Source organism: Syngnathus typhle, linkage group LG3 (assembly GCF_033458585.1).
Source record: "Syngnathus typhle isolate RoL2023-S1 ecotype Sweden linkage group LG3, RoL_Styp_1.0, whole genome shotgun sequence".
Lineage (NCBI taxonomy): Eukaryota > Metazoa > Chordata > Actinopteri > Syngnathiformes > Syngnathidae > Syngnathus > Syngnathus typhle.
In genome coordinates this window covers 8,793,318-9,329,147 of record NC_083740.1, presented here as the reverse complement: position 1 = coordinate 9,329,147, position 535,830 = coordinate 8,793,318, and the positions used below count along the sequence as shown (strand labels likewise).

Sequence of the window (535,830 nt, the reverse complement as noted above, 5' to 3'; positions counted from 1 at the left end):
TGAGATTGCCATTTGTCATCTTTGCTCAGCCTCTCCATTCATTTCCTTCACTACTTCATGCATACAATGCAAAGACAAACCACCATCCAAGATAAAAGGAAACTTGAATAAGCTCGATTCAGAAGCACTCCTATTGACTTCAGTTACCTGTGTACTAAAGGAGTTGTATCATGCTATTTTAACATTTCCCCAGTTGTTTATAGGGATGTATATGATTATATATTGCCCTTTGCACAAGAACAATCTAGTTTCTTATGAAATATAAGTTATTTTGATGGCAATTTTTCTAACTCTGAAGTAAGACTCGTTTTACTCAAACCCCGCCTTCGCTGTGCTCACACATCTGTTGGTGGCCTCGAGGTGCCTTCAATAACCACTCATAAAGTATGACATCTCAAATTTACACAGGAATTAACATTTTTAACAGGGCTAAAAGCCCAAAAAAACGCATGATATGGCTCCTTTAACATGATGCTGTACAGTGTTTTGTAGTGTTAAAGTTTATTTTTCATCCTCTGGTGTCATATATCCAAATTGTATGTTGTTTGACCATAAATTGCCTTAGGAAACGTTGTGGTATGCCTACAGAACACTAAGCTTGATTTTGAATGTGATGTTGGACCAGGCCTGGAGATGTGCTGAACTTCCCCATCGACCCTTTATATAATCAGGTTATTTTATCAGGATTTCAATTATTTTCTGAGACCACTTAATGAAACAATGCGTATTTCTTGCCCGGGCAGAAATCTATAGAAAGAAAAAAATTCAAATGTGGTTTCACAAAGTTGTTTTGTTTTTATGTGGATTCTCCCTTCAATCTTCCACTACTGGACCTACTATCAAGAGATCCTATTGATGTCCCTCTTAAAACCTTTGTACAATCTGTGATCTGTGTTGTCATTGACTAAAAGGTTGTGATTGCATTCTCAAATACGTGCACATTGTATTTCTTTACTGCAGTGATTCCCAACGCACACTGATGCGCTGAAAGATAGCGTGGTGTGATGTGGAGAACTCCCTTATTGCAGTTAATATGTCTAAGTTATTCAAATTTACCAACATATCAGCATTCAAATGTATCTATGCCAGTGACAAAGGCATTAAAACGAATTACTCTTACATTCAATGGCAGAATGAAATGAAAGTCATGGCTTTGGCTTGCTTCGATTCATTTACAGGCCAAGTCTTCACACTGAGTAAGTGACTGTGAGTAACTTGAGACAAAATCCATATTTGTGTTTGGTGCTGTCCCTTGAGACTCTTATGTAAAATGGGTGCCTTTAAATCCCCCATCTTCGTATCATGAGAACATCACTCAAATCGGATTAACCACAAATCGTATTGTTTGACACAATCTGCAACATTTCATTTTGACAAAACTTCAAGAAATATTCCTAATTCCTTGCCTGGAACATACAGCATTACATCAACCAGTGAAACATGTAGAGGACTTGAAGAACCAACAATCATGAAACAAATACTTTTATAGACACCCCCCCCCCAAGATATTTAGAGTAAACATAAAGTTGCTTTGTTCTGTGCGATGAGAAAAACTACAGCCTTGTGAGTCAACAAAAAGGGGGCAGAAACACACAGAATTACATATTCCTTTACAGGTGCAGGTTGACGTACTCACAATACTCTCTATAGCAGACAAACACTTTAGTTATACAGTACTTGTATACTGTATAAGAAAAGAACTTAGTTGTGGCAATCTTTATCCAGTCCAGTTCATTCTTTTGTACTTACAAATTAAACATCATGTAAATACAGATGTCTCTCTGAAACAAAAAAAAATAATGTGCAGTTACCGGTATATGACACCGAGTACAGTTTTGATGTGTACGTTATCACAGTGCAGTTGAGCCCCAAGGCCGTTCGTTCGCTTGCTCTCCTTTTGATTTGCACCCAGTATCACAGGACAATCCATGTGCATCTCTCGCTATCAGCCAGCACCTGAAGAGATGATCCTACATGGGCGAGGAGTAACCATTAATTCAATAGTACTTAAGCCTATTCAACCAATCTTCAAGCACTTTTTGAAGCAGCTTTACAATCCGTTTATTGACTGGGGAAGATGACTATGCCCAAATATGTCTAGACAGAAACAAGCCTCGGACAAACTTAATACCGTCATGAAGTCAATCTGCAGCTTCAACTGACCTTTGTGTAGTCCTTCGTTGGTCATGCGATTGATGGAGCGCGAGCTGCTCTCAGGAATGAGACACTTCATCAGCGTGTTCACGCAGGACTTCCTGTAAGAACTCCACACACGCCCGCTGACACGCGAGACAAGTTATATGCATTACTGCATGCTTTTGTACATTCTGACAACAGGTACAAAACGTAATTGGTTAATTAACAACTCATTTGTTATTGACTCACTACTATTTTGATTAACGGTTTTAAGACAGTTTAACTTAAAATAGTCCCAAATCGTTAGAATTTCAGCCTCTTAACAGTAATTATTCTCCTGTTTCTGTAGTGAAAGTAGTATTTTGTGACAACATGGCATCCTAGCTTAGTATTTAAGATGGCTTCTCTGGCTTTCTCCTGTTTATTATCGGACTGTGCGGACTACTGTATAGGCCTCAACTTTTCATAATTTGCCTGGTCCTGCGACTTCTACTCTGATGCGACTTGTAGATTTCAAATCTAGAGCTTGACATATTTCCTTTCATTGTACTGCCAAACATACTGGCTCTGCTTTTTTTGGGTACTCTGAATAACTGAACGGCACATTTGAATAACTGAAAGGCCAGAGTCTAATCAGGTTGAACAAGTTCTGGTTGGATTCAACACTTCTGCATCTAACATTGCAAAGGCCTGACTTAACATTGCTGACTCAGCAAAACGAGGTGAAGCGGGCCTATATCATGTAGGATCACACTGGGTGTTTGCTTACCTGGTCTGACCCTTGACCTCTGTAAGGTCACCGATGCCTACAGTGCAACACACACCTGAGTTGAGGTCCCAACTGACCTGCAGGTTTGAATGGTACGTGTTGGGCCTGACAAGAGAAAAAGAGCTTAAGAAAAGAAACTTCAAGCTTGTTCCTAAAAAAGTAACAAAAGACCAACAGCACCTGCAATGCTCCGAAGGGGAGAAAGCCAGTAACAAGAGGCCGATGCTAATCATGACTGTGTTGGTCTCCGGGCAAACCTGACACACACACGAAAACAATCAGGCACACACTTTAATTCAAAAGTGCGCGGGACTGTGTCGTATTTGTTAGTTTACCTCTAATATGACCACATCATAGTCGCTGAAAGAGCAGAACTGCGGCGCCCAGGCGGCGTCTTTCCTGATCACCTCATTAATTAGATACTCAAAGTCCAGAGTCAGCTGCTCTACACGTACACTCTGTAAAATACCACACACATATGCAGAGCCAATTCACTCAAATGCAGGTATACAATGAGAGATGTCAGAGTGGAATTATGTTTTAGTATACGAGATGTTTATTCTTTTTTTGTCTTCGCCCAGAGGTCTTTTTCGCGGCAAACAAACTATAGCAGTCTGTATACCTTGGGCTATTTTTCCCCCCTCATTGTCAATTGCGCATTGTTTATTAGTTACTATAACAAGCAAGCGAGAATGAGAGTGATGTCATTTCAGTGATTGGCAGCCGAGACGAACGTGCTATTTTATCGTACGTTTTACCATAAACGTGCAATCAATTCCGCTTGCAAACCCATGCTTTTGATATTCCCAGTATGTCACAGACCTGTCCATCGTGTGGCTCGCTGACCAGCTGCAGGCTCCGCCCTTTAAGATCGGTGACGGTGAACGGAAGCTGTACTTTATCGTCTTCATAACCTGGACGCAAAAAACGAGACGCAAATCAATAAAGACAAAGAGATTAAGACTAATAACAGCTAATGTGCAAAACCCAACACATTCAAGGCCTGAAAACTAGAATTTTCAAAAATAATGATCCTTTAATCAAACGCAGGGACAATTACGGGATTTAATTGAAATGAGCAGCCCTCTCAGAGTGATCATGAAAAATTGAACAGACAGAATGTTAGACAACAACACCATTACATTGACTCTCAGTCAATTGTGCAAGTGGTCATAATATGGCAGGTGTGCATATAATTTTTTTTTTTTTTTACCTGTATCTCCTCCTGTATTCTGCTCCAATGAGCCTGGCTTGGAACAGTAGTGCAGACACGAGTAGTTGACATATCCAGGTTCACTAGGGTCAACCTCCTGGGATGCAGGTGGGGTGGGAGGGGAAGAAGCCGATGATGAAGACGATGCAGGAGACATCATTTGTTCTGAAGACTGCGTTAAGCTATGGCCGGCTGTCGACATTTGTGGCAAACAGGTCCGTGTTTCTTTCTGCATAGACTTTGGACAATCCTGCTCATCCTGCTGGCCGTTTACCACCAGCGGCTCTGATGGTTTCGGTGCTCCCTCTTTTTCACCTCCACCCGCTCCGCCTTGGGCCCGTCGGAAGAGGTCGGCTGCGAATTCTCTAGCTCGCATTGCTGCTTGTGTTTGGTTGGGAGAAGGAGGCGCAGGGGTGAACCCGCTCTGTGTTGGGTGCCTATCAGGAAATCCCTGAGACAACAAGGAAGTTGAGGCAGTGGGAGAGGAGCATGTGGACGCCTGATGTGACGAAACTGCTCTCTTTGTGTAGAGTATTGGGGATGACGGACCAGCCTTGCCTGAAACAAACAAAGCCAGTTAACTGCAATTTCATGTTTGATAGGTAGGGCATAAAGCTATGACATAAAGGACAAACGTTTAACGAATTAAACGTTAACAAGTAACCTGCCAGTATGAGCCGGACGAAGAATTCACATGCAGGCCAACAATTTTTCATACTTATTTCTTTACTACTGTTGAATTACATGTTGTTGCTGCTTGATGTTGACATTCTTGTAGCGAGCTGCTCACTGTGGTCAACCGTCAGCCACTCATGAAAACTAGTTACTGTTCGTCAGTTCAGGCTGGATATATCATGTTTATTAAGTAAATAAATAAATATTTACCTTTGCAAAGAGAGATACCACAAGCCACTAGAGAGTAGCTGGTATTTAACAGGATGACCTGGTCCTTTTTCAGCTGGAAAGCAGGCTGAAAAGTAGGAAAGGGGTACACCACCTGATACTTGCTGTTGAGCACGTAGCCGTGCTCCAAACACTCGCCGCTTCCTGCACAGACCCACGCGACAATCAGAAGAGCCGTACAGGCTAAGGAAGCTCGGTCAGCAGAAGAGGTGATTTGTTTACCATTGCGTACTGATGTGGTCGAGGGAAGTGTACAACAACAGTCGGGGCAAGGCTGAGGTGGAGGCATTGAAACGATTGTCATGGAGATGTCTCGGTAGTTCTCGGCGCTCATCAAGTTCATCAGGAGAGAGCTGAAAGGTTGCGTCACGTAGACAAACATGATTACAACAGAATTAAGTAGAATTATCCGAAGCGGCCGTGTGTGAATAAATACTGTCTTACTTAAAACCGAAGATGACAATTTTAGACTGGTCGTTTGGCCACCCACACACAGTGAGGTAAAGGTCATTGTAGATTTCTTCACCTGCAAACAGGCGCACATATTGAACCTAGAATGAAAATACATAGAATAGATAAGTGTCAAATGCCTCACTCAATTCTGCAATATCTTCTAAAATTTGCTCACCAGTGATAGGACACAATTTGTTTTACCTGTCTGAGTCGACTGTGGAGATTAAACTCCCACCAATAGAGATGGTAGGTATAGAAATAAAACTCATCATCCTCTCCCCAGTCCCTGGTGTAGGACAGAACGTAGCGGCCACACTTGGTGAAGCCAAGGAAGATATGCCTGGAATCAAACAACATACGACTGCATCACCGGCTTGTTTGTGGATCAACACTAGTGTGCTTAAAATAAACATTTACAACGTTTATGGGTGTAAGTAACACTTACCCTGCTCTCAAGTATTCCTCACTGACAATGTTCTTTAATGGGACACACACTCGCGGAGGGAGCTTCCGGAAAAGATTCTGGGAGAACTGCCCTGAAAGCTGCATAATGGAATAATTAAAACAAAATATTTATTAGCTGGGAAACACGATGCAAAGCAATACGTGACGATTCACAGATAAACAGAGGTGGCGGCATTTAAATCATGCAGGAAAGCAGCCTTTGAGAAACGGATTTGGACACTCCTGTATTAGACACACTGCTGAACATCAGCATGTGCAGTATATGCGTGATAAATGGCATAGCTGGCAATATAAAGACAAACAGCTATGTTTCTACTTGTGCGAGGGCTCCCGCCAACTATCGACATTGTCAGTTAATATGTACGTTCTCCGTATTGTAAGCTTGTCCCAATACAACTTTTTCACTTCCGATACAGATATTGCAGCCTAGATTACTTGTCGATACATATTGATCAAAGTCAAAGTCAAAGTCTGCTTTATTGTCAACGTCTTCACATGCCGAGACACACAAAGAGATCGAAATTACGTTTTCTCTGATCAGCAATTATATCATCAGGAATAAAACATGCTTTTATTTGTTTTTGCATTAAAGTTAGAAGAGAGTTGATCAAATGATACTATTACAAACACCAGTATGAGCAAAATGACCCATTTATTCTAAAACGAGCATGAACAGAGTCTGGAATGGACTGCTTATATTTGAGTGCTAATATCAGAGATTCTGGATGTGCAGTAGACTGATGTAATCCAATACTGCTTTTAGGGTAGTGATATCGGGTAAAATGCTAATATAAGAATCTGGAAACAGTAGTAGGGCTGTGCCTTTCTCCTAAGGATGTCATGGAATTCACTGACATTATGTCAATATAAAGCGCGGAGTAAATAATAAATTGGAAACGATTTGGATGTTATCATTATTAGCTTTTAGTTTTGTTATACACTTCACATGGCTCTTTCTGCTTGCCCTGACCGCACGTCCCAGTGTTATGTTTATGGTTTAACAAATGTGCCCTTTTAGGAGTCTCGTGAAAAGTGACTATTTTGGAGCTACAAGGTTTCGTCCCAACGCCAACTATATGCTAGCTAGCAAAATATCCTAAAGTATTTGTACACGTCTTGGGCACCAATACCAGAGTGCAAGCCCAAGTGTGACCCACAAGAGTGTACAGAAAAGGTGCTGGCTGCTAGCTTCGAATGATTCTCTTCCGTTGATTCGCGTTGGTTAGCCAACGAGCTAGGTCGCAGCTACAGACGCTCATGAAAACAAGGCACATCATATTACTCCAAAAGCATTGTTGCCAAAGTGAAGCAAATAACAATCGTACCTTCCCTCGCACGAGAAGTTTCACGACGTGGTCTTTGTGCCTTCCTTCGGTTCTGTGTTTGACAGCCTTCTTTTCTGATTTCGAGCTGGGCGCCATCTCGAACTGAACTGTTGCTCGTGTTGAGACCCGGACGCGGCTGATTGGTCAGCTGCTGCACGAGACCGACGAGGCCAGCTTTCACCAGTCGGAGTCGGTGTCTCATTTATTAAAACTACCTCGATCCTCTGTTTACGTCCGCTCCTCCTATTATTACGCCTTGAAGGAGTCGAGTAGAACATCAAAGGAAGAGTCAATTGTTAGAAATGAGACGTTTACTTATAGTAAGTCAATTTACGGAGACGTATAATAAAGACAACCTGACGTCATCTGTGCAATAACTTTCCTAATAATAAATAAACTTTCTCCGTCAAAATAATTTCGGAATTGCATTTATGTAAAAGGAAACATTCAAGTGACTACATTGATTTTAAGCATCAAAATATTTTGAGACGATCACCAAATATTCATTGATTTTAGATTAAATATCTAAAATTAGTCAAACATTTTACAGCAAAAATATAACATTTTATATTTTTATTTACTTTGCAAACTGATCTTGAAAGGTAACAAGACAACAAGCAACAAAGACAGATTGACTTGACAGTGGCGTTAGAGACAAGGGAATCGTGCCAGAGATCAATTTAATTTTTTAAATATTGTTGTTGTACTGGGCTATATGAATACATGCCTTCGCTATTTTTCTATTCAGAAGTCTCTCGTGAGGTGTGAGCTTACTTTACAAAAATGAAGGAATGTTCATCTTTACCTGTCTTACCATGAGTAAATGTTTCACTGTTTAGCCATCATCAACTAACAGAAGATCACCAAGATGTAAATGCTCTAATATGTCCCATTGTTCAAATGTGTCTCAATGTAGCCATGACATAGTCTAACAAGGGTCATGAAAAGTTCCTTGATTGGTTTTGGTCTTTCTCCGTTTTTTTAGCTGAACTCCGCTCACTTTTGCCAGTATTGTTCTGGAAAGTAAGGTTATTCACTACTGGGCTGAGGAATTTGAACAAGGCCAGGAGGTGTAAAAATGAAAGTCATTTTTCTCCTTTTACATTATCCAAAGTCAAGAGGGCCTCATCTTCAGGTTGGTGATCACTTGGTGGCATACTAGGAGACGAAGGCCTGGATCTTGATTTGGCTGCTTCATTCTTTAGAATGATGTTTTCAATCTTGGACTTCAACATGTATCTGTCATATATTGTCTGACAGCCAACATCCACCATTACTTTTGAACATTTGGAGCAGGGTTCTAGAGCTTCTGTTTGAATCCCCACAGAGTTAGTCTGGCAGAAAAACAAACATACATGCACATCAATGGGGTTATGGGCCTACAAATCAAAATGATAAATTGAAATCTAAGTAGGATGGCTAAGGAATTACCCTGAAATTTGTTTTGTTATAATAAATATGCATTTTTTGGTTTTGTGGATGACTTTCCTTGATTTTTGCACTGTACAAACGTTACTTTCCATTTTTGGATGTTGTAGACGGACAGACAGAGACAAAATGCAGGTGTTTAAAACATCTTTAAGACAAAATAAAGGTGTTTAAAACCTCTTTAATACTTCCGCTTTATTGTTTGGCAGTGCATTTATTCAAAGATAGAAAAAAACCGTTTAATATGCTTATTGTAATATACATATATGATAATCAGATTTACACTACATCGTACAAAATAAAATATATATAACACTTACTCTATATCGTTCTGTGTCCGTAGCATCTAGAGGTGAGATCATACTGAGATCCAACAGGATGTTTGCTGCGTCGAGATCGGTTTTGGCTGAGTCCAGCACTTTGATTCTTTTCGTTGCAGAATTGCTTGCGAATGGCTTCAGTGTTGGTACCTTTCTTTTGCGCCTTATAATACGTTCAATCTGCAACCACAAACCAAAACGCTGTACAAATCTCCTCAAAAACTCTATTAATCACTACGGATTACTTTCCATACAATTCACAACCTAACACGATTGTTATGCGAGGCTACTTAAAAAAAAATTTAAAAAACAATTAGACATTGAAACATTTTCCCAGGTCAGGCGCTAAGAATAGGGCCAAACGGGCAAGCAAAGAGTAAAGAAAATGATCGAAATGGGCTTACCTCTTCGGGGCAAGCAGTGGCCGGCAAGGGATCGGGGTTGTCATCTGTAGGACCATGTCCACCAACGAAATGTTTACTACATATGAAGGTGAAAGGCTTCACCTTGCTAGCGTTAAATTGGTCTTCTGGACGTCCGCACAAGCTGACCCATCGTTCACATTTATCTTTCTGAGTTTTTGGCTTTGGAAAACGAATAAAGACTACATCCTTCATATGTGGACGATCGTAGTGTCTGGAGTCGCTTCTGCAAGTTCCATAGCAGCAGTGTTTACTCGGCATATTTTTGTTTTCCTTGAGATAAACGGGCAAAAAATATGCGGTACTAGCATGAGCAGTCTGCGAGCGCCTCTTTGTTGACCCCTTTCCGGTTCAGAGTGTGACGTCACGCTGCCTTGCATCCACTATGAATCACCAATGCCATTCACATCCATCTCTCTGCTTCTTTCAAATAAAACAAGATGAAACATTAGTTGTTTCACTGTTATACCCAGAATCCTGAGGACTACCATAACAAACGTTGCTCTTGATGAAAACAAATTTGACACACTAAATAGTTCTTGTGAATGCCGAATTAATTAAGTCATTGGACTTAACCGAAAGATGTTGTAGATCCGAATGTTTTATTTTTAAGTATTTAAAAACAAGCTGTAAAAAAAAAATAAACAAAATACAATGATAGAGCCTACTGGGGGAGGGGGAAATTCTTTTTCGATTAAGTTGGAGCTACTGTTTAACTGACCAGAGGGAAGACACATCCACACATGGGACACACAATCAGCCAGTGGGTGAACTTATGTCATTTTACAGCATACCTGCACATGTACTCCTGCTAAGTAGCATACAGACATGCACAGTACCCTCCGGGGAAAAAAATACAGTGAATGAAATTAAAAATAAAAATTGCAGGGTACATGACAACTGCAATTTCAACAGACAACTTTTAAATGTGACTTAAAAAGTACCAGAAGAAACGGAATTTCAAAATAAAAGTGAATCTCATCAACCCGAATGTGAGCATTGTAGAGCTTCTGCTGTAAAGATACTCATAATTTATAGTTCATAGTTTTGAAAACAAAGATGTATTAGAAGGTGTGGGTGAAATAAGGAAAACAAAAAAACTAATTCTATCGAGATAATTAATTAGTGCGTTGTTTCAATGCATGAGCAAAACTTTCTCCCTTATTCCATTTGTGGGGGAAAAAAAAACAAGTCAGTCAACTACCAAATTTAAAAAATAAGATTTTGAAAGAAGTGTAGATGGTTCAATAATGGTCTTGAATTGTTGAAGCAAAAAACGGAAATCTCCACCAGCAGAAGTCCCAAGAGCAGACAAAACCATCCACCCAAACAAAACTTCATTACTGCGCCTGGAAAGAAAAGTCAAAGATATGCAATTTCCTTTCAAATGAATGTACTCTAACAAGCAGTATTTTAAGAAGGTGCAACAATATTTTTTCGTTTCAAACTTTTCTCCTACCTGTTGCCCCTGCTGTGGTGGAGCCCCTTGCCCAGGGGCCTGCCCTCCCTGCCCATAGTAGGCAGCTTGCTGTCTGTAATATTCTGCCCAGGCTGCACTGTAATCCGGCTGGCCACCAGATGCCGCTGCTGCTCCCCCAGCTGGTACCGCCGCAGCTCCCGGAGCAGCCACTGGCCCTCCTGCAGGCTGGACTGAAAAAATAACAGCACAATGCAAAATATTAAAATAGATAATTGGGGAAAATATCATTGCCATGCAGATGCTGGTTAAAGAGACTCATTAAGTTTATTTATCAACGTTTTCTGTACACACTTACCCATGCCCATCTTTTTGTAGTATTCCTCCCAAGCCTTTGTGTAGTCTGGCTGACCACCAGCTGTCTGTTCAGCTTGGTTCTGGTCCCCTGCTGCTCCAGGATCTGCTGGGTTCTGTGCTGGCATAGTGCCCCCTGGCTGTTGACCGTAGTACTGTGCATAGTAGGCCGCCCAGGCTGCATTTGGGTCTGCCGCTGCCTTATCTAATGGTAGAATGCAAAGAATAAGATCAGGCATTTCTTTTTGTAGCTAAAACAGGTCCCCCAACTCTTTATTTATATATATAAAATATAAATAGAACATTACACTTTTGCACCAGACCAGTTTCCTCAAACTTCCTTAACTCACCATTACACCAAACTTAGTAGGAGCCCTTTGCTTGTGACTCTTTAAGGAGCCTCAGCAATGCTGTTAGTGACCAAGTATGATGATTTCTGCGTCATTTCTTGATTTTGTTGGCCATCAGTAATTGATTCAGTCATTCTTTAATTATGCCCTTTTCTTTGAAAAAAAACAAAAAAACAATGTAATCGCAACACATCAGGCAGAGTGAGTTTGGCGAAAGCATATTTTTTGTAAGACATCTGAAATAGTCTCTTAATGTATATTTTAGGTTGCGTTTGAAACTTCAGGCTCTCAGTTTATAATTTGGTCTGTTCTCCCTTTTTCAAAAAGGCCCTACACACTAGCTTGTGAGTTTAATTATTTTTCCCATATCACAAGGGATTTGACACAGGACAGGCAGATACACCAATTTTATGTTCAGTCTCTCTGTCTAGACCAAGTTGTTGGGGGGCACCCGACTTGGCCAACACAAGTATTGATGACTAGAATGTCGATTACTCACTGGGGTCTTGTGGCCCTGGGTTCTGCCACTGCTGGTAGCTGTCCCCCCAATTCTGAGCACAGTACTGGGGACCACCTGGTGCACCTCCACTGTAAAGACCAGGGCAATAAAACAATGAATGGTTTTAGTTCACCAAGTAGTCTAGTCCGGGGCTAAAAGTTAAAGCAATTGCTACATTTAAGGATTTACATACTGTGGTCCACCACCAGGAGGTCCAGCATTATAAGGGTTGGGGCTGTAGGGGTTCATGGAACCACCAGGGCCTCCTGGACCTGGACCACCACCCACAGGACATAACGGGGCCTGGATAACCAAGACATGTTTCCTTTATTAGTACACCCCTTCAATGTGAGCCCATCTAATCACTGGAATACCAAGCAACACTTGAATGTACCTCAATCTTTTCTTCTATAAGTTGCTTTGCATAGTCTATCTGTTGTGGAGAACCTCTGATTGTGAACAGTTTGAAATTTGGGTCTCCATCTGGTAGCGGCTGACGTAACATCTCTACAAATGCACCAGTCTGTTGGTTAATGGCTTTGACGTTCTCCCCTCCTCTGCCAATCACGAGTCCACATTTGTGAGCAGGAACAGAGAAGGTCATCTCTCCCCCTGGAGGACCCCAGTTTCCCTGGCCTCTACCCCGACCCCGTCCTCCTGGTGGCATCCCTGCACCAGGGGGGCCCTGTGTGAAATAAATAAATAAAAATCTCTCGATTCAAACTACTTACACCAGAAAAAATGCCCAGGTTGCACTTGACGGACCTATTAAGGGTTTAGATAAAAAATATTGGCGTTTGCAAAAGTGTGTCAATGTCGCACATGTGCATGCAAATGGTAATTAAAAAAAATAGCCAAGAAAAGCCACATCAGCCCCTTGTTTTTGTTACAATTGATCACAGTATGCAATTTATTTACCATTGATTGCCAAGCAATTTAAGTTCCTGTAAAACAGTAACACCCAGGTTTTTCCTGCATCAGAAATCCATGCATGCACAAATTCCTAACTCTTATCCAGCCTGCAGCTTCAGACTAATATTCTGTAAGGTTTTACTGTAAAAGATATTGTATACTAATGTATACTCACCCCCTGGCCGCCGTCTTCTCTGGTACGGATACTCTGTATCAGGTCTGTGATGATGGAGGCGGCATGTTGACACTGATCAGGAGGACCCGTAATGTGTGCCATTTTTTCAGGACCGCTGCCATCATCTAAAAGGTCAACGTATGACATTTATCAAATGATGGGTGTGTATTTAAAGAGCCAACAACAGCAGGAAAGGGGTCAACGAAAAGGCCTTCAAGTATAGGATCCAGCAAAAACTGCAAGATTACCAAATTTCCACAAGTACTTACCTGGTTTAAACTGTATCTTCACTCCAGCATCACTTTGGATCTTCTTAATCATCTCACCACTTCTTCCAATTATGACCCCCACTGCATGGCGAGGGACACCTATCTGTAAAAATCCCAGAAATGTGGCTGAAATGACTCAGTATTGTATTCAAGCACATTTCAAGGTCAATTTAAGCCTTTTGTGCGTCAGTTGCTGTGCAGTAGTAAATTATTCAAACACACTCTCTCTACCACTTATTCAAAATGAACAGGAATAAGTGTGCTACATCTAACAAGCTAAATGTATTTGTTGCGAGAGAATCTGTCACTTGCAAGCATTTTATGCAAATTTCAAGCCCAAGCAAACTTACATCAATGCCACTACCCCCTATTCTTGAGCTATATTCACTCCGGTCACCAAAACCTTCCCGTTCTCGTAGAATCTCGTTAACCATCTCCTTAGCTTGCTGCAAAACAACAGAAAACCAAATGAATGGCCGCAAAAAGCAGAGAAACTAAAAACATGTTTCGATGATGACTTTCAAGTACCTGCACTTTGAATGGGTCTCCAATGATGCGCAGTGGTTTATCTACATTTGGCGGCTGGGAACCATCTTGAATAAGGATCATTTTAACTCCGGCTCGTTCCTTCAAAATTGCAAAAGAATGTTACGGGATGCACAGCTCAATAATAGAGTGACATCAATCTATCCATCAATTTGTTTCCGCTGAGCCGACCGAAGTTGGGTGGGTCGCAGGGGGCAGCAGCTTTGGCAGGGAAGCCCAAACTTGGGTTTAGTGCTTTCTGACTCATTTGACAAACCTGTAGCTGCTTGATAGTCTCTCCTCCTTTGCCTATAATAAGTCCAGCCTTGCCCGCAGGGATGACCATCTCCTGCATAGAACCCGTCTGCCCGTTGGGCGAATCATGTCCCCTTGAGATGATTTCATCTATGAGCGCCTTTGCTCTCCTGAAACAAATAAAAAGTGCAGTTATGAATCGAATTGTTTGAAAACACTACTATGTTGGGCAAAGCACGTGCAGTCGTCAAAATATTCTGAGTTGAGGATTACGCTGCGAAAAAGGCTTGCAGGAAACAAACCAAAGCTGCAGCGCCAGACAAGCGCAGCGATCCCCCCGCGTTTTCATTGTCCACAATTAGTAACTAATTTCCAAGTTGTGTAAATCGTATTTATTAAACCTAAAAAAAATATACAAACCAACACATTGCTCCATCTTGTGATTGCATCTATAATTAGCTCATTTAAATTCGCTGATCGGCCCCATAAATTCTGCTCGTGTAAAACCCTTTTTCAGAGTTTAAATTGTGCAATCACGCTTCTTCTTACTTCTTTCACCAGTGCTGAATGTTAATCTGATTCAACAGCACGAGAGAAAACGCCTCATATCTTAAACTATCAGGGTTGATTAGAATGGCCTGACAATGGGGGCGGGGCGTGGGGCTTACTTTATGGCATCAGGCGAACCTGTCAAAGAAACACTTCTGTCCGAAAGACCAGCACTGTCTGAAATAACAGAAAAATGTGGAAAGATACAAATAAACACAAAGAGCAGAGAAGACTACAAAGTTATCAATTTGGTTATTGTGAAGCTCACCGTGTGCAATCTGAACTTTGCAGCCAGATTCCCGTTGTATTTTGTTGATGTGTTCACCTCCTCTGCCGATGACTAAAGGACAGTAGACAATTGCAATTCTAATTTGAACATTTGTACAACACACAGTTGTATTGTTCATATACAACTTAAGAGGTATGGATGCACTTACCGAGACCAACCATGGAATCAGGCACTCTGCACTCCTCTGTCATTGTCATCATGCCGGGCCTGACACTGGAACCAGTTATACAAGAAATTAGAAACTACATAACCCATTAGAACAGTGCACTGGTGAAGAATTAGCACCAAAAAAATGGCAAAAATACATTCATACCTCTGTTGAGCCAGGGCAGCCAGTTGAGCTCCAATTGCTGCAAGAAAGAGATACACATTTGAGTGGCTGGAAAGTGAGAGGATCCAGCAGTTGTGATAAATCAATGTGCACAGTCAACATACACAATGACGAATCTCTTTCATTCTGTGATGCTACCTTCTTGGCATCTGGTTCATCTAAATAGAAGGAAATGGTAAGCCTCTAACATAATAGCAGTTTCAGACAAAAAAAGACATTTGGAGAAAATTGGCAACCTGCTTCTTCAAGGGATCGTTTCTGTGCGGCGAATGGAAAACCCTCAGCTCCTCCATTGTTGCTTGCCATGTGACCACTCTCACCACTGATTTTAGCTGCAATCTAGGAAATTGAGACGTTTTACTTGAACATTCAAGCGGGAGGTGTGTGTGTGTGTGTATATGTATATATGTATAGATGTATATATGTATATATATATATTGGACTTCATTCAATTAATTATTCAATCAATTCTGTTGCTGAATCAAGTTGTTTGGGAAATTCTAAGGACACTAAATTGATTGGAAAAAGGCTGTTCAGGTTCATGTTCAAAAGCAGAACACAGAACATCTCTAGTCTATTTAGTCTTGGAAAAAAAATGGAGGGATGGCTGGATGGATAGCTGATATTACAAATTACAGAAACCATTTATTTGAATTATGCATGGCTTGGGTTTGGGCATTATCTACCCAAATTACTGTAGACACAAATGTGTGATCCAATTCCCTTCGGTTTATATTTGATTCTCGTTGATTGCTTGGTTAATACTTCACATCTCGACGAAAATTTAAGAAAATACTAAATTGTACGATTGTGAACCCGACAAAAATATCAGTTGCAATGTAGTAAGCATTGCAGTCAGCGGTTATTTATAACTAAGCTGTACAAATGTACGGTATAGAATCGTTAGCCTCACTTCAATAGTGGCTTTGACTGAACTTTTTTTTTTTTTTGCCAAAATGTCCGAGTTGAACGGAAAACCTACGTGTCAAACTGAAACATAAAGGGACAAAAGCGGCGCTGTTACGATTCTGGAGTTCACAATAGAAACACTCAAAAGACGACGTCCAAATTGCAATCTCGAGCGGGCTCAGGTCAATCAATGCCTTATAGCAGCAAATCACTTGCCGGTAGCATATCGCTACAAGCTCGCTAGTCAACTGAAGCTAACGACACGGATAATCAAGCTAGCTAAGCTACTATCGAGTAAAATGGCTCGCCAGTTGCATTTTTCAATGTGCGATTATCACGCTTTACCTGTCTGGCTCTTTCCATTGCGTCCGCAAAAGCATCTTTTATTCGCTCCGGCGCGACGCCATTGGTCGGCAAAGAGCCGAATCCGGACATGGTGATCACAAGGAGAGAAATGACACACGGGGGTAGGCCGTGTGGCTTGGCCGGGTCGGGCTGCGCAGAAGCGGGAAGGCCAAACGTTGTGTGGAGCGAACAGAAGCCAATGTAAGGGAGATCGCTTACCACGCCGGCAAAGTTCCCTGCTTAAAATAACCAGATCAAATGTACGCTACCCTAGGCAACCCCGCCTCGGCATTTCTCAGCCCCTTTGCTCTCTTTCCAGATCCAATGTTAACTCCTTAAAACGGCGCCACCTCCCGGCCTGGAGAAAATCAACAGATCTGCGCCTGCGCGAAGTAAACAACAGGGCATATAATTTTGCATATTTAGGGCACGCTTACGATCGCCACCAGAAAGTTCACAATGTCACAAAGAATAAAGCATTTTCTGATCTCTTCTGACAAATAGTGTACCACATATACCTTGGTCTAATGAGTTTTCTTTGCAATATTTCTGTGTTCATTTTCTATTAAACGAATTAGTTCAACTTCAAAGTTGAAAATGTCTGAAATTTGTATATATTTCTAGAAAAACGTACTATATTAATGCTGACGATATCTTTTTTTTTATCTGTTCCAAAATATCTTGCAGTCCTAAACTGTGTCACTACTCTATACAATAGTATGTTTTCTAATGTTTAATAATTTTTAATGCTTGTTTGGCAATGAAGTCAGTCTAATTCATTTTTAACAGAATATAGTTTTTTCTTAAATATAGTCTAAACCCTTGTATTTAAAATCAACAAGTTAACAGGCAACATCTCAACTAACAATTAAAATACAGGAAATGAGTACTAAAATTCACATCTGCATTTATTATAAATAACTATTGGAACATAAATATAGCTACAAAAAGTATTTATTTTCAAATATAAAAATCTTGTAACTGTAGTGAGAATACAATTGACAATGTAGTGTTTTTCAAAGCTGACTGCAACTCCTCTACTTGCTAATCATCTTTGAGCGAGGCTGTGAGACATCATCTCCAGAGGTGACCAGTCCAAGTGTACAGTCCTTCAGAGTTTTGCTTAAAGACCATTTAAAATGATAGTATTTAAATTCACCATTTGAGTGATAACTGTTATGTTGTGATAACTGTTGTGCTGATAGCTACTGTTTAATGAGCTTCTTGTGTTACTTCATTTGCTTGAGTCATTTCACTCTTAACCACTTATGGTGACCTTCAGACGCTGCAACAATGCTCTCAACAGTCATCTTCTTCCTCTACATAACACCTGTGAGGAGAGAAAGGCTGAAAAAATCTCCTGCAGTTATTTGGAAACACAGAACCCTTTACAGTGCTTCTCAGTAAGTTCATGCAAGTTGTCACTTGTAAATATAAATGCAGATGGTAGTAGCTACATAGAGCAATGCAACTCACATCAATCTGTTCATGGCATCTTACGAGGTCATCCAAATGCAGGGCAGCGCTATCACTTTTATCATTTGCTCACAAGACGTGCAGTCACAGGACTGTGAATCCATCCACCATCAAAATCCACCTTTTTCATGCAGGGTTTAACAGATCAGAGGAAATCTAGGGGTGTCAAACTCAGTTTTGTCACGGGCCGCGTTGTAGCCATAGTTTCCATCGGAGGGCAACTATGACTGTCAACGCAGTATGGTCTACACAACGAACGATGAATAACTAGTTTTGAAATCAGAACTAGTAAAAATTGTTCAAATATTTAAAAAAAATGCGAATGGTAATAAAAATTACTAGAATTATCTCTATTTTTTAAAGTGATGACATGTTGTCTTCGCGGGCCAATAAAAGATGTGGCGGGCCATATCTGGCCCCTGGGCCTTGAATTTGACACCCATCTTGTAGGTGGAAGTCATATCAAACCATCCACACATTTTTTAACACTTCCTTTCTCTCCCTGCCTACCCGCCACATCCCACTCCTAGAGCTATCCTGGTGTATCTCGTAATGCAACGTAGGACACCGTTGGCAGCAGGGATGACTTTCAGCAAATTGGGGGAAATTCCTCGATACAGGCCGGCGACACCCTCTTGGGTCAAAACGGTGCGAATCAAGCAGACATTGATGGCATTGCGGCTTCCTTTCATTGAGGGCTAAGGGGGGAGAGAGAAAATAGCGCGAGACAAATAATATAACAAATTGATGTTTTTGATTTTGAATAGCTTTGAAATCTAATGCTGTAAATCCATCAAATCTGTTTATTTCATCCGTCACAACTGATTATTTGAAAATTCTGCATCGCACAATCATTTGCAGCCTTTTAAGTTTTTGTTTTCTAAGAAGATACAGTCGATGGCTTGAAAATGATCCCCACTGTCATATTTATTGAACTCAATATTTGCTACACCCCCTTCATCTAACCTTGAGCTTGCATTCGGGTGCGGATCACTGCAAGAGGTTAACTTGCCAACTGCCCACAGGTACTGGAGATTGCACCACAGCCAACCAGGGACCATCACCTGGGTCTGCAACTCCTCTGTTCCTGCTTAGCCAGGCAAACTTCAGTGTCTGGGAAACAGATACCAAGTTAGAAGAAAGAAACAACTAGAACACACAGTGTACTCTAGCTACCGTCATGTCCACCTGGACCTCGTAGACTGCCAGGTCATGCCGCGTAAGGCACAATACTCAACATGTTAGGGACGTAACCCTTGTAGAAGGCCGCAGCGCCTTCCCTCTGCAGGATCTGCTTGGCGCAGTCAGACATTCTGAGAACTGGCCTGTTTTTCGAAGCGTTGAGTCGGGTTTTTCAGCACCTGTCAAGGTAAAAGAACGAAGCTAAGAAAGAATATGCAGAGAAAATGACCGTATGCACTGTGGATTACTGTCGACAGTATTTGTTGTGTTGTGACTTGAAATCACCTCCAGTGGGGTAGAATGACCGTCTGAGCAAGTCGCACCAGCTAACGAAGCCAGCGAGAAACCTTTCATGAACCCTCAGATTTTTTGGTATCACTTTCTGCCAAACATTATATGCTTGATCTAGAAACAAAACCGGAATTAAAGAAAGGAGGGCTTTTAAATGAAGTATAGTAGCTTCTTTTTGCTACAAAAAAGGAAAAGAAGCAAGTGCTATCCACCTTTTCGTAAGCTGTAAATTTGATTGCAGTCTCTGGGGCGATTTTAAGAACGTTGATTCCATTGCCTCTCCAAAAGACTGCACTCCTCCCTCTTTTAGCATGTATTGAAAACCTCCCAGCACGTTCCGACTAACAGAAAGGAACATGAACCTGCCAAAAACATTTAATGGAGAACGTGTGGTACCATTATAAGGTGACAATGAACAGTAATTAAGTAAATTCCCCTTCAATGGTAATTTAATTCTAATCACATAGTATACTACTGACTCACCTGCCGGAAAACTTTGAGACGATCTAAGGGGGCGGGTCCCAGTCCGTGATATGGATCCAGGCAAGGCTCCAGCCAACAGCTGCCGCCATACAGTAGCCAGACCTTTTCTCTCTTTCTGAAAATCATCTGGAACTGTCATCTGCTCACCTAAATCCAACATCTAATGAAGCAGAGATGACAGTTATGGATTTTTTGGTTTCCAAGACAAGTCAAAAACATTATTTTCAGGTACAAGGAATGTGCGTGCCTTGGATGCTTTCAATTATTACATCAATCTTGGCCGAATATTATATTAAAATTTATATTTTTTTTTATGTAGCCTTGCCCATTGAACGTTTCCAGCTAGCGCGCACTTCGCCATGTTTGTGATAGGGTTAAACAGGAAGTAGTCCCGCCACTCATTCCAGTCAATGTCATGTTCCTCATCCTTGTCTATACTGGTTGACACACACATTAACATTATACAAGAGTTGATTAAAAAGGGAGATAAGTGGAAATGGCATTGAAAACAACTGAATACTTTACCGGCACAATGCCAACATAAACATATACAGAGTACACTAAGAGAGCAAGTAGAAAAACAGTCAATATCAAGACAAAAACAAAAGCAGAAATTCATCATACAGTTATATTTAAATAAAGTCTGAAAAAATGATTTCGCAATAGTGACAAACGGATGACAGACCTTTGTAAAATTAGCGTAGCAGCCCTGAGACTGATGTCTAGACAACAGCACGTAGAGATTGCTGGATCTCCGTTGCATCTATCTCACCTGCATGGAACCATTCAGACACATAAAGTAAGAGACAGGCCATATATGCGAATTTTTAAACCAATGAAGCCCTGATATGGGTGACTGAAATGTTTGGGCGGTATGCCACAGACCATCTCATTATTCTTGTCCAGGCTTCGAAACACGAGTTTGAGCTGCTTTTCGTGAGTACGAAGGTACTGAGTGAATTCTTCAAAGTCAAGCCACGCCATCCTCGTTGGTGTCCCCAGCTTCGACATATCTGAAAACAACAAGCACGGTTGTAAAATGGGTAATTCAATTTCTGTCGGTGGTGGGAACCTTAAGTCACACTGCCATTATTTTTCGAGAAATAAAGTTGTTTCCTATTTTATTCTGAGAAATAAGAATAATACTCTTTCCATACATTCATATGATTAATAATACCATAATATCATTGAAGGTTATTTGAGTCAATTCAGTTTTAGTGTGGATCAAACTGGTGGCCCTTCACAATAATCAAAATTCTGCTGTTCTATGTTGGAAGTTGAAAAAAGTCAGCAGGGATTTTATCCTGAACCATCACGGCTCACTTGTATTTCTTAGTTTGGTGATGTGATATTTGAAAGATGATTTTAGTTATTTTCTATACTTTCATATTCCACTAATCATATGTAATCAGAATACTATGATTTGACGAGTGGGGTCGCATTGAAGGACAAAGCTGTCACCTTGGTAGCTGCCATCTTCATCTTACAAGTCCTGTTCCACACAACCAAAATAAACATCATGTTGCACACAAATGCTCACACTGAGGAAGTGACAGCAGTCTAAGTACATGACCCAACTGCTTTGGCAAAACAAATCAGGAAGAGAAGAGGACAGTGCACACAATTACGTTGGGCTGTTACGATTAGGAACGTTTGCGTTAATATTTCCATAGGAAAAGGCAAACAGAATGTCAAAGCTTTCATAATAGATTCCCTTCATGTCACTGCATGTTATGGTCATCCAGGTGAGTGCAGGTAACAGGTCTTACTTCTCCAGTGAAAGCTCTGGATAGTCCTCGACCGCCCAGCCCTTTACGTAATTCTGTATGTCAATGTGTCCATCTTTATTGAGATCTAGCTGATCAAACAGCTCCCCCCAGAATTTCTCTCTCTCCTCATCTGGGTCCAGAGGGGGTTCTGTCCTGGCAATGGCCAAGAGGTGCCAAATCCTTGTCGGGGCCATGACTGTGCCCACTTAGCTGGGTAGAATGTATTGGGATGAAATCAATCACTGGAGCCTGACTTTAGGGTACTACCCTTTTCAGGTTAACTATAATGCAAGAAAAAAATTACACGTACAATTTCGGTTCATTGGCTTGCACCTGAGGAAAAATTATCCACTCGTGCGCACGATCTTTACCTCCTGTTTTCCATGGCACGATGCGAAGATATGGACTCATAACTGGGACACCAAGTCGATCACACGAAATCTCAGTGGACAGGTGTTACGAAGAATGTGTTTGTTGCCCATGAAGTGCTGTTGCACAAAACAAACCTCATCTTCGAGGTGTCGCGACAACTTGCGAGCGCCTCCTCTTCAGGAACCAGGAAGCGAAACACGCACCAATTATGGGTGACGCCCTTCAACGTTGCTCGTGCCTGAAAACGATGTCCTTGCTGCTGTCTCTCTTAAAGAACCTGCAGTCTGTATTCGGCCTTCGTGATTTTTTTTTTCGGGTCTAGCACATTTACCTGATTTTAAGAGCCAAGATACTTTTTATGCTCACAGCTTATACTATTCATGTTGATAAAGTTCTCAATTGTCAAACACATACAACAAATTGATATTTATTTATTTCCCATAATTTAAAAAACATAAATATATTGCCTTGAAAATACTTATATTAAATAATGTGAATTAATGTCAACATTTACAACAACATTGCTCTTGCATCTAAATTGAGAGTTATACACGAAGACAGATTCAAGGCTGGCATATAAACTTCTATTATTTATGGTCATAAACACATCCATGTTCTCCTACAGCTTTTTAATGCACCGCAATTAATCCGGCCCACTTACCAGGTGCGTGGATATATTTTGTTCCTATATAATCTCTCCAATTGTGAACTACTAGTTTATTTGATTTTAGAACATGTTTGGAATGTTGAGGACTCCGCACCTCCTTTACCCCCCCGTGCAAAGATGACGATTAATCAGCGAGCTACCTTAATCCAACGCAAACCTCCTCAATATAAAGTCGGCATGTTGGTAAGTCCAAAAACACTTGCGTTTTCCTGCTGGCGTCACACCTTCAATGAGAACTCTATGAAGTTGTTTGTTGTTTTTTCTTACTGTCAGGAAACATGTTTGCCCTGACTTCGGCCACTCTCGGACCTTCTGGAAGGATACTTGCTCACCTTGGACCCCTATAAAAAACGTAACTGACAAGAGGCTTCTGCCTGTTGCGGCAAAGATGATTGACATTTGACAAGTTCAAGTCAAATGGTTTTGATGTTACTCAAGAATATTTTTTTAACTCAATAAATCAAAATTGTTAAATGCAGTGGAGTGTGTTGTGCTTTGAATACCTACGATTTAACAAAAATAATGCATAATTAATGCCGGTTGTATCGACGTTGCTTTTCGATGATCGATTGCTCATCTGGAGACCAAGCAGATAATCTTACAATGTAAAGCTAGCATACAATAGCTAACCGGAAGAAGCAGCTAGACACTGCGGTAATTTCTCGCTAGAGAGAGACAGGTCACGGTATATTAATGGTTAGCGCGGGTCGGTTGCTTATGCGATACGCGGCCAGTTATGGTGACTGAGTCGATGGAGTTGAGAGGTTTTTCATCCTCCAGGATTATGATGTCCGCGGGACCCTAGTGTCGCCTGAACTTCTAGCCTCCGGTTTGGACACGTAGCTCGGGGGTAAATGTTCTCATCAACGAACTCTAATAAAGTCATACAATTTTTATTTCTTCGTCTTAAACAGTAAATCCGCATGTTGCGATCACATGATTTGTTGTTGATTATTTGATAACATTGCAAATTTGGAGCTCAGTTGCTTTATCTCATTGCTGATTGCTCCAATGAGCAACTTAAAAATGACTGCCTGCACTGATTGCCCATCTCTGAGGGTTCAAGTGTCATCTTGTATTGATCCAAGATGACATAAACAATGTTTCTGCTCCGCAATCTCCTTCAGTGCGTTAAAGGATGTGTGTTGGAGATGCAACCGATGCCATAGTTGCGTATTTAAAGCCCTTGACAAAAACCAAAACACCAACATCTGCAGATGCTCAATAGATCCATGTACTAATGATCAATAACATTATAATCCCTAATTCGATATGAACGTAATAATGGTTTGCGTGTACAAACACGAATGTGTCAACGTATGATCTGAAATGCCCCACGTAGAAATGACGTCACAGGTCCATGTGATCTCATAACTATCGTATTGACGCACCTAAAACGTTCAGTATCTTACATGCACTAAATTGTATGACAACTGTTGTATACTTTTAGCAGCCTGATGTGCTGTTTGACAGAATTCTAACATGCAGTCACAATAGTAATTCAGGAATAGGAGTGACATGATTACCATCCTTTCAATGTTATTTGTTTTCTCAAGTGAATGATGATGCAGAGTGCAGCGGCATCATCTGACCCTTACCAAGGTCCAGGGGAAAGGGGGGAGATGGTGCACACTATATCCAAAGAGACTCAGGGATCTCAGATGCTTCTGAACTTGGAAGCCCAAGTTCTACACTGATTTTGACCTGCTTAATCATGGATGTGGCCTATAAGAGAATGGCGCTTTTTCTGGAACCAGTTACAGATGCGATGGAGCTGGCCCGCTTCTTGCTAGGGCTAGTTTTCAAAAATTTGATACACTTAAGATAGAATAGTTTGTATTGTTTTCGGATCATATTGTGGTCTTCATAGAAATAGTCATTAACTGTTTGAAGTAATACTTGTGAACTTTTCATGCATAAAGACCAGAGTGTTTTTAGGTAAGGGGAGAGGGTGAGTTACTAAAGGCAAGTTAAGCATGTAACATTCAGTTGTTAAAAATACACTGATTTGTTTGTGTTGTCGCATTGCACTGGACCCAGAGACAAGCGATTGATCTAGTTATGTTATGTGCATCATCACTTTCCCATCACTGGTACCCTTCTGCAGTATGAGTGCATTACAAATAGTCAAAGATAAAGTTTCGAGGTTAAAAACTGTTCTGGATAATTAATCCTTTAATATAATTCCCACTGAGTTGCAATCTCATGAAAAAAAGCAAATGCCTTTTATAAGGGATAACAATTTGGCACTCTGAGGTTTTGTGCGGTCTGGATAAAATCAAAATGGTAAAATTTCAGCATAATTTTAATTAGTTTCACGCTACCTGAAAGCTGTTAAACGTACTATTCTTGTTTTCGATTGCAGAGAGACATTTTTTGAGAGTATAATATCTATTTTTCAGGTGGAGGATGACCCTCTGCTCGTTACTTGTTTGTCTATTCCTCCAATGTCTTCTTCTGCACCATTAATGAAGGTAAGTGAGGACTCTCTGTCGTCGGTGGCTACTCCTAACTTGCTTCGTGTTTCTCATCTATCAGTGGGTTGGTTGTCAACTATGTTTGGTGGCAGTCACCAGTGCCTGCTGCCTTGGCTACCTGCAGGACAGGTGCTGGGCAGAGCCTCAGAACGGAACTCCAGAGGAGGCACTATCACACCGTACATCGCAGAGATTTGCAGAATGTGCACACTCAGTAAGCAGGAGGCTATGCTGGAAGTCAAAGACCTGTAAGAAACACTGCATTTTCTCTCTCTCACTGACTGATTAGTTGTAATGTAATGTCCCTAAATGTGACTATTAAAATGGCACAAGAAAAATAGTACGACATGCTTCGTAGGTGAGAAAGTTTTATTATTTCCCATCTCTAGGTTGAAGCTCATGGATGACATGCTGTCTTCGGCCTGTCAATCAGCAGAAACATTTACAAAGGTCCTGTACTGGACAATCACACCACATCATCAAGGTAAAGAGTGCTAGTTAATTGTCGGTCTATAATCATAAAACGGCTACTATTGGAATAGGGCACGGCATATCCATATTATTTAGACCGAATGCCGATGTTTTCTCAAACGTTTTTTTTTGGGTCCTTAAAACTTTTACCAAGATATGAATAACAGGCTGACTGTTTTACATAAACCTCCTCAGTATTTATTTAGCTTTAAGAATTGTTCGAGCGCCAGAGAAGTGGATGTAGCTGTGTTGTAAAATTTTGGCGCACCAGTCAACATTTATGTCTCTCATCTCTCCCTAGGGTTTATGGAGGATTGTTTACAGTGGTGTGTGTTCTCTACCTCGCTCCTGTCGGCTGGGTGCTGCTGGTTTTGAACTAGCTCATCTTCCTTTGGAATAGAAACTTCCACAGAAGGTCAGCTCACCAATGATAATGAACTTTGAATATTTTTCTCAGCTAACGTTGTTTCTGTTGTTACTTGGGTTCCAGTTTTGGTGGACCTGAAGAAGCTGTTCCATGCCTCCCCAGAAACTCCGACATCAGAGGCAGCGTGTGACGAACTGGATCACAGCAATGTAGTGGAGAGGACCTACCCACACAAACCAGTCTGGAGGTGAGGGAAACAATCTAAGTATAGTAGTAATCAGTGTGCCAGGATAGTGCAAGTTGTTCAGCACTCACACGATGCACTGTTTATACAACGAAAAAATTTATCTAGTATCATAGTTTTCCTTTGAGAATGCTATAATGACCGTATTTCATTTTATTTGAATGCAGTCTGGGAAAAAAATGTTTGCTTTCAGGACATATCACCTGGAGTGTGGAGGAAGCAGAGAAAGCTGAGCCTGATGATGAATATTTAAAGATGCAATTGAGGTAATATACTTCTCCCAATCTGTATGACATTTCAGTAAGTGTTTCCACAGCAGTCCCAACTTAAAGTGTACTGTCTTTGCTGCCTGCCCGCTGTCATAACTTCTAAAATATCCAGAGGTTTGACTTAAAATTTAAAAGTGCTTATTTTAACAAGGATCCCTCCTCCAAATTGTGGCCAAGGGTAGAATCCAACTCACTGATTTCAATCTTTTCTTACAAAAAATCCTCCGCACCAGCGAGATCAGCAGTGAAAGCTAATTAGCTGAGGAGACGTTCTCTCCAGAGCAACTGGGCTTTCATTTTCTGCCATGCGTGATGGCAGGAGAGAGAGGCTGGCAGATTGGGTGCACTGCTGAGATAGCGCAGTAAGAAAAAAAAACAACCACGCCCAGCCGAAATCAATCATCAACAGTTAGAATTTTTTTTTTATACACATCACAAAACTGGTATTAATTAGACTCGTAACTGGCACAAAATCATAAATGTTTTTAATTTCCTCATCCTGGGTGGACGTAAAAATATTAATTCTATATCCTGTTTATCTCCTGCTTTCCAGTGAAATCAGGAAAATGCCATCACCCTGCAGGTGAGTGTTTGCCCAATCTTCGCTAACACTTGGTATCTTGCCCTTTCTGAGGTCTACTATCACGTCGCTTGTCCAATCGTGTAGTACTAACCGGGATCGGTTACTGTACTTTATTTAAATCTGTAGCATGGGTTTTTATGTGGTAAGCATGGAGGCTTGTGTGTAAAACTGTACTATGTTATACTCCCATCCCACAAGGAAACCCCTTTGGTGTTAGTAGGTAAGTTGGATTTTCCAGTATCTTCATTTATGCACCGTAAGTGATAGGTGATGATAAGGGACTGTAGTTTTACATGCTTGTGCATGAGGGTTTTTGTCGGTCTTACTGATTTTACACTGCATGTGGGTATTTGTTGACACATTTTGTTCACTGTGTCTTGGATCTTCACTAGTATACTATTATTAGTAAAATTGGAAGGGCACATTTAGATGGGCCGGCGTAGTGGTGTATTTCCAACATTGCATGTAGTAGTTAGTAATGGAAGATAAAATTCAAGTTTTACATTCCAGTGTCAAACTCTTAACTCATAATACGTTTATTAAGGTAATAGGCAAACATTTAAGTGAGGTTCTTAAGTGAGTCATAAAGGTTCTTACTAATACATCTTTGTAAGGTATAGTTAAACTGTTAAACTATTTAATAGTGTAATTGGTGCAACTGTGGGAATTCATTGCCCCTCCCTCCTGTGTTTTTAGGAGGATGAAGATGGTCCAATTGGAGCCTGTAGTTTGACACCATCTCTGAAAATGGCCTCCTGAGTCGTAATGAACCCATACGAAGCAAAGGTGTCCAAGCTAGAGGAGAAATGCGCAACGTTACCCCACCAGCATTGGTCAGAGTGCTGTGACAAAGTTCGAAATAGCTGCGTAATAATGCTCGAAATGACGCGTGTCCCCCCCCCCCCCCCCCCCCTCCTCCAAAGGCAACTGTGCTAGCTGCAATGCTGTCTTCTCAGTGCTGAGAATAAGGAGTGAGACTTGAAGAGAGTGATGGTCGAAACTGTGCACGTTGTTTGAATGTAAAATCTAGTCTGAACACAAATCTCTCTTCCTATTGTAGAAGAACTGCAGAACTGTGCAACAGCTTTTGTTCAAGATGTTGTCTTTTCAAAGTGCTGAGGTCTTGCAGGGGCGCAACCGGTAAGACGTTAGCAAATGGAAGTTTTAGAAATAAATGGATCATTTTTAGGAATTAGGTAGACTAGTTTCATTGACGGTGAGTGGCAACAGAAATATTACAGTTACACAGTGTCAAACAATGAATCATGACTAGTAGGTCCAATCCAACATTTTTGACTATTTAATATTGTAAGTGCTACACATTGTCCTGTTTTGTTGACCACACTTTCATTTTTCTCCAGCTCCAGAGCCAGAGAGAGAGACTGTGTTGTTTGTGCTGCTGTAATTCCTCGCTCATCAAGTTGCAATGACCTGACGTTTGGCCGTGGAACGCAGAGGGAATGGTTCATCACTGTTTATCTACCGGCTCGGCAACACCTGATGTAATTTTTACTTAAAACCCCCAGCACATGCACCTTGAAGATTTTTTCTTGCCTTTTGTGTTATGCCCATCCTTGTGTCACTGGCCGTTGAGTTTAAGGACCCTTGTTTGTCCCTTTGCTGAGCAAAGGGAAAGAAGAGCATGTTGGATTACCGGTGCTGGTTTACAAGAGCAATGGTTTTCATTCAAACTCTTTGACTGACCACTAACATGATCAAATTTGAACTCTGGAGGGTTTACATACGGTGAAACAAAAAATGATTTGCTACAAGTGACATGCTTGTAAGGCTTTGAGTGTTTTTGACCAGCATGCTATTTTTTTCTTGGGTTGTTTGAGCTCTATTGGAACTTGTTATTTTTTACTTTTAACTGGATCAAAATTCAGCTAACTGGAGTCACTTGATTGGACAACGCAACTGGGTCAAATAATCACATGCCTCCCTCACACTCGTACAAGCAGGACTTAAAAGAATGGATGTGGCGGCAGTCTTGGACCGACCCGAGATCGATGCAATGTGGTTTTAACCTTTATGCTGGCACTGATGATTGTAATTGTTTGCTTTGCTTTTATTGTAATCCCTTCTAGAGCTAATATATTTAATTTAAAACGCTTGAAAATCAGTTATTTGATCGATTTTTTTTGGTCATGTATATATTGCTACATCTTTTATGGGTGAAATATTGCATTGTTGAAATAAACTGTCAAATCCCAAACTGTTTGTATGTTGACAATGCGGCTTAGCTGCATAGATGGAATGTGTGTTATGTTAACATTATTTTTATTTATTGGTGGGAGGCAACCAAGTCAGCACAATTCTTAATGTTATCAATGTTAAGGCATGCTTTCTAAACCAACCAAAGTTTAAGTGTAAGATTAAAAAAAAAAAAAAAAATCAACATCACAAACTCTAAAATGGCAAGTGTAAGCCTTGTCCATGGTTCTGAAAGTGACAAATATTTACAATACTCAATGTACATGTATAAACAATTTACAGTACAGTAAATTGCTGACTACATTCATCCAAATTGTTCTTCACAGAAAAAAAAAAAGAATAAAATCACCTAAGAACAATAAGCCAACTACCTCAATCACTTGAACAGGAATGAAACTTGATGGTTGTTGGCACGAGCAAACTTGTCCATGACTTTTTTATTGAAATCCACCAGTCCCTGGATAAATTGGTTTTCATTGGAAAGAATACAAAGAGCATTCAATCGCTCCTTTCCTAATGTGTGCCTTGCAAATGTGTTAATCCTTTCCATGGTGGACCGGTTCCTGTCAGGCTCAGGGGTCGCCATGGGAGTCGCGAGGAAGATGTTTAACAAAATGCATGTTTCAGACAAGATGTCTTGCAGGCCGGTTTCCATAATAGTCTTTAGTAGCAAAAGTGCAGATTTCCCCGCATACAACTGATCGTGTTGGTAGAGAATATTTAGTTCACTTTGTAACTTTTCCTTGTTTTTTAAAGCTGAAGGCCACAACTTGACAGCACAACTGAGTTGGGCCACTGGGAATGATGTCGTGAATTTGGGAAAAAGTGAGCAGTCCACGAGTTGCGCTGCAATGAGATAGTCACTGTTGGAGAACCGGTATTCTACTTGTGCAATCATGTTGTCGCAAGCCTTCTTCATGATTTCAGCCGTGTTGGTTTTCCTGCGCTTGGCGTCGCCAGCGTGGTCAGCGATCACATCTGCCCTCTCTCTCACCTCCTTCACGTTGCCGATGAAGTTCTCCACGGCGCATCTCACAACCGAGTCGTCAATCTCTTGGTTCTGAAGAATGTTCTGCAGGACATCCACTTCCGGCATGACTTCCGCAAAGAAATGCAGCAGTTGGAGAAACTTGGGGTCTCTCAAATGCATGGACAGGCCGTATGCCTCGCTGACAGTCACGCTGTCCCATCCCGGCTGAGTGCGAATGCAATCCAAACACTCCAGTATGGCGTCCTGACTGTCCCATACGGCGTTAATGGTCCTGCTTTGAAAGTTCCACTGCGGTCGCTGGATGTTGTTGCACGACACTTGTTTCAAGGCAGCTGTTCGTGTGGGTGAGGTGAAAAAGGTTGCAAAACCAGTCAAGTCGGCAAAAAACACTTTCAGTTCAGGGATTCGAGACGCGCACACTTGCTGCAGGGTAACGTTTAACTGGTCGGGGCAATGCACAAACACTGCGTTGGGGTATCTTAAACTCATCAGGCTTTGCACGCTGCCTTTGCCATCAATCAGCATGGCCGCCCCATCATAGGTTTGCGAGATGAGTTTCTCACCCAGCCGCAAGGGCTCGAGAACTTGTTGGATGGCGTCGGAAAGGCCGAAGGCGGTTTTATCTGTGACTTCGATTAACTCGATGAATCGCTCCGTCAGAGTGTTGTCGACCACGTATCTCAACACGATGCCTATTTGAGAATTGCACGCCATATGAATAATTTCATGGACCTGTAAGCCAACAAACTGGGTTTTTTGTAATTGTTTATCCACTTCCTCCCTATAGACCTCATACATGCAATCCAGCAGCTCGTCCTGCATGGTTTTTAAAGTTAAATGAAAGAAAGGCTCCGCATTATAGTGTCTTTTGAGCCTGGTGTCTCCCTCACACATAGTCTCAAATATGCAGGTAAAGAGAGATGCGTTTAATGTTTCGTCGTGACCGTGCAGATCCATTTCGCACTTGCCACAAAGTTTGACGCATGTAATCAGTCTGTCCAGAACATAGCGGTTCTCTTCGGTTAGTCTGTTGTGCTCTTCGGTGGCAAGGCGATCGGCGTCATTGAGGTACGACCGTACGGCGGGCAGCCCAAGTAAACCCAACTTCATGGCGCATCTCAGGTGAGACGAGGAGCTTTCGTGCTTGGCCGTTCTTTCCGACAGATGTTTAATGTCTTTAAAGCCCATCGATGCCCAAACGGAGTCCAAGCCGCCAAAAAGTAGACAGGGGAAACAGAAGAGCGCACCTTTGCTCGTGCTAGCGGTTAGCCATTTCTTTTTTTCAAACCAGTCTTTTTTGAAGGTACGGGTTACCATATCTCCATACTGAAGCAGTACAAAGTCTTCTGGTCTGTGCGGCCCCAAACGTTTGATTTCCAACTGATCTTCCATCGGCAATTTACTAAACCGCATGCACAACAAAAAGTCTACGTGATTCATGATGAAATGTAACAATCACAATTTTATCTCGATAGCTCGCCGATGGGGCAATGTTTTCTTCTCCCTTTTCCGCCTCCTTTCTTCTTCGTCGACTTCTTCCCCTTTAACTTGTTCTTTTTCACTCAGATCATCTTCACTTGATCAAGTGTTGCCTCCTATTGGTCGTGTTGTGTTATTGCTGTTCGATTTTACCTTTTATGTTAAACAGTTTATCAATTATTTACGTCTCGCTTTCGAAAGGATAATTACTTACTTCGTTTCGGACACAATTATTTGTTCTACATTTAAGAATGACACTGTAGCGCTTTATTATTTTGCCATGGCAACAAAGGGGCACAGTGCCCAGCTGCCCCTCACAAAGAGAACTTGTAGAAACACAGTTGCATGACGACAGGCAAAATACAAAAACAACAACCTGAACCACAAGGAATGAGGCAATTCATGTTCTCATGTTCTCCCCGTGGGTGTGTCTTTCTTCCCACAATCCAAATACATGCACGGTAGGTGAATTGAGAACTCAAAATTGTCCATAGGTGTGTTTTCATTCATTCATTCATTCATTCATTCATTCATTCATTCATTCATTCATTCATTCATTCATTCATTCATTCATTCATTCATTCATTCATTCATTCATTCATTCATTCATTCATTCATTCATTCAGTAGTGAACCCCAACACATCCCCCCTCTTAAAAAAGATTGACAGCTGATCTGTTACACATAAGAAAAAGGTTTATATGCCTGGATGTCACTCGGATTAGTTCATGTCGAGGTAAATAAAAGCATATATGTAGAGCTAAATCCTGTCCTCCTACTTGACTAGCCCCTCCCCCATCATTTAATCTGTCCCGTGTCAGTCATCAGTGCACGCCGGGACTCGAACAGCAACATGGCGACTGAGGTAAGACTGGCACAATGTGCTCCTTATCCTGCTTTTTTAAATGATCATCTTATTTGGGTACAAAATCTCATCTCGTGGACTGGACGCGGTTGAAACCAGCAAGGCGCGGTGACGGTGGAATGAGGACACGCGAGGGCATCCTCCCCACTCGTTCCACCCCAATGCGATGTTTTCTACTCTTACCAACAGTGTTAAACAAGCACAGTTTAAATGAGCGCAGATATTGTACGTAGGATTTAAAAAACACGAACCCCTCCCCTAAATGTTAAGCAGTTGTGCTCGTATGGGTTTGGACGCCCTAATAATGCGATGGCTGCGTCCCAAGAGTGGATGCAAACAAACACGCACAGACACACACGCACATAGGTCGTTCAGCACCACGGACAGAGGCTATGACACTGCCACTGCGAAAGGCACATATTTTACACAAGAAAAAAAAAGATCATGGCACATGGGAACACATAATAATAATGTCACAAACCAACTAAAATTACAAACAGTGACTAATGAGAAATGAGTAAACCATGGAATATTACCAGAAAAAAAGCCAGGAAGAAAGCCAAAATGCACACGCAGTAAACATTGACACAGGAATGATCCAGCATCTTCTTGCTGAGGTGGTTTACACACGTAAAGAAAATCAGGCTGTTTTTTTATTTTTTTATTTTGCCTCAAGGATGTCAAAACTGTATTTTAAGATTGTCCTGTAAGATTATTTTTAAATCGAGTTAAACAATCTTAAATATTAAAATAGTTTAATATTTAGGACCAAAAATCTTCACGTCTACTCTTGAGCTATTTGACACCGCGGACTGTGATGTGAACTCAGTGTACCCAATCTAATATGCGGCTTGACTGACTAACAAGGAGGTGGTGGTAAATAAAATGTCCACCCAATGTTGTTTTTTGTAAAGGTGGGATCCCCAGCGGCATTGTAAATTCATTCATATTTAAATCAGTGCTATAATAGTGCTGAAAAAAACACAAATGCACTTTTGCTAGTGCATTTAATTATTTTGGCTGCCACATATTGCTGGCATAGATGGACAAACAAATATACATTCATATAGAATCAAATTGTATTATTTTCTATGGCAGACTTGATGATTTCCAACAACACACTTGCTTGACAATCATTAATGTTCTAACATTACTGCTGCATCATTTGACCATTGTTTAGTAAGACAGCACAGAGAGCGAGAGAGAGAGAGAGAGAGAGAGGAGAGAGAGAGAGAGAGAGAGAGAGAGAGAGAGAGAGAGAGAGAGAGAGAGAGAGAGAGAGAGAGAGAGAGAGAGAGAGAGAGAGAGAGAGAGAGAGAGAGAGAGAGAGAGAGAGAGAGAGAGAGAGAGAGAGAGAGAGAGAGAGAGAGAGAGAGAGAGAGAGAGAAGTGATGGGTACGGCTAGTGTATCAAACGGGCTTCTCTCCAGCAGCTTGCAGAGCACAAATAGCTCATCACGCTCTGCCTACCTCTCCTATAACATCCTACACGTTACAAGACCAAAACAACAGCTACTATTTGCACACAGTACAACTGACCTGGTGAAATGAGAGAGTAGTAAAGGCATCTTTCCCCAGGGACCTGTTTAAAAGATGTCGAGAAACAACACTTCTTAATTGTCCCTCAAGGCGGAGTATTATATGGTATATACATACTCATTGTCTAGAATGTGTACTACTGCTGTGCAGTGTGGTAGATACAATTAATGAATGACTGACCACCTTAAAATATTTTTATGGACATGACTGTGTTCCAGCACTATTGTATTATATTTTCAATATAATCCGCCATTGTAATTTTCTATCATTGCACAATAAATAGAATGGACCCTTTTCATGCTCTCTTTTCCTTAGTTCCACAATTTACAGGAGTTGAGGCACAGTGCATCCCTGGCCAACAAAGTCTTCATCCAGAGGGACTACAGTGAGGGAACCACTTGCAGATTCCAGACCAAGTTCCCTTCTGAGCTGGAGAGCAGGGTGAGAACATGAGTTGTCTTTCCTTTCGCGTTGCGCAATATTTGGTGTTCCAGCCAGCCCCGCAATTCATGGACCCGCTCATATGTTCAGATTGAGCGGACTTTATTCGAGGACACTGTGAAGACGCTCAACAACTTCTACGCAGAAGCAGAAAAGATCGGAGGGCAGTCTTACTTGGAAGGCTGTCTGGCCTGTGCCACAGCATATCTTATCTTCCTCTGCATGGAGACACGCTATGAAAAGGTGAAAGTTGTTTGTTCCCCCACTCGCATGCAATAATTACAAACACTTTCCACTCCACTCGAATGAACATTTTTTATTTGTCACACAATGGTATCAGATGAAAAGCTTTGAAAATGGAACTACAAGCACCTAGTGTTTTTATCTGAGGTACAAAAAAATCCTGTCAACTATAGACCAATAAAAGGGTCAAAGGAGAGCTCATTAAATGTTGGTGTGAAGAAAAAAAAGTGTAAAGAAAAAAGAAAAATCGCTTCTTTTTCTTCTTTTCACCATTTGGGTATTTCCTTTTGGTAATCCAGCACACATTCAAAATTATTCCACAAACAACATCTTATGTGAGTCGTAGTTGTATTCATTTGTGCTCTGCTTGTGTGTTAGGTGTTGAAGAAAATTTCCAAGTACATTCAGGAGCAGAATGAAAAGATCTATGCTCCGAGGGGTCTGCTCATCACCGATCCCATAGAGAGGGGAATGCGAGTTGTATCCTTACCTATGTCCATGTACAACCGCAACATTTCTAAACATACCCCAGCGACCCGATCTCAGTCCCTAACGGCTTTGCCCAGATTGAGATTTCCATCTACGAAGACAGAGGCTCCAGCGGTTGCAGCTCGGGGAGCAGCTCTGTGTCCAGCAGCACAGCTCGATGATTGAGCACTTCTGGCAAAACAATGTCCCTCTGATCACTCATCACCCTGGAGAACAACTTTTGGGTATTTGAACCGTTCCTCCATCGCTTCACAGATCCACAAGATGTTCCTGAAGAAAGAAATTTCTCCTCAGCTGTACTACATTAGTTACTATAAGGCATTGCCAACATGCCAAATATGCACTTGAGTCATTTGTTGCAATGCACCCGATGAACATAATCATATTTTATATTTCTGATGTGATGGAAACATCGAATTCCTTATATTTTTATTTTATCAGTGATGTGTCATTTCATTGGTGAGAAGATGGATATGACTAGATGTTTTCAAACCACAATTGTACAAAATGGAGAAAGTACACCTGCACTTGTTATAACTCTCCAGGCACACTAACGCTGGCTTTTGAATATTTTATAGCTTTTATAAACATATCACAGAAGGGTGTGCTTCACCTAACCTTGCCTAGATCTCCACACGATAGATCAAAACCAATCCAGATGAAGATCAAGGCACTATATCGTATTGTATTGTAGCAGATGAATGTCGTTCATCATGTATGTAATGTAGCAAGTCTTCCATTTCCCGCACACCAAGCCTATATTTTACAAAATCCACAGGGGTTTCAAATAAAAACCCAGTTTCTCTGATTTTGATCAACTCTTCCAAAAATTGTATTTATGCAAGGACGTAGCAAAAATGAGCATGTGAGGCAAAGTCAAATCGTCTTCCTGAATCGTCACTGTCATGTGTTGAATTACACAGTATGCATAATTGACCAAACCTCCAAAGACAAATATTTGCCAAAAAAGGAATCATTCGTGCAAATGTCTCAAGTATGTCGGTGACATTTTGTGCCGACTCAAACTTCGGTGCAGCTTAATTGTGTGATGACTGCTGTCTAATAAATACAATGTAATCACAAATGCATTCAACTGACTTTTATTTTTATTCTTTTAACAAATGGGACACTTTTTATAAACTGCAAGTACAAATGAACATAAAGACTTGTTCTATCGTCATAGATATATTTTTTTAAGTGTATGCCATCACAGTAGTGAATATAGTGGATGGAGAATAGAATTAAAAGGGAACTAAATATCAAACCAAAATGATTTTGGCATTTGTGTACATGAGTCTCTTCTTGTAGCTTGTTCACGACAGTAAAACTTTGACACACTTTGATAGAGTTCTAGACAACATGCTAAAAAGTGTTGAGAATTTCTCAATCAAACATGCAGACCTGGGAAATATCTTATTGTTGGCGCCTTAAAGACGACAGGTCTCTCAGGTCTGCAAGTAGAACAGTAATAAAAGCATCTGAAAATTGGAGGCCTTCAACCTGGGGCTTGAAATGCTGAAAGGTGAGGCTGGTGCTGAGATGGAAGGTAGCAAAAACAGGAGAGGAGGAAAACATCAAGTGGTAAGGCTGACATATGTTGACTAACTCTAATGAGTATTCATTCGAGCAGCAAATGACCCAACAGGTTGATTGTAAGCATTTCTTTTCCAGATTTTTGAAATGATAAAAGAAGCAGGATGTTATTAATCATGTTTTGTAAATTTTGACAAATTTACAAGTGCAATACAAATTGAAAAAAACAAACTCGTGGTAAAGAAGAAAAAACATGGGTTGGCAAGGCAAATAGGGTTAGTTGGAAAATATCCTCAGATGCCTGTTGAAACATAAAAAAAAGAAAATTAAAGGAAAACCTAATTATCTAACTGGGGGGAAAAAAGATTTACCTGCACAGCGGCCATTCTTCACAGTAAAACCTTCACCACACTGAAAAACAAAGCACATTTATTACATTTTAAACAAAGAAAAGTAAATTGAGAACTACAATGCGTACCTCTGTGTCATTGCCAAGCGTGGACATTTCTGTGTTAGCGGGATATGCTACTTCCACCACTGACTTCATTTCACCAGCTTGAAGGACACGTGTGATGACGCTACCGTCAGGCCAAGAGACCTCCAGCACAGACACATCATCGTTTCCTAAAAAAATCATCATCACAATGTCAAGAATATTATCGAATATTGACTTGATTTAAACTTGGCTGAGTTAAAATAAGATTATAGACTGCAGCTCTGAATCCTTTTATGGTTCAGTAGATGCCAAAATAAAAATGGGCCATGTTACAGCATAGTTACCTAAACCAAAGTGAGCAACGGGTTCCATCTCGCACAGGTACCCGGAACCTCCGTCAATGATGCGCATATGGGCTCCACTCTTTTTGGTGAAGACCGTCACCTTAGCACCTCGCGCATATGAACCAAACTGGGTGCGAGGGATGACTCGAAGCCATTTATTGGTTGAGCCCTGATAACCGTGGCGACAGGTCAGGATAATAGAGGACCGAATGAGTTGGATCAGAAGCAAAACGCTTGTACACCTGTGTGACTTTGAAGACAGAAATTGGTTGGGCTGCGCTTTCACCGTGTGCCAGCAGAAGGTCCAGCTGCCCGTCTCCATCCACGTCGGTCACAGTACCGCCTGATGACAGAAAGGCAAAGAAATGTCAGTGCACAACCTCGCTGTATTTGTGAGGAACACCTGCTGCATGGGAAAACTCATCTAAATCAGACAGAAAGCGAATTGGGGCAAATATGTGGATATTTGTTCTGACCTGTTCCTCTGCCTTGAGGCTCTGCAGCATCTCCCACATTGAGCTCTTGGATTAAAGGGTCAGCGATAGCTCTTCTTGACACCCTGCAAACACACACAGAAATGGAGAATTTGAGTTTCACCTTCTTCAGTTTCACACAATTTAAATATATGTGTCAATTAGGGCAGCAATTGGATATTATTGATAAGAGTAACAACTTCAAATAACTACTTAGTCGATGTAATAAATTGGATGCTTTTATTTATTTATTTTTTTAATTTTGGACTCACCTAAAGATCCTGTTGGGGGCATTGCCTCTGTAGGCAATATTGTTGAAAAACACTTCAAGATTCCTGTCATTGTCAAAGTCAGCAGCTATAACTGTGCGAATCGGAGAGGGAGATTCGAATTCTGTCGTGGCGATATTCTGCAAGGAGGATATTTGGCTCAGTGCTTTTCAGACTTCTCCGATTATTTCGCTGTGCTGCACTGCTTACTCACCCTGAAATTAGAGTTGCTCCCCTGCAGGTAAAGCCTGTGAGGGCCGTTCCAGTTGCCATAGACAATGTCGGTCTTTCCATCGCCATTAAAATCAGCCAGTGCTACTCCTCGACCATGTTGTCTTTGGTCTGCCACACCTTTAAGGGTCAATCAACACAGAGTTAAAGTAGAATTCATTCATCAATTTTTTTTCTATGATAAAACATATCCACTCTGTAAACTTTTCACTGAGAGGCCACCCCGATTTCCATCATTCTTACCTGCCTGCCTGGCGACGTCAACAAAAGTCCCATCCCCATTGTTTTTGAATAGGAAGTTGGGCCCTCCTTCATTGTCACAGAAAACATCAGATTTTGCATCACTGAGGATGGGTCCAACCACAACTCCACGTCCACCTGCAACAAAATGCCACAGTGAATCAAAAGCCCCTCACACACTGCCAAGCTCAAAATGTGATTTTATGACCAGTGAGCTTGTTGACTCCGGCTGTGACGGCGACGTCAGACAAGGCAATAACGCCATTCGCCACATCACTGGCAGCCACGTCCATCTCTAAGAGAGCGTGGGGTCCGACGTTGCCGCTGGCATAGTTTGCCACATAGATTGAGTAGCGGCCTGTTCCCTGAAGGAAAATGCGAGAGGCAGAGACAGTTTGAAAAAAAGAACAGGAGGACAATCGGGATGTGAAGGGTCACTAACCTTTCTGTCAACGCATGCCACAGAACGTCCTGCCATGCGGCTAGCAACACCACGACGCACATTGAGCTCATCACTGAGCAGATCTTCAAAGCGACCATTACGAAACTTGAAGAGCTTGTCGAAGTAAGTGGCTCGTCCTGTAATGATAGACTATGGTCATTTAATCTTAATTTTCTCCACGCTGAAAAAAAAAAAAATCATTCATAACTGTGTGTGTCCCCCCTTCTCAAACGTTAGCTGGAATAGGCTCACTTGCAACCCTATAATAAGGATAGGCGCCAAAGAAAATAGATGATTGGTGATTAACAATTACCAGAGTAGGCATTATTTGTGTTGAGGAAATAGATTTCCTCCCGTCCATCTCCGTCCACATCACAGGCTGTAACCCCAATAGCGTTCCCAGCTACATCCCTCAAAGCGTAGTAAGGTGAGGTACTGTCATCAATAGCAATGTTTACCATCTTATTCTGAGTGCGGTCAAATTTCAACACCAGGTTAGGTCCGTTGTATCTGAAGGTAGGAGGAAAAAAATGGAACAATCCAGACACGGACACACTAGTCAGCTTTTCAGTTTCAAACCCCTTTCACTCACCCGGCCACCACAACTTCGAGATCGCCATCACCGTCCACGTCAGTTACTGCCATCCCATAATTGAGCTGTGTTGGATTATGCAGCGTGTCGGTAGGAAGGATGGTCTGTGTAACTTCCTGAAACATTGGTTCGCTGTTTTGAGAGTGGGACTGCTCCCAGAGTCCAAACAGGAGGACCAAAAATCCTGCAGCCCGCATTTCTGGATTTCTGGTGACACATGATCAAATTTTATACAAAATACATAACAATATTTTTTACTTGAGCATGTTGAATATGTTGGAAGAAAAAAGAATCACAATGCATGGTCACTCTGGCCATAATAGTGGGTTAGGACGATTGAAGTGTGGGTACAGTACTGCCCACCTGCCAGCCACATGTTATTTTGCACTGCCCACCAATCATCGACCTGCATTTTTTGTTCAGATTCTTGTTACAACATCTTTGGATGACTATTTTTGTGAGATACCTAAATAATCTTCATGTTTTGGAGCCTCGTGCATTGAGTAAAATAAAAAACAAAACAAACCTTACCTGACTGTTTTATCCGTAAGTAGAAATGAAACAGACAGTTCAGCTTCTGCAGGAGCGAAGATGCTGCGAGCTACGTAACTGCATTGCACAAGCTTTACGAAACATTGTTACATATAAAGCGTAATTAGCCAATCAAATTTCAGCATGTTGTCCAATGGCTGACGAGTAAGATACATAATGGAAATTGTCAGGAAAAATAGTTTATTACTGATCACGACGGTTAATCGCAGCACAGTACATGTTTCTTTAAAAATAATTACAAGAAAACTGATTTTCTCCGAAATCACTCCGCGTTTCATAACAGGTTGCGGGAACTATATTTCCCACAATCCTTCACGTTCTAAACACTGCCTGCGTCAATCCTGCGACAAAATCGGACGCTAACCAAAATACAGGTAGGTTAGTGACACTTTTCTTCCCTGTATTACAATATCAAGTATAGATCCGAATATTTATCTGGTAAAATTGCATCCATGTTCTTTTCGTTGTAACCTCGATGAATGGGAAAAGTAGCTTGCTATGTTTAGCTAGTTGTACCTTAGCTCACAGCGATTATGGTAGCCATGTTCAGGTTTTTTCCACACGATAAATTAATCAATATTTTATGTTGATTGTGTTTTTGTTAACCCTCACCCATCAGTGTCGTTGAGTTCCAGTTACACTGTCAAAACTACAATGGAAACGGAACTACCAAAGAACGACGGTGCTTCAGACGCACCGACTACGTCTCAGTCCAAGAAGCCAAGCCAGGCTCCTCATATGCCAAAGAAACGACTCAACGCATCGAAAGACAAACCTCACATAGAGGGAGATGTAAAACCAAGACCCAGGCCTCGCTACACGGACAAGGCTCGAAAGAACGCCAAAAACAAGAAAGACAAGGCAGGGGGAACAGGAGATGAGCAAGCGCCTGTTGAAATGGATAGAGCTGAGCTGCAGACTGCTCACGGAGAGGTTGAGCGGCTACAGGGTGCAGAGGTGTCCAATGGACAGCTTGAGTCTTCTGATGTAACCAATGCGTCCCATCATGACGAGAAGGAACAAGAGGACAGTTGGGACACCTTATTTAACGATGATGGAGATTGTCTCAATCAGCGACTGCTTGAAGAGGTTGGTAAAATCAATGCAATCAAATAAGTCAACTGTGATGTGTTCAACACCCTGTTCATAGAAAAAGGAGATGTTTACAATTTTACATGTGAGTTAGTATCAACAAAAAAATAGAAATGTTTCACTCTTTCATTTTCTCATCTGTTGATAACTTTTATAAACTTTTTTCCGGATTTCTAAAGTTCAGCTAGCTTTTCTCACAGTTTTTTGACAGTTTAGCTTTCCCCATGTCAGCACATTGTGAATAGTTCAGGATCTCAAAGGAAATTTAAATATTCATTTAATTTTGCTATCCAGTTGCCGTCATTGCTTTTTCTTCTTTTCTCCAGCTATCTTTGAGTGAAGGTCGCAAGAAGTCGTCAATCCAAGAGGCCAGATTTGATTACTACAACATGCAGCGGTTTGATGATGACGTCATGGACGAGAGTGACGAAGACCTCTCTCATGTCATCGAGATCTACGATATTGCTCCAGAGTGTAAAACCGAGGATCTTTTCAAGTTATTTCAGGGATACCAGTATGTAAATTTCACATCATTTACACTCGATGTCCTCTCAACATCAGCTACGCTTGCATGATATAATGTAAAGTGGTGCTTTTTCTTTTTTAACAATGGCTTTTTTTTCTTTCACACGCTTTATTCAACGTCTTTTCAGACAGAGAGGATTCGATATCAAATGGGTTGACGATACCCACGCTCTAGGTATCTTTTCAAGCCCATCTTCAGGTAAGTGACGCACTAGTGGTTGAGAGCAAACCACTCAGAGAGGATATAAAAATTCTACACATCGTTGTTAAAATGTAATTTTTTTTTGCTTGAAAGAAAAAGTCAAATCAAAGTCAAATTTTCATTATATAGCCCTTAATCATAGAAAAGTCTCAAACGGCTTCTACAGTCGATAATTCTTAACCACATCCGCTGATCTTAACTTAGATAAATAATTTCACTTTTTTTTTTCTCCCACCTTTAACTTGTACAACTTAATTGAAAAACAAGTTTTTTAGAGATGTCAAATGAGGATTTGTTAATTCAGTCCACAGCCATGCCTCCAGTAATATAGCTACTTTTACTATACAGTAAATGCACAGAAGTTCAGTTATCTTTGAGTAATAATTAGGCATTGCTTAAATAATATTTTACTATTTTCATACCCGCACACCATTTGAAATTTTAAATACTGTTAACTATTGTTGTTGTTTTTTTATTTCTTTTATTTGCTTTTTTAAAATAGCTCGTGAAGCATTAAGATCCAAAAATCCACTGATGAAGGTGCGGCCACTCTCCAAATCCACTCCGGAGACAAAGGCCGCGGCTCGCAGCTTCTCTGGTATATTTACCATACTCTATGATTTGCATTGTTTTTTTTTCTTCTGTCATGGAAGACACATTTCTTCCTTCCATCTTCAGAGTCCCCCATTTCTGGTAAGGAGAGGCCTCAGACCAGTGCAGCTCTGGCTCGCAGGCTTGTGGTTGGTGCCCTCGGCGTGAAAAGCAACGTAACAAAGGAGCAGCGGGAGGCAGAGAAGAGGAAGCTCCAGGAGGCCAGAGGTACATACAAAAAACGGAGCATAGTGGATACTCGTATATTCGCAGCTCAGCTTTTACTTAGTCGCTGATTTTTTGGGCGTAAGTACATACTGACCACCAGAGGGTGACTATTTCCCTAAAAGCCTTGCTGGACCAACTTAGTGTTTGCATCATGCATCAGCATGCTTTTACCACAAGTGGGAGCTCTTCCCCCACTTAGCAAATCAAGTGCAAATTGGCGTTAGTTCCATCTTGTGGCAAAATGAAGTTGCTCTCTGTCCACTGCTGTGTGGCTCAAAGCAAGTCTATAATCAGTGCAGCAGCCTTTCCCTTCACAGCGGGACCATAAGTATATAGGCACAATAAACCACAAGTGGCTGTCCACTGAACTGCCAGCCAGGAAGGCAAAAACAGCCTCCTTTGTCCTTAGTATGGATGGCCTCCTGTGCTCTTAAGGAGCCAGTGCACAAGTGCATCATGTCCTGAACATTTTGTCCCCAGCCTTTCTGCCACGTGTCCACAGTCAGAACATGCTCATGCTCAAATCTATGTGTGGCAAAATCAGCCATGCAGCTTTGGCTTCAACAATCATGTCGGAGTGGCATGTCTTTTGCTATACATAAATCTAATTATCTCTGTTGATTTATCCTTTAGAACAAAAGCGTCTGGCAGCCAAACAGAGGGAAGATGTTTGGGAGGGAAAGTAATTGGAGCGAAAAGTCCTCCACTTTGATTCGCTTGACTCCTTTCAAGCCACGCCTGGAGACGTGAAGTCGCACCATTATCCAAGTGTGCAGTGTTACATCACTCAAGTTTGTAAACTCTTTTTTTTTTTTTTTTTATAAACGCAGGGATGCGGCGCTGAGGTTTAACTTACCTCAACATTTGCCTGTGCTCAAGTCGTCTAGTTTTTCAAAGATTCATTAATTCACCGAAAGCTATAGGCAACAATGTGTTTCATCAATTTTTATTGTCCAACTGTAAGATGAAAGGTTTTGTCCCAGGCACTTGCAATTTAGATGATCCATCCACACTGGCACATAATGTTTTAATCCTTTATTGTCATGTCAGACAAGTACAGTTGTAAAGAAATGATTTTCAAAAGTGGCTAAATGTTGTATTGTTTCTATAAATTGAGTTGCAGTAAATGTATTACTTTTTAAAATAATGTCAGATTTCTTATGTGTATACAAGTAGTGCTCATCACTGTTCAATTCAGGGTATCGGTGTCATTGTTCAGTAGTGTACAGTAGTATTAATACTGTAATATGTCTTTTCTCAAACCTCGTGGTATAAATGCTCTACGGTATATTTTTAGTTTAAAATGAAGGAGCAATGGTAGCATGTCATGCACATAATCACTTGTATGAGGAACCTCCCATTGACTCTTGGGAGTCACTTGAGGTGAATGTTTTTCTGCCACATGATTATATGAACTGAGGATTCTGTATCCGACTGATTTGTGGAAATATACTCATGGGAATAAAAATCATGCCTGCTTTTTATTTCATGAAACACTGATTTAGTAGCAGGTGAGCAAAATTGAGTCTGGGATTGTGTTTGTCCATGAAAAGTAAAGGACATGAGGACAAACATTGAAAGAAGAACTCAACCAAAGTTTCGTTTCAGATTTATTTGATATCAAGTTCTTCATCTCCAGCTCGCCACGTGGCACAGTTTTCCAATGGACTCATCAATCAGTAGCGCCTGAGCGCTCACCCTCACGTTTATGATTGAATGCATTCTGCTCTCCCGCAGAGTGTAAAAGCCACATTGTCCACTTGGTGTTGTTTCACAACAACTCAACTCTTGCACAACCACTTTTTGTCTTCTCAGCACTCTGTTGTTCCCAAAGCAAAGGAGAAAAACAATTTATGTAAGCTAAGTGCAGTCTGCTGGATGAGACGGCACAACAGCTAAATATAAGACTGGACACATGGTATGCTGCCATTTATTTCAGCTGATCTGACTGTTTTGAAATTTATGGGCTGAATGGAGAACAAATAGTAGATTTGTGGGTATACATTTTTTGAATGCATTGCCTTTTGCGTGATCAGTTCTTGCTCAGACCATGAGGAAAATTAATTTAGAAGTTATACATAGATGCAGGTGTAGAAGAAATCAAAGCACAGAAAGGTAAAAGTCAAGAAGGACAAGCATCATTTTTAACTGATGATTTGATGCAGCAGCAAGAATGTTGATAGTGGATGGTTTTGTGGCACGTGGACTAAATTTTCTGGAGTATTGTCCACGTGACCCAAACTAAATTGAATATGGTCAGCAAATCTATTCTGAAATAGAAGTTGTCATGTCTGCCATTATTCTAATCCTAATTATAAAAATGTATGCAACTTTATTGCTCATACCCCATTCATCAGAATGTTCTTGTGGTTCATTCAAGGCCTCTGTGAACATTTACTTGCCCTGTGGAATTAAAGTGAATATAGACCAAATTTCCTAAATTGGCCCAAAAACAAAGTGGTGGATCTCCCTCTCGTCTGTATCCTTCCCTTATGTCACTCCTGCAGCTGAATCATCATCGTGTGCGACCCAAAATCTGAGTCACAAGCTGGTTCTTTGCATATGCCACAAAGCGGCCAGCTGGATGCTTCACACGTAGTCATAAAGCAATGGTCCAGCTTGGTCCTCAGTGTGTTGTGCAGTCCACTAACAATAATTTTTCCCTCCCATTAAAATTCTTCTGATGTGTTATCAAACAGTAGTGCTCACTCACCTCTACTCAGTGAACTCTGACTTTCAAGATATAGTATTTTAAAAACCATGTAACTGTAACCATGATGGTTGTCATTTCACTGAAAATGACCCGTATCTAAAAGTCCGCAGACATGGGAAATATACCTAATGTATGTGTGGAAGTAGAGGTGGTTGGAAAATGTCCTCAGAGAGGATGGCAATGGCAGTCACTCTTTTTACGATGTCGTTTTTAACGGCCAAAGGCGACATTTGAGTCTGAGCACTGTGGCGATCTGATTGCGTAATATTATCATGCACTTTAAATGTCCATTTTAAAGAAAATATTTGGCTGAGCAGATTCAGTTAAATCTTAACATTATCCTTTATCTTTATTGTGCAAAATCTGCAGGAAAAATAACCATTCCTTAAATAAGCATGTTTGTCATTCTGATGTTTATTCTTGCTCTACCATTTAAGTAATGATTATGGCGCACTACCGCGGTGCCTCCAGGTCTCATCTGATGTTACCACGGTTAAACAGGTGAACAAACAAATAAATGATCTCTCAGAATAAAATTAACAATACAAAACACAGCCATGTACGGACAATGCCAACTCAAAAGTACAATAAAATCTGCATAAATTAGAGACCTAACATTGTTTCAGAGATGTAATATAAAACTGTACATGACAATACATGTGCAATACATTACAATATTTATTCAAATAGGGCAAAATAGCACCATGGAGTTAAAAATGTTGATTCTCATTCAAAATTAAAAAGCACACAGGTGTAACAGTAAAAAAGAATGCATTTGCAATTGGAAAGTGAATGTAAGCAGACAGATATCACCTGTGTCAATGTGGGACCTTCGTGTCTGTATGTAGTTGTCATCTTTTAGTCTTTGGGATTCAATTGTTTTAATTGGTTGGAAAATGAAAATGAGTCAACGTTTGGTCCGATGCGCGCTTTCCTTTTTTTCTACTTTTCGACATTTCTCCTTTAATCATCTTGACTTGAACTGCCTCTCATGATTTCCTTTCCAAATCCCCCTCGCCCTCTCATGTTTTCTTGTCTCTCAACCTCTTTGTCTTGTTGTGTTGAGGTGTACTGAGGAGTTGAATGGTTCTTCTGTCCCTATATTGGTGTCATCATCCATTCACAGGAAGTTGTTGGTGATCTCACGCTGGTGGTCAAACAAGTCCTCGACATCAGCACTGTAAGCGTCACCTGAGGAGATACAAGAAAAAACATGAGAGAAAATTACGGCGTCTCAATTGTATCCTCACTCTTTTCTCATCCCACATCTCATCTCATCCCCAATCTCCTTTTATATCATCTCATCCTCAACCACAGCTCATTGCCAATCTCATATCATCCCCAATCTCAGATCCATTGCAATCTCCTCTCATCCTCAATCTCTTCTCATCCCCAATTTCATTTAATCACATCTCATCTCCTCTGATTCTCAATCTCACATCATCTCATTCCCAATCGCATCCAATTTGATCTGCAATCTCATCTCAATTGATCCCTTATCTCATTTGATCCTTTATCTCATCTCATTCTCAATGTCAGGTCCTCCTATGGCATAATGCCTCATCCCATCAAAATTCTCATCTCATTATATTTTATCAACATCTCATCCCCCCACTCATCCCCGTCGGGCATACCATCTCATCTTGTCTTTAAACCTTACCTGCGTGGCATCCGAACATGTAAGCGCGTGCTCCATCATATTTGCACCGACAGCGGATCACATTGTTCTTGAAATCAGATTCAGCCATATCCAAAGACGGGTTGACCTCCACCTGGAAAGAAGGGACACATTTGATTACACAAGTGCAAGTCAACATATGTGCAAATAAGTCTCTGGTGATTGTGATGCATATTTTTCAAAGACCTACAACTGAATTCCCATAAGAATACATCCAAGAATATTTGTAGACATACAATGGGTGTGTCCTTTAATCTCAGCCTTTGGGCAATGGCTTGATTCCACTTGATTTGCTCTAATTATATTCCTACTCCAGCCCTATAAAGCTGATGCAGCTTTTCCCCCCTGCAGCATTGGGGCCCTAAAGTGCCTCAAGGATCTTTTTAATAATGTAACAGAAGAAAAAAAAAAACTTTTGACAGTCAGGAAACAGGCAGCTATCCACAGGGGCGGGAGCCGCAGGATTATTGTTCTCTCTTTTTCTAAATAGCTCAAATTGGGGGTTAAAGAGATGGATGACATCATTTTCCACTGTTATCTATGTGCAGGAAACAAAAACAGCCGAGGGATGCAGATGACAGTTTTGGTTTAGATCGAAGTTGCAGCCTGTCATTAGACTGTAGCCATGCTTGGTTGCCACGACTCGATGTTTTCCACCCTGTCTGTGCTGCCTGCTGCTATATGAGCAAAGCATACTGTAAATTATTGTTCCCTATGCACACATCAAACAGATAATTTGACCACACACTGTCATATGAAAACCCACTTTTAATTTCCTGAGGTTGATGATATAACCAATATACATAACCTACTTAAACATAACCTACTTATTTGTATTATTCAGACAAAATGACCATATTAGTCATCCAAGGATTTTAGCACACTTTTTGTTTTCATAGCACAATTGTTTTTTAATATGAATGTAAAAAGATCCTATTTTAGACATCAGTCGAGGCCGTCACTAGCTCTACTATATATATAGACAGCAGAGATTGGATGGTAATTGACCATCAAGCCGCGCCAACGTGACTCATTGCGTCAAACAACAAAAGGTCCTAAAATTGTCTGCCATTGCTGGTAAAAGCCACACCCAGCTGGTGGAAGAAACCTGAGCAAGCATCTGCAATCTCTCGCCTGCTCTCACTCCTTATGAAATTTATGGACAGCTGCCGGGACACGTAGTCACAAATCTCTACTCTTACGTCCCTACGTGGTTTGATGTCCAGCTGTCGCCTTGTTGCCCCATGTGTGCCATGCAGAAGGACGTGCACATGTCTGATGAAAGCATCTCTGATAATGCAAACGCTTGGGAACGAATTAGAACCCATAAGCATCATCTATGTGGTGCCACTTAGATTGCAGTCAAAAATAGAACAAATGACAGAGCGGGAGAACAGATGAGTGGGCCGCCACAGTAGATTGGATGTTTAGGAACATACAAGACCAACCAACTTGAACATAAAAAAATTATGTGAACCTCTGAGAGTTTGTCCACTGGCCAAGAAGCTGCACTCTCTCACTAATAGCAGGTCTACTTTCTATATAAAGCCACATTAAATGTACTCGCCTTAAATACACACACCCACACCCTGACACAACATGCGTATGGCATACCTGAATGGCTGAATGCTTAGCCAAGAGCCACTTTACTACAATTATAGTTGGTTATCGCTTTTATCCCACATGGGCTTGCAGATTTAAACTTCTGTGTTTCCCCTTTTTCCGCACACTTGCATGAAAGTTGGCATTCATTTTGGGTGTATTTGCCACATGGCCGGGCTTTCACCCATCTATTCTATAAGGTTTATACTTGAAGTTTGCAGTGAAGTTGGAGTGCACCACTTATGACTGGATAAATTCACTATAGTTCTGTTGAGTTTTTCTTTTTTTCTCATTTTCATTTTATTTTGTTTGTTTTAAATATTTGTTGTAGTTATTTTGTTATTTTTATTAGCTATAATAACCTATTTTGTTATTTTTATCAGCTATGATAACCTTGCTTCATACACTCTGAACATATTTGACCATAAGGCACACTTTAAATGTCCATTTCAAACATAATGGAACACAAAAAGATGTCTGTGTACACGTGTGTGCCTTTAAAAGGCTGGGCCTGGTCAACTTGCGTGTAACATCAGCAAGCGTGAGTGTCTGGTTGCGAGCTGTGGCCAACAACAGCTCCTGCATGAGTGTGTGCATTATGTTTAGATTTTACTCAGTAAGTAGGTATATTGCAAAGAAAAAAAAAAATCAGATCTCTTGAAAAAATCTGCAAACTCCATCTAGTTGGCCAACACAGAAGTCCAAACAATAAGTCATGCTTACATTGAAACTTAAAATAATAAAGTGACATGTTCCTGGAGGATATTTTTTAATGAAAAATTTACCTGGAAGACATATTCACCAGGTCGTATGTCTGTGATGTCAATCCACTGGCAATCAATGTCATGGCGATAAGTATCCCAGCAGCCAATTGAGATGCCTTGTTGTCCCATGTTGTAGCAGGAATACCGCTTGTAGAGACCTGGGAGTCAAAATAAATAATATCACGTGGATGCCCTCTAGAGGCAACATGGTTGGATAGTTCTTTTGAAATGATTGGCAAAATGTATTTTGCTTTGTAATTTGAATTTGATTGTCTGACCATCAGGGCAGTAGGTGTCCTCCAGACAGAAGCTGGCTTTGTGCCCCTCAGCCACTCTGGTTCCATTGAGGGTCAGAAGATCGTAGTGAGTAAACACCTCAATGCTGTGGTAGTGCCTAAGAAATGGAAGAGGGCCACATTTTATTCATGAAGACAGCTACAATAGTGGGAATGCTGACAGAATTCTGTAATTCACTAGAACGTTCTTCAATGAAATACAATCTGATCAGGATGGGTGAATGTAATGCTTTTCATCATGGTCCTGAACTGTAATTTTCTTTCTATAAAAAATACAAAAACTGCGCTTTCATAATGATAATTTGTGTTGCGGTACACAATTAACTCCTTTGTTATGTTATTCTTTTATCTGAACCAAAACATTGTTTCTCAACATTCAATTTGATTTGGGCTTTGGAGTTTCAAATTCTAAATAGTAGAGTAAGGATAAACTCTGTTATGCAGTGACCCGGGCGTCACACAGCGGGTTGTTTATTTGTTTTCTGTCGCTCTGTCTCTCGTTATAGAACCATTCCCGCAAGAAGCACAAGCAAAAATGGGAAACAAAACCAATGTGCTGGCTGGTTGGGGAGGTAGTGATTGAGGCTGGAAGAAACTCTGAGCTCTGCATGCCTCTTTTGTTTCAGAACATAAAACCTCAGCAGCTGAGTAAAAAAATCAAGCTGCCCTGTCAGTTTTAGCACTGATATTAACAAACAAGTAATCAATGAGGAGGGCTCTGATATAATTCTGATTGTCGATACCAATATCGATCCGATATGATATCAACAGGGATGATACGTGCATTTTTTTTTTAGTATGTACTTGATCAAGTGATACTATTCAAACACAGAACAGTCAGCAACAGTAGGTATGTGAAAATATGACCAATATGGGTTACATGATGATATCAGCATACCTGTGACACTGATGCCAAATCCAATTCTCCCTGGAAGCCCGAGGTTGGAAATCAGCACGGCCATTGTTCATGATACGGGTGGAGAACCTCAGCAGACGACGGTGTCCGTAAGGCCAGTTCATCCTGGCAGCAGAAGAGGAGAGGCAATTCTCCTCATTGGCACAGGTGAGCAGGTGAAGAGGCCTATCCTCCAAGTAAGATGACTCCTGGAGCAGCTGGGCATCCACAACCAGGTCAGGAGCAGCTGTCAGGGTCGACGAGGGGGAGTTGCAAGTCATTGCACACAAATGTCTACCGCCCCACCCCCAAACATGTTTTTTTTTGCTCACTCTCCACACAGGTGACTCCAGCAGCTCTGCCATCTCCTCCTCTGGGACAGTAAACGTGTGTGTTTTTGCGACACTGCTGGATGGACAGCTCAGAGCCCACACAGTGACTTCCACTTAGAACCACATCACTGGCATCACTGGATCCCGGCCAGTACCAAGTCTCCTGGACACACATTGGAGGGGAATGTTTTTGCACAGTTGATGGCGTTGTCTCCTTTAATACTTCAAGTCCTCTTTTTTAACAGAATGTGTCAGGACATATTATCATGTTTTATACTCTTTCACAATTTAAATCTGCCTATGAAATAACTGCTCTGCCTTTTCCATGCACATGCTTATTTTCAGCTTGTTTTTCCCGAGAATTTCTTGCCGATTTCTCTTTGCCTTACTTTGCCTCTTTTATTTTCAGAGCGCCTGAAGTGGACTTTGGAGAAGCCTATAATTACCTCAGGCCTCGATAATAACACAGCACAGGCACACAAACAGCAGCCCAGAGGCAAGGCAAATGTGGGAGTACCAAGAAAAGGAGGAGGAGGCCAAAGACAATATGATGCATATTGATGTCGCTGATCACCTGGTGAGCTCTGGAGGCGAAACCCAAGCCGAGCTGTCGGCACACCACCATGGCCTCGTTGATGCCCCAGTTCTCGCTGCAGATCGAGCCCCAGCGCTTCACTCCTCCGACCTCTATCAACACCTCCACGCGACCTTCGCCTTTGTCTCTGCCTCCAGCAAGTCTCACCTGATGACAAATTGTTTTGTGTGATTTTCACGCTGTCATAAATTACCGTGTGGAACTTGTGGACAAATTTCTTACAGTGGCCTGCGTGCCAGTGTTGGGGACATTGCAGCGAACCGCCGCATCCTGGTTGTGCTTGACGGTGTACAGGGGAACCGGTTTGGATTGACATTCTGTTAGGGACCTCTCTCTGCCTGTGCACTGGACACTGTTCATGTGGATGGGACCGGTACCTAGGATGGCAAAATGACAGACTTTTATGAAACAAATACAGGAATTCTACTAAATATATCCCGGAAATGTGCAAAACCGCTAGTTAGTTTATGGCACATAACTTACTACATTTGAATGTGCGACTGCTGCCCCTTACTTTTCAAGTAGTGTACATATGAAGAGCTGCTTTTCAAAACACTATAAATCAATTTAGATCCTCCTGAAAATAACATTGAGCCAGACCTATACAAATAGTTTGACCACCTTTCATTTTATCACGTTATAAGAATCTATTTGCTCAGTCTGAGCAACAAACGATAACGGCGGCTTGTATACAACAAAACGGCAGTCACCGGGGGAATAAAGTCAAAAATAGTCTAATTCTACAGATGAGTATTGTGAGTCATGCTCAGTCCTGTGATGTGGCTCATGCAAGGGGCCCTTTGAGAGCGAGGGAGCGAGAGAGAGCGCCTTTTGTCCTTTTATTACTGCACACTCCATTCTGCTCACCACAGCCAAAAATCTCTGAACTTGCTGAAGTCTGCGAAGGTGTACAAGGCCAAAGTTTTATTAAGCTCTATATTTTTTCTCTCAAATAGCCAATGATGTCACCAACATTGAATCAGGTCACTTCTCAAACTGCACCACCCAGGAGTCGTCCCAGAACTCCAGCAAGACCCAGACCACTCCCCAGTGTTTGTGCAACACGGCTAAATTTGCCTGAACTAGAACCATTTCAACCCGCAATGCTCTGCTGTGACATTTACCATCATCATTATTTTGACATACCACAAGCACGGCACCTACTTTAAGAACCCTAAAAGGTTTCCATGAATGACTTCATTAAGGCAAGTGGAGAGAAGGAAATGCAGCCACCCTTGTGGGTCATGCCGCTGTATGTTCTCATTTGGGCAGAAAGATAATGGCAGGAAATGAATTTAATTGCAGAGGAAGTAGGGCGAGAAAAGTGGACAGTAACCCAGCTTGTGAAAGTCAGACCCTTTTGTTAAAAAAAACAACCTGATTTGATAGTCTTTGTTAGAAAACTGCATGGTAGTGTTTCCAGGGATACAACGGAAGCAGAATCTACAAAATGTAGGCCATTGTGAGCTCCTGGTCATGGGTAGATGCAGTCGACCATTAGCTTTTGCGTCAGAGTTCATTTCTCTGCTTGCGTCTACAATTTTGGGATTATTATTTTGGCAGACTGGGGCCGGTGCGTTCAGTGTAAAAATGGGTGTAACTTTATTTTTGTGCCAGCGCAAGTCTATTCTAGTGTGTTTGAGGCCGTGTTGCACCCATCTGGGTGTTTCGGCGCATGGAGTTGCCTTGCCCTTGACACATCCGTCTGTTTGGTAATAAAAGTAGCAGAAGAAATGGCTTATATCAGCAGAATGCTAAAGTAGAATTAATTTTAGACTAGCTGAAAGGAGGTCTGTTTTGTAGTGCAGGTGGTCTAATGCGATTTCGGTGTATTTGAGATGGTGCAGACACATTTGTGTGATGGACGTCTTTCAATTGGTCATTGGAACTTTTAGCCCAGTGGTTGGTGCTCTGCGCTCTGAAGCCAGCGGATCGGGTTCGATCCCGAAGTTGGGTGGTTTTCTGTTTTCGCAATGTCGGACACGATTGGGCTGTGAATGTGCTGCAAATGAGTGATGTTGCAAGCATTGGCTGGGCTGAAAAGTCTAATTTCATCAACAGCGCGCAATTGCCCCGTTCATAAGAAGAAAAACTCCACCCATGTGCACATTTATACTGCGCTTTGCGCCTGGCACAAAAATAGGGCCTTTAGAGTGTTTAGTCTGACCTTGTTCTCATGGGACTTTAGTCAACTGTCATAATAAAAGTAATAAACTGTAATTAGTAGAAAAACAACGTATTTTGGGATTGCTTAAATCTTTTCTTGAAATTAATGAATGAAAATAATATGGCCTAACTCTCACGCCCTAACCACTTTAAAATTATGGGCAAATACAGTGTCAACAGCGGAGCATGTGTGCCAGTGATATTCACGATGCAATGATAGTTAGCGTTAATTTAATCCCATGCTTTATACACAGAAGTGCTTTGATATATTCAAGGATATTTACAAATAACTCAAGAAACTTGACTGACTTTCATGGTTTTAAAGTCACTCTGCACACCGATTAGCACTGTGGCATCAAAGGAGGAATATTCTTAAATCTTGGCTTTGCTCAGTTCTTTCCTCCCACAGCATTAAATTGTGCTTGCTGGTGTCACGCCCGTGCCAGAGCACGCTCGGCCTTCAATTTCCCTCAGCCACACCCCTTCATCACCGTCATGTCTGTCACCTGCTTCTTCTTGTTACCTTATGTATTTAAGCCCTGCCCGCGTATTTCTTCTGGTCGGGGTCTTCTGTCAGGAATGATGGAAGCCAGGACGACCAACTGTATCTTGGCCCAGGGTTTATTGAGGGGAAAAGGGAGTTGGAAGGTGGGCAAATAAGATACAGAAGGGATAGAGACTCATGGCCAGAAAACAGACAGAATGACTGATAGAAGTCCACTTGGACACAGATCAACTTCTGACCGTGAGCCTCCACCCAAGACCGGGGGTGTCTATTGTTGTCTCCCGCCTTGTGTTCCTGTCCTACTCGTCCAGTTTCCCCCCGGTCTTGTTTGTAGGCTCACGGTAAGGATCTGTTTAGTGTCCGAGTGGACTTCTGTTTGTCTGCTGGCCGTGAGTCTCTATCTCGCCGGTGTCTGTGTTGCCTTTCCTTCAATATATTAAGCTGCATTTGGTCACCCTGCTCCGTTCCAATCTGGGACAGCTGGGTTTAGCGAAGCCTCTCATTTGCCCATATAGGTGTGAATGCAAGTGAAAAGGATTATCGGAATCAGATAGGATGGATGGACTTCAAATTCATTGTAATCCTGCCAGAACGGAAATTGATGTGGAAAGCAGTAGATCTGCGTTTTGTATTAAGGTGCTTCCACACTTAAGTGTGACACAGTGTACTATTGTCTGTCTGGTCTCACCCTCTCCTAGTTGAGCCTTGGTCAGGGCCTCCTTGGCTGATCCAAAGCCCAGCTCTCTGCAGACGACGCTTGCGGCGGTGATGTCCCACAGGTGGTCAGCCACGGTGCCCCACTTTCCCTCTTGCAGAACCTCCACACGACCCTCCCCAAGGCGAGGCCCTGCCTTGAGACGCACGTTGGTCTGGTAGGAAAAGGAGAAAGAGTCAACATTTGCTCTCTTAAAACATATTTGAATGCTTTTTATTTTAGAATGTTTTCCATCTTCATTCTTCAGTTACCGTATTTTCCACGCTATAAGGCGCACCTTCAATGAATGGCCCATTTTAAAACTTTGTCCATATATAAGGCGCACCGGATTATAAGGCACACCTTCAATGAATGGCCCATTTTAAAACTTTGTCCATACGTATATAAGACATATACATGTGGTCCGCGGGCCGGACTTTGGACAAGCCTGCTGCAGTGGCTCAATATTAGTCCATATATAAGGCGCACCTGATTATAAGGCGCACTGTTGGCTTTTGAGAAAATTTGAGGATGTTAGGTGCGCCTTATAGTGCGGAAAATACGGTAGTTTATTTTTGTGTTTGCATTTTCCTTCTCAAACCTCTGAGGTTTTACCCAAAGTTAAACTGAAGGCAACATATTTTTATTCAGTAGAGGATCACTTCCTACTAGGTTGTTATACTTTTCAAATGTAATGAACTATTCACATATTAAAGATGAGAAGGTGATTAGGCACCCCGCACTGACCGACATAGTGTGTGTTGAATGTCTTCGGCCGTTGCGTGCAAACTGTGCTCCAGGTACACAACGGATGACAGCGTGCATGCCCCCCGCGCATGGTCCGTCTCTCCTGCGGACAGCCAGCTGGGCCTGGCACTGGGACAAGGAGACCTCCACTCCCTGACACTGCACTCTCTCCACCCAGTAGGCCTTCTTGGTGATCTGTGTCCTCAGTCTGAGGAAAAAATGTTGGATGTTAAGTGCAGGTATGCGTGAATGCTGCGTTTGTTTGAGAGCATGCTTTACCTGGATGATGGATCTGCGATTTTGGAGTCCCACAGTTTCCTGAAAGACAACAGCATTGAAATAAAACTTTGAAAGCTCTTAAACTGCTCAATGTGATATCTAGTAGACGGAATCAAACACGCACAGAGTCTGAGCTACTTCCTGGATTTCAAATGACTACTCTCAATCATCCTTGTTTAGTTCTTAAAATACAAACATACTTTTGGACTCTTCTGTATTTGTGGATGAACTGAAATATTTCTCCTTGAAATGTTTCCTGTCATGCATTTTTGGTTTGGTCATAGATGGTATTTATCTTTACAGAGGGATGTGTGGGATTTAAAAATGTGCAGATATGAATAGGCTACATCAATCTTGAAGTCAGAAAAACATTGTACATGTTATGCTGTACATATCCACACATCTTTTATATTATATTGGGGAAATTAGGTCCAACATTTATGTACGCCAACATGCATTCAGCTCAAAATGTGTGGACAAAGGGAACACTAGAAATATAAAAAGTTTCCTGAGCCAGAGAAGGCCTGGAGAGTGTCATTTTGTCACGCACACTCACACCAAACCACTTGCATCAACCAACGCAACCACAAGCAGGTGCAGCCTTCACGGACACCCTTTGTGAATTCAGTGAGTCAGAACAGACAAGTGTATACTTCAGAGAGCAAGTTGGTTACCTGCACCACCAGACCAGTGATGCAAATGTAAATATTGGGCAAACTAAAGTGGGAGATGGATCGGGACTGTTACTAAATTAGGAATTCTGATGCAGACAAACTTGTGATGCTGTGTGGCTTTGGCACCTTGATACATGTTGTTTTAGCAGAGCTATAATGAGCATATGTAATTATTAGTCTGTCAGAGCAAAATAGGAAAACATAATTTCAGGTCATCGTATTTGCTTGTTTGTGCATTAGCACGGGTTTAAATTTGTGTGTTGGGTTATCCCTTTGCATGTATGGATTCCTCACCATTACAAAATTTTGCATGATAATTGAAGACTAAACGGTCCACAGGAGTGAATGCGAGTGTTTTGTCTTGTCAGTGCCCCATGATTGGCTGGCTGGAAACCAATCCAGCTTGTACCCCATGTCTAGCCTAAAGTCAGCTAGGATAGGCTTTGAAAGTTTTTTAATTTTGTTATGTTTTTCCACGTGTCCCATTTTCATGTTTTGAGTTTGGTTTTATGTTTACTTTTTGCGTCAAGTCTGGTTCCTTGGTGTTCCTCGTCTCATCAGCTTGTTTGTATTTAGTTCCCTGATCCCATCTGAGTCTATTCCCTATTTACATTTGTTATTTTGTGTTCTGTGTGTTGGACTTTGTTGATTTAGTTTGTTTTTTATTCCAAGTGCCTTATATGACTAAATTTTGCGTGTTTTGGAATTAAAGTCCCGTTTTTCAGTGCAGTATTGCTTTTCAGTTCTCAGTCATGCACATCCTTGACGTTGGGTCACTAATTTGGGGGTTTCAAAAATGGATTGATGGATGTTTGCGCATTATTTATTGGCGGATAATTAACAACTAATGTATTGTTATTATATTTTGGGTGTCTGAGGGTTTCCAGACATACCGTTATAACTCAGTGAAAATAAACTCCTGCAGCAAGACTCCCACTCAAGGGTACCCCGCTTGATCCATAAAGCACAACTCTACAAATTGCTTCTACAACTATATCAATATATCCAAGACTTTTGGACAGTACTGTTCACAGCAATGACTATTTTTTTGTGGCATCAGCCTATCCTTGCTCCTGCTGAAGACGTTTCATAACCTGATAGTTGAGGAACAATTGAGGCAATGGGGGTGTTAGTTCACGGGGTTCTGAAGGCTGAGGTTAGTGGGGAGGAGGAGGTGAGAGTCACCCGTATAATTGCCTGCTGTGCTTGGCAGTGTCTGCCGTGCGGTCGACTCGAGCAGTAGCATGTTGGTTCACACACACCAGACGTGGAAATATGCACGTACATATCAGTTTTCCCTACGTCGCCGCCTCTTTAAAAAGCCTTTAAAGCTCAAAGCGACATGGTTACAAAGTGTCATGACTGTGTGCCTGGAAACAAGAGGCTGGTGATGTAAGACTCTCTCTGAACTTTTAATAGGATTTGCCCAACCTCGGAAAAGTCACACTATTTTGGGTTCAAGTCTAGATATATTCCGTGTGGTCATCTTTGTCAAGTTGGAGATTTGAAGGTAAACAACAACATCATCAACAAAGTGTTTTTTTAGTTCTTAACTTGAAGAAAGCTGGCTGCAGTATTCCTTTATGCAAGCCCGACCACGCAATTCCAAAAGCAAGATTGGAAAGAGCAGCTCAGTGTTAGAAGAGAAAAAAAATAACCTGTTATTATGTTGTGCTAGCATGAAGCTGCCTGAAAGGAACAATTGGCAGAGTCAAGTGGTGGCAGGTCTGACTGACTCCATGTGCACATGCATCAGAGACAGAGCAAACTCACAAAGGGCTTCTTAATCACGCCCTTTTTACAGAACGTTAAACTTCACATCATTCACATCAAAGAGAGAATACAAGATAGAGAAGCCAAAAGGAGAAGTTGGGGAATTGAGTGGCTCCCCATTTTTTTTGGTGAGAATCGCATGGTTGGCGGGTTATCAAATTAAGACCAAATCCACCACGAAACGAGAAAAACTGTAACTTCCAAGCGTTCAAAGTCAAATACAACGCGTAAGTTAGTGAGTCACAAGCGTCAGAGGGATCATTGTCGCTGTATTGGTGAAACACATCAAAGTTTGAAACCTCAAGCAAATATTGATCTCAAATAACTCGACCAACTTGACCAGAAGTCATCACAAGACTCATTTTGAGTTATTTGCTCCAAAACAAAGTTAGCTTTTCAAGAAAGTCTTACTTTAGCACTTTCTTCCCGGGCGGCCTGACACCTTGCAATAACGTTCTCCTTGAAAAGCGCCTTGAGGGGTATTTAGCAGCTCAATCAGACAGCTAACAAATGATAACAATAGAACTGAAGGATTAACTACTGTATGTAACTTAGATTTAAAATTCATCATCACATTTATGTTCAATTTTTAAATATTCACTTATTGTGAAATTGGATGAATGAAGCAGATCCTTTGTAAAATTCAACATTGTGTTATACCTTCTCATCATGATGAATCATTTCATGAGCTCCGTCCATCCATTTCCTATGCCGCTTGTGTTAATTAAAGAGTGAGATGATCATCGGTAGTTATTGCCTTTGGTGCTAGACAAGACTCCAGCGTGTGTCCTATTGGCAAGCTGCTGAGCAGTTCAAGGACAAGGGGTAATTATTGGCGACAGATGGCACTGTGCAAAGAGGCGGTCAGTCTAGTTGTGCTTCTAGCCAGGCTCGAAAAAGACCTCTGTGGGCAGCCACATAGAGGACTGTTTGCATGTGGACACTGGCTGGCACGTGTATTTGTGTGCGTGTTTATGTAAAGTCTTGTAAGATGCTTTTCTATGAAGGGGAAGGTGATGTTTTTGTATTTGTGTGTTGGAGTTTGTGAGGGAAGCAAAAAGGGCTGATCTTAGAAAAGTTGCATTCGCTAGGACCAAATTTACATACGGAGCAGACATTTGCAAATAAGAGCTTTTTGTTTCCTTTTTGTCAATACAAGCTAAATGCGTCTCGAGTTTTTTATGTAGTTTGTAGGCCACTGCAACTTTTCTGTTAATTATAAGTAACATTTTAAAACACGACATATAATATTTTAATGACAGACTTTTTCTTGAAGGACATAACACTTTGAAACAGTCAACATCAGACATTAATAACAGACTCCCCTGGATTCTTATCAAGGCCTGCATTGAGGCCTAAGTCAGCTATTGGGCCAGACAGTCTTGGTGGACACTTGGCTTTAGCTAATGCCACAGGGGACGAGTAATGCCAAGTGTGGTCGTACTAACGGTAGCAGTTGTGGTTACCATCCCGGAGACGGATGGAAAGCGATTCAGGCTCGTCCGCAAAAGGAAGTGTCTACGACCACACTTTTCCATCCCTTTCATAGCCTGTGTCGGTGTGTGTGTCTGTGTCTGTGCACGTGCCTGCTCACACACACACGCACGCACGCAGGCACACACACAGACACACACACACACACACACACACACACACACTGTCTCACTCACCTGTAGGCATTTTGATCAAAGGTCTCGGCAGAAGGGAATCCCAACATGCCGCAGACGACGCGGCTGCTGCTGAGGTCCCAGCCGTTACTACACACATGACGCCATTTCCCGGCATGCTTCACTTCCAGCACTCCCTCGGTCACCAGACCGCCGCGGCTGCCGGACAGCACAGGCCGGAGACGGGCTTCGGCCAGCTGAACACTCTCACCGCTCTGAAAACGTAAAAAGCTTGAGTTCGTTTTTTTTTTTTCATCTTCAGTAAAGGTTTTTAATCAGAAAGGGATTGGAATCTTGGAGAACTAAAATGGGACGATGCCATTGAAAGAAGTTAAACACATGCTGATTTCTCACTTGTCTGTAATGATAGATGTGTGTATGGGGTCTACATAAGCTTTAAGTGAACTACTGTGTGCTCAAGAAGTTGCCAGATTCTAGACTGTCTGAAATAGATTTACAGTAGTAATCCATTTCTGTCCCTATCTACAGTAATGGGTAGAATTAGTGAAATTTAATATGCCCTGAAATACGACCATCATCCCACTGATAGGCCATGGTTACCCAAAATCTAACATTTTTGAAGAGACTATGTATATAGGGTATGTTTTACCTGGATGTACTGGGTATCCGACTCCAGTCCCACGTCGGGATAAACAGGATCAGGTTCGATATGGTTCCCACTGTCCGGCTGGGGCGGGGAATACGTCTGCCTATTGGACTGTCTGTCGGGCTGGCGTCTCGGCGCAGGTGGTCCTCTCCTTGGTGTCTCCTCCTCCTGCCTTTCAGTGGTGCTGGCTGCTGGCTGCGAATTTGTTGGCCCTCTATATCTTCGTGGGATCTGTATCTCGTGGCCGTTCTCCTGTGGTGAGATCCTGTTGCGGCGTGAAGACGGCAGGTTGCGGTTGAGGGCGATTTCGTGGCCTCGATTGAGGGAAGATGAGACTGGTGGCGTAGCTGGCTGCTGTGGAGTTCTCTGTCTAGGTTGTCTTGGCTCATGTGTGGAGGAGGAAGAGGCTCCGCCGTGGCTTCTTCCTGGGGTACAAATGATCCCCAGGTCCTCAGCATGGGTGCAGTCATGGACTCCCCAACCATTGGACCCGCATTCTGCAATCGAACGCTCGTGGCCTCTGCAGTTCACATTATCCAACCAGATTTTACCTGGACGACAGAGCGCGGAGAGAATTTTACAAGTGAATGGAAAAAGTACTCAACACTGGGGAGAACTTACCTTCTCCTTGACCAAACTTGCTACTGTGTGCCCAAGTCAAACTGCTTTGAAAGCCCAGCTGTCTGCACACCACATTAGCCAGGTTCAGATCCACCTGGTCGTCACATACAGTTCCCCAGGCGCCATCGTAGAACACTTCCAAGCGCCCTTCGTTGGCATCGCGGCGGCCTGTACCCGCAAGCCGCACTTTCACCTCTTGTGCAGGCAGCTCAGAGGGGTACAGAAGCAGCAGCAGGAAGACAGTGGATAGGGAGCTGAGGAACAGCATCCTAGAGTGGTGGTTATGAAACAGAAGCAGCGTAGCTTTAGGTGAAGACTTGTAGAATGCAAAGGAGCTGCTTCAGAAAAAGAGACACCACAAAATTCCTTTCAATCCTACAAAGCCTGATTGACATTCCTTCCTTTGACAGAGCATATAATTAGAAACGACTCCTCTTTCCCTAAATGTGGCATTCAGAGTTTTATAGGTGAGTTTATTTGGAATGTTTATTGATTCTCAAAGTGATCTAGGCAAAGTGAGCAGTTTGAGAAATGGTTCAAAAACAGTCTAAACAAATTTGGGGGCAAACATGGCTACAAGTAGCCACTCTATCTAGCCAAAGAAAATGTTGGCTTTCCACAAACCCCAAAGTTTGGCTGCATGCATTCCGCCAGCAGACACAAAAGCAAACAAACACCACTGTAAAAATGTTGTCAACAGCAGGTATGCATCTGTAGGAGACATTTTCTTAAGAAGCAATTATGAATCATCCTTCTAATATGCTCACAGATAGACAATGTTGCATTCTGACTTTACAGAAGCATAATTCAAAATGTTTGTTTCTGGCTTGCTAAAGAGCTAAAAGAAGAATCAAGCCCTTGTTGCTACAATGAGGAAATATTAATTAAGGAGAAATATATTTAAGAGCTGATAGATGACGAGAAACAAAAATTTAATCAATAAGAGAGATGGATGAAGAGGCACTCACCTATCTGTTGTTTTCAGCCTGGAGTCGCTGGGGGCAAAGGAGCGAGGGAGCAATGGATGAAAAAAGCAATGACTTTTGCTCCTTCTGTCTCTCTATTCCCCACATTTCCCTCCCTCTTTTCCCTTTTTTGTCACTCCCTCAAATGGCCTTTTTTTATATCTCCCTCCCATTTTGCTCATTAAACTTATTCTCATATATTCCATCAAAATATCTGACAATCAAATGTTTTCTGTATGTGCACATGTGATGTATGTTATGTTACCATTAATGCTTCTTAAATCTTATTCCATATTGTATGTATATTATTGCAGTTGACCACAGGAAGCATAAGGTTCCTCCCACTTTTTCGGAATGGTCACATGGTCTGAGTACACGTGAGTATGTGAACTTACACAAGTCCATGTTTTATAACATTTCTCAAGTACTCTTATATGGGCTGCTTTCAAATCCTCAATCAGACTAAATCACTCAGGTGACAAGTTAAATGCTGCTTTACTACCCGGTTATTTATCACACACAATGACGAAAACACAAAGACAGAGACACACCAGTCATGCATTGGTGGTGGAGGCATGGTAAGATGTTCTCACCAAAGCCAATTCCAACCTTTGGCATGAAGTTAAGATTTATAAGTTCTTTAGTCGTAGCACACCCTCAACCCTGATGTAAACCCTTCAAATACAGTTTAGTCTCTCATTGAGCCATGAGGTGACAACCTCACCATATCTTGTAAAATAATGATCCTTCATGATTAGACTTTTGCAGACATGCCGTGTCCAAATGTTCTTTGCAATTACACAACACTGCAGCAAAAGGTCACGTAACACATGATTCTGTCTGATGTGTCAACTGAAAAATTCTGATCTATGTAATGATAGAATGAGTGTATTGAATCTCAGACGAACCTAAGGGAATGTCTTGGTTTGAATTTTCCAGTAAATTATGCAAATTAAATCTAACATTTTTCAATTTGAATGCATCCTTTGGATATTTCTCTACACTCTTCAGTGAACCCGCAATTGGGATGAATTCCCGTGTGAGGCGGTTTAGGAAAATGAGGCTCAAGCGCTCCCTCTAGTGTAATCAATAATGTAGTCAATAATTGCCTCTAAAAAGCAGTCTCAAATGGTTGCTTTAATCCAATAGCAAATAGGCTTCACTTTTAAACACGGCTCAGTTTAGCCAACATAAAGAAAGCATCTAGAGATAAAGATCCAGCAGATGACACCAGAGATTATCATGCGGTTGAAACACTTAAAATAAAATCAACCAGATTGCCAAAGAATTATGCAAGTAAACATTTATCTTGTTTAATAAGCAATTTCAATGACATTTCATGGAAAATTCTATCAATTCTATTCATCGTGTACATCAGTCGTTCCCAACTGTTTTTTTGTCTTGTGTATCCCCGAGCCCTTCTGTCACGCTCGGAGTATATACATAAAGGGTTAATGCTTCACCAAAAGCAGAAAACTAATATGAAATTTTAGTCACCTTCATTTGTACATGTAATATTTTGGTATTATTTTCTTTTATAATTTAATAATTTTGGAAATAAAATGTTTTGCATATACCCCCTGCAATGTGCTCGAGTAAGCCTTCTGGTTGGGAATCACTGCTGTACATGAACATTTAAAAGTAGATGAGGTACTGTAAAGAGCTCCTGTCATTCCAGAGATGAATGGGGTTGGAAAAAAAGTCTAAGATTTAGTATCTTGAAAAGTGAGGTCTTCAGACAGTCTGAATATTCTGAATGAGCATTTTATTCCTTCCCTGAACCTCACAGACATTGCAACATCCCTTGGAGAGTGATGAGTGGTTCAGGAAACATCAAACAACATTTTAAATCATATAAATGACCACCCCAGAGTGCACACTTGGACACTATTGAGAATATTTGGTTATGTGAGCAAATGTAGTTCTGGGTGGAAATAAAACACGAGACATGACACAAATCATGCTCCTTGAAATGATCTCAGGATGAGTGCATGACGCTTCAGGCCGTGTGGTTATGTGGTTATGGTTGCTCACACTGCAATTGGAAAATAAACCCACTCCATGCAATATAATCCTCTACTCTCTTATAGGAGTCAAATCTAAGCAAACATATATTCAGTACCCAGAAAGAGTGGAGATTGTCGGATACAATTTGCGTTGAGTCATGCATTTCTCTCTTTCTATGAACAGCGAGTTGGATTTACACATAATGTCCTTCTCGAGTGCCATGCGGGTCTCCTCCAGGTGGGCTAGTGAGCTGCGAGCATCACTCAGCTGCTTCTTTAGAGATGCCAGGGTTGTGTCAATCTCCCTCACCTCTCCTTCCAACCTGTACTCGGGCAGGTAACCGGAAGTGAGACGGCATAAAATTTGTGTGTACATGTGTGTGTGTACCTGATTTGGGGTTCATCCCTGCAGAGCTCCATGTTGGTTCTCTGATAGCGGCAGTACAGCCTGGACTCAACCACTCTCTGTGGGGCATCTTTGTCATCAATGGCTTTCTGCAAAGCCACTATATTCCTCTCCTGGAATCCAATCTGCACCAGGGTCTGCACACACACGCAACACAAACAACAACAAAACAGTCGTGAGTTGTGCATTTGGTACCTTTGGACCTACTTGACCTAATTATCACCAAACCAGGTCATCAATATATGACTAGTGTCACCAAGAGAAGCCTTCTTGGCCCAGCTTGCCCGAAAATGCTAAAATGTCTGAGTGTGTTCTTGTCAATGTGTGTGTGTTGACCTGCTTGAACTGCGCCTCCATCTGGATCTTGGCATCCATCTGTTCTGTACAGCGCTGGAGGAGGGCTTGGTCCACATTGGAGCATTGGACTCTCAGGTCCTTAGTGGTGTCCAGTAGCACCTTCTGTACCAACTCACTGATGCACAACACATACACACAACAGTTAGTCTGTTGTAACTCAAAAAGTCAATTCCAAACAATGCTCTCGCCTGAGATCCTTAGAAGCCTTTTCCTCTCGGAAGGCCCTGTGGAGGTTGTCTTGGGTGAAGTTAATCCACGAAGGGACGTTAGACATCCTGTAAAACCAAAAGAACATTAACGGCTATGCTCACTTCCAGTTGATAATTAATTCTATGTCCTGTATTCCTCACTGCTCCATCATAGCGGCTGAAATGGCATGGTGCTGCGTGTCTGTACTCTTGTCATTGAATCTTCCACATTGGAGGTCCAAGGCGTAGGCCTCGTACTTATCCGACCAATCAAACTCCAACGCCTGCTTGGTATCTCTGTTCAACCTGATACACAACGACATCAGAATGAGATTCTTCAGATTTTTCTTTTTAAATAATGAAGCTCAGCAATATTTGAAAGCTATCATGTCAATCAAGGGGGAACCATCAAACGATCAATGTTACCTCGTTATGTACTTTATATTGAATACAGTGTTACATCCACTATCTATTGTGCTTGTCTTCGTTAGGGGCACTGCTGGAGCTGATGCTAGCACACATTTGGGAGAGAGGTCACCAGCCAGTTTTCAAAATTAATGTTAAAAAATAAAACTAGGCAAAAATAAACTTGTCTGATAATCCTTTGGTAGTATTTCCCTTTGGTGTGTCTGACAATATACAGTAACGGTGTCAAGAACATGATACTTACTTGATCTGAGTCGCAACCTGGTCAATGGTTCTCTTCAGAAGAGTCTGGACATTCCTGATCAAGTCCACTTCCTATTTGATTTGAACACACAAATGTGACATGTGTCATGTCAGAATCAGTATAGTATTGATCAATGTTGCTTACATTATTTTTAATGATGGCACACACGACAGCACTGGTTTGAAAACTGCCCACTTCTCACGGTTGAACTACTTTGTAAACACATTTGAGCACACGCCCAAAATAACAAAAAGCATAAAATGTCTGTGTAGCCTTTGAGAGGCGGAGCCTGCCGGAGTGGCGTGTGACGTCAGGGAGTCTGCTTCAGTGATGTCGTTTTTCCTTGGGTCAATGGGTTAATATAAAGATTGTTCAATGTACCTTGTACAGCTCCTCCTCCACACAGTCCCGGACGAGGTCTGATCCCAGTCGTCGGCTCCTGCAAGTCAGGTTGTCGATGGCGATGGCGTAGGGAGTCTCGGTGGCATCCAGCGCCTTCTCCAGCCTCAACTTGAGCCCCTGCAGGGCCGTCGTGTCGGACAGCAGCCGTCGGATGTGCTCCTGCAGCTCAGACTTCCAGCGGTGGATGTCCTGCAACCTCTCTCCGAGCAGGCGGGTCCCATTGGTCTGGGTGCAGACGGTGATGGCCTCGGTCTCCTTTCGCAGGACCCTGGACTCTTCCTGAACGGTCTGGGCATCGTTGTGGTCAGCACCGGCCTGCCGGAGGAGGCTCTGGTAGCCGGTGAACCACTCGGCCGGGGTGTATTTAGCGGAGCGGAAGCCCGCGGAAGCTAAGTCCGCGGTAGCTACGCCCGAGGGCGGCTCCAAAGGGGCCCCTTGCTCCTGCAGGAGCCCCTGAGACACCGCTCCGCCATCATAGTGTGACTTAGACACTAACACTTCCCCTCTCATTTCCCGACAACGACTAAAACAATTCAAATGGAATAAAAGCAGCAGTGAACACTTAGTTACACAAAGGTGACAAGGAAGTGCAGCATATGCAGCGTTTGTTTACGGGTTGCCTGGATACAAGAAGCAACTGTGGTAATTTGAGCAAAGTGTAGTCAATAAACAAAATGTGTGCAGCACTCTAAATTATTCAAGTGTGCAGAGTAAGATGTCCCTTTATCTCTTAGACATTTTCTGACCTGCACATTATTTGCTTTACGCTGGAGGAATCCATAACTTGTGGTTCAGTCATCATTTGCTTTGCGCTGGAGGAATCCCAAAATAGCGGATCAGTCTTCAAGTCGGACACAATGTATAAAAAACAAAACGTGTGGAGCTATCTATTTAGTGGATATGCCCCAATTTTCTGACGACTTTTTCTACCTCCCCCCACGACGCTCTGTAACAGAGCCCTTCTGTATGTGGTCGATTAATCTAATCTCAGATAGAAACCTTTGAAGCACGTCGGACCACGATTTGAACTCGTCATGTAAGCAATGTGAACAAGATACCCAACTTGGCCGCCAGAGGGCGCCGTTGTCATACAAACACAGCATTGGACATGTTTATCCGCGAGCCTGAACTTTTTTAAGATGCGGAACCCACGCATGGGGCCCCAAGCAAAAGTGGATATTGGGGCCCTTTATATCTGCCAATAATGTTGGTAAATGGCGAAATATATTGCAGCAATGTTATCTTTGTTAAAAAAAACCCCAATTGAATCGTTGGGTTATTTTGTACAGAAAAATGTGTTATTTTTGGCAAATTCACCCTACTTCCCGAATCGTTTGTCTAGACTGTTTTTTCCCTTCAAAAATCAATTTTATACAGTCATTAATTGTGACTTATCCAGCCCCCAGCCAAAACCATTACACTGGCCCATTCCAACGACTTTCACACACTTGCGATAGCCTGTATATACTATTGTGGCCTGTGTACATTAACAGCAATAAATCATTCAGTGGAAGTTGACGTGAATTTAACTGTGTGCATCTGTCATGCTGTGCTTCTCGGGGTACTCGATGGAATCCAACCATAGGAAGAGCCTAAAATATTCCGCCACCTTTTAAAACGACTGACCCCACCATGCCCTGGCCGGTGCATCGTGAACGAGCATGGCCGCGTTTGCTGCGCATGCACTGATATTTTCCCCGTGCTCAGCCATTCCCTGGACTCCATCTGACCACACAGCTGTGCTTCTTGCATACCGCAAGTCAAACTGTTTCCATACCTCACCCACCCAAAGGTTAGCAATAGCAGAGGGATAAGTGTGTCCCGAATTAGTGAGTATGGCAAGGGGAACTGTGCCTGTTGCCAAGGGAAATTGCCGAGGGTGAGCGCAGGCCAGCTGGTGCTTGGCTTTCTTCTGCTGACATGTGAGCAACACACAAGACATGAGTCCTTTTAAGTTTTCTTAAACAACAAGCTAAGACTAATATATCCCCAAACGTGAAGCCAAGTAGCGCAAGGCGTACTGATATTTATAGATAATCCTTCCAAGGCTCCAGGGCCTTCCTCCAATCTTTACACTGCTTTATGTCTATTCTTGGTTGCTTCCTTTCACTTGTCTCCACACCTTGTCACATTTGCTTGATGATTGGAAAACCGTACTACCCTAGACTTCACAACTGCCCCGAGAATACTTCTTATAACATATTTAGTATTAAATGTGTTTTTACAAACATAACTTTTGACAAGGCCTGTATGACTCTTTAAACAAAAAGACAAGGAGAAAGTGTGAAAAGTGAGAGTCAAATTGTTGCAAAACTCACATTTCCCATTGGTGAGACCATCAACTTGGTTGCATCAAAATCTTTTTTTCATATGTGAAGGTGTTGGTATCAAAATACTTCAATACTTCATAAATACTTTTCTTTCTGGTGCATGTCTGCAACATCTGACTTGTGAACATAACATGAGCTTTTAACGATGGTCAGTTTACTACAGATTGCTATTGTTTTAGTTCTGAATGTGAAGATGTTACTGAGGTGGATCTATTTAAGAAGTCACCCAAAGTCCTGAAAAATCCTATACTCTTAGTTATCACCAGTAACAGAAAGTTTTGATGTTGATTTTTTTAAATTATAAACATAAAACTGGATACATTTGCTACATTTATCAGTATGGCCAGTGCAGCCTTTGTTTTTCTGTATGCTGCCCTTGGAGGTAAAAGTTGGGACACACCCGAGTTTCAGAAATCATTCATGAGGCTCATGAATAATCCCGCAGCACAGCTGTTTTGCAAATGTGGCTGCATATTTGTTGAATGTTTAGCAGCAAGACTCACTATTTTTCTTCAGTATTTGTTTGCATAGAGGTCATGCGGGCTTGGGTTAGTGAAAAGAAAACATGATTTTCAACTAAAATCAAATGTCAGCAGTTATTCTGCTTGGAAAAAACCCGAAAACAGCCGTTGGTGCTCGACAGAATGACTCATCACTAATACAATTTGAAAGGCTTGTCATTAGCCTTAAGGGAACAAAACAATTCTGAGATATAAAATTATTTAATTAACCCCAACATGCAAGCAATGAAACTGCCAAAATGTTTTATTGCTCTCCAGTCAATGCACAACACATTTATTTCTCGGAATTCTGGTAGTTTTTCAATTGATATTATTTACATTTACCACAAGTTTGTGAATGACCAAATCAGTTTTGCGCGAAAAAAAAATCTAAAAATAGGAAGATCAATTAAAAAAAATTTCTGTAAATATAGACACAGCAAAACACGAGGATAATTGGCGAAATACACGATATATAAAGACTCACAGAGTTGAATATTACACACATCTGAAAGAAGATGATACTGTTTTTAACAGAGCTTTTTACAAAGCAAACATTCAATTCAAGAATGATCAAACAAAGCATCACCTTGAGGAAAATATCAACCTCTTAAAAATAATGGACTAAGCTGCGTTTTGACAAAAGGCTTTTTTTTTTTATGTTTAACATCTCCTGAAATGAAACTAAAAAGAAGTATTTGGTTAATTTTTTTTGTTTGCTGAAAAAAATTGAAAAAAGTACTTAGGCCATTGTTTTAGGAAGTTCCAAACAAGTTAGTGCTTCATATCTCATTATTTACAAACACTTATCCCGGTACAATGACTTGGCAACACCATTATATTCAATAACAAATATTTTGATTAAATTCATTGATTGGCAGGTATGATAACAGCACATGATGATATTTGATACTTCAGTGACTCGAGGTACAGAACATTTTACACAAGCTCACTATGTTACTTTTCACCAGCATAGTCAATTTTTTCTCTGATAAAGCAAAATGTCTTTTTTTCTAAATCTTGCAGGAACGTTACATTAAACAAGAATTTACAAGCCATAAAAATGAATGAACATGAAAATGAAAAAATGAAAGCCTATTCATAATGCCAGACAAACTCAATAGCAATCGAAAAATAAAACTTCATACCCCGTGTAAAATATTTCATCTAGTCTCTTTAAATCATGTAGTAATAAGCTCTAAAATATTAATTTGATTCCATAGGAACCAGATGACGAAACCAACCTTTACCATCAATAACATTTTGTAGATGAGAAAGCCCTAAGAGAGGTCCATTGTTTACAGATTTGCTGCACAGCAACAATACAAGGTTGTAGATGACCTCCATTCTCAAGCTTTCCGGCTGTTCCACTTTGCATTCCCTCAGTCAACGTCAACTTGACAAGGGTTGGTTCCTGTGCTCCGCGCTCTGCCGTAAAGCCTCAGGAAGTCCTTATAGCGAGGCGCGCAGCCAAGCCACGCTTCACCAAAATGGACCGAGCCGGTAAAAAGGTACTCGTCTCTTCTGTGGGGAAGGCCACACTTTGTGGGAATGCTGACACGCCCCGTCCAGCGCCGCACTTTGGCCCCACCGCTGACAAAAATTCTGTTCTTCTGGCGGAAGAGTCGGCTCAGAGTCAGCTCGGCCTGGGAGTGCTCGTCGCCGATCGATAGCACTGCTTCAAAGGTGCCACTGCCCGCTACACAGACAACAAAGACCTTATTCTTATTTACAGTGCATCAATGTTAGCAGTGGAGTGTGAAGAATTAATCGGATTCAAATCGACATTGCAATGGAGGAGAAGGGAATTTATAAAGCTATCATGGAGAAAACTGCAAGTCAGTGTTCTGAAGTATATAAACACATTTATATATATTTTTTTTTGAAAACTCCACACACAACAAAGATTCTCCAAAATCCTGACCTCAGTCTCAGAAGATGGGGGGGATTGCCCCCCAGCACATGTATAATTTCAGTAAATAAATAAATACATTTAAAGAAATCCTTGGACTAATCAACATGAGCACAGCTTTGTTTTTATATTTACCAAAGTCACTGGTGCAGACAGCCAAGAGGATTTCTTCATCCGAACACGGTTCACAAGTGACTAGAGTAAGAAAAGGAAATTGGAATTAGCTAACAGTGCATTGTAGCGAACATCAAGGTAATAATTGTGTGGTTGAGGTTCTTTGAACCGGTTGGAGCAACAGCACACTTCCTCCCTTGCCTCCAAGCTGATTGACTCTTATGGGTGGCCTACCCAAAATGCCTCAATCTTTTGATTGACAACCAAGGGATGATCGGCTGACTTTTATGCTTGACCCCAAAATGACCTTTTGATTGGCCTGTTTGTTTTCACAAGTCTGGCTGAGACAAGATGGCGGGGGGGCAAGGGAGTCATTCATGCTGGGTGAGATGGCTCACATGGGCAATGTGGCCTTTTATGCACAAAATCACCCAATTTTGTCCTGTCACCTTCGCTCACATCACTGAGATGGACCTGCGTTGAACAGATTAACATCTCATTAGAGATGATCACCTACAAATTGAGGACAACTACATAATAATGGACTATGTGAAACCTGACTTGTGACAGCTGTTTTTGACTTTGTTTATATTGAATTTGAGTCATTTTTATTAACAGTGCAGACTCCCTCCTCAAAATTAAATTGAGACTTCTGCAAGGATTTTATTATACTTAGGTATTGCTTTTGAAACTCAGTGCAAAGTCAACCATCATTTTCTGGAAATCTTTTTGGTGCCACCGCAAAAGGGTGCCAAAGTCAGTAAAGGGGAAAAGTGAAATGACAATAACAGAAGTGGAATTTGGGAAGGTTAGGGAAAACGTCTGGCTCTTCCAAGTACTCTGCTTTCCACCCACATTCCAGAAACATACATGTAAGGCTCAATGAAGCCTCTCAAATGTCCATAGGTGCAAATGTATGTTTGTTCATATGTGCCTCGTAAATGGCTGGCGGCCAGTCAAGGGTGCACCCTGCCTCTTGCCAGGAGTGGGCTGGGATAAGCTCCAGCTCACTCACAACCCAAATGAGGCCGTAAAATGAATGGATGGATAGTGAATGCAGCAAATCAACACTTCAAATCATTGGCATCAGCAATATGATCATTATCTTTGTTTTTTTTTTAAAGGAAATTGTATAGACTAAAATATACATTTTCCAGCCAATTCAAAATAGCTCCCATGTATTTTAATATAAGACCTCAGACATTTTTTTTGGTCAGGATAAAGAACTGCATACAACATGGTGGACGGTTCTTACCAAAACCAGGTTGAAGGTGTGGGTACAGGTGTGCTCCGGGCCCTTTGCTGGACACCAGCTCGTATTGGAAAGCAGTTATCCTGCGACTGATGTCTGCCTGGTGGACGGCCTCCACAAAGAGAGCTCCGTTGGCCAGGCTGAAACAACGTATTTTTCCCTGCGGCTGTTCACTCTCGGCCATCAGCAGCCTCAGATCACCGGTTCGCTCCAAATACAGGTGAGAACCCTTGATGACGATACACAGTTTTTATCATGCACGTACAGTAAAATGGACTTTCTATAGTGGTATCTTGACTAACATGTATCCCAACGTGCAGGGTTTTCGATTAGGAGTTGTCGCTTAGTCTTTATGATTTAGAAAAAAAAATTGCCTCAAAATGCCTGACACCACACGGCCATATGGAACTTCTCAACGTTCGCCCACCATGTGTACTGAAAGATATTTATTGTTTTTGGTGCTCATATTTTCAGCTATCAAAATACCTAGAGGATTTTGTCAATTTCATTTTTTCTAACCATGGGTCCTTAAAAGGTGAATCCAGAGAAGAAGGAGCGGATGATGTCAGACTTTCCAATGATCTGATCGGCTGGATCGGATCTACAAATATTATGCATTTTATGCAATCTTTTTGATTGGAGAAAAAAAACTGTTCAAATCCATCTTTTTTTTATAATGTTCTTATACAAACACATTCACATAAAAATGTTGATGTATTTTGGGTGACTGGAACGAATTAACTGCATTTGCGTTCATTTCAATGGGGAAAGTTGATTTGGGATACGATTTTTTTGAGTTACAAGCATTGCCATGCACCAAATTAAACTCGTAGGTCCAGGTACCACTATATTGATAGTAAAGACACTACCTGTGAGTGACGCTGGGGTTTGACGCACGCATGTAGACCTGCCATGTTTGCCGATGTCGGTTCTGTGTTTGGACGGAGGTTGACGATGATGGCGCCAGTCGGGTAGAGCCACTCCAACGAACCTTGGGAGCAGCGTAAGTAGACCTGCTCCACGTCTCTGCGATGCGACTCGTGGGTCAGACCACTAAGGGGAAAAAAAGATTTAGTTCATGGGGCGCAAAGATAATAAAGACAAAATTTCTCTGTTCTACTGATGTGGTCAGCGTGCACGAGCAACCTCAACATCCAAATGACAGGGGGGTTATTAAGTCGTTAGAAGTCGGCTAAAATTTACAGCGCCACATGTGAAGTCATCCCTCTCGTTCTTTACAACTTTAGGAGGGGGACAAGTGATCAAAGGCTCCATATGGTTTTATTTATTTAAGATAGGAACTGGAGATTAGACATTCTTGTGCTGGGCAATGTGGATTGCATTTCGACATTTTAGATCAGCATCTTAAGTGAAAAAATAACAGTTGAGGACAGATGTAGCAGGATTTGTTTATAAGCAGATCCTCAACAATAAATTTTATTTATTAGTCTGACCTAAACAAACACGCAGTCATGCATATGACGTCTACGTAATCCCCATCAGGGTATTTTCTGCTGTAAACAATAATCAAAGTGGAAGAAGAAAAGTTACTCATTTATATTCCCATCAACGCGTCATGTAAACAAGTTCATCCATCGATGCCAGCGACAACTTGGCAGATGATTTTTAACTTTAGGCAACTTTTTGTTTACGGGTGCGTCTTGGGGTTTTTCTTATGTAAAGTTTGCGGCTCGGAAAAAGTTAAACTGCACGCTGAAATTCAATTCGAGGAACAAAGAACGAAAAAAAAAAAAAAAACTTGAAGCGCTTGAATCTCTCCGAAAGAGAAGTTTCAAAATAAGACGCTCCTGTTCACTTTATTTAAAAGACGCGACCACCTACCTACCTGGAAGAAGACAAACAATGTTAAAAATATTGCGTGAGAAGGCAAAAGTGGAATTTATGCTCGTGATTGCGCGCATCGTGTTTATATTGGCGTCGGCTCCATCCTTACCTTCCTCGCCAGTTGCACAGATCGCTGGAGTACTGAGCCGCAGTACACAAGGCCCGGTACACAAGCGCCATTGTGACCCACTGGAGTGCAGCCCACGGCCGGATCATCCTGGCGGTCCGGATCCCGACGATTGTACTGTGCCTCTCCAAGCCGTAAGAACCGGTAACAACGCACGGTGTAAAGATCCGCGTCAGCTACATTGCGGGTTAGAGGCTCGTGTGGGGGACTGGGGAGTGTGCGCACCACTAGCCCTTTTTAAATAAGTTTTCTTGGCCGTGCACGGTGGGAGCGTGCCAGAAGCTGACTGGACACGCGAGTACTTGCTCCAAGCCACGCCCACACCACTCGCCTTGAAACTGCAGTACGCGTGCACCGCGCAAATTGGTGTGCGCGCGTGCGTGGAGTTTCTGCGGTCAGCAAAATGAGCTTCTGTTGACTAGAAATACTGAACCTATTTTAGATTCAACACAAGTGAATAAAGTTGGGGCATTGTTTCTTTCAATGAATACTGGGAAGTAAGAAATTATGCATTTACCTCGTTAAGTGCATTTTTCACATTGCTGTATTTTAGTTGAGTTAGCATTCTTCTGACGTCTTTTGTATTTTGGCATTGGGATATACATCAGACATTTTTTCCCGATGTTATGATCAGATAGCATTAAAGATAGTGAATAAACACATAGTGGTATTTTTTCTGATGTTATCATATAGTATTAAAGATAGTAGTGACCTTTTGCCAAACTACTACGTTAATTCAAGTATTAACTATTTGTATTCAAACTGCACATAGCATAGAACAATAACAGATCTCAACACGATGCGTGTTGGTGGAAAAAGACACAAGGAAAAGTCACACGTGTGCTCTAAACGCCTCTTAGGTTTTCCCGTGAGAAAACAGTGGGAACGGCAAGCATGTTGCCCTCTTGTCACATTCCCACTGAGTGCCACAGCAATGAAGTGTATTTCGAGAAATACCTAAAGACCACTGCACTCCCCTCAACACACACACACACCACCACCACCACTGATGAATGGTAGTAGGTGGGCTGTCACTTGTAAATTTGGTACTCAAAACACTTCTTCCCTATTCACCTACTGATGACACACCATGAGCAACTAGGGGGTTCGGGGTCTTGCTCAATAATAGGGTCTCAATGGCTGGGAATGGAACTCTTAACCTCTGTGTTGGAAGATGATCACTCAACCACTGAGGCAGGCCGGCCCCAGGAGGGATTTCTCTAAGCAGTATGGGCAACAGTAACCTTCATTTTTAATAGGCGCAGACAAGATCAGACAATTACGTTAACTAAGGCCATGGATATCTCAGGGGGTCCTCAAAACAAACATTTTTGTTTTTTACAAACCCAAAACATTATTCAAAGAAGGCTGATGAACATTATGTTCCCCATGGGGGATAAGTGGAAAAGTGGAAAATTTTCCCGGAATATTCAGAAAATACATAAATATAAATTATTTGGCCTGGAACTTGGGGGTTCAAAGCATATTTTGTGGGAGGAGGCCAGGGGGCAGTGCCCCCAGTAGCTGAGTCCCGCACAATGGCAACTAGTTGTTGAGAGTTGCTAGCCTGAAGTATGATTGAATTTCCCATTGAGTATAATAAAGGGGAAGAAATACTGAAAAATACAGACTGACAGACTTTGATCACTGCAGCCAGATGTGGAGGCAACAGAGGGAGTGTCATCCTGCCACCACAACAGAGGAAGCCAGTGATGTGTGTTTTGACCTCATCGCTCGTTCACCATAGTACAGCAAGTAGATTTCACCCGCTCCCATCTTTCACCTGGCCCCTCTCAAGCAGTCCCATGAAGGGGAAACATTTTGTCAGTCCACACACTGCTTCCTGATGGTGACACACACACACACGCACATACGCACGTACGCACACACACACACACACGTACATTCCTCAGTCTCTGATTTCAACCTTCATCGTTCTAACTTCCTCCACACTCACACATGGCACACTCTCCTTTCTTGAAAAGTGGAAGGGGGGTTCCCCTGAGGGTGCACTTGAAAATAAAATACCCGCGGGGAGCATCTGAGTCATAGTGATCCACATACACTTTCTGGGTTACACAATTTGCAAATATCTTTTTGTAAATTACTTATGAATGTTAAAATAGTAAGCAACAAACAAGACCTTTCAAATATTTAGGACACTATGTTTACAAAAGAATTATTCCAAAGCAAACTGGAAAGAATTAAAGAAAACTTTGCAAACAAAACAGTTGGAGCATAATCCTTTCATGCAACAAAGAAATAAACACGTTCCCACTCATAGCATTGAACTACCTTCGTGTTCGTGTTCTTTGACTTGTTGCCTTTATCTTCTGACTTTGTCGCTTGGATGATGGACAGATAATCACTACTGAGCTAATTATTAATGAGTGAACCACTAATGTGCAGCACAAAGGATATTATCCTCTGTGGGACGTGACTTGAAACATATCACAAAAGAATTTCAACTGATAGATCACAAGGTTTCTGTCGTTATTGTCAGTGCAATACGAAGATTTATGTTGAAACGTCACAAAGGCAGATGTCATCAGACCATGTTGTGGATGTGTTCCTTGGCATAGCGTGACGGCACAAAAAAAAAAAAGAGACTAGGAAACAAAGGAATGTGTTAAAAGGCCTTCAGTGTCTGACCTTTACGAGCGCACTTCACCCAAACACACCCGATTCTTATCAGTTGCCCTGCTTGGTGTGGGTTTATTTGACCAGCAGCCTCTGGGGTCAGTGTCATTTATTCTGCCTGTGTGTGTTAGTTATCAGGACTGATGTCTGCAGAGGGATGGAGCGTAAACACAAAGTAAAGCTATGTTTACTTTCTACTTGGATCTTTTTCATGGATTCTCCATTAGGGTTCATTGTGATCAAGTGGTTTATCATGAAGGATTGCAGAGGGGACAATTTGTGTTTGGACAGAGCAAGGTCTCCCTCAAACAACTGGCTTTGGTTTGTTACTCTCAAAAATGTGTCGCGTCAATCTGGCAGACTGAAAAGATGTGCTGAAAAGATGAGACCGATCATATGGGTGATATAAACCAGCCATCGCCTCCATGCAAACATTTGGGGACACATGGAAAAAACATGATGAAGATGAAAGATTCTTTTAATTTTGGTGCGCTAGTCTTCATTATTATATTATCGATTCACATTTTATTCTTGCCACAGCCTTGCTTATCTCCCCATGACTTTCCAATAAAAGTTTGAATGAGTTGTTGTTTTTGGATGAGCACGGGATGAGATTCTTTTACTGATTTTAATCAGTTGAGAAATGGTGATGCTATCAGGTGCTCTTAAAACATTTTGTACAATTCGTGCAACAGTAGACGAGGCGTGGACGTTTGGAACGTTAGCCGCATCTCTGATACTGGCACGGGCGAAGACAAGTGAGCTCAGCCAATCACAAGGAGCCTCCTGGAGCGAGCAGATGTTGAAATGCATCATCCTGGACCAAAGATGTGAAGTGGCTCAGAGACAAAGAATCAAAGGAGGCAACATTTGTTCCAAACTATTAGTTGTAAACATCTTCTGATTTTCTTTATTCTAAAGTCATTGTTTGACTATTTCGATGAGAGACACTGAAATGAATCAACTAATTGAAAACAAGATGGATAAGACAGACAATGGTGATGATCATCTTTAATTGCAGAAGCATGATGATACAACCATGTGGAGAAAACACAATAAAATACACAATATTAGGTCCAGAGGTTGTTGTTGGACAATTTTGATGAATTTGCCAACACAATGAGGTTGCAAATAAAAAATAAAGATGTGCTTTAATTTCAGAAGTTTCACAAACATTTGCCATTTAGGAATTGCAGCCATTTTATACCCCATTCTCATGGCCTCAAATGTATTTGGACAAAGTGACACATTGTAGTTATAACTATTTTTTTTTAATACTTGGATGAAAGTCCATTACAGTCAAATAACTGTCTGAACATCACCAAATTCTCAGTTACCTCCCTTGGGTTTGCTTTGCAGTGGCAAACTCTGAGCCACAATCACATTTTGTTTTATTTACCTCACTGTAAATGCTCTATTGCCACGAGTGCTTGGCAAACGTGACTATCTTAGAAAAAAAAAAAAACAACTAATAGCACTATCAGGCCCAAACAGTCGTGCCTATTCATTGAAAACAATGCTGCAGTGTGCCCCTGCTGCCTCCTTCCAAGCTGCAGAGTGCAGATTTACAGAAAGGCAGGAACACTGAAGGAAATATGTGGTTAAAGGGTTGTTTGGCTCCAGGCAGAAAAGGTTCACGCTCCGTGAGGTAGAATAAACCATTTGGAGGGTTTACGTATCAGAGCTGTGCTCTCTTGGAGAGAATATTGTTTCATAGGAGTCTTGGAGAATGCCAAACAAGCACAGGCTGTGTCCATGTTTGTAGCAGATGTGTCCATGTGGTTACATCAGACAGGGAGGCCACACCCATTGTTGAGTTCAGTGCTCTGATGCTTCACGCACTCCCTCACATCTTTTAACATTAAAAAGTTCAAGTGTAAAGGTCACACCTTTGATACTAACAACTTGCAGCTGTAATCATCGAGTCATCTTTTAAGAAAATGTGTCTACTCCAATAAGCTAAAAATGAAGGAATAGCTTTGGAAGGTCCCAATTGATGAGCTGTTTCTATCTTCTTGCCATTAGGAACATCACTATGGATACAAAATACATTACGTATGCGTATGAAATGTGCAGCAAGTCAGGAAGCAGGTGAGAGTAGTTAAATGCAGACATTGCCAAAAGCGGGGATGCTTCTGTCCAAAAGTTAATCAATTTGCATCCACATTAGCACCAAACTGGTCTCCTCATTGCAAGTTTGCAGGAAACTGACAGTCCAGAAAGATGTCATTATTGACATAAACCACATCAATGCTTAACATATTGCTTCTTCAACCTTGTCATAATCTTGCACTGATGTTTCCAGTATGCTCACAGTGCTATCATAAGCCAATCATTTCCTAGCTTGACAGAAAGAATTTAATTAGCCGTGCGATATGGCCCTAATTCCTCCTGATACCTCCAAAAATGGAAAGACTCCCCCAACTTGCCCCATAACAGCTAGACCCAAGATTCTCTTAAGCAGTCAGTTGAAATGGAAGAAGTCTATTCCTTCTTTCAACTGCAACGAGTTGAGGTTTTCTTCTAGAACGCCACCTGTCATGTCCTAAACACACAAGAAACATTGCGAATGAGAGAAAAACATTCAGAAAGCCAAAGCAAAAATGTTTATGTAAAACCTCATTTGACATTCTCCAGTATTTGTTCTAAGAACCAAACTTTTTTGGGAGGTATCTTGTTGACATCCTGTCTTCTGAGTTTGCGCTGGAGTTTATAAATGCGCTAAAATTTACACCCACATTGACAAGCCTACAAATCAAGTTTTAACCTTGGCTTTGTGAACACAGTTCAAAGACATCCTATTGTTGCTTTGAGCAATGTAGCATTTGGCTGACAAACATGGGATCGAGTCCAGGTGTTTTTCAGAGAAAATGACACCGACTCCACATCTAATTCCCATAATTGACCAATTAGTATTGCCTGCTGATGGGGTCAGTGTAGATTTCATGTCTGAGTCTGGGAGATAAGGATGCTATTTGTCATTTGGCAGCGAGAATGTTTTTCTTGGCTGCCTATGTGTGCATTTTACCAGACACTGCAAAAGAAACAAACGTGAAAAAAACGAAACTGGTTTGAAGATTTGACAAAAGTCCTTTTTTGACAACAATTTAAAAATGAGCAGATCAATTGATGTTTATACAAGCGCCATGTGTTCAAAGATCAGGCTGCTGTCTCTAGCCATTTCCTGCAGGCCTCCTGTGTGCTACGTCCTGTGCCGGGCACACGCCCTCGCTCATTATGTCGTTAACGCAGATTGTTGAGCTGGGGGTTAGAAACAGCGAACACACAAAAACACTTTCAGCTCACCAGTTTGACACAGATGATAAACGGGGGCGACGCATCTTTGTAGTGCAGGATGGGAATTCTTGGCTTTGGCCGCTCCTAAAGAGAACGCAAAAGACAGCTTAGTGCTAACTCTAGATGCACAGATAAGTGTTTAGTTAAGCTCACCTTGGAGTCCTCATAGGTGTAAAAACCTTTATTAATCTTGTTGTGGTCCACATCGCAGAAAGCTTTGACCTTAAAAAAAAATGACATCACAGCCATGAATAGAGAACTGGTGGTATCCATGAATATCTGTAGTGCATCCATTCATCTTTTCCATTCTTGCAATATATACGACGACATACTTTCTTCCGATTAGTGTCGTTAAGGCAACGATAAAGCTTTCGGCCCTGTTTCCCGGCATTCCATACGGTGAAGCTCTCCCATTGGCTAATGACTCTCTCCTGAAGGAATCCAACTCGCAGGTTCCAAATGGTTTCCCTAACAATGGAGATGGCATATAGTAAACATGTTCGTATGCGTCCCTTTAACCTGGCTCATCAACACGCTGACATTTTTTACATAACGCACGCACAATCACGTTCATAAATTCACACGTCTTCATGTGTCAGACAATCATCTCAGTACGTCTTTGTCACCCTCCCAAGTCTTTAAGAAAGCATTTCTCACCTCACAAACTGTGTCTATAATTACTTTATGTGTGCGAGGCCAGGTTTCACTTGTCAAAGGAAGTAGCGGATGAGGAGGGGGTGTCAAGGAGTTGGGGTGTTGAGTAGAAAGTAGGCAAGCTTGAAATAGGCTTCCCAAAATAAGGCGGCTAATAGATAATGACAGGGAGGAGGATGCTTGGTGAAAGGCCTTGTACATAATAATAACAATAATAATATTTTATATAATAATAAAGAGAAGTTCAGGAAGAAAAGTGAAAAACGCGAAAGAGAAAAAGTGTGATAAAGCTGAGTACGTCCTGGCCAAGTGATGCATTGCATGTCTGTGTTGAGCCGAGGGAATCTAGGATGGCAGCGGGCAGCTGTGAGTAGGTGGAGGATCAACAGTATGTCGAAGTGCATGTGCTTGAGCACGAGTAGCTGAGTGGAGAAGGGTGAGATGGTGAAACTGACTCTTTCACGGAGTGTGTTGTGGCCTTCTCGTGGTAACGGTACACCACAAGGCACTGGTCAATTCGGGTCACCAGTCCTCCTTCCCGAAGACTCTGGTAAAAGAAGATCAAGTCCTCTGGGACTCCCTGGAGACAGAGACGAAGCAAAGTGAAGTAGACAATAACAACTTGCGCAAGAGAAGATCTTGCAAATAAGACAATACAATACACCTTGATTTATACTATAGTGCATTTTCCAAGAGCTGCAGCTGTAACAAAGCGTTTTGCGTACAGCAATGGGACAAGTACAAAGACAGCGAAAACTGTAAACTGAAACACAAATTAATATACAGCCACAGAACCGTGACAGTTGAAAGCAAAAGAAGAATTTATCACTTCAAAAATCACTATCCAATTTAATTTGATAATAATCCCACAAACTAACAAAGAAATGTATGTCATACATGTGTTTCCAGTGTGAAGAGTAAAAGTTTTTGTGCTTTACTTTGCCCTCCTCGCTGAACCATCCAACAGTTGAGAACCAGTCCCTCGAGCAGAACCAAGTCGGCATGATGACTGTTGGTCCATGTGATGTGTATACCTAAGGTGCAAGAAATGTCCTCAGACATCAGCACATAAAATATAAAGAACAGTGTTTACACTGCAAAGTGGATTGGCCATAAAAGGAAATTCTGTCAGCTTTTCAAAGATGTAAACATTGTAGGAGCGAGTGCCTATCCTTGATGACAACACATGAAATTAGAGTGAAGCTACTCTGCCTGCACCAAAGGCAGGATAATGAACATCATCACTGGCTAAAGATATTACTACAGATCATTCAGGAGGAATTAATTATGCTCTTGTTTGGATCAAGGGCTCCCTCTATAGTTATGATGTGTTGTTTACATTCAAGTGACTGGCAAATCTAAATCACCAGTGCCTAAACCAGTCAAATCTGACTGCGACAGACACTGACGAATAAAGAAAAATAAATTCTTCAAGTGTGAGTGAAGTGTCACGTCAGAAACACAAACAATACCAATCAACATTGGGGGCTAAAAAAGGTGATCAGAGGTCACCATGATAATAACAAGACAGCACGGTCCTACTTTAAGGTGACATCCTTAAATATGGTGCTTAAACGTAATGTCATGGTCCGTCCTAGCAGCAAACGCATCATCTCCATGATAAGCATCAAGTGGCCTCACAAAGTCCCACCATGTGCACATGTTGATTTTAAAATCTGCAAAAAAAACGTGCTCCTGAATAACATGAAAATGTGTGTGCTTCCAGACACGTACAAATACAATGGAAACACATTGATGAACAATCAACCTTTCTTTCTACCGTTTTTATTTCTTTGGCTGCATCCCCTAAACACGCCATTATAAGCTGTATATTTACGTTCTCACAGACACCCACCTCACTGCTCTCAAAGCCCCCCCTTATTCCTCTTTCCATCCTCTGGGTGTCCTGTCACAGTTGTTGTGTTTAGCGTGTGGGGGTGATTTCAGGTTAATGTTGTCTTTCTTCAGTTGCCTCACTATATTTCACACGATGTGTAAATGTGCGCACGTAAAAATTTATGTGCACACAATTGCATGGCTCAAAATGAAAAAAAAAGACCAAAACGTCAGAGTCAGCTGGACGAATCTGCTAAATACGAGCATGTGTGTGTTTATGTGCATCCACCTACGTGCATGTGGCTCCTCTGTTGCAATATTTCAACACTTTGCAGATGTAAACTAAAGCCAAATGCATGAATCGGATGAATAAGAATGTGGGAAAGCATGAGAAAGGCTGAGGCTGTGACTAGTGAGCAGGGTTGGGAAGGCTATTGATAACCATACCTAATGTCCTGCAGATGAACACTCAAGAGTCCTGCTCTGAATCAAGTGAAGCAAGCACCACCCAGAGTAAATCTGGTTTACGTCTACCTAGGCCCGGCTGTTTTGACCCGACAAGTAGAGGCAAAGACGCAGAATGTGGAGAAAGAGAAGCGCAAGGAGAATGAGTTGTTTTAAGAAGGGAGGAATGACCACATTCTCATGAAATGTAATATCATATAAATATCCTTGAATGCCTGGCAAAGCATTATCCAGACGGTGTGTGTGTGTCTGTGTGTGTAATCAAGAGACCTGTCGTCTTGGTGACAGTGTGTTTTGCTCCGACAGCAACTGCAGTTGCAATGCTACATTCCACTGCTACATAAATTCAAATACAGGAGACGCTGCTCAATGTTTATCGCAGCGAAATTTATTTTCCAGCTTTTAGCTTCTCTGCTCTGTAAACTTTTGAGTGTCCACAACTATGGTACAAACCATCTTTAAGATGCGGCCCAAAATTATTGTTTGCAGTATAATTGCACTTCTCGACTCAATCATCCGAAAATGATCTGTGCATTTTCTTAGTTTATGGTGGTGGGGAGCAGGAGCCCATGTCAACTCCCCTTGGACAGGCGGCAGACTACAACTTGATTGCCAGTCAATCACAAGGCACATATGGAAAGGAAACAACCATTCAAAGTGATTTCAAGGTCTGCATGAAAGTCAAGTACGTGAACCAGTACACTATCAATGACCCATATAGTCCTGGAATCCCTATTTTTATTTTTGGATGATGTTGGATGACATTCAACCTTAGGAAGTTGTTTTCCCGTTGAAATACCTGACTTCTAGCCAGTGAGGGGATTGGCTATCTCCTCCAGTTTTGGCTTCTAATTGTCTTTTTGCTCTGGGTTAAACTTTAATATGATGGCAGTGTGGATGTCAACGTCATGTACTATTGCAGCACTATAAGCATACCCAGATGTCCCCTGCAAATGAAAGACAAAGTCTCCTCAGTAAACTTCACAGTGCAGTTTGGTTTGCAAACCGAACAGTTCCACGACCGACACTTTCCACTAATGACAGATGGCAGCGCGAGCTGCTTCCTTTGGTGGGACTGAGTGACAGAAAGGTCACCAGCGATTCGTAGCTAATATCCAGTCCGTCCACCGGGCCGTTTCCGTGGAAACGGCAAGGGGCAGGTATGTATCCTGTTTTAAACTGACCTGCTCAGTGCCTGCCACATGACCCCTCTGAAAGACCCATACAGAGTGCAGTGAGCTCAGTGCAGTGTTTACTTGTGTGAGGAGTTGATCTTGAGTGATTGTGTTGATCCAGCGCGTGTAGCGTTCCGTGGAGCTCTCTGGAAGCCGGCGAACTCTGCAGCCTATCAACTGTAATAAAAAACACAAATTGATGAGAAAGTCAACATGGCTGCTTTTCAAACTTTGAAACTCTAATACATTCATTGGTTTATTGAACACAGTGAGCACAGCTTCCAGAGGTTGGGGAAGTGCCTTGTGATTGAAAAAGGACAGTACATAAAAGAAAAGTTCTAGAGTTGAAACTTACAATTATTTGAATAATTCGATTCTGTCGATTATTTTATCGATTAACCATTGAATTAGAGAACAAATGTTTAATTTTGATTGAACACAAATACAATCAGTCTGTTTCCATGGAGGATGACAGAGATTGGAGAATATTAACTTTTGACAAGCTGAAAGGGTTTGGAGAGTTTTTCGATTAAATTTGTAATTGAATAGTTGACAATTAATCGATTCATCATTGCATCTTTAAAGAAACATTTGAAAACAAATGACAGTGATTCCCCCTTTTTTTTTACAATTAATCAACCTAAAGTCTACCTATAACAGGTTTACCTTTGCCAGAAAGTTAATTGTTTGTGTATCTTAGTTTGCTGCTTGAAAAGTATCACACAAAAACATTTGACCGATATCCTTTGCGCATGAATGTTACAAAGAGCAGGGAAAAATAATAACACTAAAATGAAACCACAAAATCACCTATTTTTAGAGTGGTATGGAATTTTTAAAATATGAATACATATTTAGGTTTTCTTTATATAGGTATATTGACATTGGCAGCAGTTGTAATCCAATGACGATATGGTTTCATAATCAGACCACTTGTTTATATGAAGTTTTTAATATTCTTTTTTTGGCAGATTGTAGACCCAGATTCCACAGTCAATACCTAGCAGATGGGAGAAGCCGAGGCCCTTGTCCAAAAAGAAAAAGACCTTCTGATGTTCTGCATTTTGACACAGAGCTGTCAAGTGAAAAAAATGACAAGCGTAACAGAAAGGGACAGGCTGTTTGTGCAGGGCGGCAGGCCTGCTGTCTCTGTACTGTCTCCCTCACTTCCCTCACACACATGACCCCAACCCCTGACCTGGAGGGCCACAGAAAGCATCAACACCGGATACTCACACTGCTTTGCATGCCAACATCATGGCATGTGGAACAGTCGCTCTTATTGTGCAAATATTTCAAACATTTGGATAAGATTCACTTCCCGCACACAGGTCTGCAAAACACATTAATGCGGACAAAAATGGCTTCTGTCTGAGCGAGCGGTGTGAAGGACAAATGACAGAAAGTGAAAAGACAAAAAAAAAAATAGAAGTCGTGGGAGAAAAAAGGGAAGGAAGTTAATGTAAAAAACACTTGTAGCAAAACTTACGGAGCTTGAGTGGAGGACAGATGTCTCAAACTGCAACCGAACTCTTTGGGGCAACATGATGTCATCCTGCGACACACGAGGAACAGTAATTCACAATGCACGTCAAATATAAGTCAGGATGCAAACATAATAGCGTGTGATCTCCGTTTGAAACGGTAGAGGCTTTTTTTTTTAACCTTTTCTCTTTCTTCGAGAGAATACTCATTATAAATCGTATTAAACTTGATTAGCTCTCGGAGAACAGAACCCCAACATGAAAGAATTGGAGCAGATTTTTTTCCCCCTCATCTGGAACCGATTTTCTCTGAATGTATATGTAATCATGCATGGAGAGGAAAAGATCAGACTTGTAATAACATTTAAGATGTGCTTGACAAAGTCTAAAAGAAACGCTTTCGCCTCATCTACTTTTGGTCTTTTGTAGGACTTGAACTGTGTCGAGCAGAGGGACAAGTACAAGCGAGCTAATGGAGGAATTTTATGAGAATACAGTTGGACTGTCAGGCACCGTGTTTTGATGGACACCCTCCGTTGGAACGAAGAAAAGTCTTAATGTGGAGTTTAAAAGCAAAGCTAAGAAGTGATGAGGTCAACTTCATTTGATTAGTGGCGGAGGGCTTCAGATGGTCTTTCCATTCCAGGTTTTTCAAATTGGACGGAGGAAGACAAGTGACGTTTTAATAGAACTAACATAAGACTGCACACGCACTTACCGCATCCTGAAAGCACAAGTATTTTCCACAACTCTGCGCTACTGCCTTATTTTTTGCATATCCCACTGAAAGAAAAAGCAGCATTTCCATAAGTTTCCATTTGTGAGATTTTACATTGACCTGTATGAGGGACAATGGTTAGAACATGATGTACTCGGTAGAATACTTCTTTATGTATTTTTCAAAGAGACAAAGTACTAAAACATGCATGCATTCACACTAGTACTAGAAGAAAATGGTGACATTTTTGCATGATTACAATGATTTATGTGAAGTTAATTATGCTATTCTCAAAATGACTGGTCATTAAGTATGACGATGTTAAAAAGCAAAGCTGCTGAGGACAAACAAATGTCTTGCATGATGCATCTTTGGGAATAATTCGATGACTGCTGCCATCATTAAGGAAGCCAGGAATGCAGATTGTGTTTACACGCATGCAAATACTCAACATCTCCTCAAGCAACGCACATCTCAATTACGTGATGTGATGTTAAAATGTCAAGGTGGAAGTCATTTTCATTCAAGCTGTATAAAACTGGGAGTGGGGTGGAAACAAAACTGGCTGAATAGAAAAACACAGTTTAGCGTGTCATGCAACTTTCTAAAAAATTATTGCTTCTAAGATGAGGACTGGATCGCTCAGTACAACAGAACAGAACGGACCTCCTTTTGGTTGGTCGGAGTTATGGCCACTAATTACCACTGAGATGCCCCTTGCTTCTAATTTCCCTCTCCAAGCCTCCATCACGTTTCTGGAGTCATCCTAGAGAACAAGCAAATGGATAACGAGATGGCTTTGGAACCGAGAAAGCTATGTGATATGATAATTCAATGAGAAAAATATTTTTTTAGAGAAATGATGGGTCCATGTTGGAAGATTGATGCATGTTGAAATTGTATACAAAATTCAAAATGTGAATAAATCTAACAAAACATACAGTACTGGCATCATCAAACATGGATAGTTCCATAATCCCAGTGAAGTCTTGGTCCAATATTGATTGCAGACACTCATCTAGCCAACAGGAGGCGTTGTACACGGGCATGATGACACTCTGAGACACATAAAGGTATTCTTATTCGGCATCCGACCGCCCTAAAGACTGCTGGGATAGGCTCCAGCACACCCGCAACTCGCGTGTGGATGAGCAGTTAGGAAGATACAAATTCAAATGATCATTTATATTTATGTGTTTATTTGTTTCTCACCTACCACGTCAATTTTACTCTGGCTCTCATGTGCGTTAGGTTCTGTTTCTGCCCCAGTTTGTACGCTACGAAGGCGCTTTGAAGGCTTCATGTTCAACTCGAACTCCTCGTCTGGACATGCCATAGTCATCTGAATGTGAAAACGGACAATCACGGGCTATTATTTCTGTGTAGAAACTATTTCACTCATCGAACTACTTTGATCATAAGTTTATTTTAAGTACTGGCAGTTTATGGGGTATTCTTTACGTGGGTAGCTCATTCGCGTGTGCGCTCCGTTATGATTTCCGTCAACAATCCAACTCATTCTCTGATTGGTTAAGCGTAGACGAACAACGACATTGGATTCGCGGATACTATTGTCAATCATAAAATGTGGAGACGTCACAATACTCATAGACTGAATACGCACTGTTATCAATTTAAAAAAAAAAAAATGACCTATGTGCTTTCTAAACTGTTATTTTGTTTTTTGTTATCCAAAGAATTGTCAAATGTGATGTTGGGCAAACAGAATTATAACGTTAATACAAGGATATATTTTTTAAACAAGCTATGTAAAAAAGAACAAATAAAAATGATCTAGTTTTTATAGAATGCCGCCCTAAACAAATATGCTTTTAAGTTTTTTAAATGTTGCCTGAGTATGCAACAGTTAACTCAAAAGGTACACCCGGTAGAAGTTGCCAGTCAGTCCAAGGGCACATGTAGACAAACCATCATTCACGCTCACATTCAGTCAAATGGATGATTTGGAGTCTATAATTAACCTAACAGGTACCACATGTTTTGGTGCTGCAGGAGGAAGCCACATAAGTATGGAGAGAACATACAAACCCCACATAGGAAAGCTTGAGCTGAGATTCAAACCCAAACCTCAGAACTGCAAGGCGGATGTTATGCCACCCTGCTAACCCAAGAACAACTGAACAAATGTAATGGGAAAAAAAAAACATTTAACACAGAAGCCTGTACATACCTCCATATTTCTTCCCATGTGTGTTGTTTTAACATTTTACTCCACATCTGCATAGAGTCTATGCCATAGACGCTCGATCCACCCCAATCAGGGCACAACTTAAGACAGGATACAGTTTTGAAGTGAACTTGACTACAGAAGCTCTCTATGTACTTCATGTAGTTCATCTCATTAGTCTGTGCGCAGGCTAATTGTTTCCACATTGATCACACTGACCTTTATCAGCTTTAAACTTGATGGGTCATCTTATTGCAGGCCAGGAACAACAACTCCAGGGGAGAAAAGCCTGAAGCCAAGCTTAGGAAATATAGTGTCATGCTTGAGTGCATGATAAGTGTAATCATGAGAACTTTTGGCTCGGTTGGACTACATCTTGGCCTTCGAATCACAGCAACTCCAGACAAACCATTAGAATTTGGTCCTTGACAAGAAAGGCAAACCAGATGTTTAATTTGAACAAATGGAGATTGACAGAAGCAGGCAGACATGGAATAAGAGCTACTATGCTAATATATTAAGTAAAATATCATTCATATATTAGTCTCAAGAGTTCCATTTGGGGTCCTGAACCAATTATAGTCGTGGCACATACTGCTCACTAGTAACTTTACAGAAATTCACAATATTTGGCACCAGCGCTTACAAGTCTTTTTGCTTAATCATTCCTCGTCGTCTCTACAGGTCACGCTTTGCATCAAACGAACATGATACAGTACTTTTGTATGCACTTAACCTCGAAATATCTGAAGGTCGAGGCTGCAGCGGTTGAGGTTGAGTTCAGACTGCACCTGATTTTTTTTTAAATTCTATTTAGACAGAACCAGATGTTTGGAAAAGTTAACATGGACTTGTAACTTAATCATAGAAGGTACAGTATCCCTCCTTATTAAGGAGTGTGCAAGACCACATGCAGAGTTATTTAGCAAGATGACATTGGTGAATGAAGACTGTATATTTTGAAGGGACATAAAAAGGAACTTTCTATATACTAACACTTGATGAAGTCTTAAAAAAATAAAACCTACTGAAAAGTGAAGGTCATGAGGTTGCTTTCAGTATTTCCTGGAACATGGTTTCTTGGTCTCGTTGCCGTGCAGTGATGTATTATTTACGCAATTTACTTTGAAATATCATTTAAAAGCGTGACTCGAGTGAGCTACAAAACATTGAAGCGATTAAACTCACTGTTTTAGAAACGACACTGAGTAATACGGTATTCTCTTGCATAGCAGCAGTTCATTCTTCAGAAATCAATTTTTTTTTTTTTACCGTGGAACTTATCCCAAGCAATTTAATGTGAAATGCAGAAAATGGGGTACATCGTAACTGGTTGCCAGTCAGTCGCAGGACATATGCAGACAACCAAGTATTCACACCTCCAGGCAATTTTAGTCTTTGATTAAGATAGGAAACATTTTCTTAGAATGAGGGAGGAAGTTAGAGGACCTGAAAAAAAACCCATGCAAGAAAGAGGAGAACTTACAAACCCTACACAGGAAGGAGAGCACCAGATATGAAACCCATGTACATGTTTGTATGTTTAATTTTAAGGTAACTTCTCCTTTTACTTGCATAGATACAACCTAATTCAGCAGATAAAAATGGCTATAAGCAAACATGAGGACACGCTATGATCAAAATAATTGAGGGCTTTACTGTATGTTTACTCTGTGTGGCTTCATTGGCACACTGATAAAACCCACTACAGGGAAAGTCCACCTTGATCTTGAGCAGCACAGGCTTGAAATATGTAGATGGGATCAGTTCTGCCATCTAACGGGCACTTGGTGCATAGCAACTTGAGGGTCAAGAGCTCCGGCTGCTATCAAGTATTGTGTCCACAATAAGGCAATTGTTATTGTCATGGCCACCGAGGAAGCATCAAGATAGCAGGTATATAAAAAGGAGCAAAACTAAATTTAATATTAAATTTCAGTACTTTTTTTGTCATAACGTATGTGAGTGCCAAGGTATTTTTAATGTGGGTTTTCTTTTATTATGCTACCAACACGTTTGTCCACGTGTAAACATGTACTAAAACAAAAACGTGTATGGTTCTGGAAGTTTGGACAGACTTTTTATTTTTTTGTGCATCTCAAATTATGAGGAACACCTAATTTATTTCAGTATTCAATTCAAAAGTGAAACTCATATTCAATCACTACACAGTGAAATATTTCCTGATTTATGTAATCATTTTTAAATAAGCATTCCAGAATTTTATTTGGTGTTCTAAAATATATTTATAACACATTTCTATGCCCTCATATGTATTGAGTCAGCCCATCTTCAGCCCAGGAGGAAAATAAATGTGCAGTTAGACAGCGCTTTGTGCTAGGAATGAAAATACAGAGCCCACCCTGTCAAATTAGTGAACAATTTATCAATGGACAGTTATGCTATTGTAACCATAGCATTATTAATGCTGCAATAAGGATTTTGATGAAATTAGATGGACAGGGACAGAAGTGCACTGTAATATAGATTTGAAGATACCTCTACAAAAACGTTCCTGCAATATCATGAGGCTTGCTGAATTTCCAGTCGATGTTTGATCCATTTCATGTGTGCACACAGACAGACATTTAATAAGATCTTGACTCTGGTTCAGGTTCAAGTTATAGTCTAGAGTGTGCAAATGGCAAAAGCAAATGAAGTCTCAGAGGAACGGGTTGTGGCTCTGTGTCTGTGCTTGGGATTGAATGTTAGCCATGGGCTGCAAAGAGAGGGGGAGCATTGGTTGGAGAAGGTTGGAGGGAAGGTCCATAAGTCTGGCGGGAGGCTGGGTCTGCGAAGAGGGAAGGGTTGACCCTCTGTGAAGGAGAGGTAGTGGAAGTGACGAACTGTAGGACAGCATGTGCGGGGGCAGCGGAGATGTCGAGGATGGGCGCATTTGGTTGAGGGTAAGGCGAGGCTGGTCACAGTGGAAGGGGTTGGTAGGAGATGGACTGCTCAGACCTGCGAATGGGGACATTTCACTGGTTAGAAATCTAAAACTTAGATTCTGTTCTCATAAGTTCACTCGAAGTTCTTACCTGAGAGGAAGGGGTTGTTGTGCGCCTTGCTTGGCGGAGTTGGGGGTATCAGTGTGTCCAAATTGACCAATGAGGCCCCCGTAGGTCCAAGAAAGGCTTCAGGGGTCTGACACATACGTGGCGTAGTGCTTACAGGCGGTGCGAGTCGAGACGTATCCAACATCTCTGGACTGTCTGAGTCCCGACCATTTAGCAGAGGTTTCACCGGAGCTTCATTTCTGAATGGATCATCCGCTCCACAGAACATGTCTTCAGTCTCACGTACTTCAGAATCTGCACAGAGATTAGTCCTTGTGGAATTGCAATAGAGAGTAAATACTACACTTGATGAATTTGTCTACGACACAAACTGTACATTTGTGACTTGTTTTACCTGTTTGACTCTCTGGCTGAGAAGAAGACCATTGAGGAAAATCCTGCTGAGGCTTCTCCGTTTCATGTGGACTCTCCATATATGTCCCATCACTCTCTGCATGAACCATGTTTCATTGATGAAATACACTTTGATATTAGAACAAATAAAAAGAAAGTTAAGCAAACGAGCCAGTGATTCTGGAAATTACCGAGCTCGTTTGATCTTTCCCACGTGTGATTGACTGGAGGGTTGCAGGTGGGCGCCGCCTCCCATGGCTCTCTGCACGAGTCGGCCCAAGGGGCCCATGGATTAGCAGCGTTCGAGGATGGGACGGCTGTGAAGATGGAGAAAGCAAGCTTTGTGTGTAGTGATGTTTGAAACATGATCCCTTTTCTCTCTCACTGTTGTGTGAACATGACAGGACACTCACCTACAGAATCCCAAGGGTCAGAAGTGATGTTACAGCAAGGCCGGGCAGCGTCCCAGGGGTCACCAGGCGGAGGTGGCCTTTCAGACGATGCACCAAAGACGTCTACAAGGTCCAGCATTGTCGACTATAGAAGAAATAAAATAGTATGGATATATCATATAATAGAATTGTTTTTATAGACTTGTGCACAATGTTTGATGATTTGTAGTTTCTGTGCATGCCTAAAATGCTTTGAATCCATGAAGAGAATATATGCAAAATGTAGTTACTGCAATTCTGCATGTTGGTTTGCTTTTAGTGCAGGGATAAACACAGTACAAAATGAGAATTGATCAACAAACAATATTTTAAAAAACGTCCGAGTCATGCTGATTTAATAATTTATGATTCGTTATATGCTTCAATAGCAATAAATTGTCAAGTTGAATTTGATCCCGATAACAATTTTGCATAACAAGCTGCATGATCAGGTCAGATGACAATGAGGCTTTTTGAGAAACAAATATTGGACATCTCTATTAAAGACCATAACAAAGTTAAGATGACAAACTGGAAGAAGTAGGATTGTCTTCATCATCTCATCAAATATTCATCATAATAATAAATTATTTATTATAAATATAAATATTTCTTATTTGTTGTATATAGTGCTGACTCTAGCCTACTGGCTGGTTTAGAGTCAATAAATGGAATGACCGATGATCAATTATATCCCTTCAATACTCAAATCCTGCATTCAAATCAAATACATTCATTTATCCATTTTCTATCCCCCTTATCCTGTTCTTAAGTCCTCTGCTGACTTTGAGGAAAAAGGTAGACTACACCCTGGACTGGTCATCAATGTGCTCATATAAAGACGTAAGGACAACCACACTTGCGTTTGAATTGGAATCCAACTGCAATTCAAACTTTCTATGATGGAGCAGTCAAATAGAAAGGCAAGCATCTGCAGTGAGGAGGCAGATGAGCACATAAGGTGACTTTGTTGCTGGAAGCCCCAACGATTGATTGTTTATCGAGGGACAATTGGGCATTCCCTCATGGAGAGACAGCGTAATGATGTTTGCAGCAGTACAAGCCGAGGGACAAAGGAGCGACGCATTCCTCACTTACTTCATTAAGAGACTTGGAAAGTGCTATATTAAAACAAACACCTCTACTGCACTGCAGTTTCCCCAACAGGGTGTTTTAAGTCATGTGGTATCACTAAGCTTCAAACCTGTGTGGGTGTTTCCTCATGCAGTGATTCAAACACACCTTCATTTATTCACCATATTCTTCCTGCCACTTTCAAACAAAATAATCAATTATGGAAATGTAAAGTGGTATTAAACTGCAAACACGATGGGTTGCAATTTCAGAATCATACTAAGATATGTAGATTATGTACAGTATTTATGTACATGCATGTGAATGATGCGTATAAACTATTGTATACATCAGTAAGCAACTTTGATTGGCCTGCCAACCAACCGGCCAATGACAATAGGGACTTCTGTGCAACCAGATAAGGAGATTGTGTTGCGGTTAATGTCACGTTGTGCTCAAGGTTAGACAAGACAAACGCGTTATCATACAGCTGCACCTCTTTCCCCTCTCCCACCTTTCACTCTCATTCTGCTGATGTATGTCTTTTTGCTTCGTATCACTCTCTCCACACAAGTGAACAAATATGCAAGTGCACAATCATAGATAGAATATACGCCCACACAAAAATCGTGCACAAATGTTTTCTTACTCACCTCCTGTGTCCCTGACTGGCTCGCTCTCCTGCTCTCAATCACGACCTTCTGCAGGACTGACACGTCTCCTTGACGACAGCGCCGCTCCTGCAGGGTTGGCATCTTTGACATCATCAGTGAGCACATCAGATTCTTTGTGAAAGATACATGACGTTAACTCGGTAATGTGTCGGCAATTATTTTTGCTGATATCACGTAGGTTGATTTTGAATCACAATGGTAGCTAAGAGATTTTTTCTTTTAGTAAAATGTATGTTACCGAGATTCTGTTAGGGAGAGGAACAGATTAATGCAATACAGTACAATATTTTTTGAAATTATATGAACTTGGTTGGCAAAGATAAAGTGTGGTCCATTTGGAAAAAAAATGTATAGCATAACTGAACTGATCAATGATAGCTAATGCACCATCTGGAGTAGGTGGACTGTTGTTGTACCTTCTGATTCTCTTCTCTGCTCATGGCTAAAGCCAGCTGGAGCTGAAGCTCTTCTTCCCCAGTGGTTTGTGGTCGAGCCTGTTCCAGCTCAGAGGCATCTCGAGGAGATGAAGATGAGGCTGCTGAGGGACAATAAGGAGGGTGCCATGGTGATATGTATGGGTGTGTGTGTTGGTGTAAGGCCGAAGCAAATAGATGTGTGTGCAATAGCAGAAGCTCTGGGACAGCAAAGGCAGTGTGATGCTGACCTAATGTTGTAAAAACCCCAACGCAGTGTAATGAATCGACTGAACGCTCACAGTTGAAGGAGGATGGAGAACCTCTGGAGCGGCTCAACTCTTCCCCGTAGAGTGCAGCCATGCTGGGCTGGCTAGTCCGCCTGCCCGGATGATAGGATGAGGGTATTCCTCCATACATGGCCCCTCCGCCACTACCCGCTCCACCGGCCATTCGCTCTTTGGTCTTCAGCGCTTGAGTTCTCTCTTGACGAAGACGGTCTTCATCCCGGAGAAGACACACCAGTTGGCGCGATTTTTCTCGGACGTTAGCCCCTTGGTCTCTGCCATCACGGTCAACATATTGAAAATCACGAAGCGTCTGAACCAAGAAAAAGACAATCCTCTGGTTTATTTGTACATGGTTGCAGTAGATGGATTTTCAATGGGTTCATATCGCCATAATTGGGGTCCTACTTCAAAAAAAATCAGTGATGATTTAAAACTGTAAGGCACGATTGTAAAAACAATCCAAAAATAAATATTTAGAAACATTCTTAGAAATAACTTTTCATATGTATTAATGCTGTCATTAACTTTTTGCAGGTTGTTTTAAATTGTCAACATACAATACGGTCTGTGTTAGTATTTCTGTAGTTGCTGTGCCGTACCTGAATAGTGAATGCATTCTCTCGACACTGTTGAGCCACTCTCTCTGATCCCGTCTTCAGTAGGTAGTCCAATAGGGTCAGGGACTGAAGTCAAAAGACACACTGCTCAATGTCATTACACCTTCACTATATTGATATAGAAGCAAAACACAAGCTTGGAGCTCACTTACTCCTTACACTGAGAAAAATGAGCCCGATATGAGGGCTAAATCAAAAACTTAGCTTTTACATCGATAGCGACACTCAGTTTTGAGGGGTGTAGTGTTTTCCTGCCCTCGTGTTGCTAGGTGGGCGACCAAAATATCAGCAGCACCTATCCGTAAAGTGTAACACATGCAAGTTAGCTGTGTCTTTCACCTTGTAGACATGTCTCCAGTTCTTGCCACTGTCATTGAGGCGCTTCCACACCATGCCCATGACTTCAGCAAAAGCCACCACATTAAAGGTCAAATCAGCAATCTCTGACATGAGAGACGATGGCGGCCCCCATGGATCATTAGAGGTTGCCTCACGAACCTACAGACAAGACAAGAACAATGACTAGCACTTTGCTCCGAAGCATAACATTCCCTTTTTTTATTCATCCTCCATCACCCATCACTGACACACAAAGACCACACAGTACCTTAATCTCCGCTTCGGAATAGTTGTGAACTATGTTCTTCACCTGCCTACGCAGGGATGAGGTTGTCATGTTGACAGGTGATGGAGGAGTCAGAGTGATCGTAAGTGAAGAGCAGGCCTTCAACAGGTGAAGCTGAAAAAGAGAAAAGGGACTGAAGAAGCAACTAGGGCAAATTAATGCGTCCCCTTTATCAGGAGACCTGGTGTAGGATTTTTCTTTGGATTATATTCAGTCAAATATAGATTTCAGGTCAGATTTTTTATTTGGTTTTACACAGCATCCCCATGTGTGTGGAACTGGACAGGTTATTCTCAAAAAGCAATGGGAATAATAATTGATGGTAGTAGTAAGTGAATGAGTGGCTCACATTTGGTGCACACTCAGGAGGAAGTAGGTCAGAAGCACTGGCAATCAGGTGTCTGATGAGGCTTCTTCATAGCTTAGCTTATTGAGGTCAGTGCACATCATATTTTTTTTCTCTACGAAAACGATGAAGGCAGGAACAAGGGAACTGATTATGGGGGCTCCTGTGAAGAGAATGTGAGTCTACTTCTCCTCCTGAACCTAACTAAGTCAGTCCTCTTTTGGAGGGCAGTTTTAGTGGTCTCATTGCTTATACATAAACGGAAAGCACTGAAGGGCACGGCTACCGCAAGGATCAACTTTCTGCTAAATCCGCCTTGGCATCACTGACAGTGCTTAATAGGCATTGCAGTTAGCACTTTGTAGACTCGATGCACAACAATTAATATCGGTTTTGATTATATTGTATTTATTTTACATGTACTATTCAAGATTGGACATAGCAGCTCATGACAATCGTCAACACGGTTCACTCAATAGTGCTGACATGATGAGTGCCAAAGTGGAGCACTGTTTGGGTTTTGCAGCAGTCACAACACCAACTGAGTTAGATTAGATACCTTGGTCAAGGTTACCTTACATGCCTGGAGCATTCTCATCCGACTCATTTACCATTAGGTTTCCCCAAATAACTGAATTCCGTTCCTCTTGGGATGATGGACTCCCTTAAAAACATCTTGGATTGCTATAACATCCAACAAAACTAGCATTATCCACCCATCCATCGATCCACACTTATCCTGTTCCTGCAGAAGCTGGAGCCTATTCCACTTGAGTTTATGTAAAAGGTACACTACATCCTCCTTTGGTCACCAATTATTCACATTGTGTACATTAACCCAAGGTGACACAAATGCTCACATGCTTGTATTGAAACTGAATTGCATCATAGAGTATGTGATGATAATGATGTTTAATGTTTTGCCTTTCTCATAGGGTAAGCCAATTGTTATAGATAGCCATCAGTATGATCCAGTGCAGTTTAACATCACTGCAGAATACAAAACAATTCTTTCATCCTTGACATGTTCAATATTGCTTGTCTTTATGGTCTGGTCACAGGTAACAGGTGTCTATCCCAGTTGGGCAAGAAGTGGGGTACCATGGACAGTTCACCAGCCAATTGGATAGTCAATTATCCTTTCTGTTGAAGTTGCCCCTGCTTGATGGTCGATACACTGTAGCTTATGTTTAATGTATTTCAGCCTGCATACCTGACAATGCCTGAAGTTTGGGAAAGGCTGATTGACATGGAAATAGTCATAGCAAGTTCAACCAAAACCATTATTGTCTTCATGGTAGCATGTTTTTATTCTTAAGTCTTTCAGTGACCTTTACATGTGACTGTACATTGTATAGCCCATTTTGCATGATGAAGTCCATGAAGGAACTGATGCCTACGTCACCACGTTGCACGGCGAGCCGCGTGTATAAAGCAGAAGTTCTTTACTGCATATTTCAGGTGGCGACTGCCGAGGGCGTCCATAGTCGGTCTTCATCATGCGTGAGCATGCTCAGGGCGCCCCCTCACCATCACCACCACCTCCTCACGTACATAACACACGCCCCCTCATACAAACACCTTTACTCCCAACGTTAGCGACTATGCGTCATCTAATATGTAAATAAATAAAATTCACGTATGATATTCCCAAATAAATGAACCCGATAGCACAAATAAATCAGTCTCATTCCGGTTACCTTTCCCATTGCTCATTCCCTCGCCGCACTGCCTCTCCCCCTTGCAGGTCCAAGATGATGTCCTCCCTTGCCTCGTGACCACAGTGAAACACGCAGCGTTGATAACAAATGCCGACCCAGGTGAAGACCCCCGCGGACTGTCTAAATCCCGGTTTTGGTGCGTGGAACCCGGGCGGGGAGTCAATAGTAAAATCCGCATAGGAAGCTCACCCACTGCCTTTCCCCACCTCACTCACCGACACACACCAATACCACACACGCGTGGAGTAAGGGGAGTGCGAAGGGGGCGTCTGTTTTACTTTGTGCAGAGTCAGCGCTGCACCGGCCCACGGTCGTGACTGTTGCGAGGATGAATGAGTCAGGATTCACCAGGATCATCACTGGGATAACTGAAAAATTTATTAATACACTATATGATCACGATGCTTTAAATAGGAGCACGGTCCGGCCCGTATTTGAGCCTTCACAATTTAAAGAGAAATTGCAGTCCTGCAGTGTTTAAAGTTTAAACAAATGGGATGTCAGATGGTGCACCAAGATGGTGCAATCCCCAAAATAATATCGGCCCTATATTTTTATGTAATAAAAGTTGAACAGAGATATGACTGTAGTCCAGTACACTTTTATCATTTTATTTCTGATGCACCCAAATCATTCAACTGTGTTGTCTTGCGTGTCATCACAGTTTGCATCTGGCTCATCATCATTGAGCTTATCCATCGAAGCACGCCGAGAGTCCGTTTCATCGTCCAGAGGATCAGCCTGTCAAAAATATAATTATATTCATGACGACTAAGTGAATACTGAACTGTTTCATCCATCCATTTTCTACCGCTTATGTAAATTTGGGAGATTGCAAACAGTGTTGTTTGAGGCAGTTTAAAGCAAAATGATTTTGACCAATGCAGCTCCAACGCTTTAGTTTTCCGTTACCATAGCTCCCCTGAGAGTAGTAGGTTGTAGCTTACCTGTGACTCATCTGTTAGAAAGAGGGGAAAAAAAAACACTGAATATAAAATTGCTGGCATCGGGCTAAAACCTCCTGTGTGAAAATGTGCTCAATTTCACATTTTATTTGCAAAACTATACTATTGGTCAGTCTAAGTTTGTGTTATTTTCTCAAATGGTTTAATGGGCAAAGAAAGCACAGCAAATACAAAGAGGATGTAAATATGTCTTATTAAAGTACATTATCACATAATGTTTCTACCTGTCTGGATGTATCAGAGATGTCCCAGATGTGTTCTGGATTCATTTCTTGCAGAAGCTTATTTAGGTCCTCCTCTGATTGCTCAATATACTGCAACTAAATACAAAGAAGGATAAAATGTTGGACTAAAATTCACCAAAACAACCTGTCTGAATCAGGATGTTGTGGTGATGCAAGAATCAAACGCAACTGGCACTAGCTTGACTGGATAAAGGGTCATGAATTCACTAGATCTAAATAAAATAAATAAAATAAATAAAATAAATAAAATAAATAAAATAAATAAAATAAATAAATACAATAAATACAATAAATAAAATAAATAAAATAAATAAAATAAATAAAATAAATAAAATAAATAAAATAAATAAAATAAATAAGTAATGTTAGTAATAGCAGCTGCATCGATGGAAACATAGAAATGGGTTCGCCGTAAACTTTAGAGAAGACTGGTTTCAGTCATTCATTTTAGTGGTAGGTCATCTTTAGTTTTAAAAAAAGGCACGTATTGTGCTTAGAGTAAGGTGGAGTGCACACTTTTGCGCTAATTATGTACTCACGGACAAAACCACACAAAATAATGTCATATTATCATATTATCATCATATCATCATTCAAATTACACTTTTTATGATGGATCTCTCTGTAATTGGGTCATTTAAGACTCTTGGCTAGGTCCTATTTTAAACAATTTAATCAACTTCTCAATCAACCCAGTTAGGTAACATGGCAACATAACTCTTTTTATAGTGTAGGGGCATTAGTGAGAAGTTCAAGATCATCAGATAGCTATGCACCAATAAATTAGATGAAGAGGTGATTCTTTTTTTTTTTTTATATACCGTGTATGGCTCTGCAGGAGAGGTGGACCTTTCTGGAGTCTGAATTCCCCGCAGTACCTCATAGACAATCCTCCGGCAAATTTCCAGTCGAGCTGTCTCTTCCAACTTCGTCTGTAGACACACCAACAACAACAATAACAACAGTTTTTTTTTCTGCAGTCCACTCCTTCTCAGACAAATTAAACTCATATCTCAAGGCGCCACTGTACTGTGTATACCAGAAGGTAAAATAATTGTTCCCTTGACAATGTGGATCATACCTCTATGTATTGTCTCTGACTTGCTGTTCTGTCCTGCAAAAGTGAAACCCCCTTCAGTGTGACCTGAATTGAGGCTCCTTGTAGCAGCAATGGGTGGGTTTTGAGTTGCCACTGCTCAGTAAAAATGCCTGGCCTCGAGGACTTGAAAATAAACTCCACTTGCAAGGTCTCACCTGGATGGATGACCCCTAAATGGAAGAGAAGAATGATGGAAAGTTAAGCAATTTGAGGCTTGCTTTGACGTCAAGACAAAACTCTCAAAGATACATTTCTGTAACCCTGTAGTGTCCATCAAACAAGTGATGATGTGACCTGAGGAGGTGTTGAAGTAGAAATGTGGGCGGCTTGAATGGGACTGCAGGTTTGAGAAGTTCTGCTGCAGAGGAAGCTGCTGCCAGCTGAAGAGGAGGGCTGTGCAACCCACATTGGATATCTCCAGTTGAGACAGAACTCGTTCCCCAACATGAGCTTCAAATACTACTGTCGTGCTGATTCCTACCGTTCCCTGGTCAACACATATAAGATCTGATAAACGTAGGAGACTTTCGACAGAACTACCAATATACTCACAATAGTGGAAGAAAGCCATTCTTTACCTGCAGACTGGAAGTGTTTCCGGTCCAGTTTGCACGCCGACCAGCGAACGTCATGGCAGGAATGTGGAGAGTATCAGACTGATCTTCCAGTGACTTACTGGAAGAAAATAAAACAAAAAATACAAATGCTGGTAATCTGATTTTTAAGGATGGTAGTCATTATTATTATTATTATTATTATTATTATTATTATTATTATTATTATTATTATTATTATTATTATTATTATTATTACCAAATATTTGGTATTGGCACATAAAGTGAAGAGAGCTACAAATTATATGAAATCCATACTCAGCATGGTGGTAAATTACATGTTACATTGGAAATTCAACAAAAATAATATCTTTAAAATTAGCTTCTAAAATTTTAATGACATATTGATGAGTTATGGTGAACGTAAGCCAACAATTTTCCCTCAATTCGAGCAATGTCTGGACATCAGGATTGTCTCGCAGTTACCTGAGCAAGATGACACACATTACTCACATTTTCTCATTTTTTATCTCGGGATCGTTCTCTTCCTCTTCCAAAAGTACATGGTGGGAGTCTTTAACAACAGGTACGCTGGAACCAATCACCTCCAGTTTACTGAGATCCTAAAATTAAAATGGAACATTCCGATTATTTAAATTATTACACTCTATCTTCTAATCATGTCACACGTGCCTTTTGTACAAAGTATGTGCATTTTCTGGCTCAGAATTCTCCCCATTTTAAGTCTCAGGTCAAATTACAGATTCAATAATTTTTCATCTTTTACCACACATGAAGTTGTGGTCTCACCATGTTGCAATAATTTCTAGTGTTTCAGAAGATTCTGCACATATATTGGTAGTCTACAGCTCGATAGAACACGTTGATATAATTGCTTATGTCAACAGCACAAATAATTGAAAAGGGTGGAATATGAATAAATGAGTCCATAATGTGCAATTGGTACGTTCGAGTAATTGAGAACTGGTTGCCCCTGCTGATATCATAATTATAATGCAGAACATTGATGTTCTGATACCTCAGCTAGGGACTGGATAATGTGGCCAATCAACAAATCTTTTTGACAATTTGGACATTCCCTTCTGTCTCAGCCAAAGTAATTAGGTTGCACAAAAGTACTGCATGGGCACACTTGGACATCCGTAACACGAACAAAAGGAATTTCACTGCATATGTAAAAACTTTTTTGTGTCAGTTCTGTGGTTGATTTTTTTTAAATGAAATATACAAACACTGAAATTTCTTGGTGATTTTAGTAGCATCACTTTAAATATTAAACATTTCAAGTTGGCATTATGTACTTATAAAGTAAAACACCAAATCAGAAGAGAAGATTGCATTGATATATTAAGGTGAACCAGACTGACATATAGAAAACGCATTCGGGGATGAAATACATACATTAATTTGCATTACCTTCTTGTTGAGTTCCAAGCCCTGCAGGACTTCTTGAAGTGCACGTTGATGCATGTCCTTATTTGGGTCCACAATCTGAGAGGCTGGATACAGCAACTCAGCACAAGTGATTCCTAAGCATTTCCCAGAAGGATAAAAAAAAACTAAATAAATAAAAAAACAAGGCTTTGGCCAAGTGTATTACACCTCAGCCACTACAGTATGTCAGGCATTGGGAATGGAAGGTAGCAGGTCCAAGACTCACTATTGTATAATTGCAATGGCAAATGCAGGTTTATAACACATTGCTAAAAAATAACAGTAATCACCAGACTCATTATTATGGTTCTGTTATGGTTATTAAATCGGTATCTAGAAGCTCCTTATTAACTGAAATATTTTTTATATTGCAATGTGCAGCTTCCCCCGTTGGGTGTCGCTAAACTCGTCGCAGTAAATCACTCGCATTGCTTGGATATGTTTTTATGCAGTGTGTGCATGTGTGTGTGTTTGTGTGTGTGTGACTCTGTGTGTGATACTTTACCAGATTCCTGCAGTATGCTGTGTGGTTGTCCAATAATCGTGACAGGTTTCCGAATGCCTCGTTCCGTCTGTGTCAGAGTGGCTCTGATGCCACTTAATTCATTTCCATATTGTTGGGGGAAACTCCAAAATTCACTTCCCACACGGTCCCCCTATATGGCATTGAAGCAAATATACACGAGGTTGAAGATCCTATCAAGACAGTCAAAATAAATCTCTATATTTTATTATTTGGCAAGTGACATTAAACGGATCCAGATTACAAAACATAGATAAAAAATTGGGTCATACATATCCTGACTGGACGAGTGGCAAGACTCGACGTAGAAGTTCTCTTTGCTGCTCTAGTTCTTTGAAAGGGTAATCTCGGTTCATCAGTAAGTTTTCTACTGGTCTGTGGAGGCGTCCTGGGGACAGATGGGATTGTCAAAATGCATAAAAAAAAAATAATAACACCAAGAGTTCACCAAACGCTTTGACAGGGAATATATCTATATTTATAATCAGCTCACCAGATAAGTTGTTCTGTTGTCGTTTGCGCTGCCTTATGTATTCATCCCATTTCTGCAGGGCATTAGCTTGGATGTTTCTTTGGCCCGAAGGAACATCTTGCTGGTTCTGTACTCCCTCGGGAGGATGCATCCTTAGGACCTGGGATAGAGGGTCTCTTCTAGAATCGGGTATTTTTCTAACCAACTGGAAGAGGTTCAACATGGATGCAAAGATTAAAAAGATAATCATTTGAATCATTTTAGAACAATTCATGCAAGGACGGGCAAATATATATCTATAAATATAATATGTATAAATGTAAAAGTAACATTTAGAATTCACCTCTGTCTCTCCTCTCATCTCCAGGTACTTTCGAAAGCCATCCAAAGTACCCAGGATGCTATGAGGAAGAAGCATCCCACTGTCATCGTACTGAAAGCCTTCAGATCCCGAAGACACGCCTTTTGCAGAATAGACACATTTTCTCCATAAGTACAACATCCTGAGAATTGTGTCATTGTGAACACAACACACCTAAATGCATCAAAGATCGAGATGCAAGGTGCCGAGTCAGTGGATGAGCGTTTTTGTTCACATCTGCTGCCTGGTTTTTGAACGCATGAGCCATAGGCTTGTTGTTTGTAGCTTGCTGTTTTATGAATCTGCAACGGAAAATCAAAAACAGTAGTCAGCTGGAATAGATCATCAAAACCTCACAAACCACAATTTTTCTCTTATCTTAGTGCGGTTCTACCCATTCCTCTATGTAGCACCACACAAAAAATATTTGCTATGTTACATTTGAAAATTATGATTACATCCCTACTATGTACAAAGATGCTTTATAGAATTCACGACTTCATGCAATAGTTTAGACTGGCAAGATCTGCCACATCCAAGATGGTAAATACACTGACGTATCCCAGCAACGTTCCAAAGTGATCAATGACACATGTATGGATACTCAACATATTATTGCAGGATTCGTTACTGTGCAGGAAAATTTTTTGGATTGCGTCATCATCGCTTGCTTCAATGACGTCTTTATGCATTGGATATAACTATTCACGGGGGATATACGTTTCTACACAAAATAGCACAAAACCATCACCCATACAAACAATTCACAAACAAGCAGAGTTACTGAACATAGTTTTCATTCAAATACTTGCCGTCGTCAGGCAGTGAGCTGCGCATGTTGGGTTGTTGTCAAATGCACTTAGCAACTGCGCACACGTGTTTACCGTAATGCTTAGTGCTGCAGCACACTTATATTTGACACACGTCAGTGAGTGTGACGAGGGAATGTAAATTCCAAATCGGAGAGGTCCTTCATTGGGAAATGCAGTCACCTGTTACTGTTACACTGCAATTATAGAAACCAGGAATACGTTAACAACACACTATTGTGCAGGCCAAAATGATTATTTACAAGATAAAATGAATATAATTAAAAAAAAAACAATCCATTTGCTCGCCAGAGAATTTAAATACTAATGAGTCACTTCAGTGATCTCATTCAGGTTTTTCAGAAGATTCAGAACATCACTCAAAAGATCTTAATGTGCATGGTGAAAAACGCACTCCGGCGAGCATCATGACGCAGATGGATCACGTGGTTGAGGCTATAAATGAGCAGAACAGAGGAGTCACGGAGCCAAATATTAGCACGCTCTTTCACACACGGATAGAACATTTTACAAAAACAATGGAAATTGGGAGCATATCTACTGGTGCAAAGACACCCCAGCAATTCTGCGCATGCTCTTCTCCGGATAGCTCCCAGCTCATTGACAGCAGAGACGCGCAGAGTTCTTGGTCCTCCAAAGTCCTATTGGCGTACAAAAACGCATCGCAAAACCTCAATTCGTCGGGGATCAAAGTAGGTTTGGGGATACTTAAAGTAGCCACGTCTCAGTGGCGGCAGGACAAGAAGACGCGCCCGGGCGCAACCACGAGACAGCCGACTAACTGTGAGATGTGCAAGAGTTCTCCACTAGACCAGCTGGCAGCTTTGCTTCTTCATTGCCAAATGCGGCGACGGCAAATAGGTCAAGAACCCCGACATGAGCATTCATTCTCTACCAAGCCTCAAAACTCTAAACGCATCGTGGTTCTTGGTGCGCCAAGAGTCGGCAAGACCTCCATCCTGCGGCGGTACTTGCGAGATGGATTCGTGGAGGAGTACCAGCCCACGTCTGAGGATTTTGTCCGAAAACTGTTCCGCATACGCGGCGAAACTTACCAAATTGATGTTTTAGATGCATCCGGGGAGAGGGACTTCCCAGCCAAGCGGCGATTGTCTATCCTTACTGGTGCGTATATTATTTATCATATTGCGCGTCGTATTTCCCCATTAAGGCACTCATACATGGAAAAAATCAGCCTCAAAAGTGAATTCTGAAATTTCGTGTCAATTTACTCACAATTTGAGCCTGTTTAAACATTTGCAGGAGGCTATTCTGTTGTATGAATGACAACAGGTGTTTTTGAAGGTGATCTTGAAGAGCATTTTAACGCTCTGCCAGTCACAGCAGGTTGCTGTCTCCGAGAGATGGAATGAAATATTTCTAATGAATAAATAAACATTTTCAGACAAATGATAAGTGACAATTCCTCACAGCAGCCATGATAATCTCTCATTTGATTGCTATGCTGTAATGTACCCTGTGCCAAAAATCAATTGGATAGGTACTGCCTTTGTTTTTTTTACATTCTTTGTTTAATATATTGAGTGAACACAATGCCAAGCAAACAAATTGCCATTTGAATTTGACACCCATGATGAAAAGTGTAAATTACTAATTGAAAGTAATAAATCCATATTGTTGTTTCTACAGGGGACATTTTTTTGCTTGTCTTCAGCGTGAATGACAGAAGCTCCTTTGAAGAAGTGTGCGCTCTCAGACGGGAGATCCTGGCAGCCAAATCCAAACTAACTAAAGTCCCACACAATTTTACTCAGCAGAAGCTCCCCTTAGTGGTCTGCGCTAATAAAGTCGATCTCCAGGAAGGTGAGAGGGAAGTCTCCCGTGTAGAGGTTCTCCGTGCTCTCGGTGAAAACTGCGCCTACTTTGAAACCTCAGCAAAGGACAGCACCAATTTGGAGAAAGTATTTGAGGCTTTGGCAAAGCGAGGCGGGCTTCCGGCTGAAACTGGACCGTCACAACACCGCAAATTGTCACTCCATTCATATCAAGCCATGCGCACCGGTCACCTTCCAGTCCAACTGATGGGGGACGATGACGCCTGCGGCTTGCTGTACCCGCTGGCCAGTAGGCCGAGCTTCAGCGCTGAGCTACGACAAGTCACTGGACCACAAAGTGCACACAAGACTGGCAAAACGAAAGAAAGATGTCAGATACAGTGAAAGACCAAACACAGTTAAAAAAAAAAAAAACATCCTCTGACATGAAAAACTTTATTCCTGACGTTATGCAGAAAGTGTTTTCTCGGTTGCACGTCACATGAAATTAGAATAAATCTTGAGTTTTTCTCAGTTTTGAAGAAGTCTTTTATTTTCCTTTCAACTCATTCTTTGTGTGTCTCTGTGTTTGTATGTGTTAGGATTTGTACAGAGTAGTCAACTCGTCGCCTTATTTGTTTTGTCGACCTATATCCAAATGTCACAATAGGATCACAGCATGAAGCTCAAGATGCAATAATCGTCATGATATTGTAGGGAGGTTGCCCGTATAGTAAAAAAGCTCAACTTAGTGAATAAAAACAAAATAAAAAAAATCACTATGTCTAATCAGCAGATAGAGACAATGTTGTGTTTTAGGACATAAAACAGCAGTGACAAAGAAATAGGATTGTCCAGTCATTTAATTGTCTTGTGTTCCTCGAGCCACTCTTAACCAGTATGCAATTAAATCTTAGTCAAGTTAACTGCTCGACTCTGACATCTTTGGTGTGATGTCGACTTGACGCTAATCATGATTTTTTTGTTCTATTTTTTTCCCTTGAGGAAGATTTGGAGCAGCTTGCAGCAACCAATCAGTCTGCGTAATGGAATTAATCACGTTAATTGATTTTAATTGTAAAATTCATACAACAATTAATCCCAACCCCCATGATTATCACGGCCCGTCGTATTCAAGAGATCTAAATAAATAAATAATAGTAATAGCAGCTGCATTCATGGAAACATAAAAATGCGTTGACTGGTTTCAGCCATTCATTTTAATAGTCGGTGATCTTTAGGTATATAAGAGACACATATTGTGCCTAGAGTAAGGTTGGAGTGCACACTTTAGTGTCAATTATGTACTCACAGACAAAACCACACGCATTTGAACAGGTGAACAGTCATCTGTAAACAATGAGAAGTCACACTGTGTGCTCCCATAGTGGGGTCGGAAATGCACAAGGTACACAGTTTGCGAATATGCAGCATCAAGTTTCACTGATTGATGCCGCATATGGCAAACTCAGATACTCAGAGAAATTCACGCTCAGTTCAGTCTTGTATTATATTTCATTGATGGAAAAAGAAAAACGAGGATAACGATGCTTGGACTGTGCCTATGTGCAGTATTACGTAAGATCTGTCCTGTTTTCTAATTTTTTAACTTTTTAGTTGAAGCTGTTGTGATTTTCCGCCCTGCTACCATGCAGCTATCCATCTATCAATCCGTCTGTCCATCCGGCCGTCCGTCCATCCGTCCGGCCGTCCATATGTCCGTCTGCGTGTACCATTAGATTTTTTTTTGCAATAAAAATAGCTATTGATTTTATTGAAAAAATATGGCTTTCTGCTGAAATAATGCAAGTCTTTCTATGATTCTTTGAGCAATGACATTTTGCCTTTTCCTTTTTTTTAACTGTTTTGATTTTGTTGAGCTCATCAGTGTGTTCTATCTATTAAAGAATGTAATACTGCTGGATTATCAATGCCCATGTTTAATGATATAATTCTTATAACGCAATATATTTTGTCATAAAAATTCTGTTTCTAAATATTGTGTTGATTGCTTCTGGGTGCGAACCTTGCTCAGCATTTAAATATATACTTGTATCACAGACATAGCACAGATGGATCATAACCTTAACCGCTCTTTAGTCAGTATGACATCAGACATCTGATGGAAATGTTAGCATCATTGTGAGGGCGTTGTGTTTGTCAACAGTCCATTCAGTCCTTAGTTCACAGCAGCTGGGAGATATCATTCAACACAGATATGTGGACAACTAGTCACGCAAGTATATGAAAGGGCAAGTCAATCAGAAGCAAAGAACAAGCACATACGTAAACAAATAAGCCTGCCACCTGTCAGTGTCCAACACACTCATCTTATCTTATTAATTACTGCTTGTGGTCAATGTGTGTTTGCTATACTGCTTGATTGTACTCATACTAATTTCCAATTGCTTTTTTTGTTGTACAATTATGTGCAATGTGTGTTTGTTATACGACATGGTTGTACTAATACTAATTTCCAATTGCTTTTGTTTATTGTAGAATGATGTGCATTTTCTTAGTTAACTAGGTCAAATTAAAGATGCTGATGATGCTGTTGCATATTACTGGGAGTGTTGATTGTAATCAGTAGCACAAATAAATACAAAACCTAATTGGGTTTTGCAACAAAACTGTACGAGAAACAAATCTACTTTAGAGCTGCTTTTAGTGAGAATTTTCCTTTTCAGTCATCGACTGTATTGGAAACAAATAATTTGGATTTTACAAGCCTCGGGCATCCCCTAATATTAAAAGTTGAATTTGAATGAAATGATGCTTTCTAAGGTGACTGGAAACTGGGGAGACTGACACAAAAATGAGAAAAAAATCTGTGTTACAAGATCATGTAATTTTTGTGTATTGTATATTACACTTTGCATGAGAACGGCATAGAATTCTAAAGTATGATGAACCATAGACTTTCCCAGTAGAAATGTCGTTGCAACGAGAAAGCGCTATCTCAGAAAGGTCTATGAAAAGAACAAATTCCCAGCTGAGTGGGAATTCTCCTGATGCCCTAGAGGGGCCACTCCAGGCTTGACTGAAGATATTATAATGTCTGGCTTTTGAGGGGAGGGGAAGTCACCAAAGGAAGGATGTGATGTCTTCTCCCTCCCCTCTCAACAAACCAGCTCAGCAAAAGGACAAGTCAAATCAACTAATGTTAATTAGTTGAAGAGGAGGAGTGCTGGTCATGTGTTTACTTTTATAATATCAAAACATGGAAGTTGTGTTGATTCTCCAACCCTCTTAGGTTATACAGAGCGCGCTAGACTGCTAATGTAGGGATTCAGTCTCAAATTGAATTTAAAGACAATACAAGGAAATAGGAAGCCCCTGTGCTGATCCCGGGCTTCCAGAAGTTTGCCAGTCAAACAAACGGGCAAAGCTGGCTTGATCTCAATTCAAATTTGGAGGAAGATTGGCTCACTGGAAATTAAACTTAAAGTAATGGCAGAAGGTAAGACAAAGATTTGATCAGAAATAACAGATTGATTGTGTGACGGTTAACTGCCCTTTCTGCCGTACTTTGAATATGATAATCAAGACAGAAACAGAAATTTGAACAATGATGAATAATGCATTTCCCTTGGTGTGTCTACATGATTATCTGACCTTTCAGCAATACCGTTGCGAGAAAAGAAGCAGAAAACGCTACCTCGAGCCGATGGGTGTGGTCTGCATAACGTTGATGGTATGCTTATTCTATATCCTTATCCTTTGTCTTTATGATTATTGTGAGTCCCAAGTTGGTCAACCAATTTCTTCAAGTTAAATACTCAAATATTAATGTTGCCTGTTGCTTTCCAGGCTGTACAATGTACTCGCAATCATTGTAGCGTAGAAGATTGAATAGAATAACTTCACACTATCTTAGATATATTTTGACACTAACGAGTTGTGTTTATTAAAACTACACTGACCAGCCACATCATTGACCACTTGCACAATCTAACGAGCAGTGTCAAATATTTCACTTTTTGAGGCATTACAGTCTTTATATTGAGTCACACAGTTGGAGAAGTATTAAAGTAAAATCTTATTAAATTCTAACTGTTCAGTAAAATGATAGAAATATATCACTCTCGTTTTACAGATGGTCATAATGTATGTATATTATTTTATTATTTTATATTATATATATATTTTTTTGGCTCTGTGTCATACTTTTTGGACCTAATTCTTTTGTTGCAGTTATACAGAGAAACAAAAATCACAGTCAGACTTGTATGACAAAACCGAATTGAAAAATATGGTCAGGCCTAATGACCGAATCGTGATCTCCTTTACAGCTGTTGATCTGCCTGGAGGGCTTCGAATCGTCCTAGTGGGGAAGACTGGATCTGGGAAGAGCGCAACAGGAAACACCATACTTGGCCGAGCTGCCTTCAGAGAGGATCCGAGCCCGGTGTCGGTGACCAAACACTGTGAGACGCAGAGCGGGGAAGTGGATGGCACTGCGGTGCAGGTCATTGACACGCCGGGCCTGTTTGACACGGCCATCACGGAGGAAGAATTAAAGTCAAGAATTGAAGAATGTGTCAAGATGTCGGTGCCGGGCCCTCACGCCTTCCTACTCGTGATCAGGCTCGGCGTGAGGTTCACCGAGGAGGAGAGAAATGCTGTGAAGTGGATCCAGGATAACTTTGGCGATGATGCATCCATGTACACCATCATGCTATTTACATGCAAAGACCAGGCCAAAGCTGACAACGCCTTAAAGGAGTGCAAGGAGCTGCGTAGACTCTCCATCACGTTCGGACGCAGATATCACGCCTTCAACAACAACGACGCAGATGATCGAGTCCAGGTCAAAGAGCTTGTTACCATGATCAAGGAAATGATACAAGACAACGGCGGGAAACATTACACAAACGAAATGTACGAGAAAGCCCAAAGCAAGCTCAGAGAGGAAGAAGAACGGAAGAAACAAGAGGAGGAAGAGAAGAAGGAGGAGGAGAGAAAAGTGTGGGATGCGGAGAGGGAGAGGCAAGAGAGAGAGAAGGAAAAGAAGAAAAAGTCGAAAGGAAGGAACATCCGTGTGGCCTCAGCGGCCGCCGTGGTGCTGGTGTTGGCTGGCATGGTGATCGCGGTGGGGGCCGAGACCACCGTGGCGCTGGCGCTTGGAGCGCCTACTCTACTCTTGGGAGTTTTATGTGGCTTAGCTGCTCTTTGGTTTTGGAAAGGAATTAGATGCAAAGCTAAATCAGATTTTCCAATATAGAAGGAGGTCAGTGCCAAGGACATGATGCACCATATTCAGCATGCAGTATTTGTTTTGACTGTAAATGAGTGAAGTATGTTATTTCGGCATCATCCATTTACAGAATTAAATCCTTTTCACCGAACTACGCAACGACCTCGGGATACGAACTCTCATTTAAACTGTGAACGCTATGATAATCCTCACCTTTAAGTTCGAGCATGAATCTAAATAAATGAACCACATTACAGCAGCTTTATTCAAGTGTCACAACTGTGCTAAATAATCATTTTAGTCGTATCCTTTATTGAAGCAGTCATGTGCTGTAGTTAGAAACATTACAAGCTCGCTTCCCTTAAGGAAATGAAAGACAATGGCTAATGTCTGTCGGCCGACATTTGTATTTAAGACTGAGAGGGGAAACATCCTGAGGAGTAACCTCACAATATACGTCACTCAAACACAAAACATAAGAATGCAGGAAAAAGATTGGATTCCTGGGAGAGAGACCACTGAGACTACTCTGACCTTTTTCGTGACTTCAATGAGTGGGCAACAAGAGGTCACAGAATTTATCCATCACATGAGGGCCAACAGAACGTGTAACATGAATTTTGCCTTTACAAAGATAATATTGTTGATGTTATTGACATTGTCAGAAAAATATTTACAGTATTTTAAAGGCATATGATTTTTTTTTTTGGTTGTAGTGTTTCTTCCTGGTAGGGTAAGTAGAAGTAAAACGCCTGCCACAGTTTGGCTTTAGCCACAGGTACTTCTAATCAACTGAGCTGGCAAGTAAATGAGGTCAAGGCTGATAAAAGCACCAGTTGTTTAAACTGTGGCATGCTCTCTACTTTCTGGACCTGAATTTGAAACTTCGGGCCATATATTTTGACCCGCTTATTTCTTTGAGAGGTGAACAACCACAACTTTGATTATGAACTTTGCAAGATTACCATTCTTCTTCTTTTTAACATCGTGCTTAATTTTACAAAAAGCTTTTCAAGACAAGTCAGGAAAATAAAATGAATTTAGCACAACAAATACTTTATCTTCAGACAAATGACATAACGGGTAGCCATCATTGGGATTTTCTTCTGAAGCATGCGTCTCTAACAAAGTCTCCTTGTGTTGTCATTTGTGGAATAACTTTCTGCGTGTGAGTATTAAGTATGCAGTATGACACACTGCAGCCCTCCTACACTCTTCAGCACGAGGCCTGCGCAAATAATCTGGCCAGTCATAAGAGAAGAGTCAAAGACTGTGAGGACACTCACATTTGACCCAACCAAAACGGTAAGAAACTTGCATTTACTAGATTAATACATTTTAGAAAAGAGATTGGTTTGCTATTTTTTATCAAGTAACTTGACTCTACAAATGTTTAGTTTATTTTTATTTGTCTTAACACTTCGTACTGTTTCGAACATACTGACTCATAGGAGCGATTGGTGATAGTAAAGCAATGATAGGGCACTACTGTAATAACGAGGAGACAAGGGTTGGAAATTTGGAGAGAAAAAGAGTATAATTTTTATCTGACCCTAAATCCCTGCCAGAAAACCGTAGAGAAGTTATCAATCCCATTGTTCCTGATGTCAACTCGATCCTGTTTTTAGCAACCGAGAGACATACAGGCTTTGTTGTTGATGGCTGTGATTTGGAGCATAATCTTTTCAGTACTCACATGCAATTTTTGAAGTTTGATTTTAAACGGGCAATACATGTTATCTCTGCAGATCACTGTATTGAAGAAGTGGACTCATCTGGGTGTCTTTTGACAGTCACACATCTTTCCAGGACTTCTTCACGCTAAGGCTTCCTAGGGAGTTTTGTATGAGAGTTCTTTCAAAGTGAGACCTTGGTTTTTTTCCAGCAAAGATGGCGTCGACGAGTCTTCAGCTGCTGGGTTTGGTGTTAGCAGTGCTCGGCTGGGTGTGTGGGATTCTGGTGTGCGCGGCGCCTCTGTGGCGCGTGTCCGCCTTCGTGGGTGGGGAACTGGTGATCGCCCAGGTGATGTGGGAAGGACTGTGGATGAACTGCCTATCTCAGACCACAGGCCAGATCCAGTGTAAGACGTACGACTCAACGCTGGCTCTGCCCACGTCCATTCAAGCCGCACGGAGCCTCACTGTCCTCTCTCTGCTCCTCTGCATTCTGGCCCTCCTACTCGGGGTGATGGGGGCAAAGTGCACCCACTGCCTTGGTGATGCTAACCAAGCGCTCAAGGATCGACTGACCAGGCTCGCAGGGGTGCTCTTCATTGTGGCTGGTTTGGCTTTCTTGATTCCCATATGTTGGACCGCCTATGCAGTCATCAGGGACTTTTACGATCCAAATGTTGCAGCACCTCTAAAGAGAGAGCTGGGACCAGCGCTCTATCTGGGCTGGGTGGCCAGTGTGCTTCTGTTGCTAGGGGGCGTGCTACTGCACGTTGGTTCTTCTCCAAAAGGAAGAGGAGGACTGCCTGTTAGAAGAGCACCAAAAGACAACCCACATTCGGGGGCAGCGGGATCAGAAGCAAAGCCACAGGAAAAAGCTTATGTCTAAGAGGTGTTTTATTTTATCGGATGTACCAGCTGTTTGAATTTTGACCGTCATATGTTTTGCATAAATCACATCAGGATAAAAAAATAAATTCATAAATTGTTTTATTTGAGAGAATGAGGGTGGTAATTGCTGTGCTGTTTACTAATGTGTGTAGCATAAAGTGCATTTGTCAAATTTCACTCAGCCTCTGCATGTGTGTAATGGTGACTTGAGTGGGTAGACAGCACACAGAGGTTTATTGTCCGTGGAAGTGTGTTTGTGCATGTGTGTTCATGTCAGAGCGCGAGAAAATGAAAGAGTGAGAGAAAATACTGTTTTTTTTTAATCGCGATTTTTTTATTCAGGGTGAAGCAGTCGAATTGTCATTACTTTAAATTATTTTTTAGGCTTATTTTCACTCGTCATTATTTTCCTTAAATTGTGGAATTATTTTTTTGAAATCGGGTGCTTTTAATATCATTTTTTAGTTGACACAATGAAAGTGTCATTTACAAATGTAGATTTGAGCTATATTCCTTTAACAGAAATAATTCTGAGTTTTTAAAAATTTTTTCATATTATGTATTAAATGTAATAAATATGTTTTGTTGGAATACATCATTTAATCAATTTATTAATTTATCTAACATAAAATAATATTATACAAAGGGACTGTTTAAATGTTTTTCTTTTCACAACTAATGTCCGTGCATCAGTGGACCCGTATATACAGGAGTCCACATAGATGCAGTATGTATTTACCCGTTTGAAATCCAATATTAGCAGTGTGTTCTTCATTTGTTGTTTGTGCACCACAGATTATATCACTAAAAATTAGCACCTAATAAAACATGTACAAACATATCTGTGTGAGTCCGCAGTGATTTTGAATAGTTCTGAAAACAACAAAAGTGTTATTATTGCACCACTGCATATTTTTATTTATGAGGAACGGTGTTATTTTGTCACATAAAAGCAGGCTGACAAAGACCGAACAAATATACAATATAATTTATGCACATCTGAATTTGAACAAGGAATAATAAATTACTGTAATTATCAATTGCGTCACACGAGGGCAGCAGACACCAAAGCTGAGCTCTCCAATTGAACTTGATGAAATAACTTCATCACTACAGGATTGTGCACAGAAAATAGCAATGCCAAACATTGATGCACAGGTTAACTGGGAGGACTGAGCAGGCTATAGAGCTAGTATGGTACACGGGAGAAGTTGGGGATGAACGACCTATAATAAGAGACGAAACCAACCGACTAACTACCCCCGGAACTTGACTTTGAACAGCTCACATTTCTTTGGAGTCAGTTTAACACCATGCTGTTTATAACGCTGGAAGACAAGGCATTAGCATCATTTAAACTCTAAAGCGAAATACTATCAAACCAGCAAAGAATTTGATCAGAGAGACCAATATCAGTACATTTCTTTGTGCGTAATATGCAAAATGCTTGAGATAGTCTATGTAAAGGGCTCCAGAGTTTTTCAAGCGGATCATGTTTCTAACTTTTACAGCTGCAATCATTGTCATGTTCTTTTCCTTTAAATATATCTAGTAATGACGTATTTATGTATTGTTGTAAGCAGGGGTGTAGCCAGATATTTTTCAGTGGGGTGGCCAGAGTGAAATGCCTCACTGAGGGGGCCTCTCGCCATACATGTGCGGACTATGTCTATTACCACTCAGCTGTGAAGATTTATCATTTTAATGATGCACAACCTTTTAGTACACGTTGGCTATTTTACACAAACCCATATTAAAGTTACTCTATTTAAGGATGTCTGGCATGTCTGAGTATAGGTTGAACATCTCTGACAATGCAGAGCACAAGGTCTTTAGCTGAGAAGTACCGTTTTTTTTCATGTATAATGCGCAAAATGGAACTAATTTATTGTCCTAAAACCTGGGGTGCGCATTATACATCGGTACAAAAAAAAAGAATTATTATTATTTTTATTTTTTAAAATCCGGATATCATACGGAGGCCACCATTACAGATGCGCTTTCTTCTCTGCTGTTCACTTCAAACACGCTCCATACGAACACAATGCTCTCATATCAGACGCTTGCTAGATCACCTGCTCGTTTGCTGTCACAATGTACCCGACACAAATCCGAAACATTTCTTCGCTATTGAGTATGCTAGCGCATGCGCAGTGATACTGACCGGCAGAATAACATCCGGTTGTTCCCAAAGATGATCTGTTTTCTGAAATAATTTTACGTTCACGGACTTAAGTAGGAGTCAAAATTTGGGTGCGTATTATACATGGGTACAGGCTTTTTCCCAGCATCAACATGCCATTTCTAGGGTGCGTATTATACATGGGGGCGCATTATACATGGAAAAAAACGGTATGATATCATGGTTTGGACCTTGGGGAGCCCTCTTAAAGAGACATTGCACACAAACGGTAGCCCACGGCAGGGTGGAGGGCATGCCCCTTTAAGATTCTCAACACAAGACCGTGAAGTGTGTGACAAGTGGCATGGGCCTACGTGCGTGCATGCGCGTGTTTGCATGTGTGTGTGTGTCCAGCGAGGTCTTTGGCACGACTGTCAAGGGGAGGGTCGGCAGCTCCAGCGTCCACGCTGTCAATTGGCTGCTCCTCCCCTCTGGATTTCAGCTGCTTCCTGGATCGCTGCACACCAGTAATGTGCCCTGCATGCACGCTCACTCTCGCTGTACGGCTCCATAAATGTGACAGGAGTGTGCGCGGTACATCTGGAGCCAAAGTGCACAATGTTTGAAGATTAACGAGGTTATCGGCGGGTCCGTGGACGTGCACCTCCTACTACCACCACTATTACCAGTGGTAGCGCAGAGTCCATCCAAGCGGACTGACGGGGAAGCAACGAAGGCTGCCACCGCTGTAGCTGCACCGTGAAGGACGCAGCCATGACCGAGAAACGGATGTCGCGGTGGTATTTCGGCGGCTTGGCGTCCTGCGGAGCCGCCTGCTGCACGCATCCTCTGGATCTCCTCAAGGTGAGGTTTTAGGTTGACCCCCTTTTCGTGGGGTGAAGGCCTTGCCACAGCCTGCAGCTATTTTCAACGACAATCATGATTTACAGCATTCACTCTCTAATCTGTAGATAGTTGACGCGAGGGATGCACAGTGTGTAAAGCGATCGGGTTTACTGTAACTAGTCTGTCATAGTGCACTTGGCTAAACGATCATAGGTGTCGTGCAGGTGGTAACACAAGAATAACAATAACAATAGTAATGGCAGACTGATTCACAAAATGGCCCAGGAAAAGACATGCAATGCTTGTTTTTCTCATGTGATGTGGGTGAATATTTATGCTGCAGGAATTACTATTAAGTGGACCTGTGGTATTGTATGACAAATCTACCTTTTAACAACATAATACAGTCTGAGTCTGAATATGAAATGTAAGAGGAGTTTGATTTGTTGATCGAAATCTTTATTTTGAACAGTGAGATGATAGTAAACAAACCAAACAAACAAACAAAAAAATCTAGTCAAATTGCATGTGTAATGGTGAGCCTGTTTACCGCTACAAAAATAAATATTGTTGAATAAATACTTGTCAATCAAAGCTGTGCATTATCTTTGTAATTTATTGTAACCTATTGATATGTCTTGAGTTTTTTTATGCAATATATGGGGATTTGAGTCATTACTTGTGTTAAGTTTTTAACTAGGCTCATGACTTTTTGTTTTTACATTTATTTATTTATTTATTTATTTATTCATTTATTTATTTATTGCGCCACTTTTCATGAACTTTTGGGAATACTTAAAATATTTAGGGAAATGCCAAAAGAGCAGCATTAGCCTTAATCGGTGTGACTCATTTACTGAGATCATTTATGTGATCCGCAAGTATTCTCTAAAATCTTGAATCCTAAATTGATAGCAGTTTTATCATTCGTGCCTAATTGATTGATTGCTACATATGATCAATTACTGTATATCTATGCTGCTTCTTATGTATTGCCCTTGGGCAAATTACCAGAGTGCACACGACATAGCAAAGGCTGCATCTCACGACCTTGACAACACTAACTGGCCCCTGGGGGTGGGGGTGGTCATGTGAGGTGTAATTATTGACATGAGGCACATAATCACTAACGTTTTGTGAAGAGGCCTAATGTGGTCACTTGTCTTTTCACTGGAATTTGCTCTATGTTCGACTCTGGAACATGAGCAAAGCTGCATTATACGCGAGTTATTTTATTCAACAGCTTTGTGCAAGAATTGTTTATTTGTCATCTGTTGCGCACTGTTATCCATTTAGTTTTATGGAGGCAGTCACGTTGCATATTAAGACTGCAAGAGACGGAAGAAGAAGAGTTAAACCAAATCTGCTTCGTCAACTTTTACTTGTCTGGTCCCTGGCCATCTTTTTCCGGCATTCTTCCAAAGTGCAGGGAGGTTTCGTTTCACTTTGCCAACTTCTGAAAACCAATCAGAGGACAGTGGGTTTGCAGGGAGGAGGGGGGCATTTAAAGAGACATGGGCTTTTTGCAGCATGTTAAAAGTTGTTCTGAGAAAAAAAAATAGCAGTTGTAGGGCAAAAGTAACTGTTACATTTGTGACACAGTGAAGTGTAGTTAAGCAGTTAGAGTTATAGACCAGGAGAGTAATGTGTTTCGGCTGCTCAAAGTAAATATACACTTCACAGGAGAAAGTATTTATCTTGGATGGAATACACACCACATGCTGTGTTTTATTGATGTAGTAAAGGCACATGCACTCGGATTCTATTTTAGTAAAGAGCCCTATTCAGTGTTTCTATCTATTATACCCACAAATACAAAACGTGCAATTTCCAATCTTAAAAAGATATAATGACTTTTCATTTCAATCTGACTTGGTTTAAATATGTGCAGAATTTAGATCTATCCGAGATGACCATTATGATTGTCAGCGGTACTGCTGTAAAGGCTCAGAGGACTGCAAACAGAAATTCCGTTAGCAGGACAAAGGTCACATTGCGAAATTGCTGACCCCCTCAGGACATCCTCTTTAGAAAATTATGTTACGTTACTCTGAAGTTGTTACCACATTCTCTTTTATTAGGTAACCTAGTTTGCTCATGATATGATGTCAAATGGTTTGTGGTCTGTGAAAGCTCCTTTGTCTGGGAGGGAAGTCAAGACAAGGTGGTGATAACAACTGGAACTAGTTTTTAATTTCAAGTTAATCATGCGTTGTGTGTGTGTTGTTTGCAGGTGCACCTCCAAACACAACAGGAAGTAAAGAAGAGAATGTTTGGCATGGCTGTCCATGTGGTGAAGAACAATGGGGTGCTTGCTCTTTACAATGGCCTTTCTGCCTCCCTTTGCAGACAGGTGCGCTATGTGCATGTTATTGACAAGTGTTTCCTTGGTGTCATATACAATCCAATTGATTTGATGAATGAACAACCACTTACAAGCTACTTCATTAGCTTCATTTGCACAAGCTGAAATGGTCCGGCGCAGTTTCTCAACCATCAATTCTGGCTCCCCTTAAGACCATGTTCCTACTCAGGATAATGCCTGGACAATTATGTCAAGACAGAATTCCTCTGCCTTTAATTTAATTAAATAAACCCTCTTTTTAATGTAACTATCCTATTTAAAATGGAAATTTTAGTTAGTAGGCGGCGCACTGGTTAGCACGCCCGCCTCGCAGTGGTCCGATTCCAGTTCCGACCTTCCTGTGTGGAGTTTGCAATGTTCTTCACGTGCCTGTGTGGATTTTCTCCGGGTATTTCGGTTAGCTCCCACATTAGAAAAACATGTATGGTAGGCCAATTGAACACGCCAAATTGCCTGAAGGTGTGTGTTCAAATGGTTAGAAAGAATGTAAAAATCTCAAATTAGTCATACTCTCAATAGATGCAAATCTTATGGTTAAATTTGCATTACTTTTGGATGTCCTAGATCAAGCGCATATTTTGCATTAGAAAAATACTTGAAAGAAAACTCCTTTAAAGAGACATTTCACAAAACATGGATACGCACATGTCAATTATGTACCTTATGCCGTCTAGTGGAAGAGGGCATAGAACCAGTAGATGAACAAAGCCACACGGATGTAAATAAATCATTTTCAAACCAGTGAAAATGTTTAAGTGTTGCATCTCATGTACCCCTTTAAAAGAAAAGAATTTCCTTTTTTTGTTGTTGATTTGTATCTTAAGCTCTCATTTGTTTCATCCTCTCCTGCTCAGATGTCCTATTCGCTGACCAGATTTGCCATCTATGAGTCTGTAAGGGACATGCTTGGAAACAAAAGCCAGGGCCCCATGCCTTTCTACCAAAAAGTCATGTTGGGAGCATTTGGAGGTCTGTGCATGCACCCCCACTCCTATGCTACATTCAGTAATACCGTACAACAATCAACTAACAACATATCGTACCTTAAAAGGTTTTACTGGGGGCTTCGTTGGCACGCCAGCAGACATGGTGAATGTCAGGTAACATGCCATGACCACACTTAGCTTTAAAGTAAAGTTTGGTCATTTATTTCTAAGCATGTTTGTTTTCAGGATGCAAAATGACATGAAACTACCAGCTGAACTCAGGAGAAAGTAAGTGATGCAAATTGTCACCAAAGTATGAAATGACCTAATGTTCAACCTCCATGTGCACCTAAATGCGCTTTCTTCCATTAGCTACAAACATGCCATCGATGGGCTCTTCAGAGTCTTCAGAGAAGGTAAGATCACGGATAACGAGTGCTGCGACTGCAAAACCAAACATGATCGTTTCTGACCTGAGCTATCTCTCAGAGGGTGTGAGGAAGCTCTTCTCAGGTGCCACCATGGCGTCCAGCAGAGGAGCCTTAGTCACCGTGGGACAGGCAAGTCCAGTTATTTACTGTGCAGTCCAATTTATGCATCCCCTTGGCATCTTTGAAATTCATGTTTAATTTATTTTGTCCAACTAATTAAAACGCTAAACAAATGGAATTGAAGTCATTTAAAGGCACATTCATGCATTATTGTTAAATCAATATTTAAAATGAATTGAGAAGTGGATGAAATGGTGCCATATAAATATTAATGAGTAGTGAATGGAGCAATCAGCAAGAGCGTCACGTTTGTCTGCATTATAGTGTACGTTCAAATGAAAGAGTGAAGGCTCTGAATTTACCATGAACTACCAAGGGCTGCTGTTGAAGCAAAACCATTGCCAGGTGCAAGAGTGTTGGTGTACGCAAGAAGTGGCATGTTCGTGTCTCTATTTGTGTCGGATGTGTCTTATTCTTTATGATGGTGTCTACACATCTACATTTGCATTGCCCTAACAAATTACTACCAGGGCCCCTTATATTCATAAAGATTCTGAGAATCGTCTTGGAGAGCTCTTAAAGGTTCCTAGCAAGGAGCTTCAGCTTCTGAGTCTAAGAACATTCGAGGAGATTTTTATTTGACTTTTGAGGCCGAGATAATTACAGTATGTGGCTGTCAGTCTGCGACTCAGATGTGAGATGATACAGAACCGATGAGTTATTTCACTAACCTTTTCTCCACCCATTAGTTGGCATGTTATGACCAGGCCAAGCAGCTTGTGTTGGGAACGGGAATGCTGGGAGATAACATGTTCACACACTTCCTCTCCAGCTTCATTGCCGTAAGTGTCGGGCTAATCAAATGCGTTGATCACCATGTACTCAAAGTGTATCTGAGAGTGTGCGCTTTGGTGTTTCCATGTGTGCAGGGAGGCTGTGCAACGTTCCTTTGTCAGCCTCTTGACGTTCTTAAGACTCGACTCATGAACTCAAAAGGAGAGTATACTGTGAGTGGCCACTTCCTCTTCATTCTCATCCAGTAATTTTAAACTGATCTAACCAGTGTTGGTTTACTTTCAGGGGGTACGGCATTGCTTACAAGAAACTGCCACGTTGGGTCCCCTGGCATTTTATAAGGTAGTGCTGACACTTTTGTTTAAAAATAACCGGACTCAGCAGTATTGTTGTTACTTTTTCCTCTGTAAACTGCACTGTAAAGTGATCTGCTGACATTGTGTGTCAGGGCCTTGTTCCAGCAGGGATCCGCTTGATTCCTCATACAGTGCTCACATTCATGTTCCTGGAGCAACTGAAAAAGAACTTTGGGATTCGGATTGTCTCCTGATGGGAAAGTGCGACCGGCCAGTGTTGAACCACTCTGCTGTGAACTTCAGAAGAACGGAAAAGCCATGGTGGCCTGGGCATGCTGCGTCCTCTTGCTCTACCTCGACCTTACGTCATGGCGTGAAGCTGAGTGTTTGCACATTTTGAGGGATAAATACTGGAACCAGCTATTTCTGAAAAATGAAAATTCAAAGGTATGCTGTCAGGAATATTGGAATAGCCTGCTAGCATAAGATAAGAGAAACATGTCCTGTATGATTTCAGGTATATGATGTGGTTTTAATTTCAATTATTTTTATTTTTTCTAAATTTTAGTTCCAAGACTCAGTTGATGACATCTTCATGAAACTAATAGACTTTCTTGTGACTTAAACAAATTTCTAATGCCATCATTTGGATTTAGATGAATTATATTCATCCATTTTTGTTGGGCAGGTGATGAAAAGCATGCTGATAATAGACTGCTGTTGTAATAGTTTATGCCAGGAAAACAAACGAGTGCCAAATTAGGTCAACACACAGTATTGCCACATAAATAGCATATATATTGTTAACAAATACAACTGAAGTTCATACGTGTAGTCAGATATGTGATTGTATACTATTCATTCCCAGCCGTACTGACCAAATATCCTTTATTTTACATGAGCCTATTGTTTGGTATTGTACTTGATTTAGAACTGGAAGTCAAGTAGTAGTCTATCCAGCTTTGTGGCTTTATTCCATCAACCTGTAAATAATTCAGTCCAATTGGACCATGCCTCATTAACATCACATGATATTATAGTAATGGTACATTTGGTAAACCCCCAAACCTGACTTTTAAATCGAAAAATGAAAGAACCCTTTAATGCAAATGTTGTATAGCGGTGGTTGTATGCCTGTCAATTTAATGACTTGAGATCCGATCATTTTTGAGAGCTGAACTTTATTGAAATACGGATTAGACATGACCTAAATTGCTCGACCCTTGAACTTTTTGGGAAATGTAAGTGTTGCTGGTTAAAAGAGAACAATAGTTTTATATGTGATAAATGGGCGTGAAAATGTGCCCGTTTGTTCGCCTAGATGAGAATCCTTGTCATGTTGCCTTACTTTGTATGTCCGCCAGGGGACAGTATGACATTGTGCGATTAGCGTCACACCCATCATCAGCTTTGCTTATTTTTTTTTGTAAAAGCCACCAGATTGACTTGTGCTGCATGTCCTGGGTAATGTGACCTAAAGATCAGCCTCTCTAACCCAACTGTATGAACACACAACTGTTGCCTTCTGTGTTGTTTATGCATTCTTATTGCAAATATGTGATCAACTTTTTAATTAAAACACTAATGATAAGTGAGGTTTCAACGTAATATTTATGTAGTATATCTAATTTAGCATATTCTATGTATGCCTTTTATGAATCAACTGCTGAAGCCCAGCAAAATACACTTAAGGAAAACGGTACCCTAATGCGTAGCAGTACCCTCAATGGTAGAAAGATCATACAGTGCATGTAAATGGTTCTGTTCCAAAGGCCAGATGAACATAAAGCATCCGTCGCATGCAGGTACATTGTTAATACAGGTATAGTAAATCAGGGTGGCCGCATGGATGTACTGAACTAACTGGAGCTTATTTGTGTGGAATAACTTGAACTCGGGGGTCAAACATATTTAAACTGGTGTGCACAGTACAAAGTGTAAAAAAGGAGCAAAGTTGCGCGGCTGTTTAGAAAGGAAAACCTTTATTTTGACATGTCTAACCAGGAATTTTTTTACTCATCTTGGTTGCAATGACAAATAATGCACCCTACCTTTTATTTTGAAGGTAGTAGCCGGGAATCCTCTTAAATGTCTTGCCTGCTCTGACAGATATCGTATTCGAGTGCAACGCGCCAAGACTCTTCATCAAACCCTCTGCAACATTTGCGAGTGCATTACCAGAAAAAGCGTTTCAAGACACTGAAATAGAGCTCAGAAGAGTTAATTTAATAACGACACAGGTCAGTCAGTTCTTTCTTTCTTTCTTTCTTTCTTTCTTTCTTTCTTTCTTTCTTTCTTTCTTTCTTTCTTTCTTTCTTTCTTTCTTTCTTTCTTTCTTTCTTTCTTTCTTTCTTTCTTTCTTTCTTTCTTTCTTTCTTTCTTTCTTTCTTTCTTTCTTTCTTTCTCTCTTTCTCTCTTTCTCTCTTTCTCTCTTTCTCTCTTTCTCTCTTTCTCTCTTTCTTTCTCTCTTTCTCTCTTTCTCTCTTTCTCTCTTTCTCTCTTTCTCTCTTTCTCTCTTTCTTTCTCTCTTTCTCTCTTTCTTTTTTTTTTTTTTACTCCTGCACTTGGTGATGCGTCTTGGTTGCGTGCCTCGGACTGCGCCTGGTGTGTGATGGACCTCTGGAGGTGTCTGTGTCCCCGGGGTGCAAGAGGACACCAGCAAGCTTAGGTAAGAAAAAGTCTTATTTTTCATTGAACATTTACATTTTGTGTATGTTTTTAATGGGACCGAATGTAGGCTACTAAAATGGAATAGATCACTTTCCTTGGTCTGATTAAAACTTTGTCTAATGCAAGTCCACATGGCGAAGGTTATTGCTTCACGAGTGGTATTGTTGCTATTATAACAGATTGCGGGTTGCCTCGCATTACTGTACAGTTGATAATGAAATAAATACCCTTTTGTTCAATGCCGATCATCATGTGATCATAAGACGATCTATTTGATCATGCAATTCCTTTTGCTTTTCTTTTCCTCAAGCAGGACTTGATTTGGGCAGAGTGGTTATCATTATTTATTTTTGTTGTCATGACAACATTAATATAAATTATAAATTGTCATCACATGGGGAAAGACGTTTTTAATAACCTTGTCCAAAGAGGTTTTGTTGTTACCCACATGACAACAACCGGCCTTTCTGCCAGTCTGCAGGATTGTGCAAAAACCGCTGCGTTCCACTCAAGTTTTTTTTGCCAGAAACGCACGCACGCACGCACTCGCTTGGAACTTATTGGTGTATACGAGTCTTAAAAATAGGCGCAAAGTGCACCAATTGTCTAATGTTCATAATGTCTTGCTAAAGTTAAAAGCTAAGTTTTTGATGGAATTTTATTGATCCATAAGCAGACAGGGGCAGAGAGTGGTGACAAAAGGCAAGCGAGTGATTGCTCCTTTGATCTCTGAGTCTATTAATGTTTGAACCAACTTCGGTTGTCAGCAGAGCCTATCTATCAGCCTGATACGAGCTGTGGGACACATCTCCGTCTCATTTCTACCACAGATTTATAATGATGATGATTAATAATACATCTAATTTATGAAGCACCTTTTATCGAAAAGAAAATCTCAAAGTGCCCCAGAGGGCTTTTTTTCCGCAGACTGCAGGCAAGAATGATTTTTTTTTTTTTTTTGCAGATACACACAGCTTGACGCAGACAAAAACAGGGTATTTTGCGCTGTTGTGGGAATGAACACAGATGTCTCAATTTTCCGCCACACAGAACAGCACATGTCCTTCCCTTTGAAGTGTGTAGTGTGTAGGATGCTCAGTAGTCCTTGACATGGCAGAAGGCAGAAACGGATTTGCTAATGCTCTGTCTGCTGTCAATTGTACTCCACAGTGTCCATTTCTTCGAAATACATTTTTTTTTTTTTTAAATTTGCTGCTTTTCTATCACCTATTGAGTGAAATTACTTTGGCATATATACATACTTGCTGAGTGAAGGGTGGGAGGGCGAATGAAAGCCACACTTTCGCTTCTTTATTGAATAGGTCAGTCACTCTGTGCTTAATACTAATAGGAGAAATGGTATTTCTTTTTCAGATCATTTCAATGGGAAATAGTGAATTAATATAAAAGTTAAACTTATTTATCAAGGTAGTATTCTATGGTGACATGAACGTTAAAGTACTAACATAGCACAGGAGATGAGTGAATAGCCAAGGTCGGTCCATTGTAGCAGCTCTTTAACTCTATCATATCCTCACTGAATATTCTCTATTTCTATTGTACATGCCTGATGTCACGGTCCACTGCTGAATAGTCGGTAATCACTCCTGGTGTTATTTGATCTTCCCGCTGTGAAATACCTGACGTGATATGTGTGATATGATATAACTCATGATTGAAAGCTGCAACATCTGCTCTTGTCAGAATATCGATAAGCAGTTTGACGATTACTGCTAGTCACTTCAGACATACTACTGTTCAAGCATAACAGAATATGCTCCACTATTGTACTTGCCAGTTCGAAAAAAAAAAAGAAACACAGTACAACACGCAATTGCACTCGAAAATGTTGTTGTAGTTCTTGCTGATTGAAAGCTGATTGTTTTGGGGGTTTTTTTTGCAGCGGCTTCGCAGCCTTGCTGATGTGTTTGGAATGTGAAACCGACTCATGTGAAAGCTTGTCCTGAATATTTCATATCTGTTTTCTTTGTCTGATCTTCCATTTGATCTGCTTCTGTTCTTTATTCATTAGTGTGTTCCGGTTCTGCTTGACTGATCATGCATGAGCACTCTTGTCACGCCTCTCTTACGCAAAGTCACTATATCATTGACAAGCGCGCAGTGTTAATGCTGGTTAAAGTGTTTATTTCATTGTTCCTGAGTTGTTGCTTGTTTACACTTAGCCATGATGAGCTTGATCTAGTCAATGATGGTCTAGTGGTGCCCATAATCAACATTGCTACGTTTCCCATCCCGTGATGGTGTGAATGTGAGTGAAAAAGGTTGTCTTTTTCTATATGTGCCTGTTGCCTGACTGGCAACCAGGTCAGCGCGTAAGCAGCGTCCGCCTTTTGCCTGAAGTCAGCTGGCGCAGCATCTCGTGACCCTGAATGGGATGAACAGTATGGAGGACGGATGAATACATTTGTTGCACATGCAGTATTAGGATTGCAGGTTGGATTCCTTCCTTTTCTCCATTATTCTCGCTTTAGAAAAACAACTTTTTAGTGACAAGTACAGTAAAGAGGCGTGCTATGCTCGTGTGTGTATGTTCAATGCATGCGTGGTGAGAGAAGGTCTGCGCTACAAACAGAATTGTTTATTTAATCAACACAGACTGAGACTGGCCTTTGACGCATGTTGTCTCCCTCACACGCGCGTGCATGCATGTATGCACAGTTGCACACACATGAACACACGCACGCACGCACACACACACGCACACCCACGCACACACACACACACGTGTCTCTTCATGACAAAATCACATTAATAATGTTCCTCCTAGTCCAAAGCTGATGTCACTAATTTGTCTGTAAATGACCACAGGGAAAAGGAAGTCATGTTTGCCCGTTGCCGTGCAGCAAAGAGAAAGAGACTTGCAGGATATATATTTTTTCCACACTAGTGAAATTGAGGTGCATTTTCATATCTCTATATATAGTTATGTAAATCTGTGCCCAGGCAATCGCTGAAATTCATAATTTTACACGAGCAGAAAACTGATAGAAAAGAAGCCGCAGCTCATTCAAGTCATTCACTTCCCTTATTAACAATTTTTTTTTATGGTTTACAGTGTTTAATTTTTTTTGATAGCAATGACATTCATGAGGCACATTCCATGTTAGATATTAACATATTTTACACTTGCTTGGCGATCTAGAATTGTACTTGTGAGCACATTTGAGTCTGCAACATAATCTCATCTTGCAACATTATGCAATTAAAAAGGGTATTTAAATCCTACAAATGACTATTTATAGCTTGTGCTTGACCCCATGTTGAGGATTACGTTACTTTCTTGCAAACGTTATCGGAATGACAACAGTTCACTTGTTGAGTCTGCTTAATGCTCTCAACCACTGCTCCGTTTGCCCTCTGGAATATGCAAATTAATACCGACCTGGAAAATGTTGTAGCACGAGTTCATGACAGCACATTCTGTTATAATGTAGTCAAGGCGGTCCATGTTAATGTGTTATGATGTTTGCGCATGTGTTACACGTTGTTTGTTTGCCAAAATTGTTACTACTCCACACAAATCTAATCCTCATTGTGCTCGCCAACGCCTCTGCCTGCCAGTGAAATGGAAAAGCTGGAAAATCTCTGTCACATTCATGATGCACCTGCGTCATCTGTCACCTCATCTCACCTCTCTTTGCATCCAAGTCTCTCATGTGTCCTCTTCGCTCCATAGTCGTGATCATCTTTGCTGCCTGATGAGGAATGGCGTTATTCACATTTCCCCTTTGCTCGAAATGAACCATCTTTCTGTCCTCCACTACATTTCTCAGTTTCTCCCATTTTTCTGATGGCTCCTTTTCAAATCACCTCTTTTCTTTATTCCTCAACATGCTTTCACGCATTCTGAGCATAAATTTGATAAAGCCATTTACCTCTGATGCGTCCATTAAATCTCAAATAATTTTTCCCTTGTGAAATTAATGGAAAGGCTGAGTTCTTTTGTTATGTGTGTTTTTTGAATAATGGACACAGCACTCAGTAGTATTTTACTTTATAAAAATATGCATTGTTCCCTCGCTGCATTACAATTTACCTTTTGCGGTCTTGCTGTTATTGGATTTTATGGGAGGCGTCAGTGTATTATGCTTTTATTCATTTATTTATTTTACTGTGTGTGAATAATACACGGCAAATGGAGTGTGTCTGTCTTCTTGTGCTACTGCACTGTTTGTGTACAAATATCCACTGCTTTAAAGTGTTATTACCTTCACATGATTTGATTTGCATTTGCCCGTTAACCTTTTCGAGGAGTGACTGAAGTTACATGCACTGCTGCCACCATAGGGGGGGGCCCTTCATTTTTCTTTTACTATTAGGTTTCGCTTCTTTGAATGTTTGTCCTGTATATCATTCCAAATCCAAGTTGCAGTAGAAGACTCAGCATAAGTGCAACCAAGCAATGTCTGCCAAGCAATGTCAGTGGTGAAACTTTAAACTTCAGTCAATACATATTTGATATATTTTTAGATATTTCTTCATTCATCCTGTTTCCAAACCGCTTGTCCTCACGAGGATCTCGAGTGTGCTGGAGCTTATACCAGCTGACTTAGGGCAGTAGGTGGGGTACACTTAGATCTGGTCGCCAGCCAATTGTGGCACATAGAGACAAACAAACATTCACGCTAACAATCCAAATTTGGGGAGGCCTGCTATGCATGTTTTTGGAATGTGGGAAGAAATCAGAGTACCCAGAAGAAACCCACACAGGCACGGGCAGAACATGCAAACTCCACACAGGAAGGCCAGAGCCGAAATTGAACCCCACATCTCAGAACTGTGAGGCGGATGTGCTAACCAGTGTGTCACCGTTCCGACCTAAAAATAAAGAATTGAATAATTTAGGGGGGGGGGGGTAATCCAGGGGCTACTTACAGTGTGTTTTGGGGCCCAATGGCAGCTGAGGCATTGTCCATCCCTGACCAACAGTATAAGAATACTTTGACATAGACATGAAGGTAGTGGTCTTATTTCTGTGGATTCCAATTGGAACTTAATAATTAGCTGATTTTTTGAAATGTATTTTCTGAAGTATATTAAAGAAGGCATATATCTTTAAAAAGAACCAACAGAGGAATGGTGGAAATCTTTGGATAGGCCTGACTTAGAACAGGAACCGTTAGTTACATTCATGGAACATGTAATTACAGTTGAAGATGTAATAAGAGGACATAATATTCTATAGTGTGAATGGCTGACATGGAAAGGCAGGTGAATAAGTGGGAAGATGATGAGAGACAAATATCAAATGCAGTCTCTGCAAATAAATCAAGTGGGACATTTTGTACATGACCATAAGATATTTTCTCAAGTGTTGCCCTTTACTCCCACAAGACAAGATTTGAGAATGGATAATTTGGCTGCTGTGTGCAAGTATGTGACTGTCTCCTAACAAGTGCACATGGATCGGATTTGACAAGTAGACATTTATACCGTCTGGGATATCACTTTTCATGTCTTTCAGTTACTCCCAGTTAATGTTTTAGTCATGCTGCTTGTTCGTTGTCATGGCTCCTGTTGTTTTGACAGCCATTATCGCTCTTGCATAATGGGCACTTCCAATAATGCTGCTAATTGCAGGTCAGGTTATAATGAAAAGAATCAAACAATGTTGGTTACGCTGAGTGAATGGAGGAATCCGACAGATCAGTGACATTCTTTCAGAATTTACACACCTCAGAGGAAGCGAGAGAGAGAGTGGGGAGCACACAGAGTAATGCAATGCCAATTATTTTTTTCTCTGTTAGACAAGGCAATTGTGTGAGCACTGCAGAAATATGCTGAAAATTATTCTCGGTGGTCATATTAGTTTATTTTTCTGCAGCTTCATTTACATTCATCTATACAAACAGGGGCGAGCAGTGGGCCACCATCTTTGGGGGCCATCCACAGCAATCGCCACAACCCCACTTAAGCATTATTTTCTGCGCCATGTCCAATTAGCAAACGCAATGGAAATGGACAATGATGCATCAATGTAGATATTTAAAAACAAGACGTTTATGGCTAGAATCGTCATTTACCATATTAGCAATGTATGGAGCGTATTCCTGATTAGTTTAATGTCATCCTCATTGAAAAATAGATATTTTATTTTAAAAAAACAAGGACATTTCTAAGTGACCCCAAACTTTAAAATGGTAGTCTTTACGAACAACAAAAATCTTTTTGTCTTTTTCTTAAGTCGAAAAACACAAAGCATTGAAATTTACAACATACTAAACGTTCACTTAAAGAATAGATAGGTACAGTAGATGGATGGGTGTATACAATAAAATTAGGTGCAACCCCAAGTTTGTGTTATCAAGCAAAATATACAAAATAGGAAATAAGATGATGTGAAATAAATTCTGCAACGCAAATAGCAGAAAAAATTCTGGATGAAATAACTCAAGCAGCGACTTGTTAATAAACAGCCTCGAGCTCGGAGAAAGAAGCGAGTTGTAGCCATCAAAAGACAAACATTATCACTCATGGGAGCAGCACATCATCACCAGATTACTAAATTAAATTTACTAGTTGAATGTACAGATCCATACATGTGGCGCATACAGCGACCGCGCTGACAAAAGTAAATACCCCACAAATGCTTACTTTAATTTCACACATGATAGGTTAGCAGTAGCGCTGCACATTATATTCAGGCAATTAAAATTATTTACATTGAAGCAATTAAAATGTAGCATTTACATAATAATGCAATAAGCAAAAATCTTAATTAGTAGTATAAAAGTAATAGTTTTCTTTGATAATTCCCTAAGGGTGTGAATCTTAGTAAGTAATACACACAATAATACAGTCAGCACAGATGGTAGAGCTACGAAATGTTTTTGGTGTTCCACCAATATTAGAAGGCATTGCTATAGGGCAGTGCTTCTCAATTATTTTCTGTTACGCCCCCCCCTAGCAAGAAGAAAACTATTCGCGCCCCCCCCTCCCCACCGTGACTATCCTAACTTGTCTTGTAAGTCGTAAAATGTTGCACTGTCGCAAACGTCACAGAAGTAACAATGAGAGCGCCACTGCCCCCTGCTGTGAAGATTCGCAATTACACTTTATTCTAGTACTGCCAAAAAAACAAGCCTGTTCCCCAGGGTCACACGCACCCCCCCAGGAATAGCACCGCGCCCCCCCATTTGAGAAGCACTGCTATAGGGGATCACATCAACACGCTTTTGAAGCTCAATTTACTTTCATTTAAAATGAACACTTTTACCTTTGGTTTGTGTAATCAGAAGCTGTCAATCCCAAACCTGTGAATAATAGTAATAAAAATAGTAATAATACATCATTATTATGATTTATTTATGTATTCACTTATTTATTTATTTGTCTGGCATTGAGGCATTTTATGCATGCACTCTAATAGTTTTTTTTTTCCCTGCAGCCAAGCCCAAAGTGAAAAATGATACAGTATGTATTGATCAGTCATACTCATATGGATACAGACTTTATGAAGCGCTGACAGACTTTAGATAGCTCCAGTACACCACTTATAATCTCAAACTATGCGCTCCTCAAGCATGTGTGTATGTATTTATTTTGCGGAACATTAATATGACAATAGGCACGCCCGCGACCCCGTGGGGACAAGCGGTGCAGATAATGGTTGGCTGGATGGATTAATAGGACAGTAAATTCAGTTTATTACATCTCACGTGATCAGATGGGATTGTGCTGTGAAAAGGTACCAGCTGTATATTGCAAATACTTTGTTGGTTCACATCTGCCATGCAAGCCACTGCATAATATAAATGAGATGTAATAGGTTTTGTGTTTGTGTGTCTAATGTCCATGGGTGAAGGATTGTTGATTTATGCATCGGATACATGGGAACATATGCTTGAAAATTATGCAAGCGCGCCCCCATGTGCGTGTGTGCCGTTAGTTAGTGGGTGCACGCTTTATCACTGCTGATTAGGTGGAGAATTAAGTTTCATTAGCTGTTAGCCACACACATGCCCACTTGTTATTTTAAGGGCCATCATAGAGTCCAACATGTGAACTAATGTCGATTATCGTAGCGCTTCATTTGTTCAGGGAGGCATCAAACATTATATTTTCCATCTCAAAGGTTTCTATCCTCATTTAGGGCTTTGCTGACAAGGGACGGGGTATAAACCATTCACACTTAAATCCTCACCTTTGGACAATTTTTTATATTGATGGATTGATTGATTGATTGATTGATTGACAACTTTTATTCCGAACATTCAAATACACAAACAATACCGAGCTTCCCGTTTGCTATCAGACAAAATCCCATCATAAAACCAAATGAAATTGAGGAAGCAAAATAAACAGAGAAAAAAAGAGAGAGAAAAAAAGATATTCGGAAAGGAGTGAGAAAAAGCATAGCTTTCGAGTTTTCAATGAATGAAACGTATATTTTAAGACTCCTTAATTAACCTCCAGAATTCTTTACTCCAAGACAATTTGGACAATTTTTTGTAGGAACAATAGGTCTCCTTTTTGTTTGAGGAAGATGTAGCTTATTGCTAATGTGTGGGTTTTTTTTTCATCATAATATTCAGAATGTATACAGAAAAAGGCTTTTTTTGTCTTTGTGACTTTTATCTATAGAGCAATTTCTTTTTACAACTTATTATAGGTACACAGACATCGAGAAGTTAAGTCTGAAAGCATTGAAAGTAAGCCTGCAATGTAATCACATTGAGTTAACAGAAGATATTAAAGGAAAAATTAATGACCGAATTTTGTTTTCAGAAAATAAATTTAAAAAAGAATCATTAAGAAAGACATGACTCATTTAGAAAGAAATAAAACTAATGTAAAAAGTCAAATTAAATAAAAATGGGTTGAGCTGATTGAACCCTTGATAGCATTTGAGAATTAAAAAATAGCCATAAAATGGTCAGTTTAAGAATTTTAACTACTGCATACTCCATGCACTTCTCATTGCCTGTTGCCATGGTAACACATTCTCTGACAATACAATTCAATCTCCAAGCGGGACTGATGACTAATTCACTTTAGGGGGATAAATTTGCATTTCTGTCATGTTTCATATAGTTTATTACTTTTAGTTAGTACGCTTGCTCAACACAAAGTAATGGTTGACACGTTGGGTAGAGGAAAGCTTGAAGGTGATGCAGTGGTTAGGATTGCAGACGTGGAGCTCGCGGGTACTCCAACACATGCTTAAATTTTGTCATTGGGAGGTGCACTCACTTCGTTCAATGTCACAAGCCCCCTGAGGGTCATATGTTATCATGATCAACAATGGTAGTTTGAATTTAAACTAGTGGATCTCAAACTGGAGTCCTTGGTTCCCTGCAAGCCAGCAAAATCATTTTCTTTGACACTGGCTGGTGAATATGTGCACACGCGGGCGCAGTATCAGAAGACAAGTTAAAATGACCTATGGTCACACTATGATTAAAAATTCAAATCATTAGCATTACAAGGATAACTGTGGTGCCGATAGTTTTTTTTCCCTTTTGGTGTTGGCACGGGACGGGTCAAGGATATCTCAGCACTCCACATAACAAATTTATAAAAAAACAAGGACAGTTGGAAATGTGGAAAAACAGATCAGAAAATACCCAAAAATCAATTATCTGGCCTTGCACCTTGCTGGAGTTCATATTTCGGGGGGGGGGGGGGGGGGGGGGGGGGGGTCATTGCCTCTGCAATTCTTGTCACTACAGGTGACACATTAGTGATGAGCACATCCTTCTCTTAGTGAGGCCATTTGAATCCCGGCTCTCAAATTCATTTGCGTAGTTTAAACTTGAGCTTTCAAGCAAACTTACGACCATCGTGAGGATCAGCAGTATGAAAAATCAATGAATGAGTGGATATTGTTAGAACCATAGGCTGTTCCTTGGATACAGCGCTTGAGTTCATAAAATGTCTTAACAACTAAATATAACCAACTTTAACTCAAGAGTTGGAATTGTCAGCTAAATATGCCGCTCATAAATGTAGAATTGCTCTTGTGAGTGTGTCAAAGTCCAGAAGAATGTTGGTCTTGACTCCTGAGACTTTGCAGTCAGTCTGCCCACCCCCACCCCCCCCAGACTGAAGAAGCATCACCCGCACGACAGCTTTCCTAACACGTGATGAGGTGCCGTTGGTCCAGGCACTTGATGTGCACTTGCTCACCTTTTCCACAGCAACACCGTTGATAGTCAGAGGGTCATGCTGGGTTTGCTTACTAGGTTTCTCATCACTGCTGATGTTGTTCCTCAGCAACTCTGTTCTCGTTGGTCTCAGCATATCCTTCTCTGCTAATTGATTGATGGCCTGACAAAGAAGGTAACAAAGTTCAGAGGTCGACGTTAAAGTTTATTTATACACACACACACACACAACAGCACAATTACTTGGAAGGGGAAAACATTTTATATGTAGCTTGGCTTTGAAACATCTATTTTTGTTTGTGACACCAGCCTCGAACCTTTCTGACACAGCTCGTATACTTTTATATTTTTGCAATTGGGCAGTCATTCACCTGCGCAAACAACCAGTAATGGAAAAGACAACCACCGCGGTTGTAAAGACGCAATTTTATTAAAATTGTGTCGTAAAAAAAGCGACATTCTATTCAGGCTGAATATTGCTTGTGATGAACCCATTTGACTTTATGTCTAATCGTTCTTATTTTACATCCAAATCTGCACTGAATCGATGGACCTACAAATATGAAAACAGCTTTTTCCAGTGCAATGTCACCCACCCTGTTTTAAGTTTGTGTCCAACATCTTGCGTGTGTTTTCATCTGGGTACCGCGATTGTCTTATTAAACAGCACATGTGCTGTCATGTATGTAGAAATAACACACACATACACACATGCACATGCAGACAGAGGAACACACTCACAAGGACTGTTGTGTCCCTTATGTTGGCAGTTGTCACACTTGAGATTATGTGGTCAGCATTGCATGACAGACAGGACACACACTCTTATCCACACATATATTCGGGTATGTTTGTGTACGTCTGTCCAATATCTGAACTTGCGTTTTTGCTTGTTTTCTGGCTTCTTGATGGACACTAACAATGTATGGAACAGGGCAAACCTTCCTCTCCTTTGTCTTAATCTTAGCTCTGTCGTTTTCCTTCCTTATCTACGTTCACGATAAACTGTTAAAAAGTTCTTCACAACCATTGATTGGACGCTTGCCTTTAAACATGACATGACACCGGCAAACGGAAAAAGAAATCCCTACAATTTTCCACTGAAAGGTTTGTTTCAGTTCAGCAACAATATGGTTTGTAACAGTAAACCCTGATGTGGCTGGTGTTTTCACTGCAGGCTGTGTGGATAGAAAGCGGATAGCTGAGTCAGTTATGTACAGTGTATGCCCAGCATGACACAATGAAACCTGCCTATTAATTCAACAAAGAAGAGGAACAGTAAGCAAAAGACAACAATGGAAGATGCCCCTCTATTTATCTTTATGTGACTGCTGATTATTTTAATCTTTCCATGAGGAGTTTGATGATTCTCGGGAAACTGTGCTGATTTTAGTTTTACCAATTTTGTGCCATTAGATATGAAAAATGATTGTGGTTCTTACTAAATTTTGTGAGAGTTCACTTTTCCTGGATATCTTATGTGTTTACTCATGCAGTGCAAAATTGTATCTCCACTAACCAGCTCTCTCCTTCCACTTTGTATTTAATTAGTTATTTATTCTAAGTATATTTATTTGCCAGATTTTTGCTTCGTCTGGTCTGCGTCAAACAATTGTTTCTTGTACTCCATCTGCTTTGCTTTACATTTGTATTTTATGCAAAAAATTTGCATAATTGTCGCAGGACACACATAAACAATCATAGACCAACCATTCTCACTTACGTACACATAAAAACAATTAAGACAAGCCAAAAAATAAATTCAAAATCAAATTTAAAATGATGGGGGATGCAAGTCCAGTTTTGCAATCACTGCCGTCTGGGTGGTACTGCAAATCGTCGACAAAAATGTTTTATAAGTAATATGGATGTGTGCGTACATACTATGCAAATGCATGAAGCTCTGCCAAATGCTGGTTCATTGATGATAACCTTCCAACAGATCACCTTGATCCACGCACTCACCAATATGCACACAAAGAGAAATCGATGTTACTGTTTGTGATCCTTCTTATACAGACTCTTATTCGTACCCATTTTATTTCTTTCATTTGCTTGTATACACTCTTTTTGAACTTAGGCACACATTACCTCATAAATGACATTCAGTCATTGCAAACTGCAGTGCATAAAATGAAGATGTGCTCATTATGCAATTTGTGCTGTTTTTAAAACGATGTTGCATGCCCTAGGCTGAAAAAGAAGCAATATCCTAAACGGATATGATGACTTCCTTAAATCACTGTTTGGGAAAAGGAGCAATCGAATGTAACATTATTGTTTGCAGTTTGGAAAGATAATATTAGCCTAATGTTAAACGGTAGTTTAAAAATTGTGATTGAAAAGCAATTGTCATTTGGGACCATAGCAACATGACTAAATAAAATTGTTGTTACCTTTATCCGTAGCTATCTTATGGCTCCATCTTCTGTTTATGCTTTTGTGGTCCTTTTCAGTCTGCAAACAAATGATGCACTGTCTGAAAATTATCAACTGTAAGAACATGTCATTGACATTTGTGTTTCAAATAAGAACTGCATGTTGTTTTGAAGAAGTAGAATGTTACAGGAGTCGACAATACCGCATTGACATTTGTCTCGAAGATGTTTTGAAGTGAAGGTGACAATTACCGGGACTGAATAGGTATTGATGCCTACGCATCGAGATGTCGATGTGTGTCTCAATGTCAAGACTGGGCAAACAAAGGTGAAGACAAACACATTGGAACAGAATGGAATTTGAAACGTTTTAGCCAAAAATGTTTTCACACATAAGGTGTTTTTTGCAGAAACGTTTCAGATTCCGTTTTGTTCTCCAACTTCGTATGTGAAGATGCCTGACCAGTGTCTCTAAATCATACCACGTCTCCTGTCTTCAGAGGCATAGCTGGTAAAAGTCATGTATTTTTTTTTTTGTAGCCATCCATTCCCTTTTTTTTTTCAGCCTGGTCTCATTTGGGATAACTTATGTCCTTACCTTAACTCAACTAATGAACTTTTTATTTTATTTTTTAGCCAATTATAATATTTATTGTCAGCCAGCCTTGGTAGCAGTGAAAGACTACATTTGGAGGAACAAAGACATGCAGCATGATGAGTGAAGTGGGTCTTTTAAAGTGGAAAGTCGTGACTCAACTTTATACGTCAACATAACCAATGGGGAACCTTGGCCAGTAGCGTATCAGCATAAGACACAAAAACCTTTTGAAATTCTTGAATGTGTTGAAGTCTAGAAAATCACATCTGCACAGTTTCAAATGACGTTCTCAAGGGAGGGAAAAAGTAGGCAAAAATCGGAGGGTCACATCAGACAAGGCAACGCGTCTTTATTTTAAAAAGCACATACAAAATGTATGTCAATGTGCTTCACATAGTTAAAAGTAGCCTAAAACATTTAGCAACATTAACATAGAAAAGAATACATTTTTAAACACAAAGTAAAGAAATGAAAGTAGCTTACTAAAATGACAAATAGAACATGCAGTGTAAGAGATTTTTGGAGAAAAGTATTTTAAAAATGCTTTGAAAGACGTTAATCATAGGTATGGATTTATAAATATGTACTTGGTCCTGAACTCACTTCACATTTGTGCGCAGCATAACAGCCAAATGCTGCTTCACCATGTTTGCTTTGAACTCTGGGCTTAACTAATTGTCCCAAGTCTGCAGACCTCAGAACTCTACATTCTTTATGTTTCATGATAATTTCTTTAATTTAATCAGGACCTAAACCATTAAATCATCTTACCGGCGGCGTGGGGCCTCCAAATTCTTCTCTGCTGTTATTTGTGATTCTTATCCGTGCTGTCTGACAACTCGCTCCCCATGGTGTGTCCAGGACCGACAGTGAAATCGGGCCCGGAGCGCCTCATGTGTGGGGCTTCCTCCTCTGTGTTCTCGTCCCCACCTTCCTTCATCCTCCCAGCTTCAGTGGGATGTCCCAGGTGGGTCTCCTCTTGGCCTTGCTCGTGCTCTGCAGCTGCACAAAGGTACGACCTCCGTCCTGATTCTGAGCTCCACAATCACACTCGAGCGAAGGTCAGGACATTAACCCTTGCCACAGGTGTCTTCAGCCACATCCCTAGAGCGTCTGAAGGAACAGTGGAGCAGCTACAAGAACCAGTGTTTAGACTTTTTAAACTCTGTACCCCCCACAACAGGTGAGCCCTTCTCTCCCACTGCTTTGGAAAGAATGCAGACGAATGCAACGACTGCTTTTGCCAATTTAACGTGCTGTGATGCCAGCAGGGGCAGTGTGTAATAGGACCTTTGACCAGTATGCCTGCTGGCCTGATGGACTCCCTGGAACCACAGTCAATGTCTCGTGCCCTTGGTTCTTGCCATGGCATTATAAAGGTCGGTGTTTTTCTGAATGGCATCAAAAGAAATGTGCGAGTGTGTGCCATCTTTGTGCTCAAAGGTGAAGGCGGAGAATAATGAAGACGGCAAAGGAATCAAAACAATTGCTGTTGATTTGAATTGGAGAATAATGAAGACGGAGAGAGAATCAAAATATTTACGATTAATTTGCATAACTCATTAATTCAAATAAGCCTTTGTTTAAAAAGAATTAGTGGCTCAAAAGTGATTAAATAAACAGACTACATTCAGGATCACCATATACTTCCGATTTTTTGTGTCAAAGCTGACACCCTTTGAATAAGACTGGCAATGTTTTGTCCTTCCACAAAAATAATCCACAAAAAGGATGAATGTATACTCTTCTATGTACATAAGAGCCCTATTTTCATAGTCAGCTCAAGTTAAGATGGTTTTGCACATGAGTGGTTTTCGTTCTTTTGATTGTTTTGTAGACATGCGCAGAGAGAAATGGGCGTCGTTGTGGGAGATTTTCTTCCCAGTCAGTGGAAGTAGATGATGTACAATTTTAAATATTTTTGTGATAATAATGAATCATTCTCTGACTAAATAATTGTCATTGGGTAATTATCTGCGGCACATGGCAATCATGGACACTAGGATGTGGCACAGTGGTTGGGAATCACAGAGCGACACTAATTAATTCTCTGTTAGTGGAAAAACGATTTTACTCTTCTTAATGCAGTTGGCTTATTTCTTCAGACTCTGAGCTGTTTGAGAATAAGTAGCGGCTCTCCTTGTCCTCCACTTTCTTGACTTCCAAACATTAACAGTGGAATCGGTTTTCTATTTTGTCACCAAGGCCAGTGTTTTGGGGGAGAAGCAAGGACAGAAGATAACAAAACACCAAAAAAGAATGTTCTAAAATGAAGACTTTTTATATTTTTTTAAGATCATCTTTTTCTACATGTGCCCTGAGATTGACTGGAATCCAGTCCAGGCTGTAGTCCAAAAACTCACAGAAGATTTGATTTCTTGCAAACCTGAGCAGGATAAGTGGTATAGAAAACATAATGCTTGGATGGATAATTCACTTTAGAAAAAGGGTCATCTCTTGTCCGTGTCTTTCATGAGCATGGACAAATGTAGCAATTGAATAAGTCCAGAAAATCCGAGTTATCGAAACGAAGGCTTTCTTTCACAGTTGCACGCTTAGTTTGTGTCGGTCCTTTTGAGTCAATGTGGCTGAAAGGAGCCCAGAGCTCATATAGAGACTATTGTTACCATGTCATTACCTAATTACTTGGTCAAGCTTCACACTATGGTGATGATGAATATGCTTTTGAGTTAATAAGTATACCGTAATTTTCGGACTATAAATCGCGTTTTTTTTCATAGTTTGGGTGGGGGGGGGCGACTTATACTCAGGAGCGACTTATATACATATATATGTTTTTTTTTTTACTTTTTTGGGCATTTTATGGCTGGTGCGATTTATACTCCGGTGCGACTTATAGTCCGAAAATTACAGTATATAATTTCAAGGACTACGTCTATATGATGATTTAGTTTTTTAATGTCTATGTTCATGTTTTTATGTGTTTTATTTTGACTTTAAGTTTTTTCATAAAATCCCAGTTGACTGTTCTATGCAAAACTACTGTATATTTTAAAATCTAATACAAAAGAAGTTGAATTGTTATATTGATGCAATCAGCCACATAAAAAAAGAGATCACCTTGTTTGCTTCAATGTTTTGTTCATTTTATTGTATATCAAATGTGAACTGCCTTAAAGTATCATTTTTGGCACTACATTGCCAAGCTATTTGTGTAAGAATTGATAAAGTGATTTTGGTTTTAGAAAATGTCTCTATCAGCTCTTAAATTCAACTCTCTTGAGCTATTTTTATTCCATTGGTCCAAACAAATGTACGTTTAGTTATACAATGCTTTTAAAATGAAGATTAAATTGAAGGAACAAGGGTGGTCTCTTAATTTATTGTGGGGGTCCTCATCATGTACGTATGTGCTTGTTTGAACAGTCCAGCAGGGTTTGGTGTACAGATTCTGTGGCAAAGATGGTAGATGGGCCCAGAAGAATACCAGTGAATGTGAGGATGACCCTGGCCAGGTGAGTGCGCATTCGTCCGTGTTACAAATGATGCATGCTAATGTGTGACTGCTTTAAGGCAGTTTTAAATCACAGATGGGCAGCTAATATTAGGATAGGCTGCAGTATAAAGTCTATGTGAAATTTTTGTTCATACAGCTCTTTTCTATAGGGAGTAAAAGCTTTGCATGATGATAAAGCCCCACCTCTGCTTTGTTTACAGCAGCAGTATGGTCGCATCCTCAGTCAGTTTCGGATCATGTATACTGTGGGATACTCACTTTCTCTGGGAGCTCTGTTACTGGCCCTGGGAATCCTCATCAGCTTCAGGTAAAATATCCAGTGGAACAAAACAAGTGTAGGAGGAAGAAACAGTTGTAAAATCATAAACCTTAGCCAGAACAATGGAAGCTAGAAACTAATCTTAGACGGGAGTCAGGTATGAGGACTGAGATCCCACTAGATAGGGTTGCAATGAGAAGAAAAGTGGCAGGATGAGTTGAACCTTATCACACAGTTTCAACTCTACACCAGGAAGCTGCACTGCATGAGGAACAACATCCACATGAACTTGTTTGCCTCCTTCATCCTGAGAGCCGTGTCCATTCTGGTCAAAGATGCCCTGCTGACCCTTACGTTGGACCCCAGGGGCAGTGGTGAAAGTCGGGTTCAAACCTGGATCAACATACCGGTTAGAGAACTCGCATCACAGCAGCCTCTAGGAGAATTTGGTACCTTGGCAGTTAAGCTCATTTAATGACATTACAAGGAGATAAAATTCACTTAAAGCACTTTGGTCAATAAAATCAAAGGTCCCAATGGAGACGAATTTATAATAAGCATCAAACAAAAATAACAAAAAATCATCTTGGTGTAGGATTGACTATATTTAAAGCTACATTGGAAAAGGAAAAGACCATCAAATAGCAAAAAAAAAATAAACGTTTTGAACATTTGAACTATTTATTGCACACACACATTTATAATGCATACATTATTAGTGTTGACAGCAGCCCTGCTTGGTTCACTGATAATGTAGACCACTTAAATAAGTGAATAGGGGTTGCCATAGCAATGACAGTTCGCCTTTTTGCTGCAATTTTATTTTAATGTAAATTTTTCATATTGTTGTTTTTATTATGTAACTATTCAAACAAGAAGTGACATGTGCACACTAACACACACACACACACACACACACACACGCGCGTACTGCAACCCCAGACACACAAACACACATTCCTTTGAGATCACACTGAAATGACCATGATCATGAGGCAATTGACTCTGATGAATGAGCAAGAACAAAATGAAAGCACAAGACTGAACATGGTTGCAGTTCTTGACGTATTTGTCCCCCGCTACTGTGCAGGCTGTCATGTGGTGTCGGGGCGCTATGGTGATGATGCAGTACACCGTGATGGCCAACAACTATTGGCTGCTGGTAGAGGGCATCTATCTGCACAGTCTGCTCGTCATCACCGTGTTTAGTGAGAAGAAGTACTTTTACATTTACATGGCCATCGGTTGGGGTAAATAGCATTTTTTTTCGCATTATCACATAATAATACTCTCTGAGTCATCATTAACTGGCATGGTTATGTATCATATAAACTGGAGTAAAATTATTTTGGAATTTTTGGTAGGCTTGTAAAATGCAAGTAGGCCCAGTAAAAAAAGTTCTTCAATGAGGGCTAATCGATGATGTGTTCCTTTTTATGCCTTTATAATGTTTTTCTTTAGATGATCCAACCCTGACATTTCTCCTTCATTCTCAGGAGCACCGCTCGTATTTGTTTCACCCTGGATCACAGTGAAGTACCTCTATGAGAATGAAGAGTGAGTCATGTTTTTCAATGGGATTGTATGCCTCTCTAATCTACCTTTAGCAGAAATGTTAATTTCATGTATGCACAGATCCTACTAAAACACCGACTAAAGCGTGTCTGTGTTTCTTTTGTATGTGTGTGCATGCCTTTGTGTGTGTGCGTTTGTGTATTTGTGTGTGTAGGTGCTGGGAGAGAAATATTAACATGGGATTCTGGTGGATCATTCGTTCCCCGATATTGGTTGCTTACCTGGTAAGTCTATTCACTGTGTCTATCTTTGTTTTTGTGTGGCAATATGTGAATCAAGTACAGATGGCAGGAAAAAAAGTACCGTATTTTCCGGACTATAAGGCGCACGGAAAAACCTCAAATTTTCTCAAAAGCTGACAGTGTTGATAGTCCGGTGCGCCTTATATATGGACCAAATTCCTAAATCTAAACTGGTCCGAAGCATTGTGTCACGAATTCAATCATAAGTGGCCCGCTGAAGACTATGAAACATGAATCAAAAAGACTATGGATCATTATTTTGTGATTATAAAGTAATTTGTTGCCTCTGAAGTTGAAATAAAAAAGATAAAATGGAGAATGATTTGGTTTGTATTAAAAATCTGACGTGATGCATTAATGGTGCGCCTTATAGTCCGGTGCGCCTTATATAAGGACAAAGTTTTAAAATGGGCCATTCATTGAAGGTGCGGCTTATAGTCCGGAAAATACGGTAAAGCGGTTCCTTAGGAATCAGGTTGAAAATCCAAATTTTAATATGGTGTTGACAAAATAGGTTCTTATTATTTTACGTATTGAAGAACAAGTTTAAGTGGCATTTTAACATGATTACTGCCATGTGACAAAACAACATTTACAAATCATTACGAGGTGGCTGTTATGATATCATCTCAAACTGCAACGCTTATAATCAATCTTCTTGTAATTAGACTAATGATGATATCTTGCATAAGGAAATGGAACAAAGTAACGCCACACACAGCAAAATGGGCACATGCACACACTCACGTACTCACACACACACACACACACACACACACACACACACACCGCAGACAGTCAAGCACCCTCTCTGAATGACAACCCACATTAATTGATAGAAAGCGCATGTTGTTAGCTTTCCACTTGTGTTTATGTTGGTGTGTTTATAACAGATTCAAGATTCAATGTGTTTTTGTGTCCACTTGACCAATCACATTTCGAGCGTTTCTAGGAAGTGTACCCGAACAACATTTCCCATGAAAGGCACAATTTTTACACACAGACTCACATATGAAAAGATATTTTCCAGTAATTAATGTAGTGTGTTTTTCGAGATCATATGGACTGTTAATGAGTATTTGAGTATGTGTATCTATTTACCCATGTTGTTCTTTTTCTCCATGGTAACTCTGTGTTTGCGTATGTGCAAGTGCATTTGTGTTGCATGTGAAACTGGACAGGAAGTACTGGGAGTAAGTGTAAGTGTTATGAAATCAAAGGAACCCAGATACAGTCACTGTCTATTGTCATTGCAGATAAATTTCTTCATTTTTGTACGAATCATCAAAATCTTGATGTCTAAACTCAGAGCTCATCAGATGAGATACACAGACTACAAATTCAGGTTAGATTTTTTTTTTAATGTAATTTCATTGTCGACTTGCTGCTATTCATGGGGGAAAGGGATCGGACCAGACCATGAATAGTAATTTTTCACAAATAATTGACAACTCCCTAAGATTGATGTCAGATGTAGATATAATTGCCTTGGGCAGATGACCTATGGCTTGCAACAGTGAGCCACAAGGCAACATTCCAACAAAAAACATGCAACCGAATTCAAATAAAGAGGATAAAACATACTATTCCTAACTAAGGCCGATTTTATTCTGTTTGTGCTTAAGTCTTTATTTTTTACACGCCTGGCTAGCACACCTTCAAGTTGTGGCTATTCTTCCATCCAGACATCTGACACACCTTCCTTGCGTAAGTTGGAAGTTTGTGTACGGCCACCAAAGAGGCGTGCTTCCGTGAAGGTGGCCCCAATTTCCAGAGCGTGGAGTTTCCATGAGAGCTGTGAATTCCATAAAAATGCATTTGTTAAGTTAAATTTTAGTGTGACATTAACTTGCATTGTAGATCTAGAAGTTATCTGAATGGTCACAGACTACTTAGAGGGAGCATCTGTTTTTGCATTTTGCTAAATCCAATAAAAATAACTTAATAAGATTCAAGCTGTGCTCATGACTGAGCGCTGGTTTAGAGCAACATGCATTTGCACACATTTGTGTTGCTCGTGCCTCTCCCGTGAGTGAGCCACTTTAACGGATTTCGATCAGCATAGATTAAATGAAAGCAAATGATTCAAATCTGACTAATGGCTCCATTACGAGGACTCCAATTATTGGTGAGCAACGCGTTCAAAGACCCAGCCTGCAAAAAGGTGATACAAAAAAAGTCCCCAGCACTGAACTCTTCTTTTTTCGCCCTAAATGTTAATATTTGGCCATGGACATAATGTTGTCGGGACACATTAGTGCAGTCGGTGAACCCCTGAGACGCTGAAGCTCGAGTCAGCTGATCGGCGGGTGACAGCTGCGACTGTGACAGCTGTAATGACTCCAAACATTCAATATGATGTTTCACCTTGGGGCGCTGGCCTTACTCAGCCTCTGGAGTGTGCAAGAGGAAAGGCACCTCAGTCTATGAGAGAAGGCGGCATAAGTGAGGTATCAAGAGGAGGGCTCAAGAATGCTCATTTCAGGGTCACTCCCTTTATTTATAGTGTATAAGTAACACACTTAAGTCCACGGGAGGATCTGAGCAGCCAGAAAAGTGTGCAGCTGTGCGCCTTTCCTGACTTAAGCACACACGAGAATGTACCCCAAATGGCACGCAGCCAACAGCTGTAGCCTATATTAGTATAGTACACATGTATTAAATGGGAACGACTAACCTGAGCCGTGAGGCAACTGTCTTGCAGACACTTCAATGGTTTAGCCCACAAATATACGAAAACAACTGGAATTACACCAAAAATGAATGTGGCCAACAAAAAAAATAGATACTAAATACTTACTAAAACAAATTTGTGAAATAGTGGGACTATGAACCAACAATGTAGCCTGTTTACTGTACATCCTTCAATGTTTGTATTTTGGTCCAGATTAGCAAAGTCCACGCTGACTCTTATCCCTCTGCTGGGGATTCACGCCATTCTCTTCACCTTTGTCATCGACGAGTCCGTCCCAAAAGGTTCCATGCTGCGCCTGATACGGCTCTTCTGTGATCTCCTGTTCAACTCCTTCCAGGTCCGAAGTAGTACACAGTCGTAAATACACTACTACAACATGGAGGCTTACTTTTGGTCAATGAAATTCTATGATTTTGCCAAAAAAAAGACGGAAAGTTATAGTGTATCATTTTCATTGCTGAATTCATTTTCTGAACAAGCCAAAGGGAAGAAAAAAAATTCTCGCACTCGCCAATTCTACTTTTCTCCCCAGGGGCTGCTCGTTGCCATCTTGTACTGCTTTGTCAACAAAGAGGTGAGAAAGGTGATCATATACTGAGGGCCTGAGGCTGTCATTATCATCGTCCTTGGTTTTTGTTGTTTTTTTTTCATCTTTGAAAGCTTTGCTCTACCCCCGCCTTCACCACTAAATGGGACAAGCGTATTGGCATTCTAGTGATCACTAAACTTTGAAATGTACCCTTTGACTAGGAACATCCATCCACTTGAGTGTCTTATTTAATCTCCCCCATCATGTGTACATGGCTCTTTCCCGGCGGCTATCAGCAATCCCATCAGCAATCCCATTATCCCCCAGGTGCAGTCAGAAATGCTGAAAAAGTGGAAGCGGTGGAAGCTGGGTAAAGATATTGACGAGGAGTACCGACACACCCACAGCCAGACGCCACACGTCAAAAGCGGCAGCATCGCCACAGGAAACCTGCCTGATCTCCTTGACAATAACACCAGTGACCCGAGTGGGGGCTCATTGGGGACACCTCAACACAGAAAATCTGACAGAGGCTCATCCAGCCCTACAGCGACTGATGAAAACCGCCAGTTGGTCGTGTCCTACAGCAACAAGATGGGGGAAGTCAGCAAACACACCTTTCACCTCTCCTTCCTGCCCCAGCGAGGCTCCGCCAGCCATGCCAGCAGCACCCCGGAGGACCTGTGTCTAAAAGAGAGGGCGCAGTGCCACTCTTACCCATTGGAAGGAAAAGAAACCAATGTCTGAAGATTACATGAATGTGCACTGATGCTTTTAAACCAATGAACGAGTTAAAAGGAACATGCAATTGTTTAAGAAAAAAAATAAACAAGACCCGAGGGACATCGGACGTGCAGACAAATTGATGAGTCCAACTAAAATCATGTGTGTGACTGTGTTAGTGACGGTGTACTTTTAATGTTGTCGGAAATATGCTTCTGTTGTATGTGTCTTTGTTGCATTGGATTTGCATTTGTGCTACTCGACAACACGACTCTCTCAGTATCAATGCCTTTGAAAAAGGTTGATGGAACTGAATGTGAACTACAGCATGCATCACTTGAACGCATCAGCACCTAGAGGAGTCCTTGAAGTATTACAGCAGAATGACTACTAGCGCGTTTGTCGCATTGTTTAAATGTTTTTTTTAAGTGACCAAAGCCAAATGGGTGGAGAATTATGTATACATTTCAATGTGTGTCTTTATTGTTAAATTTTTCAATGTTTTATCTATATTTTGGTAAATGTATAATGGTGAAATATGGGTGTAATGTTTGACTGTACTGGCTGCCACATCTAGATGTTTTGAAATAGTGTCATTTTCACTCAAAGACAATACCTAGTATCATGCTGGCATTGTAAGATTTGAAAAGCAATGTAATACAGATTGAGCGCTTGTGTTGCAGTTGGTGATGCTGCTTTAAATCACCAACATCATGCAATTCTGTCATCGCTCATATTTTCACCTCTCTATTTTATTGGAAGGAATGCGCGCACATGGATAATTGTATGGAGCGCGTTTGCTCAAAAGTCCTTGCACAATACCTTTCCATTGTAAGGGGAAGGCCATGGATTTTTTTGCTGCTCCACTAGCAGTTCTTTTGAAAGAATAGCACAGTCACTGACGTGATCTTTGTACACATTTTCTTCTTCCATTGAAGCAGAATGTGCCACGTGTAGCCAATGTTTTTTTTTATTATTTAAAAAAAAAATATATATATATGAGTAAAACAATTATTTATCTTTTGTTTTTTTATTTATTTTCCTTCAGATTATATGATAAAGATTAATTTGTTGTACTGGAGTATGACAACATGGAATTTAGTCTGTAAATATGTATATGGTGGGTAAAATAGAATATTATAAAAACAAGTATGAAGATGAAGGATAGCTGACTCAAGTCTTAAAAAAAAACATTTAACATTTCAAAAGTGAGATGAGCCTGAAAACAAATTTAGCTATGTGAAAACAGTAGTAGTAGTACATGGAAGTCGATTTTTGTGTTGGATTGTGTCTCTGTGCATTCAATTAAATGTCTTCTGGTCAATAAAACAAGTGTATTCCAAGTGTATTTCTTTTCTAAATAACAAGATGCTATGGCAATGATTATTTTCACAACAGCTGACAAATGGTTGGTATTGTGCGTGTTCTCGTGCTTAGCATTGCAAAATCTATAAGCTGGAGAGGATAACCGATGATTTATTAATCATATGTTCTCTTTGAAAACATTGCAGTAAGCAGGCTTGGGTACGGCGGTCAGCGAGAATTAACTGAAACTTGTGATTAACTACCAAGCCACAATTTATGATTTAGCAAGGAGGTGTCACGACTCGTCTCCGGTTGCTTTAGTATGTTCTGTTACTATGGTTACTGTTCGCGTCGCTCCTCCCCTCCTGTGTTACCTCAATCAATGTCACCTGCCTCTTGTTACCTGTCTTGTATTTAAGTCCTGTCTGCCCCTCACTCCCGTCGGGTCGTTGATGTTGTCTCATGTATTCTTGTTTCTTGATTCCTGTCTTTGTCAGTTCTGTTTCGGTTAGCCAGTCTGTCGGTCGGTCAGTTAAGTCATACCAGTTTGCCGGTTCTGTTAATTTGTTCTCTTTATCCTCTCTTCCAACTACCTTTTCCCTTAAGTAAACCCTGGTCCAAGCTGCATTTGGTCACCCTGCTCCATTCTGATTCGTGACAGGAGGCCAAGTACTTAGAATTTTTGAGAGAATGTACTAACCTTTGTAACATCTTACTCTGGTGAGTGGCCTTCAATGTATTTTATGTATTGAATGTGAGAGATTTGGAGTTGTTTGGAGGTGATACAGTGGAAGATAAAGCTAATGTTCTTTTAGTTTTAGCAGTATTCATTCACTGTAATGTTCATGGCAAACTTTTAAAATATGACAATCCGGATAAATCAACCTGAAAGTTAATTTCAATAGGTTGGCATCTCTGGTTAAAGCTCATTTTGGGACATTATTCTGTAACGTGATGGTGTTAGTACAGAGTGTTTCCATGTGACATTATTTTAAGTTCCTAATTAGACTCTGTTGTCAGAGAAGACTACGGTATCCAACATTAGGTGTACCAAACATAGTCCTGCCCAGTTCCATTTGTATTTAATATTGAAAGCAGTGAAGTGCTGTGCTACCTACTTTTCTTATTGACGTATTATATTTACATCCAGAGGATTCATATTATGTAGCGGCCAATAGGAGCTGAGCTCAGTTAAATGATCGATTTGGTGGTGGGTCTTAGCCACTGCATTTTAGTCTGCTCTTTTGGCTCATGCATAAAACCACCACTGGATTAAATTGCTTTCAGTGTCGATGACAAATGTGACAGGGGGCCCCACTGTATGTCTTCTAAATTGCTTTTAACTTGTGTTGAATATCAATCTACAGATAAGCCTGCTGACAGGCATTGATGACCTAAGGAAATTCATACCATACCGGAGGCCAATGCAATTGAGAGACTGCTGAGAAGATCATAAAGATGACTCCATCTTGAACAAAAGGCCTCTTCTCCATAATTAATGAATGCGTGACTGAATATAAGTATATTAAAGATTTATGAATAATTATAAGATGGTTCAATCCAATTTTCCCACAATGGGTCTCTGATCTTAAAGAGCTGACCTTTCGGTTTTCTCCAATGAGCGCTTGTGCGCACGGGTTGACGTGCTATGAGCCAAAGTCAAAAAGAAGCCGTGAGCATTTGCTGCACAAAGTCAGCAGGAGTTATTTTTGGAGAAAGAAAAACAATGACATAACGACACTGAAACCACCCAAGGAAGACATCCATCAATATGTTGGCTTTAAACTTTACAGAGAAGGGAAAAAACACTTCATGTTTGTTGTGGCGTCTGTGTCTCTAGTAATGGAGGAAAGGAAGGATGGGGGGCAAAGTTGAACAACTCCCACACTGTTTTCCTCATGTAGCTTGACTTAAGACTTGCCAAGGAGCCTTAACAATGTGAAGTATTATTTCAGTAGGTAAAGAAACACAGACTGTGAGTCATACCTAGTGTGTACAAAATCATTTACCTCGCCAAGAGGATAAATTAGGGTTAGGGTAAATTTGTTCCCTCACGGAGCCAGGACTTGCCGGGTGTGACGAATGAAGTTGACACAGTGGATGGAAGCCTGTAGATGTTATTCAATTCTGCTTGGGTGGGAAACGCAGGCAAGTGAAAATTTACTACATACTTAAGCGTATATAAATGTGAACAGGCTCTGTTGTTTCATTAGGGCCCAAACATGATAAAAAGAATCCAACGTGAGGCAAAATCATCCCTTCACATTTTTCTCCCTGCCAGAGTCTTGGCCCATGAAAAGATATTTTCTTCTCTTTGCTTTCTAGGTCTCGGTGGGAGGGAAGTTCATTATAGATTCAGCAGGTCTTGATTAAAGGGCTCTATGCCATTAAGACTGCATGAATGTCCTTTGCCCATATTTTTGAGGATGTGGGTAGTATGGCGTTCAGTGGGTAGTTCTAGCAGATCGTTAAGCACAACAAAATCCTAGAAGAAGCACGACTCTCCGATGGTATGTTGTGTGCATGTCAAATCATTCATCCTGGTGAAGGTCTGACATTCATTCATTTGTTCAAATGGATGCTTGTCCCTTAGCCACTGCAGCCTACACACACACACACACACACACACAACAATTAACATTGGGGTCCTCTGAAGATTTTCTGAAATCTCGTGCCTGCGGTGCTTAGTTGTAGCAATCAACTTATGCAACATAATTTTATTACTTCATTTATATAACAAGTCCGGAAAAAAACAAATGAATAAAATAAATGTTTTTCACTTTATTTTCACTGATTTGTTTTTCTGTTTGCCGTAAATCAGGGCTATCCAGCTGCTTTTGTTTTAGTGAACAGCTCTCCTAATTTAAAAGGATATTGCATGAGACACATTGAGCTAATAATAAAAGCAAGCGCATGTTGCAATTGGTGGCCACAAATAAGTCTTTAGTCTGCACTTTATATCTATAATGTGGCCTTTTTTTCTTTTCTAATGACATATCCTGCATTGTGAAAAAAAAATAAACAACCAACCAAAATAGAAGATATAATTTATCGGGTGAAAGACCTGTTTGTCCGGGCATCTGGTTTCTGGGAGTCAGCTCCTTATTGATTTTCTGTGAATAATTTATGTCATGGGAAAAAAAAATCTAAGTCTGAAACCTATTTTTATTCACGAGTAATTCACATAAAGTACAGAGACTAGCTGTATAAGCACACCTAATGCTTGCTTTTACATGTTCATGTCTCTTCCCAGGTTTGTTTTGCTTTTCCTGATCACACATTTCTGACCTGGCATGTGGGAACATATAAAGATCTGTGCCCTCTTGGCTCGATATCACTGCACTGCTTGACACTGTATCTGCTACCTAACCTTTTTATTTTGAATATTCTATGCATTAGAATGTCTTTTGTTCCCATAAAAGTCGACAAATATTCTGCATAACATAATAGGTAATTACCTGCTCCCTACCCCAGAGATATATTTTGTAATTTCAACTATTTACTTGTTTACTGTTTAACTCTCTAATAGCTATAATTATGATAATGGTCTATTACAGTCAAACCGATCCCCAACCCTCCAGTGTGAAATAAATGTTTGCCACTTTTCATTAAATACAATTCATGCAAATGACAAATCTGTTAATGGCTGGTAGGGCACACAGTGCTTGGGCGACTACTTTTGATTAAATAGCACAGAGTCTGAGCAGAAAAGTGAAGCCCGTAAAGGTGAAGTAAAAACATTATTTGTATTTTCACCTGTTAAAAGTCTGCTTCAGCATTAAGCCATCAAATTATTCAATTAGTGTGTAGACTCATGCATGTGGAAAATGTCACAGGCACATTACCAGATGCAAAATACCGCCGCTGCTACTGCGTCTGCTACAAAAGACCCTCCATCCCTATGTCGACAACTTCGCCTGAGCATTCAAGTGGGCCAATTATCAGATAATAGTGCTATTCTGTGCTAACACTGCAGCTGTACTTACATTTGGGCTTTCACATGCTTGTGTTGCCATATGATCTGCCGTTACGTCAGACTGGTGGTAGGCAGCTAATCAAAGATTTATGTGTAACTAGATGTTTGATGGCAAGCAATTAAAAAGTACCTGCAGGGAGAAAGTTAGTAGTTTGAAATATATTTTACGACACATGGTCCTAGAACTTTTCTAATATAAGTAAAACACAACACTGTTGTATGAAATTGTCAACATAGTCAAATTCAACCCTGATAATCCTTTTGGGCTCCATGAAACGATAAGACATTCTTAATGGCTTTTACCTAAAGTCATAGGTTCTGAACTTCAAGAACTCTAAATTACTCCAATAAAACCCACACTGGCTTTTATGATATCGTATGAATAAATCACAACTTAGTAACTACAGAGTGAACTCAATCCCTTAAGCCATTCAGGGAAAGTGTTTCATTTTCTCCTTATATAGTCTTATTCTTAATTCAACAACTCTAATGCTTACTTCAATCTTTTTGTATGGATCTGTGTGCATGCATGCGTGTGTGTGGTCTCTATCCACTTAGGCTTGGGTAAGTTGAAAACAAAGCAAAACAAAACAAGTTTATTTCTTGACAGCATTTCACAACAGCTGCAGCTGTAACAAAACACTTCTCATATTGTATTGCTGTTTGGGGTGGTAGCTGCACTGGACACATGATGAAGGCCCTGCAGCGCATAGTGAACGCGGCTGGTGCTTCACTCCCCTCCCTGAAGGACATTTACACCTCCCGTCTCACCCGCAAGGCGACCACGATTGTGAGTGATGGGAGTCACCCCGCTCACTCTTTGTTTGATCTTCTGCCCTCTGGGAAGAGGCCTGCGCTCCCGCACCACCAGACTCACCAACAGCTCCATACTCCAGGCTGTTTGGATCCTGAATTCTCTCCCCCCTTCTGCGTATCGTCCTGTACTTTTGCGCAATATTCTCACTGTCTGCTGTATGCACACTTGCTCCATTTTTGCTCCTCTTATTTATTATGTTATTGGTTTATTATTTATTCATTATTCTTATTTATTCATTGTTTGTGCCTTCTTGTTTTGACTTTTTGTGTTGTTTGCTTGTATGTATATTGTGTACTATGTCTTGTCACCGTGAGATAGTGGGAACGCAATTTCGATCTCTTTGTGTGTCATGTGAAGAAATTGACAATAAAGGAGACTTTGACTTTGATATAGCAATGGGACAACCACAAAGACCGTGAAAACGGTAAATTGAAACACAAATTAAAATAAATATTTGCGTAATGGTAACAGTTGAGTCAGTCAAAAGCCAAAGAATAAAAATGGCTGTTCAAATGAGTTTCAAAAATCTCAACATTTCAGTATGTCATTTCAAAGAAGAGCACTTCCAGGAAGTGGGAAAGTAAAGCAGGATGGGCAAAAGCTGAGAACTACCACAGCACATACTAGCACTTAACTGCAGCTCTTGGTTGATACAGCGCACAACACAGAAAGATGCATGAGATTGTTTACTTGCAAGCCGGCCAATGTGGGAATCAAATTGGAGCAAAGGTATGCTAATGAAACTAATAATGATGTCTTTTCTGTTGTTGTCTACTTTTTGAACACAAATGTTATATAGGTCAACACTGGGGCAAGTGCTGAATACGTGTTTCTAAATCTCTGGCAGCTGGTTATAAGGGAATATTACTGCTGTATTTCGAAGCCCTCCTAATGATGTTGGGTAGTTGAAAAGTACGTGAAAAGATATTTAAATGATAAGATAGAGCATTTTAAATATCACTCACGGGATCAAAGAGTGTGGCATCATAATCAAAAGTGTTGTACACGTCTCTCTGCATGTCATGTTTGCTGATTGAGAGACAAGGTTTTTATTGGTAACAAAAAGTAAAATTAAATTATTGAAACTAAATTTGGTCAAACTTAATAATATAGGTTTTATTATAGTATGAATGGGCTTCATTTGAAATGTATTGCTGTCTACAGAAAAGGGAAGGTCAATTAGTCATTTGAGAACCCTTGATACCGTAATTTTACAACTATAGGGCACACGTAAACATAAATTTGATTTTCTCTTAAAAAAAAAAAGTACCTTTTAAGAAGGTGCATCTATTGTGTGAATCAAATAAAAAAAATCTGTAAATTAGTTTTGTGTGGATTCCGTAATATACAGGAGTGGACGTAGATCGAGACAAAAAAACAAAAACAATCAGAGGACTAGACGTAACAGAGGAGTATGTACCTTCGTTGCCATTGTTTTGTGTGGCTTCCGCCATGTAGATGAGGACAAAAAAAAAAGATCACAGGACTAGACGTGTATGTACCTTTGCCGCCATCACACAGAGATGTAATATACAAGCACCCGATGAACCAATCAGAGGACGTTATGTTTCGATATGTTCCATTAACACTGGATCCGTATTTAGTATTTTGTACGGACTAAGGTCTAGAATTCAGTACTACGTACAAGCTAGCGCTATGTTTCCATCTGCAATGGCAACACCGGGTGACCAATTGTACTTAAGGGATCTATGTAAAGTATAAAAACATCAACATCTCATGATTGATGAATTAATATCCAAAGCAGCTTTTCAGAGCTCAGTGTGCGTGGGGGTGGGGGGCATTGTGTGATAATGTGGGGGCGATGTTTGTCCTTTAGATGTCATGCTGTCTTTGTTGTTTTTGATGAATTGTTTGTGGCCACACAGATTCACATTCAGTTCATCAGTCATTGAATGAAGACGTGTTCCTCAGTTTTGCCACAACATTAGGTTTTGCATTCATTTGCAAATCAGGAAGGAAAAAAAGAGATAGGAAATGTCTACTTCACAAAGCAAGCAGGTTTTTGAACTACCCGATTGCAGCTGCTGCAGGTAGTGACGTGAAACCACAAAAGCAATTTAGAAAAGAAGAATAAAGATTTTAGTGCAGACATTAAAGACCTAACTTGAGAAAACATTGAAGACTCAAAAACAAGCAGCAGCTGAAAAAGAACCTGTAGTAAAAGGTTTGGCAAAGCATCTCAAAGAAAGAATTGTTTTTCCCAATATTTTCAGTTGTTCAATTGGTGTGAACCCCCAAGAACTTAGCTTGTCCTTCTTAAGCGATTTCTAATTTTTTTTGTACATTGTGATTATTTCAAATTATTGCGGGTTGCATAAAAGGCAACATCCTGAAAACCTCAAGATAACCTTAGATTTTCCTTGATGCAGAATTTATAATGATTCATGTGAATGAATTGTTTTGACTGTTTTGACTGGACCAGTTTTAGGAAGTGATGAGTGACGAGCATGGCATTGACACCACTGGATCCTACCGTGGAGAGGATGACTTCCAACTGGAACGAATCAATGTCTGCTACAATGAGGCTTCAGGTCAGAAATCTGCCATGACTTTCAAGAAATTCAAATCCAAGTTTAGGATTTGATCTGTAGGAGGAAAGTATGTCCCAAGGGCGGTCTTGGTGGATTTGGAGCCTGACACCATGGACACTTTCCGGTCCGGCCCATTTGGGAGGATATTTAGACCTGACAACTTTGTCGTTGGTAAGCTACGACTTGAGCAAATACAAGACAGTATGATATTCAATTGTGAACAAAATGGGGTATTTTTTCCAGGCCAAAGGGGAGCAGGAAATAACTGGGCTAAAGGTCAGTACACTGAAGGAGCCGAGCTGGTGGACTCGGTTCTGGATGTGGTAAGGAAGGAGGCAGAGGAATGCGACTACCTTCAAGGGTTCCAGCTGACGCATTCTTTGGTTGGTGGCACCGGATCTGGGATGGGAACTCTGCTCCTCAACAAGATCCGTGAGGAGTACCCGCACCGCATCATGACCACCTGCAGTCTGCTGCCCTCTGTGAAGGTCTATTTCTTGTCGTTCTAAGTGGTCATTCCACAATTGGAGTAAAATGAGAATTGTTAGCACGTTAGCCTTGGTGGTGTTCTGCACTCTGCTAAGTGAAGTTGTAGTTTTTACTTGCAACAATTCACCTGCAGGTGTCCCACACAGTAGTGGAGCCCTACAACGCTACCCTTGGGCTCCACCAACTTGTTGAGAACACAGACGAGACCTTCTGCATTGATAATGAAGCCTTGTACGACATCTGCTGCCGTACCCTCAAGCTGAAGACACCCACCTATGGAGACCTCAACCACCTGACTTCTGTCACCATGAGTGGTGTGACGACCTGCTTGCGATTTCCCGGGCAGTTGAACGTGGACCTCCGTAAATTGGCCGTCAGCATGGTGCCCTTCCCTCGTTTGCACTTCTTTATGCTGGGCTTTGCTCCGCTCACCAGCAGGGGGACCATACAGTACAGAGCCCCCACCTTGCGTGAACTAACTCTGCAGCTATTTGATTGCAAAAATATGATGGCTGCTTGTGACCCCCGCCACGGGCGCTACCTTGGCGTAGCTGCCATATTTCGTGGCTCCATGTCCATGCAGGAGTTGGATGAGCAGATGCTGAACGTGCAAAACAAGAACAGCAGCGACTTCAACAAGTGGATCCCCAACAACGTCATAACGGGCGTTAGCGACATCCCGCCGTACGGCCACAAGATGGCCGCCACCTTCATTGGTAACAACACTGCCATCCAGGAGCTGTTCAAGCGCATCTCTGAGCAGTTCACTGCTATGTTCCGCCGAAAGGCTTTTCTCCACTGGTACGTGGGCGAGGGCATGGATGAAATGGAGTTCACTGAGGCGGTAAGCAACATGAATGATTTGGTGTCTGAGTACCAGAAATACCAGGAAGCCATTGAGGAGGAAGAGGAGGAGGACGAGGAGGAGGAGGAGCAGGAGGAGGAGGAGGAGGAGATGGCCGAAGACATTTCACAATTCACTGCCTGGATGTGTTTCCTATAACCTGCATTATCTGCACTATCACTCCTGCCTCCTCTCTCCATTAGCGACTGTAGACCTTTGCCCAATTCTTTCAGTCATTGGTGGGTCTCTACCTAACAACAGTGGCCACATAGAGGTCTGTCAGACTCATCAACTTTCTGTTAATGTTTTTTTTGTTCACTACGCAGTTCTACATTTCTGCCATATGCAGTGCATTGACTTTTAATTCGTTTTATTTGGTATTTGACTTGAATAAATGTATTGGTAAGCATAGTGATGGTAGTGTTTTTTTGCTTCTTTATTCAGCCTGAACATGAGACGCAAGTCATTTCCACATCACAGCTTTGTCAGGGAAAGAAAAAAAAAAGGCACACTTCTCTTGTTTTTTTTAAAAAAAGAAAGTTCTTGTGTAACTATATTAAAGCGATGATACAAACATTCGAGCTCACCCCTGGCCAGGTGAATAAAATAGAGCAGAAAATAAAGAAACTGTGTGGTTCCACTGTTTGCTTGCCTGATCACAATTTAAAATGTCATCATGGCATGTGTGTACGTATGTGTATATAGAGAGTCTTTACATCATAAATAACTATAGATATGCTTTTAATGGCAAGTGCATATAGAAGTTTTGACTTTGTGGCATGCACACATGATGACACAAGACTGACATAAAGCAGGAAGTTCTCAGTCACACGCAGACAGCAGTGGTTGTGGTAGACTGCTGCTACTTCCCTCTGTCTTCCTGAATGGCAAGAGAGAGAACCTGCTGAGGATCTTGCCCCTTCGGGACCAACACATGGACACAGTGGCATTCAGACAGCATGGGCTCCAGAATCAGGTATGTTATTATCAATTATCAAGAGAAAACTTTATTATTGCTGTCTTGTTTGTCACTTCCTCTCAGATCTGTGAGTACATTGCATGACCTTAACGTTAAGTCAACTGAAAGGACAACAGAATGTGCTTCTCACAGAAAGCCTTCCATCTCTTTTATGTTTATTAGGGTTACTGTTTGACATTCCGCTGTCAAATGTGACGGGTTCTCGTCTGACTTTGTTTTCACAGACAAAATCCCGAGCGAGCCTTCATCGTATTCTTTGAGGCATCATGTCCCATAGCCAGAGATGAAGGTCAGTCCCTTGTACCTTACAACAAAGCCTGTGAGCGTTTCCATCACTGTCCATTACTATCAACAGAATCTCATCCAATACACTCCCAAATTAAGTAATGGAAATGTTCCTCACAAAAGTTTCTTTGTCTCCAGCAATCAATCTGTCTTCCTACAAGATAGAGGACAGTAGCTATACATACTGTACATGCTGTTAAATGTCAAGCAGTGCCATCTAAGCCAAACAACTGCCTGAAATGGATGGTACAAACACAATCTGTAACCATGGGTATTTCCTGTTCTGTGGTTTGACAACCACATGGCTTGTCCTGTTGCTTTGAACTAGAAAGCAACATGAAAGCAATCCATTTCCTAGTATGACCCTTAACATGCTACATTTATTTGCAATCTCTTCGATCTACTGTTTGTTTAAGTTGTCATGGCGCTCTATATACAAAAGTTGATGGTGAACAACTTGGCCTTGGCTCCATAATGGTTGAGAGTCACAATAGTGATATAATATGTAATTGTGTGCTGCAGATCCGGGTGTATGTATTCAGTTCCCGGATGACTTTAGAGATGAGGTACAGTACACCCTTGCATTTGTCTATGAAACACAAAGTATGGCATTTACAGTCAACTTCTGCATCTAGCACACAAAACTAATAATCTGCTTTGTAGGAGTCTTGTCAAACCTTAACCAGGTTCTGCTTCCCATACGATATACAAAGGTAAGTTTTCTATCATTACCTCGGTTAATAGGCGTTATTTTGGTTTTAGTGAGCAGGACAACAAAGACACAAAAACTATTTACATGTTTTTTAGCATTTGATTTGTCTTTTTACCTATTGAATTTCTATTTCATTGTTTGTTTGTTTGAACCTTTAGCAGGGCTCCCTTTTGTGTGGCCTCACACTATGAGGTGTATATAAGATTTAGTACCTCTTACATGTGCCGTAGAAACGCTTACCCCCACCAAGCAAAAAAAAAAACATTTCACTTCCTGCTCAACACTCTCAATAACACAACAAAAACTCTCACAACAAGCAAAAGCAAAACTTCTCACAAAACTTTCTCACGTGGCCCCTAAAAAAACTCACATACCAAATGTGACTGTAAGAGGTTCTTCAGTTCTTCAGGGGCGGAGCTACAGGGTTGCCCAGGGTAGGTGGGCAATTATTTTTGCTGAGTTGAGAGATATTTTGTTGAGTTTGAGAATTTTTGAAATGAACATAAGAGGTAAATATATTTTCTTACCTATGCTGGACGTCATGCAATGAAGCTCCCTCCATTGTCATTTACTACACTTTTCTTGTCAGACTACACACTAAAAGCAGAAGCTGCATCTTGTCACACATTTCTAGGGCAAACAAATGTCTGGCTTTTTTTTTTTCCACTTTTGGCAACATTCTAGTTTTTCCAGTTATTGCAGTCTCTTTACAATAACATCTCTCATTCAGGGTGAGAGAAGAAGTGGCTGTGCAGCACTTTACTTTTGTTCTGACTGATATTGAGGGCTGCCAACGCTTTGGCTTCTGTCGCCTCAGCAACAGTGCTCAGATGTGTCTTTGCATCCTCAGGTATGAAGATGTCAGGGAAAACGCTTAAGGCAGGTTAAATGACTCTATGTTTTCACAGTTACCTTCCCTGGTTCGAGGTCTTTTATAAAGTTCTCAATACCCTAGCTGTATACATCAGTAAGGGGCAGGTGAGTTTTTAATGGCATCCAGGCACATATGTTCCAAACAAATATTAGACTGAGCACTTTTATCTGCTTAATAGACCAATGAGATGAACGTGATGCTTGCTGCACTCTACAACGAACCTATACCATTGACAGCCGGCTCTATCACACTGCAGATGGTAAATCTCCAATTATAGTCCTACATATGTACAGTAGCAATACGTATTTGTGAATTTAATGATATTAGGCCTGCCGGTACCCAGAGGGACAAAAGGTGGTGAGTCCAGTGAATAAATTAAATCTCCAAGTAGATTCAAAATTGTGAAACATAGAGATTCCTCTTATACGTTACAACACATGGTGAAATTTCTATTGCGCAAACATTTACGGGTTGAACGTAATCACAAAAAAATAAGGATAAAAGTTAAAAAACTGAAATCAAAATTACTTTTATGGGTACTTAACGGCATCTCGGGTTATATTTGCTGCTGACCAGTGTCATTTCCCCAAATAATCACATTGAATCATTTTGATAAGGTTCCATACTTCATGGCTCCGGATCTCGGTCTCCCCTCTGTTCCCGAAAACGTGAGTAGTAGGATCAAACCTAGTGTCCCAAGTTTTACTTACTAACAACGCTGCTGTGTGTGTGTGCGTGCACCAGAGGAACTTAACAGAGCTGGTGGTGTCCGTAGACGTGACGAACCTTCTGCAGCTCTACGCCAGCATGTTGTTTGAAAGACGCATCATCATATTTGCTCGCAAACTCAGCACCGTATGTATTTCTTTCATTGTTTTGAATGACATTTTATAACCATTCATATGATGTGCTATTGTGTTTGTAGCTGACGTCTTGCGTACACGCACTTGGGGCTCTGTTATACCCAATGCACTGGCAACACATCTTCATCCCAGTCCTGCCACCTCACCTTTTGGACTATTGTTGGTAAGCCTATCAGTCTGTAATCTGTGTTTCTATGTGTCACATCTGATTTGTTACAGCGCACCTATGCCGTACCTTATTGGAGTTCACAGCAGTCTATCGGAAGTAAGAATTTGAAATTCACAAATGTCTGAACATGCCCACTTAATAATGGTAAGAAATTGAAATTCACAAATCTCTGAACATGCCCACCTAATGGTTTGGCAGAGGGTGAGGAGCCAAGGATTGGAAGGAGTTGTCATTTTGAATGTGGATGCAAACACATTGGAAACCCCCTTCAATGACCTGAAGAAAATACCTTCACATGTGGTAATATATCTTTATGTGTGTGTTGTGTGTTTGTTTGAATGTGCAGTATTTATTGAAATGGTGCCTGCATCCATAGTGGTGAAAAATGATCCTTCAGATGGTATGGGCTCATTTCCCATTCGTCCCACTCAATGCTTGCTTCACAAGCCCCCTTCAGCCCCTGCTGTGACCCTGAACAAGATAAATGTATACACTCACATCCAAAAGTACTGGAACAGTGAGGGCATTTGTTTTTATTTGTATTTCATTTTCCCTGGCAAGTGAAAACACTTGACCTTGACCTCAAAAGATTAATTTGAGAAAAGAGATCGTGAGAGATGTAAAAAGTTTGGAAATTAAATATATTGGAATTTTATTATGTCGCAATCACCTGGCATTTGAACAAGAGTGTGTGGGTTTCTTCCACTGTACGAGCGTATGTTGTATAACCTTCTTGTCACCACTTCTAAAAGTACAGTGTATCTGTCCCCAGAGGTCTGCGCTAAAAGTATGTTTGAAGAGCCAGGTGGTTTCTGCTGGCTGTGGCGTCTCACGGGCCTTTCTCAAGGCCCAGTCTGTGCTGTTTGGAGGATACAAGGATGCTCTGCAAAATCATAAGGTCGGTGCTTTATCATATGGCCTGAAAGTGCATGCTAATGTTTTTATGGTTCATAACTTTCTTTCTGGTTCTGGTTCTAGTTTTTTACTTCTCGATGACTGTAGTTTTTTTTTTTTTTTTTTCAATATATCTTAAAAAATATTTTTTTATGTTTGAGGTGAAATTTGATTTCTTATTCTTGTATATTTTCATGCATATATTACATACTATTATTATTACTACTAATAATCATATATTGTAAACGTTTCTGTAATTTTCCAGGCGGGCGGGGTATGCTTCAGTAAAGATTTGTTTCTAGATCATAAGTCATCCAGTATGAGGCAGTTTCTTCAGAGTGCCATCCATTTGCAGTTCTTCAAACAGGTACGGTACTTGGCTCCTCTAAGTGTCTGCTGCTCTCTACTGGACAAAAATATTTAACTGTGCTGTAGATACTTAATGATAATCTGGGGCGAAAATATCTTCACCTATAAAATAATTGCACAATCCAAGACTATTTGTGACTATCTGACTTGTGGTGTTTTACATTTATTTCATTTAGCATTGTTATAGCATCATAATATAAGTATAAGCTCTATTTTTTGTTATATTTCATTCATGGACAGCACGGTGGGCTAGTGCACCTCTGCCTCACATACGAGAGGTTTTGGATTTCTGAGAGTACTCTGACTAAAAATCTAAATTGTGTGAAAGGTTGTTTTTCTCACTGTACACTGCGGTTAATTGGAGACCAGTCCAGGTTTGCGGAATAGGATTCAGCTCACCAGTGATCGTAATGATGAGAACCTTTATAGAAAATGGATAGACGTTCAAATGTTTGAGGTCATTTAGAAATGCCTTTATTTTTTAGATAAACTCGATTTTTCTACGTCGGTGTATCAAGGCCCATTTCCATTGAGTTCACTAATTGTGTTAGAATGGTAATGATTAGAAAATCCTTGTGCCATTATGTTCGTTTTCATAGAAAACACTGAATCGTCTGACCCCAAACTTTTGAAAGGTAAAATACAGTAAAGTTTCTTACTGTTAGGTATTACGACTCGACATTACTCTTAATTTGGGCTGTTTACTTAACAGGATAATAGGAATGATGCACCTCATTGGTATCAGTAAATATTGAACACCACTATGGTATTATTTTACATGTTTATTCTGGCGAACAGGTGCAAGGCGACGTCTGAGCATCGCCTTGTTTTTGTGCGTGCAGTATACAACTAAAGTGGACTGACTTATTCAGACAGCATGGCCCCATTTCAATATGAAAATATGAGCCATTCCTGAAATAATGTATATATGATATTAGTATTTTTGGTAACTTGTGAAATATTTTCAGTTTATTGATGAACGCCTGGATATTCTGAACACAGGAAAAGTACCACAGGACCTCTGTGAAGAAGAAATCCTTGAGTGTGAAACAACAGGTAAGTACAATGTACTGTAGTGGAAAGGAATTGTGGATGGAGGAATCTGTCACTTGTTGAACTTTTGTTTTTTTACAGGAAAGCGTAAATCTTATATACAACTAGTTGATCATATAAAGGTAAGTTAGTCATAGATAAAAACAAATAAAAGTATCTTCTCAAATTGTTGCACAATTCATGATACCATTGTACCTTTGACAGAAAGGGGGAGGAGCGCTGATCCTCAACATGAAGTCCAAAACAAATAACATACGGGTGAATGCAAGCTGAGGAATGTTAATAGTTAACCGTCTGCTAAACTTGAATGACTCTTTATATACAATATTGCACTTTGTCTTTATCAGGCGACAGGCATCGCAAAGTCAGGTTTGAAAAACAGGTCAAAAAATAAGGTGCGTTAGTGTCATAGTTGCAGTTATGCTCATATATGGTGTGTGTTTGTAGCTCCACCAACAAGTGTCTGTGTGTATGCATGTTTGGAAGGCAGGCCTTCAGCCAAACACAAGCCATTCAGAGAGGTGGATCCTTGTCACACCGTTCCGCTCCGTCCGACTGCCTGCAGAATGGCCTGCCAAATACGCAACACTTTGCAATGGTAAACAAAATATTGCGTCCATCAACGCCTCTCAATGCAAAGCCAATCGAGCATTTATTAGAAATCCTTGTTGTCCATCTTGAGAATGAATAAATGAATGTATGTATGTATGTATGTATGTATGTATGTATGTATGTATGTATGTATGTATGTATGTATGTATGTATGTATGTATGTATGTATGTATGTATGTATGTATGTATGTATGTATGTATGTATGTATGTATGTATGTATGTATGTATGTATGTATGTATGTATGTATGTATGTATGTATGTATGTATGTATGTATGTATGTATGTATGTATGTATGTATGTATGTATGTATGTATGTATGTATGTATGTATGTATGTATGTATGTATGTATGTATGTATGTATGTATGTATGTATGTATGTATGTATGTATGTATGTATGTATGTATGTATGAATGAATGAATGAATGAATGAATGAATGAATGAATGAATGAATGAATGAATGAATGGTTTTCCATACTTGACAGTTGCATAAGGGAAGAGTAAAGCACAACATCCAATGCTTTCCACTGATGTGTCTTGCTTTACTTTTGTGTGTTGTTTTCACATTTTTTCACTATTTGTTCATTAATTCTTTTACTTCCAAATTGGATATCAGTCACGTCCTCGTGGGCCGGGTTCCAAACTTGGTGTCACTCGAGGCCAGGAAGCCAAGGCAGCTGGAGATGCATGGAATGGGTGAGACACATGAACAAATATAAAGACCTGTTACCTGTTTACCAATTAACTGTTTAGCTTACCAGGACATATTGGGTATGGTTTTCCTTTGTGGGAATAGTCTTAAATTCAATTCCGCCTTTGGGATGAACTAAAACTAAATGAAAGTAAGCCTGAGCCATCAAGCCCTCCAAAGGTTCAACATCAGTGGCTCTGATTTCACAAAAGTTCTTCTGGCTGAATGGACAGAAATTTCAGACACACTGAAATAGTGTAACAAGTTTTACCAGATGACTTGAAGTATCCCTGAAGTAACCCTAACCACACATTAAGCTGATGTATATATTCTCATTTGACCCTGTGTATCAATAAGGGCAATGTCTGGGCCAAGGGAAAAGCATGACTCTGAGCTCGAAAAGGATGATGAGAAGGAGGAAGAATTGCTGTGTGATCGAGAGGAAATGGATCTTCTAAGCGAGATTTTTGACACACTCAGCACCCGCAGCTCACATGAGCGGGGACAGCTATATGGCACACGCAGCCTGGATCTGTTTGGACCAGACTGTCATGACTATATTACAAAGGTAAGAACGTCAAACTGACACATTAAATAACGCCACACGTACTGCGGATAGTAACAATGAAGAGGTTCATCATACTGCTTAATCGATAGTTTACTGTAATCGTCAAGGCTTTTCACTTGGGTAAAATTTTAACATTCTCACCACCATGTGGTACACTGCGGCACAATTATTAACAAATTATTTACAAGTCAGTAAGCTAAGAGTCCATGTTTTTTTAATTGCATTTTTTTTTTTTCACCTTCGATTAACTACTATTCTCTGTTTAGTTTAGCCGAGTCAATCCCAGCCAGGAGAGCCTTTCTCTGTCCACCAGCGGCAGTGGCAGCCTCCACAGCTGGAATCCGGAACAGTCAGAGGAGGTGCAGACACTCACGGAGATCACAGATTGGTTGACCCTTGATGATGCATCAGTAGAACAAGCAGGGGTGCTGAGAAGCGTTGGAGATCCACAGGAGAACAGTAAGCTAGCGATAAATGTGACCCATGGAATAGAAGTCCATAACAGAACTAGTTCAAAGGAAGTAAAGTTTGAGGCAGAAATATCGGCAAGGAAAGTGACTTTAAAACAGGGCATTGAGGAGGAAATAGCTGAGCGGCTTGAGGACGAAGTGCTGAAAAAGATGGAAAATGGCGCAAATTTGAGACAGAATGAGAAGAAACGTGGCGAAAAGAAAACAGCTGAAATAGAGGAGGATGCAACAAAAAAGAAAAGTCGAAACCTGGTGGAGAAAAATAAAGAGGCGGTACTTGGATGTCATCTGTCCAGCGAAGGCTTCTTGGAGGAATCAAGGAATAAGAACTTGTCCAAGGAAGACAGCGCAGGAAACAGCAGTAACACTGTTCAAACATATCAATCGTATAATACAAGCAGCCATTCAGATTCTCACAGCACCATCAAGCATGAGCAGGGTGGCCCGGTCACTGTCAAAGTGTCAGAATTCAAAAAGATGTTTGAAGCGACCAGACTGGCTGAATATGAGATACACTTTGGTTCCGCTTAAAAAACAAAACCTATTAAAAAAAAGAACTATACCTCAGTGTATTGTTTGACAAACTTTGGGTCGTGTCTAAGTAATGAGTGACATGCATATATTCTTTATTCATGTACAGTACACATTTTTAATAACAAAAGTGAGCATAATAAAAGTGCATCTCAGTTATTGTCAATGTTAATAAGAATCCTTCACGAGTTTAATACGTACTTCATATATATATACATATAGTCAAGTATATATAAATAGACAAGACAATGCAGAGTTGAGTAAAAAAACACCAAACATCTGTTCAAAAAGAAGGCAAAATTCAGTTCAAATCTTTTCATGTAGCAGACTGAGGACAATTTTGCATGAATGGAGCAAAACTCAAATGTCACGTAATGACTTGCATTCCCCTTTTCATGCAGCACAACTGGTGACAGATTTGAAAGTCTGTTCTGTCCAATGAGTGAATAAATAGAGGTGGGGAAAAAAGAACTGTCTGGTGTGTCAGAGGTTTTGCGATGCAAAACTCAAGAATTGATCATCACTAGAAGTGTGTGAGCAAATTAATCCAAACAGTTGAAAAAGGGTCAGTGATGGAGTAACTTGGTGTAATAATCATATGAGGCGTTCTTCTTTGGGTAAAGGGAAAGGCAGACCGTTCTTTTCAGATCCAGCTGCTCCGATCTGTTTCCTCTCTTCTGCGCTGGGACGGTAGGTTCCTTCCATTCTTCTCTTCTTCTTTAGGACGCACAGCAGAAGTAGCAGAATCAAGCCAAGGAGAAGAACCACGGTGGAGATGAGAGCTGACACCGTGGGTGGGAAGGTTGCTTGCAATTTCATGGTGACTGACAGCTGCAAAGAGGTTATGAATATTTTAACAAAATTAAATAAGCAAAACAGCATAAGCAACATGTCAAATAGTTTTTAATCTAAAAATCAATCCGCGTTTAAGCAGGAGATTTTTTTTAGGTATTTGTGATTTGTGAAACGAATACCAGAATATGTTGATCCAAAAAACTTCAGTGGGTAATTAGGGGTAAAAGAACACACACATATTGGACAATGAGACAATGTTTTAACCAACCAGACGAAAGAAGGTCTGGTGTGTCCTTGGACCTTACATTGGAACAAGCATAAAAGAAATAATCATAGAGCATCTAAAAAAAGGCCAAAATTAGTCAGATTACTTATATAATGCATTTCCCCCACAGTTCTTTTGGACAGCATTTCAAAATGCATCTGAGATAGGAGCGGTATACTTTTTTCACATCAGGTGATACAGATTATATAGGTTTATTTTATAACAGTGTTGACAGTCTGATCGGGATGCGGCTCTCTGCGAGCCAGGCAGGAATGCAGCCCGTCCTGCTCCACCTGTTCGCTCAGCTGACTACTGGGAGCCGCAAGACTAACACGGCTTCTTAGTTGCAGTCAATATTTAGAGCTACCACGTAATTTGAAAGCAGATGACCTGCCCAAGACGGAACGTGTCCTGGTGAAATGACACTCACCGTTCGTGGAAGTCCCAGTTTAAAGCCGACACGGAAGATTCTGGGCGACAGCGACGTGCCCTCGGCACAACCGAAACTCGGTGACACGATACCTTTACCTGGTTGAACTAAAGCAGGTCATGTGACACATTGGCCAATCAGAATCATTCTCAGTTAACGAGATGGACGAATGTTTATTTTAGTTTGTTTTTCATGAATAAGGTTTAAAAAAAAAACGTGCAATTAAGTCTAAATACAAAATTGCAAACAAATAGCATGATCAGCAGCAACTTTTAGGACGAGCAAGATATTATTGTAGCGGCAACTGGCGGCCCGAGGGCCATATGCAGCCCTCACCCACTGTAGACGTGGCCCTTGATTAATTTTTGTAAATATATGTATAATTTTAGTTGTGTCATTTATAGAAGCAACAACTGTGTGAACTACAGGATAGCAGCCATTGCTCACCAGAAGCTATAATTATGCATCCAAGAAGAGCATATATTTCAAGTAGCATTTTTTGGCATGATTGCCCATGCAGGCTGCCCAGGCCAGCATTTATTTTATGTCACGTGGGGGTGACAAAATGTGTGATACAAAGCTATAATGTCACCCCCAGATTACATGAAATTGGTTTAGTCTCCTTTTCACCTCTAAGTGACAGTGTTGGGAGGGATGGGAAAACTATCGACTTTTCTTGTCGAGTTCCAGATAAATTAAATGGACAGAAAAAGGTCAAAGCCATCATTCTTAATTTTCCCAAATTATTGCTTTTCTCTGCCAATTTCATGTATAGTCTATACACACTGAAATCGAAAGCCGTCGTCTCTCTTTGCCAAGTCAAGTCAAGTCAAGTTTATTGGTATAGCCCTAAATCACAAGCAGTCTCAAAGGGCTTCACATAGAAGCACAAGCACAAGTTTGTCATCCTTGAAAATTCCCCGTTGCTGAAACACCAAAAACTGTTTGTCAGGGATTACACAATTTTAACCTTTTGAGCTAGGGCATGTTCAAAAATATATTGACCCGGCTGGCTCAAAAAAGTGAACCTTTCGTTTCAGTAACAGACTGTACCCAAAAATTTTAAAAGCACTATTGTGTAGAATCGATAGTGTTTATTTGATCTGAGAGTCTTTATTTACGCTGATTTTGCAGGATTTAAACTAAAATTTAAGAGAATTCATGATGGAGAGAAAGTCAGATTACCTGAAGAAACACCAATGCAAATGCATTGACATGTTTTGAGTTCCGATTGAATTATTGCTCGTGAAATAGAAACAATATGAACCCAAGTGTCGATTTGCATTTGATATACACCAAATTATCCAAATATAGTCACATTTGTTTATTTGAGTGTTTTTACAGAAATGTGAGTATTCATTTATCATTTTCATTATTTGAATAAGCCATTGATTTTTAAAAGCAGACCTTTGCCAATCCAAGCAGTTTGGCAATTGCTGCTGGGAAATGATGTTGTTGCCCTCTGTGGACGCATTGGGAGGAGACCGGTTGAGAGAAGAAGATAAAAGGAGAGCGTTGCAGCGCTGAACTCTACATTGCAGTTCAGGATCGAGGAGACTATGAGTAATTCTCCTCTGTGGCTGCTGGCCTCACTGGCCTTTGCTTATTTGTGTTCTCTGGCCGATGGTGTTCCATTGTAAGTAGACTCACTGTTTAACACTTTTATCTATCAGTCTGTCAAGCTGTCAGTCAGTCTATCTATCTATCTATCTATCTATCTATCTATCTATCTATCTATCTATCTATCTATCTATCTATCTATCTATCTATCTATCTATCTATCTATCTATCTATCTATCTATCTATCTATCTATCTATCTATCTATCTATCTATCTATCTATCTATCTATCTATCTATCTATCTATCTATCTATCTATCTATCTATCTATCTATCTATCTATCTATCTATCTATCTATCTATCTATCTATCTATCTATCTATCTGTCTGTCTGTCTGTCTGTCTGTCTGTCTGTCTGTCTGTCTGTCTGTCTGTCTGTCTGTCTGTCTGTCTGTCTGTCTGTCTGTCTGTCTGTCTGTCTGGCTGGCTGTCTGTCTGGCTGTCTGTCTGGCTGTCCGTCTGTCTGTCTGTCTGTCTGTCTGTCTGTCTGTCTGTCTGTCTGTCTATCTATCTATCTATCGATCACTCAAAACGCTTCACACTGCTGCTTTATTCAGCGACTGATTACATGCCATCAGGAGCAACTAGGGGTTCAGTGTCTTGCCCAAAGACACTTTGACATGGACGCATGGCTGGGATCAAACTTTCAACCTCTCTACCATTGATCCACATCGCCCCATTTGAAATGAATTAATAACACTTAGAAACTGTAAACATTGGCTTAGCCATTCACATAATGATTAGCAGTTAGTTTGCAGTTCCACAAGTCAAGGTAATTTAGTCAAATAGTTATATTTGTTTGATTACATCAAACATGGTAAATAGAGCAGTGATGAAATGCTGTACTTAGCAAATTTTGGATTTCACTCCTTAACAATCAATAGTTGACTCATTGTTTGCAGAGTCCATGTAAGGTTGGGAGCGAGTGAGGTTATCCTCAGACACAACTTGACGGGGGGTTTCAGAATAGGGTTGTGACATGATCAAAATGATAAGAAAGGGAGGCAAAATGGTGGGGGGAGAAAATGCATTTGTCATTATTCACTGGAAAAAAAGAAAGTAAGAAGCAAATCCAGCAAGTCCCTCTTTTAAAAAAAAAAAAACATTTTGCAAAACATTAAAGAAAAACCAATAAAATACGTATGTAGTATTTGGTGCAGTTACAAAATAAAAATTCATTAATTATACTGACTGAATTTTTGATAGAGTCGCATTACTGTGTGTGATTATATTGTGCTGCTGTACATAATGCTGTGTAATGATTCTCACATTAATGTGCTACAGGCAGGTGATGTCCGCCCCCAACCTGTTGCGGGTAGGAGCGACAGAAAACATTTTTGTGGAGTGTCAAGACTGCACTGGGGGTGACATAAAGGTGGAAATAAAAGTGATGAACCATCCAACCAAGGCCAAAAAGCTTGGCTCTGAGGCATCTGTGACCCTTAATAGCGCTAACAACTTCCAAGGCCTTGGGCAAATTATGGTAAAAGAGACACCGCAAGTATATTTTTTAAAAGTCTCTGAGTAATTAAATACAATCTTTCCTTGCTACTTGTGCTCCTCTCTAATTAGTTACAAAGCAAGGACTTTAGCAAAGACTCCAACATGAAGCAGTATGTGTACCTGCAAGCTCAATTCCCTGACCGACTGTTGGAGAAGGTTGTGCTCGTCTCCTTTCAGTCTGGATACATCTTCATCCAGACAGACAAGAATCTCTACACTCCCGACAGCACGGGTGCGTGCGCAAACAGTGGAGTCAGCCTTTGGGTTCAAAACAACGGAGAGCACCTAAAACCTGTCTTCCTGTCTTGCAGTGAACTACAGAATGTTCGGAGTGACGCCAAGCATGGAGCCTATTGAGAGAGATCAACATAATGAAAATGAGGCTGCCGCCATAATCATTGAGATGATGGTTAGGAGAAACTTTTCAATGGAATAGACAATCAGCTTTTCAGAAAGCTGATGATACAGATGTGATTCACATGAAATGGAATGGATTGATGATCCTGTTCAGAAAGAAACTTGTGTGGATAATGATGATGTTTGTTCAATGTTCTTTGTCTTCAGACACCCGAAGAGGTCATTTTACCTCTTGAGTTAGTCTTTCTGAAGTCAGGGATGTATTCTGGAAACTTCAAACTTGCTGAGATTGTCAGGTGATCTTTTTTTTAATTCTGTTTTTCACATTTTCTAGATGTTTTTTAATTCATAAATGGAGATGTGTTTTTTTAACCTGTAAATACAATGCTAATCCTATATGAAAAGCTCATCGTTTTAACTCTCCCCATTACAAATGTAAATGTGAAATGAAAGTGTATGATAGAGATTGAAAACATAAATGCATGACATTTGACAAAATTTGTTTTTATGACTGTGTGTAGTCCTGGAGTGTGGAAAATCGTCGCCAGGTTCCAAAGTCACCCACAACAGAGCTTCTATGCAGAGTTTGAAGTTAAAGAGTATGGTGAGACCCGACTGTTTTGCAACTGACGTCACAGAAAAAGTGTGTTACTTTTTATCCAATTTGGAACAATCAAATATTTTCCTTATTTTCAGTGCTCCCCAGTTTTGAAGTCAAATTAACGCCTTTGGTCCCCTTCTTCTATAAGGATAGCGAAGAGTTCACTGTCGATATCAGAGCCACGTAAGTGAAAGTCATTTTGGTGTACTAAACTAAAGAGACTCTCTGTGTTTGACATCTCTTGTTGATTTGTGTGTGTTTGATTTAGGTATCTATTTGGTAAAGAGGTAGATGGGACGGCCTTTGTGGTCTTTGGGTTTCTAAAGGATGGCGAAAAGAGAAGTTTTCCTGAATCTCTTCAGAGACTTCCTGTAAGTTCAGTAAATTGCATCGGATTTTATTATTATGGCATCTGTAAAACTGCATAGTACAATGTGTGTAATAATAATAACACAGATAGAATATATTTATTCACTGGAGACAAATACTGAATAATTTTTTTTCATTTTTAAGATTATTTTATATAGAGGGAGAAATGAAACTGATGGAACCAAAGCACAGATAAAACATCTTCACATAAAATTCACTTTATTTTTTTTTATATATCTGTATTTTGGACTTTTAGATTGAGAAAGGCCGTGGATTGGTCACACTCAAGAAAGCACAGATGATACAAACCGTCCCAAACATCGATGATTTGGTGGGAAGTCACATATTTGTGTCTGCCAGCGTTATGACATTGAGTGGTAAGAAAGCGTTGTGAATTATTTTTCACCGAAGAATCACACCAATGAGCTGCAAGGGATGAGCTTCAATTACAATTTAGGTATAAGAGTGCATTTCTTTCTGTGTTTGTTTTGTGTTTCCAGGTAGTGAAATGGTAGAAGCAGAATTGAGAGGCATCAGCATTGTGACATCTCCTTACACCATTGAGTTTAGGAAGACACCCACATATTTTAAACCAGGAATGACTTTTGATGTTACGGTAAATATAGTGACCGACTGCACTGTTGAATGGTCGTGTAATGGAATGATAGGGTGATGATAACATCTATGAAAATATATTTTTATTTATCTTCCAATGGCAAACATGGAGGATTTTACTTATGATATCAATGTGGAATGAAAATCAGTTGAATGTTTGCTGACAAAGCATTCTTTTGTTTCTTGGGGGGCAGCTTAAGGTCACGAATCCTGATGAAACTCCAGCACGAGGTATCCCAGTGGTGGTGAACCCCGGTGAAGTGCATGGCTTCACCTCAGACAACGGCATTGCCAAGCTCACTGTCAATACAATCTCAAGGGATGCAATTTTGACCATTGACGTAAGTAACAAAGGATTTGGACAAACAGTGTACGCCAGCTTTTCATAGCCTGTTAAATCTTGCATTGTTTGTTAACTTAAAATACTTTGTGTGCTTGTATGTATTGTTCTATTACAGGCAAAGACCAATGATCCTAAAATCCTCGTTGGAAGGCAAGCAACTGCTACAATGAAAGCCCTCCCATATAATGCCAAAAGCAAAAATTACATCCACATAGGTAAGAGGATATCCTGCAGTGCAGAAGCAATTTTAAGACGCCATCTTAAGTGTGCTTTTTGCAGGTGTGGACACAGCAGAGCTGGATTTGGGAGATAACTTGAAAATCAACCTCAATTTAAACAAGCCACCAACTCGAGATACTGACATCACATATTTGGTGAGAATCGTTTTAAACCCATTTCTTTGCGTGTTTGATAGTTATGATTTTCACAGATAAACGTTTGTCTCTGAAGGTCGTCGGCAGAGGACAACTGGTGAAATTTGGCCGTCATAGGACCATTGGCCAAGTTCTGATCTCCGTCATCATTCCCATCACCAAAGATATGCTCCCATCATTCCGTATCGTAGCTTACTACCGTCCAGATAACAGCGAGGTGGTGTCAGACTCGATTTGGGTGGATGTCAAGGACTCCTGCATGGGCACGGTAAAGTGAACACAAACTCATCAAGTTTTATTTTGAGTATAAATGATTAGTTTGATGATTATATAAGTCAAAAACTCATGTCTGATTCTCATTATTTCCCCCTTTTAATTTCAGCTCAAACTGGAATCAACAAGACGTGCACCATCTTTTGAACCTCGCAAGATCTTTGGACTAAGGGTCACGGGAGACCCGGAGGCCACAGTGGGCTTGGTGGCAGTTGACAAAGGCGTTTATGTTCTGAACAAGAAGTTTCGTCTGACCCAGAAAAAGGCAACCACTTTTGATTTATTTTGTTTGGTGGTCGATATGATCAGTACGGCCAGATGAGGAATGTATTTTGGTAAAAGTAACTAAAAATTTGCATAATTTTAAAGAGATAATTGTGAACAAGACAATCATACAAATAGTGTCTAGACAATTCTCATGCTGCAGATTTTAGGAGATTTGTATTTGCTTAACAGGTGTGGGAGGCTGTGGAAAAGCACGACACTGGCTGCACACCAGGTGGCGGCAAAGATGGAATGAGTGTCTTCTATGACGCTGGACTGGTGTTTGAGACCAACGCTGCCCAAGGAACCCCTTACCGACAAGGTGACAGATTTGGTTGTCTTTCTGTCTAAAGACCCCGATTAGCAAGATAAAAGATTCTATGTAACCTGAATCAACAATAGAGGCAACATTAGCATAATAACTCAAATAAATTCCTGTCAGATATTGAATTTATTTATTTATTTATTTATTTATTTATTTATTTATTTATTTATTTATTTATTTATTTATTTATTTATTTATTTATTTATTTATTTATTTATTTATTTATTTATTTATTTATTTATTTATTTATTTATTTATTGAGAAAAAAAAAAGATTGATGGGAAGAATCGGCTCCAGCAGATAGGCCATTTCTCGTCTAGGGCAAAAGGGTAGGTCCTGAAACACAACCAGGACTTTGAATATGCTTGATTCTCACCATGTGGATCAACATTCTTTTATCGTGCAACACTGAGCTGTAGTGAGAAACAGACAAATTAGGTCTCACAACATGCAAATTAAAAAAAAAGAAAGAAAATCCGCCCCTGACTCTCAAATAGGCTTCCTCGAATTAAATTGATGGCAATAATATCTGCACTTTTTTTTAATTATAAATTGCCAGTCTCCCATTTGATTGAGTTGTGTTCACAAAGCAGATGCCCAACAGTTTATTTCTGGAGTTCATCAGTATCCGGGTGGTCGTTTTCATGACTAAACTGTGTTGCATTTCCAGAGCTGAAATGTCCGGCACCCAGCAGGAGTAAACGAGCTTCAACTCTGCTACAGGTTACTACAACCTTAGGTGAGGATATCTCAACACCTCTACTCATTGTATGGCAAAAAAGTGGGAGGAAAAGGAATCCCGCACTTGCACTAGACAGCAAATCATCAATATATTGATTGTGGCCTCTCTTGTCTTACTCATTTCCTTTGTTTTCAGCAAGTAAATATCAAGGACTACAGAGGGATTGCTGTTTGGATGGCATGGCGGAAACGCGGCTCTCATACACTTGTGAAACGCGCAGCGAGTACATCACTGATGGACCAGAGTGTGTCGCGGCTTTCGTGTATTGCTGCCAAGAACTGGAGGGCCAGAGAGCTGAGATGAAGCAAGACATCCTTCAAATAGCTCGAAGTACGCGATGGACACAGGCAACAGCAAAATGACGGCCTCTCATAACTCTCTGACTTTAAATCTCTTTTTAAGGTGAGAAGAATGATCACGTTTACCTGGACAACATTGAAATTGTTACCCGCACAAATTTCCCTGAAAGCTGGCTTTGGACTGAGGTCAAATTGCCTGCTTGCCCTCCACAGAGACGTAACTGGTAAGAAAATTGGTCGTATCTTCACTCAACACATACTAAATAGGTACTGTCACTACATCTGCACATCAAATAAGATCCAATGCAAGAGCTGTGTGCAAAGAAAAAACATCAACACTGTAGGAGATGTGTTCAAGTAACATAACTTTGAGTTCTTGTTTGTTACAAGGTAGCCAAGTATTTTTTTTCATATAGCACTCAATTAAACATAGTCCCTGTGGAAAATGATTTATATTAAATATATATGATACATTATATATATTTGTTTCTTACAGTGACACAACATCATTTGAAAGAATGGAGCCCATGCGTGACTCCATAACAACATGGCAGTTTATGGGTATTAGCTTATCCAAAACTCACGGTGAGGCTCTGCTTATTTAAAATCAAAAGCCGGTTTAGTGCCTCTGAATGCTCCTTCCGTTGAGCTTTTTTTTTTAATCCAATTACTATCTTATAGGAATCTGTGTCGGTGAACCTTTAGAGGTGATAGTACAGAAGGATTTCTTCATTGACCTCAAGCTTCCTTATTCGGTTGTGCGTGGAGAGCAGATTGAAATCAAGGCAATACTCCACAATTACAGCCCTGACGAAATCACAGTAAGTCCGTGTGTGCTCACTCTGCTGAATGACGAGATGAATCCGACGTTCAGTTCTTAGTCGCAATGTGTGGACACCATAAAACTAGACCATCTCTCAGTTCCCTTCTCCACTTTTGTGTTTGAGGTGCGTGTGGACCTGTTTGAGACAGCGGATGTGTGCAGTGCAGCTTCCAAGCGCTCAAAGTTCAGCCAGGAAGTTGAAATGGGGCCCCAAACTACGCTAGCTGTACCCTACATCATCATTCCCATGAAAAAAGGAACGTTTGGTATCGAGGTCAAAGCAGCTGTGAGCGGTTCCCATCTCGCTGATGGAATAATGAAGGAGCTGAAAGTTGTGGTAAAGAAACATTTAAGAGTGGAATCTTTTATTAATTTTATCGACAGGTTACACTGTTTGTGGAAAAAAAAAATCACTATTTAGATGCTGGTGAAAACGAGTGTTCTAAGCAAGCACTTCAAAGTCCCTGTAAGGTTAAAACAAATGTCTAAATTTGATACGCCACAGAGAAGCATGCAGTACAAAAAAACGCTAAATACATATTTTACCACTGACACTATATAAATTCCCCTTTTTCCATTCGAAGGGACTAGACAATTTATATATAGTACATGAGGAAGGGCGCCACCACTGGAGAGCAAGAAGGACTGTACGCTTTCTAACCAAACTAATGCTATTTTAAAGATGGACAAAATACATTCATACATGCAAAATACATGCTCTAAATATATTTCAGTTTTGATTATACATTTTTCAATGCATGTATACAAGATCTACTATCCTAATCCAACAATGATGGGTTTGGAGCAACCAACAAAATAACCATGTATTTTATTCTATTTAATTTTTGCTTTTCTAGCCTGAAGGTGTCTTGGTTAAGGCTCCAAAGGTAATAGACCTTGACCCTGCTAAAAATGGAATAAGTGAGTTTCCGCATTCAACTACACTTTCTGAGAAGAACGTTGTAATTGTGTTGTGTGTGGTTTTTTTTTATAACTTGGCATTTTACCTTCAAACTTGTGTGTGCACACCGTAGATGGTAAACAAGAAGTCATCATCAACAGTCAAATTCCAAAGAAAGATATGGTACCGGGCACAGATTCTGTCACACAGATCTCTGTGATGGGTGAGATTTTAATTTTTTTTTTTAATCCATCCACTTTTCAATAAATAGACAAAAAGATGTACCATCACATGATGAAAATAGGACATTGCGCAACAACAATATGAGCTGGTGTTTTTAACTGCGTGTGTCTGCGTGCTTGCAGGTAGAGAACAAGTTGGTGTATTTGTGGAAAATGCCATTGCTGGGACATCAATGGGTAGTCTGATTTATCAGCCTAGTGGCTGTGGAGAGCAGAACATGATCCACATGAGCCTACCTGTAATTGCAACCACGTATCTGGACAAAACCAACCAGTGGGAAACTGTGGGCTTTCAAAAACGTAATGAAGCACTGCAACACATAAAAACTGGTAAGACATGATATTGGTCAAGGAGCAGAGATTAAATAGATGTAATCAAAATCTCCAATACGCTGAAGATCTCTTAAACTGCCAATGATGAAAGACATTATAATTTAATATCAAGATGTTTAAAACTCTGTTTTGGGCACAGGCTACAAGAATCAGGTTGCTTACCGAAATAAGGATGGTTCTTTTTCTGTGTGGCCCCAAAAGGCGAGTAGCAGCTGGTGAGTCAAGCAATTATTATTATTATTATTATTATTTTTTTTTAAATCGGTCCTTCTGTCAAGAACTTTGATATGCAAATGAACAGGTGTGCTGGCCTTCTCGTCTTTCAGGCTGACAGCCTATGTTGCCAAAGTGTTCTCCATGTCCAACCAGCTGGTGGCAGTGCAAAGAGATGTGATCTGTGATGCTGTCAAGTTTCTTATTCTCAATGCACAGCAACCTGACGGCATGTTTAGAGAAGTGGGCACGGTCGTTCACGGCGAGATGATTGTAAGGGCAATCCTTTTTCATTGCTGTGATTTGTGTATTGCCAACCATTTTGATCATAACGTGGCTTTGTCGATTTATTGTGCGTGTGCGTAGGGTGACGTGCGAGGTGGGGACTCAGACGCCTCAATGACGGCCTTCAATCTCATTGCAATGCAGGAGTCACGCGCACTTTGCTCTGCCACTGTTAATGTGAGTACTTTACCCCAATTACCCGGCCAATCATCTTTTAATTACCAACTCCTTTACATACTCCAAAAATATTACATCGGTGTTAAGCTCATCAATTTTTGAAGTGATTGAATTGACTGCTGAAAGTCAGGTCCGAATCCATCAGCACACCAAGATTTTCAGACTTGGTATTTGGTTTTTGAAAACAGTGACTCAGAACTTACGAATAACACGCTGGAAACAGTTACTTCGGGTTTGGTTTTGGTCAGGCTGAATAAAACTGTTTCATCCAGTTGTTACTTTGGTTCAAGCAGTGACACAAATTGCCACATGAATTGATTGCAGCATACACAGACTGAACACCAGGGGCCCAAAAACTGACCTTAGGAAGCTTCATGATCCCCCATCTTACTTTGCTCTCCTTCTTTCCAGAGCTTGGAAGATAGCGAAGCCAAAGCACTTGCTTACCTGGAAAAGCGTCTGCCCAGCCTCACCAACCCGTATGCTGTAGCCATAACATCGTATGCTTTAGCGAACAAGGATAAGCTGAACAAGGACATCCTCTTCAAGTTCGCTTCCCCAGGTGAATTCTGAAACAGTCTTCCTTTCACTTTTTGGTATTTTATATTCATGAATAAAAAAAAAAACAAGAGTGTCATTTTACCAAAGTAAAAAAATATATAGTTAATAGCAATAGCCATAGCATTGTGATTACCAGAATAGAGATTTCTGGGAATTAAAGTTATCACAAAAACAATCATGATTGACTATAGGGGGAAAAAAACAAGTATAATAAAATATTAATTTCCAGTTATTTTCCTTTGCAGAGTTAAGCCATTGGCCTGTGCCTAAGGGACATATTTATACACTGGAGGCAACAGCCTATGCTCTTCTGGCTTTGGTCAAGGCTGGGGTATGTGAATTTGTTTAATATAATACAAACAAAAATACAGATATTTCCAGAAACAAACTGGGTTTATCAAAATCAATGTAAAAAGCAAGTGTTTTCGTAATTGTCCTGTAGTATTATTTTAATAAAATTTGAAATAGTAGTTGATCATTCCTACAGTGTATACTGTACATACAATGCAAAGTTTTCTTTTTTTATCTGTTCATAAAGCACTTTGAGGATGCCAGACTGGTGGTGCGATGGTTCAACAAACAGAGAAAGGTGGGCGGAGGCTATGGATCGACTCAGGTGAGAGAAGATTCGATGTCAATATTCATGTCATCTGGGCTCTGTTGAATCCTTTTCCCATTTTTCCTCCGTTTAGGCCACAATTATGGTGTATCAAGCAATATCGGAATACTGGAGCAGTGCCAAAGAGCCACAATATGATCTGAAAGTGGATATTGACGTGCCGGGCAGATCGTTACCTCTCAAATACAACTTCAACAAGCAAACCTTTCATACCACAAGAACATCTGAGGTGAGAGTGCCTCGCATCTCATTTATTTACCATTCTTGCTACTGTCCAAATGTGTTCCTATAAAAGCCTCTGTGTGTATTTTTAACCCACAGATGAAAAGTATTAATCAAGATATCAAAGTGACAGCCGAAGGTAGTGGAGAAGCAACATTTACAGTAAGTCAACTAATTATGTTCTGGTTAGGCTCAAGTCCCACAATATTTATATGGCCTTTTGTTTTATGATGAGGGCTATATATGATTTACTATGTATATAGGGTCTGCATGTGTGTGCGTGTGTGTGCGTGTGTATGTATGAAAAATTCCATGGCTTTATAATGAGTTCCATCATATAATTTGATGTTGTCAATGTGACAGATGGTGTCGTTGTATTATGCCCTGCCTTCCGAAAAAGAAAGTGACTGTCAGACTTTTGACTTATCAGTGCAACTTCTTCCAGGTAATTTTAATATTTTGTCATATTTCAAAATTGTATTTGATCATTTGATCATTCGTCTGGGGGTTTTAATTGATTACATAAAACCATAATTTTTTTTGTCTGATACTGTCTTCCCAGAAAAAATTGATGCGGAAGAGAAGATATACACGCTAAAAATAGAGGTTATGTAAGTACAAAAAGAAAAAGAAGACTAGCAAACAGTGAGGTTGCAAAGTTTGATCCTTGTCATAGTGTGTATCATTCCTTTATTTGATTTTCAAGTCTAAACAACCAAATAAGTACTTGTTGTATCAATGTTCATTCTAAAATGGAAAATATGAATTTTTTTATTGGAGCCACATCTGATGTTTGTAACAATGGAAAGGCCATGCTACTTGTTGTATGTTTTTTTCCCCCATTTTGTTGCTCTCCTATGAAAAACACCTACGTATGTACATGTTTTCACATTAATAACAGCAACAATTTGTGCAACAAGTAATTATCCGTTTTTACCATTTTGGAACAAATTTTGAGAAACAAATTCATTACTGTATTTACTTTGTTTTGTTTTGAAAAACAAATGAACATATGATACACAGATTCTTGACCCCCTGCCTCGGTCCCTTAAACATTTTCAACCCAAAAAAATCAGATTGTTTGAGTTTCTCAAGAAATACTTCTCTGTTTGATGTCTGAGCAGGTATAAAAGCAAAGAGCATGATGCATCCATGACAATCTTGGACATTGGCTTGTTGACTGGCTTCCGTGTTGACAACAACGACATGGGCTTGGTATGAACCCTCACAGACAAACCTTCTTCCATTGCTTCGAACCACTTCCTGATTGTATGTTTCCATGTAGCTGTCCAAAGGTCGTGCCCCCATCATTTCAAAGTATGAGATGAACACAGCCTTGTCAGAGAAGGGCTCTCTCATCGTCTACCTGGACAAAGTAAGACAGACATCTCTTCACCTTGCCCCTGACACTTATTTCCCTTTTGATCATCGACAGCTGCTTGATTTTATTTTTTATGTCATACCACCTCCACAGGTCTCTCATAAGCGTCGTGAGGAAATCAGCTTTAGGATCATCCAGACCCTGAAAGTTGGCATCTTACAACCGGCTGCTGTGTCTGTTTATGAATACTATGATGGTGAGCCACTTTTTTAAAGATACGTAGATGGGATTTTTATGGAAGAAAATCCGGCGTTTAGTAGAGCAACGTTCTTGCACCGTATTTTACAAATAAAACAATACATCCTGTCCATTTCTGCAACAAAACTACTTTGCAGAGAGGCGTTGTGTGAAATTCTACCATCCCGAGAGGAGAGCTGGCCAGCTGCTGAAACTATGCACAAAGGATGAATGTACCTGTGCTGAAGGTAAGACGAAACACAGCTCCGACTGTATCGAGTGAATTTTCTGAGAAATACACTTTGTCTGGACAGAATTACATTTGACATTTTTGTAAAGCATTGTTCTCACAGTTGGAAAGCAAGAGTGAACTATTCTTTCCAAGTATTAGTAGAATTGCCACCACTGTGTGCAGCTGTAAGAGCTTGCCGGACAGGACACAAACAAACCCTGACTTCTAGCATCACATCATTACATCAAGTTAATTCATCTCTTTTTCCCCCCACCCAGAGAACTGCAGTCTACAAAAGAAGGGACAAATCAGTAATGATTTGCGTGCACAAAAGTCTTGTGAGAGTACCCCGACTAGCAAGATAGACTTTGGTAAGACAAGTACAGTATATTAGTTTTTATTTGTCATTTTAGATGATGGGGAAATTAGTAAGACAATAATGTGTAACTCGTCTGTCCTCAGTGTACCGCATAAAATTGGAAGCATTTCATGACGGTTTGTCAACTGACATCTACAAAGCACGGGTGACCCAAGTCATCAAAGAAGGTAGTGAGATTTGATTTTTCACAATATTCACATTTGCTGAATGTGAAACTGAGACTTTGATCAATATACTTACTTTCTTCTCTCATGTTGCCATTGCAGGAAATAAGGATATGGGTGCCCAAGGCCAACTACGCACATTCCTCAGTTATCCACACTGCAGGGATGCTTTAGAATTGGACATAGGCAAGTCGTATTTAATCATGGGCTCATCGAAAGATATTCACAGCGATGACGAGACACAAACGTAAGTGCCTGAGTTTTCTTTTTTTTTTTTTTTGCATTAATGCTAGTTTTGTTTGATGCACTTGAAACATCAACTTGTTTTCAACCTCCTCTTTTTAGGTTCCATTACATTCTCGGAGAGAAAACGTGGATCGAATACTGGCCTACATCTGCTGAGTGTCAATCCCAAGAACACAGACCTACTTGCTTAGGCATGGAGCTCCTCATAAAGAAATATGAAGGTTTTGCATGCGAACAATAGTCAAAATCAAGCTCATACAATGAAAACATGTTTTCACTATTCCCAGAATATCAATCTTTTATGTCATGAAATGTTACACTGTGCCGATTAAAATTAGATGGTTATTAATCTCACTGTCTGTTTTACTTTTATACTGATGATTTATTAATAGTTTAATTTAAAATAGTTTTAAAACTAAATACGCTGTACTGTGTCATAAAAATTCATAAAAATAAAACCTCCTCACAAGTCCTAACATATCCAGCTTGTTTTGCTGTTATATTAAACAAAGGGAAACTGAGAATCGCATCAAATTGCCATGAAGATGATCTCGGTGGGATCACACCATTAGGCTACTTTGAAATTACTGAAGTGTTCTAGCATGCCTGGGGAGAAAACAGCTAAGGTAAACATCACAAACGATCATGCCAACAAATTTAAAGCTTAAGTTACATGTCATTTTTAGTGTCTGCTAAATGGTCTTAATAAACGCTCACAATTATGCGCAGCAAGATACCACATCTTGGATTAATGCCTGGCAATGTAAGAATGCTCAGAGTTCTACAGCTCAGCACTTGTTACTTGTATAATAAATACCATCCCTGCTGGACGCAGAAAAGGGAAAACATAATGACTTTAATAAAAGACATTTGTTTTCATATGTGTGAACAGTCCCTACTGCCAATGGCAATTTAGAGCTTTGCATGATCAGAAAAGGTGTGCCATTATTTGGAAGGTATAGAATCGTAAATCTCTAGAAATAACTAGAATGTTATGTGTTATGTTTCATGCGCCCTGATTGCTTTTGCAAAGTTAAAGAAAAGGGAAGAATCCATTACAAAAGTTTCCTGATAACTCATAAAATCACATTTCCTCAAACATTACTTTACACGTATGCAGGTCCACCAATATTATAAAAAAAAAACATTTTTTGTCATAATAATTGAATATGTATGTACGTATATTTTTTTCCCTCTTGATGCTTTGTGCTCGTCATAGTTTTGCTGATAGTATAGCTGCTCTCCTGATTATGAAACAATGAGGCCAGAAAGGAGCGCATGCAGTAGTGACACAAGCAGTGAGAGTCAGCTCACGCTTTTCCCTCCCCTACCTCCTTGCTTTTCTATATTTCATTCATAAATTCCAGCATCACTGGCCACTCCATTTTCACTCTAGCCTAAAGTTGCTAGGCAACAGCAGAAAATAAAACAGAGGGAATAGGCTTTCACCCATTTAATCTCTAAAGGACTGATGGGAAGTCACTGGACAATAACTGTTTTCCATGATTTCAAATTTAATCTGTTGTGCAAAATGTATATCGGCACATATGTTTAAAAAAAAAAAAGAAAGTCGAGGGGCAAAGGCATATGAGGTGATTACTGTACATCGGTACTTTGCATGTTTGGGGGCCACCAAAATGGTGCCTGCGGACAAGAACCACACAATCGAGTAGCCCGCAGGTCTTTTCTAAAAGCAGTTCACCAATGCAATGTGATAGGAACGTTATAAAGGCGATCATGTCAAAACCAGTATTGAAGAATTAGCTCTCAGTTTCAAAAAGGTAGCTGACCTCTGATTTTTACAGTCAAAGCCCTGCAGGAAATTTTGCGTGTGAGATGCCTGAAGAAGCAGATCCTGTCATGACGGTTTAGTATTATAAATTGTTTAAAAGTGCAATATGTACACTTTTGTCAATTTGACTACATATGGCCTTGTGTTATGTACGCAGCTCTGCAAGAGGTCACTGCAAAATGATCAGTTTCTCTGATTTTGTTATTGTTAGCTACAGGTTGTGTGTCGTTGAGTAAAGTGAGCATTTTTTTCATTCTATAACAAAAACATAAATTGCAAATCCAGATATTTGCAGGAGATTGAGAGGGAACAAAAACAGGTCAAACTACCAAAAGGCTCCAGTGTTTTTCTTTTGGTCTGGTTTTCTTTAATCTCCCCCTGTACCCTGCAGATAGCGTGGGTGGCATGATGCATTTTATTTCTCGTTAAATACAATCGGGCTTCCAATTTTGGATACGTATACAAAGATATACAGTAGATGATGCGACGCTTCCATTTCGGTTGCTGCAGCAGAAAAGATGCGCTCTCTAGATGTATCTCCCTCCCGCGTCCGTCTGCCATGCCGCGGACTGCCAAGCCGGCCAGACCGCGCCGCGCGTGCGTTCCATTCTGACCAACATTTCTAAAAATAGCTTGAGGTTGACGTCACTCGGCGAAACGTGTATGAGTCGCTTAGGGGAACGGTGGGTGGGGGCTACTGATGAGTCTGGAGCTCGTTGTCTGTATATCGAGGGATTTGAGATACCATCAGCTGACTAACGACAGCCTTGCACTCCCAAACATTATCACGGTCCTGCCACGCAAGGTCAGCGGCGGAGGAAAAAAAATCGGTGACGTTACTCCCATCCCACCCACCACCCCACCTTAGTTTAGTAGGGCGGGGGGATATTGCCGTTGGATTGCTGGAGACCAATCACAACGCGGAATTGGACGTCACCGCAGATTGATAGCCAATGGGGAGCCGAGCCCTAGCTGTCATTCAAGTCCAATTCGGATGAGTGGGCGGGATGTTCACTGGGCTGTAGTTCCGTCATCCAGCTCATCTCCGGGGCTACAGGGGGCCAATGTTGATTTGGGCTAATTCTCGTCGTTGTAGATGAACATTAGGGGTTTAGAAGCCTCGGGTTGCTAGCACGAATCCTTTCGATTGAGAAGACCGCATACCCGCCCTGCCCGTCGCTGTTTATTTTATTTCATTTCTATTGGGGAGACTGGACTGACGGTGGGAAGAGGGGGGCCTCGATCGGAGGGGTCTACAAGGAGTCCGAGGAGAAGACTGGCTCCTCCGCGACCCGGGATTGTCGCTCGATATCGGTTTGGTAAAGCGAGGAGCGGCTGCACCCTCGCGGCACCATCAGCGGACAGCCTGTTCAAGATCAAGACCACGTTTGGATTTAGGAAATACGGTCTCGTCTTAATCGACCTGCTTGGTGGAACCTGAGAGCGACTCATCGCCCGTTGACAGGTTGTCATCATGGGCAACGCGCCCACGGCCAGGAAGGGCAGCGAGATGGAAAGCGGTGAGTGGAGCAAAACAGCACGCTTCCCACCTGAGTATCACCTGGCCGGCGCCAGCCTCCCTCAAAGAGGCCTTACAATTATAGATTTATTAAGACCCACGTCCAAATACTACACACCGCCAATTGCACAATGAGCCATACATTACGTAAGTACTGTACCGTTATGTTGATTGCGTGGTTGGGGTTTGCAATAATGTACAGCTGCATTACGTCAGCTCTTACTAATGTTTTGCGTCTCTTATGAAACCAAAATCATCAGAAAAGGTCCACCGCAGATTAAGTGCCAACAAAATCGTGCACATACTTCGAAATCACGGGTATCTAACTCATGGCACGTGGGCCGGATCCGACCCACCACCTCATTTGAGGTGGCCCGCAAAAGTAAATCATGAGTCAACTTTGTGTTTCTTGCCATCACTTTGAATAGTACTGAGTAGTGGCAAGTACTTTTGTTTCACCAAAACCCTTATTGAAATAAATTGACCAATATACTTAATAAACTATGATTTAAAATGTTGCTTTCCGTCAATTAGGCTACTTGTATGTATGCAATGCAGAACTATGAGGATGTGCTAATACATTTCTATAGGCTTGAAAGTTGCCTCCGGCCTCCATTTTTTTTCTGTCTTCCCACCACATTCCAAACACATGCTTCCTTGGATACTGAAAGACTCTAGGTTGCAAACTCGCTGTTTGTCTTCGTGCCCTGCGATTGGCTGTGTTCTTCTCAACACTAGAAAGCTTAAGTGGTTTATAAAATACATATATAGATGGAGAAATTTCATACCCAAAAATGTCAATCATTTGAGAAATGTCTCTGTTAACTCCTACTTTTGGCACTTATTTGAGTGCGCTGGTGGGCCTAATCATGTGTCCAATCTAAGTTCAGTGCATTTTAAACTTTATTTCGAAATCAACACAAGACCCCGCCATGTTAACATATTGTGCACTGAAACAGACTAAAACTGTGTGTTTATGTTTTTCAAATTATTAAAGCCTTTTAAGCATCTTGTAGGGCAAACGCGGCCAACTAGAGGTTAGTGTGACTGACTAGCTTTTGCATAGGTGCTTATTTGGGTAAGCTCCCACTCTTCAGTTGCACGATACATATAAATATTATTGTTAAAATAGCAAACTACATTTTGTGACCGAGCTAAACCAAGTGGATGTGTATGTAGATTTAAAAGTAATATGTTCAAACAATGTTCGATCCCACTTTTTTCAGAACGATAACAGTACGAGACTCAATTCTTGATACCGATACCAAGTACCGATACCACTAGTACTTTTGATACATAAAGTCCCCCCGCCACAAAATGGCACATTTTTAAGACAGACCTATATACCCCAATCTAGCAATTGTACCTACAATTGAGTACCGACACCTTGAAAAAAGTATTGGTAGTTGTCCATCCCTAGTTTAAACAAAATATCTTAATAGTTTATGTTTGAACAAGTTATTTAACTTACTCACTGTTGAAATTTCTGAATTTCAAAGCATGAGCTTAAAGTCAGGTAAAATGAACAGGGTTCATTACTTGTCGCTCTTCAGTTAAGAAAAGATTAAATAAAAATAATAAAAAGAGTATTGTCGGTGTTATCGTCTACAGTCAAGGAGTTCCTTGCTAAGGCCAAAGAGGACTTCCTGAAGAAATGGGAGAGCCCTGAACAGGTAAGAGAAACTGCACACCTATAGCCATGCTTTGTGCCTCTTAATTATTTCAAATTGTAGCATGACACCACATTTACATTTTGTAGTACAGCAATATATATTTTGTAAAAGATGTCTGTCAAAAGTGTATTCCTAAATTCAATAGATTTCCAAATGAAAGTTCCCGAAAAAAACGGAACACTTAAAATGCGCTCGTCAAACAAAAACAAAACAAACTCACTCTTTGCTGTGTTTTTTATAATTTATTTGTTTTCAGAACACTGCTTGCCTGGAGCAGTTTGAGAGGTTGAAAACTCTGGGCACGGGCTCATTTGGTCGTGTTATGCTGGTAAGGCACAGAGAAACGGGACAGCATTACGCCATGAAGATCCTCAACAAGCAGAAGGTCAGTTTGGGCCAGAGGTCAGGTGAGAGTTCTGTGTCTCGGAACCAGTCTCTCTGATACGGGCTGTTGGTTTCTTGTACCGTGTGAGAGTTTGATCTGAATTGCCTCCAGTAAGTCTGATTCGTTTCCAGTGAGGGTTGGATTCGGATAAGGCTGACTCTCAGCATAACTTTCGAAAACACTAATGCGGACTCCTTATTGGTCTGTCTTGTGAAGAAGAAGAATCAGAGCCAAAAGGTGAAGCTCTTGACCAGATGGTCAAACTACATCTTAATGATAGGGGGAGAAGCTCGGTCATCCAGGAGGGGCTCAAAGGAGGGCTTCTGCTTCTCTGCATCAAGAGATGAAGTACTCGGGCACATCACGGTTGAAGGAGCCCCAGGTTAGAACAAATACTTTCTGGAGAGACGATGTCACCTGGCTCACCCGGCCGGCCTGCGAGCGTCTCTGACTTCCCCTGGAAGTGCTGGACAAAGTGTTTTCTTGTGAAAAGAAAGCACTTCTATGGGAACGGCCTTCACAGTAAACCTTTGTTGTCTGTCACTACATTCTAGACTTTCCCAGGGATTTTCCAGATGTTTTAGCAGGGCCCCCAGTTCTCCTTCCTAAAAGATGTTTTGGTGGATTTGGAAAAAAACCTGTGACTGATTTCTTATTTTTACAAGTTCCATGATGGTCATATTAGCATGTTTGGCAATGCCACGCGTTGATTAGGATAACAATTTCCCAAATAGCGTGGATGCCTGATATTCACTGGAGATAGGGATAAGGGAATAAGCTATAGAAACAATCTTTCACACTCACATTGACGCCCATGGCCATTTATCCTAATATGCATGTTTTAGGAACGTGAATGCAGGGTGACCAAAGAAAGCCCAAGAAATTCCACTTAGGAAGACCAAAGGCCACTTTCAAAAGTCACATTTCTAATTGTCAATCAGATTCATTGTTAAATTGAAAGAACACTCCTTATCAGGTCCATTTAACTTCTCACTTTCTCCCAATTTTAGGTGGTGAAGCTGAAGCAGATAGAGCACACGCTGAATGAAAAGAGAATTCTTCAGGCCGTCAACTTTCCTTTTCTCGTGCGATTAGAGTACTCGTTCAAGGTAAGATGACGTACACAATTGTGTATGGTTGTACTGTATGTTGATGCCATGTGGGAACACCTTGACAGCTCACTGTACCTAATCCCCAGCTGGCCATTCTCCGCTTTATCCATTTAAACTGTTTGGAGCTTAAATGCCCCGACTGAATGCTTTGATGCTTCAGATAAACCTATTAGCAGAAGGCTTGCTCAAAGTCTTTTTTATTTATTTATTTTTTTATACTTACCTGACATTTCACAGAATTAATTGGTGTATGGAATGAACCGGTTTATGTATTGCAAAGATAAAAACGATGCTCTGAACTTGAATCAAGTCGCGATCCACCTGGTGCCATATTTCTTTGACACTGATTTACTGCAGTTCCATTTCGTTTGAGCTGCTTTTTGTGGAGGGCGGCCTCTAGTGGCACATTTGTGGGACAAGATTATGGAGGCTCTCCTTAATCAAAGATGACAGTATTTTGGCGACATTGAAAGTAGGCCTTCTGGATTATATTAGAAAACATGATTAATGTCCTATTTCAATACTGTCAAACCAAATAAATATAATAAATACAATAAAAGACAGCTTACCAAAATTTCAAAAAGAATGTACAGTGGAATTAAAAGCTTTTGGCGAAATTATTTTGAAGACACTTTAAAGGATTCAATCATAGATATTGTAGAAAATAAATAAATACAACAGCAGATTTTTTTTTAACCTGGATTGAAAACGTTTCACACTTGAATGCAACGTTATGAATGAAAAGTGGGTACCAGCAGGTTGCAATGACAGAACATTTATGTATTCTATTCTGTTCTGTAGCTATGGCTTTATTTGCAGTAACCCAAAAATATATGTGTTTCAACGCAGAACATTGTTTACTCTCTCTCTCTCTCCTACAGGACAACACTAACCTCTACATGGTGATGGAGTATGTGCCAGGTGGAGAGATGTTTTCCCATCTACGAAGAATTGGCAGATTTAGGTTAGTATGTTGTTGACATAAAACATTTTTTTGGGAGCAGATGTAAAATTTGTACTCCTACATTTGCAGTGAGCCTCATGCTCGGTTCTACGCTGCTCAAATTGTTCTGACCTTTGAGTACCTACATGCTTTGGACTTGATCTACAGAGATCTCAAACCGGAAAACCTTCTCATAGATCAACAGGGCTACATACAGGTTAATGTAGCCCCTTATTTAGGAATATGGGAGGGATTTGGGGTATTACTCAGAGTTAAGTCATTGGTCTTTTCCCCTCTCAGGTGACAGATTTTGGCTTTGCCAAACGTGTAAAGGGCAGGACCTGGACACTCTGTGGCACCCCAGAATATCTGGCCCCTGAAATTATCCTTAGCAAGGTAAAACTCTGCTTTCCTCTCAGAAGTATTAACAAGACAAGAATTTGTCCTTTTGCCCTTTGCATGTTAATGAGATGCTTCATGGCCGTGCTCTCGTCCCATTTAGGGATATAACAAGGCAGTGGACTGGTGGGCGCTGGGCGTACTGGTCTACGAGATGGCAGCTGGGTACCCCCCTTTCTTTGCTGACCAGCCTATTCAGATCTATGAGAAGATTGTATCGGGAAAGGTATACTCCGACTGACACTTATATATATTTATCATCATTGTCCCACCGTGAACTAGAAATGATGAATTTGTATGCAAAACACACGTTTGATTATTTACTTTATCCAATTGTAGTTTGCATTTTACAAGTGAGGCACCCGACTTTAGAGGGTGAGAAGAGCAATGGTGGTCAACTCTAAAAAGACAAATTGTGATTGTTTGAGAAAAGCAAGCAGCTTTGTTATCTGCCTTAGGTACGTTTCCCGTCTCACTTCAGCTCCGACCTGAAGGATCTCCTGAGGAACCTGCTACAGGTAAAAACATTGCAGCTATTAACAACAACCTCCCTTCTGTTTTTGTTTGCCAAGCCTCCTCAATGAATCTTAATGGAGGAAATACATTGTTCTGATTCTCAGGTTGATCTCACTAAACGCTACGGGAACCTCAAGAACGGTGTCAATGACATTAAAGGACACAAATGGTTTTCAACTACAGACTGGATTGCCATTTACCAGAAAAAAGTATGTATGTTTTACGTGTTTGTGTTTTGTTCGAGGCTCCGTGTGCAGGCAAATTGTCCTTCTCGTCCATCAACAGGTGGAAGCTCCTTTCGTTCCCAAGTTTAAGGGGCCAGGCGACACCAGCAACTTTGACGACTACGAAGAGGAGGAGATCCGCATTTCCTTCAATGAGAAATGTGCCAAGGAGTTTGCCGAGTTCTAGAGAGTACACGTGAGTGAGTGAGTGAGTGAATGAGGGAGGGAGTCGATAAGGAAGATGGGGAAGTGGGAGCTAGGCTGGTTAAGTGGGAGTTGTAAGGGGGAGCCTTACCGTCTCCTGTCACAATCACAAGCACCAGCTGCAAAAAAGGGAAAAGGAATTGAACGAGGAGAATGATAACCAGCAGTGTTGCCTTTGTCTGTTCTACTTTCTTTCTGATTCTGTCTCATGTTTGGATCCCTTTATAATGAAGGTGTGCTTCGGATTCATGGATTGGGCAACCCCTCTCGTTGAGAATTTCCTCTTTGCTGGTATGCTTTCATCTTTCGCGTTTAAGGCCCAAAAGAGGCGAGTCCATTTGTTAGAATCAACTGTTTCATTTGTTCGTCACACGCGAGGACCACTGGAACTGGACCAGCTAAAAGTCTGCACTGAATTTTTCAATTCACATTGGGAATTGGTTGATATGCTCTTCATCTAGTGAGCAGTAGAAGTTCCAAACTAAACGCTCAAATCAGACACGCACAGATACATGTACGGCTTGAGAGGTTTTGGTTTTGCAAAGTTTTTTTTTTTTTTTCCTCTCTCGAGGAACTCCATACTCCATGTTGTAGGCAGCATACTGTATGTCAAAGTCACCAGTGTCATATCGTAAACCGTATGATGCATTGCAGACAGAAGTCACTCTTGATGACTGTGTGTGTGTGTGTGTGTGTGTGTGTGTGTGTGTGTGTGTGTGTGTGTGTGTGTCAGTGTTAGTCTCATTGCAACATAGCAACTTTATCCATCTCCATGGCAACGTTTAAATGTGATATCATGTCACACTAACTAACACAACGACATGGACAAGGGAATGGACAAGCACTGTTTCGTGAAGGAACACTTAATGTTACATAATAGTATCTCAGGTTTGAACATATCACTCAGTTGGGGACATTGGATAGCTTGCATGGAAATGGAAATTTCAAGTTCTGGTCAGAATTCAAAAGGAACAAAAGGGAATTTTTAGATATTTGATTAGTGTCTTCCACATTCTTGCCCTTCCATTTGGTTTTGTGACTGGAAAAAAAAAAACCCTGTGTTGTGTTGTCTGCGCTCTGCTCTCACCTACTCTGCATGTTCTTGCCGTGAAAGGGACCATCTGAGGCAGACTACCTCAAACTGCTTCTGGATTACCAGAGCACTTTGATCTGTCATTGATGCTGGTCTTATTTTTGTCCCGCTTTATTTCAATTGTTTTTAAACTACCCGACACTCAGCTTGAGCCAATCACACCTCTCTCTCTCTCGACCTCACTGTATGCTCTTTAAGTTACATGATACATGTGGTCAGTACCTCCTTTAGCTACGATGACAAATGTTTCGATGACAATTCTGAAACAAAACAAACATCAAGCCTTTTTTTTATTATGATTTCATAGCTACGTTATAGTTCATCGCCATATACTGGTTCTTGATATTTTAGTAGAGTTTCACGCAAAAAGTGCACTCTAAGAGCGATTGCAATTGCCCCAAGATAAGTGCAGATTCTTCTGATTCTACACATTTATTTAATGAACTGCCTAAAATCAAAGCAAATTGCACGAATTTAGTGCACCACTTGTTTTATTCATTTCACTGACATTTTCATTTCACTGACTGTTTTCTGTAGTATTTATGTATTTATTTATCTATTCCTGCTATATATATATATATATACACACACACACACACACACACACACATACACCCACGCAAATATATACCCATATTGAGACATAAAAGACAGACAAGACATAAGAGTTGTTGAGCTTTTGTGTTCTAAAGACTGGCTTGGACCCACCTTGAAAATTAGATACTAATATATCTAAAGGGGTTTTTCTGTAAGAAATGTAACATACCTGATGCTTACCTAACAAGACACTGAAACAAATGCTCACTTTCTGAGCAGTGCAATTTCTTTTATAAGGAGAGGAGGAATTGTTGACCAATCAATCTGATGTCGAATTCACATTGTCATTAGATCAATCATAATTATTACTTTGCTATTTTTTATACTGTTGTAACCCGGTTGTTAAGACTTCACACTTGCTGTATGCCAGTCATGTCCGATTCAATGTTGACTCACATCATGGACAAAACAAAATTTAAAGTTCCAAAAATATTGTGTCTCTCATCGATGTTTCTGCAGTGACACTTCCCCTCAAAGCAGGCACAATGCTATGTTGCCACATTTTTAGGGAAATGAAAGACTTCTGTGTAAACCATGTTAACCCCTGCCACACATGCAGCTTAACACGCACGACACACGCACACGCAGCAAAGGAAAGTCATGATGACAGTGACATAAAAAAACATGAGTGTAATATTTTGCAACATGAATATCATTCCAATAAAGTTTTACTTGTAAAATTATCTTGAAGGTTCCCATCTTTCCCAAAGTGGTTTTGTTCCTTCTTCAGAGTTTTCACACAAATACTCTTACTGCACTTAAATCCATTATTCACTTGTATATCTATAGCAAGATATTCCCCATCTTGGTTGATGTTGTCAGCTTCAAGAATGATGTGCTGTGAAAGCATTATTTTCCTCCTGCTAGCCTAAAAACGACACACTTCCCTTCAGAAATTCTCCATCTTGTCTGGAAAACAGTTAATGAGTGTTTTTCAGTTGTCATTCATTTAGAGAAGTGTTGCTTTGTTAGTCAGTTCACAATGTTAACAAAGCTATTGAATAGACTGATTAAAAGCCTGACCCAAGGCTCGCTTACATTTATGTATGCATACATATGTAATATAGATTTTTTTTCAGATTTGTCAAGTCAAATAAAGCTATCAAAACTAAAATTACGCACTACACTCTAAACTAAACTAGAACCCGGTGGAAAGCCGAAGCCGGACTGCACCTCTGATCTATGAGTGCGCCACCGTGCCGCCTGAGTCTGTACTTTTTCTTAATTTTAATTTACAAGTATACTTATACAGTATACTGTACTCGTAGTTTTGCTGATTTTGAGTATACTTTTGCCCTCTCTGGTGTAGCATAAAGGTCAGCCATCCTCCTCGTCTCCGACAGTAATCTACTGCCGCCAGGGGGAACCGGGTGCCCTCCTCCCCCTCCTCCCATGTCTTGAGCGTCTATTCCCCGCCACCACGCGGCGCACACGCAGCCCGCCGCGCGTAGCGTGCGTCAGTCTTTGTATATCCGCCGTGGACTGCACACGATGACACGGTGAACAAAGAACGCAGCTGTGATGCGCTAAAAGCGAGACAATTCCACCTTAAATGCCGTCGCGAGCGCCATTTTCGGTCCACCTTAAGCGCACAACGTAGCGGACGAACGGCGAAGTGCCGAGCGGGCTTCCGTAGCGGTCCTCCAGCCGGGGAGTGATCGCACTCCGCTTCCAGCTTTGACACAGCAGCGCCACTTGAGGAACAACAAATACACACGTTCTCGGGCCGAACCCCAAGGAGGAACATGTCTGGACCCAGCAAGTACCGAGAGTGGATCCTGGAAACCATCGACTCTCTTCGCTCGCGGAAAGCGCGTCCGGATCTGGAAAGGATTTGCCGAATGGTCCGAAGGCGACACGGGTCAGACCCGGACCGAACCAGGGCAGAACTGGAAAAACTGATCCAAGAGCAGACTGTGCTTAAAGTTAGCTATAAGGGCTCCATCTCGTACCGGAATGCGGCCAAGGTGCAGAGGAAAAGCAGAAAGAAGAGTGAAGACCCTGTGAGCAACAACAACGGCGACAGCGCGCTCAGCTTCACCGACCAGGAGGACGACTCAGAGCCCAGCCCGTCTCAACTGGCTGAGGCCAGCAATAAGCGCGGCGCTCCCTCCAGCCCGAGGAGCGGAAACAGGAGCATCAGCGGCGACGGGCCGGCAACGGCCCGTCTTGTAGATGAAGAGAACGCAAGTGCAGCCGCGGGAGCACAGGAAGTCCGTCCTGGTAGCGGCCGCAACGATGCACTTGGGCGAGACAAGCAGCCGTCCGTGGATGATGCCCCCAACCAAACTTGCGTGGGGGGCGCCAGCACACGCAAGCACGCAGTGGCCCCTCAGCCCCAACTTCCAGGGGAGGGAGGTGGCATCGGATCCGACTTGGACCTGGGCGACCGGGTGGTGGCTTCGGTCCGCAGCCTGTCCGAGAGGAGCCACCGGGGGGGCGACGCCGCCGCTGCCGGTGGCAAAGGCCCCGTGAAGCCACTGGGGCTCAAGGAGATTTTGGGCTACCTGGGCAGCCAGGAGCGTCTCTTTGAGGAGAAGCTGACTAGGGGCAAAGTCAAAGTGGTCATGGAGAGAGAGGTGGCCCGGGGTAGGCTGCGCAGGACCCGCTGCGGGAACATTACTCTTCCTCTGAGGGGAATGACGACGACGGAGAATCTTGCAAAGAGCGCGCTGCAGCCTGCGAGAAAGGTTGGCGACTCGAACTTAATATTTGCAACACGTCCAGGCCCGCGCGGCGCGGTGAAGCGCTGTCTGCTGTTAAATTAATGAAAGCTGTTCGAGATCGTGCATGTTGTGACGTAAAGCGCTCCACTTCGCCGAATCACTTTTTTTTTTAAATGAAAAAAAAAAAGAAGATACTGCTGCATAATCTAAATGTTTGGGTATTGTTTATTATAGCGGGATGTGTTTATGGGACAGGCGTGCGTTCGCCCGTTTTTGCGTGTGCTTCAAGCACAAAAGCTGCAGGTTACGGCGCAGGAGCGGCTCCTGGGGGGGGGAAAAACGCGCACGCATGCTGTGAGTGGGTTTCTGCATGGCGCGTGCACGAGCGAGTTGTTCTTTGAAAGTGGGATCTGTGACGTGTGATTTTAGCTCTCGAGATCGGTCGTCGTTCTCTTGCCCACCCGACCCACACTCATTCTGTAATTTGCATCAACCAATATGATCACTTTGCTCGCCATCCCCGTGTGTCCCAAGTTCGTATACTTATCATCGAATCCTTTGTATTATCCCCCCCCCCCCCCTCCTCCCTTCCACTCCCACTGCCTGACGTGAGCACACGTTGGTATAGGCGTTTGAGTTATTTACAGTAATTTAAAAATTGATTGTTAACATGGAAATAAAAGTAAAACAACTAACAAAGACATTGGGGTACTTAACACCAGTTTTATGTTCAAAAAAACGATAAGAAGTCTTCAACCTTTGGCAAAAATGATGGAATCACGAATCTCAGGGATGCATGTACTATAATTTTTATCCCACCAATTTAAAGGATGTTTGGGCATAGTGAAATATATTTTCAAGATGACAATCTAGCCATGAAGTAAAAACTGTAAAAATATTCCTTGAAGCGAAGACACACAAGGGCAATGTCATGGCTTGCACATAATCTGAATTGCAATCTAATTGAAAATCTTTAGTGGGAATTGAAGAAAATGTTCCATGACAAGGCTCCAACCTGCAAAGCTGATTTGGCAAAAGTAATGCAAGAAAGTTGGAGCCAGACTGATGAATACCGAGTATTGTTTATCACTCATTAAGTCCACGCCTCTGAGACTGTGAGCTGTTATAAAAGCCAGACATGTCTATAAAAGCCAGAATTTTGTCGGTGATTCATGAATCTAGAATTTCTATCAGGTATTGTAGACTTATAGAAAATATTCTCCATGCAAGTTACATTCAATTTCAGATTCAGTTTACTTCCATGACAATAGCCACCAATAATAATGCTTGGTTGTATCATTCCAATTAGTGTTTTTTTTTTTTTTTTTGTATGTTGTGGTCCAAGGTGAGGCAACATGGCAAAGTCTAACATATATTTTGTTTACATCTTTCAAAACTGTTGTTGTGGCACTTTCCGATTCTTCAGGAGATGGAAAAAGCCAGTGAAAAGGATGGTGTGCAGGAAGTGAATGAGGATCCCAGGAGTTCTAATGCGGAAGAAGGACAATCCCTGGTCGCCATGACAACCAAAGCAGCTCCAATTGGGAAAGCCAGTGAAGATAGCGAGATCTGGAAAGCGTCGGAAGAGGAGAGCTTCTGTCATCCGCATCGGGACGAAGGTGTGTCTTTGTCGGAGTTCAAGAAAGATTTATTTCATGATTTATACTTTCATGAAACACTTTCCCACAATTTTAGTATGTTGTACACACACGGCGATGTAGAACTGAGAGCTGTTTCTATTACAGATATTTTCAAAGCTAAAAATAGCACACTATTCGAAATGATTTAGTTTAGTTCTACTCTAATGCAGACATTATCACCGACAATGCTAGTCAAGGATGAGCTATTAGGGCTCATTCATTTGTGTACCTAGTATTGTGGCCAGTGAATAACACCTAAAACTATTTGATGAGATCATCTCTGTTTATTTACAAATCCTCTCCTCAGTTATGGATCCCCTCAGTAGGAATGGGTGTTCACCTTCTTTGGGTGCTCCTCCATCTATGTGCTTTACAACATATGTGGAAAAAAGATCTGGGATACCTGATCAGCAACTTATGGATACGCAGGTAAATTGCTATTTTTTAATCAATTATTAAAACAAAGACACGCACACACACACACATGCTCAGGTGGTTTAGCATAACTTCACCTGTTACACTGTTTGTTCAAGTGTTGAGTGCTGGATGTCATTGGTTTACGTCAATAATAAAAAAAACATATCTTTACATGCAGAGTCAGAGCCACACGCAGCACACCCGGTCAGGCTTCAACGGTGAGTAGTTCCTCTCTCCTTCTCCGCGTGTGTGTTTGTCTGTGCGTGCGTGTTTCGATGTTATTAACAAGAGCAGGGAATCAAACTTTTTGGAGGTCAGGTATTGAATGTAAGCCAGAAGCAGGTGTGTCGTCATGCCTACTCACACCCACCGCCTCCCCGAGAGACACTGGCCTTTCTGAAGAACAAGAGATGAACGATGGCGTTAATAATGGAGGGTGAGTACAGTCATTTCTCATGCATCATTTCATTTTCTAGTGCAAAAACCTGATGGCTTTCAACAACATAGCAGGAGCTTGAATCATGAACCTCAATGGAGAGGGAGAACCCGATTTAATTGAAGTAGATCCATTCATTTATTCAATTCTTTTGATTTGTAGGTTTGTAAAGATGGGAGGGGCCGGGGGGAGCCCGGTGGACTGGACTGTGGCTGATGTGGTCGCTTATTTTACAATAGCTGGTTTCCCTGAGCAGGCCGCTGCCTTTGGTACACAGGTGAGGATGCCGCTCCCTTTCTGCCACCAGGGGGCGTCACAGACCCAATCAACAGTCGCACAATCTAGTCACTTCAGTCCACTTCTCACTGTTCAACTCATGCACTTGGATTTGCTCTGTTCAGGAAATCGATGGGAAGTCTCTTCTCCTCATGCAGCGTAAGGACGTTTTGACTGGCCTGTCAATCAAGCTTGGCCCCGCTCTCAAGATTTACGAGCATCACGTGAAGGTTTTGCAAAAAACACACTTTGAAGATGAAGAATGTTCATGAAAGACACAAACTATGAAACTGGGAAAAAAAATGCACGGAACATTTACACAATGCCAGGCATACACTTAAATTATTGAGAATGACAAAGACTGTTTCAAAAACAATTTCTCTGTCAAACTACCCCATTCTTGGTTTATGGGTGCATATAGTTTATCCACTCGTCCTTATTCTACACTCAAAACTACTGGGTTAATTGTTATATAAAAAAAAAAAAATCAGTTAAGTGGCTATTGATTTACGCCTTTTATATGCACCAAGAGTTTTGGGACAATCCAATCCAAACTGCAGCAGGAGTATTCCTGTGGTTTGTACTTTTGAAAGTGTAAAACAGCATGAAGCCAAATAATGCAATTGTTTGTGCTAATGTGAATTTAAGGCAGAGACTATTATTGTACAAGAACATGTTGCCAAAATGATCTTGAAAGCGTTCATTGCTAATCTGTTATTTGATTCAGCGTGTTATGTCATGTTGTGTCAGATTGATTTTCAACCTTGTTAGAACTGAAATGAAAAAAACAAAATGAAGAATTATTTTTTTGAAAAAAAAAAATACATCATCCTTTTACCCAAGTGTACCTAATATTGTGGCTGAGGATTGATTTTTCAAACTGAAATGAAAACAACTAAATAAAGATTTTTTGGGGGGTTAAAATTTTTTTTACTTCACCCTATTACCCAAGTGTACCTAATATTGCGGCTGGTTTCTATAGAGAACTACTTTCTATATACCCCAAAGGAATCTGATACCAGCCTCGGCAAAATGCAACCTATTTCTTCCCTCAAGCGAAAACAGAGTGAGAGTTAAATAGTATGTAACATTTACTTGTTAATAAACACTCCAGATAAGTGAACAGAACAAATAATTTGTAAATATATAAAACATTCCAGTCTCTTTGAGAAGAATTTGTAAATAACATAAAAGCAATGATGTCATTGAATCACACAGGTTGTCATGCAAGCTGCCTTTCACGCAAACTCTCATAATTATGTGACAAATGATTCCATCTCCTACATTTTCACAGCAGCATAAATGCTTATTTTCTTATTTCAATATATGAAAACAAACATGACTACCTCTATTGTTTGTCTCATCCTCCTCTTTCAATTGTCTCTTAAGAGCACACATTTTCACTTCATGTTGAGATGTTTGACGAACCTTTCCATTTCTGGTTGTCACATAGTCTAGACAGTCAATTTGTGCTCTTCTTGCTTATTTGCTAACCTTTAGTAATAAAGCGAGAACCCATGTGTCTCGTCCATGTGTGTATGTTCATGCATTTCTCTGACATTGAGTAATACCGATGCCCATGTTTGGGATTTTGGGGGGGGGGTGTTTGTGCATAGTTGTGTGCACACGCCGAGTTAATAAAGGCATCTCAGCAGGTACGTGAAGTACTGTGGAAACATGTCGGTCATGGGCAATTATAAAAAGAGGGGGAGGGTGAACTATATTCATGGGACCCAATAGGAGAAAGAAGCACGCAGTACCAAGAACCCGATACCGTTGGCTCTGATTCGAGCAGAAGTCAGATCAGATCATACCTGACTAATATAGTTTGACTGAACCCAGAAAGACATGTGAAGGAAATGAGAGCTTCTGCAGGAGAACAGTGAGTTCAACAACAAATCATTTAATTTTGTCTCATACCACAATTTTACTGAATCATCTCATTGGGGATTTGACACACTTCAGATATTTTTGCTTGCTCGCTCTCAATTATTCTCATTCGCATAGCCTAATACTCGAGTTTATAAAAGACAAGATTTTTTTTTTCCTAAAGACTGAAAGCATTTGGTTTTAACATTAAAAATGACTTGAGCCAAGTTATCAACTGTTCGTCTTTATTTACAGGTAAAACTTTTGTACACTTAGACGAGTGGTTCTCAAGTTACTGTTGTCACCCAATTACACAATCAGCGAATGGGTGAACAGCGATTATGTCGGGATTCCCTGTGTGAAGTAAGGAATTATAAGGCCACAAAATCTCACTTATATTTTGGCATTTGTCTCTTCTTTTTGGGAAAGTGCCCTACCTAATGCAGTCCTTGTGGAGAGTCAGTATACGACAGAACCGTTCTACCCCAATAGCTCTCACAGATAATATTTTCCAAATGACCGACGGAATCACAATAAATGTTGAGTGAAAATAAAAGGCCTTCAACCATAACTAATTTGAACAACAGTTGTTGCATGATTGCAGTTGAGGATAGCTGACAATAACATTATTTGCAATGAAAAAGAGAATAGGATATATTCATGATGTTGAGAAGGTCTTTATGGGGTACACATGCGTCATTCTGCATAACCAGTAATAAATCAGCTGAACAGGAAAGGTCGAAAAAAAAAGATGACCCTCAGGACACGTGTGCTGGCACAATCACTGCCAAAATACACTCTGAGTCATCAACCAAAGTATTACAGACATGACAGGCAACAGGTGGGCAGTTCTCTGCCATATATTCTGGGTTCTATCTATGCAATGGAACATTTTTGTCACGACTCATCCCTGGTTGCTTTATTATGTCTGTTACCATGGTTTCCGTTGGCGTCGCCCCTCCCCTCTTGTGTTACCTCACAATCAATGTCACCTGCCTCTTGTTACCTTTCTTGTATTTAAGTCCTGTCTGCCCCTCACTCCCGTCGGGTCGTTGATGTCGTCTCATGTCTTCTTGTTTCCTGTCTTTGCCGCTTATGTTTCGGTTAGCTAGCTAGTCGGTCGGTCCGTTAAGTTATGTCACTTTGCTGGCTTGTTAGTTTGTTACTATTATCCTGTCTACTAACAACCTTTTCCCTTCAGTAAACCCTGGTCCAAGGTGCATTTGGTTACCCTGCTCCATTCTGATCTGTGACAATTTTACTCCTCTGTATCTCCCTTTCTCATAGTTGCAGTCACACCGGTGGATCGGTCTGCCTAACTGGACCGACAACACCGAGGGAAGGGACAGAGCAGGATGTTTTTCCTGAGAAGGCTGAGGTTGTTTAATGTTTCTAATATGCTACTGAGTGTTTTACAGTGGTCTCCAGTGTCCTGTTCTTCGCCGGGGCCCTGCTGGGGAGGCTACATCTGTGCCAGGGACGCTACCAGGCTGAACAAGCTGGTGAAGAAGGCCAGGTCTGTGGTGGGGACCGGATTGGACAGCCTGGAGGTCGTGGTTGAACAGAGGATGGGGGGGAAAAACTGGCGGCCATGTTGGCCAATCCCTCCCATCCACTGCACATCCACCTGACGGGGATGAGGAGCAAATTCAGCGACGGATTTGTCCTCCCCCGTCAGAGCACAAACAGATTTGGACAGTTGTTTATTCCAGCTGCACTCTGACTCTACAACCAGGTCCGCAGGCATGGGGAGACCTGGAGCTAGAGTTGATAGGCTAACTGACATGGGACTTTTTATCTGCACATGATGCACTTTAGCAAACTACCAGCTTGCACTGCATATTTATTGGACCAGCAGTGTGTTTATATTTATTGCATTGTGAACTGTTTTTCTGTTTGTCTTCCTCTTTTTAAACGTCATGAGCTGTTTGACAGCTGATTTTCCCTAGAGGGGACAATAAAGGTTTCAATCAATACCTGCCCATCTGTATCACTTCACAGAAGCTTGTTCTAATGTAACGGCACCATATATATTAAAGCGTGATAGCGGCCACCTGGATCTCGCCCTAAACCCATAAATATTTGTTTTTGTTGTTGTACATGTTTGTTTTATTGGCAGATGTATCTGCAACTTTGTGGTGCCATTCAAATGCCAAACCTCACACATTGGGTGACAGTTAAGGAGCATTTAGTTGCGTCGCTTGCTGTGCAATGGAGGCTGAATGGCAGAAAGGACGCCAGGTATCCCAATGAGTGGGACTGTCAGGTTGCATTGCAGTCATGCCTTTCATAGTCTGAGGTTTAAACTTGAGAGATTCTGATTGGTACCTCCTATCAGATGAAATACGCCCACCCAGTCCAGTGCTCAACACAGTCAGGTCTTGTGTGCCTGGTACAGATTGTGACAGAGTCAGTGGGAGATATAGAAAATAAAAGTTCCCTAAAGGGCGGCTGTGTGTTTTGTAACTTTCAGCCTTTGAAGTGGGAATACATGCACACTAGTATATATAAATATTAACAGTATGAATTCAAACATTGATTTTACATTTGTTTCTCTTTGTAGGGTGAAAACTGTTACTTTATTCCAGAGACCAAGACACCATCGTGTAAATGGATGGAAAAACATTAGTCACATTATATTCAGATATAGGTTTACTGCGTATATTGACCCACTGCATACGAGTGGTTTTATAACTTTAAGTGCACACATAAAGCAAAGCATTGACTTCCTTTATTTAAAAATAAAAAAAAACATGCACTTTTTTTTTTCAAAATAAAATGCCATTTAATAGTTTGGTGGTGTCCAGTAGATATCTTTGGACAGCCTTTCCCAAAATGCATTCATTCATTCGTTCATTCATTCATTCATTCATTCATTCAGTCAGTCAGTCAGTCAGTCAGTCAGTCAGTCAGACAGTCAGTCAGTCAGTCAGTCAGTCAGTCAGTCAGTCAGTCAGTCAGTCAGTCAGTCAGTCAGTCAGTCAGTCATTCATTTGGCAGGGATGGCGGTATTTCATTAACAGGGATACTACAATTAATAAGCACATGAAGAACAGCATCAAATTTGCAAGTGAAGCATCGTGAGCAGGTCGATTAACAATGACGAAAAAAGTGCAACAATGCCTGCTCGTAGCGGAACTATTATTTGTTTGAAGGGGAAGATATTTCTGAAGCACAGGGTCCCGTCAGCTGTTTATTTCCGGTAGAAACGGAAGTGAATCCAAAGGGCTTGTGTAGGTGACCGAATGACAGATAGCTGAAGCATTTTGAAAACATTCTCACAGCATTGACTGAAGACAACCCGATTGAGCACATTCAGTGCATAATCTATAAAAAATAAAATGGGAGCCCACCTGGTCAGACGCTACATCACTGAGACCGACACCGAACCAGATCCGGCCAAGAAATTCGAGTTCGATCCCCAGTTTGGGTTTCCTGAGAGGAAAGAACGAGGTTTGTAGTAAAAACTAATGCCACAATAGTGCGTCGGAGGATTGCATTTGTTTATTTTGCTTGGTATCTGAAATTAGCGAATCTATTTTTGCATGTATGCATGAAACTCCGCGATAGCTTGTCAGCACTGATTATAATGCAGCTATTGGACACATCACCTCGTATCTCAAAGTAATTCCAAGTTAACTAAACAATAATCAGTTACTAAGCATGGCAACTAATAGTTATTCCACATGATGTGTTAAGTTGTAAGCCATTATTATATTTTATTCATTCAATTCATTTTCACACTTGCAACACAACCAATACATTTCTCAGCATGAACAGGTTAGCCTCTAAATGGTACATTACTTCTGCATCAAAAGAAGATTGATGTTTTGTGTCATTTGCAGAGATGGTTGCGACCCAAGAGCAGATGAACTTGGCCCAGCTGCCTTTGGAGCAGAGGGACTATTGTGCTCATCACCTCCTGAAGCTCATGAAGTGCAAACGGGACAACTGGCCAAACTTTCTTTCCTGCAAACATGAGCGACATGACTGGGACTACTGTCAACACCAGGAGTAAGTGTTTACATCAATAGTGATTGGCGTTTTGTCAATGGTCACTTTTGCTTGATCGAATATATTTGAAATAGAGGAAGATTTGATACAGTGTAATTTATTTGCCTATGGTAATGTTCTAGAAACAATCAGTCTTATTAGCACACATAGGATTTTGTATTGTGTGCTCATGCATTGTACGGTCAAGCAAAATATACATTTCATGTATGTTTTTGTCTTTAGCTATGTGATGCGGATGAAGGAATATGAGAGGGAGAGGAGGCTCCAGCTGAGGAAGAAGAGAATTGAGGTCAATGTTGAAGCTGCATAGTCAAGCACATCGGTTCCCTCGTCTCTGTATATACCTTACACTGTTCACATTAAACAGTGCTGCTAAATTACAGATTACAGTCTAGGCTTTTTTTTGGGGTGAGGGGGGGGTTGACTTCATGCAGCTCTATATTCAGCTGCTCATGCTTTATGTTCACCCTCTCGCTCGCTCACTCACTGTATTTTCTCATGTAGAGGTTGTCCCCCAAACCCCCTTGCCTTCTTGTCGCCCTGGATTTTACACCTTTGATCCATTCCTGTCAAATTCTGACTTAGCAACTAAATAAAACAAAGGTATTTAGTAAAGAATAGCCAGTTAATCAATGTGCTTCTAAATATTCTCAAATTAAATTTTTCTTCATAAAATGGGGCGGCCCCCATTACTTCTATGTTGCAAAACATTGTGTAGCTTTACTAATTTTTCTAATGAGGAAGACATGCTTATCACATTTTAATTTTAGAAAAATGTTTTCTAGCACCAGGTAGAAACTGAATCAACAAAACCAGCCACAGGTTTGGTTCCTTTTTTATTAATAAATTACCTTTTCAGATGAAGAGATGTGAACAACTATTAATAAATTCCCGAACATCAAAACATAAACCAGACCTGTATGATCTGTATGGTGCATGTCAGTTGCACAAATAATTCACAGAACCAGTCAAAATTGGTTAGGTTGTTGAGTGCGTCAAACGAAACAAAGCCAGAGATGTGTTAAACGCTTATCAAAATAGCGACAAACATGCGAGCAGCACGCGAGCATGTTTTCAGTCAGTGTAATTCCAGTGGACAAGTAGAGGCGAAATAAAGGGAGATGATGAGATTGCTACCCTCAATGAAAGATGATTAAGAAGGAGCCACCGACTACAGGACAAAGGGCAGGATGGGTGATCGTAGAGGAGGGTAATCACGGAATTCTTTCAGGTAGCTGCGATGCTTTCCCTTGGCCCACACGGTCATCTGAATGAAACCCACCAAGGTGAAGAAGGCCACAGGCAGACACTGAGTCATCAGTGTGAAGCCGAGCCAAGAGCCCAACTGCAACGAGATAAGGAATGTTGATATGAAGTATAAAGATGACTCTTCACTAGCTATGACAGTTATTTTTAAGCATTTTAGATGATACCAGACTCAGATTTGAGCATCACAAAAAACAAGAGTGAACAAAAATAACCTCGTAAGTGTAGTTGGGGCAGGAGACCAGCAGGAAGATCCAGGTAAAGGGATTCTTTGTTGGATATGGTATCTTTCTGGTCTTGGAGCCTGAGTATAGTGAAATATCATAGATAGATATATTTTGTAGATCAATAAAATGTTTGTATATTTGCCTCAAATATTATTCTGCTATACAATTTCATAAGACACCTTTTAATTCTTTCAATAGGTTGAATGTGGTTTTCCAAGTTAAATATAGATCGATGAATGAAATAATTTTTAAATAAAATATTTTTCCTTTTTTCAGAAGTTCAAAACAGTACAATTGTTGGAAAAAAAAAAAATTCATTCCACTGTTGCGATGACAGTGCACATACCTGGTGGACGGAGGTTGCGGAGCGCAATGTGGATGGAAAAGTTTCCAATTTGACAAAACTGAGAAAGAGGACGACTGCGGTCAGAAACTTGTACCTTGTAACTGATATCATACACTGTGTGGAAGGATTCTTACCAGGAATAAGATGAGGGCCATTTTGATTTGTTGCTCGCCATAAACTGTAACAATAATTCACACAAATAATTGGAAATGAAGTTCAGAGGAGACATTTATGTCTGGGAGAGTATTACAGCATGTTCATGCACTCACTTGGTGGCGTATATAGTGGATGATTGATGTAATAAGCCATCCATGCTGCAAAGCCCCAGTAGTATGTACAATTCTGAAAAACACACTTCTCTTAGAATCTACAAAAACATGTGCCTCAACATTTACATCACTTGATAAAAAGACTGACTGCACTCAAATAACCATCAGTCTCACCTTGAAGATGTTGCGCAATGGCATGGTTCCGTGAGAGAAGCGATGGACAAACAGTGTCTCCAGCAGCCTCTTGACGTAGTGGAAAGAGTGGCACATGCAGGCCAAACTGGGAAAAGCAAAAGCTCTGGATTAGCTGCTGAATAAAAAGTAAATGTAGGCTCATGGTCTTGTGTGTCATGAAAATCAGAAAGACTAACATGTTCTCAAAGGCTTAGTAAGTCCATGGCTAGTCAAGCGGATTTGTTTAATGGAGCAGATTTTGTCACTTACTGAACAACCCAGTGTTTACTGGTGGTGAAATCATATTTAGGAGCATAGATGAAGGGGACCCTGAAGTAGAACATCAGGTAGATGACGAGAGGTCCGGTGTACTCTGTCAGGAAGACCTGAAAGTCACGAGAAGCCACATGATCACAGTACCAATGACAATGCGTGTATTTAAAGGGCGTGGCCCAGCAAAAAACTCCAAGTAGAAGAAAAACATAAATTGTAATATCATTGCTCAACTGCACTGGAATATTAAATGACCTAGAAAATACTGTGTGTGGGTGCACGCGTGTCAACCTGTACTTACAGTGACCCAGCTGATTTGAGCCCCCAGGTCTCGGAAGTAAAAGGTTGCCGTGGTTCCCACAGGAAGCTGTTGCAGAACATCCTCATCTTTTAGAGATTTCCCCTCTGGAACACAAATAAACATAGTCAGATAAATATAGTGTTCCCCCGCTGTATCATGGTTCATTGTTCAACGATCATTTATGGTTTTTACATTACACGTACAAGTCTGAATTTAAAGTTATGTAGTCTTGTGTGTTAAAGGGGAAGTCAACCCCAAAATTCTTTGTGATCATATTCTGTGCACCAAACTAGTTGAGGCACAGTATTGTGAATCATGTTTCGTTTGAGGAATATGAATTAAACAGGCAAAATGCCCCTGTTTTTAGCCATCTCATGGGACGGCCATTTTGACACTTGCTGTTGACTGAAAATGACATCACAGTTGCCAGGTCACAACACTTCACCAGTTTTCTGAAGATGAGCAGTGACCGGCTGTGACCTTATTTTAGGAGTCAGTTTGACAGTAAACGTCAAAGGGGAGTTCCAAATAAAGCCATCACGCTTTGCATTTCATTTGGATAGCCGTGCGAGTGAGTTAGAACAGATGCCACAGAATACTTTGAATAACTTGAATGTGTTTATTGTCAATGTGAAAAATAAAACTATTACAAAAAAAAATGTTGAGATGGTTCACAGTAGATGTCAACGAAATTACGTTAATGAAACCAAAAACCACTTACTGGGGTCAAGGCGAATGGACTGTCTGGCTGGGTACCACTGAGGATCTGAAAGAGACAGACAGTGTGAACATTTGCTTGCTCTTAATTAGGATGTATACTTAATTAGGATGAGGCAATAGCGACAACACTTACGGCTCTTGTGGAACATAGACTTGATTTCCCCGATGGTGGCATTTGGTTCCACCTACAAATATCAACATGACAAATAAATTGACAGAAACGTACAGAGGAACAGACAACAACCCAGTTTTCCATTCATGACAGTGATTAGCGGTAAATTTAGCTCTGGCTGTGCCCACACACACCCATGGATGTGAGCAATCCAACAGCTGGTATTCGGGTTTCAAGGATCCTACGGCCACAGCCGAAGCGTGCGCTGTTGTGCCGGGCTGGTTGCTGTCAGCTTGGTACGAAATTTGAACCCCAATACATAACACACACAAATTGTGGACAAAGTGGACATACTAATGGCATATTCTAGAAAAAAAATGTAAGCAAACAATAAATAACAACACATAGTATCCAGATACACTTCAATCGGATCAGTTTGGAGTTGTCTTGCACAGATTTTTTTCCAATACATAGCAAAAAATGTTCAACCATCATGGAGTATTATTCATTATCATTATTTATTACATGCCATTAGAGATACTACAGATGTTCCTGGGGGCTCTATGTGACCCTTCATTCAGTATTCTATCTTTACTATCAAGGACTTTTGCCAATTGCCAATCTATGGGAAGTCGAGCTCATTTGAGCATTAAACCTATCATCAGGTACTCCGTGTTTGTTTTTCCATGATGATAAACTAGTCGAGTAATTTCATTAATAGAATCTAACCTGGCTTTGAAAGACTGACAAGCTTCACTTCTTTCCATGTTATTTGGGAGACCATGAGGCATTTCCAGTGAGATCACAACACTTGAAAAAAAGAACTTGCCTCTTTAGAATGACATGCATAAAACCCCCACAACTATCTGGGCTTCATCAGGTGCTCAGATCATAGCTTTGTCCTATATAAACCCTGACTAGACATGATAAACCATTTAAAGAAACAATCCCTTACCACTGCAACACCGTCCTTTCTATATCTGGCATACACTCGATGGACAAAGCTATTGGGACACGTGGCCATTACTTGACAAGCTGTGAAAATGGCCTTAAAGAGCCTATTCAATTGTGGAAAGCAAATTTGCAAGTCAAACCACTAACTGAAATAATTATACAGTGGCAAAACAGTTTGCCTCCAGATGGATTTTTTACAAAGCAACACTGTAGTTTGGGAAAATCGAGAAAGCTTGCATGAGGCCAGCCAGCTCTAAGTGACAGCGAAGGCAGTTGTAAACAGCGAATGTAACTGTACACACCAGAACACTACTGATTTACAAACCTCACATTGAGAACTCAAATCAGGCAAGGATAAAAGCTGATTTTAGATTGATTTTATCATCCATGTCGACTGGATCTGCGCAGCGTCCTCAGAATCAGTCGTGCCGATTGATTGAACGTAATCTGGTCTGTTCGATGCAAACTTTTATCTCCGTATTTAATCAAATAAAAATGGAATGTACACTGCATAAAAGGCTCGGCTTAGGGGGTAACTAGGTCATGTGAAGCGACTCACCTCACCTCAGAGACACATGCAAAGACCTCATTGTTGTCAATGTGATGACCATGTGCCATCAAAGATAATAATTTGCTAATAATGCACTTAAGGAAAATTCTAATGCTTTCAGCCATCCTTCCTCTCATCACTTCTGAGTCATCACAGTTCATCAGTCCTGTTCTAGAGGTCATCAATTATTTTTTTATATTTGTGTGATAGTTTAGACCTTTAAACATTACTTTAACAATTGCCTGTATATAACCTTAAGGTCTATGATGGTGAGAGGTTGATATAGGCAGGGAATCCAGGGACCTACAGTATTATAAATAAAACCGATTAGGGATTATTATCAGTCACCTGCAGAGCTGATCATTTGAATCGAAGGAGGGAAACTTCTAAAATGTGCAGCCCACAACTGTGCTCTAATGGCTCATCACCTTTGGCCTAGTTCATCTGAAAGGTTTTCGATTGACTTAAAGTGAAGATGCTCAACTTGGTCCTCAGCACGCTTATCCAAACAAGCCTTTGTGGGACTTGCTTTTTGCATTATGGCAAAGTCGTGAAAAGAAAATGGCCCTCCATAAAATGTTCCTACAAAGTTTGAGCATTGTTTCGGGAAAATTAAGGAAATTATAATTAGAATGGGCGGCTCAATAGAAATTTGGGTTACATTGGTGCTATAGGCTAAACTAAAGACCAACTGTACATGGACTCTTTCAACATTGTGACCAGACCACTAAGCAGGGAAAGTTGGGTCATGTGTGAAAATGTAGATTTACAGTTGAACATCAACTAGGGCAGCTTCAGTACGTTCTACAGTAGGATATTTCATATTACATTAGACCACCTCAGTTTGTTTCATTTGTGTGCAAAAAGCATTCACACCCACAAGCCATGCAAACAACGATGTCTGCAGAGTGTAACATGAGTGTTGTGAAAATAGCTAACGATGTTGTTGCTCACCTTGTCCAGGAAGCAGAGCTTGTCCTTGGTCTTGGCATCAAGTATCTCCACCTCAAAGAAAACAACAGCCTTTTTAGCTTTTTTAGCAGGTTTACGTTTGACCGGTGCCGGGGCCAGTACAGGTGCAGCCGCTGCCCCGTTTGCTGGCTTTTTACCAATGGCAGCCTCAAGTGCGAGGGCATCCATGTCAACCGTCCGCCTTCTGGACTCACTTTATTCCCTTCTCCCCACCACCCAAGTGTCAAGCCCAGAAGAACCACTGTGAGCCCAAGAGGAGAGTTGCTACACTCAGCTGTGGAAATAAATCCGTCTGCCCCATGCGTGGTGCTCTGGCAGCCCCTCCCTCTTCCTCCTTTACCTCATCCAACCACCCCGTCCCACCCTTGCTGGCTGCCCCTGTCTCATTCCTTCACTTCTGGCCAATTGCTTATTTTAACTGCCAGCCGACCCCCGGAGAGTGGACACGTGTGCGCATAGTTGCAGATTCAGACTTGCCATCTGCAAACATCTCGTGGAGGGAAAACCCTCTCAAGCAGGCGCTTTGTTATGGAGTTGACGTGATTATCCAATGTTCACCCCTTGCCCCCAATCTTAGCGTTAAAAACATTCAGAGACCGCTCGGTCTAGTCTTGGGTTAAGTCGTCAGAAGGGAGAGGTGTTATGACAACCAACACCGTTGGACCCCATCTCCTCCTCTCCTCCTCTCCTTGCAGCTAAATATAAAACCTACTGCTAACTCGGCACAAACCTCTTGCTGATGACCCCCCCGATATGTCTATGGGGTTGATGTCATTAGATTGGCACTGCCATTTGTGCCTAAAAAACACCTCACTACTTCAATAGGTTCAGTTATGTTTAAACCCTCTTTTACCATCTTTCAGTCACTCACAGAGATAATTCCCCTTTGCTGCCACCCAAGTGTGATAATACCACAGATTCTTTTAGCTAAGTTAGGGTATTCCCCTTAGTAAAGCCCACCCATGCTTGTTGTTCACACAGTTGCTATTACTCAATGAAAGACATACAATTATGAACTTTTTGGTGTTTAAATTTGCAAATAAAAATAAATGAATGTGAAGCTTAGTAATGCTTTTTGCAAGTCACCTTATGGTGTTCATCAATCAAATAGGTTTCTCATCTATTGGACTATGACTTTTTTTAATGTACAAATTGATTATAGTATTGTAATATTATTAATATTATTATTATTATTATTAACACAGTTTTTACTTATTGTATATTTGTTTTTGGTCAGATTTTTCCCCAGAGACTCTTTTATGACTACTTAAATTGCTCATTTAACCAGATACAGTAGATATGATTTATTGTATATTGAAGAAATGCATTTAAAATCACAGCGCATAGCCCCAGGACACTATTCTCCAAGTCAAGCATTCAAACATACCCATGGCGGCCACTTTATACCACACACACCCTCTCACCCTTGTCTATATAAAGGCTGAAGCTAATAGCAACAGCCTGTCAGCCTAAGGCACGATGAACTGAGGGTTACGCGAGGGGAACTGACTTAAAAAGCTCTTGCTACGATGAACGCAAGCAAGAGGTAAGGTACTGATTGTCAAATCAGCATTGTTTGAATTTGGGGAGCCGATTTTTTAGTTCAGTCAACCACTAGACAGTTGAGAGAGAAGTAGAGCTTTGGTGCAGTCTGGGGTACATTTTACAAAACAAGAAAACGTGGAAATTTTTGACAATTAGGCATTGGCGTAATAATTGTCACGTATTGTGAAGTTGATTCTTGTGTGTTTAAATAACTGGGTCAGAATGGATATGTACTAGGGGTGTAACGATTCATCGATACACATCGATTAATCGATATAAGGCTCTACGATTTATTGGCATCGATGCTGAACGTAAACATCGATTTATATCGCCGTGTTTGACCTCGGACATTAGACGCGACTTTATTTTGAAATCCAGTTCATTGTTGCTTGCTTCCTCTTTCCGGGAGCAGTACGCGGCGTGTTGTGTTGTGAGCAGAGCAGGCACGTGAAAGGGGAGTCGACAACTAGTACGCGGCTCCTGGGCTGATGCTATGGCTAGTGTCCAAAAAGACGAGGAAATTGGCTCCCCTTTAGGCTTCAAGTCATTCTTTGGAAGCATTTTGGATTCCAAAGAAAAGATGACTCAACGAGTCAACGGACAAAACACGTGCAGTTTGTAAATCCTGCCATGCGGTGATCAAATAGTCAGGGAGCACAAATCTCGATGCACATTTAAAGAAAAAACACAACATCAGAGTTCAGTGTTAAAATAAGCACTTTGTATACTACAATACTCTTGTAATTTCCTAAATAAAGAGTTTGCAGTACCTTGTTGATTTTGCGTATGAATTGTTATAAATCAGGATATTGTTCCATATTTTTTATTTAAAAAATATATATATATGTATCGATCGTAGAGCACTATATCGTGATGTATTGTGAATGAATCACAGCAGGGTTTAAGATATAGGCAAATATCGTATCGTGTTTCTTTTTATCGATATGATATCGTATCGTGACAAAACCCGCAATTTACACCCCTAATATGTACTAATTAGCTTTCACCGGCAGAGGTGCTGTTGATTCCGTCTCAACTAGAAGAACATTACGGTGTCAACTTTAGGAAGTCTTGTTCAATACGATAACAGGTTCGAAACCGATTGTACCACTTAGTGGAATACAAGCCTATTATCTCCATTAAAAGACACAATCAGAAAAAAAACACTACGATCCATAATACTGTCAAAAATGCGAGTTGAGGTTATTCAAATTGCACACTTGATGGTAAAAATGGTTTAACAGCAGCTCTAATGAAGACAGATAACATTACAGGCGATATAATCCATTAGAACTTTGGGATAAATTTGCCTCGAGCTTTGCATAGACATGCTGATATTTTGGATACTGTATTGTGGCGCCAAACATTATAGAAGAATTCAGCAGCCTACTCTTCTACACTACAGCCGCCGATGACAACAATAACAAATTTAAAAAATTAATAAATACCCCGACAGTGCCAATCAAAGTTAGATATCAAACATATCCAATATTCATTTATTGCTTATCAAATGTGCTGCTTCTGCATGGACTGCATTTATCCAGAGAATGTATGATGTTTACACATGCTCCCTTGACTTGTAACATTCATGTGCTGTTGTTAGGAATCCCAACTCAGGGTTGGGTCGGTTTGTCATTCTGTTTTAATCCTGTCTGATGAGTTTTGGGGCTCTTAGACACATCTTCTTTACCTCTTCCGGTGCTTGCATTGTTTTAGATTGCGTTTTCCTCAACATCAGATAGATAGAAAATTTGCATCTTGATTTGCAGAGACGTGCGTAATGAACAATTGGCCAAGAGAGACCGTTGAAACTTTACTCTTTTCGCAACTGGATTATTGAGTAATAACATGATAAGGAGGGCCAGGAGTCATTCCAGTCAGAGATGGCGGTGATGCATTGGTTTATACTGATCATATGTTTTTAATTTACAAATGCTTAATTCCGGTACACAGATTATTCTTCAAACCGCGTCTAACTTGTCAACGAGACAATTCAACAATGAAACCGCTGATGTCCGCATACGATAAGCCACAAAGCTTCGGTCACTGCAGCCTGGCGGTGTAAATTGCCGCGTGCTGTATTGTGCCAGCACTTGCATAACCCAAAGCGTAAATTTGACATGGTATGCGCTACAATACATTGATGCAGTATATTTGCAACTCAATAAAGTGTTAACATTTCTGTAAACCCCATTGTTACTTGAATGACTCATTGTGACTACTCACCTCGTAGTGCTTCATCTTGTCAGTCCTTTCCTTGGTATTCCAAATGATTGACACGGCAACCTCCAATCAGAGAAGAACATTCATACCCTAAACGGATATTGGGCGGGTTAAAGAATGCTTATTAACCAATCAGAACGAGTGTTAGTCGGAAGAATCCGCCCACAGTATCTCCTTCCGAGCAAATAGGATTCAGTAAATTAGATCCATCATCGTCGATAACAATGTACGGTGTGCTCAAAATGTACATTCTCTTGCAGAATTAGAAAAGTGTTCCCATTTCTAGGGAAACTACAGATGAAACCATCTCGTACGTTTTCTTTATGATTTTCTTTATAATTTGCTTTCTTTATTATTGTTTTGTTTATTATTGTGGTATGGTATTATTTAGGGGTGTAACGATTCATCGATACACATCAATTAATCGATATAAGGCTCTACGATTTATTGGCATCGATGCTAAACGTAAACATCGATTTATATCGCCGTGTTTGACCTCGGACATTAGACGCGACTTTATTTTGAAATCCAGTTCATTGTTGCTTGCTTCCTCTTTCCGGGAGCAGTGAGCGGCGTGTTGTGTTGTGAGCAGAGGAGGGACGTGAAAGGGGAGTCGACAACTAGTCCGCGGCTCCTGGGCTGGTGCTATGGCTAGTGTCCAAAAAGACGAGGAAATTGGCTTCCTTTTAGGCTTCAAGTCATTCTTTGGAAGCACTTTGGATTCCAAAGAAAAGATGACTCAACGAGTCAACGGACAAAACACGTGCAGTTTGTAAATCCTGCCATGCGGTGATCAAATATTCAGGGAGCACAAATCTCGATGCACATTTAAAGAAAAAACACGACATCAAAGTTCAGTGTTAAAATAAGCACTTTGTATAATACAATACTCTTGTAATTTCCTAAATAAAGAGTTTGCAGTACCTTGTTGATTTTGCGTATGAATTGTTATAAATCAGGATATTGTTCTATATTTTTTATTTTAAAAAATATATATATATGTATCGATCGTAGAGCACTATATCGTGATGTATCTTGAATGAATCACAGCAGGTTTTAAGATATCGGCAAATATTGTATCGTGCTTCTTTGTATCGATATGATATCGTTTCGTGACAAAACCCGCGATTTACACCCCTACTATTATTTGTATTGTATTGTATTGTATTGTATTGTATTGTATTGTATTGTATTGTATTGTATTGTATTGTATTGTATTGTATTGTATTGTATTGTATTGTATTGTATTGTATTGTATCAAAATTATATTACTGTGTTTTGCCTGATCATTCATGTTTTTTTTTTTTACACAATGGTACACATCTTTCAAATTCTTCCAGGCTGTTTAAACTTGTGAGCCCAACGATACGTCATGTATTAATGCCAAAATTGTGATTTTATAAATCTTTTGTTGATGAACTTTCAAAACACATATAACTGATAAAGTATGTTTTAAATACGCTTTTTTGGTATTACATTATTGAAGTCTTGTTAAAATTAAAAAATTATTAAATATTTTGCTTTGCTACAGACCTATTTCAGTAGTAATTTGAAGTGAAGTTGATTCTCATCACAACACAACAATTACTCAAACCAGTTACCCACCACACTGTCTTCCTGCTTAAAACAATCTTCAATCTTATATAATTTAATCTTTCCTCTGTGATGTTTCTTTGACCCATTGATTCTCTGTTCTTTTGCTCAACCATTACAAAGACATCACAAACACACTTATGACAGACCAAATTAAGAGCAACCTTTAACTTGGTACAACTACATACAATAATTTACATGCATTTGGGGAAATGCATTTTTTTCTTCAGAAATATTGGTGCCTGGATTGTCCTCCAATGAAGTGTAATAACGTTTAGAAAATATTATTTAATTTGTTTTTTCTGATGCTATTGAGTGGAGTTGGAAGAAAACCTGATGAAGTGTTGTAAATGTTAGTTCCCACCACCTCAATAAAGAAGTGACCGGATTTTCTCTCTTCAAAACCTGAGTAACTGCTTCAGTACATTCCTCCACAAGTGTGCAAAAATCTGGGCCACACCTCACAAACAAATGTTCAAGTCAGCACTGCTTTGACATTTGACTGAGAAGGAACAACTGGTCTAGAGTGTTGCGTATGTGTTTTTACATAGTTTATTCAAGTTATAATGGTCAATGTTGGCTGTGCAATAAGAACTACACACGCTACTTTAAAAATAGGTTGCTTTGTGGAGAGACTAAAAAGGTGAGAGCGCTTTACTGTACTGGAATATTTCTGACTGTCATGAAGGCATCACGGAGTGACGCATGGGGAGGCGTGGCTTACTTCAGTCGCTGGTGTCGCGACAGTGGAGATTGTACTGGCTTGTTATGGAAATCTCTGGAAGTTTCCACACGGTTTATATTGACACGGTCTCGGGCGTGTCGCTGAATTGAGACGTTGGACGAGGGAAGGGAACGTTTGCATCTAAACGAGTGACAGGCTGACGGCCGAGAAGGGAAGAATGGGGAAAGACTACTACGACATTTTGGGTATTAAGAAAGACGCTTCTGAGGACGACATCAAGAAAGCTTATCGTAAGCAAGCTCTACGTTACCATCCCGACAAGAACAAGTCACCGGGAGCTGAAGATAAATTTAAGGAAATCGCCGAAGCTTACGATGTCCTGAGTGACCCAAAGAAAAAGGACATTTACGATCGCTTTGGGGAAGAAGGTAAGCGTGTGTTCGTATTTATGTAATTGGAAATAGCGAGAATGTTGTTTTCTTTGGTGGCCCACTTTTGACGGGAGCAGCCAACAAACGTCGTCCCGTGTGTCTATTAACGCTCACTCGCTTTAAAATTGGTTGTCAAACTTTGTGTATGGGCCTCGAAACGAAAGCAAGCCTCTTAAAGCACAAACTTAATGGAAGTCCTTCACTTGTGTTGTCGTAATTCGGTGAAAATAATATCCGACGTTGAAGTGACGTGTCTTCTTAATTTAAGTCTCGCGTCATGCCGTTTAATATTTGGGATAGTAAATTGAGTGATCTAAATTCGTTTGGAATGTGGGTCATGAATGTACACAGTTAAGTACGCCACAGCAGTAATGTATGTGAAATTGTGACTTGGGAGAAACGTGTTCGCGTGTCAGTGTTACCATGGCAACTACATACACCGCAAGGTTTCTCGGGAATGGGTCTAGCCTTCAACTCATTTAAAATGCCACCTGTATTTTATTAATACATTTTAATGTACTATTTCCACCATTATTTACTGTCACCAACTGTCAAAAAAAAGTCAATACAGCTGGGGATTGGGAATTTGGAGCGCCAGTTTAAGCTCTACTTTTTTTTTTTATATATACAGGTCATACCTGAGCAGCATTCATAGGAATAAAGTGTCTCATAGTCCAAAAAATAGACTATTTGCTTTTTGACGAATTGGCAGTGTATGTAAGAATTGCTGAATTATATTGTTTATTATGCCATGGGTAGGTCTGTCTATACGTAGTGGATTTAGGTTTTAGGACATTCGGTCCATCTTGTGATTTAGATATTGCCTCAAGAATCTCTGTCTGTGTTTACAATGGACAAATGTATGTAATCTGATCAAAGTTCAGATTGAAAATTGTGCTGATTGCATTGTTTTTATTGACTCGATTAGAACTTGCGTGTTCATGCATCAGTTTTGAAGAAATCATTTTTCAGGCTTTTAATCCAAATGAATGTAAACATAGCCAGTGTTTACAGGCATCAGGGTCATGACTAATAACTCCCAATTGAGAATTCAAACTGACAATAATATATTTGAGTAAAATTGTGCATTTCAAGGAAACGCAAAACAACACTCACCACAATTTTTCCATTCATATTTATGTTGTTTTACCCTATTTTATTCAGGTCTGAAAGGAGGTGGACCCGCGGGTGGTGGTGGTGGTGGTGGCCCAGGCAATTTCAGCTACACCTTCCAAGGGGACCCCCATGTCATCTTTTCAGAGTTTTTTGGAGGACGAAATCCATTTGAGCAATTCTTCGGTGGGCGCAATGGCGGCATGGATGAGGACATGGACACTGACGATGCTTTTGCACGGTTTGGAATGGGTGGTGGCGGCGGCTTCCCCCGCTCCTTCAGTTCCAATATGGGAGGGTTTGGCGGTCACAGTAGTGTTGTGAAGAAACAACAAGACCCCCCTGTGGTTCATGAGCTGCGAGTGTCCTTGGAAGAAGTGCTGTCTGGTTGCACGAAAAAAATGAAGATCGCTCGCAAAAGACTTAATCCCGACGGGCGAACGCTGAGGAAAGAGGAAAAAATCCTCGAGGTGCAGATAAAGAAGGGATGGAAGGAAGGAACTAAAATCACATTTCCCAAAGAGGGGGATGAAACCCCGACAAACATTCCCGCAGATGTGGTCTTCGTGCTCAAGGACAAACCGCATGCTGTGTTCAAGCGTGACAACTCCGACATTGTTTACACAGCCAAGATCTCACTCAGAGATGTAAGTTGAAAAACCAATACACCTTTTTTTTCACTGTGCTGGAAATGAGGGTTCTTCTTGATCTGTTTCACTCACTTGCATGTTGCTTCTGTTTCCAGGCCTTATGTGGCTGCACAGTCAACGCGCCTACGCTGGAAGGCCGAGTCGTCACAGTGACGTCAACTGATGTGGTGCAGCCCGGGATGAAGAGGCGCATCAGCGGTGAGGGGCTGCCGTATCCCAAGCGCCCCGATCGTAGAGGTGACCTGATAGTAGAATATGAGGTTAAGTTCCCCGAGCGGCTTAGTCAAAGTGCTCGGGACACCATCGCCCAAGTTCTGCCTCGGTCATAAAGATGCCAAACTGGACTTTGGCAAATGATCCCCCTGCCCCCCCCACACACACACAACCCATCCTTAAAATGCCAATTATAGTTTATTTTTTATATGGCATCGTGTGTGAGACAATTTTGTGCACTGTTGTCACACCATACATATGGGACATAAGACCCAGGTCGCCCATATTGTAAATGCCTCGTTAGAAACTGTACAATACTACAGGCTAAATTGTAAATATAGCCAATATTGTTTAATGTTAAATTCTATGAATGAGATTATTATATTTTGCTGAAATGTTTGTAAGCTTTCTGGAGCCTAAAGTGTTGTTTTAAGAGCAATAAAAAGTAAGGGTTTGATTTGTGTGTGATGTATTAACTGTTCTGTTGACAAGGCAAAGAAGTTCGCATTCATGGGCTCAAACAAGATACCTTCAAAAATAAGACTGACATTGCTCCATCTAAAAATTGGGCTTCACCTACATGATGATAAATCTGTCTGTCCAGTTTGTTAAAACAATGAAATTTAAGAAAATTGGTTAAAACTGCAACTCCTTCTAAAACTATAAACTCCATCAATTCACGCTCCCAAGAAGGCATATATTGAGCATGATCAAATAAATGTTACTTGTAAATATGACAATGTTTGCACCTTTTGTTAAAATGATTTAACATATGTTATTTACTGTCACCTGTCCCTAAATTTAAACTAGTCAACAATGTGAGCCACTATCGGCGAATGCCAGAACGGAAGTCGTGACGGAAGCTGCTTGTTGGACAATGGACAAAATGGTTCAAAAATGGCTTGGTTTGAATAGTCACAAGAAACATTTATTTAACAATATTTTCCAAGAATAACTACAGATACCCGTGACACAGTCAGCAGACGGCTGTTTTGAGCCTCCCAGCCTTTTGTGTGAGTGATGCACCAAGGCACACACCCCTCTGCTAAAACAATAGCTGCAAACACTCATGTTGAGGCCGGAAGATAGTCATGGGCAGATTGAGCAACAGATAAGGGAGGAGAAGAGACAACCTGACTGTTCCTACTGTAGAGTTGTCATCTTAAACTACAACAAATCTAAAACAGTGAAATCTTTGCAGCTGTTTTTCCCAGGCACTCATCATGTGTTGAGTGAATGTGAAGCAGTTGAGTTCTCGGTCTCCATCATTTCAGGATTCCTTTTGAGAAAGGATGGACGTTTTTTTCGTTGTCATGTTTTACTGCATCTCAGGTGAGTTCTGGATTTTGGCTCATTCTTTTTTTTTGTTAATAAAAGGCAAGTTAGTTCTGTTTGCTATTACAAATTTTGAGATCATTTTATATACACACACACACAAATACACATATATATATACTTTTTAAAGTAATATACATCTGTTCTGGAGAGATGGTAATAATGTATTATAAGTGTGAAAAATAATCTGTGAAGTAACGAGGCCGTGAAAGGTGAATAATGCTATAGGGAGGGATTACTGTATACAATTGTTGTCTTAAAGTGTCAGCGCTTCCTCCTGGATCTCCCCCCTCTGCAAGCCCACAGACGCTTACAGAAAACATTCGGTCCAGCACTGTGCGATTGCCTGCAGCATCAGCAATGACCACTCCCGAGGTGGAGACTGACCAGACAGCAACAACCAAACTCTCAGGTTCCAATCACAACTTCCTTCCTAAGTGTGTGTCTGTGACATGACTCAACACTTATACTATAAGTACTAGGGGTGTAAATCGCGGGTTTTGTCACGATACGATATCATATCGATACAAAGAAGCACGCTACGATATTTGCCGATATCTTAACCCCTGCTGTGATTCATTCACGATACATCACGATATAGTGCTCTACGATCGATACATATATATATATATATTTTTTAAAATAAAAAATATAGAACAATATCCTGATTTATAACAATTCATACGCAAAATCAACAAGGTACTGCAAACTCTTTATTTAGGAAATTACAAGAGTATTGTAGTATACAAAGTGCTTATTTTAACACTGAACTTTGATGTCGTGTTTTTTCTTTAAATGTGCGGCGAGATTTGTGCTCCCTGAATATTTGATCACCGCATGGCAGGATTTACAAACTGCACGTGTTTTGTCCGTTGACTCGTTGAGTCATCTTTTCTTTGGAATCCAAAGTGCTTCCAAAGAATGACTTGAAGCCTAAAGGGGAGCCAATTTCCTCGTCTTTTTGGACACTAGCCATAGCACCAGCCCAGGTGCCGCGTACTAGTTGTTGACTCCCCTTTCACGTGCCTGCTCTGCTCACAACACAACACGCCGCTCACTGCTCCCGGAAAGAGGAAGCAAGCAACAATGAACTGGATTTCAAAATAAAGTCGCGTCTAATGTCCGAGGTCAAACACGGCGATATAAATCGATGTTTACGTTTAGCATCGATGCCAATAAATCGTAGAGCCTTATATCGATTAATCGATGTGTATCAGCTTATCCATGAGCCTGATAAGAACATGCAGTTTAGAAGATTTCTTGGAGGTTGTTCATGTGAACAGACCTTGTGCAAGCATAGTGATGTTTATGGAATGCATCACATGACGTATGGCTAGATTTATGGTTTGTTGCCAACTGTATTCATCTGTCATGTTCACAGACATCACTATGGTCATCATTGTGTCTGTTAGCCTGGCTCTTCTGGTTTGCGCCATCATTCCGCTGATGTTCTATAGGAACTGGAAAAGTAGTGCAGGTGAGGCACACACACACAAATGTAACAAAACAGTATCGTACTCATGCTCAGCTTTGCCAAATGATTCTTTCAGAAGCTCGGAGCAGAGCAGGCGCAAACAAAGAAGATGTGAGTGTGACTCAGAAACAAAAAAAAAAGGTTTGCTGATGTTTACACAAAGGTTACTCAAACATGTCTCTTGTACACAGGTCGAGGAAATGTCACCAGTAAGGCCGCATCGCGTTCAATCACCTGGTGGCCTGCAAACTAATGGGCAGAATCTTTCCTTGCTTGCCACATCTTCCATTCAGCCAGCCAGATGAGGACAATCTAGACTGGATAGGTTTTTATTAGTTTGTCTTTCTTGTCTTTCCTTTCCCTCGGCACTGACTATGACAATGCCAACTTGTAATCAAGATGCCTTGCTAACATCTTAAACTAGAGATAGTTTGTTTATATGTAATACAAAGTACAACGAAAAGAAGAGGTGCATAAGAGCACAGCAGCAATGGTTTAATTACTAAGTCAAACAGGGAAACGGCCAAACAAATCCATCAATTGGTGGTCTGGTGATAAGAAGTTTTGTATTGATGCAATTGTGAGTCAAATTTGAATAAATAACATTAATAATAAATTGAGGACTATGTATGACAAGTCATGAAACTATTATCTCTAAAGGGCTGGGAGTAGTACAGGGATGCCATTTAGCACAATTTAATTAGAAACATGGGGAATAATTTGAGGCAGTGAAATAGCTTTTCTGTGAAAAATATGACAACAAAATTGAGTCATTTTAGTGTCAGACTGCACCATGAAATATAGGCCAGGCGAGGGCGCTATAAACATGAAAAAGATGAGCAACGTTTCATCTTCTCAGCTGCCCTTCCTTGCGATGGTCTTCATAGTGGTGAAAAAAGTGTGTGTGAAAAATACAACAGTCTTGTTAACTCAATGATGGTTGACTTCATGCAGGTATTGCAAGTAAGCGTTATTAAATGTTGCCCACTGTTCAGATCCTGCCCTGTCCGAGTCATGCATGCATCATTGTGTTCTTGGATAAGACACTTTACCCACCTTGCCTCCAGTACCACTCACATTGGTGTAAGACCCGGGTGTGAATGGTGGAGGTTGGAGAGGCCATAGGTGCACACTGGCAGCCAAACCTCCCTCAGCCTGGCCCAGGGCATCTGTGGCGAAAGAATGTAGTTTATCACCACCACCAGAGTGCGAGTTGGAGAAGGTAACAAGAAAGGGACAGAAAAAAAAAAGAGAAAAAAAGCTACTGAGTCAACGTGTGTACAATGGAAAAATCATGTAACCTTCAACAACCTGGGAAAGTAAAGTTGCCGAAACGAAGAACGCCAGTGTTATGCATCTTTCTCTTTGAGGGTGCAACACATGGTCCCATTTTCAGTGAAAGTAATGGCTTACACAGTTTTAAAAATAGAAGATCATAAAAGTACTGTATATTCTTTAAACAACCACTATGTTGTGTTTTGAATGCACAGTTGTTGTTTCCCTATGCAAGAATATTACACCATCTTTTATCTTAGGCAGGCTTATTGGATAATCAGGATACAATATTTTTATAATAATAATAATTATTATTATTATGTATAATATATATACTTATAATTATTTTAAGTCATTTAATTCTCACGTATCCGTGTCCTGGAACGTTACAGTACTGTTGATTGTTTTAATAAACATGTTTCTTCTCATAAGTCAAGGGTTTTCAGGGCCAGAGAGAATTAACAGCGGAAGTGCAGTAGTAATTGGAAAAAGGAACCAAGCAACTACCGAAAAAAGAACAACTTGAGAGACTAAACGTAAAAGAGAACTCATGAGAGCATGGAGATACTTTTCCTTGTCATTGCATTTCTTATGCATGGTAAGAAATAGCTCACTTCAGTTGTCTTTATTGTTGATTTTCTCTACTGTCTTCATCCATTGAAATGTAAGTTACAAATAAGTGAGTGATACAAGTTGATTCTTCTCTTTGTTTGGTGCAGGGACAGCAAACACGGAGACTGAAGTCACAGGAATATCTGGGGAAAACATTATAATAACATGCTCTCGCTACGATCTATTTGATGACACCAAATACTTCTGCGAGAAAAACTGTGATTATGATGACGATGTCCTAATAAAAAGCAAGGGCATAGCAAGATGGTATTCAAAAGGAAGATACAGCATAATAGATGATGGAAAAACATTCAGAGTTCAAATCTCTCAGCTGACAAAGGAGGATGCTGGTACCTACTGGTGTGGATGGGAACAATGGGGTAAAGATGATCACGAAAAAGTTGTCCTCACTGTCAGAGAAGGTGAGCGGATATAGAACTCAACACTCTTGACCTCTTCATTAAGTCTGCACCAGGGAATATTTTTCAGTGCTGGGACGTGAGATATTACACCTCATAACACCAACTAAAGAAACTCTAAATTCCATGTGTAATTGCTATCGGAAACTATCCGTCCATACGCTTTTCTGTCCGTCCATCTATTCTGTATCACTTTTTTTTGGCACAAAGCAACTTTGAGGAGGGCAGCAGAAATCCTGCCACACAAAATCACCGCAAATGTTGCTGACTGCTTTACGCCATACACGTCATCTTTTCCTATTCATGCTTTGTGCTTGTTTGCAATTTTCTTTCCTATATCGTTTTAGGAACAACAAAAGCACCAACAAACCCAACTCCAAGTACTCCGTCCTCTAGTAAGTTATTCTTAGTTAGCCATCAAACGCAAAAACGCCATATGCCATAGTTACATGCATATGACCGTAATCTCTGTTATAAAGTTTGTGCTGCTCAACTTCAAGATCAAATGCGTCAATATATCAACTTTTCATCGATTTGAACATTTAATGCTTGTGGTATTTTTCATTTCTAGTAAACGGTACAGTGATCACTCCAGAAAATGTCATCGTGGAGAGTAAGTAAGAGACATAACACAGCTAGTGCTCTTGTTACAGCTAAATAATGCACATTTTGAATGTACATGCTGCTTGTAAATGTTTTCAAAAATACAAATTTCCTCTGACAAGAAAATCGTTATTTTTATATATATATATTTTCTAAATCTATTCTTTATGTATTTTGTTTGGTGCCAACAATACAGAAAGTTGAAATTCACTTCAATACACTGCCGTTTGAGTTGAGCAGACAAGAGTCCAATTAGCACAGCTCAAGTCTACTGTACGTATAAATGATTCCAGTTACACTAAACACAAGTTGTTGTACTTCCTTACAGAACCTAACCCGATGCTGCTTGTGGTTGCAATGACATGTGCAGTTCCCATATGTGTGTGTCTTCTTTATACACTCATTTGGTTAGTGACTATGAAAGCCAAGCAAGTCATCCCACGTCATCAACAAAATGTAAAGGTTTGCTCACATTAAAACACACATTACTTGGTATTATCTGGAATTGAACTGAAGTAAAACAGAGGTGTCCAAATCCTGGCCCGAGAGTCATTCACTGCATATTATTTTTAGCCTGCCGCATAGTTTAATAACATTGTTAAAAATATTCTTTATCTATTTGTTTACTATAACATGTAAAACAGGTTTAATGATATGAATAATGGGATCATCCAACAGATGCCATCTGACTACGAGATCATGATGCCTGCTGTTAGAAATGAAGGTCACTGCGGGGCCTCAAGTCCGCGGTATATCGCTCATTTGGAAGATGCACCCAAAGAACCTACAGTGGAGAATCAAGAGTCTCCAGGCTGCCTCGGCGTCAGTGAAAATCTCTATATAAAGCTCAGTCAAATGGAGGAGTGTATCTATCATGACCTAAGTTCATCAAAAGAAATTCCCAAAGGAAAACACTTGGGGCACTGAAGACTGCTCAGTCTCCAGAAGTTAGGAATTTGAAAAGAGAATAGTTCTCCACCATGAACTTTTGATTGTGGACTTGGTGAATTATTTCATGACGATACTGATTGTTTTGGTAGCTGTTTTTTTTTTGGTTGTTGTTTGATGGTTGGTACCCACCACACAACCCATTTAACTGCTGTGATGGAAAATTGTGTAAAATCTTGATCTTTCCAATTCTTAACTGCAAGTGTCACATTTCTGACTTCATAGCGACCGATGACTCTTTTGTGGTCTGGAACTTAGCTGTTTGTTTCATAGAGGCTGATAAGGTTCTTTTTTTGTGGGGTAAGAGAAGACACAGACAGAGCATAGCATTATTTTGTAGTGAAAATAATGTAGTGGCTTCCACAGTTTTAAAAAAAGAAGATCAGAGAAGTACTGTATATTCTTTAAACAACCACTATGTTGTATTTTTGATGCATGGTTGTTGTTTCCTCTTGCAAGAATATTAACACTTAGAAGATCATCTTTTATCTTATAAAGGATTATTCAATAATCAGGATACAATATTTTCACTAGGGCTGTAATTCATATATGTTTGTTGTGAGATACTACTTGATTCATTGGATTATCTAATTTGACTTTCACTTTTTTTTACCATAATTACCCAGAAACTTATTTTCCTTACCTAATTCAGTGCCTTGTCAATCTTCCAAACTGTCACACATTCTGTCAGTAGAAATGTTAAAAATATTACAGCACAACTGTTTATCTCCATTTGTAATCAATTTTATTGTAGGTGCTTGTGTATATTTTCATTCATTCAAGTCATTTAATTCTCACGTACTGTTGATTGTTTTAATAAACAACTTAATAAACAAGAGTCTTTCTTTTCATAAGTCAAGTTTAGGGGCAGAGAGAGTCAACAGAGGAAGTGCAGTAATAGGAAAAAGGAACCAAGCAACAACCGAAAAAAGAACAACTTGAGAGACTAAACGTAAAAGAGAACTCATGAGAGCATGAAGATACTTTTCCTTGTAATCGCATTTCTTATGCATGGTAAGAAATAGCTCACTTCAGTTGTCTTTATTGTTGATTTTCTCTACTGTCTTCATCCATTGAAATGTAAGTTACAAAATAAGTGAGTGATACAAGTTGATTCTTCTCTTTGTTTGGTGCAGGGACAGCAAACACAAAGACTGAAGTCACAGGAATATCTGGGGAAAACATTATAATAACATGCTTTCGCTACGATGGATCTGATCACATCAAATACTTCTGCGAGAAAAACTGTATATATGATGACGATGTCCTAATAAAAAGCAAGGGCAAAGCAAGATGGTATTCAAAAGGAAGATACAGCATAATAGATGATGGGAAAACATTCAGAGTTCAAATCTCTCAGCTGACAAAGAAGGATGCTGGTACCTACTGGTGTGGATGGGAACGATCACTCCGAGATGATTACGAAAAAGTTGTCCTCACTGTCAGCAAAGGTGAGTGGATATAGAACTCAACACTCGTGACCTCCTCATTAAGTCTGCACCAGGGGATATTTTTCAGTGCGGGGATGTGAGAGATTACACCTCATAACACCAACTAAAGAAACTCTAAATTCCATGTGTAATTGCTATCGGAAACTATCCGTCCATACGCTTTTCTGTCCGTCCATCCATTCTGTATCACTTTTTTTTTGGCACAAAGCAACTTTGAGGAGGGCAGCAGAAATCCTGCCACACAAAATCACTACAAATGTTGCTGACTGCTTTACACCATATACGTTATCTTTCCTATTCATGCTTTGTGCTTGTTTGCAATTTTCTTTTCTATATGTTTTTAGGAACAACAAAAGCACCCAAACAAGACAAGACAACAACAAACCCAACTGAGCAATTTCGTCTAAGTACTCCATCCTCTAGTAAGATATCTTTAGTTAGCCATCAAACACAAACGTATCATATGCGTAAAACACAGAGTTCCGCGAACTGATTTGGTGTTTCTTTGTTAAGTGTTAAGTCAAGTCTTAAGGACACAAACACACACACACACACATACTATATATACACACATATATGGCGATATATAGTATATATATACACAGGGGATCCTTGAGTTACGCTGTTTCGTGTTTACGACACTCGTTTCTTATATGTATATAATTTTTTTTTCTTTTTCATATTTCATCTCATATATTTAAAGAGCCTGATCGCTACAGCACTGGTAAATTAAAAATGCACATAGAATACATTCAGTTTTCCCTCTGTGGGTCTTTGTGCTTGTTTCCAATTTTCTTTCCTATAGCCAAACAAGACAAGACAACAACAAACCCAACTGAGGAATTTCTTCCAAGAACCCAATCGTCTAGTAAGTTGTTTTTAGTTAGCCATCAAACACAAAAGTACCATATACGTAAAACACAGAATTATGTGAACTGATTTTGTGTTTCTTTGCAGTGAAACCATTGTACATTGGAGCAAGCCTTGGAGTAATCACACTCACCCTGGCATTAGTTCTTCTCTTATACTTCAAAAAGCAAAAAAGGAAGATTAGCACATATTCTGGTATGAAGCACATAGAGCGGCAACTCATTCTTTAGAAGGACGAAAGGATGAGACAGTTTAAAATAATGCAAGTGTATTTTTTAACAGAAAAAGGAATGGACGAGACCCCAGGGTATGCAACGGTTTCCAGAGAAAAGATCAAATCATCTGATGCCATGCCGTCATCTACAGCTCAAAGCCAGGATACCAGCAAATATAGTGATTCCCTGATTTCCCCAGACGGTCTAGTCTATTCCACTGTCAGCCACAGCCATATGAACAGCAGCCAGGTCTCCAAACAGTCTCCAAACGTGACATACGCCACCGTTCTCGTCACAAATGAATCTGAATCAGTGTACTCCAACGTCTGAGCGCAGTGCACATCACCACTCTGAAGAAATCTCATGAACATATTATGTTTGGAAAAGTTTTTGAGAAAATAACAAAATAACATGCTTTAATTTATAACAGAATAAAGATGTTTGCCTGTATTGTCGTTTGGTTGTTTTTTTTGTTTTTTAACACTCTGTATTTCCGTTTCAACAGCAGGAGTCACATCCTCATTTTAAAAAAAATCATGCAAGTGTTTCAAGTTTGGTGTTTAAACAGAAAATACAACAAATTGTCATACAGTTTAGAACTTTAGATAATATCACATAGGACAGATAAAATAGCTATTTATTGATTGGAATAAATAATCGTATCAATAAAATAATGAAAGAAATGGCAGTCAAGTTTTTGTCTACATCATCATGACAGGTAATCTTGTTTTTATTTTATTGTTAACCGGTGATGATTTTGCTGTTGAGTTCAAATGTCTCAATTACAGTGTTTTTTGTTTAAAGTGATGGGAAACAAAAGCAGTTTGCTGGTGCTCAGCCATACATATGAGTACAATCGCTGAAAACAATTAAAAGTATCATGAAAAATCAAGTGTGATTTGGTTTAAGACAGTGACGGAGGGACTTTTGATGATTTTGAATATAAAATCAAACAAAAAAATGCAGTATTTAATTTGCACAGCTCTGCGCAACAACACGTTTTGAGACCCTTGTAAATTCCTGTGACATTACAAGTTCACCAATTTTCCGTCCATGGTGCTTTTTAAACACATCTTGGAACATGGATGTCGATTCTGACTGACGGTTCAGCCGACCAATGAGAGAAGGGAGGCGGGGCTTAGCGTCCAGTCGGAGGCTGGGTGTGTGTCGCCTGACCGGATAATGAAAGAAGTTAACAGTTAATGTAGCTCGAGTAGTCCGTATTTTAGTCTGCTTCTTGTTTTGTTGCATCCCAGGCGTGTCAACATTTGTTATCTTATCATTTTACGGGGGTGGTAAAATACACCATAGATATTTGACTAACCGCGCAATTCCATATAGAACTTTGGATAAGCGACCCGTTGGCCTTCTTTTTGACAGTCAAGACAAGTAGTTGGAGCCCGCTGAGCGGACCGGGTTGGCATCATGGGAAATCGGGGAATGGAAGACCTCATTCCCCTCATCAACAAGCTTCAGGACGCTTTCAGCTCCATCGGCCAGAGTTGCAACTTGGAGCTGCCCCAAATAGCGGTCGTCGGCGGCCAGAGCGCAGGGAAGAGCTCGGTTCTGGAGAATTTCGTTGGCAGGTTGTACTGTTTGTGGAAACTTTTCAGTGTGGATGATTCAGTGACAGTTATGAAGTCAAATATATTTTCGCTTCATCTCTCATTTACTACTTGTGTAAAAGCCGCCAACTAGGCGCACTCACGTTTTTTTTTTTTTTTTTTGCTTTTAGGAAGATGAGTTATTCACCATCAACATTTGCGCTTTCTACGCAAGCATTTTGTGTACGTCTTGAAGACAAACAACCATGGTTTAATTACCTTAAACAAATACGCCCAGAAATAACACGCACGAAAATTTATTTGTTTGCTCTCTCAGCTTCAGTTATTCTGTCAAACATTAACAAAGTCACAGTTCCTTAAGAAGGTTGTAAATGCAGCCTTTATCGACCATGCATAAGCCAGGTCAATGTCTGTCTGACTTTAAAAACGTATTTACAGCGTCCATTGTCATGTGCCTCATTGTGTTTTTCTTCAGAAGACCATTTGTGACCCAAAAACTATACATAAGAAATTGGATGAATAACTGTTTTGGAGTTCCACTAAACAAAATAATTTGGTGTGCCGGATCTGGCCTACGGGGTTGAACTTGATCCTTGATACTTGATACTGTTTCCTGGCTAAATGGATTATGAGCATAAAAAGGCAAAACCGGTTGGAGTCTTTCAGGATGGCAACTGAAAGAGCTGAATTTGTGTGCTTTTCGAGTGAGACTGACAGAATCTTAATGAGGTCCCCCTGCGGACAAATGAGAAAAGAAAAAACTGTCAGAACATCACTGGTTATTCAGGCACACTGATTTTTTACAAGCAGTTACTGTTAATGCAAGGTCAGAAAAGGAACATCTGACGTGTCTCCGTTTCAGGATGTTGTCACTGCTGAGATGGGGAATGTGTCTTATGTGGCCATGCCTTCCTTTCCCCTTTTGTCTGTGGGTTCCAAGCGGTTCCTGGGGGAGACAGTAGGGCCATTGATGCACTGATGTGTGGGGTCATCAGTGATATCACCAGCTGCACTGGCATGTGTACATGACACACTCTTGCAGACTCTCACAAAGGGCGCACGAGCTATTTTCATGTCTGTGAGTGAGCCCACTAATGAAGCTGTTGATATTCTTTGTTGCGTTTGACACTTTGCGCGACCTTTTTAAAGCCACACAAGTTCATATCGCTCCTTTTTAACAGAACTTATTGTGAAGATATAGTTTCAACATGCAGTCCCAGAATTCGGTTTGGTGCTTTCTTTCGCAAGTTGATAGGAAGTCCTAAGGAAGGAGGATGGGATTGTTGTGTAACTTCCTGAATGCTCCGTCAGCACTGGCTAACAAGCAGTGGCTTTGAGTGGTTGTCAGTGTGTATCTCTGTGTGTGTCCTGTTAACTTTCCAATAAGATGCTGCAGTGTGCGGCAGGCTTGATGAATATACAGTGTTTAATTTCTTCTTGTATATTTTGTAAATTTAGGCAGCAATAGCTCGTCTGTACGGGATCGAGCAATCGACAATAAATGTAAAATGGCAAGAATAGTAGCCAGCTTCCTGACTACAGTCGAGGTACCCTTATGCAAGGCGCGGAACCCGCAGTCTTGCTCAGCAGGCCTTGTTTGGCGCTCCAGTCACTTAGACATCTGTCCTTGCATTCTTGCATGTGTGATTTGGTTCAGTGTGGTGCGCAACACAAAGGCAGAAGTGTGTGAGTAAGAAGTCTAAATGCACAACTGACAATTTTGAAATATTTAATCCATCTGTGTACACAAAAGTGGTGCGTCACGTTGTTGTTGTTTTTTTTTTCCAGCATCGAAACATCTGAAGAGAAAAATTTGCAAATAATTTATTTATGCATATGGCGCTCAAAAATAAAAACTATCAGCTCTGGATTGCCAACGTAAAGTGCATGTAAACCTAATACGGTTTTACTCCCAATGAAATGAGAAGTAATATTTTCTTATGAAACACCAAATGTAACAACTCCTAATTAAAATGATGTCAATTGGAAGCTATTACATTATATGTGGCGTTATCGCATTACTAACATTGCAAGTATTTCACTGAGTGCATCGAATCAGTGTGGCTCTTATTACAACTGACATGTTGTCATTGCCTTGAGTGATGTGGCATCACTGACCTGGAAATAATCACAATTCAATTGAACGGGATTTTCCATTCTGATGAATGCATACTGTATGTGCACAAAGGGAAGTTGAAAGATGTCTTGTCGAAGTGTCTGTGTTGGTGGGAGCATTTGCACTGACACCACCATGACCAGATGAAAGTCAAAGTCATTTCCTGTTCTTGAGTGACCAGGCAGTCAGTCTGCATCGTTGGCAATTGGCGCAATTCAAAGTGGAATAACTATTGATTTAGCAAGGGTTTATCTATTTGTATGTCTGTCTACCTGCCTCTATCTACCTTTATGTACCTAACCTTTACCAGATACTGTTCGGTTTAGTGTTTGCTAAACATCACTTGTGTCTCCCCCCCTGCAGAGACTTCTTGCCCAGAGGGTCTGGTATCGTCACTCGTCGTCCTCTTATTCTGCAACTTGTTAACAACAAAGCAGGCAAGTGGAATATGTACTACGTCGTAAGTATAAACACATGTACTGTATTCAAATCTCCCTATTGTAGGGACTACTAAATCTTGTTAATTAAAACAGTGGCATCCTCTACTCTGATAGAGGATGTCTCAATTAGTGCCTCACTCAAAACAAACATGCACTTTTCTCCTCTTGAAAATAGCAGGTGGTAATCCAAAATTCATACCCCACATAATTAGAATCCGTAAACACTAGATGTCGCTATTGCTCACTCTAGGAGCTTTTAAACTCAGTTGCACAGGAACTCAAACTGAAAGTCATCGGCTGATCAGGGTGAACATTTACTGAGCAAACTGATTTTTTTTTTTGGGGGGGGGGGGCATGAATATGTATTAAAACAGATTATATAATGATATTCCAAAAAATAGGTTACCTTTAACTGCCCATCCATCCGTTCTCTGTATCGCTTATCCTCCCTTGATATGGGCGGGAGCCTATCCCAGTTGACTTTGGACGAGAGATGACTGACTGGCAGCTAGTCAGCTAGGATAAGTTACGTTTGAAAAGAAAAGTGTCATAGAAAGAAGAATTTCGAAGAAAACAATCTAAAACTTGGAGTTTTAAAGTTCTCCTAATGGCCGTCTGATACAACGGAATTGAAACACCAGCAATGTTTAATGTGGCTGTCAAAGCGATGCTCCCAAATGGTCTTTTTCTATTCTCTGCATCATCACATTTTTATATTTTCTCTTTGCAGAGTATGCAGAGTTTCTGCACTGCAAGGGCCGTAAATTTGTGGACTTTGATGAAGTCCGTCAGGAGATTGAAGCGGAAACGGACCGGCTCACCGGATCCAACAAAGGCATTTCACCCATTCCAATCAACCTTCGAGTCTACTCCCCTCACGGTGAGGAAGAGACACACTAACAATAAAACACAAACGATGTGCCATCTTGCTTCAAGTTTTTCTCCTTTGTACCTATAAGTATTAAACCTGACCCTGATCGACCTGCCGGGAATGACCAAAGTGGCTGTAGGAGACCAGCCTGTAGACATCGAACACCAGATCAGAGACATGCTCCTACAGTTCATCACCAAGGAGAGCTGCCTCATTCTGGCCGTCACTCCCGCTAATATGGACCTGGCCAACTCTGATGCCCTCAAGATTGCCAAGGAGGTCGATCCTCAAGGTACGGCGTTTGTTGTCGTTTGAATTCGTCAAGTTTGTTCTCTTTAGCAAACTTTTCTCTTCAATGTGACTTTCTTGCTTCCTGATAAACACGTTTTTATTAATAGTATGAATTAGCATTAGCCATCTTACTTTATATCATGCTATTAACCATTTTATAAACTTGATGCGTACATTTTTTGAGTTAATATAAAATTATTATATACAGTCGGGCTATTTTTCAGCCTCCTTACATTTTTAGCCCAGCTAGCAGCAATTGCCCCATAATTTGACAAATTGCTATGAAAACGACGGCACCGCTTTCTTTTTGTTAAGTTTAGTAAGAGTTGGAATTCCTCTTTTGATATGAGGCGAGTATAGTGAAGCAAGGCAACGTAAGTGACATTTACCAAGGGATGAATGGAATACGTGAAATTTCTATTGTTGATGTTAGCGTGTAGCTCAGTGCAACTCTCACCTTCATCCATTTACCTTGCTTGCATGGGCCGATAAATGTAATCGATTCAATTTCTCACACAGAACAATGGTGGTCTCTTTGTCTAAATCGAGACGCATTTTGTTTTCAGGTCTGCGGACTATAGGAGTGATTACCAAGCTGGACTTGATGGATGAGGGGACTGATGCTCGAGACATTCTGGAAAACAAACTCCTTCCTCTCCGCAGGGGTGAGACCACACACAGTCACACGCTCAACAAATACCCCCCATCAGTACCGCTTAAGATCAAATTAAACACTGGTTTGATATCACAACAGTAGAATGTTCTGTCTTTCTTCTCGACAGGTTACATTGGGGTGGTGAACCGGAGTCAGAAGGACATTGATGGGAAGAAAGATATTCGTGCCGCTTTGGCGGCTGAGCGCAAGTTCTTCTTGTCCCATCCTGCATACAGACATTTTGCAGAGCGCATGGGCACACCACACCTGCAGAAGACACTAAATCAGGTTTATAAACTAAAAAAAATCTGCAAATATTCAGACAAAGCGACAAATCCTGAGCGTGTCCAATGTACTGCTAATTTATATTGGCTCCAAATATTTCTTAACACAGATGTTCTATTGCATCAGTTAATTCAGTATTGAAGTTCAATACAAATTTGTTATTTTTCATACAAATTTTTATTATATAAATGTTTCTTTTCCTCCAGCAACTTACCAACCACATCCGTGAAACCCTGCCTGGGCTACGCAGTAAGCTGCAAAGCCAGCTTCTCTCCCTGGAAAAAGAGGTGGAAGAATATAAAAACTTTCGTCCTGATGATCCTGCACGCAAAACCAAAGCTTTGCTTCAGTCAGTACACACACATAGTACACAAACACACGCGCGCATAAATGCGAATAGATTTGAAAACTACTACACATGCAGGATGGTGCAGCAGTTTGGCGTGGACTTTGAGAAGTGCATTGAAGGCTCGGGGGATCAGGTGGACACCTCCAACCTATCTGGAGGAGCAAAGATCAACCGCATTTTTCATGAGCGTTTTCCTTTTGAGCTAGTGAAGGTGACTATTATAGTAACGTAATATCTGATGATGACTGATAACGACTGGTCATTGTTAATAGGCCTTTGCTACCTTGTGTCTTAGATGGAGTTTGATGAGAAGGAGCTGAGGAAAGAAATTAGTTACGCAATCAAAAACATCCACGGAGTCAGGCAAGTTGGAACATCCTGCGTATCAACACTTGGCCTACCTCTGTTAGCTTGTGTCTGAGCTCTCTTCCTTGTTTGTCAGTCTTATAACATCCACCCATCCAACCAATTCGTCACTTTCCTAATCATTGTGCTGTGATTTTGTTTTAGTTTGATCTGTTTTTGTCCTCTTGTCTTATTTTCTGGTTAAGTGCCGCGCTCCCCCATGTGCACCTCCTGTCTTCCTGCTCCATGTCTGTCCCATTTGTATGTCCTTCAGGACAGGCCTGTTCACCCCAGACTTGGCGTTTGAGGCCATAGTGAAAAAGCAGATCATTAAGCTGAAAGAACCGTGTCTGAAATGCATCGACATGGTCATCCAGGAGCTCATCAACACAGTCAGGCAGTGCACTAATAAGGTATCACTGCATGGTCTCTGCCATGCTTGTACACCAGAGAGTGTGGTTGACTGGCGTGCAGACAATATCGTTTTGCCCCCAGATTTGACATTATTTTTATCCAGCTGCACATTTTTGCACTTCATTTTCACATTCGCGTTAATGGGGACATATTATGGAAATGGGGCTTTTTAATTTCTTGCAAATAATTGGTAGGTCCTGCTGACCCATCCGGTATGAAATTAAACAACCAAGTACATTTTTTTCTGCAAAATATTTGAAAACTTGAAAAAGAAATTCTGTGAGACATTTTTGCCTTGCACTCTATGAAGCTTCCTCCATGAGTAAAAAAAAGCCATTTTTTTTTTCTCTTCAATACTCTGGAGTCCACTTTCACCATTTTCCACTTTCATTGTGTTACTAAATCTCTACTTATCATTGCTTTTACAGTATTCACCACTATTTTCTAAATTACGGGGGAAACAAAATCATATAATATGTCTCCCCTAAAACGCTAAAGGTTTCTTTACTTTCGCACATTAAAGTCCGAGCTGCAGTGGGTTCACCGCAGTGATGACGCTGAGAAGTTCTGTGGTCAGAAACAGGTCTATGCGTGTTCCTGTGCCGGTTCATAACTAAACAAGCTGCAGGTTGTTTTGTTTTTTTCCCCTTTTCAATTGCAAGACCTTTTTTACTTGAACTATGTCAAGATTTAGTTTGTGCTCCAATAGTAAACCGAAGCGCGATCACTATGCTTTGTGCAAACTTGGTCTGACAGATCAAGAAAGAGTCCAGTCGAGTTGTATTGGTTTAATAGTACAGTACATAGACATGTATAGTACACTATATGGACACTATTATTTTTTTGTATGGAGCAGGCTCATAAGGGAGTAACATGGTGGTCCACATATACAGTATCTTAAAAAGAAATATCGCTTGTGGGTTACAGTGTTGTCATCTGTGACCATCCATTTCTAGTTTTTGTTTCTGTCTTGTTGGTAATTAGAATCATCTGTCACTTGTCTCTGTTTATTGTTTCTTTCTCGGTGTCAGTTTTGTTTGTGGTTTCGTGGCAAGTAGTGCTTTTTCAACGTTTCCTGTTTTGAGCTATTGCACAGTCGCATGTTACAGTTGTGCTATGTAAGGGGAAATTAAAATCAGTATGCAATTTAGTTTATTTTTAAAAATAAAACTTTTGGGACAGATGAAGACTTAAGATCCGGTCGTGTCAGCTTCTTTGTTTAGTTAAATAAACAGTGACTGAAGGTGTGCCTTCACTAAAAAAATTTCCAATGCGAACCTGCAGCTTGTTTAATTGGCCAGAACATGAATCAGAACTAACTCAAATGTTCCCTTTTTCTCCCCCTTTTTGTCATAGTCTCCCTCAATGCCATTGCACTTTACTCCCTAAACATGGGCTTTCCTTTCTCTGCCACCCTTCTCTACCACCTTTCTACACAACGCTACATGACCGCATCTTCCATTAATTGTCCAACTCCCATGATGCATCACCACAGGACAGGCCTTTTCACTCCCGACATGGCGTTTGAAGCTATAGTGAAAAAGCAGATCATTAAGCTGAAAGACCCCTGTCTGAAATGCGTTGACCTCGTCGTCACCGAGCTTGTCACCCTGATCAGGAAGTGCACCGAAAAGGTAAACGGGAGATGCACGGACAGGTGGTGGGACAGGATGATAGAAGGCAATCAGGGATAGAACAATGCACAGCAAAAAAGAACTAATGAACGTTGCTGTCTATTGCTTCACTCAGCACCCATCTCATCCTCTGGTTCCCTCTTTAAATTTAAGAGCCCCTCTAATCGTGGACCTTGACCAGCCCTCTTCACTCCATCAGCTCTAAGAGCAATAATTTAACCACCCCTGATTAAACCAATTTCCCATGACCCACTATCACAACTTGGAAAATGGATTCTGTCTTGTCAGCTGAGTATTTTGATTTCAAGTAGGCTTTATTCCCTCTTTCTAAAGCGTTTTGTCATCCTCACGACAACTCTTTATCTTCTCAAGTCTACCTCACTGATTTTCTGGCACAGTTTGTGATTATGCTGCACCTCACTGATTATCTGGCGCAGTTTGAGATTATGCTGCTATAAGACAGTGGTACCTCGAAGGTCGATCACGATCCAGTCCTGGTTCATTTGTTAAAAAAATGCCACAATTCCCCTCATATTTGCTGTCAATGGCAAATGTTGTTTTGACAGTTGATCAAGGTCGAACTTGGAGGTGCCACTTGTCACTTTGCATGTCTTACTTTTGCTTCATGCATTTGTTAATACTGCACGCACTGCGCTGTTATGTATTTTGTGTCATTGCCGTACCTGCAGCAGTGTTTGTTTTTGCCGCCTGTAGCTTGGATCATATCCTCGCCTTAGAGAAGAGACTGAGCGAATTGTTACCACTTACGTCAGAGAGAGGGACAGCAAGACTAAAGACCAGGTGGGTGTGTGCGTGTTGCATCTTTTTGTAGTTGAATGATCTTGAGCAAATGTTTGTCACGTTTGGCCCATCAGGTGCTCCTGTTAATTGACATTGAACTGTCCTACATCAACACTAATCACGAGGACTTCATTGGGTTTGCCAAGTGAGATATTTCAGGTTTAATAGAATTATTTGAATTTTTTTTTTTTTGCCTGCACAAAGACAGATGGCCAGCTACACTGCTTAAAAACAATACCGTTAAACCCCAACAAAGATCTTTATTTTCTGGCTGAGAAAAGAAAAATTGTAATTACCCACATAATAAAAATGCATCTTACTGTGTATACGCGAGCCCGTTTGTTAAAAACTCCTGATTTTACAGTGCACAGCAGAGGACGACTGCAAATGCAACCAAAAAAAGAGTCATGCCTAACCAGGTAATTGCTTAAAATTGTCTATCTGGTTGTTTTAGTGTCTTGGTCAGTGTGTGGTTAACCGTCTTTTGTTGATTCCCATTGACACACGTCTCTGTCCTTGTGGGCTATTTTTATTTATTTTTTTAACTCTCCCGTGTTATTCCTACATTTCATGATCCAGGGAGGGATTCTTGTAAGTATCTTACCATCTTTCTCCATCTCTTGTTCCCTTTCTCCTTGGTGGGGTGTCTTGTTTCAAGCATTCTGTTTGTGGAACTTTGTGACAGCGGGATGAGAGAAAGAGATCATTCATGAATGACTCTTGAGAAATGGGCCTCTTGTCATTAAATCTCATTAGCGGGATGAGAGAAAGAGATCATTCATGAATGACTCTTGAAAAATGGGCCTCTTGTCATTAAATCTCTTTAGTTTAGGAGGTCAATACTCTGAGAATGTTTCCTGACTTGATCCTACTCACTCAAGTGCACAAATATAAATATTCAGACAAATTGGTTGCGAGTCAGTTTTATAGTTTAACACGTGTTAGGGTACTACAAATGTCCATTTTACTTCACTTGTGTTGCTTTGTGTCCAAGTCTAGCAGAGAGAGATGTAGGCGTTTATTTGTTTTATTTTGTTTTGTTTTGTTTTTGTTTTATTTTGTTTTATTTGTTTGAAGGGGCTTAACTTGCATGTTTGTTTTTCCGAATTCCTCAGGTTTGTTTTCTATAGTTGGGTGTTTACTTTTTTTAATACTTGTGTATACGTACTGTATTAGTAAAGTGTTGGTGTCTCACGCACAGGTTATCCGTCGAGGCTGGTTGACAATCAACATTAGCATCATGAAGGGAGGCTCCAAGGACTACTGGTTCGTCCTCACTGCAGAGTCTCTTTCCTGGTACAAAGATGAGGAGGTAAGGAAAGGACTCACAGCTTGTGCACATATTTGAAATGCTCAATCGTAAATGAAGCACAGTAAAGTGAATGGTTGCATGTTGTGTGATTCATCAGGAGAAGGAGAAGAAGTACATGTTGCCTCTTGACAACCTGAAACTAAGAGATGTGGAGAAGGGATTCATGTCCAGCAAACATGTCTTTGCCATATTTAACACTGAGCAGAGGTGAGCGCAATGCTGTCATCAACTGCTCCTTTAGACCTTTTGAACATTTACACCATCCCCGTCACAGAAACGTGTACAAAGACCTGCGGCAGATCGAGCTGGCGTGTGACACTCAGGAGGATGTAGACAGCTGGAAAGCCTCGTTCCTCAGAGCTGGTGTTTACCCTGAGAAAGACCAGGTATTAACCTTTTAAATAGGCAGTGTTTGAACATTTAATACTCACAGTAATGTGACGGTTACACTTTTGGCCACTTTAGACTTGTGGGATAGCTTTTCAGGATCACTAGTCAATCGGCCCTTTTTTGTATACGAAACTTAGAGGGCCACAACAACTGGGTGCAAGACAAGTACTATTATTTTCATAGACTCCCAGCCCTAATATATATGTATAGCTGCAGGATGTGCCAGCATTTCCCAAAGTGGAGCCCATTGTCTCTATTCACCCGGTTTCTTCACTGTCTCTCTCCAGGCCGAAAATGAAGAGGCCATGATTCCAGGCGACACCGTATCTATGGACCCGCAGTTGGAGCGGCAGGTGGAGACCATCCGCAACCTGGTGGACTCGTATATCAGCATTGTCAACAAGTCCATCAGAGACCTCATGCCTAAGACCATTATGCATCTCATGATTAACAGTGTAGGTTTCCTATGTTTTATTAGCACATGTGGAGCATTTCAGGGTTAACGCAGGATGGATGAGTTATTGTGCGATTTGATCTCCAGGCAAAGGACTTCATCCATTCTGAGCTGCTAGCCTACCTGTACTCAGCTGGGGACCAGAGCAGCCTGATGGAAGAGTCTGCTGAGCAGGCTCAGAGGAGAGATGAGATGCTCCGAATGTATCATGCGCTGAAGGAATCTCTGGTCATTATTGGTGACATCAGTACCACCACTATTTCAACCCCTGTGCCTCCACCGGTAGACGACACCTGGATCAAAGAGCCTAGGTAACGCGTGGGAATAGAATAAAATGCGATAATAATTCATAGATTATTTTAAAGGTATATTGTAAATTGATCAGTTTAGTGTCCTACACTGTTTGAGATGTTCGTCTATCTCAGTCTCCCTGCAGGAACCCGCCCTGCCGCTGCAACAGCGCCCCCTCCAAACCGACCCCCAGCAGTCAGGGGACCCGCGCCCGGTCCAGCCCCACCGCTGAATCCTTCACCGGCATTCGGCGCTCCACCAGTACCAACTCGACCTGGCCCACCACCTGCCCAGTCTGCTTTTGAACCAAGCGTTCCACTCATTCCCTCCAGACCGGCACGTGTGCCTCCTGCTCTACCACCAGGCATCCCAAGGTAAGCAACAACAGTCGATGCATTTCTACCAACAATTGGTGAGTGACAGTGTGGCGTCATACCACAATAAGACACATGGTGAATGCAACAACTGCAGGTCATTGCCAATTTCTTGATGGAAATGGAGCTACTGATGCAATGGTGTATATATGTGATGGGAAAGTGGATGGTGGCGGTGCTTGTGGTGCTCTGGGAATCACGGTGCATGACTAGCTGATGACATTTTTCCTTGCATGTTTCTCTCTCCCCCATTCTACTCCACCTGTGTCTTCCTGCAGCAGAAGGCCCCCGGCTGCTCCCAGACCCACCATCATACGTCCTTCAGAACCCTCCCTGCTTGACTAGAAGCGCACACACACTCTATGCAAACATTTCATGTAGTTTACACTTTTATATATCCAGTTAGTTTCTTATCTGCAGTTTAAAGATGTATGATATGACATTTTGACCTGTTATCATTGATGACTTTTGAGATTATGTAAAGGGATCATTCTTGTGAGTCTTGTGGTTTAAGAACCATCACATTTTCGATATATTATTTCATGTTAAATTCATTTTGTAATGGCAGGAAATTTATTTTCAAGAAAATTATGAAGAAATTTCTACATGCTAATGCAGTGTCAAAAATCTTACACACTAAGCACCTCATGACATGAGTTGCACTTTTTGATGAGTCATTTCTCCATGTGTGGTAAATCTACAAGATTATATTTTAGGTCATCCCACAATGAACAAATTTTAATAATTCTCCCTTAGTATTTTTTGCAAAATTGCTTCCATAACCTAATTTATCAGTATGATATGAGTTTTATAGGTTTTATCATATTCTGTCTCCCAGCAGTGCATGATAAATATTAATCTCGCCTTGACCGTGTATCACGATAATCACGTAAAAAGCCATGAATATCATTATCTGACTTAAAGTGCCTGCTTTTCAGAATGTTTATTAAAGGATGCCTTTCATTTTTAAAAATGAGGATATGCAGTGCTATTGCTTCACTTTTCAGCCCTACCTTTCCTGAGTGTATTACCATTTCTCTTTGCATGCCAATGGTGCGCAGTTTGATGGATAGCATGCACACTAATGTACTGTATGCTATATTTACACAGGTAAGCTTAGGTCACATCTGATTTTCATTCGAGTCAAGTGAATATATCTGTGCTGATAAAATGTGTGACATTTGTTTGGGGCGGAATGTGTTGCTATGGCAGTGCTTCTCAATTATTTTCTGTTACGCCCCCCCCCTAGCAAGAAGAAAACTATTCGCGCCCCCCCTCCCCACCGTGACTATCCTAACTTGTCTTGTAAGTCGTAAAATGTTGCACTGTCGCAAACGTGACAGAAGTAACAATGAGAGCGCCACTGCCCCCTGCTGTAGTAAACGCGCAATTACACTTTATTCTAGTACTGCCAAAAAAAAAGCCTGTTCCCCAGGGTCACACGCGCCCCCCCCCGGAATAGGGGGGCGCGCCCCACTATTTGAGAAGCACTGTGCTATGGTAAGTATAGTTGCTAGGAGCAAAAGAATAAAGACAGTGCAGGATGAGGCTATTCATAGAGCTGGAATGACAAAAAGTTATGCAACTTGATTCATTAAGTATTGTTTGCTTCTTCATTGTGTCTGTTATTTGGCACTTGATAAAAAAAAAAATATCTACCTCTTTGCACAGGCGTCCTCCTCCACACTCCTCTCGTAGCAACCAAAGGTGATGGTTGCTTGATCACAGCGCAACGTGGCTCAGCAAGCTCGAGTGGATGGCTCATGGCACGTCTAGAATTCAACGTCAAGGGGGGCGCGCCCCACTATTTGAGAAGCACTGGCCTAGGTGACTGATTCACAATTTGTTTTTGTCTGATATCAGAGATTAAATAAAGAAAACCAACTGGCTGATTGATTTGTTTTAAATGAGAGGAAAAAAAAACAGCAAAAGCATTTCACTAGCTGACCAGGAGATGGCGACAGCGTGGCATCTGAAGACCATGGATTGTTTGTTCTGCTATAGCCTAGGTGACTGATTCACAATTTGGTTTTGTCTGATATCAGATATTAAATATAGAAAACCAACTGGCTGATTGATTTGTTTTAATTGAGAGGGAAAAAAAACAGCAAAAGCATTTCACTAGCTGACCAGGAGATGGCGACAGCGTGGCATCTGAAGACCATGGATTGTTTGTTCTGCTATAGCCTAGGTGACTGATTCACAATTTGGTTTTGTCTGATATCAGATATTAAATAAAGAATGCCAACTGGCTGATTGATTTGTTTTAATTGAGAGGGAAAAAAAACAGCAAAAGCATTTCACTAGCTGACCAGGAGATGGCGACAGCGTGGCATCTGAAGACCATGGATTGTTTGTTCTGCTATAGCCTAGGTGACTGATTCACAATTTGGTTTTGTCTGATAATAGATATTAAATAAAGAAAACCAACTGGCTAATTGATTTGTTTTAATTGAGAGAAAAAAAAACATCAGCAAAAGCATTTCACTAACTGACCAGGAGATGGCGACAGCGCGGCATCTGAAGACCATGGATCGTTCTGCTATGCCGGTTTAAAAAAAAAAAAAAACGTAATTAGCTAGGGGTCAAAGGTCAAAGTTTACGGTTCAAAGTTCACCCAGGGGTCAAAGGTCGGTTCAAAGTTCACGGGGTCATGTGCACATTTTCGATTTTTAACTAGAGTTGAAAGTTCAGGGTTCAAAGGTCACCCAGGGGTCACCACGGGGTCACCACGGGGTCACCGCCGGGTCACCGCGGGGTCACCGCGGGTTCAAAGTTCAGGGTTCACTTTTTTTTTTTTTTTTTTTTTTTTTTTAGGTTAACCTTTATTTAACCCAGTGCTTCTCAATTATTTTCTGTTACGCCCCCCCCTAGCAAGAAGAAAACTATTCGCGCCCCCCCTCCCCACCGTGACTATCCTAACTTGTCTTGTAAGTCGTAAAATGTTGCACTGTCGCAAACGTGACAGAAGTAACAATGAGAGCGCCACTGCCCCCTGCTGTAGTAAACGCGCAATTACACTTTATTCTAGTACTGCCAAAAAAAAAGCCTGTTCCCCAGGGTCACACGTGCCCCCCCAGGAATAGCACCGCGCCCCCCAAGGGGGGCGCGCCCCACTATTTGAGAAGCACTGGCCTAGGTGACTGATTCACAATTTGGTTTTGTCTGATATCAGAGATTAAATAAAGAAAACCAACTGGCTGATTGATTTGTTTTAATTGAGAGGAAAAAAAAACAGCAAAAGCATTTCACTAGCTGACCAGGAGATGGCGACAGCGTGGCATCTGAAGACCATGGATTGTTTGTTCTGCTATAGCCTAGGTGACTGATTCACAATTTGGTTTTGTCTGATATCAGATATTAAATATAGAAAACCAACTGGCTGATTGATTTGTTTTAATTGAGAGGGAAAAAAAACAGCAAAAGCATTTCACTAGCTGACCAGGAGATGGCGACAGCGTGGCATCTGAAGACCATGGATTGTTTGTTCTGCTATAGCCTAGGTGACTGATTCACAATTTGGTTTTGTCTGATATCAGATATTAAATAAAGAAAGCCAACTGGCTGATTGATTTGTTTTAATTGAGAGGGAAAAAAAACAGCAAAAGCATTTCACTAGCTGACCAGGAGATGGCGACAGCGTGGCATCTGAAGACCATGGATTGTTTGTTCTGCTATAGCCTAGGTGACTGATTCACAATTTGGTTTTGTCTGATAATTGATATTAAATAAAGAAAACCAACTGGCTAATTGATTTGTTTTAATTGAGAGAGAAAAAAACATCAGCAAAAGCATTTCACTAACTGACCAGGAGATGGCGACAGCGCGGCATCTGAAGACCATGGACCGTTCTGCTATGCCGGTTTAAAAAAAAAAAAAAAAACGTAATTAGCTAGGGGTCAAAGGTCAAAGTTTACGGTTCAAAGTTCACCCAGGGGTCAAAGGTCGGTTCAAAGTTCACGGGGTCATGTGCACATTTTCGATTGGCGCGCCCCACTATTTGAGAAGCACTGTGCTATGGTAAGTATAGTTGCTAGGAGCAAAAGAATAAAGACTGCAGGATGAGGCTATTCATAGAGCTGGAATGACAAAAAGTTATGCAACTTGATTCATTAAGTACTGTTTGCTTCTTCATTGTGTCTGTTATTTGGCACTTGATTAAAAAGAAAATATCTACCTCTTTGCACAGGCGTCCTCCTCCACACTCCTCTCGTAGCAACCAAAGGTGATGGTTGCTTGATCACAGCGCAACGTGGCTCAGCAAGCTCGAGTGGATGGCTCATGGCACGTCTAGAATTTGTTTCAAGTGAGGATAACCGCTAAAATAAATCTGTTATTTCAAGTAGATGAGGTGTCATTTGTAGAAGGACACTGTGGATGTGGTGCACATCTCAGCAAAAACGTATGTCAAAATGACTTTTTTTTTGGGGGGGGGGAATTATGATTTTATTGTTCAACTCAATATTTGTGACATCTGTCATATCAACAACACAGAAATTATACAAATATTAAAATCAATGCAAAAGCTCCCATGAAAACCTTGCTTCGAGATTTTACTGTGGCAATAGCACCCACTGGACACATTAGAAAAAAAAGAGGATAAAGCAAAGGCCTTAAGTACAAAGGCACAGTACCAGTCGTTATGTTCCTATTTAATTTTTGGAAGTCTTACAAAAATGAGTACTTCTTGGGGGTTAGGGACAGCGCATTGTGTTACAAAAATGTACAAAAGAATTCAAGACTATTGCACATAGTTATCGCATCTAAACTAGAAGGGCTCCCACATCACCTTTCAGCTTTAACCGCCCCCCCCCCACCCAAAAAAAATCACAACAATCACAGCAAATCCCACCACTGTTTTACTGTGAAATATACTGCAGTGCCTTTTAAAATGTATTCTTTGCATCAATTTGTAGGAAGATTTCATATTAAAAAGGCACTAAAGGAAATATACAAGGCCACCAAAGTAGGAACTGTTCTTCACTGTTATTGCTCAGATTGGTGTGTGACAAGCTTTAAGATGTCAACCACATCACTTGGTGCCAACAGTTGGTGTTGACATAACAAACATGGATTGTGAGCCTCGCCCAGGTTGTCTTGTCTCACCGGAGAGTTTGTTCTACGAGTGCACCCTCCTCTTATCGTCAAACAGTTTACGCACTGTGTAGACCTGAAGGGGAGGATGTGACAATCTTATTATCATCATCACTAAACGTAAGAATGAACAGCAGTTTACCTGGGTGAAGGCCACGCACAGCATCACCAGCATGCTGGCACATGACCAAAACGTAACCCTCCACAGGTTGTCTTCCAGAAGGTTTCGGTCCCGTGCCTCAAAAGCTCGCAACACCGTTTGCATCTGCCGACTACGCTCGAGATGTTTGTGTACAGAGTCCATGTACTCCTGGGTGAGTAAAGAAGAAATTCCAAAACTAGTTTTATTTTTATTACTGCATGTTTTACACCACACCACGGTGAGCGTAAACACTGTGGTCAAGGATTAAGCGGTTTAATTCATCTGTTTGCACCATGTCAGGAGGCTGACATTTTATGCAACACCGCCCCCTGCTGTTGACGGATATTGACTTCGGACTTACGAACATCACATGACCAAACGCAGAAAAGAACTGACTTTTGTTGTTTTGTAGGATCTCAAACAATAATATGATGTGTGCCCCCATGTCAATGTGCTTTTGAGAAAGACACTAAACCCCCAGTTCCTCTTGATGGCGTGTCATCAGTAGCTGAATAGGAAGCAGTGGTAGAAAAGGTAGAAACGCGCCGTACAAGTAGAGCCCATTCACCATTTAGTGACTCCTTGCAACACTTCAGCTTACCCTTATATCCTGCAACTTGTACTGCAACATATTTTCATCCAACTCTAAACCAGCCCACTCATCATCGCCTCCCACATCTCCTCCTGGCCCCTCGATGTAAAGCTCGAAGAATACAATCTTCTCTGAGAAGTGGCTGAAGCTGTTATCAAAGCAGACTTGATAGTCTCCCTCTTCTGTGGGCTCCACCCTGAAAAACAAAGAACAAATACAGGAAGTAAAGACAGCAGGAATAAATAGCCAGTTCCAATAACAAGATCCAGGATCTAGGTGCAATTTGAGGAGCTACTCACACATGAACTCCATCAGAGCGACGGGTCTCTGCGACCATCGGGACCCCCTCTGGACTGAGGATCGTAAAATCCACATCCATTCCGGCACCTCCAATCACCTGGTAGTAAAAAACACCTCCACATTTTAGTTTTCAAACAAATGTTTGAAGTAAACAATTTTAAGGATGCACTGGTGCAGCAGTATCCAAAGTCTGCCCGAAGGTCATTTGTGGCCCATCGCATATTTGAATAATAGAATACAACGCCCAAATGTTAAGAGAAAAGGTTAAAATGTCAAGATACAGTGAACACATTATAATTAAAAATGAAATAGTCCACAATAGAATAGTATAGAATGCCTTTTTTTGGTCATTGTGCAACTGGTATACAAGAAAATTGGGGATAGCTGAATTTAAAAGCTGTAATACTTTTATCCCTTTATTTCCTTAATGTAAAGGAAATTGTTAAATGAAAGATTGCTACTTTTTTTATTTTAAATTACAACACGGTCATATATTTTTTCTTTTTTTTGTGTGTTGGCTTTCTAATAAACAAGCACTGCTGATTATCCATCCATCCATCCATCCATCCATCCATCCATCCATCCATCCATCATCTGAACCGCTCATCCTCGCAGCTTTACATCAGACCGCATGTGTACATTTAGACATTTCTTGGACACATTAGGCACGCCGAACATTAACGAGAAAAATCTCACGGCACACTTAAAGAACATTACCAAAAAGCGGATATGCATGCATGTATGATATTTCAAAAGGAACAAAACGTAATTGCTCTGCTTGGCTTTGAAGGTCACTGGAGCAGAACGTTGAACAAAGACAATTTTTAACTAACTCTTTTTTTCTAATATTACACTGAACTGAATTAATAAATGGCATTCTGATGTTCTACACACCAAACTGTTGATTTGTAATCTAAAGCAGCAGCTAGTTAAAATTTGCAGAGTTAATTTCGAGCTCAGGAAGTAAAAACTGAAGGATAAGAAAACAAAAGTGAAATATTTCAAGAGGAGTCATTAAGTATTTGTGTCATGCAAACAGTTACCTGATATTCGACCTCCATCGTACCATTCTGTATTGCCCGTTGGAAGAAACATTCGGATTTCCCGGCTTGCAAAAGGAAAGTGAACTCGTTGCTCTCCTCTCCAAAACCGAACACCTCAACCAAACTCCATGCGAACACTGCAAGGAGCAGCATTCGAGTTTTGCTCACAAAGATAAGATCCATGGCGAGAATATTAGCCAGAACACCGTTACAGATTACACTCAGACATTCCTTGATCTGGTGCTTCCGCGGAAGACTTTTTCGTACTGTGATTGGGTGGATAGCGACTGTCAAGTCACATGACATAAATGGCCAATTAGAAGGTGCAGGATGATACAGCTCAACCAATACACACGTCATTAGCTGGGATACGCCAGCGTGTGCGCCATATTAAATGTGTCATATCTGTCCAAAGTGCAAAACGTTAAGGCCTCTCAAGCAGGGGCGTGCGGTCAGACGCCTCCCTTGCCATCATGAAAAGGGGAAAAACAAATTCAATTGTTTTTATTCTAAAGTTGTTTTCCTCTTCCTCTTCAATAGTTTTGTATCATTTTGAGAGTTCGGAGTTAAAAGGTTTGATTCGGACAACGGGACTTCGGAAAGGAGTGGTACACATGATCGAAAACAAGTTTTTGATTCCATGCGCTTTATTGGGTGTTTTTATGTGTGGAGACTGTTGATATGAGATTCTAATTAAAATAGTTCAAATTAAATAATGAAATTAAATGTGACACGGTTAGGTGCCGGACAAATTTTACCTGGGGGGGGGGGTTCCTCCCCAGTCATGAACCTCACCGCAAGTCACTGGTGCCAGTGTATCTAATAAACAGGCTACTGAGAAGGTTTTACACATAGTCCTGTGAAAGGTAGTTCACAGTCTTAAGAAATGTTACATTCCTTTATTCCCAGAGGGTGGAAATTAAACTGTTTCTATGCTTCATTGTAAATCTCAAATTCCCTAATCCAAGTCTAAAGAGCTAAATCTTTACACTGAGCCACAGACAGCTCAATTTTGAGTTAAACATATGTCTCTAATTTATCACAGGGGACCATGATGCTGTGAAATATGATGGGATTTTAGTAGAAAACTATTGTGACAGGCTCCCAAAAGGGGGCACAAATGGAGGTTGACCAATGGTTATGTTTGCATTTTCCAAAAGACTGTTTTATTTTTACATTTGGGAGAAATTCTTGTCCTATAACGATTACCTTAGGGACACAAAACAAACATTTCACAAATCGTGTGCTTTCTCAATAACTGAGTTGAACGGCACTCATTCAAGCCCACCTCAACTGCACACGTCCATCTGTCTTCCCTCGGTTTTATCTACAATAAACACAATGTGTGCATATGTGTGCTGTATTCTTGGCTTCAGCATATGGAGGAAATCATTTTTAACACGTCCCTCTCTCTACAACAATAACAGATTAGGTGTAAACAGATTAGGTGTAAAAAGATGTGTAGTTCCAGTTAAGCCTCTCCAGCATTTTATTTAATATTCCAAAATATATATATGAATCATTTTCTTAGCCTCTCTATGTACTATTTTTGACCCCAGCATTGCAATACAATTTATTCATTCACAACTGAGGGAGGCGCCCTAGAGCAAGAAAAATTGCTGTCCTGGCGTTTAAAGTATGTCACACTTGGTGAAAAGAGGAGTTCAAGGAGGATGAGTGTAGCGTCAATCGAATCACAGCTTCCACGATATGTCATCGTTAATACAAGGGAAGACTTACTGTAATTTAAGGTTGCTCATGAGAACAATTACAAGCAAAAAAGAAAGAAGGACAAGAGAACTTGTGCAAAACATTAGTCACCTTCAAACATTAACACACGCAATTTACACAATATTGAATCATTTCTTCTTTTAATGCATTTACGTTGCTAAGATTAGTCTGCTCCGTTGATGAGAAATGAGTGTGATACTTTCCATGTATGTTCTGTAAAGCGCTTTGTTACTGTGACACCTGTTGATGAATAAAGATGTAGCCTATTGTGTTTACAAATATTATCAATATCCAAGCCATTTGGTCAGTTGCAGGTAACTCGTCGTCTTTGATACAGTTGTAACAAATGCATGATGTCAATATAGATGTCAATATACAAAAACAGCGAAATTCAATAGAGACACGTGGAGAGAAAAGGAAGTGTGAGCTGAGGGGTGATAACTACAACATTGTGGGGGAGTGTCCCACACACAGTCTTCTGTTGCTCTTGAGTTGTTTCTTCCCTGTGTCATATTCATTTCCTCCTGACATGAGCTTGTTAAAGAAAGCAATATTGGTGGCACTCGGCAGGATATCTGCGAGGCAACACACTCAGCTGTACTGAGAGTTCATCCTAAGTGTTGGCTGTAAGTTGGCATTTTCAAAGATAACCATTTTTGTGTTTATTTTATTTTTCTAATACTCCATTCTTTAGGTTGTTTCATTCTTTTTTTTTTTATCCCAATTTTGGGTAATTGGCTGAGTTAAAAAGATACACAAAGCGTCAGTAAATCCAAGGTATCCATCCTTTGTATTTAAAAAAACAAAAAACGATTATTTTGCTCGTAGCATGTAGTAATGTCTGTTCTCAGAAACGCTTCCAAGAAGGCAGGTTGCATCACAACCTCTATTTAGTTTGGCGGCATTTCTTGCTTATTCATCAATCTGTTTTCTATATCTTGTGTCTAGACTTGTTTCCAATTATGCTTGCAGCCTCCTTACCCAGATGGGCCTCGTGACCTTCTGCCTCCTTTGCATCACAGGTGGAGCAGGTGAAAGGAAATGTCAGAGGGTGGAGTGGCCAGTCGTCCCCAAGTCTTTGTGGTGGATAGCCAAACCGGCTTCTTCCCCCCACCCCGACCCGTGAAAAAAACACAATGGACTCCCACCAGAAGCAAGTGTCTTCTGCTGGTGGTGGCGCTGGCTATGCTGGGACTTGTTGTGGAAGGATGTTTTGTCTATAAACTTTACATGAAAACCGAGGTGAGGTTGTTGTCTTGGGCTTGTTGTCCTTCCGACTGAAGACGAAACTATTTTGACTGCTTTTCTCCTTTGGAAATTTCCTTTTTTTCTTACGTCATGAACTGTCTCTGTTTTGTTTCTCTTTCACACACGCACCCAGTCACAACTAAACATCCATTATCTTTGTATAGGCAATCACCTTTTAAGTCACGTGCCCATTTGTATCAAATGTCAAGTGGTCTCTCCCGTTCTAAAATTAAATGTATTACATTGTATTTTGCACCGCTCAATTTGTTGAATATAGTACCGGGCTTTATTTATCCAATGACGTCAAGATTTAAGAGCGACAGCTTCCAATGCTACTACTCCATAAATAATGTAAAGTAATACCAGCATGACATGACGAAATCTGCATCATAGTGACTGTTGTGATTATTTTCCGTAAAATCAGTTTCCTATTTTATGCAGTGTATTTGTACAAATAAATTGATAGCAGCAGATTTAATTGTTGTCCGATACTTACACGGTATTGTAAAGGCACAGAAGTTTGACATCCACCATCATAGTTTTGATATTGTGATTTTCTCATTCCATTGCCAACAAAAGATCCTACAGCATGTGCATATGTGGACATCTGTCAAATTGCCACACTAGAGGCCTCATTTGTTTTGTAAACCTCAACAACAACATTTCCTGCACTTGAACTTCTGACATCATTGCTTGTTTGACTTTCTCTTGTCTTTTCACTTTCTTCCTTGCAGGCATTTTCCATCTGCGTATCAGATCCTTTCTGTCGGAACATGTCCAACCCCAAAATAGCCGCTCAACAGGTAAGTTTGAATGAATGTGTCAACAATTTAAATGTCATGTTACGCTTGAATTGAATTGCCCAAGGTTTACTCTTGCTCTTTTTATGTCTTGCAGGTTGGCTCCTTCCAAGATCCAGCGGCATCCAAAAGTATGATTATTTATTATGAAACAGAAAATAAAAAAGAGACAAAATTATATAATGTGATAGAAAAAAAACAGTTGCATTACTACCGTGACTGTTTATAATAAATAAACAAAAGTGATCCCATATCTTGTAATAATAATAATTATTATTATTAATTGAGACTAAAGTCATGCCTCAAATTCTTCATGACACAATCACTCACCAATTCCTTTTACCCATAGCTGACACAACTCTTGACAATATTATTAACAAATTCATGATAATGTCATAACAACACTCACCTTTACTGGACAGCCAATAGAAAAGTTTCAAAATTGATGACTGTAATTCAATTCAATTGTTACCCCTTTGGAAACAGGCGGCTCGAATGAGATTCAGCCAGTTCAAACTCTGCTGGGACCTAAGCCCTTTGCTCACCTGATGTGTAAGAATCCTACAGCGACTTAAATAAAATGAATATACTATTTGAACATATTGGTTGAACCCTCGCTCAACTTTATTTTAGGCAGCAGCAATCCTGTTGGGGAGAAAAATGTGGTGCAGTGGGTTGACAAAGATGGTGACGCCATCACCCACCAAATGGGCTACAACAATGGCCGCCTGTTGGTGGAGAAGGAAGGTTATTACTACCTCTACTCCAAAGTGCAGATAAATGCAGCAGAGGTGTGTTCTCTTATCCAGCACAAGGTGATGAAAGACACGGCCGCATACGACCAACCCATCGAACTTATGAAATCAAAGAGGTTAGCAGGCATCTGGATTTCTTCCTCTGTTGCTAACTTTGTACACAACCATTTCAGTTGCATTCAGTTTCTGCTGCCACGTTGTTTTTTTGTGTTTTTTTTTCCTTCCTATAGGACCCGCTGCTGGACTCCTAAACCTTCAAGTGTCAAGTCATCAGGTGGGGAGGATATATGGGACAGTTACCTGGCGGGGATCTTCCACCTCCAGTCCGGAGATCAAATTTTCATCACATTGGATAGTATACAGAAACTGCGTCCCGGACCGACTGAAAACTTTATGGGAGCCTTCATGGTATCTCCATAGAAACATATTCCTAGTGACTAATTTCACACTTGTGTCATTATGATTAGCTTCTTCCTTTTTGGTTTGAATGTATTCGAAGAACTTTTGCAAATTATTGCAACCTCATAAAACTGTATCTGATATTCAGACTAGATTATTTGTTGAAGGAATAAAAGTTCTGTATGTTGAATCGGTATGGGATGAATACATTATACCAAATTGTGAAAATATTTGTTAGAAAGTCTATAGTAAAGCACCCCAAGCACTTGTAGACAAACCACAGAATTACAGGTGCAAATTTATTGATGTGTTGTAAAACACACGCCTGAGAAGAGAGATGAGCAACAAAGATGACTCAGCTATTCTTGCAATGCATAATGAGAAAAGAGTCCTCTCGTCTCACTTGCTCTTCTTTGGTTTAATCACTCAAGTCTTGCAATGGATGTTTACATGTTGTACCATTGAAATCTGTGATCTGTAGGGATTAAGGCTCTAATTCCTCAAATGGCGCAGAATGAAAAGGGCGACATCTTGATTTTTGAGCAAGTGCAAGCCTCATTTGGTTACTCTCCCTGAGCTATTGCTGCGCACGCTGACATACAGAGGATGGGCCCTTTCACATGCACCCAGCGCGTAGTTGCCTGATCTAAGGCCAGTCGAACATGATTTTTAGTTCCTGGAGACAGGTGTAGAGGTAGAATGACTGAGAAACAAGAATTTAAGTTAAAGGCCTGTCAAAATATCTCCAGGTCAGACACAACGTGCACCAGACTTCAGATGTCATCTACCCAAAAGCATTTCCATTTATCCATCCATCCATCCATCCATCTTCTGTACCGCTTGCGGGCGTGCTGGAGCCTATCCCAACAGGGACGGGTTGCCAGCCAATCGCAGAGCACACAGAGACTAACAACCACTCGCACTCAAGCCTACGGGCAATTGGGGAGTGCTCAATCGGGCTACGATGCATGTTTTTGGGTTGTGGGAGGAAACTGGATTTTCCGGGGAAAACCCACGCAGGCACAGGCACGGGGAGAACATGCAAAGTTCATACAGGGAGGGCTGGAGGTAAAATCGAACCCGCACCTTCTGAACTGTGAGGCAGATGTACTAACCAGTGTTCCACCGTGCTGCCTTCAATGAAGTAATATATGTAAATTAGCTTATGGTTATTAGCACCATTACCTCATTTTATTCAAACAAATTTGAGCCCTTGAGAATGGATGTATTCTGCGGCAAAAGGACACACGCAAGAAAAGTTGATAAAATGAGTCTGCAAGATATGGAAACAATGGGGAGAGTGGGGTGACCATGTTTAGATAGACTCTTGATGTAATTGGGTTATTTCCTGTGGTAAGCCGCAAACCAACACATCAGCATCTCCTGTGCACACCTTCGAACATGAGACTTGGCCAGTATGTGCTTGGTGGTAATCTACTAAAAGCAATTCAAAAAGTGTTCTAATCTGAATTTATCATCTGTTCCTCCATAAAACTGTATTTTTATACTGAGAGTTTTCTATAATAATTGTTATACATTCATAAAAAAAAATCTATGTTCATGCTGCTGTTATGGTCTAAAGATTTTGTGCAAATGAGATCCAATGCAAAAGCGGCATCAGAATAGGTTGAAAGAAACTGTTTGAGATATTCAATATTGTATTGATCATTGTCACTGTGGTTGCAGTTTGCAGTGTTGGGGACCTCTACATAACAATAATATTAATAATAAACCATAATGATACTACTCAATGTTTTTATATTCAATGTGATGGAACTAAAATGCAAACTAAAATTATATCATAAATGTTAAACTGATCTGGTATTCATTTCAATCCAGCATGCTAATTGTAATTAGGCAAATAAATGTATTTTCCAGTGCTCCACATTAAAATGCCAGTAAACATAAATAATTGTTGAAATCTGAACTATTGCAATTTGTTTTTTAAGAAATATAGCTCACGGGTCACAATGACAAGGGATATACTCCTATTAATTTTCTGTTGTAATCGGCACCTCAATGTGATATCAGCCTTTTTTTTTTTTCCAAACCGCACTTCAAAATAAATAAACAGGAAGTGATGCACTGTTACTTCCCACTACAGACAACAACAGGGAACGTTCCCCTTAGCTGACACTTTCAAACATTCCACTTGTAACTTTGTCGCAATCACTTTCACGACGTCATTTTCCACTTTTCACATTCACGTACGTGAACACACACGGACACACAAAAATACAGCTCATATATGTTTATTATCATTATTTCCATGTTAATATGGATACAATCAGCACAGTGCAGTTTGTCCATTGGACTTTGCTACATTGTTTCATCACATTTGTCAAGTCCACATTTTGAACATCAAACAATAAAGTACATTTGGTTACACTTTTTTTTTAAAGATGCCCAAATTTAGAGCTACATCTGTGTATTTACACTCTGAATGGTACATGCAATGTTCCCACCCATATGTTTCCCTTACTTCTGTTAGGTTCTTCAGATTTGTATGTGAACGAGCAAAGTGCATGACATTTTTTGACAGGAGTCACTGACGGTATTCACTTGTCACCGGTGTACGCATTGTGGATTCCGCTCCCACTCAGTCAGTGTACACGTAAATCTGAATGGTTGTTAAAGTGTAAGTGGCAACCAATTTGGTGGACCTTTTGCCCCAAGAAAGCTGGGCTTGAATCCGGCACTCTTTAACTCTGAACAGGATAAGCGGTGCAGTGAATGATTGTACACAGGCCTGTATATACCTGCTAGCTTATGTTTATTTAGCAAAATGGAACTCTTCAGTACATATTTCATTTACTCTGTAATCTTCGTTTGCATAGCAAATCATAACTTCTATTGTGTTAATACCAAAGGAATGATTTACATACAGTAAGCGTTGCAGTTAGCGTGACTGTGACCTCACTGCTGTTTATCTAAGGTGGTATGAAGTGAATCCAGATGAGAACCTTGAAGCCATTTTATAAAATAAAGAGAACCAGCAACTCAAAATCAAAGTGAATTGCACATTAACACTAATGTAGTGTTCTCAATATACAACATCATATCGGACATATAGCAACCTGCAACATAAATAGTACCATCTTGTCAAATAAATATGTATAGTATTAGAAAGATTGCAACTTGTCTCTTTTTTTTTTTTTTTTCCCCCACGTGAGCTCCGCAAAGTCTTTCACATGGTTGAGTTTTTTAGTTGGGATAGTTGATGTCAGATATTAGTCCACGAGGAAAATACCCAAATTAGACCCATTGAGCTCCAGCTTCCAGTCCTGCAATCCTTCTTCTGGTACACTCATTTGGGTGAGCAACGACGTGTCGCCGTTCAGCCAACTCACAGTCCAACACTTCTTGCTTTGTCGTGGGGTGTCTGCTAGAAGCTTCACTTGGCAGCTCAGCGTGTCCCCCACATTTACGCTGAGAAGGCCAGCATTGCAATTGTATGTGCAGGTCAGGTTGAGATTCAGGTAGATGAAGTACATCCCCGCCTTTCGTGGTCTCAGTGAGTGTTGCTTTGAGTCAAAATGGAAGGTGGTACCAACGGACTTCCCGGTGCCATAGTGGACTGAATCCCATTGAACTGTTGAGTTCACCAACTTGCCTGTAAAAAGGAGACATCAACAATCATCAGTGAAAACGTCATTGATAGGGCATGCAGCCATACTACCGAGTTGAAATCCAGTATTCGTCATGAAATTGGAAAACCAAATGATTTTCTTAAACTCTAAAGTATAGAAGTATCAGGAAAATAATTGGCTAGAATATTCTATTGCTTCCGGTGTAGAGTTTGCACCTGCATAGATGTGCCCCCGCATAGATGTGCCCCCGCAATCCAGTCACATTCCAAAAACATGCATGACAGGTTAATGGAAGACTCGAAATTGTATCGATGTGTTCATTCACTGCTTCGCCCACAGTAAGATACAACTCAACCCTAATTAGACTTAGACTTAGACAGACTTTATTGTCATTTTGTAAACAAAACGAAATTACGATGCATACGGCTCTCAACAAAAGAATAACATATCGGCTGGATAAAAAGTGACATAGCTATATAATATGAAATAAGATAAGATAAATAAGATAAATAGATAGTAGATAATTAGTATAAGTGCTTCAGGAAATGGATGAATGGTGTTCAAATACATTTGACCAAAAACAAAGAGACTTACTTGAGATTGCCTCCAAGAAAGCAAAGTTCTGCATCTGTCAACATATAAACAATAATGGCATAAGAAGTCATCTTGGACACAAGAGGACAGGCTACAGTATTTAAGTCAAATGTCTGATTTGAAAAAAATAATAATAATCCAAAATGTACCTTGTATGGCGGGCTCTGTGTTTGTTCTTCGTTTGCAGAGCGATACGGCTGCAGCTTTGAGTCCCCGTGCGTCATCAGGACAGGGAGACACACCACAGCCATGGCAGCGAGCGCTGCATATAGGACGAGGATGGACCCGACCATGCACACGTCCAGACAACGACCCCGATCACGTCTTCTGTTCTCTTGACACTCAATGTCCGTGTCTTTGAGTGTCTGTCCTAACAATGCGCACATAATGACGTCTAATTGCAGCGGGTAACTTCCACAGGATGGCGGCTTGCTCTGTACTACACTCGGTGCACGGGATTGAGCCGAGTGTCTTCGATCCGGCCCTTTTATAGCAGAAAAAAGGTGAGAGAAAGGAAAAACCACGGAAGTCGTGGGTGTCCATCCTCGCCTTATTTCTCACGCTGCCGCCACTCCTCCGCGATGTCCGACTTTCCGGGGGCGTGAAAGTTATGTCCGATTTTCCGGGGGCGTGAAAACTTTCCGAGACTCCCTATTTCGCAACCGCCTGCAGGCGAATGCGCTACATATGTTTAGAGACAGTAGAAGAAGTGAAACTGGTTCCACTCATCACCTTCTATGCACAAATAACTACAGAGAGAGAGAGAAATAAAAACAAAGGTCAAATCCACATTTTTTTTTAATCTGTCAGTAAAACTAGATCATGAATAAAACAAAATAATAACAAAACTTTCAACCAGGCAAAATCCATGGATGAATAAAGGAAATAACAGCAGCAAGCCACATCAAATCAATAATTATGACTCAATAACTATAACTACAATAAAACCCATTTCAAATAAAATTAACTAGAACGACTACGAAAACACTGGTGTAGGGAAAACATTGAGCAGGTTTTGTGTACAGAGGATGTGGGCACTCTGGTTAGCACGTCCGCCTCAATTCGGAGGGTGTAGGTTCGATTCCACCTCCGGCCCTCCCTGTGTGAAGTATTCATGTTCTCCCCATTCATGCGTGGGTTTATTCCGGCTCCTCCGGTTTCCTCCCACATCCAAAAAACGTTCGTAGTAGGTCGATTGAACACCCCAAATTGCCGTGAGTGTGAGTTGGGAGCTTGTTCGTTTCTGGGTGCCCTGCACTTGGCTGGCGACCAGTTCAGGGTGTTCCCCGCTCGGAGCACACCCATGACTGGTGCAATCTTGGCAAAAACAAAAACGCAGTTTCGCTTCACACGTCAGCCAATCATATTAAAGAGTTAATGTGACATCAGGGGTTTCCCGTCATGTGAGGTAGTGTCAGAACTGAGAGTGAATGTGAACGTGAACCACAATCACTTTTATGACGTCTTTCATATTGTACTATTTGTTGTACTACAGTCACACCTCGACCTCCGAATTTTGTTTGACAACCGGAGCAAAAACTCTCGAATTTTTCGTTCGAATTCAGATTTGTTCGAGAACCGGGACGATCAAAAACCGAGGTTTGACTGTATTTGTTACACACACAAACACACGCACACCCCCCCACACACAAACACACGTCACATATGTGGAGTCCACTGAGACATTTTGCACTATAAAAGTGGAAATGGTATTGTGCCATTGACTCTCCAGATGATCACACTGTAAAAGTGGAAATGGTATCGTGCAATTGACTCTCCAGATGATGTAATCACACATGACATGTTGACTGGGTTTGGGTAATTCAAGTATCATGAGGAATGACAATAGAGAATAAACAAGGGCATAATGGGAACATGTGGGGATGGTTTGTGTGGGGGCGTGATAGATACGTAGAGATGTGGAAGTCAGCAGGTCACTCACACACGCACACACGCACACACACGAAAGTATGACAGCCAATCAGGAAAATCCATGTGCTCAAGTGCAAGAGGCAAAAATGAAAAGTTTTTGTTACCTCATGAAATGGACCACATGAAATATACTACAAATGTACCCAGATATCTCAAGTCTCTTTACACTGAATGAACGTGTATATATATGTGTGAAATAAAAGAAAGGTTGTATCTTTGGGAAGGGATAAAAACAAATCTTATAGATATAAAGCGAGCAGAGATGAAAGGACATTTACTTTTTATTACTTACAGTACTGTATATCAAAATATGCATATTCATGTCAGTTATTATACATCTTGCAGTCTCGATACAGAATGAGGAGAAAAATTCCACCCTAACAGGTTTGGGTTTTTCACTGTTCTCGCTTTTGCTTTTCACCCTTGCAGTCACGGATGTCTCAGTCACTATACTGCTGCATCTGTTTCACAATGCGGCAAACCTTTTTGGCCGTCAGCAAAAGAGAAGTTAGTTTTCCTGTCACTTACTGCCACTGTGGCTAGTTTATTTGACCCGTGATGGATTGCAATATGAGATTGACAGCCAGTCAGCAAGATATTATTATTATTATTATTATTATTATTATTATTATTATTATTATTATTATTATTATTATTATTATTATTATTATTATTATTATTATTATTATTATTACATGCACCCTTTTTCAGTTACCTCTGCTGAGTAGAACTTTTTGTATTACTTCGCTCATCAATGGCACAGATACAATTTTGCTTGGGACCCAATTGGGTCAAGATAGCGGCCTTTTTTGTCCACATTTTAATAATCATTATAAAGTCTTACGAATCGGGTTTTTACACGTTTTTTTCTCTGTGGCTAAAGTTTTTAATCTGATTAAAGAGCCGACTAATTGACAATGAGGCAAACCATGGTGAAACTCAACCGAAGAGAAAACATGGCTTTACTGCCATCTAGCGCTCAAACCACTATAACTACAGTACAAAGACAGTGGACTCACTCATTACCTTAGAACAGTGCTCGAATACAGGAAGTCGTTGAATTGATTCTACACGCAAAAGATTTAAGTGGACAATCAGTCTTTTTATTTTTAGCTTTATTTATCCAGTAAAACAAATTGAGAACGTTGCAATAATTTGAAATTCCGACTTGGCAGCCGACAGTAAAATATAATCAATTATTTACTCCTTAAACAATAATAGTGTTTTTCCTTCTTTGTGTTTAATCAACAACTGTTTTCAAATTGTAATCCATTACTGTCCGCGCATTCATTAAACAAAACAAAACATAAACAACAAACACTTGGATTTTTATGGCTACAGGTTTGGTGTTTACTTGCACAGGCCTAAAATTTTAACTCAATTTGTTGGTAAATTGAGGTGAGATTATTAAATATTCATACTTTTTGTTTCTGATGGTGTGCTGACAATTTTCTTATAATTTCCTTGGCTCACTTGAGAAACTGATATGTCAACAAGGTGCACGCAATGAGTGAGCTGCAGCAGCTCCAGCAGTGTGCGACCCTCAAAAGGATGCGCGCACTATGACACAGTGGCAAAGACAGAGCGCGTCAAAGATTTCGCAATACGCATGGCATCGTTTGAACATGACGTTGTTCTCCAAGTCCTCGTTACCGAAGTCGCCATAAAGTAGTTGCTACGCGTCAATGATATCTTCGCATTTGTGGCTCTATAAACTTGTTGATGGGAAGTTGCTCAGTTCACTTTGTGTTTTGAAATGCTGGATCAGTTGGGTCCGCAGCGCGCTCATGTGAGCCCAGAGCGCCAACCCATCCGACCCAAAGGGAAGAGCGCCTCGCGACTGGCAGCAGCAGCGGGGATGGAAAACAGCAGCGGCAATAAACCGAAACAAACTGGGCAGGCTTCATTCACAAAGAAGCTTCTCGTATGTTCAGACGTCCTGTGCCTTTTTCTAGGTGAATATAATGTCCATTTTTAAAGACTTTTTCAAGGTTTTTTTCCCCTCTGAGGAACAATTGGAGTGAGCTAAATCTTGAAATAATAGATAACAAGAAATGTATGTAGTCCACTCTGGACGTGAAGGCTGTATAAATGTTCCCTTTTATTTTCCTATGGTGCTGGGTAAGTTTGTAAGTGCTTTTAGTGTAAGACTGCATGTAAAGTGCACACGAAAAAGAAAAAAGTCTAATGTGTAACTTTTTTGCCATCCATTAAGAAAGAACATTTAATTGTTTTGCCTACTATATGTCACTGGAATTTACCAGAAACTGTTTATGTGTCTGGGATTAATTTACTACTTGATTCCACAAAACCATGTGAAATTGACTCTTTTGCACAAAAGACTAACTTCTAATCTATTAGTGTAAATATAAAACCTTGGAATGATTCCTTTTACTATGGCATTTACATAACCTTACATTTATATTAGTGCATGTGTTAAACAGCTAAAAATGTTCACAACTGACTTCCTACTAATTAGATAACACGGGTTCTTAATACAAATTTCATTTGATCTTGCTTCACAACAAGATGTACCATAAAGTATTATCTTCTACATGCCATGCAGTCCTCAAGAGTCTGAATGGTGTTCCGAAAGATGATGATGATGATGACAATCTAATAGTCCCTGATCTCTAAAATAATCATGTCAAAATAGCCTCCTAATCCTACCCAAGGCCACATTGTGGTACAAAGTGCCTACCTTTATATTTTGAAATTCATTGATTCATTTATGTTTTGTTGTCTGGAGGTTCCATTTTGTTTTCCACGTTTTGTCATTACATAAGTTAGCAGCTGCTGTTTTCGTATGGTGATTTCACATGAACACTTGTAATCCAAAAGAAAAATATCACCCAAAACTTTTTTTCACTCAATTTATGCACTTCTAAGACTCTTTTTTCCCACCCCTGCACACTCTCAAGCTCTCTGCCTGTGCCAGCTGTTTCGTGCATTGCCCAGGGAATTCGACTGTTTCTATAGCAACCACTTGTTCTCAGGGTAGAGCAGAGTTGGCGAGGAATCGGGGAATTGCATTCGCTATAAATAAATATGTAGGATCCCCATGTCCGTGCAGGCGTGCGTGTGTCACTGTCCCTCACAGTGACAGGAAGAGGTTATGCAATGGTTAATCAGCACACACTTGCTGGCTGGAGAGATAGTGTGTTTTAACCCTTGACTTAAACGTGCAGAAGACAACGTGTTGTGCATTTTTGCTTGTCGAGTTGCCCCTCCAGTGTCTCCGTGCAAGAGTGTGAGTGAGGCAGAGAGGGGTATCAGGGGAAATGAGTGTTGGGTAGGCAGTGTCAGGCTGCTTCTGGCTCTGGTTTGTTTCAGAATTCACTCTTTTGTTTTGCGGGGAAGAGTTGAGCTCAAGTCACAAACAAGCCGCTCTTCTGTTCTGCTCTTGCGCTGTAATTCTGTATTCTAGCAAAACCTTTCGAAATTGTGCATATAAAGGTTAGTCAGGGAACAAGAACATTCGGTTTAATTCCTTCAATCCCTCTGGAGTCATCTTGTGACCTTCACATTCTTCTTAATGGTAGAATGACCGAATTTCTTCAGCGACAACCACGAGGCCAGTGTTTGCCAACCTTTACAGCACCGAGGCATCTATTTTAAATGAGAAAAATCTCATAGCATACCACCAAACTTAAATGTCACAAAAACTGATAATAGTGAAATAATGGCGATCTTGTCAATTTCTTTTCTGACAAACATAATACTTAGTGTGAAATCTGGGCCTGTTGTATGAAAGGCAAACGGTGGATTCACAGATTTTTTGTAATAATAATAATAATAATAATAATAATAATAATAATAATAATAATAATAATAATAATAATAATAATAATAATAAAAACAACAATAATAACAACAATAATAACAACAACAATAATAATAATAAAAACAACAATAATGATACTACTACTAATAATAAGTTTCACCACTGTGTCAAAAAATGGCATATAAAATACCAAAATGTGAAAGAATGTGTTTTGTTACAGAATGATCCTGAAAGAAGGAGTGTTTGAGTATTTGAGCATTAATCATAAACACACTCCTCTTCCCCCTCAGTTTCCACCCCTTTCTTTTTAAGTGAGCTAAAGGCTGTCAGACCATACACCAGAGGTTTCATTTGTGGAGACAGCAGCATCGCCTACCCACATCTGCAGTCTGAGGCCATACCAGACAAATTGCTCATTGCTGGCGGTCTCCTCATCACGGGACTCGGGGTGAGTACTGCGTTGAATTCATTTGGATTCTGAACACTGTGGTTGTGACCACATGTCCATCCGCAGATCACTCTAGGGGAATGTTACCGTGTGCACTTCCAAGGCGTCAACTCCAAAGCCTTTGTCAGGAACAAGTACGTGTCTAGTCTCTACAAGGAGTTGGGCTCCTTCCTGTTCGGCTGCTGCGTCGGCCAATCCCTAACAAACTTGGCCAAGCTGAGCATTGGCCGACTGCGGCCGCACTTCTTGTCCGTGTGTGGTGTCACCTACGCGTCACTCAACTGCACGGAAGGAGCTTACTTGGAGTCTGTCAGATGCCACAATACTGACTACCGCTCTATAGAAGAGGCCAGGTGTGTGAGTTATGGATCCATCTACAACCTTCATCTGCTTGTCCAGACCACCATCCTTCCCATTTGATCTCAATTCATTGTTTGTTATCCTTTTCTTTGCGTGTAGGAAACAGTCACCAGTAGAACAGTAACATAACGAACACAATGGGCACACTCACAAACAAGCTGCTGTCAGCTTCAGCTCATTCCCTAATATACACACCAAAACGCCGGTGTCACACCACTCTGTCCGTCCATCCATCCAAACAGCCAACCCAGTTACCCATCCGTCCACCCGTCCTTCCACCCAACTCATCAGCACATCAGTGTTTCAAACACGTGACACCGAGTAATTTTCTTTTAATATATTTCCAAATTGTATTTGTCAAAGATATCCTAATTCTATTTTCCTCTCTATATAGGAAGTCCTTCTTCTCCGGCCACGCCTCTTTTGCGATGTACACAATGCTGTATTTAGCTGTGAGTAGATAAACATTACTTTCTATCTTTCCATCCATTTTCCAAATAGCAGTCCTTTATGTTGTAATGAGATGCAAAGTCATCACCAGTCCAGTGAGCTTGCACTGAGTGAACGAATGAGAAAATAGAGGAGGAGAGATACTGGAAGGAGAAATGAGAAACACAGAGGTCGCTTTGTTTTGCTGTGGGAGGGGTATGACCTCGGCTCACTGCCTCACTGCTCCCCTCTATTGTCTGGGTGTGTTTGTGAGACGTCCTGCATTTTTTATGGCTTGATGGAGGACTATGTCGAAGAATTCACACTCATACTATTACGTATTTATTCATGCTTACTATAAAGGGGCTTGTGTTGATTGTCGACTTTAATATGGATGTTAAGGTTGGTTTATTGTGTTCCTGCATCTGCTAGTTTTCATATTAAGTGAACACAACCCATTAGCATGCATTCCTCTGCCAACACAAAAAGATTGCAGGCTACAGATCAACACGAGTTGTTACTGCCAAATCATGGTGTGAACACTGTTTTTTTTGTTTTTATGGTCCTTGATGAAGAGGCTAACCAGGACTGCCAACTTTGGGCTGTCTGGCTGCAGAAGGCCATGTAGTAAATTGTAGAAAATTCACAAAAAGGGAATGCCTTTTCACCTTTACACATCTTTTCACGCACGCGCGCACACATGCACGCACACAAATCATGATTCATTTATTCTTGCAAGAAGCAAAGCCACAAAAAGACAGACATAATGAAACTAAACAAATAACAGAAGAACATACAGTATTTTAAGAAAAGCAAATAAAAATTGAGCAATTTTGTTATTAATATATTTTTCCGACATTATACTTACCTGCATTTTGGAAGTCTGGGTTGTTTGATGTAATTAGCAGTCAGTTGTCTTTCCCTTCAAAAGCATACAGCAATAGATATTTTGTCATGGTAAAAGAAATAATGGTACAGTGCATACTTAGTGGTAAAATGCCAGATGATTTTCAAATATCGGATGCCTTCTTTTCTGACTGCTGAAAGAAAGCGAACATGATGAGTATGTGAGTTTGCTGTTGACGAGCCAGTACACATTTACAGAAGTTTTTGTTTTGTTTTTGCAGTTTTATCTTCAAGCACGGTTGACATGGCCTGAAGCCCGCCTGCTGAGACCTGTGCTGCAGTTTCTTTTGTTTCTGCTGGCCATCTACACGGGTCTGACCCGCATCACTGACAACAAACACCACCCGTCGGACGTACTTTTCGGCTACATAATTGGAGCCCTCACTGCATACTGGGTGGTGAGTTGCCCCATTTGCTTGGCTCTTCCTGCACTTGTTCCCATATTAATTCAGATCAAATGTTTCCTGTCAGGCCTTCTACATCTCTTCCATGTTTAAGAGAGCTATCTTAAATCAGTCTCAAGTTGAATCCCAGAATGAGCACACATCAGCACAGCACAGCGTCTGCTAAAGCTGACCTCCACCATCCCTCCCAGCATCCGTCGGCAAGTAGCCTGTGTGAATCCCAAGCACGTAGGACTGTGAAGTTATACCTCGGTATTTTGGACAAGATTGTCAGTAATGGCTGGGCGGGGGGCTGGGGAGTTGACGTACTGAATGTGACAGAAAAGCGTACACAGCTATAGTGTAAAATTCATCTCTGCGATAGCAGTTTGAAAGTCATTGTGACAGTGCGTTGGCGTGTTAAGAAGAATAGTGTCTGTTGTCATGGCAACAACAGATTTCCTACATTGACTTTTATGCATCAGAGGACCCGCCAGGACAATGTTGGTTTAAAGACACCATGTTGTAACAGTGTTGTTTTGTTAGTATTTGGCAGGTGCATTCACCGGCTTGCTGCTTTTAGCTTCTGAAGGTTTCATAATGCTGCCAGTTCATGTTTATCAAAAATGTATAGAACACTTGACAGCTGTACTAGAAGTAAAGACATGTTTCCTTATTATTGCTTTAAGTAATGTGCACCTGACCTTGTGACTCGGTTGAGATGACTGCGTCAATCACGACATGTACATTCAACGTCTTGATCTGAAAGAATCGGAACGACAGTTTTAAGATAATCTGAAAAATATGTAGATTTTACAATATGGCATCACTGCTCATAGAATACATAACAAACTTTGTGTTCGCGCATCATTAAAGCTTTTTATTTATGCTTGTTCGCATCTTTTATATGCAGTTGATTTTCTCATGCAGAACAAATGTGTACAACATTTACTGATTTTACAATTTGTGAATTAATCCCAATTGTTGGACGGTTGTGTGTTGTTAAAGGTGGAATTTACAATTTCAATAATGGTAAATGGCCTTTCAATTGTATAGTGCTTTTCCACATCCAAGGTACTCAGTACTTTAATGCTGTCCTCATTGGCGCAACATCAAGAGTAACTGAGGCGTCAGTATCTCTCTGGAGGACATTTCGGCATGGTCACAAGGTCGGATGTTTAAACCTGCAACGTTCACAACTGTTTAAACGGGGAATTACGACTTGTCAGTAGTACATGACAAATTTAATCTGTAGAAAACGGCCACCTTTGGCGTCTAATTTGATTTATTGTATAAAAAACATGCCCCGAGGAAAAAAGAACCCGAGAGGCAGAAGGCTTAACTTACTGAAGGTGAACCATTCGTTCCTTACTCACAAGCACGCTCATAGCTGATGTACTCATTATGGGCACACCCCCATTGCCTTGCAACACATAAAACTTCAAACCGACAACATTTTGTGATCTATTAACAGGCCATTAACCTCCAGACCATTATCATTCCAGTGTTGTTGGAGGTAACAGTTGAACTGTGCCAACTGGTTTCCCCGAGTTACGAGCCACTCGGCATTTTGAGCAGACAGAATCTCAGATGCAATGTAAGTTGTTTTGGTGCTTGGATGATGGCTCGCTCGGTGAAGACCTACGTCTGAAAGGCACCATCTGCCTTTGATAGTCAAAGACTGGACACGAAAGATTAATTTCACGTTTACTCGAACTTCAATAGCAATACAAGACAATTAGAACACTTGAGGGTAGTATGTACAAGAATCTCAGGGGTTGCAGAAAAAGTTCTGAGGTTTCATTTCACATGATCTGCTCTGGAGACAATAGTCCTGTTGCTATGACAACGCCGCTGAAAACTCTTCCATTGCCAACAGTTAATAGCGACTGGAGGACAAGTTTTGGTCTTGATGTGATGGAACAAGTTGAAAATCTGAAGGAGGGCCCACCTCCATTGACAATGCTAAAATGCTCCTCTCTGATACATTAATCTGTGATACATTAATCATAAAAGATTTGTATATATGTATATATATATACACACTCTCACACACAGACCTTTCACACACGCATGCTCATCAAGCTACACACACATTCATTCACTTGCACTTGAACACTTCCTTCGTACAGAACGCATGGTCTCGTATGAGCCACTGGAAAGTCATGCACGTGTTCTTTGAAAGGAATCTTTTTTTTTTGGCAACACACAAGTGCTTTGATCCGTCACGACACTGTTCTCTTGCTACGAGGAGGGGTGCAACCCAGCCGGTTGACTGACACAAAGTCAGATCGTGGGCCAATAAGAAAGTACTGATGAAGCAGGAAGACACAGCAGGGGTTCAGGGAAAGAACGCTGAGGAAGAGTTACGACCAATGAGTCACACTTCTAGGAAAGTAACAAAAAATGAGAACGGGGCAGGGGGAGTCTCGTGGTGATCGGGAGATAAAAGCAGGGAGGAGCCATCTCTGGCATCGTCGTAACCTTCATTGGGTCCTCATTAGAAAATGCTAGTTTTCAACACTGTTGGTTGTGCTTTTCTCCGCCTCCCTGATTTCTATGCCCCGATCACCACCGCCCTAGTCACAGGCTCGTCACCCGCTGCATCTGACCGTCGTCTCCTTCCGAAGATGGCTCAGATGTGTACATGGCGTCTCCGTTAGTCGTCGGCGGCGGCGGCTGATAAAAGGTCTGCAGGTGATTGGGACGTGGGCCGAGAGGGGGTCTCCCGAGGCTGTAGGGCAGCTCCAGGGCAGGCTGCTGGGGTGGGCTGGCAGGGCTGAGCTCTTCTAGACCTTCGGGGCTACTGTCAGGGTAGGAGAGTGTTGGCGGCGAGGTGCGGCTGTAGAAGCGAGGAGGCGAACTACTGCGGCTGTACACTTGGGGGGAGTGGCGGGGGTAGAGATTGTTGGGTGGAGAATTGGTGTCTCGGGGAGCAAAGATATTAGTTGGGGGTGAACTTCGCGGGAAGAAACCGAGAGGCGGCGAGCGACGGTCTCCGGGGTACAGTGGTGACGGGTTTGAATCCTGGACGTAGATAGGTGAGGTGTCGGGGTCAAGGTCAAGATCAGGGGTCAAAGGCAAAGTAAAGCCGTCGGAGTCCTCTCGGTCGCCATGGTACCTGAGAGAGCCTCTCTCTTTCCCTCTTTTCCTCCCATCAAGACCGCCGTCATTGCTGTCAAGCAAGAAAGACTCCTGTCTGTCTACATCGACCCCTCCACGCCACACATCCAGCGCTCTGTCTTTCTGCTTGTCATTCTCTCGTTCAAATCCCGCTCTCCAACCATCTCTGTCCTTGTCTCTCTCTATCCCGCCTCTCCAGCCATCGACCCCAAAATCTTTCCGCTGCGTAATGAACGTTTCTTCCCGGTCCGTCTCTCCTCCTCGCCATGCATCCATCCTTCCGTCTCTCTTCTCCAGGAGATGAGGTTCCTCCCTTCCTCTCTCCATTCCACCTCTCCACTCAGCCATGTCCCCATTTCTCTTTTGAGAGCTGAAAGACTCCTCCCTTGCTCTGTTACCTCCCCTCCACTCATCCATAAGTCCATCTCTTTTGAGGAGAAATGCATCATCCTTCTCCCTGTCCTGCGCTCCTCGCCAAGCGTCTACACTGGCCTCCCTCTGTTTGACCAGAAGCGGCTCCTCCAGCGCTTTGTACAAGGGCTCGGATTCCTGTGGCGGTGGCGGGGGAGGCGGCGGCAAGGGTCTGTCTCTGTAACGATCCCGGTCTCGCTCCCTTTCTTTGTCCGTCCCTCCACCCGACTCTGCCGTGCTGCGGTGGCGGGACAGTGTGCCGGGGGTGCGGCTGAGCGTGGAGTATGGCCGAGCCTGAACATCAGGGGGCCGTGGTTGTTGCCTCTCCTGGAGCCCCCGGCGACCCAGAGTGCCTTGCAGCTGCAGCCTCTCCCCATCTTTAAGCAATTCGCGGGACTCAGCATCTGCCGGTGTGCGTGCGTGCGACCAGCCATCTTGTGCGCGTGGTGTTGTGCCATGTTCTTGTTCATGCGACGTGGAATGCGTCTCAGCACCTTGTAGGTGGTGCCTCAAATGTGGCCAACCTTCTTGTGCGTTGTGTCGAGTTGCGGGCTGCATGGTGGCCGCCCAGCCCTCCTGGGGTTGCTGTGCGTGCCGCGTCAGCGTGGCAGTGTGAGCGAGGGCCGCCCTGTCCAGATGATGAGGCCTCGCCAGACTTCCGTAGCGCTCGGGTGGGGCGGGTATGTCGCCCGAAGGCCTCAGGTTGCTTTGCACCAGCTCAGAGATGATCATCTTCTCCAGTGCAGCCGCGTCAGACAGGTTGCGACGCATTCCGGCGCCGGTGCCCAGATCTGCGGCTCCGTGCGGGGTCAGCAGGGCGGGGGAGATGTCATCACTTCCCATCCCGACTCCTCCGTCCTTCAGAAGGTCTGTGCTACCCACCACTCCGGCTCGGGATCCAGGCATGGCCCCCAGCCCATGTAGGGTGAAGGTATTGGGAGTGTAGCCTCCGTTGAGACACACACTGTCCACTCCACAGGACTCCTGACTTTGCGACACACCAACTTCTATGGGAAGAAACAAGAGATGTCAAATTATAAAATGGCAAATAATATTGTGACAGGAGTAGCATGAGTAGATGTATGAGCAAATGAGTAGCGCTTCTTCCCAAAGATTTAGACTTTCACTTTTAAAGGTGCCTTTCAATGTGACAAGAAACAAGAAGTTCATGTCATTGCGATTTAATATGTATGATTAATGTGTGCAAATATGAAAGGGTGGTCTATGAAGACAACCACGGTGCTAAATGGTTTGGGTGAGCACAGTAAAGAAGAGCTCATACTCTTGTTTCGGAAGGTTCCCACTGGTCCACGTAAGAGAGAGACACAAAGGAAAAAAAGTCAAAACACTCCAACACAAATATAAAAACAAATCACAGAAGCCTTAAGGTATATACAGCTATTATCCGTTGAAACAAAAAGTAACGTGCATATCCATCCACCAAGACCAAACTCTTTCTGCATGTGTCACCAGCAAAACTAATGGGATTCAAATTGGATTCAAAAGTATGAAAAACACAAAGTATGATGGAAATTGCTTTCTCTGAGAACACAAACAAACTCATGACACCAACAATAAGAAGTAATCTATCCAATGACAGGCCATGTTTCGACAATCAGCCATTCACACTTATGGACAATTTAGAGTCTTCAATCATAATAGAGTGCATGGTTTTGGAATATGGGAGGAAGCCAGAGTATCTGAGAAAAATCCATACAATCATGCTAACCAAGAGCCAAATTCAAACCTTAAACCACTAAGTACTCTTAATATAGTTGAAAAAACGGACAGCATATTACCCAGCAATGTCAAAATAAAGGAAGTTGACTCTGAAACCTTAACTTAATGCAAGTCTAATAAACATCATCACTCCTGCAGACTCTCACAAATAAAAGTGTGGTGAAGGAAACCACCAACTATCTCATGTACAGAAAATAAGCCCACTGAGGTTGTGACAAAGCATACCCGAGGAGGTGAAGGGTTGATTGTATCCCTGTGCCAACATGGTGTCATAAGGAGAGGCGCCTGCATGAGTCTGCAGCACTGGATTGGTCAGGAAATGATTCCCCAATGCAGCTGTGTGCAGAAAAGCGACGATTACACATTGCACTGCGAAATAACAAAATGTATACGAAAACAAATTAAATAAAGCAGATGCTCACCTCTGTTAAGAGGTGGGGTGCTGTTGACATCAGCGGCGATGAAAGATGACTCAGTCTGTCTTCGCACCGTGTCATTCCACATCCTCCTAATACGACTCTGGAGGACGGAATATTTGGCAGACAGTCAAATCAAGCTTGTGTCGGGAAAAAGTCCGCAAGATATGGAGGAAGCGCGTGAAGTGGAGCGTGCACCTGTCTGTTGGCCGTGGCTCTGCGCCCCTGGCTGCTGCTGTAGCGACTGTTGGAGCGCAGCGCGGCACCCTTGACCGAGTCCGGAGAGCTAGATGAAGAGGTTGCGCAGCACTGGGAGAGACGCAGACATCGGCCGTAGTCTTTCTGACCCTTAACACAGAGCAGTCGTCACAAAGCATCGGCGGCGTACGAGCGCAAGATATCGATGCTCGCCTCTGAGACTGACCTTTCTGGTGAGGGTGCAGTGCAGGATGGTGATGAGGAAGCCTTGCGCTGTATTAAGGGAGGCGAAGAGGTAAGCCAAGAGAAGAGAAGGCGCCGACAAAAACATCAGGCCCGACGACCAGTTGACACATTGCAGGAAGAGCAGTGTCAATGAACCCACAGCCCACGCCCTGGACACACAAGTTGATAGAATGGAGAAAGGTTTTTATTCAAGATCCGATTCACTCCTGTCCCTTGTCAAGCCCAGGAAGAAAAGAACACAAGAGCTAAAATTTGCACCCAAACAGAAGCCATCGAGAGCATTGTAACGCGACTGTAAGCACCTTAAAGTGAATTTTCCGTGTGCAAGTGTAATCGTGTACCTTATCTCCTCCTTTCTTTTCAAGTTTCTCTTACAAGGCTAGAGTTCATTTAAAAAAAAAGAAAGCCACTTTCACAGAACATTCACGACATCCTGAAAGCTGCAACGGCCTTTATACAGCAGAAGAAGAAGAAGAAAAAAAAAACCAGTTTCAATTAGTGGCGATTAAGATGAGCTGCTCAGGAGGAAGATTAAGTGCGGAAAGATAAAATTGACTGAAAAAATTTGCCTGATAAAATTGTACAACGTTGTTTGCAAAATGCATAATGTAAACATCACATCATCGTCAGCTTTAAAATAGGCATTCATACAATACCACTGGTCCGAAATAAATCTAATTAAGAAGTATAAGCTACTACATGCATTTACCTGGCTAATTGAAAATAAATTGTGCCATTTTACAGCCTTCAGATCTTCCTGCCACTTAATGCTGAGCACAGTTGACGCTTTCTATCTTACCATGACAAACTTCACTCTCAATTGTATTTATTCAGGAGAAGATTTGTGTAAAGCATGGGCATCAAGTGCTCTTTGAAACCCATTAGTAGCGTGTAGAAGCAATAGCAGCACAGCCTCTGAAATCATTTTGATACATACAAAGCATACAAAATTGCTATTTCAAATCCAATTCATGAAATAAACTCAACATAAAGAAATACAAGGATGGATCACCTCAACTGTTAACATTTTGCCCACAGATCTAGAGACAATTACAAACCTCAAGTTGTCATGGCGACTGGAGTCTGGCTTGAGGGCCGCAGTGCTGTGCATTTTATGTAAGGTCATCACTAAGATTACAAGGTTAAGCTGGAGACAATAACACAAACTGTCAGCGCTTTACTTTCACACATCTGTACACTGCATAATATGGTTGATTGTGCGTGAGGGCAGAAATGAAAATCTCACAGTGATAATAACAGCCACGGGTCCAAGGAAACTCCAAATGAAGTAATTGTCCGTTCGCAGCCAGCAGCTGTGCACACAAACACATTCAAGGAAAAAAAACTCATGAATGTACAATTACAATCCTGAATATCAGACATTTGGTGGCATCAGAAATTGTGCCGTTACTAAAATAACATTGAGGATGATAGTGCCCCCCCCCCCCCCCCGACCCCTCCTAAAATGCTTTCCCAACTCCTGACATGGATTTTGTTGACCCAGTTGAGAAAGTATTTATCTGTCTGATCCGAAAACACACTCGCTTGATAATTGTATTGCGATGAACTTACAACGTTTTGGAGCCGTAGCCTCTAAAGTCAATGGCTGCAGACACAGCCACCACCAGCCCGGGTACAGAGTAGCCACTCAGGTACAAATACTTCCGCCTGGAGTTACGACCCTCAAACACCTCACGTTGCAAAATGTACAGCTCCACCGCTTCCAGACATAGCCAGCAGAACACAGAGAGCAATGAGAAGTGCAGCAGCCCGGCAATGATGGAGCACACCACCTAGAAATATAAATGGCGGAAAAGCATAATGCAACAAAAGAGGGAGGAAAAATTTTTGACAAGCCCCCGTCGAGTTGTAGATGGACAAAAACTTACGGTATATTGCGTCTTATTGGATTCGACAAGGAAGAGCAGCTCAGTTATGAGCAGGTTGGCCCACAGGTTGCAGTGGATGGTGCTGTGGTCCGTGTGCCAGGGTGCCGCTTGACAGCATAAGGTAGTGAGACAGGTGGCCAAACACACCACGGCAATAGAGATGCCCACCCAGGAGACGATGTAGACTAGAAGCTCCTCTACTCCCACACCAGACTTTCAAGATCAAAAAGAAAGAAGAGAGCATGTTGTGTTGGCTATTAGCTACAATGACAGAAGGACAAAACATGACATCGAGCACTTGAATTGCATTTCACGACAGCCTACAGCGTTTAGAAATATCTCTCACAGCTTTGACTCGAGATAATTGAATGATTAATTAATAAAGGCCTTTATCTTACAAATTAGTGCAATCTGATTTCTGAGCACTACTAGGAATAGTAACATTTTATCAGCCTTTCTAATTTGGGAAGCAGCAGTGTTGCCATAATTAATCAAGAGAATGACATACAAGCTTCCCAGAAATGACTCGCGCTTTTTTTTTTTTTTTTAATTTTCGGGTGATTGCTGTTGACTAAAACATGCAGATACTAATGTGAAAACATTGAACATGCAGTAAACACGACAACATCTAGCAGTCATTTATAATATGTGAACCACAGTCAACACAAGTTTGTATGTTTACTTACAGCAGGTTGCTGGTACGTCATGAGTACGGCATAGCTGGACAGGTGATTGCAGGCGCATGTTGTGTGTGTATTGTTGGTGTGTAGCATGCGGCATCCTTGTGTGGACCACCTGCCGGTGCCAGAAACCCCAGAGGCGTTCCAGAAAGAGCAGTTGGGACCAAAGTGGTTGTCCAGCTGTGGATACCACACAAAACCAACTCTTAAGTCATCATGAATCATTCTTGTCAAAGTGGCCTGCATTTCCCAGCAGACCTGCAGGTGCCTGAGTGTGAACACCACAGGCTCAGAGAGGAACACTCTGTTGGAGCCTCTGTGCACAGAAGCTGATATGACGTGGGAGTTGACCACCAAGCTCCTGCGCCTGACGTCTGAGCCCTGTCCAAGTCCGAGTCCGAGCCGCAAGGTGGAGTTCTGGGTGGTCAGGAAGGTGCCCAGGTTCTTATACAGACAGAGGACCAACTTCACTTGGCCTGCACAGTGAAGGAAGAAAATCATTTATTGGCACATCTGTATATGTTATAATTGATTATCACACTATGTATTAATGCCACAATCCATTGCAATTGTGGTTTCTTCACTGTTTTAATATTGTGATGAGTGTGCTTCATACCATTATTGCTGTACTGCTGCAGGGCCACAGCTGAGATCTGCAAGATGCTGTCGCTGTCGTAGGAGTGTGGGAACGTTAGGTCCTGTATGTCCGCCTCTGTGTTTAGCACATACACCTCCAGATCTAATCATACACACGGGGGAACCACTGGATGAGGAGTTTGTTTGAAAAAGGTGGTATAGTCAGCGTTCGGGACGACAGACAACATACCGACGTTTGGTGCTCTGTCACTGAATCGACCTTCATAGAGGTTGTTGGCCAATAAGAACGTTCCTTTCTCAACCGCGTCTAGCAGCAGTGATGCAGAGCGGGACTGGTCAGGACCGCTCATGTCAGCCCAGGATACCAGAGCCTCGGGACTCAACAGATTATCCACTGTTTGAACCACAGCCTGAGAAGGAGAAAGGTGCAATATAATTAGTGTGTATATTCACCAACCTCCCTTTTTTGTCAGTTTATACATTTGTCTGGACTTTTATCCATGAGTGCGTCCATCCGTCCCTTCTCCCAACTTGCATCCTTTTATCTGTGCACTGTACAGCAGTCCGTTTGTCATCCATTCATTCATCTGTCTCGCATCATCCATCCATTTGTCCATCCGTCCGAGATCCTCTCTGTGTCGATTATTTTTCAATCTGTCCGTCCATCCATCCATCCTTTGTTCGTTCGTTCGTTTGTTCATTCATTCATTCCTCATCCATTGCCATCTTCTTCATGTCTTCATCAATCAGCATCACCTTCAATCATGTCCATTTGTCCGCCTGTGTATTTATTTTCCGCCCGTCTGTCCATTCTCATTCCATCTGTGCGTTATTCGTCTCACCTTTGTCACCATCCGCCCATCCATTTCTAAATCTGTCACACATCTATCTCTCTATCATCTCTCCGTGCAACAATCTTACATCCTTTTGTTAGTTCATCCATTATCCCATCATTTCTCACCCATCCATCCACCTCCATCAGTGATTCATCAGTCCATTAATTTTCCATCCGTTGCTTACCTGTACATAAGCCCTGCATGTGCGTTCCCTTTTCTGCAGCTACAAAGAGAGCAAACAACATCTGTGTCACACGTATCAGCGCTGGCTGACATTTGGTTCCTCTTTTCAGTAAAAGGTCAAGTACACATTGGCATGAATTTGAGGAGCAATTCACCTTATTGTAATTGCGTGCCGCAGACTCTTTATTGGCTGGTCTCAAGGCTTGAAGCTGGGAGTCCAAGATGTCCAGTAGCTGTTCAATTAGTTTTACAGACATGCTGACATCACCAGCATAGATACGTCCCCGGGTCAGGTTGACCAACTCCCCGGCTATGTTTGCTGCATTCTCACCACTTTTAATCTGGAGGTGTTCAGAATGACTTTTTATTGTTTGACATTTAAAGTGCAAGTTGCTTGTTAACATGCCTTTTCTGCAAGGTGTGTACATATGTAACTGACCTTTTGTGCAATCTGGCTGACCCAAGGAGAAGTACAATTCGAGAGGTCAGGACCTCTGGAGCTCCAACTCACTGGCAAAATCATGCACTCGTATGACGCTATACCTGCAGAACAAGACACGGCCACGGACATTCAAGAAGGGTGAGTCATATGACCAAACAATTAAAGCCCATAACATGCAGATATGTTGGTTCATTTGATTGTTTTACAGGTCCGCAAATAAGATGCAACACGTTTATCTCTGCTCAAAATTTAGCCATAAAACAAGATTAGGAAGCACAACGTGAAACGTTTAAGATGTCCTCTTTTCCTCTGAGGTGGGACTGAGGAAGACAGCTGCACAACGACAGGAAGAGTTGACAGACCGTGACTGTAAAAAGTATAACTAAGGTCATGTGAAGGGGAGTTCAATGAGAGGGCACATGACTACATTTCAAAGGGAAACAAACAAGATACACACTCTCTCACACACGTAATATAACGCTGACGTGATCAAACAAACACACATCTACATGCATCTGACTTACCTAGCGAGCCTTTGGGGCAGGGCCTCTCCACTGTCTCCCCTTTCAGAGTAGGGGGCCACTGTACCCCTGCGGCCACTCTTCCTTCGCATCCACCCACTTGCCCAGAGCCCCCAGGCGCCAAGGGGACTCGCAAAGGGGGTCGGGGCGTTAGGGGGACCATGGCTGTTATTGGCCTCTGGTCAAAAGGACCTCGGTTGATGACGCCCACTGGGTGGGAGGCTGATGGTCGCACGGGAGTCAGTGCAACTGTAGCTGTGTAAGAGCGGACCGTTGTCATCAGAGAAGAAAGGGGACCTGGAGGGAGAAAAAAACTTTACTTCAGGTCTGAAAGCTCCATGCAGTTACACCAATCCATGTTTTGGATCAACAGACCTTTAGTTGGTGGGGGCGGCGTGAACTGAAGCGGGTATCTTAGAACATAATAGTTATTCCACACATAGAGCTGGTTGTCTCGAGGGTTGTAGTCGATAGAAGAGATGTACTGATAGGGATTGGGAAAGGGTATCTGAATGGGCAGCTCTTGCCCCCGGCTGGTGTCATAGGCATAAACCACCATATCATTGCCCACGCGGCCGTCCGCCTGCCCCTCGTCATCCTGGAAGACCGAGCGCACCGCATACAGCACGCCGCAGGCCATGAAAGCATTGCTCGCCCCACGTTTGTCAAAGCCCGTGGCCCACGTGCCTTCAAAGCGCAGGGTGTACGGGTTCACCTGGAGAAGAGGTGGGAACTCTGTAATATTGCTGTAGCTTATCAAATTTTGCCAGGTCTTACCTGGCTGACCACAATGCGTCCATTATTGGCTTCAGTGGAGTAGATCACCCAGAGGCCGTTCTCATCCACTGCCAGATCGATGTCTGACTTCCCTCCCCAGCGGTAAGGCGAGGTGTCATGGTAGTTAGCATTGACCACCACCGCCTCGCCACTCTTAATGCGTGTCCGCAGGTCGTACTTGACCAGGTTGCGTGTTCGTTCCTTGTTATAGAACACGGCGCCGTCATACACCACAAAACCTGTCCCGTCGACACGACTTGGCAGTCTAGGATAAGAGAGGGAAAGCACGTCAATTAGGGGTGTGCATTTCTCCATTAAAATACTGTGTCCAATGACACGCGCACACACAATTTGTTGTTGTTGTTGTTGTTGTTGTTGTTAAACACACACTCACTTATAGGTAGTGGTGACACGGTTCTGCCGGTAGTCGTCCCAGGAAGCATATTCATAGAGCACCTCGGTCCTGTACGGTGTCCAGGGCATAACGTATAGTCTGTCACCAGCTTGCAAAGGGTCCTTACACCATGCCCCTGACTGATGTTCTGCCTCCAGCTGAGAGGAAGGTGGCTGGATGCTGAGCAGTGATCCGGGACAGACGAAAACTGGGAGATTGGAGTTGTCAGAGAGAAGGATGTGAGAGAGAGAGGACAGAGGATGCGGATGGATGATGGTGTGTGCGTGCGTGTGCATATGTGTATGTGTATGTGCATGAGGGAGGGAGAGAAAGAGAAAGAGACAGAGACAGAGAGAGAGACAGAGAGAGAGACAGAGAGAGAGAGAGACAGACAGAGAGAGAGACAGACAGAGAGAGAGACAGAGAGACAGACAGAGAGACAGACAGAGAGAGAGACAGAGAGAGATCGTGGGTGGAAACAGATTGATGCATGAAAATTGGATGTATTGGATGCAATGAGATTAAAGAAAGACAAAGAAGAGGAGACACAGAGGGCTTTAAAAACCTGTGCTGATGTCCAAAGACAAGCAAAACACGAGACGTATAAGTGAGCGTGTGTGTCTGTGAGTATGTGTATGTGTGTGAGTGTGCATGTTTGTGTATGCTTTTGTGTGTGTACGTGTGGTGAGTACTATAACAGGGGACACTGCAATGAAAGTTGTGTGAGTATGTTATAGGTACATCGCCGTGTCGGTTAGTGCAATGTGAGGTAGAATCAGAGGCGTAGAGGGCGGGGCTACATTTTGCCTTGAAGTGAATGAGAGGGCAGGTTAGTTCGAGCACAAAAATTGGTCCACCCACATGTCAAAAAATAAATATATGGACACAAACATTAACTGTACAGTCTCACACAGCATGCAAGAAGGCATGCATACACACACATGTACTCACATACACACGCGCACACATTTATTAGCAGTGCTTGATAGGCACACATCCAGACCCATCACACACATTTGGTCTTATTTTTCCTATGAAGATAAATAAGGGGCTCTGCCTAAAGGGGAAGAAAAAAGAAAAATAAGCATAGGAAGGAAGGAAGGAAGGAAGGAAGGAAGGAAGGAAGGAAGGAAGGAAGGAAGGAAGGAAGGAAGGAAGGAAGGAAGGAAGGAAGGAAGGAAGGAAGGAAGGAAGGAAGGAAGGAAGGAAGGAAGGAAGGAAGGAAGGAAGGAAGGAAGGAAGGAAGGAAGGAAGGAAGGAAGGAAGGAAGGAAAGAAAGAAAGAAAGAAAGAAAGAAAGAAAGAAAGAAAGAAAGAAAGAAAGAAAGAAAGAAAGAAAGAAAGAAAGAAAGAAAGAAAGAAAGAAAGAAATCTATTGAATTGTTTGTGTGGAATGACATCAACCAGGAAAGAAAGAGCAAAAGGAGTAAGAGAAGAGAGAAAACGGAGTGTATGTGCTGAACCTGCATCAAATTGGATAAAAGCACAGATTCTCATACAACGAAGGATGGGGGGGAAAAAATAGAGGAGAAATGGAATAAAGGGGGGGGGGGGCAACATCCAGCATGACTACAAACAACGTCCTAGGGTAGGAGGAAGAGAGAGAAATGGTAAGAGAGAGGGGGAGAGAAGGAAGAGAGAAATAGGGGCGAAGGTGGGTAAGGAGATCAAGATGCTACAATGTATTGTCTTTACCTTTTTGGTCCACTTCTACTCAAGCATAGGGAAAAAAAAGAGGGAGAGAAAGAAAGAGAAATCAGAGGGGGAAGAAAAGAAGAAATGAAAGGAGTCAAGAATGCAAGCGAGGAGGAAAGACAGAGAAGAAAAAAGAAAGTAAAGAAAGAATTGCACAGATTATGAGTGCCGTTCTCGCAAACAGTTTTGTACCCAAAAGCAGCCCGTTAGCCCAACATCCCTTTATCACTACTATTCCCACTCCACCACCACCACCCTCCTCCTCCTCCTCCTCCTCCTCATTCTCCTCCACCTCCCTTAAGTTCAACTCCTGTGGAGAAAAGAGAGCAACTCCTGGGCTTGGTGCGACTCTGGAAAAAGAAAACACACACACACACACACACATGCACACGCAGATGCACATGTGCCTCTCTCTCGTATGTGTGCGCGCGCGTGTGCACACACACACACACACACACACACGGATACACGCACTCGCTCACGCGCGCACACTCACACAAACACACACACACAGGAGACATACAGTTTGCAAATACAATTCTCATTTGTTCCTTCAACTTTCTGTTTGTATTTCAAGCACACCCCCTCTCTGAGGAGAGAAAACATCTGAAGGAGGTTATATAAATGTCTTGAAGGATTCATACCACATGATCAAAAAGTATTGAGACACATATCTTCATCACTTCTTCCTGAGCGTTCATTCTTCTTCTTAAAATATTTTGCCTATCACTATGCTGCCAGTCCCAGTTGATAGGATTTAAAATATCTCAAGCCAGATACTGTAGGTGTTCCAATACCTTTGCCCATATGGTGAATCTTTGTGTGCAATAAACAATCACATACATGTTAATATAGTCATGCTATGCTACTCTTTGCTTATTGCTCATATGAACAGTGTGTATGGTATTTTATATATATATATATATATATATATATATATATATATATATATATATATATATATATATATATATATATATATATATATATATATATATATATATATACATACATACATACACAAATTTATATATATGTATATATGCGTATGTATATATTACATATATATATATATATTACATCGGATGTTTATGCATTCATAGTTGCTTCCTATATATTTGTATGCTGTACATATGCTGTATATCTATGTATAGAAATATGCAAATTCATACTCACTGTAAGGGACACACTCGTACTGGATCTCCAGATATTTGTATGTTCCAGGACAAGGGTCTGGGAAAACGTCTACCCCTGCCACCACCACACACTGTGTCCTGTTGTTACACCTGCGCAACAGTGATGGATGGAGTGGGAAAAGAAAGGAGAGTGATTAATTTACAGGAAAGGAGACGCAACTGGCTGTCCGTTTGTCTCCTCGCCCCGAGTATTGATTTGTTCTTCGAGGAAAACGCTGCTGAGTACACAGCTAATGGCGCAACCAGATTTAGCCGGAGTGATTATTGCACTTGCACACACACAAACACACAACAAAAGCATTTGCCGGGTGCAGTGTTTCGTCAAACACGGGTTCGGTGTGGAGTATGCTGCAAACAGCAGATGCTTCCATTGATTTAGCTTTATCCAATCATAGCGACAAAGCGATTTGCATCTTTTATGAAAGACACAAAGTAGTGGAGCGCGCACACGCATGTACCCCATACACACCTCTGAGCCATAATCTTCAGTGCATCTGGAAGGTAACACTGCGTGTTCTCCATCTGGAAAGGCTCTGCGTCGCAAATCTTGTCGTCGGTGCGTCCGTAGTTGGCGGTCTCCACCATCACCACATCGCTTCCCGGGCAGCGCAGTTCAATGGGGTAACCCTCACAAGCCAGCTCCCTGCGCAACAGTCCGAATGGCATGGCGGCCCGGGACATGGCTGACATGTCAGGATGATTGGCGATGTAGCAGTGAGGATGCAGGAAAGTGCGGGGAAAAGGGAGAAGAAAAGATATTTACTCATAAAACTGCTGCTGCGAATGATAACTTAAACTGGTTGCTCTTTAATATATTTGGTATGTATTTTTAAAAAACTAGGTAAATACCCGAGCCAGTCTGAATCCAAACACAATGCGAAAAAACAAAACGTGAACCACCAGCAGTAAGATTTTCATTTTCTGACCTCATTACATCCAAAGAGGCATATTAACCCATCTAAACCCGGGTTACTGGACAAAATCCCATTAGTATTACCGCAATCTGCTGTTCACATCAAGCAGAGTGGCGTGTACACATGAAAAGGTCGTCGCCGAACGAGGATTAAAGCGCGCTCTCGACGGCCGTCTGATCAGTATGCTGGCCGTGTGTCGTAACTCTCCATGGTGCTGAAGGACTGATGCTTTATTAAGGAGCGGCAACAGAAAGCTTTAAAACACTCCCCATGGCCAGACTTCGATTGTGCTCATAGTCTTGTGTTTATGTAGGTCAGCGTCTTTCCAAAACTTTGCAAAGATGGCCTTTCGCTTGGATTGGGGGCGCTCGGCGCGATGATTTACGACCTCTGACATAGACGGCGGGTCTATTAGTATTTTCTGTTACACTTTAAAATCCCCGTTTTCGCAGGTGTCAACATCTTGACATGACGCTTGCTTGAGGGGTGCTGAGGCGTACCTGGACTGGAAGGGGTGACATGAGCCAAAATAAGCACGCACACGCCCAAGAAGCACAACGACACCGCCATGCCGGGAAGGAAGAGTCGGGTTGTCACACCACCAGCCGCGTTAGGAGAGCCTGGGGAGGAAGCAGAGGCGGAGGTGAGCCATGTGGAGTGAAGAGCTGCACTCTCTCCGTCTGTGCATAATAATGATGTTTGTGTGCTCACATCTTTGCACTTGCTGGATGGATGCTGAATGACACACAGTGGGACACACATGTGAAATGCAGCAGATGGGAGGAGGGCGGAATAGCAGACAGACAGACAGAGAGGAGAGCGCGAGAGAAAGCGAGATAACAATTGAGCAATCGAGCAGCAAAGTCTCTCAATCTGCTGTTACCATGGTGACAGCCCAGTGCAGTCTGGGGAAGGAGGGAGCGATGGCTAGAGAGAGCAAGAGAGACAGAGCGAGAGAGCAAAGAGACATGCTGGGTTTGTGTACGTCTGTATTTTTAACAGTAAATATGCGTGATGGTGTGTTGAAAGTCGGTAGTTAGCCCCGGAGCAACACTGGCCGATGACCCACAAAACAATTGTAATCTTTCTATCCACACGCTGCTTGGTGAAATCACTCACAAACACACATGCATGTGCATGGACACACATTCACACGCGTTAGGCCACTTTTCAGTAATCCTAAATAAATGATGCAGCAGAGAGAGAGACAATCTCCCCACCCCCTAAAAAGGAGTGGCGGCTTCCACAGCTGAATGGAGAAAAATGTAAGTGAATGTGCAATGCACTGCAGTGGACTGTTACAGGGCACAGAAAACACATGATGCGTGCACACCAAAGCACGAGGAACAAGAGGAAGATGGCTGCTCAACACAAAACCCTGAATGGGAGAAAGATTGAGGCTGAACTGCATCCTGTTGCTAGAATTGCGTCGGGGTGGGGGGGTGTGGTGGGTGGTAAGCGTTATTTTACTTCTGCTTTAAGTTGAACTGGGTTCAGGGTTATATTTGGGCTTATATTCACAATGTGGAAAAAATAATCAAAAAACATATGTGTTTTTGCAAGATGAAGTAAATAGTGTACTCGCGTTGTGTATGCTGACTTATGACTTGTGCTTCTCTGCAACCTCTTGTTTGGTAATGACGCGAGACAGATTTAGGTCATTCCTTAACAAACGTCCGACATGCACGGGCTAAAGCAAGAAAATGTACTTAACACACACACGCACACACACACACATATACACACAGTGTCTCCAACTCTTGCGGGTATATTAGACAGATTACATCCGATTTCCAAGTTCAACCATGCTCAAGTAAAACCATATCCACACCATGTATTCCATTTATTTTAATGACTCCCATTTACATGTTGAGCATGTTCTTCGTGCACATCATGAGCTAGCTAACATTAATGCACACGTTGCCACACGTTTTGAAAAACATACATATCCCAAAAAATAGAATTGCCAATCCACTGAAGTCCAATGAACCAACACAACTGTAATAAAGGCCTTAGGACCACAGTAACACACACACTCAACCCTACACAGTAATAACAGTACATAAAAAGACTCCCTCGAATGAGACCCTCTCCAGTGTTATCACACGCGCACACACAGGACACACACTAAGAATTCGAGTAGACATAAATGTCTCATCTCAGCCAAAAAGCCTTATGGCGGCATGTTTTTTTGCTTGCATTCCCCACTTCTCTCTCTCTCACTCACACATACACATAGACTTTGACTCAAACACTTGCATACACACACATCCTTAAGTGTTGGTGCAGAGTAAGTAGAGCAAGGACACTGATGGGCCTTGACAAAGCCACACACCCAGTCCCCCTGTTCACAGCACGGCGCTCCCTGCCTGCAACCAGGATGCAGCCCCGGGCCACCGGCCGGCCTACTTGAAAGAGCAGCAATCTAAATGAAAAGTGTGTGTGTGAGTGAGCCTGGAGTGAAATCACACACGGCCAGGAATCTACGCGCATAGGTGCCCACACCAAAACACACGGTGATGTTTTGCTTATGACTGTAAAATATCTTAGAAGTTGGCAAAATATGTCCAAATCCCCCACTGGCCGCCTTGAATGAGTTTTAATTTATGCCTTTAATTGATTAAAATTAAGTTACAAAAATATGACATAGTAATTAAATAATAGACCTAAACCAGGTACAATTGAACTTTTATTACTTTGAGATTTTAACTTTTTTTCCCTTGTAAACTAATTTAAAGTGAAACAACACCGAATCAAATCAAATTAAAATACATACAACAAAAAGAAAAAAATAAATCAGCGTGCAGAAAATGTGTCCATCATTAAAACTGGTGTTGGAAAAGAAAGCAAGTGGCTCAGTTTTAAGAGCAGCTCCAGTTTTCTTCTCTCTGGAGGGACTGACATTAAGTCTCCAGCATCAGCAGCAACAGTTGCATTTAAGACACTGGCACCCTGATAAATATTTATTTTATTTCTTGTCCCTCAATCAAGTTTAAATGTGTCCAGATTCTACTTTGCTGCTGTCACTCATTTTCTTGACAATTCTTCACCGGCATTGCTTGTCTCCACTCGTGGCCCCTTGTTCTGTTTCTCTCTCATCTCAATCCCTCCTCTACGTTTATGAAGAGTCAATAACCTTTTTCAAAACTGAACATTGGCAGTACTGGGGTTTTTGCTTCACGTCCGTGCACCACCGAATATATCGAGATATTCAAGCATGGGAGCAACCAACTGTCATGTTAACAGGGTCATTTGGAATGTTTCAGAATACAGAAATTTGACCTTAACCTGAATATTGACTGCATGTAAACATCTTTTGTGCACCATGTCAAACTATTGTTTCAATAAGTAATGCCATGCTGTAGGCGAGAGTGAGTCTTCATCTACTGCAGGGGCTTTCAAGTGGTTTTATACAGCGTCTGTATGTCTATTTTGGGAATCTCAGCTCCATTTGACATCATTTGGATGGGTAGATGATTTAGAAAATTATCTGGAAAACAAATAAAGAATTAATTTTTATTTAAAAAAATATTACAATTATTTTCCATTTCCAATTTAACCGACCACCTGCAATACCGCTACGGACCACTAGAGGGCCGCGGACCACCGATTGACAATCCCTGTTCTACTGGATCTGATTGGCCTCAATGCAAGTATAACAGATTGTGATGGCAGTCATCAATTTTTGTATCTGGTACTTTGATGTAGAGCAGGGGTGTCAAACTCATTTTTTTGGAGGGCCGCATTGTAGCTTCTTTCGGAGGGCTATTATGACTGTCAACCCAAATAAATGTTTGAGCACCGCATATTATATACAGTAAAAGCTACAAAACAAACTGACAAATAATTCGTTTTCAAATCAGACAAGCAAATTTATATGAAAAAATATAAATGATTAAAAGTGAAGACAATTTGCAATTCTGGTAATGACACCCGAATTTGAAGCACAATTTGTCTTCGCGGGCCACATAAAATGATGTGGCGGGCCGTATCTGGTCCCCGGGCCTTGAGTTTGACACCCGTGATGTAGAGACTTACCAAAACCAAACAAACCCAGTAAACCAGTCACAACAAGGTGTCTCATCCTTGCAACTCCTTTCACTAGCACCATTTTTACCCCGATGCAAATGTGCTGAGCAAGGGAAATAAAGTCCTTGATGAGCTAACCAACGGATCGCTATCATCGCTTATACAAGTCGCACTCGGCATTGGTCGTAAAAACAAAAGCTGCTGGACTCAAAGCAAGTGATACGTCAAAGCCAATAAAGTCTGACTGCGGAAAATGAGTAAAAAATGATGTCAATCACACAGGTACAAAGATTCACACCGTCATAAAAGCAAGCATAAAATCAACAGAGAGTAACTGCCTCCTCATTTGGCTGCAGAGTGCAGCATGCCCGAGGGTAATTGGCTATAAAGCACCAAGTGACAAAACAGGCGTGCGGTGCTGTGCTGCTAATGGACGAGTGAATGCGTGAGTGTGTGAAGGGGAGTCAAAGGATGAGGGTGGGATCCAAACATTACCAGTCTGACACCAGGAAATAAACAGTTTTTAGTGCAGCATCAAATTTATCATCCATAATATCTACACATTTGAAATCACTCCACTGCGCTCTTTGTTTGATATAGACTGAAGTGTAGTTTCACACACTTGACCTCCACAGCTCCAGATGTAGTCCGACCACTTAGGGGGCTTTAGAGTCCGTGTGTTTGTCTGGTCGATGCGTGAGTCCGGGGAATTGAAGTGTCGCCACACGTCAGTCATTTGTTTGTCACCGCCAGGAAACGTAGACAGCGCTCGAGGCCAAGTCGGAAGGAATGTCTAGGACCAGCATTGCACGTAATGCAGGCCACTGTTTGTTGAGACCTTCGTCATTTGTTGTTGGTTACAGTAGCAAGCACAAAGCCCGCACACAAAAATTAGAGCAAATTGCTTGCAGACATATTTTCAAACTTGACTGCTTTTTATGACCTCAGCTACCAGGCTGCATATTGTGCTCTGTGCCAGAAGGGCAAACAGAAGTGATATTTGCTATCGCCACATCCCTTGTACACATTTTTGAGACACTACCTGCTCAAAGTATGCAATCTTTAAGAACATTCAACTTTATGGAATCATTCAAGCATTTCCCGCATTTTGATCTTGAAAGGGGGAAAGAAAATCTACAAAATTATCAGTCCAAAAATTCACATCCCCTGAAATGCCACCAGCTGGTTGGGAATCCCTGAATTATGGGAATAGTTTGGCTTTCTATCGGTTGGTATTTGTTCTGCTGTCTGGTGCAAGATTATGAAGTTGAAATATCTGCAGGGAAATGCAAGAAAAAGAAGAACACGTTTTATAAAGCTTACTCAGAAAAATTTAACTCTAAAAAATTTAAAAGATTGCTTTTAACTCAAAATCTGTGAAAATCTGGGTGGATGTAGCGATACAAATCTTCTCTACACAACTTGTTGCAAAAAACAACAAACAATAAAACCACAGTCCAAAACATTTGCTAAAAATATGACTTATCTGACAAGTTAACCCATACTCAGCTCTGTGGACATTAGCATTAACTTCACTCCTTAAAATTGCTCCCTAAATAAGTGCAGTGGAAATCCCAGAGTTGATCAATTCTGTGCAAATGGTTGACTTTTAAGTGGCTTCAAATTTCTAGACAACCCTACCAAAATGAACATAGTGAATTAATTTGATCAATAATTTTTATAAAACTTCTATTAACTCTACAAGTGACATTTTGGGCATGAGCTCCAAATTATGTAAATTACGAGGTCTTTGTATTTACGGAAAAGGAGAGACTGCTAGCAATGAGCGTAATCAGAAACACATACTACCACACACACTCAACACAAGTTGGTCCTCTATTTGAGTCCTTCCTGACTGAGAAATGAAATGTTTCATATCACAATCATGAAAGCGGTAGTTCATGTTAACTTCACAAGGATTTGTGATTGCATGAAATGAACAACAATGATTGTGAGCAGCAATCATTTTTTGGTCGGGAAGGGAAAATCTCTCAACAGGATAATAGCGCAAGAATCTTTTAGACATCCAATAACTGAGCTTTTGCGGATTTTGATCGGAAGATGGGAAAGAAGCTCAATTCGGCGTGATAATCGGTACACGTGTAGCCTACTAAAACAAATAGAGTCGAGCTACAGTGATGATAAAGCACACATGAAAACCGTAATACTTTACTTGTACTACATGTGACAGCTGCTTTGTGAAAAGGCTGTGCATGTGAAACGAAGGTAGAGTTTCTTTCACCTGAAGAACAACATATCGTCTCAAGGCAACTAGAAAGTTGATTAAATGTTGATAAGGTTCCTCACATTTTCATCAAGCTTGTAATCCTACCCCAGGCACGCATCCTCTGAGATAACAGCACGCTGCGTCCCAGTGACTCATAGCGCTTTCTCGGTATCTGAAAATCTCCAGGATTTACAATATTGCTCAGTTTTTTTCTTTGAGCGCTGTACATTTATAAAGCGCAGTAGCGGAAATTAAGCATCAAATGAGAAGATGCAGTGATGTGCACAGTGGTAACTTAAAATAATTTCTCTTCCAGTTTTCCCTCTTTATATTTCCATAATCATTTTAGGCTTTTGGTTTAATTTGAATAAGAGAGCTTTGGTTGTTTCTCCACTTATTCAAATTTAATCTATTCAATTTAAGAATTTACAAGAGGCATGCAGGATTATAATGTAGCATTACAAATATGGAAATTACTCACTGTATCATGTCTGGATTCAAAATGAAACCGAAGGAAAATATAATGTTGGCTTAGAAGATTTCTGCAAGATGAAGAAAGTATTCAGGAAGCCAAAACAAGCCAAATATCTCAGTATTAGTTATTCATTTTCCATGAAACACAGGACACATAAAAATTAGATCTTGTTTGGAAACATTTTATTGACTGTTTTTTTGTTTATGGTTTGTGCATCAGTGTATGCTGTTGCACGGAAGAGCTTCAAAATGTCACAGTATCACAAAGAGCGGAATAGTAGAGCCCAAATGTCATTGCAATAAAAAGTCTCCCTGCAGCCGCTTACACGGGCATCAAAGCCGCCGTATGCCAAGAGCTGAGCTGAACTGAGCAAGTTCAGTATAGCTCTGTTTTGCAGGTAGATTGAATAGACTGCAGCTAGAAAATTTCTAGGTGGAGCGCATGTTGGGAGGAAAAAAATAAAAGCAGTGTCTTGAAAACACCACTTGCTAAAGATCACCATGTAAAGCATCTATACTTCCTTTGTCATTTTTTTAAAAATCCTTAATATTTGAATGCTTTTCCTTTCGAGAGATCAGCTGACAAGACTTGCGTTTGAGCCCTGGAGTCACCTCATCTCTATTTATCCAGCCATAAATCACCCTCTCAGCCTTGCTAATTAACACTGTCATTCATAAACATCATTACAAGCCCGCCGGTGTTATTCTTAACTGCAGGAGCAAGAATGGTCACACCGTGAATGATGTACTTCTCCCTTTTGAGATCATTTGATTTCACAGGTTCACTAGAGCATTCACTGCATTCTCTGCTCACTTGTCAAATAGACGCTACCCCCCCCCCCACACACACACACACACATACACACCACGCCCGTCCAATCATATTCCAGCCCCGTCTGAGCTACAATGTCAATGTAATCTGCCCAGAGCCTTCAGAATGACTAATGCTGGCAAAAGCAACATTAATTTTATCAGCATTGCAAGTATTTTGTTAAATAGATTTCAAATTTGTTCAACAATGACATCGGCATTTTTCCTCCCTCAGACTGGTTGGTCCAGTAAAGCTTGTTGTAGCCAACTTTGAATAGCAAAACAGCAACCTGCACACATCAATGCATTTAATAACCAGAATCTTTGGTGAGTATGATACATTTTTTTTAAATATGATTATGTGTCCTATTATTGGGTAAAAACGGACTCTGAATGACTCCAGATGACACAGCATGTGCATTTTGTGTTTCTGTATCATTGCTAGTTTATATAATTGTGATTTTATTTTTCTCTGTTTAGGGCTTTTTGCAACACGTTTCAAAAACATGAGGATCGGCGAAGGAGAAGAAATAGATGCCTCCTGCTAACACAAGATGCCAGCATTTGCCATTAAGATGGTGCAAAAGCTCAGTTTTAGTTTTGATGGTTCTCAAACAAAAGGATCTTGTCGCCATTATTGTGTTGTGGTGGACTTATATTCACTGACATCCTCTTTTTCATTTCAACACAAAACACTGAATATAAACTCAAATAATCACTGGGAAAAGCCGCAGGTTAGTCATATTACTATAATACTGTATAAAAGCCACATATTTCCATTAAATTGAATCTATAAAAAATAGTCACCATCCAGTCTTTAGAGAAATGTATCCAATCAGATTTAATTGGAGCAAATATGGTGCAATTTTGAAAGTACTTATAGCAAAAAGAAATCCATCTCAAATGCAGTTGAGTGTGTGTGTGTGTGTGTGTCTGAGGATTTAAACGAATCGATTCTCTTTCTTTTGCGCCTTGGGTGTCGACATAAATTACCCGTACTTGAAAGCACACCTGATTACATTTTGTTTTCTCCTCCGCATGCGCCATGCAGCACACACATACTTAATGGTAAAGTGAGACTTCAAATATCCATTATAATCAAGTTTGGATCAAAGTATAAGCACACTTGTAAAAGTAAGCTTCAACGAATACCTTCTTGGGAAAGTTCATCAAAACGGAGGGACCATTGTTATTTTTTGCAAAGACAGGCTATTTCATAGATTGCTTATTTTGAATCTAATTAGATTGTGCAAGTGCTCGTGATGTGACCAGCTGGTGAACATACGATGCTCAACTTCATTACCTTCACAAAGTGAAGGTTACACGTGCAGCTAAAATTCAGGCTGACACAAGAGCAGACGTCCCGTCAGCCACTGAGCATCTCTCCTCGTTGTCCCTCTCTCTCCATCCTTTCATCCTTTGCTCGTCTGCCTCCCTCCATCCGCTGCCATGCAGGCTTGCCCAACCTCGTACCTCTCATTCATTCTGAACACTCTCTCACTCGATGCTAATCTTTTTCTCGTGTGTGTTCAGATTCACCGTGAATTGGCTAAACCGGTCCTCACAGATCGAACTGTGCTCGTGCGATGAGGACACCAGACGATGCTGAGAAGGTTCATTAGCATCGCCCTCACGATGTGACGTTTTGGTGGGACGCTCTGAGACCTCTCTATCTGGCAAAGCCCGCAGGACACTTATCTCGTGCACATTAATATTTCACAGCTTGCCTCACACTAGCACACTACTGACCTATACAGCTTAATGGCAACCAAGCCAGACATCACATGACACTCATCATCCTCACATCTAGCTTGCCTTGCTGAAAACGGGGTCACAAATGGAGCTACTGTGGAGTCCATTCTTGCACAATCGACATCATTTTTATAAGGTTTTATGCTCTCGGGCTTCCCTAGGCTACACGTCCAAATGGATGTACTGACCTGCATAAATAATACACTTTTTTGGGGGATTTGTTATTATAGAGGTATTTAGTCTACTATCACCTTGCATGATAAAATCATCGTGATGGTCAAGGGTAGAAACTGCATAGTATACCGTTGAGATTGACAATATCTAATATATAATAATACATATTTAAATATATATGAAATAATAATAATAATGACAAATGAAAAATAGAAACATGAAATAAATATTTTTCTTATAATTATCCAGAGGAACCTCTGCTGTCACCCCATTGCATCGATCGCCGTATATGTGCGTGTGTACATTCAGAGAAAAAGAGAGGAGATGGAAAGAGAGAGGGACATGGAGAGGGGCGGGGTGCATCCTGATAGCTTATGTCCAGATCTTACCGTCAATTCTCCTCCTCCTTCTTCTTCTCGCTCACTGCGTCTCCATCCTCCTGTTTCTCTGCTCCCTCCACTACACTGACCGGTGCATGAAAACCAATGCAATCTTCTTTAGGCAATGGCGGGTGATACAGCAGACAGTGAAGCAGTCATTTGGGGTCCAACAACAACTGGGCGCCCCCCTCCACCCCCCACCTCCTCCACTGATGAGGGCTCTCTGCCGGACCTCCGTCCACTCGATGACGTCCCCGCTGCACTGTGCGTCACGTCGGCACCCTCATTCCCACGGCGTTCATGCCCACGGACGCCACGGGTTGTCGGCCTTGCTCTATATAGCTCCGATCAGGTTTGTGGCATGCAAATACCCGACCAAAGAAAAACATAAGCCGCAGAGCCAGAGTGCACCTCTGTCGTTATCTAGACTTCAGCGAACCCTCGTCCTCTTGTTGTCATGACTGCAGATCTTCCTCCGACATTGTTCCAACACATGCTTCTCTGCATTTAGAGCCAAATAGCGTCGACGTGAAAATGCATCCTCGACCAATTGTGCTGCTAAGTCGCAACAACGAGGGCGGATACCGCGTGCCTGAGATTAAAAATAAATGTGCCAGTTGAGTCAAAATAAAAGATGCTGATATTCTAAATGAACGCGCACCCATAAACAGCTGGACTGTCAGAGCCTATGGTTTCGTGCTCCTGGCATCGCCGTGCGTCCGTCCGTCCGTCCTCTGTTCTCCGAGTGCGCGCTCTCGCATCATCCGCTGGTTCGCTTGTTGCGCGTTCTGCGCTCGGGAGCGCGCAACGCCTGCTTCTTGTGCGTGCGTGCTTGCAGTGCATGAACTGAACAACTGGGCAAGCACAAACTGCTGTGGAGACATGAAATCGTCATGAAACGCAAAACCTGCTTTATGTACAGACTTGTTGCTATTTCACAGGTAATCAAACGTACTATTTTTTAATGTCTGAACATTTTAGCTGCATTTTGGTTCATCTGTCTCTGTACTTGTGAAGTAGTTGTTGAACACAATTACCATCTCAAATAATAATTCTTTCTCAAGTACCGCCAGCAGTGGACAGAAAGTGTCTGCAGGGTAAACAAAGAACAAGTTAGAAAAAAAAAAATGAAACTCAAAATTCAAGTGCACCAATGTACAAGTCCAACAAAAACGACCAAGCATTGCCTTTAAGTACTGATAAAAGTTTTATGAGGATGACAGTTTTAGTCTGTCTTAGTGCATTAAATATGAATACTAATATATTGGAGAGAAAGAAGAATTGCACCAATCAATGGAGCTGATGGAACACTGCCCCCTGCCCCTAAGGTTCTACAAATTGCTGGCATTGGGCCAAAAGCTTATGTCAGACTTTAAATAATGTTTTTTGTCCTGCAGATTTAATACTACTGGCCTGTCCACACATATGGGTGTTATTTTTATTTTTTCTTTACAAATTAATCTTTAGCGTTGATAATGGCTAGTTACTATTTTTAATGACTCCTCAAATGTTATGATTTTGGAGGGTTGAGAATTCCGCCTAGCGGTATACATATCAAACGACAACCAAAATAGAAACGTTGACAGGGATATACTGTAAGAATCTGAGTTTATGAGATTTTTTTAATGTAATATTACAATTGCTTCTAAAAAACAATCTGGTCTAGATTGAACTCGCCTTTACATTCATAACGTTTTTTCCCCATCCAACCATTTTCTGTTTGAGTTGCCTTATTGGAGTTCCCAGTAAACTGGAAGCTATCTAAGCTGACTTTGGGAGCGAGCTGGGATATAACCTCAATCAAGAAACCAATCATAAAAACAATAGTACGACAACATGACCTTGAGGTTGGCAAGAGTTGAGAGATTGTGTTTGCATTCATCAAAAGTGTAAAGACAACAATAAGAGATGGTTTGAAATATGGAAATGAGACCAATTTATCTTGTGGCTCTCGCCCTTCCAGATGTATGTTATTCATTGAGTTTCCTGCAATCACTAATACAACACACAGGCATTAGCAATCTTCAAAAGTGTGAGAAATGTGAAAAGCCTTTCAGAACTGAGAGATCAGGAAATGTTGCAAAGCAATTTGAAGCACCACCACCATCATCGTCAGTGTGGAAACATGAGGACCTGAGCCTGAAGGAAGATGTGTCACAGTCAATAGCAAAGCACTAATTATGTGAAAGTCATAGACAAGAGACTCCGACTAAAACTGATTGCCTCTTGTGTAGCCCAAAAAAAGGATCGGATAAACATACAAGCACAACATTCACTGACAAAATTATCCTAATGGCAATGAATAATTCATCGCTGTCTCAGATCTCAGACTAAACATGACATGTTTTGATTGGATGATGCAAATGGCTGGCTTCACACTTCAACATGATTCTTCATATACCTCTGCCCCATTTACGGCTCCACAACCTGCAATAGGAACATTTTCCTCACAAGCAACATCAAAGTGAGATTCGCATTGGTTACTGTTTGGGGCCTTTTACGTTACTTACTACAATAATTGGTGGCCAGCAAATCAATACGGAGTCTTGTTAGAAGACCGTGCAAAGCCATTTCTGTAGTAAGACAGCAATGTAATCACACTCATCAGACTGGCATTTCAACAACATCAATAGAAGTCTGTATCTGAGCAAATAAGGGTTTGTTTGTTTGTATGTTTGTATGTAGGGGGGAGGATTGTGAAGTCAGTTGAAACTTCTGACAGAATCCATTCAATCACTAATCCAGTAGCAAAGGCCAAACAATAATGCCAAATAGCAGTGACGTGCGGTGAGGTTCATGACTGGGAGGAACTGACGCACCCCCCACCCCCCCCTCCCCGGTGACCTCACCGTGTCACAAAAAAAGATTGGGGAATGGCTTATTCAGTATTTAATTTCAACTGCTTTAATCAAAATCTCGCATCAGGAGTCTTCACACATAAAAACACTCAATAAAGCACATGGAATCAAAAACGATTTCGATCGTGCGTACCACTCCGTTCCGAAGTCCCGTTGTCCGAATCAAACCTCTTAACTCCGGAGTTTCTCTTCCTTTACTGATGACCTCCTGCTTCGATCGAAAATCCATAGTTGAAAATCGTTTGGATATGTAATCCTCCATTGTAAAACAAAATGTAAAAACGGGAGAGAGAGAAAAAAAACCGAATGTAAAACGAAATAAATGGACGACCGCTCCTCAGCTGTTCACTGTAAATTTGAATTAGAGATCTCTTATTCTACAGGTAGGCGCAGGAAGCATCCCGGGATCACTAGCACCCTCTGTCATAAGGCTGGAAAACCTTTTCTCGTAGCCTCCGCAAGGTCGTTTTGTTCATCTAGAAACACGACGTTACAGACAGATGACATAGAACACTAGATATTATATACATGCTTGGTAGGCCGATTGAAGACTCCAAATTGTCCCTAGGTGTGAGTGCGAGTGCAAATGGTTGTTTGTCTCTGTGTGCCCTGCGATTGGCTGGCAACCGGTTCAGGGTGTCCCCCGCCTACTGCCCGATGACGGCTCCAGCACTCCCGCGACCCCCGTGGGGACTAAGCGGATCAGAAAATGGATGGATGGATGATACAAAACTACTGAAATTAAACGGAACATGACTTTATGATAAAAACAATTGAATTTGCTTTTCCCCTTTTCCTCCCTTGCCTCCTCTGACCGCACGTCCCTGACAAATAGAGTTGTAGAGGTACACAAGGCCAGGTTTGAGCACAGTGTTTGTAAACTAAGACTAAGATCATGATTATTTTCACATTTTTGTAAGATTGTTTTTTTTGGTGGTGTGCCGTTTTCTAATGTAAATAAGGGATGGGAAACACTGTTAGCAGCATTTCCAGAGAAGCCATGTTAACTGCGGTTTAGTTCGACTCACAATGGCATGAGATTTGGACCGCTGACAGGAAGGAGGTGATTAGAATTGCAGCAGAGCATGAAACAATCATAAATAAAAATGGTGAAGCAAAATACTGGCACGTTTCAAAACAGCCCCGAATGTTTGTATTTTTAATTCCAGTACATTGGAAACAATTTGTGTCACCAGTGAAGCAATTCAATGCAATTTGATCTCAAATTACATATTGCATGTGACGGTTTTGTGTGACATTATAAGTATACATCAATACATACAGACAAGTTATTGTCCAATTTTGGATGATGCACAGATTTTTGGAGGGCGGGGGTGGCTGTAATCCCACTTAAATCAAAACAATGTGACAAATCCATATTGGTTAAAGTGGCAACATCATCATATTTTGTTGCTACTGTCCTTATCACCATAGTGAGCTGTCTCCTTTTTGATCCACCTCTGCATGATCCCCCACATCTCCACCCCATCCTTTAGTCTCATTCCTTTTCTTCTCATTCTCCACCTTGTACTTGAGTCTTCTCAAAGGATCAGTGAAACTGCGCATGGACTTCTCCTGAAAGTCCTCACTGATCATGAAGTTCCTGTCAATGAGCTCCGCCGCTTCCTTCCAGTTGCGGTAGCACTCCGGACCGAGGAGGATGATCTCATCTACTGCGTTTGGGGTGAGGACCGAGCAGTCGGGACGCAAGACCACCACTGTGGGAAGCTCTTTGATGTTAAACATGTCCTCCAGCTCCCTGTGGATAAACAATAGGTTTAGCCAGCTGGGTATGTTTACATTACAATCATCTTAAGCAGCAGGATGTGTATGTAGTCTTTTGGCCGATACCACTTACCTCCTGTAGGGGTCCCCATAAGTGAGGAACAGGCACTTTTTGGGCAACTGTTTGAGAACGTCGAATTGATATTTTTCTGATTGGTCCAAACTCACAAACAGAACACAAAACACCCGTGTTAACTAAATACTCCAAGTCAAGGACGGTAAACCTAATGCTGGAGGGGGTAGGGGTTTTGCCAAGCCCAGCATGGCTCTAAAAATATTTACTCAACATTAATCCTTCAACTATCACGGCCATCAATTAAACGGCGATATTCACGTCCATGTAAATCTCGTGCACAGCTCGAATGCCAAGACGTAGTATGCACTAGGAAAGGTCAAATGTCATTTGTCAATTGACAAATAAGGTGAGCAGCAACATTCCTAATTTCCAACATCCAAAGTCTGCATGGTTATTGCACTATGCTCTGCTGAAATATATCTTTCGCTGATGAATTGTTGAAATGTTCATTGGGATTGGTAATACCGTATCTGCATCGGGTATACCTGATGTACAGGAGGACCAGCTGAGCAGAGCGATCCACATAGAACTCATCCGTCAAGCGTGTGAAGAAGTCACTGAGTTTGGGCGCAAACTCTCGACATCGGTCACATACAGCAGAAGCAAAGTAGAGCATCAGGATGCGGTTCTGTAGGCGAATGGCAATCTCATGTTCAGTATCCAGCTCATCCTGGTCCCTGTTGTTCTTCACCAGGACCCGATCGAGAAACAGGTCTACCATCGTGAACTGTCTTGAGTCGGTGTGTTGAAGTTTCCCAAAAAATATATGGGTGCTTCTTTTATTGTCAGCATGAGAAGGATGCAACATAGCACGTGGCAAAGGGGAAACAAAGTGACGGATGGCTATGTTGCATAGTTCAATGCCAGTCTTTGAAATGAACTAATGAGTCTCCTCGCTGTCATTCTCATACAGCTCCCATTAATCACATGAGCACATCTCGCTTGCTGTTAAATCTGATAATCCTCATTCTTGCTTACCTCTATCTCACACTAGCAAATCCAAAAAGAGAACAGCGTCCCCCCCACCCCACACCACCCCACCCCACCCCGCCCCTTATCTCCTCTTTCGAGTTGTACTTGAATCATTCCCAAGTCTGTCTCTTCAAATCACATTCCCTCACCTACTATGTCCCCGCACCTTGATTGCTGTTCGCTCCAATTTCTTTTTTTGCGTGTCTGTTAGGACTGCATCTCCTCCCTTGTGTCTGGAAGGGCGGGGTGAGGTAAGGTGACAGAGGGAGGGACATAATGTGCGAATGAGTTTCGTGGGATATACATATACAACATACGTATGTGTGGGATTGGGGGGCATTGTTATATTTAAGAACACACACACGGACAAAAAAACCCTCCCAAAAACTCACGTATGATACAAGTACCACTGCAGCAGTAACACACTTTTACTAGAAGTATGAGTAGACAACAGTGAGAAAAACAAAGTATTGAAATTTTACAACTGGATGAACAATTTGAACAATCTTCTGGTTCCCTCCCAGACTGAAGTTTAAATGTACTCAAGCTTGTCAGTTAAGTAACAGAATGGTACTTTTAAAGCAGTGTTCCTCAACCTTTATTGGGTCAAGGCACATATTAGAAATCATTTCACGGCACACCACCAAATAAGTGGATACTGAGGTCACGTGTATCTTTTGCTAACTAGTGGAAAAGAAATGAATAGTTCTGGTTTTCTTTATATGTCACTGGCATTGGTAGATGAACAAATATACATTATTTGTAGTAAATAAATACGGGCTCGTCACTGACGGCGCCCCTGGCAAATAATATTTATATTCAAGTTGTGGGGGCCAAAGTGATCTCTTCAAACAGACGCCCAAATTCCCTAGCAGCTTAGTTGGCAGTCCCTACAAAGTATGAGACACCAGAGAAGAAAATCGGTTCAAAATGGCAACTGTGGACTCTTGAAGAGGAGACCTTTCGCTTCAACCATCTTCAGTTGGATATTTCTCACTTATCAGGTGGATTAGTACTGTTTTTATGGACTACAAATATAAAGGACACAACTGGATAAACTTAGCTTTTTCCAGAGGACGTGCGTATTCCTCTTTGGTCCTTCACTTTGTTGTTTCAATGTTCCTTTACAGCTCTTTTTGCATCCCATGCTTTCACTTTCTTCATTATTAGCTTTCTCTCTCCTCTACAACCTCCACCATCTTTTTTTCCTCTTGTCGTCATCCGTCTTGTATTTCAGCCTCCTCACAGGGTCGGTGGCGCTGCGCATATTCAAGTTGTCAAACTCCTCGTTGAGCATGAAGCTTCTTTCAACCAGCTCTGACGATTCTTGCCAGCTGCGGAAACACTCGGAACCGAAACGATAAATGTCTTGAACAGCATTCGGGGACAGGACGGAGCCATCTGGACGAAGGACCACCACGGTGGGTACATCTTTCACCTTGAACTTAGCTTGGAGTTCCCTAAACATATTTTTAACATTTAAATCGCACACAAAATCATTTGCAACCTGTTGAGTCAATATTAAAAAAAGATGATCCCCAACCCTCTTACCTCCGGTACGGGTCCTCAAAGGCCAGAAACAGAACCTTTTTGTGCATCTCTTTGAGAAATCTTCCCTGCTGTTCCTCTGATTGGTCTAAGCTGCAGGGATGGAAATGAAATGTTCTAGTGAATACACATGAGCTCATCTTGTGTGAAGTTTTATAAACAAGCAAATCTGCAGGCAGAGACCTGATGTAAATGAGCGCCAGCAGTCTGGGATATTCAATGTAAGCCGGGTCTTTGAGTCGTTTAAAAAAATCGTTGAGAACAGGCACAAACTCCCAGCACTTGTCACATTCTGCCGATGCAAAGAGCAGCATGAGGATGCGGTTTTCCAGAAGGCCAACAATTTCCCGCTCAGTGTTGAGCTCATCCTGGTCCCAGTTGTTCTCCACCAGACATCGGTTGAGGAAAAAGTCCACCATGATGGAATAGAAGGATAGAAGATTCCTCTGGGGAGAGAGAAAATTCATTTTTACAATTGCGTTGCATTGGCTACAGTAATGTCAACTCTGATGACGAGATTATCCATTATGGAAAATCTCTCATAATTAAAAGATAAATACAGTTCTGGCCCTGACAATTTGCCTCAAGAATTTCTGTTAGGAATGGTCTCATCAGGTCTACTGGATCAGTATAGAGTCTTACCAATAACTTTTGAAGTGACAAAAGCAATATATTTGTTTGTTGTTGTTGGCTGACTAACCAGAAACTCATCAATAGTGGGTAAGAAATATTTTACGCTACCATGTTGCTCATACACACACCAATAAAGGTCCAAAATTAGATGATACATCTCAGTATCTTCAGGTTAAGTACTTTCCTGACCTCTTGATTACCTCCACTCCAGTCTAATGCAATGCTACTTAATGTCGGCATTATTGTGTTACGATCTATCGTGGGTCGCAGCCTTTTGGAATTGGGATTATGGTGTGGATGGAGGAAACACCACACAAGAAATACTTCTCTGATGTCGAAATAAAGTTGGGGGCGACATCTTCGAAATGCACTTTATCTGTCTTGGCCAGCCTGTATTTGAGTGTCGGAGGAGTCACTGCAGGTTGTGAATTGACAGAGATAACCTCACAAATTAGATTTGGCTCTCCGGCTTTCAGCCGATCTATTTGGGACTCCAAGTCGGTGCTGAAACATCCGAGGCTGATAGAGGAGAAATATGTTGGAAGCTGGACATTGCCTGGAAAAGGGGATTTACTGTAAGACTCGGAAAGGTCAAAGCTTAAATCTTACATTTGGAAAAGTAATTTTGCAATCATCCGGTTCACTTTTTGAAGCTTATTGATCCGGCTCTGATATACTAGCGCCACTGCCTTGTTTAGTTAATAGCTAATTTAATAGGCAATCAATCTTTGTACGTGTGGTGGCAGCTGAATACATCACAAGTAATTTACCTCACCTTGAATCTCCTTGTCTCAAATGTAGCCCAACATTCTCCTCCAAGCCTTTGTATTCATCTTTGATTTGTTGACTCTCCTCCTCAGCCTTGGTCCCTTTCACTCCAGTTCATTTTTATTTTTCCCTTTCAGAGCTTCGTCTCTTCGCTCGGTGCTTTGAATCCAAACGACAGGAGGATTTACAGACGGAGATTACAAGTGGGTGTGTCCGTGCTGTAATTTAGCAGAGCAGAGGTCATTGTGTAGACTTTAAAAACTCCGGCTCAGGAGTAGCAATCGTTTTACTTCAGCAGAAGACGGGAGGACAACAAGTATGAAGAAAGGGGATGAACTGGTTGACGAGACACAAGCTAAAATAAACATTTTAACATAAACTGAGATACAATCTCCTCACTGTGCTACCTGGCTTGTCACTCATTACCAATGTCAGTCATTTATCCCTCCAAGCATGACAATGATTCTTTTTGCATCCTCTTATCAAGATGATGTGACAGGCAAGATGCAGGGCGTCACGGGAACGAACTGCACAAGTCAATAGTTTGATTGCGGAGCAGTTCTATCGCCACCGCCGAAAAGCGACTATTGATCTGTGGAACTTTTTGCTGCAAACTAACCTGCGTTAATCTCAGAGAAAGGGCTGAGTTAAATATAGAGGTAAGGAGAGAGATCTAATAGGATTAGTCTGGCTCACATAAACCTCTGCAGTTGTATGTGGAAACAGAAAGACACACGGGGAACACAAACACATCAATGCTCCTAATAGGTTGCGGTCAGACTACACGTAGCCATTTTGTTGGCTGATACAAATATTGCACAGAAGCTTGCACAGTCATAGATCACAAGTTAGGAGTGACCATAGGAGACTCTCACAGTGCAGGATGAGAAGTAACAGAGGCCGACTGCAGCTTGGCGTCACCTGTGTGCTCGCAGCCATGCACCAGCAGCCACTAATTAAAAGACTCATATTGACATCATCACAACTGAGGCGGTTTGATGGAGCGCTTCTCCATCCATGCAGTGCCGCCTACCAAAGCAACAAAGAAAATATCAACGTGACTCTATATCAAATATTCTTGGATCCACAAAAAGTATCATTTGCAAACAACTGACACATGTATGAATTTACGATTTTCAAACAGCAATTGAGTTTCATTTGACTGATGGTGAAAAAAGCACGCATCAAAAGCACAATTGTGTTAGACATTTAATACAAAAAGACACACAGATCTGCATTCAATTGTGACAAAATAACGTTGTTAAGTAAAGTTATAATTGGATAATAAATATAATGAAGAGCTGGCGCAGAATTAGGTGCTTCCGACTAAGCTGTCAAAATGAGCAGCGGGTGTCAATATGTTCAATGGATTTTGTTCTGGCAGATTACACAATCATTTTACAGTCATTGGTCTTTGAACTCGTCACAGCCGAGGAAAACAAGGCGAACTGTGGTGAGGGAGGAAAAGAAAACACTGCAGACGACTTCAATTTGATTGACATCATTTGAGTGTAGAATAACGTCCCCAAACTTGGTCTCAAACGAAAACCCAAATCACACTATAGATTAATAGTATAAAGTTATTGTCTACTATTTCAATGTAATCTTTACTCAGTTACAGAGAAACAAATGCTACCTGTATATTTGGGAATTCTGGCTGATGTAAAGGATTAAAAGTAGACGACATCTGTCGATCGGGTCACATCTGGAGCAAGGCGGGATGCAATAAATAAAACAAAAGCTGCTTAATAATCTATGTTTCATTCATTCTTTACACTTTCAATTGGCAAATATAAACCCCCCAAAAATGAAAAATACAATCTAACGGTGAAAATCATTAAAAAAAAATATTCTAGATTTCCCATATTTTATATGAGGGCAATCCGTGATAGCACTGAGGTTGAGGTCGTAAAAAGCTCCTCAAAAGCATTCCTTGGACCACGATGAGCAAGATCAGGCATGCATGCACATGGCGGCCAAACCAGTATCATACCTGTTGAAAATCTGAGGTCATAAAAGAGTTCAAAGTTATGTCCGTACGTTGAAAAAAAAAAACTCAAACCAGATTTGTGACATGAATAAAATGGTTAAGGATTAAGATTTCTTTTTTGGCCACTTTTCATATTGTGAATCAGGCCAAATTCACTTCTCCATAAATGAATTTAAGTACGTGAAATAATTATTAATACATTTTGGCTTCATTATTTGCTATTTTATAAGATCAAAACTATGATCGAGTGGAGAGTGACATTAGTGATAAAAATACGCAAGTACAGCTCATTTTGGATTTTTTTTTTTATGCACTGCATATATTTGCTATGTGTTGCGAGTGTGGGAGCAGTACGCATTTGCTCACGTGTGCATGCAGCTTGCAGGGAACATTGGTGCTAAGGCCCTGAGGGTGGATGAGAGCAGCCCGGAGCTCCTAAAGGCATGTATAGGAGCTGTGGCAACCATGACCTGCCTGGAGATAATCAGGATGGCTAGATGGATGTTTTTAACTCTATACAAAGTACTTTTGTTGCACACAATTAAACATTTTGTATGAAAAGTGTAAAATACAGGTCTAAAATACAAAATTAAAAACTAAACGTTTTCAATTTTGTATTTTAGACCTGAGCCTAAAATTGCAATGTGAAAAATCGGGCTTTTTATGTTAAATTAAAAGAAAAAAAGAGAAAAAGAAAATAACCAGTCCCTTTTTGATTCTCTAACTTTTGATTGCCAATTGAAGATGGAAAGAAAGAATGACACGCAAATGGACTCGTCAAGAGTTGTTTTGAAATGTAACTCTAACCTTCTCCTTTAAGAGAAAGCTCAAGTGACAGTGGAAGTCTCACTGGACCTGTGTCCATCTAGCCTGCCTCTTCCACATTCCTCCCACTATCACAGCTTTATTCTGCTGTACAGGATGTCAACCTGCTCAGTGTGTGTAGATGTGCAACAGAATGTTCTCCCAAGGCATCACAATTCATCCCGCGCACTCCAGTTCTCCAGCTCAGACTGGAGCACATCAGAGTTTTGTGCCTTTAGACTTAGTTCCACCTGCTCTTGAGTTTTCCTCGACTTGGCTCTGTCCCAATCCGTCTTGGTGGTCTCATTGTTCCAGACTACTGAGGTCTCCGTGTCACTGATGTAGCCAGCGTCTCCTGTGTAGTGTGTCGGATACACCAGAAGCGGCTCTGCGGAGAACGCACGGAGGTTCCGATCTTCAAAGTGTTCCATGTAGTCTAAACTGAAGAGGGAAAAGATCGTCAAGTGTTTTCAGAGACAGCATGACGTGAAGAAAACACTAACTTTATACTTTACTGTGTCACCACACTTAAACTCCTCATCAATAATTCTAGTAATTTGCAAACCTCAAAGACACGACATTGAGATTTGTACAATTATGCTACATTAATAGATTCAGACCCAGTAAAGTGAAAATAAAAATCTCATGAATCGGACTCATTGCAGAGAGGAGTGTTGTTAACAAGCCACATAGTGGAGTTATGAAACGGCTTATGAAACAAACAAGTTAGGTTACGCACAACATTTTTGTGGAAAAACGACCTTTGTTTTCGTAAAATCTTTGGTACATGAACAGTCTGGGTTGGATAAGCAGATTAATTTATGATGTGTTTCATTTTGCTTTATCATTGGCTCTGTGCACTAGGGTTAGAGTTAATAAATAACCAAATAATTTAAAAAATTGAAAAAGAATTTTCATCAACAAAATAGAAAATGATAACTGAAATGAGATTTTACTTTTGTAAAATTAACTATGACATTATAGCCAACATGTTCTTTGTTTGCATTTTTCCATGTTGTAGGTAAGTAGTGTTAAATTTAAAAAATAGGTTTGGGTTTTGGCTCCCAATTTTCAGTTTTCTGTTTGTTTGTTTTTTATATATAATGTTCATTTGGGTGCTTTCTTAAATATTTCATTAATGGATAGTATTAAATCAACCCAAGTTTTATCCATTTAAATGCATAAAGACTTTTTACTGCACAATGCACAATTTTTCCGCATCTCAGTTAAAAAAAAAACACAGGGTCACTCACCACTGTCTGTGGAGGAGGTTAACATAATTTAGAACAAAAAAAAAACCAGGAGCGAGACGCATTGTACTTACACAGGATGTTTGTCATACATGACAGGAAGGAACTCATCAACAGGCAGCATCTTTTTTAGAGGCTCAGCCTTGAGGAGCTTTTGGGCTCCTTGCAAGGACAGCATGTAGCCTAAAGTCCAGTACGAGTAGTCGGCCTCCACCAAATTGCGAACATTTGGTACTGATTTCTCTGGATGATCCACCTGCATTCGCTTCCGTCCAATATAACTGCATGAGCAAGGGTAAGGAGAACAAATATGTATACCAACACCAGCAAGATTTAAGGAAAACATTCATTTAGCAAATAATTCCTTCTATTGTTTTTGTGCTGCCTATAAATGTGAAAGGTCGCAGTGACTTTGAATGACTGGTCAGCAGTGTCGAGGAAACGGCGGATGACAGATGGGAGGATTTCTTTGGGAGCAATAATCCTCTCTATTTTTAACACAGAATTTTTACTGCATCGACTCACATGAGATCCCAGTCAAGCTTGTGCGTCGTCACCTCCTGCAGCAGTGCCTGGAGACGCCGTTTAAAGAACACCTCAAAGCGCAGGTCGTCCTCAATGACCAAGGAGGTTTGCAGCCCGCGATCCGCTATCTGCACGCACACGCTCAATGCTGGACTTTTTGTTTTGTTTTTTATTTCAAAGCTAGATGCAACAATGTCAGCAGGCAGGGCTTTTTCACATGGAGAAATACACAACCGGTCTAAATATTGCTGATGCAGTGTTTTTGTGATAACTGAACCTGTGAATGTCATTACAGAATGCTTACCTCCTTCCAGATGTTGTAATGAGAGAGGAAACAACCCAATTCACCCTTGGTCAGAGGGCGACCGTGATAAGGGTCTTTGTATCCCGGCAGCATGCTAATCCCCATGGACTTGATGTCACTCTTGTTCAGCGCCCTGATGAACAGAGGAGAGATAAACAAGGAGATTAGCAGTAGGAATAGTACATCATATGGATGACATTGCTGGACAGGGAATATGACCTCACAAGCAAAAACATTAGGTTCTCCTGCATTATCTTTTGAGATCCAACATTAAATGTCTCGCTAATTGATATTGAAAAAAAGTGTATTATTGCAGCTGGTGTAGAAATGGAATGCATATGAAAAAATGCTGGCAGACTCTTCGCCCCGCCTCCTGATAAATGATGACAGGTGACGAAACGTACTTGCCGTCCACAGCGGCAATAACTTTACAGCTGATTTCCATCTCGTGCAAAGTTCTCAGCATGCGCTCACGCCGGTCAACTCTTCGCACCAGATTGATCATGAACACCTGCGGACGCACACAACACACAAGCTCACAAATATGCTCAAGTCTGTGTGTTTCAATGAGCGTGTGCGAGAAAGAAAAAACTGTACCTCATCAAAGCCGATCTTGTTTGGCTGTTTGGGAGGGAGGGTGAGGAAGCTGGAATATTCCAAGGGAGGATTTTTCACTTTCAAAGAAGATGGCAGAGGGTTACAAAAAGAATGTGCAATGAATAAGAGGCTACACAAAATGCAGCCCACCACAGCGCCAAATGCCATGGCCAGTCAAAGTAAGCAATCATTTTTTTGCACCATGCTTGTGTTCCTTCCTCCATTGATGAAAACACATCGTGCAGCATATAAAAGATAACGACAACAAAGCATTTTGGTTACCAAAATATTGCTTCAGTAGGGGTAAGAACTCAATCAAAAAGCTTCACTGGGTGCTCAGATGAAATCCGTGGCAACAGAGCAGACAAGATTTCTGTTGTGCATAATGCATAATTGATTATTTTCTATATCTGTCTGCCAAGGTTGGGAGAAAAAGACCAACTCTAGAACTATTTTAGTCGTAAAATAAAACCCGTTTTACTGTGTTGCTTTTACGTACATGCGCATTGACATTGAACTCACCCATGATCTCAAGATGAGTGTGCAAGAAACTGTCAGCTTCATCCAACAAAGTAGCGTGGGAACGCATGGGCATAGGCAGGTATCCGTAGGTTTCTTTGTTGCACACGTACATCTGAACATCTGACAACATCACAAGAGGAGTGTCAATGCAAAATCACACAGGTACGTAATATTCACGCGTTTCATTCGTCTCACCTGCCATGCGAGCCGAATAGGCAAAGACGATGACATCATCAAGGGCCCAGCTGTACTCCGGGTGCGGCGGGTAGAAAGCCAATTGACGAGAGGCTTCCTTCCGCAAGTCCACCAAGTACGTCGAGTGGACCATGGGTACGGCAAAACAGCCAAGACGCTCCTGCTTCCTGATTGGTATGTAGGCTGGCGTTCGCTTGTAGTAGCCCTGTCAAGATGGACGCACGCAATGAGCCTCAGTCACCAACAATGCCCAAAGAATTGTTCTAAAAGAACTTTTATTCCAAAAATTAAAAAAGATTCCATGATTGGTGTGAATGCTGGGTGGCAGCTGTGCTATATGGAACAAAGATACAAAGTCAGAATTACAATTCAGACATTTTTGCAGATGGTCAGTATCATTTCCTTTGCTGCAGCTGAACATCTGCTTCGGAACTACCGAGGAGAATCTGCAGTTTGGAATTCAGGCTCACGCCCAGTGTCGAAGCATTTCTCCTTCCTGGCTTGCCTAACTTATTTATGTGCAGACGAGCCTTATGCCTCACATGCATACTGTACAAAAAGACTCGCAAGTATCGTGAGAAATCACATAAAGCATTTACGCGACATATGATACGTGTGGAGAATCAAATTCAATTCCATACCAGCGATGCATCTGACAGCACGCATTGACAAACATTTTAATGCTCACTTTTCATTTGGGAATGGTAACAGGATGTTCCATGTTATTTCCATTGGAAAGGAACCGTGCTTATAGTCCATTGTAAAAGTCTACACACCCATGTTAAAATGCCATGTTTTTCTGACATTGAATTATTTTTAAATGTTTTCCACCATTAATGAGACCTACAAGGTGTTGAAGTGAATTTTAATCCTTTGAAAGGAAGTAATAATAAAAAAAAAAAAGTGTGCAGGTCTTCTTATAACTGGGGCACAAACTGAATAAGTGTTGTGACAAGATCAGTGGGGGAAAAAAAATTCAGATTCAGAATCAGACCTCCTCCAAAGTGGATGTCATAAATGTGTACACAATGTGAATGGCTCACAAATGGCCACCAACATTACCTGTGAGGTCATGCCGCACCAAAAGTTGGAGTAGGCAGCTCTGGACTCCAACATTGGGGCAACAATGGTCTTGTTTTCTTTCATGAGTTTCCACAACATATCTGGGTTAGTGAGCAGATTGTCGCAGTCGGCCACCTGTCAGCGAAGGGAAAAGAGCGAGAGACTACAGCTGAACACAATGATATCACGAAACCATTGTTCTGCGCTTGGATCTTCGCTGAGTTCTTATACAACAACTGAGGTGGCGGGGAATGTGTCTGGCTGGGAACCATGTTGAATATGCGAAGAGCTTTGCTCGGAAAAAATGCATTTTGACATAGGTAACCATAGCAACAGGATGTATGCTTGATCCTTCCACTGCCAAGTAACTGTTGCCGCCACCTCCTCCATTCACATGCCTAAATACAAAGCGGGTGAATAAAATATGTGCAAATACACCGTGGGTCATATTTCACAGGGAAATATCGTGGGTGTCTGACCATTCCGAGCAAGGAATTCAGTAATTCCCCATTAAAATGTAAAGCACTTCAGTGAAACTGAACATTTTCTTGTCATCATTTCAATTCCCTGACCGTGCATTTCACCATAATGTGGCACGCGGCGCTATGAGGATGTTGATTGACTGACAACATACCAGGAGGTAGTCAGCCCAGATCTCACGGGCTGTGTCCAAAGCCGCCTGACGAAGCTTCATTACGTGTTCATACCGAAGATTATTCCAGTGTTTTGGCCCCACCTCGTCCTCAAAGGCACTAAGGTGAGCACAGGTGACACTGGTGATAGGAACTGAAACAAACTCACTCAGCCACATTCACACACACATTAAATTACCTGGATTCATCATCTGGTCTCCACTCTACATAGTGATAGTCATTCTGGACCTTGATGAGCCAATCTCGAAGGATGGCGGAGGTGTTATCTATGTTGTGATCTGTCGCCACCCTGTGGCGAGATGAGGAACAGAGAGGCTCTTAGAGTGGAGGGATGGGGGATGCACTGATTAAATATATTGGAACAGGAGAGGTGCTGATGCCTAATTAAAATGTCTCCTTATAAAATATGGTCTTCATAAAAAGGATTCTACGGTGATATAATTTGGCTGCACTGGTTCAGTGACTGATTCTGGAGCACCGTATCCATCACAGTAGTGCAATATAATCACCTCATTAGTCTGGCACACAAATGCCCGGAGCACCACGATTGTTTTCTGCTCCGTCTGTGTGTATTACAATAACTTCCAGAGAGACTCTCATGTCAGTGACACACAGTAATAACTCAACCGTGAATGTCGTTCGTCAGAGTTACCATGTATTGTCGTCATCTTACGAGGAGGAAAGAGAAGACTGACGTGAAATGTACTCAAATGTCAGATGATAGTAAAAAGTAATGGTAGCAATTTGAATAAGAAAATCAGGTTAGATTTAGAAGATGTAAGTGCATCAAATTGAATATATATTGAGATATGTAAAAGTACATAGTAAAAAGTAATGGTAGCAATTTGAATAGGAGAATCGGGTTAGATTTACAAGATGTAAGTGCATCAAATTGAATATATATTGAGATATGCGTATTATCAAAATTATTGGACAGATATATCTTTTCACGTTAGACAATGCTCCAAATATATGTTGATTGTGGAATCCAGGTTTTTAGGACGACAAATGACTAAATATTACAAACAATGGCATCAATTTGAAAGCAACTATTGATTATTATCATAATAACTGTATCCTATTTCATAATGTTGACATTTTTCACGCTTTGTTCTAGAGCTTTTTTTTTTTTTTTTACTCGAGCACATCACTGTGAGCTGAGGAGCGGCAAACAAAGACTGAATAGGAGGAGGGGACCTGGCTTTCCTGCTGTCTACGTTATCAAAACAAAGCTTGGAGCATGATGGGCTGGCGCAAAGAGCGACACATGGAATGTGTAGGTATGAGAGAAAATGGATTTACACCCTCCGGCATCATGTAGCGGTTGATGGACAGCGTGCCGCGGGTGGTTACTTTGCCATCTGTGTGTGGTGTTCTCACATTAAAGTGCTATCTCAGCGCTGACATGCAACCACTTCACAGCGCAGCCATTTTCGTGTTCTCATGTTCTCTCGAATGTCTACATGCCTTTTTCCTCAACCTGGAACCATCTAAACAGCACGAGATAAGATCAAGTATTGCACACCTGCACAGTCTAATAAGATCCAATACAAGGGCCGCATTTATGTATTGTCACACTAGCATGGCACTCGGTAGTGCAAAACACCCTTGCATTTGTGTTTATCGCTCAGAGCCTGACACATTGAAAATCCAAAAGAAGAAATGGCGTCGTTTTGATTAATTGATAGGAATCTAATCTGCTGCAGCCTATCATGGTGCACGATAGGTTTGAAGTGTGAGTGTGTGTTTGTGTGTGTGAGCTGCCAATGGCCCTACTGTTGACTCCCTGAACTGCACCCGCTTTAGTTGGTCATATTTGCCTCAGGGCCGAGTTATTTATCCTTATCTTAGCTAAATCTACCTCATGTGTCTCGCTTTCACATTCTTAATTGTCACTAAAGTGCCAAAAGAATTTAATCACGCGAGTACAGTATCCCCAGGCCTTCTTTTGGGAGAAAAAAAAGTGCAAGATGATTTAAAAAAAGAAAAAAAATCAATTATAGAGAAATGTTTTTTCCCCCAAAAGAACTTTTGAAATATTGTATGTCAAAATCAAGTTTCTTGCCAGTGTATGTGCCACTGTTTGAATAGCAACAAAAGCAGGCCTAAACAATGGAAGAGACCAAACGTAGGTGAGAATGCGCGCTTTATGGAAGCTTATCTTCTCTCCTGCAAGTCCATGCAGCACACGCTTTCACCATATTAATCAACATAGATGTGTTTATATGCATGCCAGGGTGCTTTATCTTCCACTGTCAGGTTGATATCTGCAGGTATTGACAGGTGCCTAGGGCCATTGAGTTTGTGTTTTGAAACTTTCTAGAATGTTGACTAGAAGGTTTTTAATGGAGAATGCAGAAAAAGATCTCTGCTCAAACTGCCACTAATCATAAACCTTTGGCCAGAACCCAAAGAAACAGATGAGTGCATGCTGGTTTTATACTCAATTCAACACTCAAAGGAGACAGCCCTCCCACTTGATTGAACAATATATTTTTCAAAATTTAGTTCAAAAGCACTCAATTATTCCAACCACACTCGTCTGCCTGACGCTGTTGACGCACCGTTGCTTCGCTAAACGACTTGAGTGCAAAAATATCATCGAACTTGTCAAATACGAATGCAGGCGAAAAGATTACTTTCATCTCCATAAAGCAGGTCTGCAGGCATATGATCAAAACAAGAGGGAGTGAGATGCAGTTATGTCTGGAAGACTGGGACTGGATAAAATTAAGGGGAATAAACATAGTGGGATCAGAGGTGTCAACAACAAAGTATACAAATGAAGTATTTGCATTTTACTTGAGTACTGTATTGATTTTTTTTTGACTCCCTATATTTGATATCTACTTTTAACACCTTATTTTGTCCAAAAAGTTGCATGACATTTTTCAAACTCTGCAGATTAGGACCTAAAGGGTTTTATAATATGGAAAAAACAGGAACAACAGCGACATAGAGGAAGGTGAACCCGAGAATGACAAACGCAACAGATTTGGAGAAGCTGAATAGTCCCCATCGGTAATCAAAATGACCTTTGCTGATAATTGAAAACAGAGTTTTTGCTGTTATTCTGAAGCACACTTTACACTGACCTTTTCCAATATTTCCCTAAATACAGCAATTAAATCTGAACTTTTGCCAAGGTCTTTCAAATTAGACAAGTCAGCTTCTACTTGAACACAAAGTGAGAACTTTTGCCACCTCTGACTGGGAGACACAAGGAAATAAATCTTTTGCAACTTTTTTGCCAAGACTGTGTGGAGTGCACAAGAGTGAGGCGGTGTTTCCAGTGGAGTCTAAAGATGTGGCAGGAAAAGAGGGGCAGGGACAGAGGAGGGGAAACGAGGGGGAATGAGAGAAGATCCCAAACTGAATGGAACTTTTCACAGACACAACTTGACTACGTACTCCTTTCCCGTGCAACACTGTGAGATGATTCTCACTTTATGGAGCCATTGCATGAATAAATGAAAGTACCCAAACGATTAATGGTCAGATATGTTGTCAGATTAAAATCTACTGAGGGGAAAATGAGACTCAAATATGCAGGTCTACAAAAACAGATGTTACGCAAAGAACACATGCAGTTTTTGTAGAGTCTTCAGACTTCACTACTAGTTGTCAAGATGCGTTTGTTATTCTGTGTAAATATATTGAGAACTATGCACTCACCATAAAGCAATGCGGTCCTTCGGGTAGTGGAGGCGCTCCAAAGCTCCGAGGAAGAGCGGCAAAGAGTGCGCAGAGTTGCGGCAGATGAGCGCGACAACTACCCGTGGGGCGAGGAGAGGAGACTCGGGGCTCCAGCGCTCCTCGGTGAAGTAGCCCCGGCTCAGGTCCGAAAAGTGGACGAACAGCAGGGCGGAAAGCAGCGAGGCGATGCGGGGCATGGCAGGGAGAGACGCGATTTGGAGTTGCGGCAGACAGATGAAGGGAAGGGCGTAAGGTCAGAGGTTACGTGCGTCCTGCTGTTGCGTTATGCCGATAGTGGAGACATGGCGGAGGAGTGAGCTGAATTAAAGGGGAAGGTTCAGCGGTGCAAGAGGTGCTCCACTTTCCGAAGAATGCGCCGTTTTCTTTTTGTAACAACAAAACCCACATCATATTATCATTACTATATTCATAAGAATAATTTTGCAAACATTATTTCCGTCTGTGCCAAAGATAGTCATGGCTCGTCCAACACTGACGTTCTCGTGCGTGTCTTCCCCTTTAAGAATAGCCAATTGGGAGTCATTCAGGAAATAGTGGGGACCAGTGTGGGCGTGCCTTAATGTGGCAAAAGAAGGACATACAAACAGAATAAATAAAATAAATAAAATAAATAAAATAAATAAAATAAATAAAATAAATAAAATAAATAAAATAAATAAAATAAATAAAATAAATAAAATAAATAAAATAAATAAAATAAATAAATAGATCTCAACAAAAAAAAAGTTTTGAACACTTTCCATAACGACATAAAAACCTACCCGCACAGAAAGTAGTATATTTTATTGCTGTGCAATGTGCTCATCCTGGGAAGAAAAAAGATTCCACTCCCTGTGAAATGTTGTTTAATGGGAAAGAATGCCATTAAAAAAAAAAAAAGAAAAAAAAAAACTTTTGTCACATATTTCTGTCATTTAGCAGAAACCTTGAATCTCTACAGCCAACACACAAAACAGGCCCGGGTACCAAAATGACTTCTTTTTCAGCTTTTCGACAGCATCATTTTTGGAGCTCATTCTGGTCAAAGCCAAGAGGGAGTAACTTGATGACACAGCAAACAACGACTTGTATTTTTTTTTTCTGTTTAACAATATAGTATTTGGAGCTAATGGAAGTCAATTCAATTTTGCTTGCCAGTTTTGAAAGAAAGCCCTCAGAAAAAAAGTCAACCCACCACGACAGGGTCAATTGTACAATGTGCATACACTTTGAACATCCAACTTTTTATCTTGCCATCAGTGACTACCACACATCTTGAAAAAAAAAAAACTTTCAGATGGATTTCCATTAATACATGTAACAGCAGTCCTACTAAATAAACTCCCAAATTTTCCATGCTTTCATTTGGTACATTCCATCAAGCCAAATGAAAGTGGCTCCATATGTATCACCCACCACCAGTTACCCCTTCCAATGCTCTCTGTTTCATTTCCTGATGATGAGTCACAGCCTGCATGGTCCCTTGAGCCTCAAAGCAGTGAGAAGTTTTCATGTAAACAATATGCAGACGTAGTAGTTTACCTCTGTAGCCACAGCTGGCTGCAAGAAGAAATGAATTGTTATGCTTTGCCTGTTATCTCTTGGTAGATTCTCTGGTATCCAGGACATGATAATGCCCATTTGTGTTTTCATAACAGACAATATCCTCAAAAGTTGAAGCATGACAATTGGTTTTCATGGTTGTTGTCAAATCAATTTTTCAGGATATTGTTTGCTATAAAAGCATTCTGTTGCAAAATGATGAAATGCGTCTTTCACATCAAAACAAAATTATTGTACCTACTGTGCAGACTGACTGTAGTAAGTAGTTGCAAGCACTGACCACAGCATTTTCTTCTAAGGTCCTACTGCCTACTATCGAACACCATCCACATCATACATACAAATATATTCAGAAGAAACCCAGTTGTGGAGACATGTAGTCCCATTAATAAAGCCAATCTCAAAGAGTCAGCATACACACGTGCCTTATAATTACTGTGTCTTTGGGTTACAAAGTTGTCACGAAGCCATACAGTTTTACAAAGTTACTAAGTGAGAGCAGATATTTCCAAGAAGCACACAAAAGGAGCTGTTGCATAGCATTTCATCAGAAAGCTTCCCACAGTGACCACAGCTTGGCCCTCTCCTCACCTTCGGAAAATACATATTGCACGCAGATGGCTTTGCATAAATCTGTTAATTAATAGAGTATTATGGAAGGGCTCCTGTGTTCCTTCTCACAAATGTAAATCAAAATTTGGAATGGATTCTTCCAGCTATATGGGAACAAGTTGGCAGAGGGAGGCTATTTTTTTCCCCAGGAAGAAAACTCCATATTTGTGTCCAAATACTTTAGTTCATAAGACGTGGTTCCATTGTCATTTTGCGGGGGTTCTCCGATTGACCACTAGATGATGCCAAATTACGAATAATCACAAAAATTGTTGTGTCGTGTATGTTTTTGTTTCATTTAATTTCAATTTCTCCTTAAAATGCTTAAATCTATGATAAGGCCTGTATTTCGTTAGTGAGGCTAAATGTAACGTTTCTCTCTAAAACTATACGCCAAATCCTTTTTTTTGGTCTCCAGTTAGGATACAAAAATTCATTTTCCATGGCCAACAGTGTATCTGTCTTTTTATAGACGGACATGTCCCTCCAGGATGGAGTCATATAGTTCATCAGTGAGCGCCTCATAACACCCAACAAGGCTGTTGAGAAAATAGATCTTTTCTGTGGAGTTTTGTAATTTGTACGCTTCCTTCTGTAGCCGCATCTTCTGAAACTTGAAGGTGCCTATAATGGTCGAGCAGTAAAACAAGTTTGTGAGATTTCTTCCACATTTTGTATTATTTGGGTTTCCACTGGCGACTCACCTGTGGTGTCCACAGCTGGCATAAGTCGAAGGAAGACCGGACGAGCGTAAGGGGCAAGGGCTTTTTGGACAGAGGACAAGAAGTCATCAAGATCAAACTGGCCTTCTGCATGTGCTATTGCTGCCATACAAGCCTTTCCTTCCACACCTGTATACACACATTCACAAGTTGTGACAAGAAAGCTATGAAAACCAGCACCTGGAAAATATGACCTGGAAAATAAAATAAAAAAATAAAGTGATGCATAAAGTTTTTGTTAAATTCTATATCATATATGGTTTTACAGTGAAGAAGGGACAGCATCTATTGCTGTAACTCCTTCTTCAGTTGCGTAAATCTCATGATGCATTATTGCTGGATTTGTTCCAATATTGTGATATTAAAATGGTATCATAAAGCCACACCACTCCACCTGGCACGCAAACTCCATAGACGGCAACATCGGTATGTCCCAGCAGGCCACTGAGGACTCCCTCCACCTCTGTGGTGGAAACGTTCTCCCCTCGCCAGCGAAACGTGTCGCCGCAGCGGTCCCTGAAGAACATGTAGCCATAATCATCCATCACCAGTATGTCACCTGAAAGAAAACAAGAGGACACAATTATTACAAATAGAAAAGAAAGAAAAAGCAATAGAAAAAGCAATAGTTAAAGAAAACTAGAGGACATGATTATTACAAACACAAAAAAAAAGAAAAAACAAGTCTTTGTATTTTCTTTTAAATTTTGGACGCCTTGCTACTACATGTGTATTTCACGTAATTAGTTCTTGGCCTATCATGTCAGGTTTAGTCCTCCAGGTGCCATCGTCTCATGAAACACATACAAGCCATGTCGTCACGTGCACTATAAAATAGAAATCACGGTGACAAAACACGTATTAATGTAATAGCCGATTAGGGATTGGCTGAACCCATACTGGACAATTGCGTAATTCTAAGCGTAGTTCCAAACAGTTTTTGTTTCTGTTACCAGTATAAAAAGCAAGGTCCATAAAGGCTTGGATGCCTTTGGTGTGGGCAAACATGAGAGCCTTGACCTTTGACACCATCAATAAAAATGACAAAAACCTTTGGGACAAACTAGAACAAATATTGGCCATCAGCCAACACCAATGATTTTTGATGAATGTCACCGATCTCGTTTGCTATTGGGGAAATATTATCTCTGTTCTCTGTATGCTATACGTAGTAGACTCAATACCAAAAACTAATCATCCAAATGTTTTATTTCCTTCAGTTACGGTATTTTTGATTTTGCTGAGCTCACATCATTCCTACTTTTGTGTAAATTATCATTGTCTGTATCACGGTTCAACTCATAAGATGCTGATCTATATACCACAATGGTGGGAAACATGTTATCACATGTTATCTGTTACCACATGCTGTGAATCATCCTCACTTGTCTCTAGACGCGTCAGACACGTCATTTATGTGACTCAGCAAATGAAAAACAGCATCATGCCTGAGACATAGGCCGAGTCTCCCGTCTTGAAGACATTGTGTGCTATTTTCTGAATGGTGGAATCCTGATCAGCATAGCCATCGAATCTCCTGAGTGGATCCTTCTCATTGATGCGGCCCACTAACATTCCTGGTTCACCTGGGCTCAGACGGACAAAAGATGAGAGAAGTTGATGTTTTCAAGCTCATCACAGCTTGTTTTGCTTGCCCATGGTCTTCCATGGTTACCAGGTTGACAAGGTATACAGAGTCCCTGTGCATCTCTGAGCAATTCCCTGCTGTCTTCCTTCATCCTGACCAGTCTGATGGGGTAAAAGTTTGGCAGGATGCGACTGTGGAAACCACATGCGCCCACCTGAACGGGAAAAAAAAATATTGATAACATGGCATATGAAAGGAGAGCCAAAGAGGATGAAATGCGCAGAAGTTGACCTTTCCATCAATGTTGATGAGGCTGCAGTTGCACTCTGTGGCTCCATAAAATTCCCCAACACGTTTTATTCTGAATCTCCCAACAAACTCCTCCCACACAGATGGACGGAGACCGTTACCAATGGCGACACGGACCCGGTGATGCTCCTCAGATGAGTGAATGGGCTGGGCTAATAAGTATCGACAAATCTCTCCGATATATTGGATGACCTGCACGTACAGTACAAGAGTTGAAACTCCATTAAAATGAAGACATTTTCTGCAAACAGTTATTAGAAATGAGATCATGTACTCACTGTGCAGTTGTGCTTAACACAATCATCCCAGAACCTGCTGGCTGAAAACTTACTTCTGATAACAACCGTCAAACCAAAGAGCAAACATTGACCTGCACCCATGATAGTTCCTGCAAGCCCACAAATTGGACTGTTTCATTTCAAACTACATTCCAATGACCTTCTTTAACATGTACAGAAAGTATATTTTGGCCATTGTCTCATACGAAAAGAAAATGTTCCGATAAAAAAAGCCAGCAAGTAATGTGCAAAATGGACTAACCTGCAGAGTGGTATAGAGGAAGACAGTTGTAGATGACATCATCACGTTGTAAACCGAAAGCATGAAAGCCAAACGCAGCAATGCGGTAATACCTAAGGAAAATATTTATTGCAAGCTTAATCAGAATACCTTTGCAAAAAAAAAATTCTTGTAAGTATGATATGGTGATATGCGGTTATTTTTTTTTTTTTGGTTCACTGGAATCACGACGCATTGAAATTGTTTGTTTACATGTGATTATGATATTACTCAATGTTCATCCAGCCTTTTTCTCTACCGCTTATCCTCACTGGTGTGAGCTGAAGCCTGTCTCAGCTAACATTGGGCAAGAAGCAGGGTAAACTATGGACTGGTCACATTTAGACAAACAACCAACGCTGCAAACTTTGAGGCAGTATTGATAAGCACGAGAACGGGGGCCTTCAACATTCAAGCACGAGAAGTCCAGGACACATTTCTGTCAACTCTGATGTCTATACTCACCGACTATGCACCACCACGGCTGCTTTTGGCATTCCTGTCGTACCAGAGGTGTAAATGTAGAAAAGTCTGTCTGCGGAAGGGAAGAGAAGGCAATACAAGTGAGCCCACAATAAACCTTGAATATGTTTTCAAAATTCAAACTTTTTCCCCAGTAAATCTTGCAATCAGTTTATTCGGTGTTCTATAGCTCGCTTCATCTCATCAAGAATTTTTTTGACAACAGTGTCCTTCAGTGTGGAAGTATGGGGGAGCCCTGACCTCAATCCCATCAAACATCTGACCTGCACCAGCGAGCCATTGGGCCCTCTTTTAGGTGACCTGACAGATGTTCAAGAAAAAAATCCCCACAAGCATTTTTCAACTCCAGAAGAGTGGAAGCTATTACAACTTTAAAAAGGAGAGCAATTTAACTCCCTTGAAACGTTTGTGTGGTATACAAGCAGACCTCCCCCATCATTCCTTTACAAGTGTGCCTCACTGTCAATACACCCCAAATGTTTCTGACAGGGTATGCAAGCAAAGACTTGACAAGCACCAAGTTTGGAATGCTGTGAGGGAGGGGGTCAAAATAAAAGAAAAACACTAAATACATATATACATATACATACATACATATAATAAATAATAGAAAAATGTAGATGAACATGAAAATGAACAAGAAATAATGAAGAAATGCCAAGTTCTTGTGACCAATTGCTGTAGTGTGTGTGTGCGTGTGTGTGGTGCTTATACGTGCGTCCATGCATGTGTGTGTGCATGTTTGCTATGCGTGCAAAAACTTGCTTTGCAAAATGAAGGTGTTGCAATTCCAACTTCGTGACATTTATGATATGTAATAGCGAGATACAACAACGCAATCGTGCCCTAAACTTGCCACACACACACACGCTCGCTCGCTCACTCGCTCACTCACTCACGTACACTGCAAAAGACTCACCATTGAATGTCTTGTTGAATGTGTAGCTGGGTGGGTGCTTGTGTGAACGTGCCAGCACTTCATCCAGATCTGCAGCCTTGAGACAACAGATCTTCTCCTTATCTGCATGTTCACCGGTGCAAAACAATAGCATGTCGCAATGCAGAGAGCCTCGCACTGCAAAAATAGCTGAAACAAAACCCAAAGTCATTTCCAATCAGGCCACAGCATTAGGTACACCTGCACCTGAGATTCAAGATAAGTTCTGTTAGACATTGGCATTGGTAGCATAACTTATTCATGTTGAGAGTGATGTGAAACACTAACAGCTCTATTTTTATAAACAGCTGTGCTGTGGTGCAAATGCCCGCGGATGTTTATTTTCACTGTTTTCCAATTCCGAGTCATACTCTCATATTGGATAGTGGCCTGTGAGTGTATCCTCTACTTTCCCACCTTCAGTTAGCTCGCTTCCAAACACCAACGCACGGGCTCCGGACACACTAACACAGTGCTGCAGTGATTTCTGTCGCAGGTTGTAGTTGATAAAAGCAGCCTCCACTCCCACCATAGCGAGACCTAACCACAGCGCCACCAATAACAGGCGACTTTCCATGTACAATGCCACGACGTCCCCCTCCGCCCATCCTTGTGCCAATGCCCAGTGAGCAACAGCGTGGCACTGCTCCTGCAAGTCCCTGAAAGTCCAGACCTGGAAATAACCGAATGAGGGTTAATCACACCCAAGACTTATTGACAGTCAATCCCAGGCAACATTCAGTAAAACTGTAGACAACCATTCACACTCACATTCATAGATGGGTTAAGGTCCTGAATTAACTTAGAGTGCATGTTTTTAGAATGCGGCGGTAAGCAAAAATACCCGTAGAAAGCTCATGAGTTATGTAAGGCTCAATTATAACTGTGATAATGAAAAAGATGGCACATCCATCAATCTGATTGGCAGACGCTGCAGACACAAATATACCGTATAAACAAGGAATTTGAAACATAAATGTCACAATGCTCACCTCTCCTGTGGGCTCGTGGATAAGCGCTGGTTTTTCCGGGTGCTTTGCGACCGTCTTGGCAAACAAGTTGGGAATCGTTCTCCTTTTTCTGGCATTTTGGTACATTGCAAACTTCACTCGCAGTATAACAATCAGGCATCTATCAGGAAATGATAAAGGAGGAATGTGAGTTAAGTGGACTGCAGGAGGGGAATCGATTAGAAGGAAGAAAATCATTATGATTAGAGTACATTACAGGACGTCTCTTTTGAAGGTGTGTAGCGCCACATGTACAAACTTCCAAGGGGCGCCACAGACTATGAAGATTCCAAGCACAGCCAACATGGTTAGGAGACATGACGAGGGCAGCGACAATAGAGCGCCCGACATAGTGAGACATCCAATGACAACAGTGACAGGATGCATGGTGGTATCTGTTAGGGCACAATTAGGCATCACTTACACAGCAATATTATGTGGTGAAAGGGTGCTCACCTGCAGTGCAAGGAGTGACCAAACGACTCGGACGTTTTGCAGTCAGATGTTTGCAGCTCAATCGTGTGAAGTAAAATGTCTGATGAGCACACCGAGAGAAGAACAGGTTGGAGCAATGAGCCCTACGTCATTGCAGCTCTGCCCTCGGTGTGATTCACTGTCTTCAGAGCAGAACCATGTCAGTCGATCCTATTTGCCAATTCGTACAAGTGAAATATGTATCTGGTAACTAACATGAGACTTTAGAAGTAGTGATGATAGTCAAACAATCATCGAACTCATATTTTGTATTATTGAGAGAAAGTTAAAAATATTTATTATTCTTATCATTATTATTATCATTATCATTATTAATACTATTACACTGAGTCTCCTGAAACTGTCAGCTCAGGAATGCGTTTACTGTTTGCACAGCCTATCACTCTGGCATATGTCATGCATGCTTTCATTTGTGTGATGCGATTCCCTGTGGCGTTTGCAACAAATATTTTACTGCAGCAGTGGCTACACCCTGCTGTTGATGATATTATTATATATCATTATATATCATATTATATAATAATATATATATATTATTATTGCTCAAACACTGAAAAGAGTTCTCGAAAGAGCGCGTTTTCTCCTGCAGATCGTCTGAAGCAAAAGAGGAGAGCCCACTTGCAATGAGGTACACATTTCAAGTAGATATTTTAATAAAATATCCGGTGCCTATTCTTTTTTAAGATAGCAGTACCAAAACAACGATGTAGAAAAATAAGTTTATATACATCATAGTTAATCGCCATAATCTTACATTCAACAGGTGCAAGAAAACACAAAGCTATACATGAATAAAAAATGGTCAGAAAAAAAGTAGCCAAACATCAAACTACAGAGCAGTTGTCAAATACACTAAGAGAGGTGTTCACGACAAAATGTGAATGTAAACAAAAATACAGGCCAACAGCGTTTACAGGAGGAAGCTTGTCCGACTCTTGTTTTAACAGCCATAATAGGATAAATTACGATAACTCCACATCAAGTAAAATGTTCGAAAAGACGGGATACTTTTCAAGTCATAAAGCATTTTCAATGAAGACAAAGTGTGCTGAAATTGTTTAAGGTTTGCCCTGCTCCCTAACTTGAATCCTTACAGTAACCATGAAGCAAAGCAGTGAGCAGCAATAATGACATGACAACGTGGAATTTAATCCCACAAACAATTTCAATAACAGGAAGCTGCACAGTCATCAAACGGGTGGGTCAGAGTTCGGTATCTCTCAAGAAATCCTTTTGGGAAAATGTCCAATCAACCAGTGTCATAAAGTCAAATGCAAACCTAAATAGAGTGATTCAAATAGCTATTTTGTTTGACAATTGTATCTTTATACTCTTGCTTGGTTCTGTATTTCATCACACTGAAGGCCCACATGAGGTTTGGATGAACCTGACTTGGGACAGTTCATGAGTTACGTTCAATATTAGTCATTTGTTTTCTCTCCCATAAAACGAAACCCATACAGTAAAACACAGTACATGAAAGCGGATGTGGATTTAAATTCTAATAATAGCTTCATTTCTTTTGTTGGGTTGACTACAGACAATGATTCAAATGTGGGATTCTCCAGTGTTCTGTCCACTCCGAGAACCCTAAAAGAATAGGGACAAAATATTAGTGCTGAGTGTGTGTGTGTTGGGAGTAGTCGGTAGAAGTGACATGATTCTTACTTGTGACTGGCTATTGGATGGATTTGTACTGCTGAAGTCAGAGTATCTTTTCTTTGGAGTGCAGATGCAGGAGAAAAAGTTGTAGTACTCCTCTCTAACCTGCAGAGAGCAACAGAAAACAATGAGGAAACTTCATTACAGCTTCAACTGTATGTACAGTATTGTATACTGTCGAGAAAAAAAATTATTGCACAATTTCCTGTGATTAGACATGAATCATTATTAAAAGCTTTCTGTAATAATTGAATAGAATTGTTGTAATATACTGACTGACTGGCTGAGGCTACATATGTACTGTATACAACAGAGTATGAACTCTACCTGTTTAGATAGGAGGCAGTGCATGATGAAGACAAGTGCTCCCTGTAGGCTGTTTAAAATGGTGAATATGTACTCGACCGCTGTGTTGCCCTTGCGAAACAGGAAGGCTCCAAACACCCACAGAAGTCCCAGAATGCACATCTGAGCAATGGCGGTCACTGTGAAAGCTCTGCAGAGGAAATCAGACAGTTGGCATGAATGCAAATGCAACACTATCCGATGAATTGCTCCATTTTGTCGAAAAAGGAGCACTATTGAAAGCATTGGTGGAGCAAGTTGCGCACTGCTTTACTGCTTGTTGAAAGATTCAAATGAATGATAGTGGAAAATAGATTGAGCTCTTTGCAACAGGCTGGCTAGTTACTAATTTGCATACATCAAAAAGAGACCAGACGTAAATGTCAAAGAAAATAAAACCCTACTTTACAACTGTAATTTCTTCACCCATCTCAAGGGACGGCCATTTTGCCACTTGCTGTTGACTGAAAACAATATCACAGTTGCCAGGTCTCAGGTCACAATCAATCACGGCTGGAGCTGAGCTGTGATGGACATTTATTTTTCCCAAGAGCTATGTTCCCAAATAGTCTTGGCAACATTCTTGAAGCCAGAGGTCACAGCTAGATCAGAACAAGGCTGCAGGGGTGTCCAACTATGAGTGTGCCCACAGTAGCACGATAATTAATTGTGACCTTGTCAGTCATGACCTCTATCTCTGTTGTTCTTCCTTGGACATGGTGGTTTTGGCAAAACAGAGGGACAAAAAGGAAAAAAAAAAAACCCATTTGGAGTCTAGACGGACTTGGCCAGTCCTTTGTTTTTTTGGGGGGGTTGCCGTTTCATTTAGAAGCTGAATTTTGTATTTACTTCTGTTATCTCTGTGAGGTATCAAAATTGGTTTGTAACATTCTAGTGATATAAATGTGCAAATAAAAATCAGTAATCAGGGTGGGGGGATTATAAAAGAAGTTGAGCGCACTGACTTTAATTTGTTGAGCTTGGACAGATCCGGGTTAAGGCTGCTGAACTTCTGGGCCAGCTTCCAGACGGTGATGATGAAGAAGAAAACATTGAGGAAGATGATGACGCACACAGGGCCGTAGAAGCTCCAGATGAGGCCGTCTTTGAGGGACAGCCAACAGCTGCAGAGAAGAGATGGGAATGACAGTTTTAAGTAAAAGCAGAGCTCGCTGTGCGCTTTACGTTTGATCCTTTTCCAAATACACTTACTGCTCCTCAGTTCCATATCCTTTGGGTCTAATGATGGCAGTTACAATGACAACAACCAAGGGTGCCCCGTAGCCGAAGAGGAATAAGTAGAGGGGCCGAAGAGCGGCATTGAAAACCAGGACCACCATGCGATACAGCTGCACCCCCTCAAGCAACATCCATGCAAACACTCCCAGGAAGAAAAGATGGAGCATGGCAGCAATAAACCTGCAGCCTCCCTGTAATGCAATATAAACAAATGAGGAACGGAAGTTGCATGGAGCGCAGATGAACCAAATGATTCCTACTGTGTTTATAAGAGCTGGGCTAACCTTATAAAGAATTGGTTGCTGTTGTTAGTTTGTATCCGCAATTAGAAACATAAGATGGCGCCAGAAAGTCTCTGATGTTTTTTATTCGATCATATTCAGCATGTATGACTGTCAAGTCATAATCACTGTTTTAAGATGCGACCAAAGTTTTTTTTTTTTTTTTTAGAGGACTTTCAAACTCACCCTTTATAATTCTCATTTACCTTTTGTATTCAGTATATTGTATTGGATTATTATTTTAGTCCCCGATCCAGGCAAAATATTAGTGATTTGCAAAGATAAATACATGTTTACTTTTTAGGAATGAAACGTCTGCCTCACTTTTTATAAAGATGTAGGCATCCTATGTTACTGTACTTTAATGTTGTTGATATGGAGGTACTTGGCCCTTTTGGTTTGATGATATCTGGTGTCAAAATTTAGAGAAACCTCTGCATGATAGCAATTACCAGAAAGCTACAAGTATACAGAATGAGTCAGTATAATCTGACTGGACCACTAAGAAATTGCTGGTATTGTAATGAGATAAATTGAAAATCAGTCAATTGACTTATCTAGTTGTCTTAAATTCAAATTAAAGTCCATTTTAATAGAGGGGTAAGAGCATCGTGAACGTCATACGATGCTCTAATGTCGCACCGAGATGAGTTGTTATGTTAACAGCTGACTTTGGCTATGCAGTATGTAAACAATGAAGGCAGCCTCTTCACAGATTCATCAAGCTAAGGGCCCCGTCAGATTATTGCCTTCCATGGAAACAATGTTTGGGCAAACATACCTCGGGTTTGGTTTGAGAAATGCCGACCAGGAAGATGAGATCAGCGATGAAGAGGCAGATACAAAGATGCAAGTGGATGGTTGTACGTGTCCCGTGTATGGAGCGGCAGAACTTGAATGTCAGGATGCAAAAACTCAGACACAGCAGGGAGAGGATCAGTCCAATCTTTGTTATCAACTGGATGGCAAAGGATTGCTGGAGGGGGAATTCCGGCAGTGAGAAATCATTTCAAAACATCTAATTATTATAGAGAGGGTTCTTAGACTTCCTTGAGCTTTAGACAAACGTATTGAGGCCACCAGGTGGTGCATGTATGCATATTTATAGGGTGCGTTTCTTGTTTCTTACATCGACGGGATAGTGCGCCATCAGCACGGCGAAACTGCTGAGATGTTCACATCGGCACATTGTGTGCGTGGCATTGGATTTCTGTTGATAGCAACCATCTGTGGCCCAGGCACCTCTGTCGTTCCAGTAAGCACAGATGTAGCTTGCCTCCGATTTGTTCTAAACCACACGGGCAAAACCAGAAGATCCTTCGCTTTACCACATGGCGCAGCTCATGATTGCAGTGATTAAAGCAGGGCTGGTTTGCCAATTTCTATTAGACACTCAAGAGGTTCTGGGTTTGAAACTCAAGTACTGATCGACAAACCTGGAGATGTTTGAGTGTGAGGATGACTGGGTGGCTCAGGTTCTGGGTGGATGGGTTCGACACCACAACAGACACAACCCGGGAGAAGATTTCGAAAGTCGGTTCAATGCCATCTTTTTCAAATCCTTGGAGCTTGTCAAAGGAGTGGTTAACAGATCTTTCCAGGTTATGGTAGCTCAACAAGGCAGCCATAGCAAAGCCTAGAAGAAAACACAAGCAAATTAGATATGGATGAGCTTTTATCTATTAATCAGAACAATTACCTCCAACAAACATATGAAGCAACTTATGCAATGTCTTATTGTTTTTAATGTTGTTCGGAACTTTGGAAAAACTACCATCATGATTTCTCATTGACTGAAATTATGTTTATCTTACTTTTTTGCTCCAGTTCAAATGTATGCGAGTATTATTATTGCATTTGGATGCAAATGGGCGACATTAAAAGGACATTAACATCCATCTATTGTTGTCCATAGCACTTGTCGTCTTTAGGACGGCAGGGAAGTTGGAGTCAGCCTACTTTGAGTCAGTGCCGGGCTACACTAATCAATCACAGGGCACATTTCAAAACAAGTAATAACACATTTTCTAATATGGGTCTTTAAAACAAAGCATAGAAAGACATACTGTAATTTGAGTACTAACTGCCAAAACCTTTGAGCAATTCTAATAAACTTTAGTGAGATGACACACGAGCCAAAAAAAAAGTGTTGCTGTTTAATGAGAACTGGATAAAGGTGAGGCTACAGGATTATTATTTTTTTTGAGTTACTGGGCCCTCAATGGAAATAAGTAGAGTGCCATGACCTTTTATTTTTACTGCTAACAATTTGGTCTTGGCGGAGATCTATTGTGATGATTATTTCTTCTTGCAAGAAATAGTAAGAAAAGTATACCAGGATATGCTCCTGTTCCAGCCGCCGTTGTCCAGTCGGTGTCAAGCGCAGAGTTTTCAGTCCCCAGATGAATCGGTCCAGTGGGCGGGGATGTTCCCCTCTCTACAGCGATTGCCACAGCTACTCAAAGAAACAGTTCTCTTAAAGCCCGTAGTCCACTCGTGGTGTTGTATCACACTGGCAAATTTACCTGTCTCATTGGAGCCCATCGAGATATGGTCATCTCTGAGTTGTGGGCCAATGAGCCTGATGGAGTTTTCCATTGTATTTAGCAGCCCATACATGCCTTCACTCGAGTCCATATCGACTGATGATAAGACTGTCTCTGATGCGGTCAGAAGTCTCTATGCACGTTGAAACACACATAAAATAACAGTGTGTGTTTTTCGAGTTTGCGATGTGTCGACATGTCTTTGCTTTGCTGACCTCCAGTAGCGCATCTCCATCGGCCTTGTTTCCGTTGCTCATATTTGGGTTCGAGAGAACCATGCAGCTGTTTCTCATGATGGATAGCAGATCTGCCAAGCCACTGTAATGCTGTGAGAGGACACGATAATAATGCTATTCAGCTTTCAACATACCCACTTGAATTTAGATATAAAATAACATCAGGGGTCCAGTGTGTAGAACGCCCACCCCCCCTTTAAATATTCCATCTAAATGATCTGTGCTGTTACGTGCTATGCGCTTGTGCATTTTGTTTTCCTTTCTTTCCAACAGATGTGCTATTTACCAAAATGGAACTAAACTGTAGTGAAAATAAATCAATGATTTACCTGCACAGCTACACTTTCGGAATCAAAGGTGTTGCAATCCAATTCTGGAGGGGAAAGGTATAAAGTTTCAGTGGGAGCACATAGGTTATGAAATATTAATAAGATACAAACACTCACTTGAGCATGAAGTCCTTTCATTTCCATAATTAGTGTATCCTTTTGGACACTCGCACCAGTAACTTCCATTTAGATTTGTACATCTTCCTTTACTCCCACAGAGGTCTTCTTTTCGATTCTCAGATATGTCGCATTCATTGATGTCTGATGGGAAGAGAAACGGACAGTTTCCAACGCCAAAATTAGATACGCCTGCACAACCAGTAGTGGGTTAGGGTTAGGGCTAGGTTAAGAGTTGGATTGGGCTTCATAAATGTACAAAATTAGATTTCTTTATTTTTTTTTCAGTGTTTATTTTCATTTTGTACTTTTACTCACTATATCTGAAAGTAGACATTCTACTCAACAAAATATGCTTGCTACTTTTGTCGACCTACACGGATGACCGCAGGATGTAAGAAAATATAACTTGCAAAAGGGAAAGTCCATTGCTATTTTGGCATTTGTTTCCTTGTCGGGTCGCAAAGTGAGCAAAGCTATGCGTAAATATTGTTTTGATAGCGTAAAAGTCTGATCTGAGCCAACAGAATTGACAGTACATTTAATTTCTATTGAAACCTCAAACTTACATCCACCAATTCCAGCGTCAAGACTGCGTGGTTATGAAACTACCGCTGTCACACAAAAGGTGGACCCGCAAAACAAGACGGTAATCACCTATGCAGTCTCCATTGCTGTTGTTGGTGTACCCATATTGGCAGACACAGCGAAAGCTCCCAATCAAGTTCTCGCAGTGAGCCATGGGACCACAGATATTGGAGTTACACTCATTTTTGTCTAATAAAGGAGTGCAAAAAGGATGTGAGTGAGATAAGACAAATCAATGTGTTAGCCTAAACGGGTTCGCTCACCTTCACACTGTCCATTAGTCCTGGTGAAGGTTGTGTTTCTGTTAATGTTGTGGAAACCAGGCTCGCACTGGCAATAGTAGCTGCCGTTTGTGTTGAAGCACTGTGCGTGCTTACCACAGAATCCTGAAATTTCCTTACACTCATCCACATCTGGACATTTCAAAAAAGTTAGAGAAGAGTTACTTGTGTATTATTGTCGTCGCATTTTTACTTTTCTTGCAAAAAATATAGGAACATGTGGTTGACTACCATTTGTATGCATCAAAGGTCACTTCAAACATTTCTTCGTAAGATAAATGTTTTAAGCAGTGACAAGACTTATCCATCAAGAAAGATTTGATATTTTCTACACCACACTGGACATACTATGATATTAGTAACCTGAGGTAAAGAGATATTGAGGAGTTTTGGAACCAAACAGAGTCAGGTTTCTTACCAACACATCGGTTGTCTTCCTTGGTCATGCCACTGTCACACTGAGGCATGCACTTTTTCAATGTGCACATGAAACCTGTAGACAAACCATGAGAACTGTTAGTTTTCTGAGTAGAAAACACTCATTTGAGTCATAGGTGAGTTTAGCCAGAAAAAAAACATTGATGGTGAGGTGAGGCAGACATTCTAACTACTATTATCAGCCTAATGCTTCCCAAGGAAACCAAAAATGAGAAATAAGATGTTGGCTTCAAGGTTAGTGGGAGAGCATCAATGCTATTGCTTTTCCTTCCCCTTTTATGCTATTAAATAACGTAAGAGGTGTCAAAATGACACTCTGCTCTGTGACTTTACTTCTGTACTGGTTGTTATAGTGACCATTGCGAGAGAAGAATTTTTTTTTGTGCCACAGACAACACCCCACAATATGCAGTACCTCATGTGAACACTATTCAGTTTTGTTCGGCTTCAATGTACTACATAGAAAGCTGGACTCGAAAGTTCCGTTTGAAAAAAAAACTGTGCGTACACATTGAAAACAAAAGAAAGAAAACGGTGCTTAAAAGAAAAGATTCCAACACCAGGCCCGACAGCGCCAATCGTGTCACAAGAGACTGTCAAACCCAAATTTGTAATTGCGGGGTTCTCCTTTTGACGGAAAGTGGAAACATAGTGTCTCATTGTCATTCACGTGACTGACAGTTATCATGTGTCTTCACCCATAAGTCGACCTTTCTTGTGAAACTCCTTGCATAAAGTGTGTAATGTCCTGTTCCTCTCAAACACCAAAGCAGTTTTATTCAAATGAATCTCACCCTGGTTTTCCAAATAATGTGCAATATGCTCACAAACAAACTCGTATTTTATGAGGAGAAATCTAATGATGTAATGGTGAAGTTGGGAATTGTAATTATGGCATCTGTTTATTGTTATTTAGTATGCCTGCAACCATGACAACCTCCCCCGCCACTCAGACATTCGATTAGCCACACAACAGGCATGTAACACAGAATATATTTGTTGCACAAACAGCTCCCTCCCCTCATTTACAATGAGCCCCCTGTTTGTGGCAGGGCTGGTGCTCACAGTGCCCCCGTGAAGATAAAATCAGACCGAATTTGAAAGTAAGGGTGCCAAATAGCGTGACAGCCTCCAAGTATATGACTAAAAAACACAAGGGCTGAAAACTAACAAAGTGTGACTTTGATGCAGCTGATCACCAATCAGAACTGTATATGGATTAACATGACCTAGATAGTCCTCACACTTCACATTTTATTGGACTAAAGTTCTGTTTCACTTGCAACCACAGCGTGTCAATAGTTCACGACCTGTCACCTCAATGCATATGACTGTGACTTCATAATCATAAGACTCTTTTTCACTAATAAAGGGTCATGTGATTTATCGCAATCCTCAGTCACAGCTGATCAAACCACACCTGTTGTTCCTCCTACACACAAGTGATTCTTTTTTTCTTGAATTTGACAAATCATGATCAATCTAAAACATGAGTAAACTTCTGGGTTAAAAGAATTTTAGGCCTTGTGTCTGATCCATGTGAAAGTATTTGTCGATACAAGACAGCGCAGACAGACACACTTCCACTTTTTAAAAACAGCTTCTTAAAATGAAAGACATAGCAAAATACAAGTGCCAAAAGGATTACCTAATATTCCAATTATGGTGTTGTGGTTATTATCCAAGCAGTATTTTCATAAAAGAAAACATTCATTGTTTGAAAGAAGGGAAATCTGCTTATACTATTGAATGGTCAGTAAAAAACAAACAAAAAAAATGTCGGGGGGGGTCAGGAAAAGGGAATGGGGCCCATGTCGCAGACCAAAACTGGCTCCAAGCTTTGACTTTGACATTTGTAACCTAAGAGCATGATTACACTTTGCTATAAATTGACAGGGTGGTGCTTTTGAAAATAAATAATTTCTCCTTCTCTAAATTGTAATCGACGATTTTCCAAAGAAAAAAAACGAATAAAATATATGATTATCTTGTGTTATTTCTAGCACAACATATTTTGCTCGGATATAAACGAATTTGGCCTTAACTGTTTTTACGCATGTACATCACATGGACATTCAGTGAGTGAGAGACAGGAAAGAGAAGCTATTTTTGCTGTTACAAAAATAAAGTGGCCAAACCCTCCATTCCTAACCAGTTGGAAATTATGCCTATTATCATGCTCTTGTAGCGGAAAATATATATATTGAGCAGTCAGCATATAGCTAGACTGGTTTGTTCCTCACCATGAGGAAACAACTCATTGACTTTGTGAAACTCATGAGAAGTGCGGTACATAAAGAGGATATCATAAAGTCAGAGGTCCAATTTTAAAAATCTGATTATATGGTCAAATGAAATAATGACATATCCTGCCTTCACAACCACATAATAGAAAAGCCATTTTTCACCATGAGGAGTTTGTATTTAGACTGAGAGAATGTGTTTTATATATAGTGGTACAAAAAACTACAGCATCATTCTGAGGGAACTCTTAAATAGTGGAGTTACATATTGGTTGATACATCTCAGTATGATGCAACGATATGGCAATTGTTATCAAGGCTATTTTTAGATATATAAAGATGTTAGGAAAACATCATCAACATCTACTATATGTATTGATTCTAGATTCCATCACAACATCTTTTAGCCTCAGTCTTACAAGGTGTGACCAGTGTGACACTTTGTCATGGCAGTGAGCGAATTAACACGTGATCGTCTGGGCATGAATGAACCATTGACTAGATTAAATGTAAATAGTCGTTCAGAATGTGCGTGACGGCAAAAGAGTCCTAACAACTAAGCCTGTTGAGCTTTTTGTTTGCCCTTTTCATTTCTTCACACTGTTAAACGGTAAAACAATTATGAATGACTTACCAAGAAAAAGCAGAAGCTCTTTTCCTCCGCCCATGTCCAAACAATAAACCTGCAAACTTTGGGATAAGAAATAACTGAAGTCGTCACAGAAGGTTCACAGGAATTTAAAGCGCTTAGACTCCACAAAAGAGTTGACACAAAGAGAAACGCCGGAGTGTGTGAGTGTGTTTGTGTGCATGTGAACCAGCAGCTTTTTCCCTCTCGATCTGAACACGCCTCCTCCGGGCCTCCCCCAGCCCTTCTTTTCTCCCCTTTCACACACAGTCTCTCCCTCGTCACTCTTTTCCTTTCTCTCCACCTTTTCCACACAAGCATTTCTCACACTGGCGTCGTATCACGTTGCCTGCTGAACCAACCCGCCCGCCTGTGTGTCTTCCACTGCCTACACACATGTTTGTGTGCTCTATTTCAGGACCTATACTGGCCTCCTTTTCTGGGACCCATAGACAGGAGGTGGCTAGTTGAGTCTGAGGAGGAGGATGACTCACGCTCATTCTAAACAGCTGCTTCTTGACTTCCCAGTAAGCACTTCCCAACTTCCCATCCTCCATCTCCGCCTCCTTGTACCGAAACATTGGACTTTTCACCGGTCCCAATTAAGGTCCTGTTTGTTTTCCCAGCTCCGACACAAGAAGCAAAAAGCCAATAAAAGAGACTAAGGCGTACTTTAAAAAGCGTGTTATATTAAATCGGAATAGGTTTAAAGTTAGTGGGAGGAGTTTTCAATATTGTTTCACTGTATTGTGGATTTTCAACCGTTGTGCTTTTCCCCCCAGAATTCCTTGTACTGGATTCTGCCTCGCTTACCTCCTGCTTGTTGCTTGTGTAATTCAGTTGTTGATTTTTCTTTTGTTTTGGCATTATTGTGGCTTCCCCCTTACTCAACTGTTCCCTCACTTTAAATCGCTTTTTTTTTTCTAGACTTCTCGTTTTGCTTTCTCACACTCCAGTTTCCTGTTTCCTTCCTTCTAGCCAAAATGTTTTACATACATAATACAAGTGCTATAGAAAATGGATGCATGAAAGTTTGAGTTCAGAGAGGCAGCCGATAAAAGGGAAAGGTAGGAAAGTGGAAGTGAGTTTAGTGGACCAGTTATCTGGTGTAACGTGAGTAGTTGTGACGATATGGATTTCATGGGAAATATTACTTTGCGGGAGGCAATATTAACGACAAGGGTGCTAAGACAGAGCCCTGGGGAACACTAGTGGAAATCGGGCATTGGATTAGCATGATTTGAAATAAGGGAGAGAGGCAGAATTGGACTAGTATAGGGAATAATTGCCAGGAGGCTGCAATGATTTGTTAACACATTACAAATACTATTTTTAAAAAATACATACATGCAAACAATTCATCAAGTATATTTCCATTAATTTTAAATGCCAATGTTGTATTAGTCTTGTTCAATAACTGTAACTGAGAACTACTGAGTGTTTTGTTTTCCTTCACATGATGAAACGCATCATGGGGACCTGGTGGAGATTGTTCTGCAACAATCCTTCTTCAAGCCAGTGATTTTTGTTGCTTTAAAAAAAAAAAAAAAATTGGAATAGATTTTTTGTCACTTCCTGTGTGGTATTGCTTGTTGTCATCATATGCAGGTGCAGATTCCGTTTCTTAGTGTGCATTCTCGAGTCTGTGGGCTTTCGCTTTTGAATGTTGACATTCCTGGGTCAAAGTACTGAGCCAAAACATTCAAACTGAGAGAAATGTTGCAGATATTTTTAGTCCGAATGCATCGAGTGGTGACTTGTGTGACTTTTAACTTTGTAGCCTTCCCAGAAAGTTACAATTTATTGGAGCGTTCTTAGATATTATTCACCATAACGACATTTTACGTTCCTTCAAGTCCATAAACCCGTTCTTCCCACAATCCTAAAACCAAAGCTTGATTTCCTTAAATTGTTCAAGTCACATGATGCTGATTTTTTTTTGAGTGGGAGGGGTTGGGGAGGATTTGAATTATATTGCCATCCAGTAACAGTGTCAGCATGAAGAAACAAACTGACCTTGACTTGAGATGAATTTGCTGGCCTGGTATCATATCTCTTCTTGTTCCACGTATTTTTGTCTGATAAGACTCAACCATAAATGCGACAAACTTTCATATCAAGTCACTTGAGCATTCTCCTTTTCTCTACATCCGGTGTGAGTACAAGCTATTATGACCCCATTTTTCAAGCACGCATTTCTGTGCCTGTCCTCACACTCGTTAGTATCATTTTAATCATATTGCTGCAGAGTGAAGGTCAGACATTTGGCGACTGGTGGATGCACCAATGAGACAAATAACTCCCCTCTTGTCTGCAGGAAGATGATAAGAGGATGCCAGATGTGCGAAAACGGTCTTTTCTTCTTTTACATTTGTGCTGATTTGAAATTGCACTTTTGTAGTAGACCAGGGGTGTCAAAGGTGTCAAACTCAATTTTGTCACGGGCCGCATTGTAGTCATAGTTTCCTTCGGAGAGCCATTATGACAACCCAAATAAATGTATGAACGTCTCATATTATATACGGTATAGGCGACACAACAAACTGATGAATAACCAGTTTTGAAATCAGAGATTAGTAAGAACTGTTCAAATTTTTAAAAAGTTTGAAAACAAAATTGCGATAAACATCTCTATTCTTTTAAAAGTGAATACAATTTGCAATTTTTGTGTTGACACAAAGTCGAAGCACAATGTGTCTTTGCGGGCCAAATATAATTACACTGCGAGCCAAATCTGGCCCGCGGGCCAGAATTTGACACCACTGTTGTAGACTGAAGTCTGAGAAAAAAAAAATCTTTACCATCGCCATTGAACCTTAGTCGGTCTGCAGCTGTCACTTCCAAACGATCCCTTTGAGACTTATTCAAACATTCCCGTGACCCTTCCACAGGCTAACGGCCTTTCAGCGTCAGTGAAAAGCATTTTAAATTCTCGCTTTGATCATTCCATTTCATGCTGTATCAACAGAGGTAAAACTGTGGAATTCCCAGTTAAAAGGAGCACGGTTTTGTTTTACCAGTATCCAAAGTTCATTTCATTAGTATAAAATGGGGGAGAGTGATTTGATTTCCACTCCATGTAAGAAGCAATTGGCATTTTCACTCTTGTTAGCATTTGTTGTGTTTGTTGCACAAGAAAATGGTACAAATAAAAATTCAAAATGTTCAAGAAAAACAAGCCTCAAAAGTCAAACCAGTCAAGTCAAACAAGAAGCAGTTCACTAAGTAACGATTGACATTTAACCAAATTACCCATTTGCAGCTTTTTACATTTTTTTCTATTTCTGTAAGATGACACAAGATAACATTAAAGCTCAGCAAACAGGAACTATCTTACCAAATTACCTATTTGCAGCTTTTTACATTTTTGGGGGCTTTTTCTATGACTGTAAGATGACACAAGATAATATTAAAGCTCAGCAAACAGGAAATATCTTCGTATGTCGGGGAGTTTCAGTGCATTTTTTAAAGAATCAAATCAATTGTAGGTCATTTATTTTTCGGTTTAGTGATGTAAGACGAATTCCAAATGATATTAAGAGTGTTTTTGTATTATAGCAGCTATATTGTGGTTATTATTAACCCAGTGAGGGTATATTAATATTTTTGTTAACACGTATTAATTCCAACAATAGCTGCAAAATGCCATTTGATGGCAGTATACACTTTCATCTTTTGCATAAAAATGAAAAAACACTTTTTGAGCAAGCGGTGAAATTTTTAAAATTTTCTGATTGTACTATCGCAGCGTTGCACATAGTCAGCCTTTTTAACTGTTTTGTGTTTTAATTTTTGTTTCACACACATACTTGAATGAATGTCTTCAACTTTGTCAATCAACACTGAGATGAAGAAAACAAGGTGGTCTCCTACTCTTTTCCTGCACGCTTCTCTTTTTGTATGAATGATGGTCACACTGATTAGACATGCATGTGGGACTGATTTTCACTGGCTCCCCATGACCACAAACTAAAACACATATGTAGACTTATGCACACATGCATAGATGATCTTCTTCCCATATGGAAACACAGTGAATGACTGATAATCATACAGTTGCAGTTGCTGTTTATATCCTGTCCGTTCCGCAGACAGAAAAACATCAAATATAAGCAGAGAAAGGAAAAACTAACTTTCCACTGTTTTCACAAAACAATCTGGAATCTGTATTTTTCATGTTGTAATCTGGTGACAAAATCATAATTGTAGGGCAATTTTACGTGGTGTTATTGAGGACAAACAAAAAATTGTCAAACTTGCAGAAAACCCTCACGGGCACAGGGAAAACGTGCCAACTCCACACAGAAGGCGCTTCAGAATCATAAACTTGGTTAGTTATCATCATTATTATTATTAACTTTTTTTTTTCTTATATTGATTAGAAACATGTGGATGCAGTTTAATTGTAGCTTCTGCCATCTGAAAAAACGTGTAATTGTACATGCTGCTATAGATAGATGATAGATGAAATGATTTATGGCATTCCTAAACAATAAATGAGAATTTTCACACCGAATAAGTGAAAGTGGATAATTTCATCTCTCATTAAACCGTAACAATCGAGACTCCATCGAAGCTGCTGAGATATTCATAAGGGCAATCCAAAATAAACTGAATTGCTTTAATGTGCCACCACACTACGGCTGGGAAGAACCAGTCACTCATCTGAAGTTGTGTTCTAATTTGTGGGGCCACTTGCCAACAACAAGTTGCAATGGGGACTTGCAATCCGATGGAGCTGACTGTGCTTTCACGCCAACCACAGTTAAGTGAAGACATGTTATTATGCCACGTCCCCACCTACGCCCACTCTATCATTATATCCGTCAAACAAATATACAGCGAGAGACACTGGCATCACAACTAGTAAAAAGAGATGTGTTAAACTACTCAAATAATTTTTAAACAGCCTCTTTGTTGGTCTTACAGTATTACAAGATTATCTATGGAATGGCAACTTACTTACTGTGCTAAAGAACATTGTGATGTGGCAGAAAGATCTTTGTTTCGATATGTTGTTTTTCTCATTGAATATTATGTGCTGATTCCTTCTCAATGTTCACCTAGAGTTAATTATTTTATCGAGTAACTGGAAAACGTACACACACTGCACACAAGGAATAATAACGTGATTCATCACTGACACAAGAGGAGCCCTGTCTGGCCTCTAGGCCAACATCATTTAAAAATAAAGTAAGTTATCCTGGATGGATGTGGTGAGGCTAGTCACCTAATTACAAACCATGTATTGGAATTATGAGGAATATTTTTTAGGTACAAATATTACACACTGGAACTTTCATGTTTGTCCCCTCGAGTTCATAATATATCTGGGAGTGAACCCCATGTGACTCATAAAAATAAAATTTACACCCCTGACTTTTGTGGAATGTCAATTATTAATGGGATGTTATTTATGACCTATTGCAAAATTTATAGTCATCTTTTGGTTCTAGACCAGTTTGGGTTACTTTGTAAGTATGTATGTCACACAAAATTGAATGTTACTCATTATGTGAAATAAATTTCATAAGAGCTGGACCCGGTAGATTTCTTAACTGTCTGCACTTATGTATGTAACACTCATTTAAATAAGAGAAAAACACATGAATGGAATATTATGTTGACAATTTGTACCTCGTTAACGATACATTTAGCTCATGTACATTCCCTCTGTCTATTTTTATTCCCTGACCTACATTGCAGAGAATTATATCAAACGGTGTCGAGGAAAATGAACATGTCACAGAAACAATTGAATCCGTATGTCGGGCTACTGTGTGCGCTTTGCGGCCAATGCCACAAGCTAACCTAGTTCACCGGGTGGAAGCCATGGCAACCGACTTGACGGACACCCCCCCCACTCCACCTATCACTTCCTGTTTGAGGAAGCGCTCACATCGTTCGTTCCTTCCTCAATGATGGTTTTCCGATTAAATGATTGCCTGTGACTGTTTCACTTTAATTTTTTGCTTATTATCTGGAAATCACATTGTTGCACAGCCAGAAGACTGACTGCCTTTTCCTTTCTGCGCTCACCCCATCAAGGCTAAACAGAGCTGCCCTGAATGAATAGAGTGTAGACATTTTGTCATCGTAATTCATTTGAAGGAATGTGTCTGGTATTGTAAGACTGTTTGGACTGCTGGAAGTAATTCTGTCAAACTCCATTAGAAACAATATTCATGACATAGAAATGCAGAATTTCAAAGAAATGCAAAATTCCCACTCTAAGGGATTCATATTTCCAAAGGTAAAGTTTAAGGTGAGTGACTGTGAGGTGAGGGAGTGGACGAGGAGCAGATGTTCCTGCCTCAAGCTTTTAAAGATCATGGAAGGTGAAAGAGGAGAATGGTAAAAGCTCCTTTTGTGAGCAGACATTGGGAATTTTACAAGAGAGGCCCGCTACAGGCCTGAGTCTGGAAATGTCAACTTTCTTTCCATTTTACTGCCGCAACCACAAGCCTCAAATGGCAAGATAACACTTCATTAAGTTAGAACTGATTTGAATCTTACGTAACAGCACAGCTCTCTGGGGTCTAAGTTTCGCAACAAAGTCCTCACTAAAAACTTGTAGCTAAATGTGTTCAATTGTTTATGTGACACAACTGGTGAAATTGTTTGCTCTGTGTTTCTGACTTCATTGCAGCGGATGACAATTACCTCAATCATTGCCTGCGTCCTCGTTGTGGTTGAGTCCGTGAATGCCTCACTGCAAGCATGCATGTCACCCATTTGAGATTGAAAAGCTACCACAAAGCATGTGAACACAATGAAGCGAAATAGTTTAGCTTTAAAGTTGTGCTACGAGAAAATAATACACCATTTAGTATCTATTATGGGACTTTATTCATTCTTGACAACACGTGTATTTTTTTAAAAAATCTATCAGCACCAAATGAAAAAAATGAAGGGAATCAGTGTGTTGCACTTTCATATTTACCATGTTAGTTATCGACAACTTGTTTGTTCATTTGTCCGTCCGTCCGTTCATTCGTTCGTTCACTGGAATTAGTTTAATCCTAACTGAAAAGCAATTATGAAGCACTCATAGGCAAATTTTCAAAATGTTGGTATTGTCATGATTGTAAGAATACATTTTAAATAAGGTATCACAATTCTATAGCTTAAAGTCCTACCACATAATGAAGGATGCACTTTAAACACCTTGCCATTAAAATTTCATTCTTTGTATAATAAATTATTTCTAATGCCATAAAATAAATCTAGATTTTATGGATCAGGCTTCATTCCCAAATTGTAGAAAGCGTCTTGAAGTATTTATGGTTGGAAAATTACATGTTGCTGACGGGGTACCACATGAACTAAATATATTTGGATATACAGACAATATATTTTGGAATTACTTTTCAAACCTAGGATAGGAAAAACATTCAAATAGAAGTTTATCATCTTCTCAGACAGAAAGGTGATTAAAAAAATTTCCAAAGATCCCCTAATCCTTTAATACATCCACTAATTGAAAGGTTTGAGTTTAGCTCCATATGTGCAGTAAGAATTTGATACTTTCCATCTGATGTCACAATTCAAGCTCGCGGCAACACTGCAGACATTTCAGTGGCCTAGCCTGGAAAACACACAAAGAGAAGAAGTGACAAAGTGGATTTCACGTCACATTCATTTCACTGACGCAAGTGAACCTTAACAGTAGTCAGTTAGTTGCCATTTTCAGCAGAACTCAGAAGTCATTAACACTCCGTATTGATGTTGTCATGTCTCACCTTTAACTATGACTTTAGCCAGTGCCTCACTGGAGCCAATGTGATTGGTCGACACACACTTGTATGATCCGCCGTCACCCATTCTAACACGAGCTATGACAAGCTGTCCATCGATGGTGGTCTGACTTCCAGCGGGCAGGTTGCCTCTGCCCACCCGGCTCCATTGAAACTGAATGGGATGAGAGCCGTGGGCCAGACAGCGCAGAGTCAGAGCATCACCGGGTTGGACCTTCACCTGCTCGGGCATAACCGTGGCATAAGGAGGGCCTAGGACAGAAGGGGAAAAAAAGAGAATAATTGATCATTTTCACTTAACTTCTTCACTCATTTTTTTCTTACCTGTCACAGGGAGCTATAATAAAACTAAAATATGGTACAGCCATCTCGACTCTCGAGTTTAATTTTTCCTGTGCATGGCCCCTGACAAATAATCGTAAAAATGTCACGATGTGTTTCGGTCCACTTACTCTCCACTTCTATTTGCGTGTATGCCTCACTGAAGCCTTGTATGTTGGTAGCGTTACAAATGTATTGGCCGGAATCCTGGCGCCCCACGCTGGTCAGTGTCAGGACACCACCAGCTACTGTGTGTTTCCATGGCAACGGGGCTCTCAGTTTGGACCATGTGACGACAGGAGAGGGAGAACCTGAAAGAAGTAGAGGAACGATCCACATAATGTTATCATATAAAATGTTATGCAATGATGTTACAGTATTAATTTCTGTGTGTTTTAATAATTTTTAGTTGCTTTAGTATGAACAACACAGCTTGAAGTATTTTGCAACAAATCTGTCAAAACTTTGGCACTTTTATTGCGCATATTAATCAGATAAAATTGTTATTTGTTGAACGTTTATTTTTCTTGTTATTGTCAGACTGTGTTGCAATCATTTTAATCACAGCATGTGTCCTCACAGTGGTTTATTTAGGCATAGTTAAGAAATAAATATTGGGACAGATACAATTGGCAGGATCCAGTAGAAAATTAAAAACGTAATTTAACCACATTTTGAAGTGGTGAGCTGCATTGTCCAAGGAAGAACACATTACATTTTGATGAGAATCTGGTGTCCAAATTTGCCAATCTGGATTTATAATGGCATCATACTGTCTGTCATACTGCATGAATCAGTTAGTAGCTGACAAGAAACTAAAATCTTCTCAGGATTTATTTATTTTTTGTTTCTTTCAATTTGCTTTCAGTTTTTCATATCAGAGTTTGCCGTTATACGAGGGTGGGACTTCTGACCGCGTGGAATTTTAGTTACTGTATTTCTGGTCACTATGACATTGCTAAAATGACTAATGACTTTAACTGTCTAATAAATATATCAACAGCTTACCAGTAGCTTGACACCGGATAGTGACACTACGACCCTCCACAACTGTCATTTCTTTATGACTCACTGATGCAATGGGTGCACCAGGTCCCCCTCCCATGATGACCTCCAGTTTGACCTCTGTTTTGCCCACAGTGTTCTCAGCTTGGCAAATGTACACACCTGCGTCCTCTGCACGCACGACAGTCCACTGAAAATAAAAAGGTGATGGTATTTCAAGAGAAGGAATGTTAAAAGCATTATTTTGGTTCAGGTATTACTTGTATGGTGCTAAAACCATCTGTCTCCTCAGAAGGCAGCTGCAGAGCGGAATCTTGGCGTCTCCAGCTCAGCTTGGGCCGTGGCCTGCCTGTAGCCCGACACTGCACTGATACCCGGTCACCAATTTTGACCCTCAGGGGCCCAGTTGGTGACAGGCGCACGTTGGGAGGATCTGTATGGGAGGTCATCATGAAAGAAAAACGTCATAGAGTGGAACCTCCGAAGTTAATCAGGGTGTGCACACTTGTGCAATTATTTCTGTTTGTCATTTTACTACCGGCCTTAAAAGACATTAGAATGTTTTTTGGTTGGGTTGTTGAGGTTGGTCACATTAATGGTGGAAAAAGTTCTGAAATGGCTTATCTTGGTATTTTGTCACAAAAACCTGGCCATTGAACATTTTTTAAATCTTTCTGAAAATCTTGTTGAAGCTCACATTTGATGTTGATCTGTGCTGAAGCAACACTGGATCCAGCAGCACTGGTCGCCACACATTGGTACTCGCCCTGGTTATTTGGTCGAGCATTAGCAACGGTCAGAACCACACCATTGGGGCCAATCTTGATATTGTCTAGCGGAAGACAAAAAAAGTAATTTAGCACATGGTGACGTACATCGAGCAAAGCGTGAGCATTTAAACTGACACTCCAGACCTGCTAAGGCTTGATTATTGGCCTTCCTCCACTGCAGCTGGGTGGAATGAGTACCGCTCGCCACTTGGCACCTGAGGCTGACCGACTCGCCTTCGCGCACAGTCGTAACCTGGGGCTCCACTGAAACCTCAGGACCTTGACCAGTGGCTGCAGGGAGGGAGCGCATGCGTTCACGCAGACACACACAAACACGCACGTAGGAGAACACATGTGCCGTATCCAATTCTGTGAACCTTTAAACGGGTCGGAGTAAAATGCAGTGTAAACGAACAGCAGCCCAAAGCAAACAGTCTGAGTAAATACGCAGATTAAACACAAGTGTCTCTGATGACTGGACAAAAACAAGAATATTTAAATGTATTGAGGGAAATTAGGCATAATTGGCTAAAATCGTATTTTTATTGTCACATTAAGGGGCTTTTAGAATTAAGTGACATAATTAACTTCAAACACAGTATGCCACCAACAGGGACCATATTTTTCAAAAAGAAATAAGTTATACCAATTATAAAAGTCGTAGCTTATGTCTGGCTTTCAAAAGCAACCAAAATACCCTGCTCAGTTGTTTTTTTTGTTTATCTCCAGTATATTTTATGCTGAGGCATCCACTTTCTATTAAAACACACAACTCAAGGTAAACACACGCAAACATGTTCTCTCTTTACTACCGCTCTCAAAAACATTAGAATGTGTGTTAAAGACACAATGGATAGAAATGATCCCAATTACCTGAACATAACAGGGAGAAGAGGAGCAGAGCACAGGGGAATGAGTCCATGATGATTGCAGAAGAGAGTTCAATCACTTTCTGTGCTGCCTGACCATCTCTTTCTGCTATAATCATGGTCGACCTTTCACCCCTGACTTGGCATTCACCTCCTCCCTACTGAAATGTGAGGAAAGAGGATCAAGAGATCTTGCAAAGGGATCTTTTCATGAAATTTTTTTTATATTACTTTGTGCCCTCAATTTGTGTTGTTGTGTTTAAGACCATCAAACAAATGTAAATCTTTGACTGAGTTCACACCAGTAAATTATTATGTTATTAAGGAGGAAAAAGCAATTCAAAACTACATGACCCTGCATAAAAACTATTTGCTACCTTTGTAATCTCATGAACTAAGTGTGGCTACTAGACCTGAGTTCATTTCCATTGTTTATGCCAATTATCCTGTTCAAGGGTTAGGGTGAGTTGGCAACTCCCTGGACTGGTGGTGGTTAGTAGAAACTGCAGCACTACAGCATAATTCAGTGATCATGTAATTAATTGTAGATGTTTTTTTAATATACTGTATTTTAACCGAGAATAAACCTTGTATTACACTTATTTAGCAAAGTGCACATTTAACATGTTTTATGCATTCGTGTTATCCATACAGAAATCTTTGTTCAAAAGTGTTTTGTTGACGATTTTATTCTAAGAATTATTGCAAAATATATGTAACGGAAAAACCAATACAACAACTCTAAGTGGTGCATACTGTTGTTTAATTATTGAGGAAATGAGCAATCTGACCTCTTGGGCAAAGATTGGATTTCTTTTTAAAATGTAATTAATTGTTCAAAAGCATTGTGATAATTGTTTAGTTTTAAGGCAAGTCTTGGGAAAACGATTCTCTAACATTTTTCTGTATCGTTTGCTGCCATCTAGCGTCAAGAGTCAGCAATTAAACACTGACGATTCACTAACATTTTACTGCACTGTCGAGTTTGATATGCTGCCATCTAGCGTCGAGAGTCAGCAATTAAACATTGACGTGTTTTAGGCGTGAGCTCTTCTGGGAGTTGTAGTTAAACAAGACTTCCTGCTTTTACTAGGAAAATCACCTACAGACGTCAAGAGACACTTCATTGCAGTTTCCTCACCAGACAACTAACCTTCAAACTTAAGAGAAGTGAAGACTTTCATAATGGTAAGTTAGTGTCGATGAGGTGATTTGTTTAAGTTTTTTTAGGAACTTATTTTAAGCAAACACGTTTTGACGAATAATCGCAGCTGATGTGACTTCAGACCGGCTGGTCGTGTTTGTATTGTAAACGACACACAACACTTCTTACAGCATGCCTGCTCACTTATTTGCTTTTTTAATAACTCGGCCTTGTCTACCAGACAAAATTATTGTTATGGAAAGCTGCTTTAAGTCAATATTGATAATAGTTAAACTTTTTGAAAAATGTCCAAATGTGTATACAGTCATGTACTAGGTTTTATACAAGGTACACGTGTCAATTTGGTAAACCTTTCTTAATTAATCTATAACTAATTTAGATTTACTTGGATTTGGACTAAACGTTTTTAATGTGATTAGGTCCCTCAGAAATACTCCAAGTAAAACTAACACAATTAAGTATACATTTAAAATACATGTCTTGTGTTTGCTTCCACAATGAAAAACATACATATTTTGAACTCTTTCATATGAATTTCAAATCACAAACATTTGGAATGTCATGCACTGAATTTGACTGTAATTGAATTATTACTCTAAATGGACTCACCATTTCCGTGTCTGGCAACAGCGCGTCATAACACTGCCGTTCAGAGTGAATAGGAGCATTGTGTCTTGCTGCATGGCTCACGAATAACTAAATATGCTTTGTCAGCCTTTAAACGGACCTTATTTTGCTGCTGATTTGTCACATTATCATCAACAATAAGCTGTCTTAATTCACCATAATACTTTGACTGTCACTGGTAGAATTCTCCTTGTTAAAATAATAAGAAAAACAATCAGCTGAGCAAAACAACCAAGGTGGAGTCTTCTGCACTCGATGGCCCCAACATTAACTCGACTGTGATAACATTAAATACAAAAAAGGAAAACGACATTATTGTCATTTTAGTGTAGTTTACATCGGGACCTGCTGCGCATATTGAAAGCTGTTTCTAATATTTTGGTCCCTGTGTACAACTCAGATATCAACAATAAAATAAAATCAATTAGTATATAAGTGCTATTTCATCACTGACAAAAATGAATATAAAAAAAAACACCTTCAGTTATGACAAACAATGTTTCATTTAATAATAAAAAAAACAGCTAAAAAGTTGCAATTAGATTTTGTGTGATTCAGCTCTTGTATTAAATCCCATCACATAGGATGTCTGAACAACCATTTAAAAGTTTTGGATCTTCAAATTAATCCAAAATACAGTTACTGTGGTTGCAAAATCAATGGGTACATTTTCTTAAAAACAAGAAAGTGGTGAGACCAAACGCTTGAACCCAAGTACACCTGCATTTCAAAAGGTCAAATGTAGCATATGCATATACGTACCTCTTTGTCTTTTTTTTTCTCTTCTCCTCAGATGGGCACCACAGATCATGGGGTAGTTCGGCCACTGACAGCAGTGGCGTGGACATCCAACACTTCCACCTGCCCTAAAGACTTCACCTTGGTACAGATTGAGATGGAGATTCCACATTTCTCACTGCATATTGTGTTTTTATTCACCCATACACCTTGCACCTTGTTAAGGGAAGGAACAAAAAAAAAAAAGGGGTTAGCCCCTTTTGAATATTTGTGGAATTTCTCTGAAGGAGCATGTTGAGTGATTTGGACAATTAACATGCAATGTTCTCATTAAATAAATTAAAAAAAACATTCCTCACATAACTGATCACTGTTTGATCATGTTGTTGCTGTTTTTAAGTGTCAAGGTAACCTTGGCTTATTTGCTCAGAAGTACTTTGGTATGTGGTCATGGTAATGAGGGAGCACAAACTTATCCCACCTCTCTGTTTTGATCGTTTTTTTTTTCCTCCAAGTCCTCTTAAGGTCATTGAACATTTGGCGGAAGGTGTCAACGGGAATTCATCTATATTTATCAGCATTCCCTGTTTCTATCTACAGATCAACATCACTGAAGATGGAGCTAACGCAAACTTCACACGCAGCTTCGCCATAAGGTCGGGTTATTACCTTTGCTACAGTAAGGTAACTGAGAGACACGTCCACTATTTCAGAAATATTCTTTGGGGTTTTTGCTTCACCGCAATACATAATATAAGCATGTCTGTCTGCAGGACACCTCTGGTGGGATGGTCGTGTCAGACATTCAGGTCATTACTGACAAGGACGCCATCCCTCATGGCTTCTGCTTCATTGCAGAGCACTTGGAACCAAGTGAGGACACACACTCAAATTTATTTATACAGTTTGATGTGGAGACCAATTAGATAACCTAAGTCTGAGGAGTGTTAACAATGAAGTCAGTGGTTTTGAATAACAATTCTATGACTGGCGACTTTTCTGTTGCATCTTTATACTAACAGTGTTCTGGTAGCAGCCACGGTTTTCTGTATTTTACAAAGGTTAATAGCTCTGCAAATTGTCTCATTGGACTAGGGTTTAGTTGTGGCCTGCAGTTTTTAACAGAGCCACAGATTCTATTATAGTTTGTCAAACAAGGAGCTGAGCTCTTCTGCGTTGACAGAAGTTAAGACAAAGGGATTTGACAGCTGGTCGAAAACTGCAGAGAACCGACCAGCTGTGAGTGGGTTAAATTCTGTGGCTCTGAGTATGAGCGGCAAATTTAAGTGCAGTACAGTAGAAAGTACAAGCCAAAAAACAGCGATGGAGAGGATCTGGCCTGTAAGTCAAATTCTGTCCAGAATTTTCATAACTTTTCAAGATGAAATTTCTAAACTTAAAACATCTCATAACAATTCACTAAGAACTTCAACCAGTTTCAATCAACACGTTTATAATGTTTATAATAAACCACAGAAACCAAGAAGCCAATGTTGTGAGTAGACTTTGCATACACTTCCTTTAAAAAAAATTCAGTCAATTTATTTTGCTAATATTTTGTACGTTGCTGTCTCCAGAGGCCACCGTTTGGAAGAAAAAACGCATTTGTGTGCGTGTTGTCCCCGTCGGTAGTGTGGACACAGCTGTCTTGGACATCAAACTGACAGCCAAAAGCAAAATGATGTTACAACACTACACATGTGTTGGGTAGGCACCGTACAATCCACGACATTCAACTGCAAATTACTTCATCCAGCTCCTCGTCACGATGCACCTTTAAATACTTGATGTGTTGTTCACAGAGACATCCACGGTTATGTGTTGTGGTGTCGAAAGGGTCATTTTACCAGCACCACGCCCCAAGTCAAGCCTCGTAATGTCAGTCTGGGCCTTCGTAGACTCTCTCTGGAGCTTCCTCCTACTCCACAGCCTCTAAGAGCCAGGTACACTTTGTTTTGTTTTCTTTAATGCTGTTGTGCTCACTGAGAGGAATTGAAAGTTGTCATTGAACAATAAAGGACCCTCTTCTATTTTGGAGGTTTTAAGTTCTAAATTTTTCGGTGGGTAACGTTTCTTCAGCAATCCTCCTCAAGTGCCTAACGGTAAAATCAGCTACAGGCGCCACTCCCTCCATGTCAACGAGTCCCTGGACAAACCGGCTGACAGCAGCATCCAAGTAATCACAGGTAACACAATATTACTGCAAAGTAGTTGTTTTTTACGTTTCTTCCAATATGTTCTCTGTGTCATTTATCTGCAGCGCTAGATGGAGTGCCTTTCAGCCTTAACCCAAAGTTTAATATCCAACCAAATGCTACGGTATTTTCAACTTTCTTTTTTCTTCTCAAGTGATCAAATTTGCTCCCAGCTCAATATTTGTATGGCTAACATCTCCCACTACAAAGGTCTTCCAGAACCATGTTAAGCTATCTCTCTTTGTCACTCTCAGACTCCTCAGCTCAACAACATTCGTATAAAATCGCTCCAAGACATAGAAAATGAGGTAAGACCACTCGACTGCACCACTTTCTTCAGTACCCTTCCACGTATAAATGTAATGACTTTGTATTGATTTTCCAGTATAACTACACATTTGCAGTGGAGGAGTTGGCTGCCAAGAGGGCCAGACCGCTAGTGTCGACATCCTCAGCAGCTCAGTGATCTTTGTTCTTTCCCAAAGCAACTTCTGACCTCCTCCATTGGAATGTCATCGTGGTACAAATGAAGGGACGGTTACATCTTCGTGGAGCTTTGAACTTGAAATGTCATTGAAAAGGCATGCACTAACCATCTGTTTAAAATGTTGTGAATCATAGCATCTTCAAACATTCCAGTTAAGTCTTCCATTTGATTGAAATATATTCTTTGCAGAAATAACAGGGTGACCAATCTAGGTGATTAGTTCCTTGTCAAAGACAAGAGAGCAATCAGCATTATAGGAGCCGTCATTTCAACTCTATGACTGCAACTGCGCTATCTGAAATACTGTCGCCGGCAACCACTAATTTTCTCACATACGCCGACTCTATTGATAATCTTACGAATGAATTCAATGCGACATTGTTAAATGCCATTGACTCTGTGGCGCCGTTACGTCTGAAAACTCGCCGTAGAGTGCCTACTCCATGGTTCACAGATGAAACGCGTACGCTTAAGCAATTATGTAGAAAGCATGAGCGCAGATGGCGTCTAACCAAACTTGAGGTTTTCCATCAGGCATGGCAGGATAGCCTCCTGAAATATAAAGATGCGCTTATCTTAGCAAAAACTCGATATTTTTCGCAAGTTATTAATCTCAATAAAAACAATCCGAAACACCTATTTGATACAGTGGCAAAGCTGACTCTGCGCCAGCCGACCTCCGATAGTTCCTTCCACTCAGCTGACGAGTTCATGAAATTTTTTGCTCAAAAGATTGAATCCATTAGGGATGAGATCAAGAATAGCATTCCAATCGCTCGGTCGAGCACGCCGTTTACCAACGCTGATGATCATGCAACAACCCTCTCAACTTTTAAAAGCGTGTCTCTTGAAAGGCTTACACAAATTGTTAGTGCGGCTAAACAAACAACATGTTTACTCGACCCTCTTCCAGCCAAACTACTTAAAGAATTATTTCAAATTTTAGGACCGTCCGTCTTAAATATAATCAATCTGTCTGTCTCCTCTGGGATAGTGCCAACAGCCTTTAAAACCGCTATCATTAAACCGTTACTTAAGCGACCAAATCTTGACCCGGACTGTCTCAGTAATTATAGGCCAGTTTCAAACCTCCCATTCATAGCAAAACTTCTTGAAAAAGTAGTAGCGCAGCAGCTTATTGATTACATGGTCGCCAATAATCGATACGACACTTTTCAGTCTGGTTTTAGAGCTAATCATTCCACTGAGACAGCACTTGCGAAAGTGACTAATGATCTCCTCGTAGCTATGGATTCAAACATTTCGTCTGTACTGTTACTACTCGATCTTAGTGCTGCCTTCGACACTGTAGACTTCGATATTTTATTAGGGCGTCTTAAAAGTTGTGTTGGTATTTCAGGGTCAGCACTAGGCTGGTTCCATTCCTATCTATCAAACAGGACGCACCGAGTGGTCCATGGCAATGCGTCCTCGGAGCTCTATAATGTTACATGTGGTGTCCCACAGGGATCGGTTCTCGGACCAATTCTTTTTAATATTTATATGATTCCGCTTGGGGACATAATACGTAAATATAATATTAGTTTTCAATGCTATGCGGATGACACCCAATTATATATGCCGTTATCGATGACAGATCCGCGGGATTGTTGTAATCTTGAGAAGTGCCTTGCGGAGATCAAGCAATGGATGTCTCTCAACTTCCTTCGTCTTAACCCAGATAAAACTGAGATGTTGATAATTGGTCCAGCTCGTTATCAACACTTATTCAAGGAAACCGCTATAACTATAGATAACCGTACTATCACTCAAAGCGATACTGTAACTAATCTCGGGGTAATATTTGACCAAACTCTCTCCTTTCAAAAGCACATTAAGAATATAACCAGAATTGCGTTTTTTCACCTTCGTAATATTGCAAAGATTCGTCCGATCCTTTCGACCGGTGATGCGGAAACTATTATACATGCGTTCGTCACGTCGCGCCTGGACTACTGTAATGTACTATTTTCGGGTCTTCCTAAGTCCCGCATCAAAAGTCTACAGTTAGTACAAAATGCCGCTGCAAGGCTGCTCTCTCGGACAAGAAAATTTGATCACATTACCCCAATACTAGCCAACTTACATTGGCTTCCGGTCCATTTAAGATGTGACTTCAAGGTTCTTCTATTAACCTATAAATCGCTGCATGGCTTAGCGCCTTCATATCTCGTCGACCTAGTTGTTCCTTATGTTCCGTCTCGTAACCTTCGTTCGCAAAACGCTACCCTTTTAGCGACACCGAGGGCTAAGAAAATGTCTGCAGGCTCTAGAGCATTTTCTATTCGGGCTCCAGAGCTTTGGAATGCCCTACCAATGGATATTAGGACTGCTACCTCAGTAGAAACATTTAAGACACGTTTAAAGACACATTTCTATGACATGGCCTTTAACTAACCTGTAGTGGCCGATTCGGCTGGAGTTTGTTTTCTCTCCCTCTCCACCCCCTCCCTCCCCCCTCCCCGGCCGGGGAGGTGGTTAGGTGGTACCCATGCTGACAGCGGCTATCTGGATTCTCGTGGCTAATTCAGGATAGGGGAACTGCAGCTCAACCTCCTCGAAGAGCACTGCCAGGACAATTGAGGGCTCCTTTCGGCAGCCCTCTGCTGTGACATGGACATCCACTTTTTATTTAATTGATTTTCATGTTGTATCATTTGTGCCCTCTCTGCATCCATTTCAACCTGGTGATCCTGAAAGGGGGATCCTTCCATCTGTGGTCCCTTCTCAAGGTTTCTCATTTTCCCCCTGCTAGGGGTTTTTAAGTTTTTCCTTGCCCTTTTGGGAGCTTAAGATCAGGGGATGCTTTGAGAATAATTGTCAATTTCTGTCTATGTGAAGCCCTTTGAGACTGCTTGTGATTTAGGGCTATACAAATAAACTTGACTTGACTTGACTTAATCATCGACCGTGATAGTTCATGATTCCTTTTACGTGCTTCGTTTACAATGCATGGCTTAAGAATGTGCAAACAATCATATGTATGGTAAATATTGTTTTATGTTTGTGTGTGTTTGTCAATTTTGATGGCATAGGGTACAGATATTTATCTACAGTGTTTTTGTACGCTTTAAAATAATTGTATAATGCTTGAGTGAATAATAAAAATGACACTACAGAAGAATTCTTCATTTTGTTATATACATGCTTGCACACTTCATCAAATAATTCATATTCTAGTTGGCAACTTCATTGACCTGATAAGTATATAAGAATGACTATAAAATAATCATACCTGTGTGGAGTTTGCATGGCCGAATTGTTGTGTGGGTTTCCTCCGTGTATTCTGTCCTCCTAAATTACAAGAACATTTTTTTTGAGGGGGGGGGTTAATCTCAGGACTCAGATTTAGACGTTCGAACCACTTGTCTTACTGTGGTGCCTTGGTTAACACATTTAATTATCTATTCATGAATTTACTTGCACACACATACATGCATGCATGCATGCATGCATAATCAATGGATGGAAGTTTGCCTCTTATGCAACATGAAATCCAGGAGCGACTTTTGACTAGTTTTCCTCCACGAGCACTCAGTGCGCTGCTCTCCGCTGGCTTGTTTGTCTTGCCGGAAGGAGGCTGATTCCAACCAGCTGTTTCCCGCCTCACGCGGATCAGCTGCGCGCGCGCGCGCGCACGTACGTACACAATGACACAGTAGGCGGGGGCAAAAGACATACACACAAACACGTAGTAGGCGGAGGCAAGATGCCACACACGCGCGCGTGCACACACGCATTGGAGGGAACCCCATCAGCTGTGGACAGCTACAACTTTTGTTTTTCCAACCCGTTCTTTTACATCATCGCGCGTCTTGCATGCGCGTGACTGCTAGAAAATACAACAGCAAGTGTGCGATTCGCAGATCTTTTTTTTTCCCGAAAGAGAAAGAAGTGAGAAAGCAAAACACGCGTTTTAGTGGGTGGCTTTGAAAGCATGGAATATTTCATGATGCCGACAGAGAAGATACCGACACTGCAGCAATTTAAGAAGACTGAGAAGGATGTTATCGGGGGACTATGCAGGTACGTTCCGAAAAGCACGTTGTGGTTTGTGTTGTGGCGGCGGGCTGCGAGCTCGACTTCACATAGCGCGTTAGCCGTTAGCTGCTAGCATGCGATAGTTTGGCAGCAAGGTTGTACAAAGTGGCGGATCACTACCTGCGCTGCAGCCATTCCGTGCGAGCGGACGCAAAACCGAGTCGCCCCTGTCGTGTCGTTTGACAGCAGGCGGGTCAGGTTTTGACCCACGAGATACGTTAAGAGGGCATTCGCTCCCATAATATGTAAATCAAGCACATGAAATCGATACATCGCATTTGCAGACGAGCACGTGGTGGTTTACGTGTTCACCATAGTCTCGTTATTTGCAAGCAAATTCGGTTCATCACACAATATTATGTCACGTTCAGTATTGCAAACATTTTGCGTTGTACTAAAGTGGAGACATTTGGACAATAAACGCTCGCGTTGCGTCTTTTACATTTTTACACAAGCAGTAGCCATGGTTGTGGTGCTAACTCGCCAGGCTAACACAGCGTGACAATATTTTTCAACCGCGCTCGTTTCTAGCTTAAAAGCCTAGACTGGGCTTTATCTGTCGGCTTTAGGGGTGCACGAATGCTGGGCCACCCGCGCGGCTTTTGATCGGTGTTATTTTGGGGAGGGACGGTGAACGTTGGCAGTTCGCTCGGCGCTAACTGTCGAACGCATTGTTCTCCTCGGTGCCCGGGGGCCTTCTGCTGCTTGCCTGCCTACCACCGCTGCTGCTGTGCTCAGCGTGGACTGGAGTGGAGAGGAGTCACATTTCACTGTGCTGCTACCAGCTGGCCGACGCGCCCTCCGGCGGCCATGTTGGAGGTGCGCAGCTCCTGACTAGCCGAGAGCTTGTTTGTGACGTCGTCACAAAATAAATACATTATAACGGACAGGTTATCATTTGTAGTAGAAGCTGCACTAAACACTTCATGAGGCACACCTGAACAGACAAATGCAGGGGACGGCATTTTCGGCCAGCAGAAGAAAAACACTGGGAAAAATGTAAATAAATACCTCATTACATGAAGTATGTCACATTCTGCTTTTGGAACCCGTGACACAAAGATGAGATTTGACCATGATTTTAAACCCCTACTTAAGTTCAAAACATGAATCCTAAAGTTTCCTTTTCTTACATTTCAAATTTTGGGGGATTGAATTTATGATTTTTATTGTTGGGGTTGTCTTCAAAGGCTCATTTGTGCAATTTTCATCAGTTCATGCTCGAAGGGTACATTGGAGCACCGGGACCCCATCTATCCTATGATCGGATGCCTGTGAAAGGCATTTCACAATCATTTTACACATTGTTTTGCTTTGGCTGTTGGTTTTACCGGCTCTAATCACAATGTTAGTGTGGTTTTCCCACCCACAACGATGCTATCATTTTTAAAGCCGCACAATCAAGTTGCCATCTGACCTTGAGTGTTTTATAAACAACTCCGATCAAGTTCTACTGGTTTGTTTCTTCGGGTTAGTCGTCCCCTCTGCGCTCTAATTTCGTTTATAACGTGTTTTTTGTTAACATGTTGTTTGTTTGTTCACAACTCTGATAGTCAATTTAAACTCATTGACCCAGAGGGCAGAGGTCAAGATTAAGTCCTTGTAAGCTTAGGCAAACCTATTTTTAGATTCTGTCTGTATTAAGTTTTATTGTGGCTGTATTTTTCTCCTGCATAGATGCTTTGTGTGAAAGTGTTGAGTCACTGGTAACCACTTTGGAGCATTTACATGTTGCTACTACTAGCAAAAAATCTTCTACGGCGAGCAACTAATCTCATATGAAAACATAAATGATTACCTTTGTCGTGTGATTGTTCTTTAGTCTGGCCAACATCCCCTTCAGTCCAGAGACGGCCCAGGACCAAGAGAGGCGAATCCGACGTGAAATCGCCAACAGCAATGAGCGGCGACGCATGCAAAGCATCAATGCGGGCTTCCAGTCCCTTAAAAGTCTCTTGCCTCACACAGATGGAGAGAAACTCAGCAAGGTACGTGGTCATACAATTGAATGCCCACCCTACAGCAAGTGAAAATCCACTATAGGGACCAAAACAAGTTCAAGAATGGATGGATCAGTTGTCAGAAACACTTTGAAAATGGAAAAAAAAAAAAAAGGATTTCATACTGATGTGTTTGACTTAGTGTTGCCGGAGCTTTACCTACTTTTGGGTCTCTGCAGGCGGCCATCTTGCAACAGACGGCAGACTACATCTTCACCTTGGAGCAGGAAAAGACGCAGCTCTTGTCACAGAACAACCAGCTCAAACGCTTCATACAGGTATGCCCAAGTGCTGTTTTAGTGCCCTGACAGCTTCCATACTACATGTAATCTTTTTGCCTTGTTTAAAGAATAACATTGCCTTCATGCAATGCAAAATGTGTGACTGTTGTCTCACCCTGTTTCCACATTGTGACTGCAGGAATTCAGTGGTTCCTCGCCCAAACGGAGGCGAGCGGAGGAGAAGGATGAAGGCATCGGCTCTCCTGATACTCTCGATGAAGAGAAGGTGGAAGAGCTGAGGCGGGAAATGCTGGAGCTGCGCCAACAGCTGGACCGAGAACGCTCCGCCCGTATGCAGCTGGAGGAGCAGGTGAATGTATCATTGAAGTCGTTTGCATCAACCGATTATTTCGGGTCCTATTCCAAACGCTTATAAATTTTGAAGTGGTATATCACTAGACTTTTGAACAACACCACATAATGGTCAGTTTACCATATAGGGCACAAAATACTGGGATAGGGAATCAGAATGCTGCCATTTAGATCATTTTTTTTATCATTTGTTTTCATTGTGCACGCTTCTATGTATGGTCTACCTTAAATAATCGTCTTTTTAATATGAAATGAATTAAGAGTGAAGGTGAGCAGGCACATTTGATGGATTACGGGTTACTTACGTCACATGTGTTTGGCTGCAGGTGCGCGCTCTGGACACCCAAGGGCACCCGGATCGTCTCAAGGTGATCACCCAACAGGTGGAGGAGGAGCACGCGCAGCTCCAGAGCCAGACGCTGTTACGACTGCAACAAGTTCAAGCTGCAGACAGACCCCCTCACAGTCCAAAGGTTGGCCAAGCCCACATTCATACTTGTAAAGGCCACCTGTACTTCAAGAGTCTCGCGTGATGAAAAATACAAATGATTTTTATTACGCATCACAAATGATTACAAATAATGTTTGTATTATGAGTAATCAGACATGACTGAAGACATTATTGTTTACATTCTTGAAGTCACTCATTATTTGTCTACAATATAACAAAGGTGATTTGTATGTTTCTTCAGGTGGTGGCCCCTCCCACTCCCATCGCCTCAACCCACCACCCGACAGTCATTGTGCCGGCGCCGACACTAACCCAGCAACCCAATCACCATGTCACCGTGGTGACCATGAGCTCATCTCTCCACAACAGCACCGTGTCTACGTCGAGACAAAACCTGGACACCATTGTGCAGGTATGTCCGTTGCATATGATTATACACATGTGCCCAATAAAAGGTCATCCAAAACGCAAGCTTTTAGATAATGGTTCTGTTTCCTGTCATTCACCATGTAACTATTGTGTATATTCAATAATATGGTGACCAATTAATCAGGCAATATTGGCTATTTTAAAATTGGCAGGAATTTGCAGATTTATTTTTTTACACTAACAGTAAAGACAGAAAATGACATTCAGCCTCTCTCGCCCACACACAAATTGGCCAATATTTGACAATTTTTCCTCTTTGGTGCAACGTTAAGTACTAAGAGAAAGTTTTGTGAAACAGTCAAATGTTCTGCCCATGATGTTTATCGTTATTGTAAGCGACCACGAAAATAAGTTATTTTCTTCAATACATATTTTTTTAATGAATGAGTTATCTCAAATTTATTGTGCCAAAAATTGCGCTAACTTTACATAGTTTTACAGTCAAAACAGCCTTCTGAGGCAGAAGAATAACTACGTTGCAGTCCACGACAAACGGATTTGATATTTCTGGCGTGCAGTATCGTACTGCAACTAAAGTATTACAAAATGTATGATTGAACTACAATCACAATAACAAACCCGTTTTAAAAAACAGTTGTTTTTTATACATCTCTCGTATCCCATCAGATTGTGGTGGTGTAGCTTACATTGTGGCTAATTGAAAATATGCTGCATCGTTTGCTCCTCTCAGGCCATCCACCACATCGAGCGCACTCAGGAGAGGCGAGCGAGCGCAGAGGAAGAGCAGAGACGAGCGGTCATAGTCAGCCCCGCCCATGTCGCCATGGACACCGCCTGTTCAGACACAGACACGGACACAGAGGGAGAGGACTGCTCAATGAACTGAACTCACAAACACTTAACACCATCTCACTGTAAGATTCCATCCAGAAGCTTGACTACTTAAAAAAAAAAAAATCTCTCCGAGCTCCCACTCCCTGTAGTGAAGCGCTTTTCGCTGTCGCTCTTGTAATGTAAATTGTCTGACTGAAAACTAGGAGTGGTCAGCGTGCAGAGGAGGCCAAATGGGGTTTCTTGAGGCTGCTCCTCATCGGTCCGTCCTCCCACTTGTTTTCCATTGCCAGGCGCCGATGACATTATTTGTGCTGCAAATTGACCTTTTCACTATAATGGAGAACTGAATGTAATACAGGATGCAGCAACTTGTGACTTTTTGATTAAGAACGAGGGATTTAAGAGTTAAAATCTTTTCTTTCCCTCGTCTTGCGTTTCCAAACAAGATAGGTCACAGACTTAATTGCAGGAGCGTTACTAAAAGAAAGGATTTTACTTGAATGAGTATACTGATCAGCTTAAGCCCTTAAAATAGACATTGAAGAATATAAGCTATTAATCAATTCGAAAAGGAGCAAGTTGCCTTGAGATTCAAAATTGGAGCCACCTAAACTGCACCTGCCGACTTAAGGCGAGAACTAAATGTCGGTTCACTATTGTTCTGGTAACATCAAGTGGGCTTTCTCAATCGCTTTCCGACAACTTGACTGAATAATTGGAGGAAACAGTCTTATTTTTAATAGATGAAAATGTGATGTACTCTTAAAACATATTAGTCTGCATGACAATTTCAAGTTTTCCACCAAAGACTTCCAGTCGCAACTTCTGATCTTGGTTTGTTGTTTTCAGTGACTATGCACTTGAGTGTTTGCTACTTATGCAATCGCATCTTCAGTCCATTTATCCACGTGGCGAAGATTACTATGCACCGCTAATAGGTGTGTATGTCACACCAACAGTAAAGTTGTGACTCGCTTGTATCAAAGAATATCATTACCGTTCTTACGAGGTGCTGTTTGCCAACATGGTGCTCTGCTGACGAGCTAAACCTTTTCAAACGTGGCGAGTCATTTGCACATGTTGGAATTAGTTTTGTGTGGTTGTGCTGGAAAACAACTTAAGTTGAGTGTTGTAAAATACACTAAGATCGGTCACTGAAACATCACAAAAGTCCCAAATGAGCACTGGCCAATGCTCAGAATCGCTTCACATTGAGATGTTCATCTTGTCGAGATGTTTTTTTTCTTTTTAAAACTGGAATTCTGTGTTTCTATTTCCAAACACAATTTGATGCTGTAAACATTCCAAATGTTTGGAGTTGTCTTTTCATCTCGCTGCCTTCTGTTGAGTGCATGTTCGTAACAGGTTGTCTTGTGTGACAGGTATTTTCTTTTTGTTTTGACAAACATGTTGTATGTGGACGCCGCTGCTCGCAATCTAGCATCGATGTTCCATCTGGTTCGACTTGTTTGTTCCATGCAAAGTGGGAAGTTTAGGGGGTTGTTCATAGTGTCAAAGAGGGATCAGTGGAAATTTGTTAATTATGAGGCCGCAGCCTAAAGTCAAACTGGAGCTTTGGTGGGTGAAACAAAGAAAAACACTTTTCAATAAGATCTGTACAGTACACATTGTATTTCAGCACTGATGCCTTTCAGTGAAGTTTGAGTTATTTGGTATAAAGCACTTGCTGTCCTCTACTGCCTGAAACAATGATGAGGAAGTTCCATTTCTTGTTTTTAAGTACGCTTTTTGCTATGACTATTTTCGTTCAATGTGATCTGCTTTTCTGTCTTTCCAAATTTATTTTACATTTGTTGGTGTTTTATATTGTTATCTCTTCTTTTTTTTTCAGTCCACGTCAATAAGAAGCTGTTATATTTTTGTTTAAAAAACCTGGGTAAACAGTCCTTTGTATAAAGAATAAAAAATAAAATTTGTACTTTTCTATGATAAAATGGTTGATCATTAATTGAACATGATTTTCATTTTGTGTTTTGGGCCAACAGCATAAGAATAACGCGTGTGAATTTTAAGCGTGAATGACGAGTTGCCAGATTGTTCCCATTGAAAACAAATCAAATTTGGTAAACAAGGTGTGCTATACAAGTCAACCACCATTACCTACCAATATGTACATAATGTCTCCCATGTCTATTAGTGAGCCTCTAAGCATATTTTTTGGCAGCTGGGGTTGGTTTATTTTACACAGTTTAAAATGAATCTCAATCAATTGAAGAGTACACTTAAAACAAATTAAAGGCCCTTTAAGTCATAACAGTCCTTCGTACACTGTACTGACCATCTAAGTCAGGGGTGGGCAATTCTGGTCCTCAAGGGCTGGTGTCCTGCAGGTTTTATAGGTCTCCCTGCTGCAACAGACCTGAGTCAAATGATCAGGATTGTTATCCAGCTTCTGCAGACCTTGCTTATTATCTGACCATGACTGCCCACCCCTGACCGAAGTGAAAAGAGGAAATTCTATTAAATCTCAACAGGCTGAGTGGAAGAGGGCTGTCACCTTCACTGATCCACTTGATTAGTCTGCAAGTGTTTGGAACAATCCTGGATCTTCTTCACTTGCTGGGCACTCAGAGGCTCTGAGCACATAGGACACACGGTCTCAGTCTCCAGTAGCCTGAAATGATTCATCAAGGACAGAAGAGTCATCTTTTTAAAACAAATTCATTCGAATTGATATTGTAAAACCTGGACTCGTAAAAAAATAATGGATTATTTTTGACTCGCCAAAATGTGGCTGTGTCAAATCAACAGAGCGCGTGTCATGCCACTTACAGGATGAACTGCGAGTAGAGTGCAGGAAATTCACAATGAGGACACACCGACCAGTCTTCTTTCAGCATATGATGACCCTATAATTGTGATGATAAAGTGAGACAAAAGACACAAGACGCGAACTTCTGGGAGGAAATTGTCAAATGTCAGGTCAGCCCAACGAGTGATGGAGCACACTCACTGTGGCGATGCAATAGGGCAGGTTGTTCTTGCATGAGATGCAGAGCAGTTCGTTCTGCGGAAGCTGGAAGCCACAGTAAGGACACGGGGTTGTTTCCTCTTCCAACTCTGACGTATCTGGACGCCTGATGAAATTACAATCATGTATGAAGAGAAAAGTAAATAATAGAACAAAAATACAATCTTGGGAATTCTCATGGAGTTAGAGCAAGGGTGAGCAAACATTCATGTTCAAGGGATACATTTGATTTCTAAAACAGTGTATATCATACTATGCGCTATGTGAAATTAGTTGACGAGCTGGACATGTTGGCCGCTCACCGAACCATAGCCTCGATCTTCTTCCTGTAGTTCTGGTGTATCTCGTTTCGGTACTCGGGGCGCATGAGCATGGCGGCAAAGCCAAAAGCGGAGTTCTTCAACCCGGCTCGGTGACATTCAATGACCGCCGATGTCAGAATGGGCACAACATCTGCAGCAACACAACAAACAAGAGAGACCTTGTGGGAAGAAAAAAAAAAAAGGGAAATCTCCATGGTGTTACGGTGGAACATGTAGTTAATATGTCAGACGTTTTGGGGCTCAATGACTCTAAACAAGTTAAGATGTTAAAAAGGGATGAATAACTACAGTACATTGTGTGCAATGACTCACGTGCTGGAAACTTGCTAATATTTTTGCTGACACGAATAAGCATACGTGCCCCTTTAAGGTGGTCTCTTCTCTTGATGTGGATCTGTACACAAGCACATATCGAAATATTTTTTCAAGTCTAATTATTACAATCATAATTATCATTGCACAGTAACGGTAAAGCACTCAATTTGAAATGATGGGCATTACGGTGTATAAAAAAATAATATTTGCCCTCTTCTCAAATCTTCATTTATTTATTTGACTGTCAATTTTGCAAATGCGTGCACTCACTTTTCCCAGCAGGTAGGAATGCAGGATCATCAGGTTAGTGGCCATTTCCGCAGGAATCTTTATCTTATGAGCTTGCAGTTGCGTGTACATGCTGAACAGCACGTTGTGGGAGCTACGGTAGTTACCTGGTAGAGACACACGAGAAAAACAGCAGCATAGTTGTTGTGTCACTTGTATTATCACACAATAGAAGGTAAACAGCTTTTGGTGAAGAGGGGGATCATGCCTGCGTTCTGTTCTTCCCTAGCGATGATGATCGCAGTGCGAGCAGCCTCCCTGTACTGCTGCAATGCCATGTAGAGTCGGAACAGGTACTTGGCATCCTAAAAAAAACCATTTTGAAATTGCACTTTAGTTGCTGTGTAATTGCAATACCGTAACGTAAACAGTTTGGGTTGCCACTGTCACGATAAAAACCACAGTATAAAAATCACCTTTGGGATGCCATCACTTTCCCCCATGAGGTATTCTATTAGTAAATTAGTCAGTGAAGTGTCTTTGGCGTGGCCCACCTGTTTTTAAACACACACATAGAGCACATGCATTTTCATTGTTTTGATAACAGTGATTTCGCACCGGATACGTTGATCTCTCACCGTCTCAATAGCCATGTCCAGAGCCAGGCTGTCTTCCGTATTAGGACACTTCAGAAAGTGCTTCAACGCCTGAAGAAGAAAACAAGAGAGGCCAGTGATTTCCGTGGGAAATAATCCAAATGTACTTAATTGGTCCGAAATCATTTCCAATCATTATTTATCACAAAAAATTTAAATGAAGCTTGAAATATGCTTCGTGAACCAGTTTTTGTATATACTAATGACTCCTCTAGATGGCACTGTTTGTACAGACTTTCCATTTTTTAAACCAACAGTGCCCTCTAGAGGAGGATAAAATACGTCTAATCCATGAAAGAAATGTGAAGCTTCATTTCCCCATCACTACAAATACGTGTAGTCTTTGTTCATCTACGCAAGTGAACAATTAAAGATTATTCCACTAGAGGGCAGAATGTACATTTAACCATGCACCCATCTGTTGCCATTCATTCATCCAAAACGACATCATCAGCAGTATTCAACTAAGCAGGCCCAGATTTCACAATGAGTCAGTGCATCGTGAGTAAACAATTCCAGGCTTTCCAGAATGTAAGTGCGTAAGAGCAAAGACGGCGGTGGGAGTGATAGAGACGAAAGAGAGCTCCTACTCTGCTGTATTGGCCACACTTTTGAAAGAATTTGCCAGCTTGCAGGTGGTTCTTTTCTGCCTCAAAGTACAGAGCAATGCTCTGATAATCCTCCAGTGTTGCGTCAGAGCCTGTTGAACACACGCAGCAGCAGTTTAATTCATGTTTCAGTTTGCATTAGGCCACAAATGGGGCAAAACAATGAACTTGATCCCAGAATTTGAACTTGCGAGAGTGGATGGTCACAGACCGATAATGTCGGCGTAGACCTCCATCTGTCTGTGCTGCTGTGCAAGCTGGAAGGCTTCGTCATTGCACTGAGACAGCACCAGGAAGTGGATGGCCGAGCCATAATCATTCAACGACAAGAAGAATCTGCAAAGACACAAACCCATCAAGAGCTGACACAAATCAGCAGACTGAATCAATGAAAATTTTTTGTAAGATACACATTTTTGAAAATTACAATTATTTCTAAAAATCCAATCCCTCTTCGTTCTACACCTACTACAACCACAATAATGAACATATTGTTAAAACTTTATTTTTATTGTTAAAACATTTTTTTTATCGAGGTAGACATTTTGACAACTCTTGTATTGAACCCACAGGTGCACTTAAGTATAAACATTTACAGTACACAATTTTGTCCCACCTGGCCACCATCTTGGCTCCTTCAATGCTCTGCGTTTCCCTGACAATGCGAACAGCACCTTCTGGGTTTTTCAGGTGATCCAGCAGCACGCGAGTCACATTGTCCCAGTCCTTAGCACTACCATAGGCTTGTGCTGCCTCTTTATAACTGACGAACACAGAAATAATGACATTGGCTTTTTTTTCCCCCAAGTCCTGATCACAATGGAGACATCGAGAAGAACTTACTTGCCATCCGCCTCCTTGTTTTTAGCATACTTCAAGTGGATTTTGGAAGAGGTGACATTCGGCAGCAACTCCCCCACCTTTGCCCTAAAAGAGGAATCATTTCATTGTGGAGAACCTGAGACCACCTTCAAGGTCAGAATGTTTTCAGGCCTTGTCTTACCAGTTTTTGCAGCGAATGTAAACCGATGCTGCCTTGTCGTAGCACTGTCCTTTTTCATAGAGCTGAGCAGCTTCAGAGAATTGCTGTGTAACAAAATCAAACATTTAATAGACCTACAAAAACAACTGCTTCCATACATGACAGAAACTAGAAAGACAACTCTTGCCTTCATGTTTTCCAGTATGGCTGCACATTCTTTCTTAAGAACTCTACTTGGGTGTTGACTAGCCTGGGTCACTCCTCTCCTTATGTCACCCATTCGAATGGACATCCTTGCTACACCTGCCTGGCACACCTCATCATGCTCCTGGAACTGTAACCCGAGGGAAAGCAGAGTGACAAACCAGTAGAGCAAAGACCAGAAACTACACAACATTGACCAAGTTTTGGCAAAAACTGAAGTAGCACTTCTGTCCTTATTTTGTCCTTACTCTATTATTATGAGTCATGCCTTTCTCATAGTGTGCCAGAGCATTCATGTAGTCTCCACTAGAGCAGAAAGGAAGACACACAGAGAGAACCAGATGATGCATCACCTCTGACATTGTAGATGACAGGAGGATTAAGATTGTGTGTGTATATGTACATAAACTCCAGATGAACGGCATATTCTTTGGAGAGAAATGGAATCTGGTCTTCTGCTAACCCCTTAGCTAACTTCAGAGCACTGTCCCAGTGTAGCAGGTCTCTCCTCATCTAAACAATAGAGACAATTTAACGTACAACAACTGGTTAGTTTATGTCTATGAATCTGACCTCCAGGGCAGCTATGGGGCAGCTTGAAGCCAGATACAGGTCCTGAGCAAGACAGAAGTCCTCCAGGAACATGGCCAAATGGCCCGCAAGCAAGTTATTATCCTCGATTCCCTATGAATAAAAAAAAAAACATGTTGGTTTCTTGATAAATTCATAAATGTCCAATTTGTTGGGAAATCTCGAGCTATTTGTCAAGCAATGTTCAAAACTCCACCACCCATAGTTGTACCTGGATGGCCTGTAGTGACATCACCATGCCCACATTGCCACTCATGCGGTAGAAGTGGACGGCCAGCTCGACCTCCATGTGGACCAGACAGGCTTTGCCGATCTCTGCTTTGTCGGCCTCGCTGCTGTCAGTCAAGCACAGATCCCAGGCTTCATAAAACCTGTCGAGGGACACGTCCGTTTGAATCAGAATTCTTTGCCCTTCATAAATGCACGAGGCTTAAACGAACTAACAAATACATACAAGATAACCACAGAACCTTTTTAACTCATAAGAAACAATTCAGATCAGTCCCATACAAATGCTCAATGAAGAAATAGAAAAGCAGCAAATTGCAGTGTTTTGCTGCTTTGCATTAAGATACAGATAAAAAGATAATAAACAAAACTAATTGTGGCCCTTTACAGTGATTTAAATTCTAACCATTTACCATTTAGGGTTCAAAATCAAATTTGAATGATTTAACGACACAAAATATGGAAAATACAAAACCGGTTAGCTGAGTTTTGAGATTCAAATCTCCCTTTGGAAGAACATTATGGAAACTTGTCACATTTTAGGGCTCCAAATGTTTCCTAAATGAATACAATCTAACAAAACCAAGACTCCTAAAATCAAAATTAGCAGTACTAACCTCTTAAGCTGGAGGGCCTGTGTGAGCTGCTTGCCAAGTTCTGGCTGTGACCCAGACGGCGTGTTTGTTGAGTGTTCAAGGAAGGAGTGTGTGCTCAGAGCCACTTCATTGATCTTGCCACTCGCCGTCTGGCACGAAAGGACCCCGTTGTAGAGCAGCAAAGGCTTCTGGGAGGAAAGAAGTGGAGTGCTCCCCACTAACACCACTCGCGGGCCTAGATAACCAAGGAGGAAATTTGAAAATACAGAACAGCCCTTTCCACCTGGATGACTGAAAATGGCAATCACCACTACATAACCAATGTTAACAACATTAAAAAGGACAACTTTGAAACTTGTTTGGTGTTTCCCTACCATATATGGTGGTTTTATGGGCAGCGTAGGTGTAGACTTTGTCATCGTCAAACGCTACAAACACCACTCTGTCTGCGTGCCAGTTGTCCCACAGCACTCCAATGATGGTGGGGGAGAAGTTTGGAAGCTCAAGGCACAAATCTGCTGCCTGGAATGACAGAACCCGAGAATTTGTGAACAGAGCTCATTCTGGGGGAGTTGATAAGGACAAATAGACAAATTAGAACTATCCACCCTGGACTGCTAGCCAGCCAGTCAGGTTTGTTAGCAGTGTCGAGAGAAAAGTAACATTTTACATTCACTTTCACACGGAAGGAGAATTTAGGGCAGCTTTTCTCGCTTTCATGATAAGTTAGTAAAATAAGTTTACTATATGCAGTGTGCTAGCAGAAATGAGTAAAAAGCAGATAACTTTGGAGACCTTCTGCAGAAAGAGGGAAAGGTCAAATGATGAGACAGATAGAAAAAGCCTGCAACTCCCAAGAAAAAGAAAGTTGCATTTTAGAGACAATGTCAGCAGTTCAACTTAAATTTAGGGTGCATTGCTAGGGGTGATTCTTACACAGCAAGCACACTCTGCGTAACAGGTGGCATTTAAAAAAGGGGCAAATTTACAGCTTGCACAAGTGCGAGTAGATGAGAAATTTAAATTTAAATTTCTTAAATTTTTGGGGCATATACAACCTTTTGAGTGTCAGTCTGGTCCCCTGAGTGGGAAGAACATCAGACATGAAGTTTCTGTGCCACATAAACACAATTACTTTTTTATGTTTACAATGTTGCCTTACTGTTTTGATTTGAATATATTTGGGGTTTTCATTGCATTGTGCTGCAGTGATGTCAGACTATTTACTGGAACTGTGTTTTGAGCTGGTCAAAAGTGTGTCAATCATTTTGCCTGCGCTTTGCATGAACTTACACTTGAAAGGGTGAGCAGGAAGCCGTTCTTCTTGTCATCAATAAAGACCAACCGTGTGCCGTTTACATCTGGGAAAACTTTACTCACTGCCACGGTGTGACTGTAAGTGCTCACAGTCTCCCAATCCTCCACCAGAACACACACAACGTTACCTAACTGGAAGAGGAGGAGCGATACGGGAAATTCAGTCAATGGACAGACATTGATTCAGCAATTGGTTGTTTTTTTTAAATACAGAGAATGAAAAGATAATGAATGAATAAGCAAGTACTTTGTGAGTGACCCTGCCTTACATCAGTGCCATAGTAGAGGAAGTCAGCAGTGAGCGCGTGGCAAAGGATACGACCTTTTCTGTCATCGTCCGGGAACAACTTCATCTGCTTCCTTTCCTCCTGTTCACTGCCATCGATCTAGAAGACAAACATGGTAACAATCATGGACTTGTTGTTTGTAACTCACCAATGAGGGTAGCTGTGACTTACCATATGCAGTTGTACTTTACTGTCAAACAACGCCGCAGCATATTTTGCATTCAGACACATGTTGGCAACGGTCCCAAAGTACTCAATCTCCTTCAATTTGGTAAAAGCTGAAGAGGAATGATCCAGTCAATCGGATTGCGTGACGCGATATGACTTAAGGAATGAGTGTTAAACATGACACACACCAGATTCCTGTTCCAGCGGTGCATAGAACCAGGCTTTGTTGTTCATTCCGACAGCAACATGATAAGGTCCTACAGCAATGAAGGTTGGTTCTACTTCCACTTGTATGGCCACAGGAGGTATCTGCAAAACAACTGAGTTACTGAGGCGCAGGGTGAATCTAGTGAGCAGTCTTTTAATACTCCAGCATGTGACTTTTACTCCTCACCCCGTAGTTTGACACTGTGACCTCCAGCAGAGACGTAAGGTAAGCCAGTCTGGTTCCATAGCTGCCCCCCAGAATGGGAAGCTTTGTGAGGAAGACATGAAGAGTTCCTTTCTGGGTCGACACTGCCAGCAGCTGGCCATCATCTGTCCAACTGAGCTGGTCCAGACCTGAGCAGAAAGAGTGGCAATCGAGTCAGAGAGAGACATTTCAAATTACTATATTGAAGCAAACGTCCGCACCTTTAGTCTCATCCTCCAGCTGTATCACATTGCTAATGTATTTGAAGTCAGAGAGGTCATGGATCTTGATGCTGCAATGGACAAGGGAATTTAGTTTGTTTAGTTTTAAGTGTAAGTTTCATTAGAAGGTGTTACACACCTATTGTCTCCACAAGAAGCAGCCTTGTTTAATGCAGATGAGATGGCTACACTGTTAAGACTGTCTTTATGGTTCCGAGCCTGGCATAGCTCTTGCCCAATCTCTCTGACGTGAGTAGAAATGACCACAAAGTATCCAAGAGAGAAGCCAATGAGTATGTACCCATCACCAAACCTGATAAAAGTGGGAGGAAAATCTGTGAGCATATTGTGTGTGTTCTGCAATAACAATAATTATAATAAAAAGACATCATGGCAGTTTAAAAAAAAATACCCAAAGACAAAATGTAATGCGAGTGTGCATCTGTAGTGTACCAGCGATAGGAGACGATGCGCCCGTAACTTGCTTCAAACGCCAACTCATACCAGTCGTCTGTGTTGGTGACGCTGAAAAGGACCAAGATCTTTTTGTCCACGCAGACACTCACCTAGATAATAAATGAATCTTTGATATTTATAAGACATTTCATTATACATTGATACAATACCATGCAAGTGGTATCAGAAAGTCCATCTAAACTAAGATAATAGTAATGGCATTTTAATGTATAATAGATTTGGCGTTGTTTAATCGATTGATTGTTAAATAATACAATGAAAAGGATGTTGAGAGAATAATTAAAAAGTGAAGCTGTTGAAAAATAGGGGCAACGTAAAGCTCACAGTGTTCTCTCCTTGGGAAGTTCTTTCATTGGTCTTCATCATGGAAAAGTAAATGTCTGCCGGTGCACCACGCAGTTTTATCTACAACAAAATAAAAACATGTCACCTCGATATAATTCCCGTAGAGCTCCTGAAATGTAAATTCAATGAGTGAGCCATATGCCAAGAACAATGTGAAGCTGCATATTATATATATTTTTCGATGGGACAACCTCTCGGATCGTGTCCCCCTCTTGATTGCTGATGCTCAGATTGTTGTCATCGCAGCCAAGGGCCAGTAGATTTTGAGCATTCCAGCAGCCACAGGTGATTTTCTTGGTATGTTTGCCTAGCGTACATGGCAAAAGAGTTAAGAGAGAAATCACAAAAACATGACAATCATGCTTGTTTAGTCATTTACCTAATATTGGGATTTTGTGTGAGGTCTGCTGATTGTAGATTAACAGGTTTCCTTTTGCAGTGCCAGCTGCCAGCAGGGAGCCCGTTTTTGACCACACGATGAGAGAAATGTGGTCTCTGTCAGGGAATGTTTTTTTTTGTAATCATTCCACAAATTAAATTGGCCTGTTTGTCTATGCAAAAAGGAAAATATCACTACTACATGTTTGATTAATGATGAATAGACAGTAAAAAATATATAGTTGCGTTGCTAAATTGCACAAGTTGGTATTGAATGCAAGTATACCTCATTCCACTGTCTATTTTGGATGTTTTGTTGACACTGGCATCCCAAAGGTATATGGAGCTGGATTTTGCTGCTATCACTGCCAAAATGTCCCCATCTTTATCCCAGTCCATCCCCACACAGCATCTGGGAGCAGGAACAAAAAAAAGAAAGTGATTATTTCAACAATAAAACTTTCTTGTGCGTCAGTTGTTTTTCTTTTCCTTGACACATACCCAGGAAGGCTGATTTCAGTCCACTTGTGTCCATGGCGATCAAATATTTTCACTGAGCTGTCTTGTCTGATGGATTGGATATAGCACATCACATTATGCATTGGTTACCAGGTCAAATTTTTACATTCCAAGCAGCAACACTTTTCACTCACCCTGCAACAGCTATATAATTTCCATGGGATTTCTGCCACTTGTACAATAACTTGGAGCCCATCCAAGCATTGTCTATGAGGGTAAAAATGCTCTGCGGACACAAGAGGATTATTTACGAACAAATTTAGTCAAGACAAATGTCTTTTAACCGACACAACATATCCACACATAATTCCACTCCCTCTCATTGTTATTTCATTCTTTAACGGTACATCATATGCACACCACTCACTCTCATTGGTATTTCATTTTTTTAACTGTACATTGTAAGCAACAAGTGTGCAATAGAAATAGTTTTGATCACACTACATAATTACAAGAATTTGGCTCATCCAGAAGCTAGGTAGTGTAATATAAACTTGATTAATTTGACAGGAAGTTGAGATGAAAAAGCACTTAATTTGTCAAAATGTTTTTATTTTAAGTTTCGTTAGCTAATTAGCACTACGTTGAGCAAATCGCTGTCTAGGTGAAGACAAATTCATTCCTCTCAACTCGGTGATGCATAGCAAACAAAAAAATAAAAATACCATTTCATATATTTGCGTAATACCGACCTTCATCTTGATGACATTAGATCTTTAATCGAGCTATTCTGTTCGATGGATGACACAATTTGATGCCACAATGGACCGTCTTGTGAAAAGAATATTTTCAGTTTACATCTAAAAACAGATTAATTTCGCTACTGCACACATGCTCAAAGAATAAATGTGTGAAAAGTTATATGTGAGAATTTGTAGACGCCGAAGCGTCTGGACCAGAAGTCATAGCAACAGCTTTTAACCAATCAAGATCGCTTCCGGTTTAAAAACCGGATATCGGAGTTGAAGGGGTTCTCCTATTTTATGTTCCGGCTAGGAACAAGGATAACCTGGATTGACCGAGTAAAATTTTCTGTAGTTGGTACGATTTATTGAGTGAAATACCTTTGACAATCTTTCAAATTTATTTGCAGAAAATATTCCGAAAAAATATTCTGAAGTTTGTGTGATTTATTCTAATACCTTTGACAATCCTTCAAATTTATTTGCAGAGAGAGAGAGACAGAGAAAATAAAACATTCACTTAAGTGTAACGACTCAAGAAATGATCCTCCTTTTTTAATTTTAGAATTACACGTGACTACTTTGAAATCATCAACATGTTATAGTATACTACAGTATAGTATCGTGTATATACTACACTATAATCATAATTCTACTTCTTCTTTTTTTTGTGCTGAAATCCAAAGTAGGCATAGAAGCTTTGAAGAGCTGGTGAAATGGCCAATCAGGGCAACAAAACAGTTGCTGTGCCCTACCTCCACTGGGCACATGCCCCCAAACTCAGCTTGAGGGGTATAAATATCTTGGGAAGAGAAGGGGAAGGCCCCTGGCAGCCAAAATGAAGTCTCTGGTCCATGTGTGCTGCGTTGTGGCTCTGCTGGTTCTGTCTACTGCAGGTATGGCTGAGTGGCTTTGGCATTTGTACTGCAACATGTCAGTGCAGTGGTGCTTTTGTGTTTGTGAGGTGCAGCCTTCATGAGGATTTGGTGAGGGAGTGTTTCTACACTGTAGTTGAATGACTACACAATAGTTGTGTGCTTTTAACATGGACACAAAATTATTGCTCAGGGAGCAGAAAGTGTCCTGGCAAACTGGACTGGACCTTTTGAATCATTTTCTCCCGTGGTCAAAATATAATATAAAAAAATGTATAACTAGGAATTCAGGTCATGAAAAATACTAATCCTGCAGAAAACGTTTGTAGGCTATGAGGGTGTAAATTGGAAATGTCAGTCTGAAGTGGGACACCAGCTGATGGAAAATGTTCTGCCTGCTGCTCATTTTCATTGCCCTGGAGAGACAGCGCTGTCAGATTGACTTGTGTTCACCCACCAACACACACTCACTAAAAACACCAATTAAAATAAGTTATTTTGCCAGTGAATCAGTTTTCTTCAGTTTTTCATTTATACTTTACAGATCTCACAATACAATAATGACTTTAATTCTAAGTACTATGATGAATCTGAACTAGCTATTAAGAGGTTTGTGTATTATTAGTTGATGTTTGGAACTTCATCAGGATACCCTTAGTGTGTCCTTGAATACGTTCATTTGGTAGCCTGCAAACAGCTGTAGTCACATGTCAGGCATTTGTCAAGTTGAATCGTCACCAGATACTTGGTTTGCTGATCTCTTTGTGGCTTTCCACAATCCATTGATGTTGAAGAATACACACACACTGATACATGAATTGGAGCGTATATATCAATCCAATGTTATTTCAATATTTTGAAGTTTCAGTATCGCAGTGCCTAAAAGAGAACCGCTAAATTATGTACAAGACACCAATACATTGAGACTGCATAGATTTGCTTGCAGTAATATGCTAATCAAGTCCCAAGCAAGAATATACAAAGGTGTACCATTAAAAGAAAAGTCAACCACAAATTATCTTTGCAATAATAAGTTCTGCGCAGCCCAACCAGTTGAAACAGTGTTCTGATTAATGTTTCCAAATCCACCTGTTTTTATCCATCTCTGGGGTGGCCATTTTGCCACTTGCTGTCGACTAAAAATGACATCACAGTTTTCGGTCTCATGTCTCAACCAATCACGGCTCAACAGCTTATCAAAGCTGATCTGTGAATGGTTGTGCCAGAGACCTGGCAACTGTGATGTCATCTTCAGTCGACAGCAAGTGGCAAAATGGCCGCCCCCTGAGATTTATAAAAAAACGGGTACATTTTGCTTCTCAACTATGAGAACATGAATTGGAATAAAATGGAAATCTGCAAAATGTAATGTTTCAGTCTAATCAATCCACTAAATTCTTCTTCACTTCGAAACCGCCATATATACGTATTTCCAAATATTTCATTCAATGGGAGTGGCAACCGTTTTGTAGGCCCCATGCATGAATTTCGGTTTATTAAAACATGACTCATCCACGCCCATATTAAGACATCACACCTACTCATGCATATATTGCTGGAGGTTTTTGCAAGGAGTCTTGCACAACCAGTGAAGCAGTTGCCAAGCGGGAAGACGTATTGCACCCCCTAAAAATAAAATAGAAGCACAAATATCCCTTCTATGACTCATTGTGGGCCTATTTCTGCATCAGAAAGGTGACATTCAGCACATCTCACCACACTGCACAGTCTACCCGGACTTCCAGGTACCATCACTGTGGAGCAGGAGATGACAAAACAGCCCTTTAAGAGAAACTTACTTGCTGGCACTATGATGGCATAATGAACCTGTGACATTTGACGCATTAACTTGAATGATGACAATCTTGACAGCAAGTGATAAGCCAGCAAAGCACATCAGCTGCAATAAATAGCTTAATATGTGATTCAGTACCTTGAAATAGAGGGAGAGAATGGGGGAGTATTGCAAGAGTGAGGATACTGCTTGCATCATTGTACAGATAAACCCAATCACATGAACCAAACCCATGTACGCAATCGTACATTAAGGTACGTTGCGTTTTTTGAATTAAGGTTTTAAGACTATTAGGGCTTCACCATCAACAAAGCAAGACAAATGAGTCATCTGAGGCAATTTGCACAAAACAATATCAAAATAGATCACAATTAGTTTAACGTTCAAGCAAATTCCTGCAAACAAACCTAAGATCAGTTTCACTACAATCCGGACAAAATTATCTTGTCGATTTACTGTTGTGTGATGTCATAATCTTATAGGAAACACATTTTCAATGCATTTTTCTCCATAATTTCAGTTACGTGCTTTTGCCAAAAAACACCAAAGATCAAAAACTATAGCACACCCCTTTTCTTGTCTTGTTGAAATCGGTCCATTCGGGAGGTCGGACCTAAATCTCATCCAAGTGGCCAATGGCGAGTCTGGCTCCCATTACCATAACAACTGGGGGCAGAGTCAAAAGCTTTGCTTCCAAAGAGGCAACTTGTCGTCTTGTATAACAGCAAGCTGGATCTCATTGTACTGGATCTCATTCCAGCAGCTGTTTTTGGTTCTTCTTGCGCTTCGTTCTACGTGCTGGCTCTCATCATCTCACCAGCGTGAGTATGCTGCAGTGAGACGTTTGTTTCTGTTGTGGAAAATCCCATCTGGGAAAAAAAGTAAGCAACCGTAAAGACAATAAAAGCAGTTCATACTCTACACTGGATTATATATTTACATCACTTGAAAGTGGCTTTGAATCTTCACCAAACCAATCATAACTCAAGAGACAGAAACTTCAAGACTGACAAACGTGCATAAAAGCAGCATCAGCTGCTTACGCCTGTCGTCTTTTTTCATTGACCCCACCGTGTAATGTGAACTGTACTGTCTATACATATACTATATTAGCTGCCATCAGAATGTGCTCAACCGTCTGTTCACACGAGTCGGCAGTTAAAATTAAATTGAGGTTGTAACCTTTTCGTGTTTATGCACTGTGAATGTGGAGAGCGATGTTAATCAAAACTTTAATGTTGGACGTTTTAATCCATCTCATATTGGACCTTATTAGATTGTGCAGGAGTACCTAATATTGTGGGTGCGGCTTATGTGTATATGTTAGTATAACTCAGATTTTCCTCAAGCTAACATGGTGTCCATTCTTCTTTATTTCTGTGGTTTGCCATTTAGGGTCATCCATCCCCGATGAAGAGCCATTGGTGTCGCTACGGCTCCAGGAGCCTGAGACAAATCTCTTCTCCTGCGGATGTGGCACGTCAGAGGAGCATCCCAGCCAGACTTTGTCCAACGACACCCCGGCTCCAGAGAGGCCAATGTGTCAACCTTGTACTCCAACACCAGCTGCGTCCGAAGAAGATTCAGCCTCAGAGCGTGAAGAAGAACCAGCTGGGATGGCGCAAACTGAGGCTTCCACCGATGAGGAAATTAGCAATGCAGAAGAACAAGAGGAAGCTGTTCTCCAAAACGTAGCCGTGGAGGAGAACCAAGAGGAGCTGGCATCTGATGAACTTGAGACATCCATTGGGGAGGAAAGGAATGAGAATGAAGCTGTTGGTGTAGATGTAGCTTCTGCAGGAGACATTATGGAAGAAGACAAAAGTGAAGATGCAGAGAATGAGTTGCCACAAGATGATGAAGTTATGCCTCACGGGGATGATTCTGAAGTGGAGGAACTGTTTCAAGAAAGAGATGAGGAGACACAAGAGGGAGTAGTGGTTGAGGAGGAAATTGTGCTAAAGAATGTCGTGGAAGAAGAAGCCTTTGATGGTGCTGAATCAGAGCCAGAAGACATTCTTGAAATGAATGCTGAACCTGCAGAGCCAAAAGTGACATCTGAACTTGAAGCACATTATGACAGCGAAACCGATGTTACATCTGAACCTCAAACAGATTATGACAGCGAACTAGAAGTCTTGTCGGAATCCGAAGAAGAACATGGTGCTGACACAGAAGTGATATCAGAACCTGAAGCAGAATATGAAGCTGAACCAGAAGTGATACCAGAGCCCGAAACAGAACCCGAAGCGGAACCAGAGGAGATATTAAAACCTGAATCAGAATATGAAGTTGAACCTAAAGTGAAATCAGAACTTGAAGCTGACCCAGAAGTGATATCAGACCCCGAAACAGAACCCCAGCCTGCACCAGAGGAGATATTAAATCCTGAATCAGAATATGAAGTTGATCCCGAATTGATATTAGCACCTGAAGCAGAACATGAAGCTGAAGCAGAAATAATACCAGAGCCTGAATCCCAATTTGAAGCTGAACTGGAAGTATTATCAGAACCCAAAGCAGCGTATAAATCTAAACCAGAAGTATTGGCTGACCCTGAGGAAGAAAAACTAGACACGACCAATCATGACATTGGAGTAGATGCACCAGAAGTTACTCTTGTTTCTGAGCCAGGAACAATTTCAAAGCCTGAAGCAGAGTCAGACGTCATTCCTAAAGTGGTTGAAGAAGTCCCACTAGAGTCTGTTGAGGAAGCAACAGTGGAAGATCTTGAAATATCTGAAGAGACCCATGAAGTCAAGGAGTCTTCACAGGCCACAGGTAATCAATGTTTAGTGTAGCTCCAGCCACACACAATAAATTGTACAATTACACACACAGAAATTAGATGCCTAATTTTTATTTACCGTATTTTCCGCCCTATAAGGCGCACCTAAAAACCTAAAATTTTCTCAAAAACCAACAGTGCGCCTTATAGTCCGGTGCGCCTTATATATGGACCAAATTCCTAAATTCAAACTGGCCCGAAGTATTGTGTCATGAAATCAATCATAAGTGGCCCGCTGAAGACTATGAATCATGACTCAAAAAGACTATGGATCATTATTTTATGATTATAAAGTAATTTGTTCCGTCTGAAGTTGAAATAAAAAAGATAAAATGGAGAATGATTAGAAATTTGACATGATGCATTAATGGTGCGCCTTATAGTCCGGTGCGCCTTATATAAGGATAAAGTTTTAAAATGGGCCATTCATTGAAGGTGCGCCTTATAGTCCGGTGCGCCTTATAGGCCGGAAAATACGGTATTTATATTCAAGCACAATATTCAGCACAGTCCAAATCCTACTTTACAATTCAGATTTTTAGGGGACTTTGTAACTGCCATTCGTGCAATGAACCTTTCAATATGAAGGGTCGTGACATTTAAAAGATCATTCTCAGCTTCCAGTCTTTCTTTCCCAGGCACTTCAATCCCACAGAATATGACACTGTGTGTGGCTAAAGAGGAATTAGCGACAACCTCTGGTACAGAAATAAACATGACCAAAATAGCAAAGGAAGCGAACAGACTGATAGACGTGTTACACTCTGATATAATAGTTAACAGCGCAGGTGGTCCACACACTTGGAAACATTAGACATGGGGATTTTGTTTAGGGAAAAAAAAGGTTCAAAGCATCTAAAACATGAATACCCACATAAATGAACAAGTTTTCATAATATCAGTTATGCAGTGACACGTGTAGGTTTAGTAGCGTCGACCATTCCGACTGATCGTCCACTTTGCCCATCAGGGAAGGTAAATGAAGATCCAGCAGTGAGGGACCGCGCCCATATTGAGGACACACTACGACTGGCTTCTGCTGAACCTTCAGCCCAGTTGTCAGGTAAGAACCGAATCAAAGAGTCAATCTAAAATTCAGTAAAGAGAAGTAACAAACACCAAGTATCCACTGCAGCACATGACCCGAAAGGTCTCATTTCCACCTTTGACCTGTCATGTTCTCAATCTCAATGATGTTTTTCTCCAGCTGCAATGAAGAAGCTACTGAACATCCACCACACAGCCATCAAACCAATGGAGCAAGCCTTCAAGTACAATGAACTCAGGCAGCATGAAGTCACAGGTTAAATCACACTGATCATGTTGACAAATGTAAATAAAGTTGTATTGTATTGGATATAATTGCTGCGTATTTCAAAGAGGTTCTAGTAATGATCAGAGCCAAGATCTCTAGATCCACATCTTAATTTTAAACGACCTAAGATTATGGCCACAAGATGGCACAAGAAATCAGGTCAGAGAAGTCCTGAAAACTCCGGAGCGTCGTGATTTTTATTTTTAGAAACAAATTTTGAGTTAGTTAGTATCTGGTTTTGTTCTCCTTTCATCCACATTGTAGAGGGGGAAATTACTTCTAAGCCTATGGTTTTGTTCCTTGGACCCTGGAGTGTGGGCAAGTCCTCCATGATCAACTACCTGCTGGGTCTTAAAGACACCCCACAAGAACTATACACAGGTAAATGATTTTGCTTCAATATGTTTTCCGGAATGAATGACTGGTCAGAGATGCAGAATTTATTCACAATACATAATGAACTTTAAAAATATATGCAACTCATTCCAATTTAAACGTGCAACAATCAGGAGGTAAGAACTACTTCAACTAGTCTTAACATCCATATTTTTGGTCCTCATTGTTTGCTTCCCACAGCATTACATTAAATACATATTGTCAGTCACATAGCATAATTGCCATATTTAAATATTTTTGGAAAACAGGAAGAATAAATATTTACAACACAATTTCTATTTTTATTGGATCTTTTCCTTCCCCTTGCTCGTCCGTCTCGTTGCTGTTTTTGTTACAATACCAAGCAAAAATACCTTTTTTTATGTTCTACTATGATTGTGATGTTCTACTCACCTTTCGGCCAGGTGCTGAACCCACGACCTCTGAGTATACCGTAATAATGCACGGCGACAAGTATCGAACCGTAGAGGGCATCGTTATGGCAGCCGACAGCTCACGCTCCTTCTCGCCCTTGGAGAAGTTTGGCCAGGGCTTCCTGGAAAGGCTGGTGGGCTTTGAGATGCCTCACAAGCTGCTGGAGAGGCTCACAATCGTTGATACTCCTGGCATCATTGAGAACCGCAAGCAGCAGGAGAGAGGTAAAACATTTTTGGGATTCTCAACTGGTTTGGACTGATGGTTGTTTTGCAACTACTTGTTGTGAAATGCAACTGAGAACTTAGACTAAGTTGTTTGTCCTGACCCCTATCAGGGTACCCTTACAACGAGGTGTGCCAGTGGTTTATTGACCGAGCTGACCTCATCTTCCTGGTTTTTGACCCCACCAAACTTGATGTGGGAGGGGAGCTAGAAATGCTCTTCAGACTGATGAAGGGCCGGGAGTCCCAAATCCGCATTATCCTCAACAAGGCTGACAGTCTCACCACCCAGGATCTGATGAGGGTCTACGGAGCCCTGTTTTGGAGCATGGCACCCCTCATCAATGCCACAGAACCTCCTCGGGTGTACGTGAGCTCTTTTTGGACTCAGGATTACGCAGTAGATACCAGCCGAGAGCTCTTTATGAAAGAGGAGACCTCTCTGTTGGAAGACTTGAACCAGGTAGGTCATAGTTTTATTAGGAAACCTGCGAGAAAGTCCAACAATAGTAGGCACTGCACTTTAGAAGACACATTGTGGCAGTCACCGACAGTCTGTTGTTACTTAAACCTCAAACCAGGATTGATCATTTCAGGGCTTCTTTCACCCTTCTAAAAAGTAATCTGGGATTGATTCCACCTTTCTCGTGACCCTGAACACAATCAATGGTTGAGAAAATAAGCGTATAGTACATCCATGCATACCTTAGTTATGGCACAACCCTAATGGCAACTAATCAATAAGACTGCCATGGAGACAGGAGTTTAGAACACTAAAAGAAAGCCCCCATTAAAAATAATTTTGAAAAACAAAACAATGAATTGACTAATTAATCGTATACCAACCACAACTTGAACTCATTCAAAAGCTATCAAATATTTTGCTTTTACAAAGATAAATAATATTATATACCACTCACAGTAATATTTCACATCATTGCAAAGTACGACCTCAAATATAATAATAATAATATTCATAATAATCATAATAATGACACGTTGAATTAAAGTCTCAATTTCTTCAGGGCGTACATAGTCAATGAACATTCCCATACAATCAAGCAGTTTCTAAATGATCAATCGATAAACTAATTGGTAAATAGATTATACAGACACATATGTTTTCACTAATCCCTTTTTTTGAGTCATGTGGAAATCATACATGCGAAGGGTAGAAGTCAAGTTAGTTCAATCCTAACATTTTGTGTGGCTCTCCATGCACCAAAAACTGGACTATCGAGTAAAAAACTATTGGAAAAAAAATCATACAATAGAAAGCGTCATTGTTAAGAGTCATTTCCCAGCTTATGTGAAAATGGACTCCCTCTTCTTTTGTCGCTCTTCTTACAGGTGATAGAGAACCAGATTGAAAATAAGATTGCATTCATCCGGCAGCATGGCATCCGAGTGCGCATTCACGCCCTCCTGGTTGACCGCTACCTCCAGACCTACCACGAAAAGCTGGGCTGGTTTAGCGATCCCAGTGAGGTGTTTCACGACATTGTCACTGACCCGGACAAGTACTACATCTTCAAGTCCATTCTGGCCAAGACTAACGTCAGCAAGTTTGACCTACCCAGCAAGGAGGCCTATCAGGATTTCTTTGGTGTCAATCCGGTGTCCAACTTCCAGCAGCTGTGCTACCATTGCAGCTGGACGGGAGGTTGCATGCTGGACCGTTTAGAGAAGGCCATTTCCTACGAGCTCCCAGCTCTGCTCATGAGCGTCAGCAAGGAGACGCCCGCTCCGGCAAAACCTGCCCCGGCACCTGGCACCCTACCTTCCGGCAGCTGCGATGGCCCCGAGTGTGAGGAGAAACCCAAAAATCGTTGGAGGAGGCAGTGAGATGGATATGAATGTTGCAAACGCAGGAATCACAGCGGCAGATGGTGGTAGCCTACAGGCTTTCCTGCAAGAATCCTCACTGCTGTGATTCTTAAAACTGAACATGGGGAGCAAAACAGAATGTTCACCTGGGTCATAGAAGCCCATACATTTTAGACTCTATTTATTATGAATGAATTAACAAGTGAGAGATAGTCTTAGAACAATGTGACATGCTGATAAAGTAGAACTAGAAAGGTTATAGCTGACCATTATTGGTGAAAACTTCCACTACTTTGTCTTCTAACAAAGGAAATATTCATTTCTAAACATTCAATTGTTAAATTTAAAATAAATAAATCAAAAGATTATTCTTATTGTTGTTCTTATTTTCTTTTTGCACATTATTCATTCTCATCCTCAGAGAAGGCCATTGCCGATAAGATGCTTAAAAACTGCTACTGTTATCTTTTTTGTGCTTCTTACAAAGATTGACGACTAAATCAAATCTGCTGTTCTGTTTTAATCCACCTTGGCACCGTTGTCATGTCTTGGAGGATTTATGGTGCATGTTTTGATAACCAGACAAGTGCTCATCAAAAGAAAAATGGTTTATGTATTCTATTTTGCATGCACAGAGAACATTTTCCTATAGAGACCTTTTTTCAGTTGTAAATTTAATCCACATTTTCTATGCTGCTTGCTTCGGGTTCATCAGTTCAGGTCTGTCATAATTCTTTTTTCTGTGATTTCCTTTGAGTAAAATTCATCAAATCTTCTGCACTGTTTCTTCTCTCAGCCTACAAAGACACCATTGAAAACACCAACATTGAAAATATATATTTACTGTATATGCAAAACCTCATAATGGTGCAATATTGATGGGTTTGAATGAGAGTAAGTAAATACCAAAACACATTATGCTAAAAGCAAAAACTAGTATGTCTTGCAGATCATCCACTAGAAGATGCCTTCAATCAATTTGTTAAACTTTAATCTAAGAGTCATACAGAGTGTAAAGTTCACTTAAGATACAGGAAAACCTTCAATGATTACCACTGGACACTCTGTCTGCATATTTCAAGGAAACCTTTAATAATTCTCAATTGTGCTTTCCGGTTTCCATCCACAGTTTCAAAATTTTTTACTTTTTTGTTCACCCATTGCTCTCATAAAATAGTGAATAAAAACAATCGAATAATAGCAAAACTATCAAACACCCCACATTAGTCAACCTGAAAATCCCAGGATGATCTGACACATACAAAACCTCACAAGCACGTGTATGCCTGCAATTAAAGTTCCATTTGTACATACGTGACCTCATAAAACGTGTATGTGTGTGTGTATGTGAAGTGTGTTTGCCAAGCCTATTGGCCAAAGTGCTAACAGAGACTTTATCAGTGCAGCTTTATCGGCTCTATGAAAAGGACTCTTGTGGAAGCTCTCAAATACAAGTACACACACGCGTGCACACGTCATCCACATGCCACTGGTAAACACACTTGAACAATGCACACAGGGGTTATGGTTTATTGGAATCATATTTCATTGTTATCACCAGAAAAGTACAAGCACACGCACACAAACACACTCACAATGAGTCAGTGAATTAGCATGCTTATTGTCAAGCAGTGTGCAAGCCTGCATCACTTTTAACGTCTCCTGGAAGTAATGATTAAAAATATAAATGTGTCATAACACCATATGGTCTTCAGCAAATTCCATGCAAATACAAAATATACATATGAGTATATATATATATATATATATATATATATATATATATATATATATATATATATATATATATATATATATTTATACTCATATGTATATGAGTGTCCGTTCAGGTCACATGTCACTGACTGACTGCCTTAACGTGCTTAAAGGAGGAGCAACCACACTCAACTTGTTCTTTCCCTAACTCTCTATATATATGTCTAACTCTCTCTCTCTCTCTCTCTCTCTCTCTCTCTCTCTCTCTCTCTCTCTCTCTCTCTCTATATATATATATATATATATATATATATATATATATATATATATATATATATACACTATATATATAGAGAGAGTTAGGGGAAGAACAAGTTGAGTGTGGTTGCTCCTCCTTTAAGCACGTTAAGGCAGTCAGTCAGTGACATGTGACCTGAACGGACACTCATTGTGGAAACCCACCCATCTCCAGCTGTGTCAAGACACCTATACGACATAGGGACCAAACGGAAACTCAGAATTGGATTTAGGAAATAAAAGCATGATTTCAGTATTAGAGCGGAGTCTTGTCCTTTTCCTTTTCTTTCTCCCTCTCTATTTTAATCTCGAAGGAAGTACTAGACAAAGGGGTAGATGGATGGACAGAAAGATACAGATAGACAAACAGACGAACGGTCAGACAGACAGACAGAGGTAACACTAAGTGGCGATTTGCGTGTGTTTATGAATGTTGGTTAGAGAAGATGGAAACGGTCCCAAAGACATTTTTCAGATATTTGCAAACAGTTGTAACGGTTGCAGATATATATTTAAGAAAAGCTTATTATAATCAAGAAAAGATGAAAACATTTAATTAAAATAAAACGCATTATCGTCACAACTGCAGGGTGTAATGGAATAATCATGGATTGGTTCTCTGTACCAGCGAGTGAATAAGTTCATGTACTCATACACAGTCTGAAAAAATGGGCAATAACAGCGGTGGAGTATTTGGGATTTTCATGCGCTGTTTTGAACGGAAGTAGTATTGTTCTGCGATGGCGTCGAGCTTTACAAGCTGGTCCCACCATCCCACACCGCCACAACAGCTGGGGGAGGATTTCCGAACCCGTCACAGCGAAGATGGTGGCACCTCCAGGCGTGTGGATGTTCCGTTCGCCCGGTTAACACGCAAAGCATCCACGGTAGTGTCTTGCCCGGATAGATAAAACCCGCGTTTTAGCCAAAGCGAGAGGCTTGCAAAAGGGAGGTGACAAGCGGTGGACTGAAGAGGACGCACACAAGCCTGAGCGTGCACTCCAACGTGTGTTGGACGCACACACACATGCAGACAAACTAGTGCCATCTAGACCCTGAGGAGTTGGTTCCGATAAGAAGTCTACTGTCTGTTTTTTGGCTGCCTTTGGATCGTTTTTGCAAGGATACGCGTGAGGGTTTCCTCTTGTTTGCTCTGGGGATTTCTCACTTCTTCGCCCAGGGGGGATGTGAAGGGAGGAAATCGAGCTCCAAATAACTGCAGCCCTCACTGGGTCTCCTCTCTAAACGCAGGAAATACGGCGTGGGGAAAAAACAACAACTTTTTTTTTTTTTTTTTTAGACGTGCTCTGAGGCTGACGTTTCGCACGACTGGAATTGAAAGTAATACATTTTTTTCCCACAACCACACCTCTCCGGAATCCAACGCCGCTGGATATATGGAGAAAAAGTGTTCGAATGTTAAATCCCGCGTTGTGTTGTTACTATTGCTGAGCTTAGATCATCACTATTTATAGAGCAGCCTCGACCCAGGCTGTTCCTCGTATCTTGTATGTTTTGCCAACTGCGCGCAACAAGTTGCAGTCACTCCCAGTTGAGGCAAAGCGACGCTAATTTGGCCCAGTGGTTGGTATTTTCTCTGCTTCTCTTTTCGGATTACGCTCTCGGAATAGCACATACCTCTCCCAACCCTCTTTGGAAGGTAGAGTGGGGGGGTGGAGGGGGGGTGGGGGCACACACGGAGAAGATCCGGAGCGGCAGTTCAGGAAAGGACGGGGCTGGATCTGTGGGAATAGGCCTGCCTGTTTGCCAGGCCTTGTATACGAGCTGGATTCTGGTCATGGATTGGGCTCCGAAATCCCACTCTCGGGAAGATTTATAAGACTAACGATGGAAGGAATGAATGCACGGAAATCCAATTGTTCTGCTCGAGAAGGAATGCAGAAGGTAAAGTCGGCTGATTCAGAAACCATCCCCATCCAAAAATATTTTTGAAAAACATTTTTGAATCTCGACAGCATTTTTGTAAGTTTAAGGCTGCTGCAGCGGTGGAGTTTGAAAAGGCCACTGGACTGAGTGAAGGTGCCATTTGTTGCAGAGCTGCTCGGGACCGTTTTAACTTTTGTACACATCACCAACTGTTGACAGCCCACATCTGGATGTGCTTTTGCGACGCAACCATGGATGATCAGTGTTGGAGACGGACTCATTTGTGACTGTTGTTTTGCTGTGGGGAAACTCTGATGCTCTTTTGCAGAGTGATTCTTGTAATGCGAGTCGTGACGTAAATCCAGGGTCTCGTCATGAGCAGCTCAATAAGGCGGAACGGTGTGAGTGAGTGTTTCGGCTCCTGTGTGTGGAGCAAAGACGTGTGCGCCTCAGAGTGATCATTCCAGCAAAAACACCTTTTGTGCCCTCCCCGTTCTTCCCTCCCCGCAGTGCCACATGTGAACACACAGCGCCCACGCAACACATCTAATTGCCTGAGCGCCATCCAAAGCTATTAATATTTAACTCCACTCCCGCGGCCCTCCTTTCTCGCCTCAGAATGGCCACGCTGCAACAACACCGGCAGCTTCTCATGCACGCCACAGAAGTCAGCTGCAATTCCAACAGGGATGGTGACGTGACCGTACGGATTACCAACAGTACGCCGACGCCACACGTGCAACAGCATGAGGCGGTTAGGCCTCCCACCAGTGTCGGAGGAGGAGTCCGAGGCCGCGACGATAGAAGTAAAATGAACCCTAACCTCCACAAATACAGTATTTCCTCCAGCTGCAGCTCGGCAGACTCCAGACAGGTTGTGACCTCGGCAACAAGGGTACGCAGGAAGGCACCACCGCTGTTTGAGCGCTCCGCTGCCCAGTGCTGGGACCCCAAGTTTGACTCGCCCATCCTGGAGGAGGCGTGCCAAGAGAGGTGCTTTCCTCAGACTCAGCGGCGGTTTCGTTACGTCCTGTTCTACCTGGCCGTGGCGGCTGTGCTCTGGGGCATATACTTTGTTGTCAATAGTGACCGCTGCCATCCCATGACCTTCCTGGCTCCCACCGCCTCCTTTTTGGTCCTCTTAGTGCTCCTCTTCTTGTTCACCTTAACTCATTACTACACGCAACTGTACAACCAAACGTCACTGCTCCTGATTGCGGTCACCTTCGCCATCACTTTGGCCCCGCAGATCCAGACTGCGGGCTACACCGAGCTGGAGTGGGCTCACCATGCAAATGCTTCATACCGTTTTTCGGACTTTCAACGATCAATTTGTATCTCGCCAGTGGCTACCTTCTCGTTGTGCATAGAGGTCCTGCTGTTGCTGTACAGTGTTCTCCACGTGCGTCTGTATGCTTCAGTGATGCTGGGGTTCCTATACTCTATTTTATTCGAGGCATTAGGGTGGCTGCCGTTGGTTCACAGAAGCTACGATTCGCATTCAGGGAGCTCCAGCTCCAATTGGGAAACGGACACTCTTCAATGGCTAGGTCCAGCCAAAGCGCTGCTTCACCTGTGCGTCCACGTCATCGGTATCCACTTGTTCATTATGTCAGAGGTGCGCTCTCGCAGCACCTTTCTCAAAGTGGGACAAGCCATCATGCATGGCAAGGACCTCGGGGTTGAGAAGGCCTTGAAGGAGCGTATGATCCACTCGGTCATGCCCCGACGTGTCGCCGACGAGCTCATGAAGCAGGGTGACGACGAGGGCGGCGGGAGTGAGAACTGTAGCAAGCGTTATTCCTCCGGTACCTGCTCTGCCTCAGCTGTCTCAATCGGCACCGGTGGAGGTGTCGGTGGAGCTTCGCCATCGCCAAATTCCACCAGTCCGAAGAACTACCCGCACAACAACCACAAACGCAAGAAGACCTCCATCCCGCGGGGACAGATCATATTTCGACCTTTCAACATGAAACGGATGGAACCCGTTAGCATCCTTTTTGCAGATATCGTGGGCTTCACTAGAATGTCTGCCAATAAGTCTGCACCAGCCTTGGTCGGTCTTCTCAATGATCTCTTTGGACGATTCGACCGTCTCTGTGAACTAACCTGTTGTGAGAAGATCAGCACGCTGGGTGATTGTTATTACTGCGTCGCAGGTTGCCCTGAGCCTAGACCTGACCACGCCTACTGCTGTGTGGAGATGGGCCTCGGTATGATCCAGGCCATCGAGCAATTTTGCCAGGAGACGTGTGAAACCGTCAGCATGCGTGTCGGTGTCCACACTGGCACCGTTCTGTGCGGGATTCTCGGAATGAAGCGCTTCAAGTTTGACGTATGGTCAAACGACGTCAATCTGGCCAACCTGATGGAGCAGCTTGGCGTGGCAGGCAAGGTCCATCTTTCTGAAGCCACCGCTCAGTTCCTGGATGACCGTTACCAGCGGGAGGATGGTCAAGTGGTGGAGCGAGCTGGAGAAAGTGTGGTGGAGAAGCTGAAGGGTGAGTCAATGTTGTTTACCTCTTATTTTCTTAGAGTGCACTTTCAAAGGAAGAGCGTTGAACATCTAAATATCTCTGTGAACTTTAGTCCTCGGTCACCAAGACTTGAGTTGGGTCACTGCATGCCTGAGAACATTGAAGTATGTTATCAGACTAGTTTGTCTTGTTGAAACGGTCCACTAGATGAGCAAGAGAACATGGTGATAAGATTAGGAGATTAGCGCACCCGTAACTTGCACATTATGTGAGTGGAATGTGTTTTGTAGCTAAAATAGTCAAGAAATGGTTGTGGCACAACTGGGACAGGACCTAGATTAAGAAAATAGATTAATAATACAACCAGATTAGTTACCATGTATGGAAAGAAAGTTACCTTGGTACATGCGGTAGGGCTTATTTGTCAACACACTTCCTGCAGTAGTATTACAGTGATTGTCCTCATTGTTGACCATAATAGCTTTACAGGGATGCACTCTTAGCAACCATTTTGAGCTTTGAATGTTTTGAATTCTATTGAGAAAAGTATCCATCATAATCTTAGGAGAAGTCCAGAGCTGTGAGCTGTCAGATGGTCTTGAGTGAGCAAAGACCTTGTGTCACACTTGACTCTAAACAAGCGTGTCATCATTCTGTATTGTCCGAGTGAATAACAACAACAGACTGATATGCAGCTTTTGTTGCGGGCGAAGTTATGAATGCAATCTAACTTCCCTTAGAGACTGTTTGTGTAGGAAAAGTGTCCCGGCCTCTTTCCCTTTGTGAGGCGTCAAACTATCTCATGATCTCATACATGGTGTCCCGATTTATGTAGTCGAGTATGTATTTATTTATCGGAGGTGATGTGAAGGAATTATGCTGAGGCTAACAAACGACTGGAGTAAATGTATACGGGAGTAACTGGAAGGATCCCGTGAAAAAACCGAAATTGAAATAAAATCATTTTCTGAATGTGCACTTAAATCAATTGGTTTCTTGATAGCTATTTTATAAGCAGATTTGTTTAATCCTTGTAGTTTCTGTTAAGCTTTTTAGGCTCAATTGGTTGAATCCTCCTATCTCAGTTACACAATGCTGGCTTTTTAACAAATGCAGTGTATTGTAGAGTTTCCACATTTGAGGTCTGGATCTTCAACAATAGTGTACACATGGAATGTTTTTTTTGAATTTATTTGTTTGTGTAAACAGGTGCACGCCCCGTATGTGCTTTAGTGTCTCTTTGGCTACACAGGCCCATTCTTCTTTACAGTGCGTTGTAGTGGGAAGTCCATGCCCTCCAGCTAGTTAGTTTACGTTGACTCAAACGTGTCACTTAAATATGCAAGGGACAAGATGGGTGGATGGATCGAGGCTTAACTGTAACCAGGCCAGTCCCTGTCGGCTTTTTTTTTTATTTCCCTTCGATTATCTCTGATCGTTTCACTTCTAAAAATGTTTGCCTTCTAAATCATTTTATTTCCATGTTGGCTAAATTGTGAACTTGTGATATTAGGGTCGTTGTTTTCTTTTCTGCCCATTAGTCACATGATACACCTTGAGTGGTATGAACCATCAAAATGAAGAAGAAATTGAAGAAAATGAGGTGGTCTAATATTTTTTTGGTCTTGAAATGACAGCACATTTACGACACAATACTTTCAACCTTCAAGAACTAGTTTGTGCTGTGTTTTCATCAATACTAAGAGCATTTTATTAAGGAGTTTGAACAATGTGGTTGTAAATACCATTTTGCACTCGAAAAAAAAATGATTAAGCCGCTTCAGATTTCATAGTCTTGGCAGTCGGAATTTTGGCTTACTCTTCCATAGAATGGAGCTATTGTTGATGTTATTAGTTACACAGTGTAGTGAAAACACTTTTTTTCCCCATTCATGCAGTGATGGAACTTGCTGATCACATAACAGACTGGAGGTACAAAATTATTGGATTATATTGTGTTTTCATACCAAAAAAAACAACAGATTTTACTGCATGGAGCTCATCAGAATGGCCATTAGATGTCCTTGTAAGAGAGATATAGTTTGGTAAATTCTCCTCCTTTGCGGGGGTTACATTTCAGAACACCCTTGCAATAATTGAAACCTGCGATATAGAAAAACACCCTAGGGAAGATTTTTCAAGGTCTTTAAACACAATTTTAAAACAAGATAGAGTAAGATCAATAAATAACTCAAAGAGTTGTACCGGTTTAGTTAAGTTGTTCCCGACTGAGGTGGTGAGAACAAACATCAGGCACAACATATGATGTATGGATGGATGGATGATTGATTGATTGATTGAATCGAGACGAGGTGTTGCATCTCATGGATGTTATCACAGTTGTGAACACTCTAGGTGAGGTCATTTTAAATTTATGGTCCACTTTGTAAATTGGAATATTGAAATATTTTCACAGGACTTGCATAGTGCATTTGATAATAACGTATGCATTTTTTAAATGATGAGTGTCTGTACTTTATAATGACAGGCCTTTTAATGGCGTGAGCAAATTTTATGAGGAGCCAAAGTCTGTAGGGTTTGTCTAAATGGATCTCAGGGCGCCGTACTGTCATGGTTACCTTTGACAGAGATTTTGATTGAACGTGCTTCTATCAATTTCAATCACTGTCATCTGCCTTGAAACATACACAAAAATAAATTGCGCTTCACAAAGGATTTAAAGCAATATAAAGGTGATTTAGCTTCGAACTAACAGCTTCAAATAGCATTTGATGTTCATATTAAAAGGCAACTCTTGTCTCTTATTGCCATGGCGACCCCTAAATCACCTGCTTTAGTGGTCTTTAAAACTGGTAGACCAGAAAATCTCAGGGAAGGGACTACGGAGAGTATTAGACAAAGAGGTGTGCAAGTAAACAGCAGTGTTGTGTGGAAGGACATTAGAAAGAAGAAGAGGGAGGAAGAATGGAGAACAAGCCGCATATCTTCTGGTCATGACCTTTTTCCATGGAGTTCCCACAGTCTATCTTAGGGTAGCTCGGGGAGTTATTATAATTTTTGTCTTTTTTTTTTTGTCTTTGTGCCTTTAAGAGGACGCTTTATGTCTCATCCGAGACAGTGCATTAAAAGTTCACATGGAGTTGCCATAATTTCAGAGATTTCTCATGCGTGTTTGCCGGATTAACAGACCTTTCTTGCAAAGTGCAGAAGTACCTCAGGAGACATGCATGGGTTCCTTTACATAGAGGCAAGCTTGGTCATTTCTCACTCGAGCACTGTCTACCACAGAACACCAGAGGCACTTAGTGTGAAGTGCATTACTTACGTGCATTGAGCAGCTGTGTGTATGTGCGTGTTTATGAGTGTGACGTCGATGGTGTGTGTCGCCACATCTCTCGAGAAGCCGCACTCCAGCCGATTTTTGCAATTTTGGGGATATTTTGATGCTCTACGGCCGAGGATACGAACATCAACAAGTGAGCATTAACACTAAGCCTAATCATTACATAACGAGGGTCTCAGTTCATCTTACAGGAGGCTGACATGCACACCCGCAGCTAATATGTCTTTATTTACTCCCAACCGACTCTTTGTAAATCTGCACAGTCATATGGTGAACAGGAGGGCGTAAAGAAAGGGAGATTTCACTGAACTGTGTGTACTAATAAAAAAATCAAAAAGAGGAAAGGGAAGGGTATTTGAAGGAGTATCATGTGAGAGTCTCATCCCACGGTTCCATCAGCGTGTCCAAATATGGATCTGGTATTGCACAAGCGGCTGTTCTCAAGACCTGCCACCGACTGGGCAGAAAACTAGAGGCTAGGAAAGGGAGGGGAGTAGAAAAAACAAGACCTAAGGGAGAAGGGTTAAGTTTAAAGGAAGACATGAAAGATGATCGTGTAGTTCAGACATAAATATAAAGATAGGCAGTATGAGGTGCTGATGGATGTAGGTTTGGCAAGACAACAGAGAGGAGATGAAGCTTCGAGTGATATACAGTGCATAAGTAAAGTTGGACGACTGTAAGGCCGGATCTGTGAGGAAAGAAAGCAATTCAAAATCTATTTTTAGCCTGGGCGCCGTTTACTTAGTTGCAGACAGCAGATGAAAATGAGGAATGACCAAAAAAAAGTTTTTCTGAATACAGTAAGAGGCTTTAGCCGTAAATTGTTTGCAGTTTAACTTGCAACAACACTTGCTTTGTAGTGTGCTGTGTTGTTGGAACTCTGGCAAATAACATTATGTTTGCATTATGTTGGTGGACAAATGTTTTTGCTGTGTGTATGTAAATAGACCAATAGATGCTATGTACACGATGTTGTTGTAGTAGTTCACAGAAAGACGTTTAAGTTCATAGATATGCTCACCATTTTTTACGGCCCTTTTCTACTTTTATACACCCACTCAAACGGCCACAAATGAGAAGCATGGTGACCAAAATTAGCCGTACAAAAGTGCCATTTTGACAGTCAATGTGCTGGGACACCGACAACGTAAATGTGTAGAGCAGGGATGTCAAACTCGTTTTTGTCGCGGGCCGCATAGTTGTCATAGTTTCCTTCGGAGGACCATTATGACTGTCAACCCAAATCAATGTATGAACCTCTCATATTATATACCGTGTAGGCTACACAATAAACTGATGACTAACCAGTTTTGAAATCAGAGACCAATAGAAACTGTTCACATTTTAAAAAAGATGAATGGGGAAAAAATTTGTAGTATTGACACAAAGTTGATGCACAATTTGTCTTTGCGGGACAAATACAATTACACAGTGGCCCAAATTTGTCGACTTATACTCAGGAACGACTTATATACATATATATGTTTTTTTCCCACTTTTTTGGGCATTTTATGGCTGGTGCGACTTATACTCCGGTGCGACTTATAGTCCGAAAATTACGGTATATTGTGTTTTACCCTTCATGTATGTGTTCTTTTTTTTTTCATTTGGGACTTCTTGAAGCTGTTCGAGCATATTTTCCTTCGACATCAACACCACAACTGTCGTCTTTTATTGAGTATAGTATAGGGCGTACCATTTTATATTTCCCTTAGTGAATGTAAACGTACTGACCAAGTTCCCAGTAATAGGATCTGTGTTTCAACTCTCACATCTGTATGGTCAGCAAAAACCGTCATGAGTAACATCCTGTATAGTACCACCTATCAAGCCAGCAATAAAAACCAACAAGAGTATTTTAGAGACCAGAAAGATATTATCATAATTACCACAATATTGAGACGATTAATAAGAAAATCACAGAAATATATAACAGTGATGACAACATGATAACAAATGAATGTAGATTTGTCATGTTCAAAAGTTATTTTTTTTTTTGTACATAATACTTCAATGTCTCAAAGGAGAAAATATTCATATGTCACTATTCATGCTTTTAGACCCCAGTTAAGAAAGATAGATACTAGATAGATAGATAGATAGATAGATAGATAGATAGATAGATAGATAGATAGATAGATAGATAGATAGATAGATAGATAGATAGATAGATAGATAGATAGATAGATAGATAGATAGATTCAATAACAAAAAAAACATCATTCCCAATTTGTTTCACAGCAAGTGCATGGTAGTCAGAAGTTAGAGAGTGTGCGATAGAATAGTGTTTTTCTGAGGTGCGTGTCCATGGTGTTTATGATCTTCTGGTGTGCATGTGGAATTTCGCAGCACAGTTATGCTTCCTCTCCATTCATTCTTTTCTCCATTCATTCATTTTTTTCATTCATTCAAGTGGTAGCATTTGATGAAGATCAGTTTGCACTTTACGTGTGTGTGTTTATGAATGAGAGATCATTGTTGACTTGTTCTTTAATAAGATACGTGGGTGGGGCAAATGTAAAGGTGCAACACTGCTTTATGTACTTTACATAAGTCAAAAGAAATACTAATTGTGTCTGTCTGTGCGCATGTACATGCACGTGTGGGTTAGGACATGCCATTTATTCAGTGAGACAAGCGGCAGATGATGCATATTTCCTGTAGGTGTCTTTCGCCAAGAGTCATGTTATCATACCAATACACAACACAATTGGGATTTTTGCAGCATCGGGTATGTGACCGATATTAGTACCGTATTGCATTTTGGGTTTCCTCCTGAAGCATTCAAAGAGGCCATTGATTTAGTTAGAAAGCTGAAATAGAAGCGTACGGAATTTGGGTTATGTAAAGTATGCTATACTGAGTGACCTTCAGAGTGTTTCTTCCTCTGTCATCACTCCAACATTTACTCTTGCATAAGGCCATCTATATAAAGTCTTAGGAGGGTTTTTACTATTCACATTTCCACTTGAGGAGTTTTTTTTTAACAAGTTGAATTGTTCCTGCAGACTCTTGATCGATTGATGCAGCGGTTCGTAACATTTTTGGAGGGACCGAGCTCCACCAGTTTTATGTGCGCATTCACCGAACCCTTTAGTGAAAAATAAAATTCTATTTTTCAAACTCAAGACATGAATGTTTTTTAACTGGTGCACAAAATGAGCCGTGCATGAACATTGTTCCAAGTACAAAACCAACACGATGCATGAACTCAAAACAAATTATATACCTGCAAATCCGTGTGATTTCTGCTGTTGCCTTTGCGAGACCAGTTCAGATATATGTCATCATGAATTTGCACGATAAATCAGGTGTGTTCGGACCCCTGAGATCGACTCACCGAAGCCCGCCCACCCGGAAAACCTCAATCGGCAAGCAATAAACTCAATGGATAAAAATAAAATTAAACAATGTAAAAGCAGTGTATTTACTCAAGTAATAGTAAAATGTGTTAAAAATAAATGGTATATTGCTCAATGGAATGTAAAAGTATTGTTGCTTTTTAGGGCGGCTCGGTGGAGCACTGGGTAGCACGTACGCCTCACAGTTAGGAGGGTGCGGGTTCGATTCCACCTCCGGCCCTGCCTGTGTGGAGTTTGCATGTTCTCCCCGGGCCCGCGTGGGTTTTCTCCGGGCACCGGTTTCCTCCCACATCCCAAAAACAGGCTTGGTAGGCCGATTGAGCACTCCAAATTGTCCCTAGGTGTGAGTGCGAGTCCATATGGTTGTTTGTCTCTGTGCCCTGCGATTGGCTGGCAACCGGTTCAGGGTATCCCCCGCCTACTGCCCGATGACGGCTGGGATAGGCTCCAGCACGCCCGCGACCCCCGTGGGGACTAAGCGGTACAGAAAATGGATGGATGTTTCTTTTTATAATATATTTACTGAAGTAATAGTAAGATGTGTGTTGCATCCAAACTACTCTGACCAGAGTTAATGTAGCATGTTACTACGCACCTCTGAACAGTCGATAGCAATCACGAGCATTTCATGAGTTTATGTACACGTCTGACTTTTCAAAGGACATGTTTCATGTGTGAGAAAAGGCCTCAAAGCCCAAGTTAAGCTCGCTGCTGGCAGAAAAATGAGAATTACTGCCAAGTTGACTCTGCTTGCAGACTAAGATAAATTGATTTTTAGTTGCGCATCTTGACTAATTTTATTTAGAATAACAAACAAGCAGGACAGAGAACTGTGATAAAAGTCAGTCATGGTCATTAGTTCCACAATCTACAATTTATGTTTTTGTGTTTACGTGTGTGTATGTGTGTGTGTTTGCAAAATAGCACTAATCAACACACTATTAACAAGACGGTAACAAATGACAAACTGTAATATTTGTGTCAAGTTTGTAAACTTGATTTGGAAAGCAGCAAGACAGATGACTAATGATTTTCTAAATGGTAATAATGTTATTTAGAAAATGAAATAGTGGCTAACCACACACACAAACACACACATGCAAACACATTTTGTTTGACTTTGTTTGTTTTAGTAAAAATGTAGCAAATATACTCTAGTACACAAACCATTTCATGAGCACACCCACTCAGCATCAGACTGACGCACATGCTACCACATGTGGATCCCCACAATGTTTGTCCCATCTAAAGCGGGCCAACTTTTCAGCTCATGTTTCATTCGACTGAAATGATTAGATTTCCAATTGGGAAATCATTTCATTGTTTTGTTAGGGTCAACAATTGAATGGAGTGCACTCTACATATTTTGCAGTGAATACTCGTATGTGCATCGTCATTGCAAGATTGTTTCATATAAAACTAAGATATTGCTGTTCTATCTTGCAAAATCATTGCATCTCGAGATACCTTTATAAAGTCAGGAAATAAGTCGATCTCAGCTGAAAATCACATGACCTCACGCCTGCCAACATGTAGCACCTTTCGGTCTTTGAGCACAAAGGCCGTCGAGTTGGGTTAGTCGAGCGTATTTGGAAAGGCTGATAGCAGTTGGCTATGGGGCAATGCTCTTATTCACTGTTTGCGTATCTCCTTGTTGGCCCTTCAGTGGTTTGAACAATGAGCTCTGGGATGATGTGTAAACATAGTTGGGGAAACAAACAGTGATCCATTCCCACCTGCTTGCCATGGCCGTTTTGAGTGTTTGGAGCATAGCAGCAGAAATGTAACATCAAATGATTCCAATTTGTTGCTTTGATTTGTTTTCCTTTCTGCTTCTCCTCAGGTTTGAAAACCTACCTGATCTCAGGGAGGAAGTTTGGACATGATGCGCAGTGCGGCTGTTCTCATCCGGAAAGTGATTTTGTTGGGTTGAGCCTGCCCGTCTGTACACAGTACCACACTCCTGAAATCATCCACGGGGGTATCCAAGCTCCTGAACCCTTGTTGCCCAACCAACCACCAGACATGACCGGGGTAGGTCATAATAAAAAAATAATAATACATATAGTCTGTCTGTTCAATATAACACATTAAACACAGTAACAAGTGTTAATTGGAACTGCTGCAAAGCATGCTGGGAATGCTGATTCTCTAATAGTGGGTTATGAACCACTCATGATATACTAATACTATAGAAAAGTCCACAACGTGATATAGTCTTTAGGAGGAATATGTGAACTAATTTTTTACATCTCCAAGGTTCAGAAATGTCGGTTTTGCCTCACAGTTTCGTGGGGAGCGTCAATGCTCGCCTGTACAGCCATTTTCAGATTTCTCAAAAGTGGTTAATCGGTTTAGTCGGGGCTCTGGCTAGGCCAAAAACAGTTCTGTTACTTTGTTGTCACAGACTAAAATCATAACCCGAAGCTACATCTCCTCAATGCAACAAGACAAGTCTTGTGACCCACACTGAGCAAATGTACTAAATAAAGTCCTGAAGCCAAACCATTCATGTGTAAAGTTCACTTCCTTTCTTGTGCAGCATCCATGTGCTTCCCGCCTTGAGGTGATGTCTGAACAGGGTGATGAAGTGGCTGTGCTCAACGGCTGCCAGGATGAGCGCAAGATAAGCGGCGCTAAGGTGGAGCACACGCACAAGCACTCAATCTCAGCAACTTTGAATGTGTCCGTCACCCCTTCATGCCCATGTCCTTGTATCTCTCCGTCTTCTTTCTCCAGTTCCTCGCTGCTAACAGCCTCCGAATGGCCAACGGCCTCCTGAGCCCCCCACTGGATGATCCGGTGAGGGCAAGTCAGAGCTCATTGTGCGACATGCTTCAGGAGAAAGAAAAGAAGACGAGCACAAGCACGATGACCGGCGCCAGTGTTGCTATGGCAGTTGGCGCCGGACCGCCGGGAACAGGCATGGAGCACTCTGCTCTTATTCAGCTGCGTGCCAAGAATTTTCGAGAAAAGAGCGATGCCCACTTTGTGGATGTTATCAGAGAAGACAGGTGAGCAAGTGGAATTTCTCAACCGGCGATGCCAGTCAGACATGACTTCAAATGTTCTAAACTAGGGGTGTCAAACTCATTTTTTTCAAGGGCCGCATTGTAGTCATAGCTTCTTTCGGAGGGTCATTATGAGTGTCAACCCAAATAAATGTATGAGCACCTCATATCATAGACAGTAAAAGCTACAAAACAAACTGGTTTTCAAATCAGACGAGTAAAAACTGGTCAAATATTTAAAAGAAGATATTAAAAGTGAAGACAATTTGCAATCCTAGGAATGACACACGAATTTGAAGCACAATTTGTCTTTGCGGGCCACGTAAAATGATGTGGCGGGCTGTATCTGGCCCCCGGGCCTTGAGTTTGACACCTGTGTTCTAAACCATTGTCATTGTTCTTGTTCTGAGTATATTGCATACTTATATAGTTGGTCTTGCTCTCCTGTTTTCAGTCTGATGAAGGATTATTTTTTCAAACCACCCATCAACAAGATCAGCCTCAACTTTCTAGACCGACCCTTGGAGACAGCCTATCGCAGCAGCTACAAGGACGAGGTATCAACATATTACATCACACACATCATTTTCCAAGACAAGCTATGAAAATGTCTCAGACTTATGTATTGCCCCATGCAATAGAGGTTTGCAGTTGTTTTCACTTATTTCCAAGGAAAAGGCCCAGTGGGGGGGGTGGCCACAAAGAGGCCATGCGCGTCACAAGCATGTGGCCCCCTGCTATTGCGCCAGTAGTACTAAATAATCCACGTTGTCATTTTCAATCTGTGTATTTTATTGCAGCAGGGAAACCAGGAAGGTCTGAAATTTGACATGTTTAGTGAAAATTTCAAATGAGAACTTTGACTGTGCCCTAACTTGAAAGGTGCATACAGATGACAATTTCACACAAAAAAAATCTACCACACTATGGAGAAAATAATGAATTGTTGTTTTCAAACGATTATAATTACTAGGATGTTTTGAGCTCTTGTTTCATGACATTCTTGTTTGAGACGATTATGCTGCCAGAAGGAGCTACCACATGCAGCTCAGCTTCTTTTAGCCGTCTTCATATTGTTTATCTTCAGGCCACGTCTCGTGCCCAAGAGTACACCCAAATAGTGCTCTCTAGTTCTACAAGTTGAATTAATTCATTAAGATGGCTCTTTTGTCTGACATTAGGCAAAAGTGGTGATGTGAACTGAAAGACGTAATAAACTACCAGTATATATGTACCTCTAATTATTGATTATACTAGATGTCTGCACTTACCTTCTTGAGCATTGTTTGATTGACAGTCAGATTGTCTCTTTACAAAAAAAAAGCAAATTTAAGCATATCATAGTTGCCATGTGTTTTTGTTTTGGCTTGGAACATTTTGAAGTTTGACCTCTTTAGGCGTCCTACTTCCACGCTGATTTGTAAGTAGCCTTGAACCTTGCGGTTGAATGACCCATTTTTAGGTTCCTATTTTTTCTCCTTACAATGTACAAGTGACCTGACTTAGGAGTCTTTCGAGATACGAGTCATCATTTTGCTGATACACCTGGGTGAAGTTTATCGTGGAGCTAAACATAAAGTTCATACTATGTATTTTTAACCAAATGACAGTTTAGCCTAATACTTACGTATGTGGAAAACATCATTTAAGTACTACTGTTAAGAATCGACTGTTGCAATTTCACAAACCTTTCAGAAATGTACAATATATTATTGGTATCTATTTGTCCTCTATGACAATAACTACTACTGTTCCATATGTTTCATGTATGTCAGTATTTAGAAATGGATGTAAAGCAAGGAAGCAACTGTGATGCATGAAGCAGTCAGGCTTTCGGGCCGTTCACTTCTCTCACTCTTCTCTTTTAGGTGAAAAATCAAGTCCAAGAACAGACCTTCGCAAGCTGCACGTTCAGCTCGTTCCTTGACGTTCTTCTGAGCTGTTTTATCTTCTTGGCCCTCACCCTGGCGTGTTTTCTTCCCCCATTGGTGAGCTCATCCACTGTGGGGCCCCCATCTTCGGCATCACTTGCTGTGGCCCCTCTGGCTGGCCTGCTGGAGCTGGTCTCTCTGGTGCTCTCGATACGGTGAGCCTACAATTGATGAGGGCTTATACATTTTCTGTGAACGAGACTGACGGTCACATCTCCTCTCTTGTAGCATGGCCTTCTATCTGGAGGAAGTGATGAACTGCACCCGCTCCCTAATTCTGGTGGTATCTGGTTGGGCTGCTCGTCACATGATTGGGGCCGTGTTGGTCTCCCTACCGGCTGTCTCGGTCTTGTCCCACATGACCTACGGGATTCAGCTACCTCTTCAGGTAAACCCTATCCCTAGTTTTTTATTGTGTTTTACTGTACTTCCCAACTGAATTGGAACGAAGGTTTGTACAAAAAAAAGGTAAATATGATCAGATGTGAATTGTGAATCAGAATTCTGCTAAATTGAGTCATGCACTTGACTAGCACATTGTGTGGTTTTTATCCATTGAGCTTGCTGAGCAAAGTGGATAGTTTGAGGGAGCGTTGATAATAAGATTTTCGATGAATAGGACTCGACACTGCTTGAAGTGGGGCATAAGATGGCGCATCGTAGAAACAAGAGTTCAGTTATTTGCACACCATTCATCACAAAAATACGCCTATCTCCTAAATATTGGGAATTGTACTCTTTGCTTACATCCCCACATGTTTGAGCTGCAAAAATATATATCCACTTAGGGCACAGGTGTCAAACTCAAGGCCCGGGGGCCAGATACGGCCCGCCACATCATTTTATGTGGCCCGCAAAGACAAATTGTGCATCAAATTCGTGTCATTACTAGAATTGCAAATTGTCTTCACCTTTAATATCTTTTTTTCTAAATATTTGACCAGTTTTTACTCGTCTGATTTGAAAACGAGTTATTTGACAGTTTGTTTTGTAGCTTTTACGGTATATGATATGAGGTGCTCATACATTTATTTGGGCTGACAGTCATAATGGCCCTCCGAAAGAAGCTATGACGACAATGCGGCCCGTGAAAAAAATGAGTGTGACACGCCTGATTTAGGGCCTCAGGTGGCTGGAATATAACACACACAGTCGCTGCGAGACTTTGCATGCCCTGAGCAGAACCACTAGCCTCACGAGCTGACAAGGTTCCAAAGACTTTCTCGTCCACGGCGTCACCTCCGCACTTTGTGTTATGTGGGTGTGTGTAGTTCCACATAGCAGACACCAAAGGGAAAGTCAAATGTTTATTAAGCACAGTAGCGCACGTCATTCAGCCCCCGTGGCTCATACTACACGACGGACATTTGCGCACATACTTGTTGGTAGTTATAATCACAAGGCTTCCTGTTCCAATATTTCACATTAGCCTGAGTAACACAAAATAAATAAGTAACCACATAAATTCGATAATGGGAAGAGGCATTTTCAGAGGTGTGGACATAGCCAGTTAGCTATTTGCCTGATTATATGGTAGAAATAGGTGACTTAGTTACTGAAAACTGAGGGTTGACCCAAATATCTTCAAATACGTAGCATGTATTTAGAAACAAATCTCAGGATTCACGTTTCTGGTCAGTGAAGTTGAAATCCTTTTTGCCTCCTCTTTCTTCTAGCTGACAATGTTCTTATGCTGTGCCACTATCATCGCCATCATCCAGTACTGCAACTTCTGTCAACTCAGTTTTTGGATGCGTTCGGTCTTGGCCACTGCAACAGGGATCGCCATGTTGCTGTTGCTTTATAGCCCCTTGCACAGGTACAGGTGCATACAGTATGCTTGTAATAGTTGGACCACGCCTTCTGTAAATTCTGAGAAGTATGAAGGGGGACATTGTGCTGTCGTGGTCATCAAGGAGGACGTGCATGCCAAGAAATCAGCGTATAGGCTGTAATTATGAAAATAACGGTATAATATATATCATAATTAATGTTTCTATCAAGCTACTACAGCTAAATGGTGTACTCATACAACTTTTCTATCTCAGTCATATCAGTTTTTCTCCAAGTGAAAATCTGTATTTGTAAAATTGATAATACTCTATTGCGTTATTAGTGTCCTGGTTTGTGTGTGTGCGTGTTACATTATTGCAGTTCTGATTGACAATACGTTCTCTCTTTCAGCTCCAGTAATAACAATTTACCGGTTCATGGGTGAGTGTTTCCAAGGCAACAGAGGTGTATGATGGATGAGTGACATTTCCAGGGTCAACAGGCGCAACATGGCTTGCTTTTTAAAGTTTTCTTAACTGCAGATTTTAGTCTTATTATTATTCCACCCAAACCCTCTCTCCTTGTCACTTTCTCCGTACACCAGCAGTAATGGGTGCTAAATGTGACTTGTGTTAATAATGACACATACAGCTTGCATTGTTGATCAACCCGTCGCATCTCGATTGGTATACTTGAGATAGCTGATCTTCCTGGCCATTTTTTTTTTTTTTACCCATTTTTGTTTCTCTGTGTCTGATTTTAACTTTTCATAAGGGTGCAGTATCAGCGATAATAATTCATAGAATAAAATGGTCTTGGAGATGATACGGCACCCCCAAGAATATTTATGTTTTGAAGTTTATGTGTAGTTATGAATTGCACAATTATGTGGAAAATAAACTATGATAAAATGCTACCAAAAATAACCTTATAGTCTGGTATAAGTTTGGGACAGTGTCACAAAGTGCACCCAGTTAATTGTATTGATTTATTTTCTAGTTAGTCACAAACTACGTATGTATGAGTTTTTATTTCTCAACAGCAGACAACAAAGCAAGCTTGTTAAAAATGTTTCCTCAAAATTCATTGTTTGCTACAGTACGATTTGAAGCGCTTGGTAATGATTCAATGTCTTTTGTCCCTCAGATCAAACGGCTCCATATTACCAAATGTTGGGTCAACTTCACAATCAGACCATGACGCATCTCTAAGACCTCATAATCTTCTGGTGCCCGAAGCGGTTCTTGCCTTCTTCCTGCTTCTTCTCCTCGTCTGGTTCCTAAACCGTGAGTTTGAGGTCAGCTATCGTTTGCATTACCATGGCAACGTGGAGGCCGACAAGCACCGCTTCAAGATTCAGACGATGAGAGACCAGGCGGAGTGGTTACTTGGCAACATAATCCCCATCCATGTAGCTGACCAGCTCAAGGTGTTTGCCAAAATTGTCACCCAGAAATATTTGCTCGATTGCTGTGACGATGAAGTACACACCTCTAATACTTAATTGTTTAATTCTACCCAGGTAACACAGAGCTACTCCAAAAACCACGACAGTGTGGCCGTGATCTTTGCCAGTATTGTAAACTTCAGCGAGTTCTATGAGGAGAGCTACGAGGGTGGCAAAGAATGCTACCGTGTCCTCAATGAGCTAATTGGAGATTTTGATGAGCTCCTTCGAAAACCCGAATTCAAGAGCGTGGAAAAAATCAAGACAATCGGCGCCACCTACATGGCGGCATCTGGACTGAATGTCCAGCAACTAGCAGAGAATGAAGAGGACTCTACGCACGCTCACCTGAGAGCGCTCTTCAACTTTGCCCTGGAGATGATGGGAGTACTGGACGACTTCAACAAAAACATGCTGGGCTTCGGTTTCAAGCTCCGCATAGGATTCAACCACGGGCCGCTGACGGCGGGGGTGATCGGCACCACTAAGCTGCTGTACGACATCTGGGGAGACACGGTCAACATCGCCAGCCGCATGGACTCCACCGGTGTGGAGTGTCGGGTGCAGGTGAGCGAAGAAAGCCACGCTGCGCTCAGCGCCATGGGCTTGGAGTTCGATTACAGGGGTACTGTGAATGTGAAGGGAAAAGGCCAAATGAGGACCTTTCTGTTCCCTAAAAATGGCGAGTGTATGTGCCAAGATCAACAGGAGCTCAGTGCCAGGGTAGGACCCTCACCAGCGGCATCAGTGACAAACACAATATCAAATGTTGCCCAGGCAGCGCCCACCCGGCCTCCCTCCTCTTCGTCCACACCTCCGCCGCACTTCGAATGCGCAGTGAGGCCCAAGACCGTCTCGGCTTCGTCCACAGAAACGGGAAAGGAAGGATATAGGGACCCTTCACAGCAAGCTGGGGAATCGTCCACCAAAGACCGTCACTTCCTTCGCCCTACTTCTGACCTTGTGACCTCAGAAGGTGCACAAATGGCCCCTCAGGTGCAGTCAAGTGAAGAGTATATTGGCGAGGAGGCAGATGAGCTAACAAGACTCAATGAGGAGTTTTACTCCCGCCTCTGATCCTGTTAATCCCCCCATCCCGTTTTTTTTCCCCCATATCTCCCCGCTGCTGCCCCGAGCTGCTATTACTCCAGGGCCGTTTGCTTGTCCAGGCAATGTGTCCCTTCCTCTTGGCAAGTCCCGAAGAAGAGGAAAATGGTTGAGGTAAAAGAGGAAAAATCGCGACTCACGTTGTTAAATGGAATTTAATGTTTGGGTAGACTGAACCTGTGTTGAGCACAGTAGAGAAGAAGGATGACGGGCGAAAGGGGCAAAACCATATTTTGTTGGTATAGTTTTTTTTTTTTTTTTTAAATTCACATTGTCATTAAGTGCCTTCAGGACTAGAGCAAAACAATTATGAATACCGAACAAAGTTTTAAGTCTTTGTGTGCGTTTTGTTTTTCCCCACGTGTAGACTGACGAACACTCTGTGATTTCTTACATGACACTTTTCTTTTCAGTGCAAAAAAAAATAACGATAGTTGTGCCATATCATTCTAACTTGATCTAAATCTTACTAAAGGGAAAATCATTTTAGATTTCTAATAGGTGCCAATGCAGCATTACAGGCTGAGCAGGGAATTATGGGAAGAATGAGGGAATCACATGAAGCAGTGTTAACTTTTTCTATGTATTCTACTTTGAGATGAGGGCTATATACAGTATTCACTTGTGCTCACATTTTAAGAGAATATGCTTCAAAGTAGGCTGCGTGGATTCGATTTTGATGGAAATGCACATCTAAGCACAGGTCTTGCACAATGTTTTTTTTTTTTTTCTTCCACTACCACTTGTTTTTAGAAGTGAAATATCTCAAACAAAATGTATTTCCTCTCACAAAATCAAATCTAAAGCACAAAATAAAGTAAGATTTAAATTAGGGCAAAAAAGGGAGCATCACAAATGGCAGGAAGGCACTTTAACTAGACTTGATACTGTGACCCGAGAGCTTTCATATGCACGTGCTTTTCTAGGCCCGTATTGACTTTAAAATTGTACTCATTGACGTTCACATGTAACGGTCACACAACAAACTCTACTTATTTGACTAAATCTGCAAAAAGTCAGAATCAGAGCAGATGACATCAGTGGATAACTGTAAACAGTCACTTCAAGCGGTATTGAAAAGATTTCGAGTGGAGTAGTATGAAAGTGTCGGACAGTCACTGTGTAGACAAAGATGGTTCAAAGCACAGAACATTCATTGATTGCCTTAGAAGAGGAAAATAACACATTGGTCAGTTCACCTGTTCTATTTATTCAGTATTTCAGTGTTTTCTCCATCTTTCTGTGTGATTGTCGTTTTGGGACACAGCCTCTTAATTGAGGGGGGGCCTCTACTGTATCAATAGACTTAATAATGTGCCACTTTAATGGTGTGATCATCGTCGCCTAAATTTGTTGTTTTGTGGTGCCTACAGGTATGAGTGTATTTGTGAGGAGATTGCTGAGAGTAGATGTCGGTCGTATCATCAGATGAGGGGAAAACATGCTTTTGTGCAAATGTACAGTATCTACATTTCTTTTGCTAAGTGAGATTTTGACACATTTTTCAAATATGCATTAACTGCCTGCCTCGGTTATTATCGCGTCTGCGTCAAACGAAGCACTTGTTTTCTTTTATGCGTGAGAGAGAGAGTTTTCCGTAAAGTCAATAATGCAGATATAATCGCAGCAATGAGGCACAAGAGGGAATCAATTTGCCACACGTTGAACCGATTGCTGCCCATCGGGCAATAACCCGCATGGATGAGAGCGAAATTACATCCATGTCTGGCAATCACACAAATACCCCTAAAGTGTTGACTTTTAACTGCACAAAATTGTATCTATAAAAATAAAGACGTTTGTTTGGTGTGTTCAACTCGCATCATACAATTGTGGAATCTGTGGATCTAGGTAATCAACTAAATTAAAGCAACTGTCGGAATTGATTTATCATATTCTACCTTCGCCCTTGTGCCCTCCAAACTGTACTACTGGTGCCTTCTGAACAATATACATCATTACAATGCAAGTACATTCATTTCTCTGCGGTATCAAAACTTTGGAGACGCAATAGTCAAAGTCATACCAAGTGCTTTATGGGGTGAAAACCTTGTTTATTTTGCTTTTATTCTCATTTTCACTTTTCATCAACTTTTAGCCTCTCGACATGCACGTGACCAAGCCGAATGAGAATATCCGGTTACAGGGTCAGTTAAATTCATTCTTGAATGAGCAAATTCCAAAGCTGATGTCAAACGTTTCTTTTCATAGATCTGCTAAATTTGATGCACGAATAAAACTATACTGTACATCAACAAACCTTTCAGGATAGAAGACCAACATGGTCTTCACAGAGCCCGACTCGGAATGACCCCTCAAAAACAGCTCCTGTTTCTATTTTTCCTCTCTCTCCATGTTTTTGTGCTTTATTTATGACTGTAAAGGTGTCACACGCTAATATGGGACTGGATAATAACAAAGCTAAATTCCCAATATGTATGATGGAGACATGACTGTATCTTGACATCTTAGAGACAGACAATGTTTAATTTGATTTTTTTGCAGCACATTGTTCATTTCAGTATCACTCATTTGACAAATGTTTCAAATGAATATATTACATAACTCAAAACATTCTGCTTTAAGTCCCTCAGTTTTGCTTTTAATTGAAAGCATGTATTGCAAGAGCAGAAAAAGTGAAGTGGCCTTTATTCAAAATAAATAAGTAAATAAATAAAGAAATATATATAAAAAAATAAATACATTTTGTTGGGTAAACAAAAATAAGGAATAAGCAAAATCAGCAATTTGCTGGCATTTCATAAACTCGATGCAACAAAACAATCCTAGTCTGCCAAATGAATCTGGACAGGTCATCAATAATTAAGCCTTAATTTCAGTGTTGTTCTATTTTTTGAGGCAAACATGAACGTTGTTTGACAACAATGCTTTTTTCTTTATGCGTTGGTTTAATGCTCATGAGATGTATTATGTATGTTTTGTGCACATTATCCTATATCAACACGTGATCATTATCTGTACACATTTTGCACAAAGCACTCAATGTTTGTACATATGCAATCAGTTTGTCACTTAATTGTTTTTATACATGCGCTTGTGTTCGATTTTGCCATTAAACTATGAAAAATGAGACGCCTATTCTCACAACCGATGCAATGCGTGCCAATTTGAGTGTGAATGTTATGATTTTCATTACTCCCCTTATTTTTCAGTATGATTGAAATAAACCTGCAAGCAGACTAAATTGTTGTGAACACTGTATAAAGATGGCTTCTTGTCACTTATGAGCGTTGCAGTTTTGTTTTAGTGTTATTTCGATGATCCCCAAAACAGTTTTTCATTTTTTTTTTTTCAATATGTGAACGAAGAGTGTGTAAAAGAGTGTATAAAACCGTTTGACCAAATTATTTTCTGCCTGAGTTTTATGAACTTAGATGTGATTCTTGCTGTTGATTGTTTGCCAACACTCACATTTTCTTGAAGGTGGACAAATCTTATTCTGATTAATATTGCATTTGTGGAATATACATGAAGCAAAAAATTCACCCAGTTTTATTCATCTCAAGGGGTGCAGGGGCAGCCATGATTGATTGTGACCTGAGACTTAGCAACTGTGATGTCATTTTCTCTCAAAATGGATAAAAACAGGTGGATTTTGCCAATTGAATTTATATTCGACATTGCAATAATAATCAGAATGCTGTGTTTAGACTAGTGGGGGCACATAAGAACATATTGTAAAGAAAATTCTGGGTCTGACTTCCCCTTTAAGAACCTAACATTACATTATGTCCAAGTATGAGATCTTCCAAAATAGTTATTATCAACTGGTGAGGCAGTGGGTTTCAGAGTCATTATTTTCCTTAGGCTAGGATGGTCATCTAACAAATGACAAATTATCAACATATGACATTTTGAGGTTTGTGTATTGCATGGCCACATGGTACAAGAAGCCACACTATGTAGCCAATTTTTTTGCAATGGTAAATGCTTAATTTTGATGGAATATATATATATATATATTTACATGGAGTTGTCAGGTTCATCATCAGTTTCTTAAGGTGAAAGAACTTTGATTTTGTAAGCATGGGTAGTTACTATGTCTAAAAATATTAAATACATGATCCTAAAAAAAAAACTTCGGTAAATCACACCCTCTCTTGAAATTCAGAATGAACCAAACATGCACAATAATCCGTAAGTAAACTTTATTTGACCTTTGCACATTCCAATGCAGATGTCCAAGACTTCAATGCTTCAGTACCTTCATACTTAGGTCACCTCAATGTCGGGTTGAATGTCAAAATTCACAGCAGATGTTTAACGTATGAAACTTTTTAAGGATGTCCCATCCTTCGGTGACTCTCCCAGTTGCTTTTTCTGTTGAAAACGTGGCCGTTTCCCAGAGAAAACACAATGACGTGGTTATGTCAACGATACCTGGCAATTACTAGTCTGATTTGTTGATTAATTGTTAGGTGTCTTGCTCTAGTGTCATAACCGCTTTTAATTAAATCACAACATTTATTGTTTTTTGTACTGAATAAAAAGCCTGTTGTGAATTTGGTCATGCAAAAGGTAGATTGAAAAGACATGTAAGTTCAAAAGTTTAGAGGTCAAATCAAGTCCTCAAAGAAACATATTGTATTTAGTTTCACTTTGCAATTACACCTGAAAGCCGAATAGCCCGAACTTTTTGTGCAAAAATACTAAATGCGTGTGAAGAGTTGAGCCCCAGTGTTTTGGGTTGTTTTCGACCAATTAAGGATCCACCAGGTAATAACTTGCATGTATTTTTCGACAGTCCTATAGCGCCCCCCGTGGTCGGACCGGTGTTCTCACGTAGGGCGTGATTGCGCGGCCCCTCCCCCTCACAGCCGATCTGGAAAAGAAAAAAACTTTTTTGTATCGAAGGAATCAACAGCCGCCATCTTGTTGTGGCTCGGAATCGGGATTTCGGTCCAACACTGGGTTTAATGTTGAAATCGAGCATGCTTTCCGCGGTATGACAGCATCCTCCCCCCGAAAATGAAATCTTAACATCGACTCGGAGACATTTTGTGCAGAAAAAAAGGAGAAATTGGATCGGTGGTCGTCGGACAGAAACGCTCGGTATATCCGATTTCCCCTTCAGAGTGCGGCGATTGAGCCCTGTCGCCGTTCGGGAGCAGCATTGTTTACCGTTCGCAAGCTGGCATCGGACCTTGGCTTTCGAAGTGAATTGCAAAATCCGCCCATTTTTGTGCACCCGTGCATTTTTGTGGAGCGTCTATCTTTTTTTTTTTTTGCATGAAGAAATTTTGACGTCACGCAAAATGGGTACTTTTAACATTTAGAATTTACGACCTTTTCATCGGAATGCAGCAGTTCACCTGAATTCATTAGATTGACGTCTTCAAGTTCGATCTTTTCATGGGGAATCTTTTAATTGGGGTTATTTAATGCTAATAATGTGGGTGTTGGGTGTTGGATTATCATGGGGTGAATGGCGGTGGCGGAGCGGGGCGCTATTGCATCTCTTTTGAAGACACAGCACGGAGGAGCTAACTAACGCTAGCTTTTAACTTAGCTGATAGCTGGCGTCCAAGCTAGCTGTTAGTCGGTTAGCTAACGTTAGCAGGCTGTCACCTCGCTAATGTGCTAGCCGGGAAGCTTTGGGCTTGAGCGATCAACGAGCCTGTCACACAATAATTGCGGTTCTCGTCGAAACTGACCAGTGGGAGAAGGTAACCATGGCTGAAAACCTGCTGGACGTCGGACCTCCGAGCTCCAAGCGGCCGAAACTGAGTTCACCTGCCCTATCGGCGTCTGATGGACCAGGTAAAGGCCCCGCAAATGTTCTTGTTTAAATGCCATGACCGTTAGTGTTTGGTATGAGCACCTTTTGATCACATTTGTCAACACGCTTGCGGTTTGGGTTAAATGTTGACAGGCCGTGCATGTGTACTGGAATGCTTCGTAGTAAGTAACACTCACAGTATTTCCGAATGAATACCTGGCGACAGTTTAATTGCAGATGTTTACTTAGTATGGGTGTTGTCTATGCATAACCATTTGTACTTAACACGCTAGTGTTGTCTCGGAGCATTTATACTCAGAGCAGAAAAATAGATAGAGAAATGCAACACGTGTTTATTCGTTTTTTTATGATCTGAAACATTTGGACAGTTTCTATGTGCACAAATGCGGAGATCTCTTAAATAATGTTTGCAAAATCTGTTTGGGTCCCCTTTTCCAAGATAGGTTTTACTATATTGTGGTTATCCGTGGCCATCCATCATTAGCGTTTTGCAGTGCGACACATTTATTGCACAGGTGTGCCTTAAGTTAAGACCGCCATATTGGGCCATTTTGACATTTTGGGGTGACAAACATGTCTTTTGTGGATCTTCGGGTTAAGATAATAAATGGGAGCAAAATAAAAGACGTGTGTTTATCCTGGTTAAAAAAAGATCATAATTTCCAATGTAATGTCGAAGAATTCAGAGTTAATAAACTGATAACAGTGAATAAGGGCATCGCGTTTAACTACGCTATACGCTTCTTAAATCAGTTTCCCAATCTTAATTGAGCCTCGGCAAAAATGCAGTTCTATTCATTCATTCATCATCCGAACTGCTAAACCTCATGAGGGTCGTGGGGATGCTGCAGCCTATCCCAGCAGTCTTCGGGCGGTAGGCGAGGTACACCCTGAACCGGTCAGCAGCCACTCGCAGGGCACATAGACGAACAATCATTAACATTTTACATGAGAAAGTAAAACTTTGTGGCACACCGCCTCGTTATGTACATTGTCTTTTACTAAAGAGGCATTTCTAGTCCTGCAAAGTCCAAATAAAACTCTTAATAAAAGTTTGAGTGGTTAAAAGAAATTGCCAAGCATGTACAATAAGGCTTCAAAATTGTGAAAAATTAAACAGTTCCCTCAAACATACCGTATTTTCCGCCCTATAAGGCGCACCTAAAAACCTAAAATTTTCTGAAAAACCAACAGTGCGCCTTATAGTCCGGTGCGCCTTATATATGGACCAAATTCCTAAATTTAAACTGGCCCAAAGCATTGTGTCATGAAATCAATCATAAGTGGCCCGCTAAAGACTATGAATCATGACTCAAAAAGACTATGGATCATTATTTTATGATTATAAAGTAATTTGTTCCGTCTGAAGTTGAAATAAAAAAGATAAATCTTAATAAAGATGTATCTTGAAAAGTTTGTAAGTATAGGTGTCGTAAGTAGAGGTACCACTCTATATAACCTAAGCTTTTTGTATTTTCATATTCACCTCATACAAAAAAAGATTACATTTATTTGGCACCTGTGGTTGAGGGAAGAAAACATTTTGCTTGTTTACGCTGCTACGTCAAGTTAAGTTTGTTCGCTAGTGTTGATTTTTAAGACCCGAGGCTAGTTGTATGATGATGAACTGAGACGGACAGCAGCTTTCGGGAATAACAAAAACTCGTATGCCGACGTCACAAATGTGCACAGTATGCTTTCTCATGCTCGCCGATTGAATCATCAATTGACATCAACAAGCACCTTGTCTGGAGCAAAATCTTGATCAGAATGGAGGTCCATGTAAACGTGGACATTGTCGCTCTCTAAATTAAGTGAAGGCTGAACAATATGGCCTAAAATGTATATTATGGTATAAATTTAATCTCTTCAGTGGACGCCAGCCAATCGCTTGGCACATATTCTTATTGGTCGATATTGTGTTCCAATCTCTGCCATTTGTTCTGTTGTAACCAATCGATTGGAGTGAGTGACTAGGTATTACGCGCTTCACCTGTTAAGTACAGTAACGGCAAATTTTGTGAGTGGACAATTTTGTCCTGTCGGATCTCTGTGTGATCATGACGTGCACAGTTGCGTTGGAAGTCCGTCAAAACGAACAAACTTAACAGTTTCCTTGTGGCTTCTCCTGAGACTTCTGTCTCCCTGCATGATGTGCTACCCAACCAAAACATTGCTTTGCATTTTTGGTGCACAGCCAAAGAGCCTGCAGGCAAGCATGGAGTGTGTGTGTGTATCTCTGTTCAGAAATGAATGGTGTTGCTGGCCATCAATGTGTCTGCTGCTTTGAGAGGAAGGACTGAGACATACGAGTGAGCAAAAAGACTGATAGTCCCTTTAAGCCTACATAAAACAAGCTTAGTCCACAATCAGGAAGACTAGAAAATATATATTTAGTGTGTGAACACATTGAAATATCTCATTTGCAATCGCATTTATGGAATGATTATGTTGTGAGCACATAGCCCCTATGTAGCCCATAGTTATAATGAGGTCTATAAATCCACCATCATTTATTTTCAAGTCTACTTGAGGTGCAGTGAGTATACCCAGGTCGAAGGAGTCAAAATATGCATCCTACCTTTAACAAATCACAGGTTCTCCCTGGACATGTTGGATTGTGGTTTCCCAGCTCTAAGAAGTAGATGTTTTAAAACTGCATCATATTTACAGGTTCAGAAGAATTTTATATTGATTATTAAGCATCTAAGAGTGTCTGTATCATATCCAATTGTTCAACTAAAGAATGCAGATTATGATAATAAAGTATTCTCTTTCTTTTTCAATTCAAGATCTTGGATCACTGTCTTGGGACGATCTCGAAAATGACCTTCCAGATGAGTTAATCCCCAATGGTGGAGACTTGAGCCTTATGGGTGGGATGCCTACAAACGGTGGAAGCGCACCTGGCTCTGGTGGGCCTGGCGGCACTAGTACGGTCCCAGATGCAGCTGCAAAACACAAGCAACTCTCCGAGCTTCTACGAGCTGGTAGCACCTCCACGATGACGGGTGTAGGATTGAGCTCCGGTAGCCCTCAACCTGGAAGCATGGGGCCGCAGCTTGGCACACCTTTGGGTAAGAGCCCCCTTGGCCAAGGTTCTCCCAACAATCACCCATCGCCTCAAGCCCAGAAAGCAGGAACACCAACCGGAGTAGCAGGGCAGAACAACAATGCTTCAACAATGAGTCTGAACAGCCCAGGCTTCAATCAGGCCTTGATGAATAATAGCCAGGGTCATTCCGGGCTGTTGACGCAGAGTGGGCAGCCCCAACCTGGGCAGGTCATGAATGGGGGACTTGGGCCTGGTGCTGGAAGAGGGCGAGGAGCAGGGGTGGTTGGCATGCAGTACCAGGGACAATCCATGCAAGGAGCTGCATCGGGAGCAAGCAGTGCTTTGGCAGACACTCTTACCCAGGGAGCAGGACAGCAGATGGCTGCACATGCTACACTTAATGCAGCACAGCAAGCAAGCAACATGAATAAGGTAAGTTGCACCCCTTCCCACTTCACAAGCTTTTGAGTGACTTTCTGGCTGCGATAAGACTTTTCCTATAGAGTTCATCCAAGGTTGACGTTGACCTAGCATGCATTTCACACGCATAAAAGCTTTAACACCTGACAACATGATCCGTAGCGCAATTTGCAAGGCATAAAATAACAGGAGTTTTGCAAGTCTAGTTTTGCGTTCTAATTTTTGAGAAGCAATATTTCACACGTTCATGCCAGCGGAGCGAAGGAAAGGGGTTTCAATCAAAATCAGGGACGGTCGATACAACTTTTCTCAGACTCATCCCAGTAACCGATGCCATGTTACGGACACTAGGGGCTGAATGATATGCAATATTGTTGTTGAGTCAAGCGCTACCTATATTATTGCGATATTTAACATGTAGCTAAAGAAATGATATTTTTATTATCTAATGAAGGAATGATACTTTTTTCAATGTGGCAAAATAAGACAGCCCAATATATCTGTAGCTAATTAATTGTAATTACTGTAATTAATGTTCAACTATTGGATCACAATGCACATTTAAGTTTGCGTGCGTCTGAGGTCAAATTCACATAAAAGCATACAGTTCCATCAAAGCTTTGCACTATGCATATTACATGGGCCAATATTGCGATATCGATATTTTTTCGATATATTGCACAGCCCTAACCGATTCCACTTGTACCTTTTGATATTTAAAATTTCCCCCGAAACAACGCCGAATCCTTTTAAAGAAAGACCTACACAGTAATCCCTCGCCAATTCACGCGTCACATTTCACGAACCCGCTACTTCCCGGGTTTTTAAATGACGGGAGAATGGTGTTTAAATACATGGCGATAGCGCGGGGCGTGCCTCTGAGCAATTTGCTTCACTGAGGACAAGCGCGCGGTGCGTGGCTGACTGCCACGCAGGTAGGAAAAAAAGCACTGCCGTCCAGGATTCGGTCCAACGGTAATGAGCCCTGATCGCGTGGGGTGTGCCTCTGAGCAATGTGCGTCACTGCGAACGTGACCGAGTTCAAGCGCAGGAGGCGGCAGCCAGCCACGCGCACCAACCCGGTGCAGAAGGACACGTGACAATATCACGTTTGTTCTTTTATTTACTGTAAAGGTACAATACATGCACAATGTGGAAATGGTTATTAAGGGAATAAGAAACGTTTGTCGCGTAAAAGTATTGGGGAGGGTTTAAAAAGCTTTAATATTGTGTATTGGACCACAATGCAACTGGATAGTCATGCCAGAACGGTGATTCACTTTGGTTTCGCTATGCATGATGTTCCCTGGGTTAGTGTGTTGTACTAATTCTGAGGTTGAACACTTTGCATTGTTGGCCAAGATGAATCATAATTTTAACTGACTTACAATACACCCAAGGCCTCTATCGGTCAACAAGAAACACTATGTTAGAATGTTCAATACATTGGTAGTTAAAGTTCTAAATAATGCATCTACTGTTTCTACTTTGCAGATTTTTGTTTTTTGCGGTGGTTCTGGAACGCATCTCTCGCGAAAACGAGGGATCACCGTATATCACAAATATAGCATTTCTCATTAAAATGAATTTAATGGCAATATTTTTCCATCTCTATACATATCCAGATATGGCATCATTATGGGCATCTGTCAAACATGTATGCCTTCGTTTCCCAATCCTAAAGCGATTTGTTGAAATACGTCCGCGTATCGGCCTGATATCAATACTTGCCCACCCCAAATAAAAATATGACGAGACAGGCGATTTGAATGTCAGGCTGCAGTTAGTGTTGTACTAAGTACCGGTATCATGTTGTGTATTTGAGCTGAAATAATGTGAGACCGACCGTAATTTCCAAATCCGTTACTTGGGGGTCGAATACAATGAAAGCGCTCCAACTATCCCCCAGGGGGCTGGCACGTGACTGACTCCTTTAGCCGTCACACAGAAGGCAATAGCCAGACTATGACACATATCAGGTCCAATCCTTCACATATAAATAAATATCCAAGTCTGGATGTGTACTTTGCCACTAGCAGAGTAGCTTCTTGTAAAGGACCATGTGTGCACATTTTTGAGGCGCTTTCCTGGAGCGCTTGCATTCACAAAAGCATGGCGCGACCGGCCCTAGTGCATTTAGGCACTACAGACTGCTCACTCAACTTTTTCGTTTGAAGACTCACTAGCTGTTTTAGATTGAACCATGTATTTCGATTGGAATGAATCCAAATGGCGTAACGGAATGCAAATGCCCCATAGCTACACCTCGATTGGAATCAATTGTATCATTTGTATTGTACTCAGCCTTCGTTAATGTCACTCAGAATCAGTACGAGACGTGAAACAGTGGGACATTCAGAGCCATTGTTGCTGCTTGTGAAGTTATTGCTGCAAAATGAGTCTTAATGATGTCTTATATTTGATGTCTTTTCAGATTGGCCTGGGTAGCAATGGGGGTCCATTTGTGGCTCAGTCCTATGGACAGGCTGCTGCAGGCCCTGGCCCTCAGCTCAACCCTCAGCAGCAGCTCCAGAACAAGTCGGCCCTTGCCAACAATCTACCACCTTTCCCAAATGAACTCAAGGGGGCAGCTGTCAACAGTGTGCCAAACATGGTCCGTGTGTCACCTATCATGCCATTACCTTTCTAGAAACAAGGGGTGGGAGAAGTAATTGATTGTTGGGTGCATTGCCATGGAGTTTCATTTCATGTTGTAAAATTGACTGTTTTAGTGACAAGTACATATATACAAAAGTATTATTAAAATTATTAAGCATATACCTGATGCTGAGGGGGAGGGGGGGGGACTTTTTAAGTCACACTTGGGTATTTTATTTTTTATCATAAAGCTTGGTTAGTCCACATGCCCATTAAGCAAGATGGCTGATGTTGTGGTTGCCAAAAAATAGAGTGGAAATTCATCTTCACTAATAAAATGTGACTATTAATTCTTAATTCACACAGTGAAGTAATTTGCTTTTAAAATCCAACAATCAGTGAAAGTACTTTTTCCCAAAATAACTGGCGACACTGTATCTAAGCATTATGGTGTGACGGCCCAAAACTGCTGAACTACAAAATCGAATTGCATGTCTTTTAAGTTTGGGATTTGTGGTGGCGTGACAGTATGAAAGACTTCATTTTAATCATTCAAGGCACTAATTTGCCAGACTTGTCCTTTTCACCTATGCAGCAGCCACAGCTACAGGCAGCCATGTTGCCACTGGCCGGCGGCGGAGGTGTGGCAGTGCCTTCAGCGGGCCCAACAGCCGACCCAGAGAAGCGCAAGCTGATCCAGCAGCAGCTGGTCCTGCTGCTCCATGCACACAAGTGCCAGCGGAGGGAGCAGGCCAATGGGGAGGTGCGGGCCTGTGCCCTACCTCACTGTCGCACCATGAAGAACGTCCTCAACCACATGACCCACTGCCAAGCTGGGAAGTCATGCCAGGGTACTAATGTGTAGTATTTAATTAAGACTGGCAATGTATTTTAAGCAGTTTTTGACATTTTACCAACGCTTCCAATAAGGGGTTCACGTTTGCGTTGAGTCATGCACATGCTTGTAAACAGCATCCATGACTGTGCCGAATCCAGTCTGTTGTACACGTGTACTCCCAGGTCCTTGTGCTGTTGCACAATCTCAGTCTCCTTCTGTGAGGATGAGAGGTCCAGCAGTGGTCCCAGCCTTTTTAAAGTCCCCAACTGGCTGCGATCAGGTCCCGTGGTCTTGTGTAGATGTATTTCTTTTTCACTGGTGGTTCCGGGTTTGTTGTTGGGGAAGCAGCAAACATTTCCGGGTTCAAGGGAGAGAGTCCTCAGGGAAAATGATGCAGTTATCTATTCCGTGGGGTTGTCAGTGTTGTTCCCATGTGGATCACAGAGCATACTCCAGTCCGTAGTTTCAAAGCAGTTTTGCAGCTCATCGCTGGCTTCTTGACTCCACACCCCAATGCCTTTTACTGGTGTGTTTAGTTTTCATCCAATGTTTTTCGTCTTAGATTTAGTCCTCCCGACTCCAGTTGACTATAGTTTTTGCTTTAATGGTCATTTGCTTACGCTCGTTTACTTCATTACTGCACAAAAAAAGTTTTCAATATATTTAGAGTTTGAATATGTTCATCATTATTTGAGTATGGACCCTGCTCTTTTGTTTCTTATCGCAGTGGCTCACTGTGCATCGTCCAGACAAATAATCTCCCACTGGAAGAATTGCACACGGCATGACTGTCCGGTCTGCCTGCCGCTGAAGAACGCCAGTGACAAGCGCACACAGCAGCGTAAGTACAACCAATAGGCTCCTTGCATATTAACAATATTCGGAATGCTACCTGCCCTCAAACATATATGTACTACATTTAGTACATTTGACCATCCATTTTTTTGTAAAACGAAAGGTAACAAAATTAAAAATGAAAGAAACTGAATGCGACTGGTTAATTCTGAACACGCATTTAGTCTTAAGAGGGTGTGCAACCACATTAATGGTGGAAGATGCTTAAAATACTGCAATTTATTTTGGTCTTATATTTTACATGTATCACAAAATGCTTGCATTTAATGTATTTGTAAACTTGTTATATTCACTGTCATTCAAGATGTCCATATGCAAAGTACAATTATTAACTGAATGCTTCTTTGACACTTTTCTTCAGCCATGCTGAGTTCCCCCAATACAAGTCTCCAAAATTCCATGTCTACGGTTGGTGTGGGCCAGTCGAGTGCCCCTACCATTAATACCTCAACCCCCATTGACCCCAGCTCCATGCAGAGAGCTTACGCAGCACTTGGGCTGCCTTATGGTAGCCAAGCCACTGGGCAGGCCCAGTCCCAGCAGGCCTCAGGTCCAGGGCAGCCTACAGGTGCACAGAATGTTCAGGCCCAGCTTCCTCAACAGATGCGATCCATCAATGCGCTTGGTAATGTCTGACCCTGTTGTTTTGTTATGATTAGCTTCTGACAATGTTTTCCAGTTGTGCTGACAGGGGTGCTAAAAACATTGTGCCGTTGCAGGTAACCAGATGGCCCTTACAGGTGCTGCAATGGGTGTGACGTCCTCAGAACAGTCCAATCTGCATACTGATTCTCTTTCCAACACACTCAACACTAACAAGTCAGCATAGTTTTGCTTGTCTGCAGCTTGACATTTTCATGATTTCAACACTTGAAAAATGTATTATGTCATTTCTCACCTGGTTTCTTCCATCTTTAGTCAGCTGTTGTCAGATGGTTCAGGTGTAGGCTCATTGGGCAACCTACCCACAGCAGCACCCATCTCCGCCACCGGCACTAGAAAAACCTGGCATGAGCATGTCACCCAGGACTTGCGGAATCACCTGGTACACAAACTGTAAGTGTATAGCTTTACTGGAGATGGTATTTTAAGTCTTTTGTTTCTGTTCATAAGCCGGGGGGCTCCAGGGTTCTGTGTTGTGCCCCCTATTGTTTGTCATCTATATATGTAAACAACTGGGGTCAAATTGTGTCTGATGCAAGTTTGCCATTTTATGCTGATGACACAACTCTGTTACTGGTTTGGAGCAACTTTCTTTCAAGCTGTTGAATCCCTGCACAAAGCTATTGCCGCTATCCAGAACTTAACTCAAATTTGAATTCAAATTCATTCCACGGAATAATTGCGTTACCTGCATATCGTGTCATATTCAGTGGTGTGCTGTAATCATGCATTCTCTGACTGTTGCGTGGATGCAGTTTAGACTCATTGCTCTCACTTCCCATGTTCCACTGCAGAGTGCAAGCCATATTTCCTACCCCTGACCCGGCAGCATTGAAGGACAGACGGATGGAGAACCTAGTTGCTTATGCTAGAAAGGTGGAGGGGGACATGTACGAGTCGGCAAATAGCCGGGTAGGTGCCCAAATTAACCAATTATTGATGTATTTATAAAACCCTGCCTCATAATCACCAAAGTTAGGCTGATATGATATTCATGTTACCTTCTGTGTAGGATGAATACTATCACTTCCTTGCGGAAAAAATATATAAAATCCAAAAGGAACTGGAAGAGAAGCGGCGCTCACGGCTACAGAAACAGATTATCAATCAGGCACCCATGGCTGCCCAGGGTGCCCAGCAACCAGGTCTCCCACAGCCCAACCCCTTGGGCCCCAGGCCACAGAGTAAGTATAAAAAAAAAATTACAAGATTATAAAATTATGAAATGTCAAGTGTTCCGCTTTAGCCGTATTTTGCTATGGACAGTTCTCATCTGTTACCGATTTAAAAAAAATAATATATATACATATTCTGATTGTGTGTCTTTCATTGTGTTTAGATGGACCTAATCCTCTGCCCAACATGCCAAATCAAATCATGAACCGCATGCAGGTTTCACAAGGTATGTCTTATATTTTGGGCATACTGTTGTCATTACATTTAATAAAAAAAAACTGTTCAACTGCCGTCATTCAGTTCATTCAGAATGAACTTATTGATGCACTTGTTTTACACTGCATCAGGGTGCCGATTGTTGAGTATTAATTGTTCTCTATTCTACAGGAATCAACCAATTTAATCACATGGCTCTGCCCAACGCTCAAATGTCGCAAACAACGATGGGGGCTCGCGCTGCCTCTCCAATGAACCACCCTCAACAAATGAACATGAGCTCCGTTCCAGCGGTGAGGAGGGCTGGGAAACCATTTAGAATGTTTTGCATTACACCCTTATCACTCCCTTATTATTGTTATTCAACTGCTATGTATGCAAATGATCTTTGTCTGAAAAAAGAAAAATAGCATCTTAATAGTGCCGTCTGCTTTTGCTGTCCAGGTGGGAATGTCACCCTCCCGGATGCCTCAAGCCCAGGGTATGATCACTGGTCACAACAGTGGCAACATGGTGGGCCAGACAGCCAGCCAGGGACAGTTTATGGCTCAGACTCAGTTCCCTCCTGGATCTACTGCCGTCTCTGCAACAGGGGCAATGAATGTCACATTGGCAGCTGGGATGGGTCAGCCACCAGCACAGGCTGCTGTTACTCAGGTGAGGCCTAAATGAGTGGTGTACACAAGCGTTTCAAATTCCAACAAGCTCTCTACACAAAGTTGGAAAGTTTTAGCCATTTGATAAAATGGGCATCACGTTATGTTATGCACACAATATCCCCAACTTAATTGACAGAATTGAGAAAAAGGTTGAACGATTAATCGAAGAACGTACTCGAATGCTATTTTCAACAACAGCAAAAAATGGCCGTAACCACGCCGTAAGCTCATTTGGTGCAGTTACTATCTCTTCTTTTGCTCCCCCTCTCTATGTCTATCTTTCTACCCCTCTTTCGCTCACCTCTCGCCTTCCTCGTTGGATATGAAACCTCCGCTTCTAAATACATAATTTTTTTCCTTTAAAATGGCTTACCAACTTAAATCCCACTTTGCATTGTGGCCAAAGGTAGAATCCTGGTCAGGTATTTCGCCATTTGGTGCTGTCAATAGTAAATCCTTGTTGTGGCTGATGCTTGAAACTTACAGTTGGTTTTCAAATCGTTGCATTCACTGTAGTGTTGCGAAGTTGGGCATCAGGATTTACCCTTTAATCAATCATACTAATCACTAATTCATAAATGAAATTTGATTTGTTCCCATTGCAAGGTGTTCTCTAAGCCAAAAGCTGATGCTGCTGTGTGGCGTGGTGATTGTCTGATCGGTTTCCTTGGTTTGTCTGCTTACTGTGTGCTCGTCCGCCTTCCTTTTGTGTGCGTGCGTGTGTCTTCTCCAGCAGCAACAGCAGCCGAGTGCTAACCTCCCCATGAATGCACTTGCTCCCTCGCTGGGCCCTCAGCTAGCCTCTTCCCAAACCCCCTTGCACTCAACTCCTCCTCCTGCGACCTCCTCCGCCTCCACGGCTGGGGCGGGCACTAACCTGCCCCTCCCGCAGTCCTCCAGCCGTAGTGCCACTCCCACCTTGTCTGGCCTTGCGTCTGTCCAAGGTGTCACCCCATCCTGCCCAACTCAGCCCCAAACACAAGTGGAGATCCCCTCATCAGCACAGACGCAGCCCCCGCCTCAGCCCTTGCCTCAGCCCCCCACCACACCGGTGAGCCTGAGCTCCTACGCATGCCCTCCACTCTGACCCCTGCAAACTCGCTCTCATGTGCCAACCCGTCCCATCGTCTTCACCTCGCTGTCTGATAATTGCATTTCACCAGTCTCTGTAGCATCCATGACACCTGGATTGTTGCATTTTTTAGGGGAACCGTGAAATTCATGTGGGAGGCGTTTATCTGTGCTGTACATTCAGCTACGCATGCAACTGCTCAGTTGATTTACGGTTTGTGTATCACAGCTTCACTTTTCTTTCTTTGCTCTGCAGCTGTCTCAACCAGGGCCTAGCCTGGATAACCGGGTGCCCACGCCGGCCTCAGCTGCTAGTGCGGACCTGCACTCGCAGCATGTTGCAGCTGACCTGCCTGTCAAGGAGGTCAAAACAGAGCCACACAATGACAAGCTTGAGTTTGAGGCCGCTGGCGGCAAAATTGAACCCAAAATGGAGGTGCGTTTAATCTACATTTCCCACAAGCCTCTTAATTGATTCTTGAGATGCTTCTTTTACCTCAGAGTATTTTACATTATAAGTGTGCATATAAAAAAACTTGTTGTCTTTCTTTGTAGACTGATGACGACTCGAGTTCCTCGTTGGTGAAGAAGGAGGAGACGGAGGAAAAGCAAGAGACAATGGAAGTAGAGGAGAAAAAGATAGAACTCAAGACAGAGCCTAAAAAAGAGGAAGTGGAAGGAACCAACAGAACGACCTCCTCTTCGCCCCCTCGGAAGAAAGGTCAGTCGGTGAAACCAAGCCATGACCAGGATGAAGATTGTTGTGCTCTTGAGCAAAGAAAACAAAACAGTTTTGCAAATTGAATTATTTTGTGTAAATCCACTACCTATAAACTCACCCAACCACCAGATGTTATCATTTTTCCTTGGGCTTGCAAGTAACTTTATAATTATTTTTCTTTTAAATCTCTCTTCTTTCAGTCTTCAAGCCTGAGGAGTTGCGGCAGGCTTTGATGCCAACTTTGGAATTGCTCTACAGGCAGGATTCCGAGTCATTGCCCTTCAGACAGCCAGTAGACCCGATGCTCCTGTGTATTCCAGTAGGTAGCCCATGAAAACATGCTTCACACAAACATGCACCTGTGAAAATGCACGCCCACTGTCATGCAGTGTTTTAGGGATGCTCAGAATCAGCCTATCATGTGGAATTTGATCATTGTTTAATGTAATGTTGCATTACATGTTGAAGCAGTGGAAGCATAGTGGATTCCAAACAACCAACTTTTCCCCCAAAAAGTATTTAAAAAAAAAATAGCATTTTGTGAAAGAGAAGCTTACATGACACAAATGGAATTTTGAAATTTCACAAATAAGCGGCATCATTTGTGTCGCAGTGTTAGAAATAACAATAATATAAAAAATGTGTATTGCCCCATCTTAATTGTATTGCTACTGAATGCTTTTGAAGTACAAACTAATAAAATTTATCGTGAATGTTGCAACAGGGGATCCTTGAAAAAGTCCTGAACAATTAATGATTTGCATTTTGATCACAATCTGATAAAGTGGCACTTGCTCATCGCAAAGGCTGTGACTTGACTTTATTGAGAGCGGACTTGAGCGGTTCAGAAGCAGGCAAGAGATGGCAACGCTGTAATTAAAGCCTGCCAAGCTAACTGCCTACAAGCTTTTGTGAGTTTTCCGTCCCAGGAGACCTTGAGTACTTCCTGTTTCGGCTGCCGTCATATGTTTGAGCGCAGCGTGGGTGATAAATGTGTATAATAAGTGTGTATGCTGATAGAACTCTTGTATGCAAGTCACCTCATCAATGTAAAATCAAGCGTTGACTTCGATGCACGCGTCGCTGATGTTTGAGCACACATGCGCGTGTGTGACAACTGTGGGCAGATTTTGAGTCATCGGATTGCAAGAATTAAAGTGGAGACCCATGAAATGTTCCTCATTTATTGATGAGGTGCTGCCGCCACTTGTAATGCATGCTGGCACTTATCGGTTTTGGAAAATATTAGTTAATGTTAGTTAGCCTGTATCTGCTGTGTAACCCGAAACGTGTCCTCTCTCTCTCTCTGTAGGACTACTTTGACATAGTTAAAAATCCAATAGATCTGTCCACAATCAAACGCAAACTGGACACAGGCCAGTACCAGGATCCATGGCAATACGTTGATGATGTCTGGTTGATGTTCAACAATGCGTGGCTGTACAACCGCAAGACATCCCGCGTGTACAAGTGTTGCTCCAAGCTGGCCGAGGTTTTTGAGGCAGAGATTGACCCCGTCATGCAAAGTCTGGGTTACTGCTGCGGGAGGAAGGTATGTTGTACAAAGAAAACTGAATATGAGACATGTCAAAGATTAGCATTATTTTGTGTGAATTACACACACACACACAAAAAAAATCCCTTTTGAGAAGTTTTCACCTTTCTTTTTTTTGCCACGTTTTTCTGCAGTTTGAGTTTTCCCCACAAACCCTCTGTTGTTATGGGAAACAGCTCTGCACCATCCCAACTGGAGGCACATATTACAGTTACCAGAACAGGTAACCCATCATCAGACCATTTCTGTGTTGTAACAATTTGAATCGCACTTAAAAAAAAAAAAGAAAGAAAAGAAAACCCTGCACCGTGTTACCCCCTCACGTTTCAAACCAGACAACTGCAGCGATGAGAGAGCATGCCGAAAAGTTCGGCACATTGGTAAACAATGGAGACTAATTCACAGTGCTTCCACATCAGTGGCAAATAATGGCACTGAAACACCCAAATAACTTCCATTCATTGCTATACACCTCAACCACTGCGTGGTAGTTTGAGCCACGTTCCGTTGCACCCCCTGCAGTATCAATCCTGTCATGACAGTCTTTTTCTCCAATGACTGCACGTGGATCAGAAAGCAGCAGGGATTATATCCTTCATTTAACTAATTGCAGAAAGAGAAGTGCTCCATTACACAACTTTACAAGTCCATAAGTAATTGTGGCCATAATCAAAAGGTTGTTTTGGTGTTCGTTTAGGAACTTGTGGCATTTCAATTTCAGCTATACTTAATGTGCTCAATGCAACATATTCATTCATCCAGGTACCATTTTTGTGAGAAGTGCTTCAATGAGATTCAGGGAGAGAGTGTGACATTAGGGGATGATCCTGCACAGCCACAGACGTAAGTAAACAGACTAATAACAAACATACAGGTGGCCCAGTTACATACATTATGAAAGTACGAGCAGCTCATAGACTTGATGTGTCGGAACTGTGATGTCGGGCTCACTTTTTCTCGCTCATCTGCTGTGCATTCCCTGTCAGGATGATATCAAAAGACCAGTTTGAAAAAAAGAAGAACGATGTACTGGAACCTGAGCCGTAAGTAGACACAAACCCACACACCCCTTTCAACTTTTTCATGCTGATATTGCTTTAGTACAAAGTTAGTTGCATCACTTCTGTAGTAAACCTAATGACGAACTCGCAAAACGTGATCCCCCCTCGTAATTAAAAAAAAAAAATGCCCAAGAAAACAATAAGAATCTTATTGTTTGAAAGGTCTTACGTCCTACCAAACAAGTACATCCTCTCACAGGTACGCATATGTGAAGAGTGGCATTTGTTAAAAGGCAATTAACATCCGCAAGCCTTTATCATAATGCTGATTTTGTCATCATTGTGAATATGTCGTATGTTTGCTTCTCTTTAGGTTTGTTGAATGTAAAGATTGTGGGCGGAAGATGCACCAGATATGTGTCTTGCACTATGAGGTTATTTGGCCATCTGGGTGAGAAATCGATAATCCTGTTGATAATCGACGTAATTGAAAATGTCTCGTTCTCACAGTGAATGAGTATTTTGTTTTGTCTAACTATTCACAATCAACAGATTCATCTGTGATAACTGCCTGAAGAAGAGTGGAAAAACACGGAAGGATAACAAGTTCTCAGCAAAAAGTTGGTATCATTTTCTTTTAATCTTTCTGTTTTTCCTGTGAGTGTGTGTGCACAATCCTTGATACAAATCGAACATCTCAATTTTCCTTCCAAAATTCCCAAATTTCCTTGTTTGACATACCGTAGGGTTACAGTCAACACGACTCGGAATGTATATAGAGGATCGTGTGAATAAATTCTTGAAGAGACAGAACCACCCGGAAGCTGGAGAGGTGTTTGTGCGAGTGGTTGCAAGCTCTGACAAAACGGTGGAGGTTAAACAAGGCATGAAAGCGAGGTGAGAACACTCCCGACCCGACCAAGGTACAAATGAGCAGTTTGCTGCGCTACATTTTCTACAAGCCCTCACAGAAAATTATGGAATCACTGCTCATTGATGATCATTCAAATTGATGCAGGCGGTGGATTCTTTAATTTACCGTGGAAGGAGCTACACCAAGCACACTTTGAGACTCACTTCATGTAAAATAATTTGTTTGCAGCGAGTCAAATGGGGAACTTCCTTTATGTAGTTTAAAAGGAGCCAAAACCGATATTTTCAAAAAACGTGCTTTGCCACATAACTAAGTCATCTTTCCTCATCAGTTATAAAACAATTACATGTGTCAAGTCAAGTTTATTCGTATGGCCCTAAATCACAAGCAGTCTCAAAGGGCTTCACATAGACAAAAATTGACAATTATTCTCAAAGCATCCCCTGATTTTAAGCTCCCAAAAAAACCCTGCCAGGGGAAACAGACAAACAATGCATCATAATGTTAACCAACGTGCACTAATTGGGAAATGCGATTTCATGCACTTAACCCAAAGCAACAGAATTGAAATCATCAAATGTTGAAACTCAATTGTGCTTTAAAGATCCATGTGATTTACATGCAAAAACTTAGAAATGAGCTGCACACATGACGCATTTTTTTCCATTTGACTATAATCGCACATCTTTAAATAATTGTTTTCCCTTGACGACTTCAGGTTTGTGGATACGGGTGAGATGCCAGAGACCTTTCCCTACAGAACCAAAGCACTTTTTGCCTTTGAAGAGATTGATGGGGTCGATGTGTGCTTCTTTGGCATGCATGTCCAGGAGTACGGCTCTGAATGCCCGTTCCCCAACACTAGGTCTGCACAGGGGATGATTCATTTGTGGTTTGAGGCTTTCTGTGGGTTGAATGATTTGAATCTCCAATTTTCTACCCTCACAGACGAGTCTACATATCATACCTTGACAGTATTCACTTCTTCAAACCTCGAGTTTTGAGAACAGCGGTGTACCATGAGATCCTAATCGGCTATTTGGAATATGCCAAGAAACTCGGGTAACAACCCCACATGGATTACATATATTATGTTCACATCACATACGGTTCTCCGGTGTAACCTTTTGGTCCGTGCTTGTGTGAAGCTATGCTCAAGGTCACATTTGGGCGTGTCCACCAAGTGAGGGAGATGACTACATCTTCCACTGTCATCCTCCCGAGCAGAAGATTCCCAAACCTAAGAGGCTTCAGGACTGGTATCGGAAAATGCTGGACAAGGCCTTTGGAGAAAGAATCTTGCACGACTACAAGGTGAACATAATAACCATAACAAATATATGGTAAAAAATCTACGAGACAATTACTTCAACTTGATTTCGCCTCTATTTTTGGCAGTTCCCGTGCCGGGTTTCACACCGCTGGCAACATTTGCCATTTTGTATGTATGACGGACATTTGAAGTAAATTACTAATGCTTTGTGTCTTCTACACAGGATATTTTCAAACAGGCAACTGAGGACCGACTAACCAGCGCCAATGAGTTGCCCTATTTTGAAGGAGACTTCTGGCCCAATGTTCTGGAAGAAAGTATCAAGGAGCTTGAGCAGGAGGAGGAGGAGAGAAAAAAAGAGGAGAACACTGCTGCTTCTGAAACGCCAGAGGTTTGTCAACAGTTTTAAACTTATTTTATTCTAGAGTAGTGTGAATTTGGTGAATCTATTTATATGCTTCTCTTTCATGTGCTCCCAGGGTACCCCAAGTGACAGCAAAAATGCTAAGAAGAAAAACAACAAGAAGACAAATAAAAACAAAAGCAGCATGAGTCGAGCTAACAAGAAGAAGCCCGGAATGCCGAATGTGGCGAATGATTTGTCCCAGAAGCTTTATGCCACCATGGAGAAGCACAAAGAGGTGAGTGAGACTCGTTTACAGCAAAGGTACAGAACTGTGTTTGGTGACCATCAATGGACCAACCATTGTGGGTGTATGTTTTAACATAAAAGTTGTTTGTTGTTTGATTGCTGTAGGTGTTCTTTGTAATCCACCTCCACTCCGGCCCCATGGTCAACACTTTGCCCCCGATTATCGACCCGGACCCCTTGCTCTCCTGTGACCTGATGGATGGCCGTGACGCTTTCCTGACTTTGGCCAGGGACAAACATTGGGAGTTCAGCTCTCTCAGAAGATGCAAGTGGAGCACCATGTGTATGCTCGTTGAGCTGCACAACCAGGGACAAGACCGCTTTGTGTACACTTGCAATGAATGCAAGCATCACGTCGAGACACGGTGGCACTGCACAGTGTGCGAGGTATGTTACCCTTGTGACAAATGCATGTTTTGCATACTTGCCTAGGTTTTACCTGTCGTTACCTTTATGTCCTTAAAATGGATGTCACACACTGTAGTCATTTAAAAAAAAAAAAAAAGTGCTGAAGATTTACAAAGTTAGGGGTATAGTCATGTTATTGACCTTGTCCCTGTCTTCCATTTCACAGGACTTCGACCTTTGTATTAATTGTTATAATGCAAAGGGTCATGAGCACCAGATGGTGAAATGGGGTCTCGGCTTGGATGATGACAGCAACAGCCAGAGTGGCGAGGCCTCAAAGAGCCCACAGGAAAGCCGGCGGTTGAGCATCCAGCGTTGCATCCAGTCTCTCGTCCACGCTTGTCAGTGCCGCAACGCCAACTGTTCTCTGCCGTCCTGCCAGAAGATGAAGAGAGTGGTGCAGCACACCAAGTGTTGCAAGCGGAAAACAAATGGCGGCTGTCCTGTGTGCAAGCAGCTTATTGCTCTATGCTGTTACCACGCAAAGAACTGTCAGGAGAATAAGTGTCCGGTGCCGTTCTGCCTGAATATCAAGCACAAGCTTCGCCACCAGCAGCTGCAACACAGACTCCAGCAGGCTCACTTAATGAAGAGAAGAATGGCTACCATGCAAGGCAGAACCATGCCACTACCGTCCCCGCCGGCGTCAGCTGCTCCAACAACTCCCACTTCCCATACCCAGCCCAACACACCCCAGACGCCACAGCAGTCGCTGTCCAGTCAGCCTCAGACCCCCAACTCTGCAGGTGTCATGTCGCCCTCGTTCCCCAGCGCACCTCGAAACGGACAGCCTCAAGCAACTGTGCCCCAGGGTAAGCCAGGGCCCCAAGCCTCCCCTCTGCATCAGCAACCCTCCCCTGTTCCACAGCCACCTCAGCCGCAACAAATGCAGCAGCAGCAGCAACAGCAGCCGCCTCCTCTCGCTGCTGTCAAGATGGCACGCCACATTGAGTTGATGGCACAGGCCCAACAGAACCAGCAGAACTATCTGGTCAACATGAATGGCTTGCCCATGAACCCCCAGCAGCCACAGCAGCGTATGGCAGGACCGATGCAAGCACCCATGCAGATGGTACCAGGACCTCGGGGACCACAGGTCATGCAACCCAACATGGCCCCAGGTCAATGGCCTGGACCTGCCGGGCCCATACAGGCTGCACAAACTCAACAGCAAGGCCTTGTTCCAGGCCAGAACCCCCAACAGGCCATGACCATGCAGCGAACCATGATGGCCCCTGGACAGCAACCTCAAGGCCAGAGGATGCTCATTCCACAGCAGCCTGGTGCAAGGCCACAGGCACCACAGAGACCTGGTGCCATAGCCCCCAATGCTCTTCAGGATCTTCTCCGTACCCTCAAGTCTCCCAGCTCACCTCAGCAGCAACAGCAAGTCCTCAACATCCTCAAATCAAACCCTCAGCTAATGGCTGCCTTCATCAAACAACGAACAGCCAAGTACCACGCCAACCAACCGCAGCAGCCCGGTCAGCAGCCAGGTTTGCCCACAATGCAGACCATGGCCATGCCGGGAGGCACTGTGCAGAGGCCAGGGATGCCATCTCAACAGTCTCAGCAGCCTCCTGCTCAGGGTATAGCAGCGATGGGGGCTCAAGGGCAGGTGATGAACGCAGCACATAACACCAATCCGCAGATTCAAGAGCTCTATCGTCGGCAACTGTTAAGACAGCAGCAGCAGCAGCAGCAGCAGCAGCAGCAACAACAACAACAACAACAGCAGCAGCAACAGCAGCAACCGCAACAGCAACAGGGAGTGATGCCTCAGGGACACCCTGGCCAGTTCCCTGCCCAGGCTCAGGCCACAGCAGCTACGTACTCGCAGCTCCGCATGCAACAACAGCAGATGCAAGCCATGCAAGGAGGCGCAGGAGCAGCTAGCGGCCCAATGGGCCAGCTACCATCAATGGCTCAGATGGCTCAGCCGGGCATGGGAATGGACCCTGCTCAAAAAATGCTCCATCAACGAATGCTGCAGCAGCAGCAGCAGCAGCAACAGCAGCAGCAGCAGCAGCAGCAGCAACAACAACAGCAGCAGCAACAGCAGCAGCCGCTGCAACAACAACAACAGCAGCAGCCGCAACAACAACAACAGCAGCAGCCGCCGCCGCAGCAGCAGCAACTTCCTCAGCAGCAGGCCGTCCTCAAGCAGCAGATGGCTTCTCCCGCACAGCCCAGCCCCATGAGTCCCCAGACCCACCTGCTTGCCGGCCAGACCTCCCTCGCCAACAGTCTCAGCAACCAAGTCCGCTCTCCTGCCCCTGTTCAATCCCCACGTCCACCCTCGCAGCCACCACCACATTCCAGTCCTTCGCCGCAGATCCAGAACCAGCCCCAGCCCTCACCGCAGCACCCGCCTCCATCCCACTCCAGTTCCCCCCACCATGGACTTGGGGGCCCACTGTCTGGGTCCATGGAACAAGGACACCTGGGGACACCAGAACAAAGCGCCATGCTACCCCAGCTCAATCCTCCTAACCGAGGGGTACTAAATAGTGACTTGAGCATGGTGGGAGATGCTACAGGAGACACTTTAGAGAAGTTTGTGGAGGGATTGTAGCATTTCTGTTGAGAAATGAAGAACTACCGCGTCTCAGCACCTGAGACCCCTCCTAGATTCTTCCTAACTTCCCCTCAGACTCTTTATCTAAGAGGGCTTTGTTTGTTCTTTCTACTATTGAGATCTTTTTTGTACCTGTATAAAAAAACTGTTGTAAAAACAAAAAAGAGAATTTGGTAGAGGAACAAAAAAAATAAAAGTCCAACACCCCGTGAAAATGAACTATTCCTTAGTTAAGGTTTTTTTCCCCCCTTCCTGAAAATGTAACGGGGTTTGCAATTCGCTTCTTAAAATGCAATTTAAGTCACAAAGAATATATTTTTTGGTTAAGACCAAATTTGTTCAATACGCAATTTATTTTTGGTTGGTTCTTGGTGTGATTTCATACCATCCTCATTTTTTTTTGTAAATGTACAATTGCATTATATTATTCATATCTTTTGTACTATTAGAAAGAAAAAAAAAATCTTTTGTTTAAGTTGCGGCACCGGGCCAGGTTTTTTGTTCTGTTCTCAAGCTGTCGTTCCTGGCATTTGTGGTCACGCGTTAAACCATTGCTCCAATATGATGTGCCGAGGGACTGAGACCTCTCTCTTCTCTGTGTGTATGAAGAGCACTCAGTTGTATTAAAATAGGAAATGGACTGTGGCAGGTTGTTTACACAGACATGTATACAGGTGCACATGAAGACACCGATGCAAACCTCACACTCACTAAAAGAATCATGCATCCTACTGGTTTCACAAATCCCCTAAAACTAAGATTTACAGCCTCCATCTCAGATGCCTGGAAGTTGGAAACTCTTGTTTTGCAGGTGTAGAAAATCGTTACTTTGACATTAAAAAAAAAAAGAAATTGTCATGCTTTTTTGATACAAATATTGTAAAGCGAAAGAGACCAGTGGCTATAGGTGTGAGGTGCAGAGATCATCCAGCCTTTAAATTATACACTAAAGTGCGTTTGAAGAATGGAGGCACCATCAAGATTCTCTTGGGTGTCATCAAGGCTCATTCCTCTTACAAAAAACTTGAACGGGTGGGAAGAGTTTGCTTTTTCTCCGATTGTAAAGCCAATATTAAGCAAAATACTATAAATATAGGAGAGAACGAAAACACTGTACAAACTGGTAAAAGGCTCATTTCTTACTTCTATACCATATTGTTAAATAAACTGCAACAGATGAACTACAGAACTGTTGACTAAATCATGAGAGATCACTACGATTCATATTGTGAGGGCCTCAGTGTGGTTTCACTTCAGCCGCTTTATTCCCTTGAGTGGTTATGGAATGCGCAATCATTCACGAGCTGCTGTCTGCCACAGCTCACGCCCAGTCACTCCACGCACACTGACAGCTCACTTGGATCACAAACTACAGTGGCACACTCTATTCATGTCGAATAGGGACTTGAATGGAAGATATTTGAGTGTTGGATGGGGTTGAGGGTTGGAACCTCAAATCTGCCAATCCGCGGGCGCCAAACCGCGACTATGCGAGTCCCATTCTGGGAAGTGCGCGATTTCGACTAATCGTTTCAGCTCAAGATTCATGATAGAGGTAAAACGCAAAGGGTGCGTCTGCACATTTTCTCGTATTCCGACAACCACTTGATTCAAATATGAGAAAATAGAAAATGTTGAGTACAATTGGGATTGCAGTCAACGGACAAATGTCGCTGTGGGAGGTGTAGTTGTTCCATCACCTGGAAACCATGGCCATGCGATGTGAGATGTTTTTTTTTTAAGTACAAAAAAGGATAACTGGTGCTTTGATAAATCAGTTATTTTCATAATTTCATTAGCACATTTTAGCCGAGTAGTCCACGGTGTATGAAGTGCTGCATGAACAACTATGCAGTCAAATCAGAAGTAAGCTTTTTTTTTTTTTTCACAAGGCTCAAACCCCAGCTATAAAAAAACATAAATATTCATTCTGACTGTCCCGGTGCAAATCTGGTTAACGTAAAAGTAAAGTGACATTTTCGAATTACCAGCGCGAACCGGAAGTAAATAGTATGTTTTCCTGTCACATGACCAGAAGTAAAAACAGTTTGATGTACGCGCTATAAAATGAAAACAAAACTGTCTGTAAAAAAAGTAATAAATGTACATTAGAAACATTGTCAATAGAGGGATGGTTTGGAATTAGTATGAGACACTACATTGATGCTGAAAGTCCGGTGAGAACGCAATGTATTTATTCACGACTAGCTTGATGTTATATTTTAGATGCATAGAAGATTGGAATGTAAACATGGATGTATTATTTATTATTGTTTGTTTTCTATAATAGCACCCGCGGATTCTTGAATCAAACTGCAAGGGGCGAAAACGTTGGCGATCCGTTATGGATATTTGCCAGCGCGGATTCCATGCTGGCATGATATGTTCACGATAACCAGTCAAAAAAAGGGTTGCAGTCATGAACGAGTCGGACCAGGACTTTGTTGACCTCTGCTCAAAGCTGTTGAAACGGTCCCGCAAGAAAGGATCTGAGCCAAAACGTAGGCGAATCGACCAGCAGACATCTTGTCAGACCAGCGATGGGAACCAAAGAAACGAGGGAAGCTCTGGATCTCAGCTTGTCAGAACTGACTCACAGCCTGCTCGTATCGAAGCACAACAGCTCATGGGAAACACGGGCAAGGTTGTTCATAATTCAGGAGATGTTTTGTTATCTTTTGCACAAAAAACTGAACCGGGCATGGGGACAAAAGATAAATTACTCAACGGGATGCAACAATTTAAGAGAGCCAACCAGCCGAGGATGGTGCACAATGTGGAGCATGGCAGGGATCCATCTCCTCCACAGTCAGGTGAGTTGACATGATGGTTCCCCCTCACCTTTCCCCCATTCTACCATTCAAATATTCTGACACAATTTCCCAACTTTATTGGAATCCGAGTTTTGTACTACTGTCAATGCAATTAATGCCCAGTGAAATGCACACCGATCTGTCCCTAGAAATACCGCAGTCCTCCACTTCCGAGCACCATCTGAGGCTTCAGGACAGCGATGAGGTTCTGGCCATGCGGATGCAGAAGCAACTTGACCATGAAGCGGCAGAGGTCCACACACTGGACTTGGCAGCTGAGGGTCTCTTCTTTTGCCACATCTGTCACCGAAACGTATCTCACATGACACCCGAAGGGCGCGCGCAGCACATCAACAGGTCGGTCTTTTTACGAAGCAACAAGAAGTTACCAGTTGCCCCTGCTTTGGTTATATCTTAATGAATATAGTAGTGCAATCTGTATTCTGCCCTAATAACATTTAACATAGCACAAAAAGTAAAGAATTCTTAAGAATATTCAAACGTGTATATATCTGCTGGAAGGTGTTTAGATGACCGTGAGCATCAAATGGCTGCTCCTCCTCGTCCTCCTCCTGCGGATGTCCCCGACTGTCCAATCTGTGGCAAGAAATTCAAGTCGCGCAAGAGTCGCTCCACCCACTTAAAGCGTTGCTCGGCGGACATGGGTGTCAGTCCTACCGACCTGCTGCAGGCGCTTCAGAGGCAGGCCGAAGAGGCGCAACGTGCCACGAGCAACACACTGTACGTCTGCCACCTGCACACTTCACACCAGTCAAGCATACACACAGTTGTCTCTCTGTGGTTGAACACAATCCATTCCTCTTCAAGTTCCAATTTTTGTGTCTTTTTGCATTTTTCTAAATGCGATTTGGCCTCAATATTTTTGTAATATTCAGCATACAGACTGGAGGAGGCAAGAGGAAAGGCGTAATGAGGGCAAACCCTGCAGCAAAAAAGAAGCCCAGGAAAAAGACTGACCCCCTGGATGAAGACACCATAATGGCCCTGACTCTGTCATCCTCCCTGTTGGAACAGGAGAGGAAGCAGCTAAGTCTGGCAAGAACAGAAATCGTCGCCACTGATTCCTCCATGAATCCTGTGTTGAAGTGGAGGCCAGATGCCGGTACAGCATCGCCTCCTTTTGCTTGTCTTGCAAAATTAAGTTAATTTAATTTAGTAATTTTTTTATACAGAGATGGTACTGACTATAGAGTTAAAATTATTAACTGCTCTAAGGAAAGAAGACAGTATTTTGAACCTTGATGCTATCAGTGTTTAGTGTGTCTAATGACGTTCCAATTGCTCATTTTACAGGTAAGGGTCATGGTAAGAGGAAAAAGGGCACGGCCCCTCGTCCTCCTCCGATCCTCCTCATCCAGGATGCTGATGCGGCCCTGACAAGGCTGCAAGACCGTGTTTCTGCCCTGCTCCTATGCAGTCGAGCTCCATCTCCACCTACCCCGACTCGCTGTCCCAGCACCTTGTCCACCTTGAGGAACGCTGCTCCCCTCTGGCAAAAGAGTGCACTGCTGATTGGACACTCAACCAGCGTATTAGACTTCTTCGTCCCGGAGCTCAAAGACTTTCTCGCACCGTGGGAAGCAGCACGAGTAAGATGATGAATGTATTGGAGATGTTTGCATTAGTGAAAGCTGCTGTCCTTGTTCACACGGTGATTTTTAGTCAGGCATAATGTGATATTTGTAATAGTGATTATGAATTCCTTTAGATGTTAGAAAACATATTTGACTGGCTGGTGACTGTCCAGGACGGGCCCCACTTCTTGGCTCATGCCCAACTCAGTGCACGGTTTTCCTTAGACATGTGTGTTTTATTGATTGTTTTAATCAAGTAAGACCGCCATCATCTATCTCCAAATATTTATATGCATATAGTAACTCCAAAATGAGTTCTTCAATGCTCACCACTTTTTCACGTAGATTCCCGGCGCTTCCACCCAATCCAACGACAAGGCTTCCATCTTATCGTCCTCTCAGACAACTGACGTCTCCTCAGCTCCCTCCAGTCAATCTACGGGACATCTCCCAGCAAACAGTCAGGCCCTGCAAGAATTAGTGGACTTGTCCAACGATGAAATCGCCCGCAGTACCTACACTGCTCCTGGCCCTAGCAAAGGTAAAAGAAATATATAGCTCTGTACTCTACACTGAGCATTTTGATTTGTGTGGTTCTGTGCTGATGTACTTCCCAAAGAAACAAGGTTCCCAATTATATTTAGTAAAGTGCACTTATATGCATATGTATTGTACACTGCCTCGTCACCTTAATGATTGTGAATTGCTGTCACTGTGATGTTTCCACAGACAAAAACACTAGTTTATACACAGACCTCCAAGTGAGTGGCTTCTTTCTAGAAGAAACTACTGACCCCTGTGTGAAAGGTGCCCCTGAAGGGGACCTCCAGTGCCAAGCAGGAAGGTCTTTATGTCAGCCAGAAGCAACGAAAGAGTGCAGCAGTCATTTATCAGTAAGTTAACTCTCCACAGGCCAAAGTTTGGAAGTACAGTAACACAATGAATGTGTGGGTTCTTCCTGATGAGAGACAACTTCTCTCTTGTGTCCTCTGCAGGTGGCGCTATCCACCTTGGCATCAAACCTGAGCAGCATGGTGAATAACCCACTGCTCAGTGACTGGCAACTCCAGGTGGACAGTGGCCAAGTCTTCTTTGCTCATTCCTTCATGATATATGCACGATGCCCCCTCTTGGCAGAAATGGTAACTGCAGCACATTACTAAAAGGAGAACTACTGTAGTCACTTTTTTCACCAAACAGATTCCATTTGTCCAGCTGGAATCCAAATACCCCAAGAAGCAGGACTTATAGTACACTTATACACTTTATTTTCTGTCTTGCCAAAATCAGATTGATTTTTGTCGTATTCAAATGAGCCAGCTTTCATTCTGTCCCGTGTACTGTTGGCCAATGGGAAGCCAGTCATTTTTTATTTACCATTACGGCTGTGGGTAGAACATCATGTCATTATAGAGGCATATTTATTTTCTTTAAAAGCGCTTAAATACTTTTTTCCACACTCTGAACTCCGCTTGCTTTTAAGCTAGTAGAAGCAAGAAGCCCGTTGCAGCGCACACTCGGTCGGCCACAAGGCGAGACAAAGACTACGGAAGAGTTGATAATTCCAGGGGCAGGAATACTTTTGTCTTATCGTAGACATTTTCAGAAGTCGGCTGATAGCAAAAGAAAATAAATTATGTTCAGTTACCATCGAGAGGCTGAAAGCCTTTAGGGGCCTAAATATTACGGTGTTTTTCCTCCAGATGCATGAAAGTGGAATCGGGGTGCATGAGGAGGGAATGCCGGCCGCTCAAAGGTTGTTGATCAACGATGTCCCAGGACAGGCGGTGTTGGTTCTGCTGCAGTACCTCTACACTGCTCACTTTTCCTTCTCAGCGTCATTACATCCTCGTGTACTGGAGTTGGCATCCAGGTCAGTAAGAAGAAGTCACACATTTCCCTACCTTACCAAACAAACAATTGAATTGATTTATTAAAGAGTAGGTGTATGACTCATCTGCTCCTATTTTGTAAGGTTTGATCTACAGGAGCTGCAGCAGCTATGCGAGTGTCACACTGATGAAGCTTCAGCTCAGGATGATGCCGGAGCCGCCGCAAGCCCCGGGGAGCACTCCAGCAACGGCACAGACGAGGATTTAACAGCGCTCTTCAACTCCATGTGGTGCCAGGAAGACGATGCAGACCAAGACGAGAGCAATGTCCACCAAGCTACTGACGTGGCATCAGGCGACAAAGAGCTCCACGAGGAGCAGGTGAACGAGGAAGAGCTGGATGAGATTTATGAGTTTGCCGCCACACAGAGAATGAGGGATGAGGAGGAGGTGAGCGTGGGAGAAAGTGATGAGGGAGGTGAGGGAGAGATATCAAGCAAATTAAGTGAACCAGGAGAGATTCCAGGAAAATGTAGTGACAAAAGCCCTCAGAGTGAATTCGACCCTCTTCCGGACCACAGTCTTGATATTAGTTATAATCGCCTCTTCTCAGATTCTGAGGCGGTCTCCAAAGAAGATCAAAACTCCTTCAGTCCTCCTTCCTCGACTCCACCACAAGCACACACGCCTCATGCTCCCACGTTCAAATCATCTAGTAGAACCACGCTTCAGTCCTCAGCAAGTTTACAAAGTGACAGTCCCACCGATCCGTCCATCTTGCCCCCACATCGGAATGATAACTGCTGTACTGTTGGAGTTAAGGAAATAGTTGAACAGGAACCGCCGGAACATGGTATGCCTCTAAAGCCTCAAAGCCGTGTCCCACTACTTTCAAACTCCCCCCAGATAAAGGAGCCAGACCTGATAGTTTTGTCAGACTCCAGTGAGGACATGGAGGGATCCGTTTCTAATCCCAGTGCCCAGAGTCCCATCTTGTCACATTCGCACAGCAAGCGGAACTTCACTCACTTAAAGCCCACAGAACCTTCTGCGGAGCAAAAGCACTCCAGAAATATGGAGCATAGTCTAGTTGATCTAAGTGAGTCTCCTAACCAATGTAATCCTTTAGATTGTTCGCCAGAGCTCTTCTGGATCGTCCCCCCCACACCAGTCAGCACCAGTCCCAGAAGAACAAGTTTGGAGAGTTCCACTCACGCCAAAAGCAGCATGCGTAGGGCAGAGCTGTTCCCAAAAGAGTTTTGTAACACATCGAAGACCTCCAACATTCCCACTTGTTTTTCGACCAGCGTTTTCCCACTGGAGGAAAGTGGCGCTTGGCTGAATCCGGAAAAAGCAGAAGTGGACTCGCCAGCGCTTGCCGAGCCCAAATTTTCACTTTTCTCAGGCGTTTCCAATCACCTCCATGATTCGTCGAAGCAAGAGACGCCTCTCCAGCCCCGCTTTGAGCCTTCTAGCAGCACTCCACTGCACTTAGATATCCTCCAGCACCGAATATGGCTCGACACTTCACCGCCCTACACAGGGATTGATGAGCAAAAGTCATTTAGTCAAGAACACAAAAGCCCAGAGAAGATACAGTTTGATAGCTTCCGTCTTTCCCCCTTTTCTGACTCTTCACAGCCACAATCTTCTCCCACTCACAAAAGAAGTCACAACAGCACGGGCTTTAAGCTAATGAGTGGAACAACATCAAGAGAAGATGGAAAGATCGCACAGTTGGATGATGATGTCATAGAAGAAGTCGAAAGAAACAAAAGTTTTGAGCAGGCTTCACTGTTCATGGACGAGCCACCGATGGCGTTCAACGACTCATGGGGCCTCAACGACTGTGATGACGTCGCTGGGAACTCGAGATGCTTTAGTCTGAGACTAGAGGACAGCGGAGGACGCAGTCGGCCAGTGGACGCGGCTGCCTCGTCACCGTCACCGCCATCCTGTCAAAATGGTGTGAATCGATACCAAGAACCCCAAAACCTGAATTCACAGCCATCTACTAGTAAGAAGGCTCAGACCTTCCAGACTTCAACAGCTGATGTCATGACTGATATTGCACCAGAAATGAGTGACAGCAACCTGGTTGCAAACATGTGGGACAGTTTAGAGGAGGAAGAGGAGATTCTGCCTCTTTCTCAAAGGCTGAAGCTTTCTGCCCAACTAAAAACACCACGTAAGTACTCTTTAACAAGAGAATTCTATTACAGGGACATTTGTTTGTGATAAAATAAAGCTAATCAAGTTATGACCTTCCGTATCCATAGCGTATTAAATTTATTTCAATCACAATGACTAAATCCAAGAAAGAGCCGCATCTGGTTCATTTGAGACAAATCCATCTAAAGATGGAAAGCTAACATTGATGCAACTGTTTGTGTCTTTACAGCTCCTCCTCGCAATAAAAAACGTCCCACTCAACCTCTAGTGCCCATCACGCCAATGCCTCACTACTCTGATATGGATACGCCAGAACTAAAGAACAAACTGAACAGGTTAGTCAATTTGCATGAAAACAGGTGGGTAAAGACAGCCTGTTCCTTTTCACTCATGGCTATTAAACTGAAGAGTGTCGCTGTAGACCTTGTTTGATTAGAAAAAAAAAATGCTGGAGGCTGAGATGGCTTTTTTTTTTTTCAATCGAGGCGTTTAACAGACAGCTGAATATAAAGATAAACAAATGACAGTTTCCCTGTGTTCTATTGATGGATAGTTTGGCTTCACAGATGCCGCTCACTGTCATCTATGTGCAGGTTTGGTGTACGGGCATTACCAAAGCGCCAGATGATCGTCAAGTTGAAAGAGATCCACCAGTACACCCACCAGCTGGTTAACTCTGACTGTGAAGATGAGGCACCCTGTGCAGGGCCTGCAGCCCGGACAAAGCCCGCTCCCTCTAAGTCTTTGGCTGCTGGCGACAGGCCCGTCTCCTTGGAACACAAAGTCCATTTTAAGGAGCCCAGAGTGGCCACTTCCATCTCTGCGGGGAAACACAACCGAGACGAGGAGGACACAGAGCCGCTGTCCAACTCTCAAGACTCCAATGTCTCTTCAACTACTTCAAGTGAAGACTCTGAGAGGTAATCCGTGCACTCACGATGTCACAGACACTATCTAGAAAGATCTGGAACAAGATCTGGCTTTTCAATGACAAAATAGCAAACTGTTTTTTCAGTTTTTACATTATGTTAAAGTGCGTGCGGAGTGCAATCCTCTTGTTTATGTACTGCGGTGTTGTTTCAATAAATTTGAAAGTTCCAGTTTTAAAGGCACAGACTTGTTAGTATTATTGTAAATCTGTGGCATCTATTTTGCAGGCACAACCCGGAGCTGTGTCTCTCCTCCGGTGCCGACTCAGACAGTGATGGCGGGGTATCACCTTCCCAAGCGGCCACCCGCCTCCAAGATCGGCTGCAGGCCGTGCGCTCGTTCATCCTGTCAGACTCCGGCCTGTACACTCAGATCCTGCAATACCAGCCTCTGGTCCTTTCTCAACTCAAGGAGCGCCTGAAAGCGGCAGGCATCCGTCTCGGTGCCGCCAAGCTGGTAAACTTTTTGGACTCCCAGTGCATCACCTTCACCACGGCCAAACCGGGGCAGGCCGCACCCACTCGTAGGCGTGTCAGGAAACCGGGCAAGAAGGCAAAAGCAGCAGGGAAATGAAAGCTATGAGGAAATATAAAATTGTGCTTTACACTTTTGAAGACTTGAAACATGTTTTATTATTTTAAGTATTCTCGTATGTTTCTAAAAAAAATCAATTATTGTGTAAATTAATGTGTAAAATGTGTGTTTATTGCTATGTCCAGTATGAATTATTCAGTGTGGAAAGTCATATAAGCTGAACCTTTTGTTAGGAACTGAATATGAATTTTTTTTTGATTTTTCCATAACTTTGAAGCTATAGCACCATCAGAAATGTATAGCCCGATTAGGGCCCTTCAGCATAAAAAAATTCCCAGGGAAAACTTTAAAAGTTGGTTCATTTTTGGCATCTTAAAAGAACTTGCACACAAATTGTTATGAATGTTTTGAAAAACATTTTACTTGTGCTCTTCAGTATATTTCCAAAGTTGAGCCAGTCGCTCCATAAAGCAGAGCACACTTGAGAAACGATGGAAGCTCTTGAAGAAGAAAAGCTTCTATCAAATGTGTCATTCAAGTAGAGTGTGGCCTTTTTCGCAGCTACACATTAAATCACGACTGTTAGGTGCACTCAGTTCTTAAAGCAGCGTGAAGCTTCAGCTTTCGGATCGAGCGCCAAATGGCAGCCAACGCTTCACACGCAGCATCCTGAAGCCAGACGGGACTCTCCCATCGACCCCTTCGCTGATGGGGCATGGGCGAATTGTATCCCGTTGTGTTTCAAATCCTCCAAACAATCATGACAGGTCTCCAATATTTGCAAGGAAGCGCTGAGCCCACCACTCCTCCAGGTCAATGGGAACAAAATCTGCGTAGAAACAAAGGTACGGTGGAATGATGTATTTTGCAACATACAAGTCATGTTTTAAAATTTCCACCTGGGCGGCATAGAGAGGGGTCTTGTTAAAAGAAAAAAAACCCCATACATTACAAAGTCATAGGCTTAAGTTTTCTCACACCAAGTTTTCAGTACCAAGGCAAGTTTGGGAACTTACATAAACACTGCCTGTAAAAAAAATATAAATTTAACTCTTTCTTACACCCTCATAGCAGAGTGTAGAAGCGAGGAGAACCCCCCCGACCTGGTACCATTCGATCAAATAACGACATGGGTGCTTACTCTTCACGACAACATTGGGATTCTTCTCTGTGTACTGAACAGGTCCCTGGCTGTCCACTGACTCCCCGTTGTCACCTTCTCCCAGCTTTTGCTCCACCTCCCGCCATGCTGGCAGAGAAAAACAGCGCACCATTACGAAAACGCACTTTCTGGTTCGACAGGAAAGTTAGGACGATGCGGTCTCTTGGTATGCGTTTCCCAGGTGACTACAGTGCATATGTGTCAGCTGCCAGTAAAAGCCTTCACATGAAGATAAGCTTCAAGGTTTTGGCTGCATGGGAGCTTTCAACCTTCAGCCAAAGACTAACAACAGCAAGCGGGATGCCAGCCAAGTGGCTTTCCATATTTGATGAAGGCAACAGCCGATTTGATCACATGTCAGACTGAAGAATATTGCTCAACTTTGAGTGATTGCTTTTTTGTTGTGGAAATAGTTTACTGTTGTGCTGAGACTGTTTTTCATTTCATCAGTTAAACATGATCATATACAGTATATTCTATTTCGTATATAACCAAACAATATTACAATTAAAATAAAACGTGTGTGTGAATTGAAGGAACTGTTGAATTTCTAAATCTTTCCTATTGTTTTGACACTAACTCTCACCTTCAGATACAAATTTGACATTCTCCTCGTGTGCAGGAGTGAATCCCTCTGTTGGGTTGTCCACCTTCTGCACAGATGCAACGTGGTGACGCTTTCCATTGAGGCGGTTGAACACGATCTTTGGAGGCGGAGTGCTGAGGAGTGGAGAATAGTTGAGTCAAAAACAGCGGACACGGGTCACTTTTACAGCAAAACAGGAGTTTATACTGTAGTTAAACAATATATATATATATTTTTACAAATGTGATCAACGCTGCCCTTCAATGATTGGCCCAGCCATGTGCATTATGCTTAAATGTGATATTTAGTTTGTTTACTTTGACTTCTGTATTTGAGACCGAATCAGTGTCCATATGCAACACTTGTTTGTGCATTTTTTTAAGGAGCTTTTGTGTACCCGTGTTGTAAAATCCTGTTTTTCTGGGTGAAAAATGAATCCTCCCATATTGCTGTGGAGTTGCCAGAAGTTAAGTATAATACCTGATAGTTCACTTATAACTTGGCATGGTGCGAGTACTTTGACCAGATGTGACTTGATCCTATATTTGTTCCAAGTCATTTTTGTTTGTTTTTATTTTGATATCATTGTGAATGCCTTAATCCGATTTGCACAGTAAATAAAGGTTGGCACTTGGCAGGAAAGGGAAGAGGTAAGGGGCCACAGCCACTCATTCATGTAATAGTACCTAACCCTCATGACGTCACCACTGTTGGTCAGGTACAGAGGTCTCGGGTGTCAGACCGTGAAGGCATCGCATGCAACCGGAGTGCTTCGGCACGATAAAAGAAATGAGTAACGCAGTTACACACACCACACACACACACATACAAATGAGTGACGCAGTTACACGCACACACGCTTGCAACACGGAGAAAAACTTACTTTGACGTGAGCCACGTCGTCGGCTTGAGCTTCAGATCGGCGAATTTATTCTCAATCTGTTGCGTGGGGCCTTCGGTAAATTGGGCGAGAGAAGAGTTGGCCAACGTAGTGTGACGCGACATTGCGTCACACTTTTGTAACACTCACCTGCCGTCCTCCGTTGTGTAACGAGTTTGCTGGGACCTCTGGTGATGGTGTACATCATGGGACGACACCCGTGTCGAGTGTCCACTCAAACTTTAACCTCTTCCCCGCTTCTCTTGATTGTGGGTGCAGTGGAGACGCAACTCGGGTCAGCAGCTCCGCAAGTCGGCCCCAAGTGCCGAGGGACGGTTAACACGGACTCTGCTGCACCTTCGAACCCGCGGCAAGGTGCTTTGCCCGCGGCATGGAGGTCATCCAAGGAGAAAGCCGCTCCACGTGCAGGCGACTCTCACGCTGTCCCAAGAACAGGAGGGCTACAAGGGGCACAGCACGCTTCTTGGTGTCCGAGGACAGAAACTCACAGAGTGGGGGACACGGAACCTCCTGCGGTACCGCCGCTGCGTGACTGCTGGACAGTGGACACAAGGACACGACTTGGTTGATATCTACCACAGCACAGCGGTCGTGTTTCCCTTCGGCATCAAGTAAGTCAGCGTGCTGTCACTCACTTCCGGTTGTTGATTTCCAAAATATTTTGACAACTTCTATATCAATTACTACATTTTCAAGTTTAAATTATTATTACTGCCTTGACGCAGGAGTGATATATTTATGAATTGTGACTCTGTTTACCTGTTACAGCACACAAGTAATAAAATAAAATGATCACATTGCTGTCCATCTAAGCCTCAAATAATTGCAGTATGCATAGTACATTTAGCAGCTGTATGGAAATCTTGAAGACTTGAAGATCTTCCATTGGAAGATTTTATTAAGACACAAATCTGTCGATTATTTTGTCATTTCGATAAAAAAAATCGTATCACCCCTTTATTAAATAAAAAAACTACATTATTTCAAACTATCAGTGCATTGATTCAGTTTGGTCAATATTATGCCAGAAAATAGACAAAAAGATCCACCATTGTTTTCTAAAGTTTTTTTTTTTTTTTCTAATTTAAACTCAAAGATAATCACAATTACTTTCATAGATTGTTAAGTAAATCAAATAATATTTATTTTTGAAAAGCTACAATTCTGAGCATTTGGGGGAAATTAAATTAAAAAAATATTGATAATCATATTTTTATTAATTTGATAAGTGATTGATGATTGATTGTTGGATTGTGTAATTATCACTGTAAAGCTGTACTGTATCTCTTCTGAGTATGTATTGTCATAGCCTGTATGTTTGTAGCCTGTGCATACCCCCCCCTCCAAAGCACATTATTTTGAAGTTCAGTTACCTCATTTCCGTCCAAGAGAGTTTATACGGGTAAACCCTCCGTGACGTCACTTTACACCCGTTTTGTTTTGGGGTGGCGGGGAGAGTGGGAATTTACCTTTCACCTATTAAAGCATTTCACAGACTCTTGATTACATTGAATTTAAAGGAAGCACACAAAAAATATTTACATTATTAGAACACTAAGTGCACTAACACGCCGAAATACAGGTTTCTCATTCATATATTGTATTTGCAAGTGGCAAAATGCTACCCGTGAGATAAATAAAACCAGGAGGATTTTTCTGCTTTGATTCATCTTTCTAGGTCAGCCGATTCATAGTCAAACAAAATACCGTGTTAAGACTAAAGGGTCTGCATTGAACATATAATTGGAAAGATTTTTTTCTGGCTCGACTTTCCTTTTAAAATGCTGAAGACTGGAAACTAATAAACTCCAGTCATTTGGATATAGTGTACAAAAGTATATCTAAACTGTTTTCCTCTCATCTTTCACTAAATGAATAACATTACACAAAGGGATATTATACCATTTATTTATATACATGCAATCATTTGTCATACATCGTCATTTTCATATAAAGCACATTAATTTTCCTCTTGAAGATTAACTCAAGGGTCATGTGGGGGTTGATCCTCAAGAGCACCATGATCAAGAAGCTGCTCAGACAGGCTTATCCAGACTGATATCACCACTCCGTCTGCTTATCTCTTACTATATGGGTCGCTCACCTGAGTCCACTGGCCAAGAGCAGGAGTCCCAGTGTAACATCAAAATGGTTGACTGTGTAGCTGCATGATTGATTTGATTAGAAGCAACGTCTTAAGGTGACGTGCATATTAAACTCACATGTAAACAATGGAAAATGTATTCACACTGTGTATATCAAGAATCTATAAATTCCAACCATCTGAATAAAACCACAGTGTTTTTTCATGCGATCTGACAAGCTGTTTCATTGCAGATATTTAGCCGCCTTTATTGCTGCTGTTGGCCAAGTGGGAGAAATAGTTGCCATCAGGAAGGAGTGTGACTTGAATGACCTTCACGGGCCTCTGACTGGAACCTCATGGCACACAATGTCACCCAGTTTGGTTGGGATGACCTTCAAATGGTCATACGATACCTACAAAAAGTTACGGCTATTCGGCGCTTGAGTGAAATTTCAGGATGAACCTAAAATACACCATAAACTTCCCTTATTTTGACTTTGTGTAAACTTCTGAAAGGGCAAGTCCAACTGTTCAGTGTTTTTTTTTTTTTTTCACTACTCGCGCTAAAAAAGAGCTGAATGGCAAATTCATTACAGATGAATGATCCATAAACCGACCAATACATTTCTTGGTTCAAATGGAATTGGCAGTGAAAGTGTTGTTTTCACCACGCTGTTTACATTTTGACATTGAGACCAGGATAACAGCCTGACAAAGTTTACAGAAGTTCACCCATATAGGTTATATTGTGTGTATTTTAGGTTCATTCCAATATTGTATTTGTAACTTTCTGTGAGTAGTCTAGTCAACGTATACATATAGACGTGGACGTACTAGAAAATGGCACCAAGGAGTTTGGAGTTTTTCTGTGAGTGCATGTAGGGAGTGTCAGTAGTGCGGGTCACAGTCCTCCACAAGGCTATCTGTGATGTAACTGACTTTCAGAAGCTCCTGGTAGTGTTGCTTCTCCACGCCGTTGTTTACGGTCCAGGCGACCACCTCCACCCCTCTCTGGCTCCAGTACTGCGCATAGTCCCTAGAAAAAAATAAAACTCATATAATGGAAGTATAAGTATGACTGATGATTGTCTCTCTAAAGACAAACTCACTGCGAGACAAAGTTCTTTTGCACCAGGAAGGCGGAAATGCCACAAAGCTTCCACAGCAAGTGATGGTGGGCCCAGTCCAGCACAATATCCATTAATGTCAGCCAGTGGTGTTTCCATAGTGACAGGTAACGTGGGGAGCCATCGCCAAAGCGGCTCAAGCTCCAGGGCCTGTGGGTCAATGCAGTGATCACCTGAGGGTCAGTCTGCCTCATCTGTGCAAGGAATGAAAATAGAGGACATTTTATAGAATGTAACCAACGACATCATCTTTATCATCATTGGATGACTCCAAATACAGTCAAAGATAGTGTGAGTAATTACTATACATACTCATACTGCGCTGTATGGTACGTGTGTCTTGAAGGGGTGTGGCCAAATGAGTTATGCAAGGAGCTCATAGCGAGTGTTGTCATTTTGGACTTGGGTGTTTGCCCCGTCAATAAACGACAAAGTACATCAGTCAATGTGGTTCTCCTTTGATTTAAAATAAGACTGAAAATAAAGTTCCCAACACTTGCGATAGCACAAGGTAAAATTCTAAATGGCCTCTGACCTTGTAGATGACCTTGGGTTCGAAAGAACAGACAATGCTGCTGTTGTACAGGACTGGATGCTTGTTGTAAAGAGCTGAGAGCGCCGCAGCTGCCTACCGGGGAAACACACCACAAAGTTATAGTACCTCACTTTCATATTTCCAGCGCATGTGTGTGCTAGTTAGTACATTTTTTAAATCTGCCTATCCAACTCTCCTGAAATCAAGAATATTGCCATGTGCAAAAGCAACCACAGCTACTTTACAGACCTCACTGATTTGTAAAAAAAGGGCAGAGTCATGATGAATGAGCCGGTGAACATGCTATAACTTGCAAAAGTGCTCTGCTGTTATTTCAGACTGCACCTCGTCTGGATGGCCTTTCACATCAAAGTATATGGTGAGCTTCAATTTGATGCATTCCTCCACTGCCTGCTCCAGGGTTGGGATCTTCTCACCAGCATACTTGTCCCTGGAAATAGAAGACACTGGTGTGGCTGCCGTTGGATCGTTCCATTGCTCAAATACAGCAAAGTGTACTTTTCCTGGAGCTCATTAAGTACATACAGATGCACTGTACTCTTGTCAGAGGCACACTTCAATTAGCTTTATAGTAAGACACATGTAGAAAAAAAGAGTTGACAAAGGAGCACAGTTGAATTTACCTGAGTCGATGTTTAGCAGATGCGTCAAGTTTAGCCAAGTCAGCGAATCTTAATTGTCTAAGGGTGCCTGATCCATTTGTGGTCCGATCCACGGTCTCGTCATGCATCAGGATTGGGACCCCGTCTGCAGAGAACTCCAGGTCGAGTTCCACTCCAGAGGCCCCATTCTTGCTCGCCTGGTGCGTGACAGGATTACTCAATAATAATCTGATCAATTACGAAAGGTATGTGTCAAGGAGACACCTTGTCCGCTCGAACCGAACTCCCCTGTACCCTCTTACCAGTCGGATGGCCGCTATCGTGTTTTCCGGGGCATCGTGTCCGCCCCCCCGGTGAGCCACCACGGACACATTCTCGAATCCGGCCGGATGAAGCACTTGTCGGGATCGGCCGCTTGGCAGCTGTGGGAAGCGGAACATGGCCAGGAAGAGGTAGAGGCAGCCAGTAAGGACGCCGGACCACACCGGGCTGCGAGTGGCCAGCAGGACCACCACGAATACGACAGAGTAGAGCGAGATGTCATCGCCCAACTGCAGCATGTCGTGCCCTACGGTCCGGTGGATTGAGAGACGGTAGCCGAGATTCGGTTCAATGACGTGTGATGTTGACCTCAAAGATCCGTGTCTCCACGAATGAGTATGTTTTTCTGTTACTGTATGAACGTGCGCCCGCAGTTACTGGCTAGCGTCACTTCCGCAATTCGCTTGTGACGTCATACGTCAGCGTTTGTTTTGGTCGCAGACGCCTCCGTTAATGTCGCTTAATTATGTTAATTATGTTAATTATGTGGCTTAGTAATGTTTGTTAATAATCGTAGAGAACATCTTATTAAAAAAAACAACAACATAGAAATAAGTTTAATTCAAAATTATTCACTATCTTTTTTGCTTTTTTCATCATCATCATCATCATCATCATCATCATCATCATCATCATCAGCATCAGCATCAGCATCAGCATCAGCATTGATATTAGGTGCAAAATTTACAGGCAGGCTTCACACCAAATTTACAGAGTGTCAGTTTTAACGTCACACACTAGGTGGCGGTAATCAGCCTGCACTGCCTTCAGAGCTATAGTGACGTCCAACGAAGAAACGGATGTAACTACTTCCGGGTGTCTTTTCAGGTCTTTTCCTGTACCACAAAATAATGGAGTGACAGCTACCTTCATTTCATGTTCCTGGACAACATTTCTTTAGTGTGCCACTTTGAGTCCCGATGCCTGCCTTGGTGAGAAACTTGCTTATATGCCAAAATCTAATTAAGATTTAACCGTAGCACAAGTCAGAAGTATGCCATTTAATGTCGCCTACACTGCAGCTGCAGCTCCTAATACTTTCCATTACAAGACATTATTTAATTGCAGTTTTTTCATTATAAGAATAATCAACTTCCATGATAATGTTATGACCTCAATTATTTTATATTGCAGTGGTTAGTATTGCAAATTGCAATTCTTGATTATGGAGAGACATATCTAATATTTTGTTCCGTTTTCCTCACCAGATCTGTTCAGCCTTAGCAGGCAGGGGAAGGTCTCACCTCCTATCCTGCATAAGAGGATCATGCCAGCAGCTTAGAGTTCCCTTGTCTTCTGGAGTTTGGCCTTGTGCATCCAAGCATATAAACCTCCATCAGGGCTGTCGTGGACCCCTTACTCCCCAAATCACAGCCTCTGTCAGGTGCTCAGATTTGTCCACACAGAAATATGACATGATTTATAAATTCCCTCACATAAAGCTCTTCAGAGCCGTGTCCAGGCTAAAATTACTCCAAACCGGGATCACTGTGATTATCCTTCCACCTGTGTACATTCTATATCTAATGGGAGATGTCTCCCTTTTTCTTGTCAACTACACGACGGGAACGGCTCTGTTTGCTGGTGTCATGTTGTACACAGCTAGCCACTTCTTCAGGAGGGTTGTGGGAATGATGTACCTGGATTCGGCCCATAATACGCTCAAAGTGTCCCACCTGACATTCTGGGGTAGGCGCCATGACATCTACATGCCCGTGTCTGATGTTATGACTATTGCGGACACCGGGGACTCTTCACATGAGACTGTACTGAAACTGAAGCGTTATAGCACTCCCCAGACTTTGCTTTTCTCCACACGTTTTGGACAGGTGGTGGACAAGCAACGCTTTGAGAAGGTTTTTGGAAGTTCAAATTGATGTTTGCTATGTGTCATAATGTTGCACAATGTTAATTTGTGTAACCAGACGACATCAAGGTTAGAAGCACAGGAATTCAAATATTAAGATTATTAAGGCTTCAGTGAAGAGTCAATTTGCTCTGACCTCTGTCGCTATAATACAAAGAAAGGAATTAGGTGAGAAATAAAAGGAACGTGAATATTTCAGTGATGGTTTGTTTCATTCTTTGTTCATTTACATTCCCATAACATAGACTCTCCCCGCTTTGCTTTCTCAACCACAGTCAAGTATATAATTCTGAAATTATAAATATAGTCAAGTATTGTTTAACAGCATTGTAGTGTTTTGTTAAGGTTATGGCAACTGATGGGATGTCGCAGAGTGTCAGAAAACTACACTGTATCCACATTCACAGAAGGTACCAGGTTGTGAAGCAAACATGGCGGTTCAGCTGACCTGAGTCTGCCAGTCGGCTTCATGGAAACATTAGAGGTCACGGACCTAGGCCTCTTGCACCTGTGCAACTCTGCAGCACAGTAGATTGGAGTAACCTGAGGATTGTTCTTCACAATCTCCTCTTCCATGACCAAATAGATAAAGTACAGAGGTACTGTGCCTCTCTGGAGTTTTTGTTTGCAGCACAAAGTGGGACTGGTGTCGAATATACAGTTTCGTTGTGGAAGTAAATGTAATACATCACGGAATCCTCTAGATGTCACTAGAAGCATTGTTCTTTATTTTACACCTGCTGTAAAGTCATCCACCGGAGTGGGCATTAACTTATTGATCGAGGTGGACTTGCTGTTTACTTCTTTCATGTTGCACTTGACATTAGTCTCTAGCCGTGAGTTTTTCTGTATAACTACTAATCCAGCATATTTGTCTTTCCCTTTCTATTCAGATTGATTTATTTGAACATACATGGAAAAACAAAAGGATAAACATGCAACAACAAATTAAGAAAATAATAAATGACATGATTCAATGCAGTTTAAAATGTTACATTTCAACATCTCTAGTCCTTTCCCTTAAATTATCATGTTAATTAATACTAATAGGTTATTCATGACCTTTGTACATATTTATGTATCCAATTAATTTCTCTGCATTATGCTTCAAATGCAAAAACTCAAGTGCAATCAGGACCATGTACAGAGGAACAGACCTCTTGTAGTTTGCTGTTTACAGTACAGTTAATTTTAAATCCACTCAAACATCCTGCACCGGGAATAAACATTCAGTTATTGTGTTGTTGCAATCCCACTCAAAAGTTGTTGCCAAGCATCAGTTCACCTATGGGCTCCCAGAGCACTTGAAAACAAGAACAAAGAATGATCCTGGACTCCGTTTTTTTTTTTTTCCCCCTCCTTGCCAAACCTCCGTGTTTTGAAGTGGACTCTGGCAGCGCTTTCTCAAAGGGCCCAGGAGAGCTGTGTTCCAATGTAGGAAAGCCCCAGAGCTGCTTGTTGCAATCTGGTTCCTAATAAACACGGCGACTAGAGACCCACCTCTGTTTGTTTGCTCATTGTTAATAACTCAGACGAGCTTCCTCCGATCAACAATATTGCATTGAACTTGAGTCGATAGCTACACAGGTGATTTCGCTTTTAATGTTCAGCCCCATTTCCGGTGTTTATGAACAGCACCGTTGCTTTTCTTGTCTCATTAGTCATGAACAATACTCTATAGGAGGGCACATGAAATGGTGTGCAAAAATGGCAGCCCATGGTGTTTTCCCCAGAAAAACATTCCGAAATGCCATCGTGTTTAGATCACCTCTCATGCAGTAAATGCTTCAATCACTCAGTCCATGATGGAGTGCACGGTCATGCCAGATCATCGCAGGAGAGCCTGTTGTTCCCTTTTATTGTTATAAGGTGCATTCCATATTGTTCGTGTCATTACTTTTTGAATCTTTACGACACAAAAGGGAAACTCTCCCGTCTGCAGAGAATTTTCTTTTGTTTTCAGTAGTCTGTCTCACCCTGAAATAATCCACATTCATTGTGTCCTAATTTTAATGTAAAACCAGGAGGATGTCTGTCAGGGGGCAGTAATAATGGTTGGAATTGCAAAACTGTATGGGTATTTTAAGGTTGCAAAAGAAGACATAACTCCTTATAAAAAGATCAAACTTCATGACTTTTTTGTAGTTTTGCATAGTTTTGTTTTGTCCCTATTTGCACAACTTTGGTTTATCTGCAAAAGTCTTAGCAAATGCACATTTTTATGTTTGCATTGATATGCACATCTGAAATATTTAAAGCTGAAGTTTTAAATGGAAATTGTCACTCTGTCTTACAATATGTGAAATAGGCTGTCATGTCAGGGGGGCCATGAAGACCAGTTTTTAAATGGTATTTTAACTCAGATTTTTAAATTATTTCATACTGCACACTACCTCAATCAAGGAGGTTATGTTAATATTGATATTCTATATTAATTTGTTTGTTTACCAATTCTTTCTTTTTTTTTTTCTTTCTCAATTTTTGAATTGATGACACTTTTTTTACGATTTGTTAAAATATGGTGAAAATCTACACATAGAGGACACCATTTATCATGTATGTATCTTAACCTAAGAGTTTGAAATTTTAATGTGTGAATAGAGGGTCAGAAGCCCAAGTTGATCATTGGGAAACTTGAAAAGAAATGATTTTTTTGAAATATTACAGAATTCCTTTTTTAAGAGGTACTGCTGTCTTCTTTGTAGTGTTTCATGGAAAAGTTATAGAAGTAGTACGACTAATTCCACAAAGCATGTTGACTTGATTTGACATCATGAAGGTTGATGAACCTCTTGGTTGAGATATTTCAACCTTCTTGTCGCTTTGTAGCCTTACTTAAGCCCTTTGTTAAGCCCCAAGGGTAAAACCTCTGTCACGAAACATAAGTTTGAGCAGCCTATGAACTCCAGGTGACTTAAAGAAGACACCCAAAAATGTAGAATTTTGTTCCTCCCAACATCTCCGTTTGAAAGAGAACTGCAGCTACCAGTCATCCAGTTTGATTTATGACCAATAGAAAGTGGGCAGCTTTGTGTCACTGGTGGGAGTTTGGAACTTGGTACCATAAATCCCCATGGCTATGGTGGCCTGCAGAGAGTGTGCTTAACCTCGGGCTCCGTTTATAATTAGAAACACACTCTTCTTAGAATCTATGGCAGGAAACAAGCCAGAGCTCCGTGTGTGCGAGGCTGTGGGCTAACAAAGAGAGGAAAGTGGACGCATGAGCCAGGCATGCGATTTGATCACAGTTTTGTCGCTGAGCGTGTTGCAGTAATCTCATTATAAAGCGCAGGTGGATGGGAAGCTGGGATGGAGAAAAACTAATGACAGTTTAATGTACTGACTCTAATCTTGACATTAACTGTACCTGACATATTGTATTGGAAGAACGCCAAAGGGTGAAACCAGACTGGTTTCATTATTGTAAAGATATCATAATTCTCACTGAAGTTTTTTCACCCTATCTTAATAGTTTCCGTAGTTCCGGGAGTATTCATTTTTATTGTTAGTTATTTTAATTGTCCAGCTGCTCACAAATCCATCCCCGAAAGTTGAAACTCTGCATTGTAGCATATTTTTCTTTTTTTTCCACCTCACTGCCCAACAATCCCCTATCCCCTTTATACAGTATGTATGATCCCCTATGTCTCCAAGAAAATCCGAAACACATGTCCCCTAGAGATAAACCCTCAGCCTGATCACTGGCCTAAATATATTGTTGAGGGGAAATCCTATTTTGCAAGAGAAAACGATTCAGAGTGGTGGACAAGCCACAGAAGACAGGAAATTCGAACGAGTTCAGCCTTTCATTCAAACCGTTCATTGGTTGCTCCACCCAAACTGCATGCAGAAATCTGAATCGTGTATTTGTGACATACTATTGAACACAGCAACTGATTGAAGAAAAGCATCTAATTAGAAACATTTTAAATTCAACTTGAATGCAATAATGCACAAGAGAATTGTGAAAAAATATTATTTTTTTGGTGCAAATGAGAAATAAGGTGGAAAAAAGAGAGGCCATGTTGTTGGAAATGTTTCACATTTCCAACCTTTGTTTTATGCAGCCATGTGTCCAATCACTATGGAAACCTGGGTTTAAGCCAATCAAAGTATTCACTATTGGGATTTATTTGAAAACAAAAGGCGTTCAGAATTCACTTGTCCAATTGATGTTTTTTCCAGTAATAGTCAAGGGGACATGTTGTGGGTAACACAGGGTGAGGCTGGGAGAATCTGACAATGGACAATGAACTGTATGTATCACAACATCTATTGTGTTCTTGGGTGAAATATCTCCTTAACCCAGTCCAAATATTGATGCCTTTGAGCTGCTAACAAATGTATCTCTTTTCCATTTCCCCAAGCAGACACATTCTTTCACTGGGGAATTCACAACAGATTATTTATTTTAAAGATAGACGAAATGTGTTGAAGCAATCTTCACATTTTGTATTCCAAATGGTGCTGATAAAATATTTGATTCTGTTGATCTGAGCAATCAAGTATGTGGATCTAGAAGCTATAGCTGTCAGCTCACGCTAATCTGTGCATTTAATAAAACGTTGCAGCTCTGCTTACCTTTTGACTTTGACATTGTGTTTCATGCAGTTGGTGGAGAAAGTTTGTGTGGGCTTGGATAATATCCTTGTACTTTCATTACCATCACTTTTCAGGAGACCCCAAAACGATATATTTCTGTAATCATTAGCTGGATTGTAAAGAGAGCTAAGTCACTAGAATGGTCAAATTAATAATAATAATAAAAAAAAAACCTGACCAATAGTATCGATATGTGGGATTTTTTTTTTTTTTTTTTATCAAATTGTGACATAGAGGAGGTTTGTTACATTGATATGTAAATTAGCCACACTGCTACCTAACATTCAGGCAGAAGTTTAGAGAGACTTGACCACATATTTTCTGGGGGGAAACAGGCAAAGATTAATTCTTGTAATTTCACACTTGATCGCTGTGTAGGCACACGATACACAAACAATTCCAAAAATACAATTTCCATATGTCCCCTTTTACCATCCTTCAATTTTTTAGGCTCCTCTGGCACGATGTCACTTGTAATATCTGAGGAGGTTATTGGAACCACTAGTAGTTGTTCCCCCACTAAATGTTCATCATACAAAAAAGCAACATTGAATACAGGTTCTCACACTGGACCTGTCGAAAAAGCCGAATTGGCTCTACTTCAAATTTAGATTCTTTGAAAGTGAAGCCTCACTCAGTCGGGGGTTCCTACAGAAAAAAATGGGACCAATACAGTATAGAGGGACAATTGCTTTGTTCCCAACATTGTGTTCCCAGCACCAGCGGCCATGCATGTCGTTTTATAACTCCACAAGGGCACAACAACGTCCTCATCAGGGAGGTGTCATGTATATATCCCAGCATGATTTATTGGCTGATTAGTCATGTTTACTTTGGCAACTCCCGTCAGGACAGACTGACAGGCGCTGCAGAGGATTTCCTCAAGGTCAAGCTCATCAATACCGAACAATGCTACAACGGGCAGGAGGAGTTTTGTGAGGGTGGTGTAGGTGCTAAGTGCCAAATGAGTGCCAAGTGATGTAATCTACAAACTTATTCTAGTGCTGCAGGCTTCCAGTGCTTGGCATTAATACACAACAATGAACAAGGCGGAAGTCAATGGTTTGTTGTGCAACGTTGATTTGCAGCTTTATTGCTCTGCCATGCTATTATCAGTCAGTCCATTGTGGAAAATATAATTAATCATATGTGCAGTTTGAATGGAATGAGGGCTGTTTGTGGAACTATACCGACAATGATTACAATGGAGTTATTAAAGTTTTAATTGCGCTGCTATTTTGCTTTAAGACCTTAACTGTTGACACGTAGAAACTTTCAACATCCTTCCACCATCGTCAAACCAATGATTAATGTTCCTAGCTGACACCTAATTCAAATTATACATCATTTTAAACTAGTGGGGCTGACTGAGTTTTTGTTTGTAAGCAGCAGTATAATTTGACCACCAAACACAAACCAGGACACCTTTAAATTAGATTAGTCACTATGCCAAGAGGATAATTGCAGTCTTATAAATGACACTATTGTTTTTACAAAATGTCTCGACAAAGTCAAGAGTTTCACAATGTTCCTTTTAAACTGACATGCGGTGTTAGTTTATAGATCACCTGATATCTTGTCAGGAAATCAGATACAATCTTGCTATTTCTGTCTGGCAAATTGTGGGCAGGAAGTTTTGTCCAGATGTTACACACTCCTTTGACTTTTAACTATAGCCTGTCACTTTCCTAGATTAGAGTGTATTTCTACATGCAAGCTTAAAGTAGTATCTGTTCAACAAAAGAAATAAAATTCTATTATATTGATATACTTGCTGAGGTGTAATATCAAGGTCCAGTAAAAAGGCTTGCTCATGCCTGTTGATAAGAAGCACCTCTGGCTAAAACAAAACAGTTTACTTTTTGGACCTGGATTTGACACTTCTATATATTTGTGACCCCAAAACATACATCTGAAGTTATCTTAAGGCACTAAAGGTGTGATATTTCTTAAATTTCTTCTTGTTGGGGTCATAGGTGAACTGGAGCCTATCCCAGCTGATATTAGGGCAAAGACAAGGTACCTCATTTTACGGACTATAAGGCGCACCCGACTATAAGGCGCACATTCAATGAATGACCCATTTTACAACTTTGTCCTTATATAAAGCGCACCATTAATGCATCATGTCAGATTTATTATCCAAATCAAATCATTGTCCATTTTATCTTTTTTATTTCAACTTCAGACGCAACAAATTACTTTATAATCACAAAATAATGATCCATAGTCTTTTTGATTCATGATTCATAGTCTTCAGTGGGCCACTTATGATTGATTTCACGACACAATGCTTCGGGACAGTTTAAATTTAGGAATTTGGTGTGCCTTATAGTCCGGAAAATCTCAACTACGTTAGCAGTGCTAACCACAACCCCACCGTGTTGTCCCTATACTTTGGTAATCTGTTTTCCTGGCTCTAAGTAACAATACATTGTGTCCTAAAATATCTCTGTCCCATTGCTTAAGACTTTGTGGCGCTCTGAGCCGCTCCCTTAAGGATTCCTTGGCTAATAACGGCACACAATCGGCAAGTGTGTCATTTTTCTCATATTAGGGCATATCAGAAAAAGGGAGAGAGAGTCCCGCCTCCAAATTCTCAGGCTGGCCTGCCCTAGTGGCAGAATGGCCGGTTCCTGTGTTTGTGCATGTTCCCGTCCCCTGCTGTCACCCTGAGGCACGTTGCCATTGTTTCCGTAGCGAGCACCGGAGATCACGGCTGCTCCTTCCATCGCTTGCTCCCCCGACTTGGGAAGGATGAGGAGTGGAGGCGCTCTACACAGTGGGTCACACCTACTGTACGTGAGCAGGAGATTCGGGGAGACATCTGAGGACGTGGAGTCCACACACTTAAGCGTACACAAATAGACATGGTCCACTTGCACATGCACGTCCACCTTTTGTGTTCAGAAGGGAGATTCCAGGTTTTCTGGTAAACAGCGTTCAGGTAGACTCCCTGTCTGCGCAAGGAGACTGTTGGACTGAAGCAACTCTGGGAACATAGTCAACAACAAAATCATTCCAAACATAATTGAAACAATAATGTCAGTAGGGCTCCAAAAGGGAGGGCATTTGGCAGTATTTCTGGTAGTTCACCATGGGAATTTTTGGTGGGGGAATTTTGGAAAGATTAACTTTAATCCACTTTAATAAGATGAGGATTTCTTTTTTTCTTAACTATTTAACAAATAATGAAATGTTTAATGCAATCTAAAAAGTGTGCTTCAATAAATATTTACAAAAGGTATGGAAAATGGATGGATGGATGTATCATAAACATTTATGTTTCCTGTCCTAGACTACATCATCCATTTATCCTTTTTCTATCCTGTATTGCTTTGCCTGTTCCTGGTCACAAGTGAGCCGGAGCTTATCCAAACTCACATTTACCGCGTCAGTGAGAAGCTTCACCTACTCTGCCTGCAAGGAAGTCGGGGAAATGAACAATTTCAGCATCATTTAGCATTAGCAAATTACTTATTCACATGGAAACAGCTTTTTTTTTTTTTTTTTTAATACTTTAAATGCCCTTATAGCTTTCATAGCTACAAAATAATTGCACTACTTCTTACAGACAACTGACTCACTCCCATATTTGTTTCCATTTTTACTTAAAATATAACTTGTTCATCAGCACGATGAAGATATGATTTCCGTTGAGCTCAAGCCATAAAAAAAACGCAATCTGAATAATTTTGGACCTCCTTATCTCACTTAAATTATTTCATAATTGTAAATACAACCTGATTGTATCATCTGTAATTTAGCAACAATATTTGATGTCTCAGAGCAACAGGATGCTTAGATGATTCCAGATGGTGTAGTTGCACAGTCTTCTTACCTCACAGAGCATAAATTGCAGTAATTTAAACGTCCGAGGGCTATTTATATTGGCCTATATACATGCATACCAGCTCCTGCACCCTAAATCCATCCACCCTAAAAATAAAGCCAAAGGGGTAGCTGGTGGGCCACGAGTTCTTGTTTTTCAAAGCGATCATCATGACAACTGTCTTAATTGAGCGTTAAGTGCTCTTTGTGATTGGAACGCTCATCTCTGTTGTAGATCAACTGGACAGCAGGAAGGTTCAGCACTCTCGTCCAATTCCAGCCAGGTTGCAATTAATTCATGCTTTTGTTTATGGAAGGAAGGTCTGCTCTCCATGCGCGCTTTCACGTGAGGCGCAATCTGGGAATGGTTGATGTTGTAGCAGCACAAGAATGTTTCTTTTTACCATATTCATTTGCCACATTTAAACAATTATTAGATTACAGTGTTTATAGAGGTTTCAAATAAATAAATGTCTTGTTTAATAAGGACCCATTCAAAGAAATTTGTCCGGCGTGAAAAAGTTGGAAATTGGACTGGAATAAAATACGAGTGAGTATTTTTCTGTCATACAATTGGTGCTTAGGGTCACGCATGGGCTCACAAGACTGTGTGAAATAAATACCACAAGGTTAAGAGCCTGCTATGAAAATTACCGCAAAGCTGATGAATAATATGATAATAAACACCGTGGGGGCACACATATTTCTTGTGTTTCCTCTCATGTGGCTACTAGACGTGGATAAGAGAGCATGTGTGATGCATTGACATCAAGTGCAGGTAGCTGAGTCACACGAGGAAACAACATTTGCTGTGAAATCCAACATTTTCCAGTGAAGATCAAGTTCTTAACTAATAGCTGATGGCATCTGGTCCTGATGAACAAAGGAAACACTCCTCATGCCTTACGTTATTTCACCGTGCACAGGCTTTAAATAGTCCAAACAGAGCAAGTTAGTAATAGATTCCAGTCTTGATAAGTTGGGTTCGTTTTCTGGACTGTGTGTGATATTGCCTATATCTCCTTCTTGCTTGAACAGAAGTTGTAAGGTCCATTTTGTTATTCCCTGGGAAGAAGGCCAGGATCATCACCGGACATTAAATGTCAGCCATTATTCAATGTATGTCATAAATTGAAAGCACATTCCTATGCTTTCTTGTCTATGCCACACATAGAAGTTAATTAAAATCAACTCAATCAAGTATTCAACCAAGATGTCACCACCATTGAAGGGACTTTTCATATTGTACAGCATGATGAAATCTTTCACTAATATGTTTTTTTTTTTAAACTTATTTAACTATAGACACGTGTGTGTTTTGGTTTGGAGCCAGTACATGTGTAGTAGTGACGCCTTGAAGAACTTTGCTGTCTTCACCCAGACTGATATTGAACAGGACATCCTCGGCTGAGCTTGTATCACCATTTTCAATCAAGAGAAAAAAATCACAAATGTGCTGACAGCAGCGCCAAATGATGATTAATTCTTTGTCAGCAAACACAAGGGAGAAGCATATGCATCACTTTGCATTTGTGTGGTGGATCCACCTGTAGAAATGTTCTGATTTGAAACACTGTGACCTCAATGTTAGAAATCATATCTGGTCGTGTGTGGTTTTAAGATGGTTGTTAAAGTTTGGCTTTGTTTCACAGGGCGCAGCATCACAGGAGGACGGAGCAACAAAAGCTGCTGTGTGGATCTTGATTTAAGGTAAGGGGCTACTTTTCAAATCTGTTTCGCAGCACAGTTTTATAGCCTATTTCCATTGTAGAGGGATCCTGGATGATAAGTGAGCAATTTGTGATTTCATTTTTATACTCATCTAGAGACTCTTTGTTATTATGTTTGATGGATTATCAATGTGGCCAAACAATTGTATTTATCAGTTCCTCTGTTTCATTTGATCATTAAGCATTATGTAAATAAGTTTAAATTGGTTTATAAATTGGATGGAGATTCTTCATGGGGCAATATTTACCTTGGCAAAGCAATAAGACGAGTGCTAAAATATGTGCATCACTTAAGAGTTTTTTTTTTTTAATGTCTTTGGATTTTATTGACTTTCTTCATTTACATCCAATTTGCTTTGTGCTCCTTTGATTTTTCTCTGAAGTCAAGAATTCAGTAATTGGATAACTTTGCAAATGTCTTTGTCATCTGTTTGCATTATATATTAGGTTTTATTTGGACAACACAATTTAGTTTGCAAAGTTGGCTTTGAAGTAAAAAAAAAAAAAGACAAATCAAGATGAATGCCCTTTTAATGCAGCACCTCACAATAGATGAAAGGTCTTGGATTCAAGCTGCCAACTTTGAGAGACACGCTAAAGACATAGATGCGACACTCAACTCTGACCTAAAAATTACTGCTGTCAAAAAAAGTTTGATTTATTCGTGTCTTTCCCACAAAGTACCGACGTAGAATCAAAGGCCAAATACAAAGAAATCCATGCAGAAATAACACTCCCATGACTGAATTGGATCGTTCAACAAACAAGAACAAGACTGACAGCAGTTTGTCTGTCTTTCATCATTGTGAAAATATATTCTTAAAAGTGGGAATTCACATGCTTGTTTTCAGACTATTGTAGGTCAAGTAGAAATGATGGAAAGGAACCATACAAGCTTTTCTCACCGAACGTTGTGCTTTTAGGGTAAAACACATTTATTGGCTTCATTTAGTCACAGTGGATAATATTGACATTGAAAATGGGAAATCGTTTTGAAATAATCAATGCAACGTATCATATTCAAAGCACTGGAGATGGTTTTAATTTTCATTGTTGAATAAATCATCTGTACATTTTTTGATAGTTTTGGTTAGATCTTCCAGAACATTCTTGCCCCCTGATAGTTTCCAGCTTGGCAATCGTGCTACCTTTTGATTCAAAACGGATGCTTCCCAGATGCACACACGTCAACCTCTGGCTATAAAATCATTGATGTATGCAACGCAACAGATGGAGAAGCCGCTTGTGCAATAGAATGCCGCTTATTTGTAATGTCGCCATGGAAGTCAAATATTTATAAATGTACCAGCCACCACTTTAAAATGTACATTTGTTTTAGCAAAATTGTATATAATGGGAACGCCCCTAAGACTTAGGACACCTTTGACCGCATTGGCTTTGAATACAACACACGGCTGTGCCATGTGAAATTAGTTACTCATCTGGATCATCCGTTCTGTCTGAATGATATTTTGGATGAGGTGGATATATTTTATTGCTCTGCATTGATTTCCTCACAAAACTATAAACTTGAGTTGTCATAAATGCGTGTCCTTTAACTGAGGCCAGACTTCTACAAGATGTTCATAATAGCACCCACTGGTTACAGAAGTGATGCATTCAAGTCTCATCAGCGCTCTAAATGTGCACACATGCCTTTTGTAGTCCACAAGATGTGTTGGACTAAAATACTGTAGAAGTGGGACAGGGTCCACTACTTTTCATTTTAAATCATGTCTGACACAAGTTGGCTTCCAAGACTCCAACAGTCGCGATTGATAAAAACAACTATTTTTGCAGACAAATTTCTATTGCGCTTGGGGCGGCAGATATACAAACCTTTTGTTTTAAATTTTCTGGGATGTGGTGGTGAACTTTACTTGCTCCGTTTCTTGTAAGCATTCTGCCAAGAAAATCTTCCTTTTTTTTTTTTTTATTTCAAACCTTCATTATATTATTTCCTTTGGGTAAGAGAAACACAATACATATTTGGAGTTTTATTACGAGAGCTGAATTCAGGTTGCCAGGAGCCCTGCCCAAAATGGCTTAAGCCCTGAATGATGCAATGCATCCCTCCAGTCGGCTTTTCTAAAAGTTTTTATGAGCCACTGAGCATTGTGTGTTTTTCATACGACCTTTTTAAGTCAAATTATTGTTGTTTTTTAGGAGGACTGCAATATTCGTGGAGCCTAGGCTTCAGCCTGTGCTTTTATCTGGTCTCTCAATTGGCAGTGTTTTATGTTTCAGGTCAAGCATCAAAGCACTTTCGGACACCGTTTTTCTTCCTGAGATTATGCTGAGATGATCATGTTTTTTATGGCTGCCCCGTAGTTCTGCAGATCCAGGTCTATACATCAGCGCTCACCTTTCTTTATGTGTTCCTATAATTTGCATGCTTGCTGGGATTTCTCTAAGTCTAACTTGTCCATTGGTTGAATGGTTGTTTGTTTATATGTGCCCTGCTGTGATTGACTGAACATCAGTCCAGGATGTAGCCCAAAGTCACATGGGATAAGGTCGAGCTCACCCTCAAGCCCCCTGATGACCTTAAGCAGGATATAAAATGGAAAATAAAATCCATCCCATCCACGTGGTTGTAGTTTACACTGGTGTAAAGCTACACTACATCATATTGATGAAACCATTTAAACATCAAAATGTGTCATGTTAAATGGTGTCACTACATTGTAAAAGTTTTCCGATTTATGACTACAACAGAGTATTTATTTTCATCACATTGCCATTTTGTTATCACTGGCATGGATCTCTGACAAGATTTTCCTTTAATAACCCACCCAGGCTGTGTGCTTGTGCTTATTACTCAATACATTTGTCATCCAAATCTCTCCTCAGCTGGTTTGCAGTGCACATGATGTGTAACATGGGAATAGCGCGTCCATGTCAAGGCGCAGCGGGGCACTGAGAGAGCAACTCATGTTTGTCCAAGTTTGTCGAAAGTCTCCTCATGACTCCCCGAGGGAGGATTCGGCAGGGGAAACCAAACTATGCCACCCAAGGTAGTTGGACAACCTTCGACCCCATGTGACATCCCTCATGTGACCTGTCTCGCTGTCGGGGGGAGTCGCGTCTCAGTGCTTTTCACTGTTCCGTTTTATTGTACTTTCCCACCCACGGTGAGCACTCACATCGACCAGCCAAGAATGGAAACTGCGTCACATTTCTACATACTTGTTCTCATGATATGCTGGATTTCCATGCTGCAACTCAAATAAGACCAAAAGCACACATGTCTCTCTTCACAAAGAATGAATTCTTAGAAGTACCATGGATGCCATGTAAAGAGGACCTTGGTTGGATATGTTAGATATCATAGCACCCTGAATGTTGGTAGAATCATCAAAGTACAATTTGGGTCAGGAATCATCGCATTAATGCTGGTGCCTGTTCTGAAGCTTTCCAGAATAGTTCCCAGCAGAATCATCTTTCACTTTGAACAGGAAGATTCCAAAATCTTCAGCTTCAAAGCTCTGCCGTATGTTTTTATTATGTCTCAGTAGTATTGTGTCATCTCGACACATGAATATACTAGTTCAAGTTTTTTTTAAAAGAGAGTCCTCCAGATAAACTCAAGTTGTATTTCAGTAGCACTCACCAGGTCCTGAAGGTGGGTATGTTGGAACCACCAAAAGTGAACGCACAAATAGTTTAGAAAAAGAGCTCAAAACTCAAACTGATCTGCTGTCATTGTGACGTCACCTGAAATTTCATGAGACTTTATCTTACTGTAGTTATCATCTATTCTAGAGAATGAATTTTCTTTGGATTTGGAAGTGTTATGATAACCTTTGAACCCAAAATGGACCAAAATTAACATTCTGGCTTGGTGAAACTATTAAGATGACACCATCGGCGGTTTTACGGGGTGGCAATAGAACTTCGGACATGACGTGACTGATGCCCACGTACTTTTGTTTTATGCCGACATCCTGACTGCATAGTACGGCGGCAGGCCAAGGATAATCGTCTTAATTATTTCTACCACTAGATTGTTGTAATCCAATAACCGCCAGTATAAAGATATTTATATAAATACTATCATTGGATTATGGTTTAGATGTTAATTCTTGGTTGAGACAACACAGGACAAGCGTTAACAGGTCCTGTATGTTGTCAAAAAGGCCTGCAAGATGCCAAAACTAATTGAAATGTACTTGTATGGCTTTGGCTTACTCCTTTGACGTTTGTGTTTAGCATCACACCTACTGAATGAAGCCATTAGAGACATTAAGACTTATGAAACACATACCAGAAGTTAGCTTTAACCTTTTCCCCAGTAATGTAAGTGCATGAACTGGCGAACGTATGAGAAACACTTCACCTCTTCTGGGCCGGGGAGGAAAAGTCCAGTCCAATATTATCCTGTAACCACCCCGAAAAGAAAATGTTGGAAGCTTGTTTTGTGTTTTACCTCTGAGCAGAGACTTACAAATTGTCTTGAAGGCAAAAGTCTACTGCTACTTAGTGAAATGGCGGCTTTTATCTGAAATGACACATTATCACTCATTTACTTCTTACGGTATCTATTTCACTGTAGTATAACCCGATGATGGACATTCTGAGTTGACACTTTGATGTGTTTTTTTTTTTTTTCTTTTGACTTAATCGTCAATCATTTCAGGGCTTCAAGTATAAAATAAAAAGCATTCAGCGTTCATATTACGCTCACCTGCAGATGGTGACATGTTTTGCTTGGATGTTCTCCTTCTGCTCTCTTGGCAGTCAAACTTTTCTTGTTGCGGTTCAGCTGACTTGAGAGAAATCCTTCCAGCTCTTTTAATACTCCGATGTGAACGTGAACTATAAAACGTAGTTTTGAATCAAAATCTTCAACATGTCACACACTCAGGTTTTAATCCTTGAATCGCATTTTTTTATTTAATAGAATAATGTTAAATACAGGCTTGCGAAACAAACTATAGCAGAAATTCAACCGAGTCTTATCACAATATATAAATTCCTCATCTGTCTTGAATATAATCCAAATTTGTACAGCCGCCATCTGTCACCATGTGCTACTTGTCTAATGTTAGTCCTTCATGTGAGGATGACATGTCTTGTCTGGAATTGTGACGATTGTTTGTGCTCATCACTCTGCTAAGCACGAACACAAGACACATTATACAGTGGAATGGTGCAGCTTGAGTGATAATTGCATGCAGGCCTCATTCGCCTTTGCAGTGGAAAATATCTGGGAAGTCAATGCTCTGCTTAATGATGCTTGTCAGTTAAATGGCAACAGAGCACTCTGATAAGCAGGCAACAAAGACGCTCCACGGAGGCGGGCATCAATGCAACGATTCATTAAGCTGTGAATGATGATGTCAATTTTCTCTTCTTTTTCACTAGCCTCTTTCTTTCTACATCTTTTCCACAATATGCAAATAAACAAGGATACATTGCATGCTATTCTCCGCCGAGCTGAAACTCACAATACATGATTTAGGGTGAGATTCATCTCATGTTCTACTGACTTTGTCCCTTTGTTGCTTGTTCAAACAGAAGATATTTGGCTAGTATTGATCAACCTGTTCTGGAGGTGAGGGGACCCCTAAAAATTCAGCCATGATGGACCTGAGGGCATTCCGAAGCCCTCTGCAGCTTTATATGGGAATGTGTTCTTTTGGTTTGATGGAGAAGGGATCTCTTGTGTGAGAGAGATGTGAACTCTTTCATTCTTATTTCTCACCCTCTCTGTCTTTCTCTCAGGCTTTTCACACATCCATGATCCTCGTCCGTCTCAGTGAAACACCGTTGAAGGCCATTGTGAATAGTTTGTATGTTCAGGCCTGGTGATAGTTGGCGGTGGGCCGGTAACCATGGTTGGTATGCGTGCGGCGGGGTCACCACACAGTCAGGAGGGTTAGGGTTAGGGTTAGGGTTAGGGTTGTTCGATACTTATGATAGTTACTTACAAAATCAAATGTTATTCACTGTTGCCCACTCTGCTTTTATTGCATTTTTTTTCTTAAAAGACTAATGAACAGCAGATTCTTAGTAGAAGGACCCCAGGAGGAATGTCCCCCACTAAATGTATACTCCATCTGACCCTTTGCATGAAACCATGTCTTCAAAATGACCTGCAATGCGGAGTTAAATAGCGTGTCTACAAGGAGGATGATCGCTTATCCTATCCTCAGAACACGAGAAATACAAGTTAAATGCACATTCGCAATCACAGTCTACAGTCAGTAGTGTAGTTCTACAGCCAACATGTTTCCTATTAACTGGTATTAAGTTGTTCAAAGATGTACAGTCAAGAGCCTCAAATCATGCCGGATTACTCACAACCTCCAAGAGCAAGTCGGCCAGGCAATTTGCTGTCCAGAATGGTTACGATTTCTGGCTCAGGTGATTCAACCTGACGGTTCCTGTGCGCTAACTTTGTCTTTTCTATGTAAATGACTCACAGGAAACATTTTATTTTAATCCATCATATTTTTTCTGCAGGTGCAAAAGTTGAAGTAGAACAGGGGCAAGTTTACAGTACATAACTAATCAATCGTTTTTGTAAATTTTGATTATGATGCAAAAGAAACTTGTTACGCAACATTTGAGAAAAAAGCACACCAAATATTTAATATTGATTGTATTTAGTCCAAATTACCTTTATTCTGTATGGAGGTATGAAAAAGATTAGTTGTGTGATTTTTGTTAAATTTTACATTAACTCCTGGATCTAAAAAATATTAAACATTTTTATTATGTAAAAAATAAAATCCCAGAATGGCTGAAAACAAAATGTAGGCTAGTTATTATTAATTAACTAATCACATTCAATGCTGCCTTAGGCCATCTCAATCAAAATAAAGTGAAACATTATTTTGCAGGGTTAATTCATATTCTTCCTATTTAGTGCAGAAATATCACTTTGGATGTTTTTTGCTGAACGATGAATAAGCAAAGATGCATACAAAGATTTCTTGCATGCATGCATGTGGGCACGTGTGTGGAATCCTAGTTGTGGGTGAGGTTGTACTTTTTTTTTGTGGAAAAATGATTACTTGGTTGCACCTGTTGGTGTATGTGCTTTATTGCTCTCAGTTGGACTGAGTATGCATATGAGAACAAACTCGAGTAAGCCTACGGGACACATTTTATGACTCACAACTGATTTGTCAGTTTTAATGAGAACATTTGAAGAACCTGATATCGTAAAAAGAATAATCTCAAATAAACCCCTAAAATTCCTCAATTAAATGGAGCATGACTGAGTGTCTGCTAAAAAACATATTCCGAAAACATCCCGTGCATATGTCCACCACCTTCATCATAACGGGGCCTCAGCTGAGTAAGCACAGTATAGAAATCATTTCTGACTGAGCCCAGAAGGCCCCAAACAAGCAACCTTGACCTTGGATCGCCCTTGGTCCACCTCCAAAAAGTGTCTCGTGTTGCTCATATGACTGGCCGCGGGTCAGAGGAGAGAGCAGCACCATGAAATGAATCCGCTCAGCATGGCTCTGCTTGATTAGAGCTGACACATTGGAGCTCCGTGGGTTCCCTGGTGCTCCTCGGGAGTAATGAATCAGCACAAACGAACACACGTCGGTGTGAAATCTCAGACAAGCGTGCTCATTTTACTAAGATGAATTGTTCATTAGTGTGTTGGTTGGCGAAGAAGCTAAGCGGTCCTCCTTCTATTGTGGCTTGTGACAGGGAGTGGACGTTCCCAGACATTTTTATTGATCCGTTTTATGAAGTGCTGAACTGTCCTCATTAGGGCTAAAGCTAAACTAGAGCCTATTTGGTCTATTCTCATTATCAAAATAAAAAAAAGAAGAATTGAAAACAGAGAAATACGCAGGATCAGTGATGTGCTGTGAGGTTTATGGCTTTCGAGGCACTGACTCATAGCAACAGTTTGCCAAGGAGTAAAACTAAATTTATAGCAAGAGCTTTTTCAGAGCAAGAGTGTTTTTGATTTGATATCCGTGAAAGGGTATGTTGCAGCGTGTACATGGTCTTACTTCAAAATTAAATCTTTAGGCCCGCCCATCTGGACTAAATATATTTTTGTTTATTGTAAATGTCCTCATTTTAGTGTCAGAGAGAATAAATATGGAAACAACAACAATGCAATAAAACTAAAACATTAATTTCATGTGTCTTTATTGAAAAAGTGGTTTGCGTATGCTCGCTAAAATACTGTCTCATGGTTTACAGACAAAATACAAATGCTGCTAATACACGAGATATATTTAAAAAATGTGTCATAAGCAGATTACAAAGATTATTTCACATTTTCTTGGTGTCCAAATGATGCCCACTTATTTTTGCATACTAACAAGTAAATGCAAAACAGTGTTAAAAAAAATATACAGTAAGAAATACACAAAGTGTCATCCCAAACATTGTGATACAGCGATATACTGGAATGGTTAAAATAGGCATTGATGTCTGTTTAATACAGTATATTAGTAATTGCTCTTTGCAATATTAGTGAAATCTATGCGCGCCTACACTCTTTTATTTTTAAAAAAAAAATCTATTTTTCTCTTTAAAAAGGCCACCAAATATGAACACAAGGTGCTCACATTACCTCTCAAATTCATATTTTGTTATTGGCATTGTAGAGTCACAGATTGATTCATTATTGTGGTGCCGAATTATGACCTGAAATGATAGCCCATTCATATTTATCACACTTACTTACTAAGAATGCTTATTGCACTGCTGGCTGCCACCTAATTGGATTATAGCATGTGTTAGCAAGCAGCCCGCCAATTGTCAAACATAACAAATAAAGTTAACAAAGACCACAACCGCCAGTATGTAGTATGTGAATAGTTAACCAGAGAGGAAAGTCTATGGGGTGCTGGGAGTGTCCTAATAGAAAGCACATGTTGGATCGCAAAACACAGTTTTGGCTCTGCTTTGCCTCACAGGTTGTGCTGACACTAAATATAAATAGGAAAGGTTTTCAAAGCTAATCAAGTGTTTGGTGTGGCTGTGCTGAAATATGTCTTGAATAGTAATATTGACTTTAATTCTCAATTTGTTGGACGGATTAAAAGAAGATGCAACAGTGGAATCCTTAGATGGACACCAGCGCTGTTGAATAAATGAAAGCAGAGAGAACAAAAACACAATTGGAGGACAGAATTTAATTGGCTTGGCTGACTTTTCACATTCTAAGAAGAAATTGAATTCCTCTGGTGCGAGAAATGACAAATTGTATCCACAATCTAATGCATGACAGAAATATGACATTTTAGCCTTCATTTAATATTTACTGTACTGTATTCTGTATTAAAAAGCATTCAGTGAGTATTTACACAATATAAAAATAAAAACATTGTAACATTAACAAGACATAGCACTTGATAATAAAGTGGCTCAAAAATATTTCTTTTTATGTATGATAAAAGATCATCAAACCGTTCTCTTGGCCATCACGAACATTCCCTTTTTTTGACAAGCTGTTCAGATGTTTGATATAGCCAACTTGCCCATCGATTCTCATCCAAGAATATTGCAGTCAACTTGCTCAAATGTCTCCAAACAGTAAAAAACTTTAGCAGATTAGGAATTCTGATCTTATAGTTGAGGTTTCATCTTGTTGTGTGATGCACTGAATAAATATTTGGTCTCTACTGATATGCTCAATCAGCAAAAGCTGCTTTACCACACGATACATACACCAAAACTCCATTGTTCCATTTTCTTCATCATCTTTTTCTCTTATTTCAACTTTACATCAGACCATTAAGAAACACTCCCAAAAATAAAGACATGAGTTGATTATAGTTTTGCATGATCTAAACAGTACAAACCGTATGAATAATAAAAATGCTTCCTGAATGTGTAGCACCACATGAACCAGTGCTTTGCGGCATGTTTGTCATTCCTAGAAAATAGTGTTTAAAAATAGTGCCATTTTCACATACATAAGGCAGAAAGTCGGAATATATCTACTTAGTGGATAATTGACATTCTTGATGATAGCACAAATCAAGTATTTCAAAAGATCTTGAGAAAGTTGTGTTAGTGTGACCCGCCTATAAAAATGATACAAATTATAATCCTAAATGACTAAAGGACACTTGACATAAGGTGGTGGGCAAAATCATTACCCGTAAATCTGTTCAAAGAGAAAATTCAAAATGCCTTTTTCTACACACACACACTCTTGAGCTGATCAGCCAGCACTCACACAAACACAAGTGACATTATTTGCATCAATTGTTGCAAGACAGGTTTTAATCGCACTTGGTGCTACCGTGGAGGGTTTGGGGGTTACGGGTGGGACTGTGCGGACATCCAGAGAAGCCTGTGGTGGGTGGCACAAATTGGCGGTGAAGTGCTTCTTGTGCAAGCAGTCCAGAGAGGTGGACAGGTACATACAGCGTGTTTACATACATCCATAGCAGTGGAAAGGAGGTACACTGGTTGGACCCAAGGGTGCTTGACCAACATCCCTCAGACTTAGTTCCTCTTGTTGTTGCGTCTTCTTGACTTTTTCACCCTGCGCACATAGTTAGAAACATGTTTACTGGCAAATAATATGCTTTCCTTTGCAGAAACCAAAGCTAACAAAACGTGATTGCCCAGATTATACTTTACGGATTATATTCCGTTCTCTGATATTTACTTATTCACCCATCTGTAATGTTCAAAATCTATATCAATAAATATAAATAACATTTTCTTTTGGATTTCATACTGCGACAAGAAATACATAAATGAGAGCAGAGGGTTTTTCTATATTGATTGATATTTAATTTGATTTATGTTTATCCTTATTTAAAAAAAATTGTATTTATTTTTGTTTTTTAAAATTCCCATTCATGTGTAACGTGTATGATTTTTTTCTCTTTTTACAAGGAATATACAGTTGATGTAATCTAACATGAAAAGAGCGATGAGATAAAGTGCAGCCATGCTCCTTGCAAGGGAACCAAATAAATTATTTTCTTCATTCTCGGTAGGGCACTATTTTGTGTTTCATGTCACATTCCGTGTTTTAGGTCATCTCTCACAGTGTAACACCATTGGTGGGGTTAGAAATGCGTATCATGGACACATGTGAAGTGCACTAATAAAAATAAATAATATGGATCTGTTCCCAGGCTGGAGCACAATCTTCTCATCTGACACACTGGGAAATGTTATGCTTGATACTATATCGCAACATGTGATGCCAAACATGTAGGGTCTCATGTAGAGACAGTCAAAGTTGACAGCAGTAATTCCCTCAACAATTCTGGGCTGCACTGAGCCAAAATAACTCTCCTTGTTAAATCAGCCCCATATTTTTTTCTTTTTGTTCAAATCACTTGAGAAGTAGTGGCTGCTCATTTCGGTTTAAAGGCCGGGCAAGAAACCAGGTGAATTCAGGGATTTGTTTGTAAACACATTAAACGTTTGTTGTTGTTGCTTTAAAACAAATATTTACAAGGTATAATTAGCTTTATATGTTTTGCTTAATGCTGACAAATATTTGACTATTTAGGCAAGTCATGCATAAACAACTGACTCCTTGTACATCCACATGACTTGTTTTGTTTTCCCAACATAAGCTTTCGTAGTGTTTCGAGTATCAGGCATTCAGCCTGGCAATAATCACCAGCAGACACTTTTGCTTATGAGGAATGTGAACATTTTAACAACATGGCTTGTTAAAATGTGAATGCTCTGCCACTGATATTAGACCTTCCAAACTTTCCTCCCCCGGTGTTGCCCCGCGGCCATGGCAAATCTGCTGTTAATGTGCAATTAGTGGTGATAATTTTTGCGGAGCATGTATTTAAAACTCCATTGGACATACTAGTTTTGTGTTTAAGTGTATTACTAAGTGCGGCGGGCATGTGAGCTGATGATGATGAACACAGTGATGACGCCTGTGATGCTTAGACACAAGGTTATGAGAAAGGAGGAAGCAGGCGCACCACAGACAGATTTATCAGCCATCTTAACTACATGCACATCATTTCACAGATGATAATTCAGGCGGCTTACATCAACCAAGTCATTGCTTTCAAGGAGTAATTCCCAGCAAGATGGTGAAGCAGCAATTTGTATCGGTGGTTTATTTGTTCTGCGTCGGCTCTAAATTGTAATTATTCATGTCTGTCTTGGTCAGTGATGCGCAAGCCCAGTCGAAGAGAGAGAGTGGTTTTTATTCTTACTTGTTTATGGCGTTCTTTAAGTACTGCTGCAGCCACTTGGTTTCTGGGTTGATGCAAACTTCCCTGTTGCTCTTCAGTTTGGCACTGTGGGATGGAGACAAAGAGGGTTGGATTATGAATGGGGTACAGCTTTGACTGCAATTTGCAATACCTGACAACTAATTTGATTTCTTCTTTTTTTTTTTTTATTTACACTTTAAATTAAATTGCAGAAACAATTTTTTTCTCTCAATTTGCTATTCAAGTCACAATGGAAGGCAATGGCAAATGATAAAATCCTGTCTATTCCAAATGGTTTACTTTATTAACCAGACAAAAAAAAAATAGCACCTTCCTCTAATCTGACATCATTTTCAGTGAACTAGTAATTGACTCCTAAAGAAACTAAAGAAAAACTTACACACCCCAGAATTAAAATTGTACTTTCATTTTTTTTCTAACTAATTCAGGCAGCCATAGATAAAAGAAAAAGAAAAAGGAATACTGTATGTTCCCGTCAACTTACATTACCCTTCATGAAGGAGCATATGTACCATTAACTTGAACAGACAGACAAATAATCATAAATATTGTCTTCTCTGCAAACTGTATGTTCCCGTCATCTTACATTATCCTTCATGAAGGAGTATATGTACCATTAACTTAAACAGACAGACAAATAGTCATAAATATTGTCTTCTCTGCAGGCCTATGTGTTCCACATATTGACTTACTAGTGTTTATTTTCTTGACATGACGTATGCTCACGGAAGAATGCACATTACCGTCAAGTTTGACCCACAAAAAGGCCTCTTGACTTCTCCAATTGCTTCAAGTTTACATGTGAAGTGTGTGTTTTTGATGTCCTGTATACGTAAATCAGGTTTATTGTTGACAGCAATTCAACACTACATTGTCTACGGAGCACCCTCTGCCTATAAATTTGCAGTGAAGCCAAAAGAGATACATTTTAAAAGCTTCTTTGGCAAGATCAACTCTAAGCGTTGGAACACTGAGATCCACAAATGCACAAGACGGACTGTTTTATAACTGCATTATGTGTTTTTTTTCCACTTGAATGAATTTCGTTACTCCCAATTGGTTAATAAATACTATCATGTAGTAAGGTGATAAAAGGTAATGTTAATGACCTACTGCTGCGTAAACACTTAAAGGTTTATGTGCTGGTTGTGGACATTTTTAGCTTATCTGTTGCTTATAAATTACAATATCCTTGACTAAATATGGAATATATGCACCATTTCATCTTTGAAGAACTCACATTGTGGAAGAACTGTTTCCAGGATGCTGTGACATCAAACTTTCAAAAGTTAAAATATTTAAACAAGGATTCTTTATTTGATGACAATTAATGTATTTTATTTGGGGCAAAAAAAAAGGGACTCTTTGCCTCAGAGACAGAGTCTTCCAACACATGTGAGCTGTAAATGTGATGCTCATTGACCATGACAGGTTGTCAACCCCTGGCCAGCTGTGAGAAATTAACACTTTTCTGTTTCCACTGAAGAGCAGCTGCATTAGAGAAAAAAAAAAAAAAGAGAGAAATATGTTCATCTAGTTCTGTTTCCATGACTGGCATGGACCGCTGCGTAAATCTACACGGATTTGTTTCAGACCGGGTGTTGATCGTATTTTGAAATGGGTGGTTGCGCTGCTGTGGGTGTGAACATAGCGGCTCCTCTCATTCATGTGGCTCACTCACATCTCACATGGAAACATTTGAGATGCAGCGATTTATGTGTGACTGGACCATGATCGCCCCGGTCACCTTTACATCATCTGGCCCTGGAGGTCTGCTTGTAGTTCCTTCTAAATGTGCTTTTTGCGCCTCAAAGCTTGGTTTACCATGTCTCCTCGTAAAGATAGACCACGCATAACAAGGAGTATATCTAATTTATGCATTTGTATTTGATTGTTAACAATATGATATTAATATTTGAAAGAAAATATGCAGGTTGCCACCGTTTGGGCTCAGAAGGAGATCAAGTAGATGAAAGTGTGCGAGTAGATCAAAAAAACTCTCTCGCGTTGAAGTTTATTTTTTTTTCCTCAAGGCTTAATCTCCTGCCTGCTTGTGTGATATTGCACAGAGTCGACAACATCTGTGCACATTGGCTTGATGTAAACTTTGACTTTGGCAACTTCTTTTGATCTGACCGGTGGTTCAATTTAACTGTGATTGAACCAAATAATTAGCGGATACAAATTAGGGTCATTTAAAACAGTATTGTCTGAGAGTGCTCGAACCCAATTCTTTCATGTACCAAAAGAAGAAAAGGGGCATTTTCCCAATCAATACATGGAAAATATCCATCTAAGTTCTCTGTTATCTTGAAGATACATTTTAAGATATAGATCCTCCTACAAGGTGCGGTCCCAAGAAAACTAAAGTTCCACAATTATTACTATCTTATTTTTATTTTGGTGGAAATGTGTGCTTTGACTTTTATCACTTCAAATTGTGGCAAAAGAGAGAAATCTTTTTTCTTTCTGAGATATTTGAACCAATATTACTATTTTATATAATATATCCATTCATCCATTTTCTCAACATCTTTATTCTTTTTACTATTTTTGTTTCTTCTAATGGAGAAATAATTGAACATATTGAAAATGTGAATTTAAAGCCAAGTTGTGGACTGATATTTCTGGGACATCAATGTGTTTCCATAGTATGATTGATTACTATTGTTGTGGTCCAAGTGTGTCTATGTGTGTGGGTGGGTGTGCGTGTGTGCATGTGTGTGTGTGTGAGCATCCCCATGAGTGATGAAAACATGTGTAAATATTTAGGTGAAGATTTGTAGCAACACAAGTCGGGGGCAGGCGGCTCGGCTCTCAACATGTGTGTCACACCTTTGTGACAAAAGGTCATGTGTGAGAACTAGCAACTTCGAGGGGAGTCTTTCTCTTCCTTCCATATCTCCATCACACTGCTCCACAAATGAAACACCATCTCGCTTTAACCGACCACCTTCTGTGTTCCTCACCTCACACGAGCAAATGGCATCTCACTTTGAAAAGACAAGGAGCATCCAATCCCTCAAACTAACATGTCAGCAGCTCCGTAACTGGATCTGTGTTTATTTTCTCTCCTCTTCTTTTATTGGGGGGATGGCATGTCCATCCGCTTGGGACCTCCATCCTGTTTTTGATGTGTTCCGAGAATCCCTTCTGTCCCCTTTTATCTGTCTGCTGGTCTGGGCCAGCAAGTCACCTCTAATTGACTTGGCTCAAGTTTGAGGGCTGGTGATCCACAAGCAGCAGGTAGTAATTACTTCACAGCAAGTTAATACCAACAGCATGCTGGGATGAGTGGGAAGGAGATGCGGGGGTCATATTGGGGAGCATGGCGGGAGACTGTTGGCCAGGGCGAGGGGAGGGGGGGGCGGGTCACAGAGAAGTATAATGTTTCTCTACGTGCTTTCATGTGCCTCAGTGGCGATATCTCAGGAGCGAGATGTTTTTCTCCTCTCCTCTCCTCTCCTCTCACCTCGCCGAAATGACTTCTTGACTCCTCTGGGCCGGTCGCATCTCTCTGTGTCCTCTGTGACCTTTTGCCATTCATTCACGCTCCATAGAGTCACAAGTCACCTCCTCCTCATTTGGCAGCCTTTTCGCCTTTTGGCTGAGGCCTCCTGCCACCTGATTTTCTATAGAAAACTAATGAATGAGGCTTTTGAGTTAATGTGTTCCAGATCAGTGACATTATACTCAGCCTTGCTGTGCGGTCTGAGGCGGCAGATAAAAAAAAAAAAAAAAAAAAGGAGAAAGTGGAAAAGGGACGCAGGGGGTCAGCAGAAACACAAAGGTAATCACTTTGACCCTTAATTATTGCTTCCTTTGCAAAACATAAATAGCCCCCTCAAGCTTCGGCCGTCATTTTTTTCTTAATTCGGAGTGCAACCGTTTGAAGTAGTCTCTTTATGGATGATTTAAACACCTTACAGCAAATGAAAAGGAAAAAAAAAAAGGAAAATAACTGTAGATTTAATTAACTCATTTTTTTAAGTAGACTTAAAATTTATCTGGATCCACATTTTTTTATTCAATCACTTGACAAAATGTTTTTTTCAGTTTAGTATTGTAGCATTAGACATTAAATTACCCATTAACAGTGTGCATTGCTTGTCACAACAATTTCTACATTTCAGGCTTGTTACATGTACATTGTAGAACTGTATAAAATCTCTTGGATTAGTTGAATAGGAAAATATTTGGAAGCTTAAGCAAGAAAAGTTTATATTTTGAAAAAAATGATATCCTTTAGATATGGGGAAATTCACAACTAATAGGTAACTTTGTATTTATAATTCTCAAACTATATCTTTTGCATAGTATACAAACAAACACACTTTCATCTGAAGTCAGCTGTGATTGACAACCTGGGCTGGTCTCCAGTCAATCTTAGTATTTCACACTTCATTGCATTTAATCAAGCATTTTTTCCCACATCTTCTCATGACATTGTTTGGGAAGGACTTAAGTTGAATTAAGGTTCCTTGCACAATCTAGACATCAAAATGCAAGCTCCAAAAGTTGCTATCCTGTTAAATATGTGCATGGCAGCAGTTTGTGTAAGACTAAAGAATTCTCTTGGCAAAGCAGGAACGTACGTATATCTAGATATGACAACTGTTCCTGTTCTGTTTATCACATTTGTCAATATCCACCCAAAAAACAAACAAACACACAAAACAAACAAACAAACAAACAAACAAACAAACAAACAAACAAACACACAAAACTAAACAAAAGCACTACATTTCTACCAGCATATCCAAAAATTCCCCACCACTTGGCAACTTGTGATATAGCGCTCATGTGTAATATATTTGAATTTATATATTCCAGCTTGTTCTGCTGGATGGATAACGTTTCCTTCACATCGTCCGAGCCCAGCCAACTATTTTACGTTCAAGTAACAAATACAGCATGTTTTGTTTACGTCGTTGCTTAGCTGATTTAACCTTTTACTTGAATTAAAACTACAGATCAATGAAGCTGGACTGAAAAACCTTCACAACATTTCAGTGTTACTAATACCTATGTGGCCAAGAATAGCGTCTACCTGGAATTCTTACAGGAACAAATATCTATAGTGCTATACTCACATGACTTGGAATGGACAGTTGGGTGTGTGGAGGAACTTGAGTTCTTTGATGGAGCGCTGGGGAACCGTGTTGAGAGTAGAACGACACCAACACCTCTCCACCAGACTGATGGGCTTTGCTGCAAACACATCAAATAGAAAATTTGAAAATTGGAAGACAATATGCAAAGAACACTGCAGAACTAGCGTCTTCTTTTTAGGCAATCAAAAGCCACTTTGTATTGTATGTCTCTAATAAAAAAAAATTAAAAAAAGACACTCCGTTAAAAGAATTAGGAATAAGGAAATTATAAAGAATTAATCTCTTAAACGGTGATGTCATTACATCCTGACTTCTGTGCTAGAAGTGTGTTTAATCGACTCTCACATCTTTCCAAAGCATGGGAACATACGAGTTTACGTACTATTGCTCTCGACAACACGTTCATTAAAAAGAGATTAGTCCCTTTTTGACCGCTTTCTTTTTTCCACGCCCGCACACACACCACAGAATTTTAGCTTTTCACTCCGAACGCATTCAGCCTGACCACTCTCACTAAAGGGTCCTCAACACACAATTTCTGATGTCGTCCTCTTTCATAAAAGAGCCCTCTGCAGCTCACACAGCCTCAGTGGAAATCACTCTAAGTACATTCTTAAAATGATTACAAATCACCCGTGTGCCACCAGCATGGAAGCTCGCGGGGCCCGGTGCACTACTGCAGATGCAATCTGATAACATCAAACATCAAAGTATGATAAGCGCATTCCTTAATACAGCTTGCGGATTGGTCCAAAATGACGGCTTTTCAAAATGAAACATTTTGCAATGTAGTCCTTGTTTTTTAACAAGGTACTGCACAATACATTTGAATAAATAAGTCAAATAAAGCAGGTGCACCTAGTGTAACTATGACCAACCAGCTATTGATAGTGACATAATTGACTTATACCAAATGTGCCACCACAAATGGCAAAGACCCAAGTAATATAAGCCTAATGCCGACACCCTATTCTAATGCAAACGAGGGGATCATTATGCAACACGCAGCTCCGGCGCCCGAAATGAGCAACCACAGCTATCACTAGCGTGTTGTTTATCCCTAATTAGAAGCTAATTAAAAGAAAGCAAAGAGAAAAGCCAAATGCACACAAGTCTTTAATATGCAATGTGGGGGTGTTAGCAGGGAAGAAACAACAAGATTAACAGAAGCGCAGGTCAGGCAGCTCAACAGTCTGATTTGACGCCTGGCAAGGGACATAAGGTGACACTAAAGCGGGGCCACAAAGTTGATAACATGCAACTTTGTTAGATAACCATTTGGTGTCCTGTTAAAAAAAAAATCTAGCATACATAATTTTTATGCAAAAACCTCAAAACAAATTGTGCGAGAAAATTATTGGGAAATACCACTCTTGATAAATGCAGCATATGTGATTATATACATCATAGGATGGAATTTATTTATTTAAGCAAAGAATCATGAATTTTAAGTAATAATAATAATAATAATAATAATAATAATAATAATAATAATAATAATAATAAGAGAAAAGGCTACAATTTGACCATCAATATTCAGACGTTAAAAAATACTTCACATTTGAGATTTTATAATATTCTTGAGGCATATCAGCCATTTCAAAATAATAATAATGAGAATAACAAATACAGTCTTATAAAAAAATGTCAAGTTCAGACTAACAAATGAAAGGTCTTACAGTACACAGTAGATCTGTAAAATAATAATAATCATAAAAGCCTGCTTGATTCTAATTTACCGGTACTTGTAGGTCCATGTGTGACCACGGCCAACAGAAGCATCAGTGGCAGAAGTTTGACGTCCATGTTGGTACTTGCTCAAGCTGCTCCGTCTGCTACAGTCCAAGGCACTACTGAGGCCGCCAGCTCCGTATTGTGTTAAAACCTCGATGAGAGGGAGAGTCAGAGAGCGAGAGAGAGAGAGAGGGGAAGGAGGGAGACCCACTTTCTCAGAAGAGGAGGGCAGAGGGGGTGTCCCAGCATAGGAGGAGAGGAGAAGGAGGAGGGAGCAGTGGCGAGTCAGGAGAGACTTCCTCACTTGTAAAAGCTTGGCAGGGGTCAAGGAGAAAGTCTGGCGCAAATTCTTTGACTCCTTTTTTCCTTGCGTTCTCTTTGTCAGAATGAGCCTAAAATGTTTGATAATTTATTCAGGCGAACTTAATCTGTCCTTCTGTAACCTTTTGTCTTCAGCAGGTGTTTGATTTATGAGTCGACCAATGAAGTTCAAACGTCTACTTCTGCGACTTTCTGTGACTCTTCCAGTCTGTCTGTACCTCTTTTGCAAGCTGCTGAAAGAAACATCCCATTGTTACTGTGGATCAGCTGTTGGATGGCATGTTGGTTTCATGGAATGAAAATGTGAAGTACACGATGAAGACAGTATACAATATAGTGCATATAAAAAAAAAATAGACTGGTATAAATTATTTTACAACCTGTATTGTGACCTATACAACTCAATAGAAACAAAATCTGAATGAGGGGAAGTAAATATAACATAACTCAAATAATGCAAAAGTGTGCACACCCGCTTGTAACTTGGGATATGTGTGTGAATAGAATTAACCAATCACAGTTAACCTTATGTTTATTGGGGATCAGCACACAGTTGCCACTATAAAAAAAAAATCTAATCATGATTCATGTTAATGTGCCCCTTTTATATTATTGTTGAAGTCTCCTCACCATCTGCCGCACACACGTCTATGTGACCTCCCTTTCAAGCTTCCTGCTGTTAGACTAATCTTGTATTCTGCATATCAGATGATTGTGCCAATTTTCCCTCTCTCTCTGTCTCTCTCTCTTGCTCAATGGAAAGTTTGCATGTATTCAAGTTGCAATGCAAATGCTGGAGCTCTGGGTTATTTAAGAGGATAATAATGACCAAAGAGTTAACTTAATGTGCCCGTTGGATGAAGAACAAATGGAAACACTTTATTTTAGTGCTCGATTCTTTATACGAGGCTACGGAGGCCCATTGCATGAGAATACAATGGCCTACTTTTCCAGTTTGCATTTTTCAGTGGAATCCTGAAGGTCACCATCATCAAACATTTATTAACTGTGCAGGTAATGTTCAAGTTAGATGTTTTTACATTGTTAATGTTAATTGATCAACTTAGCAACAATCCACACTTGGCAACAATAATAATTTGTACAAATAATAATAATAATAATAATAATGATAATAATAATAATAATAATGATAATAATAAATTGACCCCTCAAAAGCAACCACAATAATATAAAAAACGTATATTATAGTGGTAACCACAATAATATAAAAATCTTATATTATAGTGGTGATGCGTATGTAGATGCTGGAGTCCTCGTGCTTAGTCGTGAAATCTTACCTTCACCCTTTGTTAGGTCAAATACCAATTTTGGCGAAAGCCATTTTCTGTGTTGAAAATGTTAAACATAGTTTTAAATGACATAAAATCAACCGACTGAAACGATTCATCGTAAAACTGGAAGGAAGAGACTAAAACTCTTAGCAACACTACGCAAGTGCATAATTGGGTTTGTCTCTGCAAGTCCATTAACATTCACATTACAATGCATATTGTCTGTAGTTCTCTGCTGGAACTGAAAAGCAGTCTTCTTGCCAGAACATGACGCCCCTTTGGCACCCCCACCCAGCCCTTATCATGCTCAATAAAACCATACAAGCGCTTAAGAGTGGTTGTGAATTCATACGCCAAATCCCTTTACAGGCCCGTGCTGCCGGTGGTGAAGAAGTGGCAGGTCCTGTTGTAAACCATAAACTTGAGAGGGTGTTTAGAATTAGCCAAAGTAGGGTGCACTAAAACTGCCACCAAGAGGAGGGAGCTTAAACTGATCTGGTAAACTGTAAATGTGCTGGCTGGAACTGACCTTCTCTAATGACACCAACAATGTGTTGTTAGTTTTTTACGGTGCAAGTAAACAAGCTGAGAAATAACGCAACATTTAGCCAATAAGACTGCAGTCCTCCGTTGCAATATAATAGTCGTTTATTATCTCTGGCAAGGGGGTGTAGTTTTTTGTCATTTAAGTCAAATACTGCATATTTTATGATGCCCTTATATTTACAGGCTTACCGCATGTTACGTTTTAGGTTTGTGTGATAGAATGGAAAAGAGTTTCATGCAAGTGCTGTGATGTCACAAGACCATTTATAGTATTCAAACTGAAGTCATTATTTGAACGTACACAAGAACCATAAAAAGGAGACAAAGATATTCTGCATAGGTCTGAACCCTTTCAGTCAAATAATAAAGTTGGATTTGGGTACCAGTTCAGGTGAAATTCAACTCAACTGCTCAAATCGTTCCTAGTAACAGAAAGATCTTCTGCTTCCTGTCTCATTAGTTATCATTTCATTTCACTTATCACAACTCTGAGATATCCTGACATTCTTGAAAATGGTCACATTTCTTTTAGCCTCCTCAGCTCTAAAATGTCAAAGTGGCAAACACGCAAGCTGGGAATGTGTTTGGCACGTTTCCCAAAGACCCGTGGAACGACACCGCCACTTGTATTGCACGTGGGGTCAGAGTTCACTGTTTCATGTACCTGTGTAGGGTTACAGGCAATTGGACTGCCTGCTCTTTGTTCTGGACCCGTCTTGATTGACAAGCGTGCACAAATGGTTGCCTTGATGAAGGATATGATTGAGAGCAGATGAGTATTTGAGGAGGGTAAGTGTTCTGTGTCACCTGCTATCTTACACAAATAAAATTTCAAAGTCCATTAAAGGCTTGACCTTGGACAATTACTAAACATTACAAGACTTTTGCGGATTTTTCCATTTCTCTCCATGTGGTCATCCCTGATTGCTTGGCTTTAAACGATGAACAACTACAAAGTGAGCAAATACTGTATGGCTCTTTTCCCATAAGAAGGCTCCACGTGATATCTGATCACATGGTTATGTTGAAACATCTGAGCTAGTAGAAAAACATTATTTATTTTTCCATTTTGTTGACACATTATGCAGTTTCCTGCCATGGCTGAAGTATTTTTGCCTTATAAATTAATCTTAACTGTTAAAATAGTTATTGAATAAACTTGAGTGGACTAACATAACATATGTTCTGCTGAAAACTTCTGTCCTTTCGGCTAAAGATCTTACGATACGCATACTGCTGACTTTCATCACAACCTTCTTTCATCAGCGTGTATGAAATAGCACTTAAAACCGGCTAACAAAAACACAATATTAATTCTCCCCCATGTAAAAATGAACCCAAATAAACACAGACTAATCTTTTGAGTAATCTCACACAACAGCAGATCCCCGCTGTAAAGTTGTGATCTCTGTCAGGAGATTGCACGGCACTCAATGGTTTATTGTGCTTGAGTCTGCTGCTGAGTTGCGTTTTATGGTGGCAGGACACATGAAGGCTTTTCCTCCTCTGTGCTTGGATAAACAGTAGTTCACAATCACACTCGGGTCTATAGAGGGCAATCATAACGTGCCATATAAACACACATTCATCAACGTGGAGATTCTCCCGAGGGTTGTGTATATCACTTTTTAGATCACATTAAGGCCAAGTGTTGATTAAAAGCTTTGGTCAGCTTCTATTGATCAACTTCAGCACGAACAGGAATGTCAGTCAGAGTTGAGAGGAATATGGTTGGAGCTAAATACAGGCTGATTCTGGACGAAAGAAATGTTGGAGGCTGCATAGATTCGATATTGGAAACGAGATTCATCTTCCAGGAAGTTTGTTAGAGACATTCCCTGAAAGCTTTCAGCTGTAACAAGAAAGTATTGACGCAGGAGGCTGAATGCAAATGCACACCATATTTTTTTGCCTAAAATCAACATTTATTTTTTTCCTAGAATTAACATTGATATTTTGAGCTGGTTGACCGTATAAAATCTGAATTAAAATATAGTTTGTAGATATGAATACTTTTTTCAAGTCACTCTGTCTGTACCGGTTTTGAATCAATAAAAAAAAAAAACTATATTTATGTATATAATTTTGCTTTCAAGTAGTGGAAAACTATTTAGAGCAAGGAGGACCAGAATACATTTAATTAGTTTTACTGCTATCCAAACTTCTAAAGGGCAAAGGATATAAAACTTTAATTTTTTTGTACTCCACATACAGTTAAAAAGCTACGAAAGGCGCCAGAGGGAATGATGAAGACATTTCCATCTGAATAAGAATTTGCTCACATCCTGAATGTGTTTGAAGTTCTCCTAGTTTGTGGCTTCTGCTAGAAAGGCTTCTCATTGACTAATCCAGTTTAGCTGGTGCCCGCCTGTGGAGGAGAGAATCTGGCATCCCACCAAGTGCAACTCAATGGATGCTTTTTTTAGACAAAAGCAAAAATGGCCACCCTTCTCCTCTTCTTCTGTCCTTGTACCCAGCTTGAAAAGCGCATTGATTCTAGCTCCTTTTTTCATAGATTTGTCAAGAGCATGGTTTGCATTTGACCCTGTTGTCATGGTTTCAGAACCTGTCTAGGGCAGAACATGTGTGTACTGTATACTATTGAGGATTGCTGAGAAAGGAGAGGGCGGACTGGAGCACTGGTCCCCTCTTTGGTTGCACAATCAAACAAGGAGCTCACGATTCTTTTCTCACAGGGAGCCATTTAAATGGGTGGCAATCAAAACTCATTCTCTAATTGGATAGGCTGCACCATAAGCTCTCATGTGCATGTGTTAATAGTGTGTAACACACATTCATATATACATATATACATACATGCATCAGTTGTAACTATAATAGACAGCACCATGCAGTTTTGCTGCAATGTGATATCTTGAAGTCAAGACTGATAAACGTTAAGAGTAAGGTCTTGTTGCAGCTCAATAATGAGCAGTTACAATGGTGTTCAAGCCAATTTTCTCACAGGAGCATTCTCTGCAAGTGTCAAAAGTAATCACATTACCAGCTTGGATGCACTTCAAAAGCACAACTTAATCTGTGAAGCTTGACAAGTTGATGTCGTTAAAAACATGAAGCTATTATTCGACATTATCTAGTAGATCTGAGTAAAAATGTTTTTCAAAATACAATTTTAGATGATCGATGGTTCTCTACTAATCACACACAAGCATGGCTTCTTTACTTTCGAATATCCAGCTGAAAACTGAGACCTTGAATCTGCTGTTCCCAATGTGGGTCCCTCACGTTTTTTTAATTTTTGGAATCTTCAATCTGCCTCCTTCCAGTTCCCAAGCCAAATACTCACTGACCTAACCAACGCATTCAGAGCGATCTCATCAGTTCTGTGAAGATTGCTGGTGAACACAACCCCCCCCCCCCCCCCCCATCACTTATGAAAACATCAGGATGATGTCTGTCACAGTCTGCATATGAAGTCTTCATCGGTTTGAGACAGTTTAATTCATCTTGGAGATTCTCGGCGGAAAGATACGAGGGAACCGCATATGCTATTTTCTCCTCCCTTTCTTACAGTCCCATGGCGACGAGCGATTGAGGGGCCGCTTTCAAATTGACAAGTTTAATTTATCTGCCAATGTCAAGGAAGCCAAGCGTGCAAAAAAAAACCCCATAAAAGGTAAATTGAAAACATCAGGTTGACATGGCAGCCTTTTAAAGAACATCTCCCTCTGCTAAGCTTTTCTACTCTGGCAAATTAAAGCTGAATTGGCTCTCACACGTTGTCCACATTTCACTCTTTGCTTGGTTTTGCACAACATTTGAGGAATTAAAGTGTGGAAAACCTGCATTGGTCGCTGCTGTCTTTGGGATGTAAATTTCTTGTGGACTTTGAGGCCTTAATGGGATGGACGTCTGGCTCATCAGCTTCAATTCTGTTAGCTTTGGAGCACGCACACACAGGTTTTCTTTAAGTACCACACAGAGGCGCACACATGCACGCAACATGCGCATGCCGGCTCTTCTGGAATAGTGAAGAAATCCTGCTGGTATGAAGATGAGGTCACAACCCTGACACAAAGGTCTTGCTCAGCCTTGCAGGTGCTATGGTACGGATATAAATCCATCCTGCTACAAATTCTTTTGAGGTAACATAGAGTGTAACTGTTTCAATAGACAGCCAAAGATATCTTGTTTAAATGGTTCCATATTTAAATGGCTTATTTATTGGTCCACAACACAATTGTCATTCTACCTTGTGTTCTGCTACCATTCAGATTTCTACCATTTGTTCTGAGTGATCTGTGCACAGCTGGACCCATATGACATAAACATGGATGTCTAAATCCACCAGTGAAGACATAAACAGAAAGAGGCAGAATGGACTTTGTATTGTTGAAAACGGCAGCACAGTGCACTAGTGGTTAGTAAGTTCGTAGCACAGTCAAAAGGTCCCAAGTTCCAATTTTGCCCTATCAATTTGTACATTCCACCAGTTCTTGCACAACATTTTTTGTCTCCCAAGATTCCAAATTGGCCATGTGCATGATTGTCTGTAAGTGGCTTGTGATTGGCTGGCGTCCGATCAAGGGTGCACCCCACCTCTTGCCCAGTCAGCTGGGTTAGGTAGGCTTCATATCAGCTTTGGACTTAATAAGAACACGTTGAAGGATAAATGGAACATTTTCACAGAGACAGAAACTATGAAACCATCTGTCAGTGTGTTCTACTTGTGTACCTTTCCAGCTCTTATTATATCACTCACATAATGTAAATGAGAATGTACTTACGCAGAGAATGGCAGTAGATGTCGTGTCCAATTGCCACAGAAACTTTTCCAAATATGAGCTGACTTTAATAAAAGCTTGGTATTCTTCATCTGAGCTGTGACATACTCTATTTTGTCTCCAAATGTAATTTTGCTGTCTTGACAAGCTGGATTGATTGCATACATTTATAAAAACATTAGGCGCCATCAGTTGTAATAATGAAAATAATTTCAACCAAACTACCGTGTGAACCACTTCTGCATGCAAAGTAAAAAGACAACTGAAAGATTGTTATAGTCGTAACATTCATCTTCCCATTTCATAACAAACGATTTAACTGTGTCTCCCGCTTCCATTTCTGCACCTTTTCAACATTTTTCTCTCTTGCACATAGTTTGGCCCATTCGAGCGTTATTTATTTAATCCAGCAGTCCCGTATCGAGGCTCTGTAATTGTCTCCAGTTACATTGTTTGACAGATCTGAATGCAATATACCGTCTTAATTTCTTCCATCATCATATTTATTAAAAACAGTTTATGGGTATACTCATATGGAACCTTTAGTCTTATGTTAAACAGCTCGGAAACTTGAAGCATGTTGATCAACAATGTGTACTGTGATGCTTGAGTCATCGTTGAAGCTGGGTCCAATCCCATGTCTGTCTCTTGTTGAGGCTGGTTCTTCTTTTGGAAAAGGTTTTGCATGGGGAAAAGTCCAAAGAAAAATCCAAGTCCGGATTTATTTCCTTGGTGCACTCTGAATTGAGGTCATGTGAGCCATGCTGATGTTTTGCATGACATCTTGCATGACGTTCTTTTTATCCAATTTAGTTGGAAATCAATAGATCATTAGATTATTGAGAAATAATGACAACAATCAGCTTCTTCACATCGATAAACATTATACATTATTCCTAATAATATAATCTAACAAAATTTGTCAATTAGGAAGTATGCAACAAAATGTCAGCCTTTTACATAAATCAGTACCCAAAAAGTAATTTTGGGAAATAAATAAAGTCGACATCGCATGGCCTAACATGTTAATGTGTTTTATTTGGTTTTGCTTCACTTAATGTAAACATCCATCATTAATGCTGCACTTGGTCTCTCTGTCCCACCCATCAAACCTTTATCTGTTGATCTTTTTACATTGACCTATCAAGTGATATTATCGGCCCCCTTTTTTCAAGACTGCCGATTTATGAGCCATCTGTGAAAACATGACAGGGTTTCTCTTGCCTCTCCACCGCCTCCTCCTTGTCTGTCATCTTCTCCTCCTCCCTGTCTACGCGCAGAGTCAACAAGAATCTGTGCGTGATGCTTCCCAGATGGAGGGTAGTCAAATGTTCACGCTCAAGGAGATGGGACCCATCAACCTCAACCGAGTGGTCTCGAGAGTTGTGATACGGGTTTCGTTTTGTTGTTGTTCATTCTTGTGATGGAAGAAGAAGATATGAGACGAGAACTGTTACGCAGGTCCGTCTAATGAGGTCCGTCACTCTCAGGTTCCAAGAAGAAGCAAAAAGGAATCGGAATCTGCTGAATTTCAAAAACAAGAGTCAAAATAAAATATAAATAAGATTATTCTAATCTTGCTTTGAGGATTTTTTGTTGTTGAACGTATCGACAAAGTAGAGATGTAACTTTAATAATGTGTTATGGTTTGATTAGGATCTAATGAATTAATAGTTCATTCCTTGAATCCAGACATTTGTATTTTTGAAGACCAACTGGTGCAAAAAGCACAACTTACATAAAAGAGCTCAGCAGTCATGAACAATTTTCCTGTTTATATGGATTGATGCTCACACCAGAGTTTACATGGCACGCACACCTCCCCCCACCCCCACACGCAAACAAATAAATTCCAGGCACTCACCTACCACACAGCTTGAAAGATGCCGACGGCCTGGTCGCGGCGTTAAATCTCAGTGAATTGTTTTTGAAGTACGTCAGAAGGGGGTTGTCCGGTCATGACATTATCTACCGACACACAGATGCACACACTGCCTGACCTCGGATGGCAGGCCTTGGAGGACACTGAATAGAAGAGCAGATGGTAGCTGAGAGGTGGCTTCAATGCAAAAGGAAAGTGAGTAACAGAAAAGTTAAAAAAAAAAAAAAACTTTAGTCAGGTGTGTGTTTGAAGTTTTTATATAGGAAATCTTGTCTAAAGCACCCAGCAGCACTGTCACAGTTTGAGGAACTTCCCCATGAGGAAATTGGGTGGGTTATTCATTTAATTAACACACTCAGTCCCCTGATCACACATTTGTCAAGATTAACAGGGGTTGTGTATTGATTGGCATGTATAATATTTATAAACTGAATGTAGTTGTATATAACCCTCAAAATTCAGATGTCCAGAACAAAAAGTATTTCCGAGCTCTCTGAAAAGAAAATGATTTGCTTTCCAAATGGACAAAAGTTCCCTTGTTTTTTTCTTTGTTCTTGTGCCAAGAAGAATCTATCAACATATCCACCAAATCCAATTTACTGTACTTATTCTAATCCCATAGGTGCAGAGGTTTTATTCTCAATCCTCAAATTGTGGCCAGCGCTGGCCTTGGATCTGTCGATGCGTATCGATTTCCTTGAGTTAGGCAATCGGGGTGCTGTATAAAGTATGTCCACAACACAACTGGGGTTAACTGTTGAAAAGTGTTAAGAGGCTAAATTGTTTCTTTTCAACAAAAAGTATGAGTGACAAAAATGCTTGCCTTTTTTTTTTCTTTCTCCTGTTTTGTTTCCCACAATCCTCCAATCAGTAAATTCTGACATTGTCAAAGTTCAGTTGAGCGATTTTAGAGTAAGTACAGGATTTGCCATGTTGGAAATGCGAGATGTTGGCAGGCAAGGAAAGTGGAAGAGCACCTGCATGCTAACGGTTCCAATATTTGGACTACCGCACACCCTCGTAAAAAAGTTCTTTTGGGAACAACCATAATGCTTCCATGTTGGCTGTGGCCTCACACAAAAAGTTCTGCCCCAGTGATGATGGCCAAAGAGGGAATTATTGAGGAATTGGCCCAAAAACATTGCCTTTCCCCCAACATATTCTATTTGAAGCCTTCCAGTGGAGGACTGTCAGACTCATCCAGGTTATTTATTTATTTATTTACTAACCTCACCTCACTTGAACATAAAAGATGGCAATCTCCAGAACTGTGTTTTTGTAGAAATTAATCAAATTATCCCCCCCCTCCCCAATATTTGTGCAGTGCCTTTCCAACAGTAAGTAAGTTTGCCATTTACAGATCAAGAGCAATTTTGAAACAGAGGGTTGTGGTACAAGGAAGATGGAAAGTTTTGAGCAGTCACTAAAGTATCTCTTTTATATCTATTAGGTTACTTATTTGAATTCCAAAAGGGTAACACAGGAGACATAGTGTCAGAGTTTCATATTTATCATAATTATCTTTTAGCAAATTGCAGTTAATATTAATGATATGACTTTGGAGGGTGTGTTATGATTAATATCATAACAAAACCAATTTTTGTGTGTGTAATTTTCAATGGTGTCCTTTTAGGGCAGCTTTGACATATATGCCTAGTACTGATGTATTTCACTCATTTCACTTTTGTAATTAGTAATCTAGTACCCCGATCTCTATTTTATTGCATTTATTTTGTAATTAAAGACGTTTTCTGCAGTTGCAAAATGTAATAAAAACGATCAATCTTATTGTACGATAGAAACTGCTGATGGGGGTGTTGCTGGGGGAAGGTGTAGAAGAGGAAGAGGAGACACCTGGTTTGTTTTCCCAACTCGGACTAAATCAATACTCACACTGTGGGCTCACCCATCTGTTGACAGCTCAAGTAACCATAGTGGTGGGGTGTGGGGGTCTTCAACAGGAGACTGTGGGGACTTGGGATGGTGGCGCATGTGTGAATGTAAACGCACTTGTCATCAATACAAGGGCATCTGCTCCCTTCGTTCCTCTTCCTCCATCTGAGAATCAAGCGGTTACCGTTGCGTAAGTGTTGTGTCGTGTTGAAATGTGTGCCGACATGCTGCCGTGCAAGTGTGAAAAGGGCGAGAGAATCTGGAAGACATTATCAGCACTGAATTGTGTCCACAATCAGGAGGCACTTAGAGGCGCGAAACAATGACCTCACGAGGGCCGGCAAAGGTCACTACGTCAACCTTGCAGCGGCAAACAAAAGGATGCCTGAGGTCGATAGGAGTCAGAAGCGCTGACTGAAGACACCACTTACACACATGCATCCTGAGTGGGGAAAAAAAGAACATAGCTGATGGGATTATGTGGTCCATCTGAGAGTGCGTTTGCGTTGCGGGCAAGCTTTTCTACTATCAGTTTACAAAAGGGAGTTGAGAGCAGCAGGTGAAAAGTTAGAAGGATTAAATGGGCAGATCAATTATGAATGGTGGCACCTTTATAATGTATATGAAAAACATTTAACATTAGACAAACAAATGAGAAGTACTTGGGTGTTAGTGCATGAACATTTTCCAGTTTCGTCATGCTGTCATGGTTGTAGTGGTGTGTGAGTTGTTGATGGAATCTGGGCTCCATTGTTGGTCTCCGTGGTGAGATCATGTTTCACAAATCAAGCTGGAGCCAGAGCACTTTCTCCCTGTAGCGTGTCTTTGCTCAGGTTCACTGGGATAAATCACATCATGCCGTCTCATATTGAGCTTGGATGAAACAATAATCAAGGTATATGTTTCGTAATCCTTCGTCTTAGCAAATATACCCGCAAAACAATGCAATACTCTTGTGCTTTATATTTTTTTATTGTTTGGTTTTGGTTTTCAGCTTGAGGCTATAGGCTTGTGTATAGAAAGTGTTCATCTTTAGGAGCATTACCTTTTATATTGGTCGTTTATTAGAGTGCATCCTATGTGAGCATTAAATGCAATTTTTGCTAAAACCATAAAAGAAATTCAGCATCAATGCATTATATTAAAAGGCTTCTCTCTACATTCCACAAATGTACTGTATAATGTACAACATTTGGCATTATTGAAAATGAAAAGAAATAATAATAATAACAATAATAATAATATGGGTTAACCCAATTTAAAAATTGCTTCAATTATCAATACATTTTGTCTGTGGAATTTGTAGCCTAAACATACAAATGTGATACAATACCGGAGCTGTGCCAATTATTCTGCTGTTAAAAAGATGCGAATGTTCAGTTTTGATTGACATTATCAAAAAATATTAATATATGTATATGTTTGGGGTAGATAGCAAATACATTTTTATCTAAATTATGTTGGCACCTTGACAATACAGTGAACAAACTAGAGACTATCATCTGCCAACTATAGTTGCCATTTTTGTAAATCTGTGACTGGAAAGCACCAGTTCTAAAATATTCCAAATACTCGAAATACTTTACAGTGCCGCCGAAGAAGATGAATAAATTATTGGCGTATACAAACTAACCACTGAGGCATGTGCCATGTTGTTCTGATGATGAACATTTGAGTATGGTATAAAAGCAAAAGATGTCTGTAAAACCACCAGTATGCACTCTTCCCATCTGTTTGGCTTCCATAAAATCCATCCATGCGCCATAAACCTCCTCTAAAGACAAACCCTATAAAAAGGAACCACCTCTGAGTGTATGATCTTTCCAAAAACAAACCAAGCATTAGCCTTCAACGATGTGTTACGCGTGTTTACGCCAAAGCAACAAAGCTTCCATCCGCTGGAGCAGGTTAGCAAGTCAGGTGGAGAGGTGACAATGTCTGTTGGCAGCGGGCGGAGCTCAGACTGACTTATGGCGGGACTGGAAGCCCGACGGGGCTCCACGACTCGCTTTGCTGTTTATTTACTCTCCCGTTTAACAAGCATTATGATTCATATGTCAGCGTTAACTGCCTAGAGGGGACCAAATATTTATGTAAGTAAGACCTCTGCTTACTGGGGAGGAAACCAACACACACATGCATAAATACACATGCACAGACACACACAAACACTCACAATGAACTGTTTTTCATATTATGATATGACATATGACCCTCACAACCCTTCAACGCAAAAACCAAGATTAGCACAATGATGAATGGATGTCTACAACATGGGCTGGCGTGTGTGGAAGTTTAGATCAAGCATTTACTAAGGCTTGCATGTGATTAGAACATGATGCTCTGCTTCTCATTATTCTTTCCTCACATTCTGTCTGGTTGTCACCTAAACTGGGGCAACGCAGGGGCAACTTTAGATCTTGATTTAGATCTGCATAAACTCAGCAAAGTCAAGTTAATTGGCCAATTATTTCATTTATGCCGCTGTTGACGAAAGCAGCAGACGTGTGGCAAAGAAATACGGAAAAAATGCATAATACAGTACTCGAGTACACCATAAAATATAAGGGAATTGAGAACACACATGGAGATGTTTTTTTCTGTCATGGGTGGTATCTCTCACATTTGTAAAAATTGGTGAATGTGTGCGTCGTCTACAAACTTTAAGATGTTGACACTTTGACCCTGGAAAAGATTAATATCCTGTCTGGGAAAATGTATTGTCCATTAAAAAAGGTCAACGAGGATCCCAGGATTAATTGTGTTTGGACAGATGGAAATTATAATTTAAAAAAAGTCATTTTATCACCACATTTTGTCTTCTCAAAGATTTTGTTCATTTTTCTGTCAGCACATGCTAACATCTTTTTACACTTTCAACAAAGACACACATTTTGCTAGACAGGCTTGGTAACTTCCTGCTGGGTAAACTCAAGCGTGTGGAATGCGAAGCGGTGTTGACTTGAATGTCTGCGTTAGCTAATCCTCAGATCTGTTTGTTATATACCTTTTACAGCCTTCAATAATCCCTGAATATAACCTGTGGCCAGAGCCGTCTTTATGGCCTTAATCATGAAGGCTGGGGTCAATCCACTTAACACCAATCTCCCCTCCATCACTTCCTCTTTACCTCCTCTTTCATCTGACCATCATCAGGGCATAAAAAAATAAAAGCTCTCTCCCTCTTTCTCTCTCACTTCTCTCGCTCATCATCATCATCAAATTCAGGGATTGAGACACCAAATAATTTTGAGATATGTTTCCATCAATTTATTTATCAGAAAATTAATCTACTTCTTCATGTCATCCATGTTAATAATGATTTCATGTTTGGCCAAAACAATCCATGAAATCATCTTAGTGGGAATTATTCAACTGTGATAAACCAAAAACACAATGACCCCCAATTGAATTATTTTTAAGGACCGTCAATATGACGGAGATTGTTTTCAAAACATAAATATCATGATACAAAACTCAACCGCGGACAATATATTATTTTATCAAAAATATTATGTAAAAACAAAGATATCAAACGTCTTGATATATCAATTCTAACATTCATAATTCCCCAAGAATGAATACCCAGTGTTTTGTAGATGAACTCAGAGTTGACTGAGAAAATTCCCACAGAAATACGAGTCCCACTTAAACACAAAATTGACACTGCACACATCTTAAGGGAGCCAACTTGGAGGAAAAAGGAGCACTCCAACAAAGACCTAATCTATACGTCTCAATCGGCGTGTCAAGCTGTTTGAGTTTAGACTCAGTACTGTTGGGAGTCTGGTCATGTCTCCATGTCTGAGGATTAAGGCTTCTGTTGGCATACAGGCTCCGTACCCCTATAGTCCATCCATAGTCGCCCCTATTATTTAACCACCACTTTACCAGAAATTGAAATTCACCCCAGCAGCCTCTCAAATATCTACATTTGCCTCTTTGCTACCATCATTTTTTGCAACCTTGGTAGAAACGTTGGAAATGTTACTCAAACCGCATGCTGACTATTATCACTGCTCTGGAAAAGAGAAGTGAGAAGTATGCGGTTTGGTTGCAGAAATATTTCGTGAAACAGAGAGATACAGCATAGATAGATAGATAGATTGATAGATAGAAATGATTCAGAAATCAAGGGATGTATGTATCACCCCCAAGCAACTACGCCCCTGCGTGGAGGCTTTCCAGCTGTTAGTATTGTGTCCCACTTTGGTCCGGTATATTTCAAGGCAGGTCACAGGCCATAGAAGTAAGGCCTTACGGGAAATGTTGTCATCATGTGAGTGAAACATGAGTGTGTGTTATCAGCACTTACAGGAAATTTGTCCTCTAAGGGGCACAATATGCCATCAGTCATATTTCCTTCATTAGTCATTAGCCAATCTCCCGTCAAACACGAACAACTGCTACAGCAAAAAAACAACAACAACAACATGACTATAAATACATGAATGACAAATTGATGAAATACTACAATATTTCCAAATACGACTGAACTGAAGGTACCAAAATGAGCATAATAGACATAACGCTTTTGTAGGGATTACAGTAAATTTAGTTGAAAGACGAATAACTATGTTTGAACTGCCATCTTATTTTATTAGAAAGAAAACCAATTGACATACTGTTCTTATTAACAGGCTCTGATATCACAAAGGAAATTTCAACCAGGGCTACATTTGCACATTTTTAATAAACCTTTTTCAGATTCTGGAAAAACAAACCATACCTGTAAATTATATAACATTTTGTAAACAGAAGAATATAGTCATTACATTTCCCCCTCTAAAAACACAGATTTGGTTATTTAAATGACTTCTTTAAATACAGTATAAACACAAAATGAACTGTTGTTCAAAATATAAGATTTGAATGAGGAGCATTCAGTTATTTTTTGAAATTTACAATTTGTTACGTATTAGTACAGTATTGGCAATAGGATAGAAATTTGTGATTTTTTAATTTCCAATTTCTAAAACTCAATATGATTTTTGATGTTCGTTAGTTGGTTGGTTGGTTAGTTGGTTGGTTGGTTGGTTAGTTAGTTAGCCTATGTTTCCTTCTTGTTGCTTGATTGTTCAAATGTCTCCACGGCAGAAAAGTGCAGCAACACACACAAACCCACACAGGCAGAGTCAACAAGAACCACTTCACTAGCCAGACTCACCAAGTGGAACCCAGGTTCCTTGAGGATCGCATTAACCCCATGACTTTCACACACTAAAATGTTGGCGCCTATAGAAAGCGCTCTATAGGATGTTAGTTTTGTAAAGTTTCCAAGCAAATGGTAAACAAGGGTTCTCCTTTGCCCTCCTTTTCACGCCAACGTTTTATTCTGCACAAACGGGCAGCCACCCACCTCGACCCAGCTGACGAGCCACAAAGGCTGCAAAGCTGCAATGAAAGACCAAAGACAGTTTGTGAGAGGGGGCATTTTCATCATTCCAAGTCTATGGTCAGTTTTGAGCACTGAGGTGTGAATGAGCTTTCGGGACATTCAGGCTTTGGATGAACATCATTAAGAACGTTTTGAGCCACTGCAAAGTGCAAAGGCCGCACGCATTCACTTGTAATGATAAAGCTCCACAAGATCAGTAACCTCGTTTCAATTCTCACAAATGCCAGTCAGGTTCAAAGTAGTTTGTATCAACACTTTCTTCGATTTCTGGTAGCTTCCCCAATAAAGAAGGGAGATGAAAGATGGCGACACACTTTTCATTCCAGTAAAAGTCTTCAGAGTGTGGCCTGTGTTGAGGACACCAGCTCTGTAACACATCCGCTGCAACAGTTCGTAAAACCAGTTCCCTTGTTGCTTTGTAGCGGCTGAACAATGAGCCAGAGTATCCCTTTAAACTGAAATGACCATGAAGCCATGATTTTTTTTTTGTGCCAGGAAATTAGAGAAAGTTCAGTTGCAGCACAACAACCCCATTACAGTTTTAGGAACACACAAATTGCTCAATCGGTTTTTAGCTTGAAATGGAGGTAAGACTTTTTTCCCGACTTTTGCGACAGAGGTCCTTTCCTTTGGCAATGTAGTGCAACTCAAATCTGTATTTACAATGCTCATTTATTTCATGAGTGAAATATGCTGGACACAGTAACGAAAAAAAAAAAATGACCACTGGATTTACCCATGCAGTGTTGTTCATTGATGCAATTGTAATCCGCTAAAGAAAGTTTTTAAAAAAAGATGAAGTAGTAAATAGGCTTCTGATAACTTCACAGTTTTCCCCTATTTCTTCGGTTGTTTATCTCTCTGTGTTTTTACTACATCTTGTTAGTCTGTCTCTCCTACACCATATCAACTCTCCATCAGCACTACACAGCGCACTTGAGTCTCTGGGGCTGGCGACTCCCTCTTCTCCTATCAGCAAGTTCATCAGAGTGCTTTTTCGGTACTCGTTGACAAGACTGCGGTGGCGGCAATCGCTCAGAGCCAGTCCGAGTCGCCTTTCATGTTTGACTGATTTTCCGTTTAAATTGAATTACAGAGAATTAGCAGCACAGCCAAGTCGAGTGAGGAGTTTCTCAAACTGACACAGGATTTACAATCAATTCAGAGACATGCTAAATGCCTTTTGGGATAAAATTGCTTGTCAATCCGATTACTACATCCTCAAAAATAGCATTTGTCAATTTTGACTTTGGGAATGATTTGATTCACTAATCATCCTAGGTGTGTTCAGGAATACAAATGTGTTTTTGATATTATGTTCACATACACTTGGCCACTGCGTGAGCGATTCGTAGCTTGATCCAGACTTAATACCCCGTGAGAGGAATAGAGACCTCTCAGTTCCCTGACATGAATCACAAAGACAAATGGACAAATGGAGTCGTTTAACACTGAATGCACTTTGAATATGTAGTGAGTAATCTCACCTCCAGGAGAGAAGTCAGGCATATTATTTTAAAATAAATGTTCCTGTATTTCAGGCCCGTTCTTATTTTCACAGCTGGGCGGGCAGTAGATGCTTGATAAAAAAAGAAAAGAAATCACAGCTCTGGTGAAGATGTTGAACCATCCACAATGCAACTCACCTCCTGTTTCAGTTCAAAATGGAGGACATTCATTTATCACACAAAATGAGTTTTTTGTAATGTTTCGCCATTATTATTATTTTCTTAGTACTTATATTGTTCGAATCATCTTCTCCTCCTTTGTGCTACAAATATATTTCGGTGTTTGCCTGTCCTGTCCTGTCTGTCTTGATAAATGATGAAGACATGTTGATTTTGCTTCAACTCTGCCATCTGTCATGTAAACCATAACTTGGATTGTAAACCTGTGCCACTGACCTCAGCGCTGCTTTTATGGAGGACCCTGACCACAGTTGAAGCTGTCACCTCCAATTTGTGGCAGCATAGGTAAGAAAACAGGAGTGCTGATCTCTTTTGATGGACATTATGACCGAACGCAAGGTCAGCCTCCATAAACTTTGACCTCAAAACCTCACAAATAGTCCAAATGTGCAAATATGCTTTCTGTGGAAATATTTGAGATAAAATAGCAGTAAAGTTTTAATTTATTGTTTTCACTGTCTTTGTGGTTGTACCATTATGTTATATGTAAAGCGTGTTGTTATAGCTGCAGCTGGTATGGAATGCACGATATAATAATTATAATCATATTTATATTACATATTAATATTTTATAAATACAGTTGTATTGTATCGTACCGTATCGTATTGTAAAGACAGACCAGGGCAGAAAAGGTCATGCAGTAACAGGAGCGACTTGGTCATTTAAAGCAACAATATGTAATAAAGGAAAATAAAAAATACATTTCATGATACACTGATAGAAAAGATGACTCTGTATTTGCCATGGTGACCATCAAGGTCATCTTGTTAAATATATGACATCTGGTAGAAAAATCTGGTAGAAAAATAAATCTCCAACATGGGGGAGCAGATGAATGGGTGGTTTCGAATAGCGACAAAAATATCATCCTGTTGTTTTGGCAATAAGTCAATTGAGAAATGAAGTCATTTTCTCCTCGTGCTCCACACAAATGGGATGAAAACAGTCTGTTAAAGTGCAATGACATCTTTGTAGTGAGACAAGCCAGGGATGTGCACTCCATGGGAAGACTAGTCAAGCTGAAGAATGTGTAACTTGGCCCTAGATAACATGAAATATGAATGCATACATGTAGCAGAAGGAAACAAGACTGGAAGGTTTATGGGGTCTTCTCTCAACTGTGAGGAGAGGAAGAGTGAAGAGGGGGTCTGTGAGGGGAGCTTGAATTCTCTCGAACCACAACAGTGTATTTATGGGCCACCCGTAAACCTCCGATGATCTCGGGCCTGACCGCCCTGCCCGTAAACCGCCAGTTTAAGAGAATCCCGGAATGCTCTGAACCTTGACTGAAGCTGCTGGGGTAAGAGGACACCTTCGGGAGTGACAGGGTTCCAAATAAACCACCTCTCGTGACTTAAAAGAAAGAAAAAAAAAAGACATGCGTCTAGCTGTCTCTCAGGACAGGGAAGATTCCTTTTTGGTAGGGAATTCCAGCCACAAGTGATCCAGAACAAGTGGGATCAACGCCTCTCGTTGTGGACCCAATGAGCTTGAGAGAAGGTGAATCCGGATGGAATCAGGAAGACAGAAGCGAGGAGGCGTGATGTGTTTACTGCCACGCGTGAACGCACATTGCATTGTCAGATTGTCAGCAAGCTGAGAGCAGACAGGACGTCCTGCCAATCACACAAACTCACAGTTTTATCATGCGTTGTGTGGGTTTGCACATTCCCAAAGTCTGTCAAGTGGAAAATAATGGCTTCTAAAATTATACATCCAGTTTAGCATCTTTCTTGGACCCAGACACCCCGACATGTTTGAGCTGTGAAAACATAATTGCTTAAAATGGCCATGCCAGCACAATATTTCATTGTCGGACACATTTCAATCATAATTGTTGCGACTTTTGGAATAACTTAATCTTTGCAAGATGTAAGTCTTAAATAGGACATAGGTATTGTGAAAATTTGATGACAACTGGTTTGATGCATGCAAACATACGTATATGTCTCCTATGTGTAATCGAGAATCTTTTTTTTATTTATTTAAGAGTGAAAGAATTTAAACATTTTGCAGTTTTCATTTTGTAGGCAAAAACTTCACAGATTTTGCATGACAAACTAGAGCAGAGCTTGAAAGTGAAATGTGTGCATGTTTTCTTTTTAGTACTCAATCTGTCCCAGCTATTCTTGAAGGGGGGATTACGGACAAAACAAAAAATGCTGTGTATTTTAAATAATATCTGTTCCAACATTCTTAAAGCAGATACGTGAGATTGATACGTCTGTTTGTGATTTTCACCTGAAGAGCATAATTTACTGCAAAGATGTGGGAAGACCATGACATCAATTGTATTTTAGAAGAAACATTTTTTATATTCTGATGACTGAACGATGAATTTGAACCTTTTATTACTATTTAGGGTAAAAGAACAAAAAAGACAAATGATCAGATTACAAAATGTTAAAATGTAAGAGTACAAACAAATGATGGTACCTTTGCCGTATATGTATTAAAATATGAACTTGCTTTTTCTTCCAGGGAATAAAACCCAATGTTGCGCTTCAGAACGCTGTGGGAGATCAACATGTTGAACTTCCTGTGAGGACCAGCAAATTACACTTGGAAAAGATTCACATTCACGACCATCTGGCACGCTCCAAAGCAGCTGTACAAGGTAAAGGAGCTTCAGTGAAGTGTTACAGTCAGTGACATTGTTGGATGTTGTTGTCCTCGCCCCTCTTGGAAAGAAAGCCAATGGCTGTTTATCGCTCTGTAAAATCCACATGAGGCTGTCAGCAGACAGCAGGTAGACATCGATGAACTAACTACTGTAACCGGGGGATATTGATGGAATATGTGCCTGTGTGTTTTATTGTTAGACTTTCCAGGCAATCCAATAACACGTGGTAGAGTGTCTCACTGATCAGCATGTGGGATCCATAACACTTTCTCCACTATATTTGACACATGATGTCATATGCTTTGGATCATGTGTTTCCCTTTCCTTCATTCTTCATGTTTTGCTCTCATGGAATATGTCTTTTAGACAAATGTAAGCAGCAGGGTTGCACAATGTTGTGGAGCTCATCAATGCTTCATTTCATGAATCAACCCAGCTACTAATTTGCTTCGTAATTGTTGTTCCAAATGTAAACTCAATTCCTCCTTATCAACTGTTCTTAAGCGACATTTAGGATTTGTTTTTTTTAATTATTTTGAACATGGCTTTTTTTTTTTATATGCTTTCAATATCTCCAGAACTACAGTATTTATCCACTTATCTAAACTGCCGAAACTATGCTTGATTGCTCAGCTCAGAAAGAAAAACACGGGGTGCACCTATGTTCAATACGTCATTTCTTCTAATTTTTTTCCGCTGACCTTTGGTCATCTCAAGTATTCACTGCAATTCACGTACAGCAGGGATCGCCAGGGATAATGGAGGTGCCTTCGGTGCCAGAGGTCAAATTTAATGGAAAGCTCTCGTGCGAGCCGTCTCAACAACGTCTGCTCAAGCCAATCAGAATGTTTAACATCTCCCACCGGAACTCAGGCCTAGTTCATGCGCAAGTGCTTTTGAGATGGACGCGTGTCGGGAAGATGCTTTGGCCAGTGATGTAATGACGTAAAGTGCTATCGACGCGGAGGGAAGAGGATGCTCATGGGAAGGTGGAAAATGTAAGATTGACCAATTTTGGTAAAGCACGCAGCCGAGAACGTGTCTAATAAAGATTTGTATCGTTCACACTGGCTCACGCATGTTGAACAAATCGACTCAACACTAAATGTTTCTCTCTCCTCTGCCTAATTCTGCACAGAGGATATAAACATCTTCTAGAAACCAGTCTAAGGGGAAGCTTTAAGGGGGTCCTCCAAAAAGATTAGCCAACATCCACTAAGTACAAGCCTAAAGTATTATGTTTCAATAATGTTTGAGTAAAAGGCACTGCCCAAGCGCACAAGTTTTGATCTCAGGGGATCTCTCTATATCTCGTAGTGTCATTTAAATCCATTCACCAAATGTTAAAAGTGAGGAGAAGGATAAAAGTTAATCAAATAAGTTTTCCGCAAGGATACAGTTGGAATCTAATTGCGTATTTAGGCACAATTACAATCCGCAATAAGGTATCATGGAGAGTTCCCATCATTTTTCATTTCATGTTTAATATGAGCATCAAAAGTGCTTGTTGCACAAATCTTTCAATAATAATGATAATGAAAAAACAACTAAAGAAGGAGATTTGCACAGACGTCAGGTTTAGGTCTCAGGTTTAGCAGATCAGCGTGAGCATACTTTGAGTTGAAAAAGACATATTGGATGAAGAGGACATGTAAATAGACATGTTCAGTTTAATGATGCCTGTTGGATCAACAACCATCAGTAAAGGAAATTATTCACCACCAAGTGTGGCTTTTGTTGTGGGTCCGGCTGTTTATGTCAAACTAGTTGTGTACTGTAAGTAATATAGTAGATGGCGAGAGTGTATTATATCCTTGGATTGAAATCAAGTGGTGCTTAATACCAAATGTCCTGCACTAGAGGCTCTATTGGGAACTTTCAAGTATTTATTGACTCAGTCAAATTAAACCCTGAGGACCACCGTGATTAACTGAATGTTTTATTTCAATACTGTGGTCGCACAGGCTCCTCGAAGACATGCTTGTATTTGCATAGTGGTGGAGTGTGTGTCACGTTTGTGTGTGTTTCCTGCAGAGTGCAGTACATGAAACCAGTGGGTCGAGTTTATCTAGTGCGGTCAGCACAGCAGGACATGTATCTACAGCAATAAGAGGAGCCTAGAGGCTCGTTTTACTACCCTAACTGATTTAGTCTTTTTCATGACTGCATTAACTGCATGTAAGTAACTCGTGCGCACGTGCGGCTTATAGTCAGGTGCGGCTTATATAAGTATAAAACTAAAAAAATCACGGATTTTAGCTGGTGCGGCTTATAGTCCGGTGCACCTTATAGGCCAAAAATTACGGTATTTACAGTGGGATTTCATACCAATTGCAAAAGTGGTTGAAAAGACAACATAATATAAATATATGGGAGGTGTCTATATGCTCAATTGAGTAACTGTTTTGCTGCGTGAGCAGCACACCTGTTGTCCCTACCCACAAAATATTTAAACAAGCGACTTCATCAGTACATCAATCAATCAAATTGGTCATTCTTCATCTAACCAAGATTCCGTCTCTCTTCCAGCATGACTGTTCCCCAGTGCAGGTAAGGTCCATAAAAGCATGCTCGGATGAATTTCATGTGGAAGAACTTACGCAAAACTCTGACCTCAAGATCATGAACTGCATTTGGGATGAGCAAGTCAGCAGGTCTGGCTTCCTGTGGGTCCAGTGAATCGTGCCAACTTGGAAATTATTTTCCAGTATTTTCCAGGATTTTTTTTATTTGCCACAGTGTGCGGTCCAATTATTGCAACTTACACTAGTAATTCCCACCTCCAAGCGTTGGTGAAGTGCTTTCTACAAATGAAAATTCCATTTTGTACGTTTAACAAGATTGCTTCAATGTTACCAAATACCAGTGTTGTGCGGTTAGGGCCTTCAAAACCTTTTCAGCAGGCCCGAAAGGTTAGAAAGAAGTAGTCCAGATAGTCTACACTCTTGAATCTTGTCAATAAAGAACAAACACTAAACATTTGAGAAATGATTGACAAATTCAAATGTGTGCTTGCGTGTGTGTGGCAGTTAAAAAGAATTGCATATAAATTAGACCAGGTTTTTATTTAGAGGCAATAAAGTATCTTTCATCCGTGTAACAATAGCGCTTAGCTTTAGGAATGTTTTTTCTCTCTCCGTGGAGTTATACATCACAGTTTTACCTCTACAATAATCACAGCTCCTCAATTTATTAGCAGTACCAAAAATGGTTTATGTTCGCTTTAAAGTGTCAACTGTACAGTGAACTCAGCTGGTTTCCATTTTTCTGTCATTATTACGTACTTGTATTTAAAAGGCCTCAAAGCAAGAAGAAATCAATACCTCGTGGTCACATGGCATTGTAACAAACATATGCAGCGTATCATACACGATTAAACATGTAGACATATACAGCTTATTATTTTTTAAATCTGCCAGCAAACTGAGAAACAAACATCAAAACATTTACTTACCTGCTAGTACGTTAGTTTGAACCCGGTTGTAAACTCTCCATATTTATATTCTTGAAGCTGTTGCATGATTGTGATGCCCCTGCAGTATCTTTTTTTCTTGACTTAAAAGTGTCTTGTTCAACCAATGAAATGATTGTGTCTTCATCCACTATAATTATCTTCCGTCGTCTTCCGGGTTGTTCGATGTGGAACTCACCAAAGCCTTCTTTTCAGGAATCAGGAACTAATTAATAAGTCACTTTGCTTTCTCTAATATCAAACAATTTTATGGCTCGGCCATTCGGAGACTCGTGTTAAGATGTAATTGCGCAGAGAAAATAAACCTAAGGCAGGATGGAGGTGTAGTAAAACTAACAGAAGCCGGGGGTTCATGTTGACTAGCTGATCCCAACAGTCAGTACCACGCTGAGAAAATATTTGGGCTAAGAGTTTGCCCTTCGGTGGTGCACCGTGACGAGGCGCAAAGAGAGTCCTTGTTTAGCCAGTGTGAGTGCGCAATGAGTGGGGTGATCCCACACCTCCATCTGAAAGATGGAGTGGGAGTGGGGGGCCCTCAGAGGCAGAGGGTCATTTCTGTTTTATGTTTGCCCAAACCTGCTTGTGTAGGCCTCTTTGTATTCAGGAGAGGTGAGGCTCCACGTGATTGCTCACAGGACCACAATGAATCATGCAGCGGTCATCCTCTCAGTCTATCTTTTCCCAACCATTTGTTTATGCCTGACACACAAATGCGCTCATCGTTATTTGAAAGTTTGGCAAGTTCACTTTGGAGCTTGTGGAATTCACAAGTACGTGTTTGACCTTTGCCTTTAAAAACAAATCCTCAAAAGTGAGGTAAGCGGGAGCTCTAAATTGGTTGTTTGAAAGGAAAAGTTCTGTGAACAAACTCATCACGGTAAACCAAATTTGTAATTTACGGTTTTATTAAAAACAGATTGATCAACGACAAATTAATGACACAGAACACACTGGAGATTGAGTTATCCAAACTGAATTCAGCAGGTTGACCACTGATTACATTTGATCATGATGAGTAGGACAAGTAATTAACTAAGTAAGCAGCAAGCAAAGAATAAATAAAAAAATGAATAAACAAGCAAATAAATAAATAAATAAATAAATAGATAAATAAATAAATAAATAAATAAATAAATAAATAAATAAATAAATAAATAAATAAATAAATAAATAAATAAATAAATAAATAAATAAATAAATAAATAAATAACTTTTTATTACTTAATAAAACGAGCCCTTGAGAACTATAGGTGCATTCCATTTTTTTGTCATTTTGCACAAGGGTGTTTTGAGAGTGTTTAAGTTTTATGACTGCAATAAAACCTTGGGGATTTATATCCTGTTGATTTACAATGGAAGAGTACTTCCTGGGATACGCGTTTTTATGGAAATCATAGTTTAACTCAGAATTGGTCATTTTGCCCAATGTAAAGCTTTTGAGTAATGAATTATCCACATTAATCCACAACAACGGCTTCATGGGCTTGATCCCGGTCAGCAGTTTAAATTAGGCTGGTAGTAATCGATCATCACACAGGTCCGATGATGTGCGTACGAAGCACGTTCACAATGGCAGTTATGTAAAAAGCAGCGGACCATGTGTTGCTTATAAAACTGTCACTAAAACCTTTGTCACCTTGTTAAAGGCTCTTGCTTATGAAAAACAAACAGGTGAGCGATGGATTGTTGTAAAAATCAATAACGTTTTTTTCCCCACTGAGAAAAGTATTGTCAAAGTAGAAGTAACATAGTTCAAGATTTTCTATGAAATCATCCGTCAGACAAGGTCAACAGTCAACACGTTTTCTCACGAGATTTTAATAGAACGACGCACAATAAATCACCAGATTGCTTTCATCACTGAATTTGTTTCTTCCCCAGCAAACTGTTGATTTTGCTGTACATCTCTGAAGCAATATATTGATACATTGTGTGTGTTTGTTTGTGTATGTAGGTGCGTGCGTGCGTTAATATTAACACAAACAAAATACGATGCCAATGCGGCATGCATGAAGTCGTGGCCTTTCCATGATTGATACATTTTAGATCATGGGATTATAGTTCTAAATCCCGGTTGTCCAGGAATAAATTCCCTTGGGCAATCCCTATGATTGTATAAAATATGGTCATGAGCTTCAAGGGGATCTTTGCCTTTTTCCAATGTCCACCCTGTGAAAACATATGAAAACATATGTGTGTGTGTGTGTTGGGTTATGGGGAAACTTGCATTCCTCAAACCATCTCTATATAAGAGAATCTTATTTTAGTTACAGCTCCTGTGTCACACACAGACACTCACGCACAAACTCACACACACGCATGCACACACTCACGTAAAATAAATTGTCCAATTCCCCTGGAGTGTCTGTTGACATGCTTTTCCCAGAGATCTATGTATACACTCATCTTGGACACTCTTTGTTTGCTGCATATGCATGCCCAAATGTGTGGCTCCCACAGATGAGGTTGGTTTGGGAATTCATTTGCGACATACACGAGAAAAATTTCCGACAGGAGCAAGATATATATTTTTTAGCTAATCATTTTAGCTCTTCCCTATGCATCCATTTTTAATACTGCTGATCATAGTAAGAGCTGCAGTGTAGTTTGGTGCATCAAATGGGATGAATCTTAAGTGGATTCTTGTAGGAATGAAGCATCCTTTCCTCTCCCATATACTGGATTGTTTTCATGCAATTGTATTGAGCCTGTTTAGACTCTTGAATCCTTGAAGTTTGGTCAAGACAAGTGGGCTGCAAGCCTCTGACAGTTTAATGCAACATGGAAGCAATTTGATGTGATTGAAAGCAAGCATTTTTGAGTGCATCGTTTTAGAGCATTTTCTTTTCTTTCTCTCTCAAATCATTACATGGCAGCTTGTAGGAAGTGTGGTTTGCCATGTCATGGCTGAATGATGGAATGCTATTAACGTTAATGCCTACAGTGAACACTAGCAGTAAGCACTTCCTACAGTTTTTATGTTTCTTATCTTGGACCAAGAGCAAAGCAGCCTTTGTTTTTTTTAATAGGCTTCTTTGTCTGCATATGTTTTTACAACTCACAAATCAAGAGAAAAACAGAACATACAACAGGTCTTTTGGCATCATCCACTTTGCATACTCTTCTAGTTGTATAGTTTGCCTATTTTGGAATGGACAGAACTTGGATGAATGAAGACTTAAAAAAAAAGAAAAACAGAAACTTCAAACAACCACAACGGGAACAAAAATTATTGATGTGATTTTTAGAGAGCAAGAAACAGCATCCACAAACATGCCATCCAAACACAACACCAGCAATGAAATACTACAGTATGCCAAGATCACAAATATGCTTAGCCCATAATGAAGTCGCAAATCAGCATAAAAACAATTCACATTCACAGAAGTTGTTTGGCATCCTCAACAAATCATATCAACTCAAACATAGACAAGGGCAAAACATTTATGTAGCTCTTGACTGATTTGATCAATATGCCGCATAATAACGTAATGAGAAGCACAAACATTTGTACATAGTTTGACACGCACGGAATATCGAGTGAAAAGACCACACGCCTTGGAACAACACCCAGTCATTTTACAGCAATGTAATCTTCATGTATTCCTTGATTGTAAATGAAGTAACACAATTTCAAAAAATGATATTATTTTTGAAACGGATTCAGATGGGTGGGGAAGTTCAAGCTTTGTTTAGGAGGAGGAATCCATCTCTGATGAGGGAAAAATCTGCAATTTCCCTCAATTTAATGGGCGGAATCCCTGAGAGAGAATGGCGGTTGTGTAGAATAAACAGCGAATCGCTGTGAAACAAAACAGGGCATATTTCTCAATCTGCTTTTTATTTGGATCTCTATGCCATGTTCTAAAAGTAGCATTTTCAGTCAGATTTGTCAGAAAGATAGATATATGAACATACTTTTTAAACCCCACGAGAGAAATCAAGAGATGGCACATGCATAACAGATATACATTCGCATGTACGTACACATATGCACACACTCACACAGACATACACACCCAACAACAAAAATGAGCAGATGCATAAAATGAATGCATAACAAGTATGACCATCTTTAATTTATAACTTAAATAATCTGTTTACAACAGGCTCTAATGCCATGAAAAAAAATAACTTTACCATTCTCCTCCACCAGGTTCATCTGGGAAATGGCCTCCTAACATGGTTATTCCAATGTGACTTGATGGACTGCAGACATTAGCCATGTTCCCGTATTGTTACGTGAGTGACATCAGCAAAGAGATACAAATCACTAAAGGAAAAGAAGGGTGAGTTCACATTTGCATCACAAACAAAAATTGAATTATCTTTACCAGACACGTCGTTAATATTCACCTCATGTCCACCTCTTTCCTTCTTTCATTCAAACAATCCAATGTTGCCTTCTCATGGGCAAGAGTAGCTTTAGAAGAAGTTTTTTTTCACCGCCTTACAAATTGTTTAACTAACACTCCCCAGACTGCTTTGTCACGTGTACAAAGATAAAGTGATATTTGATGGGATAACACAATTAACACACTGGGACGCCACAGCATGTCGGCTCGCTGTTCTCCGTTTGTATTTGTGTTCAACTGGAACGTGCGGCTCAATGACATGAAGTAATTCTACCTGTAGAAAATACTAATGCTCAGTTTTGATTCATATTGTTGATATTTCACTAATTTCGTGTACCTAAAAAAAAGATCTGGTCTGTCGCCTTTGCATGATATTTCTGACAACTGTTTAATGCTTTGACAGGAAATAAAATATATAAAACCAGGCCAGACTTTTGGATATTTTCCAATTTTCCCCGGATTTCTTTTTTTCTACCCCCGCGCCTCATAGGGAAGATATATTGATTTCAGAGATACTTTGACCCCCTCCCTCTTTGGAGAAAAAAAAAATCCCATCTCCGCCAGTAACAGTTACCTCATCAGTTTTAAGACAAGACAAAACAACACTTCGGTACAAGTTTTACATGAGCAAAAAGAGAAACATAGTAGCCACAGATGCATTACATCAAAGTTCTTATCAGATACATGCCCCCTTGCTTTTCCATCATTTGGATACAGTTGGTTAGTGTTAGTCATGCTCACATCACACTGCAGCTTGTCCCTCCCTCACGTGAGAAGTGTAGCAATGAGGTGCATTTGTCAGCTCTGTTATACTACAAATTCTTACTAATGGGAGTTCAAGGCCTTTAAAGTAAGCAAAATGATGTACAAATACTTTTTACATATTTGGTGTCAAACAGGAATGAACTGGTGTTGGGATGAACTGCGATGAGTCCAAAATAATATTTTGACCCTCCCTCTGACAGCCAGTCATGTTGGCTTTATTTTCTTAACAAAAGGAGGTGCACCATGCAGGGTACTAATATTATGGTAAATTATTATTTTTTTGGTCCATTCAATTGTATACTTTAAAAATCTCCACCATCAACAGTATTTCAATTGCTGATACAAATAAAAGCAGCAGTTAGCAGTCGTTATGTGCTTAGTGGGAAACCTCTGGGAAACTGTGTAATGAATCAAGTCAGGACCCTCTCATTGAACCACATAAGAACAAATGGATCGCACCAGAACGTTAATTCCCAGACAGCCATGTGTAAACATGACATGGGCAAGGAGGGGTTGATGAAGGATGCGCAGGAATTCACCGGACGACCACAGATGACCGATGGACCTGACCGCTTTGGATTCTGGACATTCAAAATATAAAAGGTCATAGCTGTGAAGTGTGTGTTCAGTGTGTGCACCTCACCTCTCGCTAGGAGTCATCCGGGATGAGCTCCAACACACCTATGACCCTAATGAGGATAATTGCTTTAGAAAATGGATGGCTGGATGGACTTAACATAACACTTGTGAGTTGAAAATGAATGTGGAGTATTTGAATCCCCCATCTGTTTTTAATTTCTCGCACAATCACAGCAGCTCCTTTATTAAATCGCCATTTACTCCTGTTTGAATTGAATCCATCCTGTCAGTCTCAATGATTTGTAATGATTACAAATGGGGTATAGTATCTAATGGCATGTGTCATTTCACTTCAGTAGTCGTTTCATATACTCTAAAAAGGATACAATATTCCCTATTCATTTCTGGAAGAGGATTTAAATATGAGATATCAATCTTTCCTATTTCTACTGGAAATGATCTCAAAACATTTGACAAAGCCAAGTAGATGCTTCATTTCACTTCTGAATGTTTTCCAGTACAAACATTTTGCTTTCCCTTTACGTCAAAGCAAAATTAAGACACCCATTTTTGCTGTGCTGTTATTCACAAAGCAAGTGGTTCACATTCCACGTTACTCCTAAAAACTCATTCCATCTTCTTATTGACAATACACAGCCAACAATAATAATCTTATCCCAATCATCTCCGATTTAGTAGCCACTGTGATTTATGGAATCATCGTGGTCCCAAGTACATATTAGTTGTGACTTGTCTCATGCCAACTGGTTCATTAAAGTAAACCTCATAATCTCATCCATGTGCTCTTCAAAACTGGAACAGCTCTGAGTGCCAGGGTTGATGTGAACATCAAACCAGGGTTGAAAACGTTCATGAGGTGTAAAAGAAATATTTCATGCCCTATGTGACACTGCTTCATCATTCACTCAACTTCTGTCTTTGTTTTTCCAGACTGTACGCTGCCCTGGAAAACAGGAACGTCCAAGTCCGACTACCAGAAGCGTCAACGTGACTGAGGAGCAGACATAAAAGCCAAGTCTGACATCTAGTGAGTGCTTTGTAAAGTGTAGTTTTGGACCAGCAAATCCTAAAATGAATTTTACCGACAACATATACTAAAACAATCAAAATTGGGTAATGCAGTACTGCACGACCAGGATGAGTTAAGAAAAAATGATTGTTTCACAAAACAATATATTAACATAAAATAATGACAAACATCTGCAGAAACAAAGGCAATAGTGCAAATGCAGTGCTGTTAATACTGTTGAATTATAGAAACTTGTATTTATTACGGCTATTAAATTCTGTGAACTTCATAATCATTATCATATCATTATCACCTAAAAATAATCGTCTGGTCAATTCCTACCTAATTTCCAAAATTTAAACCTCCTGCTTGTTTTGTGTGTGACGTTGACATTTTGGGAGGTATTGGATTTTCTTGAGATGTGAGCTTTAATTAGGAAAATTATAAAAAGTAGAACCACCAGATTTTTCACTATGTGTAAATCAATATGAATTTCATTTTACATTTGTTTATATTTAAAACAATGCAGGCTACTAGAATAAAGGATGTTTTCAATGATTTTATGACATCCTAATTTGAGATTTAGCTGAATAAATAAAGACACTGGAAGGTCGAAACATTGCTTAGCTTTTCAAAAAGACTGTTCTTATTAGTTGCTCAATTAATAATATTGGAATTCAGGATGAAATGAAGCATAAGGAAGGAAGAATGCTGCCTTTGTTTTTCATTGAACTGTTTTGGCTCTTGCAATTTCTTTGAAACCAAATATCTGCAGAGGCCCGTTCGGGTACCCCGCTAAAAGGAATGCTTTCAATCGGGCTCAGAAATAACAAATTAAAAAGTTACATAGATGCAAGAAAATAACTTCCCCTAATTTACTAACTTTACTAACTTATATAGCAGTAAGGTAAAGTCAAAAAGAGCCAACTCTCACATCATTTTAGAACTTTCTTCTGCAGGCTGAGAGCCTTCACAATTACCACAGGCAGTTTGGAAGAGTGCAACTTTCTCCCTTCATCGTCCCCCCCTAAACAAAGCGCTCGACCCGAATAATGAGCAGTAAACACGAGGGGAGCTGAGAGAGAACGAGAGTTGAAATGAAGGGTGACAAAAAGAGGGGGTGTCTCCATGGCAACCGATTCAAGCTATTCTGGTCCCGTCACCTAAGCTGCGATTGAATCCAATGCCGCAAGTTTGAAGCTCAGCTTTGCCGGGTTGCTGGCAACATGAGTGGAGCGCAAGAGGAGCAAACGATGACAGCTCACAGCCTTCATGTCAACGCAACTTTGGATCTGCATGATGAGGAGATGAAAACAGCAGTTTTTGGTCTGTTATCCTCTTTTATATAATGTAGACCAGGGGTCACCAACCTTTTTTACATTGAGAGCTATTTCTTGGGCACTGATTAATGGCACCACTCAAATACTGAAACGTACCACTGAAATAAAAAATATTCTCAAATTAGTTTAGTTTTATTCATTCTCCTAATGATTCATCACAATAATTATCGATATCGATTTAACAAAGCGGTACTTATAGTATACTAAACTTTATTTGTATTGTAGATTTCGACAAGTGTTTACTTTTTCAAATGATTACCTACAAAGTTTCTCGGAAATGACAATATTCCATCTCTTGTGAACTATTATTAGAACAGGCTACTCATGTGGGCCACTTAGCGCGTGCAGGCAACCATTATGATGACCCCTAATGTAGACCAATAAATATTCCAATGGCCCCTATGGAGCTAAACCTGGGTCCAATAAAAGTGTGCTAAGTTTTTCATTAAAATCACACAGTGGTATTCTAAACTTGAAACTGAAACTACACTGATTGAAGGTGCTTCGTTTGAACATTTATTTGAAATCCCCGAATTAATGTCCATGAACTCATTCATTATTTATGCTCACAGTTGTGGCAATTAGAATTCACCACTCAAGTATAGTTTCTAGTTTTCCACTACATTTAGTTTGTAATCACAACTACTGTGTTGCACCAGTAATAATTTGATCTGGTAGGCATGTGTCACACATGAGAAGTAAATCAAATAAAAAAAGTACATGAAGCTGACTGAGCATTAGTTTGATAGCCTTGCTAAAGGTCCATATAACAGTTTGTACTCACAGGGAGAACAATGTTGGCAACTACGTACCTTTTTATTTTATTTTAAGTGAGTTATAAAATGCTGTAGTTTACATTGATTACATTACATTGTTTACATACAAATACTATTAGTGAAGTGAGAGACACTGGCAATATACACTATTGCCACTAGTTGTCGCTTTAGTTCATCAAATATCTAGTATATAATTCATTTATATTCGCTAGCATCATAAGTCATTTTGATGTTGAGATAAAACACATTATTGTGTTTTCTCCATCCCAGAGGTCAAAGTTTTTGACATAGTCATCATTTCCTTGGCCCTGTGTATCCTCATCATCACCGCCATCTACTGCATGAGTGTGTGCTACAACCGCAGCAGGTGACACACACACATACAACAGCACAATGCATTATATTTGCCTCCAATGATATTATTTGTGACCAGAATGTCTCTCAGTAAAGCGCAGACATCTGCCAAGGCTGGACTGCTGACAACAGTGAATAAAAAAATGATAAAAGGAAAATGGTGTATCATTATAATAATAAGTGACATATTTTTCCAGGCAATCAAAGAGAGCCCAAGTGTATGAGACTGCAGTGACCCACGGGGAGCCAGTGGACCCTGTTGCGGTCAGGGCGGTGAAGCGGTCAACGAGTTTCATCAACCCGCTGGCCTTCTTTCGGAGAGCAGATGCAGCTAAAGACAACTCCAGAATCTATTACATCTATAGTAACCCGCTGCCCGTGGGAGCCAAGGAGGATGAAGAAGACACAGCCAGGCAAATTACACTTTCACCCCTTCCGTCCATTGAGGAGTATGTGCAAGACCCCAACAGTGGAGTCATCCTGGACCCGCCATATTTTTACATGCAGCTTTAGATGTGGGACATTACATTCTTATAAGTGTAAAATGGAGTAAAACAGCTGTGAAAACATTGGTGCATTTTTGAAGCTCTGGAAAGGTTTTGCAGTGCTGCAATGATTTCATCACAGTTATGACAAGATGATGGATTTAGAACCCAAGCCCATAAACTTCAAGGAAGTTCAAAATGTGTGGTTCTTACAAGCGATACATATTGGGAACTGTATAATTGTGCAATTTCAGAGGCGTTTCCGACAAGTCAAAGGTCACGATGTGCTGTTAAGTTTCCGTTTTTGATTCAGTGCTGGAATAGTATAGTGATGTGCATTCCAGTTCTTTTAGGTGAGCTGAATCTTTAGAATCAGTTCACTCAAAGGATTCGTTCAAACGAATCGTTCAACGAATCGTCCCCGCCCACACACTCACAATAATCCGTTCTTTTTAACATCCCGTGGAAACAACCCATACACATCAATACAATACACTTCCTAAAGTGATTTGTTCTTTTTTCAGTTCATATGACTCCAACCAGTAGGTGTCGGTAATGCCCATTGAAGCTGGTGCCACCTCGCCGTAAAACAAAACGAAGAAGAAAATGACGTAATTTCCTGTTCCCAAACGAGTCTTGATTTGCATTTTCCGTTCATCAATTAAACGGATCTGTGAGTGAACGAGTCAGTGATTTGCATTTCCAGTTCATCACGAGAATCGATCAGTGAGAGAACGAATCCTGACTTTCCCGTTCGCGACCGAGTCAATGGGTGAACTGCCTTCCTTCCCGTGCTCAACGTCAGTGAACGTGTTGCGAACAAAATCCTTACCAAGCAAGAACCGTGTCACTAACCAGTCGGCTACTTTGACCTAGCAGCCCATGGTCGTATGCAGTGTTTTGTACTAGTTAGTATTCCAGTTCTTGTGAATTGAATCTTTAGAATCGGTTCACTCAAACTTTTTGTTCAAAAGAATCGTTCACCGAATCGTTCGCTACACTTATTTATTTATTCTTTTTTTTTTAACCTAATCATTCATTATATCATGGTCAAAGGTCAGAGGTGTCAACCTCTAGTCCTTGGGGCCGCATTCCAACATGATTTCCAAGATTCCCTCGTTAAGTGCACCTGCGTGAAAAGTTTTAGCTACTGCAGAACGTGAAAAGAGCTAAAACTTTTCACGCAGGTGTGTTTAACGAGGGTAACTTGGAAAACATGTTGGAACGTGGCCCCTCAAGGACAGGAGGTTGACACCCCTGGTTTAAGTGAAAAGTGCCACACCCGCCCTCACCCCCACTTTCTGATTGGCTGTTTGATCTGTGACGTCACTTGGACACTCCATTAGGTACACCAAGTGTACCTAATAACAGGCCAGTTCATTAGGGAAAAGTCATGGCCAAAGCTTAAGTGAATCACTATATTCGTCATTGTGGTATATTGTCAATGGTCCACACTACGATAATTACTTTATTGATCCCCAAAGGGAAATTTAAGAAGGGACTTGCATTGGCCGGGAATCGAACCCGGGCCTCCCACGTGGCAGGTGAGAATTCTACCACTGAACCACCAATGCTTGAGAAAATCAAATTTGGTTGTAGTTGGTGGATGAAAAAAAGTGAAGTGTGTGTGATCAATGTTTTGCAAGCATATACTGTGGTGTACTCAGTTTTCTGCAATTGTTCTTCTTTTTTGTAACTCAACACCATATTCCAAACTTTCCAAGACAAAAGTGATGAATGAGTTTGTGCCAAGAAGATCATGTGACAGTAAGACTATGAAACACCAATAAAACATTGATTCATTTTCATTGATCTTTAATAAAACTCTTGATAGGACGTGGTGTTAAAAAAAGAAGAGCCATGAAAGAAGTTGAGACACGTAAAAACACTGACGACTGCACAGCACCAGATGGCACAGTACTCCCGGCCATCGTGGTCTTCACACGATGGGTTGGGTCTCTCGGATGAGCCACTCCAGCGCCTCCTTTCTGCCTTGACGCTCCAGCTCCGCCCCTACCACCTGGCGGCACATCCTGTGGTACTTGTTCACCCAGTCCCGCTAACAACACAAGGACACGCAAATATGCTTTTAGTACTACACGTAGGAGATTTAGTCAAACATTCTACTTGTAAAACAAGTATTTGAGAAGAATGCGATTGAAACGGTGTGGAACGTGTTTACCTCCTTCTGGGTGAGCAGCTCTGTGTTCATCATCTTGACTTGGATGGGAACCAGCGTCAAGGGTTCAAATGTCAAACTACCTCTATTTCTGTAGTTGTACTAGGGGAGATCAAAGAACACACTGTTATAGCTCAGATTTCGAATCAAGGACACTCGTACAAACTGTAGAACCTGTTTTCCTTCAGTTTAAAGTCTCACCTTGGTCTTTGTTGGTACAACAAGAACCACATTTTCCAGTCGGATACCAAAAGCTCCATCTTCATAATACCCTGGTTCTACGAATTAAACAAGAAAATGTATATTTAAAAAGGCTTCTATATGATATTTTATCTCTAAAACTGAAAAAGTTGGTGAGCTCTGCCTTAGTGTGTCAATCCATACCATCACTGACAATCATGCCAGCCTCAAGAGGTTCATCAGCAAAAGTCTTGTAGCTGATGCCGCAGGGCCCCTCGTGAACATTAAGAAAGCAGCCGACGCCGTGACCTGTACCATGCAGGTAGTCCAGGCCCGACTCCCACAGGGCTGCTCGCGCAAATGAGTCCAGCAGGTGGCCTGGACAGTGTAAAAAAGGTATATAGTCAAGCAGTATGTGTTTGCAGAACTATGATAAAAGTATAACTTTAACATGACATATAGCCTACATTCTGTCAGAAAGTAAGAGCCTAATTTGTTATTTGTTATTACCATCAGTGTGTAACTGGCACATTGCGTTCTTGCTAATTCGATAAATTGTGTTCATTGTTTGCAGTATAAATACCATTCTTACGAAGGTTAAGCAAAACTTGTTTGCTTTGACGAGGAAAACTTTGATTACAGTTTTTGAAATCTGGTTCAAGGTTTTGTTATTTGTGCAAAGAGTTTTGCAAAAAATTCCAATGGTTCTCAAAATGTGCCAAAGTCATCAGAAAAAAACTAACAAAAATTTTCATTTTCAGCACAGTATAAAAGTGAACACACACTGCTCATGTATTTAAATGCTTCACTAATTAAAAACAGCGGTGCCTTAATGTATATAATAATTTTTTTCTGTGACAACCCTCATCTTATCCCCTTATTGTATCATCTGTCTACAAGTGTTGTTATTTAAATTTTAACATTTTAAAGGTGGTACAACCGTGACTATCAATAACTCTTAGTATATCCGTTTTAGATGTATTGATATACTTTTATTATCAAACTAGTGCGGATCTTTCTTAAAGCAGCATAATTGATTTGCTTATTTGTTATTTATTGGCCTTCGTTTAAACTTCACTTGAGTGTCATTAAACAGCTTTCGCAAAAGTGAAATGAATTTACTGCCAGCGTTTGTGCATGTAGGTCAACGCAATTAAAGACATAGAAGGCTTAACAACAGATTGAGTGTCACACACCTGGAAAAAAATGTGTGCAGGCTTCTAGTTAAGCACCTATGTTGTGGCGAATCATACATATAAGTTATATAGGTTTGACACTCCATATGACATTCCCCCAATCCTCTTCTGGATCATCCAAATGCTCTCTAGCAAACGTCAGATGGGCCTGTACTGGCTTAAGCAGGGTTGAGTTCCTGGCGGCGTAGTGTGTTACTGACAGTAGTCTTGTTATATTGGTCCCTCACTAGGTCCCTCTGTGTTTTTCAGGGATTTTTGTTCACCGTTCTTGTGATCATTTTGACCCCACGGGGTGAGATCTTGGGCAGCTAAGAAAATTCAGGTGGCTCTGGAGAGCACGCCATTTATGGCGCCTTGACCTTGGGTCAAAACGAACCATCCAGTCACAGTTGTTTACTTGCTGTGAAGTGTGCAACATCACTCTTCAGCAGTATTAGTCTATCCTCATTTAAAACGGCGCATGGGAAAGACAATAGTTTATTCATTCATTCAGCATTAAATCAATTTCAAATAACCAGAAATACATAGACCCATAGAAACTTCGACACTGTTTTGTGAATACCGAACAATATGTCATCCAAACTTAAATTTTAAGTGGTACCTTTGGTTCCATTGGGGAAAACGGCAGCACTGACGGCAATGTGTCCCTTGAGTACATAAGTGAAGCATTCCTTAGAGAATAAAGAAAGGACGTCATTTCTTCTGATTATAGTATTGCTCAGGCCAAAAATAGAAATTGCGCGGTAGGCACCTTTTCATACGCAGACGGGATTCCAAAGTGCATGGTGCGTGTGACGTCTGTTGTGCCATCACTGCCAAAGAGCAGACAAGTCAAACCATATACCCATTAAGTTTCTGCGTGAGAACAACGAGTTTACATGTACTGGGCTCCGGAATCGATGAGATAAACTTCATTGACGGTGAGCGTTCTGTTGGTCTCAGGCAGAGGCCTACAAAGACAAGTGTATTAGAAACACACCAAAACAAATGCCAAACAAATCAAAGTGCATCTTTGACTTTTCTGACCTGTAATGTATGATTGCTGCATTGGGCCCAACGCTGGAGATTGTCGGAAAACTGAGGCCGACAAAGTTTTTCTGTTGGCTGCAAAAATACATTGGAAAATTTCAATTGGCTTACTTTTGGTGCTTCAAAGATTAACATCCAATCCAACCATCCAATCCATGGATGTTGGAACTGAGATTCAAACCCAGAACCTCTGGACTGTGGGGCAGATGTGCTAACAATTGATGCAATGCACTGCCCCCAAGAATACAAATTCTTTACATATAGACCAAAACTAAAATGTTTAATGATTAAATTGTGCATAGGGTTAGGGTTCAATCTTAAGACATACATTGAATTGGTTGATAGATGGATGGATGGATGTTTTTCTACATCCTGTCGAGGCAGTTATAACTCGAGAGCCTGTCATCAGACAGCTTTGTAAAGTACAAAATGAATTTGTTTGGAAATACAAACATCACCTGCGTAGTTCCTCAGCCTTGTCAGCAGCTGAGATTTCTGTTACAGTGCCTTTTGGAATCTATAAAATGATCAATATGACAAAATGACAGCAAACTCAGTAAATACGATGTGTTTCCCCAAGGCACAAAACATTGAAGGAAGTACTTAAGATCTGCAAGTATTATATTGACTATATTAACTTCAACCACAATATGAATAAACTTAGTTAGAAATCTGAGATCACAATTATAAAGAATCCTTGTGCAAGAGTGGCTCCTCATGACACAATTCAAAAAGGGCAGACATTCAATTACAGTAGTTAAGTAGTGTAGTTAGTTTGTAACAATTGTAAGAATTGATCAAAGAAAAGCTGAAAGTTATTGAAAAAAAAAAAAAGTGCTGCTGAGCTAATTACTAGAAGTGGAGTTGAAAAGGTCTTTGGAGTTGTTTGCAGCAGTCCCGTGAGTGACCCATAAAACATTCAATGCAAAAAGTTTTGCAATGTTATTTCATTCTTTTAAAAAAAGGAAAATAACATTATCGATATTGGTGATTAGACCGTAGGTTAAGGTTCAGCCTGAAAATCAAGAAAGCCGAGGATTCTTTATGAATACAGTCCAGATCATTTTTGTAATGGTGAAAATCATATAACTGTACCTCTTTTTCCAACCAGGCAAAGAGGTCACACAGAGCGACTGCATCCTTGATCTATCAGAAAAATGAGAGATTATTTGTGACACATGAATAAAGCCACAGATGCGGTTTATAAATGTTGATATGTAAACGCATGCATGGTTTTACGTGGATTTAAAAAAAAGCAAGGGGGTCGATCTTACATGGGCTGTTTTCATTCCTTGAATCTCTGTCGTGTTCTTCACTGCCTTGCCAAGACAAAGAGGGGTATAAGGAATGGTGGACCTGTGCGCCTGTATACACAACAAAATGGAACGGTCACCGGTTGAAAATACTTGGAATACTTTTTATGATACCACATAAAGCCTTTTAAAAGCTGTCATGGCTAGGGAACAAAACATATACGGTACATCTTTAAAAAATTGACAATCATCCCGTCTCGCCTCCCTCACCTGGGGGATGACCTGCGTGAGAGCACAACTGGCCTTGTCACAGATCCAAACTTTGTCCTTGTGGCCAAGTGCGGTGCAGATGGTCTGCAACTCAGTGAAGACCGCTTCGTATGGGAATGTCTGAATGTGAAACTCAGGTAATAAGCTGGGCGTATCTAGCTGCAGATGGTCTCTCAGTGCTGGATCAGCGAGACGCTTCAAGTCCACAAAAAGCCTGCAGAAAGATTCAGGTGAAAAGAAAGTGGACTGAAAATACTATTTGTTTATTTATTAATTTATGTATTTATTAAGTTTCGAGAACACATTCACTCGAAATAAGTTATCCACTAGCGGTTGGGCAAAGTAGCAACAAAATAGACAAATTAAATGTCACTATGTTGGTCACTGAAGAAAAGAGGAAGAATGATACATTATCTGTCGCAAAAAAAATAAAAAATCAGGCCAATTCAATTAAATTGGATAATTTCTCCTATACACACATACATACACACACCTTATGACCTGTCACACTGGTTGAGAATGAATGTAATAAAGAACACAACATTTGAATGAATTAAAAATGCGCACTAAAAAACCTCGGCAACAAATGAATTGAATTCCAACCTTATTGAGTTGATCCCCACAATAGTATATGCAAAGAAGACAGGGTTATACTCAATATCTGCACCACGGAGATTGAAAAGCCCTAGAATAAAAAGAAAAAACACCATAATCATAATTATTATTTAAAAACTAGAAGCTTTGTGCGGTATATTCTGTATGATCATTCAATGGTCTGTGATATATTCTGTGATTGAGCTACCATCTTAAGTCATTTGAGAGAAAATAAGCAGAACTGCAACTTTTGTACACGACTTCATGTTGTGTGTAGGTAGTATATATATATATATACTGCATATGATATACAAATGTCACTTTTTTCATTGAACTGCTGAAATAAAGTGAGTTTTTAACAATATTCATATCTAGGAGATTCACATATAAACAGCCCAATTTTTTACATCTTTTTTTTGTGATGATCCTCTGCAGATGCCTGAGCAACTCCCCTTCAAACCAAATGTCTATTTAGTCCAAATACAAACTGATGACAATCACAATCAATGTAATTATCATGAATTTTCCAAGCAAACAATCAGAACTAAGAGCTCTTCAGGCACGGTCAACAAGATGCTCAAATGGACACCCGTACGTCCCGGGGTCCTTGGATCGTGATCTTGTATCGAAGCTGACTTATGCAAGAGAAGTGAGGCTGATGCACACGTTAAACTAGTAAGAGGTGATCACAATAGATTTTGTGTCTTTCAAAATATGGTTATTGCAAGTGGATCTTTTGTTAAGTTGTAATAAAATGCATGCCGAGTTATTTTTTTGTCATAGTCGAGTTGTCATAATATTTTTTTTCATTTACCCAGTGGTGCATAGATATTTTTAATCCGTTTACAAGGACAGTTTTTATTTACACTGTGCCTTTCGCATTTATTCATACATATAATTACAAGTCTGACATATCGGTAATTCCTCAAGAATAACACACACAAAGAAAAGTCATTGGACAATCAATTGGACCGGCGAGGTACGCAACGCTCGTCTACATTTTTAATACAAGCTTGACTTTTTTAGGCACACATGAAATTGTAAGCTCGTATCGCTGTAATACACAATACACTGCATTTTCTGCATTTCTGCAGTTTGGCAATGCATGCATGTGCCGGGAAATGGATTTCTCATGCGTGTGAATTTGTGTGTTTCTCTCTTGGTCTGTCAGATTGTCATTGGTTGGCTTTAGTTGTCGAACAATGCCAAACTAGAAAGGAGGTACGTACGGCTTGAGCTTTATTTGCAGAGCGAGTGTCACCTTAACTGTCAATATTAATACTGTGAATGTTCATATCTAGATTATCAATATATTGCCCAGCCCTAGCCAATACAAGCCCTGATCCAATACCTTGGAATTGCCTTAAAAAAAGAATGCATGCAAATTGTCTCGTTTCCCGCTGTTATTAGCTTAAAAGTATCCCAACATTATACTTTTATATATGACTGTAATTCTAGTGCAGTAACTGTGCAAATTAGGGACATATTTTTAATTTCTAACATATAATTGGTGCCGCATAATTTGGCAATATTTTTGCACCCCAGGATTCTTATCTCACTGTGTGACTTCAAAACCAAGCAAATTACAACAAAAGCAACACGTTAACAAATACACAGACAGGTAAGCGAGTGAGTGAGTGAGTGAGTGAGTGAGTGAGTGAGTGAATGAATATTCTTTTTTAGCTGATACTGGTCAGCTGAAAAAAAATCACTAGATTGGATTGGCACAACTCAATGTTAAAATGTTTTCAATGCATAAAATTAAGAGGCAATTATTAAGTCTATGAATATCATAAGTATAAATCAGTGGTGAGATTGCATCTCCATGTGAAAACATGGCGTTTGACCTTGACAGAGAGGTGTGAACTCTGGTTGCTCTTGTTTATACAACATTGCAACTAAAACCCAACCTTAAATGCAAATGCAAGATTGCATTATCTCAGCGAAAACACATTGAGGTCATTCGCATGACTGAATTCTTACATGCTATCTCATCCAGAGCTGTGGCAATGAACCAGGACATTTTTCGTTCTGCCATCTTTGCGCGCAGCGCTGTGATCTTGTCTTGCCAGGATACACCTAAAAGAGAAGAAAAACAAGTCTAATCTGATCGCTAATTGTAAATCCTATTTTTTAAATTCTGACAAAGAATACAAATACATATAAAAAATCAGAGACAATCTCAGACAATTGCATATATTAGTGATCCCCAATTTGCTACTTGCTAATTCATTCATTCTGAATTACTCGCAAATTTTTCTAGCAATGTGATATTCTTGGCATGACATCCCTAAATAAGAAGACTCGATCAATCACATGATCTTGATCTAATCAAATCAAATCAAATCTGTTGACTGTTTTTTGGGGGGAACCCATCCTCCGTTATATGGTGAAAAACTCACCAGTTCACTGTTTTTGCGCTCAGGTGTAAAAAAAAAAAAAAGGGTTCTTCGCATATACAGCGAACATGATGCAGTTGACCCTTTTCTGGTTCCGTAAAATATGACAGCCATGTATTCATAGCCTCACATAAACAGCTGAGTATGAGCATATGACATAGATTTGAAGATGGAACTTTTGTGTTTTTTTAATGCTTTCTTATGCTGAAAAATGATCCGAGCCTCGCTCACTGGATTCAACTAGTGTGCCAAGAATGCCATAGCTAAGGAAGGCTAAGGAAGGCCAAGCAAGGGAAAAGGCCACAGCCACACAACAGCCTATCCCGAGCCATGTATGCTAGAAAGGCCTTGTTTCATAGATTTTTATTCCGGGGGCGGCATGGTGCCACGGGCATTGCTATATTCCAGTGTGGACATCATCTTTCAAATTTAGTGGATAATGAGTATTAGTTGTGAGAAGTTCACCGTCGCAACACACAGCAAGGTCTGAACTTGAGTCCGGAGAAAAATATTCAGTGAAAAACTCTTGAGCGAAACCGACAAAATCTGCAACCAGACCTGATGAGCAACTCGCAGTAATTGTTGATGACAATCACTCTTGCCGCACAGTAATTCACTGCACACAAATAAATGTGTGACCATTTGAACTTCAGCATGTACAAGGCATTCATTACCTGTAAGATGAGCACAACATAATGTGTGAGGCTTTTTCAAACCACAGAAGAGTAAGAAATGTTTGCCTGATTCATTCATGAAATTTATATACATCATTTACTTTATCTGCAGCTTTTACCTCGTATAGAATCGATATCGATATTGATCAAATTACCATCAGAGATCTAGCAAATCATTAAAATCCAGATGTAAAGTTTTTTTTTAGGTCATGGATATTCTTCTTCAATGAGTCTGTTACTCCTTTTAATTTAACATTTTCATGCACTGCAGTGTTGTGAATAACAGTTTTTGGGACAATTAGCCTAAAACCCTGTTGAATTTACATGGCGATGTGCGTGTCGGAACACAGCAATGTCCATGATGCTGTTTGCGTTGCTTTTGGGAGGGAGCTAGACCCTTTTTAAGGCTCAAAGCAATCTACGTTTGTGATGGTTAATTTAAGCGAGCCCTGTGAACACACCGTGGAGCTACTCCCCTGCACCCATTTTACCATTCATGTCAGGGCTTGGTCGCTATTCCCCGCAAATAGCGAGAGAACAGTATATTAAGTAATACATGTTGTACAGACCCGTGTAGTCCAATCCCAAGGTACGAAGCTGCGTGCTTGGTCTTTGTGGACGGTCACTCCACACCACATCAATGAGGTTTTCTTGCACTGCTATGAGAGAGTGGCCCGCGCTGGTCAGTGCCTTGGACATGGCTTTCCATTGATCTGACATGGAACAGATGCAGGGAGAAAAATAACACATGGTAAAAGTTTCAAACACAATAACAGGCAAAAGTTTGGACACAAGTCTGCATTCAATACCATGACAACTACTACATAAAAATTGTGACTATTTGCTTGAAAGCTTTACTTCCAGAGTACTTCAGTAAAGTACCATCAGGCGACCACTTTGGATGCTACTATGTGTAACGTATGTGGCCATTGACTGTTTCTACCGCAGCACAGTGTGAATGTGAAGCATTCACATTGCTATCGGTTGCATCTCCAGCAAGGAATTTTTGAAGCATGAAATGAAAATACCTGCGGCAATGATCCAAGGGTCAACCCCCACTTTGGAGTTCTCTGGCAGGACACTAATCAGCCAGTCCTCCTGCGACGGCGTCTCCTTCAGTCCTGTATGACAGTTGAAGAAATACATTATTTGGGTATATGCCTATTTAGCTGTTGAATTCCAAGATTTGTCAATATTTTTATTAATAGAGGCACGCAGACATCGATGTATCTATTTCAGGGGTGTCAAACTGATTTTTTTCGCGGGCCGCGTTGTAGTCATAACTTCTTTCGGAGGGCCTTTATGACAGATGAGAATTTACCAAGCCACCGTTGCATTCCATTGTGTCGATACACCTTGCCTTTTGCAAAGATAAAGTTGCTTGAAATAGGTCACAGGCTTTTTTTGCACGTTAAGGTCACATTACGACGGCAACGCGACAAACGTCTATAACGACTTCATGCATTAAGACAACAAGGAATTCCCATAACACCGACAATCCAGGCACCATATGAAGCATTACTGCTGCAGATAAAGCAACAGCATAAGGTAACATAAGGTCAGCAAAAGCCTAAGGCCATGCCAGAATGCTTAGTCGGTGCCAAGGCCAGTATAAAAAAAGGTGTAGGAAAATAAAGAGAATCAGTGCAGTCACTCCAAATGATCTGCATCTTTATTGATATCTTTGATGTAAGCACATGAGGGTGTAAATTACCCATCTTCATAAGGGTCCAGTTGTTGTCCATTTGCTGAGTGGCCTGAAGAAAATAACGGCCATCAGTCCACATGGCGGCGTACTGCTCTGTGACGATGGCTGTACCTGTACATCACAACAGTCACTCATGACTCAAAAGGCTCGTTGTTGTCCCAAACAACAGTGGTTCTTAAACCTTTTACATTTTTACTACCCCAAAAAATACTTGCCTCTCCAAGTTCCAGCAAAATAACAACCATTAAAATACAGTAGCATAGCAAGCTTAAGTGTTCACAATTTGAGGCAGCTTATGAGCTACTGTAACTTTAAGTGATATAAAACTAACCTGTACTTAAATGTATGGTAATGTATAAAAAAAATTAAAACCGAAGCAACTGTTGCTGTTTGAATATTTAACTCAGTACATTCTTTTGCATATCGAAAGAGAATTACTGCTCCACAAAACAAAGTTAAAATCTCTTAAATTAAATGTTCATAAAGTCTGATGAATGAGAATTTCATTTACTTCCCATGAGTAAAAAAATAAAACTTGGAACTAGCTGAAAGTCGGGCGGTCACCCTGCATTATTACCTTATAAATTATATCCCAAATGGAAAGCACAACTGAGGCTGGCATGATCAGCATTTGTTCAAATGTTTCATATTCTGAACCTTTTGCTCCCTCCCACAGTGGGGACATTTTCTTGTCACAGCAGCGTACAAGAGTGCAAGAATACAAGAAACGTGTAAAATGTAAAAATGGATAAATTACAGACAAACACAGACAAAGTGCACAAACAAAAACAAGTACTATTAGAACAGGTACCTGCTGAGCCGTTGAAACCACAGATAAACTCCCGCCTGCAGTCACATGGTGCGATGTATTCACTCTTAAAGACACAAAGACATTACAAACATAAAACATAGGAAGACCACATACATCATTAACAATTCGGTGAAGGTTACAAGCAAGAATTCATTTCGAAAGATCAGACAAACAGAAAATGGGTGCAGAATCACAAAAGCACCAGTAGTGTGAGCTATTAAATAGAGCAAGTTTCTAGTAAAACAATTTTATAAAGAGGCAATAATGTTTTACCTGATGGGCATCACCAGATGGGATGATATAAGCTTGAAGAGGCTCAGAAAAATATTTACAATTCTTCATCACCTGGCGGAGATGCCTGAGCAGCTCTCCTGTGATCTTTGGAGACATGTTTCTGTCTGAATGGACGAGAACCAGAAAAATACTTAATTCAGCGGGAAATACAGAGAAACAGCATTCACAAGACACAGTTCAGTCTGGATGTTTGCAAAGTACATATACAAGCAAAAATAATTAACCACAATGTTCTGATATTGATCATTTAAAACCTGAGGCAGTGATATTACCAGACATTTTCGAGGACACGAAGACTTCGGATGACTGGAGGAGTGACTCACTCTAACTGGCTGTCTATTAACGTGTAACTCACAGATCACGTCTCGATCTTTAACCCCTGTAACATGCTGATTCAGCAACAGGTGTCTTTACAAATTTTCGAAGTAGTACACTCACAGGACTCTTGATTAGGTACCATTAGAACAATCTTTTTAGAGCTAATATGAACAGCTTGAACACTATGCTTTTCTGGTGGAGGTAACCAAATAAGTGCAAACACCTCTTAGTACGATATAAGGCCAACTCCAACAGACAGCACTAAATATGTTGGTACATGGCAGCACAGAACATCCTGGGAATGAGATTGTGTTTGGTGAGATGTCTTTTGTTGCGGACCCGATCAATGGATCGAATGGCAAATTACAACCGATTGCTGATTTTGCATGTAAAATGCAAATTATGGGCTGATCCATTCCATCTGATCAGATCTGTCCAAAATCTAATCTCAGCTGAGTTTGAACACCCCAAATGCCAAGCAGGCCTTAAACCAAAACTGGAAGCATTCTCGACTGTGATGCAGACTCACTAAAATTTAATGATTAAATCACAATTATGTTGCCATACTTTTGTTTGCAACTAACTTTTTTTTTTCCATGTGAAATCAGGGAATGCTTTGTAATTCTGTAGCATTGTACATATCTGTGTGTTTTCTGATATTGTAATAACCTCGTTATAATACAGCATAAACTATGAAGTGTTGAACGCTGTGTAATAAAGTGGATTTACTGCTCAGTCACATTAACGCTGCCAAATGTCCCCCAATCACGTTGCAGGCTTCTACATCGATGGGCGTTACCATCGCTTCGCATGCAATTGACGTTTGTAAATTGACAACGTGTCTCTTAAAAAAACAAAAGTCCTTTTCTTTGCGATCGTGAGCTGCTAATAATAGGACACACAATTGTTGAACGTGTTCTGGTCATAAAATTACATTTGGCTTAGTGTGTTTTAAGGCCAGCTATGCAGTAACGACAACAACAACAACATCAACAACAACAACAACAACAGTGTGCTATGGGTGTGTTTGGAAAACAGGAGAACATCATCGGGATGTTTTAAACACCCAGTACGGCGCATCTCAGGTTCGCTCTCGGCTTTTATGACGAATAATAACGTGGGTTGAAGTAACAGACGTGGGATGAGCAAACGTGTCGTTCGTTCGAAAATAGACCGCATCTGCCAAATGACTCGACTTTGAAGTTCTTTCCACGCTTTACGGTCAAATGGCCCCATATGCAGTACATCAAAGAATGAATACACACCCGGGTGCGTTCGCCTTGTGCGCGGGGTTCTTGCGATTAAGCAGACAAAATGTCAACAACAAGTCTTCGGGGTTTGGTTTACTAACAGAAGGCAGCCATTTCGTTGATGACGTCGTCGTTCACGTGACTACGGTTTGTTCCAGTAACAGCGGAGGGATGCAGCCATGCCCATATTTGCGTGCTCGTATATACAGTACATCATGTCATTGGCCTCGCCGCGTTATTTTTTTTATGTGCAATCATTGTATGCCCCCCAAGTTGATATGAATAAAAATCTTAACAATAATTCTGCCCTCTGGGAAGAGGTACAGGAGCCAAGTAACTTGTCACCGTGGGATAGTGGGAACGTTATTTCGATTTCTTTGTGTCTTGGCATGTGAAGAAATTGACAATAAAGCAGACTTTGACTTTGATCATATGTTATGTAACTTACATTGGGAGGCAAATCTCACATTGCACAATACAGGCAACGGTAAGCAGTAAAATATAATGCAAAGGTAAAAGAAACAGTCAAGAGGTCAAATCAGTCTCACGCGCTTTTTGAAAATGTAAACTTTAAGAGCACGGTTGATATGATATAAATATAATATAAATATAATGAACATGCTCCCACTATCTAGTGTTGACTAATGACAGACTCCTGCAGAGCCCTAATTGTTCAAATACCGGCAAGAGGTGGAGATGTTCCACCATGGAGAATTTTGAATTAATTGCTAACACTGCTTGACATAGAAATTACAGACTGCAAAAACTATTTAAACATCACTGCAAGTTTCACAGGTTTTTCGAAAATGGAATGAAGGAAAGCAGCCCTTTCGTGTTTCCATGCTGTCATTGCTACTAAGCTTAAGAGTCAGTCAGTCATCTATCAGCATTTCGGACATAACCACTTCAGCAAGACCAGGTGTTGTTGCCAGGGGCATAGCTAGAATGTTTTTCAGTGTGGTTGCCAGGGTAACAAATACCTCACTGATGGGTGGCCATTCGCACACACACGTACACAAATAATTCAAATTCTTGAAAACTCCCAAAAGTCATTGTTCATCATCCATATTATAATTTTCAATATCATTTATAACAAAATATTTAGGTCATTTATGTTGTTCGGTACATTCTCTAATAATGGGGTTTAGGAGAGTCCATATCCCCTTAATATTATTCTTGTTATCCTCTAATTTATTCTTATATTCTTTCTTACTTAATCTGATATATATTATCAAGTGACCTTTTTATGTCCTCGACCTCCTCCGTGGACATGGTTAGGTTTTTTTTCGGCCCCATATTGCTCACGTTGGGCGCAGCTCTCTTTGTTAATTAAAGATCAGTGACTCACTATACAAACCATGGATTTTATTCAGTATACTGTACATCGATTTACAAACAAACATTTAGAGTGCATACTTTAAGACAGAAGTCTAGGAATGTTCAAATAAACAACAGCAAATACCGTATTTTCCACACTATAAGGCCCACCTAAAAACCTCCAATTTTCTCGACAGTGCGACGTATAATCAGGGGCCATTCATTGAAGGTGCGCCTTATAATCCGGTGCACTTTATATTTGGACAAAGTTTTAAAACGGGCCATTCATTGAAAGTCAGCCTTATAATCCGGTGTGCCTTATAGTGCAGAAAATACGGTACTGTTAACAGTGTAAATGACATGAGAAATATACGCAATGAAAAATCAAGTTTGCTGATTTATGAAAAGATCAGATGAGGCCATGATGCTATGCCATACTTCTTTCCATGAACACATTCAGTGGATTGTTTAACTGGTGCTTTTATCATAAACTTGATAAAAGCACCAGTTAAATAATTGACAAGTAAAAACAAAATGAACGTAGTACAACTACATTCAGTGGATGAACCCGGTGGTGTGGTAGTGGCCTATGACACTCAAAGTGTAGCCAGAAGTAGACGTCCCACAACAAATAAGAAGCCGACGACAATGTGTTTGGGTGCCAGGACTCCGGCCGCACTCCCTGTAAACATCAGATAAGGTTTTTCACAAAAAGGATTAAACGTTTGGAAATCTCTTCACATCTAAACTATTATTAGCAATTCAGTTCTTCTCTTTCTTTCTGTACTTTTAGTCCTCATTAGGGTTCTGGGTGAGCAGGAGCCTATTCCAAGTGACTTAGGCCAAAAGGTGCGGTACACCAAGTCATATTATTAAAAATAACCATAATAATGATACAATTATTATAATTGTTATTGTCAACAAATTAAATATATTTTTTTATTCCAAGTGACTTAGGCCAAAAAGTGCGGTACACCAAGGGGTAGTCCCATTACTAAAAATAACCATAATAATTATACTTGTTATTGTCAACAAATTTAATAAACGTTGGACACGCAAGTAAACATTTCTAGATTATTTTTTTGTGCTGATTTCAAAGCTGACCCGTCTTTCCTTTAGCACATCAGGTAAAAATAATAATGATGCTTAAAAAAAGATAAATATCACACGTCATAATGATTCAAATATTCTCAGCTTCAATTGGGAACATAGTAAGGATTACAGGGGTGTTTACATGGAACACACACTATTTAGGACTGCATACATACACATATTCACATGGATCATTTATGAGTTACACTTGAATATTGAATATATACACTTACTGAGGTCGCAATCGTCTGACTCTTGGAAGTTGCCCATTAGTTCACTGGTTTTGACAGCTCTCAGAAGCGCTTCACTGACATTACCTTAGAGGAAAAGACAACGTTCAGTCACACAATAGACAGCAGACTGTCCCTACTGGTGAATTAAAACTCATGCAAGGCGATATTTGTCCAAATGTCCACGATCAGAGTAGGTCTAGAGCATCTTGAGAATTAGAATGCAAATAAACTTGATATTTTGTGAGAGATCTTTGTGATAATGGACACATTTCATAATGAATTTAGTACTTTAAACAAAAGTATTTACTTAGTTTGTGCTATTCATTTGTCTTATTGCATGAAAAACAACAGCATACCTGATATCATGTAGCTTACTCGCTGGCATCTTCCTTCAGCATCAGGCATGGGAGAGGAACCCAAGATGGTCACTCTTGCCGTTTCAACTTGCAGGACAGTAGCAACGCGACTGCGGAATTGATATCTGGAGAAAAGAGCGGGGTTTACCGATACGCATTTCGACTGCTGTGATAATGTCTAGGTTATGATAGGTGAAGTTGAAAGTTCAAACTGTATGACATGTAGATCTAATACAAATTACAGTAATAGACTGTGGATGTTTTTCTTTCACTCACCTGCTGAAATTTGTAACTCTGGGGAAGATCTGGTCTGCAAAGGGAGATCCTGGGAAAATGTCAGCGCATGCAATGATGTCCTCACCATCCTTCAGCACTAAAGATCTGTTGACCACTGTGAATATATTGTAACAAACTTATTTTTAGGGCATGGCATTTTCGCTTTCCTAAATAAACAGAGTGATAGCGTCTCATTCTAAATACACTCTAGGTTTACATCTGAGTTAATTATTAGCATGTGTAGAAAAGCCATGAAGTGGTTACCTATTGGGCACGTGACTGAAGGTCCTCATTACTCAGTTCTCACCTGTGTGATCCCCAAAAAGTTGAATGATGCTGTCAGTGTAGAGCTGTCTCTCCCTCAGGCTGACCGCACCGTGTCTTCCAGATAACTCCCCAACCACACAGCTCAAAGGATAGTCAATAGAGCAGCTAGAACTCTAAAAAAATGAATATATGTGTTTGTCATTGTTCAGTATAGATTAGCTATCACACTTGAAGCTTTCGAGTCTTACCATTGATGTCATGTTGAAAGGGTTATAGGTTCCCTGGTAATTGTTACACTGGCTGTTATCAGTGGCGCCGATAAGGTTATTTGATATGAACAGTGACGCCTCGGTCAGCTGCAAAGAGACATTAAAACAAACAAAAAAACAAGCTCAAGCTTTTTTTTCCCCTTGAGAATTCTCACATACAACACACCCAGTTATGAGTGCATATTTTCTTCAATGAGTACTTAGCAATAAAAACACCTGTCATTCTTAATCTGGAAGACCATTTCCCTGAAAATGACACGTAATTTCATGCAATCTATGTAGGTCATTGCTTTCTTAGTCATCGAGCATTTCAAATTAACTTTAGCCCTTTGAAATCAGATCCTTGACAAGTATAAAATATTATAAAGTTGCACATCACTGCACTACCAACATCCTGCTACAGAATACTTGTCTACTCGGAATCAAAACAAAATCTACAAATGTTGCAATGCAATGATATCTGCTCATCAAAACATACAACAAACAAAGGTACAGCAATAATACCACTGGGTGGGTCTTAACTTGGAATGGGGGGGGGGGGGGGGGGGGGAGTTAAGTTATCAGTAGTACAGCATTAAAAAAAAAAAGAGGGGGGGTCTGTAAAAATGTTGGAAGGACTTCGGGATAATTGATGCAGCCAGAGTAATGTAGCTGAAGGGCTGACTGCCAAATATCAGATGTTCATTTACTCTCTTGTAATGGTGCATATTAAATTAAACCACTTAAATTAAACCACTGCTTCTCATTTACGGAAGCGTATTCAGGTCGCAGCAAACAGTCAAACAAAAGTGCTTATTTTGTCTCTATGGAATGTTTTACCTACACATACCACCATGCTCTCGGCCTGACAAAGAAAGAATAAATTTAAAAACAACAAATAAAACTACAGATTATGTACCATACGCATTTTATTAATTTGGCTCAGCATAATAAATGCTTCTGACCTACTTGTATGTCGCAATTAAATTCTGAATGTTGTAAAAACTACACTTTTACTTCAAACAAAGTTTCAAATATCACCGTATGCAGTGGTGTGAACAGCCAAACAAGCAAAACATCTGTACGTGTATGCAATACTTACGGTTGCAGATAGTAGATTCACCTCCAGGGTGGTATCACCGCTACTTCCATCAGGAAACATTTGCTGGACCTGGAAGAGATCAACCAGAGATGTAATAATTGCTTACTCACAGAAATCATTGCTTCCCATTTTTTTTGCTCTGCAAGCAGAATTAATTCTGATTCAAAGAAGTGTTTTATGTTAAATCATTTTGATTGTCTCCAAGCTATCACCTCACATGCAAATACTAAGTTGTTAGCTCTTTTCCATAGATTTTGCCGGGCTCAGCATGGTGCCTCAGGAGGATAGCTGACAGGCACAGCTGTTCTCTTTTGCGCTTCATAGGGGCATTTAGATTCTTACTGCCAGAAATGGATGACAAGTTAAGATTTTCATCCTTTACCTCCCTTGCGCAACCTACGGCACAACAGGCACAATGCAGTCTCACATGTTTTTGTGGCAGCTTGGCTCATGTTAAGTTACAGCTGTCAAGGAGGACTGAAAATCACACATTTGTGATTCTTGTGAAGATTTTCTACATAACTAGTGTGCGCCAACCTACGGGAGCAGATGCTGAAGACTTGCAATGCTTACCATTCTGACTGTCCCATTTAAAGGACCATTAAACACAGCCATGGCAAGGATCCATTGTCCATCTGTATTTCTCTCCGCAGATATGTCAGCACACTGCAGTCTGTGAAAAAAGTGCATTTTTATGCATATCAAACAAAAGTCTGTGAAAGGCCTTTTTTTCACACAATATTTTGAGTGACTTAATAAATGGAGACTTATCCTTATATTTAAACAAAGGGGGGGGGGTCTGTTACAAAGGACTCTACACCTGACTTCCTTCAAAAGGGAAGTAAGCTCTATTTCTATCCCAGCAGGTTTGCCTGTGTTGAACACACAATGCCTATTCATGACAAGTTGTACAAGAGCCAGATTTTTGTGAAAAAGAAAGAAAATCATCTCCCATTACTTCCAAAGGTAGTTAGCCTTTCTTTCTGTTTTAGGAGCACAACTTTTCCTTGCCCCACCCTTTATTCATTCAGAATAACCCTAACCCCAACCCTAACCCTAACCCTAAATGGATACACGCCCATCGACATGTGTGCTCACCTTGATCCGTTGCTGCTGTAGTGAAGCACAACAGATCTTCCCACGACGCTGTGGGGCCCAGTTAGTGGTAAGTTGCTGTCGACATACATCGCCTGCGATTCATTCAAGTCAGTCAGCAGCCCAAATTTTCCACTGAGATCGCCAATCTCATATTGGTCAACAGTGCCATTTCCAGGTGGAGGGGACAGCGTGATGTTGACAGACAGTGGGTTGTAGTGTCCTCTAATATTTGCATTGGAACATGGTTCTGTGCTGTTTGGTTTGATGGGCAAAATGTGAACGTGGTAGCCACCGGCTATGGCATTCAAGTTGGACAAGGACACAGCTATATTTGTGGGGCCATTGGGGACAGATTGGTATAACTGAACATTTCCAGTGGATGAGCCAGGGCCAAACCAAGGTCCTAGGTTTGCTTTGGGTACACGCAGCATAGTGATATTAGCGCATGCAATCCTTGACCCTCCTCTTCCCGCCCGATGGATGACCAGAGAACGACCAATAGCGCCTGAGCCTTGCAACCACGAAGTGACATCAGTGAAGAAATGTTTCGATTCGACCCCGCCAACTGTGGCACTGAGGTTGAGGGTACTGAATTTATTAGAAAGGTCGCCGACTTCACAGGAAAGAGGATTGGACGGGCCACAGTGGAGAGCATAACTGCTATCTTGTGTGTCAACATTATAAGGGTTCCAATGACCACCTGCTGTGCTGCAGCGTGTCTCATCATCGTCTCGCTCTGAGCTGATGGGGTACACGTGGATATGCCAGTTGTGGTTTACGGTTGAGGCCATTGTGGGGTTTCCATATGACAAAACCAAAAAGTTGGATACATCAGAGAGGGGGTGGTCCTTCAGCTGGGTGAGCCACATTTCACCAACCAATGGGCTCCTAAAAGTAGCTCTGGCTACAATGACTTCACCGGGATAGCCAATGCTGGCGCAAACATACCTGGAACCATCTGTTAGGTGAATCAGAATGGATCGGCCAACAATACTATTATGTCCAAAAAGAGGCAGGTTGAAGTCTTTAAATGTCATATTCACTTCATTTTTAGTTGCGAGGGACATATGCTTGGAACTGAGGTCTCCAACCTCGTAAAGGTCATGTGTCGATCCAGGTCCACTGGGGTATGTCGGGGCTGTTACGTTGACACCAAATGGATTCCAATGGGGGCCCAAATTGTCATTGGAGCACAGGTTAGAAGAAGATGACCTGCCTGAAGGAACAGGAAAATTGTGGACATGAAAAGGACCCACCCTGCTCCGCAAGTTACTCAGGCTGACCTTCACCTCTGTCTGATCAAAAGGGGAAGCTTGACGGAAGCGCATGTATCCATGGATTCCTTTCATATCAAGTTGGGCACTCACTTGTTTCTCGGGTACATTATAGATTTGAGCACATATGAAGGTTGAAGCTTGGCGAAGGATGAGAAACGCTGTGTTGTCATCATAGTCACTTAAGTCCAGGCGAGATTTCTTAGGTTGCAAGGGAGTTCCAATCTCAACGACACTCAGATTTGTTAAAGCTGATTCATCTAAACTACCAAGAAGAACATCGCAGCTTGTAGTTGAGCTTACTGAGCCAAAGAGTGTCATGTCGGTCGAGGATGCATTGACTTGACCGATCGTAACAAGATCTAGTAGGAGCCTTGAGTTGCTTAGTTGAGCGTTTCGACGAATGTAAACATTACCTGAAATCCTTCCAGTGAACCGAGCCTGACTTGTCAAGACTGTTTGACTGCGACTTACAACTGCGCACACACGACGGTTGTCGCAGGTCTGCAAAGTCAGCGATAGATCATCCAGGTTTGAGCGCTGATCAAATAGACTTGACACACTGAAGCTTTCATCTGACGTGGGATTGGCAGTGAATGTGAAAACACTAGAGCCAATGTTTGCCTCTGAGCACGGATCAACAAAGTGGCCGTACATGACCGGAAACTCAGTGAGGGAAAGATTGATGGTACCGCATGATCCAGCACCAGTGACGTTGACAGCGGCCGTCTGTGACGTTGAGTCAAATTGCACCTGACCTAAAACTCCACCCATGTTGATTGGAGCTAGAAACTGAACACTGGAGGTGGAGCCTAAAAGAAAACACACCACACCAAAAACTTTTGATTGGGGAATAATAGTGAAAGTACTTTTTTTTTTTTTTTTAATCTTTGATCAGTTCAGCATTCTCACTGGAAATTATACAGTACTTGTATTAGAGCCATTTTTTACTACCGCCGAGATTGTTCGTTTCAGTCAATAATTTCATGAATGTTTAAAATCATTTGTTAACAACTAGCTGTTATTTCTCCAAGTAGCCTACGTGAATAATTTCTTCAAGCAAAACCGAAAATAATTTTCATACCGTACTCGAGTCATCATTTCATTTACAGATTTTGCAGGGTAATAATGTTTTTAATTTATTCTCAAAGTTCAACACATTTAACAAAAAAATTATGCATTGACTGGGTGAATATTAAGACAAATGCTACTTATTAACAGTATATCAAGTTTACAAACACGCCAATATTTTTGCTAAAACCCCCACAGATCACCTTACTAATGTGTAATACAGAGATTAACTTATTTTGCTCTTGCATTTTTTTTTGTACAGCATTTGTCATACTATTTAATCAATACAATTGCTCTGAAAAAATAAATAAATAAATAAAAGCTAGTGCTGGCCTTTTTGACTTTTGTACACATCTTTTATTTAACTGCACCAAAACATATGAGGGACAAGTGAAAATCAAATAGACATGGTCTCGTCAGACCGGTGAATTATTTACGAAGGAATTCTTTTCCAAGTGAAAGCTTGAAACATTGCACTGAACCAGAAGCGTAATACCAAATTATAAAAAGTAAAAAATAAGCAGCCAAATCTGAATGATACTTTAAATGTTTTTTAAGATAGAAGCCCTTTTGTTTACACGCACCATCCTGCGGGCAAAGTAAAGCACTAATTAAGAAATTAGTCAAACAATTAAAGGTTACAAATAAAAGCCTACTAACAGCACATTATGTTCTGGAAAATCTACTTTGTACTCACCAGTGAAGCTAATTAGAAGAGCAATCAGAAGGCACATAGTGGCAGGATGGCAAAAGTCAAATGAAAAATCTGTGCAGTATCTTGGTGTGAACTGTGGTGACACAAGTGCATTCTCTAAAATGTGTCCTGCGTGACTGGTTTGCAGAAGTGTACAGCTCTCTTATACTTCAATAATTGGGCCATCTGTCCTTGTCAGCCCTGTGATTGGTTATCAGGGCTGTTTCAGCTGTCTTGGTTAGGATAGGGGAGGGCTCAAGACAGTATGAAGGTGGTTTACACAAAGAGCAAAATGAGAGCATAGGAAGACATTTGACATTTGCATATGCTCAGTTGTTCACATAAACCATATACATAAGTATGCCATTGTTGGTGTTACTTCATGAAAAAAAAGGAATAATTCAGATGGGTGGGGTTGGTTTACATTTCACGTTCACTCCTCTGACCAAATGAATAGAGGAGGAAGAAAAGGTTTTTCTGGAATATTTGAGGTGTCTGGCTGACGGTTCTTGGGAATTTCTTTTTTCCTTCCACTTCTCAGAGCACGCGTCATCTGTCCTTGTGACTGAGCCGAGGAAAGAAAATGATGGAAATAGGAACATGTTCTAAGAATAGACCCCAATAGCCCATCATCTTGGGCTGTTTGTGGTAGGCCATACAGTTATTTACTTGCATACCCTAGAGTGCATGTGAAGTGGATCGGGTCCTTCATTTGCTTTGTTTGGATGACTGATTGCTGCAGAGGCTACAGTTGTTATGTGACTATTTCTGTGCCTCTGCGGGTTTGCTGACTGCTATGGTTTCCACTTGAAAATATGCACTGTAACAAAAAATGAATGTCAGTGTGAATGATTGGCGGAGATACGATCCTAGTCTGTAAGGAATCCAGCGGTAGTATCCGAAATTCTTTAATCTAATCCGATTTCCTCCCATATTCTAAAAAACATGCATGGGAGGCCGATTGAACACTCCAAATTACCCGTTGGTGTGAGTGTAGGTGAGAATGTGCATCCAGCTCAGTGTGTCCCCCGCCCCCCACTGCTGGGATAGACTCCAACACTGCCGCAAACCTCATGAGGATAAACTCATATGATGAATGAAAGTTACCATGGTCAAATAAAAACAGTCAGCGCATCAAATATGAGAAAATAAATAATTCAAAGCCAGAAAAGGAGTTTTGTATTGACTCCCTGGGTGTGGTCTAAATGAAGCATCTAGTGCAGTCCATTTGTACGTGACAAGTGTAACCATATAATTAAAACCCTAAAGTGTTTTCTATAATTGTGATTCAGCAAAGAAACATTTCATTGAATGGGTGGCGCCTATTTAGTACGTAAAATAACAGAAAGATGGCACACTCCTTTCTGACTCATCCTGAATTAGAAACTAAACAAGATTTTGTTTTGTTTCTATGTTTCTTACTGTCCCCTTATGTTTTTAGTGTAACAGTTTGAAACAATGTTTCGTTTTCTTAATATTTCCAAATGTATTTGTTCTTTTCACACATGTCCTAACCCTTAGGAAAAACCTTGCATTAGAATAAGATGTGAAAGCTATTTTTATGTTTGAATGCCAAATGAATAAAGAGCACTTTATTGAGGAGGTCGTATCCCATTTTAGAGAAGACCTCAGCGCTTTACTCAATGTTTATTCTACTTGTCTCCTTACTGACACCATCTGAGGTTGTGCACTTTGAGCAACAGTTTCAATTGTTCTTGCCCTCTAGATGGAGCCAGTACAGCATATTTCAATGTGTCAATGTTCTCAAGCTTGCAGCAAAACTACAATACCAAATAGAAAAACGGATTATTTAAACCACATTACTATTATTGTTTTGATCATTTTTATTCTATCACGTACAATGTGTTTATTTAGTAGTTTTTCTGCTGAAATAAAACAGTCTCTCATGTCTGGAGGCTTTCCACAGATCCGTAACAATCCTGAAATTGTTATTTCTAAAAGTAAATAACACGCTATTATTAACTTTATCAAGGCTGAAGAATATTTTTTTTTTTCTTGACTGGCTGCAAGATGCAATCAAAATAATTTTGGCTATCTAGTACAATCATGCTTGCTATCCCAGATGAGTTTGGGCGAGAGGTGGGGTACACCCAGGAATGACTAATTCTATAAAAATAATATTTTTTGACTGTAAATCACCTTACTAGTTGTGGTCTCATTCACAGAACGTGCAGGAGACCTTCACTGCATATAGGACCCACGTTGTGAAGGATAAAGAACTTCAGATGATGTGTGGATAGCTGGAAGGACGGATGGACAGCCGGATGAAGGGTTTACAATGGCTTCTATGGTCATTGGCTCCCTGGCCTAACATTCAAGTCACTTTCATGTATTCAAGCTTTCTTAAGAAAGTGTATGGCTTGTACAACCGGTTGGTTAACTTCAAGTATCTGAAACCAAAAGTAGAATTGTTTCCGTAAATACGTTAATGGAAATGGAAAGGAATGGAATCCACACTGCATTGTTTTGCATCAAGACATCAATGATAATTAGCATTCGTGTAAATTCTATTTTCGTAGGTCTTGTGCGTCAGTGTGTGTGTGTGTGTGTGCGCGTGTGGGCGTATAAGTGCTCATCTCTTCTTATCACCAAAATAAAAAAAACAACTCGTAGAAGAAATTGCGTGTCAACTCACCTCACTTCATACAAGCTCATAAAATCCATGGGTAAGATCATATGTACAAACAACAAAACTCGGTGGAATCATCTTAGATGGAAATTTACGTGGATTTTTTTCTGCTCCCTTTATCAACTGAACGTTATATACTGTAAATCTAATTTTGTTTAAAGATTTTGAAATACTTTGACTAGCCAAACATGCCTGTGGGTTGGAGAGTGAGCCCAGTGGGTTTAAAGTTGGACGTGAACTTGTTCAGAGGACAGAGATGACTTCATCATTACCTCACTCTGTGCTGCTTTGCGAGGCCTTATCAAAACCACGTGGCTCTCCCTGCTATGCACACTGCAAAGTGATTGATTCTTAAACACTGTTTTCTGTGTTTTATTATGTTGGCTGTATATTTTATCATGTTAGAATTCAATTATCTCTGGGGTGATAATTACTGCGTGTAATTCGGTGGTGCAGCTTTGGTTCATTGCAAGGAGCTTCTTCTGAGCCAATAACCTAATAGTGTTTCTCTGTAGTTTTATTCTGTGTGAAAAATTCCCATGTCCCAATATGAGGCTTGATCATTGATTGATTGATTTTTTTGACAAAGCCTTGGCCTAACAGCATGAAGCAAGAATGAAAGTGGGTGTGTTAACCTGATCTGCACCCGACTATGATTTTGCAATCTGAAGCCACACAATTTCCTGTCACCCATGTCAGGTGCATTCAAAGCTGTCATCTTGAATTTGTAAATGTGAAAGCAAAAGGGGAGTCTTTGCTGCCACAGGCAATATGTCTATTTTGGTTGTTAAGAAAATGCATAAGGGAAGGTGAATTTACCTTTATAAATTATTATTATCCATCCATTTTCTATACCGCTTGTCCCCATGGGGGTTGCAGGAATTATTATTATATTTAAATATTTATTATGTTATGTTTATTATAAAGTACCAATCAAAAGTTTCAAAACACCCTCCTAATCAGTGTGGTTTATTTCCGGTTATTTAAACATTAGCAGTATTACTTGAATTGTTTTTATTACTTACACGTACGCACATTGAGAACATGCAAACTCCACACAGGATAGGGCAGAGCCTGGATCAAAATCCTCACCTCTGAACCGTGAGGTGAACCTGCTAACCAGTTCACCATATATATATATATATATATATATATATATATATATATATATATATATATATATATATATATATATATATATATATATATATATATATATATATATATATATACACATATATATAGATAGATAGATACATGAATATAGTCCTACTAATAATTTGTGTATGATTGAGTGGAGACAGACGCTGATAAATCACTTTTGATAGCAGTGAGCCAGGCTACTATTACCGTGGGTATGTAAAATATTTGCGCCTCAGTTGTCCCTTATCTAACTAGGTCAGCTTGTGTACCAACTGTACCTCACAGTCTCTGAGCTGTCAACAGTGGTCAGTTTTATTCTTGTAGGTTGTTGATTAT

The 535,830-nt window shown here is 40.9% G+C and overlaps 51 protein-coding genes, 1 non-coding gene and 3 pseudogenes across 80 annotated transcripts; 28 read left to right on the top strand and 27 right to left on the bottom strand.

Annotated features, from left to right (window-relative positions):
* Positions 1-1,466: 1,466 nt before the first annotated feature.
* LOC133150828 (DDB1- and CUL4-associated factor 15-like) lies at positions 1,467-9,789 on the bottom strand. The gene is made up of 15 exons (XM_061273383.1): positions 9,417-9,789; positions 9,013-9,192; positions 7,265-7,519; positions 5,920-6,017; positions 5,676-5,814; positions 5,466-5,572; positions 5,244-5,374; positions 5,004-5,165; positions 4,119-4,676; positions 3,728-3,819; positions 3,241-3,363; positions 3,086-3,162; positions 2,906-3,010; positions 2,164-2,279; positions 1,467-1,970 (listed from the first exon to the last, which is right to left on the bottom strand). The coding sequence occupies exons 3-15, from the start codon at positions 7,358-7,360 to the stop codon at positions 1,915-1,917; spliced, it is 1,860 nt and encodes a 619-aa protein (XP_061129367.1). The 5' UTR covers positions 7,361-7,519; positions 9,013-9,192; positions 9,417-9,789; the 3' UTR covers positions 1,467-1,914.
* A 228-nt stretch (positions 9,790-10,017) lies between these two features.
* Positions 10,018-16,749, bottom strand: LOC133150827 (far upstream element-binding protein 2-like). 3 transcript variants are annotated; one of them, XM_061273381.1, is made up of 18 exons: positions 16,614-16,749; positions 15,596-15,698; positions 15,464-15,517; positions 15,342-15,378; positions 15,177-15,241; positions 15,008-15,079; positions 14,859-14,916; positions 14,213-14,360; positions 13,939-14,037; positions 13,761-13,856; positions 13,411-13,513; positions 13,142-13,266; positions 12,449-12,739; positions 12,248-12,357; positions 12,055-12,143; positions 11,210-11,410; positions 10,894-11,084; positions 10,018-10,783 (listed from the first exon to the last, which is right to left on the bottom strand). In XM_061273381.1, exons 1-18 carry the CDS (start codon positions 16,701-16,703, stop codon positions 10,775-10,777), a joined length of 1,941 nt encoding a protein of 646 aa, XP_061129365.1. In that variant the 5' UTR covers positions 16,704-16,749; the 3' UTR covers positions 10,018-10,774. The 3 variants fall into 3 exon arrangements, 2 of the variants coding, with proteins under 2 accessions (XP_061129365.1, XP_061129366.1); XM_061273382.1 differs by lacking the exon at positions 15,464-15,517; XR_009713821.1 differs by lacking the exons at positions 10,018-10,783; positions 10,894-11,084 and adding an exon at positions 11,556-11,708 and having other exon boundaries at positions 11,272-11,410.
* A 1,737-nt stretch (positions 16,750-18,486) lies between these two features.
* Positions 18,487-21,945, bottom strand: LOC133151079 (mitochondrial adenyl nucleotide antiporter SLC25A24-like; annotated as a pseudogene).
* Positions 21,946-24,415: 2,470 nt separating this feature from the next.
* On the top strand, positions 24,416-28,694 carry LOC133150840 (protrudin-like; annotated as a pseudogene).
* A 3,972-nt stretch (positions 28,695-32,666) lies between these two features.
* On the top strand, positions 32,667-36,611 carry LOC133150851 (golgin subfamily A member 7B-like). The gene is made up of 5 exons (XM_061273418.1): positions 32,667-32,812; positions 34,666-34,791; positions 34,882-35,034; positions 35,413-35,514; positions 35,601-36,611. Exons 1-5 carry the CDS (start codon positions 32,801-32,803, stop codon positions 35,682-35,684), a joined length of 477 nt encoding a protein of 158 aa, XP_061129402.1. The 5' UTR covers positions 32,667-32,800; the 3' UTR covers positions 35,685-36,611.
* On the bottom strand, positions 36,608-40,804 carry LOC133150832 (cartilage acidic protein 1-like). Of its 2 annotated transcripts, none has more exons than XM_061273388.1 (14): positions 40,615-40,804; positions 40,084-40,290; positions 39,805-40,001; positions 39,492-39,628; positions 39,258-39,414; positions 39,053-39,187; positions 38,793-38,929; positions 38,582-38,718; positions 38,313-38,395; positions 38,079-38,179; positions 37,837-38,005; positions 37,535-37,680; positions 37,428-37,467; positions 36,608-37,357 (listed from the first exon to the last, which is right to left on the bottom strand). In XM_061273388.1, exons 2-14 carry the CDS (start codon positions 40,278-40,280, stop codon positions 37,350-37,352), a joined length of 1,644 nt encoding a protein of 547 aa, XP_061129372.1. In that variant the 5' UTR covers positions 40,281-40,290; positions 40,615-40,804; the 3' UTR covers positions 36,608-37,349. The 2 variants fall into 2 exon arrangements, with proteins under 2 accessions (XP_061129372.1, XP_061129373.1); XM_061273389.1 differs by having other exon boundaries at positions 39,053-39,188; positions 39,277-39,414.
* A 77-nt stretch (positions 40,805-40,881) lies between these two features.
* LOC133150844 (coiled-coil domain-containing protein R3HCC1L-like) lies at positions 40,882-44,757 on the top strand. Of its 2 annotated transcripts, none has more exons than XM_061273409.1 (7): positions 40,882-41,009; positions 41,255-41,724; positions 42,054-42,241; positions 42,381-42,451; positions 42,957-43,052; positions 43,133-43,273; positions 43,907-44,757. In XM_061273409.1, exons 2-7 carry the CDS (start codon positions 41,290-41,292, stop codon positions 43,957-43,959), a joined length of 984 nt encoding a protein of 327 aa, XP_061129393.1. In that variant the 5' UTR covers positions 40,882-41,009; positions 41,255-41,289; the 3' UTR covers positions 43,960-44,757. The 2 variants fall into 2 exon arrangements, with proteins under 2 accessions (XP_061129393.1, XP_061129394.1); XM_061273410.1 differs by having other exon boundaries at positions 40,941-41,013.
* Positions 44,758-46,384: 1,627 nt separating this feature from the next.
* Positions 46,385-62,952, bottom strand: LOC133150824 (lysyl oxidase homolog 4-like). The gene is made up of 15 exons (XM_061273379.1): positions 62,850-62,952; positions 61,882-62,150; positions 61,264-61,811; positions 60,657-60,868; positions 56,540-56,578; positions 56,261-56,468; positions 55,508-55,688; positions 52,371-52,525; positions 52,128-52,295; positions 51,554-51,716; positions 51,225-51,468; positions 50,309-50,424; positions 50,052-50,188; positions 47,647-47,758; positions 46,385-47,177 (listed from the first exon to the last, which is right to left on the bottom strand). Exons 2-15 carry the CDS (start codon positions 62,147-62,149, stop codon positions 47,107-47,109), a joined length of 2,622 nt encoding a protein of 873 aa, XP_061129363.1. The 5' UTR covers position 62,150; positions 62,850-62,952; the 3' UTR covers positions 46,385-47,106.
* Positions 62,953-64,145: 1,193 nt separating this feature from the next.
* Positions 64,146-67,834, bottom strand: LOC133150834 (tektin-4-like). Its single transcript, XM_061273391.1, has 7 exons — positions 66,855-67,834; positions 66,474-66,544; positions 65,966-66,109; positions 65,804-65,890; positions 65,595-65,730; positions 65,241-65,395; positions 64,146-65,175 (listed from the first exon to the last, which is right to left on the bottom strand). The coding sequence occupies exons 1-7, from the start codon at positions 67,383-67,385 to the stop codon at positions 64,962-64,964; spliced, it is 1,338 nt and encodes a 445-aa protein (XP_061129375.1). The 5' UTR covers positions 67,386-67,834; the 3' UTR covers positions 64,146-64,961.
* Positions 67,835-69,952: 2,118 nt separating this feature from the next.
* Positions 69,953-75,249, bottom strand: LOC133150846 (meteorin-like protein). Its single transcript, XM_061273412.1, has 5 exons — positions 74,938-75,249; positions 73,853-74,036; positions 72,987-73,212; positions 71,753-71,812; positions 69,953-71,404 (listed from the first exon to the last, which is right to left on the bottom strand). Exons 1-5 carry the CDS (start codon positions 75,042-75,044, stop codon positions 71,088-71,090), a joined length of 894 nt encoding a protein of 297 aa, XP_061129396.1. The 5' UTR covers positions 75,045-75,249; the 3' UTR covers positions 69,953-71,087.
* Positions 75,250-78,586: 3,337 nt separating this feature from the next.
* LOC133150836 (UDP-GlcNAc:betaGal beta-1,3-N-acetylglucosaminyltransferase-like protein 1) lies at positions 78,587-89,548 on the bottom strand. Of its 2 annotated transcripts, XM_061273394.1 has the most exons (13): positions 89,416-89,548; positions 88,441-88,566; positions 88,166-88,282; positions 87,891-87,990; positions 87,225-87,289; positions 86,512-86,577; positions 85,104-85,199; positions 82,485-82,580; positions 82,002-82,126; positions 81,225-81,360; positions 81,046-81,114; positions 80,902-80,976; positions 78,587-80,140 (listed from the first exon to the last, which is right to left on the bottom strand). In XM_061273394.1, exons 1-13 carry the CDS (start codon positions 89,431-89,433, stop codon positions 80,060-80,062), a joined length of 1,170 nt encoding a protein of 389 aa, XP_061129378.1. In that variant the 5' UTR covers positions 89,434-89,548; the 3' UTR covers positions 78,587-80,059. The 2 variants fall into 2 exon arrangements, with proteins under 2 accessions (XP_061129378.1, XP_061129379.1); XM_061273395.1 differs by lacking the exon at positions 89,416-89,548 and having other exon boundaries at positions 88,437-88,726.
* Positions 89,549-91,703: 2,155 nt separating this feature from the next.
* On the bottom strand, positions 91,704-99,001 carry LOC133150831 (epsin-3-like). The gene is made up of 12 exons (XM_061273387.1): positions 98,993-99,001; positions 96,929-97,060; positions 96,661-96,819; positions 96,304-96,387; positions 95,717-96,014; positions 95,418-95,539; positions 94,981-95,112; positions 93,236-93,359; positions 93,014-93,139; positions 92,824-92,919; positions 92,451-92,723; positions 91,704-92,373 (listed from the first exon to the last, which is right to left on the bottom strand). The coding sequence occupies exons 1-12, from the start codon at positions 98,999-99,001 to the stop codon at positions 92,075-92,077; spliced, it is 1,854 nt and encodes a 617-aa protein (XP_061129371.1). The 3' UTR covers positions 91,704-92,074.
* A 602-nt stretch (positions 99,002-99,603) lies between these two features.
* LOC133150830 (MYCBP-associated protein-like) lies at positions 99,604-104,984 on the bottom strand. Its single transcript, XM_061273386.1, has 13 exons — positions 104,862-104,984; positions 104,670-104,788; positions 104,348-104,531; positions 104,127-104,242; positions 103,837-103,987; positions 103,314-103,426; positions 102,390-102,499; positions 101,901-101,997; positions 101,617-101,809; positions 101,305-101,492; positions 101,045-101,155; positions 100,203-100,298; positions 99,604-99,754 (listed from the first exon to the last, which is right to left on the bottom strand). Exons 1-13 carry the CDS (start codon positions 104,953-104,955, stop codon positions 99,644-99,646), a joined length of 1,683 nt encoding a protein of 560 aa, XP_061129370.1. The 5' UTR covers positions 104,956-104,984; the 3' UTR covers positions 99,604-99,643.
* Positions 104,985-105,975: 991 nt separating this feature from the next.
* Positions 105,976-107,753, top strand: LOC133150839 (GTP-binding protein Rhes-like). The gene is made up of 2 exons (XM_061273399.1): positions 105,976-106,642; positions 107,168-107,753. The coding sequence occupies exons 1-2, from the start codon at positions 106,036-106,038 to the stop codon at positions 107,695-107,697; spliced, it is 1,137 nt and encodes a 378-aa protein (XP_061129383.1). The 5' UTR covers positions 105,976-106,035; the 3' UTR covers positions 107,698-107,753.
* Positions 107,754-110,422: 2,669 nt separating this feature from the next.
* On the top strand, positions 110,423-112,754 carry LOC133150842 (GTPase IMAP family member 4-like). The gene is made up of 3 exons (XM_061273406.1): positions 110,423-110,752; positions 110,915-110,986; positions 111,585-112,754. Exons 1-3 carry the CDS (start codon positions 110,743-110,745, stop codon positions 112,514-112,516), a joined length of 1,014 nt encoding a protein of 337 aa, XP_061129390.1. The 5' UTR covers positions 110,423-110,742; the 3' UTR covers positions 112,517-112,754.
* Positions 112,755-112,900: 146 nt separating this feature from the next.
* Positions 112,901-115,891, top strand: LOC133150849 (claudin-9-like). The gene is made up of 2 exons (XM_061273415.1): positions 112,901-113,794; positions 114,238-115,891. Exon 2 carries the CDS (start codon positions 114,380-114,382, stop codon positions 115,046-115,048), a length of 669 nt encoding a protein of 222 aa, XP_061129399.1. The 5' UTR covers positions 112,901-113,794; positions 114,238-114,379; the 3' UTR covers positions 115,049-115,891.
* Positions 115,892-117,529: 1,638 nt separating this feature from the next.
* On the top strand, positions 117,530-124,482 carry slc25a10b (solute carrier family 25 member 10b). The gene is made up of 11 exons (XM_061274586.1): positions 117,530-118,036; positions 120,252-120,371; positions 121,238-121,352; positions 121,435-121,483; positions 121,556-121,597; positions 121,682-121,725; positions 121,799-121,869; positions 122,550-122,642; positions 122,730-122,807; positions 122,881-122,937; positions 123,044-124,482. Exons 1-11 carry the CDS (start codon positions 117,947-117,949, stop codon positions 123,143-123,145), a joined length of 861 nt encoding a protein of 286 aa, XP_061130570.1. The 5' UTR covers positions 117,530-117,946; the 3' UTR covers positions 123,146-124,482.
* gcgrb (glucagon receptor b) lies at positions 123,200-149,508 on the top strand. Of its 5 annotated transcripts, none has more exons than XM_061274585.1 (15): positions 123,200-123,338; positions 125,001-125,559; positions 139,526-139,676; positions 139,751-139,847; positions 139,936-140,043; positions 142,052-142,140; positions 142,346-142,449; positions 142,654-142,810; positions 143,492-143,651; positions 143,898-143,958; positions 144,131-144,200; positions 145,475-145,563; positions 147,106-147,250; positions 147,446-147,487; positions 147,770-149,508. In XM_061274585.1, the coding sequence occupies exons 3-15, from the start codon at positions 139,623-139,625 to the stop codon at positions 148,187-148,189; spliced, it is 1,596 nt and encodes a 531-aa protein (XP_061130569.1). In that variant the 5' UTR covers positions 123,200-123,338; positions 125,001-125,559; positions 139,526-139,622; the 3' UTR covers positions 148,190-149,508. The 5 variants fall into 5 exon arrangements, with proteins under 5 accessions (XP_061130569.1, XP_061130567.1, XP_061130568.1 ...); XM_061274583.1 differs by having other exon boundaries at positions 142,343-142,449; XM_061274584.1 differs by having other exon boundaries at positions 139,933-140,043.
* Positions 149,509-154,920: 5,412 nt separating this feature from the next.
* Positions 154,921-158,473, top strand: LOC133151919 (tubulin beta chain-like; annotated as a pseudogene).
* Positions 158,474-158,964: 491 nt separating this feature from the next.
* On the top strand, positions 158,965-167,676 carry dennd1c (DENN domain containing 1C). 2 transcript variants are annotated; one of them, XM_061274047.1, is made up of 22 exons: positions 158,965-159,124; positions 159,352-159,416; positions 159,935-159,978; positions 160,076-160,125; positions 160,855-160,974; positions 161,033-161,102; positions 161,177-161,257; positions 161,616-161,666; positions 161,743-161,853; positions 161,924-162,024; positions 162,081-162,126; positions 162,229-162,330; positions 162,803-162,928; positions 163,190-163,291; positions 164,262-164,349; positions 164,428-164,468; positions 164,551-164,604; positions 164,694-164,741; positions 164,837-164,944; positions 165,578-165,657; positions 166,010-166,220; positions 166,487-167,676. In XM_061274047.1, exons 1-22 carry the CDS (start codon positions 159,108-159,110, stop codon positions 167,219-167,221), a joined length of 2,451 nt encoding a protein of 816 aa, XP_061130031.1. In that variant the 5' UTR covers positions 158,965-159,107; the 3' UTR covers positions 167,222-167,676. The 2 variants fall into 2 exon arrangements, with proteins under 2 accessions (XP_061130031.1, XP_061130032.1); XM_061274048.1 differs by lacking the exon at positions 160,855-160,974.
* A 2,518-nt stretch (positions 167,677-170,194) lies between these two features.
* On the top strand, positions 170,195-183,704 carry LOC133151213 (complement C3-like). 2 transcript variants are annotated; one of them, XM_061274046.1, is made up of 43 exons: positions 170,195-170,347; positions 171,615-171,813; positions 171,903-172,065; positions 172,145-172,242; positions 172,398-172,486; positions 172,712-172,794; positions 172,887-172,974; positions 173,060-173,162; positions 173,417-173,537; positions 173,661-173,776; positions 173,970-174,116; positions 174,234-174,333; positions 174,398-174,492; positions 174,569-174,760; positions 174,875-175,030; positions 175,222-175,351; positions 176,025-176,093; positions 176,232-176,426; positions 176,499-176,619; positions 176,892-176,980; positions 177,077-177,216; positions 177,343-177,555; positions 178,076-178,139; positions 178,253-178,342; positions 178,485-178,691; positions 178,834-178,909; positions 179,021-179,180; positions 179,274-179,369; positions 179,781-179,931; positions 180,176-180,261; positions 180,469-180,546; positions 180,623-180,778; positions 180,871-180,933; positions 181,135-181,216; positions 181,334-181,382; positions 181,896-181,986; positions 182,057-182,146; positions 182,246-182,348; positions 182,488-182,577; positions 182,840-182,932; positions 183,024-183,107; positions 183,207-183,351; positions 183,450-183,704. In XM_061274046.1, exons 1-43 carry the CDS (start codon positions 170,271-170,273, stop codon positions 183,589-183,591), a joined length of 4,980 nt encoding a protein of 1,659 aa, XP_061130030.1. In that variant the 5' UTR covers positions 170,195-170,270; the 3' UTR covers positions 183,592-183,704. The 2 variants fall into 2 exon arrangements, with proteins under 2 accessions (XP_061130030.1, XP_061130029.1); XM_061274045.1 differs by having other exon boundaries at positions 182,057-182,348.
* Positions 183,705-186,133: 2,429 nt separating this feature from the next.
* On the top strand, positions 186,134-194,490 carry prkacab (protein kinase, cAMP-dependent, catalytic, alpha, genome duplicate b). Its single transcript, XM_061275223.1, has 11 exons — positions 186,134-186,662; positions 188,273-188,334; positions 188,591-188,719; positions 189,730-189,828; positions 190,713-190,795; positions 190,865-190,991; positions 191,075-191,170; positions 191,277-191,399; positions 191,632-191,691; positions 191,794-191,898; positions 191,975-194,490. The coding sequence occupies exons 1-11, from the start codon at positions 186,617-186,619 to the stop codon at positions 192,098-192,100; spliced, it is 1,056 nt and encodes a 351-aa protein (XP_061131207.1). The 5' UTR covers positions 186,134-186,616; the 3' UTR covers positions 192,101-194,490.
* A 744-nt stretch (positions 194,491-195,234) lies between these two features.
* samd1b (sterile alpha motif domain containing 1b) lies at positions 195,235-200,166 on the top strand. Of its 2 annotated transcripts, none has more exons than XM_061273553.1 (7): positions 195,235-196,497; positions 197,900-198,092; positions 198,421-198,542; positions 198,709-198,748; positions 198,849-198,966; positions 199,129-199,243; positions 199,368-200,166. In XM_061273553.1, exons 1-7 carry the CDS (start codon positions 195,553-195,555, stop codon positions 199,512-199,514), a joined length of 1,680 nt encoding a protein of 559 aa, XP_061129537.1. In that variant the 5' UTR covers positions 195,235-195,552; the 3' UTR covers positions 199,515-200,166. The 2 variants fall into 2 exon arrangements, with proteins under 2 accessions (XP_061129537.1, XP_061129536.1); XM_061273552.1 differs by having other exon boundaries at positions 198,825-198,966.
* Positions 200,167-204,299: 4,133 nt separating this feature from the next.
* ndufb7 (NADH:ubiquinone oxidoreductase subunit B7) lies at positions 204,300-205,507 on the top strand. Its single transcript, XM_061273563.1, has 3 exons — positions 204,300-204,564; positions 204,957-205,125; positions 205,348-205,507. The coding sequence occupies exons 1-3, from the start codon at positions 204,453-204,455 to the stop codon at positions 205,433-205,435; spliced, it is 369 nt and encodes a 122-aa protein (XP_061129547.1). The 5' UTR covers positions 204,300-204,452; the 3' UTR covers positions 205,436-205,507.
* Positions 205,508-205,942: 435 nt separating this feature from the next.
* Positions 205,943-215,157, bottom strand: tecrb (trans-2,3-enoyl-CoA reductase b). 3 transcript variants are annotated; one of them, XM_061273557.1, is made up of 12 exons: positions 215,061-215,157; positions 211,272-211,322; positions 208,835-208,886; positions 208,703-208,747; positions 207,982-208,085; positions 207,678-207,793; positions 207,408-207,513; positions 207,234-207,306; positions 207,099-207,142; positions 206,965-207,022; positions 206,607-206,695; positions 205,943-206,470 (listed from the first exon to the last, which is right to left on the bottom strand). In XM_061273557.1, the coding sequence occupies exons 1-12, from the start codon at positions 215,073-215,075 to the stop codon at positions 206,297-206,299; spliced, it is 927 nt and encodes a 308-aa protein (XP_061129541.1). In that variant the 5' UTR covers positions 215,076-215,157; the 3' UTR covers positions 205,943-206,296. The 3 variants fall into 3 exon arrangements, with proteins under 3 accessions (XP_061129541.1, XP_061129540.1, XP_061129539.1); XM_061273556.1 differs by lacking the exon at positions 215,061-215,157 and adding an exon at positions 211,427-211,579; XM_061273555.1 differs by lacking the exon at positions 215,061-215,157 and having other exon boundaries at positions 211,272-211,597.
* LOC133150928 (CMRF35-like molecule 6) lies at positions 212,530-227,244 on the top strand. The gene is made up of 11 exons (XM_061273562.1): positions 212,530-212,835; positions 220,944-221,074; positions 221,340-221,489; positions 222,459-222,554; positions 222,628-222,662; positions 222,743-224,424; positions 224,546-224,860; positions 225,205-225,252; positions 225,429-225,470; positions 225,789-225,916; positions 226,139-227,244. Exons 6-11 carry the CDS (start codon positions 224,385-224,387, stop codon positions 226,385-226,387), a joined length of 822 nt encoding a protein of 273 aa, XP_061129546.1. The 5' UTR covers positions 212,530-212,835; positions 220,944-221,074; positions 221,340-221,489; positions 222,459-222,554; positions 222,628-222,662; positions 222,743-224,384; the 3' UTR covers positions 226,388-227,244.
* Positions 217,141-220,199, top strand: dnajb1b (DnaJ heat shock protein family (Hsp40) member B1b). The gene is made up of 3 exons (XM_061273558.1): positions 217,141-217,763; positions 218,931-219,526; positions 219,625-220,199. Exons 1-3 carry the CDS (start codon positions 217,553-217,555, stop codon positions 219,856-219,858), a joined length of 1,041 nt encoding a protein of 346 aa, XP_061129542.1. The 5' UTR covers positions 217,141-217,552; the 3' UTR covers positions 219,859-220,199.
* Positions 227,245-227,267: 23 nt separating the features above from the next.
* LOC133150927 (CMRF35-like molecule 5) lies at positions 227,268-229,394 on the top strand. Of its 3 annotated transcripts, XM_061273559.1 has the most exons (7): positions 227,268-227,422; positions 227,545-227,859; positions 228,204-228,281; positions 228,563-228,583; positions 228,665-228,727; positions 228,817-228,924; positions 229,012-229,394. In XM_061273559.1, the coding sequence occupies exons 1-7, from the start codon at positions 227,383-227,385 to the stop codon at positions 229,272-229,274; spliced, it is 888 nt and encodes a 295-aa protein (XP_061129543.1). In that variant the 5' UTR covers positions 227,268-227,382; the 3' UTR covers positions 229,275-229,394. The 3 variants fall into 3 exon arrangements, with proteins under 3 accessions (XP_061129543.1, XP_061129545.1, XP_061129544.1); XM_061273561.1 differs by lacking the exon at positions 228,563-228,583 and having other exon boundaries at positions 228,674-228,727; XM_061273560.1 differs by lacking the exon at positions 228,563-228,583.
* A 690-nt stretch (positions 229,395-230,084) lies between these two features.
* LOC133151399 (dynamin-2-like) lies at positions 230,085-243,415 on the top strand. 5 transcript variants are annotated; one of them, XM_061274380.1, is made up of 20 exons: positions 230,085-230,530; positions 232,989-233,062; positions 233,796-233,945; positions 234,025-234,228; positions 234,794-234,892; positions 235,010-235,170; positions 235,374-235,516; positions 235,592-235,727; positions 235,812-235,879; positions 236,136-236,274; positions 238,624-238,710; positions 238,785-238,855; positions 239,075-239,129; positions 239,912-240,022; positions 240,120-240,229; positions 240,297-240,408; positions 240,700-240,867; positions 240,954-241,177; positions 241,292-241,531; positions 243,203-243,415. In XM_061274380.1, exons 1-20 carry the CDS (start codon positions 230,370-230,372, stop codon positions 243,240-243,242), a joined length of 2,553 nt encoding a protein of 850 aa, XP_061130364.1. In that variant the 5' UTR covers positions 230,085-230,369; the 3' UTR covers positions 243,243-243,415. The 5 variants fall into 5 exon arrangements, with proteins under 5 accessions (XP_061130364.1, XP_061130362.1, XP_061130360.1 ...); XM_061274378.1 differs by lacking the exons at positions 236,136-236,274; positions 243,203-243,415 and adding exons at positions 237,771-237,909; positions 241,813-242,508; XM_061274376.1 differs by lacking the exons at positions 236,136-236,274; positions 243,203-243,415 and adding exons at positions 237,771-237,909; positions 241,810-242,508.
* Positions 243,416-245,965: 2,550 nt separating this feature from the next.
* On the bottom strand, positions 245,966-248,978 carry tmed1b (transmembrane p24 trafficking protein 1b). The gene is made up of 5 exons (XM_061275279.1): positions 248,703-248,978; positions 247,659-247,756; positions 247,369-247,555; positions 246,768-246,935; positions 245,966-246,701 (listed from the first exon to the last, which is right to left on the bottom strand). Exons 1-5 carry the CDS (start codon positions 248,883-248,885, stop codon positions 246,651-246,653), a joined length of 687 nt encoding a protein of 228 aa, XP_061131263.1. The 5' UTR covers positions 248,886-248,978; the 3' UTR covers positions 245,966-246,650.
* A 1,783-nt stretch (positions 248,979-250,761) lies between these two features.
* Positions 250,762-253,825, top strand: LOC133151955 (tumor necrosis factor ligand superfamily member 14-like). 2 transcript variants are annotated; one of them, XM_061275400.1, is made up of 7 exons: positions 250,762-251,059; positions 251,456-251,675; positions 252,416-252,484; positions 252,579-252,612; positions 252,968-253,033; positions 253,115-253,352; positions 253,467-253,825. In XM_061275400.1, exons 2-7 carry the CDS (start codon positions 251,475-251,477, stop codon positions 253,654-253,656), a joined length of 798 nt encoding a protein of 265 aa, XP_061131384.1. In that variant the 5' UTR covers positions 250,762-251,059; positions 251,456-251,474; the 3' UTR covers positions 253,657-253,825. The 2 variants fall into 2 exon arrangements, with proteins under 2 accessions (XP_061131384.1, XP_061131385.1); XM_061275401.1 differs by lacking the exon at positions 250,762-251,059 and adding an exon at positions 251,067-251,210.
* Positions 253,826-255,871: 2,046 nt separating this feature from the next.
* LOC133151726 (uncharacterized) lies at positions 255,872-258,487 on the bottom strand. Of its 2 annotated transcripts, none has more exons than XM_061274998.1 (3): positions 257,988-258,487; positions 257,820-257,857; positions 255,872-257,248 (listed from the first exon to the last, which is right to left on the bottom strand). In XM_061274998.1, exons 1-3 carry the CDS (start codon positions 258,203-258,205, stop codon positions 256,866-256,868), a joined length of 639 nt encoding a protein of 212 aa, XP_061130982.1. In that variant the 5' UTR covers positions 258,206-258,487; the 3' UTR covers positions 255,872-256,865. The 2 variants fall into 2 exon arrangements, with proteins under 2 accessions (XP_061130982.1, XP_061130981.1); XM_061274997.1 differs by having other exon boundaries at positions 257,820-257,853; positions 257,969-258,482.
* A 2,862-nt stretch (positions 258,488-261,349) lies between these two features.
* On the top strand, positions 261,350-266,953 carry LOC133151725 (phospholipid phosphatase 3-like). Its single transcript, XM_061274996.1, has 6 exons — positions 261,350-261,706; positions 263,826-263,983; positions 264,050-264,336; positions 264,738-264,795; positions 265,900-266,076; positions 266,150-266,953. The coding sequence occupies exons 1-6, from the start codon at positions 261,508-261,510 to the stop codon at positions 266,246-266,248; spliced, it is 978 nt and encodes a 325-aa protein (XP_061130980.1). The 5' UTR covers positions 261,350-261,507; the 3' UTR covers positions 266,249-266,953.
* An 824-nt stretch (positions 266,954-267,777) lies between these two features.
* Positions 267,778-292,891, bottom strand: LOC133151727 (adhesion G protein-coupled receptor L1-like). Its single transcript, XM_061274999.1, has 25 exons — positions 292,174-292,891; positions 282,819-282,938; positions 281,874-282,087; positions 281,385-281,494; positions 280,209-280,223; positions 278,515-278,722; positions 278,121-278,385; positions 277,719-278,058; positions 277,347-277,640; positions 276,820-276,923; positions 276,536-276,721; positions 276,382-276,420; positions 275,591-275,771; positions 275,381-275,503; positions 275,023-275,240; positions 274,771-274,944; positions 274,085-274,297; positions 273,768-273,988; positions 273,442-273,508; positions 273,254-273,342; positions 272,176-272,344; positions 271,950-272,099; positions 271,758-271,854; positions 271,561-271,671; positions 267,778-270,602 (listed from the first exon to the last, which is right to left on the bottom strand). Exons 2-25 carry the CDS (start codon positions 282,886-282,888, stop codon positions 268,645-268,647), a joined length of 5,616 nt encoding a protein of 1,871 aa, XP_061130983.1. The 5' UTR covers positions 282,889-282,938; positions 292,174-292,891; the 3' UTR covers positions 267,778-268,644.
* Positions 292,892-296,447: 3,556 nt separating this feature from the next.
* On the bottom strand, positions 296,448-297,604 carry LOC133152071 (nucleoredoxin-like protein 1). The gene is made up of 3 exons (XM_061275601.1): positions 297,369-297,604; positions 296,881-296,970; positions 296,448-296,781 (listed from the first exon to the last, which is right to left on the bottom strand). The coding sequence occupies exons 1-3, from the start codon at positions 297,602-297,604 to the stop codon at positions 296,448-296,450; spliced, it is 660 nt and encodes a 219-aa protein (XP_061131585.1).
* Positions 297,605-299,038: 1,434 nt separating this feature from the next.
* On the bottom strand, positions 299,039-299,837 carry LOC133152004 (nucleoredoxin-like protein 1). Its single transcript, XM_061275467.1, has 3 exons — positions 299,587-299,837; positions 299,407-299,496; positions 299,039-299,315 (listed from the first exon to the last, which is right to left on the bottom strand). Exons 1-3 carry the CDS (start codon positions 299,820-299,822, stop codon positions 299,039-299,041), a joined length of 603 nt encoding a protein of 200 aa, XP_061131451.1. The 5' UTR covers positions 299,823-299,837.
* A 2,163-nt stretch (positions 299,838-302,000) lies between these two features.
* On the bottom strand, positions 302,001-312,714 carry colgalt1b (collagen beta(1-O)galactosyltransferase 1b). Its single transcript, XM_061275025.1, has 12 exons — positions 312,382-312,714; positions 308,885-308,995; positions 308,688-308,805; positions 308,054-308,188; positions 306,992-307,196; positions 306,797-306,916; positions 306,275-306,351; positions 306,082-306,188; positions 305,678-305,810; positions 305,374-305,501; positions 304,923-305,129; positions 302,001-304,039 (listed from the first exon to the last, which is right to left on the bottom strand). The coding sequence occupies exons 1-12, from the start codon at positions 312,597-312,599 to the stop codon at positions 303,769-303,771; spliced, it is 1,830 nt and encodes a 609-aa protein (XP_061131009.1). The 5' UTR covers positions 312,600-312,714; the 3' UTR covers positions 302,001-303,768.
* A 1,659-nt stretch (positions 312,715-314,373) lies between these two features.
* Positions 314,374-320,800, bottom strand: LOC133151784 (long-chain fatty acid transport protein 1-like). Of its 2 annotated transcripts, XM_061275097.1 has the most exons (14): positions 320,641-320,800; positions 320,402-320,579; positions 320,167-320,305; positions 319,592-319,847; positions 319,157-319,324; positions 318,220-318,289; positions 317,737-317,828; positions 317,475-317,584; positions 317,179-317,388; positions 316,975-317,101; positions 316,748-316,885; positions 315,694-315,858; positions 315,282-315,428; positions 314,374-315,201 (listed from the first exon to the last, which is right to left on the bottom strand). In XM_061275097.1, the coding sequence occupies exons 2-14, from the start codon at positions 320,569-320,571 to the stop codon at positions 315,044-315,046; spliced, it is 1,950 nt and encodes a 649-aa protein (XP_061131081.1). In that variant the 5' UTR covers positions 320,572-320,579; positions 320,641-320,800; the 3' UTR covers positions 314,374-315,043. The 2 variants fall into 2 exon arrangements, with proteins under 2 accessions (XP_061131081.1, XP_061131082.1); XM_061275098.1 differs by lacking the exon at positions 320,641-320,800 and having other exon boundaries at positions 320,397-320,532.
* A 586-nt stretch (positions 320,801-321,386) lies between these two features.
* LOC133151701 (adhesion G protein-coupled receptor E5) lies at positions 321,387-332,065 on the bottom strand. Its single transcript, XM_061274941.1, has 17 exons — positions 331,619-332,065; positions 328,722-328,796; positions 328,286-328,435; positions 328,092-328,211; positions 327,435-327,578; positions 327,318-327,361; positions 326,968-327,078; positions 326,732-326,885; positions 326,542-326,661; positions 325,643-325,842; positions 325,336-325,494; positions 324,988-325,182; positions 323,899-324,116; positions 323,652-323,810; positions 322,669-322,837; positions 322,348-322,446; positions 321,387-322,269 (listed from the first exon to the last, which is right to left on the bottom strand). The coding sequence occupies exons 1-17, from the start codon at positions 331,650-331,652 to the stop codon at positions 322,228-322,230; spliced, it is 2,193 nt and encodes a 730-aa protein (XP_061130925.1). The 5' UTR covers positions 331,653-332,065; the 3' UTR covers positions 321,387-322,227.
* Positions 332,066-338,437: 6,372 nt separating this feature from the next.
* LOC133150920 (basement membrane-specific heparan sulfate proteoglycan core protein-like) lies at positions 338,438-345,041 on the bottom strand. 2 transcript variants are annotated; one of them, XM_061273549.1, is made up of 9 exons: positions 344,889-345,041; positions 342,339-342,495; positions 341,610-341,756; positions 341,393-341,527; positions 340,956-341,128; positions 340,699-340,885; positions 339,822-340,001; positions 339,355-339,621; positions 338,438-339,200 (listed from the first exon to the last, which is right to left on the bottom strand). In XM_061273549.1, the coding sequence occupies exons 2-9, from the start codon at positions 342,451-342,453 to the stop codon at positions 339,196-339,198; spliced, it is 1,209 nt and encodes a 402-aa protein (XP_061129533.1). In that variant the 5' UTR covers positions 342,454-342,495; positions 344,889-345,041; the 3' UTR covers positions 338,438-339,195. The 2 variants fall into 2 exon arrangements, with proteins under 2 accessions (XP_061129533.1, XP_061129532.1); XM_061273548.1 differs by lacking the exon at positions 344,889-345,041 and adding an exon at positions 344,109-344,226.
* Positions 343,381-347,761, top strand: mvb12a (multivesicular body subunit 12A). The gene is made up of 10 exons (XM_061273551.1): positions 343,381-343,522; positions 344,920-345,009; positions 345,465-345,548; positions 345,638-345,737; positions 346,442-346,571; positions 346,667-346,807; positions 346,944-347,050; positions 347,125-347,183; positions 347,314-347,367; positions 347,445-347,761. Exons 1-10 carry the CDS (start codon positions 343,520-343,522, stop codon positions 347,523-347,525), a joined length of 849 nt encoding a protein of 282 aa, XP_061129535.1. The 5' UTR covers positions 343,381-343,519; the 3' UTR covers positions 347,526-347,761.
* Positions 347,762-351,242: 3,481 nt separating this feature from the next.
* On the top strand, positions 351,243-357,810 carry LOC133150921 (transcription factor AP-4-like). Its single transcript, XM_061273550.1, has 7 exons — positions 351,243-351,572; positions 353,410-353,575; positions 353,767-353,865; positions 354,008-354,178; positions 354,507-354,653; positions 354,873-355,043; positions 355,752-357,810. The coding sequence occupies exons 1-7, from the start codon at positions 351,484-351,486 to the stop codon at positions 355,905-355,907; spliced, it is 999 nt and encodes a 332-aa protein (XP_061129534.1). The 5' UTR covers positions 351,243-351,483; the 3' UTR covers positions 355,908-357,810.
* Positions 354,714-368,640, bottom strand: wdr19 (WD repeat domain 19). Of its 3 annotated transcripts, none has more exons than XM_061273546.1 (37): positions 368,395-368,640; positions 367,837-367,928; positions 367,685-367,750; positions 367,470-367,595; positions 367,185-367,300; positions 366,997-367,112; positions 366,785-366,865; positions 366,437-366,549; positions 366,123-366,296; positions 365,984-366,054; positions 365,745-365,911; positions 365,539-365,659; positions 365,354-365,460; positions 365,165-365,281; positions 364,872-365,027; positions 363,953-364,100; positions 363,600-363,813; positions 362,966-363,125; positions 362,737-362,847; positions 362,567-362,676; positions 362,412-362,469; positions 362,147-362,293; positions 361,981-362,063; positions 361,821-361,904; positions 361,594-361,740; positions 361,189-361,313; positions 360,960-361,069; positions 360,352-360,420; positions 360,190-360,267; positions 359,982-360,078; positions 359,756-359,880; positions 359,483-359,564; positions 359,150-359,300; positions 358,830-358,953; positions 358,649-358,725; positions 358,374-358,490; positions 354,714-358,308 (listed from the first exon to the last, which is right to left on the bottom strand). In XM_061273546.1, exons 1-36 carry the CDS (start codon positions 368,398-368,400, stop codon positions 358,376-358,378), a joined length of 4,044 nt encoding a protein of 1,347 aa, XP_061129530.1. In that variant the 5' UTR covers positions 368,401-368,640; the 3' UTR covers positions 354,714-358,308; positions 358,374-358,375. The 3 variants fall into 3 exon arrangements, with proteins under 3 accessions (XP_061129530.1, XP_061129529.1, XP_061129531.1); XM_061273545.1 differs by having other exon boundaries at positions 354,714-355,855; XM_061273547.1 differs by lacking the exons at positions 367,185-367,300; positions 367,470-367,595; positions 367,685-367,750; positions 367,837-367,928; positions 368,395-368,640 and having other exon boundaries at positions 354,714-355,855; positions 366,437-366,508.
* A 481-nt stretch (positions 368,641-369,121) lies between these two features.
* On the top strand, positions 369,122-378,795 carry LOC133151248 (uncharacterized). The gene is made up of 8 exons (XM_061274115.1): positions 369,122-369,281; positions 372,451-373,836; positions 374,814-374,906; positions 375,051-375,146; positions 375,423-375,539; positions 375,959-376,192; positions 376,306-376,655; positions 377,543-378,795. The coding sequence occupies exons 1-8, from the start codon at positions 369,224-369,226 to the stop codon at positions 378,035-378,037; spliced, it is 2,829 nt and encodes a 942-aa protein (XP_061130099.1). The 5' UTR covers positions 369,122-369,223; the 3' UTR covers positions 378,038-378,795.
* Positions 378,796-380,792: 1,997 nt separating this feature from the next.
* Positions 380,793-403,702, top strand: adcy9 (adenylate cyclase 9). The gene is made up of 11 exons (XM_061274114.1): positions 380,793-384,420; positions 392,909-393,099; positions 393,608-393,706; positions 393,805-394,079; positions 394,531-394,633; positions 395,945-396,162; positions 396,236-396,395; positions 397,684-397,826; positions 398,192-398,221; positions 398,927-399,209; positions 399,303-403,702. The coding sequence occupies exons 1-11, from the start codon at positions 382,539-382,541 to the stop codon at positions 400,302-400,304; spliced, it is 4,386 nt and encodes a 1,461-aa protein (XP_061130098.1). The 5' UTR covers positions 380,793-382,538; the 3' UTR covers positions 400,305-403,702.
* A 1,478-nt stretch (positions 403,703-405,180) lies between these two features.
* Positions 405,181-427,915, top strand: crebbpa (CREB binding protein a). 2 transcript variants are annotated; one of them, XM_061274110.1, is made up of 31 exons: positions 405,181-406,115; positions 408,888-409,582; positions 412,005-412,184; positions 412,764-413,019; positions 413,734-413,847; positions 414,223-414,486; positions 414,581-414,680; positions 414,780-414,917; positions 415,319-415,436; positions 415,537-415,708; positions 415,864-415,926; positions 416,088-416,209; positions 416,361-416,573; positions 417,309-417,626; positions 417,903-418,082; positions 418,202-418,367; positions 418,568-418,686; positions 419,680-419,919; positions 420,057-420,145; positions 420,685-420,765; positions 420,909-420,965; positions 421,297-421,374; positions 421,476-421,543; positions 421,670-421,820; positions 422,516-422,662; positions 422,746-422,859; positions 422,946-423,111; positions 423,294-423,461; positions 423,550-423,711; positions 423,828-424,109; positions 424,297-427,915. In XM_061274110.1, the coding sequence occupies exons 1-31, from the start codon at positions 406,028-406,030 to the stop codon at positions 426,703-426,705; spliced, it is 7,518 nt and encodes a 2,505-aa protein (XP_061130094.1). In that variant the 5' UTR covers positions 405,181-406,027; the 3' UTR covers positions 426,706-427,915. The 2 variants fall into 2 exon arrangements, with proteins under 2 accessions (XP_061130094.1, XP_061130095.1); XM_061274111.1 differs by lacking the exon at positions 417,309-417,626.
* Positions 427,916-428,717: 802 nt separating this feature from the next.
* On the top strand, positions 428,718-436,936 carry slx4 (SLX4 structure-specific endonuclease subunit homolog (S. cerevisiae)). Of its 2 annotated transcripts, none has more exons than XM_061274113.1 (14): positions 428,718-428,885; positions 428,999-429,521; positions 429,671-429,878; positions 430,044-430,262; positions 430,418-430,644; positions 430,836-431,131; positions 431,519-431,657; positions 431,846-432,009; positions 432,112-432,258; positions 432,820-432,989; positions 433,092-435,136; positions 435,350-435,455; positions 435,714-436,040; positions 436,278-436,936. In XM_061274113.1, exons 2-14 carry the CDS (start codon positions 429,128-429,130, stop codon positions 436,621-436,623), a joined length of 4,788 nt encoding a protein of 1,595 aa, XP_061130097.1. In that variant the 5' UTR covers positions 428,718-428,885; positions 428,999-429,127; the 3' UTR covers positions 436,624-436,936. The 2 variants fall into 2 exon arrangements, with proteins under 2 accessions (XP_061130097.1, XP_061130096.1); XM_061274112.1 differs by having other exon boundaries at positions 431,462-431,657.
* Positions 436,937-436,987: 51 nt separating this feature from the next.
* On the bottom strand, positions 436,988-439,861 carry mcrip2 (MAPK regulated corepressor interacting protein 2). Its single transcript, XM_061274118.1, has 5 exons — positions 439,363-439,861; positions 439,216-439,285; positions 438,333-438,466; positions 437,726-437,833; positions 436,988-437,413 (listed from the first exon to the last, which is right to left on the bottom strand). The coding sequence occupies exons 1-5, from the start codon at positions 439,418-439,420 to the stop codon at positions 437,343-437,345; spliced, it is 441 nt and encodes a 146-aa protein (XP_061130102.1). The 5' UTR covers positions 439,421-439,861; the 3' UTR covers positions 436,988-437,342.
* Positions 439,862-441,125: 1,264 nt separating this feature from the next.
* Positions 441,126-444,335, bottom strand: gde1 (glycerophosphodiester phosphodiesterase 1). The gene is made up of 6 exons (XM_061274116.1): positions 443,907-444,335; positions 443,626-443,801; positions 443,327-443,432; positions 442,982-443,074; positions 442,429-442,640; positions 441,126-442,355 (listed from the first exon to the last, which is right to left on the bottom strand). Exons 1-6 carry the CDS (start codon positions 444,162-444,164, stop codon positions 442,208-442,210), a joined length of 993 nt encoding a protein of 330 aa, XP_061130100.1. The 5' UTR covers positions 444,165-444,335; the 3' UTR covers positions 441,126-442,207.
* Positions 444,336-444,747: 412 nt separating this feature from the next.
* Positions 444,748-445,990, top strand: tmem186 (transmembrane protein 186). Its single transcript, XM_061274117.1, has 2 exons — positions 444,748-444,857; positions 445,134-445,990. The coding sequence occupies exons 1-2, from the start codon at positions 444,846-444,848 to the stop codon at positions 445,800-445,802; spliced, it is 681 nt and encodes a 226-aa protein (XP_061130101.1). The 5' UTR covers positions 444,748-444,845; the 3' UTR covers positions 445,803-445,990.
* An 18,078-nt stretch (positions 445,991-464,068) lies between these two features.
* On the bottom strand, positions 464,069-475,148 carry cxcl12b (chemokine (C-X-C motif) ligand 12b (stromal cell-derived factor 1)). The gene is made up of 4 exons (XM_061275026.1): positions 474,979-475,148; positions 473,219-473,336; positions 468,105-468,188; positions 464,069-466,441 (listed from the first exon to the last, which is right to left on the bottom strand). The coding sequence occupies exons 1-4, from the start codon at positions 475,043-475,045 to the stop codon at positions 466,402-466,404; spliced, it is 309 nt and encodes a 102-aa protein (XP_061131010.1). The 5' UTR covers positions 475,046-475,148; the 3' UTR covers positions 464,069-466,401.
* A 32,476-nt stretch (positions 475,149-507,624) lies between these two features.
* On the top strand, positions 507,625-509,342 carry si:dkey-246e1.3 (uncharacterized). The gene is made up of 2 exons (XM_061275247.1): positions 507,625-508,046; positions 508,231-509,342. Exons 1-2 carry the CDS (start codon positions 508,021-508,023, stop codon positions 508,544-508,546), a joined length of 342 nt encoding a protein of 113 aa, XP_061131231.1. The 5' UTR covers positions 507,625-508,020; the 3' UTR covers positions 508,547-509,342.
* Positions 509,343-510,021: 679 nt separating this feature from the next.
* On the bottom strand, positions 510,022-510,092 carry trnag-gcc (transfer RNA glycine (anticodon GCC)). Its single transcript has one exon. It is a non-coding gene; the product is annotated as a tRNA-Gly (tRNA).
* Positions 510,093-510,316: 224 nt separating this feature from the next.
* xpnpep1 (X-prolyl aminopeptidase (aminopeptidase P) 1, soluble) lies at positions 510,317-522,819 on the bottom strand. Its single transcript, XM_061274836.1, has 20 exons — positions 522,689-522,819; positions 521,085-521,209; positions 520,812-520,875; positions 520,007-520,111; positions 519,321-519,413; positions 518,862-519,005; positions 517,203-517,298; positions 515,229-515,310; positions 514,626-514,839; positions 514,377-514,466; positions 514,198-514,248; positions 513,561-513,619; positions 513,100-513,177; positions 512,952-513,023; positions 512,825-512,885; positions 512,675-512,744; positions 511,082-511,255; positions 510,899-510,975; positions 510,701-510,799; positions 510,317-510,577 (listed from the first exon to the last, which is right to left on the bottom strand). The coding sequence occupies exons 2-20, from the start codon at positions 521,199-521,201 to the stop codon at positions 510,458-510,460; spliced, it is 1,866 nt and encodes a 621-aa protein (XP_061130820.1). The 5' UTR covers positions 521,202-521,209; positions 522,689-522,819; the 3' UTR covers positions 510,317-510,457.
* Positions 522,820-524,023: 1,204 nt separating this feature from the next.
* On the bottom strand, positions 524,024-531,864 carry cusr (Copper-only SOD repeat protein). The gene is made up of 10 exons (XM_061274067.1): positions 531,705-531,864; positions 528,663-530,748; positions 528,138-528,237; positions 527,565-527,633; positions 526,463-526,570; positions 526,255-526,387; positions 525,948-526,062; positions 525,672-525,796; positions 525,316-525,399; positions 524,024-524,672 (listed from the first exon to the last, which is right to left on the bottom strand). The coding sequence occupies exons 1-10, from the start codon at positions 531,739-531,741 to the stop codon at positions 524,587-524,589; spliced, it is 2,943 nt and encodes a 980-aa protein (XP_061130051.1). The 5' UTR covers positions 531,742-531,864; the 3' UTR covers positions 524,024-524,586.
* Positions 531,865-535,830: the final 3,966 nt, after the last annotated feature.

Bases quoted from the DNA above. Each gene is read 5' to 3' on its own strand.
- LOC133150828 (XM_061273383.1), bottom strand. From the start codon at position 7,360: ATGGCGCCCAGCTCGAAATCAGAAAAGAAGGCTGTCAAACACAGAACC. The intron at 5,815-5,919 runs GTAAGTGTTACT...GTTTGATTCCAG, and splicing joins GAGGAATACTTGAGAGCAGG to GCATATCTTCCTTGGCTTCA. The intron at 3,011-3,085 runs GTGCTGTTGGTC...TTCTCTTGTCAG, and splicing joins TCCCCTTCGGAGCATTGCAG to GCCCAACACGTACCATTCAA.
- LOC133150827 (XM_061273381.1), bottom strand. From the start codon at position 16,703: ATGTCCGGATTCGGCTCTTTGCCGACCAATGGCGTCGCGCCGGAGCGA. The intron at 12,740-13,141 runs GTGAGTATACAT...TATTTCACACAG, and splicing joins GAGAAGACGGCGGCCAGGGG to GGCCCCCCTGGTGCAGGGAT. The intron at 12,358-12,448 runs GTACATTCAAGT...TTGGTTATCCAG, and splicing joins TTATAGAAGAAAAGATTGAG to GCCCCGTTATGTCCTGTGGG.
- LOC133150851 (XM_061273418.1), top strand. The intron at 34,792-34,881 runs GTGAGAACATGA...TCATATGTTCAG, and splicing joins CTTCTGAGCTGGAGAGCAGG to ATTGAGCGGACTTTATTCGA. The intron at 35,035-35,412 runs GTGAAAGTTGTT...CTTGTGTGTTAG, and splicing joins TGGAGACACGCTATGAAAAG to GTGTTGAAGAAAATTTCCAA.
- LOC133150832 (XM_061273388.1), bottom strand. From the start codon at position 40,280: ATGCGGGCTGCAGGATTTTTGGTCCTCCTGTTTGGACTCTGGGAGCAG. The intron at 38,719-38,792 runs GTGAGTAAGCAG...TCCTCCTTGCAG, and splicing joins GGAGCAACTCTAATTTCAGG to AATATCGCCACGACAGAATT. The intron at 37,681-37,836 runs GTAACTATGCTG...TGATTTTTTTAG, and splicing joins CGTTGCTCACTTTGGTTTAG to GAAACGATGATGTGTCTGTG.
- LOC133150844 (XM_061273409.1), top strand. From the start codon at position 41,290: ATGGAAACGGAACTACCAAAGAACGACGGTGCTTCAGACGCACCGACT. The intron at 41,725-42,053 runs GTTGGTAAAATC...TCTTTTCTCCAG, and splicing joins ATCAGCGACTGCTTGAAGAG to CTATCTTTGAGTGAAGGTCG. The intron at 43,053-43,132 runs GTATATTTACCA...TTCCATCTTCAG, and splicing joins CGCGGCTCGCAGCTTCTCTG to AGTCCCCCATTTCTGGTAAG.
- LOC133150824 (XM_061273379.1), bottom strand. From the start codon at position 62,149: ATGCTGTTCCTCAGCTCCCTATCCACTGTCTTCCTGCTGCTGCTTCTG. The intron at 60,869-61,263 runs GTAAAACATACC...TTACGTTTTCAG, and splicing joins CGGATACCCAGTACATCCAG to AGCGGTGAGAGTGTTCAGCT. The intron at 51,717-52,127 runs GTGATCAGCGAC...ATGTGTGTCCAG, and splicing joins TCGCCTCCAGAGCTCACCAG to GAGACTTGGTACTGGCCGGG.
- LOC133150834 (XM_061273391.1), bottom strand. From the start codon at position 67,385: ATGAGAGGGGAAGTGTTAGTGTCTAAGTCACACTATGATGGCGGAGCG. The intron at 66,110-66,473 runs GTAAGTATCATG...GTTGTGTATCAG, and splicing joins CAGGTTGCGACTCAGATCAA to GTTGAACAGAGATACCAAGC. The intron at 65,176-65,240 runs GTACACACACAC...GCCCGAGTACAG, and splicing joins AGGGATGAACCCCAAATCAG to GTTGGAAGGAGAGGTGAGGG.
- LOC133150846 (XM_061273412.1), bottom strand. From the start codon at position 75,044: ATGATCCGGCCGTGGGCTGCACTCCAGTGGGTCACAATGGCGCTTGTG. The intron at 74,037-74,937 runs GTAAGGATGGAG...TTTTCCCCTTAG, and splicing joins CTGTGCAACTGGCGAGGAAG to TGGTCTGACCCACGAGTCGC. The intron at 71,813-72,986 runs GTAAGAACCGTC...TTCTTACTCTAG, and splicing joins ACACCTTCAACCTGGTTTTG to TCACTTGTGAACCGTGTTCG.
- LOC133150836 (XM_061273394.1), bottom strand. The intron at 81,361-82,001 runs GTCAGTTTCACC...CTCCATTGTTAG, and splicing joins ACAACACACTCCGTGAAAGA to GGAAACCATTTGGAACCTGC. The intron at 81,115-81,224 runs GTATGTCGTCGT...TTTTTTTTTAAG, and splicing joins ACGACACTAATCGGAAGAAA to GTCAAAGCTTTCTGCGATGT.
- LOC133150831 (XM_061273387.1), bottom strand. The intron at 96,015-96,303 runs GTACGGCACAGC...TTCTTGGTTCAG, and splicing joins AGAATGCATTCACTATTCAG to ACGCTTCGTGATTTTCAATA. The intron at 93,140-93,235 runs GTGAGTGTCCTG...CCATCTTCACAG, and splicing joins TGACCCTTGGGATTCTGTAG to CCGTCCCATCCTCGAACGCT.
- LOC133150830 (XM_061273386.1), bottom strand. From the start codon at position 104,955: ATGGCTCATGCGTTCAAAAACCAGGCAGCAGATGTGAACAAAAACGCT. The intron at 101,493-101,616 runs GTCACATCATCA...TCTTCCATTTAG, and splicing joins CTACTTCAACACCTCCTCAG to GGGTCATCCATCCAGGTGAG. The intron at 101,156-101,304 runs GTATGATCCACA...GTGTGTCTACAG, and splicing joins GTCAGAGACAATACATAGAG to ACGAAGTTGGAAGAGACAGC.
- LOC133150839 (XM_061273399.1), top strand. From the start codon at position 106,036: ATGGAAATTGGGAGCATATCTACTGGTGCAAAGACACCCCAGCAATTC. The intron at 106,643-107,167 runs GTGCGTATATTA...TTGTTTCTACAG, and splicing joins GCGATTGTCTATCCTTACTG to GGGACATTTTTTTGCTTGTC.
- LOC133150842 (XM_061273406.1), top strand. The intron at 110,987-111,584 runs GTATGCTTATTC...TCTCCTTTACAG, and splicing joins TGGTCTGCATAACGTTGATG to CTGTTGATCTGCCTGGAGGG.
- LOC133150849 (XM_061273415.1), top strand. From the start codon at position 114,380: ATGGCGTCGACGAGTCTTCAGCTGCTGGGTTTGGTGTTAGCAGTGCTC.
- slc25a10b (XM_061274586.1), top strand. From the start codon at position 117,947: ATGACCGAGAAACGGATGTCGCGGTGGTATTTCGGCGGCTTGGCGTCC. The intron at 120,372-121,237 runs GTGCGCTATGTG...TCTCCTGCTCAG, and splicing joins CTGCCTCCCTTTGCAGACAG to ATGTCCTATTCGCTGACCAG. The intron at 122,938-123,043 runs GTAGTGCTGACA...ATTGTGTGTCAG, and splicing joins GTCCCCTGGCATTTTATAAG to GGCCTTGTTCCAGCAGGGAT.
- gcgrb (XM_061274581.1), top strand. From the start codon at position 139,623: ATGTCCCAGGTGGGTCTCCTCTTGGCCTTGCTCGTGCTCTGCAGCTGC. The intron at 142,141-142,342 runs GTGAGTGCGCAT...CTTTGTTTACAG, and splicing joins GTGAGGATGACCCTGGCCAG to CAGCAGTATGGTCGCATCCT. The intron at 144,201-145,474 runs GTAAGTCTATTC...TTGTCATTGCAG, and splicing joins CGATATTGGTTGCTTACCTG to ATAAATTTCTTCATTTTTGT.
- dennd1c (XM_061274047.1), top strand. The intron at 162,025-162,080 runs GTAAGCCTATCA...GATTTGTTACAG, and splicing joins CACCTTTTGGACTATTGTTG to CGCACCTATGCCGTACCTTA. The intron at 164,742-164,836 runs GTGCGTTAGTGT...TTTGGAAGGCAG, and splicing joins AAAACAGGTCAAAAAATAAG to GCCTTCAGCCAAACACAAGC.
- LOC133151213 (XM_061274045.1), top strand. From the start codon at position 170,271: ATGAGTAATTCTCCTCTGTGGCTGCTGGCCTCACTGGCCTTTGCTTAT. The intron at 176,620-176,891 runs GTAAGAAAATTG...TGTTTCTTACAG, and splicing joins CCTCCACAGAGACGTAACTG to TGACACAACATCATTTGAAA. The intron at 179,370-179,780 runs GTGAGTACTTTA...CCTTCTTTCCAG, and splicing joins TTTGCTCTGCCACTGTTAAT to AGCTTGGAAGATAGCGAAGC.
- prkacab (XM_061275223.1), top strand. From the start codon at position 186,617: ATGGGCAACGCGCCCACGGCCAGGAAGGGCAGCGAGATGGAAAGCG. The intron at 191,400-191,631 runs GTATACTCCGAC...TATCTGCCTTAG, and splicing joins AGAAGATTGTATCGGGAAAG to GTACGTTTCCCGTCTCACTT. The intron at 191,899-191,974 runs GTATGTATGTTT...GTCCATCAACAG, and splicing joins TTGCCATTTACCAGAAAAAA to GTGGAAGCTCCTTTCGTTCC.
- samd1b (XM_061273552.1), top strand. From the start codon at position 195,553: ATGTCTGGACCCAGCAAGTACCGAGAGTGGATCCTGGAAACCATCGAC. The intron at 198,543-198,708 runs GTAAATTGCTAT...CTTTACATGCAG, and splicing joins AGCAACTTATGGATACGCAG to AGTCAGAGCCACACGCAGCA. The intron at 198,749-198,824 runs GTGAGTAGTTCC...TAACAAGAGCAG, and splicing joins CACCCGGTCAGGCTTCAACG to GGAATCAAACTTTTTGGAGG.
- ndufb7 (XM_061273563.1), top strand. From the start codon at position 204,453: ATGGGAGCCCACCTGGTCAGACGCTACATCACTGAGACCGACACCGAA. The intron at 204,565-204,956 runs GTTTGTAGTAAA...TGTCATTTGCAG, and splicing joins TCCTGAGAGGAAAGAACGAG to AGATGGTTGCGACCCAAGAG. The intron at 205,126-205,347 runs GTAAGTGTTTAC...TTTTGTCTTTAG, and splicing joins GACTACTGTCAACACCAGGA to CTATGTGATGCGGATGAAGG.
- tecrb (XM_061273555.1), bottom strand. From the start codon at position 211,457: ATGGATGCCCTCGCACTTGAGGCTGCCATTGGTAAAAAGCCAGCAAAC. The intron at 207,514-207,677 runs GTAAGTGACAAA...TGCTTTTCCCAG, and splicing joins AGTAAACACTGGGTTGTTCA to TTTGGCCTGCATGTGCCACT. The intron at 207,143-207,233 runs GTGAGTGCATGA...TTATTGTTACAG, and splicing joins TCCACTATATACGCCACCAA to TTTATGGCGAGCAACAAATC.
- dnajb1b (XM_061273558.1), top strand. From the start codon at position 217,553: ATGGGGAAAGACTACTACGACATTTTGGGTATTAAGAAAGACGCTTCT. The intron at 217,764-218,930 runs GTAAGCGTGTGT...TATTTTATTCAG, and splicing joins CGATCGCTTTGGGGAAGAAG to GTCTGAAAGGAGGTGGACCC. The intron at 219,527-219,624 runs GTAAGTTGAAAA...TTCTGTTTCCAG, and splicing joins CCAAGATCTCACTCAGAGAT to GCCTTATGTGGCTGCACAGT.
- LOC133150928 (XM_061273562.1), top strand. From the start codon at position 224,385: ATGGAGATACTTTTCCTTGTCATTGCATTTCTTATGCATG. The intron at 224,425-224,545 runs GTAAGAAATAGC...TGTTTGGTGCAG, and splicing joins CATTGCATTTCTTATGCATG to GGACAGCAAACACGGAGACT. The intron at 225,253-225,428 runs GTAAGTTATTCT...TTTCATTTCTAG, and splicing joins TCCAAGTACTCCGTCCTCTA to TAAACGGTACAGTGATCACT.
- LOC133150927 (XM_061273559.1), top strand. From the start codon at position 227,383: ATGAAGATACTTTTCCTTGTAATCGCATTTCTTATGCATG. The intron at 227,423-227,544 runs GTAAGAAATAGC...TGTTTGGTGCAG, and splicing joins AATCGCATTTCTTATGCATG to GGACAGCAAACACAAAGACT. The intron at 228,925-229,011 runs GTATGAAGCACA...ATTTTTTAACAG, and splicing joins GAAGATTAGCACATATTCTG to AAAAAGGAATGGACGAGACC.
- LOC133151399 (XM_061274376.1), top strand. From the start codon at position 230,370: ATGGGAAATCGGGGAATGGAAGACCTCATTCCCCTCATCAACAAGCTT. The intron at 233,063-233,795 runs GCAAGTGGAATA...TTCTCTTTGCAG, and splicing joins ACTTGTTAACAACAAAGCAG to AGTATGCAGAGTTTCTGCAC. The intron at 241,532-241,809 runs GTAAGCAACAAC...GTCTTCCTGCAG, and splicing joins CTACCACCAGGCATCCCAAG to CAGAAGGCCCCCGGCTGCTC.
- tmed1b (XM_061275279.1), bottom strand. From the start codon at position 248,885: ATGGATCTTATCTTTGTGAGCAAAACTCGAATGCTGCTCCTTGCAGTG. The intron at 246,936-247,368 runs GTAAGCTGAAGT...TTACTCACCCAG, and splicing joins ACAAGTTGCAGGATATAAGG to GAGTACATGGACTCTGTACA. The intron at 246,702-246,767 runs GTAAACTGCTGT...CCTCCCCTTCAG, and splicing joins TGTGCGTGGCCTTCACCCAG to GTCTACACAGTGCGTAAACT.
- LOC133151955 (XM_061275400.1), top strand. From the start codon at position 251,475: ATGTCAGAGGGTGGAGTGGCCAGTCGTCCCCAAGTCTTTGTGGTGGAT. The intron at 251,676-252,415 runs GTGAGGTTGTTG...TCTTCCTTGCAG, and splicing joins AACTTTACATGAAAACCGAG to GCATTTTCCATCTGCGTATC. The intron at 252,485-252,578 runs GTAAGTTTGAAT...TATGTCTTGCAG, and splicing joins CCAAAATAGCCGCTCAACAG to GTTGGCTCCTTCCAAGATCC.
- LOC133151726 (XM_061274997.1), bottom strand. From the start codon at position 258,205: ATGTGCGCATTGTTAGGACAGACACTCAAAGACACGGACATTGAGTGT. The intron at 257,854-257,968 runs GTACATTTTGGA...ATATGTTGACAG, and splicing joins CACAGAGCCCGCCATACAAG to ATGCAGAACTTTGCTTTCTT. The intron at 257,249-257,819 runs GTAAGTCTCTTT...TCCTTTTTACAG, and splicing joins TTTCTTGGAGGCAATCTCAA to GCAAGTTGGTGAACTCAACA.
- LOC133151725 (XM_061274996.1), top strand. From the start codon at position 261,508: ATGCTGGATCAGTTGGGTCCGCAGCGCGCTCATGTGAGCCCAGAGCGC. The intron at 261,707-263,825 runs GTGAATATAATG...CTTCCCCCTCAG, and splicing joins CGTCCTGTGCCTTTTTCTAG to TTTCCACCCCTTTCTTTTTA. The intron at 264,337-264,737 runs GTGTGTGAGTTA...CTCTCTATATAG, and splicing joins CGCTCTATAGAAGAGGCCAG to GAAGTCCTTCTTCTCCGGCC.
- LOC133151727 (XM_061274999.1), bottom strand. From the start codon at position 282,888: ATGGCGGTGTCGTTGTGCTTCTTGGGCGTGTGCGTGCTTATTTTGGCT. The intron at 276,722-276,819 runs GTCAGTTACATA...GAACACCTCCAG, and splicing joins TCAGCCAGATTGCACAAAAG to ATTAAAAGTGGTGAGAATGC. The intron at 270,603-271,560 runs GTATGCTTTGTC...TTCTTCCCATAG, and splicing joins TCAACCCTTCACCTCCTCGG to AAGTTGGTGTGTCGCAAAGT.
- LOC133152071 (XM_061275601.1), bottom strand. From the start codon at position 297,604: ATGGTAGACCTGTTTCTCGATCGGGTCCTGGTGAAGAACAACAGGGAC. The intron at 296,971-297,368 runs GTATACCCGATG...TCTGTTTGTGAG, and splicing joins CTGGTCCTCCTGTACATCAG to TTTGGACCAATCAGAAAAAT. The intron at 296,782-296,880 runs GTAAGTGGTATC...GTTTATCCACAG, and splicing joins TATGGGGACCCCTACAGGAG to GGAGCTGGAGGACATGTTTA.
- LOC133152004 (XM_061275467.1), bottom strand. From the start codon at position 299,822: ATGGTGGACTTTTTCCTCAACCGATGTCTGGTGGAGAACAACTGGGAC. The intron at 299,497-299,586 runs GTCTCTGCCTGC...CCATCCCTGCAG, and splicing joins CTGGCGCTCATTTACATCAG to CTTAGACCAATCAGAGGAAC. The intron at 299,316-299,406 runs GTAAGAGGGTTG...AAATATGTTTAG, and splicing joins TTTGAGGACCCGTACCGGAG to GGAACTCCAAGCTAAGTTCA.
- colgalt1b (XM_061275025.1), bottom strand. From the start codon at position 312,599: ATGCCCCGCATCGCCTCGCTGCTTTCCGCCCTGCTGTTCGTCCACTTT. The intron at 306,352-306,796 runs GTGAGTTCAATG...CTTCTTTGAAAG, and splicing joins CACTCATCTTGAGATCATGG to TGAAAAATCCTCCCTTGGAA. The intron at 306,189-306,274 runs GTACAGTTTTTT...GTGCGTCCGCAG, and splicing joins ACAAGATCGGCTTTGATGAG to GTGTTCATGATCAATCTGGT.
- LOC133151784 (XM_061275097.1), bottom strand. From the start codon at position 320,571: ATGCATCCTGTCACTGTTGTCATTGGATGTCTCACTATGTCGGGCGCT. The intron at 317,585-317,736 runs GTTAGTCCATTT...GTGGGCTTGCAG, and splicing joins TCCTCTATACCACTCTGCAG to GAACTATCATGGGTGCAGGT. The intron at 315,429-315,693 runs GTGGAGTGGTGT...GTGTGTATACAG, and splicing joins CTATGGAGTTTGCGTGCCAG to GTGTGGAAGGAAAGGCTTGT.
- LOC133151701 (XM_061274941.1), bottom strand. From the start codon at position 331,652: ATGGGCGGAGGAAAAGAGCTTCTGCTTTTTCTTG. The intron at 326,886-326,967 runs GTCAGCAAAGCA...CAACGTGCATAG, and splicing joins ATGGAGATGCGCTACTGGAG to AGACTTCTGACCGCATCAGA. The intron at 322,447-322,668 runs GTAGAGTTCATA...TGCTCTCTGCAG, and splicing joins ACTGCCTCCTATCTAAACAG to GTTAGAGAGGAGTACTACAA.
- LOC133150920 (XM_061273549.1), bottom strand. From the start codon at position 342,453: ATGATTATAGCAGAAAGAGATGGTCAGGCAGCACAGAAAGTGATTGAA. The intron at 341,757-342,338 runs GTAATTGGGATC...CCCTCCCTGCAG, and splicing joins CTTCTCCCTGTTATGTTCAG to CCACTGGTCAAGGTCCTGAG. The intron at 340,886-340,955 runs GTAATACCTGAA...TTTTATTTTCAG, and splicing joins ATGGTTTTAGCACCATACAA to TGGACTGTCGTGCGTGCAGA.
- mvb12a (XM_061273551.1), top strand. The intron at 345,010-345,464 runs GTACAGATTGAG...TTCTATCTACAG, and splicing joins GCCCTAAAGACTTCACCTTG to ATCAACATCACTGAAGATGG. The intron at 346,572-346,666 runs GTAGGCACCGTA...TGTTGTTCACAG, and splicing joins CAACACTACACATGTGTTGG to AGACATCCACGGTTATGTGT.
- LOC133150921 (XM_061273550.1), top strand. From the start codon at position 351,484: ATGGAATATTTCATGATGCCGACAGAGAAGATACCGACACTGCAGCAA. The intron at 351,573-353,409 runs GTACGTTCCGAA...ATTGTTCTTTAG, and splicing joins GTTATCGGGGGACTATGCAG to TCTGGCCAACATCCCCTTCA. The intron at 354,654-354,872 runs GTTGGCCAAGCC...ATGTTTCTTCAG, and splicing joins GACCCCCTCACAGTCCAAAG to GTGGTGGCCCCTCCCACTCC.
- wdr19 (XM_061273546.1), bottom strand. The intron at 364,101-364,871 runs GTAAGTTCATGC...CTGTCATTCCAG, and splicing joins TCCTGCTCACCCTTTCAAGT to GCAGCAGATTTGTGCCTTGA. The intron at 362,470-362,566 runs GTACATATACAC...TTTCTGCTCTAG, and splicing joins GCCGTTCATCTGGAGTTTAT to TGGAGACTACATGAATGCTC.
- LOC133151248 (XM_061274115.1), top strand. From the start codon at position 369,224: ATGAAGTCTCTGGTCCATGTGTGCTGCGTTGTGGCTCTGCTGGTTCTG. The intron at 369,282-372,450 runs GTATGGCTGAGT...TTTGCCATTTAG, and splicing joins GCTGGTTCTGTCTACTGCAG to GGTCATCCATCCCCGATGAA. The intron at 375,540-375,958 runs GTAAATGATTTT...CCTTTCGGCCAG, and splicing joins CCCACAAGAACTATACACAG to GTGCTGAACCCACGACCTCT.
- adcy9 (XM_061274114.1), top strand. From the start codon at position 382,539: ATGGCCACGCTGCAACAACACCGGCAGCTTCTCATGCACGCCACAGAA. The intron at 394,634-395,944 runs GTATCAACATAT...CTTCTCTTTTAG, and splicing joins GCAGCAGCTACAAGGACGAG to GTGAAAAATCAAGTCCAAGA. The intron at 396,163-396,235 runs GTGAGCCTACAA...CCTCTCTTGTAG, and splicing joins TCTCTGGTGCTCTCGATACG to CATGGCCTTCTATCTGGAGG.
- crebbpa (XM_061274110.1), top strand. From the start codon at position 406,028: ATGGCTGAAAACCTGCTGGACGTCGGACCTCCGAGCTCCAAGCGGCCG. The intron at 415,709-415,863 runs GTAAGTATAAAA...CATTGTGTTTAG, and splicing joins CTTGGGCCCCAGGCCACAGA to ATGGACCTAATCCTCTGCCC. The intron at 415,927-416,087 runs GTATGTCTTATA...TCTATTCTACAG, and splicing joins CCGCATGCAGGTTTCACAAG to GAATCAACCAATTTAATCAC.
- slx4 (XM_061274112.1), top strand. From the start codon at position 429,128: ATGAACGAGTCGGACCAGGACTTTGTTGACCTCTGCTCAAAGCTGTTG. The intron at 432,990-433,091 runs GTCAGTAAGAAG...CTATTTTGTAAG, and splicing joins GTACTGGAGTTGGCATCCAG to GTTTGATCTACAGGAGCTGC. The intron at 435,456-435,713 runs GTTAGTCAATTT...ATCTATGTGCAG, and splicing joins CTAAAGAACAAACTGAACAG to GTTTGGTGTACGGGCATTAC.
- mcrip2 (XM_061274118.1), bottom strand. From the start codon at position 439,420: ATGATGTACACCATCACCAGAGGTCCCAGCAAACTCGTTACACAACGG. The intron at 438,467-439,215 runs GTAAGTTTTTCT...TCCACTCCTCAG, and splicing joins ACGACGTGGCTCACGTCAAA to CACTCCGCCTCCAAAGATCG. The intron at 437,414-437,725 runs GTAAGCACCCAT...GTTTCTACGCAG, and splicing joins TCCCAATGTTGTCGTGAAGA to ATTTTGTTCCCATTGACCTG.
- gde1 (XM_061274116.1), bottom strand. From the start codon at position 444,164: ATGCTGCAGTTGGGCGATGACATCTCGCTCTACTCTGTCGTATTCGTG. The intron at 443,075-443,326 runs GTGCAGTCTGAA...TTTCCCCGGTAG, and splicing joins TGAAAGGCCATCCAGACGAG to GCAGCTGCGGCGCTCTCAGC. The intron at 442,641-442,981 runs GTCAGAGGCCAT...TTCCTTGCACAG, and splicing joins AACCCAAGGTCATCTACAAG to ATGAGGCAGACTGACCCTCA.
- cxcl12b (XM_061275026.1), bottom strand. From the start codon at position 475,045: ATGGACGTCAAACTTCTGCCACTGATGCTTCTGTTGGCCGTGGTCACA. The intron at 468,189-473,218 runs GTGAGTATAGCA...TCCATCCCACAG, and splicing joins AACTGTCCATTCCAAGTCAT to TGCCAAACTGAAGAGCAACA. The intron at 466,442-468,104 runs GTAAGAATAAAA...CTATGTGCGCAG, and splicing joins TTAAAGAACGCCATAAACAA to GGTGAAAAAGTCAAGAAGAC.
- si:dkey-246e1.3 (XM_061275247.1), top strand. From the start codon at position 508,021: ATGAGTGTGTGCTACAACCGCAGCAG. The intron at 508,047-508,230 runs GTGACACACACA...ATATTTTTCCAG, and splicing joins GTGTGCTACAACCGCAGCAG to GCAATCAAAGAGAGCCCAAG.
- xpnpep1 (XM_061274836.1), bottom strand. From the start codon at position 521,201: ATGTCTCCAAAGATCACAGGAGAGCTGCTCAGGCATCTCCGCCAGGTG. The intron at 514,840-515,228 runs GTTGGAATTCAA...ATCTTTCTGCAG, and splicing joins GTGGGGATCAACTCAATAAG to GCTTTTTGTGGACTTGAAGC. The intron at 514,467-514,625 runs GTGAGGGAGGCG...TTGTGTATACAG, and splicing joins TCACGCAGGTCATCCCCCAG to GCGCACAGGTCCACCATTCC.
- cusr (XM_061274067.1), bottom strand. From the start codon at position 531,741: ATGTGCCTTCTGATTGCTCTTCTAATTAGCTTCACTG. The intron at 527,634-528,137 runs GTAAGCATTGCA...GATCTCTTCCAG, and splicing joins TAAATGGGACAGTCAGAATG to GTCCAGCAAATGTTTCCTGA. The intron at 526,388-526,462 runs GTAAGACTCGAA...TCATTTTTTTAG, and splicing joins CTTTCAACATGACATCAATG to AGTTCTAGCTGCTCTATTGA.